At 48.0% G+C, this 572416-nt stretch overlaps 7 protein-coding genes, 2 non-coding genes and 1 pseudogene across 20 annotated transcripts; 5 read left to right on the top strand and 5 right to left on the bottom strand.

The window, feature by feature from the left end:
* The first annotated feature begins 29366 nt into the window (after positions 1-29366).
* On the top strand, positions 29367-168231 carry Ctbp2 (C-terminal binding protein 2). Of its 4 annotated transcripts, XM_077105487.1 has the most exons (12): positions 29367-29531; positions 29814-30017; positions 72883-72986; positions 127124-127281; positions 154799-154953; positions 155123-155267; positions 156413-156619; positions 159443-159657; positions 160038-160168; positions 160686-160813; positions 161173-161290; positions 163107-168231. In XM_077105487.1, exons 4-12 carry the CDS (start codon positions 127224-127226, stop codon positions 163285-163287), a joined length of 1338 nt encoding a protein of 445 aa, XP_076961602.1. In that variant the 5' UTR covers positions 29367-29531; positions 29814-30017; positions 72883-72986; positions 127124-127223; the 3' UTR covers positions 163288-168231. The 4 variants fall into 4 exon arrangements, with proteins under 4 accessions (XP_076961602.1, XP_076961604.1, XP_076961603.1 ...); XM_077105488.1 differs by lacking the exons at positions 29367-29531; positions 29814-30017 and adding an exon at positions 37213-37231; XM_077105489.1 differs by lacking the exons at positions 29367-29531; positions 127124-127281 and having other exon boundaries at positions 29779-30017.
* Positions 167373-218244, bottom strand: Zranb1 (zinc finger RANBP2-type containing 1). 4 transcript variants are annotated; one of them, XM_077105491.1, is made up of 12 exons: positions 216751-216765; positions 211308-211343; positions 201369-201540; positions 198926-199779; positions 180457-180644; positions 177654-177807; positions 175753-175824; positions 175175-175373; positions 170485-170605; positions 169147-169276; positions 168731-168960; positions 167373-167815 (listed from the first exon to the last, which is right to left on the bottom strand). In XM_077105491.1, exons 3-12 carry the CDS (start codon positions 201407-201409, stop codon positions 167597-167599), a joined length of 2208 nt encoding a protein of 735 aa, XP_076961606.1. In that variant the 5' UTR covers positions 201410-201540; positions 211308-211343; positions 216751-216765; the 3' UTR covers positions 167373-167596. The 4 variants fall into 4 exon arrangements, with proteins under 4 accessions (XP_076961606.1, XP_076961607.1, XP_076961605.1 ...); XM_077105492.1 differs by lacking the exon at positions 216751-216765 and adding an exon at positions 211657-211671; XM_077105490.1 differs by lacking the exons at positions 211308-211343; positions 216751-216765 and adding an exon at positions 217892-218244.
* On the top strand, positions 181207-181313 carry LOC143638075 (U6 spliceosomal RNA). The gene has a single exon (XR_013154535.1). It is a non-coding gene; the product is annotated as a U6 spliceosomal RNA (small nuclear RNA).
* A 46772-nt stretch (positions 218245-265016) lies between the features above and the next one.
* On the bottom strand, positions 265017-292109 carry Abraxas2 (abraxas 2, BRISC complex subunit). The gene is made up of 9 exons (XM_077105346.1): positions 291986-292109; positions 287323-287413; positions 283833-283869; positions 280998-281064; positions 273558-273748; positions 272346-272465; positions 271032-271116; positions 269215-269329; positions 265017-267203 (listed from the first exon to the last, which is right to left on the bottom strand). Exons 1-9 carry the CDS (start codon positions 292082-292084, stop codon positions 266734-266736), a joined length of 1275 nt encoding a protein of 424 aa, XP_076961461.1. The 5' UTR covers positions 292085-292109; the 3' UTR covers positions 265017-266733.
* On the bottom strand, positions 290696-290768 carry Trnaa-agc (transfer RNA alanine (anticodon AGC)). The gene has a single exon. It is a non-coding gene; the product is annotated as a tRNA-Ala (tRNA).
* Positions 292110-299346: 7237 nt separating the features above from the next.
* On the top strand, positions 299347-351509 carry Eef1akmt2 (EEF1A lysine methyltransferase 2). Of its 4 annotated transcripts, none has more exons than XM_077105500.1 (7): positions 299404-299490; positions 300722-300786; positions 301069-301134; positions 301660-301778; positions 323154-323261; positions 326503-326719; positions 351282-351509. In XM_077105500.1, the coding sequence occupies exons 4-7, from the start codon at positions 301722-301724 to the stop codon at positions 351464-351466; spliced, it is 567 nt and encodes a 188-aa protein (XP_076961615.1). In that variant the 5' UTR covers positions 299404-299490; positions 300722-300786; positions 301069-301134; positions 301660-301721; the 3' UTR covers positions 351467-351509. The 4 variants fall into 4 exon arrangements, with proteins under 4 accessions (XP_076961613.1, XP_076961614.1, XP_076961615.1 ...); XM_077105501.1 differs by lacking the exon at positions 351282-351509 and adding an exon at positions 331851-332541; XM_077105498.1 differs by lacking the exon at positions 300722-300786 and having other exon boundaries at positions 299347-299490; positions 301660-301774; positions 351282-351493.
* On the bottom strand, positions 300605-300916 carry LOC143638048 (small ribosomal subunit protein eS27-like pseudogene; annotated as a pseudogene).
* On the top strand, positions 331881-457121 carry Fam53b (family with sequence similarity 53 member B). Of its 3 annotated transcripts, none has more exons than XM_077105496.1 (5): positions 331881-331968; positions 379094-379340; positions 388354-388408; positions 401278-402056; positions 452920-457121. In XM_077105496.1, exons 2-5 carry the CDS (start codon positions 379263-379265, stop codon positions 453286-453288), a joined length of 1281 nt encoding a protein of 426 aa, XP_076961611.1. In that variant the 5' UTR covers positions 331881-331968; positions 379094-379262; the 3' UTR covers positions 453289-457121. The 3 variants fall into 3 exon arrangements, with proteins under 3 accessions (XP_076961611.1, XP_076961610.1, XP_076961612.1); XM_077105495.1 differs by lacking the exon at positions 331881-331968 and adding an exon at positions 345476-345807; XM_077105497.1 differs by lacking the exon at positions 331881-331968 and adding an exon at positions 346307-346325.
* Positions 457122-460293: 3172 nt separating this feature from the next.
* Lhpp (phospholysine phosphohistidine inorganic pyrophosphate phosphatase) lies at positions 460294-555034 on the bottom strand. Its single transcript, XM_077105415.1, has 7 exons — positions 554884-555034; positions 540718-540905; positions 537075-537228; positions 532765-532828; positions 531809-531901; positions 519540-519631; positions 460294-461070 (listed from the first exon to the last, which is right to left on the bottom strand). The coding sequence occupies exons 1-7, from the start codon at positions 555006-555008 to the stop codon at positions 460974-460976; spliced, it is 813 nt and encodes a 270-aa protein (XP_076961530.1). The 5' UTR covers positions 555009-555034; the 3' UTR covers positions 460294-460973.
* Positions 555035-566242: 11208 nt separating this feature from the next.
* On the top strand, positions 566243-568696 carry Nkx1-2 (NK1 homeobox 2). The gene is made up of 2 exons (XM_077105505.1): positions 566243-566497; positions 567981-568696. The coding sequence occupies exons 1-2, from the start codon at positions 566284-566286 to the stop codon at positions 568682-568684; spliced, it is 918 nt and encodes a 305-aa protein (XP_076961620.1). The 5' UTR covers positions 566243-566283; the 3' UTR covers positions 568685-568696.
* The last annotated feature ends 3720 nt before the right edge of the window (positions 568697-572416 follow it).

The following is a 572416-nucleotide window of genomic DNA, read 5'->3' as shown; positions in this document are numbered from 1 at the left end:
TGCGTGCTGTGGGGGTATTTCCAGCTGTGCTGCTGTACATTTGTAACTATTAGCAGAAAGGGCTGGAGGGCAGCTCAGTGGTAGAGCACTTGCCTCGCATGCATGAGGCTTTGGGTTCCATTCCCAGCACCACAGAAAACAAAATTAAATAAATATAAAACATATCACATAGAGAAACGCACAGCTGAGTTTCCTATCTGCTGGGCTTCGATGAATCCAAACGCTCTCTCCCCTCAACCTGCTCTGCACCTCGCTCTGCACGATGCTCCCAATCAATGAGCTCACGCTGGCCTCACTTGTCTTTTCTCTACGACGTGGTGGCCCAATACTTAGTAGGGATGTGTCACTCATTTGTATAACTAGTCATTTACTGATAAATATATGAGATTCTGCTTTATTTTTTATCTTAACAGTGCTTCACTATTAAAAATAAGGTTGCAATGGGTATCCTTGGCTTCTGGGTGTGTGCTGCTGGGCACTGAACCAAGGGCCTCTGCATACTAGCCAAGTGCTCTTCCACTAAGCTACATCCTCAACCCTTTATTACTTTACTTTATTTTATTTTATTTCCTCTTACTTTATATTGAGCCAGGGATGGTCTTTCTAAGTTGCTGAGGCTGGCCTCACACATGTGTGGTCCTCCTGCCCTGGCCTCCTGAGTTGCCGGGATCACAGGCGCGTGCCACCACACCGGGCCCCTCTTGGCTTCTTCGGCACAGATGAGTGTCCTTCTAAAGAAAACAGTGAGCACCTCTGTGGGAAGAAAGAAACCAGAAACAAAGTGAGAAGAGAAGTGGACTGGGAGAAAGTATCTGCAACATGCATGAAAGACAAGGTGTACGTGGTCAGGTCACGTGAAGAAATGCTTTCTATGACAGACCCATGGAAAAATGGGCCAAAAATGGCCATTCAGAGAAGAAATGGAAAAGGCCCAGAGGCGAAGGAAGGGCGCTGCACCTCACTGGTGTCCAGAAAGGCAAGAGGAAGCCACTAATAAGATACCTTTTTGCTCACCAGTGGCCGGAGGTTTGGTCAGCCCTCAACCCCCGTCAGATGTAGACAAGAGCTGGGGCGGGGGTGCGGGGGAGGGCACAGTGCACGGTGTGGCTGTCACACCTGGAGTCTCCCCACGGCTCAGGGTCCCTCGCAACACACCGTCTTACGTTTGTTATGACCCACACACCCCATCCAGGTCACGGCTGGGCCCAGGGGACGTGGGACAGAGCTGGGAGTTGCTGCATGCTGGGGCACACAGGCAGGGGGCCTGGAACTCAGGCACCCGCAGAACGGCCACCAGACACCCCAGCAGCAGTTTCTAGCCTGGAGGCCCCAGGCCTTCAAGCAGCTCTCCTTGTCCCAGGGACAGTGACCCCTCTGGTGGGCTGAGTTTCCACTGTGCGGGTGGGTGGCTCTGAAGACTGTTCTTGCATGTTCTCCACGTAACGTGAGGCGCTGCCTTCCTGCACCATGGCGTTCAAGTGACACAGCTGTGGCCAGAGCAGCAAGGAACACATCCCGTCTACTCCTGCACTCAAAGGAGGGCTCCCCGCTCCTCCTACCTCTGCAATCCCATCAGTCTCCAGTTTCTGCCTCTGGTGACAGGGCCCCTGGCAGGCGGGACCAGGCACCCTACTGCCCTGGACAGGTGGCTTCCACGTGATGAGCCACCTGGTCCCCAGAGCCTCTGCCCCTGACAAAGTACCAGAGATCAGCCAGGCTGTGTCCCCCAGTCCTTCACCAGGGCCTTCCATTCCTCCCATGGCCGGTCACTCCGGATGGCAGCCGGACCTGCATGATGGGCTCGCCAATCCCGGTGCTCGAACCTGGGGACACTAATCAGAGGCTGTTTAGGGACTGGCAATCATCCTGTGAGCAGGACTCGGGTTGCAGAGGTGAGAGACAGCCTTGCTCCAGGTAACTGTGAAGACCTCCCTGACAGGCGGCAAAGAGAAAAGCCAGCCTCGGCCACGGAGTCAGCTTCAGTACAGGAAGGGCAGCCCACGACGTCAAACAGAAATGAACAGCTCAGAACCAACCGGAGCCAGTGAGCCGGAGCTCTTCGGCTAGGGAGATAGCGGGTGGGGTCACAGCAGGAAGTCTCTAGAAAACTTCTCCTGGTTTCTCAGGACCAGCCTGGAGCCTCACTGGCCCGTCCAGTCCGCCTGTCCTGCTGCGTCCAGAGTTCCTGCCCGCACCCAGGCCAGAAAGCCAGAAATCAGGGCAGATACCAGAGTCTCTGTAAAAACACAGTTATCTTAAATATCCTTGCAAATATTTTCTATTTTAATAGCATGGTATCAATTTGCAAACAGAGTAATGATCTCTGTTACTTTTCAGGAAATTATGTTTAATATAGTTTACCAGAGCAAAGGAAGAACAATTTAATTGAAGGAGCTGCTCTGAACCATATTTAACCTCAGATGTACTAAATGGAGTGTCTCAGAGATAAGTTATGGTTTTTAATTTAACGTAAACTATTCTGTGCATAAGCACTGTGTTTTTTGCTGCTCTAATAATGACTGGTTTGGGTTTATGAGCTATTTTTTCGATCGTCTCTTTCCTCCACTAAGGAAGGAGAACGCTCCCGGTGAATGTGAAGCCCAACCTGGGGTTTGCCACGTGGAATCCGAGTGAGAGGCCCTGCAGCCAGGCAGCCCAGCAGGGCTCTGAGGTGGCAGCGGAATCTGGGGGGGGAAACCTCGGTTTTTGAGAAGTGCCCATATTTCACAGCCCAGGCTGATCCTGCGCCCGGCCAGCTCCTTCCCTGCTGATTAATGGGTTCCAGCCACTGTGCCGGCACTTTAAATGAAGTTTTATGCTCACCAAGATTAATTGCTGAATGAAAAATATTGAAACTTTATTATTCATATAATTCATTTGAGGGGATAATCCCAGGAAAATGTAGTATGTGGCTGAAGTTAGTCACTTGGCAGTAATGGATGGGAGCAAGGTGGAAGGGAGCAGGTGGAGGGTCTCACCGCCCACCCTGTTGCAGCAAGGTGAGCCTGGGCACTGCCACGATGTCTGAAGACAGTGGCTTACTCCCTGTCCGTCTCCCAGCACTGCCTCTGGGGTCCTGCCGTCCCCCTCTTTGGCCAGTCCTGCATGGCCAGCCTGCTGCTACCACGTTTCATTTTATTCCTATCTCTTCTCTTGCTTATTTATCTATTCACTTTGCAGAGTGGGCATGTGATGGGTTTTGGCCAACTGGACATAAATTCCCCTTTGTTTCCCTTTGAAAAGCCGCTTGCTCCCCGAATCTCAGCCCCCTGCTTCAGGTAGAACGCCTAAGGCAGAGCATGTGACCAGGCACTAGCCAATGAGACTACTGCATTCCTCTGGCCGCTGTGATTGGTTCAGATATGAACACATGCCCTAACCAAGGCCAACGGACACAGGAGCCTTTTCTTGGGAGAGCTAGGATAGAAGCTGAGAGTTTGTCTGTCCATTGGAAGTTGAGAGCCTAGAAGGCTGGAACTGCAGGGGCCGTCCTACCAGTACAAGCATGAGACAAGGAGGAACCATGAGAGAAGGGCAGGGATGGAGTCGCAGGGATGTCATTGAGGCCCTGAATCAGGCCATACCTAAAGCTACTTCTGATCAATATGTTTTTAGTTATGTGAGTCATGTGTATTCTGTCTTGGTGTAAACCAGTTTGAGTGAGGTTTTTCTGAGGGACCCTAATCTTGGTTTTTTTGTTTTTGTTTTTTTTTTTTTTGCCTGCACTGGGGATCAAACCTGGCTTTCACACACGTTAGGCTGGTACTCTACCACTGAGCCACAAACCCAACCCAGGAACCCTGAATCTTGAGTGAAATGACAAAGATAAAAAAAAAAGAAAGAAACCTTAGCCAGTGGCTTCCCAACAAGGCTGTGGGTTAGCTCCTGCCTGCCAAATGCCTGGGCTGTCTGTTGATGTGTATCCTGAAACTTGACTTTCAGTGAGTTAAGCTACCTGGTCCATAAATTTGTTTGTAGCTTAAGTTAGTGGGGCTGCTGGGCTTCTGTTGCTTGAGGCCAGAACTCTCTGATGCAATGCAGAAGCAGTCGGCTGGGCGAATCCCTGCATCCCAGGCTCTGTCGCAGGTGTCTCGGCAGCACCTCACCTCGTCCCTCTGAGGACCTGCATCTGCACACTTCGCAGTGGGCAGGGCTCAACGACAGAGAGTTGAGGGGGAAAAATCATGTTGCAAAATGAGATCACCATGAACATCTTCAGAAAACTGATATGTGTAGAGGTGCAGACACATGTAGTAAAAATACTAACACACACAAACACACACACACACACCAAATTCAAATCAAATCTGGGCAGGGATGCAGGGAAAAGAAACTGGGCCAGAGCATGGAGGAGGCAGTAACTGCATCTGTAGGCTTCATTTCCAAAAAACAAACCAAAGCAAAGTGAAGGGATTACTGTGCTGCTTCTGGTGCTGGATGCTGAAGGTGCTGATTGCATTATTCTCTGGATTGCTCTGAATTTTTGTTCCAGGAAAACCTAAAATCAAATGAAGGGTGCAGGTCCGAAGGGCAGGTGGTTGTCAGCTGAGCTCCTGACTGAGCCCCGGTGTGGGATGCTGCAAGGGGAGATCCTGGCAGTTGATTTGGGGGGATGATGGCCAGGCCAGCATAGAGGCAGGTTGTGTGCGAGCGCCGTCCTGGGAGCATGCGAAAGCCTGGGAGCCTGGGAGGAGAAGATGGCCACTCCTGGTGAGGGTGGTGTGGTTAGGGAAGGACACAGGACAAAACCGGTCCTAGAAGGGCATTGAGGGCCTGGACCTGCTGAAGGTCTGGCAGCATTCGCGTTACTCTGTTGTCTGTGTTTCAACACACTGCATTCTTAAAACCACCGAGTCGGGCACAGTGGCGCACACCTGTAACCCCAGCGGCTCAGTAGGCTGAGACTGGAGGATCCCAAGTTCAAAGCCAGCCTCAGCCTCAGCAAGGCACTAAGCAACTCAGTGAGACCCTGTCTCTAAATAAAATATGAAATGTGGCTGGAGATGTGGCTCAGTGGCCAAGTGCCCCTGAGTTCAATCCCCAGTACCACCCCTGCCAAAAAAAACAGAAAACTAAGAAACTTGAAAGATAATGAAAAAAGTCAAGAAGAAAATGGCCACCCATGATTATCCTGCAGCCACCTGGGACCACTTTGAACGTTTATGTAACTCCTACTGACTTGGTATGCAAAAGACCTATTCTCTTAGGCACCCACATAAATATGGGATATTTTAAACAAAGTTGGGGAGGCACCATTTGTGCAGTGATTTCTCTGTTGAAAACAATTTGGTGGCCGTGGAAGTAACAAAATAAATAAGTGGCAACACTTCCTGAAGTTCGCCAGGGACAGGTGCCATGCTGAGCCTTTCCATACACAAACCCATTCAACCCTCGAAGCCCCAGGAAGGGATTGCTATTATGAATTTCCATTTCACAGAGGAAACTGACACCCACGAAGAGTAAATCGCCTGCCCAAGGTTACACAGCTGATGTATATATTCAGGTTTCAAAACTGATAAGTCTGCTGTAATCCCAGCTACTCAGGAGGCTGAGGAAGGAGGATTGCAAGTTCAAGGCCAGCATAAGCAATTTAACAAAACCCTGTCTCAAGATTATTTATTTACTTGTTGGTTGGTTGGTTGGTTGGTTGGTTGGTTCTGGGGATTGAACCCAGACACACTTAACCCAGTCTCCCCCCACCTTTTTCTGTGGTGCTACGGATTGAACCCAGGGCCTTGTGCACGAAAGGCAAGTTCTCTACCAACTGAGCTATATCCCCTGTGCCTCAGTTCCCCTTTTTTAAAAAAAAATTATTTAGAGACAGGATCTTGCTGAGTTGCTTAGTGCCTTGCCAAGTTGCTGAGGCTGTCTTTGAACTTGTGATCCTGTCTCAGCCTCCTGAGTCTCTAGGATTACAGGTGTGTACCACCACACCTGACAAGATTTTTTTATTTTTAATTATTTTTAAAGGGCTGTGGATGGAGATCAGTGGTAGAGTGTTGGCATGAGGCCCTGGGTTCCCTTCCCGGCACCACCCAAAAAAATCAAAAATTAAAAATCTGGTAAGTCTGACTGTAGAATATTTTTCCTGAGGTCAGCCCACAAGGAGGCTGGCCCTGCAGCAAACACCCTGCTGTGCTCAGTGCTGGGGGACCTAGTTGGTGCCACTGCCCTTCACAGGCGAGGCTCAGGAGGGCCCAGGGCTGCCCAGGTGTCACAGCTGCAGGGCAGACTTGGATGACTGCAGCCCCAGCTGCTTCCCTCTCCTGAGCCAGAGGCAGAAGCAAGAGCTCTCTGGGCCAGGCCTCCTGCTGCCCACCCAGTTCTGCTGGCCCCTCAGGGTCACTCGAGGAATCCCCACGACCAGGCAGCCGGCGGGCTCCCTTCCTCGCACACATCTGCCCGCAGGGGTTTGCTCCGAGGTCGGCGCGGGCCTCGCGGCCCCAGCAGCCCGTGCCAGCCTGTTCATCCGAGTACAGCTTTGTGCATCCAACCAATGAGTAATGAATTTAATAATTAAAGAATAATCAATCACACCTGGAACTTCTCACTTGGGGGTACAATTAGCCTCTGGCGCCTTTAGAAGGAGTTGTCGGTGACTAATTGTGCCCTCAAGGAGGCATTTGTAAGTACAATTAATTGTGTGCAAAATTGAACCCACAAATACTTGGAAGCATAAAAATTATTCCCCCAAAAAGAGTTTGTTCAAAACCCAGGCCTTTATTTTTTTTTAAAACAGCCCTGTGGCAGGTTCCCCAGCTTGACGCAGATGTGCAGGGCCCCATGGGGGCGTCCCTCCCGAGCACCGGGTCACCTGAGGTGCTGGAGGCTGTGGGGGCCCGGGCTCCCTAATACAGTGCAGGGCACTGTCTGGCCAGGGAGCAGGGAACCCCAGGATGGAAGAGCAGGACGGACGGGCAGGACCGAAGGCGCACACCTCCCTCGTGTCTCTTTCCAACTCTGTCAAAGTCAAACCCCTCGAAACTGGAGGACCAGTACCAGTCTCCTTGGTCTCACCCTCACCCGAAGTTCACCTGCCCATGGCCAGCTTAGCCACCCTTCCTCGGAGGCCGTCCTTCCAAATAGGATGAGGGGCACTGGGCCCGCTCCAGCCAAGTCACCTTCCAGTTCAGACTCCTCAGGGCTCCCTCCAGGTGGTCTCCAAGGAGCAAAGGAGCTCAAACCCTCCCCACCGCCTGCCCACCCAGCACTGCTGCTAATGCCCTTCTCCCCGAAGCCCAAAGTGAATCAGGGAGCGACCCTGCTCACCCTTGTTTCCCCACATGCAGTTCCCTCTGCCTAACATGCCCTCCCACACACAGTGTACACACACGTTACACACAACACAGGTACAGTGAGCACACTCATACACATATGTAAGCACATGTGCTCACAGGTACACATACATGCAAAACCAACACTTGCACACGGGTACACACATATTCACAATGCACATATGCACACACCAACACAGCACACGCTCATACACATGCCCATGCACTCACACCCACATGTACACACCATTCACCACACTCACACACACGTAAAAACAAGAGGAGCATGGGAGAGCAGAGCTCATTCACACCTGTACACGTTTGCACAAGTCTGTGCTCCTCCCAGTCCCGAGGTCAACACTGCCGTGGCGGCAGGGCCTTTCCCGTCCACCCTGCCCCCAGCCTCCACTGGGCCAGGCTCTGGCTGTTCCTCTCTGTGACCACTCTGAGTCCCCTCTGGGGTGGAAGGTCTGGGCAGAGCCTGTGAAAGCCCTCTGGTGCCTGGCACATGCATACTTTCCACGTGTGGGGGGCATGAATTGCTGAGTGGACAGAGAAGGGCTTAGGGTCCTGCTCTTGGGTTGTCCCTCTGGAAACCCTCTGGAAGAGGCCTGCCAGGGACACTGAGGCATCCTCTGGCTCATCCCCTGTGTGGGAGCGAAGAACAGAGGAAGCCACGGGTTCAACCCTCCTCTTCCAAAGGGGTCCTGGGGGCCTCAGTGCTTACCCTTCCCCTGGCAGAGCGAAGCTCACTCCCGAGGCTGCAGAGACTCCAAGCCACCAACCTTCAGGAGCACCGTCCTGCGGGGAGGGTGAGGGGCTGCCCCAGGGACCAGAATGGAGCCCACAGCCTCGTAGGGAGATGAAGCAGGAAGAAACTCGGGCGGCCACAAGGGGAGCCTTCCAGGCCGAAGGCAAAAGGAAAGGGTTGGAGGAGGAGGAGATGGCGGTGCCCTAGAAGATGGTGGCACTGGAATGGCATATTCTAGGCCTTGGTGCTAAGCTTGGTAGAACTGAGCTAGGGAGCCATGGAAGACTCCAGAAGAGAAAGGTCTTCAATTCCAACAGAAGAATTTGGACCGACTTTGTCGGGGACCAGAGGTACATGACATTCCTCCTTGTCACTCACTGAAACTCTGTCGACCCTTCTGAATTCCACTCTGTCATAGCCCCTAAGAAGCATTTTTCCCTCCTGAGAACATACAGTGTCTGTCTGGGAGGGAGACGCCTCCGGGAGACATCCCAGAATGCTGGCTGCTGGGAAGTGGCCTGTCTTTCTTCGGGCGCTGGCTCCTGGTGGGGGAAGAACCTGTCTTGACTTACTATTCCTGGGTCTAGTCACCTTGGGTGACAGCATGGACATCCCAATAGCAGAGATGAGAAAGAGCATCATCCACAAAAAGGGTGGCATCTGGCTCTGCTGCAGTGGCTGCCCTGAGGGACAGAGGACCAGAGCAGCTTTACGAAGCCGGGCTCTTTGTCCTGCTGATTTTCGTATTGTTTCTGGGAGGCAGACCCCACAAATTGCTTATGCCCTGGGTCCCTGGCTAGGGAGGGCTGCATTCCTTCATTAGAGTTCTTCTCAACAGTCCCTTGGTCTGCTGCCCCATTGTCTTCTGGTGCTGCTGTGGGGTCCCAAAGGCCACCAGTCATCCAGAAGCCCCAGAGACTCACAACAGAGTGGAGCCGTCTGCCATGTCTCTGGTTTGCAGTTTCGGGCCCTTGAGAAAGTTTTAATGAATCCCAATGACGGGTTTAAATGCAAAATGAGGCCAGACCACTTAAGAAAGCCTCCTGCCATTCCCCGACACATGGACCCACTTTGAGATGAGCAGCCCAAGGGAACAGGCAAGCATCCCCGAGAGGAGCTCTGAATTGGGTTTGAAGGGGTGGGTAGGAGTTCACTAGGTAGAGCACCAGGAAGACTGGGGATAAAGATGGAAGAGGAAGAGAGGAGTTAATGGCGGGAAGAAAGGGAGGGAAAGGGGAACCAAAGTTTAAATACAGAGGGAGTCCTATGAGGATCAGGGAGACCATGGAGGTGGCACAAGAGAGCGAAAGGCCACGGGAAATCTTTGGTCAGTGCCGGGAGAAAACCAGGCTGTGCTGAGGATCCTGTGGCTGGAGCTCCCTCCCTCCCCAGGAGCAGGGAAGGCAGAGGCCCTCAGTCCCCAGGACTCCCATCCCTCACGGAGGGGTGACGGAAACATAGCCAAGGCACAGAAGGCTCTGCTGCCCTGGGAGCACGGGTTTCCCTCAGCACAAGTTGGGGTGAGAAAAGTCCAAGAATAAATGCAGCCTTCAGGCCACCAGGGGCCTGAAGACCCCCCCAGAGCTCTCAAGGCCCCGCAGACCATGGAAGGTGGTTCAGGCCCCCTTTGCCCTGTAAATGGACACAGTCAGGACGTGAGCAGGGACCTCGGTGTCACACAGTTCTCATGGGCAGAGCAAAGGGGGCATCACCGTCACGGGCAAGTGCCATTATCTGTGATGTGCCCTTGGCCTGGGTGAAGCGGTGCAGATGGGTGAGTTTCCCTGTCTGACCCTCAGGATCTCAGTTTTTGGTCTGTGTTGAAAGTCCCGCCTCAGTAGGAGTCTCCCCACTCCCGTTCAACTGGCCTTTTGGGCAGAGTTGGTAACTGGAGTGTCAGACTGGTGCTCCAAGAATTGTGATTCTTAGATCAAGCTAATTGCTGGTATCAATATGCAGTGTTCCCCCAAGATGCTTCACATTACAGTAAATAAGCCCCCCATGTGAATTCAGAGATGTGATCACGGGCTTGATAAATATACAGCTGTGTTCCTGGAAGCCACCATCCTCCCGGATCCCTTCCTCGGCACCCCTTCAGCGTGCTCCGTACAAGTAAGCCAGCTGCCGGGGTGGCTGCCGCGATTCCAAGCTGTTCTTCCAAGGTAGCCCCTCCACCAGCCGACTTTGCACTCCCCTTTGTCAATGATGTTCATTGGTCATGAGAGTAACCAGCGCGGGCTGGCACCGGAAGTGGCTACTATTGGTAATCGATACCGGAAAGTGTTTTGGTGATGAGTCAAGAACATTAAAAATGCCCAAATTTGTTTTTTCATGAAGCACAAATTTGATTTGAATGTGTCCCCCCCAAAAAAAAAAGTTAGAAACATAATCCACAAGCTCCTGCTCACTGTATTTGGAAGCGTATTTCAGAGGTAACCAGGATTAGATGAAGTTGTCCCAGCATGTGACACCCTCTAACACAGGATGATGCAGCAAGTAAGCCCTTTCAGATGTGGGACAGGTGCCTGCTCCCTGCTCTTGAACATGCCAGTCTCCAGAACCAGAGCCAAGTGCTAGTATTTAATAAATTGCTCAGTCTATGGTATCTGGTTATAGCAACAACAACAAAAAGTGAAAACGGCATGTCTTCATAGAGTGGGACAGAGTACAGCCAAAAAAAATTTATAGAGTCCTCTATTAAATTATTAGGAACCCAGGTTTGATGACTACAGCCTCCCAATGACTCGGGAGGCTGAGGTGGAAGGATTGCAAGTTTGAGGCCAGCTTCAACAATTTAATGAGACCCTGTCTCAAAATTTATTTTTTTTAATATTTATTTTTTTAGTTTTAGGTGAACACAATATCTTTATTTTGTTTCTATGTGGTGCTGAGGATCGAACCCAGTGCCTCACACGTGCTAGGCGAATGCGCTACCACTTGAGCCACATCCCCAGCCCCCTGTCTCAAAATTTAAAAAGTAAAATTATAAGGGCTGGGAATATAGCACAGTGTTAAGGCACCCCTGGGTTCCATCCTCAGTAACACAATAAATAAACAAATAATTAGAAAGATGTTTGTGATGTGTTAAGGGAAGAAGTTAGAGGTGAACAAGCGTGGCGATCACATGTGTGTGCCTGAGCATATAGGGAATGATCTGGAAGAAATGCCTGAAGTAGAATCCCTGGTACTTTTCTATCTGTGGTAGAATACCTGGGACTTTTCATTTACCTCTTTTTCTTTACCAGAATCATTTACCTTGGGTAGGTATTTTCTTTATGATTAGAAGGGAAAGCTATTTTCTTTCTGTCAAAGAAAGACAGAAAGAAAAATATAACTTGAAAACCCAAAATAAAATTTGACCAAGGACTAAAATAAAAACCAAATGATTAAAAAAAAAAAAATGGTAGGAGCCGGGATTGTAGCTCAGTCAGTGGCGTGGCACTTACCTAGCATGCTCAAGGCCCTGGGTTTCATCCCCAGCACCACAAGAAAAAAAGACACCAAAAAATGTGCATGCCTTTGGCCTAGTGATTGCAACTGGAACCACCCCTTAGGAAATAGCCTGAAACGTGAATACAGCTAAATGGCACAAAAATATTAATCACAGCAGTATCAATATTAATAAAATTGCCAGCAACTTCAATGGGAGCCAAAGGGATAATTTATGGCACAGTCATACTATGGACCATTGTATGACATTTTGGAAATTTTTGAAAAATTTGTATTAATATGAAAAATATACTTGTCATACTAAATTGAAGAGCAGGATCAAAAAAGCAGACTTGCCCTAAGAATGGAGACCCATTTAGAAAAATGCATGATCAACTCAATGAAGTAAAATAAATCCTTAGACAAGTTGGAAATAGACCACTCCTTGTCTCTTTCAAAATGGTCACTGCAGGGCAGTGGGTGTGGCTCTGGGTAGAGCACTTATCCAGCATGCTAAGGCCCTGGGTTCCAGCCCTGCACCAGACGCAGCAAAAAGATCACAGCAAAATTTGCCAGATCCTGAAGTTCTTGCAGTGTTCATACCAGGCTCACAATGGTCTGTCATAATAGGGAAAGCCGGGGTGACCTGGTGTCTTCAAGTATGTTGACGATGCGCTGCTTCTGCACACTTGGACAGCAACTCCGAAACCCAAACACCTCCTTGGTCAGAACAGAGACACCCCCTGCATTCTTTGCTGCTAATGGACGTCTGGATTCTGGAAACAGTTGCATACACTTGCTGGAGCGTGCTCCAGCCTGTCCATTGCCCTCTGCTGTCTGAGACACCAGGTGGCTCTCTCTCTCTGGTCCCCAACGCCCCCGACCACAGAACAGGCTCTACTGGAGGTGCCTCTGCCCACCCTCTGCTTACCAGAGCTCCCATCACCTCCCAACAGCCTGTGCTGGGACAGTGCCACAAACCTTGAAACTTGCAGAACTTGACAGTCCCAGTTGTGAAGGCTTTTGGGGGCCTCCGCTGTGGTCAGGTGCTTTTTATTTATACTGACTCTCTCTTAAGCCGTGACTCTGAAAACACATCTGGTGGGGCTTGGATTAGAAAAGAAGTTGACCTTGCTTTGACGTCATTCTTCTTTTTTAATTATAACAATAATACACACATTTTAAAAGTATGTAAAGTAGCAAATGAAAGTCACTTCTCAACTGCTCCAATCTCACCCGCCACGAGTGTGACATAATCCTTTTGGAATTTCATTCTTGTTTTTCTACCTTTAAAAAAATTGCTTATTTATTTCTGATTAGAAAACTGGTGTGTATTCATCTCAAAGAACGGAGACAGACAGCCATTCATAAAAGCCAGGTCTAATCCTGAAGCCCAAGGACCATATCCTGTTCATATTTTAATATATATCTTCCCATCTTGATTCTATGTCGGTGCACCCAAATTATTGCAAAATTGGGATTGCACTATAATTCCAACAGGCTCTTTTAACTTAATGAGATATGACTATTTTCTGAGGCCACTAAAAAATTTGACCATTTATTGAGGTATGATTGATACATAAAACAACTGCACATATTTAATGTATGCAATGTGGACACACACACATACTCATGGCCATCACCACAAGCTAAGGAATAGATACATCCCCCACCCCTCAATTCCAGAAGTTCTCAAGTCCCTTAGCTGTTTTTTATTTTTTTTAATTAATTAATTTATTTTGGTGATAAGAATACTTTAAGATGAAATCTTCCCATCTAGCCAATTTTTTTTCCAGTACTGGGGATGGAACCCAGGGCCTCACACATGCTGGGCAAGCTCTGAGCCACACCATTAGCCCCCACCTAGCCAATTTTTAAGAGAACAACCCCTTCTTGTTCACTACAGGCATTACATTGAACAGTGGGTATCGAGAACTTACCCATGCTGTGTAACCGCAACCTTATACCCATTGGTCCACTCTCTGGTCCCCTCTACCGCATTGTCTAACAACCACCACTGACTATTCTGCTGATTTAAGTTTGAGATGCTCATATACGTGTACTCCCTTGTCTGGCTCACTGGACTTAGCATCATGTCTTCCAGATGCATCCATGTTGTTGAAAATGGTAGGGTTTTCTTCTTCTTTTCTTTTTTTTTTCTTTTTCCTCCCAGTTCTGAGGATGGAATCCAGGGGCACTCTGCCACTCAGAGTCTCACTGAGTTGCTTAGCAACTCACTTTTTGCTGAGGCTGCCTTTGAACTCGCAATCCTCCTGTCTCAGCCTCCTGAGCCACTGGGACCACAGCCACGCACCACCCCAATCCTTTTTATTTTTTTTTATTTTGAGACAGGGTCTGGCCAAGTTGCCCAGACTGGCCTTGAGCTCGCCCTTCAGCCTCCCAAGTCTCTGGGATTGCAGGGATGCAACACTACATCTGGCTGTAACACTATCTTTGAGACAAAATGGCTCTGAGCTGGACATGCTGACCTCAGTTTTCTTCTCTGGCCAGTAACGTTGAAACCCTAGTCTTTATTTTTGTAGAGCTTTCGTGTTGTAAACAGTTGCCTCGCTCCTGAGTGTAATCATTAAGATTTAAATGACCGTTGGATTTGGGGCATTCACATCAAAGATCGCTCCAGAAAGAAGCCCTCGGGTTTGAGTGACAGGCTTAAGAAACCCTTGCCTGTTCCTCTTGGTCCTGAGCTTTGGAGCACATTGTCTTACGCTGCTGTTCTTGCCAATTCTTCCATAATACAGCAAAAATCAAAGCCTTAAGTAATAGGAGGTTATTTGCAAATGTTATTCTTCTTCTTTTCTAGTAGAGCAGTTCCTTGTTAATAAATGAAATTTACTGAAAACTCTTTTGAGAATCCTCCTGAGTAGGCAGAGGCTGGATGGCCTGTTCCCAGCCACCAGTGGTGACAAGATGAAAGCAAGAAAATGGCTCTGTGTCAGCTGCCCATCCCCCCCCCCCAAGGCAAGTTTCCCGAGTGTGTCTTCGTGTGAACCCAACAGTCACAGCCGCTTTTCAACGCAGACGTTCACTAGAAGTTTCCTCTATATTCACGTGAACCAAGTGAACGTGGCCACTTCCAAAATGCCACCGGGGAGCAGACCTTCCCTGACCGGTGTTTCCAGAACCAGCAGGGCTGGAGGGGGCGAGACCCCCCAAGATTCTTAAACCCATGCACTCGCCTAGTAACTGGTAGGCATGAGAATGGGCCACACACCCAGCACGCACTATAGGCACCTGGTCAGGACTGTTCTGGTCCCAGCTCATCATGGAAAAGCATGTGACTCACACATGACAATCCATAGGAAATACAGACACATGCAAAGAGGCTGGGTCTCAGACGGGACCCACTGGCGCACAAGCCCACCCCTCCCAAATAGGATGATGTGAGGGGGATCTACCTCCAAAAACATGGGTGCAGGGGACCCCACAAGATCCAAGATCATGCAGCAGCCTGGGGCTCCTACCATGCCCGGCCCAAGAGTGGGGAAAGGAAGAAGTTACCAGAACCCAGGGAGGGGTGCACGGTCTCCAAAGGATGCCTGTGCGGAACAAGGCAGGGACACGGCTGCTACGTGGACGGCCCTTGGACACACTGGGCTAAAGAGCCAGAGCGGAAGGCCACATGTTGTATCTCCATTTATACAAAATGCCCAGCCCTGGTAAATGCAGAGTCAGAAAGTGGGTTAGTGGTGGCCAGAGGCTCAGGGGAGGAAGAACGAAAAGAGGCTGCTGCTAGGTTCCAGGTTTCTTTGGGGGTAACAAAAATATTCTGGAATTAGATTGGCGTGATCAACACACAAACTTATAAGTGATTTATAAACCATTAAAATGCTGCACTTTAAAATGGCAAAATGTGCAGTAGGCACATTCTTTGTTCCTTCGTGTCTTTCTTTTGAGGTGATGGGCATTGAACCCAGGGGTGCTCTATGATTGAGATATACCCACAGTTCCTTTTATTTTTTATTTTGAGACGGGGACTCCCTACATTGCTGAGGCTGGCCTTAAATTTTCCATCCTCCTGCCTGGGCCTCCTGCGTAACTAGAATTACAGATGTGCCATTGCACGTGACTTGATGATTTTTTTAAAGGGGTGGGGGCCTGACCTTTAGAGGAAAAGCACAGCCAGCCCAAGGCAATCTGGTGGGGCCATTGGAGGAGAGGATGAGGGGGACCAAGAGAATAAACGCCCTGACCTAGCTTTCCTCTTCCCCCTGCTTGACTATGGTTCCTGTGGGACAAACCCACTGGAAGCCAGTAGGCAAGCAGGCAATTGCTGTCTCCAGAGGGGATCCACCTCCCAAGACAGCACAGAGTGGGAAGGACGCGCAGTAGGTCTGGCGGGGGGTAGGGTAGACATCTGCATCCCAGAGTAGAAGGAAAATCAGAGCAGGCCCAGTAGCTCATGCCTGTAATCCTGTTTAGTCAGCTTTTTCGCTGCTGGGACTAAAGGACCCAACCAGAACAATTGTAGAGGAGGAAACGTTTATTTGGAGGCTTAGATTCAGAGTGGACTAAGATCCATAGAGGGCCGGCTCCCTTGCTCAGGGTGGGGGGCGAGATGGAAGGAACATCATGGCGGAAGAGGGCGGCAGAGGGAAGCAGCTCACAAGACGACCAGGAAGCAGAGAGAGGCTCCCCTCTCCAGGTACAAAATATACACGCCAGAGCCTCGCCCCCAGTGAACCCCTTCCTCCAGCCACACCCCACCTGCCTCCAGTTACCACCAAATTAATCCCATCAGGGATTAATTCACTGATTGAGCTAAGGCTATAACCCAATCATTTCTCCTCCCAACCTTCTTGCATTGTCTCCCGTGTGAGCTTTTGGGGGACACCTCACATCCAGACCATAACAAATCCCAATGTCTTTGGAGGCTGACACAAGGAGATCACAAGTTCAAGGCCAGCCTAGGCAATTTAGCCAGATCCTGACTCAAATTAAAAATTAAAAGGGCTGGGGACATAGCATGTTCCAGGTACGTGTGAGGCCCTGGGTTCCAGCCCCAGTACTGGGGCTGCTGGGGGAGAATATGTAAAGGAGCTAAAGCCAGGAGAAGTGAAGGAACGTGAAATGCATCCTGCAAGGTGGTCTGGAGTTGCTAGAGGAAGTTCAGAGGTGGGTGTGAGCTGCCCAGCTCTAGCGCATGGACAGAGAGGGAGAGGTGCTGTCCAGCAGGCCAAAGGGAGCTCGGGAGAACCACCGCAGAGGACAAGCAGAGAGGCAGCTCCAGGCGGAGTAAGTTTCCACCAGGGTGTGGGAAAGACACAAGACTCCACCGCTCCTCCCCAACCGCTCCACACCCCTGCCCTCCCCACCCACCTGGTGAACTGCTGCCCCTTTTAAAAGTCCTCTCAATACTGAAAAGCCACAGGAAGATGGCCCAGCACACTTGTTAGGGGCTCCAACCTGTTGGCAGACCACTGGGTTAGACCCCTGCTCTAACCTTTAACTCCACTCCCTGTGGAAATGGACTTATTCCCTCTCTGCCTTAGTTTGTAAACAGTAAGAACTATTTTTTGAGGCAGGGGTCACACTATGTTGCCCAGGCTGGTCTTGGCCTTGTGATCCTCCTGCCTCAGCCTCCTGAATGGCTGGGATTACAGGTACATGCCCAGCTAAAATAGGACCAATTTTTAAACCCACATCTCCTAGGAAGTTGCAAAGACTAAAGGGAGTGGTGCATGGTAAGGGTTTAGTCTGTTCCTGGCACACAGTAAGTGCTTATAAAAGTCTGGTTGGTTCTGCTGACCATGATGATGACAGTAGTTTCTGGGCCACCGTCTGATTTCACTGGCTCATCTTTACAGGGGAAGAGAGGGAGGCCAGAGAGGTTGCAATTCATCCAAAACCATGGGGTCAGTAGGAAGGCAGAATCAGGAGCAGCACAGCACCCAGCTTGCAGCCCGAGCACACCACACAGCTCCCGGGGGTGGCACCATGTTAGTGTGTTGCCCAGGAACAGTTCCCCAGGCAGCCCAGCTGGGTGGCAGACAGGCAGAGAGCAAGGCCTCACAGCCCAGTTTGTCTGTGCATGCAGTAGGCATTCAGCAGGTGCTCACACATGGATTTGCAAGTTTTTACTACCAGTGTCCAATGAACAAGGCGCTTATTGAGGGCGAAGTCTGTGCCTGATTCTTCTTTGTCTGTCTAGTGCCTGGCAAAGGAACCTGGTATAAATTAAGTGCTTAATAAATATTTTATACATATTAATAATTAACATCTGAGGCTATTTATAAATAGCTCCGTGGGAAAAGCCCAGTTGGGATTATGGCCTGTGTCAGAAGTTAAATTCTCAGCTCACTTACAAAAGGCCATGTCAAAACATCTCTGCACTCCACCCGGGAAGTTTGGCTTTCCCATGAAGACCGCATGACGTCACAGTGTGACTCTAAGGTGACACATGAACTGATTCCAGAGTGTTCTGCATTTCACCTTAAATAACTTCCACTCGTCTTCCACAGTGGGGAGAACTCTTCCCCCTAGCGGTGTGTCAGGTCACGGGACCTGGGAATGTGATCTTACTTGGAAACAGGGTCTTAGGTGTAACTGAGTCAAGGTGAGGTCACACTGGATTAGGGCAGGCCCTAATCCAATGACCACTGTCCTTCTAAGGGTGAAGACAAGAATGTGTGCTCAGGTCCCAAAGAGAAGGCCCCACAGCAACTGAGGCAGAGACCGGAGCCCGCGTCCACAAGCCCAGGAACACCATGGGCCATGGCCATTGCCTGACACTTGAAGGAGGTAAGGAAGACCCTTTCCCCAGACCCTTCACAGGGAGCGTGGTCCTGCCCACACCTTGAGTCCAGAGTCCTGGCTTCCAGAATTGTGAAGGAATAAACTTGTGTTGTCAGGCCATCCAGTGTGTGGTGAGTTGTCCCTGCATCCCTGGACACTAACCGTTTCTGTCACATGTGGTCCTGCATCTCATGTCAGTTCTGGTGGCGGGAAAGTAGACAGGCGAAACAGGAAGCCACACTGGAAGCTGTCGCTTACTGAACTCCTACTATGTGCCAGGCCCTGGGCCTCGCGCTTCCTCGCTCATCCCCCTGTCTCCTATCAGCAATCCTTTGGGCCCAGTAGGTGTTGCTGAAACCCCCTGCCTGAACCATCTTAGCACAGGTCCCCCAGAAGCAGAACCTCGTCATGTCCTGGGTGCAGGTGTTTGTTTAGGAGACAGCCCCAGGAGCAGGAGAGTCCGCCGAGTAGGGAGGGCAAGGGGCATTGGGAGCGTTGAATGATGGTGGGAACTCTGAGAAGTTTCCTGAGCACATTTCAGAGTTGCCTCTGCCAGGGCAGGAGCCCAGCACATTTCTCCTCCAGCTCCTGTCCCCACTAGTGACGGTTGCTTGCAAGGTTCCCTTCCCCCCCGTGATCTCTCCTGTACTTCAGGACTGTCACAAATGCTGGTGAGTGAGATCCTCAGGTGCTGGAGAAGCCTCCGGTGTGGGTTGCAGAATGTGGGGCTATCTGTTCTGGAAGTGTCTATGGACTGCAAGAGTGGAGTCTGAACTCGCCCGCCCCTGTCCACACCCCCGCGCTGCAATCAGAGGTAGGTCAACCAGATGTGGTGGGGCAGGACCAGCTGGAGAGTTGCATGGCCTAGTGCAAAATAAAGCATAAGGCCCTTGTTTAATAAGTATGAAGAACTGGAGGATGGTGGTTGTAGAGCATTAAAGTAAACCTAGAGGCTTTCTAAGCATGGGGCCTCTTGCACCCGCACAGATTGCAGCCTGGGAACCAGCCCTGGATGCAGGCCCAGGGGCATCCATTCTAAGCCCCTACCTGTGCCACACCCGGTGTTGAACAATCACACATGATGAATGGCAGGCATTTTTGTGATGCTTTCTAACAATCCCATAACTACTCTGCTCAGTGGGAATGGATTTAGAGAAACATGGTTGCTTCCCGTCTGAGGAGCACCAAGTCCACATCAGAACGCCCACTCCAGGCCCAAGAAGCTCTGCTGCCCAAACTAGACAATGTTCTCTTCTTGTGCAAAGTTTCCCCCACCCCCCGAGGTGCAGCTGTCCTGCCCATCATCACCCACCTCTCGCTTGGCTGAGATTCAGCATGAACACAGGTTCTCTGCCTGCTCCATATCATCTGCCAAAATGCTACCGATATAATTTTTCTTTGCATCAAGAAAACATTCATATGACATTTTGAAAATGATTTGTCAAATCACTGGGCTTAGACTTCTATTGCTTTGTGAACAGTAACTTGGATGGGCCCCTGGTAGTCACACTCCTGGCTCTAAGCTGGACCCACCCAAAGGGAAGCAAGAAGTACCACTAAGAAAGGCCAGCAGAGCCCGTGACCATGAAATGCAGCCTGGGAACCTCAAGCACATCCCGGATCCACAGGCGCCTCCTACAAAAGACGTTTTAGGACAGTTGGGCAACTCTGCACATGGCCTGGGTGTTCACTGGTGCCTTTCAAACAAGTTCAGTGAAGAAACAGGTTTGTTTGTTTGTTTGTTTGTTTGTGTCACAAACTGATGCTTTTGTAAAATATAATAAAAAGTGAATTTCTAGGAAAATAAAATGAAAAATATACAAGACATAGTCATGGGGATTTTTATTATTAGATTCAATAATAATTCAATTCAACCTGTCACTTTTCTGCAAAGGTTTCTACACACTTGCTCTCAGTTTTTAAAGTCAGCTTGTTGCTCACCTGTAACAAATAGGGTAAGGTCAGCCACACAGAGTGGCCGTATGTAGGGCTGCACTGAGTTCACAGCCCTGGTGTTGAGAAGTATTGTTAATTTTCATAGGTGTGATAAGATATTAAGGTTTTTAGGACTTTCTTCTTTAAAAAATATGCTCAAGTATTTGGGAGTCGTGTTAGCTTCCTGGCTACTACAGTGCCTGAGATGATCACGTATAAGGAGTGTCCTCTGATTGTTTGGATTTGTGTTTTCTTCTTGTGGTTTGGTTGTGCACAGTCTCCAAGCTCCACTCCAGGCCCCACTGGCCTCAGTGCCTTTGGCTCTGCCACACGTCCTGGCGGAATGAAGGTGGAGCAAGACCTCCAGGAAGACGAAGAGGCGGGGTACCCCCTATTCCACTAAGGGCACTCCCCAGTGACCTGAAGACCTCCCATGAAGCCCATCTCTTAAAGACCCCACCCCTCCCAATAGGGCTCCCTGGAAACCAGATTTGAACGTACAGATGGGGGGGGTACTTATCTAGACTAGAGCCGGAGTGACACGCAGGGCGTTCGCTGCATTCTTTCAAATGGTTCAGGAAGCTGTTTCTCTATAGAGAGGGGGAAAGCTGAATTAAACGTGCCTGGTACCAATACATGGCCCCAACAGTCAACAGCCTTGGGGGGCAGCACTTATGTACTATGTAACTCAAATGTCCTATACATTCAAACAATCTTGAAATGAAAAGTTGGCTCATGCCAGGTGTGGTGGCGCACGCCTGTAATCCCAGCAGCTCGGGAGGCTGGGACAGGAGGACCACAAGTTCAAAGCCAGCCTCGGCAACTTAGCAAGGCACTAAGCAACTCAGTGAGACCCTGTCTCTAAATAAAATACAAAATAGGGCTGCGGATGTGGCTCAGTGGTGGAGTGACCTTGAGACCAATTCCTGGTACCAAAAAAAAAAAAAAAAAAGTTGGAGCGGGGAGGACAACTAGCAGACCCTGCCTCGTTTTTTTTTCGCAGCACAAATTAAGTGTGAGGTCAGGGGCTTTCACCTGTCCAACCCAGCAGCACCACCTCAGGGTCATGCAAGGGCCACGACAGACCCAAAGGAGTAGCCATGCTGTCTAGGGGCAGTAAGGGTGCCGTGAGCAATGTATTAGCAAGTGTGGTGTGGGCTCCCCTGGCCAGCAGCTGACCCCACAAACATGGGCCTTATTTGTAGATTTTCAGGGAAATGCAGGGTCCCATGGATTTTTAAATTCTATTTTATTTTTTAGTACAGAGCTCCCCTGGGAGGACAGACTCTCAGTAAAGTGAGGTCTGTTAATAGGGTATTTTGCAGACGATTGAACTGCAGGTGACGTCAGGAGCTTTAGGCACTGACACCAGTCTACTTGGGGCTGAATGATTTCCTTTGACAAGAGTCCAACCACTGCACCTCTGACCCACACTTGGCTATGGCTAGCAGTAACCCCCGCCCCCCACGGCCTTACCGCTGGTCCTCTCAGTGACATCAGCAGCCTGTGGGACTCTGGCCTTAGTCACCACTGGTCACGTGCACCAGCCTCCCCTGCTAGAGGAAAATCAGCATTCCAAAGTATGGTCAATGCCAGACCTGTAAGGCAGTGGCCTCGCAGGAGGCCAGGGGACCTTTTACGCTCACGTGGGCTTCCACTTGACTCCAGAAGCTACTGGTGAAGGCTTCTAGGCTTTTCCACCCTGGGACCTGTTCGTCAGGTTTTCATCACTGGGAGTGAAATACCGGATAAGAACAACTAGAAGAAGAAGGGTTTATTTTGACTCGTGGGTTCAGAGATCTCAGTCCATGGTCAACCGGCTCCATTGCTCTGGGCCAGGATGATGCAGGACACGGTGGTGGAAGGTGTGGCAGCTGGTGGGCAGAGGAAGGCACCAGGGACAGATGTAATCCCCAAGGCCATGCTCCCCAGTGACCTACTTCCCCCAGCCACACCCCACCCACGGGCACTTACCACCCAGTGGTCCACTCAAATCATAAATCCATCAAGTGGATTAACCCACTGAGGAAGTCAGAGTGCTCCTGGTCCAGTCTGTTCGCCTCTGGGCCTTGCTGCGCTGCCTAACTCACACGCTTCAGGGAGACGTCCCCATCCGAATCTTCACAGGCCTCTTTCATCCAGTGTTTAAGTTCCTTTTCCAAGGGGGTTGACGAACAGTGAAACTGGAGGCTTAAGAACCCCTTGTACTCAGTTGGTCATGTAGTGGCAGAGGGACCTGAGGCAAAGCATTCCTTCAGAACGAGGTGCGTAACCTGGATGGCTCCATGCGACGAAGCCATGATGCCTATTGTTCAGGTGGCAGCCGTTTTGAGCGCTGAGCTCTGTGTGACTACATAGGTCACCCACCATCCCCGGGGGCAGCCAGACCTACCCCTGGGCTCTCTGGAAGCTTCACCCTGCACACAGGAAACTGTGGAGTCCTAATCCCTGGGGTAAACTTTTGCTGTAAGGGTCTGGCCAGGCCAGGCACAGAGCAGGCCCTCCTCCCAGGTCACTGAGTGGTCCAGCTTCTTCTAGATGTTCCATTACAGATTCATCGTGTCTGCGAATCTGCATGTTTGTTTTTGTTTTCCTAGGACCATACAAACTGTTTTTCAAAGAATTCAGGCACTGTGTTTGTGTGTGTGTGTGTGTTTAAAAAATAAAAGTGATGGGTTTTCTTGTTGTTTTTTTTATTTGGGTACGGGGGATTGAACTCAGGGGCACTTAACCACTGAGCCACATCCCCAGCCCTATTATGCATTTTATTTAGAAACAGGGTCTCACTGAGTTGCTTAGCACCTGGATGTTGCTGAGGCTGGCTTTGAACTCACCATCCTCCTGCCTCAGCCTCCAGAGCTGCTGAGATTACAGGGGATCACCACGATGCCCGGTGAAAGTGATGGTTTTAAACCCAAATGCCAATTAAATCCTGAATCTGTGAGAGTCTCAACCACTTCGATGTGTACTCCTTACTGTGTAGGCTGTGAGCACAGGACTTTTAATGCATGGTTGAGAAGGGCCGCAGCACCTGTAAAGGCAACATGTACTCACTGATTAGAATTAATTATAAATCATGTAGTGATTGTACAATAGCCACAGTGAGCGCAGCTATGCAGCCAAGCATCGAGGCAGGATCCCCCACTCCCACCCGCCACCTCTGAGGACAGCACCCACCGAGAGCTCCAGCTAATCACGGTTCTGAAGTGAGCTGAACCCTGAACAGGGGAGACAGGTGAATGACAATCCAGTGAAGTCCGCTCCCAGGAACTCTCTGCAGAGACCCTTGAAATCCTCAAGTGCACATAACTAGTCCATTTTATTGCACAAAACAGTCACAATAAAAGGACCCACTATTATCTAGGGCCACCATCTTTTTCTCTATAACTGTTGCTTTCTGGAAATGAAATAGAAGAGATAGGGAACAGAGCAATAAGGACCTCAGTTAGAGGACTTTGATTGTCCCAGGGGACACACGCGGAACTGTGTCAGCAGACCTGTCCCATGGGCCTTTCATGGGTCCTTGGTTCCCCGAGACGTCGAAGCCACTCCCAGGGAGGTAGAAAGCAGGAGGGAATTACAACATCCCACTTAAAGCCTAAATAGAAGAAAAGAAGTCCTTACACTCAACACCCCACACTGGGGCTGCAGACCTCATCTTTCCCCATTCCTTAAAAAAAAAATCATTTGGGGAGCAAAGGGTTTAGCACAATGTTGGGGTCCCTGCCTAGTGTGCTCAAAGCCCTGAGTTCACTCTACAGTGCCTCAAAAAAAATTTAAAATTATTTTGGATTTATAGAGAAGTTGTTAGATAGTGAAAAGAAGGGCTGTGGCTGCAGCACAGTGGCAAAGCTCCTGGCTAGCAAGGGGGAGGCCCTGGGTTTGATCCCCAGCACAAGAACACCAAGATGGCTCGCGCTGCAATCCTTTTACCAAGGCCACATGCGCTCTGCTGTTCTCTATTCTATGCATATTATCATTTTCTAAACCTTTGCAGAGTAGGTTATATATCTCATTTCCTAAGCCCCTTTACTTTTGGAAATTATACAAATAATGAAACAAAATTAAGATTTAAAAAGTTAAAGATCACCCCAAATCCTACCACCCCAACACTAAGATGTTCAATTGAAAGTCTTCTTAATCCATTTGCATATATAACTTTTGTACAGCTCAGATCTCTTGAAATATATTCACTAAGCAACTGATCCAACCTTACATCAGGGTTCAGCTCACTTCAGAATCGTCTGTCTGTCTGTTCATTCATGCATGTATCCATCCATCCATCTACCCAGAAAATACCTCCTGAGCACCCCCCAGGGTCCAGCTCTACAGCACTGAACAAACCCTCACTCAACTCCAGAGCTACAAAATGTGACAATTGCCCTTGAGGACAATATCTACCTCCTCTGAAACTCCTCTCCCAAGGGGAAAAATGTCCCTGGCCCTAACTCAGGAATATTGGTATGGTTGGGTTTTACGTGTATTTTATCAGTTTTCAAAAAGTACTATCCCATGTTGCTACAATTCATCAAAAAGCCAAAATGGAAATCAGAACTTCCTCAATACAGTTTCTCAATACAGTTCTTTTTAATTTTTTGTGTTGAACCTTTCCTTAATTTGTATTTAAAGGATAATTGATATTTTTTCCAAGCATATGATTATTTGCACATATTTGCGATGACTTTTCCAATGCCACAAACCAATCCTTTCCCATAACAAATAAAATCAGTTTTCAAAGAGGAAGGAGGATGTGGCCTTCTTAAATATGCCATTAGGGTGTAGCATCTTTGAGCATTAACTTGACTTTGAGCCTCCTATGAGCCACGGCAAAGAGGATCACTCGCATGGTTTTAATGATCTTTCGGAGCAAACCCATCAGATCTTCAAGAGAAACGCATTTTGTTCTCTCTTGGAGGAGTGCAGAGCAGAGGTGATAGAAACATCTAGGGTTTGATGGGCCAGTTTTTACTGCCTTTCCCTTCCTCTCTGCCCTGTCTGTACAGTCACACCTGTGCCAGGTACACCCACCCTCAACCCTAAAGCTCCGGAGGTCCACAAGGCCACACTGCTGAAATGGAAAACTGGGACCCTCTCCTCCAATGCACTCCTCTGAATCCCAATTTGGGCACCCAGAAAAAAGAATGCAGACTCTGGAGCAAGGGGAGACTCATTTTGATAGGGAGTTCAAACTGCATGAACCCCCAAAGAGATGGAGGGAGCCAGGAGAAACAGAATCAAACCAGGAAATCTGAGATCAAATGGAATGCAGAGCTGGGATGTAATCTAGGGGTAGAGGGCTTGCCCAGCATGCACAAGGCCCCGAGTAGGTTCCCCAGAAATGCAAAAACAAATAAATAATCAAACAAGCATAAATAAATGAATGAATGGAGGCTTCTAGGCAGATAAGTTACATTCCCCAGAATAAAAAAAAAGTCTTAGCCAGGCGTGGTGGCACATGCCTGCAATCCCAGTGATTCTAGAGACTGAGGCAGGAGGATCCCAAGTTTTAGGTCAACCTCAGCAACTTAGCAAAAAGGAGGGTGTGGGGGCAGGCTGGGGATATAGCAAAAAGGAGGGTGTGGGGGCAGGCTGGGGATATAGCAAAAAGGAGGGTGTGGGGGCAGGCTGGGGATATAGCTAAGTGGTAGAAACACCTGTCCTATATACATCTGACTGCAGTGTGTCCGTTTCAAACTCACCCACACTCAAGAAATTTGATCAATGATACGGTCTGAAAAAAAGTAGTATTTGCTACTTAACTCGAACAATCAGAAAAACATGATTATCGATATTTCATAAGAAAAAAAATTACTAGTTGCAAAGTTGTAAGTTCCATGTTATCTCTCCTTCCCAAATATGAAGGCATATGGGTTACTCATTCCGTTACTAAAAATTTACTTTCTGCTTTCTCATTATCATGGCTTTTTGTTATTGATCTAAAATTGACCCTTAGGAGTTTTAAAGTCCACTATATCATGCCCATTTTTGATTTTTCCATTTTAACCAGTCTCTGACCACACAATTCTTGGGCTTCCCCTGCCTTTAAAGATTAGATTGAGGGGCTGGGGATACGGCTCAAGTGGTAGCGCACTCGCCTGGCATGCGAGCGGCCCGGGTTCGATTCTCAGCACCACATACAAAGATGTTGTGTCCGCCGAAAACTAAAAAAAAAAAAATAATAAAAAATAAAATTCTCTCTTTCTCTCTCTCTCTCTCTTTAAAAAAAAAAAAAACTTAAAAAAAGATTAGATTGAAGCCTTATGCTTAAACTATTAAAGAAAAAAAAAACATTCAAGTAAGGTGATGCTAAGTATATGTTTCAAAATTAACTACTCTGCCTTTTACTGTTTTCCTTCAGGCCCAGTAATTGCCATTGTACTTTGTCTATAGCTTTGCCTATTCTAGTTAAGGACACATTGACATTGTCTTTTTGTGTCTGGATTGTTTCACTTAGCTTGTTTTCAAGGCTCATTCGTATTGTAGCACCTGTCAGAGTGTCATTCCTTTTTAAGACTGAATAATATTCCGTTGTGCGGATGTACCTCATTTTGTTTATCCCTTGATAGATGTGGGTTGTTTGCACCTTTTGGCTATTGTGAATGGTGTTGCTATGAACATGGGTGTACATATATCCACTTGAGTCTCTACTTTCAATTATTTTGGGCACATACTCAGAAATGGAATTGCTAGATCATATGGTAATTCTATGTTTAACTTTCTGAGGTACTGCCAGGCTGCCTTCCACGGTGGCAGTACCATTTTACATTCCCACCAGTGATACACAGGGTTCCTATTTCTCCACATCTTCATCAACCCTTGTTTTTTCTGCTTTGTTGATAATAGCCATTCCAGTAGACAAGAAATGGTATCTTATTGTGGTCTTGATTTGCATTTCCCTAACGACTAGTGAAGCTGAACATCTTTTCATGTGCTTATTGGCCATTTGTATATCTTCCTTGGAGTCTTTGCCCATTTTTGAATGGGATTCTTTGTTTGCAACATCTTAAAAAAAAAAAAAAAAAAAAAAAAAAACTAAAGTCTGAAATAATTCATATGTTGGAGGCAACTGGCTCTGTATTTTAAAATGCAGGGTGTCAAGCTGAAGTGGGAAATAATTTTCAGCTCTGAGAAGGCCTTCTTTTTAATATTCTCAAAACAAAGAAGACAGTATTTTCTAAGGGAGAATTCAAATTTATAGAAGGCTCAAAAGTTGAGCAATTGATATGAAGAACCAACTGACTTTCTATGGTTTCTCAGGGAGGATGGACAACCATTCAGAACCAAAGATCTTCTGTGAAATAAGGAAGCAGAAAAATCTTTATAATTATTATCGTTTATGTCCAAGAAACTCAGAGAAGCAGAAACTGGTAGCCCAGTAGCCTGTGGTGGACAAGGTCAGTTATAACCAAGTCTTCAGCACCATGACCTTGAGGGGAAACTGCTGGTTAGAAGAGAGCCCTAAAGATAAGTCTGTGGGGACATAGAGTCACCAGAAGATGGAGACAACTGGGAGCACATATCTGGGAATTCACCCTTGGAACCGGCACGGCAGGCTCAAGCCACATAACTGGCCCGTCTCCGTTAGGGCCACGTTAAAAAAAAAAAAGTGCTTCGGACATCTTGTGTGTTCCGTGATGCCATCACAAACAGGAGATCTTCAGTCCAGTCCTTGCAGTTTGATTATAAGGCAAATCACAGAAGCCACGGCCCCACACTACCCACCGCACAGGGGGCATCTGGACGCGCTTTGGCAACAGGCAGAGATGGACTGGGAGGCCTGGAGCAGGGCTGCTGTGGAAGCAGCGAAGGGCTCCGCGGTGCCGTGACCTCTTTGCACCCCCGTCCCCACCCCGCGCGGCCGCCCTTGGCCGTAAGTTTCTTTGGTCGCGTAGGTTGAGGGTTCTCAGGTTCAGAGGAAGCCAAAAAAACGCGCTCCTTTTCACTCGGTCCAAAGAATGGCCGTCCGCGACTTCAAAGGCCAGACCCCAGACTCCTCCCCGCGCCTTTCCTGCTCCACGTCTCAATCCAGCTCCTAACATCTCAATACGGGTTTTAAACAAATCCAGTCAAGGGCTCTGTGCAGCCCCCACAGGGGTTCTTGGACGACGCGCTGAGAACTCAGGGGATCCTATCAGAGTTTGGGGGGGCCCTGGGGCGCAGGAAAAAGAGCCTCCCCATTCCGCACCGCCGGCTCCCTTCCGGAGCGGAGCTCGGATGTTGCAGGTCACGGGCATGGAATCCAGTCCAGGTGCTGTCTGGCCGAGAGCGGCCGCTGGGCCCAGATCCGTATTTGGTGTCCAGATTCCAACAGCAGGACGTCAGGACGGCGTGGGCTTGGGGTAGCGAAAGAGCGCCGCGCAAGCCCAGGACCCCGATTCCTGGACCCTGGGCAGCAGCGCGCATCGGTCCCGTGAGGCCTCAGGATCCCATTCAAGGCAAGGCTTTAAAAATAGCTCCGGCGAGATCCAGGCAACAGGAAGGAACATTTTTTTTTTTTTTTTAATGTGTGTAAAAATGTTTTGCTTCTTGTGGAGAACACACCGTTGCAAGTTCCAGCACCTGGGGCCCTATCCCCGCGCACCCACAGCCTTCGCCGCCTCTCCGGCACGGCCTCCGGAATCTGGATTTGGGGAGCGCAAGTGCCCCCTGTGGCCGGCCCTCATCTGACCCCGCGGGCCTGAGAAGGCAGAAACCGCCGGCGCGGGGCCCAGGAGGAAGTTGGAATCGCCGGGCGGGGACAAGGGCAGGTCGGCTCCGGGGGCCTGGAGGGGGCCCTACAGGTCCGGGCCATCCCGGGGATCTGCGCCGAGGCCCGCCCGGACTCGCGTCCTCCCACGTGGCCGACAGCCTGGGGCCCCACGTGGAACGGGAGGGAAAAGGAAGGAGGGAGAGGGGAGCCCGGACTCCAGGCCGCAGCCCCTGGACCCCCGCCCCTGCTCCTGCGGCCCCGAGCCTCCCTAGAACCTTGCGGGGGTGGGGGGCAGGCCGGGGAGTGCCCGCCGCGCCAGTGTGCACTTTCGCGCAGCCACTAATCCCCCGAGAGAGCCGATTTGTAGTGAGGAGTATCTGTAGGGGGCGAGACCGGCCCATGTGGGGTTGTGTCATTGGTTTGTAAAGAGAGACCCCGCCTTTGCCCAAAAAAAAAAAAAAAAAAAAAGCGAGGAGTGAGCGAGCGGCGACCCTCACCTCGCCTCCCGCCTGGCTCCTGCGCAGCCGGCAGGCTTCGGGAGACGCGGTCGGAGCCGCTTCTTTCCCTTTCCTTTTCTCCCGGCTTTCCTCCTCCTTTCCCGGAGGAGAAAACAAATAAAGAAGAGCAAATAGCCGGGAGGCGCTCTGCATCCAGGACGTTCCCTCCCCCGATCCAAGTTGGAATCAGCATCCTATTGGGGGTGAGCGCGGCGCGGGGCGGGCGCCGGCCGGGGACCCCCAGTGCAGCCCCCGCCCGGCGGGCGGGCTGGCGGGAGGACGCGCGGCCCGGACTAGGGGTGGGGGTGATCGGGAGCCGGGTGGGCGGAGGAAGGGGGTGGGGTGGGTGGGGAAGTAGGAAGAGGCTTGGCTGCGAGGGGAGGAGGAGGAAGGGAAGGGAGGGGTAGGGCGGGAGGGGGAGGGGCGGGGAGCTGGAGAGATTAAGTTTTTGTGTGTGTGTCCCTGTGTGCGTGTGTCATTTTAAGGTGGCTCGGGAGCGGCCCAGAGGAGCCGGAGGCGGCCCGAGGAGCGAGGGACGGAGCCGGGAGCCATGCCGCGCTGAGGGGGGGCAGCACAGCCACCGCCACCGCCACCGCCGCCGGGTGGGGTGGGAGGGGCGGGAGCGCCGCCGCCGCCGCCGCCTCCCGGGTGGGCGCCCTTCGCGGTGGACGCCGGCGGCCCTGGACGAGGTAAGGAGGACCGGGGGAGGGGGGGAGGGCTGGGGCCGCCGCCGCCCCCGCCTCACCTGCGGCCGCGGGCTGGGGGCGCCGTGCCCGCGCCTCACTGCGCCACTCCTGGAAGAGGAGGAGGAGGAGAAGGGCGAAGGACACCGAGCCGGCTTCCGAGGACATCTTTGGTCCGCGACCCCGGCCCGGGTTTCTCCTCGGCGCCCGGGGGTGGATGCCAGCCCGGGGTCCCCGCCTGCCGTCCCCCCGCCACCGATTGCGCCCGCTGGTCGCCTTTGCGCCAGGATTTTTGTTGTGATGAGAGTTGATGAATGCGAAGTAGGCGGTCACCTTCCTTCCCATCAGGATTGGAAAAAAAAAAAAAAAAAAAAGGAAAGAAAAACCCGGAGCGCAGCGGCGTCCGGAGGGCAGCGGCGGCGGCGGCGTCTCGGCGACGGTTTCCTAGGCACCCCCGGCTCCTGCCCCCCGAGCCCGGTGGGTGCGCGTGCGGGGGCCGCTGGCGACCCGGGCGGAGCGCGCGGCGCGCCGCGGGGACAATACGGCCGGATCCCTGGGGACCAGGAGTCCGAGCACGCCGGGGTGCGGCGGGCCTTGCGCCTGCGAGGCGAGTGGGGGGGCAGAGAGGTGGGGGTCTGCGGGGAAGTCGGGGAGCGCGCGACTCAGGCCCCTGGGGGCGCGGCCCCTGCCTGCCCGGGATCCCGCGCGGCGCCCAGAGAGCGCAAGTGAAAGACCGGGAAGGAGACGGAGTGGAACCCTTTTGTTTTGCCAGCCCGGCATTGTTGGCTCCTCCGGGCAGCCGGGCCACATCTGCCGCCGCCGCCGCCGCAGCAGCCGCCGACTGCCGCGCGGGGCTCGGCCCGCCAAAGTCGCGGCGGGGCGGGGGGCCTGGGCGGGCCGGGCGGGGGCCGGGCGGGCTGGGCATTTCCTCTGCCCGGCCGCGCTCCCGCGGGCACCACTTCCTTCTCGCCACCCGCCGCCGGGAGCCCAGCCCGCCCGCCTCCCTCACCTCCCCCGCCCGGGCCGCACTTTTCGGGTGGGGCGAATCAAAAAGAAAAAGTTTCGCAGGAGGGGCTGGCTGGGGCGCGCCCTGGGCGGCGGGGACTCAGCGTCGCGCAGGGACAGCCGGGCCGCGGCGGTCGCCTCCTTTTCCTCGTCCTCCGCGGTGCCGGACGGCCCCGCGCGGCCAAGGGGAAGCGCCTTTCTTTCTCTTCCCCGCTCTCTCCCCAGTGCCCGGGGCGAGTTGGGCAGTGGAGCGCCGGAACCCAGGCGCGCCCAGGCCTTTCTCCTACAGGAGGCCCAGCGGCGTGGCGGGTCGCCTGCAGCCCACGCTGCGCCCTGGGGCTGGGAGGCCGCGGGCCCAAGAGCTCAGCGCGGTCACCGCGGGCCGCGCCGAGACACTCGCGCGCGCACACTCCCTCCAGTGGCTTGCTTTCCGCCGGCGACGATGGTCGCGGACCCGGAGAGCGTGCGCGCGCGAATGTTTGTGGTTATCCCTCCCACCCCCGTACTTTTCCGGAGGCGGCCCAAACAGCAGTTGGCTCCTGGGGACCCCACGTTTAGGATTCTATAAGGGAGAAGAGGAATTTTTTTTTTTTTTTCCGTAGAAATTTCCGCTTGCCTGCGCGCTCGTGGTGGAGGCTGCTGGCAGTGGCCTACGTCGCCACGCCGGGCTCCCTTTCCCTACGCGGGGTAAACAGATCTTTATGTTTCCCCATTTTTTCTTTAAAGATTGGAGATCGGGTTAAGTTCTTAGAGAGTCAGATGCGAGTGGCTTGAAGGGTAGACAAGAGAATTCTATAAATATGCATTGGGAATTTAAAATGCTAAATGCCTTATTTGCAATTCTGTTGGATATTCTAGAGACTGGTATATTTTTATCTGATATGGATAATTTTGAGGGGACGTTATATTTGAGGGAACGTTATATTTGAGGGAAGTTTACAAAGTGATTTCTTTCTGCCTTCTAAACTTTGACGAAATACATCCACTATCGAACCACTCTCAAAGAAAATATTCTTTCTCTACTCGGTGCTGGGGTTCAAGGACAGTTTTAAAAGTACCCAGTATTTGGCCCCTAAGATTGGTTTGCTGCCTGCGGTTCTCGAAAGTAAAACTAGTTTTCATCCACTTCAGAGAATTCTACTGTTTTGAAATCTTAATAAATAAAGTATTTTACATTTCGAAGCAATGGGACTTTAAAGGATCTGGTGTTTATAATCACTTGATTTCAAAGAGTACTTCTTACAGCAATTACAAAGTAATATTTAAAATGCTAATTCAACATTTTCAGTCAGCAGCTTTAATATTGAAACAAGGTTCTTTTTTTATTTTTCTAAGTAGCAGGGACTGTATCTTAAAGTTGAAACACTGAATATCCTTTTGTCTGGCTCTGACACTCTCCTGGAAAAACCCCCAGTGCCCTTTTTATTGCCCCCCAAAGAAAAGTTAATGAGATGCTAGGTTTGAAGCAAGAAGGAGGCCCTCTCTCCTGCAAAATATGCTTACAGTTGCCATCGAAGTTGGATGCTCGCCGTGAATGCACTTGCCTTTAATGAAACCAGTTTAATCGTTCACACTTGATCAAGTATAACATGACCAAACAAAGGAAATAAGCCAGCATATTTCTGTAGAGCACTGAAGGGTTTAGTGTAAGTGTTGATGTTGGGTCACCCCTCCCCCACCCTGCCCCAGAGGGTCGAAGGCAAAGGGATTTATGGCGTTGATTGGTTTTCTGTGCCCCAGGGGTAGGGAACCCCAGTTCTGTCCCTATGGAAAGCAGTGATTAGAGGGAATTAGGGTTTGGCACTTGTTTTGAACCTGACAAGGTGCTTTTTGATTTCTTTTCCTTCTTGGGAAGATACTTAACTTGGGATATGTTCCACCCTCCCCCCTTTAATGGTACCTTAATAAGGCAGAGGGGAAGGTGGTGTGCTCTGCAGACTGAGCTTGGCCTCCTGAGTTATTTACGATTTCATTTGGGATCTTTGAAACTAACCCTTGAATGGGTGCTCTCTTGGGGGATGGGCAGAGTAACTTAGCTGTGATTGAAAAAAAAAAAAAAACTCTTTGTCCCCAAAATGCATTTCTTTGCTAGGCAGGAGTTGCAGTTTATGTGCGATATTTAGTCATTGTCTTATGAAGAAATATTAGCAAAGTATGTCTTCTTTAAAGTCAAGAAAGTAAAAAGTTTGGCTACTTAAAAACAAACACTAACTGCCATTGTAAAAACACACCACCGATGACATATTTTGGCCTTTTAAGACTCAGGCACACCTGTTCCTGTCCCACTGAGTTGAGTTTGCTTTCCCTGGCATTGTTAATCTGGCCCCACACACAAGATGAAACAGTAAAACTTGCTAGCTGAATAATTATTAACTAGTTCATCAGTTGCCTTTTCAGGGAATAATCAATAACTTCACTCTTGACTTTAAAAACTCCAAACAGAAATGTTATTCCTAAGGCTGGAAAGTGTTTTAAAGAGAGATTAAGTAAAACAAATAGCAACAACAAACAAAACTGCAAAGCCAACCTGCAACTTTTCCGGTCTTGAAGCTGTTGAGTGGACTGGGTATCCACTGAAGGAGTAAGTGGACTGGATTTAAGAATGAGAAAAGCGTGGGGAACTGTTAACATACTAGGAGAAAGGGAGCTCAGGGTGGCTCATGTTATTTGAAATTCTTGAGATTCACTTATTAAAGAGGAAAAGGACAGAAAAGGACAGCTCTCAGGGAGGGGCCCTGCTGAGATTCAGCACAGGAATGCCATTTGCCAAACGATCACCAACATCATGAATCATTTTTGAAGGCAAAGTTATACCCTTTGCACCTAATGCTTTCCCTAAATGGAAAAATTTTAAAGAGTTTACAGCAGCAATAGAACGGTGGCCCCAGTTGTCATTTTTTACCACTGTCATTTCAATATAGAGAGGCTGTCATCATAATGTATGAGAGTGCAACCTGGGTCCCTCTGTTAATAGTCTTTCCATCAGTGAAAAGCAGCAGCCAAGTGTCCCAGGTCCCTGATACCAGCCACAAATAGGTATTCATGCAGCACATGGTTGGAAAGGGAAATTTATCCACTGGGCAGGGCACAACTCAGGTAATATTTCTAAGTCTGAGTGATCATTCCATTACAGTGTGGAACACAATTTTGTAGTAATTAAAAAATGGGAGCACAGTTTCATCCTTTACAAAGAAGTCCTTGTCCTTAACAGAAGTGACCCTATTTGGTGAAATGTCAGGGTATCTTATTCCCCAAGAATCCTCCTTGAGAATTGCTAACTCAGGAAAGCTTGTGAAGATGCGGCCTAGTGAAAAGTTTTGGTAGGCACTTCAGTGCTGGATGATGAACTCTCCCAGGCTGCTGCCTGGGCAGGTATCAGGTTTCCCCTTTACAGCTGGTAAGCCTATCCTAATTTTCGGGGCTGCAAATTAAAGTTACAGCACCCCTGGAAAAAAAAAAAAAAAGGTGAAATGCAAGGCTTCTCCCTATGCCTGTCTTTTGAAGTTAATTTTTATTCAAGTCTGGGTTTGATAGACTGTGTATCAAAGACTTCTGAAAGGATCTCCTTATCTCCAGGTTTGGAAAATTATATTTAATAATTGCTCAAAACTTCAGAAATACTTTTAAGGTATTCAGTGGTTCTTTTGATCGTGATTTAATGGAAAGCATCCAAAAGCCATCAATGTGATTCTAAAGATATTCACAAATTAATGTTTCGGCATAATCCAGAGTTTGCTTTTAGCTGTCATTATTAATGTTTAAGGCCTAAATTATGGCTGCACTTGGGCATTCAGAACTTTGCCTGTGAAAAGAAGGGCTTTGCACATTGTGTAAAAAAGGGGGATTCACAAATGAATACAGAATGTACAATGGAGAGCGAGCCGGGCCATTGTTTGTGTGGAATGTTGACAATGAGAGCCAAGGGGCAGTTGCGCCTCCATTCTCACTGCTGGAGAACAGAACCCCGGGAGCTGCAGGCGGGGTGGGAACCAGCCTGGCATTCATCTGCTTTGGCTGGGCATGGAAATTTGGACTGCCTCCCTTCCAGAGTTTTTCTTAGAAGGTGGTCTTTCTGGACTGCTAGGGAATGTGTGCTTCCTCTTTTTAGTAATCTGGTTTGTTGTTGTTGTTGCTTGTTTGGCTTTTTGTTTGTTTGCTTTTTGAGGAAAGATTCCAAAAGCAAATAGCACTGTTCTTCCAGGAAAGTGGGAAAAATTAAACTTTTTTTCCCCCTAGAAATTTGAGTGACAAAGTAATATTCAGCACCCAAAACTGAGGCATCTCATGTCCCAGGAAGAAGGTGTGTTTATTTTTATTTTTTCTCACTTTGAAGTAGTGCTGTTTGCAGTGTCAGGGAAAGCGTCCTGGACACGTTCTGCCTGCTGCCCTTTCTAAAACCCCTTTATCTCTCTTCTCCACTCAAAGCCCTCTCACTTCCACCCGGAGAACCTAGGGCCAGCAGGAGCCAACCAAGGGTCCCACCCAGATGATATGCATGCCTACCACCTTCTCTTCACCCCCCACCCTAAGCAAGATTGGCCTAGATGGCTGAACATTCTTGAGACCATCACCTCTTCTGCTGTTCAGCCACATACATTAGCTTAGAACTCTGGGGGCCAGTGGCAGTTTCTCCATGTACCTACCCTAGCCCGTGCACCTCATTATCTAACAGTTCTTTAGTGAATGTTTTAGAAATGATCTGCTTTAGTTGTTTACCTAACAGATGATTGCCTAAAATGGGCTCAATATCCACAAAAATTGTGATAAAAACAGTTGAGTTCTTATTACTGGGGCAAGTGGTGATTTTGGTTTTATGGGGAATTGTGACTTGTGTCCTATGTAATATTACCCAAAGGTCATTTGGTGTTTAGAGGATGTTAACCCTGAATAGCTGCTGTTTCCTGAGCTGGTGGTCAGGCTTGCTTTGGGATCTGTTGGCCTCTGAGTCCAGAAAAGTCCTGGGGGTTGGGGAGGGCATTGCTTTTCAACCATTGTGGTTCTAAAAATCCTTCCCATTGTAAGTAAAATGCAGAAAGAAAGCCATGTTTCTTTAAGTCATTCATTTCTACTCCATTCAAAATCAGCCCTCTAATAGCAGAAATGTGCTCCTTGCATTAAGACCAGTCCTTAGTTATGATTTAAGAACTGTTACCCCATTTAAAGGCCCTCCAGTGGGAAATGGTGACCCTCTGTGTCTCCTCCCAAAGTGCTTGGGAGAACCATTGGAAAGACTGTGGACACAGATGGGCACTGGGGTCTTTCCCCAGTGCCAGGCACCTAATTGCAGCTGTGCTGCCAACCATGCCTGAAACCTGGCCTCCTGCAGTCCGTCCCAGCCTAGGACAAACAAAAACTTCATTATTGGAGGCACGGAATCCCAGGAAGTTTCTCTGGAAGGAACCATAGACCTAAATCAGAGGTCAACTTCTCTGCTTAATGGGATATTTTTTCCCCATTATGGCAGTTTTAAAGTCTCACCTCAGTGTTGAGGCTAGCCAAGAGTTGTTGGAAAGGGCCTGAATCAAACCAGGAAGTGACAGTATTGTACCTGCTCCAGATGTGTGTGTGTTGGGGGAGGTGAGGAGGGGGATGGGAGGGGAGAGGCTTGAGGCTGCTGAGCTGCCAGAGTTCTTTGTTGGAGGGGGTGAGGTGTGCACCTTTCCTTTTAAAGGAACTCTTAGCTGTGGCTGTATTCTCTTGCTGACTGGTGGTCTCAGTGTGGTCTGAGTGGAAGTGCGAACTGCTTATCCTCTTATTCAGGCCCAAGTGGGCCCGAGGAAGAGTGGGACAGTGCCTACTCATTCATTTGGGTCCTGGATGTCCTCCACTGTTGCCGGTAAGCTCCCGCAGAAGTAAGGCCAAAGCAACCATCAGGCAGGGTCTGAGAAAGCTCTGAAAACCACCTTCCGGGAACAGTTGAGGGTGCGGTTCCACCTGGAGTAGACCCCTGGCCTCTGCCGGGCAACAGTTCCCCTGGCTTAGCCACGTGGCCTGGCTTTGCTCTGAGAAACTGTGCTGGTGACACAAGGGAGGCCTAGCTGGTGGAGCTGCCAGGCCAGACAGGCTGCGTGGGCTCCTCCCAGAACTGGCAAAGCTTGGCTGACCGCTGGGGTTCTGTGTGGACCAAGGCTTTCCAAACAAGGGAGACCCGGATGGAGGCCCAAGCTTGGGAACACCTGCCTAGGAGGACAGGCCACATTTTCTTCTCAGTGCGGGTGACAAATAACATTAAAAGTTCCCCTGTGCCTTCTCTAGATGTTGGAGGTCTTCAAGTGAGGCTCAAACGCCCAGTGCACGTGGGTGAATTGGAGTCCCCTACCTATGCTCCTTCGTGGCTCGGCGGCTTTCAGGTTACAGGGGAGAGGTCAGGTCATTTCGGGAGAGCAATGGGTAGTGTATTTCACTGGACAGAGAGATATCCATAGGCACATAGGTGCCCACAAGTAAAATCTGGGAATGGTTTTGATCTTAAAAACATTTCTCGGCCATTAATCCTCCTGCGAGCTGGGTAAATAAAGTAATTCGTGTTTTTAATGCGAGGAAGAAATACTGGAAGAGGCTGGTTTCCGTCTTGTTTCAGTGGCGCCCAGTTTGGAGGGCCTGGGACCGCGGGAACCCCTGGGTCCCGCCCAGACTGACTCCGGGGCGACGCTGCGTGGCCCACGCGACCTTCCGAAGTGGGGGCGCGGAGGGCGGAGGGGCCTGGGTGAAGGCCACCGCACAGCTGGCCGCGCCGCACTTGGAGGGGGCGGGGTCTGGCCGAGGTTCCCGGGCTGCGCCTCCGCCGGGCTCCCCGGACCTCCCGGGAGCTCGGGCCTCCAGCGAGCACGGCCTCCTGCGTCGGGGCATCCTGGGGCCGGGGTTCCGCGACACCGGGCCGCAGGTGGGACGTCTCAGGGGCCGCGCACCTGGCGGCTCAGCCAGCCCTTCCGGGCCCAAGCACCTGGAGGCCCCGCCCCCGCAGGCCCGGTACCTGGCGGGCGCGCCCCGCCCCCTCCGCGGGCGGCGGTACCTGACACCCCCGGAAACGCCCCTCCGCTGCGGTCGCCTTTTCACGTGTAAATCGGAATCGCTTCCCGCCGCGGGGAAGTCATTGAGAAGGGGTGGAAATGGTCCCTGCCCCTGCGCTCATTTCCTCCTGCCTCCCGCAGGCCTTTGTGCAGGGCTGGGATCCCAGGCGGTGGGGGTCGGGCTCGACGCCGCCCCACACCAGCGGGGGCCCCTGGGCGGGGATTGGCGCCGCGGGACGCCCGAGTGGCCCGGGTACCTAGGACTGAGCCTCACCAGAGCCAGGTACCCGGCAGGACCCTGCTCGGGCCATCCCCGCTCCAGTGATCGCGGCCTCCGATGCCCCAGACCTGTAGTCTTGGTGTCCCTGGCGCCTCTAGTGGACTTTTGCGGAGATTCGTTGATTGACTGAGCGATCGTGACCAATTGCAAGCAAACGGTAAACAGCGGCATCTTTAAGACCAGGCGGGTTTGTATCCCGTGGTGTGGGCAGTGTCTGGAGTCGCAGTTCTCAAGATTCTGAGTATTTTACTTGTACTACAAAATAGCGCCGTGGTGCGGGAAACTGCGCCTGCTGCTGTAGCAGGTGTATTTGCAGGAAGCTGTACTGTTACTCTGCGTGTGTCACTCAGGCAGCTCTTCAATACCTGGAGCCTCGGGACTCTTGCGACTTGAGGTTGCCCAAGCACTAAGTGGTGAGGCCTGCACAAGGCAGGCCTTTCATTTAGCCAGCATCTCCTTGGAAGAATTTCTGTTTGCCTTTCTATCCTTTGCAGACTTTATTTGGTGGCCCAGGTTAGGTTCCCTGCCGGCATTTAAATACATTCACCAACTTTTGCTGAAGTAACATTGTAGCGGGCAGCCATTGGGCGCTTACTTGGTATCAGTGCTTAGCTTGCTACATCATTGGTGTGTACCGTGGAGTTTGAGGTTCACAAGAGTGACGCCAGACATCGGGAGGCACTTTCAGGTGACTGTCCAGGACCCACCCCACTAAAAGTGGCTGAGCTGGAATTTGAACGGGGTTATTGGAAGAGGGTGGGAGAGAGTTGGCAGGACTCCCTGGTGGGAGAACTGTGGGTTCTGGAGCCTTCTTCTGGGCTCTCTGCCCCCTCTCACCCACTGGATCCAAGTAGAGGGAGAGATGAGGAGGGTTGGGCTGGGTTGAGCACCTAGCAGGCATGTTTCCGCAGGATTGAAATTCTCATCTCAGAAGCAAATATCTTTCTCCTGATTTTTTTTTTTTTTTTTTTTCTCCCCAGAGCACATGGAACTATAAGTTCAGCTAGTTTTCTGATTAGGTCTGTTTGTTAGAATATCACGGTCTAATGCCACGGAGGGCTTCCTAGATTGTTTCCAGGCCAGTTTTAGATTCACTGTACTTTGGGGATGAATGTTCAGAACACCAAGGCTTGTGATCGGGACCCTCCACCAGGCATGGTAGGCAGAGTCCTCACTGGCTTCGTGGGAAGAATTCTCTGGATTCTCACTGTCCAGCCAGTCAAGACTCCCAGCCTCAGCCATATTCTCACTTCTGTTCTTTTGACTCCAGGCCGTAGAAGTGATAGTCACTACTTAACTGATGAAGAGACTGAGGGTCAAGAGGTTAGGTAAGTAAGGGAGCCAGAAGTGAGCTAGTTACAGCCCTGTCTAGCTCTGGTTTTTCCTTTGATTGAGGCTTCTTTTTGCTTTTTAACTGAGACTTGGGGGTGTTTGGGGGTGACTGATTAGACGTCTTACAGTCTCTCTCCCTTGCCCTCCATCTGGTTGTGTTCAAGGTAATACTCCACCTCCCGCCCCCAACACACACACACACACACACACACACCCCACCTGGGATTATGTAGATAGTATGTGGTCATCTGGATTTAGTGGTCAGGTGTCCTGGTATCCTTTTCTGTAGATCAGACTCCGATTTCTGTGTTTGAGGTTTGGGCTGGTGTGATGTCTTCTCAAAGTGAGCCCCGCCTTTGGGGTGTGCCCCTCTCTGAAGGAAGGGGCTAGAATGGGATGTCCCCCGCCTCCACTCTGGCTGCTTCTCACTTTCAACTGGATTCATTGTGCACATCTTAAAATAAGATCTGGTGTCTGCATTCATGGAGGAATGTAGGGGAAGAAACCGGGAAGCTGGATAGGATTTCTCCCGTTGGGATATTCTGTCTGCACCACTCCTATCAAAACCAGTGAGAAACCTGTCTGAGGGGGCCGCTTCCTTCTGGTTGCTGCCCTGAGTTTGTGTCCTGGGAGCCTTAGAGAGGAATTTGAATGAATTCTTTGGAACAAAAGGGACAGGCTTTTTTTTTTTTTTTTTTCAAACAGGCTATCTGATCTGAAGGGCACAGCACAAAATTGGGTGTGTCCTGAGATCCAGAGCCGAGCCTGGCCAGAAAGTCTGGAGCAGGCAGGTGGTGCTGGAGCTCTTGACCTTGGCTTCCCCTAGAGGCGAGGTCCTCCGTGGAGATTTTCCTGAAAAACAGGCTTTCCTTTAATTATAAGACTATCTTCCTGCTTTACAGCCCTCCTCTTCCTTTGGGGAACACATGTGGGCTTGTGACTATGCGAGTGCCCGGGAATCTCTGCCATCTAGCTGGGGCCTGGGCCCCAGGGAGGCTGGGGGACAGAGTGAGGCCCCTCCCTGTTTCAGGTCAACAGAGGGAATCGCGGGGAGGTGTCTCTTGACAAATTAGTCATGTTAGCCCCGGTGTCCTGGCCTGGCTCCAGCTTGGGTAATGATTATATTCTATTTTAAGTCCCCCTGCAGTTTTCAAACAGGTCTCCATTCCGCTTCACTCCACACGGAAAGGGTGGTGTGTGGGTGGGCTGCTGCGGGGCCCGGATCAGCTCTGGGCTTTCTTCATCCCCTCAGACTCAAGACAGGAAGGGTGGGGCTGCTCCTCAGGCTGTTGTGCCTGAGGTGGACCTGGAGTGGCCGGGCTTGTAGGCAGTTGAGGTCAGAATGCTCAGATGGCACTTGTAAGTTTTCTCAGACTTGTAGGCCGACCACTGTGCGCAGCTTCCTAAAGGAGCCAGGATGTGGGCGGTCTCAGAACTATGCTTAGGTGGGTCTGGGGTATGGGAGGTATGTCTTGTTTCAGAAAAGCCACAAGCTTGGTATCACCAATTTCCTCCATCAAAACACAGGACAGGAGCAGGGGATTTACCCAGCACAGGGGCCATGACTTCCTGGGCACTTTGTGCTTTCCTGCCTGGGTAAGCATTGGGGAAAGCAGGGAGGCTCCCTGGGTCTGGGTGGGTAGCACAGGGTGAGGAGTGAGCTGGGTGGTCACTGGCGGCAGGCGGGCTGGCTATGCCCTGTCTGGAGGGGCCGACCTGCAGTGCAGGGTATTTTTTATCCTTTGCAATGAAGGATAGATGGATGACTCTTAATGGGGCCTGGTGAGCTGGGTTTTTTTTTTTTTTTTTTTTTTTGGAGGGGGTCACAGTGAGAAGTATTTGGAGGTAGGCGATCTGGGTAAAGAGTAAACAACAACAATAACAACAACAAAAAAAACCCTGGAATGTGCAGGGCACCTGGGTAGGGAAGGGCAGTGGGTAGGGAGACTACAGATAGACTAAGATCTACCTATAGTCTACAGAGAGATGTACAGGGAGACTACAGTGATAGACTACAGATCACTCAGAAGGTTGTTTTTAGTCTATGGAATGTCACTTTGTATTAGTGCACTCCAAGAAATGCCCAGTAAAATATTTACTTTTCTATTTAGATCTATTTTCCCAGAGAAGGAATAAACAGTTGTCTTGCCTGTTGGATGGCCAGGATGGGGGTGTGGGTCTGCCCCGGCTGCCCTCCACGGTGGAGCCTGCTGAGAAGGGCAGCTCAGGTTTTAGTTCTCTACCCCTGAGGCTCAGCACCCACTTTAGAGCAAGCGAGCCAGGGTGCAGGTGGAACGGGGCCACATTTGCAGAGGCACCAGTGACTCTGCCTGCCCCTTCCCTTTGTGGATTTGTCTCCGTAATTCCTCCAGGTCCCCAGGCGGTAGGAGGGTCTGCACCCTGGTCAGGGCAGTTGATTGCTTCCTGGACTCTTGTTAGGTTTGTCTTCCTGGCTCGCGGTGGGTGTTGTGTGCTTTGGTAACTGGCCCAGGTCCAGCTGGGTGGCAGATTTGCTGTGGGTGTTTGAGCCCTTTCCTGACCCTGGCCCTGACAATGGGGTAGTAATCCATCATCTCCTCCCAGGGTACCCATTCACTCACAGATGCTGACTGAGCCACCCACAAAGGGCCACAAACAGGATGGATGTGCTCTGTGCCTCACTAAGAGGCACTGGGGATTGAATCCAGGGCCCTCTAGCACCAAGCTGCATCCCCAGCCCTTTTTATTATTTTTAAATTTTGAGACAGGGCCTGAATGAGTTGCCTCCAACAGGCAATTCTCCTTTCTGGATCAACCTCCCGGGTTGCTGGGATTCCAAGCGGGAGCTACCAACGGGAGATGCTCTCTCCCCTGGGTGGTGTTGCTGTGCTAAGCAGCATGGTGGGTTCCAAGTGTGAGTTGTAAGTGTGGGTGAGTGTGAATTGGTGAGAGAGGGCATGTGTAGACAGATGTCTGTTGGACCGATACCGGCACAGGGGCCTGGTCATTGCATGGACCAGTAGTTTCTTGGGTTCAACTTACAGTTTCGAGGTGGGGAAAGCAAGAGGGTCCTTGAAAATGCCCTTGGGAGGCCACAGTTACTGGCAGCCAGGGCATCCCAGCAGGCCATGCCTTGGGGCCAGAAGGCCGCCAGGATTCACAGCTGGGAATCATGGAAGTGCACAGTGCATAAGCAGCCGATTTACCTGAGAGGTGCTCACATTAGCCAGTTGTTACCATCATTGGGGTGGTGACAGTGGTGGGAATAAGGGAAGCCCAGTCCTTGTGGCGGTGTTCGCGGACTTGACTGGCACCTCCCCTTCACCCCTGCCTTGTGAGAGCTGCACTTGACATTTCCAGTTCTACCTCCACCTAGAACCTCGGGTTCAGAAATCTTTAGCACACAGTTAAAATTAGGGTCCTCAGGAGCTTGGGGAAGGCCCTTGGGAGGGAGCAGAAGGGTTCCAGCCCATCCCCTGCCCAGCCCTTTCCAGCCCCAGAATTTGGTGGTAACAGGCCGGCTGGGGGCTTGTGGTTTTCACATGAGAGACCACACAGTCCCCAGGGAGGACCTGTGCCTGGGTGTTTTGAGAGAGGCCGTCATGCAGGGGGATCCCTGGGGCACTCTAGCCAGAGTCTGTCTCTGGGCCCACTCGGTTCTTTTGGAGAGCCCCTAACATCTGCATTTTAACAAACTCCCCCAGGCTGCTCTTAATGCAGTTCTTCAGGACGGCCTAGATTGCCTCTAAAGACTCCCCAGCAGCCCACACCCTGGGCCTCCTGAAGGAACACTTGGCATACAAAGTGTTTGAAAGGAAATTTTATAGACCTTGAATAACCACCCCAAAATAACTGCATAGATTTGAAAATTGAAATGTATGTTTCTGCCCTACTCCTAATTTGGTGTAGGAGGGATCCCCGCCTCCACACACCTCACCACACTTTTCCAAAGGACTTTTGCTGTCTGTCTGACACTTGGGGAGCGGGTTCCATATGCAGATGCACATGACATTTAACTGTGTCTCCTGACCAGTGAGCGTGTTTATTGAGATGAGGCAGAGTGGAACAGCACAGCACACCAGCTAGAAAAGAAATGGTTTTTACAAATTGTATTTTTGTAAAATCAGAACCACTTAGTAAAGTAACACTGAAAATTTCTCTTCTCAAGTCAGAGATAGCACACGGAGTTCAGGGCAGATAAAATCGACCTTTGGGGGCTCAGCTGAGGCCCTGCCTGTGCCAATCGCATTTTTTTATTGTGATGCCAGTGCTCTGAGACATTTGGGTATGACACTCTGGAACATTTCCTGGCAAAGGCTTTTCATCTTCTTTGGAGAATTTTTAATTGGGTTTCGGTGAGGCCAACAGCTTACCTCTCTTTTTGTTTGCAGAAGTTCTTTGTCATATATTAACATCCCTACTGTGAGACAGTAATGCACTGTGGTTATTTCCCACCTGAGGAATTGGCAGAGCCATGTGGATGGCCTCTGGTTCAGGAAGGGTGGAGCAAGATCCAGATGGTCGCTTCTCCACCTGTGCCAGGCCGGCCACAGGCGGCTGTGTTCAGACCCCCTGATTCTAGAGAGGAGTGTGGATTTGAAGGCCAGAAGCAGGACAGGAGGAAAACCATCCAGCTTAAGAGATAGCACCTTCCATGGGAGCCTAGAGTGAAGGGGTGAACTTGATAGGTATCCGCAGGTGTCTTCAGAAAGGGGGGGGGCACGTAAGGGGCCTCCATTTATCCTTATACGAGGTTTGTAACTGAGGTCTTAGGCAGAAGGGACTAACTCTTGGTTTGGGTAACTACTTCCTGGGGGAAGTTTGAGGTATCACTGTTGGAGCATATAACAGCCCTGGCCTGAACTCTGGTTACCTGGCTAAGTAGCCTGGACTAGGTATCCTGGCTACCTATGAAAAGGCAAGGGGTTTGTCAGATTGAATATGAGAAATAGTAGGCTTGGGGGCCCAAACATCTTCTTTTGGGGCTCCTTTTGGACTTTGGTGGCTAACCAAGCAATGACTTTAAGATTTATGGTGTTTATGAAAAGTAGCATACCTATCTGTTTCCATATAGACATCTTAATAGAGATTAAGTACAAAATAAAGCAGAATGCCTGAACGGAGATATTCCCATAAGCAATATCGGAGTGTTAGGCAGTGTAATTATGTTTTGTACACTTCCCAATTAAGCAGTTATGCATTAGTAGGAAAACTACCTTTAAGAGATTTAGAAAAGCTTTATAATTTAGTAAATCAAACAAATAGTTGTGCAATATTAGGCATAGGGTTTATACATGTTATATGATAAGGTAACTCAATTTGGATTGATTGCTGGAAACTTATGCAGTGACATTGTGTTGGAATTTGCTGCTTCTGAAAATTGCCCGTAAGGAAGATCTGCTTTGAATAGAATGGAGTTCCTACTGGGTGCTGCCTGGAATGAGGCCCCTGCTGTAGCCAGAGGTGGTGGCCAGCCTAGGGCTGTGGGGAGGAACAGTGAGTTCACTCTGAATTCACAGCAGTCATGGGGGAATATATTGGGTAGGAAAGTGCCTGGGGTGGGTCATTCCCAGGCCTGGGGTAAGGGCGGGGACCCACTGGAAGAGCTGAGGACGTCCCTGGTGCTCCTCTGAAGTGTGGTGGGAAAGCACACAGCCTCAGGACATGCACTTGTTCTACCAGGTTGTCCAATGACTGGCTGGGAGCCCTGGGCAAATGACTCCCAGGGCATGGTGAAGGTTGAATGAGGTTTGCTAGGGCTTGTGATCCCAAATGTGGGTCGTTATTATCTCTTTGTGAAGTCGAGAGTGGGGAGTGGGCTGCTGGCAGAGCATCCAATGGCCTCTGACTTAGCTGCAAACTCAGAAGTTTCTATCTCCAGAAGTGACATTTAACATTTAAATTAGGGCTGCGCCCTGGAAGAGCTGGAGGCACAGTTGGAAGCATCTAGAGTCCCAAGGGTGGGCAGCTGCTGCCCTCAGCTGCAGCATTCACTGGGGTGGAAGAAGGTATGAGGTCCTGGAGACCATGAGGGTGAGGGTAGGGGTGTCCTGAGTAGGCTGCCTCACCTAGTCCTGAAGTTGTTTGCCTCTGGTGCCACGGTTGGATGGCCTGAATCATCCAGGCACAGAATTCTAGAGTATTCAAGCTGGAGGTCTTTGCAGATTTTATCGGTGTTTGGCAAGGTCCTTGGTATCCTTATTGGATACAGGCTATAACAGCTTCTAGGGGAACTGCTATGTGCCAGGCACTGTCCTGGGCCTTTTAAACTACCTCTCATCTGACAAATGATGACCCTGAGAGCCAGAGAGGTGTGATAGGAGGCCTACTCCAGGGTACGGGATAAGTGGTCGAGTGGCCCCAACTCATCTTGATGAGGCTCAAGCTTCTGTCTCACTCTGGGATACCTGGGCATGATTCCCCTGTGTCCTGCCAAGCATAGGGCTGAAAGCTATGTTGTCACTGTCACTTTGGCCTTCCCCACATAGGACATCTACAGGGGGCACAGGGTGGCAGTGAACCTCTCTAGTAGAAGGAACTGCCAGGGTCTTGTCCTGGCTCTGCCCTTAACTTGCCGGGTGCCCTGGGGTGAATTTGGATGCTGAGCTTCAGTTTCCCTATCCACGTGTGTCCTGGGGTTCTCAGCTCAGGGCATCCCCTGGCCTCTGCATCTTCAGGCAAGGACAGGATCAGGGGAGCTGGATTGCCCCTTTCATGGCTGCTTGCCCAGACTTCCCCAGAAGGGACAAGGTAGGATTCTGGAGGGGCTGAGGTAGCCGGAGAGAATGGCAGCCACACACAGGTGGACCTTGTCCTGCCAGGGCTGTTCCTGGAGAGACTTAGAGGGGCCAGGATGAACCTGTGCCCTCCTTGCTTGGTAAGAGAGGCTGTTGGGTTTAGAGTTAGACTGCAGGGGGGGATGGTGGGGGTAAATGTGATGGAACTCTGAGCTGAGAGCAGTTGAGGAAAGGTTCTTGGAGGGAATTCATTTCCTGGGCACTGTGGCCAAAGGTAAAAGGGTTTTCCCTGACGAAATTAAAGTGTGACTGACTTGCAGGCGAGGCAAACTGTGTGCCTCCACCAGAAAGAACCCTTGCCGCTGATGTTGGGCTGAGGGTTCCAGAAGCTGGTGGGGAGGGTGAAGGGCCAGCCCTCCTTTTAGCTGGAAAAAGGCCTGGAGGCGGCCACTGGACTCCACAGCTTACTGAAGAGGAAAAGGGAAAGTCATTTACTTTTATTATTTGTTTTTTTTGAGGGATACTAGCTTTTAAAAATTTTTATTAGATATAATTTATGTACAGTAAAACTCAATCTCAGCCTGCGATTCTGCAAGGGTTTTGTTTGTTTGTTTTGGGGGGGAGGGTACTGGAGATTGAACCCAGGACCTCACACATGCCAGGCAAGTGCTCTCCCGGCACCCAAGATACACACCTGTGTGTGGCTGCCATCCTCATAATTTGCAGACTGGCCTTGAACTTGCGATCCTCCTCTCTAGGCCTCCTGAGCAGCTGGGATTACCAGGTGTCCACAGTTCTGTCAGTTTTGAAAGATTGAGGTACCACCACTTGGCTGCATAGCAAACTCCCCATCCAGGAATATTCCTGGGGCCAATATTCCTTGGCTGCATAGCAAACTCCTCATCCAGGAATATTCCTGGGGCCCTAGGTGCCTCCCTTCACCCCATCCCTGCCCATCACTGCCAAATCATTCCTTTGGGATAATAGAGAAGCCAGCCTAGGTATTTGACAGAGGTCAGTGGGTGTTGGTGTGAGAGGCCAGGGATTTCTGGGATATCTATAATGTCTAAGGATTGCGCCTTTCTGCAAGGATGTTTTGGTCAGAGCAGATGCATTTGCCTAGGTGACCTCCCAGCAGTGTCATCCCAGGGATGCCTGAGACTGAAGGACCTTGGCTTATGCTAGCTAGATAGGTCAGGTCAAAAGAAATCACTTCAGAATCTTGTCTGTTTTGTTAAACCACCTGAGTCCCCAAAAGGACAATTCTGGACCCACACTTGAAGGCCTAGGTGCATCTAAGGCCATTGTCTCAGGTTCCCTGGGGACATGTACACACAGGCTTGCTGTCTGTCCATGCGGTGTCCCGCCAGCCCCTCTTGGAAGGGCCTGGGAACAGGTGCCTGTTCCGTCTGCCACAGCCACTGGCTCCAGGTCCAGAGGGACTGCAAGTGACTGCTAGGTCACTGGCCGCTTCCTCCTTTCTCTGTGGGGGATGTGGCTTTGGAGAGAGCCAGGCTGCATACTGACCCTGCTGGTGCCACTGCTGGCTGTGCTTGTTCCCAAGACCCCTAAGCAGCTTCTACTTTGCAAAGGTAGAGGTCGGCCATCTTCATGAGGTCAAGGAGCACGGCCTGTGGAAAGCCTAAGGAACTAGAGAACTTCCTGGCTGAGAAGGTAGGCTGCCTGGAGGCCAGTGTGGCCCTGGAGCACCTGGGCGAGCATCCCCCGAGGCCAGTCCTGGGTCCCACCCCTGCTGCTGTTGCTTCCTCTGTGGAATAGGAAGGTCAGGCTTTGCAGAAAGAGGTGTTTATGAGGTGCCATGCTCCTAGCCCAGGTGCCCTTAGGAGCGGGGCACAGAGGAAGTGCTTGGCCAGGTGCCCTGCTGCACTCTGGGATGTGAGCAGCAGTTAACTCGTTTCCTTTGCAGTTTTCAATGTTCTCTTATTTCTGTTTGTTGGGGGTATAAGAAATGTCTTGGGAGTGTTTTAAATTGTTAACTGGGGATGGCTGCAGTTATTTAAGTTCTTGGCTGCTGCCAGAAGTGCCCTTTCATGGCTCAGGCTTGGTCCCCCCATTGTTCAGATGGGGTCAGGGGCAGGTGAGAGTGTTCATCTTTTGGTCGGCCACCTCAAGTGATCACGCTGCTTCCTGTCTGTGTGCACTTGCTGCCCGAGAAAACGCTTTGATGTCTGTGACTTCAGACTGAATGTGACCTTGACTCCTGGTCTGAGATTGATGTTTGTGCATCCTTGGCTTTGGGGTGTTTATCTGTGAGCTGCCATGCAGTGACAGTGGAGACATGGACGCATTGGTTATAGCATTTGATGTTGCTGGGGTCAGGGGAGGCTTGCTGTGGGTGTAAGGAGACCTTGGAGTCTTGGGTTCATAGCCTTAAGTGCGTCCTGTCCTGAAGGCTCTAGGGACCATGGCATGAGCTCTTGTCGGAAACGTTCTGCCGGAACCTGGGTGGAAGTTGTGCAGAGTGTGGCCACCTCTAGTCTGCTTCCTGGCCACTGTCACACCAGGGGCCCCTCGTGGCAGTTCCCCCCTGGATCCTTGGTCAGCTAAAACATTTGCCCAAATGTTGGAATTTATTATGGGGAGAGCGGAAAGCTGGACTTTATTTGAACATAAAAGGCAAGAGTGGCTATGGAGGAGAGGGCTGTGTTCACCTTGACGTGGCGTCGCAGGTGCATGTGTGTGTCCACACCCACCGAGTTGTCTGCGTTAACTGTATGAAGCTTTTACATACCCACTGTTTAAAAAAAGCACAAGGGAGAAGGTGCTGTGCTGTTGTGAAGGGCATCCATAGGCTTGTTCCGTACTGTGTCCCCAACAGTCAGTCAGCCACACAGGGGCCTTCTTGCATGGTCAGCAGCTCTGAACCACATGCCTTTGAGCATAGCAGGGCCTGGGGTGTTCTGGGCATGGGATGCCGTCCCAGTTTCCTCTGTGGGCTCCACTCCTGTCTCCCACTTTGGGTAGGGCAGGCTTCCTTGGATGGGTCCTGAAATTCCATCTGACTGTTGGAGGGAAGGGAGTTCACAGCCTCCCGTGCTTGATTTTCTGTGCTCAGGCTCAGCTGGCCCCAGCCGAGAGCTCCCAGGGCCCTGCAAAGGAGGGGAGAAAAGGACAATACTCTTTGTGTGGGTGACCGAAGCACTGAAAGGAGCCTTCCCAAAAGGTCCTCTGCCTTCACACTGAGACTACTAGATGTCCGAGACTGTTAGACCCACGTTGAGGAATAATAATAATAGCTGTAGTTTATTGATTGCCAGGAATGTGCCCAGCAGAGGAGAAGATGGAAATGTATTTTGTGGCTCCTTAATAGGACAGGCCCTGGATCTCTTCTGAAATGCTTGGGACCAGAACTGTTTTGGATTTGGGGGGCCCCCCCCGCCAGGTATTGGAGTATTTGCAAATATGTAATAAGCTATTTGCTATCTGGGGGATGGGACAGACATCCAAACAAAATTCATTTGTGTTTTGCTTTAAACATTCAAGTTGTAGGTGGACATAATACCTTTGTTTATTTGGTTTTATGAGGCTTTGGAGATGGAAGCCAGCACCTCACGTGTACTAGTCTAGAGCTCTACTCCTGAGCCCCAGCCCCAGTCCCTGGTTGGTTTTATGTACACTTTATACACATATTAAAATAAATGCACATTAATTTTAATATATTGTGCATGTAAGTGCCCTGGTGTGGAATTTTCTCCTTGTGTTATATCAGCGCTCAAAATGTCAGATTTTGGAGCACTTTGGGTTCTGGAGAGAAGGGCAACTTGTAGGAGTTGGAGGCTGCAGGACAGCTGGCTCCCCGGAGACCCAGGGACCTGGGCAGCAGCGGGAGCTCTTCAGTGGCTGTATGGGAACCTCCGTGGGACTTAAATCAAAAGCTGGTCTCTGCACAGTGAACCAGTTGAGTGAAGAGACGGATGTGAACTAGTATGTTTGGATTGCTTAAGCTGAGCTTCTTACACCCAGGAATCAAGGTCACGGGGTGAAGTTACAGGGCTCTGGGAACTGACGGGGAACTCAGAAGTCTGGCCCTGGCAGAAAACACTTGTTTGTTCTACATTAGGGTTTGCTGGTCTTGACTTTTTTTTTCTTTTAAACCTTTGGCTTGGAAACTCTCCCTTTAGTTATGGTGATTATATTTCCCCGATATGTAAATTGATTACTGCTGCCCTTTCCAGTCTTGCACGTTTGATTATCCACAAGCCTCCTTCTGCCTCTTGTTTAAACTTATTTTTAGCACAGTCCTTGAAACCTCAGTGTGAGACTGTCCATCCAGACTGTGCGGAAGGGCACTCTCATCAGCCCCACCAAGCCCTGTGGTGTGGCAGGGCAGGACCAGCTGCCGGAGGTCTGGGTTTGCTGGGGACAGTCTTTAAGCATGACAGTTCATCTGCTTGGGGAGAAGCGACTGGACCAGAACTTCCTGGATCCAGAGGCCCCCCACATTGGGACCTGCCTAGCCCAGGAGGCCGGGGGCCTGAGGACCTCTCACCACCCTGCCCTGGACTTTCTTTCCTAAGGTGTTTTCACCCAGAGCTCTGCAGAGAAGGTTTGCTTCAGAGGGAATCCGCGCTGTGCTTGTTACTAGAATAGTCCAGTCTCTATTTTTGAAGCCAGCCAAAAACTCACTCAGGTTTTGTAAATGAGTGAGAGCAGTGTGGCGGGTTTTGCAGGGGGCTTCACCTGCATCTCATCTTCACTGAGACCATGTGAGACTGCAGCCCCGCGGACTCCGGATGTTTTCTGAGTTCTACCTCCATAAGAATAAAAACGTTTTGGTGCTTGATTTGATTTGTTTGCTAGAAGATTAGTACAAACGCAGGAAGGAACAAGAATGTGCAGTGGGGGGGTTGCTCAAGGCTGGCAGGAGGTTATTTACGAATTTTTGCTGACAGTCCTTGTTTAAAGGAATTCCCTGTGAGATTTATGAAGCCCTTCCAATTTATTGTCTTTCCAAGTAAGGTAAGCAAATAAATAAGTTATTCCATTTCATTATAAACACAGCCAATGTAAGATTCAAAATAAGAGGAAACAGGCTCCATTTTTCCACCAAGTGTGTTTCTGGAATTTGGAAAGCATCATGGAAAGGTTGTTTTGTTTGGGGCCCAAGAACACTGTGCATTTAAAAGATAAAGTCTGACCCTTGATGTTGTATGTGCCGCTCACCATCCTTGAGGAGAACCACCTGCAACCTTGGGGGGTTGGGAAGGCTGATCTGGCAGGAAAGGAGGCCCGAGGCGAGACTCCTGCGGGTTTGGTCACTGTCTCTGTAGGCCCATGTTACACCTCTATGTAAAAATAACCCCCTCCTCCTCCACCTGTCTATCACCTTGATTTCCTCACCGCTTTTCTTTTTAAACCTCTCTTCTTCTGGTGCTTGTGGGTGCTCCAGGTATCTTGGTGAATTGTGATTTCGTGGCAGGTATGTGAAGACCCCGATGGGAAATTTTAGACTTTTGAAGTAGAAGAATAAGCAGAAACAGGAGACCTTGCAACAAATAAACATCTCCATTCCTGGCAGTGAAGTCAGTGCTGGAGACATGGAGAGTAGCGCCTGCCTGTAATCCCAGCTGAGGCAGGAGGATTGGAAGTTCAAGGCCCGTCTGGACAATTTAGTGAGAGCCTGTCTTACAGAGCAAAAAGACCTGGGGATGTGTGTAGCTCAGTTGTAGGGAGCCTGGGTTCACTCCCAGTCAGAGCACGGGGACACTCATCTGCCGCTCCCCACCCTCTGCCTGCCCGAATATCCTGGCTCTTTCAAGGCCATGGGCAGCACCATGAGGAAAATATCCTGTTGCTGTTTCGGGAGAATGTGTCTAGTGTTTTTGCCCCTACATGTCCCTGGACTCTCAAAGCCATTGGGGGGCGGGGGAGGGGATTAGGAGTCAGTGTTCTGGATGGCGTTTATAAAAGACTGCCAGGTTCAAGTTCATCAGGCCCTGGCATGTAGTAGGTGCACAGTGAGGATTAAGTGAATTGAAATCTCTGCAGGAGTTTGTTTTAGAAGCAAATCAGACCCAAGTAGGGAAGCGCAGGAGGTGCCAAGCGCAGAGTTCCTACAAGCTCTCGCTTGGTGAGCTGTCTCTCTTTCCTTGCTCACTTCCTCTGCAGTGTCTTTGTCCTCTATCGGGCACACTCAGGCCATGGGCCTTCCTTGACTCAGGGCCAGTGAGTCCCCCAGGGGATGGTAGGACAGCGGGGCACTTGCTGTGCTGGGCACTGAGGGGGTGGCCTGACTCAGTTCTGACCCAAAGGAGCTGGCCATCCACCAGAGCACATACTAGGCTAGCAAACAAAGTGGGCAAGCCAGGCAGTAGGAGAGTGTAGGAGTTAGGGGTTCCCCACCCACACGCCTTGAGGCCAGGGGGCACCTCTTCCAGAAGATGGGCTGCGAGCCTGAGGAGGCCAGCTTGGGCCCCCCTCCCACTTGTCGTCTTGTCTTCCTGCCCGGTTCCCCACCTGCGTCCCTCTCCGCCATCATCCTCATCCCTTTTTGGCCCTGAGAATCACCTGAGGAGCTTTGCAAAAAGATCCAAGCCTAGACCCACCCTCACAGGTTCAATCGGTAGACTAGGGGCCTGCCTTCAATGGTTGAAAAGCTCCAGGTGGTTCTAATGGAAGCCCTGGTGGGGAGCCCCGGCCTAGCTAACACCCCTCAGTTGAGGCCACACTCCTTTCCTGTCCAGGGCTGGAAGGCACAGGCCCAGAGAATCTGGGAAAACCTAACTTCCCTGCCTGGTAAGAGGGCACGGGCTGCCCTGGGATGCCCAGCTGCCCAGTTACCTTGACAGACAGGTACACCTGCCCTTCAGGGCCAGGAAACCCTGGTTGGACTTGGAGGTGGATTGTGGCCTGGCTTTCCATCAACAGGTGAGAGTCATTGCTTTAAAAAAGAAAGCAAGAAAACGTGGAATTCGTTTCGTGGATAAGGTAGCCGCTGCAGCCCGAGCCTGGCAGGGCCCTTGCCCCCACCGAATAAAGGACAGCTGCTGCCTCTTCTCCCTGTGGAAGAAACCTGGAGCAGCATAATCTACCTGCCTCGGCAGTCCATGCGGAGCTAGCAGGCCAGAGCCGCCGTTGCCTAGGAAACCCATCCAGAGGGCTGGACTCGGGCAGAGACCTCTCAGGGCACCATGCCTGCTTGGAGAGTGAACCCCAGAAATGCATGAGGTGATACATTTTTCATAGAAAAAGAATCCAGATTTTCAGGGTATCTCAAAGAAGACCAGGACCTCACTTTTGGGAGCCCCTGTGTAGGGATCCTTGGCCTATAAAGAATGGGGTGGGGTGAGGGGAGGTGCCCCCTGGCTAGCAGGGAGTGAGGTGCAGGTGGCGGGTAGGAGTTCCCAGGACTGTCCTCTGCAGGGCATTGGGCTTTGGAGGGCATGGGTGGGGGTGCTGGGACTTGGTTTCTCCCCCAGCGTCCTCCTAGACGGGAGGATGCAAACCTGAGAACAGTGATACCTGGCCTAAGGAAAGCTGCTTTCTAGCTGGGCAGAGTTGGTGGGGAGCCTCAGGACCATTGCCTGTGACACTGCCTTGCTGCTGCTTCTGACGGGAAGGGGTTTAAGAATCGTAAAATCCTGAGTGGTCAGCTGTTGGGGTGCACGGTGGACTTAATTTTCCAGAAAGGAATAAGGAGGAAAGGCTTGGCGGGGGGGTCAGGTTAAGAAGGGAAAACCCAACTCCACCCCAGTCCTCTTGGAGGTGGCTTCTGGGGCTGGAGCTCTGTGGCCCCTGATTGGTTGGCCTCCAGCTCTAGGTACAGGGCTACCACAGGGTGCCAGGAGAGCAGATGCCAGTATTGCAGCCTCTGTGGTCTGGTGGTCCTGCCTGGCAGGATTTCTCTCTCAGAGGGTCTCCAGCAGGTGATGGGACCAGGATTGTGGCCCCCTCCTGGGGTTGCCTGGATCAGCCCCAGCTCAGAGCTAGAACAGTGCCTTCACTGCACCACTCCCCAGGGGGCGGGGGCGGGGCACAAGAGGGAGCAGAGGGCCCTGCATTCCCACCGGGTGGTCCTTACTGAAGCTTCCACCAGTTTTCCTCTGCCTCGGCCACACTGGCCTCTGCTGGTGCACGTGGGCTGGCCTGGGTCTGAGCTTCACTGTGAGCTCTGGCACGAGCCAGCCTCGGGCTCCCCACCTGTGAGTCGGAGTGATAACAGTTAACTGCTGAAGTGGCGCTGGCACCGGGTTTGCCGAGGGGTCATGTGTTTGAATCTGGTGGTTGGGGCTGCCTTAATCTTTATGCATGTGGGAAAGGGCCTGCACTCCGGTTGGTGGCTTTGGAGTATTGGCATTCCTATCATGTGTTTTTCAAGTTTGATCTGTTGCCTTTTAATGCCATTTTTGTGAAGTCTTAAATGCGTTTGAGTCTTTCTTTTGGGACTCAATCACTCACGTGCACAATAGAAAATGACAGAAGACCCTGCTTTAGTCTTGGAGCCATGGCCAGGGGTTGCCAGACCCTCTGTCCATTTCCTGCACTTGGGCCCAGCTCAGAAGGATCCAGCCTATGCAATCCTGGGGCTCAGGGGGCTCGTGGTGGGATAGGTGGTGTTGGCTTCAGGATTCTTTCTGAAACAACTGGTGGAGTTGTTCCTATTGGTTTATTTCCCAGAGCCCATCCCCCACCATTTCAAGAGACCCATCCAGTCTTTTTGTCATGACTTACAGTTTACAGTCACATTCACATGTGTTCTAATTATAGCCTCCAAGCACAACCCTTGGTTTTCAGGTGGAGCCACGAGAGGACTTGGGGTAAGGCCTGCCTGCTGGGGCAGGAACACGTTTTCCTGCACCCGGCTGATGTGACTAGCCTGACATGAACTTGGTTTATTTCTACTTTTTAAAACTTTCCTGAAATGTCAGCTGGGATGCACCCTCAGAGTGCGGATGGGCCTGAGATGGGAGGATGGGCGGGCCCATCTTGGCCTGTATCATGCCAGCCCCAGACTGCTCCTTCCCAGTGATGTTCACTCATTGCTGGTGGCCGTGTGTCACCTCTGTGTGACCTGCCTGCTGTATGTCTGCCCCCAGACCCTGCTATCAGAACGAGCCTGGCAGCTGGAGCTTTCCTCTTCAGCCTGGGTTGAGGCAAGACAGCCCAGGGCCAAGTTCAGATGCACAGGTTGGGAGCAGACCCTTTGGACCAAGGCTCCCGTGGTGATTTTTTCTTCTCTTGTGATATCTGTCACTTGATGAAAAGAGTTTGTTTTCCAGAACTGCCATTCTGAGATTCATTCTGTACCATACCATTAAAATTTGTAGAGTGTTTGCTTGATTTGTGTTTATTGAAACTAAATTCATTAGGATGATGTGAAAATAGCGCTCAACTGTTTACCAAATCGGATCCTTGTTTTTGATATTTTCGTACATCATCTGTTCTCACTTGAATTTCATAGAATTTGTTGGTAAAGTGTTATGCAGATGAAAACCCATATTTTAGTGGAGTTTTTTTTTTTTAATTCAAATGTGTTTATAAGGATATTATATCTCCAAGGTGCTCGATTTGCCATTTGGATTGGAATTCTGTGGATGCGAGAGTAGTAGGGCTTGGCTTGGGCTTTGAGAATTGGGTGCCAGGAGACAGCTGTGGGGAGCTGGACCCAGCACCCCATGCTGAGTCAGACGCTTGTTGGAAATCCCCCTCTCCTGGCTGAGCCAGCTGTGACTACTGGCAGGTCACCCAACCCATGGGAGCCCCAGGTCCTTATTTGTGAAATGGTTATTTCTGTGTTTCTACCAAAGGTATGGGAAGACTCCAACAGAAGCACTATATTAACTTGTTTTCCAACATTTTAACATCTCTGGAATTGTTGTGTCACCAAATTGATGATACGCTGTAGCTTGACAGTATTTTTTTTTCTTTAGTGGTTTATGAAGTGGTGCTGATCCAAGATGTCATGGTGTCTTAGGCTTGATGGGCGTGAAAGCATTGCCCAAGGCTTACAGTTTGACATTATTTAACAAGAAAAGGGGTGTTTTTTGTTTTGGTTTTGGTTTTATTCAGTTTTGAAATGGGGTCTTCCTACGTTGCCCCAGTTGATCTTAACTCTTGGGCTCAATTCTCCTGCCTCAGATTCCCAAGTTCCCAGACTTCGGGCGTATGCTGTCATGGTTGGCTGTGCTTAACTTGGAGTTGGTGAATGAAAGACCAGTCCTGGTCAGGCTTGTATTGAATTCCGAGTGGTGTGGTAAGGAGAGGGCTGAATAGATGAGTCTGTGGAGTAGCTGGCATCTCTTCTGATTTTGTTCAGTGGTCACACAATCTAGGATTCTTGTTCTTGAAGAGACAGAGTTCCCAGCGGCTTCTGAGATAAGCCCATCTTAGACTGGGATGGAAGGTGGGTACAGAGGAGCCGACACCCTGTCCACCAAAGATCCTCTGCTCTTCCCTTCCTCCTGGGGGATTTCTTGCTGGCGTGGCCATGAGCCCACCGGGCGTCAGCCAGAAGCCCCGTGGTGGTTCTGCCAGTGGAACGTGGGTGGGAATATGTGTCACTTCTGGCAGAAGGAGTTGAGAAGCCAGCGTGCCTTACCCAGTTTTTCTTCTTTTGCCTGTCGGCTAGATGTGGGAAATGCGCAGGGAATGTCAGGAGTTGAAGGAGGAGGCTCCTCGGCCCTGGTTCACTGGAACTGAGTCGTCCACCCATCAAGAACTCCCAATTGATCTGCGTGCGATAGAGCAACAATTGTTCTTTTTTCTTTATTTTTCTAATGTGTTGAACTGGTACACACTCTCAGGCTTGCAGAGAAAGTATATGACCATAACTAATACATTGAGATTGGGTAGTTAATTAACTTGTCAATTCTCTGAGCCCCCGTCCCCTTCTGTCTCACTTTCTGCTTCCATTAGAACGTGTCACCTTCACCTGTCACCAGTCCCAGCTTCATGGCTTCCACTTCTCCATCCCTTCATGTCCATGTACCCACCGAGTCCTGTAGATCCCATTCATCCCTTCTGCGCATACTGGGGGCAGCATGAAAGTCCTGTACCTTCCAGTGATGTCCACCTAAATGCATTGGATTCTGCCAGGTGGCCCTAGAAGTCTAACTATCAAAACTGTGATGAAGTTGAAACGCAAGTCGGGTATAATGTCGTAGCGGTGACCTGGCCTGGTGTGGTAGCCATGAGGATGCTCCTCCATGACCTTCTACTCTGGAGTGTAATTGGTGGTCCCAACACTGGACTCCAACACCAAGTTTACATACAACCTATGCCCCTACTCGCAGCTCACACACAGCCAGGGACCGCGCGGACCGCGGGGTGATTCCTCCTTCCTGTCATCTCCCTCTGCCTTCCAGCCCCCTCTGGCTCTCCAAGAAGTCTTTTGTCCTGGAAGAGTCTTTTGTTTTTGGAGGACCCCAGCTAACTGCATTGTATTTTTTCAAATGAAGTGGTGCCCAGGTTCCCCCCACTTTGGACTGCAAGCGATTTCCATTTCTTCTTCTCCCCGTGGGGTTTGCCTCCCTCTAGAGGGAGGGTCTGTGCTCGGTGATTTCCAGGATCTGCCAGTTCAAAGACTCCTAGGATTCCGCCACAGGTCCTTGTCAGGGCGTCTCTAACTGCTTTTTATCGCAGCATCCCTGCCATCTGGGTGAAGCATCCGTAATGAAAATGGAGTGGAGGCTGCCTTGACCTTTTTTGAGTGTCCATGCGCTCTATTTTAACTGGGGAGTTGCATGCATTTTCTGTACTTAATACTTTAAAAGCCTCTTGGGTAATAAGAGAGGCTTGTAAGTACAGCCTGCGCATGACCCGCACTGGGAACGCAACTTGAGATCAAGAAGCCCCACTTTAATAGGACGCAGCTTGTGACGGCAGCCATGTTAAGAAGTCACAAGGCACTTAGCAGCTTGCTTCCACATGGACCTGAGGTGGTAGTTTTGCTCTTTGGGAGCTGTTTGTGGCCGCAGGCTGCTCTGCCACTGGTGAGGCTGGCGGGAGGCATCAGAAACTCTTGGGCTGCCTTTCCCCTATCTCAAAGCCCCGTGGAACTGCAGAGCCGGTGTCCTGGGGGTTTAGTCCTCTGGTGGCCCTTTTCCTGTGTACGAGTCCATGCTGTCCACCTGCGTTTGACACACAGTCCTGAGCATGGCTGACCTCCTGGAAGCCCTGAGTGTTTGTGGGAAGCGCGTGTTGCCTGTGCTGTGTGCTGAATTGGTTCTGTGGGCCTCGGTCCAGAGAAGACCTGCCGCAAATCGCTGGGAGGAAGCATTCCCCAAGCAAGGTCCACTTGTTTGTGGTTCTTTTTATTTTGTTTTCCTTTGAGCTAAAACTTTTGGGGAGTGTGGGGTGGAGTGGGGATTGGCTGGGAAGGGACGTGGAATACCGTGATCGTCAGTATGCCCGTCCATGGGTTCCAACAGGGACACGCACTTGGCCATCCCATACCCATCCATCAAGGGACAGGATATACCGTCACTCCATGTAAGTCCCTGTGGTCCTGTCCAGGCCGTCCCCTCTCCCACCTCCGTGATCAGCTCAGGCAAGCACTGTTTTATTTTTCTAGTATGATTAGTTTTGCCTGTTCTAGAATTCCATAGAATGTATAATATAGACACATCATTCATAGTGTATATCTGTGATGTGCTTATTATGTACCATGCACACCTGTTTGCCTAGAGCCTTTTTCAATCAATGTTTTCTAGATGTAAAAGCCCGTTTGGGCCTATCTAGGTTGCTTGTTCCTCTGCACCTCTGAGTAATATTCCATTGAACGAATTTACTAGCCTCTTGACCTGTTCACCTATTTTTGGACATTTGGTCTGTTTTTAAGGTTTGGTTTCTGAATAAAACTGCTACTGGGGCTGGGGCTCAGCAGCAGAGCGCTTGCCTAGACATGTGAGGTGCTGGGTTTGATCCTCAGCACCACATTTAATTAAATAAATCAATAAAACGTTAAAAAAGAAACTACTGCTACAAACCATTTATGAACATTTTTGTGGACATAGATACCTACTCCATGGCCCAGAAATCTGTTTGGTGGAAGCATGAAATCTTCTAAGACTAATCATGGAATTTAGAGCTACTTTTTAAAATTTTAATCAGAATGTTGGCTTCCTGCAGGTATAAGTGGCTGGAGCCCCATGCTCTCCCTTATTCCCACCACCCAAGATGGTGCAGGTTTTATACTTTTTGCTATGCTGGAGGTGGGCTGAGGACTCCCCACCCCAGAAAACACACCCATTCCCTGATAAGCCAACTGGCACCTGCTCCTCTGTAGTCGGAGTTTTCAGAATGGGTATCAGTCCCTGGCCCACGCTGCTCCCCTGTGGCCCACGCCACCTTGCTTTCCAACAAAGCTTGACACCAGTAAGTCCAGAGGGAGGGTCTTGTGGCCCTTTGGTTCTTGGTGTGGTCCTGCGTCTGTTTAATATCTCTGTCCACCGTTTACATTCATGACTGACAGGAGTTGGCCTTGGAGCCCCCGATGATCACATGGGAGCACTTGTATTTCTAGGTTGCCTCAGAACCGTGAGGACAGTGGCTAAGCAGGGGTTCTGAACAGGGCCACCTGTTCAGCCACACTGTGACCTGGGCCATCCAGGGCCCCAGGCCTTGGCTAGCTGGCCTTGCAGCCTCCAGTCGCTGCTGCCAGCTTACCCAAGTCTCTCTGGGGCCGTTACTTTCAGAGGCGTGTTTTACAGGGCTCCTAGAGTGTCCTCTTGAGTGGATGCTGTTTTACTTATTTATAACCTTCCTCTTTCGAGAAAGTGCTTTGAGGACTTAAAAAAAAAAAATGCTGTAAGAGGGGATGAGATTGGATGAGGACCAGAGTTGACTTTTAAAAAAAGATACACATAAAACAACTGCAAATTTTGATACACTTGGCTATAAACAGATGGGGTGGGGGGCAGCTCTGAGTTTAGGGATATCCAGGATGTGTCACTGAGCTGACCCTAAGATAAGTGCCTTGGTATGGGGAGCGGTGTAGAGGGATGGCAGCTGCTGTATAAGCCTTGTCACAGCCCGGGACCTGGTGACATTCCATACCTGTGGCCAGAGGGACATTTTAGGGGAGGCCATTCTGTGAGGAGCCTTTCTAGGTATTTTTGTTTGTTTGTTTTTTAAACACCAGGGATTGAACCCAGAGGCTCTTACCACAGTGCCACATCCCCAGGCCTTTAAAAAAATTTTTTTTTTTTTTTTTTTTTTTTTTTGAGACAGGATCTTACCAAGTTGCTTAGGGCCTTGCGAAGTTGCTCAGGCTGGCCTCAAACTTAGCATCCTCCTGCCTCAGTGTCTTGAGTTGCTGGGATTATAGGCCTGTGCCTCCCCGTTCAGCTAGGAATATCTTTTGATTCGTGATAGAACTTGAAACACCTGGAGGAGCTTGTCAGTTGATGTGGGTCTATTCCCTTCTAAAAAAAAAAACATTTGTATCTGCCGTGTCTGTTGGGGAGCTGAGGCCCAATCCTGCTGCCCAGCTCCACGTCAGAGGATTGAACTACGTATCACTAGCCCAGGAAGAGTTCAGAATTTCAAATTTAAGGTACAGCTTCTACTGAAGGCAAATCACTTTTACACCATTGTAAAGTCAAATCATTACTCTGTGTGTACGTACATAGGTACGTGGGTGTGCTGTGTGTCTACCTTGGGAATAACTGGAGTAAGGATAGTAAGGGTCACACACGAGGGAACATTGTCACCTGTGAGAGGTGGTGACAGTCCCGTGGGGCCGCCCAAGGAGAGGAGAGCAAGGACATCTGGCCTCACAGGGAAGGGAACAAGTGCTTTAAAGAGCTATGCATGGACCGTGCACGACCCTGTCTTTCTGGTCATCTGTGACTTTCTGCCTTTGGTGTCACCTCGTGGGGTGTGACTTTAGTGTTTTCTGGACCTTCCTGTCCATGTCCTGGGAGCAGGGTTTGCCATCCAAGTAGGGACTTTTGTCTGAATCCTAAGAGGAGGAGAGTCTTCTTCCCAACTCTTAATTTTCCACCCTCTGGATTTCCTTCAAGCCCCAGTGACTTTTGAGACTCAATAAGTTTCATGGCTGCCTGGCTTTACATGGAACCCTGGTGCATCTCTGGCTGCATCCCTCCTCTCCTCTGCCTGGTGGCAGTTAGCCTCAGCTCCGAGAGGCTTAGTTACTTGCCCTTGGCCCCACAACATTTGCCACCCAGCTTGACCAATTCCAACTTCAATTTGAAGCAATCCCATCCAGCCCTCTCCCCAGCACCTCTGCACCACAGACTATGTGAAAGGCTCCCCTGGAGTTGTGCAGGGCCAGGTCCTGGGTGCAGCTTCCCCTTCCCAGCTAGGGGGTGCCTGCTTTGGCCTGGGGCTGATTGTCCAGCTGACTTTTTCGGTGCTCTGCCCTACACCTCCAGGATCACCCTTGAATGTTGGGTGGGGGGCCGACATGCCCACACTTCATCAGATCTGGGTGGGATACCAAGAGATGTGAGCAGCCAGCTCCTGAGCTGTGCTTCCCTGCTCCAGATGTCAAGAGATCTCTACTGCTTTTGCTGTTGCCCCTGCTGGCTCCAAGATGACTCAGATATTGCCGGGGGACTGCAGTTAAGAAGTGTTCACATCCTGTCACTATCTCGACTTCTTTGGGCACTCGGTATACCCCACATATTTTTGCCAGATGCTGGGAGGCAGCATTAACCCTACCTCAGGCTCCTTAAGTTCCATAGAAGCATTGACTCATGTTTGCTGCTTACAAAAAAAAAAAAAAAAAGGCCTCTCATACCTCTCTATCCAAACAGCAGAGAGATAGACAATGTGTTCTCTCCAGGGTCCCCTAAACATTTGATGTTGACAGATTTGCCCTCCCTGTGCTGAGGAGAGGAGGGCTGGAGTGTAAGCTTATCTGTCTCTCTAAGCCTTTTAGAAGAAAGATAGATCTGTACTCTGCGTTTAAATATAGCACAGTGTTTGCTACCGAGATGGCGAATAAGCAATTGAATATGTAGGTCATTGACTTATGAGAATGAGTTCCGAGTTTTCCTTGCATCTGATTAACACTGTCTTACAATCAGGCCGTTGATGCTGTGCCAAAATTGGGTTACACAGAGTTCAGCGAGCCATCTGGGAGGGAAACGGGTAGAATCATCAGAGGACACCTTTGCCCCCCTAAGGTGTTAGGAGTGTGACTTGGTGTTCAACCCCGTGATTACAGCCAGTGGCGGTGGCACTGACAGCCCCGAGTTGTCCTGGGGAGAGATGCCACAGTGCTATGCTTCTGAGCAAATCGGGAGGGGGAAAGGGCGATACTTAAATCGGGATAAATGCCAGCGGTGTATTTTAATACATTCTTGATTCAGAACACACTGTTTGGAATTGCATATTTAAAAGGAAACTGCCATCCCCTTTTGAAGGTATGTGACATTTAAAAGATCTGTAGCAGAAGATTGGTTTGACAGCTTCGAATTATATTTGAAAGAGTTTTTCTTTTAAAAAAGAAAATGATTACTTCTATTTTAAATGTCATCACAAAGACATAAACATGTTTAATCAAATTATATATTTAATTTATGTAGAATGTAATTTTTATTCGTGTGGAGGAGATTCACTGGTTATTTATTTTTTTTCTCAAGAGCTTTGAAGCTGAGCAGTGCTGATTTGAAAGCGGTTTGAGATCTTTGAGTAAATGGCCATTTAAGGGTTTATTGAATCTGGAAAATAGTATTATTGAAAAGGTTTTTGTCCACCCATGTGCATGTGGGTGTGCATTTGAATGGGGGATGGGGGTGTTTTCATTGCTGTTGCTGGGAGTTAGTGAGGATAAACTCCTGTCGAAGGAACTGGAAAAAGTGTAACCCTGAAGACAATAAAGGCAGAAATAGGGAAGGCACTCCTGTAATTTTCTTCCTTTGGATTCTTTGAATCAGCAGGGAGTGACTGCGAGCTTCGGCGGAGAAAGCCAGCTCTCCTTAAAAGGGAGGCCCCAGAGGCTCTGGGAGGACAGACTGGGCACTGGCCCCACGGCGGACCTTTCCCCTGGTACAAAAGGCTGATGTGGAGTCCACAGGCACCAGCCAGGTCCCCAGGCTGCTGCAAGAGCAGGGGCAGAGCTATGGCAGGCAGCTCTCCTGATCCTGGTCATCTGCTGGGACGCCCCAGCTCGAGAACTTTCTTTGAACGAGCTGGGTATTGGAAGCTGGCCAGCCCCGCGTACAACTGTGTGTGTCAGCCGGATGGTCCTGGCCTGTTCCAGCCTGCTGCCTGAGGTTTCGATTCAGCTAGGCTGGATCAGAAGTCCAGAGTGGCCCACCTGCCCAGCACGGAGACACCCTGGGCTGGTTTTCTCTCCTCCTCCCCAGGCTGCTCTGCCAGGGAAGGCGCCATCTGTCGGGTGTGGCCCTGGGTGGCTGGTAGCTGCTGGGAGAGAGCAAGCTGGGCATTTGTGCCTGTTCCCAGGAAAGAACTGAAGCAGCAGGCAGGCATCTTGGCCAGCGTCAGCAAGAGAAGGCCAGCGTTCAGGAGTTGGGAGCTCTTCTGGGCCCCGGGAGCTAAAAGACACCTGTCCCAGCCCGGTGCCTTAGCAGTATCAACAAGGCCAGCTCCTGGTGGCCACTAAAGGAAGGAGGTGCCCTACTTGTCAGCATAAGCCAAACTACACAAATAATCAAAAAACAGGACCAACTTCCATGTTACGTCTTTAAAGTTGTTATTTTGAAGTAAACCCAGATCCCTCACCCAGCTCCTGAAGCTCCTCAGTGGAAAGAAACATTGTGTAACTGTAACAGCCTGGAAATTGACACTGTTCCTACCCTCAAATACTATTTCCCTGGTGTTACAAGTATGCACTTGGGTGTATCTTTAGTTCTGCACAATATTGTCACATATGTAAGTTCCTGTATGTATCACCCCAAGAGTCCCCAATTAGCCTTTTGTAACCACACCCCCTTCAGGTGAATAGGACAGTCCTAGACTGGCACATGGCTCATTATACCTGAAACTGACCCACACATTCAAAGTTCGGGAGTTGGATTGTCTTTCCCCTTCCCAGTGCTGAACCTGGCAACCCCTAATATGTTTTCCAGCTCTTAATTTTTGTCATAAAAGAATGCTACACAAATGGAATCACATAGCCTTTGAAGATCAGCTTTGTCTAGCTTCGTTCCCTTGGAGACTCATTCAGGTTGCTCGTGTCCCTGGTTTGTGTCTGTGCTGATGAGGAGTGTCCCACCCTGCAGGTTTGTGACTCGGTCTCACACCGGAGCTCTGGGCAGCTGGAAATCCATCATGGAGACTGAGTGTTCCAGGGCCCTTGCTTGCTTGGGGTCCATGGGGTGATGCCCAGGGCAGCTTTGCATCAGGATGGGCTGTCTGGTTTAGGGACCAGCAAAGAGCACCTTTAGTTTGTTTTGTTCCTCTGAGTGCTTTTACACATTGGCTGAAATATGTGAAGAAACCCAATTTTGGATGAATTTATAATCAAGTCCACTTTGTTCATTAGCGGTCATGCTCCACGAATATTTGTGGAGGCACGTGTGCTAAGCCATCAGAGGCTGTCACCTTGGCTCTTCAGGCAGAAGCCCTCTCCCCTGCATGGCTGTGGCTGCTGGAGTAAGAGTGGATCTCCAGAATCCCCTTCACAGCCAATGCATCAGCCGCCTATCTTCTCCAGAAGGCTCCCTTGCACTGTGTTCTGAAAGTACATGTGTATTTACATGTTCATCCAGGGAGTGAGGACAGCCTCTCTGAATTATGGCCCTCATGAACATCCGAGCTAAAGGGTGTCTGTCCTTGAAATGCAACTGAGTAATGGCTGTGTGCAGGCTGGGTCAGGCTCGAATCAGTGGACGGTGTTCACAGTGTTCCCAGGTTCCCTCTGCTGGAGGGGCTCTGCAGGTTTTGGTTTTTGTTGTTTGCTGTTTGGCTGCAGGGAGACTGCTAAGCCAGCCCTGCTTCTGGGCATTGTGCCCTTTTGGGGAATGTTAGGTGACAGAACAAGAAAGCCCATTTGGTGCCTGAGATGGGCTCACGTGGCGAGGTGGGTAATGGGACAGTTGGGCATTTGACCTCTCTCCCTGCCCCAGATCCCTCTGGGTGAGAGACAGCAGCATCTGTATCTGGGACCCTCACGTGGGGGAGGTCGGCCTGCTCTGGTTGCCATCTGCAGTTGGTCCACTTAAGTGTGTTGGTCCACTTAAGGGTGTTGGTGGGGAACGGAAAGGACTGAGTCAAGGCGGATTGCCCTTGCCGTGCCTGGCTGGTGACCTGGACCCGTTCCCCATTCCCGGGTCTCATAGCACTCCCCTGGCACTGTGACTCATTTTGTTGCTTCCAGAGGAAATAGCATTGAGTTAGGTCCTTGGGGGGCGTCACTGGAGTCCATATTTACAGAATTTCTTTGTATGCTGGTCTCTGGTATACCTGGTTTGGGAATGGACTCTTAATAAGGACAATCTCTGAGGCTGCTGCCTTCGAGGACAGCGATGGTCTTCATTTTCAATTCAAGCCTTAATTTACTTTGAAATCAAATAGGGTGAATTTCTTTCAGCCTTTCTTTCTTTCCGGGGCTCTGGATTCTTCAGTCCACGTAGCCATATTAGGGAAGCTTCTGTTAAACGAGAGGGCTAATGTTTTGGGGCTTCTGGTGTGCTGGTTTTAGGCTGAGCACTTCACGGCATTATGGCATCCCATTCCCACCAGGGAACCAGAGGCATGGATAACCACACGACTACATCCTGGACTCAGGCCAATAATGTTGACCATGCACAGCCCAAGTTCATTTTTTAAATGTCCTAGGAATTGAACTCGGGGGTACTTTACTACTGGGCTATATCCCCAGGAGTCCTTTTTATTTTGTATTTTGAAAGAGGGTCTCACCAAATTGCTAAGGCTGGCCTTGAACTTGCAGTCCTCCTGCCTCGGTCACTGGGATTTCAGGTCCCTGCATCTGGGACCCCAGTGTTCTTGACTGCTGCTTGGTCTCTGAGTAAAAATTGGATCCTGTCTTTGTTGTCAAGGAGGTGAACACCTGAAATGGTGGATAGGACAGGCAACCTGGCCTTTACTGCCATGTGAAGGGCTATGGTAAGGTGACCAGAGCCTATTTTTACCTGGCTGCATTCATTTTACCCATCTGTGTGTTCCTGGTCAGTATTTCCCATGTGGCCTGTTGATCCCTCTTGTTGAGGGATTTTGGAGTTGATTCCCGAGCTTTCCTGCTTTTCTTAGTGCTTCTTCCTGCTCATTCTGCTGCAGTTCAATCCACGGGGAGAGCTTGGCTAGAGCCCGCTGAGAGGTCCGCCTTTCCGAAGCCCCTGAGACCTGCTGGGCCCTGTAGCCACCCGCTGGCTGGAGGGGTTCCCACAGTGCCTGTCAGCCACCATTCTTTCTCAGGTTGCTTGGCCATTGGGATTCTGCCTTCTGCCTTGAAAGTCTCAAAAGCAGCATCCATGTGTAGTTTGTAGGGTGAACTTGGACCTTGAACCTGGCAGGAGGATGGAAGAACACTGCTTTGGAAACCTACCTGGTGGGGAGTGCAGCTGTGCCACCTGTGTCCTGATGGGGCTCACCCCGGCTGGGAGCCTGCAGGGACAACCTGGGCAGTGTCTCCCCTTCAGCATTGTCCTGCTTCCTGACCTAGTAGCCCACAGCCTTTTCCAGATTGTAGGAAATCATGCTCTTTGTAAAACGTGGAGAAATACAGGAGAGTATGCGGGTGGGGGGGGGGGACTAAATTAAATTATTTTTATGTTATATATTTTAAAAATTCTCTTCAATCTTAGCATGGAGAAACAACACTTTGGGTATATTTTCTGCCTCTTATGCATATATGTATATATTAGAAAGTGAAATTCACTGAAGAATATTTCTAAATATAAGATTTGAATATGTTTTGTATTTCGTTTTCCATTTGACCTATAGTTATTTTTTTCCCGTGTCTGTAAATTTTTTAATTGCATGATTTCAAGATCAAAATGTATGATGTAGAAAATAGTATCCTGAGTAGCACTAGTTTATCAGAGGAGGATCATCTCCTCCCCTGTTGTTGGGGGTCAGTGGAGCAGGGGCTAAACTTTTCAGAGATGTTGCCCACTGCGAGATATCCAGTGCCCTTCCCACTAGCATGAGGGGTCTGCCTTATAGACTGTCTCCAGAGCCTGAAGATCAGGAAGTGTCCCGCTGTTGGATGGTCCCCTCTGGAGTCAAGCTTGTGGGCACAGAGGTTCCATCTCGCCTTGTGCTGGTTAGTGTGCTGACGACCCCTCCTTCTGCTGACCGTCTGTTGCTCCTTGCCCCCACCCCCATCCCCCTGGACTGGTGTCATGGGGGCCTGGTGGGAGGAACTTGGAAACACCTCCTGTCGGGACGCCCCAGTTCGTTAGTAGTCACGGACTTCTCCTAGACTCCTGGGCTCATCTCTGCCCTCCATTCCTTCTGAGATAGTTCCCGGCCGTGTCACAGGTGTGGGCGCCTCACCCGGTGGCTGTCTGGTTGGGTTACTGTTTGGAGATGTAAAAGGCCAGAGACATGCCCCTTTGGGTCTCTGGGGGGTAGGGGTGGACCCCCAGCCTGGTAAGTTTGGTTGAGGCTTCCTTGTGTTGGACCACTTGGCGGAGACCCGTCCCTCTGGTAGGCAGGTACTCCTCGCCATTCTGGTCTGCTGAGGTGGCTGTGCCGCTGTGAATAGGCCCATGGCACCCCCACTTACGGGCCGACCTGGGGCCTGGCCAGGCCTCTGGGAGCCGCCGTCGGCGCACGCAGCCGCAGCAGCTGCTCTTGCTTTCCCGCCAGCTGGGCAGTTGGGGTGTGGGAACACAGCTTGAGTTCACCGAGTGATGTCATTGTGTGGGCTGCTGCTCATGGATCTATCCTTTTTTTCCCCTTTCAAAACTTGGCCAGCGCCAGCCCTGATCGGCAGCACCCATTTATCAATTTGCGCTCCGTGTTCCTCTCTGGTGCTGCCAAGCCCTCCCATCTGCTGTTCCCACGCCCTCGTTTGTTTCTCCCTCCTGGAGCCTCGGCATAGGGCGCTCCAGTGGGTTGAGGCCCAGCTACGGCCACCAGGCAGCTTCTCCCCTCACCTGGCCTTGGCCTGCCCGGCAGCCTTGGGCTCTGTGGCGTCCACAAGTCAACAGCCGAGAGACCTACAGAGCAGGGTTAATTGGCTGCATCTGAGACAACACCCAAGCACTATCCTATTTTATTTTCCTTAAGAACATGGCAGAGTCCCAAGTCGTGCCTGCCAGCGTTCCATGGCTGTCCTCGCGCTCAAGACCAGAGCTCTCAAATTCTGGCTGTTGGGCCTTTCCAGTCTTCACCTAAAACCAGCTGAGTACATTTAATCTCTCTAGGTTTCCATAAGCACTTCTCAAAGAGCTTGTGTAGGTAAAGTTTCTGCCTGGAGGACATTTTCCTTCTGGAATTCTAATCGTGGGACAAGGGGCATGATAAGGGTCGACTGTAGAGGATGTAAGGATGGCTGTAAGGATGGCTGTAGAGGGTTGTGGACAGAATGGCTTTCAGGACCCCTGCCCCCAAGGAAGGATAATTGTTTCAAAGTTAATCAACATGGCTTATTGACCATGAGGCCATAGTGGAATCGAGTTATAGGAGCGGCCGTGGTCAGTCTACGGTGCCATGTGGCAGACAGTTTGCCCTGCACTGGACAGGGTCAGTTTCTTGGTTCTCCCCGTGCGCCAACCAAACCGGAATGCCACCCTGCCTCGCATACAGGGTTCTTCCCTGGGCCCCTTCCAAGGCTCTTGTGGTAACTTTGTACTGCTTAAGGGATGACTTTGTGAACTCCTATCTGCTTTAAGTAGTAAAAGATGTCTGAGCCCTTGGATCTGTGAGGGTCTCGGGGAAGACATGAGCAAGTCAAATGGGCCACCTCCTTCTGTCCACATTGCCTCTTAAAGACCTTGCTCCTGATAACTGCCCAAGCTGAGCTGTGCTCTGCTCACTGGCCAGTGTGACTCAGCCTCGGGGGCCGTAGATGGGTATTGGAAAGCCTCAGCAACTCAGTCTGGACAAAGAATCCAAGTAGGTTTCAGGAAAGCCCCACATGCTGAGAAGAGCCAGCCTACCCAAGCCTTTGTTGGGAGAAGTAGCCCCAGAAATCCCCCGTGCCAAGTAGGTGCAGGTAGGTGGGCACTCTGAACAGTGCTCAATACGGGTGGGCCGAGCCGCCTGCATGCCCTCTTGTCACTGTCTATGGCTGGGTGGTGAGCGGCTGCCCTTCAGTGCCGTGCAGAGGCCAGAAGCCATTCTGAAGGATGGCCTAAGTTCATGGACAGGACCTGCCCTTGTGGAATGAGCAGGCAGAGCCTCTCAGTCCCTTTTCAAGATCTGCTTAGGCTCCTCACGAGCTCTTGCAGGTTTCCCGAGGTGTTTCAGAAAAGAGTATTTATTCCATCTCCACCTAGAATGCAGTTTTTCTTATACCTGACTTTGTAAAAGAACAAGTTAGAAACCCAGCAGCTCTGCTGGCTCCAACTCCTTCCCTGGTGCTCCTTCCTCTCCCAGGATGCCTGTGCCCGCCAGCGCCCCTGTCCTCCCTGGGGGAAGAGCACATCAGGCCAAGGGATGTTTGGTAGATCCCCCAGGTGGGTGGCATAAGCCAAAGGCAGAACCTCTCTGCCAGAAGCAGCCCAGTTAACCTGGACGTGGTGGCTACGCCGACTGGCATTCAGATGCCCTGCTCCTGGGGCTCCTACAGCCGCTGCATTGGGAACAGTGGTGATCTTAATCAGCTAAGTCATTTCTGCATCTGGTTGTATCCTCCTGGAAGTTCTTAGAGAGATCCTGCCAAGAAAATTTCCCCTGGCAAGTCCTCGGGGTACACCTCCACGCTGCACTGTCAGCAAGTATCTGCCGAAACAAGTATTTTTGAATTTTTAGCTTTTCTGTAGCTGCAGTCTTTTTAAGTACTTCTTTCGACCTTCAAGTAACAATGGGCACTTGCTTTAAAGATTCTGACAGTCTTCCAAGTCCTTTCATGTTCCTAACCCACTAAATAAGCCGTCACTGTTCACTTGGCAGTCCACAGGCTTCCCCGAATCCCCCAGTTTGAAGTTCTGTGGCATGCCACCTCTCTGGAAGCCTTCTCCAGGTACAGCTGTGCTTCCTGTGTAATTATCTTTTTACTGTGGAGATCTCACGTAACAGCCTGTGCCCAACACCAAGATTAGGTAGATGTTACCATGTTATTTTGTTTGTCCTCAGACCTTTGTTTAAAATCAAGAAGTAATTTACAAAATCACTAAATCTTCCTCCCCAATTTCTTTTCCTCCTTTCCAAAAGGGACAGCTTCCTTACATTTTTGACAACTGATTTCATATATTTGTGCATCAGTGAACATTTTTGTCTCTTGTGCAAAACTCTGGAAAAAGAAAAAGGAGTCCCTCGCCAATTAGGACAAGTAGTACTTAGCAGGGAATATAAATTCTGTTACACAAGTAACTAAATCTTTGATTTCCTCTTGTTCCAGAGATGAATAAAATGTGATCAAGGTGTTTTAACACTTAGAGACTTGGAGATGGGCAGGGTATATAGCAGCCTGGAAGGGAAGCGGTAACAGTAGAAACCTTTGAGAAGCACTTGGGAGTGTGGATAGAAGTTCTCCAGAGAAGCTCCCCCACCTGGTTCCTTGGGCATGGGGGTGCACACCTGTAATCCTGGTCACTCTGGAGGCTGAGTTGGGAGGATAGCAAGTTCGAAACCAGCCCAGGCAACTTAGCAAGACCAAAAAAAATAAAATAAAATAAAAAGGGAATGTAGCTCAGTGATAGAGCTTGCCTAGCATGCACAAGGCCCTGGCTTTAATTTCCAGTATCTTTTGTTTTTGTTTTTAACGGGAGATGGCTTCTTGGTTCTTGGTGATTGTGTCATTATAGGTTTGGGGACTACTGAAAGTCTGTGCTAGTCCCTCCCTTCTTATGTTAAAAGGCTGGGATGTCTGCTTTGTCCCTACTTTCTTTAAATTGTAGATTTGGGGGTTATAATGCCATGTGCAGTGCCTGGGACCATGAGGTCTCTCTTAATCTTGGGTAATACCTTTGGGGATAGAGATCACCCTTTGCCCAAGCACAACTAACCCTCCATGTCTACAAAGTTGGCGTTTGTGGATTTAACCCATCTCAGATTGAAAATGGTTGTTGGGAGGGAACTCCCAATATAAAACGCAGCACAATAATAAAAAATTGTACAGCTTTTAAGAAGTACAGTGTAACCGCTATTCATGTGGCGTGGATTGACAGAGATGGAGTAAGGTATGTGGGAGGACTTGGGGTTTATGCAGACGGACCCCATTTTACACCAGGGCTTCGAGCCTCGGTGGAATGGTTCCTCAGAGACCTTCCTGCCTGGGCTCTCTTGTGGAGTGGAGCTGGCGGTCTCACTCCAAAGCCCCGCTCCTAAAGTGAAGCAGTGAGGTGAACAGGGATCCTGGTTTTCTTTTGAAGTGGGTGGAGGACCTGGGAGGTCCTGTAGTCCTTCTTTGTGACTCTTCCTGTATTTTTTTTTTTTTAACAGAATTGGGTCCTAGGGCTCAGCCTCTGTTTTAAATGAGAACCATTAGGAATCCATAGCTTCCTGAGATGTGAATGATTGGAAAGTTGGGGTATAGCTAGAGCTGGTCATGGTGACATGGCATTTGTGTGTCTTGGTTGTAAGGAAGTTGGGGTGGGGCATGGCTAGGACTGGCTGTGACAGTCCTCTCCTTTCTCCTGAGGCTGGAGAAGGGTCACCTTGCTGTGTGGACCCTCCTGTTGAATGGCAACACCAATGTTGGAAGAGTTCTTTCTGCATTGCAAAGCCATAGAACAGCCCCCTGGCTACGCCGCTGCCCGGACCTTTGCCTTTTCTGTCAACCCCAGGAGGGACTCGGTTGCTCTCTCCTCCTGCAGCTCTGTGTGTGTGGGAAGTGGTTTAGATGACATGAGTGGTACCATCTATTTCCTCTCTCCTCCTGTACAGTGAAATAAATGTGAGTGCTGTTTAATGCGTCACCTCACTTCATACTGCATTTGCTAAGAAAGTGCGATTTTATTGAACATTAGGATTGAATTCTTAACTGAGTAATCAATTCCAGTAGTAAGTTAAAATGACCTTCTATTAATGGACAACTGCAACCGTTCATCAGGCTTACAGTAGATTAACGGTTGTCAGCATTTATGCTAATAGCACTGAGAAGCCATGGGCTTATGAAGTGTGCTCCATAATTCTGCATTTCTCAAAACAGTTGGTAATACTTTTTGCTTGAAGGTATTGATTGTTTGGTCCCTTTGCTTGCCACTTGGAGATGTAAAGAAAGCTAAATGACATTTTCCTGGCGATGACACAACCTGGCCTTCTGGTCTTGCCCTCCTGGCTTCGTGACACAGTAGATGGAAAGAGTCCATTTTTTCTGGGGCTCTACTGGTTGATTTGATCTGGTGTGTGACTGCAGCAAGACAAATAGTATTTTTAATGAAACCATTTAATAAGCTTGGTAGCGTAGAGTCAAAAGCATTGGAAGATGCAATTAAAGGCTGGCTAAGATGTAAACAACACCCCTGCTTCAGCCTCACTGATTTGATTCATTTTGCTTTCAGGGTTTCACCACCTTAAATGGTTTTGAGCCAATGAAGCTGTATCCCCTTAAGAAGACGGACAGCCCATCGCGTGAACTGTAGAATTTGCAGACAGATTTATATTGGTGAGTTATTGTAAAACATCTCCAGGTAAAAGTTCAGTTTTCTAAAACCCCCTTTGGAACGTGTTTTCAATTAGTTGATGACTATGGATCGCGGCAGCCTCTGGATGTATCACCAGGATGTCTAATAGCAGGATCATATTGATTGTCTTTCAATTAATTGCATCTGGTATTTTCATTTATCAAAAGCAAAATACATGTAATTAACTCTGAAGCAGTACAGTTCAGCGTAAAGTGATTGCTGCTGCTGCTGCTGCTATAGAGATAAGTCAACGGAAATTATACTACAAGGGAACTCAAGTCAGGGTGGAAATAGTGGTAGGACTTCTTGATGTATTAATTAAAAAGAGTAAAAATGAATTAGGGAGATGGTTTCATGCCACCCTAGCCCCTTGTAAAACAGTTAAATGGACATTTTTATAAAGACAGCAGCTTGCTGGTGAGGGCAACTCGCAGATCAACTTAGACGTTCAGACTTGCTAACCTCTGGGCTGTCTTAACACGGAATGTTTTTTCTGGGGGAGTTGATTGGGAATTTGGGTATAGGCAAGAGAGAGCATTCAGTTCTGCCTACCCTGTGTGGTAGAGAGAATATTGATTGATAACAGATCAGACTGCACCTGCTGCAAGGTTTGGGGTTTGGAGTTTGGTTTTAACATGCCTTCAACCATTCACACAAGATGTGGGTCTTACTCAAAATCTCCAAGTGGCAACATCTTTGGGATTGATTTTTTTTTTTTTTTTTCCTTCTCCTACCTTTTTAAAAAGCCCTCTTCTATCCTTGAATGAACAGTGTCATTCAAAAGCAAGAAAAGTCTAAGCCAGTTTACTTGGTGTCCAACAGGAGAACGCTGGAGCTGGCCAGGAGGAGGGCCTGGCTCTCCACTGCTGTCTCAGGTCTGGCCTCCTGAGTTGGTGGAGGCCGTTAGCAACTTGAAATCCCGTGTGGCGGGATGAGCCGCTGGGGAGCTGAGCTGTCAGGCTGAGCACAGCAGACAGTGGGTCGGGACTGGGAAGGTCTTGCCAGCTGTCTTCCTCATTTTCCAAGTGGTGGAGACAGGCAGAGGGCAAGGCCACTGCCACCAGCCTACGCCTACAGATGTGCCAACGGGATGGTGACGTTGAGCAGGTAGCCTGGCCTCCTCTGGTCATGTGATGGAACCTTTCTTTGTCAGTTGAGTAGGTGGGCCAGGATGGTCCCCAGGATTTAATTTGACCTGGAGACTTGGAGACCTTCCCCAGGAATGCTTAGACGAGGTTTGCAGGGCAAAAGCCATCGCAGCAGAGGTGGCCCTCACGCCCAGGTACTTTCCAGAGGGAGCCCTTAGGCGTCTTAGAACAGTGAAGGGTCATTGGGGCCTCTCCAGGGGAACACGAGGACATTGTGGTAGCTCAGCTGTTGCCGTCCAGTTTGCCGTTCAAGGCCAACGTGTGCCTTTTCCCCTGGCTCCCGTTATCCCTCGTAGCATCTTCCCGGCATTCCCAGGCAGAGGCACAGTCCTCTGGGTTGGCATGCCTGAATTCCTGTGCCAAGTGCTGGGGCTGGAGGTGTCACGGGCAGGTCTGCTGAGGTGACCAGGCCATGGGCCAGCACCGGCAGTGCCTGACTCCTGCCTGCGCTCACGCGGGTGTGCCCCCCTGGAGAGCCAGCACTGCTGAGGAGGTGCTGGGTGTTCATGGGTACTCAGGCTGGGACTGTAAACCCATTTCGCCTAAAGATAAGGATGCAGAAAAGGACAAAATGTACTTTTAAAATACATGTGTGAATGATGACATCCTCAATTGACTCGAGTTGGAGCCACTTCACGACCCTGCTTAGCCCTGGTCCCCATCTCAGAGGAAAAGAATTATTCTACCAATGCATCCAGTATCAGAATGAGGTCCCAACACTCGTTAGCAGATGCTTCTTGAGCCCCGAGTGTGCCTCGACACAGCCTGTACAGTGCTTACAAGCACACCTGGGTTTCTGGCATACTTCTGAGTAAGAGCTTTTTGTTGTTGCTATCCACCCCCCCCCCCCCCGCCACCACCCCTCCATGTTGGGGATGGAATCCCCGGCCTTGCCCAAGCTGGGCAAGCACTCTCTGCTGAGCTACACCCCAGCCCTTTTTGTTTTGAGACTGCACCTTCCTAAGTTGCCCAGGCTGACTTGAACTTGCTGATCCTCCTGCCTCAGCCTCCCAAGTTGCTGGGATTCCAGGGATGCCTGACCTGACTAAGAGTTTTGGATGGCCCTTTGGACAAGCAGTCATGGAGCTGGCCCTCATTGGAGCTTGGCCACTGTGCTGAGATGGTGCCTTGTGATCTCCAAAGTCTGCCCACAGGTTGCCTTGCTGCCCCCGCTCCAGGGCTGACCTTCCCCCCTGACTACACTTGCAAACCCCTCAGAATGATGTTCTCACGTCTCCAGGAAGCCTGAGTGTGCTCTACGGCATGACATCATGCCCAGGAGTAGGTACCCCACTCTGCGGGCAGCCACCCCCTCCACCTACCTGTAGTCGAAGTACAGCAACACCTCGGCTGCTAAATCGTCTCCAAAGGACCACCTGACAGTTTCAACTCCTTTGTTGAGATCCCTGATGGAGACCCAGAAGGAGGCCGATGAAAAAATCCACAAGTCCATCAAAGTCCTGAATTCAGAATGGCAAACGTGCGAGGCACTAGAACCGTTTTTATGTCATTTTTGCCATTCTTGGTAGTTTTGACCATGTCCTAATTTAATAGCATTAGATTTCTGTTATACCAGGCTTCATATTTGGGTTTGTGGCTTTTTATGAAGACTTTCATCAGACAGGTCAGCTTTCTCGTCCCAAGGAAGGCTCCTCTTGTGATTTATAATGAAGGACAGTGTGCCGAATTCAGACCTGTCGCATTTTGTCCTTTTACTGCTGTTCTCTCTGCAGTCGGCTGTGCAGTGAAGGAAGACCCAGTGTGCACGGTAGCTTGCTGGCTTCTCAGGAACGGGAGTTAACTTTCTCAGCACTTCGCCTGTGTTGTGGTTTCTCTTATACTGTTGTCATTAAGCAGTGCTTTGTGCAGCCATCTAGTTATCTTGTAATTTTAACTCAAGTGTCGGAGAAAAAGAAGCCCCTTTGGCTGAACGTCTGTGAGTGAGTGAAGGCCAGTCACCGCCCTTTGCCTTTATGTCAAGTGATGTGGTTTCGCAAACACACAACGTGACAGTGCGTCTGGCGGCCTGTGTGCACTGAGGGCTCTGAGAGATTGCAATAATGATGTGGAAGCTTGACCTGCCTAACAAGGACCCTGGAGGTGGCAATCTGAGGGTCACTCGGTATGTGGTGGTGGGAGGCCTTGCCCTGCCTTGTCAGGGACCCAGGCTGTACTGACCGTCTGAAGCGGGAGCTCTGCAGTGCCAGCCAAGGTCTTCTCCCTAGTCAGGATCTCTGACCCGTTTCTGGCAGAACAGACATGATAAAATGGAAGGCAAAGCACAACACTCTTATTTCAGACACAGTACCTAAACTTCAGGACCTGGTGGCGTGGACTGTGGAGCCGTGTGGTGTCTGGCCATGGGCACTGTGGTCCCGGTGTTGCAGCCTCCCAGAGCCTTCTGGGTGCTCAGTGTCAGCCAGTATGTCCACCTGGGGGCCAGTGATCCTGCTCCAATGTTTAGGCCAGAGGCACGACTGCCTATGTTGGAAATCACAGGTCAGAGGATGGTCTTGGGGCCTTTCACCTCTGGGAGACGGTCAAGATGAGAAGCAGTCAGCAGGCTGAGGCAGAGCCCGCAGCCATGCTGCAGAGCCCTGGCCACCCTGGCCTGCCCTCTCTGAGGAGCAAAGTTTCCCTTTAAAATCCTGGGTCTTGTTTGGATGGATTTTACTCCTGGGCCTGCAGGATGTGGGTCGTGCCTCAGAATCTGAGCACTCCATTGCCATTCTCAGTCCCCATGCGTACATGGAAGGTGTGGCTGCAGCCTGCCTTCCTCCTGAGACTCTGAGTCCTAGCATGGCTTCCTGAGTAGCACTAGAGCCACCGTCAGTCCTACCCCCCTTTATTCTCCAGGTCTGGTGGATCAGCCCTGGCTGCTCCCGGTGGGCTTGATCTTCTGCTCTGTTTATAGAGGACACCCACCCACCCAGGCTGCTGGTTCCAACCAAAGTCAGGAGGAGCAGAGTGAAACAGAAGGTCTCAATTTTCACTGTCACCCTTGTAGCAGAAGCCTACCTGTGCTTTCTGAGGTTCCCTGCTAGGGTGAGTGTCCCACTGCAGGGCCCTCCTTGCAACGGGTGGCTCTGAGCAGTGCTTCAGGAAGGGTGGCAAGCCAGCTGGCCTCTGGCTCCTTGGGGGGCTTCTGTGCACATCACTGTCAAGCACCCGATTTGGATGCCATGCCGGAAAGTGTGGGTGTGTGGCCCACGCGCCCTAGGTCTTTGGCACCTGGGCTAAGATCCTCATCTCCTGTGTGAGGAGCTAGGTGCTCAGATCCTCCTGTCAGTATGTGGGGCCTTCCTGTACACTGGGGTTCAGGTATTGCTGTGTACCCCCAAACCCAGGTGTCTCCTGCTCCCCTGCCTGGAGGGAGCCTACAGAAACACTGAAGTGGTGTGACTTGCTGTGTCGAACAATATCGAGGACCCTCCGTGACCAACTTCCTTGGTCTAGATGTGCTTGGAAGTTTCTTTCTTGAGTATCTGGCATTGGTCTCCACCCCAAGCTTGGAGAATAGTGCTGGTCATGCAAAGTGGGGATGACTGTAGACTGCTTCTGCCCCTGACGCCGAGGCTAGGGCTCCAGTGCACAGCAGGCTCTCTGAGCTCCTGCCCCAGCGCTGGTCTTCCCACTGCACCCAGGAACCACGACCCCGTCCTGTGGGACAACCAGAGGCCAACGTCAGTGACCAAGCACAGGCCTTGAGCCTCTGAGGCTCGGAGTGAGCCTTCTGGAGCAGGGGAGAGTGGGAATACATGGGTGCAGCAGGGTGAGGGTCCTGCTGTGTTGAAAGAGAGTTTTGTGTTTAGGGTGAAATTGAAGTTTGAGGAGGTTTAGGGTGCACATGTTGGTGTGTAAATGAAGAGGCAGGGAAATGAGCTTTCTTGTTAAAAATGTTGGATCTGGAGTCAAGTTCCTGGGTGTGATGATTAATGGCAGAGGAAAGGGATTTGTCTTTCCGCAGGCATTTTTGTGTAGTGGTTGTGTGTTACCATTCCTGGTTTTATGACTGCTCATAGAGTGCGGGAGACCAGTAGCATCTTCTGTTTTAAGCATGGCCTTGTTTTTAGGCAGTCGTAGTTGGTTTTTCGTGTATGTGGGGCGGGGGGCATCCATCACCTCACTGAAATTCCAGGGATTTGCCCAGGTTCAAGTGTAAAGGGCGTAACTATGAGCTTGCAACAACTCCTGAGTTGCGCAAGCTCAAGGTAATCCAGACAGTGCTAGAAAGAGGATTTGGCCTCAACCAGCCCACTTGATAGGAAAGTACCCAGGTACTTTCAGAATTCGTCACAGTGGCATTTCTACTCCTAATTTCAGTATTGCTTGAAGAGCAAAAACCTGAATGTATTTTCTCAGCTAACATTCTAGGAAAGGGCCCTTTCTAGAAAGTGGGTCCCCAGCCTGGTGTTTTTATCTGGTGCGGAAAGATGGGTGCTGCTGCCTGTGTTTCCTCCTTCTCTGGCATCCACCTGACACCGACAGAACAGGTTTGCTTTATTTATTGATTGATTTCATTTATTTTTGGCAAACTTGGCAACTCCCACCTGGCCCCAAGCTGTTACAAATAAAGTCTTGGTTAACTGAACGCTTTTGCAATTCATTCTTTCCATGTAGCAATTAAGATAATTCCCCCAGACTTGCACCAGTTAAAGATAAATAGCAGGTTTTAAAAGAAAATGCTGCCTAATTCACTGGTTTCTGTGTGTGGGAACATGGGTGATCCACGAGAACCTCTTCCTCAAGCGGACTCCCATGTAAGGAGTAAAGTGGGACGTTCTTCTGTATTTATCCTGAGAAACGGCCCAAACAGTTACATTTATACATATTTCATAATGTGGTTTCTTTAGGCACACGGCGCAAACAAATCAATTTCTCAGCGGTACACTATTTAAAAGAAACAGAAACAACCTGTGGGGTAAGTTGCAGAGGCTGTTAAAATTAATTATATATGGCAAAAAGATAGAACATTAGGGAAAAAATGTTAATGTGCAAGGATAAAAAACATAACCCGTGAACAAATAGCAGTTCAGCGCATCTGACTACAGTGCTGCATTTCCATTTCTCTATCCATGTACTCGGTAACTGGCTCCCACGCAGGACCCTCCCCTTCGTCCATTCTCGGGCTGGTGAATCGGGTGTCCCTGTGGACTTCCAGCTGGATTGCTTGGAGAGGGCCTGGACTTCTCAGAACTGCGTTTTGCCGTCTTTCAACATAGTTTTGTAGAAAACGAGACTGTGGTGAGGCATCTGGTCCTGTCACTGGTAACGACACCTGTTCTACCCTGTGTGCCTTCCCTCTTCCATTCAGCCATAGGGCCTTTAACTCCATGGAAACCATCCTGCATGGGGCAGACCCTGTAGCTCCTTGAGAATTGAGCTGGAGCTGGCAGCCCGCTGATGGCTTCCTCTGGGGCCTGGGGAGACAGGTCTATAGGACTGGGTCTTAGACAAGGCCCCAGAGCCGGGGACCAGTACCTCTCTCCCAGGGAGAGGCTTGGGCCAAGGGCTCGCTCACGGTGATGGTGTCCTGCCCTTGCTGAGTGAAAGCGGTTCATTTCCACAACATGGGCCTTCCAGAATACAGGATTCGATAGGCGGGGAAGAGACGGGGTCTCTGTCCTGGGAGACCTTGACTCCAGTGCTCCTGGACACTTGGCTTCCTCTCCGTCTCTGGCTGCATCAGGAACCCTGGGATTGGCCTCTCTGCATCCTGCGATCTCTGCCTGGGCGCCCCCACCCATCTCACTTGCTCAAGCCCTTGCTCATTGCCCTGAGTGCAGGAAAGTGGAGCCCATAACTGGATTTTGTTCTATTTGACTGGTTCTCCTGAGCTTCAGAGATTAATGGATTAGGGGGTAGAGTTCTGGTAACGTAGAACCTTCTAGAGTGATTTTTGCAAGCCCTCCAAGGCAGACCTGTGTCCATTGCACTTATTATCTCTATCTCCATAATTTTCTGTTGCGGGACCTTAACAGTGCAGGTACCCCCAAGTATTTTTTGAATGAGTAAATCTGGGTTGCAGTGCTGCCGGTGGGGGTGTGGAGTGGGCTGGGTGCAGGCAGGAGCCCATCCCAGCATCTGTCGGGAGGGCTGCCTTGCTCTGTGGTAGCCTGGAGTGTTTTCCACAGACAGAAGGCAAACCAGCACGCGGTACTACCTGTCCAGGGGAGTGTACATGTTCCGAAATAACAAAGCCGTGTTCTGGAGCCTTCCTCCACGGGAAGGCAAAGGCATGTGCCTGGCTCTCTACATGCAGGTTGAGTGGGGAATCTGAGCCCTGTGTGGCGAGGGGACCTGGCTGCATTCTCTCATCATCTGGGGTTGCCGCGCCTGTGCCAGCCATGGAGGTGAGGGGGCGGGCGGTCCGTTGCGCTGGTCCATCAAGCTGTGACCATAAGGACGGCACAAAGGTCCAACTGGTTCCCCTAGTCCCACAGCCCCAGATCCATTGGCACCAGTGCTTAGGTGGCCTGCGATTCAAATTCCTTCCGTGGGTCCAGCTCAGCAGCTGCTTGCCTCGCCTTGCCTCCAGAGGTCTGGCAGCTGGTGCTGCTGTGCGTGTAACTGATAGTCCCAGCCCCTCACTCGCATGAGTATACAGTGCTCCAGCTTCTCATAATTCAATTGCTACTCGCTGCCGCTCCCTAATTACAGCAGAAGATGACCTCTAAACCACGACGCTGGGCTGCAGCTTCCTCCAGGAAGGAGCATCCATATTGATTTGTGCTCCAATCTGCCCCAGGCGTAAGGGCAGCATTGCAAGGCCTGTCCAAGGCCGGAAAGGAAAGACTCCTGTGTTCGTGTTTGAACGGAGCAGATTGATGCTGCGGTAGACGTGGCCAGGAAGCGGCTTGGCTCCTCTTCATGGAATTGCTCATGACAGTCGCTCCCATCAGTAGCCCCCATGGCTGTGGCTCCTTCTGTGTTCGCATGGGAACAGTGGCGATCATAATGCCCAGGGCTTGACGGTGGACAGAGCAGAATCCTGATGGCATGACCACGAGATGCTCTTGCCACTGGACCCTGGCTGCTTCTGATGCCACTGACCTGGGAAAACAACCTTTTTGTGCCTCGTGCCTTAGCTGGCCCACAGGATGGGGCTGATGATGGTGTATAACCTGAGTTGTGCCCATTCAACATACTGAAGAGGGCTTAGCAAGGCCCTGATTTGCTGTGTGAGGACCTCACGGAGGAATGGCTGCAGCATCAGTGCTCACGGCGCAGGCTCTGCATGGGGCCCGTCCCAGGCCAGCAGGAAGGAAGGGTGCCTTTCATCAGGGCGGCACCGTGGTCTTGTGTTAGCATGAGCCGTTAGTAGATGTGACAGAGGAGAGCTCTCATCTGCCTTCCCCAGCTTCACCCACCTTTGGTGGTTCTGAAGGTTCCATTTTCCTTCTGGGACTGGGATGTACCCACTTCCTACCAGCCTGGTGCTGATGGTTTTTCACCAAGCAGGAAGCCTTTCCCCAATGTCCTGTGTTGGATCCCAGTTCTCACCTACTTTGGGAAGGAAATACTGTGGAAGCCCAGCAAAGGTGAAGTGCTGGTGCCAGGCAGCTGTGCCCAAATCGCCTGTTCTGTACCCAGGGGTGTGCGTTTAACTGGACCCTACCTGTCTAATAATGGGCCTCTCCCCCACTCTCCTGCTGATGCACCAAGATCTTCGCAGTTGCCCAAACACTGTCAGCAGAGGACCTGTGAGAACAGGCAATGCTTAGAGCCACCAAGGACCACAGCCTCACCCAGGCCTGCTTACCCACTAAAGGGCCCAATTCCAGGAACCATCAGCACTTGAGTCTGGGAACTGTGTCCACCTGGTGCTGTGAGGGACACCTTCAGACCACAGCAGGCCTGGGACCCACATCACTCCCATCTCTGTCCATCAGGGAGAGGAGAGGACATGGGGCTTTATCCCTAGAGCCATGGCAGAAGCTGGTGAACGCGACCACTTCACGTGAAAGGCTGTTAGGTTCAGGTCACTGGGTTTGGACTGCTGCATTTTATGGCAAAGTCTAAAAATGCAGATTTGTAACAACCAATGTTAATGAATTCAGACTGTTTGAATCTCACACTGAATAATGGCTGGAATTATCAGAGCCCACAGCTTTTGAGATCCAGGACCCTGTAGTCTTTTCTCGATGAAATTGATAGAATGATGTAATATCACATTACTTTTATTAACAGTCCTAGTCGTAAAAGAAACATAACCCATTAAGAAAGGAGAATTTAGTAAAAATAGTAATAACAAGACAATTTTGGAGTGTATAATATATTCAGTAAATTTCAAAATGCGGCATCCCGTTTAAAATGCAGTGTTGTGCCCATAGATATTGAATGCAATACCTTTGTACCCTAGGGCTTCCTCTTTTCTACATTAAAAAGATTCTATTTAAATGCAGATTTTGATTTGCAATCTAGGAAGAGAATTCTGCAAGAATGGGGAGAAGGACAATTCTGCATCTATTAACTGAATTTTGGTTTTGCCTGTTATTCTTGCTCTTATTCCTCTTGCCCTTATCTCCTTTACCCCTCTCCCCAGGGCCATTGCTAGACACCCAAGTAAGAACAATGCCTAAAGTTTCAGAATAATGTCCTCGCTCTGTCTGTCCGCCTTAGAGCCACCCCCCAACCCACCCAAATCGAACAAACACAAAAGGCCTCCAGAATTTTCACATGGAGGAAGCTCGAGAATTCTTAATTTAAATTGAGTTAATTGCCACGGTAGGGGATGGACGAGTATCCTAGAGCCCTGTTTAAGTATGTTGTGGTATTTAAGCTGACTTAATTTTAAAATGTATAGCCTTTTTTTTTTTTTTTTGCACGAGTACTCGTTTACTTACCCCAGACCACCCCCTGCTTTTACTGTCTTAACTTACCTAGAAAGCAGGCAGAATAGCCCTTATTGCTGGGTACAGATGTTTGGAAAAATGTTAGGACTTCCCTTTACAGAGCAGAAGTGACTTGTTTGATGTTGAACTTCGGTTACTAAAGAAATGTATACATAGCTTTTGACATTCTACTCTTAGAATTAATTAGGTGTCTAATCATGATAAATACCATTTTCTTTTGCTGTTGTCTGCAGTTCATACAGAACCTCCTGCTATATACACTTGTCAGTTTCAAACTGAGCGTTATGTTTGGGCTTTTATGATCTGTCAAGGGAGAATGGAAGTAAATTCTTTATAATATGCTAATTGATCTATTTGGGAATTTTTAGAAATAGACAACATCTGTGCATGCCAGTAACACAGTTAATAGCTTCCATTCTTCAGCACAGGAAGGCTTGTAGCATTTTTGTGTGATCTTGGTGAGAGATCTGCTGTTGCACACGTGGGGGGGGGTTGCCCTGTGGAATTTGGGGTCCTGTAGGAATGGGCCTGAAAGAGTGTGGCATCTGTATTTCAGATGCATCTGGTTTGAGTGTGCTAGGACTGTTGGTTCTGGGAAGAGCCCAGCTTGACCAATCCTGGTTGGTTGCCCACCCCACCCTGGCCCAGCTGAGTGACAGATTGAAACAGTGACTGTTTACCTGGGCAGTCCTAGGGATCTTTCTGCCACCTGCCCTGGTAGCAGAGTACCTTTGTGCTCTCCTTCAAGCCAAGGCTTTTTGGCCAGTCAAGCTTGGCCTTCGTACACATCCGTAAGAGGTCTCTTTATGAGGGCTCCTTTCCCTGTTGAGGGTGAGGAACCTGCCCTTTTAAAAAGGAGTGTCTTCTAGAGGATGGTTGGGCTGCTGCAGCCCAGCAAGCCTGGGGAAAGCTGAAGTTTGGGGTTCAGGGCTCATGTCCCTGGCCATCCCTGACCAGGAAACAGAGTTGAAGGAGCCCAAAGCAGTCAAGGAAGCCTTGTGAACTGAGTGCTCAGTGTGTTGAGCACTAAACAAGGCCTCCCGTCTCGTGTATGGGGGGACAGCCCTGAAAGGCTAGGTTTTGTTTTATTCCTGTTAACTTAATGGATAAGGAAGGCTCATTGACTTCTTGGCATTTGGCAGGAGCCGAGGTGGGATTTAAATGGAACTGGGTTTGGGTTGCATGCCCACGGGGTCCCCTCCACAAAAAGCCTGGATGTTGGGTGAGATGTGGGATTGGATGCGTACGACCACACGTTGATTGCTAGTTTTTCTCTACCTATCCCTGTAGAACACCTTTGTTTATAATTTTTTATAATCTTTTTGGCCAAAAGTTAGTAATCAGAGGGCCCAATGAGACACGGGTCGCCAGTGCCTCTGACTTACGCATTTCTGCCTAAATTCCTCTGGCACACGTCAAGCACCAAGTGCAAATTCCTGCACACATCCACACACATGCACCTGCTCAGAACCCACAGACACAGTCCTGCACATGCTCAAATATGTGTGCACACCTGCACATATAAACAGGTATTACACAAAACAGCTACACTTTCTTACACACTTGGGACACAGGAGTTGGTTAGGACCCTGCCCTTGGTGCATACCCCAGGGGACCTGCTGAACAGAGCAAAGGACTCCTCTTTCCCACACTGCCCGAGCGGCCAGCCCTCTTTCCATGGTAGAGAACTACGGACTACAAATAGTCATTCGTCTTAACCACTCACTGGAGTGTTTATGGAAATGGTATTGGGCAGTAATTAGACTGGGCCACGTCTTTCTTTTCTCCCAGGTTGATGAGTAGGAGCAGTTTAATTTGAGGCCAGTAAATTTTATAATTGGATTTAAAAGAGTAAAACGTGCAGACCTGGTTTACACATTACCTTCACCGCTCTGGCAATGGGAGATGCTCTCATCAGGTCCAGATCAGATTATTTTATTATGCCAACATGAATATTGGGAGCGCACACGTAATCTGAAGTCAGCAGGTTCATACTCTACTATCTCATTAAATTTTCAGGCAAAAGCTGCAAAAATTAATTGGAGGCGTGTAATAGTTTAGAATGTGAGCTGGCTTATGGTAATATAAATTATATGAAGAGAAGACAGTTTTATATACTGAGAGAGGGGAAAACTGGTTTACTTTAATGAGAAGAGATAGAATTGTAGAGCTATTTTTTCATTACCGATGCACTCTAAAGTGTTTGGACTTAGTTGATGAATAGAGTTAATTCGCTACTCCACTTCCAATAATTCATGTTGCACAGTTTAATGACTTCTAGATAAAAACAGGATTGAAATGTTAATTTCTCTGAAGAAATTGGGGCACTCTTGTATATCAGACTCCCCCCGTTAAACCGCTAGTTAATTTCACTAAACAAACCTGGAGATGGTTTGTGCTAGCCAGACTTTGTTTTTCCAAGCTCAGGGACTGAGTTTGCTTTCTTCTTCTTTTTTTTAAATACTTAAACATGTTCATGATCCTCTGTCTTAGGAGAGGGGATTCATCAGGAGAGTGGGGTGTAGTGAACTCGCCCTCTGGGCCCCACCTGCCATCTCAAGGCTGCGAGCTTTTGTCTTTTACTGGGCTGTGGTGGGCCATGGGTTTGGGCTTGTAGATCTGTTGTCCCCGTTGCTGAGCTGGGACTAGGAAGCATCGATCGGTCGGTGTTCAATTCCAGAGGCTTCCGTCTCAATTCGTGCTAGGATTTTATCGCGGGGACTGTGTTTTATTTAGCAATTTTGGGTTTTTTTTGCCACTTTATCATGACACGCCGGGCTTTCCCCACAGGGCAGCTGTGACACTGAGTTCAGAGTCTTCTCTTGTCCTACTTTCAGAGAAAGGAAGAGAAGGAAGCATTAACTCTGGTGGCAGAGTGCTAAGCTGGTGGGGTGCTGGGGGTACTCCCTAGTTTAGTTGTGGTGGTAAATGTGATCTCATTGCTTAAACCAGGTATGTGTTTCCGGTTGTTTGTGGTAGGGTGCTTACCCAGCACGCGTGAGGCCCTGGGTTTGATCCCCGGTGCTGAAACAAACAGACCAGTAAGAGCGGGGAAAGAAATTGAACCCGGCCCCCTGTGCCCGGGGCTTCCTAGAAGGACTGTGTCCTAGAAGACCTGGCCAGACTTCCTGGCAGATGCAAGGACTCTCAAGCCCCTGGTCAATGGCCGCTGGGCCCAGATGAGGCATTGTTACTCCTGTCTGGGGTCATGGACAGCCTGATCCTGGAGCCTCCGCTGTGGTGGATGGGGGAGGAATCTGTTTCCTGTGGAATCTGTCCTGTCTGTAGAGCTCAGCACCTGCTCCTCCTCGTTAGCAGGCCCTGTGTCTGTGCACCTGAACACACCTGCTCCTCAAAGCCAGGACATGATAGAACGCTGCAGGAATGGCAGAAAGCGCTCCATTAGAGCCGTGCCCCTGGGGCATTTGGTGGTGGTGTAGTATACCCCCAGTCCCAGTGAAGATGTGTGGGATTACACAAACCCACCTCATCTGCGTGGGAAGAGGAGCCCCTGGCCAACCGGTCCCTTGCTGTTACTCCTGCACCCCTGCGCCCCTGGCTGAACCACCTGACTGCTGTGGCTACTCTGGAGATGGGGCTGGTAGATAGGAACCATCAGCAGTGAGTCGGCTCGTTGGTCTTGGGTTTCTGGGGCCTTCAATGCTTCAGTGTCTCTGTTCGCCTCTGTCAGCGAGGGATGACGATGACGACGACTTCTTTTTCTGTGAAATCTATGTGTAGTCGTGTGTCAAGTTTTCCCTCCTGCGTGGTGACGGGGACGGGAGGCATGAACTTGGAGTGAGCCGAGGGCTGGGTCGGGCCTGTGACACCACCTTCCTGTTCCGGGTGACTGGAGCGCTTTCTTGTTTTTCTTCTTTGCTCTTCCGTGCTTGAGAATGCCCTTTGTCACCATCTCCCGTTGTCCCTTTCATCAGCCACCTTCGCAGCAGTGATACCCAGCCATTCCTTAGCATTCTTGTTTCCACTGAAACTTCAGGGGCTGCGATCGTGATTCCTGCCAGCCAGCGTTCCTCCGCTTTGGTACTGTCACTGTTTTGGGCCCAGTAGTCCCTGGACATGAGAACTGTAGCCTCTGGCACCCTCATTCTAGGAACACTGTCCCTCCTCACTGCAGAGTGCAATTTAAACTGTCTCCAGCCATTGCCTGGTGTCCCGGGGTGGGAGCTGTCCCCTGCCTGAGAACCGCTGGCTCCAGGGGTGGATGTGTGAGTCTCCTGCAACCCTGACCATTGGCTTGAACTGCCTGGAAGTCCATTCTCCATGTTGGAGTCTATTCGGTGCCCATGGAAATGGCCTCAAACCCCCATTGGGGCCTGTCCGGGTCTTCTGGGGTGTGCCGTCACCCTTGCACCACAGCCGGCTGCCTCCTGGGTTTACTAGCATGTTTCCTTTGTATCTCTTTCTGGGTCCTGGGGATGGAATCCAAGGGTGCTCTACCAATGGGCTACTCCAGTTTATTTGGATGTTGAGGTGGGACTTTGCCTAGGCTGGCTTTGAACTGGTGACCCTGCCTTGGCCTCCCACATCACTGGGATCACAGGGAGTGCCACTGCACCTTTGTCCCCTTTCCAACCCTCCTGTGCAGGAGCAGGCCTAGTGGAGGGATCCTCCTGAGAGACAAAGGCGCCCTGCCCCAAAACAGTTGCTAGTGCCTGGTGCTTGGCTGCTTATTCTCCCGCCAGTGTCCATGACAGTGCATTTGACAGATTTGTCATCTTGACATGGTGACATGTTGGGGTGGGTTCACTGCTCATGTGCCATTGCCACTCACCATCTGAAGTTGGGACAATGCATCCCAGAGTCTCACTGGTACCCGGCAAAATTTCGCCTGCCTTCCCCTGTTCCTCTAACTTTTAATTGAAACCGTTTAGTTACCCCTCCTGCTGCTAGGAATCTGGGGACAATTAGGAAAGTCCCATCTGTCCTTTGAACCACATCATATTGCTTTTTTCCTCGCCGTCTTGGGGAGACGACATCCTGCGCGTCTCCTTGCTCCCCACTGGATGGGTTTCTCTCACTGGAATGAGTTATGGCAACTCTTTAATTCAATTATTTTCTCCAGAGCAGGCTTTGAGATGATTTAGCTGGATCAAATGCCTGGCTCTCCCATGCAGAGCAGGGACTCCCAAGGAGGCTGGAGCTGGATTGTCAAGGTTTCACCCGCAGCCCTGTTGAGGCCTCCGGTGCTGCCCTGCCCCCGCTTGGCACAGGCCCCAAGTCACTGTTCCAAAGCATAGATTGGAAATGGCAGATGCCATGGGCTTTGCCAGTCTTTCCCCAAGGCAAGGAATTATCTGTCCAGTGATATTAGGTCAGTGATTTCCCACCCAGCTGCGTCTGAAAGAAGGAAGGGGGCGGGGCAGCCTGGGTGACCAGCAAGCCCATCTATAATACATCCACATGCAGGGAACAGTCTGCTCTCCTGTTTTGGTATTTGGCTTTGTTCAGGACGTGTGTTGTACAAGCATCTTAAAAACTGTGCCTTCTAATGTGGAAACTACCCCAACAGGGCCCGCCGAGTTGGTTGTGTCATACACAAAGAGGTGGTGAGCACGTTCTTGGGGGCAGCCAACAGGACTGGAAAGGGCGCTTGATCACTGGAATTCTTCATGAGAATTCTCTTTTCCTATGCGCCCCAGGGATGTCCCCACCTCAAGCTGCAGGGCACAGTGAAGTTTTCCAAACTGAAGGGGGTTTTTTAAGTGTGGTGCTGAGGATCAGACCCAGCACCTCACACAGGCCAGGCAAGGGCTCTGCCACTGAGCCCCAGCCCCAGCCCCAGCCTTTGAAGGATGTGTTGAAGCCAGTATCAGAGATTAACAGGTCCTTGCTGAGAAGGCACAGGACAGGAGGGACCTGACCAGGGGGCAGGCCTTTGGCAGCTGTAGATGAAGGGCTGAGACACTGAGGCAGGAAGGAGAGGGTAAGCTGAGGGTTGGGAGCTGCAGGGAGAGCACTGTGCTGTCTGGTGGACAGGTCCCAGGGTGAGCTGTGAGCTGCCATTAAACTCAAAGAGCATGTGCTGCCCCCTCCCTGCGGTGGGGGAGCAGCCGACACCAGCCCTGCCACCCCGGGTGTTCCTGTGGCTGGTGCCGTGCCCTGTGGGAGCATGTTGCTGTGTCACTAATGCATAAACATGAAGGTGGGTGTTTTCAAGTATCCTGGCTCCTAAACAGAGCCAGCTCCTCACACTGGCACTTGGTGGAGGAAGTGTCCCATCGAATTCAGGCTCATCTGGACGTGGGGCCTTTGCGTCAGGGTGACGTGGCCACCTTTGCTCTATGGCTGCACCTGGCTTTCTACTACTGAGAAGGGACTGCTGTGTGTGTGTGTGTGTGTGTGTGTGTGTGTCTGTCTGTCTGTCTGTCTGTCTGTCTCAGTTCAGGTCTCCCCCAAGCACTTGCTGGTAGGCAGGATGAAGGTTAGATAAGGTGCTGGGACTGGTCAGAAACTTCAAACTGACCTGGAAACCAAGGTCACCTTTCCAGGAAAGTCCAGCAAATGCTCTTTGACCTAATGACAGCATATGCCCGTTGACCTAATGGTCTTCCTCCCCTAATTGCTTTAAAAAAAAAAAAAAAAAACTTTAATAGACCAAGACTTTTGATGCAGTGTTACTTAATGACAGAGGCCTCCAGCATCCAACAGTGGGGGAAAAGAGCTAATTCTTTCTCAAATGATGCTTTCACAGTATGAAATAGCATAAGTAGAACAATTGTCTTAAAGATAAAAGATTCAGTGTTGAAGGTACATTTGTGAAAAGAACCATAAAAGTCATTAAGGGGACATCTGTGATGAATAGTGTGTAATGATTATTTTGACATGGTAGAATTGGCGGGCGATTTTTTTAATCCCTCTCCCCCTTCTCAAATGTTGTGTGATGGAAGTATGTTGTTTTTTAGCGGGGGGCGGCGGAATTGCTGCCCACCCCAGAACTTGAAGAAGGAAGTGGTATCATGTAAGATTTCCAAAGGCAGAGTGGGTAGCCTGCCCTCCTCAGTCCTCAGGGTACTCTCTGCGCCCTTTCTTCCTGCCTTTCCTGGAAGATAAGTGCCTCTGAATGTAAAAATGATGTTCCGTGTTGGTTTGGCAAAAACTCCTGCCCCCTGCGAGCCCGTTTGGCACAGTGGTTTGTGCTTTGATGCTGTGCAGATAGGTAGGCCACCCACTGCTTCTCTCTCCCCCTTTCAACTTTGGGCACGGGCTCATGCCCACACCCATGAGCTCACAGAAGACCGATCTGGGCTTGCTGTGGTCTGGGTGTATGTAAAATAACATCCTAGTTTTTCAGTTGTCTTTCTTGGCAGGACAGTGGACGCCAGCACCCACCTGCATGGAATCAAATTCTGTCTGCCATTTGGAAGCTGCGTGACATTTCTCCATGACTGTAAAGACGATAACACTACCTGTCTCATTGGCTTGTAAAGAATGAGTTAATGTGCTGCGCAGTGGGGCAGTACCTACACTGTACCTAGTACCCACATTGCCAACCCACTGGTAATTAGTGTGGTGGTTACTATCCTCATACATTGGTACTGTCTTCCCCTGAGAATAACATGTAAAGATATGATTCTTTCCACATGCCTAACCCAGATGCTTTGCCCTGAACTGCCTTAGAAAACGGCCTTAACTATCAGTCGCGACCCTCTCACAATTCTCTTTTTGAAGGCAAGTCCCTTTGGCTGTGCTTCCTGCCTGCCCATCCCTGCCCACTTGGGGAGATGGGATCTATAGCCCTTCGGGTTGGATTGTGATCAGTTGGATTATGATCAGCTGTCAAGGTTGACGGCATTGGAGCCGCCCCTTGGTGGCTCATTCTTGGGAGTCCCACCAGCAGACCCCAAAGCTGTAGTCCAGCCCAAGAGGAAGTGCCCAGGCAGAAGTGTTTCCAGGGAGGATGGGTGACTTAAGGGGCGGGCCTGGTGAGCATGGAGCCAGCAGAGGACAAGAGGATCATCCTCTTGCCACTTGGTCCCAGTCACGGGGTTTGCTGAGTAGTGGTGTCTTCCGTTGAGCAGACATGGATTTAGCCTGCTGTACGTCAGGGTGCGCAGGGACTCTGAGGGCGTGTGGGCTGCTCTGGAGGTTTTTTCTCTTGAGCAGTGCTGGCTCTGGGTACCCCTCTGAGCTGTGCCCAGAGCACAGGGTCCTCCCTGGCCTGCTTGACATACTTGGGGTGCAAGCAAAGCTCCGGGTTGACAGTCGTCATTTCAGTAGCCCTGGGTTAACTGTCCTCTGTCTCCATGGGCTAGAGCCTTACTTCCAAAGTGTAGCCCTCAGTAGAGTCGGTCAACTGTGCAGGATAATTTCCCTGATTCTCTCGGGCATTTTTGTTCTGATTTGAAGTTTTCCTGTGAACCTCTGATAGTTTGGAATCTCCAGATGTTTAAAAACAAATTCCCATCAGTAGTGCTTGTTTTCCTTTTCAATCCTCTTGTGATAAAGCAATTTTTATTCTCATCTAAAATGTGTTGTCAAGAGCACATGTGTTAAAGTAAAAGGAGTGTTTGGCGGCACATGATCAGACACAGGAAGACTCTGTGTAGGTCTCGGTGTGCTTTGAAGCTGTTGCATTCCTCTGGAAGCTCCATGAGATGGGAGAATACAGCTTCCGAGTCTCCACTTCTGACTCTGTCTGAGCAGCGCTGGAGCCCGAGGCCCAGCAGGATGGGCCAGGCAGGTGAAAGGGTGGCTTTGATGCTTCCCCACTTGGCTTCTGAGGATCCGACTCTGGGGGAGGGTGGGCAGGGCTCAGGCTGGCATTTCCCTCCCTTCCAATTGGGCCTCCCCGTGGAGCACGTTTGTTGGCTTCCACAGCAGCAAGCAGTGGAGTTCATGGAGGCTGCCTTGCCCCCTTTGTGTTGTGAGGCCTTGGGCAGGGCTGCCAGCTCCTAGCAGCTGGAAACATGAAGTAATTTCCAGGAGGTGGTGTTGACTCATCCCATACATCTCAGAGGCCAGTCCGTGGGGTGATTCGGAGCCCCAATGTGCTGAGCGGGACTGCACACTCCAGCACCATCTGTGTCTGGCCATCTTTGCAGGGTGACAGTCAGAATCAAAGGCCAACCTAAGTTGCACAGCAGCCACCTCATGTGGGGCACTCCCGCTGTGCGCTGGCATTCCTGAGCTCTTCCATCCTGCACTGTGGCCACAATCGCACTGTCCTGCCCAGCACAGGCCCTGCCCCTCACCAACTCCCTTTCCCCTTTCTCTTGGTTCTTCTGTTCCTGCTGACTGCCGACCCTGCTGCACCAGCCACACAGCAGGTGCTGGTTTTCTGTTTCACTCCTGCAACTCTTGGTGGCTCCAGGAGCCAAGGTATCTTGGGCCCAGGAAATTCCTGGATGTGTCCTCAGTGGCCAGAATGCCGGTCAGGTTCCAGGGCCAGGCATCAACAGCACCTGGACCCCTGAAGAACTCCCTGGAGGAAGTAGAATGGAGGGCGGGGATGGCATCTCGGGGAGCTGTGGACATTGAGCCCAGAGAAGAAAACACCTGTCCTCAGTGTTGTCCTGTGAAGGAGGCAGGGCTGAGCAGGGCTGGGAGACGAGGAGGTGCATTTCTTTTAAATCTGAAGAACTTTGAGCACATGCAAGTTGTCCACCATTGAGGTGGACCATCTTGGGTGCTGCTGAATTGCATGGCAGGCCACCCGGCCTCGCCCTAGGGGTCTGCGTGTTGAGCAGTCTGCATTGAAGTATGAAGATCTCGTGTATTCGGGCACACTCTGGTTGCCTGGCATTTTCCTAAATGGGGGCTCTCACTTGTTAAGTAGAAAATGAGTTTCAGAGAGGCTGAGACCTGTGGGTGGGGTGTGTCCACTGGAATGAGAAGGCTCCGGATGCTGAAGCAAGCAGCTGTGGGCCCAGTAGGACACCCTGTCACTGTGGGTGTCCTGTCGCCAAGGGGTATCATCTTACACCTGCGCCGAGGAGCCTGGTGACCACTGGCCCTCACAGGTGCTTCCCTTCTTACTCAGTACTTGCCCAGACTTATCTCTGCAGGGCTGAAGAATGGGGGCTGCCTGTTGCCATCCATAGACTTTCATTCAGAAACTGTGTTTGCATGCTAGGGATGTCCAGACTCAGCAGACGGCAGTGGACCAGCTCTCACTGAGTCATGTCCTAGAGGTCGGGCGTCCCTCTGCAGGAGGGCTTTCTGTGAGCTGGCCTTACCTCTCCAGTGGAAGATCCATTGTCTTTATCTGCTAGAAAGACCTACCATATACCATTGGCTGATAAAGGCCAGGACTTGATTTCCTCACTATTCTCTAAGCCAGAAAGTTCAAGATCAGTAAGCCAGCAGATCTGGTGGCTGGTGAAGGTCCCCTTTCTGGTTCATAGAGAGTACTTTCTAGGTGTAGCGCAGATAGATGGTGGAGGGGCAGAGGAGCTCCCAGGGACTCTCCTCTAATGACTCATCCCATCCTGAGTTTGCCTTTATCACCTAGTTGATGCTCAGAAGCCCACCTTCTAATATCAGGATTTCAGTAGAAATCTGAAGGGACCCAAACATTCAGACCAGGACATCAAGTCTTAGATTTGGTGGGAGTGTTGGAAGCAGGTCTCTGGAGGACACAGATTGGAAGAGCAAGAGGCAGCCAGCTGCAGGAAGGTCAGGGGATGGAGCCTCTGGGCAGAGGTGGGCGTGTCTGCAGAGCTCTCAGGCAGGGAGCAGCAGCCTGGGGCTGGGGCCCTTCAGGGGTGGAGAGAACACAGGAGGCCAGGGGCAGGTCAGCTGGCATTCAGAATCCCGACCTCACCCACCAAGTCATCCCCACCCCCACAGGATTGCAAGGGCTGTGTGATTTTGTCAGACACCTCCCAGCCCTGGTGTGCCTGGAAGTGATGTAGGAGAGGGTAAAAATATACACACAGGAGATCACCATGGGGGAGCTGGTGGGTGGCTGGCGGGAACCGGGACTGGGTGGTACCCTGGAGTGGTGTCACCCAGGTCAGGCCAGAGTGCCCAGGGCTCCCTGAGTACTTGCTGAGGGAGACTCTTTGCCCTGATCTCCGAAGTAAAACTACCAGCTCTGCCTGGAGTCGGAGATGGAAACCGTCTCTGGTTAATGGGATCTTTACAGCAGCTAAATCCTCTGCTAAACGCTTTATGTAACGGCCGCACCCGGGGTAGCTCCCCTCGCCATATGGCCGTGTAGCTTTCTTTCATTGTCATTAAAGAGAGTCAGACGTGTGCATGGGAAGGAGACGGAATCCTGCCTCCTGACTGCCTTCACCATCTTTCCTCCGCTGATTAAACTGCCGTCAGGGCAGCCTGGGAGTCTTGGAGGAGGGCGTCTTCTCTGATATAATTACGCTGTTAGTGAAGATGTTGGCGGCTTTTCCCTACTTTTCCCTGTAGCCACTAAAATAAAACTCTTGATCTCAGGACTCGGCAGCTGTTTGCAATCTGTCTCTCTTCCTGCTGATGGACTGTTGTCTCAGCTCGGCAATGGGTGGCGACAGGAGGGGTGAAGGTGATTTTGGCCACCGTGCCATTGGTCATGACCAACACACCGGCTGCTGGAGCGCTCCTGTTTGGGTCATCTTTGGGTTGTGCCCAGTGCACTGTTGCTAAGGAGAGGGCTTTGTTTGCGTGGAGCCTGGGGAATGTTCAAGGGAAGTACACTTGGGCAAAGGTTCGATAATGGGGTGAAGCCAGAACTCATGGCTGGGTGTCAAAACGGGCAGTAACAGGTGGCGAGTTCTTCATCCCCGGGGGCCAAATTAGGCGATCTAAAGGGGCCTTGGTGGGAAAGAGCACCAGTGGGTAGGTTACTGTTGCTTCCTGGGTGGGGTCCAGATCTGGTTTGTGGACACCGCACTCGCCCTTCTGCAGGGAACAAAGGCTGGGCAGGAAGAGAGAGGGTGCTTCTGAGAACCCCTCTGGCCCAAGAGGTTGTGGTTTTGATGGAGGTAGCTCCCAGTGTCCCTTTCCCAGAGAGGAGGGCTGGGGTACCCTGCTACTGGACATAGGGCCTCCACCTAGCAGATAGCCCCTCCCAGATTGGCAAGAGCAGCCTGCAGAGTGCCTCCCTCTGAGTCAGACTCTTACTCACCAGTCACCTTTCCGTGTGGCTGCCGAGGGCCTGAAATAGAAGGATGACTGGGCCAAGCTCGGCGGCGGCTCCTGTCCTGTGTTACTGGAGGTACCCTGCAGCGGTGGCCTTGGAGCTGTGGGTTGGTACATGTTCACAGCCTGTGGAGAAGAAATGCATTTAGAAGCAGCAGCCAGTGGGTCCTGGGTCCTGGGTCCTGTTCAGGCAGCTTGGATTATCTTCCAGCCTAGCTGTGGGTGGTTAGGTTCATAGTCTCCAAATGTGGCATTTTTTTCCTCTTTTGCAGACAAGGAAACCATGTTGCAGGTTGCGTCCTTACCCAAGTCTCCGGATCAGGGAGCTTATGTACCATATGGTTGGTGGTGTGGTCACTGTGTATCCTTGACATGCCCAGTGCTGGGCCTGCGGCTCCCTGACCTGGGGGTTTTCCTGTGGAGCCTGGGGGGTGGACTCCGAGTGTTCTCAGGAGTTGCTTCCCTACAACATAGTGGGAAGACTTGTTGGTTGCATTCACAAGTAAAATCAAAAGTCCTTTTTCCAAGCAATTGGCTCTGACTTCCAGTTTTGGAAAGTGTTTCGAGAACGCGGGCAGGCTCTGGTGGTCTTATGTTCAATTTCCATGTCAGACGTACACTTGAAACCTTAGGATAAATATTAACCTAGTTGTATGAAGTCTAGTAGGTGTTCAGCACTAGCCGGTGGGATGCATTGATGAGCTGGGGGTCCATACCCTGCTGGCCCTCCTAATAGTCTGGGGACACTGCAAGAGGGGGTCCTCCGGCTGGCTTGGAGAAGGGGGATTCCTAACTCTCTTGGTGCACTCTGGGAAGCACTTTCCTAGAGCTGTGGCTTTGGAGCTGAATTTTCTAAGTAGATGGTAATACCAAAGGCCCTTGGTCACGTGTCCATGGACGACTGATCACAGCAGAGTGATCATGGTTAACAGCCTGCCTGCCGATGGACTGGTGTGCCCACCACAGGCTAGTCACTGGGAACTGTCAAAATTAGCTAAAAATAAATGTTACCTGAGGCCAGAGGCATGTTAAATTTTTATAAGGATTGATTAGAATGGAAAGTCGGGGTTAGTTAACAAAGGAACAAGGTTTTGGGGGGAAGCTACTGATAGTTCCCTGTCTTTTCCAGAGGGGTGAATCTAAACAGGACGTCAGTGAGCTGTCATGAACATGAGTTTGGGAGCCACTTGGTCATTCAGGCCTGTAACACATGCTGGCCAGGGAGGAGGGCAGTTGACCAGGCTTCAGCCACCCTGAGCCACCTGGGGAGACAGACTAAGCCTTGCCCAATTTCTCTCCTTACTGGCCAACTGACTCTGATCACATGGCTATGGTGGCGTGTCTGCTGTCCGCTGTAAGGCTGATGTTTTTCTCTTTCTCTTTGTAATTAACAAGCCTGGGGATCGAGCCCTGTGATCTTCACCCTCCCTCTGTTGAGCCTGATGATTGGTAGTGTGATCTGCTGGCGCCTTTGCTAAGCTGTTGGCATTCATCATGATCCCTGCTTCCGAGCATGCTCATCCACAGCCCCGGCTTCCTCCTTCATCCCATTGTCATAGCCAGTCCTGCCATGGTTTATCTTGAAGCTCACTCGGGTTGCTTCTGAACTGGCCAGTGGGGCCCTTTGAGTGGGCCACATTTTCAAGTGTCTTTTTATCTTGTCTTTGTCTTTTCTCTTCCCCAGAAACTGAGGAGGTGTTGCTGTTGTCCACCCTGCACAGGTCTTGGGTGTCTGGTCATGGGATGCGAGAGGCAGTGGCCAGGGCTCCTCACTGGTGGGTGCAACATGTTCAGGGTTATGTGCTGTGAGCCTGGGAGGGTCCTGCACTGGATTCAGAGACTAGGATCATGGCTTCTCAGGCCTGGGGCCCTCCCTCTGTCGACCTTCAGGGCACAGTGTGAGGCCCCGTCTGGCCCTTCCAGATGGGCGGTGGCTAAGGTTCCCTTATTCAGTAATAATTTATGACTTCAGCTGCTGTGGTTATGGATGGATCTCTTTTGCCCCTGTTTTTTTTTTTTTTTTTTTTTCTTTTTACTTTTCATGTGTGCATCTGGGGACCTTGTGACATCAGGGCATGAGTTCCCTTTAGGAAAGATCCAGAGGAGATCATGTTTCTATCGATGACATTCAAGATGGTACATATGCCGGCTCCTCATGATGCGGGGAAGATGTTCTCAGGGCAACAGTGGTCAGTCCTCATCATTGCAGAATAACAAGAGGACAGGGACCGGACTTGGGAGGAAGGTGACAACCCTTCCCGCCCTTCCACCTGCCCTGGGCCAGGTATTCCAGTGGGTGCTCTATTCTTGGTAAGAGTGACAGATGACAAAAGTAGACTCTTGGCTGGGGTGCAGATATGTTTATTTGCTCTGTAATCCAGGGATACAGGGCATATTTCTCTTTATAAGTTTTGACTTCTGTTCCCTTAAGTAGAGTTATATGGAAACCTGATTTATCTGCTCCAAAAAATATGGGCCCCTTAGTGAAGTTAAGCAGAGTATAAAATGCCTTCATGGTAGTTAAATTTACACTCTGTTAAAATGATTTGTGCGCTTTGCAGTAAGCTGTGATATTAATGCATAAATATAGAACAGAGTTAACTTGGAGGAAGATTTTATTTGACAGGATCGCTGCAAATGTTCAGGTGCGGTATTGGAACCGTTTAGCATGGTTACCAGTAATGGAGGGAGTGTGGCTTGGCTTTAAAATTCTTCCTAAAACATTCAAAATCAAAAGGGGAGCCTGGAGGTAAGGCCCACTGCACAGAGTGCTTGGGGAGACAGCCTGTTGATCTCCCTGTTCCAACTGCAAAACGCCTTGTCAAGACGCTCAGCATTGAAGTAGCCGCTTTCTAATTTTGGAACCCATTCTATTCAAATTAGCAACCATGACAAATATTTTGGTCTCCTTTTGTCAATGAGAATACATTTTGCTCTGGGAATAGGCCATTTAGTCCGTATTGGGACATTTCAGCACAGTTAATAATTAATGGCACGCTGGTGCACGATCCACCCTGGTGTTTACAGCCAAGGCCCTTGATTTAATTTTCTATATATAACAGCCTGTTTCAAAATGATCTTTTCTCGTTTCTTCATATCTTATTGAAATGGATCCACTGCTTGTATCTCTCGGTCCCTGTAAAGAGAACCCGAGGGCATGGCATCCCTAAGACCACGGGGCTGGGGTTTAGTCTGGAGGGAGGTCACCCAGGCAGATCAGTGCAGATGTCCTCGAGGATTCTCCCTCCACACTTCCCTGGGGGCCCTGTGCTGCTGGTGAGTGTGGGCAGCCTCCACTCAGGGGCTGTGGACGGTTCTGCCTCCCAAGTCATCTGCTCACTGTGCAACCGGCAAGCCAGGGCCCTGCCCACAGAGCGGGTGATATGTTTGTTGCTGGCTCCCAGAAGGTCCCAGTGGAGGCTGGAGAATCCTAAGCTCATCAAGGTCTAGAGCCTGGGCTGCTTTCCCATGTTTTGGATTGATGGAGCACTCTGTGCATGATCAGGAACAAGAAGACAGAGCAGGAGAAAGGAGCTGGGGTAAGGGTCAGCTGAAGACCTTTGGGAGTCAACTGCCCCAAAGGTGGTCGGATCCCCTGCAGGCACCACCTCGCGTTGTCCCTTGCCTGGGCAGTTGTTCTCACAGCTGGACCTGCTGTGACCTCCCAGCAGGTGGGAGCAGCACTTTGGCTAGGAACTTGGAACCCTGTTCTGAGACTGGCCAGCGCTCATTGAGAAAAGCCGTGGCAGTACAAGAGTCTTGGTGGCTATAGGGCAGGTAGTTCTCAGTGACGGAGTGACGTTGAGGATGGGGTAGGTTGGGCTCAGCTGAACACATGTACAATAACTGACACTAAGACCACGTATCTAGTGGACTACAGACGTTTTAAAACCGGTCTTGGGGTAATATTTGGGACCTCTTGTCTCATAGAAAATAAATCCTGAAGTCTCCTGTCTTGTTGATTTGGGTACCCAAGCCCGTGGCCTTCCGTGAAGAGGGTTCTGCTTGGGGTCTTGGAGAAACTGGAGTAACAAGATCAGAACAAGTTTTCTTATGTAGGTTGGGGACATATGGCCTCAGAGTGGCCACCCCTGCCTTGTGATCACCCGTCTAGGGATGTGACCTTGAACCCAAGGTCAGACTTGGCTCTTGAAGCCATAATCCAAGGTAACTATGATACCAAGTGCTAGGCTTGCAGGACAGACTCCAGCTGGTGGCCCTGTTAGGACGAAACACACGGAGGTGAGTTCGGGTGAAGCGGTGAAGGGCCATGGGCAGTGTGGAACACTGCGGGCCGGGCCTCTGCCGCGTTGCCCCCGTAGCTCCTCACTGTGATGTCACCAGCCAACCTGGGTTTCCAGTTTCCTGGTCATGTTCCTCTTTGTCTGCCACAGAGCCCGCTTGGTGGAAGTCCCAAGCATTTCTAGAAGGTGCTATTGGATCCAGCTTAAATCTTGGTTCCTTTCAGAAAATTAAACCCACCCATCAGTGTTGGCTGCCAGGGCAGGTGAAGGCCATGGGCCAAGCTGCCATCTGAGCCCAGGGAGCTTAGAGCTGGTCCTTGGCCCTTCCCCTGAGCCCAGGGCCCTTGGAGCTGGTCCTTCCTCCCTGTCTCCAGGTCTATCCATCATGCTAAGAATACAGACAGGGAACCACCACCCAGCACTGTCCTCACGCCCGCAGGTGCCTCCCTGTCCTCACAGAGACTTCCGCCCTGGCCGTCCTCACTAACTCATGCTGGGATCACAGGGAATGTGACGGCACCCTGCATCTCATTGCCCACGCCCCCATCGTGGCTCCCCTTTCTGTGCATACGCTTACAGAGTTCCGCACAATCGCCAGCCTGTTTCCCACTACAATAGCTGTGTTTTGGTGGCAGCGGTGCCTGACACACATTTTATTTTTATTTAACTTACCCTTCGGGGTGAGTTCCTCTGTGTAAGGGCTTCGTGCCAAGCAAGAGCCGCGGTCTTCTTTCCCTCTCTAAAATGAGGCGTGAGGTGCTGGGCATGGGGCAGAGGCCTTGCCTCCCCACCCCACCCCCGCCACAGCCAGTCCACTACAGGAAGCGAGCGTTTAGATGACATCACTCGGGTTATTTGTTGTTGTAATTAATGTGTCAGCAGGAAGTTGCAAGGCAAGTGATTCTTGGCAGAAAGGACAATTTGAAGGGGGAGGAAGAAAAGAGGTTCAGGAGGACGGAGCGTTCTGGACACTCAGGCTCTTAAGGGAGAGATCCGGAGGCCATGGATGGTCCCTGAGAAGTAAGCTACCTCTGGCCAGGATGGATAGGAAACCTTTAACCCCTGCTACAACTCAGTTGCTGCCCTGGGCTTTGCAAGGTCCTTTTGTGCCAAATGTGTGTGGTCCCAATGATGAGGGGATTAATGCATCCATGAGGGTGTAGCCTTATGGGCCTAATTTCCTCTCCTTTTCCTAACACCGTTGCATTGGGGATAAAGTTTCCAGTGCACACATTTTGGGAGGCAGGTTCAAATCCTAGCACACTAAAACTGTAGAAACCTGTGACAGATTCTGGATACAGGTCTTGAGTTGGATATTTGTATTGAGATCTCTTTTCCTGCCGGGTGTGGTGGTAATACCTGTGTGTCCCAGAGCTGAGACAGGAGGATCATGAGTTCAAAGCCAGCCTCAGCAAAAGTGAGGCTGCTAAGCAACTCGGTGAGGCCCTGTCTCTAAATAAGATACAAACAAGGGCTGGGGATGTGGCTCAGTGGTCGAGCGCCACTGAGTTCAATCCCTCGATCCCTGGTACCAAAAATATATCTTTTCCTACTTTGCAATCACACTCTGTTGATGGAATCTTTTTGATGAGCAGAAGTTTTGTAAAGTCCCGTATTGAATATTGTCAATATTTTTGTGGCTCGTTTGTCATCGTTGCCCACCCAGGATTCCAAAGACTCTCTCCAGTGTCGTCTTTTAGCAGTTTGATGGTTCCTCCTTCCATGCTGGTCAGCTGTGCCTGGTGCTAAGTCCGGGTTCCTGCTCCTCTCCACTCTGCATGTGGCACCACTGTCAGGTGCGTAGGCTCTTAGTTCTCCAGGAGGCACCATCATAGCTGCTGCTCCTGGGGCCCCCGTATTGACAGGCTGGGGCAGACATCTCCGGTCAGTCCCTGGCCTCTACAAACAGGTCAGAACTTGGAGTTGGCACAGGAGTCGGGCATCTAGCTGCGGTGTCAAGGCCTGCCCTGAGAAGGCCGCCATTTCTAGATGGACTGAGTAGGAGCAAGAAGAGGTGACAGCCCTGTCAACATCCCTCATGGCTGAGCACCTAAGGCTGATGGCTGTGGGCGATAGGGCTGGCTGGGTTGTCCCGTTGCAGGAGAGATTGACAAGTGGACTCTGTGCCTGAGGGCAGCCAGCCATTCCGGTTTGGGCAATACCAGCTGTGTGGCCCTGCCATCTCGCTTACGAGACCCCTCTCTCTAGTTGAACCCGTGGCTGTGGAGAAGGAACAGCTCCTGGAGCAGGTGCCAGGGTAGTTGGAGGTAGTTCCAAGCGTTCCTGGAAGAAGAGGGAAAGGTACTGGAGCTGAGAGCAGAGTCAATGTTGCACGTTCCACAATGCGTCCTAGGGCCACTGGAGGACATCATTGCAGGCAAGGTTCCTGCCAGGAATGTGTGCAGGAAACCCCTGTCACCCAAGTCGTTCCACTGGGTGGAAGCCGGGATGCCATAAAATGTAGTATAGTGCACAGACGGTCCCCAGCAGAGTTATCCAGCCCCAATGTCAGCGGTGCCCAGGGTGGCACTTGGCATGGTGCTAGAACATCCCCGGCATCCGGTGGTGTCTGAGGGATTTGAGGATTAGGGTCCAGGAATTCCACCTCTGGGCTGCAGTGGGCAAGAACGCAACCTTCTCTTGTGGAGGTGAGATGACATCACACAGCCTCCAGCCCAGCTCCAGACACTGGCCACGGGGAGGATTCTGTCTTAGGTAACCACACAGCAGGAAGCCTCCGTGCTGGCTGTTACCTTCTAATGAATCTATATTTTAGTTTATTTATTTATATGTGGTGCTGAGAGTGGACCCCAGTGCTTCACACACGGGAGACAAGTGCTCTACCACTGAGCCCCAGCCCCAGCCCCAGCCCTGATGAGCCCATATTCTAAGAGAATCTTTTGGTAAAACTTGACTGTCAGAGCCACAGTACTATGTGTACACCGCTTTATGAACCAAGGCACTTGATTTGCTACCAAAAAAGGGTTTGCTGCTTCCTAATTGATTTCTAGTTCGTTAATATGTCCATTTTATATTTAAAAACAGTTCAAAATTGTGTGGGTCCACTGGAATTATCAAGTATTTTTGAGCCTCTGAATATACATAACCAACACTAAAATTAAGTGGATGGGGGGCTATGTAAGAATTTAGCACAGTGGCCCCTGCAATTAAGACAGAGGAAGGCATCTTAGAGTGATTTATCGGGCTCAGTTCACATCTGAAGACTGGGATGAGCCCATGTGGCTCCGCCACGGCTCTGTTCCTTCCCTGACACTGTGTTCTTGGGCTCTGGAGGTGGAATCTCAGCTGTTTGCCATTCTGTCATCTCTCTATTTATTGCATCCAACAGTCTAAGTAATGACTTAAATAATGATTGCCAGAACTGTAATCAACCGTTTTGTTAATGATTTGGGGCCTTGTAAAATGATCAGTCCTGAAGCACATATCCAGGGGAACACATCAAATCTCCGAGAGCAGCTTTTTTTTTTTTTTTTTTGCACCTGAGCTTTCAGGCCCTGCCCAGCCTATGCCCCGTACCTCTTCTGTGTGTATCACCAGGGTCAGCGTCTCCATTTGGTAGCCCCCAGTGAATGGCATTGAGTTCCCTGCCCAGCAGCCACAAGGGACCCCAGGAACTGGCATCTGTCCTTCTGCCCGGTTGCCCTTCCTTGCAGGATAAATCTGGGCTAGAGGTGGGTTCTGTTCTGGCCCTTCTGTGTCTGGTCAGGGAACCCCCTGGCCAGGCCCGAGGGTTGAAGTCACGCGTCTGTCCAGGGCCCAGGCAGGCCCCCTCCAGCTTGGAGGAGGAGGTGGAGTCTTCCTGACCTTTGGTCTCCTGCCCCACACCCCGCCTGCTGCCTGTGTGCAGCTGGCTGTTCTGGCCTGTCCTCCTGTGAAAATGGCCAGATTCCGCTTCCTGTCCTCGCGCTGTTTTTGAACCTGTAGCACTTGGTGGCCATCTTTGCAAAGGTGTTGATCTGTTTAGGAAGTGTCAGGCTGTGGTGGGGTGCTTTTCTGGATATCTGGGAAATTGAATTTGCTGATTCTTTTGTTATTGAAGGAAAAAATTATTGGGCCATTAACCGTGGCTTTAGAGATTTATCCTCTGTTGGCGGAGGTTTTTATTTTGCCATTATTTCCCTCCGTGGCCCTAGTGAGCCTGCTTTTCTAAACTGCTCTTGAAACCTGGCGACTAGTCCATTTTCTGGCTCCGTGGCTGGCTGTCATGGCCATTTGCTGTGTTTTAATTTGAGTCTTCTAGGTTTTTACTGCCATCTTTTTGGTCCTAGCTCACTTTGGGTTGGGTTCCCCTCACCTGGTTCCAACGGTTGGGATGTGAGTCTTGTGCATGTTGAACTGATTTCCTGTTCTACTTGGGCTCAAGCTCACGACACACATGGCCGATTTGCTTTCGGGCTCTGCCCCTTCCTCGGCCGGTAGCTCACACCAGTGTTGTGAGTTTTGTCTTCTGTTTTCTCTATCCTGCCCCCTGTCCTTATGGGCCCCTCCTCCTATGCCCAGGGCTGTCTGTCATCTTCCACAGGCTCCTGTGTTTGACGCCTCCCCTCAAATTTCCTTCCCACTCCTAGGATGCCCCAACCGTTGCTGCCAGGTGAGTGGGGCACCAACGGCTGAGGCATTGCTGGTCCTGCCTAGGACACAGATGCATCTGGATGTGGAGGGAATGCACAGTGGAGAGCTGAGCAAGTCTGCTCAGAAGTGGGGGAGGGGAGGGCTTCCTGCACACAGGGGCTTTCCTCTTGCCCTGAATGTAACTGGAGGGGGCACAGGTAAGTTTTTCTTTGATTAGAAGCATTTTAGCTGGATTTGGTATGCACACCTGTCATTCCAGCAGCTCAGGAGGCTGAGGCAGGAGGATTGCAAGTTCAAAGCCAGCCTCAACAATTTAGCAAAGCCCTCAGCAACTTAGCAAGATACTGACTCGAAATAAAAAAGGGCTGGGGATGTGGCTCAGTGGTAAAGTGCCCCTAGTAACAAAAATAAAAATAATAATTTTAATATAACTTGTATTACAGCAATTTTAAATTTACAGGAAAAAAATTAATAATTTTCATATACTGCCCACCTAGTGTTCCCTACTGACCTCTTACATTGGTTTGTTACAGCCAACATGTTGAAGTATTGTTATTAGCTGATGTTTTTTACTCGTAGGGGCAAACTTCTATATGATTGTTTTGTTTTGTTTTGTTTTTTATGGTGAGGAAAAGGAAATAATTTCAAATCTTAGGTTTCTTTTCCACTTCCTCTGGGAATTTTTTAGTGAAGGGGGTGAATCCATAAAGTACTCTGTATGAAATGGAGGGGGGGTCAGCCGAAGTGACGGGGTCCTGCCTTGGGGATTTACCATGAGAGCTAAGGTTGTGAAAGTGGAATCTTTGAGCAAGTCGTGTTTTTTGTTAAATTCAGCATTGGGGTATTTTATGGATTAGAGCCATCCCCATTCTGATTTGGGGACTTGAAAGCTCAGGAAATGACCGTCCACTTTGTTTGCAGGGTCAGTGCTGTCATCAGAAGGGCCCGTGGCTGTTGTGGGTGGGCCAGGGGTTTGCGCAAGCAGGCCAGGGGACCTGGAGCCTTGTCCACAGGAAAGTCTGGAAGTGAGCAGCCCCAAGGCTGTCTAGGGGAGGATGGGGGCACCTGCTCCGCCCCAAGCCCTGCCCTGGCGCCATTCCTTCCTGTGCCTTGTGCCTTATCTCTTTGCCTCCACTGGGACCTGGAGGATCAGAAATAAAGCTGCCTTGTGTGAGGTCACACCTCAATCAACAGGTAGAGGAAGACTGGCGTGGTGTGGCTGCTGAGGGGGACCACCTGCTAGAAAAGCCACCCCCCCAGATGCAGTGAGCCCCTCACAAGGTCCTGCTGGCCCAGGAGCGCCAGTGTCTGGGGCCACTGATCAATCTAGTGCAGTCCTCCCACCCCACCCCCCATCCCCAAAGACCACACTGGAAAACCTGAGTTCCCTCCTTATGGGGCAGGCTCCCCTGTGGCACACGTGTTGCTCTGCTTCCTGCCCCCCGCCCCCCAGACTGTAGCCTAACTGCTGGATGAGCGTTCTTGTTTTTATTGATCCCTAAACCTTAGGCTATCAAAATGGGACTGTGATGATCTTTGCTTTCTAGGCTTTTATAGCTTACTATTCTGATAAAAGGGGACTGGGAGTTGTACGTGCAAATGCTGTTTTCCTTTGGTTCACGCCACCGACTTTGTAGAGAGTTAGGATTCCTTGACAAAATTTCAGGCTGGAGAGTTGGGGGATGGTCTTTCTGTGGTGCTGGTCCTATGTCCAGCAGGGGTTCAGGGCACATCAGGTCAGAAGGGACATGTCTTCCACAGTCCAAGAAGGTCATTGGAGGAGAAAACTCTGGCTTCTCTGTGAAGCATCCCCTGGAGTTAGGGTCAGTGGTGCCCAGCCAGGTGGGGAAATCCACTTTTAACTCCCCTTCCCACTCTGTTTCCCGGATTCCTATTGGACACACCATGTGGGCTGAGGACCATCCCGCCACAGGATTTAGTATGAATCCAGTGTTGCTTGGTACCAAAGGGCCCCTTTGTGGGAATGATAGACCCTGTAAAGTGGGCAGGCGGGAGTCCCGCCAAGGAATTGACCCTCTTAGAGTGCGCTGCACACACTCTCCTAGGCCTTGACCTTGACACTGGCCCTACACTACACTTGGCTTCCCGAGGTCAGCATGGTCAGCTGAAGCCGCTGCTCAGGCGCTTTTTGTGGGGCTCTGTGTATGGAGTAGCCTTCCTTGAGCTGAAGGACCTTGAGGCATGGTGAGAAGTGATTGTTTCTCTTTAATTGAAGTCTAGATTTTGTTCAGTTACTTAATGTCCTTTTCCTGTCTCGGGATCCCAGCCAGCACCCTGCATTACATTTAGGCCTCATGTGTCCTGCGGTCCCCCTTGTGCTTCCCAGTCTTTGGTCACCTGGTGTGGGATTTTGCAGAGGACTGTTGTGCATGCTTTTTAAGTTAAAAAAAAAAAAAAAAATTCTTCAAAGGAAAAAATGTGCGACTTTGCCAGCTGTCAGAGTCGCCCTGTGTGGTGAGCTGAGTCCCAACCCTGGATTCCCTGGGGATTCTCTGTAGCTCTTCAGAGAGCCTCGCGCCTCCAGGAGGCGAACTCGGGTGTGCTCAGTCCTACATAAGAGGCGAGCAAGGCCACAGCTGCAGGGCTTCCTTTTAGGCTCTGAGGGCCTGGCCTCCTTGGCATGAAGAGCTGGCCGGGAGCCCCGCCAGAGGACCTTGTCTGAAGAAAGTCCTCACCCACAGCTTTTGCACAGAGTGGTTCAGCTGCCCCTCAGCAGTGGGGACAGTAGTGTGTTTTCTGGAGGCAAACACTTCATCACCAGCTGAGACTTCTCCTGGGCATTTCGTGTTCTGTGCCAGATAGTTGGGGTGACCTGCGGGTGCGTTTAAGAGAATCTGCTCGTTAAGTAGTAAAACCAGTGAGGTGGGGAAACTTGTGGAACGAAAATCCTAAATATGCACAACTTGGCCAATGAAAGAAGAAAGGACAAAACCAGCTTTGAGGTAAGTGACCAAACCAGAAAGGCTGCATTCTTGGTCTCTCTTCCTGTGACTTTGACCACAAACAGTGGGCAGAATCTCAACATCCTTGGAGGAGGAGTCTGGGGTTGACAGAGGGACTAAGTGGAATGGCCAGAAATGGGGAAAATCCACATGCAGGTTAATGACCTGTGACTTTCTTCTTATGTCGGGTTCTTCAAATTGGGGTTCTTGGACAGCCTCCAGGCACCAGGCTGACAGCTACAGGTAGAAAACAAAACAGATCCAGCCAGGCTTGCTGCTGTCTTCATGAGCCTGGAATTCTCAGAATCTGGTTGCTTCTCCCAAGAGTGGCAGCCGTTGCTTTTCCTTTGGGGACAGGGACAGGTAGGGGGCCCTCGAGGTACCCTTCCTGAGGTTGCTGTTCTCCAGGGATTTCTCCCAAAGGTGTTTTTCTCCAAAGACGGAGTGCAGGGAAGAGCTGGCCTGTTCCAGGAACCGTGGAACCAGAAGGTGACCAACCCCCCATCCAGGCCGAGTCTCATTCAGTTTAGAAAGAATGATACTATGTTAGGGGACAAAGGACAAGGAAAACGGTGGCGGGTGGGGGTGGGGTGGAGAAGACATGACAGGGATGTCCAGTTCTCGAGAGTGACTCCAGTGAAACAAAGGTGCCTGTGTTCTTGGAAAGCGGGGTGCTGCTGGTCATTGTGTGTCAAGGGAGCAGCTCTCAGTATAAGGGTCTGCTGCACCTTGTGAGCTACTTGTAAGTTCGCCACCCTGCCAGAAAATTGAAACACTATTGGCAGTAATTCGTCTCTTGTGCATCTTAAATAACTGGATTCTTCTACAAAGTTGCATTGGGTAATAAAACTACGACTCTAAAGTTAGGGTGCCGAGGCTTTGTGTCATCTTGGGGAAGGGGCCCCTGGTGGGGTGGTGCTGGAGCCTGGGGCGGGGGTGGCAAGGGACAGGTGGGTACTCACCGGTACTCAAGAGGAGCTTGGTCAGAGAAGGGCCCAAGGGGAGTCCACTCCTGGTGCTGGTTGAGAATCAGTGTGACAAAGCCACAGGGAGCCGCATCTGCCTGATGCCTTTGTTTACTTTGGGAGTTTGTCCTACGTGAATGAATTTGCTAAACTTATATTCCCCGTAAAGCTGTCACTGGTAGAAAACACAGCCATAACTCAGGTGATGTAGTTAAACCACTATTGAGTTTGCGCCATCCGTGAGTTGATAAATCGTATAGCTTCATTTGCTAGGAATCAGCAATTTTATGTGGCAATTAATTTTTACTACTGGAGGGGAGCCAAAGGACGAGAGGGTTGCCTTGGTTTTGTGTACGTTGAGAGGAATTTAACAGTTTCGCTGCAGCAGGAAGGAATCCTTCCTGGCCTGTGAATCGGGTTGCCATGTTTGGGGGCCCTCCCGGGTGGCCTCAGCATCTTTCCTTGGTTCCTCAAGTGGCCAGAGCCCAGACTGAGGGCAGATGCTCGCTCCTCGTTGGGGTGAAATTGGTCCCGTGGTGCATGTGCAAAACACGCACAGGGCTTGCAGGTGGATGAACAATCCCCGTCTCTCAAACATGTTTCTGCCCACCAGAGCAATTCACCCCGGCTCCTTCCACATCTGAATCGAAGACGTCCTCAGGGTAGCCCGCGGTCAGCTTTACCACATGGATGATGTGATGGCTTGCTCATTGTTCTTGGTTCAGCTAACAATGGCTGCACACCGTGGTCAGCACACCATGGCGGTGGAGGTCCAGGTCCTCACTGCCCCTTGATGCGTTGCTGCCCAGGGCATTGCTGGTTTGGGGGTCAGGTCCATCAGGTCCAGCTCCCTTCATGCAGAGGACTGGCCTGCTGCCTGGAAGCCTGAAAAGGTGACTGGAACACAGTGATCTGTTCAGATGTCCTCCTTAGAACCACCAGAAAAACGGGTGTGCAGCAGGCTGGCCCAACGTTCCTGACCTCTCAGGAGAGCCACAAAAGCAGCAGCCATTTGCATAAAGCTGTGCCTCCTAGCGACTTTACTAAGTAGCCAGCCCTGTCCCATTGTACAGACTGCAGCTTTAGAAAAGTAATAACATGGGAAGTTGCAAATGTACAAAAAGCAGGTGTGCCCACCGGCCAGGTGAACAGGTGACTGATGGCAACCTCACGCGTGCTGTCCGCACACACGCGGATACTTACGTCATCATTGGAGAGCAAGTCCAGCCGTCACCTCATTACATCAGTGTATAGGCAGAATATAAAGCAGATGTGGGCCGCGGGTTGTGGCGCCCTCAAGGCATTTTATTGTGCCTGAAATTCTCAAATCTGGAAATATTACATACTGGCACCCCTTTATTTAAATTATCTAAAAGGCAGTCAAACAATGCGTGGGGTTTGTGAGTACACCCCACTGTTTGGGGTGCTCTCTCCACTGTCTAGAACTGAGGGGTGCAGCCTCTAGCCCCCTGCTCCTGTGCTCTTCTCTGTGGGCAGTTGCATGCTCTCTTGGCCCTCCCTCCTTGCCCAATGGGAAAGTGCTCTCCTTGTAGCACTTAAAATAAATGTACTTGCATGCCTGGGCATTGGGAGCTCTCCAGGCCCTTGCGTATAGCTGCAGCTGGACTGCATGGCTCTGCCTACCTCTACCCCTCTTGGAGTCTGGGTTTTAATCAAGTTTTTTTTTGGGGGGGATGTGGGGGGAGGGCATTTATTTGGGGGGGGATATTTGTTTTTGCTGCTGTGACCTATAAACCCTGACAAGAACAATTTTAGAGGAGGAAATATTTATGTGAATCCACTGTTTTAGAGGACCCAGACCATAGCTGACCAACTCCATTGTTCTGGGCCCTGAGGTGAGGGTGTGGAGGAGGAAGGCACCTCAAGGCCTGGCACCAGGAAGTGGAGTTCTGCTCACCGGAGGTATATATTCCAAAGGCACAGCCCCAGTGACCCACCTCCTCCAGCCACGCCCTACCTGCCTAGTCACCACCCAGTGAATCCCTATCAGTGGTGAATGCACAGATTAAGTTAAGGTTGCATGACTCAGTCACCTCACCTCTGAACTTTCTTATGTTGTCTCACGCAGAGTTTTGGGGACACCTGTAAGTCTCCTTGAACAAGTTGTTCCATGCCCTGGGCATCGCTTTTGCCATTTTGAGTGGAAATGACATCATGCCTGTTTTCTAGCACCATTGGGAAAATTCAATGATATGGTCAGGGTTCTGAGGACAGGCCTAGGAGGCTCGGTCCTCTCCCTATGCTGCTGGGGTGAGGGGCCAGAGGCTGCTGAAGGAGCCACCCTCAAAGACAGCATGGGTACTGGACTCTGGTGCCCAGCAGAGCTCCCTGGAGCCAGGGCGCCTGTTGCGAGTGGCTCCACCAGAGGGGGCAGTTCCACTGGAAGTCCTGTCGGAGGCACGTTCACAGCTCCGCTGGCCTAGCAGCGGGAAAGAAGATGTTTGCTTTAGTGATGTGCTTAGCCCTGAAAACATTCCTAAACAATGCCAAGGCCTTCGTCAAAAATAGTAAGCTCAGCTTGTTAGTTTGGGCCCAGAAAGGATGTTTTGAATGCAAATAAAATGGTACATACCAGGGCTGTTTTCTGAGGATTCCTGGGAGAGTTCAGCATTCTGAAGGCCAGGGGCAAGCGGTATCTAATAGGCACTGGCTGCTGGGCATCCTAAGGCACACCTCCAGGGCTGACCAGAAGAGTCTGGAACAGGCTGATATGCAACCACAACTGCATTTTCCTCTTCCTTCCTCCCATTGCCCTAGCATTTCTGCCTGCACTGTCAGCCAGGCTCTCCAGCCAGTGTAGCAGTCCTGGGCGGGGCTCCACGCCCTCTGGGTGGGGCTGCAAGGGTCAGCCTTTCCTCAACTGCGGAACCCAGAATGGTAGGCAGAGAGCAAGACTTAAGAACTCTCTCTGATGGGTCCCAGGCATCGCCTTTTCCCTACGCTGGGATTTTCACGTTGTCAACTTGCTCACAACGAGGTTGCAGGTGGGATATCCTGGCCAGTGGTGGAAGAGAGACTGAGTTTTCATTTCAAAGCCATTTGCAACATTTTTTCTTTTTTAAATTCTTGATCTTCAACAATGTCCGGTGATGTAGCTATGAGACTCATCTCTGAGGAAGGGAGGCAGATAGTGCACCATGATCGCTGGCGCTGTGGATGTGCGAAACCAGCGTAGCCCAGGCGGCTGAAGCTTCTCTGATTTCCTCTGTGGATTCCCTTGGCAGTGTTTCTGTGGAGTATAAAAATAGCGCTTGGTGCCTTAAAATAAATGGCTGTGGGGAAATGCTTGTGTGGATCAGCTGCGTGGTCACATGCGCTCAGCTTCTCCGTATTGTTCACTAAAAAGAACAGAGCTGGACGAGATGGCCTCAGTTAGGCATCAGAGACCTGGAACCTCAGATGCTCTGGGAAGGTGAACCCTGGGGCAGACAGTGGGTTAACTTGGAGGTCCTGAGAGAGAGTCGCCTGTGTCTCCCCTGGAACATCTGCAAAGCTAGACCTAGCACAAGCCCCCAACACAACCTTCTGGCCCTCAGAAAGGGTGGAGACGGGTAGGAGGGCCTTGCACTCGGGTTCAGAGGTGATTCCTTGGGTAAAGAACCCCATAAAATTCTTGGCCCGCAGTCAGATAGAGGGGCGTGGTCGCACCAGGTTGGGCTGCTTCACTGGAGTCCAGAATGTACATGGATCAGGACGGCTGGGTGGTGGCAAGGCTTAGGTCCAAACTGCGTTTCATCTGAATCACTTTAGTTCTCAGTTCTATATACCATAGTCTCCCTTCCCCCATTTCTCAATTTTCCGTTCCCCCCATGGTGGACTAAATTCACATTTAAACAGAATTGTGTGCCTTGATATTTATCTTCAGCTGATTTTTTTTTCTCTGTGAACCAACAAAACTCACTAAAATCCCGAAATACCCAACATTGCCCACGTTTTCTTGTTTCCTTAAGCCTGGACTGGCCCTTCCTTCCTGCCCTCTCTCCCTCCTGTACTGGGGATGAACCCTGGGGCACTCTACCACCAAGTTACATCCTCCACCCTCTTTGATGTTTGAGATCTCACCAAATTGCCCAGGTTGTCCTTGAACTTGGGAGCCTCCTGTCTCAGCTCCAGGGAGGCTGGGATTACAGGCCTGTGCCACCATGCCCAACGAGTGCGAACTTTGATTCCCTTTGGAGTTGACAAGTTATTTAATGCAGTGTCCCAGGCAGCTGTCCCTGTGAATCTGCAGGAGCTCTGGGGACAGGAACCACCACCTTGGTCTTTCCTTGAGGTAAAGGAACATGCTGAAGGTCACTGTAAGCAGCATGAACTTGGACGATTTACTCTGGGGCCTTGGAGATCCGCTGACTTGATTCTCTGCTCTCCATTGCAGCCAGGGTAGAGTTTTGGTACACTTGCTGTGCTTTTGACTGCCCTCAGCATCCTTGGCCATTATTAAAACAAACAAAACAAAATCAGTGGGAAAGGAGGGGACAGTTGGGCACAGCTGGCAGGAGCCGGCATAAGGAACACAACACTGTGTGCACAGTCTGTGAAAGACACTTACAGTTTCTTAGGAAGTTTCCTATACTTATGCCCTTTACAGTTGGGTACCTTTGGGGGAAATGGGAACTTCTCGTCTTCCTGCCTGCCCGATCTTCATATCAGATGAAACCTGGCACCTTGCGTGCCCACCGCACAGTGGTGAAGTTCAGTGTGTTCCCAGGAGTTGGCACCTAGCTGCCAGGTCTTCCTGGAACTGTAGCTGTCCATGAGGGGCAGACGGGTTCCGGAAGACCCAGACTTTAGAGGCCCCAGCGGTCCCAGTTTATGGGGAGCACCAGGCCTCATTCCTGCCGCAGGGCGGCATGGCTTCCCTTGAGGCCTTTCTTGGGGCCTGTGGTCAGGAAGCAGGACTGGCTAAGACCCAGACCTGTGACCTGCCTCAGAGTGTAACAAAGACCAGGCCCCTTCCTCCTGGGGGCAGCCCCGTCTGCCCCGGCTCCTGCAGGACGGGTATAAGGTGAGTTGGTGCAGAGGCTCAGGAGGCTGGTGCTGTTCCACAGTAAATCCGCCCTGTTTTAGGCTGTGCTGTGTTCCAGGACTTCCTGTTTTCCCAAAGGAGCTTCTTGTTTTGGTTTTGGTGGTGATGGATTTATTGAGGCATTTGCTGTGTTTCTAGAGAGTGAAGCAGGAGGCTCTGTGGCCCGCTGTCCCAGTTCCCCGAAGGCTGCTCCCAAGGGCTTGGCCTCCATGGGGCAGAGAGTGAACAAAGAGCCAGTCGAGTTGGGGCTGCTCAGGACAATTGAAAGGGGGTTTTGTTGTTCCCCTAGGGCTAAGTTGAGCCATGTGTGTCTCTTTCTAGGAGCATGTGTCCAGCCAATTGGAGCTGCCCAGACCCCACTCACTTCCTGCCGACCTTTGACACTGACAGATGTTTTTTCTTACACGTGTCATTAGGCCTCGTATTCACTGACCTCATCAAACTGAACTGAAGCCATTTTCATGTTTTGTTTTTAAAGATCCATTTAACTCTTTCTGAGCCTCACACCCCAAGATGATTCCATCTTGTGGTTTAGCGGTCTCACTTCTGGTCCCTGGACCTGGAGTAGAACTTGGGGCCTGGCCCAGCTTCCATGGTGCTCCCAGGAGCAGAAGGAAGCTGGCTTTTTCCATGGAGAGGCACACAGAATGCAGTGAGGGACAGTGGGTTATGGGAGAGAACATTCCAGAGTTCTGCATGTGGATACATGTGTGCTGTGATTGTTGCTTGTCAAATTCTCCGGAGCAGGGATGTGCCCTGGGCAGTGGGTCCCCAGTAGGCACACCACACGGAGTGAGTCATTGCCATGGCAACGTGGAATGAAGAAGTCGGAGGTCCTGAGCCCCCAAAAGTTCCTGCAACTCACCCCCTCGTCCAGGATGGCATGTTGCAGGCTTGACCAGGTGTGATCGCCATAGCAGACAGGAAGACAGTGTTGGCTTTTAGCTTTCCCAGGAGTTGCTGAGCCTAGCGAGTGACCAGAGGGAAAGAGCCTTGAGCAGACCCTGCCCAGCCCCTCAGCACCTGTGTCCTGAACTTATGGGCTTTGACAGTCTAGGCTCCTCGGAGCCAATGGTGTGCTCTCCTAAAAAGTACCTGGGTGGGGAGGGGATATCTCTATCTTGCCAGCTGCAAGTCTTGGTGACTTGCCTGCAGAACAGGTGTGAAAACCCAGGTGTCTGTCATGCCAGGGCCTCTCTGCAGTGCAGATGCTGTATCTGCTGGAGCCAGCTCGGCAGCGTGTGTGAGGCTGCCTGTGTACGGATAGCAGGAGCTGGCCTCAGAGCCACGTGGAGCAGGTCTTGGTGCACACTAAGCACCCAGCGCTGGAAGCCTCCCCTCTTTCCGCAGTCCCACTTTTCTGTGGGTGTCCCCGCTGGCTGGCACTCAGGTATGTGTCTCCCTAGCTTCTGCTTTTTTCCCCTCCCTCCTTTGGTTTTCTTTTTTTTTAAATATTTTTATACCTTTATTTTATCTATTTTTATATGATGCTGAGGATCAAACCCAGCGCCTCACCCATGCTAGGCGAGCACCCTACTACTGAGCTACAACCCCAGCCCTGCTTTTCTTTTTGATGAGACCAGTTCTTCTTTGGTCTGGAGAGCACTGCCTTCGAGGGGTTTAGTGGCCGTGGGGTTTGGCTAAATGAGATGTCACTGAGGAGCCTGGCTGACGTGGCTCAATCTCCCTCTCTGGTTTCCAGGATTTTGTACCGTAAGCCTTTGCAGAGCTCTTCTAGGGGAATAGGGATTGCACAGGATGTGGGGGCATGGGGTGTCCTAGGGAACCCACAAAAACATGGCCTGGGAGTGAACTGGCTTGGTTGAGCCTCAGGTTCTGTGTGTGAAAGGAGCAGTTGGATTTTGATGACTTTTGAAAAATCTCAAGGCCCCAGAAACACCCTGGTTTCATGGTTTCAACACCAGGGGCTCGAGAGCCTTTAGGCCCCTGGTTGCAGCTGTGTGCACCCCTGCACGACTCTGTGCATCTGCAGCTGTGATCCAAGGCTTCTCTGCAGCTGGGGCTCCAGGTGGGGCTGTCCACACCTCAGAGCTCATGTCCACCATTTCCCGTCACAGGAGTGGTTGTTTCTGCTCCGACAGTGTTTGCAAACCACCTTAAGTGTTCACCTGCATCCTCTTTCTCTCCAACTTGGAGAGCTCAGGTTTAATAGCTGTGTTGGAGGACCAGTTCTGAGCATAGGAAAGCAGAAGGTCCGGTTCCCCAGTGAGTTACCATGGAGGGGGCCTGCACTTGATAGATCCTGTAACGTCCCCCAGAGTTATAGCTGCGCTTGACCCCAGTGCCGAGGCTGGTCTTCACTAGGCAGGGGGGGCCACCTGTGGCCAGCACCCCTGCCTCCCAGGAGTATGTGACATTGCTGCTTCTCCACGAACCGCCCTTTGTCTCTCCTCTCTTCCCAAATCTAGACGCTCTGACTCCTTGGCTATCCCTAGAGGCAGCCTGGAGGGTGGGTAGGGGCAGCATTTGAGACCTTCTCTCCAGGAGAAGTCTGAGGTGCTCACCCAGAGGTCATTGAGATGCTGTCCCTGAATCCCAGAGTTGGAGGACTTTGACCATGCTCCCTCTGTTCCTTCCTGCCCTTTGAGGCGGAGCCGCGAATGCCTGGGCCCTGCCCTGGGCAAAGCTGGGGAGGTACCTGGAGAGGGCAGAGGGCTGTCCTTCCCCCATGAAGGGCACCATGGCCACCAGGTGTTCATGGGGCTCGTTGCAAGCACAGCGCTGGGGTGGTTTCCAAGGACAGAGGAGAGGGGACCACAGCCTCCAGCGACCAGCTCCTCGTGGTACCCCAGAAATCACGAGTCTCCACACAGCTTGTAGATTCAAACAGCAATTCTTTATTCCCGAACTCACACCGGCCGTCTACAAACACGCTCTGGGGGAATCCACGTTCTCTGCCCAAATCCACTCCCCATGGGCTTCTGTCTGACCCTAAGAACTCAAGAGGAACTCAGCAGCAGGATACGCCCTATTCTAAAGGGGGAACACCCTAATCTCCTATTATGCTAAACCGCCCTGGTCCTTGAGCAAGGTCACCTTTCAGAAGTCCTTCCACTAGACAGCATGGAAGTAAGCTGGCAAGGAGATTGTCATACCTACTTGGCTGATGGCTCCCAGCAGGGAGTGCTGTCCCCTTCCCTGAGGTGCCAAGATGGCATCATTTACCCAGGTCTGTCCTTCTGGAAATTCTGTTTTCAAGGAATAAGTGTCCTTGGGGTCAGCAGTGAGGTGCTGTGTGAATTCAGACCTTCAAACCAAGGAGCAGGAACGTGAGCAGCCCAGACAAGATTCTGGAGTCAGAACTGGTTTCCTTTCAGAACTTGAGAACCTGGGAAGGGTGGAGATGCCTCCCACCTGTGGCCTTGTGCTGGAGGATCTGCTGGGGGTTAGCGCAGGACACAGGGCCATGGGCTTCAAATGGCAGACTCCCAGATTGCCCTTGAAGGGAAGTCATGGTCAGGACTTCCATTTGTCTCTGCCGTTGGAGTCACGGTGTTGGTTTTCAGGCCTGGGCCCACACAGGGCACCCTCTCTCGCCTGGCAGGCTCAGGTGAGTTGGTGCCATCTGGGAAGACCCCGAGACCCTTCACAGATCTCACTGTATAGGGGCTGTTCCTTCACGCTGTGTGACTTCCTGGCTCTGAGCTTCCCTAAGTCTAGTGGTGCAGTGCCCCCAGAGTGTTCCTTTTGAGTTGTAGACCCTCACATCAGCCTGCATCCCTATAAGAAAGTACAGATTGGGTGACATGAACCACGGAAGCCTATTCTGTCAGGGTTCTAGAGACTACGTGCGAGATCAGAGTTTGTTCCTTTGAAGGACTGAGAGAAGGACCCGTTCTAGGCTTTTCTTGAATTACAGATGCCATCTTCTCCCTGTGTCTTCATATCAACCTTTTCCTGTCCATATTTCTGTCCCCACTTTGCTTTTTATGAGAACACCTGTCATTGGGGTAGAACCCAGCCCAGCCATCTCTGTTTTTTTGTTTGTTTGTTTGTTTGTTTGTTTGTTTTTTGAGAGAGATTTTTTGATATTTATTTTTTAGTTTTCGGCGGACACAACATCTTTGTTGCATGTGGTGCTCAGGATCGAACCCGGGCCAAACATATGCCAGGCGAGCGCGCTACCGCTTGAGCCACATCCCCAGCCCAGCCATCTCTGTTTAACTTGATTGCTGCTCTGTCTGTCTCCAAATGTAGTCACATTTGGAGGGAACTGGGATTCAGTCAGAGTTTCAACATGATTTGAGGTGAACACATGTCAGCCCATTAACAAGACCCTATGGTCAGTGTAACTCACAGTTCTTTAGTTCGGTTCCCTTGGGGTGCTATACCGAGTCCATAGGTAAGTGTGCAGGCTTGGTCAGGAAGGCCGCAAGGAGCAGGTGCCCAGGGCCCGGCCTCAAACACCCTGCTGTGCTGTTCTCACTTGGTGTCTGTGGTCTGGGGCATACAGCTGGCAACCAGGTGTCTTACAAGTCCTCCGAGCTCCTCTAATATGTACAGCATCCCCAGAAATTAGAGCAGGTTTTTGAAGTGGCTTTTATATCGCCAGGTATTCCTTAAAGGGATTTTATGCAAAATTCACCCTTGGCCATTAGCACAGGTGAGCTGTGATTGTCTAAGCAGGTGGTGGTGGTCTGGCCCTGGAAGGTCAGGGTGCAGGCCAACTCACCGTGGTAGTCTTCCACCCTGTGACACAGTCGGCTTGTCATCGCTGTGACCATAATACCTGTCAGGAATATGTAGAGGAGAGGTCAATTTCAGAGCTCTCACTTCATGATTGGGAATTCCGTTGCGGAAACACCATGCAGAGGAATGATGGTGAGTGGCAGCCCAGAAGTGGGGAGAAAGGGGGAGACACTCTTCTGGAGCATGGCCTGAGGACTGCCTCCTCCAGCTAGGTCCCACCTCCCGCTAGCCCTGTCCTCTCTGAGTGGATTAATCCCCTGTGGGTCAGAACCCAGTGACTTAATCACTGCCCCAGAGCCCTACCTCTGAACCCTGCAGCATTGAGGGAAATGCTTCCAACATATGACTTTGGGGGACATTCCTGATCCAAGCCACGATGCCCCAGGAAAGGCGCACCACAAGCATCACCTCCCTGCCACAGTTCAGCAGCCGCTCTCCACTAAGAGCTATCTTACCTGTTGTCCAGAATGTCCCAGGCTGTGGGTAAATGTTCAAATGGGGTTGGACCCCAGGACTGGAGCTCAGTACAGAACAGGAGAAATAATTCAAAAATGTCAGAACCATGCAACTTGGGTATGTGCAGGGGTCCATCTTTAGAATATATGTCATCATAAAACAAACACTTTACTCCCAAGCTGTGAGGTGACTCTGCTGGGTGCCTCCCTTTGTGCACAGGGCACCTCAGTTACAGGGTGGGCTGCCCCCAGACTTGTGAACCTCTCTGTCCCACCACTGCCTGAAGTTGGTGCCCAGAAACATTGGCTCAGACACGGGAGGAGAGGAGCTGGGCCCTGCATCGGAGCAGTGGCCATCCTGTCCTGGGCGTGTTAAGCTGGGTACAGGGTTCCCTGGGGTCTTTCCATGGGTCCTTGTCTGCCACCTGGCCAACATTGAACACTGGAGAGTGGTCCCTGCCCCTTCGAACAGGTGGGCTCATTTGGAGTGAGCTTTTCCTTCTGTTTTGTTTTTTGAAAGAACCACTCCGGATACATGATTTCTGAAAAACAGATGCAGAACCCCAATCAGCGCTCACCTGGATAACTTACTGTCACCAGTCCAGCCAGGGTCCCCCTCCTGCCCACCAGGATGGTGCTACTGGTCCCGTCAGTCTCTCCTTGGCCACCATGTAGCCCACACCACTCCCCGGGTTGTCCATACTGAAGTGGGCTGGACAGAGGAGCCATCTAGGTTTAACAAGAAAATATTGTTTGAAGAAAGGGGGGATTGCTTGGGATAGTGAAGCCATAAAGGGAGGAAGGATGCTCATCTGGAGGCTGCCTGGAGCAGGTGGAATTGGAGTTCATAGGAGCCCCTCAGGACCCCAAATGTGTTGGTGGGCATTTGTCTCCAAAAGCAAAGTCGGGTCAAACCAGGAGTCAGCAGGGGAACCAACCGTATCTTGTTGCAATGGCAACTGTGGCTTTGAAATGATGGTCAGAGAGCAAGGGCATCCCATGGTAGTGTGGGCACTGAATGGGGCACATGCCACCCTCTTGCTGTAGCCTCAGTGAGCTAAACCAGCCCCCACTTTCCCAAGCCATTGAGGTGCCTTGCTCGCGGTGAGGGAGCCAGCTAGTGAACTCATTGACGAAGCTGCCTTCTTAGAACCTGGTGGGTCAGGCTGGTCAGCAGGCAGGAGGCGGCCTTGCTGGTCTCCATGCGTTTCTAAATAAGAACTGGAAAATCCCCTTTGCCTCAACTCTCCAAAGTAGAGTCTGCCAGAAAAACAAAAAATGATGGTTTCTGAGGTCATCCATGTCTCACAGCAAGGATCTCAGGGATCCAAGAGGTGTGAGCAGTCACCAATTTATCAGGCGCGTGCCCTGCCCAGAATCTGTAGCTGGTCATGGAAACGGCGACAGGCGCTGCACGACCCCCTCCCTCCCCAGTTTGTAATTCCTCTGTAATTCTGTTGCTGAGGAGTTGTTTCCATTTATCATCTCTGTGGCTCACCAATCCTTAAATAAGAGGCAGGGGCATAATGGAAAACCGCCCTTCAGGGTGGCCCTGGGGTTGGGGAACCCCACATGCTGGGACAGGAGCTTTCCTGCTTCTTCACCCACTTCTCCACCTGAGCTGCGATCGCTGAGCTCTAGGGGCAGGGATTCCAGCTCTCAGCGCAGGAGTGAGACCCCAGGAGGGCTCGTCCCTTCTTCCCTTCCCATCCCAGTCTTGTTCCCACCACTGAACGTCTCTGCTGCAAGAGAGCAGCACACCTCCTTCTGATCTCCTTGCTGAGAAGAGGTGAATGTGGCATCTCCTCCTCAGGCCTTCGGAAGCTGATGGATTCTTGTAGAGCCCACACAGGGACAGAGATGAGGAAGGCCAGTCACTGCCAAGCAGCTGAGTCTCCGCAGCCTGGGGAAGACCAGGCAGGGTGAACAGTGCCCTCTGCCGGCCACAGGGCCCCACCGCTGGGCAGTAGCAGGCCTCCCCTGGTTGGACTAGCTCCCAAGAAGGTCTGGAGGAGGAGGAGGAGGAGGGTGGCCCCCTGGGCCTAGTTTCCCCTGCTTCTGAGAGTGATGGGGGACTGTGAGCCTGGGGTGGGCATTCTAGACCTCAAGTGTCGGGAGAAGAGCCTCCTGGGGCTTAAGAAGGGCAGTTGTGTCCCCAAGGAGGGCTGACAGTCCACCCCAGACAGAGGCATCGCGGGCGGGGATTGAAGAGGCAGATATCTTTAAAAAAAAAAAAAAAAGTTTCTGAAAATTCAAGACTTTATCATTATAGTCTTGATAAATAAGCAATTTTTTATACATTGCCTTGATGTGATTTGAATACAGGTGTATTTCATGTATATTAGATTATGCTAAATAATTTTAGTTGCCTTAAATGTATATTTCCCTCCCCATTCCACAGACTTAAATAATCTCGAGTTTAACAAATTTAGTAATTTATATTTTAGTATCATATAAGGTGTATTCTATAGTGTATGTTCATAGTGTATATTAATGTCTTGTGTATAATTGATATATTACCTATTATATCATAATTTAACAAATAGTCCCGGTCTAGCCTCTGACCTCCAGCCCAACAGCCTTAGGACTGAAGACCCCTGCAGACCTTGCAGGAAAACTTTCCGATATTCTGGGTCCTTCCTTGGTGGGGCACCAGTTGGTGAAATATAAATATTCTGGAATCACGGTGCCGAGCAAGTAACCAAAGAGGAGCTGCTGAGGGAGGAGCTCCCGTCCCCACTGAATTCAAGATCACTAATCCCTTCACCCTGCCCGACCCAGCTCCTCCGCCGCCGATCAAAGTTTTAATGCTGGAGTAATAGAGAACCAGACAAACAAGTGTTCATCTGTGCCACGCAATTCCTGGGTCTAAACACAATGGGAATACAGAGGCATCAGTTTTTGCCTCTTAATTTGAATGAAAATCTGCTTATTTGCTTTCATCCGAACCCCGCCTCTATTATTAAAACTGTATTCTTTCAAGGCATAATTTGAAGACAGTCCTTCTAAAATGTGTGAAAATTCTAAACATGAGTGTTTTCTTTTCTCAATTTCCATCATGACCCAAAAGAAACAACCAGTGGAAAAAAACATGACTTCCGCTCAACCTCTGTGTCCTTTTTTTGGAGACAGGTCTCGCTAAGTTGCTTAGGCTGGCTTTGAACTTGTCTGGGACCCCCGAGCCGCTGGGATTACAGGCGTGAGCTACCACAACTGCCTAGACCCTCTGTCCTTCAGTATAGCATTTAGCAAGTGAAAATATTTAGGTTGTTTGAGCCCAAACACCAGCATTTAAGTGGCCTTTAAGTTGCCTGCCTCCACTGAGCTGCGACAGCCTTTGACCGGGTAGTGTGTTAGCTTCTGGCACCGTGATTTCCGCTTGCTGGAGGACTTGCTAAGTTCTTTGACTTTACAAACTATGTAACTTACAGGGTCTGAACTTGGGGGTGGGGTGCTTTTTTAAATTCTCATGCCCAAATTCTTTAAAACAAATAAAGCCCCTAGGTGGTAGAATTTGACCTGTGCTAATTTATTATCCTGAGTTATTTTTTATTTGCTGTATTGATCCAGTTGGGTTGGCATGATTATGTTCTGGTATGAAGTCTTGTTGACTTTGTTTTTCTAATCTGAAGTTATGGCTAGGCTGGTGCTGTGATAGGTGGCCTAAGCAGTGTATTGTCTTTTTAAATTCCAAGTGCTTCTGGATCCTGAGGCATACGGAGCCTCCGGGCATTGGGAAAGGACAGTGATAACTGCAGCCAGGCTGCTGTGAACATCTCTAGGGTGCCCTGTGTTGCATCAGCCCTGGGGAACTGAGGGTGGAGTTCCCGGAACAGCTGGAAGACATGTGATCTGGGTGTGACCAGGTTACCCTAAGGTTGGGCTGCTAGGCATTCTTCAGGGAAATATGAGCTCCCTAGTCTTGCTGGATGGTGGATAGGCCTACCCCCTGGAATCTGAGCTGAACTTCAACATGTATCTCAGGAAGGGCACTGCTGATCGGGGAACTGGGGGGAAGGGAGGATTCCCTCTACACCTTTTATGCTACTCTATAGAGGCGGGGTTCGGATGAAAGCAAATAGCATAAAATGTGTGTTCAGTCCCCACCACCAACACACGCATGGGGTGTGAAAAACCTTCTGAATCCATGACCCAGGAGCTGTCTCTCGGTCATTGTCTGAGTAGGTCAGGCTGCTGTAGCAAGAGGGCCAGGGTCTGTGGGGCTTAAATACCACATGCTTAATTCCTGAGAGGGAGAACAGTCTACTTACAAGGGCACTGAGCCTATTCCTGAGACTGGAACCCCAGAGCCAAGTCGAATGGCCTCCCCAGGGCCGCCCCTCCAACACCATCACATTGGGAGATGGGCTTCAGTATTCCCCATGGGAGAATTCCAAGGGGACTTTGTTTTTCTAACCTAAAGTTAGTGATTGGGCTCGTGCTGTGATAGGTGGCATAATTTTGAGAATTGATTCTGGTGAGCTCATGTTCCACTCATCATCCATGAAACTTCTTTCCTCCTTTAAAGAAGTATTAATAATTTTGTTATTAATTATAGTGTTCTGACTGTCATCTAACCACAGCTAGGCCAGTGGTGCCCACCGTCTCCTGACTCCTGGAACTGTCTTTGTTATGACTGAATGTCAGACCAGCTCTTTACACAGAAGGCATGCATTGGGCATGCTTGGCCTCTGAAGGTTATGGAGTGGCTTCCCTGAGGGACCATGGACACCTGCAGCTTTCTCTCTGGGACTAGAGGCAGAGGCAGAGACTGCATCAGGGTAGTGTCATTGGTGGGCCAGAAAGCTCAAGACACTATGGAAAGGTGCACCTGGGCTAAGCTGCCAGCCGGATGCTCACCTGTGCCTGGACCCGTGCTGCTTCCCCACCATGGCCCAGCTGGGTCTTGCTACCACAGAGCTTGTAGGCTGGGAAAGGAGGCTCTCTGAGAGCGTGTCCTGCCCTTGGGGGACCACACACTGGATATTGTAGACCGTTGGCACCCGGGCTGCTCCTGGCTGCAGGGAGCCTGTTCTACCTACATGGGATCACCCTCACCTCCCGCATTTTTAGTCTAAGTGCCCTTCATGTTTTGTGGGGAATATACCCTGAGGACTTTGTGGGCAGGGGTCCATGCAAAAGACTGTCAGTATTTGCTTAACTAGGATAATATTCATTCATTAGACTATTGTAAAACTTGACCTTCTTCATTAGCGTAATGTTTATGTAGATTTCTTTAAAAGAACTGAAAGCTATCCTTATGTTTAACCACTTTTGGGGGAGAATTTTCATTTTGAAAGGCACCAATGAAGACATGCACTTACTCTGTAAATCCCTCAGCTGTTTAATCTTTGAAGGTGGGAGGGAACTAGAATAAAGAAGCTGAGAAGATCCTCAAAATGTGAGACTTAGAAATGCAAATTGAGGAGGGCTAAGTTTTTCTTCTGTCCATCCAATGGTGCTGGGTCCTGGGAGGTGATGGCTATTGGTGATCATCTAGAAAAACTCATCTGGGAACTGGGGTTGTGGCTCACTTGCCTAGCACTTGTGAGATGCTGGGTTCAATCCTCAGCTTGGCATAAAAATAAAATAAGGGTATTGTGACAATCTACAATTAAAAAAAAAAAAAACTCCTAGACAGTGTTGCATGTTGGGAATCTTCTCTTCCTTCTGCCCTTAGTTCAGAGGAAGTGGTTGCGAAATGCATTCCTTGTTTTTCTTGACACCCACATTGAACACATCTCCTCCTCCTGCAGCTTGTCAGAGTGACCAGAAATCTCCCAAGTAGTTTTCTGACCCAGGCATCTTTTTGAAATATAATAGACTCTCCCGTGTGCAGGGAAGCTTTGTCCCAAGTGGCTGCCTGAAACTCTGGATAAAACCGAATCTTGTATGTGCTGCATTTTTTCCTAACATTATATATCCATAATAAACTTTTCACCTGTTCACTCGGAGAAAGCACTCAATGGCCTTTTGTTGCACAACCAAATAGTCAAGCTCACAACTCTCTCGTTGCTTGGTTGTCATTATTAGTAAGATAAGGGTTACTTGAACACACGTATTTCAATAGTCCAAAAGCCAATCTGATAAATGAGGTATATGCTTATGCAGGTGTATATATATGTAGGTAGCCTACACAGTGTGGACAAGCTGGACAGAGGCATCAGTGGTTCACGTCCTGAGGGGGACAGTGCAGAATGGTACTTTGGTTTGTTTCCGGTCTTGGCCAGAGATTCAGTGCTGGAAGGATGGGTGTTGAGAACCAGGGAATGGCAGGAACAGTCCTCAGAGTCAGATGCCTGTTGCTTTCCGCCAAGGGTTTTCTTGCACATTCTCCTCTGTCACAGCCACCAAGAGCAAGAGTGACACTGTCACCTTTTGATGAGCAGGAGCCTGAGTTCGCAGGAGAGCAGATCCAAAGTCACTGTGCAAATGGGTCCTGGGATCCTGTCCTCAGCTCAAGCAGGAGAGTGGGACACATGCCTCCTCCCATTTCGTCTTTCTCTGTACCTTTGTGGTTTTGATACATTTTGTCTCGTTGGTGATAGTAGATGATGATGAAGGCTAAGGTTGTCTTTCTGCAGCAGACCCAAAAGAGCCAGGCTGCCGTGCAGCCACACCTAGCATGGTGGGTGAGGTGCTGGTGGTATCGGTGCCAAGAGGGGCCCACCATGCACAGACCACCGTCATTAGAAAGACAGCCCTGTTAATTACATCCTTTATATAGCTTGCTCCTTGAAAGGTGAAGGAGGGAAACCACATATGTTTTTTAATAACATCACAGCGAGGGGATGGGTGGGCCAGACCCAGTGGCTGGCGGCCAGAGTCTGCGTTCACTGCCAACATGGCTGACCTGACACAGGGACAGCGGGGGGCCTGCAGAGACAACTCCACAGAAGGGCCCCAGAAAAGCCCAGCACGGGAATCCACTGCAGCCTCTTTTACACAGGCGTTGGTGTGAGCGGAGGGAGCTGCCGGCTGATCTTCTCTTTGATTGCATGATCGAGATTCTACTTATCAATTTTTCAGGAAGCCATCTAATTATACAAATTAAAATTCAAAGGAAAGCAAAAAGAATGATTATGCCTCACTCGGGTTGGGGTGGGGTCATACAACCCATCCTGCCCGGGATCCTAATGCTGTCATTTTTCATCTCCACGGCACCTTGCAAATATTAACTCATTAATTATCTCACCCATTGGTTGAGGTGGAGCTCTGTACTCTCAACTGAGGAGGAGGGGCCAGGCTGCAGGTGGACCCAAATGCTCTGTGGTGGAGCAGGGCCAATGCACACCCTTGCGGGCCCTGGCCTCTCTGCCTCTTGCAACTTGGCAGGGGAGTTAGGCCTCTTCTCCTGCATTCCTGCCTTTCAAAAAGCCTAGCAATAGCGAAATTAGAGCTGGACAAACATGTCCACGTGGTCACCCCACTTATTTTAGCACAGTGCTCCATGTGGTCACCCCAGGTTTTAGGAAACTTCCTGGTCTTAGGAAAGAGTTTGGTGTCCTGTGATGTTGCATTAAATATTTATGTGGTTGGAAATTGAGCTGTTTCCTAGATCTTTTTCGAAAATCATATAATTATTGCCATAAATCTTTTGGATGCTTTTTCACCCTTGTTGCTGGGAAATTAGCCATTAACTACCAGGAACTCGCCTACCTTTTAATAGTCAGACCTGCAGCCTGACCCTTGATAAAGTAACTCCTAGCATTTTTGCATAATTGATGAGCATACATCAGAATCCTCATTTTTAACCCTGGAGCCTCATTTTGGTCTTATCTCTTCTTTCTCTAGTTGGCCTGATAACTGAGGGCAACCTTTTCTGGGGGAAGGATGTGTGTGTGTGTGTGTGTGTGTGTGTGTGGTATTGGTGTTGGTTTAAAATAAGATTAGTCTCGAAATTTTTTTGAGTAAAATACAGAAGACTAGAAAATGGGTCCCCAAACATCGTGTAATTCCTGTTGGGGTTCTTCACATGGTAATCAATGGAAAGAATGTAGCTTCTGAAGCCATGAACCAAACACTAGGCATTGGGTCGTAGTTGATGATCTGGGCCTCAGAGGCGCATTACATGAAACCAGTTGCGGATCAGACTCTGCATCCCCAACTCCTGCCAAAAGCAGACTGGGAAGCAGCTCCCAGGCTACGCTGGGGTTTCCCTCTGAAGAGTCCTACCTGTTGCAGCCCACATGGGAGACCCTCCCTCTGCTGCCTCCTTGCCAGGTCTGGAGGCAGTTTGGACATCTTTGCTCCCAGGCACCAGCCACTCCCTCAATCTGTCACCTCCAGCCTGCAAAGCCGAGTCCCATTACCAAGGCCAGCAGTGTGAGACACTGCCCCTACTTGTGCTGGCTGGAGTCCCTCCCCTCTGTATTTGGGGAAGGTTCAGGAAGATGGCATGGGCAAACCTGGGTGGTGATGCCGCGACTTCCATGGTGCATTGGGTCAAGGGGCACAGTGGGTGGAGGGGCTTGTGTTGTGCTGAGCTCTGGCTTAGATTTCTGGCCCCCGGGAGGCCGTCCTGGAAAAAGTGGGTTTGTGAAGCACCCGGAAGGCCTCGAAGCTTCCACGTAGCCATGGTGACTGTCTGCATCTCAGCGACTGTGTCTGGGACCTGCTGCCAAGTGTGCTCTTCTGCAGTTGTCTGTGACCCCGTCCTTCCACCCCCCTGTCACACAGTACCTCAGATCCGCAGGAATGAAGGGAAGGTCCAGCTAGCTTTGCTCAGCCTCTGGCCGTGGAGGTTGGTTGGCCTTTGGCGTTTGTAGCTCTGAAGTTGAAGGCAGGAGGTCCGCGTGCTGCTGTTTGTTGCTTGCAGAAATAACCGACAGCCGTCTTTGTGCACTCACTGCTCGCTGTTTCAAGATAGAAAGCAGGAGATGGCGAACATGGACTTGGAGCCTCCTCCACCGGTGTTTCAGGAGGAGAGCAAGCACCACGTGCCAGATGGCAGGTCCCCTTGTAGCAAGTGGCAGTAAAGTCCTGAATGGCCTGTGTCCTGAAGGTCTCCAGAGAGTAAGGATTCTTTTCTCCTTGTTTCAGGGTGCATAGTGGCGTAATGCGCGCAGACTCCTGCGAGTTCCCCTAAGTTCTTAGAGGACCGCTTTGCCTTTTGACTCAGAGTTGCAAAGTTCGATAAAGAATGGCCCTTGTGGATAAGCACAAAGTGAAGCGGCAGCGATTGGACAGGATTTGTGAAGGTAAGAGCCAGCGTGGTTGGCGGTTTGTAACGAAAGATATGTAGCCCCTCGCTCAGATCCTCCAGGACCTGGTCACCAGAGTTGTCTGTGGACTATGCCTAGCACACCCAAGGCCAGGACCCTGCCCTCTCAAGCCCAAGCCCCTCCCATTTGAACACCTCGCCCGCCCAGGTACCCACAAGGGGCCCCTGGCCTTTCATGCAGGACCCAGCCTGGCTTCTGGGGTTGAGGTGGGGCTGGGGTCTGCTGGGGGTTTGCTTCTTTTATACACCTCAGGTTATTTTACATATGAAAGGCGCTGTATATTAGAACCAGGTTTTTTACTTCCTGAAGTTTCTAGACTTTATCTGTTTTAAATTAAGATATTTACAACAGTGAATTCCAAGATATTCCTAAAGAGCCTAGCACTGCCCCCTCATGATGTGTCCGAGTCCCGAGTATCTTTGAAAATGTCTGGAAGTGTTTTAATCATGAAAGGAAAAATAAACATAATTAAAAATCTAATGGAAACCTGGGGGCAGAACTGAAATGTTGATTAAGCACCATCCTCTCCTAATTAGTGAGTGGCAAGAAACCCAGAACTTGTGGCTGGGGGCTCAGTGGGCCCTGCCAGCCCAGATCAGTGCTCCAGGGCTAGCCTTGGCTCCAAGTGGTCACCAGTGCCTTCCCTGCAGGATTCATGGCAAACGGAACTGAAATGGGTGCAATAACCCCCTCTGCACCCTCCCAAGTGCACACCACACCTGGCCTACCAGCTCCTGGGCAGGAGTGTGCACCCCCACTGGCCTTCCTCTGCAGCCACCCATATGGAATTGTTTGTCCTTTAAATAGATTGTAGCTCAAGCCACATGGGGTGGGGACATCAAAGATATTCTGCTGTGTGTCTCCACACCCCTTGAGAGCTCTGTACTAAGGATGTAGGAGCAGTGACGGCCCCGCCCCCATCCCTGGGTTTCTGCTACCGTATAAGGAGCTTGGCATTTATGTTTTTCTTTTTTAAAAAATATTCACATTTCTCAAAATCACTTATAGTCTTATAGACTATAGAAAGGTCTGTAAGAATAGTACAATGAACACCAGTGTGTCCTTCAACTCTGTTTACCGCTGGATAACATTTGTTTTCTTTTTCTAGAGATCCAGCTTTGCATATGTGCATGTGTGCATGGGAGATGAATAGAGGGATTTTTTTTCCAGAACCACGAGAAAGTTAGCGGATGCAGCATTTTATTCTTTGTACCTACAGCTTGTGTCCCCTCTTAGGGCCTTTTGTCCCCTCTTAGGGCCTTTTCCTTCATAACCACAGTGGCACAGTTGCCCCCTAGGAATCTGATCCAGACAGCGCATTCTCGTTCCCTCCGCATCTGTTTGGCTAGTTTGGTTGGTTGTTTCGGTTTGCCTGTGTAGGAACAAGTCAGGGGTCACCCATTCTGCTTAGTTGCCACGCATCTTCAGTCTTGAGAATCTAAAACAATCCCCTGGCCCTTTAATCACTCAAATGCAATGGTGTAATTGAAGATTTGGGTTCATCGCTTGGGGCAGGTTGTTAAAAACTGGCTTTGACTTTCTGGAGGAAGGGGCTGCTTTGAGGTTGCTGAGTCCTCTCTTCTGACTCCCTAGTGGATCAGCCCTGCTGGGCTGGTGTTATGCAAGGGACGGGTCCACATCCCCACCCAGCCACTCCTCAAGGCATTACATCAGGGATGAGGTCAGGAGGGAAGAGCCGTGACCTGTGCTATCAGATCCTCTGTGCCAGCATGGTCCCCAACCCTCCCACCCAGTTTGGCATCTGAGATGTGGAAATTGCAGCCAATTTGTTTTTTTATCATTTAAAGTACCGTGTCACCTGTGTGTGTGTATTTCAGGAAAAGTAGCAGTCAGATTTTAAAATTTTTTGATAACGACCATTGTGTACAAATATAAGCGTAAACTACAGGTACAGCTCTCGGCCCACAAGCCTGCTCACTGTGCTTGATCAATAGCTGTGCCAAGGTGTTTTGCCAGTACTCCCAGTGACGAGCTGTTAGGGTTCTGTGGCAACTTCTTAGATGTGGGATTGGTGGTCACTGGGCAGCTGGCCGTGTGTACCCGGTACCAGGCAGTATACTGTTCTCTGTAGAGCCTTTCCCCAGGTCAGTCTTGGATTTGGGTATTTGTTCTGCCTGAGGACGTGTAGACACACACACACACACACACACACACACACACACACAGACAGCTTTGAACTCTCATCAGCCTTGCCTCTGTCACCTGACCTCTTTAAAGTCCAGAGAGCCTGTCCTGTTAGCCCTTCCCCATAGCCTGTGTCCTTAGGAGTGTTTTGTTTTTAAAGGATTGAAGCAGGAAGCCTCTGTGCTCTGTAGTTACCCCATTGACAGAATGCTCCGAGGAGCTTCTGTGGATGGTCTCTGGGGATACTGGCTCCTTCCATCCTCCCCACCCCACGTGACCCAGCGCCAGGGTCCCAGGCCTGAGTAGGACACACCTCTTATGGTTCCTAGGCAGCGACTCTCCCCATCAGGTACCTGCTTGGTAAGACCTGTCCAGTCCCTTCTCAGTGATGGGTTCCGTTCTTTGTCCTTGGTGGGACTTCTGGCCGCTCCCCTCTGGACTCGGAGAAAGAGCTTCGCCCCAGCAGTCCTCTTTGCTCAGAGATGAGGACATAACCCAAGACCCAGACTCCACCCAAATCAGTTGGGATGATGAATAGGCTTTCAAGTTGACTAAATTTGTGTAAGGATACTTGTGATTCATCAGCCTTTGACAGTGTGGGCTGGGTAGACCCAGGTTGCAGGCTTCTCTTTTTTGATGTATAATTTAGGTGATTACTTTTATGTTCTGACGTGAGTTTGCTGACGTAGTTGACCCATGACACTTGTGAATTGCACCCGAGAGTTGCGTGTCTTATTATACCATGCCAGAGCTGCTTTGTTTCAGCTCAGATATTTGTTGATCAGAGACGAGAGCATGCAAAAGTAACCCAGAGAAGCATTTTCAGCAGCCCTGAGTCTGTAGAGTGGTAACGCAACCTCAGTGGGCTTTGCTGATGGCCTCTTCCTGGATCATCTCGCTGAGAATTATGGTAGAATCAATTACTAAACACTTTTTTTCCCTGTGGCTATTGAGGATGAAATTTGAAGAAAAGTAAATATTTCCTTTTACTTCATTTTGTTCAGATGTCATAGAAATGTCAAAAAAAAAAAATGGTTTCAAGGAATGCTCTCGTAACCTTACACTAAAAGGATGGAAGAAGGCTTTTCTGGGTGTACTTTGTCTTCCAGAAGGGCAGAAGTCAGGGTTCTGCAGGGGTGGGGGGAAGCCCACTTTCGCCTGTGACTTATTTCACAGGAAGTGTTCTGCTCAGCAAACTTTCCAAAGAAAGTGCCTGGGTGCTCCTGGCATTTCATGGGCGGGCCTCCAGGTGGCTGAGGGACCAGGAAGGCAGAGGCCTCCAGGGTTGCTGAGCACTGGCTGCTGGGAGGAGCCACTGGGTCTTGTCTTCCAGCATCCTTCTTGCCTGGTGTGTGCCCTTCAGAGACCACAGAGCCAGAGGGTGGTCTTTTCCCCTGTGTGATGCCTAGTGTCCACAGGCTTGGGCCTGAATGATTTTATGTTTTTGTTCTGGGTAGCCTGGACTTTTTACTTGTCCTCTTAAGAATGCTCTAGATAATCCCTGCTTGTTTGGTGTATTGAGCACTTTTAAAGCAACAGTATTGGAACCTGGTGTTCATGGGTACTACATGATCATTCCTAATAAATATCTTTTAAAAGCCCTAAAAAGTCGATTTTAAAAATGGAATTAATAATGTTGCTATACATTTTAATTATATGTTAGTATCGGGCAATTATGCACATTTCCAGTAATTAAGTGATTTACTATAATTATATTAGCAGTCTAAATATTCAATAGTCAACTAGACATGGCTCAAAACTCCATAATACAAATAAATACACCAAAACATTTCTGTTAATGTAACAACAGGGAAACAGTCACAGGCAGGACTGTGATTATTTGTAAGGACTACATTCCGTGTTGTCGTATATGGTCCTGGTGTTCAGTTGCACTTGGAGCACTGACCGCTGCTCTGGGGGTGCACCCACCCACCCTGTTCCCCCACGGTCACTGGGCCCTCACTTTCTGCTCCGAGAATCATGCTCAGTGTTTAAATTTTGGTTGATTGTTTCTCTGCACTTTCCACTTGCTGGAGGCACGGTCTGTCCCTTGCCACATCTGCAGCATGTGCAGGCTGCTCGGGCCTGGCTTTGGGGCTCGCAGGTGTGTGGTGCAGCGTCTGTGGCTGCTGCTCTCAGCTCCTGGCCCAGCATCGTGCCTCCTGATCTCTGTAAGTTTGTTCCTAGTCATGGCGTTTCTAAGCTCTGAGTGTCCGTTTTCCTCCTAAGAACCAGCAAAGTCCCTGCTTACGTTTCGTTTGGGGGCAGCAGTCACCCTGCAGACAGTGCCCCACCCAAATGCGAAGAGTGTTCTGGGCTCGCACGCCTTCCCAAGTCCCTGGAATGAACTAGAACCCAGAGATAAACATATGGCCGCTGGCGTCCTGCCCTCTCTGTGCTATCCCAGAACCTACGAGTGTTTAGAGTGTGTACAGTGAGACTCCTTGTTCTTGGCTGCTTTCTACCAAGTTCATCAGGCCATTATTTCATAAGTGTCCTGAACATCACATGCGCCCTGAGACTTGCGCTCCCCCAGCTGGACTGGGAGGTAGTCTCTCGGGGGAAGTGTCCTGGGTGCTGATACGCGTTGGGGTACAGTGGGTTTCCCTCTCTCCACGTCTCTCACTCAGCTGGCATCAAAAGGAACTGATGACCTTGGAAAGAGGGAAGCAGATCCTCGCAAGACTGTGAGTGGGGTGACGGGTCATGCTTCACTGTGAGGAAGGAGGCTGCTGCAGCCCAGGCCCTGGCGGTGCCTGCGACTGGATCTGCTTGGGCTTCCTCGTGCGCATAGATTCAGACAACTAAGCTGTCCTGGGGAGGGGGACCATATGCAGGTGTCTGTCATTTTCCCACCCAGCTGTACCTTCCTTGAGGTCAGGGACTGTCCATCACCTTGAATCCTCTATGCCCCAGACAGTACCTTCCAGGGCAGGTTGGTTGACGGCCCACAAGTCAAATGAAATGAAAAGTAAGTGTTGAGCTTCCGAAGACCACGTGGGTGGGGGGACCAGGCTCCAAGCCCCCGTGAGAGATCACGGCCTGTCTCTGCAGCTAGATCCCCAGGATTGTTCTTGGGGAGAATTTGTCATCTCAGTAGATGGTGATTTATCTGAACTGGGAACAAAGTGAGTGACAAAGTTGAACAAGAAGGCTTCGTGGTGGAGGATGATTTGAGCTGGCTCCTGATGGTTGTGGAATAATAATAGGAGCATCTAAACCAAACAGGAAGAATGAAATTCTGGAATTTCTGTCCTGAGCCCAGTTCTGAGGAGGAAGCATTGAACAGTGGAGTGTGGAGGGGCGTGGGTCGGAGCCTGAGAGCTTGGGGAGCTGCAGGAAGTGTTGGTACTAGAGGAGGGAAGGGGTGTGAGCTGGACACCGGCTGTGGGCAGGAGCTCCCCAGGAGCTGAGTGGCCTTTGCAGCCTGCAGTTCCAGTGAGATGTGCCCTCTGCCCGCAGCTGCCCCACTGGATGTAGGGTCTCTGCATGTCTGTTCACCAGACCCTTCTAGACAGGCTCTTTGCCCCTGGGTGAGTGGGAATGAGACCTAATCTCTGCAACACGCTTCCCAGAGCTCCGGTGGTGGAGTGGGAGAAGTGGGCCTGAAGTCCGGCGCTAGCCACTGCTTTCCCTGAGGGGCGAGGGGCGAGTCACACCAGGGCTGTCTGCTTAGAGTGCAGCCCTTTGCAAGGGGCTGGGTGGGTAAGGTGCACCTGGCACTCTGCTGGTTGCAGTGTGTCTGCAGGTTCTACTTTCTGTTGTGCCTGTGTGGTGCTGATGAGGGCCGCCAGACTTCCTGTGGCTTCTTCCTCCTTTGGGGCTCCCCCGCCTTTGTGCGTGAGATGAGTAAGTAAATTACTTTGGTGGGGGTGGGGGCTGGGGCTTTTTTAAAGGAATATTGTTTTAAAGGCAGAAGTCACTTTTTAAATTTAAATTTTAGAACACTTATCTTGACAGAAACCTCCAAAAAATACACACAGGCTGTCCACATTTAGAAGTAGGAAGCGGGTGTGTCTGGGCCTATTCTTGGCCTCCTGTCTGCTGGAAAGCAGTGCATAACCCACTAACCTCAGCCTCCTCCCTGGGGAGGTGCAGGAAAACCTCCTGGGGAGCTTCTCATTTCCGCCTGCGCTCAGGGTGGAAGCCCTAGGCAGCTCTCCACAGCGCCCCAGGTCGGGGCTGGCCATCTTCTGAGCACAAACCTTCTCCTTGGAGGCTTTGTGACCAACCTGGCAGCATCTGTCCACCTCGTGGGCAGGGAACCACCCACGAGGACAATGGACAGGCCTTTGAGCTAGGTGACTTTCTTGTTGGCCTGACCTTGAGATTCCACATAATCTCCTTTTTTTAGTGGTGGCCCCTCAGCTTGGCTTTTTCCAATCTGATAGTCTCCATCAGGCACAAAACGTGTGTTGGGCTTGGTCTGGGGCTGCTCCAGTGAGCCGGCGCTGGTCCCGTTCTTGTTCTTCTCCCCACTCTTTTGGAACTGTCTGGACCCTTCTCCACAGAGGCCTCTGTGGTTGTGAATTTTTGCCTGACATTTGCACCACGCATTCAAGAGTGAGCTTGTAACCCTGAGTTGCCCATTTGATCCTCCTTCAAGATTAGTTCTTCCTTGGGTTTATTTTGTCTGCAAGAGTATAGGTTGTCTTTCTTAATTTTCAAAATAGTTTTATACTTGTATTTTTGCTTTGTACAGTGTCCTCTAGAGAAGATCCTGGCAGGATTAAGAAGTCAGTAGGATTTGAGAGTCTTTCCAAAATTGGTCCTCTCTTGCCTTTCATGGTCAATGTGAGATATTTCAGGACAGTAACTCTTTCTGAAAGACCCCAATGTGTTAAAAAAAACATTCACTCAGCTGTTTCTGCCTAACAGAGGAAAACCTCTCTCATAATATTTGGCAAATTTCAGAGCCAAGGCTGTGTGGTTTGGGTGATCACCACACAAGAAGGTGTGACTGGAACCCGGGTTCTGGAGTGGAGGTGGCACCCCGAGTAATAATAATTCCAGTACTGGGAGAGGCTGGTGAGCAGACAGACATGGGCTCATGCTGTGTCTCGGGCCTTCCTCCTCAGGTAGCTGATCCTCCTTCCCAGAAGGGTTGTCCATGGGGCACCTCTCCTTTCTGGCTGGGAGAAAGCTCTGCCCATATTCTGAACAGAAAGGGGTCAGTGGAGCAGGGGTCAGTGGACCTGATGACTGACCGGCCATGGTCTTGGGATTGCCTGGCCAGTGGCTTGGTGGCACTTGGTCTAGTTCCTGGGGCTCACTAGTCCAGAAGTGGCCACAGAATTTTTGGGTATTGGGTGAATTGGTGCATTTCCTTGGGGAATGTGAATGTTTAAACAGACTTTGTCTCAAATTTAATACGTATTGTTGAGTGCCCGGGGTGGGCGGGATGAGACGGTCTGGCATCACCGTGGGCTATAGCTCCTGGAAATGGAATCACGCCTACCCTCCCACTTCATAGTCATCTTTAGTACTTCTCACATTGTTATTTTTAACTTTTTTTTTTTTTTAATAGTACTTTTTAGTAGTTGAAGCTTCTTGGATTGAGAGGGCTGTGGGTGAGACAGAGCCGTCTCGGGGCTGGTTTATGATTTTATTTAAAACCTTTCAAATGCAGCTGGCCTTTGTGGTTTCCCGGCTATCTCGTAGTGAATACCCTGGTGCCCGTCCTGTGGCTGCCATGGGACTTCTCCTGACCCTTGGCACATTTGCTGGAAGGTGTGCAGTGTTGTGCCCCCCCACACACACCCTCCCCCTTTTCCCTGTCACCAGTCATACTTTCCTCAAGTGGTTTGAAAGGATCTATTTTCTGATCACGAGGTATGTGGACTTGAGCAGTAGGGCCCTTCTGATCTGTCAGCAGCGTCCTCAAAGCCACAGAGTGGTAGCTGCAGACTGGCCCCCCGGGTAGGGCACCCACCCTCCAGAATCACATGAGACTCTCCCATCCGCCCACGTTGGTTGGTTCTTAGCCGTGTGCAGTGGATTAGCGCTTCATCAGGGAGGATTAAGGCTGGGCTGACATGGAAGCAGTCTTATTTTGCTTCTGTAGCTCTCAGGCAATCCGGGTGGCATTTGGGGATCACCTAGGGGAGTGGAGGGGAGAGAGGCTGAGCTCGACCTCAAAACACCCGGGGGAGGGAGCAGGAGGGACCTCAGCCGGAAGTTCAGTGTGAGATAATTCCCAGTCACAGGTTGGGAGGCCTGGGTGGAGCAAGCACCAGCTTCATCAGACTAACAAGATGTCACATGGAACAAAAGCTTTAGGGGTTTTATTTAGCTCCTAATCCGCCTGCTGAGAGCCAAGGTCCACGTGAGCACAGAAGCCAGGAGGGGGACCCAGCTGGCTGGAGCGCAGCCTCCTTTCCGGGACACAGCCATACAGGACAGACCTCGGGCTACCGCCAGGGAGGGAGGCAAAGTTACCGTGAGTCTGCTGCTTTGCCTACTAAGGTTTCGGAGGATAAATAATTTAGGCCGTCCTTTGAAACAGAAACCCCCAGTTGGTTGTTGCTTCCATCTCGGAAGGGTTCGCGTGTAGCCAGGTCTGGTTTTGATGTATGTAATTGAAGATTTATGAAGAAAGCCTTCCCCCTGCGCCTCGTCTGCAGTCACTTGTTCTACCGATGCCGGTTCCCAGCAGGCACGTCAATATTGGCCGATCGCAGAGCTGGGATGCTGCTGGCTGGTACCAGGGCCCCTGGGAGAACACCGAGGCCGCGCGCCCCCCAGGGAGGAGAAGCTCTTTGACGTATGGCCCTGGAGAGGGAACCTGGTGTGAACCGCCAATCCACCAAGCGCAGGACGCTGTCCTGCCAGGGCCCGCAGAACCCTACCTGTACCGGGAAGCCTTGTACAATTCGCTGGCGGCAAGGAAGGGCTCTGCTCCCGACTTTACCCTCTACGACAGCAGACAGGCCGTGATGTCTGGTCGCCACGCCCTGCTGCTGCGGGATTACTATGGCGACCCGTCCAGAGGAACTAGGGTGCCCAGGGAGCCACCTTACTATCGGGACGCAGGTATCAACCGGCCCATGCCCAGCTACGGAGTGCTCGGCAGCAGAGTGCCGTGGGAGCATGTCCAAGGCCAGTTACCTGCCCTGCAGGACACCGGGCACCTGTACCAGGATCCTGGGGGCAAAATGATGCCTCAGGGGCAGCGGCCACAGAGCAGGGCCCCGTCACCTGGTCGGTATGGAAGGGAACTGCCGGACACCAGGTTTGGGGCAGAGGGACCTGCCTACCCCCCAAGCCAGGTCTACAACGATGTTGGTGAAAGACCTGTGGATTCTGCCCCTGTCAGACAGGTGGCCCCAACGTGCCTGGTCGTGGACCCTGGCTCGGCTGCTCCCTCTGAGAGCGGCACAGGGGTGACCCCTGGTCCTCTGAGTCGAGGCTACGGGCCTGCTGGGGAAAGCGTCCAGTCTAAAATGGCTTATGAGAATTATGAAGCTGACCTGTTGGCGTTCCAGGGGCCCCTCGGCAAGAGGAATGTGCTCCCTGAGTTCCTGGCCCTGCTGCGGGCAGAGGGGCTCACAGAGGCCACTCTGGCAGCCTTGCTACAGCAAGGCTTTGACTCTCCAGCCGTCCTAGCCACCCTGGAGGATGCGGACATCAAGTCTGTTGCGCCCAACCTGGGCCAGGCCCGAGTCCTGAGCCGCCTGGCCAACAGCTGCAGGACTGAGATGCAGTTTCGGAGGCAGGACCAGGCAGGTCCCCTGCCCCGCACCCGGTCCAGCAGCTTCAGCCACCGAAGTGAACTGCTGCCCAATGACTTGGCTTCTCTGGGCACCACACCCATGCAGGCAGCACCCCCTCGGGCCAGAGACATGGCTCGCCGCCCCTCCAGTGCACCCTCTCAGCATCTCCTGGAGACGGCAGCCACCTACTCTGCCCCTGGGGTGGCCCCCCAAGGACCCCAAGTCTCCTCCAACTCTGGGTATAGCTCTCCTACACCTTGCACCCTGACCACACGGCTGGGCCCCACATACCCCTCACAGGCTGGGGTGGCCTTGACTAACCCAGGCCCCTCGACCCCCCTCCACCCAGGCCCCAGAACAGCCTACTCCACCTCGTACACGGTACCCATGGAATTGCTGAAGCGGGAGCGCAGCATGGCCGCCTCTCCACTTCCCAGCCCCCACGGCAGCCCCCAGCTCCTGCGGAAGCCTGGGGTCTCCATGGAGTCATCTACCCTGACGCCAGTCAGCCAAAGCCTGCACACACCTCATTCACCATACCAGAAGGTAGCCCGGCGGACTGGAGCACCCATCATCGTGTCCACCATGCTCACACCGGAGCCAAGTAATGCACCCTTCCCACCTCTCCTGGCAGGGCCCCTGGGGATGTGGGAGGGAGGCAGAGCTTTGAGAAGGGAGATGGGTTCCTACAGGTCCCACTTGGGCCGTGGGCACATTTACCCACATAGTCTCGCTCTGCCAAACTGGAAGGCCACAGTGCCAGGTCCAGCTCCAAGGCTAGCCAATGGACATGGGTTCTCCTGGGTTCAGTAGAGTCACGTTGCCAGGCTGGCCCTCTGGGGCAGCAGTACCTCGCCAATCTCTTGTGGAGTCCAGGTTGCTTTGCGGATTTCCCTTTGTAGTGCTGGAGCTGTTTCCTGGAGAGACTCGTCATTCAGAACGGGCTGTGACCTTCCGTGCACAAGGCTTGGCGATTCTCCAGTTTGCCCTGGGTGGCTTTGGAAAAGGCAGGGATGTTTGATCAAACACCTCCCATAAATCCTGCACCGTTCCTGTACCATGAAGAGCACATCATGGTGTGGAAGGGTACCTCCACGGCGCCTGCACGCGCTCTTGCAGACAGGGATTACCCACCATAAAGATAAAAATGTGTGTTTCCACACTTGTGGGTTAAACAAAGCAAGATGTTGAAATCCCTTAGAACTCCGTGTTTCAAAAACAGATTTAGTCTCTCGTTTTGGGAAATACAGTTGGGAATTCTGTTTGCTTGTAGGGAAGAATATATTTCCAAGTTGAGGAAAGGGAGTTTGGTGCTCACTGGTTTCCTTCAAAGCACGAGCCACATGTGATTTACTGCCTGTGTTTCCTTGGGCTGGGCCTAAACTTACAGGCTGCTAACCTGAGCCATCAGAATTTCTAATTTTAATTTTAGAATCTTGATTGAAAATCGACACAGTAAATCCGTTTTCTTCCTTTCTTCTCCCTTTGCCTTCCCAACATAGTGAATCCTTTATCGAATGAACAATTTTTTTTTTCTTTCTCAGTAACTGGCATTATTCGGCAGAGGGTGGAACCATGCTGAAAAGCGAGATGCACCCTTTTGACGGTAGCAGATGGTGTCAGGAACTGGGTCGTGCGCTCCTAGGTTTCCCCCAGGACAGCTGAGCCCCGGGTCGCTGTCATGGCCACTGTTGTCCCAGGGGGTCCTCTAGGCTCTTCATTCTTCCAAAGAAGCACCAAGTAATTTTTCTGTTTTTTCTCTTGCTGGAGATTCTGGTTGTGTGTCATGTGGATTTTTTTTTTTTTTTTAAGTCTGATCTTATACTTTGGTTGACTTTTAATCAATGTGCGAGAGGAGGCGAGTCAGATAATTTTTCTGAGGGCCTGCGCCTTCTCTCTCCGCCAGTCTTTCTTTGCAACCAACTAATTTGCATGGCGATGACATTTGTTGCTCCAGTAATTTCATCTGATAATGGCTGGGCTTGCAAAGCGGATCTGAAAACATATTCCTTAATTATGTGTTGCTAAGCAACGGGAAGGTTTGGTCATAATCACAGAAAGATTATCTCCTCATTGAAGTTGTGGAAAGGTTTTGCTGAAGGAGGACCTGCAAAATTGCCTTATTTTTCCCCCTCCTTTCTGTTTATTTAGCACTGCCTCCTAACAAAAACATTCACTGTTATTTGGGTCTAGGGCGAGGGATATTGTGTGAGCTGTTTGGAGTGTGATTGTTAACACACTGTTTTGCAGACCCGAGGATATTGATTTTTATTTCCTTGGCATGGCAGCCAGCCAGTGCTGAAGAAGTCTGCAGTCGGAAGTCTGCCAGCAAGCGAATTCTCTGTCAAATGATCTGTCCCATAGCAGCAGTTGTCATCCCTGTGCCTTATCATACGTTCCGTGTGGCATTATGACTCTTCCTCATCGGGGTGGGGGCAGGGGCTTGGTATCCCCTGTAGCTTTTCAGCTGTGCAAATGCCACTTGTGCAGCAGGTTGGGTGTGTTGGAGGCAGCAGGAGACTGGACAGTGTGCCTGTAGTCACTTGCCCCAGGCAGGTTGCTGAACCTTGGGGGAGGTCACCTTTGCCTTAAAGGAAAGCACCCTGGACCAGGGGTGCTTGCTGCTTGCTGGGGAGCCCACATTACCTCCCAGCCAACAGGTGGCGATCTTCAGATCCTCAGTCCAGTTGTGTCCCTCCTTGGCAGCACATGAGTAGGTCATCCTTCTAGGGAGCAGGAATACCTAGGAAGTGGACTTGTTTTCCTGTGCCCTTTGGAGAGGAGAGAGAGTGTGTCAGCTTTTCTTTTTTTTCCATGCTTTGGATATTTTACCACTTGCTTCTTCGTGGTTGGCTTTGTGCACAAAAGCGATGGGCTCCCCTGTTTGCTGGCCAAGTGCAGCCTGTGACCCAGCGGTTCAGAGCGACAGGTGAAGCCAGCAGAGATGTGCAGGACTAATGGGCTGTGGTCAGCCCTGTGTGAGCAGCACCTGGTGGGGCTGCTCTCATTCCTGACCTGGCTGGCTGTGGCACAAACCGCAGAGCCTTCCAACAGTGGCTGTCACATGTTGTCACTTGTGGCCAAGGGTTTGCTCCCTCCTGAGCCTCCCTGTGCCGGGTGGCAAGGGCACATCCAGTAAGCTACTAGTGCTGGTGCCATTTCCATCCTAGTCTTCCTAACATAGAGCAAGGCTGGCGGCCTGCAGGAGGCTCAGCCGAGAGGCAGCGCAGCTTCGGTTTCCCTGTGAGAAACGCAGTCCTGCCTCCCTCCCTGGGAGGTCTGCTTCTGCCTCCAGCTATTTGTCTTTGAAGCAACTGGATGGATAAAGCACCATGGGCCCCCCACCTGCGGGTCCAGCTGAGGACCCCTCAGGTCAGAGCAGGAGCCCATGGGCTGTTAAAGAGGCTGACTGGTGACAGTGGGGTCACCGGAGTTGGTCTCTCACTTGCCACTGCTCAATGGGGCACCCAGATTGATACAGGACCCCAACATCATGGGGGTGGGTGAAAATCAGCCCCAGGAGAAGCCTTTCAAGCACTTGAGTCTGAAGAAGGAGGTGCCTCCCTGAGACCCCGCCACAGGTGCTTCCTCAGAGACCCTCGCTTTGAGGCATCCTCTGATGTCTGTGCTGGACAGAGCATAGGCCACTGGCCTGGAGGGCCTCCCAGGCCCCCGAGACCCCCAGGGCAGCTGGGCTACACCAATTCCCAACTCTAGGTGGAGCCAGCCCGGGAAGATGCAGCTCTGCTGGCTCCTCAGAGCCTAGGGGCATTTGGGGAAGGGGTCTGGGCAGCAGCGTGAGGGCTCCAGCCCTTGGGGATCCCAAAGGTGGAGTAAGCCGGTGTGACGGGCAGGTGCCGTGTAAGCTCGGGGGCTGCATTTGGAGTTCACAGGGGGGCGAGACTCGCTCTTTGCCTTCAGATGGGGGTTGTCCCGCAAAGATCGTGGTATTAAAGGACAGCCGTTGTGATTGTGGTGTGTCACAGAGGCCCTTGTGGGGCCCTTGGAGTCGGGAGCACCAGAGTCGCCCAGCCGCCCTGCTCTCGGAAAAGCATCCGTGAGGAGCATCTGTGAGTCCAACTTGTGGTCAGGGCCAGGGAGGCCCCTGGAGGCTGGTGTGCCCGAGCCGGCGTGTGCGAGGGCTGGCATTCTGTGACTCCTGGGGCGTCTCTTCCTGTGGTGTGACGTAGACACGTGCGGTCCAGCCATTCTGGCATCTGGGAGCAGGAAGGGGCTTGTAGCAGGCCTCTCCCAGGCCCCTTCCTCCTGCCCAAGCCTCCCTTCCAAATCCAGGTGCCACCTCTCCCACTGGGGCTCTGGGTCGTTGTTCTCCACCTTCAGCCCCCCCAGGCTGTCCCTGTTCTCAGTGCCCGTGGCTCCTTGCCCTGAGAAAACCCGGCAGCCTGTGCCGGCTGCACCCTTTGTTCCCGCAGCTTGTTGCACCAGGCTGAGGCCGTTTCTGGGTTCTGGACACTGCTCCCAGGAAGGCAGCGGGTCTCGGCCCAGGGACTCACCCAGGGCAGCCACGAGCTCCACTCGCTGCTCTGCCCGCTGCATGCTGGGGCCAGTGTGTTCCTGCTCTGTGCTTCTGTCCTTGTCTGGGAACTGAACTGCCTCTGGGGCTTGTGGGAGTGTGGCTACCAGAAGTCACAGTCACTGGAGGCACCTGGTCAGGACTGGGCCTGCTCTGACAGTGGTGCTTCTATCGGCCCCATTGTCCTCTGGCCTCTTTCTACAGCTCTCTGTCCCTTGGTAGCAAAACCGCTCTGTCCCCAGATGGGCACAGATGGCTGTCTGGGGATCTCTGTAAACTCACCTTGCCGCAGGACACTGCCCTGATGGCCCCGACCCACTCTGGCAGTGATGTGAGTAGGTGGTCACTCCAGAGCCCCATGGGCTCTTGGCCTTGGCTGGCTTGGGAGGGCGCCGAGATCTTGTTTTCTGCCTCGCACGGTACAGGCTCAGCCGGCAGCTCCCGGGTTGGTTCTTACTATGCTTCGCTGCTGGTCAGTTTAAAGGAATTGACCCATGCTTTCCTGGGAGGACACGGTAGCCATGCCTCCTGCTGGGACTTGGCCAACCCTGAGCTCCTGTCACTAGATCTGCTGAAGGTGGCTGGCACCAGTGCGCCATGGCCTCTCTACAGGGCCCTCCCTGGTTTAGAGGGCAGCCCCACACAGTGAGTGGGCTTTGTCCAGCAGGACCTGTCAGGTCCCTGCAGGAGCAGCCCATCAGGTCCTGGAAGACCCACAGGGCCAGGCTCAATGCTGAGCGCCGTATTGAGGTGGTTCTCGGACTGGAAGGGAGAAGCGGCTGGCCATGGGCCCCCCTCTGCTCTCAAGTGTGGCCCTTGCTGAGCGCGCACTGTCCGGTCAGGAACTCCCCGTGTTCCCTCCCCTCAGCCCAGGTGCTGTCTATGGGCCGCTAGGCCTAGGAGGACCCCCCTGGCTACTGGGGTCAGGTACAGGTTGGCCACGGCTTCTCCCTTCCGTGGTCCTCTTCACTTTCTTGGTAGTGTCTTTGAAGCCCGAAAGTTTGCATTTTTAAGGTCCTATTTTTTTGGTTTTCTGCATTTTTGATGTCACCTCTAAGAAAACATTGGTTAGTGCAAGGTCCTGAAAGTGGACTCCCATGTTTTCCTTTAAGTTGGTTGTTTTTAACTTTTTTTCTTTGTTTTTTGTTCTTTCCTTTGGCCACTATCCTCCATAGTAGAGAGATCACCCCCCCACCCCCACCCCCATACCAGGGATTGAACTTGGAGACTTCTCCAGCCCTATTTTGTATTTTATTTAGAGACAGGGTCCCACTGAGTTGCACCTCTCAGTTGCTGAGGCTGGCTTTGAACTTGCAATCTTCCAGTCTCGGCCTCCCAAGCCGCTGGGATTACAGGCGTAAGCTACCACATCCGTCTGTCTTTTTTAATGTGAGGAAGCCAACGTGTATATTAACAGGAAAGCTTCTCAGGTGTTTGGAGCCAATTTCTTCTCTGCACAGCATCTGAGGTGAGAAATCCAGAGCATTTTCACAGACTTCTTGCTGCTCCATGGGCATTTTGTAGGTTTATAAAAGAAAAAGAGTACTTGTAACCCACAACTGACGAGCCCACCTTAGCCACATAGACTTACGTGATCACCCACTGATGTGGGGTGCCCGCTGCCCCCTGTGCAGGGCTTCTAGTCCTTTCTACATAAAGGAGAAAGTCAAGACTCTGCTCCCTCTACGTGGCCTGCACTGTGGCCACATTGACCACACAGGGGGTCCTCGGACATGACACAGCTTGACTGGGTTGTTAGCCCTTCCCCATGGGGGCTGTGGGTAGTAGTCTGGGAGCAGTGAATTTGACCCTAGGAAAGGATTGGGAGGACTGTGAGAAAGAGCCCAGGGCTATGCTCCAGGGAGGGGCAGCCAACCCATCTGGAGGGAGGCAGGGCCTTATCTATCACCCTGGAGCATTTACCAAGGGCTCCCTCCTATGGCATCTGCCCTCTTCCTTTTCACTTTAATGATAAATCTGGGGCTCAGAGAGGTCAGCCTCCTGCGATAGGTCTAACAGCAGCATTGGGACTTCAGCCAGCCTGACTCCAAACCTGCCATTGTGATCCCCCAGGACAGTGTTCAGAACAGCACAGGAAAATCCGTAACGGTATAAAGCTGGGGAAACACCCCAACTTTTCAGCCAGTCCACTGGAGGCCAAGGTCCATGCCAGCAAGAGCCCCACGGTGCCCAGAGGGGCTCACTTCTCTGCTCTGCGACCTTCTGCTGACACAGAGCTCCAAGAACCACAAGTATTATGCATGGCCCATCTCAGATCATATATAGCTCCAAGGGCCCTTACTGGGTGCATGCCTGTCCCCAACAGGTAACCTCAGGGCCACGCCCCTCCCTCTGCATCATGTTGTCTCAATGCAGGGATTTGATCCCTCATTGAAAAGTGAACAATTTTCTCCTGTAGGGTTATGTGGAGTGTAGCATGTTCTTTGGTCCTAAAAGGATCTGACCCTCACTAATAGGAATGGTTCTAACACAACACAAGGGCAAAACTAAACAGGCAGAGAAATAAATGCAGGAGAGGATGAGGCAGGGGATAAGGCCAGAACCAGCTTTCCCCACAAACCCATGCATGAGGGGAGAATTGCTCTGAGCTTCCTGGCATCCAAAATAAAAATAGAAACAAGTCACTTAAAAGATTCACATTGTGCAAGAGATGGGACAGCAAGCCTGTTGCTTGGCAGGACTTTTCCCCGTTGGTCTGGGGTGAATCCTGCCCTAGTCTAAGTGTCGGCTCTAGGTTTGCAATCTGCTTTCTTACATCACACCCTCTCTCCATCCCACACCTCCTCCTTTGTGACCTCAGCTGCCCTAGTACAGCCACCTCCATGTTGTCTTCTAATTTTTGTTAGATACACCAAAGCCACCTCATTTCAAGTCTCAAGGCTCTCGGTACAATTTGGAGTGGTTTGGTGAAGAGCTCCCACCTCCCCGAGCTGGTGCAGGAACCTGGGGACCTGCTCTTTTTCCAGACTGAAAGGAGGGATTGCCGACCACAGAGAGGGAGCTCTCCCTGGAGGGTGAGAACAGCCTTCCCTGCTAGGGACATTCCAGGCGGATGTTTTCTAGATCCAGACATAAAAGTGAGTGTGTGGTGGGTTCTGTGCTTTCCTGTGAACTGGGCTTTGACCTGGAACGCTTCAGTCATCTGAAAAAGAGGGGCATCTCACCAGCTGCTGGGCTGGCAGCGGTCAGCTTCTCGACCTCTCCTGGGCCGTGGGCAGTGTTCCTGGCCTCGGGCCTGCTGGATAGGAAGCCTGCAAGAGCGTTTTTAAGAATCATGCTCCTTTTGGATTGGGGGACGACACGAAAAACTCAGGGAGCTGAAAGCTTGGGGCTCCTGCCCTGCGTCTACCTGAGCTAACTAACGTCACACTGTTAGTTGTGGGCACTTGGCCTGCTAATGTGGTGGGAAATGAGCCTGGGTCCCAGGCGCTCCAGGGCCTTTGGAGGGGCACGGTGCCTGTTCCCAGGTGGTGGAACTGGTCTGATTCCAAGGAACAAACCAGCAGAGGCAGTGACCCAGGGGAGCTCATGGCACCGGGCACTCTTGGGCTGCCCGGCCCACTCTGTTCCTGGGACGCCTTCCCTCCTGCTTGCTGCTGCTCCCTGTCCTCTGTCGAGACCCTTTCGGGCACCAACAGGAGCAGGCATGTCCTCTCGGCCTGCCTAGCCTGGGCAGGAACCCTCCAGAGACCTCCCTGAGGTCCCTGATCTCGCCGTGTCCACACAGTCCCCTTGCCCTCTGGACCCCTGGATTTTGTCCTAGCTCCTTCTGGTGGGTGTGGGCACTCAAGTACTTGGTATACCACTGGTGCTCTAAAATGCTCGCTGGAGAGAGGTCAGGCCACAAGCCTGTGCTCTCCCTGGGCCAACTGTAGCCCCTCAAAGTCCTGCAGATCTCCACCCCCTACTCCCACCCCACCCCCGCATCTCTGGTGACAACCGCACGCAGCCGCCACATGTGTAGGGTACTTGCGCCTCTGGCGATGCCCGGACAGCCCTTCCTCCTCCTCCCCCTGCCTTCCTCAGGCATCTCTTCCGTGTTGCCAAGGACACATTTTAGCTGGGGAAAAGTACTAGTGCCTGGGTCCTGGATCCGACCGGTCCCTCAGGTGGACCTGGCCACAGAGGATTCCTAGGTTTCCTCACAGAGAGCGGGGTGGGTGGAGAGTGACCAGGAGCCTGGCCTGTGACTCGAGGTGCTAGTCCATGCAGGCGGCACAGCATCGCAGTGTCCCTGTGCCCCAAACCTCGTGCTCCCAAGGCCAGGCAGATGCAGGGCTGAGCCCTCTCGGACCCTCAGGGCAAAGGCTCTGGCTCAGGGAACAGACTTGGTGTGTGCCCCCTGGGGTTAATGGTGATCTGTCATCGCTGTCACATGTCCCTTGGGACCTCTGCTCTTCCATCTTGCAGCACATTCTAGAGAGAAGCTGACGAGCTGGACCCTCGGGGATGGTGGTCCCTCTGGGGGTTGGTCATCACTCATGAGAACGGTCTCCCCCCTTGCTGGCTTGTGGTCGGTTCCCTTCATCGACCACATGGCGTGTGAGTCTTGGGACAGTGAAGGAGATGACCGTGGAGATGTTCTCGGGCTCAGAACCCCCAGAGCTCCTGCTGAGGGATACAGAGCGTGTTTTTTCCCTCCAGTCTAACTGAAATCCCAGGAAGTGGACAGCTGGTGGCTGGTCACCCCCTGCCCCCCCAGAGTGACTTCCAAGAAGAAGCCACCAGGGCTCTGGCTGATGGGTGCTCACTGCTCCTGGCTTGATCCTCTTGATGGCCTGACCCTGGGTCCAGTTTCTATTTGAAAGGGACAGCTACCAAGTGGCTAGCACTCATGGGAAGCCCCATAGTGGAACGTGGGGCCGCAGCTCTCCCTGGCCTTGTTCATTGCGGTCTTCCTTCCCCTCAGCCAGCACCTTGGCCAGAGGCTGAGAGCTCAGCATCTAAGGTGCAGACGCTCGCTGGAGGCCACTTCAAAGTTGCCTCCTAGAAGGACGATCAGGTGTGCATGTTGGGGCCCAGTTTTCTTATCAGCCAGCAGCATGGGTATGTGCCGGGTCCTAGGCCCCCGTAAGGAGTCTGGGGAGAAGGGAGAGTGCACGCAGTGTCTGACGGGTTAGCCTTGCTTAGTGAAGGGGGGGCCTGAGGACAGCTGAGCTCAGGAAAACAAGATCCTGGGTCTCTCCTTCGACTGGGTCTCTCCCAGGGGTGGGCTCTGGAATTCTTGTCTGCCCAGTGTCCAAGGTGAAGCAATCCAATGTGACAGGGAGGTTCGAGGTCATGGGTTTGGGGTGGTCCTTCCTCCTGCAGTTGGTGAGCCCTGGGGTTTAGGGCCCGGCCTCTGGAGCCAGGAAGACCTGGGCTGGAATCCTGGCTCAACCACCTGCTCGCTGTGACCTTGAGCAAGTTCAGTGTACCTCTGTGCCTCCGTTTCCTCAATCAGGATTTGAACGAGAAGGTGGAGAAGTGGTGTGAACAGACAGGGCTGGCTCAATGTCGTAGTCATGGCACCTAGGAGCAGTGAAGGGCTGGCTGTTCGCCCTCCCCAGGTTGCTCGGGACTTGATTTCCAGGTGTGTTGTGTATCTTGGGTGCACAGGTGATTTTATTGCTTCGATAAAATATTGAAAATCAATTATGGGAAAGTGGCAGTCGACCGACCGTGGCCCTGGACGTGGGACTTACTGTTTTACAACTTCAGACCAGTCTTGCATGTTTCCCCAGTTTTCGGGCACAACATTGGAAAGTCTGCTGTGTGTCTGATTACTGGGGCACAGAATGTGTCCCCACCCCCGACTAGGTGTAGTGTGCCCGAGGAGGGAAATCCCAGGAGACCTGTTGTCTGCAGGCAGCTGCCTTGAATCTGTAGCTGCGGCTGAGCAGGGGTGGTCTGCGTGGTGGTCTTCCCAGCAGGCTCAGTGGGCCCTTGAGTTCAAGGGCTATGAGCTCCTTGTAGGGCAGCTGCCACCCCTGGGAAGAGGAGGCCCTGGATGGCCAAGTGGACCTCGCAGCTGACCCTGGCTCTGGCCTGGTCACTTTGCAGAATCTTGACATGAAAAGTGAATTTACCAGGGTCCTCGCATCTGGAGACTTGAGAGCCCCCTTTTGTCCTTGATTTCCTCTTTGGCCAAATCGTGTGCAGTTCATCTCTTCAACAGAGGCTTGAAGTTCTGCCACATGAAGGAAGGGAGCCTGGGGGGCACTCCAGGGCTTGTCTAGCAATCCCAAGGGCAGAGTGGCCCCAGCCCTCTGGGAGGAGGATGCCTTGAAAGTTTGAGGAGTTGGCAGCAGAGGGAAGCAGAAGGGCTCCCAGCCCTGTGCACCAGCTCTTGGTCACACACCCTTCCAGGGACCTGCCACTACACGGGAAGCTAGTGCATCTCACACCTGGAGATCAGCTGGCCCCCAAGCCAGTACCTAGGCCTTTGGGCTCCAGGGAAACGTAGAAAGCAGAATACAGGAATCCAGCCCTGCTACACCTTCTGAAAACAGAAGCAGAGCCTGGGTCCTGGCTGCTGGCCTGTCAAGACGGTTTCTAGGTACTTTCTGGTAGTGTCCCTCGGTGGACAGCGACCCGAGGCAGCACCTGCAGTGCTGATATGTACGGGAGGGTGCCGAGGACGGTTCCAGGAAAATGGCAGAATCCCATTCTTCTTGTTGTTTTAAATGCTCTTGCTGAAAAGAAAAGCATTTCTCTGCATAGGCTGCAGGAGCAGCTCTCCTGAGGTGTTGAGACCAACTAGTGACAACAAATGGCTGTGCGCTTGGGGCTGACTGGGTGCTCTGGGTTGTTGAATGAGCTGGTGTGTTTCCCGTGGGTCCAGACATCTGCCTCTCCAAAACATGCAGGCGTGAGCTCACGCTGGGTGAACAGAAGCCCCAGCAAGCCTCTGGGGTCAGAGCGTGGCCCCGGGCAGGAGCAGCAGGTGTGCATGGCTGGTGGGTCCATGGGGGTGGGGGAGTCTCGTGGTCCCTGTGGCCCACTCTGGTGCATCGCCTGCAGTGGAGGTGTCCTGAGGCCAGCCCTAGGGCAGACCTCCAGCTCATGCTGCAGCAAAGGCCAGGCTTGGCAGCTTGGTTGAGGACCAGCTTACTCGGGTCCCTCCATTGTCATCTCCGGCCCTGACTGAGGCTGATGAGGCCAGATCTCCTGAAGCCCTCCCCCCTGGTTACTGTGTTGACTGTAGTTCGAATGCCTCCCCGGGGGTCCCTGAGGGTGGGTTGTAGAGGGAGTGTCATGTCCACACTGGAGGACAGCCTAACTTGGGAGCCTATGTTGCCATCCACTTCCTGGTGCCTGGCGCATACGGGACAGGTGGGCAGAACTGCAGAACTCCTTCCCACCAGGTGGTCTTCGCTGGAGAAAGGGTGGGCGATACCGGTGGTAGCTGAGCGTGTGCAGGTGATGGTCCCACCGCCACTGACTTCACCGGCGGGTTCGTTCACACTCACCAGCTGCTCTGTCCCATTGCTTGCCTTTGGCCAGCCCCTGCCTTGCTCAGGCCTTGGCCAGGGTTGGGTTCACTGTTTCCTGCTGGGCGAGGTTGGCATGATGGGAGCTTTCCTGAGATCCGCACAGCAGTGGGCTGTGCTCTCCCCACACACAGGTAGGGCCCCAGCTGTTGTCATTCTCAGCTGTGGAATGGAGGTGTTAGAGGCCCAGCGAGGAAAGGCCACCTCTGAAACCAACTCCGGGTGACCTGAACCCTGTGCTTTGGGAACAGATCGTGGCTCATCTGGGAAAGTGAGAAGAGGGGAGCGCTTCTCAAAAAAGTTGCATAAAAATTTCAGACCCTCTGTTGGAGGGGGCCTTGGAGAAGGCTCTTCTGAGTCCACCCTGGGATGTGGCAGCCCCTCCTGTCATTATGGAGGTGAGGGAGAGCTCCAGGCCTCTCCCGAGAAAGCCTGGGGTGCGAATGCCGCTGCACCTGCCCTGCAGGAGTCTCCCACGCCCTCCAGCTTCGGAGTTGAGGTGGTCCTGACCTCCTGATTGCCCACTGCCTGGGACTATCTTCCGAGGAAATCCGCAGTAGCAAAGGGCCGGTCTGCCTTGCTGTCTTCCATCTGGGGCTCACTGGGCTCCCACTGCCCCGGCCTTGCTCTTGCCGAGTGTGTCCATTAGCTTTGTTGAATGGCAGACCACTCCAGAATGCAGCTGCAAGACCAGCACCCTGCGAGGGTAGGGAGTGGCCAGCGTCACAGGGAGAAGGGCCCCAAGGTGTGTGGAGGTGGGAGTCCCGGCCACTACAGAAGAGCGCTTCAGGACAGTAGGGGCACCTGCTGTAAGGAGGTGGGGGCGGAGCATGGGGCTGCTACTGAGCCCTTCTTCCTCCCCAAATGCCACCCAAATGCCAAATGCACTGTGGAAGGGAGTCGTAGGGTGTCTGAGGAGGTTGCGGGCCACCTGGAGCACCATTCTGCCTCTTCCTGAGCTCACTCCACTTCTGCCATGTGGGACCATCGACCTTCCCACTCTGTCCATCACAGGAACAGTTGGGCTCCCTAGGCGTGGTGGGCAGATTTCAAGTGGCCTGGCAGGGTGGTGCTGGAGTGTTGTTGGGTCCACAGGACTCTGAGGCCCAGAGTCCTGGCATGAGGAAGTGCTGGGTCATCGAGCGTGATGTCCACCGTGAAGGCAGAAACAGAAAGGCAGGCGAGCTGTGCACACCCGTCCGAGTGAGGCAAGGGGACCTGACAAGTCCCAGCACAACTGAGTGACACCCTCCCAAAATAAACAGGCTGGGCCTGTGGCTCCATAGCAGAGCGTCCCTGGTTCAACCCCCGGTGGGCAGAGGCTCTGCCGGGCCTTCAGAGGTGTCAAATGAGACTTGCAAGGGGAGGGAACCAGAGAAGAATCCGAGCACATGACAAATCTGAAGGTTACTGAGTCTCCAAAATTAGGCCTGACTTTGGCGCTCTCCCAGATCACCCAAGAGGCTTGGCAGGGACCTCCCTGGAGCGCCCCTCCCCACCCAACATTGCAGGAAAGCGCACCTGGCAGGTGACATAAAGCTGATTCTGATGGCAGTGGCAGTTCTGCCTTAAAACAGCACCACACCCAGCAACAAGTGCTGTTGCGAGTCGCCCCCAAGCTGCCCTGGGTCTTTGTGGTGAGGGGTGGGAGCAGGGGCAGCCTGGGTCACTTTCCAGCACCTGTGCTGTGGTTCACATCCCAGGTCTGGTGTTCGGAAGTCCCACAAAGTGGATAGATGTGTCCGTGGGACAAGGGTAGGCCTCAGCTAGACAGCTAGGCCCCCTGCAACCTCCCTGTGCCGGGCTGCTCGGTGCCGGGTCCCAGGTGGAGCCTCTTTCCTTCCCGGGTCATTGATCTGGCCCCGGCCTAGCCCAGTCCCGTGTCTGGTCTGTAGTGTGAAACCCAGGCCTCTGAAGTACCCCCTTGCCATCCCCAGCTCAGGGTCTAGGGGGCCTTCAGAGGTCGGGGTGCTGTACCTCACCAAGGAGGGTAAGTCCTGTTTGGCTGGATTACAAGAAGAGGCTGTTGAATTAAGGAGCCTTACAAAATTTAGGGGAAACTTTGCTTAGGATGTTGGGGGACATGATTGGGCCCATGAGCCATGAAGGTTTCTGTAGGGTAGAATTGGGGCCACTCTGAAGGTGGCACAAGGCTGCGGCTGTCTCTTCTCTCTACCTTATTGTGCGAAGGGCGGGGGCTGTACCAACTGCCTCCTGTCGCCCAGGCTACCTCACGAGGCTTGGCGCTGGCAAAGCATTTAATCTATGACAGCTTCTTGCTGGGTACACAGCACTCTGGATGGTACTCTTGGTCTCGGGGTCTCTGTAAGAGGTGTTTGAGCCTCCCTTTTGGAAGAATCCAGGCCCCTCATCCAGAGCCAGCAGTCAAGGATAGCTCAGGGCCAGTATCCCCAAGAACTCCTGAGTTCCTTGAGCCCACCAATGCTCCCATCTGGGTTCTACCTACTAGACCATTCTCTGACTTGGAAAAATTGTTTTCATGAATTCAACTGCTTTGGCTGCTCCTTTTCCCCTGTGGGGCCCTTGGGGCACTTAGGTATGTTGCCAGCTTTGTCTTCGCAGAGCTGCAGCCTCCACTGCCATGTCAAACATTGCATTTGACCATTTTTTCCTTGCTATAATGAAACACCTGAGGCAGGCTGATTTTTTTTAAAGAAAAGATGCTTATTAAGCCTGAAAGTTTGGGAGGCTGAAAATCCACAGTGGGGCAGCTCCCTGGATCCAGCCTCTGGTGAAGACCAAACAGCAGATGGCATCACAGTGGAAGCATTTGCAAGAGCAGATGACAACATTGCAAAAGAAGGAGCAGGAGAAGGAGGGGGCCGGGCTCACCCTCTTCATAACAACCTTCTGCAGAGAAGTGATGGATTCAAGCCCTCCCAGGGACTCTCCCTGTTGGACCTGTGGACCGCCTGCTGCCCCCAGCTCTTCACATGCCGCATTGAGGACCACACTGTTGATGCAAGAAGGCTTCGGAGGTGCACTCGGAACATGTCCAGACTTGACCATGGAGGCTGCTTTGCCTTGGGGGTGAACCTGAGATTCTCAGTCCCTAAAACAACAAAGTCACATCCTGGGGTCAGGTTGGCTCTTGACCTACAAAGGACAGAAACCAATTCGAACCATTTTTTTTAATGCGCCATTGTTTCTTCACTGTAACTCACACAGTGACCAAGAACACAGGCCAACAGGCCTCAGGAATACCACAGGGTGCCGGGCCTGGAGTCGCACACTGTGCTTCCGGTGATGCAGGAAATGCAGGCAGGAGGATCTAAAGAAGAAAGGGCTGGGGTGTAGCCCCGAGCTAGAGCACCCCTGGATTCAATCCCAGAACGTAAACACACACCCAGCAGCACCATGCATCATTCGGTGGCAGGATCCACCCTGGAGAGCACGTCCCATTTGTCCCAAGTCCCACGCCAGACAGCTGACTCCATCCTGTCAGCCCATGTTCACTCTCCTAAAAGATATTTGTTTTGGGGTTTTTTTTTTATCCAACATGGTGGCACCACAGCTTGATGGCCGGAAAGCCACCATTGTCTTCCATAGGGACGTTCGTGGGTGACTAGTCACTGTTCACAAAGCACCAGCGATGCTGCCTGCTGGTACCCTAAGTTCATGTTAGTTACACACGGCTTCAGCTCTGGCGGTTCCAGGCCTGAGGACAGGCAGCAGCTCGACCTTGAGCTGCAGCACCGAGTGCTCCAAGAGTGTTCCTGAAGGGGAATGTGGCCTGCCATTCGGCGGCCAGTAATTGACAACAGGGGAGTCGCCGGCCTCCCATCCTGGGGAAGGAAGGTGGTAAGCCGCTGATCGGCTTGGAGGAGTGCCAGGTCTTGCGGCCCCGCCTTGGCTTCATCATCTGGCTGGGAACAGGAGCAATGGCAGCATCATCAGGTCCTTGTCAGTCTTGGTGGTGTTGGTGGAAAAGGTTTAACAGCTTCTAACGACTCAGCCCTCGACCTGGTCCCGTTTTTAGACTCCTCATTGACCATGGTGCCTTGGACTCTCTTCCTCCAGATCCTTCTAGTGGTAGAGGGAACAGACCAGTCCCAGAGTCCTGGCGGGGGAGTGTTCCGTTTGCTGTATTTGAACCTTACTCTGTCATGGGTCCATTACGTCCTAATATGTTAAAAATTGTTTGATTTGTGTAAAACATCAAAAAACGGATAATACAAGAGGTCTGCTGGCAGCTTCTTTGGTACTGCGCGACCCTCTAGGACCCTTGTCTCGGCCTCTGGCAAGACTGAAAGGGCAGGTGAGGGAGGAGACTGCATTGAACTCTGGGTTCCCCAGGTGCAGTGGACAGGTTCTGTGGGTCAGAAACTGTCCCTACGCTTTCCCTCACCCTCTGTGCTGGTTCTTCTGTGGCCTCCTCAGCAGCCTTGCACCTGACTTCTCGGTCCCGCTCTGCCTCATGCAGGACACAGGGCATCCCTCTGCTCCCACCCGCCACCTCTACTTAGCCTGAGGCTGTGTCGTTCTCTGCCTCATAATAAAGAACTTCCAGCTGGGACCCAGGCATTGAACCTGGGTCAGGTAGCCCAAGGGTCGTAGGGAGCTGATCGCTAGGCAACCTAGAGTTTGTTACCTGGGTAACGGGTCTGCACTGATGCTGTGCATGGGCATCTTGAACGATGGTGCTCAGCCTCCCCAGATAGATCTCATGACCCTGGGTCCTTGCCTTGTGCCTAGTGTCATAACAACTTGAACTTGTAATCATGCACTCCGTCCTGCCAACGCCCCTGAAAATCCAGCAAGGGAATGCTCACCTGCTTGGTCTGAACTCCTGCTCTGGCACCTGGGGGGACCTGGGATGTCCATCCTGTCTGCATATCTGGGAGTAATGGCCACATGGCAGAGAGCTGGCGCAGGCCTTGCAGCCACCCTGCTGAGGGTCTAGAAGCCACCACGTTGGTCTGCACAGAAGGGCCCTGCCCCCAAAATGGTTCTGCTTGCTCTGTGACCATTCAGGAAGTCTGCTCTGAGTGCCAAGGGCTTCTTGCCTCACTCGTGCCCTTCCCACCACGGACTATGGCTCCTCATAGGTCAGGGAGAGGACTGAGACTGCCCTGGCCACCTGGTTCCACCAAGGGGTTGTCTGGGAGGTTCCTCAGGGCACAAGTCCTCAAGCACTCCCTCATCATGTTTGTTTTGAGGGGCACCTGGTAGCCGTGCCCTTGGGGGCCCAAGGGTCTTGGGGCCTTTGGCTGTGGGCTGATGGTAGGCAGGTACCTTCAGAGTTCGTCTGCAAAGCGACAGCTGTAATGCAGGCACTCTTCAGTGGCTGTAGAGTTGGCTCCCCAGGGCTTCCTGTGAGCTCCTTGGAAGGTCTTGTCCTCACCCCACAGGCCAAGAGATGCTCCCTCTAGGCTTTCCCCTCAGGGAAAACGACCGTGTCCGGAGCCTGCTAGGTCCTCAAAACAGCCCTGCAGTGGTGTGAGGAGGAGCCCTGGTGCTAACCACATGTGGTCCTGCCTCGTGTTCCTGCCCTGCCAGGCTCTGCTGCTTCCTACTGCCCTGGCCTGGGTCCCAAGGGGACACTTGGGACCCTGTTTACCCACCACTTATCCACTCCCTCCTCACAGGTATCCGCCCCCAGATCATGAACGGCCCCCTGCACCCCCGCCCCTTGGTGGCACTGCTGGACGGCAGAGACTGCACCGTGGAGATGCCCATCCTGAAGGACCTGGCCACTGTGGCCTTCTGCGATGCACAGTCCACTCAGGAGATCCACGAGAAGGTGGGCCACGCTGGTCCTGCGTCACTGTTGCTCTCAAGCCCCCACTACGGGCATCCCCAACATCCTTTGCCCCCTGCTGTGCCAGGTCACCGGCACGCCCCTTCATGTCTCTAGTTCATGATTTTGCTAAGGACTGGGGCTCTGACCTGTGCTCCGCCTCCCTCTGCAGGTGTTAAATGAGGCTGTGGGCGCCATGATGTACCACACTATCACCCTCACCAGGGAAGACCTGGAGAAGTTCAAGGCCCTGCGGGTGATCGTGCGGATCGGCAGTGGCTATGACAACGTGGACATCAAGGCTGCCGGCGAGCTTGGTGAGTACGTAGCTGGCCAGGGAGCCTCACCCAGGTGGGCTGACGGGATGGCTGGCTTCGAGGGAGTTTCTGATGTACTTCCTTGGCTCCATTTCCACATTCCTCAGACACCAGGACCCCTACCCCAAGAAAGCACTGCAGCCTAAGGTCTGCAGGGACCCAAGACCAGAGGAGGCCATGTATCCCTGGAGCAGAAGGTGGGGAAGGCTCTGGGTCTCGGGTTTCTTCCATCTAGGGATGAAGCACATACTGTGGGAAGCAGGGCCCAAGTCAGTGCCAAAATAGGCAGCCCCTGCCCAGTCCATGACAGCAGAGAATGCCAGAAGCAACAGGTGCTACCCAAAGACAGGCCCTCTGAGATGTGGCACTGCTCGGCACACGGGGCCCCATATTGTGAGGCTGCTAAAGGACACTTCCAAATGACTAGCATTGCAACTACCAACCTGGTCTGACAACCTAGTGAGCCAAGGGCCTGCCACCTAGCCCTCACCTCATCCCTATTGGCAAGGTACCAGAGGGCCTCTGGTGCTCCGGGATGGCCAGCCATATGTGCACAATGCCTCTTGGTCGGCGGGGCTCCATGCCTGAGCTGGAGCACCCCACACGACTGACACTTGTGCCCATGCATTTCCACTAGTGAAGCCCTGGTGGGCCCCCCCGACTTGCACCCAGGACAGCATCGCATCCTGGGCCACAGTGCAGCCTTGGCAGTAGGAGCAGGGCAGAGGCAGCCAGGCCTGAGTGCTGTGTGGCCTTCGAGGCTGCTCCACAGGGGAGGTCCAAGGAAGAGGCACAAGATGATCCCTCCCCACATCCTGCCTAGCAGTGGCTCAGCAAAAGGAAAAGGGGCCACCCCAGATTCCAGTTTCCCTCCAGGGTCCTCAGAAGTGGCAGCTTCACACATCTCTGCACCCCTAGCATTTGCCTACAGCCACAGCCGCCCCATGAGCCCAGCTTCTGAGCCATCTCTGTGGCGGCACAGAAGCTCAGGAGGATGGGAGGCTCCAGAAATAAGTTTAAAGAAGCCTAACCTCCCTGTTGCGTGCAGGAACCTGCGCTCTCAGCAGGTGGGCTGGGAGCCCTGGGACTTAACCTATAGAACCTGGGGTTTTCTCACCTCTGGGCCTTGCCTTTGTCCTTTTCAGGGATCGCTGTGTGCAACATCCCATCTGCAGCTGTGGAAGAGACGGCCGATTCCACCATCTGCCACATCCTCAACCTGTACCGCCGCAACACGTGGCTGTACCAGGCCCTGCGGGAAGGCACGCGGGTACAGAGTGTGGAACAGATCCGCGAGGTGGCCTCAGGAGCGGCACGAATCCGTGGGGAGACACTGGGCCTCATCGGCTTCGGTATGTGCCCAACATGCAGCTGGCTTGCCCCCAAAGAGCCGGGGATGTCCTGTCTCCAAGAGTTCGCGTTCACAATGGTAGCCAGGGAGCAGCGTTTGCCAAGGGAGGGCAGGGCCAGTGCCTGACCACCACCAGTTTGCAGGGGGTGAGAGGTCTGGGTCAGAAGCAGTCTGGGGACCCTCAGAGGTAACATCTGAACTTGTAAGCCAAGGTTTGTACTGATGCTCAGGATGACAAAGAAGGATAGCATTTTCTACTGTTGGGCTGCAGGACCACTAGGCATCTGAACCTTCCCTGAGCCCAGGGGCAGGGTGGGGAGGATACATTTATGGGCAATAAGCAGGCTGGTAGTTGAGTGGTGGCCTGGGCTCTGTGGGTCTTGAATGTTAGACTGAGGTAGCAGCTAGATGTCATTGAAAGATTGAAGCCAGAGGGTGGCGCAGACTATCCATCAGCCTGGAAGCTCCCTTCAGAGGAGCTGGAAGCATCTTCCTAGACCTCACTGCTGTCATAGAGACCAGCAAGCAGCTGCTGGGAGGGTCTCTGGCAGATGTAGTAGGGGGCAGCCAGATGCCATGCTGTTGTCCATTTGGGGGCTAGAATAGGGACACACCCCATCCCAGCTCGTGGTGCCTGAGCCGTCCCCCAAATCACAGCCTCAACACATGCCAGCTGACCTGTGAATAGAAATGGGGTGGGATGCACCCCTTGAGGAGGGATAGGGAATGTTCTGACATCCAGAATGTTCCCCAATCGCTGAGCCTTCAGCTCACGCTCTGTCTCTAGCTGGTTGGCTTAGTGTCTGACAACCAAAGTGCCCTCTTGCCCCATAAGCCTTGCTGGGGATCTGGTAGCTAAAATGAGGCAGAAGTTGCCCCTCCTGTGGCCTGGTGTGGTCTCTGGCAAGGCTGGGACCCCCACAGCAGCTCTCCTTCCAGGACCCCCTTGCTGAGGTCATTACTTTGGATGTGTGCCCTTGTTTTCCCATTTCTAAAGGCCCAGCGAGCCCTCTTGGTATACCAAGGCCACCCTCTTGGCTTCAGCCCTGCTTTCTCCTGACCGTAGGTAGCTACTGCCATCTTCCTGGATCCCACACACAAACTGTCATCTTCTCTCTGTAGCCTTCCAGCATACTAGTGGGGACAGAGGAAGGCACAGTTGTGGGCTGCCCAGTCACTGGTGCAGCCACCTGTGAGGGACCAAAGGACTGAGCTTGGGAGTATCCACAGCAGTCCACAAAACCCCACTCACGCTGCCGATCAGAGGAGGCCGATGGTGGCTACTCTGGGGGTTCCCTGGAGGCTGCACACATTCACAAGAAACTGAAGGAAAAGGCAACTACTGGTAGCATGCTCTAAATTATAAAAAAGAAAAAAAAATTAAACAAGAGGCCCAGGCACTTGGCTTCTTTCCTATAAGGACTAGTTTTGATAATTAGGTCTTTCATCAGAAAATCTCACAGAAAAAGTAGAAGCTGGTGAATCCGTGGGTGTTTGTGAATGTATGAAAAACAAAACTGCTGAGAACTAACACCCAGCCCCCTTCTGTTTAAATGTGGACTTGGCACTTGGGCTGCTTTTCCACCAGCTCTTAGACAGAGCCACAGCCTCAGATCAAAATATGCAGGAGTTAGGAGGGTGGCTAAGGATGGCCATCATGGGTGAAGGAGACATTATCCTGTTGAACATGGACTCCCACCAACCACACAATGGGGTCACTAACCCTGTGTTTTAAGTGTGACCAAGAGAGGGTTCTTCTGGCACAGGTGCTACATTTCCCAATACCTTGGCACAGTCCTGCTCCTCTACCCCAGTCACTGTGTCCACATGGTAACGTGAAGAGGTTATGGCTTGCTAGATTATGTCGCACTGATCACATGCAGCTGTCCATCTTGATCAGAATGACTTTATGAAACTTTTGCCTCCAAACTATGGCCGTGTCCCAGTTAGATGGAGCTGTAGCAAGAGGGAAACTTCTACTAGCAAGTTGTCCCTCAAACACCGGCTTCCTGTTTGGAAATGTAGGTTCCCTTGCTTTTTCCCTGCCTGCATATTTGAAAAAAGTGTTTCAGATAAATTTTATCATCACGCTAAGCCCTAAGCATCCCTCATCCCATTTTATTTTCAAAACTTTCAAGGGAAGCAGAAGCTGTGTTGAGGGGCCTACAGGTTTGTCAAATCATGGCCACCAGGGAGCAGGGGATACTCTCTTGCCTGTTATGTGACAGTCTCAGATTCCATGCTGGAGCCAGACATGAGGCTCTGCTGCGGGACAGGGCCAGACCTGGCAGACACACACCCTGCCTCAGAGTGAGTTCAGCCAATTTGTAGGCTCAAGGTGGACAGTAATGGTCAGTTTTGACCCTTATACTCCTGGTAGAAGCAAACCCAAAGGCAATTAGTCTGGAGAACAAATGTTCCCTGAAAGATATTGAGAGCAATAAAGTAATGATAATGAGAAGCCTGCTGTGCCAATAAGTGGAGAGGTAAACAGAAATAGGAGACCTTTAGTGATGGGTGGGTCCTTAGAACATTTAATTGGGTGTAGATTTGAAAATGTTCTTTTAAAAATTCCTGCTGTGTGGCAAATATAAGCAACGAGCACTATGGCCTTGACCAAGGAAACCCATCCCCACTTTGACCCCATTGGCCTCTGGGGCGTAATGCTGGCTCAGATACCACTATGTCTTGGGTGCAGTCTTCTTGTCATCAGCTGCTAGTAAGGATGGTGACCTCAGGCTTAAGCAGGAGGTTGGGACAGCACAGGACAGCACACAGTGCCCCCCGGAGATCTCACTCACCTGGACCTTCTGTCTCTGCACAGGTCGCACGGGGCAGGCGGTTGCTGTTCGAGCCAAGGCCTTTGGATTCAGCGTCATATTTTATGACCCCTACTTGCAGGATGGGATCGAGCGGTCCCTGGGCGTGCAGAGGGTCTACACCCTACAGGACTTGCTGTATCAGAGCGACTGTGTCTCCTTGCACTGCAATCTCAATGAACATAACCACCACCTCATCAATGACTTTACTATAAAGCAGGTAATTTCAAAACAGACATCCTCAGACCCTGGACACTTCTGTCCAAAGGTAGTGGCACCTGCCTTGGGCAAAGAGGGAACGGGGAATGATTCTTGAACACACTGGTGAACCCACGAAGAAGAGTCCCTGGGGCAAATCAGTGCTTGGGGTGGCGGGAACATGGGGTGGCCCAGAGCTAGCCCAGGGCCCAGCTGGTCCCCCACCACTCTTCAGGCAGGTGAGTAATCACACATACAACCTCCTGTCAGTATCAACAAAAACTGACCCCTGGCCCTCATCTATCACCAAGACCTCCCACTGCAGCTCTTATTAAACCCCAATTCTAGAACCTACAGCAGCAGCGGCAGCAATATGTAACTAGCTTCTCTTTGCTCCCACAGATGAGGCAAGGGGCATTCCTTGTTAATGCAGCTCGCGGTGGCCTGGTGGACGAGAAGGCCTTGGCGCAGGCCCTTAAGGAGGGCAGGATACGAGGGGCAGCCCTTGATGTGCATGAATCAGAGCCCTTTAGGTGGGTGTGTGTCCAGCCTGACTCTTAACGTCCTGCCAGAAGTGTGCAGGACCCAGACCTGACCCTCTACACTTTAAATGTGAGGCACTTTACTAGGCAAGATTTTTTGGGTAGGACATTCTGGAGATGAAGATTACAGTCTTTCTTCTGAAGACTGCGACGTTCTTGTTTGCTTGGGAAAGAGCCAAAACATTCCCCAAAGGTCATCAGAGAAGGGAGAACACAATATGGTGGTTTGGAGCTATAGACAGCAGTCACTTCTCTGCGGGCATATTCCTTCTGCTTAGAGGAAGGCAACCCTGAATAGAATTGGCCTTTCTTTTTTTGTCTGATCCTCCTGTTCTTATAGTTAGGGGCTAGGATTCTATAACATTCCCCAGTGAAATACAGCACAGAACATACCCACTCCACAGAGCCCCCCAGCTGGTCCATGTGGCCCCGAGTTCCCAGCTGACAAGTAGTACGGTCACCAGGTCTTAACTTTTCCCATTTACTGAGTGCCTTTGCATTTGTCTAGCTTTGCTCAGGGTCCTTTGAAAGATGCACCAAATCTCATCTGTACCCCCCACACGGCCTGGTATAGTGAACAAGCATCACTTGAGATGAGAGAGGCAGCTGCCACAGAGATCCGCCGAGCAATCACAGGTGAGCCCTCCATACTTCCAAGCCAGCTGCAGCCCAGCTGCTGGAAAGGAGAAAACAGCCACACAGCTGAGCTCCCCAAGGGCTACAGGTGGCTACAGAATGAGTTTTTATAGTCAATAAATTGAATTGTCTGTGAATTGGGCTCAAATTCTGAACTAAATTTCAGGGAGGAAATCCCTTCCCTCTAGCCTCAGCCACTGTACTTGTTACAAACTGCAGAGGGCGACCCCCAGAGATGGGCGGGAGATTCATTTTCTTTTCCAGCTGAAGGTTCTCTGCACCATAAGCCTCCAAGTAATATTTAACTGTGACTGCACTCTTTTCACATGAATATGATTAATCTTAACCCTCATCTCTAGGTCGCATCCCAGAAAGCTTAAGAAACTGTGTCAACAAGGAATTCTTCGTCACATCAGCTCCTTGGTCAGTAATAGACCAGCAAGCAATTCATCCTGAGCTCAATGGTGCCACATACAGGTGAGAAGAGAAACTGAATTTGTCTTGAACTACTAGCATTGTGCCCTTGGGGACAAAAGGAGGCAAGAAAAGTCCAAACTTGCAGTGATTTTGGTAATAAAGAAAAATCAGCCTTTTATTGGGAATTGTGTACATCATCCTCACTTTTGATGCCAAATCCCACAGAATAAACACAACTTGAAGGAAACAGTCACTCAAACTGGTATGACCACCATGCCAGGAATCTCTCCTTCTCCTGAAGCCACTATAAAATCTGTTTCTAGAAGAAAGACTGTCAAGGGGAAAAACCTGTTTATTCTTGCAAAAGAATGTGAAAATCAACTAGGGACAATGGCCTTTTCTACACACACACAATAATAGGTAGAATATATGCAATATGACTAGGTGCATGGCTGTAATCCCAGTGACTTGGGACACTGAGGAAGTATTCACAAGTTTAAGGTCAGCTTCAGTAACTTTCAAAACTGGCCAGTGATATAGCAAGTCAAGTGTCCCTGGGTCATATCCCCAGAAAGGGGGTGGGGGGAAATGCACACAGTTTGAATAAACAGTGTGATTACTGGGGGTGGACAGAAACGGGCTCCCTGAAGACAGCAGTAATGTCCTGTCTTCTGTCCCCTTCCCCACCCTAATTACTGCTGGATTTCAGCAAAATGAAAGAACACAGGTTAGAGCAGCCTTGCTCTAACCTGGGACCTCCCACCCTTGGCAGCACTTGCATTTATGGCCAAAAACTTCTCTTGGAGTCATTCTGTGCATCCCAAGGTGGTCAGGAGCCTCCCAGGCCTTTACTCAATAACCTTCATGAGCCCCTCCTCTCTGAAAGTCTCTCCAGACATTGCTGCTTGTAGCTACTTCCAGGTCACATGGCTCTGTCTCCACTCTGCCTCATAAGCACTTTGGAGTGTCACATCACAGCTTATGCCCATCTCTGAACCAGAATCAAATTCACTCCTGTTGGTGGCTCACCCTCAAAGGCTCTGAACATTACATGTGCTCTAAAGGTCAAGAGCTGCCAAAGAACCCAACAATCAAGGCCCTGGAGACCCTAGGGATTCCTTAGCAGTTAACTGTGGCAACCAGGGCCTTGCTACAGGGTCTGACAGCTTGGTGAGTGGGACACTCATTCTGAAGCACCTATTCATCTCCTTTAAATATATTGTCACCTTGTGCCTAAGAACTGTGTGTCCTGTCTGCAATGTAACGTGAGCCCATATCTTGGCATGCATAAAATGGCAGTTTAGCTAACAGCAGGTTACCAGTTTGCTGCTGTTGTCCCAGTTCACAAGAGCAGCAACTTGAGAGTATGTGCCACTAATAAAATGACCAGTGGCTTCCAAACCACAAATTTCTCAGTTTTGGAGGCTGTCAGGACAAGGTGCCAGCAAGCTTGGGAGCTGACTGGGGTACTTATCTGACTCATGAGAAGTCTTCCCAAAGGTTCTAAATCCTAGTACCACCACCTTGGGGATTAGAATTTGAACAGAAGGCTTGGGAAAAGAAACACTCAGTCAATATTAAGAGCCACACTTGATTTTTCCGATAGTACTTCACAATCTGTTGGCAAATAACAAAATCAACCCAACTAGTGAACACTTTCCTAAGTCAGCCAGAAAATTCAGAGCCTGTTGGGTCACAACATGGATAGGCATTTGCCCATACAAAAAGCCACAAAATTAAAGGTCTAATGTTGTGATTATTCCCCCCAATCCACCCCTAGGGATAGAGGACAACAAATTTCCTGTAATACCTGAAGGGCCAAGAGCTTTTAGGCACTCTGCTCACTCACAAGGCCCCTTTTCCATGTGCTCCTTAGGTATCCGCCGGGCATAGTAGGCGTGGCTCCGGGAGGACTTCCTGCAGCCATGGAAGGGATCATCCCTGGAGGCATCCCGGTGACTCACAACCTCCCCACGGTGGCACACCCTTCCCAAGCTCCCTCTCCCAACCAGCCTACAAAACATGGGGACAATCGAGAGCACCCCAACGAGCAATAGCAGAGAATGCTGAAAGGTAATCATTCAGATAAACTTGGGACCAAGAGACAGTGAAAATGGATGAACTAAAGAGAAGGAATTTGACAGTCTTTTTAACTGACCCTGGACATATGCATCGTTGGTGTTGCAGTGTTAAAAGCTACAAGAGATAGAAAACTGAAGATGTCGTCTGCTTCCGGAAGCGCTGAAAGAATAGGACGTGATTTATTAACGACCAACTTCTGTTATTGTGTGTTAAGTTTTCCATCTGTGCATCAAATCACAAAGAATAAATAGAGCTTTTTCCTTTATCAGTTCCTTGGGCACAGCAGGTCCTGAGCACCTTGCTCTAGAATGTTGCATCAAGAGTTCCAAACATCAAAATAAAAAAAATATTAAGAGGAAATCCCCATCTTATGACTCTAGTCCCTTTGGTCTACAGGGGCTTGTTACCTCTTTTTGCTAATAGGAAGACAAAATTGCTACAAAATGGGGAAAAAACTGTTTGCCTGTGTTAGACACCTGCACGCATAGGATTGAAGACAGTACAGGCTCCTGTACAGAAGTGTCTCCCTCACAGCTGAACTGCATACCGAGCAGGCAAGTTGGTTGTAAGTTCAGTTGTGTACCCTCTGATGATGCAAAAAAGAAAAAAAAAAAAAAGAAAAAAGTATTAAGTTTCACAAGCTGTTTGTACTCAAATATATTTTCTCAGTTTCAGATCCTCAGCTATTTTATTGAGTGGAAAGTCTTGAACTTAGGGGTTCAAGAATAATGTTGCATTTCCTTATGTCTCAGGAAACACTTTTTATGGTAACTTGTCAGATTGTCTATGAACAAACCCACTTTTTTAGACATTGATAAATTCTTTTCTTCACGTGATATTTTATACAAGAACACTTCAGATGTGTTATTAGATGTGACTGATTTTAACAAATCCTATTAGATTTGTATCAACTAGTTACATGTTCTATTCATAGTCTTTTGTGAATCATTGCCTTTTTGTTTAAAAAGATGGCCTATTTTGAGCCTTTGTATAGGTACATTCCTGTTTTTGTGACAAAAGAAAAACTTTAACCTGTCCCAAAAGGAAAAATGGCTATCAGAAGTATGTTTTGTTTTAGTGTGAGTTACCGTTACTGTACTTGTTTATTGTAAAAGGTGGACATTTAGCGTTCAGTGCAGTTTTCAATAAAAAGTAATTAAAATTTCTGCTAAGCTCTGAAATTCAAGTACATCTCACCAATGTAAAAGTTCTCTACTTGAGATGTTTAGAGGTAACTGCATTGTTCGCCAATTCCCAACTCTGTTACTCCAAGGTTCTACCTACCTATTCCCATTACCATATTCAAATGCTGACAATTACCTCATGTGCTACAGCATTTACCCAATGGAGCAAGACCTCTCACAAGCCCATCATCTAACCCTTTAAGATCCAACACTGCACTGGAATGAAATCAATTCCAGAAAAAAGCTGTTGAAATTCGGTCTTAATGGACCCAAAAATAGAACTGGTTCACGCATGCCAATGACATAAGAACTGATTTACAAAAAGTATTACTGAGAACCATATAGTTCCTTTATCGGATCTTTTTAAATAACATTAAGCCTTTTATATTAGTAATATGAAGGCCCACAATTCCAAGGTCAAACTCCCTCTGAGCTTTTTCTTATCCTCTTCTGGTTAGAAAACTGTTTTTGCTGTGCTGTGCTCTGCTCAAACACAGTGCCTCACAAATGCTAGATAAGGGCTCTACCACTGAACCATATAGTCACAACCCAAAACATCCTGTGGTAAGGCATCACCCTCCCTGGCCTTCTCTTATCACTCAGGTAGGTGGCGACCCCATCCCTACTCTGCTGTGAAACTACCTTAAACTCCCATGGGAGAGTTATTTGACCTATTGTCTTGGGAAGCTATCTTTATAACCACTTACCAAACAGAAGTTGAAATGCACAAAAAGACCCCAACCATTTGTGCACAAAAGTTATTTTAACCTTCACATGTTCAGAATGGGATGGGATGAGACTACGAGTCAAATAGAAAAAGGCAGGTGAATCCGTGGTGTGCCTGGGTTTTGTTTAATTAGATTTCAGTTGCTCAGACAGTTCTTTGGATTCAATTATATATATAATAATTTCCAAAGAACAACAACAAGAATAGAAGACACCATACTGATTTTACCCTAGAAAAAAAAACCATGAAGTTAAGTCCACACAATTCAGGCATTATTATTCACAGTCAACCTAAAGACATTTATGTCTGTTACCCAGCCATATATAATCTCTGCCACTCTATATCAGGATAATTATGGCTGTTGAATAGTTCAAGAGCTTAACATAGCATTGATTTACCAAAAAATCTGGCCTTTAACAGCCAGCCAGTCTGTTGTGAAAACCACTTAAAGCCCCTTTTCCTGTCTGAAACCTAGAAAATGGAACCAGATATAATGCTTTCCCACAGGGAAGAATGTTGTACCCATCAAACTAATCATAAATAAATAAAGAGGGAACTCTGGGGAAAGGACACCTAGCAGCTCAACAATGAGTGTGATGCAGACCCCAGAGACCAGATGCTTTCCTAATGCCTCTCTTAGGCACTCTGCCTTCCCAAGTGAGGTGGCCAAACAACTAGAACAGGATCTGTGACCCCTGAAGAATCCTCCTTATCCATGAAGAACAGTTAACTACAGATGCTATTCTAAGCAATCAGAATGATGGCCCCTGCTTCTAAAAACTTGTCAAGGAAAACAGTCAATTTGTAAGACAGTAACCACTTGGAACAGTACATTCACCATTATTGTAATATACCAAAATTCATTGATAGGGAATCATACTGCAAACATAACTCTTCCTCTCAGGTTTTAGCATGCAGCAAAAATGATCCCGTCATCCTGGGAACACTTTACTGAGTGTTTGGAGAGAAGAACCAAAGACATGACAGGTGTTTCTGTTTTTAGTATTCCAGCATCAAATTTGAAGATGTGCACATTTCAATACCATCTAAACAGGAAGCAAATATTAGAAGGTTTTCACAGCCTTTTCATCAAAGGAAAGTTAAAACGTGTGTCTATGTTATTTGCTTCTTTGCAAATTCCTTGCCATATCAATAGTTACAAAGTGCTTGTCAGGAAACTAAGTCTGGTGTTCCTGAGATCAGAAATTTTTACTGAATGAATGTATACCTGAAGTGGTCAAATAATACTTTTCATAGAAAGTTTTTCTACACAACAATTTAACTTATTAAATAATAAGAATGGCCACAATTAACCAACATGCAAGAGTTCTTAGACTTACAGAGAATTCATACAATGCACTTACCACCTTATTGCATTTTTTAAAATCTTTATTCTGCACTGAATGGTATTCCCAATCAGTCTAAGCAAAGGCACGGCCTCCTAACAGCATTTGCTTAGAGCAAAGGTGATAACAGGAGATGGGAAGAATCCAAAGGTTCTCTGCATGGCAATTTAGGAGTAGAACAATGTGGATGGAGCTGAAGGGAACAAATTTGACAAGATCTACTCAGTGAGAAGTGAGCCTGCTCCCTTCCCTTCCCAACTGCTGCCCAGAGTCTGGGGCAAGAACATTCACTTCAGGGCATTCTTCCAGACAAGTCCACAAGTATCTAAATGCTCAAAGGAGCAAATCATAAAACCTAAAAATGACAAATTTGAAACTAAAAACTCTCCAAGGAAGCTATGAAGTTCACTCAAAGATTATTAGCTTTTCTTGTAGTTTGTTCCTAAAAGGTTTGATTTTATTGGGCAAAACAGGAACTAAATTAATAAAATACAAGCTTATTTATTTTTATGTTTTGCTGTGGACAATTTGTACAAAGTTTCCAGATCTCAGACTAAATGTAAAATGGATCTTTTAAGGTGAAAATAGAATGCCAGGTTCTAATGAAGAGAACATCTCAAAGGAATAAGTGGTGGTCTGCCATGTGCTTTTTTTGTAAGTGCCCATGCTGGAAAAAAGTTCTCAATATGAAGATGCTGGTACAACTTTTCCTATTACACAATTTCTTACACAACCACATGCATTACATTTATAGACAGATTTACAATTTGAAAGAAAAAAGTTCTGTCTTAATAAAATTAGGGTTTTGTTTTGTTTTATACAAACTGTAGTTCAACCAGTTCTCTTGTCTCCTCATGCAGCAGATGCATTAATTATCTCCACTGGGTGTGGATCAGAAAAATACTTCTGAGCAGATCCTGCCAGATTTGGTTCATTTCATGCTATACACTCTGCTTGGAGCACCAAGCTAACTTGGGGGTCGTCACAAATTCTGATGCCTTGGTCTTCTGGCTCCATAAGTTTTTCTTCATTCATCTTCATCATCTTCATCTTCCTCTCCATCAGATAGGGATGTACAAGGCCGGATCTGCCGGTAGCGGTCAAGCCATTTTTCTACCATCTGTGTGACCAGGGGGTGATTCCGCCGGCGAGAGCTTTTCTGCATAGCTACCAGAACTCCCCCTTCAGTCACACAACAGTCCAGCCACTCCCTGAGCAGTTTTTCTTGCTGTTCCTCATTACCTAGCTTTTAGAGAAATGTGAAGAAAAGGGGAAAATACAACATCAGAGACTTGACAGCAACCTACAGCTGGTAAGACAATTAGGCCAAAGCAACAAACTTTTAACATGTTTTCAACCTCATAAAACTTAAGTCTAATCAAATTTAACATATGTCAATGGGGAAATAATCAGAAAAGGTCAGAAGGGAAAACATCCCAAAAGATCATTTATTTCACAGGAGAGCAAAAGGCAAACAAATCATCAAAAAAGTCACAGCTTCAAACACCTAACAAGGTAAGTTTCCTTAGTAAATTATGAACAGGCTTAAATTGCACGTTGTGGTCTTTCTTGTATTTAATTTTTTCCCTTCAATGTTGTGATTATGAACATTCTATGATCATTACTAGTTCACTGAATAAAAGACCAATAATTTTACAAGAATATGAGTTTTCTGAGTGTTCTTTTGTACTTTCTCACCACCTCCCCTGCTCAATCTACATGTGCTTGCTTGTGCCTGTATCCATAAGGCACTGTGCCCTGGGCATCTAGCTTTGGCTAATCAGTGTTCCTCTTTTGGGCACACTGGCTGCTGGCTTCCCATCTCACCCTTATCACCTCACCTTGTCGCCTATCCTGCAATTCCTAGAATTCTATTCCTCCAAACTGGAAGATTCACTTCACCCATGACCCTATTAACTCACAAATCCCTCAGTCTTGCTTTTTCAAATTCCTCGCTATGCTCCCACAAAGGAGTTTTGAAATGATAATTTCAACATCTGACCAACTAGTATTTACAGAAAGCTGCAATCACTACAACCACATTCAGAAATGTATCTGGCAGTACAGATAAAACCACACCTGAAAGGCACCAGAGATTGGATTCTGCTACAAAGCTTACTACTTGTGTTACTTGTGTTAACAGAAGAAACATGCTGCTTACCTCCTGTGCAGAAAGAAAATGCACATGGAGTAGCTTTCTTTCACTGTCAACCAGAGGCAAAAACGTGATGGTGACATCATCATCGGTGTTCAAGTTAGCACCAGCACCTCGGTTGCCATAGCCATCGTTTTCCATGGCAACCAAAGCAGAGAAGTGGCCCCTTGTGTACCCCAGAGCAATAGGACTTTTCCAACAAAAACTCTGTTCCCACAACAAAGGCAGATAGACTCCTGGGAAAAGGCAAAAGAAAATCACAAGGGTGAATACCTCTCATTTCCCATGGCCACTGTTCTTGCTGGTAGCCAAGAGTCACTCTGACCACCTCCCCCATAAATGACTGCTTAAGGATATGTTACATCATCATAGTAAAAAAAAAAAAAAAAGAATTTCTGAAATGCTCTAGAATAATGGCTTACCTTGAAACCGAGTATATCCTAAAGTTTCTCCCCGGAAACTCTTATAATATTTTACTCCATAAACTATAATTGGTCGTCTAAGAATATGGGCAAGGACAAAAATGTGTGTCTGTTCCAAACTTGCTCCAGGCTGTACAGAACAACAAAAAAGGCATTTTTTCTTTAAAACATTACCAATCCTGGAAAAGTGATATATAAAAAGCAACACTATCTTCACAGTATGACTTTCAGTCCATTTTTAAGAAAAACAATATTGGCAAGTCAAAGCAAAAAAAACCTTAATATAGGTATTATTCACTACCCACTCACAAACCTAATAAATGAGGATACACATTTTAAGAAGCCCCTTTTTTATCCAGGCTCACAACTCTCCTTCAATCTTGGGAAACAGACTCAAAACAACAAGGGGGCTTCCTATGATCACATCCTGATTAACTGTGAAAGTACTAACTACAACAAGAAAACAGTGAACTTTATGTCATAAATCATTAAATGGAAGTAACACCTAACTCAAATTGTCATATCCAATGGGTTTATCTTCCAGAATTAGTGATGCTGACAACACATGGCCAATTTACATGTTAGATGTTAATTGGTCACTGTGAGCCCTCAAATGGCCCAAAGAGAAGGTACTAGTCTCTCAACTTTCGAATGAACTATTATGCATATATCTTGATTTTGTGGTTTATTATGCTGAATATACCTCACAAAATAAAAATAAAATTAGCATGAAACCAAGAATTTAATAAGTGTGTCAGGCTGTGGACACACCACACTGAACCAACCAATCTCATCTATTAAACAATGTGCAAGCAAAATTATCAGGAAAAGTTCACTCCTGCATCAATTAGAAGTCAGTCCTGCCAGTGGCAATTAATTCAGAATAAGCCAAACTGCACCTTTTCCTTTGCCTATATCTATCTCCTGGGTACAGCCTCACCACTGGGGAGTATTCTGAAGAATGTACACTTCTTCCTCGGGGCCTGACAGCTCAGCTCCACCATGTAAGTACCTGTCATTGATTAAGGGATCCTGGTATGGTCTCACCTAACCTATAGGTAAGTAAAATAGGCATATGGAAAGCAACCTCAAGACCAGGATGCTCGAGATCACTGCACAACTTTTCATTTTGACTTGATATAACATCTGTTACTCGAAATTCTGCAGTGAGGACTTCCTGTGCTCATGTATTTAATAGCAGTCACGCCTAAAACCCAAGTTGACTGGTGCCAAGTCAAGCACCTTTCCTTGTACTGCATTATCCCAATATGGTTTGCCCAAGCAAATCAGGAACTTTGACTACATGGCTTACCTTTCTCATAGACAAGCCTTGCTTACCTGACTAGCAAGAGAGAGGATAAATGCCCAGTCTTCTTGCCACTGTTCTTCTCTTAAGGAAAAATGTAAACCAAAGCTCTGAGAATACCAGGATTCCCAATCTTTCCAGCGTGTGTAAAACCTACACAGTTAAAACAAGAAACCTTCTATAAACCCTACCTTTAAATATTTCTTTAATGTAATCTTAAGGCAATTCATAGACCAATTTTACATTATTTGCAATATCTTTGTCAAACTAAAAATGCTCCCATTCTGTTAGCAGACATCTTTTAAAATATCTTCAGCCAAAATTTGACCTGCCACCCACCAAATTTTCACCAAACACTAGTAAAGAGAATAATTACTTTCAATTTTCTATTACCAGTTTACAAGTTAAAAAAAAAAAGACAATCAACATCATCTGAGCCTATACACAAAGAAGTCACATTTGTCCATTGTTATATCACTACTTTTGTAAACAGGAAATATCCCATATTTATAAAAATATCAATATCAGTGCCCTGAGATTTCTTTCTATAAAATCAAATCTGATGATCACCTAATTAAAAAAAAAAAAATCAACAAGACTAAAAAACCATTTCTTCTTTATACTATCTAGCCTTTTAAATACCTCAACCTAGTCAATTAGTGGGTCACTGGCAGACTATATTACTACTAATAAAAAAAAAGTATGCTTTTTCTTTATATCAAGTATAAAATTAACAAAAACCAGAAACAATTATGCTCAAAATGTTGGTTTAGTCTTACAAAATAAGTTGGTCAAAACCTCTAAAGTGAAATAGACATTTAATTATGTTCAGGGCTGGGGCTGTGGCTCAGTGGTAATGCTTACTAGCATGTGTGAGGCACTGGGTTCAATTTTCAGCACCACATTAAAAAAATGAATAAAATAAAGATACATAGCAAAAGAAGTGTTTAAAACATGTTCATCTTTAATGCACTGTTTGAATTCTAAACCGATTTTCAAGCTTAGGTCATTGTTTTTTGGAGTGGTAGAAATTAAACCCTAGAAATTAAACTTGCACACTCTAAGCTCTCTACTAGTGAGCCACATCCCCAGCTCCTCAAAAATTTTTTAAAGACATTTTAGTCTTACTTTTAATATTTTCATGCAACTGTATCTATCCACATGATAGCATAGGTACTAACTACAAGTATTTGGAAAGAGTACAGTTACATGCATTATTTATTTGTCTACTTCCAACCAGCATTTCTGGCAGTTTACCCTGAAAAATGTCACTACTCCAAGCTGAAGATAATTCTACCAAAAAACAAGATAGTAATCATTCTAAAAGACTTGTACTAAACTTTTATTTATATTAATTACCCCCAAACATTCCTCTGAGAAACTGTACTGACATGTCAATGAAAGGCAAGTACAATGTTGTACATTCAGTCTTGAGAACGCAAGTCAGTTCAAATCATGGATATCCAACAGAACTTCACGGATAAAAAGGACACCTAGGCAAACAGTGGCTTAAGAAGCCGCCCATATACAATGGGTTGCCTCCTCTAAGACCCTAGACTTCTCACCCTGTCTCATTCTACCTCCCTGAAGTGCTGAGCTCAGTAAACAGAGTTGTCAATGAACCCCTTTTCTCTTTATTAGATCATCTTCACCCCCAACTCTACCCTTCAAATAACATAAGTATGATCCTGTGATTACTGCACTCTATGCAACATTCTATTCCTGAACTCTGAAACACTAGGCAAAGACATCTCAAGGCAGGCACCTGAGAATGTGGTCCCAAGGCACACTTGGTTTTGGGAATCCTATCCATATGACAGTTCTGGATCCCAACTCCTGAGGCATCCTTTCAGAGTGAGGACAACTTAGTGAAATTTCTGCTCCAACACTTCCTGGTGGCTGTAAGCAAACAGCCTTGTTTCTCGTTTAGATTACAGTACTCTATTTCTGCCTATCTCTGTGCTACACTGACAGCTTCAAATGACTCAGAAACACCTAAGAATTCCAGTCCTAATACAAATACTGACAGCAACTCCAATCCAGAAATCACTGACTGCCAGCTCTGAGTTGGCCCAAAATTATTATTACTAACCTCAAAACAACAACAACAAAAACCAATTAGGAGCCAGATGTGGTGGCACAAACCTCTAATCCCAGCAGCTTGGGAGGCTGAGGCAGGAGGATCAAGAGTTTAAAGCCAGCCTCAGCAAAAGCAAGGCACTAAGTAACTCAGTGAGACCCCGTCTCTAAATAAAATACAAAATAGGGTTAGGGATGTGGCTCAGCAGTTGAGTGCTCCTGAGTTAAATCCCTGGAACCCCAAAGAAAAGAAAGAAAGAAAAAAAAATTAGGAAAAAAACATCATCTGCTGAAATTTACAAGGTACTTTCAACCTTACAACAAGATCATGGTATTACCATCAGAGAAAAAAAATTACAAGGCTTTTTTAAAAGGGCATCTGCAAAGTTGTAGACTGATCACAGTCCAGATCTGCTGTTCCAGCTAGGAAACTACACTTCATCAATACCAAGGAATAACACAAATCAATCTTATAGGGCAGTCGCATTAACCAAACCCATAAGGCAGATCTGTAAAACCACAGAGCCAATAACTGCCATCATGGGAATTAGACCATTCTCATCCTCTCAAAGGCAGGCCAAATAATCACCAGACTACTGTTTGATAAAGATGCAATCTGACAAAGACAGGCTAGGAAAACTGAACATTTAATGGCATCAGGCTTACCTAACCTGATAAATCCCCCTCATCATAGGAATGGTCTTGCCCATACTACCAGATCAATCCATATAGCACCCACCTCTCCTGAAAGGCACAAAGCCCTTTTTCCTGGACAATGACTAAAGGACTAAACCATCTGCCTGGGTGACAAATTCTTTTTTAGCATATTATATATCCAGTCAAGGTTTACATATAGGCTTGCCAATCAGGGAGCTATTCTGTTTTTTTTTCAGGCAATCACAAACTTTTACTCTATTGCATTATGCTTTGATCTTCAAATTTAGTTCTCAAATACAAGAACATATAATTACTTTTTTTTTTTTTTAATCAAGCACTAAGTGTCAAGCTATTCCAGGTACTAGATCTTCTACAATGGCGCGGGGGGGGGGGGGGGGGGGGATCCCTGTTCTCTTTATATTCTAGACATCATGCAAACCCTAAAATATAACAAAATGCACAACTAGTAAATGCTGAAAAAACGCCAAAAAAAATGCAAGGATAGTAACACTGCCTGAAATAGGACCATTAGCATTACTCCTAAGCATTCAATAAGAAAAAGCAATTTTCATACTGATGTTAAGAAAATTAGTAAGAGTTTTTTTTTTTTTTTTTTTTTTTTAAAAGAGAGAGAGAGATAGGGAGAGAGAGAGAGAGAATTTTCATATTTATTTTTTAGTTGTCGGCGGACACAACATCTTTGTTTGTATGTGGTGCTGAGGATCGAACCCGGGCTGCACGCATGCCAGGCGAGCACGCTACCGCTTCAACCACATCCCCAGCCCCAGTAAGAGTTTTTAAATGGTTTCTATGCTTACCAATGAGTAATTAAATTTAGGTTCTTTGAATCTCAATTTTATTACCTATGAAATGATAGCTAAGTGAGATAATATATTCACAGAACCAAGAAAACACTTAGGGTAGGAAAATCACAAAATTATCTCTTGTGCTTGATAACACGAGTGAATTTATACTTCAAGAATAACAAGACTTGACTGACTGGATCCTAGGTTAAAATATAAGGACATTTTGAGACAACTATAGAGAAATTTGACAGTGGACTATATGCTAGACAACTAAATCAATGTTGATTTTCTTAGGTTTCATAATGTTGCAGGAGAATATTCTTGTTCTGAAAAGGTGCATGTTGAAATAATGAAGGGTAAAATTTTGATGTCAAAAAATCAGTTACAGGGTAGCATTTAAATAGATGAAGCACGTGTGCCAAAATATTAATAATTGGTCAATCAAACAAAAGAGACATTAGGTATATCACATGGATTTTTATCTTTTAAACTTTTCTGTGGATTTGAAAATTTGCAAAATGGGACTTTACAAGTCTCTTCCTCAGGAAGAAAAATAGCTTATTTCATATATATATATATATATATATATATATATATATATATAAAAAACATAATTCTCTTAAAGTTGAAGATAATATGATACCAGTAGGTTCTCAAAATTATGAGCAAAGGTGGTATCTTTTTTTGGGGGGGCGGGGGGGTATTGAAGACTGAACCCCAGGGGTACTTTACCACTGAGCTACATCCTCAGTCCTTTTTTTGAGATATTGTCTTACTAAGTTACTAAATTGCTCAGGCTGGTTTCAGTCTTGCAATTCTTCTGCCTCAGCCTCCTGAGTCACTGGAATTATAGGTGAGCGAAACTATGCCCAGCCCTATCAGTATTTAAGTCTATAAAACTAACAATGTTATATTAGAAATGTTTAAATACACTGTTTCTATTTTATGGCAATGAATAGTTTCCAGTTTAAAGCTTCATCTGTTTCTAATTTAAACCTCTGATAAAAGCTATAAAATCACTGGGGTACTGGGGTATTCAACCAGTCTTCATTTCCAAAACCCAATAATTTTGTTCTTTAGTTTCTCAGAAAATAAAACTGAGCAGAAAAGTACCCCACTACTACAAGGAAATGATCCAGCAAATCCAGTCCAGGTGGAACAGGGAAGGATGCCAGCTCACCAATGTGAACAGTCATGCAGGCTGTCATGCAGGGCTTTCCGAAGCACCGAGTCCTTGTCATAAATACCCCAGGTAGCTTGTAGTACTGAGTCAAGTAAGCAGTCCCCTGCAGTTCGATTCCAAAGGGCATACAGTCGACTATCCAAACGTGTAGCCAACTCCAAGGACCAGTTTATAATTGGGGATTCTTCTTCTAACTCTGAGGAATTTAAATGACATATTCATTTTCGTGCCTATGTGGTTACAAAATATTCAGTAGGGTGAAGAATCCATCTTTTACATGTAAAAAGGTAATTTATTAATAAATATCTAAATAAATTTGATCAACTGAAATAGATTTTTAGTAGTTACAACTTGACTCTGGAATAGTTTATTCAACTTCAAAATTCCTTATAATTTTATTTTCTAAAAAATGTTGAATACAGAAATACATTTATACTGGAAAGTAGAAATTTTAAGGATCTTACATCTTTAATCTAAAACAAAAATACACCAAACTACTCCATACCCTAACAAAGCAAATCAAAATTTAATTTATCAGATAAAAGGTAAATTATATTCATTAATTACATGCTTACCTTTTTGAACATCTCTATCAAGCACCTCATCAAATAATTTTTCTTGAACTGTTGGGGGTAAGTCTTCAATATCTACAAAGGAAAATCAGACTGAAAACATATTCTTGTATTTCATAATTCGATAAACTATGGTAGCCTCTAATAGTCATGTCCTCTAAAATAACTTCCTCTCCACTGAAGGTCAGCAGATTTCTTTTATTAATGAACACATGTAACATGTGAAAGGTAAAATAGGTATATTATTTCCTTTCTGTATTTCATTACTAAAACTTCTTAATATACCTAAAAATAATATAAATAACATTATATGGTGCTGCACACATATAATCCCAGCAAGTAGGGAGGCTAAGGCAGGAGGATCTCAAATTTGAAGCCAGCCTCAGCAACTTAGTGAGGCTGTGATCACCTAGTGAGACCCCATCTCAATATAAAAAATAAAAAAGGGCTGGGGATGTGACTCAGTGGTTAAGCAAACAACACTAAACAAAACAAATAAATAAACTGCAACAACATTTGCACCAATAATTACAAATCAACTTTTAGTTGTTTTCTTCTCCTCACACTAGAAACTTCTGTTAAAAATATTACTTCCAAATCAAATCTTCTTTAAAAGTAAATGAAGCCTGATTCTGGCACATAGCCTTTTTGTCATCTTCCTCAAATTCTCTATGCTCTATTCAGGTTACTTGTACCCATAAGAAAAATTATCCTTAATATTTTTTAAAGGCGTTTTCAAGTCAGCCAAGTGGAGTGGCACATAACTATAATTCCAGAGATTTGGGAAGCAGAGGCAGGGGGGAACACAAGTTTGCGGGCAGACACATTTAGCAAGACCCTGAACAACTTACCAAAATTCTATCTCAAAATAAAAAGAAATTTAAAATCTGAGAATTTAGTTCAGTAACAAAGCACCTTGAGTTCAATCCTCAGTACCCCCTCCCCCGCAAAAAAGCATTCTAAATTCAAAATAAAAATCTAATCATAATTTAGGATTAGCGTAGTGTGTGTGCACTTCAAATGATATTTGTCCAAATTTTAGAAGACTCAGTTTTTATCACCTACCATTTATAAATGTCCCTGTTTATATCTGAGTATGAAAGTTGAAAATACTCAGATCCCATATGAAAGCTTTTATTTTACAAGCCTTTGAGTTTTGGTATATTTATTCAATGCCACTAACAAGACATCCTAGAAGATTTTTCTCAACAGCCAATTATTGAAAAATAAAAATTTGTTTCACAAATATAATAGAAATCAGTGTAATTAGTGGAAAGCAATGCCATCTCAAGAGTGCCAGCATCTTTAATCCAAAAATGATCTTTTCCATAAAAGTCCTGTGTTCTAATCCTTCTGCTTACTCAAGATAACCAATCACTATCCAATTTCAAAATAACAGATGAATATGAAAAGGAAAAATTAAAATAAACCAAAAAAAGAGAACTTTGTAAGATAAAACCAAAGAGGGAAGTAAATGGGCAACACACACACAATACTGGGTACAGTGGTGCTTGCCTATAATCCCAGTGACACATGAGGCTGAGGCAAGAGGATCTTAAATTCAATGCCAACCTGGGCAATTTAACAAGACCCAAACTAAAAAAGGAGCTGGGATAGAGTGCCTGCCACTGGATTAAACCCCCAGTACTTGGGGAAAAAAAATAACAATCCAAGACCCACAAAGATCAGTTACTTCTGATCTTTCAAATAATAATGATAATGAAAGCATCTGTTTCTACGCAGCTCTTGTACTGACTACTTTCAGCATAAACAGGACGGTAAAGTCATTTACGGTGCACATATATTATTTGCTTTCTTTTAAAAAAATACATTTTTTGATCCATCTATAAAAACAGAACTGTAATAAAATGAAAATTTCTTTTCACATTAAATTTTGGAATTACCTGCTGGCAATGTAAATGTTACAAGGTCAGTTAGGAAATAGCAAGCAAAATCCCCCTTTCTCTGATGAAGAGAGGCAGCGACTTCCCTCCGGATTTGTTCTGTCAGTTCAGGACACACCATTGCTGGAATACATTTTGCTGCTTGTTGAGACACCTTAAATACAACAAAACAAACTTTCTTCTGTATCTCATTTATCATCAGTGAAAGAACATAACACAGCATTTAAAAGAAATTAGCAATATGTCCCAATAATTCAAAGCTATGTTTGTTTTTTTAATCTTATATTGTGTTGGTATTATTTTCTTACCAGTGGAAATACATATCAGTACATCTTTCCAGAAAAACAGCAATACAAGTGTGTTACTCTGATTCAGTAATTCTACTCTTCATATTTATCCCAAGACTCAAAGATGCACATTTTTAAATATATACAAAAGACTATTGTTTATAAAGGTGCATCATAGGAGAGGGAGGGAGAACAGAAAACCGAAATGGACTAGCCATCATTAAAAACATTCGTAAAAATAAGGAATTGCAAATGCTCTTCTTCCATGTATTTTAAGAACCCTGACTTGGAATAAAGAAAACAACATTTAAAGCATTATTTCCACACTGGCCTTGAAACTCTTCCTTCTCCCCATGTGTTACCACAGAATTTTTTTAAAAAGCATTTGTAATCTAAGTTTAAATCTGGCAGAGGATCTGTGCACATTGTTGTAGTGAGTACTACTACAGAGGCCTCTAAAGCAAGGAAATACAAGGCTCAGGTGACTAGAACTTTCTTCCCCTTTTAAAATGCTCAATAGCCATCAGGCCCAGTGGCAGAGGCACTATAATCCCAGTGGCTCTGGAGGCCAAGACCAAAGCCAGCCTCAGCAACTTGATGAGGCTCTAAACAACTTAGCAAGACCCTATCTCTAAATAAAAAAATAAAAAAGAGTAGAGGATGTGGCTCAGTGGTTAAGCCCACCTGGGTTCAATCCCTAGTAGCAAAAAAAAAAAAAAATCTAAATGGCAACAAATGTTGCAAAGATTTCACCTTAGGTTTCAGTTGTATTTGGTATGCAGAGTTCAAAAAACATACATATAGAAAATTTTTAAATCAAAGGTGTCTGTTAGTGAGTAGAAGAGTCTGGTGCCATCCTTGAGTGAGCCAGTCAGCTCAATTTTCAGTGACAGCAACGTGTAACATCACCTACCTAACAGCAGCCTTCCAGTTACAAGTAGAGTCTAGAGCAGCAAATCTTGTAGCAAACCACTCCAAGAAGTTTTACTGATGATGTCATCTATGTTTATATGTGGAGAGTTTAACTTCATTTGTAAGTAACAGAGTTTCCAACAGCTGCATAACTATTCATAATTATTTTGAAAGCTCCTACATGAAAATTCAGTCCTATCAGAATGCATTGGCCAGGATTACCAGTAACCAAGAAAATGCAAGTACACTAGACTATGCTGGCTACAATTATCAGTAACTATGAAAATTCCCACATCTTAACTCCATGAATCCAACAGTCAAAAAACACTCAAAATATGGGAAACCAGACAGGCATGGTGGCACACACCAGTAATCCCAGCGGCTCAGGAGACTGAGGCGGGAGGCCTGCAAGTCCAATGCCAGCCTCAGCAACTTAGTGAGGCCCTAAGCAACTCAACAAGACTCTGACTTTAAATTAAATATTACAAAGGGCTAGGAATATGTCTCAGAGGTTAAGCACCCCTGGGTTTAATACGAATACCAAAATTAAATATACGTATGTGTGTACACACACACACAGACACACACACACACAGAGAGACACACACACACACGAGAAACCAAACATCAAACATTTTCAGACTACAACTCTCATTTCAACACTGCTAAAATGAATACCAAAAGTAAATTCAAAAATAGCTTTTTCCAAGAGGCTATCCCTCAGACTCTTTCAAAAACCAGAAAGACTTTTCCAAAAATAACCTGGACCATAACACCAAATGCTCAGACATTTCAAGAATGGCCTCCAAGCATTCCCCTTCACCATCATCCTCAAGCAGGATATGAAGCTGCCTCTCATCTTTTCACCTCTTCAACTTTATGGGACCTTAAGCTAAAAGTTCTTCACTGAGGGTCCAAGAACTTAAATGGAAATTTTGTTTTAATTACATTTAAATTATTCATTTTCACTAACTCCTTGCCTAAAATAAAATGCATTCTTATGAATCACAAATTTGGTTTGGTATTTTGAAAACTATGTTCCTGGCCCAATAACTTGAACTTGTAACAGACACATCCCATCAAATACCATGATTCAAGTATTCTTGCAAAACATCATGCTTTGAAAGCATACACTGCTGGGTTAAATATTGTGCATCTGCAGACCAAGGTACCTGGGAGACTGACAGAGGATTACTTGAACCCACAAGGTCAAGGCCAACCCAAGCATCATAACCACACTTCATTTCAAGGGAAGGAGAAAAAAGAATATACCCTTGAAATTTATACTGTTGAAATCAACTCTTAGAGTTTAATGTGATTTTTTTTAAAGAGGGAGAAAAATAGCTAAAACATAAGAAATGTTTGGAGAAACATTATATCAAAAATAAAAATTAACACCACAATTAATATAAAAGAACATTTAGGGATGGGGTTGTAGCTCAGCAGTAGAGAGCTTTCCTAGCACATGTGAAAGTGACAGAGCACTTGCCTAGCACTTGGGAGGCACTATGTTGAAGCCACAGAACCACATAAAAATATATAAATGTATGTATGTATGTATGTATATTTTTAAAAAGAACATTTAACCAAAATGCCACACTTACCTCTGTAAGCAATATTGCTAGCATATCCTGCCTCTGGAAACGTATGGCTAAGTGTACCAGGGTGTAGCCAACATCAAAGGCAGAAGGGCGATTCAGTAAGCGTACTTCATCTGCAGTAAGCTGGCGTGCTATATCTCCTCCTGATGATTTGTATGCTTCTATGGCAGCTAAATCACCTTCTACGACTCCTAAAACAAGCATCAAGATAGAAAAGCATTTAATCCTATCTTTCGTCAAAAAGCAAAAACCTGTAGCATTCACTCCAAACTCTAAACATTTCTCTGTGCTTCCTGGATCCTGGGGTATCACTTATTGTCCTGAAGAATATAAGAAAAATTAGATTTCCCTCCCTTTAAAAATTTCTTGCCAGAACTACCTAGTTAGCACTTACCTTACCATCATCAGTGCTGGCTCCATGCTCTGGTAAAGTTTAAAGGAAATGTTAGGATACAGTAACTGGATGAAAAATCAGTAACCTAATGTGAGACACCAGACTTCACAGACCATACTGAGCCCCTGTTCTGGGCCTGCAGTCATCCTAACTGTAGAAACCAAGGAGGCAATGAGGTGCTTCCAGTTGATACTGGGCTGTTGCTGCCCCCTTACACTACATTCTTAAACCAAAATCCAAAGTGGGGAGAGGAGAACTGAGTTTTCCATATTGCTCTTAATTGTGAAACAACTTAGGGACTGGAACCATTTTCATTGTTATGTGAAAGTTAGCAAAAATTTTAATTTCAAAATCTCAGAATGCTTGTTTCAGCAGTACATATACTAAAATTGGAATGACACAAAGAAGATTAGCATGGCCCCTGTGCAAGGATGACATGCAAAATTGTGAAGCGTTCCATATTTTTCTAAAAGCAGCCTGAATGAGTGGGAGTGGGAAAACATCCCAATTATATATATTATATATATATATATATATATATATATATATATATATATATATATATGCCAAGACTTCTATACACCTATTTCAAATTGTTAATTGTTACTAAAGTAAAAATTAAACCAGATGATTTTTGATAAGGTATGTTAAAACATTACAAACAAGTTAGAGACAAGAGAATGAAACAAGTATCACTTTTTCCAAATCCACAGAGAACTTCAAAATTCCCAATGAACCATTTTATTAATCTTAACCAAAAATGTTAGGTAAAAGTAATAACTATATTGACAATAAAAATCAACCCTTTAAAAAGAAATGTCCACATTAGCTTGCAATTTACTAAAAATAAGAGGGGAGGACCCCAAACCCAAGATTATAAAACCAAACAATTTTGTTTCTTAACTTACAGCAGGAAAAACAAATTTGTTAAATTTGGTGAGTAGAATGATAATACTAGCTGAAAATAGTATGATTTTTAAAAAGCATTTTGCATTAGGAATTAAGGTAAATAGATATTCCTTACAGGTTGCACCAAACCCCCCCTTAATTTAATTTCCATATCTACTGAAAGAGCACTGGTTCAAGGCAATATGAGAAACACAAAGACAATAAAAACATACCTCCTATATTCAAAAAAGTCCTTTCTAATAACACTTTTGAGTCATAAATGGCCAGCTTCAAAAGTCTGCAAACTCTAGGGTCATGGACCCTTTTTGCAAGTCAATATGCTTTTGCCTCAAAAAGGTCCCCCTGCCCCCTATCCCCAGACATACATTTTTCAAGATAAAGCAGGCATGGTAGCACACCATCTATAGTCCCAGGACTCTGGAGATCACTTACACAATACAGACTCTCCATCTCAAAAAAAAAAAAAGCCATAACTATTTCGGGATGTAGCAGGATCATTGCATGTTTTATGGTCTTCAGCTTAAACCTAAAAATATATGTATTTATAAAATTTATTTGTTACATATGATTATTCCATGCTCTCCCAAAAGCAATCCAAGTTTGATCAATTCACCTAACAGAGGAAGATCTGTATATACATATATATTTATGTGTATGCTATGTATGTGTGATATTCTATATTCAAATATATTTATTTCTAAAAGACAAACATGAGGAAATCTAAAGCTAAATAACAAAATGACTTCCTTCTTTGGGTGGAAGAAGGAGATCTTCTAAATCACTGTCTTTACTATTCCTGGCTAACTCACCATAAAGGAGAAGTCTAAAAGAATTTCACCTTAGAAATTCTTAAGAATTTATTTCTTTTCTAATGTTTCTGAGGGATTTCTTTTTGGGGGGGTTGTGTGTGTGTGTGTGTGTGTGTGTGTATGTGTGTGTGTTGCTAGGGACTTAACATGTGAAGCAAGCACTCAACCAACTGAGCTATATCCCCAGCCCTTTTCTGAGGGATTTCTCAAATTAGGGGTAGCAGGAAGATGGAGACTAATCTAAAACAGCACACTGAAGTTTACAATCCTATGATTTACAGTATCACCCATTCTGCTTTCAAAGTAAGTACTTCAAAAAAACAAAAATCTGCAAATGGTGATGAAATGCATGGTATATAAACAATATCTCAGTAACGCTGAGAGAGACAGACAGACGCGCGCGCGCACACACACACACACACAAAATTTCTATCTGGTCTAATCCAAAATAACAAAAATACTCAATTACTCCTTCTCATTCCAAACTCTACCTTAAACTACAGAAAAGCTAACGTGCCCATTCCTTAGCATAGAATAAATACAAAATGATAGAAAATGAGGATAAAACAGAATAGACTCTTCTCCACTCTTCACAGCACAAAATTCTCCAAACTTTCTAGCACAAACACATGGAAGTATAGACAAAAGATAGACAACTTAAAAAAAATATCTTATTGTCTAATGTTTGAGGAATATATGATTCCATTCTTTTCTTTACCCATAATAAGAACTTATGGTTTCAGTGACGTGAATTTTCAGCTACAAAGATCAGTAAACTTTTTACAAATTTCATGAGAATGTCACTAACTGCCCAATTTTTGTTATATCTTTATTATATACTGTTCAAAGAGAACTACTGAAAAGCTTAGGCAATTTCTTCATGATGCTTCACTACAAACATGACGTTTAAAAGAATTCGAACCATATTCAAAGAATTTAAACTGGGAGGGAGGACATCGTAGCATATTCAAAAAAATCTTACAAGATATCGGAGTTCTTCACATAACAATACACTTTGAGCTACTTTTAATATAATGGATAAAAAGAAAGTAGAGAAAAGCAGAAGAAATGGTAGGCAGGAAAAGATAGCATATAAAGGTTAAGTGCTAAAATCTCACTTTATAGAACAAAGGGGGGGGGGTACTGAAATGTTCCGAGAGAAAATAAAGAGATGACGACTTGTATATGGCTTTCTTCTAAGTTACTTCCAACTCACAATGCCTTAAAGAATAACTCGAGAAACTTTCTCTTAATACTTTTTAAATTTAGCAAACATTTTGTCCCTTCCTCCTCCATGCAATGAAGGCAAACAACAACCCAAAAAAAAAAAAAAAAAAAACCAACTAAGGATGCTCTGAGAATATTACCAGTATAAAACTAACTTGCAGTACCATCATACATTCAAAAGGATTGAATAAATGCATAATTAGCTAAATAGAGTCACATAATTACAAAGAAAAGTGTTAATACAGTTTTAAAAACACAAAGATCTAAAGAGTAAGTGAAAAATACTGTGTTATACATTACTAGCTACAAAGTTTAAAAAAAAAAAAAAAAAAAATGGCGGCACCTGCCGTAGCAGCTCATGTTGTCCTATGAGCTGGGCCATGAGCTTATAGTATTTTGAAGCCACAAGAGAATAAGTCACCGAGGACTTCACAGCTACTATGGAACTCCGTTGGTTAGCATATGAAGCTGGCTCATAGATATTTAGAAAATAGACTTATTTTTCCCCCATGTATGGCACAGTTTTCAAAGTTTTGCCTTATTTTCCTTTATGACATAAAATCATAATGGTAACTCACTTTGAAAAGAATGCCAAATGGTAAAAAAAAAAGCCAGGACTTACCTGAGCCCACATGGGCCAGCTCAACACTACCCTGGAGTTCTATGGTAGCTGTGACATCACAGCATGGTTTATGCTGTGGGGTCAGGGTGGACCTGGAGTCAGCAGGCACAATTTCAGGAACCCTTAAAAAGAAAAGTTAGTTTTAAGTGGTAATGTTCAGAATGTCCTATATCATGGTCAGTAGAAAGATGCAGATGAGGCTGGATATAATGTCTAGGTCATTTTCCTCTACCCAGAGTTGAATTCATTTAATTGTTTTTGCATATTAATAAGAAAGAAGACCACTTAGTAACACTTTTCTTTTTAATCATTTATACTTTATTCATAAACCTGATGTAGATATTCACAGCAAACTTTCAATACTCAAACATAAGCTGCATTTTAATTTAAATAACCTCAATATTTTTAAGTCTGCCTTCAAACAGAGAGAAAATTCCAGAAACAGTTTTGAGCAAAACAAACCCCTCCTAGTTCACTGCTGACAATAATTAATAGTAACACGATTTACCATTTCTAATGCCAGAATAATGCTATAAAATAGTGACACTTAAAAAAAAAAGGGGGGGTGATAATCAGAAATCGGAAAAAATTATTAAATATAATCTAATCTATAATAAGAGTAACTACTATTCAACAACCTCACTTCCCCATTATTAAAATTCTCTTTAGAAAAACAAGACAACTCAATGAAATAAGGAGTCAAATAGTCTCTAAGGCCTTTTAAATGTCCTATTATTAACTGACAAACTGTTGGAGAACATTAATATTTCTGAGCTCTTACCTCCTTACATCTTTGATCTGACTGTTAACTGCTGTGGAAATATAAATCCCCAAAGTCATGAAAGACACCTTTCTAAGAAAGAAGATCCTGAAGTGCAGGGAAATTTACTGCAGGAAGAATAATGGAAGAATTTAAAGGAAAAAGTTATCTCTGGAGCAAGTGATCAGAGAGGAGTATAAATGCTAATGAATTATGGAACATTATAAAGGTCACTTGAGGAAATTAAGATTTTTCTAAAAATTGTATATTTTTCTTTCTTTTTCTCTCTCTCTCTCTCTTTTTTTTTTTTTTTTTTTTTTTTTTTGTGGGGAGGGATTGCTGCTGCTGCATTGTGCATGCTAGGCAGGTGCTCTACCACTGAGCAACAACCCCCAGCCCCTAAAAGCATATTTTGAAACTCACATAAATAGCATATGCCAGAGTCACACTCACACAGCCATCAAATCTGACTTCAAAATAAAAATTTCAAGTCATCCTGGCTGAATTTGGAATCAAATTTTAGAATTGGGATTTAGTATTATAGTTAGGACTGGAAAGACTATAGCTACCCTCTTTTACAATTAAGAAAACTATGGGGCTGGGGATGTGGCTCAAGCGGTAGTGCGCTCGCCTGGCATGCGTGCGGCCCGGGTTCGATCCTCAGCACCACATACAAACAAAAATGTTGTGTCTGCCAAAAACTAAAAAATAAATATTAAAATTTTAAAAAAAAATTTCTTTAAAAAAAAAAAAAAACTATGGTAAGTAAACATTTCAATAGGCAGGGGGTTATTTATTGAAAATAAAAGGAAAAACCCATGACTTTTCATAACTTTATATTGTTCATATTATAGTCACTTAAAATTCTCCCAGTCAAAAATATACCCAAAATTACCAAATTAGAAGAAATATTAGATCATCTTGATAAGATCCCCAGCTAGAATCACAAAACAAGAAAGTCCCTATAATTGGCCACTGCAAGAGAAGGTTGTTCTACAAGTTTCATAAATACTTATGGCTCAAACACATGTATCCACATAAATGGAGTAGTATGTTCTGCCCAAGAGTTTCAGGCCCTCGCAGCATAACACATTAGACATCCCTCACCACATCATGTTTAAAACAACCTTGCCTTTTTGTTGTTGCTGTTTAACTTTTTGAGTTATTTGTATACTCTGGAGATTAGTGCTCTATCTGAAGTGTGAGGAGTAAAAATTTGTTCCCAGGATGTAGGCTCCCTATTTACCTTATTATTTCTCTTGCCGAGAAAAAAACTTTTTAGTTTGAATATGTCCCATTTGTTGATTCTTGATTTTAACTCTTGTGCTATAGGTGTCCTATTAAGGAATTTGGAGCCCAACAAGTACACAGAAAAATGCTCACCAACTTTAGCTATCAGAGAAATGCAAATTAAAACCACTCTAAGATACCATCTCACTCCAGTAAGAAAGGCAGCCATTATGAAGTCAAATAATGGCGAGGATGTGGGGGGAAAGGTACACTTGTACATTGCTGGTGGGACTGCAAACGGGTGCAGCCAATTTGGAGGGCAGTATGGAGATTCCGTAGAAAAGCAGGGAATGGAACCACCATTTGACCCAGCTATTCCCCTTCTCGTACTATATCCAAAAGACCTAAAAAGAGCACACTACAGGGACACAGCTACATCAATGTTCATAGCAGCATAATTCACAATAGCTACACTGTGGAACTAACCCAGATGCCCGCCCTTCAACAGACGAATGGATTAAAAAAATGTGGCATTTATACACAATGGAATATTACTCAGCATTAAAAAAATAACAAAATCATGGCATTTGCAGGGAAATGGATGGCACTAGAGCAGATTATGCTAAGCGAAGTTATCCAATCCCTAAAAAACAAATGCCGGATATCTTCTCTGATATAAGGGAGGTGACTCAAAACAGTAAGAAGGAAAAGCATAAGAAGATTACCATGAAACAAGGAAGAGAGGGAGGGAGGGAAAGGGAGGGAGAAGGGGAATTGCACGGAAGACGGAAGGAGACCCTCCTGGGTTCACAAAATACATATACGATGGTATGAGGGGGAAAGGAAGAAAAAAAGAGAGAGAGAGATAAGTGTTACAGTAGAATGGGTAGAGAATAGTGATGGGAGGGGAGGGGAGGGGGGATAGGGAGGGCAGCAGAATACAACTGATACTAGGATTGCTGTATGTATACACATGGATGTATAACCAATGTGATCTTGCAATCTGTACACGTGGAAAAAATGATAATTCATACCCTATTTGAATCAAATGTATGATATGTCAAGATCATTGACATATCATTTATTAGTCTTGAGCAACTAATAAAAAAAATAAAAAATAAAACAACCTTGCCCTCTTCCTGTGCTCGTTAAAAATGACACCGCTATCCAACCCAGAGGTCCAAGCCAAAAACCTGGTTATCTTTCTTAATTCCTTTTCCCCTCCAAGTTCTTTCAAGTTTTGCCAACGGTACCTCTTAATACATCCTCATTTCCCAACTCCATTGCTTCTAGCCTAGCCTGAGACTATGCTCTCTCACCTGAACTGCTATAATTGCCTGAGCAGTCTGCCTGCCTCAAGTGCTTGACCCTCCTTCATCAATTTCCTCCACTATGGTCAGAGTAGTTTTCCTACACCACAGATCTGATTATGGAACCTCCCTTTTTAAAGATTTACCTTTGTCATTATACAGAGAGCCAAATTTCCTTCCCTAAGTAAATAGACCTTGTAGTTCAGCATTCTCTGCAGGTTTATGTCTCATAGCACTCATTCTGATGGCTCCCCCTGCCCCTCCAGGTTATCAGTCATGACATGCTTTCTTGATTCTGGGGTCTTAACACTAATGCAATTTCCTTTGAAATACCATTCCCTCTTCCAAGATTTCAGCCAAGATGTCACTAAAAGCCTTCTCCAAAACTCTTACTGAGATCACATTACATGTTCCACTAGCACTCCACACTTCTGCAGCACACTGGTTTGCTGAATTAATATAGTCTCCTGTCAGACCATAAACTCAGTTTCTGAGTCTCACAACGACTTTCACCACGCTTGGGAACACACTCAATGAATAAATGAATGCATTAATGAATCAATGAACCAACAAACAATGAAAAAGTAAAACAGACAATTTTTAGAAATAATTGGGGGGGGAGTAGTTACTTCCAAAATAATTTTTAAAATAATAATTTAAAAAATATATTAAGTGACTTTGTCAGATTTTTAAATAAAACTATTTAGGAGCTGGGGTTGTAGCTCAACAATAGAGTGCTTGCCTCGCAAGTGAATCACTGGGTTCCATTCTCAGCTCCACATAAAAATAAATATATTGTGAGTTCAGCTACAACTAAAAAATTAAGAAAAAAATATATGTGTATATATGTAATATATGTGTGCGAATTATGTACATAAAAGCCTCAAAATAACTTTGATATAAAAAGGGATGGGGATGTAGCTCAGCAGTAAAGTACCTCTGTATTCAATATTCAATTCAAAAAGAAAAAAGGCAAATGTTAATTACAATAAACTGTCCCACCAAAAAGGGAAAAGAATATTTGCAATAAACATGACTGGTAGTATTTTAAAATGCATATTATTTATAATTATATAGCTACCATGTAACTAGTAAAAAATCACAAAGAAAATAAAAGACATGAATCAACAACTCAGACAAAATACAAATAACTAATAAAATGGGATAACTTGTTGCCCTTAGTAACAAATAGTCCTCAGAGAGAACTCCACAGGGAGTCTCATACTGCTGGCTAATAAGTAATAGGTTAACTTTAGTTCTGAAAACTCCTCTTTATATTTCACATTCATTTTTTTAAAAGATGAAAACATTTTATCTGAAAATATAAGGTTCAATGAATGACAGATTATACAATATAAATTTCAACCATTAAAAGTAAGTAAATAAAAAGACCGAAAATACACAAAAATTTCCTCCAGGCAGTGAGATTATAAATTCTTGTTTGTTCATAGCTTTTCTTATATCAAAATATTCTATAATATGCACAGTCCGCTCTATTAAGAAAAAAAAACCACTAAACTCATACATTGTTAGAGGAAGCCAGTAGAAATTTCTAACTTTGATAAAACAAAAAATGTTATATCCATGTCTGTTGACTGATGAACAGATAAAACATGATATACATATACTGGAATATTATTCAGTCTTAAAAAGGAAGGGAATTCGTACACATGCCAAAATATAGACAAACCTTAAAGACACTATGCTAAGTGAAGTAAGCTAGCTAGTAATAAAAGGGCAAATACTGTATAAATTTAATTCATTTGGCATACTTAACTACTCAAATTCATAAACAAAAAGAATAGTAGTTGTCAGGGATTGGGGTGGGGAAATGAGGAGTTACTGTTTAATGTTTTTGCAAGATGAAAACAGTTTTGGAAATGAATGGTGATGATGGATGCAAGACTACTGTTATACACTTAAAAATAAGGGTGGGGAATGGGAAATAGGGAATAGTCAGTGGTAAGATATATTTAAGGCTATAAATTCAATGCCCAGCACCATAAATTAAATTGAAATGAGTGAAATGATAAAATGTATGTCATGCATATTTTACCACAACTAACTGAAAAAACTCAATGATACAAGGGTATTATTCAAAGATATTAGAGATACTGCACTCAAAACTATTTTACCCATGTAGCATTCTTCTCACTCCTTAAAAAAAAAAAAAAAAAAATGCTGGCATACACATGTAATCCCAGCTATTCCAGAGGCAAAGGTGGGAGGACCATAAGTTCAAGACCAGTCTCAGCAACTTAAACCCCATTTCAAACTTTTAAAAACTATTTTTAAAAAAGTCTAGGCATGTGGCACAGAGACAGAGCCATGCCTGGTATGTGCAGGCCTAGGGCTCATTCACCCATAACAAAAAATAAACAACAAAAAAAATTATACAAATATATAGAGAGAAGGGCAGGAGAAAATACCCTATTGAGGACTCAACGAAACCTCCAAATTCAAATTGAAAATCATTCTGCAAAACTAGACTCTTCAAAAATCCTAATGTTATAAAAGAGTAAATTTTTTAAAAAAGGTACTGATCTAGATTAGAGACTCAACAGATAAAACTAAACACAATGTACTGTGTATTGGCTTTGACTGAATAGGATGGAGGCAACAGTATTACTGAAACTATTTGTGAAACTAAATATGGACTTAAATTATTAAATTTCCTGAGTGATTATATGTGGTAGAAAAAATGTCCATGTTATTGGAAAACACATGCAAAAGTATTCTAGGGCAATGTTTTATCATGATGTCTGCAGCTAATTCTCAAGTGTTTCAGGAAAAACGCACCAGTGAGAGGAAAACACAGACATCAAATGTAGACATCAAATGTAACAAAGTAGTATCTGGAAAATCTATGTCAAATGTATGTGGTATTCAGTGTGTTATGAAATTTCTCAGAATAAACAGCTGATGGTGAAAAGTGATTATCTCCAGCAGGATTGGAGGTGAGGAGAAAAAAAAGGAGAAACTATTACATTTCTTTAAATTAAACTCAAGTATCTATTCTTGGTATTTCCCCCCTACTATAATAGACATAATTTAATAAAACTTTCCAAATTTCCTAATTCAGTATTATCATTTATTAAGTCAATGATGTAGACTCAAATGTCAGTATCATATAATCAAGAACCACAAGATACACTCTCTTTCTCAGCATAGGAGGCACACACTACCATTTGGCAAGGCTGTGTAATCAACTGTATTTTAGAAACTGTGTTTTAGCATACCAGAGACAATCAGAAGATCAACTGCTAGGGTTCTAGGCCTGCCATCACCATCCATTTGCCTTAATAGACACACTATTTTCCCAGAAGTTTTCTTTTACTCCACATACCAGGAAATATTTTCAAATCCCAGAATAAACTGCCCAGCAACGGTTAATTATGTGTATGTTTCCCTACAGGTTAGAATCTTTTATATTGCTGGAAATTTTCTCAATTCATTTTAAAATCATGACAAACTATTATTTTATATCCCAAGTTCCAAAAAATCAAACAAGACAAAAATAACCTAAAGGTAATATTCCTTCCATGGTGCTAAAAGTAATTCTACTACCTATTAATATGAATTACCTTGAACAGAGCACAAATCTACAAGCAATAATGTGTATAGTGAAAAGATACTGCAATTTTTATAACTACACACACACACACACACACACTTCTCTCATTAGAGTATCAGAATTATCCAAGGACATACAAAGCACTGCCAGCATTTCTAGGAGTTGAGTTTCCTTTTATGGATACATTGCCAAAGATTTGCTAGAAGAGTCTGCATATATTTTAGATTCTACTAGAAGTATTTAATACAGTATTTTCCATCAAATCACGTTTGTTTTATTTTGGTTTTGGGGTTGTTGTTGTTTAAAGGGAGCAACTGGATAGTTTTTGCTGTTTTGTGTACTGGGGATTAAACCTAAGGGCACTTTAACACTGAACCACATCTCCAGTCCTTTTTATTTATTCATTGATTTTATTTTGACGCAGGGTCTCCCTAAGTTACTGAGGGAGGCCTCAAACTTGTGATCCTTCTACCTCAGACTCCTGAATTTCAGGGATGACAGGTATGCACCACCACGCATAGTGTATTTGGATAGTTTTAAATGTAGGAGACTATTAGTAAGATCCAAGAGCTACCTTTTACCTGGCTCTTCTTTCATTTATATGTAAAGTAATGTATTAAGAAAAACAACACTGGGTTATGGCCAGTGCTGGCCTAGCACGTGTGAGGAGATGAGTTCGATTCTCAGCACCATATATAAATAAATAAATTAAGGATCCATCGACAAATAAAAAATATATTTTAAAAAGAAAGAAAAGAAAAAGAAAAAGAACACTACATCAGAAGAGTATCTTTCAACAGAAAACTTAATTTGGCATCAATATAAAAACCAAAGTTTATAATCCAGCATTCAAAAAATAACCATAATTTAAATCTAACAAAACAGTGAACAATTTCTCTAGCTTCCAGAAAATGAGCTCTAAAAATTATTTACCACAACAAAGATCTGCTACTGAGCCACCAATATGGAAGTAATATGACTGCAATGCAATTTCACAGAACAGGAAAAATTCTTAAAGATGAAAAATAGATTGCCCAAATGGCTCTAGTATACCAAGCTGGAAACAAGCCAACACAAACAAAGCAAAAAGAATAGAAATGCCACATTAAAAAAAAAAAAAAAGTTCAAATAATGGGGCCTCATCCTGCAATGTTGTAAATTATTGGCAAGTACAGATCAACTTGGGCCACATCAATCAGCTTCATGTAGGCATATTTATTTTGCTGACTTAAAGTCAAGAATATTACTGAAAACAGTAATATTCACAGGCATAAAACATTATTAAAAAGTTCCAGTAACAGTGTTCCTTTCAACCACAGCTAGCAGATAAAAGCACCTCTACTGCCTTTGTCTAGAAAAGAGTGAGGACATGGTTACCTCAAATGGAGCAAGTCAGTCTTTCTACCACAACTTGTTTCTTTATATTACAAAACAATTAACTCAATCCCGCCAACAACTGGTGAAATGCTTTCTGAAATTGGCGAATTAAGATGGTATTTGTTGGGGGTGGGGAAAAACAGCTATTTGTATTTATTTCATATAGCTTCCCTAACAAATCACTTCAAATTTACTAACTTCAAACAATACAGACTTTTTCTCTTACTGAGAAAAATCAGAAGTTCAACCTGGGTCTCAAACTAAAATCAAGGTGTTGGCAAGTGTACTCCTCCTTCAGGAAGCTGTAGAACAACCTTGGCTTTTCTTCTAAAGGCAGCTACCCTCATTCTAAGTTCATAGCCCTGAATTTCCACTTCTCCACTCTCACATCTCTGGTGTCACACACTCTCCTCTCTCTCACTTTGACTTGTAAGGAAAAAACTTTGTGATTACATTGCCACCTGGATAATCCAAGATAATCTCTCATATCTCAAGATCCTTTATTTAATCATGTATGCAAAACTATCTTTTGCCATGTAAAGTAGCAAACCAATAGTTTCTGGAGATGAGGTTGTGAACATACTTGGGAAACCACATATTATCCTACCTGCCCAGCTATTTGAATCAGTCATGTCAATCACCAAAAAACCCATAGGGGTACACTGGGGAATGAACCTATAAGACCAATAGTAGGCAAAAACAAAATACAAATGTGGACACTAATTTATCTCATTAATATGTTTTTCAAGATACTTACTATGTGTATCTTTTTTTTTTTTTAAAGAGAGAGTGAGAGAGAGAGAGAGAAAGAGGGAGGGAGGGAGGGAGAGAGGGAGAGAGAGAGAGCGCGAGCATTTTTTAATATTTATTTTTTAGGTATTGGCGGACACAACATCTTTGTTTTGTATGTGGTGCTGAGGATCAAACCCGGGCCGCACGCATGCCAGGCAAGCGCTACCGCTTGAGCCACATCCCTAGCCCCCTACTATGTGTATCTTCAGATAAGGCTTTGATAAAAATATCTTTGTGAAGCAGATCAATAACTTCTAAAGCTAAGGAGAACTCAAGAATAGAAGCCTCCTATTTCTGCACAATTTCTCTCATTTCTACAAAAGCATTTGTATGTCCAGAGTTTTCTCAAATTAGAAAATCTTACCAAAGATGTCTTAAATAGGTAAAATCACCACAGGAATTTCATTTTGTTTTGACATAGTACTTTTGATATAAATCACCTTTTAATCACAAAAGTTCATAGTAAAAAATCTCCCAAAACTAACTTAAAGGTCAACCTAATTTCCTTTGGACTGAACAATATCCCCTTTGTTTGACCAGACGTGAATTTCAAAACTAAGAATTAGCTGGGTACATGATGCACATCTGTAATCCAGCAAATGAGTAGGCTGAGGCAAGAAGACTGCAAGGTCAAGGCCAGCCTGGGCAACTTAGTAAGGTCCTGTTCTCCAAATAAAAATGTAAAAAGAGCTAGGGGTGTAGCTCAATGGAAAAGAGCCCACGTGTTCCAATCCCCAGTACAAAAAAAAAAAAAAACACAAACTAGGGAAAAAAATATCAATATACAAGGTTACGTTTTACAACAGTTTTCCAGAGAAAGAAAAATAACACCAAAACAACCTTAACAATTTGTTTTCTTGAGAAAAACCTTCAACTGACAAATCGCAAATGTCCATCCATACACATTTGGGGCGGGGGGGGGGGGGGTAACTGGGGAATTGAGCCCAGGATAGCTTAACCACTGAGCTACATCCCCAGCCCTTTTTTTTAGACACAGGATCTCACTAAGTTGCTTAGGGCCTAGCTAGGTTGCTGAGGCTGGCTTTGAATTCACGAGCCTCCTGCCTCCGTTTCCCAAACCACCAGGATTAACAGGCATGCACTCTCACACCTGGCCCATATACACAATTCTTAATACAGATACCAGAACAAATCAGAAAGAATATTCTAAAATGTAATAAGCCCAGGCATTGCCAATTTTTGTTAAAATGAATATAGCGTTTATGATGGAAAAAACCTTCAGATATGTTTAGTACTATTCACATGTAGATATTTCTACAGTTACATCTGGCACTCTAACATGGATACATTGCATATGACATAGTACACAGTTTCTAGCAAAGGGCCAAAAATACAATTGGCATCAATATGGAAAATACCTCAAATACTAATTTTCAACAAGTTATAAAAGAAGGAAATTAGATCAAATCCAACAAATATTTTCATAGACAACCTGACAGAAAAAAAAAAATCAATTCCAAGATATTTTCTATATTTTAGACATGTCAAAATCTTGGAAGTGTGACCAATCTTGCTCAGAAATGATCAGGATTACAATTTTCATGATTCCATTTCAGCCTACTCCTCCATAAAAGAGATTCTAGTTTAGCCCACAAATCAGTGATTCTCAACAGAAAATATTAGTGAACAATACAGGTAACCCCAAAACTTCAGAGCACCAGAAGGCATCACTGATTGAAAGGTGCTCATGCTACTGCTACTGAGCAACCAAACACTTGAGCATAAAAATTCCAGTTTCAACATGTACCTACTATATAAGCTTGATTCTTCTGTGTTTGCATGTATACATGTACACACATGTATAAGTGTGTTTGGTGGAAATCAAACTTATGGCTTTGTGCTTGCTTGACAATCATTCTACCACTAAGCCACACCACCAAGCCCTTAAGCTTGTAGGGGTTTTTCTTCTGTTATTTTCTTGTGGAGCTGGGGAGTGCACCCAGGGCCTTACAGGTTAAGTAAGCAAGCATTCTATTATTGAGTTACACCACAGAGCTTATTATTTTATTTTGAGACACAGTCTCATTATGCAGTCCAGGTTAGTCTTGAACTTTGGATCTTCCTGCCTCAGCTCCTGAATAACTGGGATTATAGGCATGCACCACCATGCCTGGTTTAGTTCTTTTCCCCTATACCTTTAACACCTCTCACCAAATCTCAACTCCTTCACATTTTCATTAGAAGGAGCACTAGATGAATTAAATATAACAAAGATTACTGAAAAACTGTTGTTTAAGAAGCAAAACAAAATTGGGGCATGTGTCAGTGGTAGAGAGCTTTGAGCTGGATTAGATCCCCAGCACAGTCAAAAAAAAAAAAAAAAGTGAAAACAAAGTGCTAACTATGAAGTTATAGATCCAATGACAATACGGTTTCATGTAAAAATTTTATCTGATACAACTTTAAGTTAAGAAACACATAGAATGACTTTTTAAAATCAAATATTGCCATCAGTGCAAGTACAAAGATGAAGAAATTTAATGTTGTTTGGTAATGAACTAAGGTGTGTCTACCCTTAACCACTAAAAAACTATTGTACTGACTACCTCAGTGTTATCCTGACAGCCAAAGAAAAGTAGAGTTTGCTTTACTGGGTCATGTCCAAGTAGTCTGTAAAGTGCAAGATAGAGAAAGCTAAGAAAGCAATGAATCTAGAAATTCAAAAGAGTGACAGGATCCTTACAGGTCTGTTTGTTCAAACCTTGGTTTCTAAAAAGCCTTTTCACTGGTTAATAAATATCTGATACACAGCAGGTACTGTTCTAGGCATTAGGACATAGCTGTGAACAAAACAGATAAAATTCCTGATACTCAAAGGAAGCTTAAATTTTAGAGGAGATACAAATAATAACCAAAATTACCAAATGTACCAGAAAGTGACTGTTAAGAATATAATTAAAACTGGGAGGGGCTGGGATTGTGGCTCAGTGGTAGAGTGCTTGCCTAGAATGCACGAGGCACTGGGTTCAATCCTCACCACCACATAAATGTAAAATAAAAATATTGTGTCGGGGCTGGGGATGTGGCTCAAGCGGTAGCGCGCTCGCCTGGCATGCGTGCGGCCCGGGTTCGATCCTCAGCACCACATACAAACAAAGATGTTGTGCCTGCCGAAAAACTAAAAAATAAATATTAAAAAAAAAAAATTCTCTCCCTCTCTCTCCACTCAAAAAAAAAATATATATTGTGTCCACCTAAAACTTAAGAATATTAAAAAAAAAACTGGGAGCAAGGAGTATAGGACAGGGATGAAATTTTAGATAAAGCAGTTAAGAGGATCTCACTGAGAAGGCACCATTTGAGAAGATTCAAAGGAGGCAACATAGCAAATTCTGCAACACAGAGATTCATGTGTTAAAAGGAAAGTGAGCCTGGAGCAGTGGTGTACGCCTATATTAACAGCAACTCAGGAGGCTAAGGCAGGACAATTGAAAGTTGAAGATCAGCTTCAGCAACCTAGAGAAACCCTATTTCAAAATAAAAAGAGCTGGGGATATGGCTCAGTAGTAAAGCACTTCAGTGTTGGGGTTGGGGGAGAGGTGGCCAGAGGGGAATGATTCCAAACAATAACAAAAGAAAATCAATGTATTAATTAAGTAGTGTTGCCATATTCTCTCAGTACAATGCTGTCTATCCAGTGGGAAGGGCAGACTACAGGGAGTGCTGAAGTGAGCTCCCTGAAAACATCTGGCACCAACAGACATTCCAGAGTCAACTGAATTTAAATTCTCATCTCTGATTTTACCATCCTAGCTCCCAGAATCCACTTTTGCTGATGTCAGGTTTGCACTGCCATCCCCCACAATCCTCTCACCACATAAAGATGACTGGTGAGAAACATACACAACAACTAGTAAGAAATGCCCGTTCAGTACTACTGATGCTTAGTTTATTTTTGCTTTCTCAACAATTCAACTTTCCTCATTCCATTTTATCAGCTACAAAGTTGGCCTGAGGATGGAATTTTTTTTCCAATTTTAAACAAGAAAGTCTTATAATTTACACTCAGTATACAATTTGATGCTTAGTATACATACTTTGAAAATTGCTTTTTAAGGCTTCAATAAACCATAATATCAAGCGGTTCTCAACCTGAGATTTACTTAATTAAAAAACTATAAACCTAATTCCTAAAAGATTCTATGACACCGAAATGTTAAGAATCACTAAAAATGAAGTTTAGCTCATTTTTATCTGTAAATCTATGTGTATTTTAACACCACCATGTAGTAAAAGGATGCATAGTATGCTAAAGCCTGAAAATATTATTTTGAGAGTGTTCCAAACCGTTCAAGTAATTAAAGGTCATATAATGTAAAATTCCATTTATATGAAATATCCATGATAAGTAAACTCAGAGACAGAAAGTAGACTGGCAGTTAGGGAATGGGAATTTAACTGCTTAATTGGTACAGGATTCCCTTTTGGGTGATGAAAATGTTTTGAACTAAACAGAGGTAGTGGTTGCATACCACTATAAATATGAACAAAACTGAATTATTCACTTTCACAATGGTGTGGTTTGTTATATGAATCTGATCTCAATAAAATTTGACAGTAAATAAATCCCTTTTGTATCTCCTAGTTTCTAAAAATTTGATATATATATATATATATATATATATCAAACACCCAATCTACTCAAGATATGTGTGTACGTTTGTTACCTTTTATAATGAACTACAGAAATAATCCTTGAAACTATGGTATAGTACAGAAAAGTATAGTCTTAGCTTTTGTATTATATCACAAATAATGAACTCTCACAAATAACTATGTCAATAACTGGATGAAAACCCTGCTCTCATGTCTTTGTCCTTTACCAACTATGACCCAGTAACTGGGTCGAAAATTTCAAATTTCCTTACAAAAACATTAAAAAACACAATATACACAAATCATGATTTGAACTATAGGATCAGCTGGCTACATGACATCTGTTCCATGAAGTTTGCAAACATTTACTACATGGCATTCATGTTAAATTAACATCAGCACTTTCAAGGTCAATATTATGTTTGTTCAACTTCTTGGAGTCACACATTTTTGTGATATTTTTAACATCTGACTAAAGCCTCTCATCACAAGATGCTCACACTGTTTACAAACACTGAGAAATAGCAGCTGGTGTTTCTCAGTCACATCTTGTTACAATAAATAGAGAAGCAGTTTCAAACTCCAGGTATATTTTTCTAACAATATGTAAAAAGTTTGCTTTAACCTGAAACTTCTCCCCTAATGATACAGAGACATGTACACAATTAAATGTATGTAATTTAGCACCAAATTGACAAGATCACAAATATAAATTCTTGTGTATGAATACTTTTGAGTACAACTATCACACGGAATGAGCTCAATATTACTATTAACCTTGCTTCTATTTCATGTAATTTTTAATACTTTTTCCCATCTCAATTTTAAAAATGCAGAAAAGAGAAACTTACCCACACAAGCATTGAGGAATAGCCAATCAGTCTTTTTCATCCTGTTTTTAATTTGCTTTAGTTTTTTGAAGTCCACTTCAAGTTCCTCCTTGCTGCCAACAGCACCAGCCAATTCAATCCTTTGAAAATCCATTTTAACTTCAGAGTCTCGTTTTGTAGTAGGAGGTGATCTTCTTTGGCTATTACCACCACTACTGCAGCTTCCTCTCCAACGAGCTCTATCTTGCTCATTTATTATTGAAGAAGCCTCTTCACTCTCTGCCAACTCTATTGCTTCAATATTATTAGGTCTGGGATGATCACAAACAACACATTTTTTAGCCTTGGCCCAGTTTTCATATGTGCAAATAGAACAAGTCCAATGCTGGGTCCTTGTGTTCAGTTTATTTCTATCATTGTATTCCTCACAAGAATCAACAGAAAAAGCAACTGGTCTTGAGCCAGATCCTGAGGATTGAGGAGATTCTGTGGGACTCCTGGTCCTACGCTGGGATAAGCACTGGGTACATCTGATTGCTCTTGGCCAGTTCAAGTATGTGCACATGTGGCATGACCATTTATTTGCATTTTCCATACTGTATGAAGACTTCACCCTTGGTCTTGCACTAGAGTCTGGACATATCAAAGGACTACTTCCTCCTTCGGTGCTGGAAGGATCCCAATCTCTACCAACATCACTTGAACCACTTTTAAACGGATCTTCTGTAATAATTGTTCCACTAGGTCTTTGGGCACGACACATAGTGCATTTGATTGCAGATGGCCAGTTTTCATACGTACAATATTCGCAAGCCCACTTAATTCCACGTTCTGACATTGTGCACTTCTTGAAGTGAGTTATGTCAAGCAGGAAGCTATAAATAATTAGGACATGGTTATTAAAAAAAAATACTAATTCCACCTCTTAAAATCTGCCCCCAAAATAAATGTATCCTTCAACTTATAAAATATACATTTCTCAAAAGAGGTATGTAAGATTTTATACTAAATTATTTTACTTTTCTTTTTGGATTTCCATAGAGATACAGGGGATAAATTTCCAAAGAAAACTCTTAGATCTCAGGATTTAATGAAATTGTACTCTGGAATGCAAGAAATAGGCGGGAGATAAAGACACTTATTCCAAAAGGGGAAGAAATTAAAACATGGAAGTCATAATAGGAAAGCTTGGTCATAATTTCAGCTTGGTCATCACCATCAATTTAGAAAAGTATCCAATAGTTAAAAAGACTCAAAGGAAAAGCATACAAACTAAATAATACCTCAAAACATAATCATTCTCAAATTATAAACAACATAGATCATGCTATCTAGGTTACTATAATGTTTGATTCACGACTACAGAAGATCAAAGTAATCTCTATCCTCTTTGGTATGGAAGAAAAGCAGCTTAAAAATATCAATTATTCACTGCTTTTAATTAGCACAAGTAGAAAAAAGACATTGAGGAGTAATCATCATAATTAACAAAGTAACCTTATAAAATAGATTGTTTCTTGATATCCTGTATCTGAAAAATCTAGTTCTCGGTGGAGCACAAAAAGCAAACCCATGGGCTAGGGTTGTGTCTCAGTGGTAGAGAGCTTGCCTAGTACATGTGAGGCACTGGATTTGATCTTCAACACCATATAAAAATTAATTAATTAATTAATTTAAAAGAATGCCTTTAAAAAAATCAAACCCGTATTACCAATACTTGGGAAAATCAAATTGATAGAACATTTCTTGAAATAACTATCAGCATAATCATGCCAATATAATTTTGACTATTATTTAACATTTGAAATTTTAAAATATATTCAAAATTCAACTCATACTAAAATATATTCATTATTTAAAAGTTTCTAGAATCCTACAGTGAGCTTACTAATTCATAAATAAAGAAATTTACATGGCAAGTTTAAACAATGAATTACTAGGGATCAAACCCAGGGCCTTGCACATGGTAGGCAAGCACTCTATCACTAAGCTACATCCCCAGCCCCAATCAAGACTTCTTTAATGGCTTAAATTTAGACATTAAAACCAATGTTTTCATTTCCTTAAATCCTTTCTTTACTCATCTTAATCAATTTTTCTTTTTCTTTTTTTAGGGGCAGGGAGAACATTGAGACAGGGTCTCACTTAAGTTGCCCGAGCTGGCCTCAAACTGTGATTCCCTACCTCAGCTACCCAAGTAGCTGGGATTAATTACAGGCATGTGCCACTAACCTGGCTCCCACCAATTTTAAATTAAAAAAGAGAAAGAAATCATAGGTAGAGTAACAGATACTTTTCCCTCTCTTTCTCAGGGATTCTTCCCAAAACTGGAAAGCTGTCTTTTTACTCTGGAAGTCTTTTATGTTCTGCCTGCCAAGCCCACACCCCATGTAGTGTGAACTCTAAGACAACTTCACTATTAGAAAGGCTATTATTTAATAGCTAAAATAAAAATCACACTTACTAAGGTTTTAGTTTCCATGCTATAACCTCCACCTTGCACATGGTTAGAATAAAAGCACAGTTATAAATCAGACCAAAGACAAGATTCAGTCTTCATGCTGGCTCAGATTCTGACTTCCTCAGGAGATACTGCAAAACGTGATAAGTGGTTCTGTCTGACTGAATAGCTATTCCTGTAAAGGAGACCAAAACTGAATTTCACTTATAGCCTGCTAATTAATCCATAAGTATTTTAAAGGCTTAATTTTAATCAGTTCTATTTAATTATTCTCACTTATTTTAATAAGACTATTACATTTAAATTTTTATTGAACAATAAAAATAGCTAATTGATTGGTCAGCCAAATTAAATGAGAATGTTGTTTTTCTATATAATTTAAATGTGTGTATACACATAAGCACTAATATTATCATTATTTGTATTACTGAGTGGGAATATGATGTGGTATATCCAAATAAGTAGAGAAAACCAAAAGAAAAAATTGATTAACTTTGAAATCTTTGAAATCTTTTTCTCCTTCAGTAGTTTTTGTCTTTGCTTTTGCATTTTTTCCCCCTCATACCCAGGTAATTTAAATTTCTTACTTAAGACTTTTTTAAATTTAGTTTGTACACAATCTGACAGCAATCCAAATATGTGTTTAAGAGCAGGGAATGATAATCATAAGCATTCATAAATGTAGAAATTAAATGGCAATTTTCATGTTTATTAGCCAGTTCTTCCTTTAGTTTCTCAGGTATAAAATATAAGTAAATTACTTATTCATGCTACCAGAAATTGTAACAAACATGAGAAACACCATAAGAACAAATGAACGTATATTAAGGACTACTGCAAGAAAATTCAATATTTCACTTAATATATTCACATTCAAAACTTCATACTTGCTTTGATAAATCTTACTATGATATACCTGTAAACTTCACTAAACAGCCTGTGACCTTACATTATCTTAGCCAATCTTCATGGAACTAATGTATAGGTATATATACTTAAATGTCCAAGGCTGACCAAAAAAAAAAAATATTGTCATAAAAAATAATCATAGAGGGCTGGGGTTGCGGCTCAGTGGTAGAGCACTTGCCTAGCATTTATGAGGCACTGGTTTCGATCCTCAGCACCACCCAAAAAGAAAATAAAGATCCATTGACAACTAAAAAAATATACATATTAAAATAATCATCATCATCATCATATAGAGGTTGGGGGGTGTAGTTCAGTGGTACAGCATGTACTTAGCATTTGCAAGGCCCTGGGTTCAATCTGCAACACAAAAACATGATAATCATCAAATATGCCTGGTAAATGATGGACATACAGCTGCCTGATAAGCCTGTTTTGGAAAATACAGGTAACAAAGCAATACGAAAACCAAGCTCAAGAGTTTTAAGAGGAGTGCATTATACTAAATGATGATGTATATCCATTCTGGAGAATTGAAACTTTGTGGGAATATTGTCTTTTACTAACTGAAAGGTGAAATTAATTGCAGAAGATTTTCTGAGAAAGCCACTGGTACCTGTGGCCATTAGTAAATGAAATGGAAGAAGGATAACATCAACTCAACTATGTAATTTTATATTATTCAGAAGAAATTAACACTGAGTATTCTTTTTCTTCCAATGTCAAAACATACTAAAAGGTATATAAAACTAGTCTCAAAGCAATCAGTTCTAAGAATTAATGCTGTGCCCTGAAATAAAACCAAATATTATTTTAACATAAATTAACTTGGGCATAGGAAGATAACTAGTCTGTGCCAAATTGTCTGGTACAATAAAATATTCAACAGGACTTCTTTAAGGAAAACTGGATACAACTGCTACTCTTAAATATTCTTTGGTTCAAATACAATACCAGGAAATCCATTTGTGCTTCAAGCTCTACCTATAGAATAATAATGTCTCCAAATATATCAACCATTTTCCAGTACTAAATTCATAACTCCTTTAATTACAAACTTCCCAACTCAAATAATAATAAAAGAGAATAATATTATGGTCTATATAATTAATGGCTGGGAAGGAGCTAGTAACTATATTTTTATATTATCATGTTTAATTAATTCATACTTACAAAGCACTAACACCGTACAAGAAATTTAGCTACACTGATGTCAATTCCTCAAAATTGTAGCTATACCACAAATGCCCCCAAATACGTACTTTAAAAAAATCTATGGAAAAAAACTAGGGAAGTGAAATAATCTTCATCAAGCACAAACCCATTAAACAAATTGAGATAAGCTCAGTTGCCAGTTAGTTTCAAATGATGAGAAATTATCCAACGAGCTAACAGCACTCTTAAGGGTTTTTATTAGTTTTATTAACATAAATACTTACTAATATAAATCTGTGGAGGTTTACAAATGCTCAGAAAACCACTTACGGAAATACAGATAAATCTAAAAAGGATATTCCAAGCATGCTCAATTTTAAGTTCTGTGAAAATATTATAAAGTAATTCTGAATTACAAAACTTAGATAAACAAAAAAAAAATTGAAAGTACTAGTTAACTCTTAAGTTAAAACTCCCACATAGTCATTTCTTCTTTTTTCACCAGTATCTTCCTACTTATCTTTCTGACAATAATCATCAGGAAAAACACTTGGGTTAGAACAGGATCCTAGAGATGATGATATGATTAGCCCACACTAGAAATCTGATAACATTTTAGGGGTCCAATAGTTGTCAAATCTTCCATTAAACTCTTTTATCTTCCTCTCAAAACAAACTCCTACCCTAACTTCTCCAGTTTACATTAATAACACCATTCATATCCCTGTTCCCAAGAGAGAAATTCAAAATCACCTTGAATTCTGCCTTTTGCCCATACATGCTTTCTAGTGCACTGGTTCTATCCAATCTGTTATTTCCTTCCCATCCCCACTGCTACCAGACCTTTCTCAGTTCAGGTCAGTACTACTATAATAGCTTCCTAAGCATCTTAGCTTTCTAAATCCATCCAGCTGACTAGAACAATCCTCTTTTTGAAGCTCTTTTCTAACTGCATAAACTCTCAACTCTTTACCATTACACTGACTCAATCCAAATTACACCACACACATATTCAACTCATAAATGTGTCACCTCCCTTGAAGATAATACACATGAAGGCACTGCCTTCAATACACAAGCACAACAGACAGGCTCGCTTCTAGCAAATCCTATACCACTTTAAGGGTAAGTTAAGCTTCATCTTATACTCCTGACTTAAAAAGCCAAGTGCTCCCAAGGCTCAGTCCTTGGTTCTCAATCTCTCTAAGCACCAACACCCTTGGGGATCTCATTCCACCTCTGGGTTTTAATATATCACCTATAAGGGGATGACTCTCAACTTTACATTTCCAGGCTGGATCTCTCCCTCAATTCCAGATACATGAATCCAGCTGCCTACTTGACACCTCCATTCAAATATTCTAACAAATACCTCAACATATTCAAAACCCAATTCTTTATCAGAATTTCATGTTTCTCAGCCTCAGTTTTCCCATCTTCAAATTGAAGGGATTAGACCACTAAGAGCCATAAAGTCGTTCAATAAATTTTTCCCCTCATTGTCCAAAACTTCATCATTCTACAATAAACTTATACCTTCAAATGTGAAAACCTATAAGCTAATTAACCAATTCTGTTATGTAAAGGGGACAAGGACAAAATTTTGCAATCACTAAGTGTCTTTTAATAGTACTAAATCTTATGTGAAACTGTATACAAATAATCAATGATCAGTATATTTCAAGAGAGCTGGCCTTCCTATACAAAAAGGTCTCTATTTTCCATGATATCTGATTCAAATGAGTAGATTTGAATTAACCATGCTTGTGAATTCTTCCATGGAATTTGTGAACAAGCAAGACAAAGGAAATTTAACACCTACCTTGGCCTTACTTGAACTATGCTGTACTTAACTGAAGGAATCACCCTTCGAATACTCCATCTACCTCATTTAAAACAATCCTAAATCCTTAAAGTATAACAAAGAATTTAAAGTTTACAATTTAGTCTGTCAAGAATGCATCAAATGGGCTGGGGTTGTGGCTCAGCAGTAGAGCACTCGCCTAGCATGTGTGAGGCACTGGGTTCCATCCTCAACACCACATAAAAATAAGTAAAATAAAGATATTGTGTTCAACTATAACCAAAATATGTATGTATATATATGTGTGTATGTATATGTATATGTGTATGTATGTATATATACATTATGTATGCATATATTTTTTTAATTTTACATTAAAAAAGAATGCATCAATTAAGAAAAACTATAATAAGAGTTATAATTATACTAGGTTGCTTTTCCCTTTACATTACTAGAAACTTGATCAGAATAAAATAAGATCTAGAAGTTTTTTAGAGTTGTGTCAAATCTAACATGAAATAATGTTCTTTCTTTTCATGTATCCTCTCGTCATTTCAGGGAGAACATCAATTTTTTTTAAGTTAAACGCTTTAGTTCTTCAAGAATACAAGAAAAGGGAACAGAAACAATACATATATGTCTTCAGCTAGCTGGAACTCACCTTAGCATAATAGGTACTTTACAATACCACAGAGTCAAGCACTTTAAATTATAATCCCAAACAAAACAAATTAAATGTAGCAAACAAAGGTCCAATATGCACTCAGGAATATAAAGAAACACAACTAGATAAAACACTATCCTTGTGGCTCAGGGAACCTACAATCTAGATGAAAGACTATGGTCTCCTTAAACATGTATAGAAATGGAGCATTTCACCCCAAGAGTGTATATCAATCCAACTACTTTTTTTTTGGGGGGGGGAGGCAAGGATTCAACCCAAAGGCGTTTAACAACTGAGCCATATTCCCACTCCTTTTTACTTTTTACTTTGAGGCAGGGTCTCCCTAGGTTGTTCACAGCCTAAGTTGCTGAGGCTGTGATCAACCTGCGATTTGTTTGAACACACACAACCTGTGTGTTCAAACCTGCAATCCTCCTGCCTCAGTCTTCCAAACTGCTTGGATTACAGGCATGCGCCATCAGGCCCAGCTCCATCTAACATTTTAAAAACAGTAAAACAGAACCCTGTGAGAAACGCAGCCTGAAAGTCTTATTCTGTGCTAGGGTCATCACTAAATTGCTGAGGCTGACCTGGAAATTGCTATGCTCCTGCCTAGGCCTCCAGAGTAGTGGGATTACAGCCAAGGGTCACACTGCATGCACTCAACAGACCTTAATGACTAGCCCATGTTTCCATTCTTCCTACGCAAAGTTGGCTGACAAGAAAAATTACAAAGAAATTACTTTAGAGGTCAGTCTGGCTTTTTCTAGAATGATTTCAAGTTTCTCTCAGAGCTAACAGAAGACCCTTCAATTCTGGCTTTGGTAAATGGGGCACCTTCTACAACAGGTCTATGCATCTACTTTTTGGAAAAGGGCACATCCCAAGTTTGTCATGGCACCTGGCTCCAGGAATTCCACTCCACTCTGGTCAGTCTACATGGCCTCCCTTGAGATGGTTTCCAAGTCCTTTTATTTCCTTAGGTCATAAAAAAATCCTGTATCTAATGCATTTTCTGGAAATCCTAATGCATGAAAATATTTATAAAAGTTATGTGCTCCCTCTTTCTTCCCCCTCAAAAAAAGAAAAATAAAAAAACAAAAAACAGTAAAACAGGACTGAGAAGTTAGCTCAATGGTACAGCCCTTGCCTTGCATGTGAGAAGTCCTAGGTTTGACTCCCACCACCACAAATAATAATTTAAAAAAACCTTTGCAATGACTCTAAACATGTTTACCATGTTCAAAATTTAATTTTTCATTATTCTATCCATTTTCTGTTAACACTGTAAACACACTAGTTCCAACTTACAAAGTATCCTTAAGAACCAAAGGTCATTTTACTGTACCTAACGCTCTAGGCCACCATTTAAATCAAATGCTATAGGTGTTACCTGTGTGACAGAGAAAGGAGGGGTAGAAACTTGGAACTTTTAGATAATTTATCAGTTATAAAAGAAAGAAAAAGCTGCAAAAATAAGACAGAACCAAATGGATGAAATATTCAAAATTAATACCAATTCAGACCTACCATCTGGTTCCAAAAGTATATTTTTCCCAATGCTGTTATGTGTTCCAATGCTGTTATTTTGCCTAAATTCTAATCCATTAAAGTCATTTGATTTCAAAAAACTATTTTATAAATATTATTTATTAATAATATAAAGTCATTCAGTTAGATAACTTTCCTCATTATTTCTGATATGATGATTAACAAAAATAGGATAAGGATTTTTCTATCATTGTATGGACAAGAAGAACAGGTAGGTAAAACTTTAATAAAAGACATCTGGAAAGAAATGCCAAAAACAGCAACAAAGCGAAGGCCCTGCTTACTCAAATCAGTAGAGGTAGGTAAATACCCAGGCCAACTTTGTCTATTTCATAGTTTTGCCAGGGTCAGCCTTATTAACTAAAAAAAGAAAACACCAGCTAAAACTTGCTAAGCGGGCTGGGGATGTGGCTCAAAAGGTAGCACGCTCGCCTGGCATGCGTGCAGCCCGGGTTCGATCCTCAGCACCACATACAAACAAAGATGTTGTTTCGGCCAAAAACTAAAAAATAAATATTAAAATTCTCTAAATAAAATAAAATAAAACTTGCTAAGCAGTTACTATGTGCTAAACATAGTTCTAACACTTTATCTATATTTACTAATTTGATTCTCAGAACCCTGAGACAATTGTGCCCAATTTTAAAGACTGGAAACAGACACAAAAGTTGAGTAACTTTCCTAAAATCACAAGGTACTAAAAGGCAGTGCCAAAGTTTAAACCCAGGCATTCTGTATTCAAGTCTGCACTATATACACTATGTATAAATATATGTGCATACTGCTGCTTATAGTTTCCTATTCCTACCATCCAAAATTTGGATTATTAAACCACATGAGTATCTTACTGATACTCTTAGACAACTACTAATAGGCAATATTTAAATGAATATTTTCAAAAAAAATTTTTTAAATAAACAGATTTTTCTCACATTTAACTTGACAAAATTACATGAATCTTCCCAAAGCATATTTAGATGGACCTAGAAAAGTTATTTATAAAACAAAATACACTAAATTTAGCATGAAGAATTGAATGGAAAAGGACAACTTGGAATAATCACAACAATTTTAGATTATAAAATGCCTTGAGTATTTTTTGGTTGGAGGCAATCACTGACGAAGAAAATATTATTAATAACTGTCAGCCTAACTTTCTTTAGCCTAATATACATCAATCCAGATAATTCAAAGAAACCCTACCATGTCAACCAAATAAGAATAGAAAAGCCTTCCATTTTCATTCCACCAATTGAAAAAGGAGTCCACACAAGTGTAATGTGTATGAATTACAGGGCCTATGCATGACCTTGTTTTAAAGAAAAGCTTATTGTTCTTTGAAATATATTTATATCTCGGTATCTCAATTTTCTCTAAGGGAGCAAATATGATGCTCTCTAGGATTCCTATCCCATGTACTAAATGCTAATTATCGATCTCTTATTTTTCTATGTGAAATATCACTTTAAAATCTTGTTTATTGATTCTGTAAATACCCTATTTCCAAATAATAATGAAAAAAATTTTCCCTCCTCTTATTACAACAAATTGATAGTAAGTATTTTAAAATTTGGAGTTGACTAACACTAAGGATCACTGACTTATTTGCACCAAGTAATAATTATGGTATTTAAATTGATCAAGCCTCTATATCTGAACACCAGTTTAACAAGATGCAGGAGAGAAAAGTACAAATCTGAACATCACAAGGTCATGGGTCCAGTGGGGGTGAATGGAGATATGAACACACAAAGCCTAAAATGTGTGATGCCTAAAATTTAAATCTATCTTAAAATGTAAGATGCCTAAAATTTCCTTTAAATAATCCATGGAGAAGAAGGAATACAAATGAAACAAGACTGGCCTTATGTTCGTAACTAAGTGATGGATACATGAGGATTCACTCTCCTAGTCTCTCTATATGTATATGCTTGAAATTTTTCATAATAAAAAAGATTTTAGGGGTTGGGGTTATAGCTCAGTGGTAAGTGCTTGCCAATCATGCATGAGTCTCTTGAATTTTGTCCCCAGTGGACAAGCACATCTACACATTTAAAAAAAGAAAAAGAAAAAAACAGGTTTTAAAATCTGTCATTACAGTAACAAATGTTATTTAGGCGGACAATTATGACTTGGAAATGTTAACGCTAAAAAAGGAACAGGGATCAGAATACTGTATATTAGGACAGTGCTACTCAAAAGTGTGGTCCAGGGACCTGTGGTAGTATTCACTATTTACTGAACTGTGGAGAATTAAAAGGATCTAAAAACTTTCATGGCAATTTTACAGAATAATGGTATGACTGTTGAATCTAGTAATAAAACAAGAGTTTGGGTTTGAGAAGAAATGTTAAAACATTTGGGAAAACTGAAGATTATAGATTCTTTTTTACAACTTATAGGTATGATTCAAAGAAGATAAGAAACCAAAGTTTCTTCCATCCTAAATTTTTGCAAATATACTTCAGACCTGACAGACTTAAACTAAAGAAATAACATTGTCTTCTCAATCTCTATCATGAATATGTATGAAAAACTGCTCTACAAAATGTTGGCAAATCAAATCAAATCATATTGCAGGTATGCAAGGCAAGTTCAATAATTTTTAAAAATTAATATAATCCATCATATCAACAGGCTAAAGAAAAATCATGATCATATCAATCAATGAATGCAGAAAAAGCACTTAACAAAGTCCAACACCCATTCATCTCAAAAAAAAAAAAACAACAGCCATGGGGCTAGAAATGATAGAATGAATCAAAGACATTACTACCCTCATGACCTGTGTAACCGAATGAAAAGTTACACTCCATATGTTTGATGTGTCAAAATGCAAATTCTATTGTTATGTATAACTAATTAGAGAAAACACTCAGCTTGGAAGTATACATCTTATGTGTGCGGCTGAGTTCCAGGTTCCATCCCCAGGAGAGAGAGAAAAACAATGATAAACCATCAGCATAGAGAACTTCCTCAGTGATACAAGTAAGTCTCCAAAAAACCAACAGTAACATCAAGCTTAATAGTGAGAGGCTTTCCCACTAGGACCAAGAACAAAGCAAGACAAATACCTGCCACAGCATTTAATTTAGTGGACTATTCTTTTCCCCTAACACTCAACTGTGAAAAATTAATTTCTCTCTATATAAATAGTATCTGCATGTGACAGCTGCTTACTAATCATTTAGTCAAAAAAATGCAACTCAATATTCTGCTGTTATCAAAGGAAAAGTATTCCCCAAAAAAATTTAGTCAGAAATACTTCTAGTACCAAGAAAAATAAAAATAAAATTACACAAACAAAAAAGGAAAAGATTTGGAAGTGACTAAAAAAATACATATTATATATATATGTAAAAAAAAAAAAATATATATATATATGTATGTATATGTATGTATGTATCTCAGAAATTGCCAGGCATGCCAGTCTCGGCAACTTAGCAAGGCCCTAAGCAACTCAGCAAGACCCTGCCTCAAAAAAAACATAAAATGAGCTGGGGGTGTTGCTCAGTCGTAAAGCACTCTTGGGTTCAATCACTAGTAACAAAATAATAAATAAATCACAGAAATCAACCCTGTCTTCAGAAACTAATCACAAGTGTATTGCTACAACCTAATGTACAACACTAAAATCCTTTTCATCTGTAGAACAGGAATAATTTCATATATCCAAGGAATTTTCTTACAATAACAAACTTATAGTTGAGAATAATTATACTGTTGAAGTAAACTTCAACAAACAGTGCAGAGACAAATATATAGCCACATTCAAAAAAAATTTACCTTGGAACCCTACTTTACATTATTTACAAAACTTAACTCAAGGGCTGGGGTTGTGGCTCAGAGGTAGAGCACTCACCTAGCACACGTGAGGCACTGGGTTCCATCCGCAGCACTACGTAAAAATAAAATAAAAGGTATTGTGTCTGGCTATAAGTAAAAATAAATATTTAAAAAACATAACTCAAAATAATCATAGATATAAATTTAAAAGCTAAAGCTATAAAACTATTAGATGCAAATAAAGATACATATCATGACTCTGGATTAAGCACATGTAACAAAACCAATAAACTGAATTTCATCAAAGGTAAAAAACTTATGCTTCAAAGGACACCATCAAGAAACTGAAAAGAAAACCCAAAGAATGGGAGAAAATATTTGCAAACCATTTATCTAATAGGATGCCTATAGTCTGTGATGCACACCTGTAATGCCAGCTGCTTCGGAGGCTGAGACAGGAGGATTGCAAGTTCAAAGCCAGCATCAGCAAAAGTTAGGTGCTAAGCAATTCAATAAGTCCCTGTCTCTAAATCCAAAATAGGGCTGGGGATGTGTCTCAGTGGGCAAGTGCCACCGAGTTCAATCCCTGGCACTCCCCCATAAAAAAAATGCTTGTATCTAGAATATATAAAGAACTGTTAAACAACAACAAAACCTGAGGAGGGAAAAAAAAAAAAAAAAAAGCAAAGGATCAGAATAGAAATTTCTCTAGATAAACAAATGACCAACAATAAGCATATGAAAAGATGTTCAACATTATCACTCATTAGGGAAATTCAGATAAAACCAAGGACATGCCACTTCACTAGGAGCACTAGAATTTTTTTAAAAGACAATAATAAGTGTTCATACACTGCTAGTAAAAATATAAAATGCTACAACTACTTTTTGAAAACCTCAAAGGTTAAACATAGTTACCCTATCACCCAGTAATTCCACTCCCAGGTATATATCATCCAAGAAAACTTAAGTCCAAAAAATTGTACACAATGTTAATAGCATTATGGTACAATAACGAAAGTGAAAATGACTGAATGGAAAAACAAAATGTGGTTTATCCATACATTGGAATATTTTTCATTCTTAATATGAACAAGATACTTACTAAGAAGTCAAACACAAATGACCATATACTATACGATTCCATTTACATGAGATCTCCAAATGGGCAAATCTATAGAGGCAGAAAGTCAGTTTGTAGTGGCCATGAGTCCAGAGCAATAGGGACTTATGGGTACATGCTTGCTTTCTGGGGTGATGAAAATATTCTGGAATTATATAGCAGTGATGGTTGGATAACTCTATGAATACACTAAAAACCAATTAACTGTATACGTTAAAAGGGTAAATTTTATGGCATTATAAAACATACCTAAATGAAACCCTTGCTTTAAAAAGAGAAAAAAAAAAAAAAAAAAAACTAGGGCTCAAAGTGTAGCTCAGTGGTAGAATATATGGTTACATGTGCAAGGCCCTGGGTTCACTTCCCAGCACCAAACAAACAAACAAAATTAAGATAAAACTGGAAAAAAAAAAAAAGATACCATCTCACTCCAGTAAGATTGGCAGCCATTAGGAAGTCAAACAGCAACAAGTGCTGGCGAGGATGTGGGGAAAAGGGTACTCTTGTACATTGCTGGTGGGACTGCAAATTGGTGCGGCCAATTTGGAAAGCAGTATGGAGATTTCTTGGAAAGCTCGGAATGGAACCACCATTTGATCCAGCTATTCCACTACTCGGTCTATTCCCCAAAGACCTAAAAAGAGCACACTATAGGGACACTGCTACATCCATGTTCATAGCAGCACAATTCACAATAGCAAGACTGTGGAACCAACCTAGATGCCCTTCAATAGACGAATGGATAAAAAAAATGTGGCATTTATACACAATGGAGTATTACTCTGCATTAAGAAATGACAAAATCATAGAATTTGGAGGGAAATGGATGGCATTAGAGCAGATTATGCTAAGTGAAGCTAGCCAATCCCTTAAAAACAAATGCCAAATGTCTTCTTTGATATAAGGAGAGTAACTAAGAACAGAGTAGGGACGAAGAGCATGAGAAGAAGATTAACATTAAACAGGGATGAGGGGTGGGAGGGAAAGGGAGAGAGAAGGGAAATTGCATGTAAATGGAAGGAGACCCTCAGGGGTATACAAAATTACATACAAGAGGAAGTGAGGGGAAAGGAGGGAAAATATAAGGGGGAGAAATGAATTACAGTAGAGGGGGTAGAGAGAGAAGAGGGGAGGGGAGGGGGGAGGGGGGATAGTAGAGGATAGGAAAGGCACAGAATACAACAGACTCCAGAATGGCAATAAGTAAATCAATGGTTGTGCAACTGAAGTGATTCTGCAATCTGTATATGGGGTAAAAATGGGAGCTCATATCCCACTTGAATCAAAGTGTGAAATATGATATATCAAGAACTATGTAATGTTTTGAACAACCTACAATAAAAATTAATTAAAAAAAAAAAAAAACTGGAAAAAAAGCAACTGATTCCAGTAATGCGTATCTATGGATAAAAATAGATACAAACCAAAATTGTATAGACTTAGTTGAAAAGGAAGCTGGACAGTTGGTCTTCAACATATAAATTATAAAAACAAAGGAAACTTCACTTTTTTATTACTGATAAGTTCCATTCAGTAGGCCACGGAAAAATTATCAATATTATATTCAATTTAGCTGGCCAATCTCCATTTTAAAATTCAAACAGACAGCTCTTATCAAAAACTTCATCTTAACCAAAATACCACCACTCAGAAAGCAAAGAATGCTTAGGGGAATCTATATTTCTCAAGCAGTGAAATTACTAGTACAATTCTATAAACGTGACTTTTATGAATGCAAGTAGCCTAAGTAAAAATGCCTACTAGTTCCACAAAGTAACATGTTAATTTTAGCTCTAGTTAGACCAGAAAGGAGTAGAGGGTTGGGAGCATATAGGCTACTTTCTAATTAAAAAAAAAAAAAAAAAAAGTCTGAAGAGGAAAACTATTTTGATGAACTAGAAAGAACAAGTTTTCACATAGATACAGTAAGTAAATTGGGATGGTTTATTGCAAAAAGACTATGTATCCATAAAACACCATACCTCCTATTCTCACAAACACAGTCTTTTTTCCAAATGTATCAGCATCCACCTAAATACATAATTATATGTATTATTCTTGGAATATAACAATACTTTGGTTCAGCTCATTTGTGTTTTCTTTCAACAATGTTGACAGGTAGCAGTGAATCACATATTCTGATGTCCCTTATGCCTTATTATCAATGATAACCTCAGATGCTGGCAGCATGTTAAGAATGTAAACTGAGGCTTCTGATTTTCTCCTTCTCTGATGCTAAATGTTACCCATATACAAATACGGAATAGCCAATTTTAGTTACTGGTGCCAAACTCGAAACCAAATATCTGCTCCAAACACAAATATAAAGTAAACCACAAAATTGTGGTACTTATTTTCATTTGAATAATACACCATTGTCGGAAGCCATTCTCACACGTGACTGGGTGACTCCCGGTTAGGGTCTGAGGCGCTCTGGCTGTGTCGGAGCTTTCCCGGCCCTCTCCTGATGAGAGAACCTGTCCGTGTGGGGGTGTAACTGACCACTGACCCCGGAGGCCCAATCACTGACCCTGACCTTGGAGTGCGGCTCCCCCTTCAACCTTCATTGGATGGAATTATCCCCTGAATTTCTTGCTCCCCAATAAAAGGCTACTCCCTGGCGTGCTCTCTCTCTCTCTCTCCTGCTAGCCCTGAGCAATCCTTGCTGCCCTGCCGGGCGGTTAGAGGAGGGAACCAGAGAGGGGAGCCGTCTCGGACCTGGTCATAGAAAAAGGTAACTGAGTCTGTGTGTTTATTTCGATCTCGCTAGCTAACTTTTATGCCAAGAACCTCATTAATGAAACCATTGCGCTGGCCGCGTGGTAGACACCATTATGAAAATGCCAACCATCCTCTACAAGATGAACTGAGCTGATAAAAAGAGTTTGGTTAGTATGTTTGTTCAGAGAGCCATAATTTCAAGTGTTTTTTTTTTTTTAAAGAGAATTTTTAAATATTTATTTTTCAGTTTTTGGTGGACACATCGTTGTTTGTATGTGGTGCTGAGGATCGAACCCGGGCCGCACACATGCCAGGCGAGTGCACTACCGCTTCAGCCACATCCCCAGCCCAATTTCAAGTGTTTTGTCTCAAGACTACTGAAGTCCCAGAAACTCCAATACTTAGGAGACTATACACTGTATATCTCAGACTACCTCTATAACCAAAAATACTTTGTCAGACATATATATCCATATTTTCAGTGCTGACTATATATCACTCATTTCTCAGAGGTCTTGAAAATCTAGATGGGAAGCAGAATAAAAACAGAAAAATAAGAACAGGTTAGAATAGATTAAGAAAAAAGGAGAAAGACTCAGAGTGAGCAGACAGACCTCTTGGGATTGAAGTCATCAAAAAGACTTCTCAAGAGACAGCAATTAAATAAATCAGAGTAGAGTATCCATGAATCCACAATATCAAAGAGAAAGAATGGCATAAAAAAGATTCTAGAGATATTTCACAGGAACCACTAACAATGTACTTCGGCTGGAACTAAGGATTCACCAAAAAAAAAAAAAAAACCGAGAGTTAAGACTGAAGACTAAGTCAGGGCATTACTACAGAGTAATATGAACACCACACCAAGGAGCTTGAACTTTATTCTATATTTATTAAGGAGTTTACTGTAGGTCTGTATATTATGATGCAAAGAGGTGATAGTTTTCAAATACACAGATATCATTTACTCAAAGCATAAGTGAAACACAAATACTCCAAATGAAATACAACCTAACTGGGAGAAAAAGTGTTGAAAGCGCAGATAGAGAGGATAACAACAGAGTCAAGAGGAGGAGAGAACAGCAACACATAAATAAAACTGAACCAAGTTAAAAAAAAAAAAAGCTACAGAGTTCTACCTTTGCAACTCCCATTTCTTAAAGTTTACATTTATTACATAAAAGCAGTAAGTATAAGGCACATGGAATGGCTCTCATTGTATCAATTACTCATATGAAGCAAATTTACCTCAAATGTTTTACAACTGAACTGAGTTCCAAAACCATGTGAATTCTCAGACTTTAAATGTGAAATGCCATAGTACCTATCAGTGTACAGATCTGGATCAAGGCCAAGAGGTTAAAATATACTATTGTGAATCAGTTCATCATAGTAACCCAAGCACATTTTAAAAGTAAATAAAGGAGTGTCCCAATGCTCTGAGACATTAATAAAAAGGTGTGGAAATAGCAACAGAAATAAAAATCCCTCATGACATTCTTCCCAAAATAACATCCTCCATCAAGGAGTAAAATGTGTCATTACTATCCTACTATCCCCTGCCCCCCTAATGGCCCAATAAAAACAATGTTATAAAATTTTAGTATAAGACAACTGCCTACCTTAAGAGCCAAAGATTAAGAGGCAGTAGAGCTCTAACCTTTTTTAGAATTACCTCATTAAATTAAAAACAATAACAACCAGGAAGCGAGATCCAGCTTTATTTTTCCCAAACTCGGTCTGGATGACTTTCCAAAGGCCTGTGGCATCAGCCAAGATGAAAATTCCTGACGGTCCCCTAGGCTTGTGGTCTGTCCACTGACTGACATGTTTGATCAACACAGGGGTACACTGGAGGTTACACAAGTGATAAGGAAGTCAACTAAGAGAGACCGCAGGTACAGGAACCATTCATTACATAACACTTCCAAGAATTTAAGATCTCTTTTCAACTGTGTTCTCAAAATAGTATTTTATACATTACCTTTATTACATTATCATAAATAGACTATATCGTGACACTAAAACATTGGGAACAGGGCCAGCACTTAATCTACATAGTTAAGGAAAGGGAGAAATGAGTGACTGAAATACAAAAATTCTCAGCAACGGAGTTTCAAAACACCTGTACTTCTCAAAGATAATGAGCCGGTTCAACTTCAAACTTAGGCAGTTACCCTAAACTGCCTGCCCGTGGTGCTTAAAAATTACAGCTATTTTGTCTGTGAAATGACCAGCACCAAACTACAGCAGAGAAACAACAGATACTTGCACTGAGCAATCATTGTTGCAAGCGGAGGGCCAGATAATCTTTCCACGAGTTCCAGCTCCTCCTCGCCATCCGCCTCGTAGCTCCCCACCTGGATTTTCTTAGAAATGGCTACAACAAGAAGCCACCGCGGGAGTTAGAGAGAAAGCGGTCAAGGGACCAAAATACAAGTTTACAGACCAGCACCAACTTGTGGCGACGGGCCCGTGTATTTACGGCCTAGCGCAGCTCGGGCGCGAGACCCCGCTCGCCGCCGCGGACCAGCAGGGAAGGAGGGGTAATCTGGCGGAAGAGAGGCGGCAGGGCGGCCGCCTGAGTCGGTAAACAAGCGGGCGCGCCCGCCCTCCCACGGAGCCGGGCCCTCCCCGCGCCGGCGGAGCCCAAAATGGACGCGGCCCAGCGGCGGTCCCGGCCTGCCGCCCTCGCCCACAACGCCGCCGCCCCGGTAGGCTCGGCGGCCGGGGCGCCGCAGGCCGCCAAGGCCCGGCAGGCCGCGGCGGGGCGGTGAGGGGCCTGCGGCCGGCGCCCGCACCCCGGGCCCGGTTACCTGGCGGCGGCGGCGGCTCCTCCTCCAGCTCCCGCTCCTCCTCCCCGTACGACGCTCTGCGCCCGGCGGCGGCGGCGGCGGCGGCGACTCCCGCACAGACCGCGGCGACGAGCCGAGCCCGGCCCCTCTCCGCCTCCCTCGGCGGCGCCGCCCGCCCCGCTGCTGCCGCCTCCGCCCTCCCGCCTCAGTCAGGACATGATCTCCGCGGGCCCGCGCGCGGCTCCCGACTGCCGGAGGCGGGGGGAGAGGGGCGGAGAGGAGGCGCGGAGGCGGGGGGGCGCCGGGGGACGGGGGCGGAGAGGGGGGCGGCCTCGGGCGCTGCGGACTCCTAATGGCGGCGGCCAGGGACCCGGAGCCAAATAAACCCCGCGGCGGCAGAACAACGTCAGGGCTAGACCCCGCCGCTCGCCGCCCTGTCATTGGCCCCGAGGCCGCCGGTGGCCCAGCCAATGGGCGGCTGCCTCTTTCCCGACGCAGGAGGCGGGCCGCGGCCATGTGACGTCACCGGCGCGCGTCCCAATTGTGAGGAGGCGGCGCTCGCCAAGCGCCCCTACCCTTCCGGGCGGCCGGCCGCTGAGGACGCCCTGGGACGAGAGTTTACCCCTCAGCTGTGCGGCTCACGGCGCTGAGGGCGGCGGGGGCCGTTTTCGGCCGCAGATTCGCCAGTTTTGCGTCAACTCCGCGTCCCCAGACTCCGGAGTGAGCCGCTCGGTCGCTTAGACGCTGCCTCGCGGTTTCCCAGACGGTTTCTAACTCCTGACAAAGACACTGGGAGGACGAATGTGTAAGCCTAGGCTAACTGTGCGCCCGTGTTAACTCTTGGCGGCTGTCGGCTTAGATGAGGGTGTGTGCAACCTCCGGGACACGCACACTTGCTCGCGTGCAAGCACCCTCCGCCACTCCCTGGCTCTGGTCCGGTTTCCTACGGCTGCCCTTTCTGCAGATGCAAATAAGCCTCACCCTCTTCAGGTAGCGGATGAATTACAGCCGTGAAAAATGAGAATCCCCAGAGCCCACGTTCCAGGCAATGTGTTACATGGTGATGTTTTTGTGAATAAAAATAACAGCCTAAATAAGTCAGCCATTTGATAAAACCCCAGGAATGTGTCAGGTTTCTCTAGCTAGACAGCTTTGTTTTTTCCTCAGTGCCTTTCAGTGCTTCAGACTTTATTTCAAGAGTTTTAAAGACCATAAAACTTGTAAATCTCTTTAGAAGTTGTCAAAGAAAAACGACAACATTCCCAAAGGACCTTTAGCAGTTGCATTGGACAGGAGGACTATGTTATTCGAAGTTTAGTCAAATTTTTAATATTTGGATGGATCTCATTTAGTAAAACTATTTATGATGTTCTGAGTTTTTCTTTACGTATATATGGTAAAGGCAATGTGTACAACTTCAGGATGGCCGACAAAGAATTATACCTTCTATAGCTTTCCCTCACCAACAACGTATTTCATAACCATTGGTGAAATTTCAGTCATTCTAGCATACAGAGATTTTCAATATTCCCAGTCTTCCCAGAGCAATATTAGCCCTTTGCCTACAAAACAACGCATGTTCTCAAGCATATAATGTAACAGTTGCATGTACACACCATGTTTTTCATAGAACAATCGTTCAACATTTCACTTTTGAAAACATTTTTTAAAGAGCTTTTTAATACCTCCATCTTCCCCCTTATGAACCAAGGGTGCAGAGTATTTCACCTACAAGTTATCAAGAATCACACATTGAACTGGCTGGGTGGCACACTCCTATAATCCCAGTGGCCAGGGAGGCTGAATTCAAAGCCAGCCTCAGCATAAATAAAATAAAAAACAGCTGGTAATGTGGCTCAGTGGTTGAATGCCCCCGAGTTCAATCTCCAAAACCAAACAAAAAAGAATCACACATAGAGCCATTATGTTTAGTTTGAGGAGGGCATATAGTTTGGGTAAGGTTTATTAACTCAATTTAGCAAATGTTTAGTGAAAATCTACCATGTACCAAGGAATAAGGACACAAAAGTAAATAAGACACATTAGTAAAGGATTCTCCAGCACCAGAAAGATGGTAAGACAAATATGGTAGATTATGCTAAGTAAATTAAAGTGAAATTTGTAACTGAGAGGAAAAGCAAATCCAAAAGTGATTCTGTTAAAGCCAGAAAGATAGTTGATCTGAGTCCAATAGTTCCCAGCCCTACTTACACATTAAAATCAACCAAGGAGCTTTTTAAATTTTTGGATACACCCTACACACACACACACACACACACACACACTCTCTCTCTCTCTCTCTCTCTCTCTCTCTCTCTCTCTCACTCTCCTGGCCCCACAGACCTGCTGAGACAATACCTAATAGGAGGGCCTTTGCATGGATATGTTTTAAACACACTGTACAAGTGAATTAAAACTGTTGGCTGTACTACCCAAAGCACTATACAGATTCAATGTGATTCCAGTTAAAATCCCAATGTCATTGCTTATAGAAGTAGAAAAAGTAATCATGAAATTCATTTGGAAAAATAAGAGACCCAAAATAGCCAAAGCAATCCTTAGCAAGACAAATAAAGCAGAAGGCATCACAATACCAGACCTTAAACTATACTACAACATTATAGTAAAAAAACAACATGGTATTGGCACCAAAATAAACATGTAAACCAATGGTATAGAATAGAAGACACAAAAACAAACGCACATAAATACAGTTATCTCATACTAGACAAAGGCGCCAAAAACATACATTGGAGAAAAGGTAACCTTTTCAACAAATGGTACTGAGAGAACTGGAAATCCATATGCAGCAAAATGAAACTAAACCCGCATCTCTCACCATGCAAAAAAACTCAACTCAAAGTGGATCAAAGACATTGCAATTAGACTAATAGAGGAAAAAGGAGGCCCAAATCTTCATCACATTGGATTAGACCCCGACTTCCTTTACAAGTCTCCTAAAGTATAAGAAAATCAAAGATCAATATATAGGATGGATTCAAACTAAAAAGCTTCTTCTCAGCAAAAGAAACAACGAGGTGAAGAAAGTACCTACATTTTTGGAGCAAATGTTTGCCACTTGCACGACAGGAAGAGCACTAATCTCCAGGATATGTAAAGAACTCAAAAAAATTTAACACCAAAGAAACAAATAACCCAATCAATAAATGGGCTAAGGAACTGAACAGATATTTCATAGAAGAGACACAACTGATCAACAAATATATGAAACAATGTTCAACATCTCTAGTCATTAGAGAAATGCAAATCAAAACTAATATTTCATCTCATGCCAGTCAGAATGGCAGTTATCAAGAATACAAACAACAATAAGTGTTGGTGAGGATGGGTGGGGGAAGGCACACTCATACATTGCTGATGGGACTGCAAATTGTTGCAACCACTCTGGAAAGCAGTATGGAGATTCCTTAGCAATGGAGTGGAATGGAACCACCATCTGACCCAGCTATCCCACTCCTCAGTCTATACCTAAAGGACTTAAAATCAGCATACTATAGTAACGCAACCACATCAATGTTTATAGCAGCTCAATTCATAATAGCTGAGTTGTGCAACTAACCTAGATGCCCTTCAATAGATGAATGAATAAAAGAAATGTATAAATACAAATGGAATATTACTCAGCATTAAAAGAGAATAAAATCATGGCATTTGCAGGTAAGTGGATGGAGTTGGGGAATATCATGCTAAGCAAAGCAAGCCAATCCCAAAAAACAAAAGGCCAATGTTCTCTCTGATAAGTGGATGCTGGTCCATAATGGGGGGGGGGGGGCAGAGCATGGGAAAAATGGAGGAGCTTTGATTGGGCAAAGGGAAGGGAGGGGAAAGAGGTGAGGGAGTATAGAGGCAGGAAAGATGGTGGAATGAAATGGACATTATTACCCCAGGTACATGTATGACTACACATATGGTGTGAAGCTACATCATACAATCAGAGAAATTAAAAGTTATGCTGCAGTTGTTTACAATGAATCAAAATGTATTCTCCTGTCATATATACTAACTAAAATAAATTAATTAATTTAAAAATAAAATTTTTGGATGTCCTTCCGCCCACCCCCCCCCCCGTGCGTGCACCACACACACACACACACACAGCCCACAGACCTACTGAGACAATGCCTGACAAGAGAGCCTGCACAAAGATATGTTTTAAACATACTCTCCAAGTAATTACAATGTGCAGCCAACTTTGAGAACTGCTGACAGAGAACTACCTCCCAAACCTGCAGATGCGGAAACTAATGCCTAGAGAGGTTAAGCAACCTAACAAAGCCTGACCCACTAAGTCTAGAATTAGAACACAAAGTTGTTCTTTCTCCAGTCAAAAGTTCTTTCCATTACAATATTTTTAAGTCAAAAAGATTTTAACAAGTTCCGCAGATGACATTGTAATGGTTAAGGAATGTGCTTGTGCTGTTTTGCACAGATTGAAGTATCATTTTACTCAAATATGTTTGAAAATAAATATCCACTATTCCTGTGAAAATAAACAATATCCACTTTTTTTTTTTTTCTGAGAACCCCTATACTAAAGTATAGGGACAATTTAATTTTGTTAACATATAGTTTGAGTTGGCTTTTATTTCAGTTGTTTCCCAAACTTCCTACAGAAGATATCCCATTTTATTTTTTCCAGGCTAATTATGAATATCTTGAATGCCAAATTGTGGATCTGTACTTAATTCCATTAATTGCCATGAAAAGGATTTGAGCAAGAAGGTGCCAATACTGGAGCCACACCTCTTCCTAGAATGTCTGTGGAACAAACAAGGGTAGAATTAGAAATAGGGGCAGAAAAACCAATTAAGAGACAAGAAGCTAAAACCAAAGTCGCTGTGGGAGTGAAAAGGAGGGAGCAGGAGTGAAATCAGATGACAGTGGAATCTTCAGCGTTTGCCAGTGACTGAATCTGGGACAGCGGAAAGAATCAAAGATCAGAGAAATACTATGTGATAGTGATATGACCAAGATGGGGACACCCAGGAGAGGAACTGGATCAGAGGAGCTGTTGGCCATTGATCAGATATATGCAGATCCTGGTCTCAGGTGGAAGGGAGCAGCAGGCAGGGGAGATACTATTTGAAATTTGATAGGCTGATACTATTGATAAACATCAGGGAGTTATCTGTGCAGAAGTTACTGTGAAAGTCAGGAGTGAGAAAGGACGAAAAACTACCAACAGAAAAAAAAAAAAGTGGTAAGAAAGAGGAAAGAAAAAGGTAGTAGAGTTCTTGAAGCCAAGGAGGCGGTGAGCCTCAAGTACGTGATTATATACAATGTCAGAATCTACAGATTTGGAGAAGAATTAGAACCAAGAAAGGTCACTGGATTTGACAAACAAGAGACTTAGTGACCTTCTAAAGAATGGTTCTCAGTGGGATGGTAGGGAGAGGTGCCAGATTTCAAAAGCTGAAGCCATGTGTGGGTATTGAAGCAGTGATTATAGACTACTAGGCCAAGGTGTTTGGCCGCAAAAGGAAGGCAGGAAGTAGAATAATAGGCACAGCTAGTAACTAGAATGAGAGAAAGGTTTTGTTTCTTATTAAGTATTTATTTTAAGAATTGACATATCTGAGCACTTTTGTAAACAGAGAAAAGCAAGTAGAGAGGGGGAAAAGTGATTCAAAGCCAAGAGGGAGGTAAAATTCAGAGCATAGTCATTTGTGTTGGCACCTGCAATAAAGGACACTGTTTTATGGAACATAGTACTTTCCTGTGACCCTGCTGGATACCAACCACAAATCTGCCTGGAAGAAAACTTCTCATGGGCAGGCAAAATATACTTATGAAGCATCAGACAAAATGTAGTTCATCTGACTTGTCCAAGTCTTCATCTGTACTAAGATTGGTCTTCTGTCATGGACAAAAATTGATGTCTATGGGAAGAAAATCATCTTATGTCTAGACTAAGAATGTTTCTAAGAATGTTTCTGCTAGATATCCCTGTAAGCTAGATTCACTGAGTTGTGAGAGAATCACTGACATTTTAATGTTAGTGTTCTTAAGAAGTTTGGGGGCTGGAGAGTAGCCTGGCTTGCTTGCCTAGCATGCCTGAGGCCCTGGGATCTATTCCCAGCACAGGAAAAATAAAGATGCTGGGGGTGATAAGTTTGGAAACACCAAAGATCTGAAACTACTCACTTTGTTATTATCTGGACCTAGGGATGTTTTGTAAAAGACAATATGGTGAGTAGAAACAGCATGGACTTTAGAGTCAGGAGATCTGAATTTAAATTCTGCTCTGCCATACAGCTCTCCTCTTTGAGTCTGTTTCCTCCTCTGAGCAAAACAGGGTGACATTTCCCCGGAAGTTAAGAGTCAATGAGATAAGAGGTGAAGTGTTCTGGGCAACACTCATAAGTACTTGATAAAGGTCACTTTCCTTGTTTTGTGTGTTGGGTGTGTGGAAGACTCCCCCTTCTTGGGGAACATCATGGAATCCCTTACCCCTCCCCCTCCTCTCCAAAGGACGCCAAGCCGAAGAAGAGCCCCAAATTCAAAAGTTTCCTCAACCAATCCCCATAGGACACAGTTTCAGCTAGCTGTTCCTGAGTCACTCTGCCAATCAGCCCCTGCCACGTCCCCTACGCAACCCTTCTTAAGCCAAAGCTTGTAAGCACGTATCTGAAATCTTTCTGACTTGATGACAAGAATCGGGGTTGGGGGGTCGGAGAGTCTTCCTGCTGCCTGTCTCCCAGCAGGTTCCCGCTCTGTGCCACCATCAGGTCCCCTCTAGCATCGCAGGAGTACTGTTTCTTCTTCCCCAATAAATCCTACTCTGTTCACTCTTCCCCTTCGTTATGAATTTCCCTTTTGTCCTTGGGTTTTATTCTTCAAATTTGTGAGACAAGAACCCAGAAGGAAATTGGTGAGGTCTGTGGCCTGCACCAGCCCCATCTGCCAGCAGAAGCGGGGAATCTAGTTTTGTATCAAAGCTAAGAAAATAGACCTGCCTCCCCCTCCTTCCTCCCTCCCTCCCCGTCTGTCTGTCTGTCTGTCTCTCTCTCTTAACAATAGCTTTCCAAGAGAAAGTCACTCATTCTGTATAAAAACTGCCTGAGCAGGTACTATAGTGTGTCACAGGTCAATGAGAGAGTGAAGCTTTCTTTGTTGGACATTATTTTTTTTAAAAATTTAATATGTTCATTTGGAAATGTTTTCTTTAGAGTCCACACTGAAACTGATACCATTGTAATCAACCAATTGTTATTCCTTTCTCAAATGCAGGTTTAAAAAATGATTTATAAAACACAAAGCTCTGTGCAACCATAGAGAAATCCTCAAATCACTTGATGGCTCACCTATACAATTCAAGAGCAGGTGGAATAGTACACTTATTGAAGCAACACACACAAAAAAATAACGGAGGCAGCAGAACCTGTATTGGTTTCTCACTGGAGGTTTTTTTTTTTTTTTTTTCATCTGAATTTTGGAAAACTCGAATTGGAACATTTTTAAATGGAGCTTCTCAAGGTCCCAGGATATTGATTTATTATCCTGAATTTATACCCTCTGTAAACTTATAAAGAAAATGAAATCAGTGGCTGTGGCAGGAACTATTCCCAGTGCCCATCTCTCTTCCCTCCCTCCCTAGCCACAGGACATCAACTGCTAAGAAAAGTGTTGCTTAGTTAAGTGCCTTTACTGTATTTCCAAGTGCTCATTACTGCTGGGCATGGCCATGTGACTAGGTCGCAGCCTATAATGTGTTAGATGGTAAAATATAAGTGGAAGTGCTGTTGTGAGGGTTTTATGGAAATTTTCCCTAAAAGGGAGGAAACAGGCCGTTCCACCACCCCCTTCCTTCCTTCCTGGAGCATGGATGAGAGGGCTGAAGCTCCTATGGCTTTCCTGAACCACAAGGTGATTCTGCGGATGGTGGAACAGTTTTATTAGCCTGAAGCTAATAAAACCCTGGAGTCATCAGGGTACAGATCAAGTCTAGGACTGCCTGCCCCTGGGCATTTTGGACATGAGAAAGATACATCCATCTTATTTAAGCCATTGTGGCAGGGGTATTTTCTTCACCAAATAGCCTCATAGAATAATACTGCATGCTGTAGTTCGGATCTTAGTGTCCCCAAAAGCCCAAGTGATGACGTCTTTGCCCCAGCATGGGGCGACTGAGAGGTGGTAGAAACTTGAAGAGGTTATTGTGGGACCTCTGCCTCTTCCTCTACCTCTTTTTCACCTCCTAGCTAAGAAGTGAGCAGTTTTGCTCAGCCACAGGCTGCTGCCATGATGTGCTGCATCACCCTGGGCCTAAAAGCAACAAGGGCAACTGATCAGGGACTGGAAACTTACACTGTGGCCAAGATAAACCTTTCTCTTTCTAAGTTGGTTATCTTAGATACTTGATATAGTGACAGAAAGCTGACTAACAGAAAATACTTCTGATGAAACTGATTCCATAAATATTATAGGGGGAAAAAAGGGATATCAATCAACATATTCCTTCTCTCTCTCTCTCTCTCTCTCTCTCTCTCTGGAACTAGGGCTCAAATGCAGCAGCACCCTACCACTGAGCTACATTCCCCTGGCCTTTTGTTATTATTATTATTTTGAAGCAGGGTCTTGCTAAATTACTGAGGCTGGCCTAGAACTTGTGATCCCCCTGGTTCGGCCTCCCCATCCCTGGGTTCATAGGTATGTGTCACCACACCTGGATCCTACCATATTTCTCATATGTTGTTCCTGCACTTAAAATAACTTATAATTAAAATTGAATGTTATACAGGCAAATTTTAACTCAAAGGATTGTCGTTTTATATAATCCTCACGGATCCTCATGATTCTGTAGACCCTTTGGTAAGACTTATCAGGAAGAGAGCATGAAGTTAGGACCAAATGTGGCACCTGGTATATCCCTCCTTCAACTCAGGTTCTTGCTTAAATGTCATCATGTCTGTAAAGCCTTTCCAAGCCCCAATATTTAAAATGTTAACTCACTAATCCACTGATACTTTGTATCTGCCGTCTCTGTTTTAACATTTTGTCAGCACATATCACTACTAACATACTAGCAATACAGGACTTTCCCAGACCCTGATGGCTGTGCAGGAAAAAACCCTACAGTCACAGAGCTAGGAGTAGAGGGACACTTGAGTGCAGAGGCCTGCTGACCTCAGTACTTCCCAACCTCAAAGCCAGCTTCACAGGTGTACCTGCACAGCCACACAGGATGGCACACTCAGGAGTCCTCACCTTGGGCTTTGACACTTTAAGGCTGCCATATTGAACTCCTTAAAACTTTATCTTTGAATTGTGTGCTGTAAGTCCTGTGGGTTGATGGAGCACACGTCAGGGAATCAGCCTGGGTTCAGGTGGTATGGCTCCCTTGCCACCCCCCCACCAGAATGGGTTGCACCTGTGTCACCACCCAGTGATCACTGATGCCCTCCTCTCTTAGCAGTGTCCTAGGCACAGCAGGCGTAGGGAGGAACCAGATGGATCACGTACACCCTATGCACCAAATTACCAAGGGAGACCCTAGGCAGCTATCAGGTTTTTGTGTTCACAGCACAAATACCCCATGCCCAAGAGAATACGAGATTACATAGCAAATAAAAGACACTATGGCCAGTGCAGAGAGAGATCACTGGTAAAGAAAGAAAGTCAGATTTTCCTCCTCTGAGCAAGGACCGTGCATATTCATGGGCATTGAGTCCTGCAAATTGCAAATTCCTGGCCTTGCCTGTCTCAGAAATTAAAGCAACCAGGAACTGACTCCACGCCAGAACTGCGTCCTATCCTACCTTGCCTTGTTGCAGGAACAGGTGGGACCTCGGTGGTGCTCACTGGCTGATGTTGAGCACAAGAAACACAGGACCAGGAAACCTTGGCTGGTCCTCCGCAGAGAGTCAAGGGACCCCCTTCCACACCCGAAACTTGCTTCACTTGAAGCTTCTTGGAGCCAGGCTGTGCTTGGCTATAAATGCTTGGAGGCAATGGTGTTCTGCAAAAAGTTTAACAACCAACAACTGGGGTTGATAATCCTAATTTGTAGCACTTGTGATTGCCGCGGTGTAAGTATTCCTACTGAGGCTGTTTTTTGAGCTAGCAATGTTTGATTCACAAGTTGAGATCACTAGCTGAGAAAATTCTTGAAAATTCAACAATTGACTTATAGCTACTATGGGCAGACCACTATACACTACTGTTTGAAGAAAGAAGAAAGAAAACTCCTTTCCATCTATGGCCTGGAACAGTAGGAACAGATAATTCACAGGAAAAAAGAAAACCCTGAAGAACCAGCAATGGGAAAGCTGCTCCAACTCACAGGTGATTAGGATGGTGCAGATGAGAACCACGAGGGGACACACACATCTGACACGTCAGAGTCATGAAAGTGTGCACATACAGGAAAATTTGTACAGACACTCTGGAGAATAATGCGATAGTACCCAGTGAAATCCAATACATGTATACGCCCAGAGGTTGCTCTTCTGAGTGTCTGGCTCAGGGAAAGTCCTGCATGTGGACGAGAATGTTTACTGAAGAAGCCAGGCACGGTGGGGCACTCCTGTAATCCCAGCAGCTCAGGAGGCTGAGGCAGGAGGATTGCAAGTTTAAAGCCAGTCTCAGCAACTTAGTGAGGCCCTAAGCAACTCAGTGAGACCCTGACACTAAATAACATTTAAAAAGGTCTGGGGATGTGGTTCAGTAGTTAAGCATTCCTGGGTTCAATCCCTGTTACCAAAAAAAAAAAAAAAAGGTTGTTCACTGCAGAATCACAGTCCCAGTGGGCTCCAGATCCTGTCGCACAGCTTCAACAATTATGAACTCAGGGACAATCTTGTTTCAATTTTACCCCCACTTGCTTTTACACTTTCCATGTTATTTTGAACTAAATTACAGAGGTCATAATATTTCATCTGAAAATATTTCCATATCTCTGAAAATAAAAAAAGAAGGAAACAAAAAGCCCAGGATCAGTTTATGAGAGACAGAGACAGAGGGAGAGAAATTTTAGCAGAATCATCAGGAAAGAGCTGATGAAAAGGCAAAAATAAGTTGGTTGTGGTGGTACATGCCTATAATCCCAGCAATTCAGGAGGCTGATGCAAGAGAATCACAAGTTGGAGACCAACCTCAGCAATTTAGTGAGGCCCTAAGCATCTCAGTAAGACCCTGTCTCAAAAAAAAAAAAAAAAAAATTAAAAAGGACTGGGAATGTAGCTCTGTGGCAGAGTACTCTCCTAGCAAGTGCAAGGCCTTGGGTTCTATCCCCTGGGGGGGCGGGGGGGAACTACTTTCAGGACAGCTATGAAACCTGGTTTAAGAGTAACATTTCAGTACATTCCCTAAGGAAATTGTTCTGTTCCTTCCCAGACACAGCAGGCTACAGGGACAGCCTTCTGTTGCTTGGCAGATTTTGAGGTCAAATTGAATCTGTAGTAGGTAATCAGCTTAGTGGATAATAAACTAAGAACCTGCATTTGCACAGTGCTAACAAACTCCCAGTGCAGGAGATTGACTTATATCTCCATCATGCCCTCCTTGGATATTGTATTTTATCATTCTTATTGGAAAATAGGTGCCTGATGAGTTATGTTCCATACAGAAAAATATCAAATATATAAATAACCACATTGTAGTCTTAAAAATGATAGTAACATTGATTGCTGAAGCCACTCACAATTCTAAAATTTTGTTTGGATATAGTATTTCATATGGGAAAAAAGCTATGCTGCTAGTGGAATAGATAATTGTTTATCAACATTAATCAAAAATAATTCCCCTGACCAAATTGCTGCTTTGGTCTGTGCTTTGTCAAAGAATATTTAGAATTTTGTTTTAATTTGAAAATATATCAGCTTGAGAGTTTGAAAAGTACAAGAGAAAAAACATGAGGCACTTTTACATTTTAGAGATGCTTTATCAAAATCTTAGTAAACTACTCCATTTAGTTTCCAATTGAGTGCTAGGAAACCTCCCCAGTCTAGGGCTAGGCTTTATCTTCCAACCATGCTGAGCATGACTCATAATAGGGTCAAGAGGCTGCTGCTGGGGAGAGCAGAGGAATGGAAGACAGCGAGCCTGGCAGGTTGCAATGCATCTTTGGAGATTTACAGTCACCATGCCCAAATCCAGAGGAATTTGTTGGCTAACACCCCCACTCCCAGCAGTGGCAGAGTTAGTAAGTGCAATGAATGATCAAGGCCAAAAAGAACTTCATTTTGCAGCTTTGGTTCAGTCTCTTTTTATCAAATGAACTGTTGGCTGTTTGAACAATTGACTGTAACTCAGTCAACTCACAGGAAAGTAAGCAGATTACAATCTGAAGATGATTCAAACCATCAAATCACATCTCTGATGTTATGCACAGAGCAGCTAAATCTACACATAACCCAAATCCACACATAACTCATTATCCTCTCTTGGCAAGGCACCAGTGCAATCACAGGATTTCAGCACTGACAGGCCATGTGCAGCACCATGGCAACCCCCACTGCACAAAACACAGCAGCATCAGGAGCTTCCCAACCCTAAGCCTGGGGCATAAAGAAAAGAAGTCGCTGCAGCATTTGGATGACAAGCTCATTCACTGAGAAGCTAAATCAAGAATGTAAGATGCAAAGCTTTCATCAGTTGTTGACTTGGGGAGAATCTTCTCTCATGTAATGTAGAAGAGAAAACCAAAGGGAAATCACAGTACTTTTGGTCTTCATTTTGACCCATCGCAGACTGAGAAGTGGCAGGGAAGATACAGCATCATCTTGAGAGAGGACCACCACTGCAGGATGGCCAAAGACCCTAAGCCTGAACAACTGACTCGGACTGGAAACCAGAAGCAGCTTTCAAGACGTGTACAGAAAAGGGGTACGGGTCTCAAGGGTGGGGAATGTTGCTCTCCCACAGAGGTCTTCCTTGAAGAAAGGTGACGTCCACCAACAACACGGCCATGCAAGAATGAGAGGCTGCCAACAGAGGGAAGGGGCCAGGAGTGTTATGACCAGGCCCTCCCAGTCTTGGGGCCATCAGGGGCAGAAGAGAACCCCAGGAGCCCAGCACTAGGCTCCCTGCTGGGAAATACTGCACTTTCCAGACCTTCCTCGGGGTCCTGGGTAGGTCATGGCGTTTTCCTGCAGTCTTTGCTGCTGCTGTCATGTCTGCTACCATCACTGGTGCGGGGGGCGGGGCGGGGTGGCTCAAGATTGTGTTTCCTGCATCCTTCCAGGTTGTATTGAGGTCTGTTGTGCTGAGAGGGAATAATGGTGTAGATGTGCATGGAGAAGAGGAATTGAGACAGTATTACCATCTTGGTTATGTTTGCCAATATTCTATGATTGCAAGCATTGTCCCCTTCGAGTTGGCACATTAATGACTCCCTTCCTGTCCCTACATAAAGCTCAGGCACTCTTGAAAAACGCAGGGTCCCCTTGTGTGTCCAGGGGAGTGACACCCTCTACCTGCAGCCTGTGGATTTCCCCTGGTTCCTTGAGTCTGTACCTGGATTGTCTGTCTTGCTAACCTGTTCCAGCCAAGGATGCATTGAATGGCCTATCTGGCTTTCTGCTGGGACAGTCCCCCACCTCCTGCCTTTCAGACTACTCCAGGGCCCAGGTCAGCAGCCCGTCTAGCTGCTTCTCCAGGAGGAGAAAAGCAGAAAAAGTAATACTCATTTTTTAACAGAAGATGTGAAAAATATAGGAAAGAAGAAAGAAGAAAATAAAAATTACTCATATGCCCCAAATCAAGAGAAAGAAGCACAGATAAAATTTTAAGAAATTTCCAAAAATATAATATTTGAATTTATCATTATTGGACATGGTTGAATGTATTTATGTGTGTGTTCTCCTTTTTAAACTCACAGTTATAATTTTCCTACATAATTATATGTGTGCACACATACTTATAAATATGAACACATAAACAAACCACATGCTTAACATAAACTACACTAGTGTGAACATCTTTGTGCTGAAATCTTTCTCTTGGTCTCTAAACAGCAGCTTATCAACATACAAACACTATTTATGAATCTGTTTGCAAAATTCTCCCACTTATGGTCCCTGGACATTCTGATGAATGCTGGGACATTGTAGAAATCAACATGGAACCTAGAATCAGCAATCCTGAGATAGTTTGGCAGTGTTGTCACCTACTTCCTGTGACTTGTACAAATCACTTAATCTCTCTGAGCTTCAATTTCCTCATCTGTAAAATTATTTAAGGGAATGATAATGTCTTCCAAGCCTCTTAACACTCAGAAGTTATTATGAGAAGCAAATGAGATCACAGATAATGAGACTCTTCATATGGGTAAGGAATCTGCATGCTTGCTGTATTCCAAAAGAGCATAGCACACATTTTTCTCTATTTTAGCTCAGACCTTTGGTCTCTTGGAAAGTTATGAGATAACTCCACACACAGGAAAAGAAGTCCAATAAACTGAGATGAAGAAATATTTCCCTTTAATTCATGGGACAATTTGGGACTACTTGTGTACATATGGGGATATTCATAAGTTTGGGAATGGGCTCAGAAAGTTCTGTGTTCCCCTGATCTTCATAGTAGCTACTTTACTTTTGGCCATTCTTGAGTATAGGTTTCCATTTCCTGAAGAATCATTTGCCACATGTGTCCTGACTTTGGTTAGAACCATGACTGAGCCTATCATGGTGGCACACACCTAGAATCCCAGCAGTTCGGGAGGCTGATGCAGGAGGATCACAAGTTCAAATCCAGCATTCAGCAACTTAGCAAGGCTCTAAGCAACTCAGCAAGACCCTGTCCCTAAATAAAAATATTTTTTAAAGGACTGGGGATGTGACATGGTGGTTAAGCACTCCTGGATTCATTCCCTGGTATCCCCCCCTCAAAAAAAAAAAAAAAAAAAAGGTAAAAATAACGGGACTCTTACCAATGTAAGCCCCTGCATTTCACATATGAAAAGTTACTTGGAAAAATACTCTTGCTCTTTTAGCCAAGGGTGTTGGCTGGATGCAGTTCTTTCTTCTTTTACTGAAGCTATTTTGATAGCTTTGCAAAAACTCCTTGAGAAACAAGCAATGGAGGGACAGGCTTACAATTTGGAATCTGATTCAACAATCCGTTCTTTTGGCCAAATCTGTCCTAAATGTTTTCTCCAGAGAAAACTCAGAGACAATAATAACACTACCATTTTTGTGGAACTTATTTTTAGATGGTTCTATACCCAGGCCTGCTGCATTCATTTCTGTTCCTTCATTAATCACAGCCATGACCAAGCAGTCTCCCCAGGACACTGTGCTCAGAAAGCCCCCCTCATCCTTGAGGCTACTCTCCAACAGTGTAGAGCAGATGTGTGCTGTGACAGAGGCAGGCTTGGGGGCCTGCAGTCCTTGTCCAGGTAAGCTCCTTGCAGAAGGAGCACCTGAGTTTTGAAGGGTGGCAACGGGGGTAGAGGGCTTTCTGGCACCTTCCTAACCTTCTAGTCAGTGTACCCCCTTTCTGAAGAGGCTGTGTGTGCTGCAGTTGGGAACCAGCCACACTGACCTTCCCCCACTGCTTTGCAGACCTCCTGGGCCAACTCTTTCCCTACTGGATAGCATTTGCAACAGAACCTGTACCTGCCCTGTGGCTTCTAGGTGTTGAGCAACAGTCCCTACTTTAGGTAATAAAGACTATGATCTGTTTTAAATCAAAACCACAGTTTCATTGCCTGTTCAAAGCTTCTCCTAAGGTGAGCCTGAAGGGAGTCAAGGTCCATCTTCTCTGTCTCCCACACTCTGCCCTCCCCAACCTGCCAGCTGCTCCTTGTGGCTCCCCTGGGCTTGGAGCTGGGAGAAGGGAGGGTCCAGAAAGGAGCAAAACTGTATGTTTATTTAGCTTGTTATTCTCAGCTTCAAGTGGCTTCAGTGATGGCAGTTGTCTAAGTGCCCTCTCTCTCTCTCTCTCTCTCTCTCTCTCTCTCTCTCTCTCTCTCTCTTTCTTCCTCCCTTTCTCAGGATACCCTCCAAAGTTACCCTTGACATCACACAGGCCCCTGATGCAGGTGAGAAAGTCAGGCTGACCTGTCCCAGAACCCCCAGCTCCCTGGCCTCTGCCCACTCCTCCAGCCAACTCTGACACACCCAAGAGCTTCTCCAAGTTCATCCCTAGGAGCACTGACAGGAAGAACTGTAGGTCTGCAGATGTCATCCTGAATGGTAAGCTGACAGTTTCCCCTTTTGGCAACTCCCCACTCCTTAGGCTGGTCCTGCCAATGCCCACCTCCCTTGCCTCAAGGAGGGAGGGTGTGGGGAGACCCACAGCAACACCGCAGCCCTTCCCAGCCCGTTCACACCCTCAATGGTGGGGGTGGGCGGCAGAGCGAGCTTGCAGAACCAGTTTGACTCAGGGTAGGCGTGCTGCTGCTGTGAGGTGGCCCATTCCTTTCTTTAGAGTGAGGGGGACTCTTGTCACCCACCAACTGAAAAAGTTACGTAAGCAAATGAGACTCTGTTTCAATCAACTGCTGAGGATTATGTGACAGGACTCACTGCAGGAAGGGGCTCTCTTTTGTTGTCACTGTTGAAATTGTTTTCATAGCTAAACCTAGAGAAAAGCAACCAGAAGTGCGGAGTTTGCATAAGTTTCAATGACTACATGGTCCCAGCCCTAGAATCCTGTTCTTGGCATCAAGGAAGTTCCAGGAGCCAGGTGGGCGGGGACTGACCAGGAGACCTGTCCCACAGGTCCAGCTGGACTGGCAGTGACCAAGGCACTTTGTGCCAAGGCTTCTGGAGGCTTCAAGGAGCACCCATGGAGGAAATACAAAGCATGAGGAACAAAAAAGAATAAATAAAACTGTAGTTGTAGACAGGATTATTTACATTAAAAGTCAAAATAATCTGCAAAAAAATGAGTAGAAAATGACAACTCTTACAGAAAAATTCCAGTTGATAAATGTAGAGGGAAGGGAAGAGTAACTCAAGACCACCATTAAAACACCGCAGCAGTAATTGTTGCAGGCAAAATTCACTGGTGAATGCTGAATTAGTGAGCAAAAGTTTAAGCAGAAACAGGATCTTTGCATAGTCTCAAAAGTATTGTGTCCAAAATGTTTAATGATTTCAAAGGGGGGAAAAAATAGTACCTTTCAGTGGAGAAACCCAGCAGACAGCACTTTAGCTTGTCACCAAGAAATCATTTTAACAAGTGTGAAAATGAGAAAAACAGTCTTTTATTAATTAAGAGCATGGCTGTCATTTGTCTTTCTGATTAATTTTAAACCAAAAAAAAATTCTTTCTGTTTTTGTTTTTGTTTTATTTTTGGTAGTAGAGTTTGAACTCAAGGATGCTCGATCACTGAACTCCATCCCTAGTCCTTTTTGGTTTTTATTTTGATATAGGGTCTCACTAAATTGCTTCATTTTTCGCTGGAAGATGTACTGAGCTGGGAACTTACCTGTGTCATTATTCCCAGCAAAGCACAACCTCAATTCAATAACGAGAAAATACCAAACAAACTCAAATAGAGAAATGTTCTACAAAATAACTGACTAGTAGTCTTTTTTTTTTTTTAAAGATTTAATGAGAGAGAGAGAATTTTTAATATTTATTTTCTAGTTTTTGGCAGACACAACATCTTTGTTTGTATGTGGTGCTGAGGATCGAACCCGGGTCGCATGCATGCCAGGCGAGCGCACTACCACTTGAGCCACATCCCCAGCCCTGACTAGTAGTCTTAACAAGTGTCAAGGGCATGAAGAATGGGAGGGTGTCCCAGATGGGAAGAAACTAAGACAAGATAACAAAATGCAGCAGAGGCTCCTGAACTGAATCCTGGATCATAGGAAGACGTTAGTGGGAAAACTGATGAAACACAAATAAGTTCTGTGCTCTAGCTAATAGTATCACTCCATGATTAAATTCTTACTAATGATTATTGTTATGTGCTCTTATAAAGGAAGCCTGGTGCAGGGTATACAGGACCTCTCTGTATAATCTTTGCAATTCTTCTCTAAGTCTACAATTATCTTAGAATTAAAAGTTGCTGTTGTTGTTGTTTTAATTTTTTTTTTTTTTTTGTAGTTGTAAATGGACAGCATGCCTTTATTTTATTTGTTATTTTTTTGCGGTGCTCAGGATCGAAGCCAGTGCCTCATACGTGCTAGGCAAGCATTCTGCCACTGAGCACCAACCCCAGGCCAAAGTTGTTGTTTTATAAAAAAGATATTCGTATTCCTTTTTCATTGAACTATCTGTCCATGTTCACTCATTAAATTTTTTTCTTTTATATAAAGACTTCTAAGCAGTCTTTTATTCATTAAGAACATGACTATTGGAGCTAGGGGCTGTAGCTCAGTGGTAGAGTGCTTGCCTTGCACATGTGAGGCACTAGGTTTAATCCTCAGCATCACATACAAATAAATAAATAAATATAGTTTGTCCGCCTGCAACTAAAAAAATGTTTAAAAAAAAGAACATGGTGTCATTTGTCTTTCTGATTAACTTTAAAGCAAAAAAAAAAAAAATTCTTTCTGTTTTTGTTTTTGTTTGTTTTTTGGTAGTAGAGTTTGAACTCAAGGATTCTTTACCACTGAACTCTATCCCTAGTCCTTTTTGTTTTTCATTTTGATACAGGATCTCACTAAATTCCTAATATTGGCCTTGAACTTGCAATTCTCCTGCTTCAGCCTCCCAAGTCATTGGGATTGTAGGCATGCACACCATGCCTGGCAAAATTTTGTTTTGTTTTGTTTTTCTTACTGAGACAAATCTGTTAGGTCTTCTTTTGTGGTTTCTGCATCATGCCTAGAAAGTTCTTTCTCCACTTGGAAAGTGTTCTTCTAATATTTTTATGGTTCCAATTTTTACATTTAAATGTTTTTTTCTTACTGGAATTTATTTTGGGAATATTCATTCCAAATAGTTACTTAGCATTTTCTATATTTCCTAAATTATTCAACTTTTTCTCACTGATTTGAAATGCTACCCAGAGTATGCACTATATTGATTTTTTTAAAGAAATTTTTTAAGAATAACCTTGAAAGAGCTGGTGTTGTGGCTCAAATGGTAGAGCGCTTGCCTAGCACAGGTGAGGCACTAGGTTAGATCCTCAGCACCACATAAAAATAAAATAAAGATATTGTATCCACCTAAAACTAAAAAATAAATATTTTAAAAAAAGAATAACCATGAAAACTGAGAATAGGCTGTATAATGAGAATGGAAATGAACCAACCTGGTGTTGCAGTGCGTTGTAAAGCTACTAGTAATTATGACCCTTTGTGTACTAGACTGAGCTTGTGGACTACCAGGGCTAGTTTATCTCTGTGCATTGTACAGTCCTGGCTAAAGTAGGGTATCAATAAATGTTTGTTGAATAACTAACTAAATGAGTGAGCAGAAAGACAAAGGTGAAGGAACTTGTTTTTGAGAATCCACTCTGTCCCAGATGCTTTACATTTGTTTCTTTTTTCTTTTTCTTTATCCTCCTCCACCCCCACCACCCCAGCAGTTTACACCTGAGTGAATAGGCTCAGAATGGCTGGGCCAGGGGACACAGCTGGTAGGGAGGTGTGGAGTTGAGCTTTGGCATTGACTGATGCCCACTGAACCTCCAAAGCCTCAGAGAAGCATCCCCCGCCCCACCCGATTCTCAGCCCACCCACCTGGCCAGACCTTGCAAAGTCAGCTCCTGCTGGGGACCAGGTCCTCACTTCCCAGACTCCTGCCAGCTCTGACCCCCAGGCCACATCCCAGCTCAGTGTGCAGGGACAGGGCCCCAGACCAGGTCCCATGAAGTGTCCTGGCATCCTAGTTCCCAGCCTCTCAGAAGAACAGCTGCCACACCCTCGTGGGTAGGGACTCAGGAATGGACATGACTGCACAGGAGGAGCTTCCTGAATCTGTGCTGGAAGCCCTGACGCAACAGCGTCTGATGCACAAGCACTTGGGGGTGGGCAGGCAGGGTTCCAACCCCAGCCTATCTGCTCTGTACCTTGGGCAAAGCCTTCACCTCTCTGAGCCTCATGCATAGAGTGACTACTGTGTCTTTATTGAGGTAAAATGTACAGTGAAATGCAGACTTTCCAATTCAGTGAATCTTGACAAAGTGTAATCAAAACCCAGATCTAGACAGAGCATTCTTAAACTCCAGTGAATTCTCTCAGTCAAGTCCCTACTCCCGGACCCCTTTGGCCCTAATCAGGTGTTACCAGACACTGACCTTGCTCTCTGGGACTTCCTACCAGTGGAATCACACCGCACAGACTCATGTTTGTGGCTCTGTTCAGCATATTTTTGAGGTTCATGGACATTACTGCTATCATTGCAGTATCCGCAGGTCATTCCCTTCAATCCACATCCATTATCAGATGCACAGATTGTCGGGTCTGTGTCCCTTCATCCATCTGTGGACATTTGGGCTGTTTCCAGTGGGGTGGTTGTGATTAAAGTGCTAAGAACGGGCTGGGGATGTGGCTCAAACCGTAGTGCACTCGCCTGGCATGGGTGCGGCCTGGGTTCGGTCTTTAGCACTACATACAAACAAAGATGTTGTGTCTGCCGATAACTAAAAAATAAATATTAAAAAATTCCCTCTCTCTGTCTCTCTCTCTCTCTCTTAAATAAATAAATAAAGTGCTTAGAACATTTTTGTGGACCTGAATTTGCATTTCTCTTGGGTGAATTCATAATGGCAACAGCACTCGGCTGTGTATTCGTCAGGGAACTCTGGAAGTGCTGGCCACGCCCAGCACAGGTCCTGGGTTCCCCCAGCTGTTCCCAGGTGAGGAAGGCAGGGACTCTGCTGGCCCATCCTGCAAGACAAGGGCCTCTGCATGGGCTGGGCTGGGATGTCCTCAGAGCCTCGCAGATCCTCGAAACGCCTCCTCCAGGTTCTCCTTCCTGCCCTCTCTGGCACAGGGCTGAGACCTGCGTCCTCTCTGAGGGCTCTGCCTGCCCCTCCTACCCCCTCCCAGTCATTTGCTGCAATGACGCTCCTGTGTGTCTGGCCCTGTCCTGGCATCTGCTTCTTGGGAGAACCACATAGATCCCGCCAAGGGTGAAATTGTGGGGCCATCCACTGCCCACGTGGATGAGGACCCATCAGCAAGGTATGGGTGGAAGCACCTGGCGTGCAGTGGGCCCTCGATCTGGCAGCGTTGGCAGGCTTTCTGCTTGGCTGGGTGGGTAGATCCATCTGCAGTGCAGCTCTGAGGCCAGAGCTGGAGAAGGGAACTTTCCTCCCTTGACCAGGCCCTGCCATGGACAGGGGACAGTAGGAAAACCCTGATACATGGGCAGAGAGAGAATGGAAAGTAGGGAAGGAAGGTAAAGGAGGAAGGACCCGAAAAACTGACAAATCATCTTGCTCTTTACAGGTTATGACACGTGCCACACAACACATCCGCTTTTTGATCTCAGAAGACCCCATGAAGGAAGCAGGTGATAACCTACCCACTTAACAGGTGAGAACCTGTCTCTGCTGCCGCCACCCCTGCCCTGCCCTCTAAGCTCTCTGGAAAGCTTTGGCAAACCATTGTGCACATATCGGGAGCCATAGTCCCCTCTATGTTTGTTGGCCTGGCCCCCAAATCCTCATGTTCTGAGTTGGCCCCACTTTATAGAATCTCAAATGCCACAGCTGCTGAGACAGCAGATTTTTTTTCTTTTTTTTTTTTGAGAGGTTTGGTCCTTGTGTCCCCCAGTTTCCTAGTGGTGACCATGGTGTCTGAGGTAGTGAACCACCATCTTACGACCACTCAGTCATTCCTTCTAAGTCCCTGGTATGCACCGGCATTGTGCTGTGAGGTATGGGTGGGAAGCACCTGGCACTGAGGCCCTCATCACAAGAGTCTGCAGTGACCAAGACCCAGATCCTGAGGGCAGGAGGTTATAGTGGGAGGGGACCTGTTGTGATCTCCAGCAGTGAGAGGGGAGGGACACTGTTGTGATCTCTGAAGGTGGCTGATGACCATAAACAGTGCAGAGGCTTTGGAGACCAGCAGGGTGTTTGGAGTAATCTTGGGCACAGCTGTGGAGGCTCACAGTAGCTGCATTTATACATCAGTTTCTAGAAGGTTGAAGGCCATTTGGAGGGCACCAATGGCTCAGGGGAACCAGGAAGTTACAGCCCAGAACGGAGGGGACACAGAATGTTCCAAGGCTCCTTCGGCCTGGAGCAAACCTCCCCATCCCCATGTGGCTCCCTTCACTCTGCTCAGATGTCACCACCCAAGAACCTCAGGGTTACCCCACCTTCCTGGCCTCCCAGCCTGGTGGCCCCCAGCCTGGTGGCCCCCAGCCTGGCCCCTCTTACAGTGTTCCTTATGACCTGAGATCCTGCTGTTCTTTTCTCCCCACTGGGGTGGAAGCTCCCTGAGAACAAGGTCCGGATCAGAATGCTCTCTAGGCAAGGCACTGTGAGAGTTGGATGATGCCCCTCACCCCCATGAAAGATGCCCTTGTTGGGGCTCATCAGAATCCCCAGAACTCTTGAATATGTCCCCGTACAAAGCTAAAGGACTTTGCAGGTACAACTAAGTGTCTTTAGATGGGGACACCATCCTGGATAATCCAGATGGGCTCAATGTCAGCACAGGGTCCTTGTAAGTGAAAGAGGGCAGGAGACGGAGCCGGGAGAATGTGCAGATGGGGAAGCACAGGGGTGTGCAGCCACAAGCTAAGGAAGGGCAGCCTTGGAAGCTGGAAAAGGCCAGCAGACATTCTCCAGCAACCTCTCAAAGAGCCATTCGAGCCTGATGTCTGCCCAGCGAGGCTGCTTTCAGACTCCCCAGGACTGGGAGGTTTATGCACTTGAAGCCTGAGTTTGTAGCCACGTGTGGCAGTAGCAGCAGGAAACCCACACACGTGCCGAATGAAGGCCACTGGGCGCCCTTGGGCCCATTAAGGGAGCACTCCCACCCCCCACCCGTGGGACTCTCTTGGGGAGGCCGGAAGAAAAAAACACTCTGTGACTGTCCCTGAGGGAAGAGGAGTCGCTTCTTGTGAGGTGACCAGGTCAGGCTTGCCAGACCTGACACAGGGAGGGAAAGAGATGGGGAATAGAAAAGAGAGAAAGGGGAAGGGTGGGGGAGGGAAGATGCCACATCCCCCAGCTAAGGGAATGTGGCTGAAAATTGGCACCACCACCCCTTGCCAGCAGGGCAGGCCACTTGCTAAAGAACCCTGCCCTCTAGACCCACAGGCCAGGCCCGTAGGGTCTGGACCCACTGCTGGAACGGGGGAAGGTGGGAGGAAAGGCTGCCTTGGGATTTGGGTTTCTACCTGGCTCTGGCATTAGTGCTCACCAGGGCAGGATCCTAGAGGTAGGAGACTAAGTGATGACAGAAATGGGGGATCTCACGAGGTAACTCAGGTGAGGGCAGCAATACCTGTTTGGTGTATGAGGGTTTTTTTAATTTTTTTTTTTTGTATGTAAGTGCAATCATACCACACACACTCCTCTGCACCTTGCTTTCCCCCTCCCCCCCTCCACACTGTATCTGGTCTGTGTCAGTGAACATGCCGCTGTTAGAGCCACCTGAGTCTTTAGAGAGGCAGGCCAGGTTCCACGGATGGTGGTCCCACCATGGTGGTTTCGTTCTTCATGATATGGGAGCACACGACACCGGCAGATGGGTACAGTCAAATGCCACCACAGCTTCCACTGCCACCTGACCAGAATGAGACTCTCTTCCACTTCCTCCTGCTTTCTGCCTGGAGCCCAGCCCTGCACGCTTCAATCACTGCCATCTCTGAGGAATTGTGAGATCTCCTCCCAGTTTGGCACCAGGTCTGAGAAATATGTTGGCAAGAAAGGAAAAGTTCACTACCTGTGCGCAGGAACTATTTTTTCTTTCTCAATTTGCTGCCTGACTTTGGTTTGTTAAAACTCACAGTGAATAAAATGACCTTGGAAACTGGCCGGGGGCTGGGTTTTCCTGTGTGGCTGAAGCCAGAGAGCAGGAGCTTTGAGGGAGGATTCTGGTGTATACTCACATTTTTCAAATTCAAGACAAATTAGATGAGGAAAAAAAAATTCCAGCAGGAACTGGGTGTGCCTAACATTGTTCAAATATCTATCCTATTACTAAGGACCTTTTCTGGAAGATTGGCTCTTCTTGTTCAAAAAAGCATTGCTGGCACCTAAAGTCAGTAGTTTTTGCCTTTTTTTTGGTTGTTGTTGTTTTTTAAGCTTATTCTCCCCCACTCCCTAGAAGCAGCAATCTGAAGTCTATTTCCTTAGCTAAATATTTCTTCATCAGGCATATGGATCCACACACATTGGCACTTGGGGGAAACTCCTATGCCCAACTGGATTGATTGCATCAGGTGAAATCAAATAAGAAAAAAAAGACATCAAGATTTCCTTGAGGGCTGGGGATGTGGCTCAGGTGGTAGCGCGCTCGCCTGGCATGCGTGCGGCCCGGGTTCGATTCTCAGCACCACGTACAAACAAAGATGTTGTGTCCGCCGATAACTAAAAAATAAATATCAAAAAATTCTCTCTCTCTCTCTCTCTCTCTCTCTCTCTCTCTCTCTCTCTCTCTCTCTCTCCCCTCTCTCACTCTCTCTTTAAAAAAAAAAAAAAGATTTCCTTGAACTTTCTAAAGCTGATAGAAGAGTTGAAGGGGCCCTGGCCACCCAACAAGGTCTCCTATGTGGTTGACATTGGGAGAGGAACCCTGCCAAGCCTACCAAGGACCAAGGTCAGGAACACAGCAAGCAGCAATTCCATGGCCAGAAGGTGGGAGATGGCAGCCCTGTGTCCATGTCTGCTGGCCCACAGGATATGCCCAAGCCCCCTCTCTCGTGTTTCCAACGACCCAGCAGGCACTTTCCAGGGCAGTCTCTCCCAGGGTCAAGGGAGAAGGAAAGCACACAGGTGACTGTCCCGTTTCAGATAGAATGGGATGTCCAGGATATTTGTGATGAGTGTCCACTGGGTCAGAGACTGAACCAGGTCCCTACACATCTTTCAGGAAGATAGTAAAACACTTTGTTGAGGAACCCTAGAAGCAGGGAGGGAAGAACATGTTGCTCTGGGCAAAGCCATTTCCTGCCAGGTTCACATTGCACCTCTCTCGGTGGTCCCATGACTCAACTGGATGGCCACTGTCATCTGAGTGAATGATGGAGTGGCCAAAGCCACCAACTTGGCAGCCAAACTGCCTGAGTTCCAGCCTTGGCTCCACCACTTAATGTCCTTCAACCCAGGTGCACACAGGTTGTCTAATCCCTCAGTTTCCTCAGCTATAAACAGGATCTGATTAATAATCGCTTTGCCCTCTAGGCCATTCTAAGTATTGCACTAGATACTTACGTGCAAGGAAGCACATTCCTGACTCTTCAAAAGGGCCTGACAAATGTCAGCTGTGGTTATCATCCTGAGTACATCATCCCTAGACTAACCAGGCCTGTCTGAATCACAACAGGTCAGGGGCTGAAATGGATAAAAAGCACCAGGTCAGAGTGCTGCACAGACCAAGGGCATGGCTGTGTTTCCCATGGCTTAGATACGAGACATCCCCCAAAAGCTCATTCATGAAACAATGCAAGAAAGTTCAGAGGTGAAACAGTTGGGTTATGAGAGTTTTAACTTAATCATTAACACATTAGTCCCCTGGTAGGGTTTCACTGGACGATAACTGTAGGCAGGTAACATGTGGCTGGAGGAGGTGGGTCCCCGAGGGCATGGCTTTGGGTATATTTTACTCTTGGTGAGCACAGTTTTCTCTCTGCTTCCTGGTGCGATGTTTGAGCTGCTCTCCTCCCCTACACTCTTTTGTCATGATGTCTGGCCACACCTCAAGCCCTGAGGAATGGACTTGGCCATCTGTGGACTGAGACTTCTGAGACCATGAGCGCCAAATAAACCTTCCTCCTCTAAAATTGTTCTTGCCGGGTCTTTCGGTCACAGCAGTGAAAAAGCTGACTTAAAACAGTCAGTTATGCAGAACATCAGCAATACGGTCTTGGTAGTCACCTGGATAGAAGTCCCCAGACCTGTCTGTGCTTCAGAGGACAGAGGAGACAGAAGAACTGTTTTAAGCCCTCCAGGTGGTCCGGATGGGTGAGCAGGTTTGTGGACAACCAGGCTGCTCCAGTTTCCACCTTGGACAGCTGGGAAACAGAGGCCAGGGAGAAGTGACTTGTCCAAGGTCCAGCCGTCAGCTAGTGGCCATGTCAGTGCCTGCCCTCTGGTTCTCAGAGCCCCACAGTCCTTCCTTCACATAGGGCTTCTGTGGCCATGGCCATAGAGAAAACCAGAAAGAACTCTTCATGTTCTTCATAGAACTTAAACAAACAAACAACAACAACAACAACAACAAAAAACCTTTGTAATTGTCTATGGACAGAATGTCTTTATTTTATTTGCTTTATTTGTGTGTGTGTGGTGTGGTGCCAAAAATTGAACCCAGTGCCTCACACATGCTAGGCGGGCACTCTGTCACTGAACTACAACACCAACCCTCAAAAGAACTTTAGAACCCAAAATGTAGAAGAGTAAATTTCCAGCCAATGTATTTAAACATTTCCTTTAAAAGAAAACAAACTTGGTGATGTTCCTTTTTGGCTGAATCTGACAGGGAGCTTTGACCTGACTCTGTGGACAGAGAACTCACTGGCTGTGGTGAGGCTGCATTGAGACCTTTTGAATTCAGAAGACTGTTTCCTGGCAGATCAGGAAGACGTGTGCTCAGACTCTTTTCAGGAGGGAGATAATTATTAATCTGTCATTTTGAAAGGGAACACATGGGTGTCAAATGACAACCATTTTCTTTTAATGGCAGACATTTGCTAATGAATAGGTACGTATCCTGAGGTGAGGCTGGGAAAAACTCGGCCATCATTGGGCAGGATTTTTTGGAAATTTTTTTTGCACCAAGGACAGATGGCATTTGGGTTGTCAGAGACACCGAGGCTCAGAGGGGCAGGTATTTGCTCCTCCCTCCTGAAAAGACCCAAGAGGACGAATGGGAATGCTGGGGTCTCAGAGTTAGGCAGCTCCAGGATGCTTCCTGACTGGGTCACTTCCTTCTGTGTGACCTGAAGCAAGCGTCATCACCAGAGTGTGGGTGATGCCACCTGCAGGATGCAGGTGAAGGGCCTGCAAAGAGCCTGGCAGGTCCTGGGTGTGTGTGTGTGAGTGACAATGGCCATGGACAAGGGGGCCTGGGCTCTTCCCATCAGCCTGTCCTGCCTTGGGGCTAAGATGCTGGCTGGCTGGCATGCTGTGCTCTCCATAGGGAAGGTTGGACAGGCCACAGGCTCTGCGAGAAATAGGCCCGGGGGCCTCTCAGCCTCAGCTTCCTTGTATAAGATGAGAGAGGGCTGCACGGAGGTGCTCAGGGTCCCTTTCATTCTCAACAGGACACACCACGAGCTTGGGTTGGCACCTCAGCCCTGACTGCTCACTGCTCTCGCTAGAGAGCTCTTAAAGTACACCAAGGGCCCAGCCTGCTGCACCCCAGGCAGATCAGGAGCACTGAAGGTGGGGGCCAGGTGGTGGTGTCGGCCAAAGTTCCCCAGAAGATTGCAAAGTGCGGCCCCAGGAAGAACCACTGATAAGCCGGAGGAGGCTGAAAGGGTGAGTGCTCTCTCACGACCCTCCCGGCCCCACCGCAGGCGACAGAAATGTCCTCTAATGGACTTGATGGTTTGGCCTTGCAGAGTCCCCACCTGCTGGCCCCAGCCAAGCCACGAGCCAAGTGAAAGGCTCGTGCCCCACTGTGCGCCCGCTTTGCTACCTTGGCTGGGAAGAAACAGGCTGGAGAAGGCAAGACTCAGCCAGCAGTGCCTGGGGAGTAGCGCCAAGCCCAACCTGGGCTGCCATCCTGGGACTGCTCTGCTCCTGCCCAGAGGCTGCACACCGCCCTGGGCTGGGAGGGCAGCCCTTTCTGGGATGGGACAAGCAGTTCCCCCTGCCTCCACCCAGGGCTCTTTCTGACAGCTCGGGAGTCAGGCCACAGCCTATCTACCCTTCCCAGTGGTTGGTGTCTGCAAAATGCTGAGAACGGAGACCCAGTGATTTCAACGACAGCATCAGCACCACCACTGCCACCTGTTTCCTCGTGGCTGGCCGGTGCTCCCTGCTTCACACACATTAACCACACTTTAATTCCCACACCAGCCAAAGGTGGGTGTCCTGCTCCCTACTTCACAGGTATGGAAAGCAGCTTAGTATCTAGCTCAAAGTCTCCCCAAGAGTAAAATTACTTATCCAACGTGCCTTCCTAGACCGACTAGTCAGATCGCCGAGACTCCTGAGTGGGTCTGAGCCTACTAGGGAGATGAGCCTACTGCCCAGACCCACGTCCTGTCTGCATGTGCTTTGGGCATTCCAGTTCTTTGCAACTGGCTCTTCAGTTCTGACCTACTTGCAGTAAAGCCTGGTGCAAAGATCATCAGGGATTCTGCTTCTAGCTGTAATACAGTTGTTTTGAACATGCTGATTTTCCCAATACAAACAACTAGAGAAACTGGATATAACACACACACACACACACACACACACACACACACACACACATACACAGGAAAGGGAATAGAACCTTGTGACCTGTGGGACAATATTCTGTAGTTGAACATTTGTTTAGTTGGATTCTCAGAAAGGGAGGAGAGAGGGCAGAAAAAAGCACTTGAAGAAATAATGACAACATTTTTCAAATTTGGTGAAAATCTATAAAGCCACGAACCCAGAATTCTTTTTTTTTTTTTTTAAAGAGAGAGTGAGAGAATTTTTTAATATTTATTTTTTTTAGTTATCGGCGGACACAACATCTTTGTTTGTACGTGGTGCTGGGAATCGAACCCGGGCCGCACACATGCCAGGCGAGCGCGCTACCACTTGAGCCACATCCCCAGCCCGAATCCACAATTCTTAACAACCCCTAGAAAGATGCCAAAGCACATTATATAGTCAACCTGATGAAAACCAGTAATAAAAGAATTTTTTCGGTCTTTCTATTCTTTTTCTTTTGAGACATGTTCTCACTAAGTTTCTTAAGGCCTCATTAAGTTGTTGAGGCTGGCCTCCAACTTGTGATTCTCCTGCCTCAGCCTCCTGAGTCTCTGGAATTACATACAGGTGTGCTACTGTGGCTATCAAAAAAAGGGAATTTTTTTTGGCCGTGCTGGGGATTGAACTCGGGGCATTGGATTTTTAACTTTGTTTATTTATATGTGTGAATCCAGGGCCTCACACATGCTAGGCAAGCACTCTACCACTGAGCCACAACCCCAGCTCCAAAAAGGGGAAATCTTAAAAACAGCCATATGGTGCTGTGGTGGAGGCTGCTTTTCCTAGCACTGGGGAGGCTGAAGTGGGAGGATCACTTGGGCCCAGGAGCTCTAGACCAGCCTGGGCAACATAGTGATACCCTATCTCTACTTAAATAAATAAACAGATAACTAAATAAATAAATTTTAAAATCCAGCCACAATTGTTTGTTTTAAGCACATCAGAGGCAAAGGAACAATGACTGTAGACCTCTATCACAAACTGTCTAGGCCAGAAGATAACAGAAAAATGTCTCTAAAGTACAGAAAGCAAAAAGCCTATAAACTAGATTTCTATATTTAGTAGATGTATTTTTTTTTTTTTACAGGGTATTCAACTCAGGGACACTCAATCACTGAGCCACACCCCCAGCCCTATTTTGTATTTTATTTAGAGACAGGGTCTCACGGAGTTGCTTAGCACCTCGCCATTGCTGAGGCTGGCTTTGAACCCATGATCCTCCTGTCTCAGCTGGGATTACAGGCATGTGCCACCACGCCTAGCTAGACATATCTTTTGTAAATGAAGCCAATATAAAAATCTTTCTCAGATGGAGGGAAAGGGAAGCCAAGAGAATCCATTGGTAGCAGACCCAATCTACAAAAAAAAAAAAAAAGGCAATTTTTCAGGAAGAAGGAAAATGATACGAGAACAAAATCTGAATCTATACAAAGGAGTAAAATTTGTCAGAAATGGTTAATATATGGGTAAACACAAAACTTGTGCAATTCCAATAAAGCCATACTTAGAGGGACATCTAGTCTTAAAGGTGTACAGAAGAAAAGAGCAAAGGCAGTGTCCATCACAGAAGCTGGAAAAAGGTCAATAATAAGTGAAATTCAAATAAAGTGGAAAAAAGCAAATAATAAAGATAAAAGTGGAAATTGATTTCTTTAAATGTGCATTTGAGAAAAACAACAAAGCCAAAGTTGTTTCTTTTTTAAAACACAATGTATAGATCTACAGCAAGACTGATCAAGAAAACAACCTTACCAATACTGACAAAGGGAACATAATTATCATACAGCAGGTAAAAAAATATAGCAAGATCCCGCAACCTAAGGAAATAAATATGCACTGCAGTATTTAAAGATGAAATAGCATGATATATCAGTTTTTTGTGCTCAACGAGTCAGAAAAAATATGTAAACCAGTGGATGGGGAAAACGGTTAACAGTGGTGGACCTGGGCAAGGAGCATGCAGCAATCAATTGTACTATTCCTGCAACTTTTCTACTTTTATGAAATTAGTATAAAAACAAAGTTACAAAAATTATATGATGAGGGCTGGGGTTGTGGCTCAGCGGTAAAGCACTCGCCTAGCACATGCAAGGCCCTGGGTTCGATCCTTGGCACCACATAAAAGTAAATAAAATGAAGGTATTGTGTCCAACTACAACAGAAAATAAACATTTAAAAAATTTTAAAGGGCTGGGGATGTGGCTCAAGCGGTAGCGTGCTTGCCTGGCTTGCGTGCGGCCCAGGTTCGATCCTCAGCACCACATACAAACAAAAATGTTGTGTCCGCCGATAACTGAAAAATAAATATTAAAATTCTCTCTCTCTCTCTCTCTCCCTCTAAAAAAAATTTTAAAAATAGTATAATGATATAAACAACTTTAGGTCAACAATTTTAAATCTAGACGAAGTGGACAAATTGTGTGAAAAACAAGAATATGAGTAAGTCCCATCTACTAAATAAATTGAATCAGAATAAAAACCTTCACACACAAGACAACCCCTCCGTCTCCAACTACAAAGGCTTCACCAGTGGATTCTTTCAAACAATTTAAGAAAAAATTTAAAAAGCTCCAGTGTCACATAAACTCTTCTGGAGAATGCAGGTAGATTTCTCCACAGCACCAAAGGCCTGCAGCAGCTCACACTCACAAAGGGGACACTGAGAATGGTCAGCCACCCTCTGCAGAGTGCTGAGGAGCTCCAGTACAGATGGGACACTGCCCAACTCATTTTATAAAGCCAACATGACCTTGATTTCAAAACCTGATAAGGACATTACAAAAAAGAACAATTACAAGTGAATCTCTGTCGTGAACTGAAGCAAAATCCCTTAGTAAAATATTAGCAAACAAAATCCAGTGATGTACGAAAAGGCTAATACCTCTAACCAGAAAGTTGGTTTATCTTTCAGATAAAAGACTGTTTTAACATTTAAAAATTAACCAAAAAGAAAGTTAGTTTATTCTATAAATGAAAGGTTGTTTAACATTTAAAATCAATCAACATCACCTGGTGCAGTGGCATATGCCTGAAATCTCAGTGGCTCAAGAGGCTGAGAAAGGAAGATCACAAGTTGAAAGCCAGCCTCAGCAATTTAGTGAGGCCCTAAGCAACTTAGTGAGACCCTGTCTCAAAATAAAAAATAAAAAAAAGGCTGGAGATGTGGCTCGGTGGTTAAGCACTCCTGGGTTCAATGGTTCAATTCCCTATATCTCACCCCCCCAAAAAAAAAGTCAATCAATGTGCTTTACCACATATAATCAAATAAAAATTTGATAAAATTAAATATAAATTGATAGTAATAAGAAGAAAATGTCAGCAAACTAGGAATAGGTTTATAGAAAAGTTAAAAACTTCCTCACTCTGATAGGATATCTGTGAAAATCTATAGTAAGTATATTATTGATGTGAAATATTAAAAATTTTCTTTCTGAGATCAGGAATGAGACCAACACTTCTGTTTGACATTATAATGGAGACCTAAGTGTGGAAAGGGAAAAAAAAAAAGAGGAAAAGGTATAAAGACTGGAAAGGAAGAAATAAGATGGTCTTTATCCACAGGAAACATGATTATACACAAAAAACCCAGAAGTCAAGAGAAAGCCTTTTTAGACTAATAAATGAATTTAGCAAGTTGCAAAATACAAAGTCAATGTCACAAAAAATCACTTGCACTTCAATAATAGTAACAAATAAATAGAAAATAAAATTTAAAACACAATATTACTTACAATAATAAATGTATATGCACATATATAAACACACATGAAAAAAACGACATCAAATGCCTTGGAATAAAACTATTTAGGGGGTCTGGGAATGTAGCTCAGTGGTAAAGCACTTGCCTAGCACGAGTGAGGCACTGGGTTCAATCCTCAGTGCCACATAAAAATGAATAAATAAAATAAAGATATTGTGTCCATCTACAATTTTTTTTTTTTAAAAACTAATTAGGCTATGTAAGACCTCTTCAGAGAATACAAATCAAAAATGTGAAAAATTTTTAAAGGACCTAAATAAATAGACAGATGTATCTGGTTCATAGATTAGAAGACTTAATATTGCATTGATGTCAATTCTTCCCAACAGATCTATAGATTCAATGTAATAAAAATCCCAGCAAGATTATTTGGGGGATTGTAGAAGTTGACAGGTTGATTCTAAAATTCATATGGAAATACAAGGAGCCAAGAAAGGGCAAGAACAAAGTTCAAAGATTTCTACTCCAATCAACAGTTATGCTCAGCCTACAGAAGATAAATTAGTCTGGAACAAAGAGAGTTCAGAAACAGATCTACATTGACTATGTGACCATTGTGACAATTTGAAACAAGGGGAATAGGTCATCTTTAATAACCAGGGCTGAGTCAACAGTATTTTCGGAGGGAAAATTAAACTTTGACTTTTAAATCACATAACACACAAAAAATTAACCCTGACTTCACACCATGTACAAAAATCAAAGAGTGAATAGTTAAAGCCCTAAAACATCTATGAAAAATCTCAACAGAAAAGTTTTATGACCTCAGAATAGGTAAAAATTTCTTCAACAAGATGCAAAAAAAAAAAAAACACTTAACTATAAAGAAAAGTAGTTGGCAAATTGAATTAGATTATTATTTAAAATTTTGGGGTCTGAGGATATAGCTCAGTTGGTAAAGTGCTTGCCTTGTATGCACGAGGCCCTGGGTTCAATCCCCAGCACCACAAAAAAAAAAAAAAAAAAAAAAAATCTATGGGCTGGGGTTGTGGCTCAGTGGTAGGGCGCTTGCCTAGCATGTGTGAGGCACTGGGTTCGATTCTCAGCACCACATACAAAAACATAAAATAAAGGTCCATCAACAACTTAAAAAACATTTTAAAAAAAGAATTTTTGTTCAGAAAAAAAAATGAAAAACACTGTTAGGGGAGTAAAAAGTGAAGTCACATACATATGTATCTTAAAAATTAATGTCTGGAATATATGGGAATTCTTACAAATCAGTAGGAAAAAGGCAGACAAATGGTAGAAAAACAGTCAAAGCCTCAAACAAAGCTTCACAGAAGAAATTTTGCAAATGTCCAGTGAACACATGGAAAACCGCTCATCCTCTTAATTTCCAGGGAGCACCAACTGCAAACCACAATGGCCACTCAAACTAGCTGGTGTGGCTCACATGAGTTCAACTGACCACACCAAGTGTGGGCAGCAAGGAGTCCTGGAACTGTGCTGTTGGGACTGTAGGGGTGCAACCACAGCGGAAAGTGTTGGCTACACCTGCTAAAGGGGAATGCTTGCACACTCTGTGACCAGCAGTTTGCTATAGCCACACATCCCAAAGTCATGCAGGCTTACAACATGTTACCAAAACACACACGATAAGGAGTAGACCTGCAGCATTGGCATGCGCATCCCCTGAAAATTCTCAATTCCCTGTCAACATTTGAACAACTGCTGGACTCCACAAGGAGTCCAAGGAACAGAGTGCAGAGTGAAAGAAGCAGGCTAGTTGATAAACACACAAAAGATGTCAGGAAATATCAGGAGAGCAGGGCTAATGACCTGAGTGGACAGAAAGGGGCATTCTTAGGTTCTGGTCTGTTCTATTTCATCAGCTTTGTGCCAATTATATAAGTAGGTTGATTTTGTGAAACTCCAACAAGCTGTGTGTTTATTATTTGTGCACTTTTCTGTATTTATGCTACACTTTGATAAACACAAGAGAAAAAAGGAGAAAGAGGAGAGAGTGGATAAAAAAAAGATAGAGAGGAGAGATGCACTAAGGAAACAGGGCAGGAAATTGGTCCCACATGGTCCCCAGGTGCCTGGAGCACCCTCTCCAGCATCTGTGAGGCACGGTGTACTCGCATGGCTTTGGTCTGGAGCAGATGGCTAGAGAGAGGTGCCAGGGCTCTCTCCCGCCTGCCCCCTGTTCCTGAGGGCTTGAATGTCACTCAGTCCTGCCCACAACTCTGCCCACTCTCCCTGGGTGGATGGAGATTTGAGTGCCAGCCTCCGGATAAAGAAGGGGATTAATTTGATCCTCCACCTGGGTCCCTGTACTTGGGCAGGCTGAGGGAATGAGCAGGTGGGATGTGTGTATGAGCTGCAGAGATGGGCTGGACCTCCACTTGATGTAGCCTTTCCTGTCCGAGCTGGGCAGGGGAAGGAGTATGCTGGTCAGAAAAAGGGTCACCAAGATTGCAGCTGCCCCAAGTGAGCTCCCCTTATCCTTACCTATTCTGGTCTGCTTGCATCAAGGTGGCAGGACACGTGAAGGGCATCACAGGTTGGACAGAAGATAGCACGCTCTCTGAGCAGTATGCCAGGCCTGTGAGGGCTGCAGAGCGAATGCCTCAGCCTCTTCTTTGTTTACTTTTATCAGGACAAATGCTGCCCAAGACGATGTCCATTGTCCTTCCCTGGGCTGGCATCCTCTGAATCTATCATGGTCAGGAGCAGACGCAGCTGTAAGAGGAGATAGGAGGTCTAAGCTCTGGCTCTTTCACTGGTTTATGAGTTTGAGATTACTCCTTGTCCCCTCCTTGGAAAACAAGGACAGCATCGTAGCTGGCCAGTACGGTAGCCATAAGCCACATGGCTGCAGGGATTAAATCTACATTTAAATTAGTTAACATTGAAGACAATTTAAAACTCAGTTCTTCAGTTTTGCCCGTCATACTTCAAGTACTTAGTAGCCACGTGTGACTAGAAGCAAACTGTACTGAACAGTGAAGAGAGAACATTTTTTACCATGACAGGAAATTCTACAGGGCAATGCAGGACTGGACCCATCTGTGGTCAGATGGCCTTTTTTTCTTCTTCCGACAAAAGTGGGGGTCGGTATCACCACTGGGAACCCGTTGGTGCAAAACCCTGTGGTGCTTTCTGGGGCCCCTGATGTGCTGGAGGGAGGGGCTCAGGAGAGAAGCCAGAGCTGCATGGCCAGGGAACCCTCCAAGCTGGACCACAGAGGGAACCTGGGGAGGAGCGAGCAGGCAGAGAGCATGCCTGGCTCTGAGAGGAAAGAGGACAGGAAGGCCCAGAACACCCATGACAGTGAGACGGTCAGGATTACTTGTGGGACCCACCAGCTTAAGGGATTATGCAGACACCAACTCGAGGAGGGCAAGCCTCCTCCCTGCCCTGCCTCGTGGATTTTCTCTCTCGGCTTTTCTGTAACCCAAGGTGACTGTTCATCCATGTGTGTTCATTTCTTCCCGCCCACACAGCCCACAAGGGAATCACAGAGTTTTCCTGACCCTGATTGACCCAGGATGTTACCAGGCTTTGCCAATTTTTCTCAGGAAAGAACAGTCCATAAAGCAGGTTGTAAGGTGTCCTACTAAACTACCATCCTTTTGTTTTTGTTTGTTTGTTTTTGGTAGGTTCTGGGGATTGAATCCAGGGGTATGCTACCACTGAGCTATACCCCAACCCTTTTTTATTTTTATTTTTATTTTTATTTTGAGGCAGGGTCACTTAAGCTGCCCAGGCTTGCCTTGAACTTGTGATCTTCTTGCCTCAGCCTCATGAGTTACTGGAATTCCAGGTGTGCACCACCAAGACTGGCTAAAACCATTCTCCTTTAAATGCCATTTGGACCCTTGAGTTCAGTTAGACAAGAGGTTATGTGATGATCCATTTAAGGGTATCCAGGACATGGGATTTTGGTGCTAAAGCCTGGAAATCTCTGGAAAATCAGGAAGAGTTCGTCACACTAATTAGTGACTACTGTCCAAGAGACCTACACTTTCAAAATGCTGCTGGCCCCATGGACTTCAGCAATTGAAGCTATTTTTAGAAATGTCACCAGAGAAGAGGATTTGATTTAAAGGATTAAATAATGTTCATCATCAAAGGGGAGAATGAAGCAGACCAAGTACCTTCACCCAAAAGACTCTTGCCATAATTAACCTTCTCCGAAGACCCTCCCCATAATTATGCTTCATGTCACAAAGATTTTACAGAGTGTCAACAGAATGTCCACAGGATTTCTCTGCAGAGGGCATTGTGGTTTGAAGCTTCCTTTTTTTTGTAAGTGCCAGGTTTGCAGACAAAGGTGTTAAAGAGTCTGTCTCAAAGAAAGCTAGTTGCGGGCTGGGGATGTGGCTCAAGCGGTAGCATGTTCGCCTGTCATGCGTGCGACCCAGGTTCGAGCCTCAGCACCACACACAAAGACCTTGTGTCCGCCGAAAAACTAAAAAAATAAATATTAAAATTCTCTCTTTAAAAAAAAAAAAGAGAGGGCTGGGGATGTGGCTCAAGCGGTAGCGCGCTTGCCTGGCATGCGTGCGGCCCGGGTTCGATCCTCAGCACCACATACAAACAAAGATGTTGTGTACACCGAAAACTAAGAAATAAATATTTAAAAAAAAAAAAAAAAGAGAGAGAGAGAGAGAGCTAGTTGCTATGCAAAATATACTGTCTGTTTTCTTGGTAAAAACTTAAAGGGATGGGGTTGTGGCTCAGATGTAGAGTGTTTACCTAGAATGTGTGGGGCACTGGATTTGATTCTCATCACTGCATATAGGTAAATGAATAAAATAAAGGTCTATCAACATCTAAAAATATATTTTTAAAAAATCTTATAAAACCTTTGTCTGTCCTAAGAGTATGGGACAAAGACTAATTGTTATGTACTCATCTACTGACATGTAACTTCTCCAGTGAATATAAAATTCAAAGAATTTCCAGACTCAGGGTCCAGAAATTTTTAGGTATTAGCCCCTCTGGACCACTGCAGCTAAAACATAAACCTGCTTGCTGAAAATTCCTTGGAGGTCCAGCCTCATCAGTCCTACATCACAGTAAAACACGGCAGGCACTTGGATATTTATTTGTAAAGTGAAGGGATATGTAGATGCATGGACCCGCCCTCTGGGGCCTCCAGTCAACTGTTCCATGCTAGGCTGTGCCCAGCACTTCGTCTTTCTGAAGTCTGAGAATGGCCTCTCTCAAGACCTTCCCCCTACTGAGAAGGGCACATTGGACCAATTGTTTTGCAGAGCTACAGCTGGGAGCAGATCAGACTCTGACTACAGAAAGCCAAGCTTGGACACAAGACAGAGTCAGAGAAGAGGAAGACCTGTCCTCTGGCAGAGTCTCTACTCCAGAAGGTTTTCCTCAGTGGTGGGATCCCTCTGTACAAGCAGATTTATAAACACTGACTTGGAATTTTCCAGAAAGATGGATTCACTGAAACTTGGAACCTAACAAGTCATCTATGGCCACGTCTTACTTGCAGAGCAAGAAACTGGAGTGGGTGTTTTGCTCAAAATTACAATTTTCTCATCTCCTCATTTCAGTTCAGGGTCTCTGTCATTGGTACTGAGAATGGAGGCCACCGGCATTCTATGACTGAGATACACCTTCAGCTCTTCTTTACTTCTTTTTCTTTCTTTCTTTCTATTTTTAAAATTTATTTGGTATTAGTTCTAATCAGTTATACATGACAGCAGAAAGCTTTTCAATTTATTGTACACAAATAGAGCACAACTTCTCATTTCCTTGGTTGTACACTATGTAGAGTCACACCACAAGTGCAGTCATACATATACCTAGGGTAATGAAGTCTATCTCATTCTGCCATCTTTCCTATCCCCATGCCCCCTCCCTTCCACTCCCTCCCCTTTGCCTTACCTAAAGTTCCCCCATTCCTCCCATTCCCCCCACCCCCATTATGGATCAGCATCCACTTCTCAGAGAAAACATTCAGCCTTTGGTTTTTGGGGATTGGTTTACTTTACTTAGCATGATGTTCTCCAACTCCATCCACTTACCTGCAAATGCCATAATTTTATTCTCTTTTAATGCTGAGTAATATTCCATCATGTATCTATACTACAGTTTCTTTATCCATTCATCTATTGAAGGGCATCTAGGTTAGTTGCACAATTCAGCTATTATGAATTGAGTTGCTATAAACATTGATGTGGTTGCGTTACTATAGTATGATTTTAAGTCCTTTAGGTATAGACTGAGGAGTGGGATAGCTGGGTCAGACGGTGGTTCCATTCCAAGTTTGCTAAGGAATCTCCATACTGCTTTCCAGAATGGTTGCACCAATTTGCAGTCCTATCAGCAATGTATGAGTGTGCCTTCCCCCACCCATCCTCACCAATACTTACTGTTGTTTGTAGTCTTGATAACTGCCATTCTGACTAGCATGAGAGGAAATCTTAGAGTAGTTTTGATTTGCATTTCTCTAATGACTAGAGATGTTGAAAATTGTTTCATATATTTGTCTATTTGTCATCAATTGTATCTGTTCTTCTGAGAAGTGTCTGTTCAGATCCTTAGTCCATTTATTGATTGGGTTGTTTTCTCTTTGGTGTTAAGTTCTTTTGAGTTCTTTATATATTCTGGAGATTACTGCTCTACCTGTCCTGCAAGTAGCAAACATTTGCTCCAAAAATGTAGGCACTTTCTTCACCTCATGTTGTTTCTTTTGCTGAGAAGAAACTTTTAGTTTGAATCCATCCTGTTTATTGATTTTATTTCTTGTGCTTTAGAAGCTTGTAAAGAAAGTCGGGGCCCAATCCAATGTGATGAAGATTTGGGCCTTCTTTTTCCTCTATTAGGCACAGGGTCTGATTCCTAGGTCCTTGATCCACTTTGAGTTTTGTATGTGGTGAGAGATAGGGCTTTTGTTTCATTTTGCTGCATATGGATTTCCAGTTTTCCTAGCACCATTTGTTGAAGAGGCTATCTTTTCTCCAATGTATATTTTTGGTGCCTTTGTCTAGTATGAGATAACTGTGTTTATGTGGGTTTGTCTCTGTGTCTTCTATTCTGTACCATTGGTCTACATGTCTATTTTGGTGCCAATACCATGCCATTTTTGTTATTATAGCTTTGTGGTATAGTTTAAGGTCTGGTATTGTCTTCTTGATTTTTTATTTTGAGGCAGGGCTCCCTAAGTTGCCAGGCTGACCTGAAACTTGTAATCCTCCTGCCTCAGCCTCCAAAGTAGCTGGGATCACAGGTGTTCAGGGTTCCTTCTACTGTGCAGCGGTGGCCCTCTTGTGGCCATGGTGGGATGCTGGAGACTCCAACCTTGGGCCTTTCCTTGGTGACCCAGATGCTGACCAGCTTGGTCAGTTGGTGGGGTGCTTTATTCCACTCTTCCCAGTTTTGGGGTTGAAGGATCCAGGCTGATATATTTTCTGCTCCAAGCAGAGGGTCATGCATGGTGGGATTTCCTCACCTTCCATCAATGTTCAATATTAACACCCAAGTTTGCTCCCACCTGTAGCAGGTAATAATTACTGCCCAACAATTAACCCCCAAAACATAGTAGCTTAAAGCCACAACTTTTTATTCAGCTCTTTATTCTGTAGGGTGGCAATTTCAGCTGGGCACAGCAGGGAAGTTTTGGTTTTAACTCAGGTCTCCATTTTTTTCTGCAATCAGTCTGTGAGACAGATGGATGGATCTGCTATATATTTTAGGTTATTTCAAGAATTAGAGAAAATACATTAATTCATTACTTCTTTTTTAAATTTATTTTTTAGGTGTAGATGGACACAGCACAATGCCTTTATTTATTTATTTTTTTAAAGTGGTACTGAGGATCCAACCCTGTTGTGTTTTCATTATTTCCCCCACATTTTATTTATTTATATATAACAGCAGAATGCATTACAATTCTTATTACATATTTCCCCCATTTTTTAAAGTGTAAAATGCCCTATGTACAGAAAAGTTGAAAGAATAATACATAGATACCTGTGTCCCTATCACTCAGATTCAACAATTGTTGAAACTATCTGTCATTGTCATTTTCTGCTTGTGTGTGTTTTCATTTGGTTCCTCTTGTTTGGGTCCTGGGGATTGAATCCAAGGGTGCTCCACCACTGAACCCTATCTCAAGCCCTTTTTATTTATTTTTTATTTTGAGACAGTGTCTTGCTAAGTTCCTGAGGCTGGCCTTGAACTCACAATCCTCTTGCCTTAGCCTCTCCAGCAGCTCGGATTTTAGGCATGCACCATCATGACCAGCTTGCATGTATGTTTTGAGCAATTTGAATGTAATCTGCAGCTTGGATTTCCCCAGATCAAAAAGTTGTCTCTCTTATTTATACCATTATTTGTACCTAAGAAAACTCAGAATAATTTCCTATTCCACATTCTCCAAATGTCCTGTGTGTGTGCACGTGCATGTGAGAGTGCACACGTGTAGACTTGTGCACATACTAGGCCAGCAGTCTACCAGTGAGCTACATCCCTAGCTCACTGTCCAGATTTTTTAAAATATTTATTCTTTAGTTGTAGTTGGACACAATACCTTTTTTTAAAAAAATATTTTTTAGTTTTAGGTGAACACAATATCTGTTGGGAGTTCCACGGGCTCCAAAGACTAATTTCCCCATCCCCCAAGAAGAGCCAACCAATGGTGAGCCCTGCTGGCTCACGTGATCCTTACCCACCAATCAGACTAGCCCTGCTGGCTCACATGATCCTTAACCACCAATCAAAAAGCACCCCATGCTAACTGTCAAACCCTTCAACCATTAAACTGTCATAACTGTCAAACTACCCCCAGCTCTATAAATATGCAGAGCTGTTCCTCAATAAATGGGCATTTTCTCGAAGGCAAGCCTTGATTGTTCTTTCAATATCTTTATTTTACATTTAGTGGTGCTGATGATCGAACCCAGTGCCCCAAGCATGCTAGGGGAACACTCCACCAATGAGCCACAATCCCAGCCCCGGACAAAATACCTTTATTTTATTTATTTTTACATGATGCCTAGGATCAAACCCAGGGCCTCACACATGCTAGGTGAGTGCTGTACACTGAGCCACAACCCCAGCCCCCAGATTTTTTAACAGTTTTTTCAAAGTTGAAACCAAACAAAGCTGATGTTTCTATAATCTTTTTTTTTTTTTAATATTTATTTTTAGTTTTAGGTGGACACAATATCTTTATTTTATTTTTACGTGGTGCTGAGAATTGAACCCAGTGCCTCATGCATACTAGGCGAACACGCTACCACTTGAGCCACATCCCCAGCCCCTCTATAATCTTTTTTGATCAGTAATGGCACCTCCATGAAATTGACTTTGTGAAGAAACTAGGCCAATCATCTCATAGTAAGTCCTGTGTTACTGATTTGTCCAGTGGCTTCCATATGATATAGGTCAATCTGTTTCTGTGCATTTATTTCCTATAAACTGGAAAAATTTGGCCTTAGTACTGGGTAAGATTTGTTGTGAAAGTCAGGGGACTATTTTACAGGATTGGCACTTTGTTAATTAAATCATGTAGGGAAACCCATGATGTTACTCTGCTTCCATCATTGAGGCTGGGATTTGTCACTTGCTTATGGGGGCAACAGTACCATCTCTCCACTATAAACAGACAAACAGACAACCAACAACACTGGAACATGAACAGAGTACTGGATACTATTAAGGAATTATTAACTTCATTAGATTTGATAATGTGGTTATGTTTGTGTAAGAAAATATCCTCAATTTTCAGATGTATACAGAGAAGTCTTTAGGGGTGGGTGAAATGATGAAATGTTGGGGGTGTGATTTCAAAGAAGATAGCAATAATTTCTCAAAGGAAGAGGGGTAGATTAAGTGAGAGTGTCAAATAGTTGATAATTCTACAAACTAAAGGAGAAAAAAAAAGAGTGGTTCTTTTATTAACTTTTCCCTTTCATATGTCTTTAAACATTAAAGAGAAAAACAAGAATGAATGATTGATTCATTGATAGATGATGGGAAAATCAAACAGCTAAATTCTGAATACAGTAACTAGTTCAGACTTATGTCTCTTAGTTACTAATCACAACTTTGGTCTTGCTCAAATTATTTTCCTGCTCTCACAGTATATCAAGCAAATATCATGCAGCCAACTTGGTAAATTAGGAGCATCATCATAACTGTTTTAAAGGATGAAATAAGCCAATCTCTACTTTTAAGGTTTATTCACACCTGTTTGTCCAAGTAAAAGGCCACAAGTATTTTTTAAAAATCATGAAAGGATGAAATCTACAACAATGGTTATTTCTTTTTTAATTTTTTTAGATGTTGATAAGCCTTTATTTTATTCATTTATGTATATGCAGTTCTGAGAATCGAACCCAGGGCCTCACACATGCTAGGCAAGTGCTCTACCACTGAGCCACAGCCCCATTCCAACAATGGTTATTTCTAAAGGTAGGCTTTGTTCTTTGGGTAATATCATTTGCACCCATTTCCTGTCCTGACACAGCAGACAATTCTGCAAGCTGCATCAGTTTTTGGTTTCAAATGCAGTTGGCAGAACCCCAATATGGCCTTGGAGGAAGCGCAGTTGATGAGAGAAATGCTGCTTCGGAGACTGCTTTCCTGGCCCTTCAAGATTCCTTCAGGGGCTGCCAATCATCTCTTTAGATGATGATCTTGGCTTGTCAGGTCACTTTAACTTGGAAGCCACTAACACATGGCTAGGCCAGCTGCCAATCATTGTGTACTTGGTGCATCACAGTTTGCAAAGACATTTTTACATACATTTCTCATAAATTCCCTCAACCATGCTGTAGGATAGGTAAGCTAATGAAAGCTCTCAAAGGCTGGGGAGGTTCTCCAGATGCCACAGCTAACATGGGGTAGAGTTCCTCTGGAATACAAGGCATCCCTGCTACACTGCCTAGTGGCCCCACTAGGCCCAGGTAGGACTTTTCAAGAAGGCTTCAATACAAGAGCAGTTGAATAAAGTCAGAATAGTAACCTCTCCACATGGTTATCTTTGTCTCATTGCCTAATTCTTCAGGAGCAAATATATCTAAGGCACAATTTGGTTTATTTGACTCCTTTTATTACTGTTCCTATTTTAACACTCAAGCAACAGATACCCACTGACACCCACTGAATGTCAGGCTCTGGGAATTCTGGGATGCCTTGGTCACTGTCCTGCCCTCTGTGCTTTGCCACCTCCCAGAAGACACACTGGATCTAGCTCTAGCTTGGGTCTAGTGCTGCATGGAATACAAGTGAGGTTATCAGGTTGTACAATCCTCTGAGTGAGTCCTACTTTTCTAAAGGAGGTAACACTTGAGCTGCCCTTGAACAATGGGGAGGATTGTGGCAGACTGAGAAAATGGAGAATGCTTTCAGGAGTCCAATTGCATAAAAATCATCTCTTTAACTTCCCATTGTGTGTGTGCCAGGTTTCTTAACTTGTGCTTATTATTTTTCAAGAGTAGTTACTTACTACTTATCTCCAATTCCTCCTATATTCATACTTCAAAACTGTCAGAAAGGTTTTTTGGATGACCCACATCCTATTTACAGTTAAATCACATCTGTTTGTAATCAGTAGAGACCTAATGGACCCAGCTGTATTAACTACAATTGGTTGGCCACAGCAAATGTCCCAAACAAGTAAATGCCTCCCAGACCTGTCAATATGTGGATTGAACTAACCAGGACTGACATCTTCTAATACTTCATACAGTCTAAAATATCCAAAGTATTTTTGGGGAGTGTACTGGGGATTGAACCCAGGGGTGCTCTACCACTGAGCCACACACCAGCCCTTTTTATGTTTTGAGACAAGGTCTTGCTAAGTTGCTTAGGGCCTCACTAAATTGCTGAGTCTGGTTTTAAACTTATGATCCTCCTGCCTCAGCCTCCCTAGTTGTTGGGATTATAGACATGTGCCACCACCACCTGCCGCTAAGGGTACTGTGTTAAAGAACAACAACAGGCAGGACACACAAATCGTGCAAAGGGAGTATCTACAAGATCAAGGAAATAGTTCTTACATTTTTTGGACTCCAGACATCCATGTTGTAGTAAGCACCTTGCCCTTGGAAAATACCATAATTCCTCTAATTTTGAATCACCTTCATTTTCTGAAGACATTTCTTAAGTGCTTCTTTAAAATTTAGAAAATGAATTCTGACCTAAGAAGAGTTGAACTGGCTCCAGATTTACTAGAGAAAAAAAAACAAAAACAATGCAAAACAGAGTGTACGTCTGTGATTTTACCTGGGAATGAGATAAAGGTGGGACTGTAGGGAAATTAATGGCAGCAACCAGTTTGATTCTTTATTGATCACAAATCTGAGCAAGTGAAGTGTGTTGAAGAGACCCAGAGAAGTAGGAATGTTTCTAGAATCACCTCTAGGGTGATATACATAAAATAATCAATGATCACCATTTCTGAGGATATATTGTATAAAGCTATTACCAAAAAATTAGAAAAAGGCATATAAGTAAAAGATGGGAGAAAAACTCCTCTTACTGTCATGACCCAGGGACAACACTATTTAACACTTAGGGAAGTATCCTTCCAGGTTTGTTTTAGCAGTACTGGGGATCTAACCCTGGGCCTCATGTATAATAGGCAAGGGCTATGCCACTGAACTACATCTCTGGCCCTTTTTAAAAGTTTTTTAAAATATTTTTTAAGTTGTCGATGGACCTTTATTTTATTATTTATTTATTTATTTTTATGTGATACTGAGATTTGAACCCAATGCCTCACACATACTAGGCAAGTACTCTGCCACTGAGCCACAACTGGGCCACAACCCCAAGCCCCTTTTTAAATTTCTTTTTGTGGCAGGGTCTTGCTAAATTGCCCAGATTGACTTTGAACTTATGGTCTTCCAGTTTCAGCCTTCCAAGTTAGCTGGAATTACAGGTGTGGCCACTCTACCTGACCCAAATGGTTTTTCTATCAAGAACAACCTTATAAGTTGGGCAAGGTAGCACAGGCCTGTAATACCAGAGACGAGGGAGGCTAAGACAGGAGAATCCAAGTTCTAGGTCAGCCTCAGCAACTTAACAAGACTCTCAGTAACTTAGTGAGACACTGTCTCAAAATAAAAATAAATAAGCAAAAAGGACTGGAGATGTGGCCCCAGTACCATTAAAACCAACCAAAAAACCCTGCATTATTTTTTTTCCCTCCCCACAAACAGATCATATGTAACACACTATTTGGAAACCCGTATCTCTTCATTCAGAATCTGTAAATCATCTTTCTATGTCAAGAAATATTTTAATTTTTTTAATGGCTACAAGTGTGGGGAATGAACCAAAATTTAACCATTTGGCTATCATCAGCATGACTGTTATTTTGTTTCTTTGCTATTAGAAATATGCTGCAATGAGCTTCCTTTTGCTAAATCTTTGCATTCAGAAAGCTTCTTCTAAGTGTTTTTCTATATTCTGACCATGGGTAACATCTGGCATTCGAGGGAACATCTCTCTGTAGATGTTCAAAGGCCTTCTGCTAGAAGGCGCCCCAATAACCATTTCCAGAGATTAGAGAAACTCCAAGTAACCAGATCTGATGTATTTCACACCATGACTCTTGCCTTATTTAGGACATCACAAAAATCACTGTAAAGAGGAAGACAGGCCAAATCCCAGGACTTTTTTGAAATCTGTTTGTCATCAGTCAAAAAGTAAACATTTTCCATTATTTATTGGTACCACATTTGCAGGGCCATTTGCCTTCAGGCTTCCTGTCTGGCAGAATTCAAGTTTGCTGTGGCAAAGACAAAGCAGAACCTTGTAAAAGAGTGAAGATCTTTTAGTAACTGAAGTGAAACCTATAGTTGAGGCAAACCAGATCCAGAGGCAGTTAATAACCTTTACTATTTCTACTGTATTTCTATTTTATGTTCTCCCAGATTCTTTTTTTTTTTTTTCATTTCCTTAAAGTATGGGTTTCTAAGACAGTGTTTTTTTTTTTTAATTGAAGCAGTTAATGTCCCACTGTCTGGAATTTTAAAATATATATCCTGAATATTTGGGGATGAGATTTTTATGTGCTGTTCCTACTCCAGAAAAAACAATTATAACATGTCAGTAAGCATTTCCAGACTTCTAAGTAAGTTAAAAGAATCCAGTCTTTTTTCCTCCAAATAGTTGGAGGAGATCCTGCTGAAAACAGACATCTTGGATTTTGGAAGAGATATCATTCAGCTGTAATGGCTCCCTAGAATCCAGAACACACAATTCCTAAGATGCTTCCAGAGTACCAAGATCTCTATACCTCAGCTGTTGGATGATCAAGACTGGAATCACTTTTACTTCCAACATGAGCAGTTCTTCTGGGGAACTCTTTTATACTCAACTGATATTTAGTTTTCTAGTAACTGAACTGAACTTGGTACCCAACCTACTCTTCTTGAAATCAACACAAACTTTTTTTTTTTTTGGCAGGGCAGTGTTCTGGACATTGAACCCAAGGGCGCACAACCAATGAGCCATATCCCCAGCCCTTTTTTATATTTTATTTAGAGACAGAGTCTCACTAAGTTGTTTAGGGCCTCATTAAGTTGCAGATGCTGACCTCCAACTTGTGATCCTTCTGCCTCAGCCGCTGATATATATAAACATTTTATTTTAGTAAATTGTGTTTTTGGATTTCTCCTGAAACCTGTCTGGCAAAAAGTCTACATGGACATTGGAAATGAGTTTTAATAGTCTTTTAAAAACTCTACTCTCTGGGGTGGGGTTGTGGTTCAGTGGTAGAGTGCTTGCCTAGCACACATGAGGCACTGGGTTAAATCCCCAGCATTGCATAAAAATACTAAATAAAGAAAATAAAGGTATCGTGTCCATCTACCAAAAAAATAAATAAAAGAAAAGAAACAACCCTACTATAAACCATGAAATGCCAGAATGAGTCTACTGAGGCAAGACCTTGCTGGGTGCTAAGACAGACATTGAAACAATGGCACCATGATTAAATAAGTTTTTATTGTCACATTTAACTGCTTTGTCAGATATACAATGTAGATTTCAGTATGGCATAAAAAATAAAAATATTTTCCTGAATGTCAAAATCTGAACAGAGGAGATGGCAATGGCACTTGAAAATAAAAATGAAATTCATACTGGTGCTGAAGCCGCTAGTAGGTAGCTGATAAAAACAGGAACGCATTTGCAGATAAAGTGATCTGCAACATTCCAAATCAAATGGCAGTGGCATAAGGCCAGCAAGACCAGGACAGCAGTTAAAATACAGACCCCACAGAGTGCACATCCAAAGAATGGCAGTTTCAGCATTTCATTTTAAAGTCCATATTCTATTGTCTAATTTAGTTTGAGAACCAGAGCTCAGTGAGTAAACACCTACCCTATAAAATGAAACTGTGCTCTTGGAATGGAATTTAAGCCTCTCTAACAATTTCCTTATTCTTACAGGTTTTAACTAGTCCAAGGTAAAGGCAGTTTAGCTCCCAGTATTAACTTCATGGGCTAAAGTCCTCATAAACAGTGGGTCCTGCCATTTCTAAACCAGGCGCCCAACATAACTCATGAATGTCTTAGTGCTTTCACACATTTTGGGCAAAACTAGAAAACAGGCAGTAATTAAATAAAAATATAAGTGCATCCCAACAGAGTTTTTCTACACACTCCACAATTATCCCCCAAATGGCAATTTAAAAAAAAGTATGTTATTCAGATTTAAAACGAATCTTTATTTACCAAGATTCCCAGTTAATTAGATGTTTTTCCTCCACAAATAAAACTAACACTAGGATTTGTCAGAAGAGCTAAATGAGTTATATCTCTTATATATGAACTCAGCTAAATCCACTGTGTCTGGAATCTGTTAGTTATAAAACTCAGGTCTGGTACCCAACTCCTTTTTGTTATCCACTGCTGTTATCCACTTCTTCTAAGACTCCAGAACAGAGACCATAATGTGCTAGTGCAACACAGCAGTCACTGTCACCCACCCAAAAAAAAAAAAAAAAAGTACTTATTTTATGACATACTTATTTGGATGATTACTTACTGGTAATTAGTATTTCTACTTTTTTTTTTTTTAAAGGCAACCATTTTAAGTGACAATACATATCAGGCTAGTAGAAAAAAGTTGAAACAAAGCCTTCTCTTTCAATCTCACAAAGTCATGCAGACAAGAGAAGGTATATGTGATTTGTTCCAATCACGCTTCCTGGAATTAGCAAAATTTCTTTTCTGGCAAAGATGAATTTGGCTCATCATAGAAAGAAGTTCTTTGAAGGCTGCTGCTGCTAAACTTGTTTCCCTTTGAAAAAGTAAATTTCAAGGCATGATAGTGCAAGAGGTAAGTTTTTGATTTATTAGAACATTTATAGACTAAATTGTGCTTAGTCTCTAATTTCCAATTTAAAGAACAGAAACTATACTGATAAGTTTCGCTTTGCCTAAATTTACCAGTACATCCATGAATCGCACCAGAATTAGGACAATTTGATTATCTTAGTGATTCTGTCATGAAACCTGTGCACTGCATCAAAGGCAAGGACCACCAGCAGAGGCTCCTACAAGTCCTGCATTCGAGGACTCTCCTCTAGTGATCCATACCATCTGGGAAGGCCATTCTCTGCCCAGATAAAGTTCTCAACAAACTCTCAATAAGCAATTAAGAAAAACAGTGCTAAGTGGAGAGTTTCTTTTGTTTAGTTAAATCTGGGAGGTCTGAGTGTTCCTGGGATCCTCATTGGGATGTGTCATGGGTCGTGAATCCTTCGAATATGAGTATTCACTATTAGAGGGTTCTGTAGGGTCAATCAAATTTTCGTAATCACTGTCGTCTGATTCCTCACCACTGTCTCCAGTTGCTCTTTGGGAAGCAAGAAGGTCTGCGCCACTTCCAGGGTACTTCAGTCCGGCACTGGTGGAAGCATAATTAGAAGACCCCACAGCTTGAGGTCGAGGCATAAAGACACTCCTTTCCATGTGTGAATGGCTCAGAGTACTCTCTTGATTGTTTGGGTGGAAATCAGAATATGGGGGAGGAGGATCAGAGGGCTCCACATCTGCAAGTGCACTTCTACCTTCAGCTGCAAATCCAGAAGAGGGCATCCGAGGATTGAACGCAGGCTCCACACTCTCAGATGGCATCTGTCTGCTGAACATTGCCTGCTGCAGCCCTGGGTAAAAATAGGAAGAACATTCTAATACTTTCTATTGTTTTCACAGCTTTTCATCAAGGCATTACACTGTCAGCCTGAATATTCTGGAAAATAGCAGTGAAGCAGCAAAATAGATTGTTACCACTATTTTTCAACTGCATAATGTTATAACTTATATGATACTTCTCTATACATTAACTCAGTTATGCCCCAAAACAACCTGAAGGGTCATCCTCTCGTTAGCATCATTGTCTCCACGAAGGCTGACAAATCTGATTGGAGTGGGTCTCTGAGACATAGAACACAAGCTTTCACTCCAGATCCTGTGCTGTTTCGGCCACTCGTTGCTCACTGTGTTCAAAACGCTGGGACTAAAGGTAGAAACCTAAACCATTTTCACTGCTTTTTCCAGGTCACGTAAACATGGGACTTTTTCTTGATTGTCTCATTTCAAATACCATATTTTTATACAGTTACTTGGAACAATGCACTTACACAACTCCTTCATCTTACAAGTTTAAAAGTCCTAAGTTTAGGTGGCTGGTTTTCCAGGTCCTGAACCACAGTTTTACCAGTTTAAGGAATGCTCAAAAATGGCCCACATCTATCCATCTACAAGGTCTTTCAAAATTTTTTAGAGGGGGCTGGGGTTGTGGCTCAGTGGTGGAGCACTTGCCTAGCATGTGTGAGGCACAGGGTTCATTCAATTCTCAGCACTGCATATAAGTAAGTAAAATAAAGGTCCATTTACAACTAAGAAATATTAAAAAAAAAATTTTTTAGAGCCTGGGGGAGTAGCTCAGTGGTAGAATGCTTGCCTAACGTGTTGGTCCCTGGGTTGATCCCCAGAACCACCAAAATAACCCAAAACAAAACAAAACAAAGCAAAAAAATGTACCACACACATCATATATAAAAGAAATGATTATATATTATATATTGGACATTAACCCAAATTCACTTCAATAGCTGCATAGTAATCCAACATCTATATGTAATCTTTAAAATTTTTAGTTTTCTAATAACTTGACAAATTTTAGCTGCATATAGCTATAAGGTACTATATATCTATATATTTATATATCTATATCTATCATATATGTATATATATAATATACCATAATTTATTGAGCTATTTTGATATTGATTTATCTCCTCTAAATACCTGCCTGCATTTCTGATTATTTCTAGAAAAATTTAAGAGAAAGAATGTATCAGATATCCTTTTCTGGAAATACATATTACATTTTAATTGGTTGTCATATTTTTTTACTAAATTAAAAAGTTTAGCCACAGACTTATCTCTTTTACACTTGATACTGTTTTATACTCGATACCATATTTTATAAATTTTATACTTATGCTCTTTTATACTTGATACCATACTTTATAAATTTTATGTATGAACATTAAATCTGGTGGTATCATAGTACCATGCTGCCATGATCAGATTCTTGAGCCTAACTTTCATTCTACCCACTGGTTCCTTAGCTTTAAGGTGTTCACTCATTCACAGTTACCAAAAATGCTGACAATGACCCTATGAATCAAATATTGTGTCACAAAATTTTAGGTACGCTTTTATGTGGCTATAATGAGTTCAGGATGCTATCCCTACCTGCAGGATGCCAAGGTTAATTGAATACCACCATCACAGTCCCTGTACTAGATCACACTGGTATACATTTGTTCACACATGACCATCCTTAGTCTTTTTCTTCCAGTTTCTGAGACTTGAGTCAGATGCTGTGAAAAAGAGCACTTCCCTCCAGAAAATCTGATGAGAAGGGAATGCCCTCCTCCAACGCACTGATCTGATGTGCAGCCTTCTGAGTGTAGGACTCACATCACTGAATGCATAACCCATATTTAAAACAACACATTTTCCTGACATTGAATGGTAAAATTTTTTTATAACTTTATTTTATTTATTTATATGTGGTGCTGAGGATTGAACACCTGCAAGGCGAGTGCTCTACTGCTGAGCCATAACCCCAGCCCCTGAATGGTAAAATTAACAAGAACTTACTTCTTTCTTGTTCCTTTTCATTCTTCCTCTGAATGATTTGTCTTCTTAATTTGTTCACTTCTGCCTGACAAGATTCAACAACTCGCTCACTCTTTTCTACATCTGCACACACTGCCTGAGAAAGTCACAAGAGAAAGGTTAACTTCAAACCCAGCAAGAGGCTGTCCATAAATTCAGCCTTGTTACAACCTTAGGAAGAGCCCAGGTCATTAGGAAGCAAACAAGTATGCAGAACAAGACTGTGAAGGCCCAAAAGATGAATGTTGTACTTATTTACTAAATTGAAGACCATTCTTGAAAAATATGAGTAACATGGGAAAAATACAATATTTTCCCTTGATTAATCATTTTTATTGAAATGAAAAGAAAATTTTTGGTACCAGTCTAATGTACAAAGGAAGAACAAAAGATAAGACAGGAATGAGATGCTTTAAACTTTTATTTATAACCAATAATCAAGAATCAGATAAGACAGATTTATTTAACAGAAAATAATTATAATGAGGGAAAGCTAGAAAAAGTAAGTTTCCAAGTCAAGGTTTAATATTTGATGCTGTGTCTATATATTTCATCATTAATAATCAGAATATTGGGAGCTATCAGTGTTTGCAGAGCTGGCCTTCCTCCATTAACAAGGAAATGGGTAACAGCTTTTTGAAGTCCTCTGGCCAGTGCTGATAGTCCGAAAACGGCATGGTCATGGATTCAGGACAAAAGCTGTTTTCCACTGCACATTCCTTCCATAGCAGAAATACCAGAGACTTCTAGAAAGTAGCCCTGCCATGAGTGAGTATTCACAGTGTTCCCTCAGTGCAAGGGGCAGTGAGCAGAGAGGCTGAAAGTGGCTCCACACTCTGCCCAGGCTGCTCTCACTGTGCTCTCCACTCCTTCAGATGCTGCCTCTGTCCCTCTCTATTCCTTGGAGGCTTCTTCTTAAAACTGGGCTTTCTCTAGGCCTAGGAGAGCTTTTTCAACTTTCCACTTCCCTTCTGGTCCTCAAGGCAAGTCCAAAGGTTCTTTTATGATTAGGATTTTAGAGCAAACTACTCTTAAGAACACATTAGGGACGACGGAAATAATGTGGGAAAGTACCACTAGCACCTAGCTCAGTATCTAGCTCATTTGGGATAATTCCACAAATATTTGTGGCATGAAGAAGTAGGAATGACAGGCTCCACTGTGATCCTCCTACCAGATAGAGCAACTGGGAGCAGTGAGTGGACTAGAACCAAGGAAGGAGAGCTGTGTTGAATTACAGGTAGCTTCTGATGTTGTCTCTACTTAGAGCTTAAGTGATGGAGAAGGCTGTGTTCTTAGCAACCTTCTTTAAACTTGGGATATATTTTCCTAGGAAAAAAACACTATTATAGCCAGCTGTGCTGGTGCTCACCTGTAATCGAAGTGACTTGGGAGTCTGAAGCAGGAAATCACATGTTTAAGGCCAGTCTGGGAAACTTAGCAAGACCCTGACTCAAAATAAAGATGGAAAGGGCTGGAGATGTACCTCAGACATAGAGCACCCCTGGGTTCAACCCCGGGTTGAACCAACCAACTCAGGATTACAAATGGGGTCACAAAATTTAAAACAGAAGTATTGATAATGTACATGAGTGTCTCCAGGTCAGGCACATGAGTGATGCAGGTAGTGGAAAGTGGTGGGAGGAACCACTCTATAGATCGGATATTATTTTAGGAAAGCACATTTTCACTTATAAACCATAATTCATTTGTCAATTAGAACATAATGAAAAATTAATATACAATTAAAAAGCATTTGAGCAGTAAAAATAAGATGAAACTGTAAATCCATCAGTTACCTGTACTTTCTCCTGAAGTGCATTATAAACCTGATAAATGGCCCTGATGTCTTTCATCACTCCATCCTTGTCAAAAAAGTCAGTACTAGAAAAGAGAAGAGATATGCCACAAAGTAACTAAAACTGTCATGAATCTGAAAGGCATTTCTACCATAATTTTTTTAAAAATAATTTTTCTTTTCTTTTCTTTTTTAATGTGGTGCTGGATATTGAACCCAGCTAGGCAAGTGCTCTACCACTGAGCCACAACCCCAGCCCCTAGCATAATTTATTAATTAAAATGCTGTGACAATGCCTATACTACTAGAACTACAGAAGAAAAATAAAAAGAACACAATAGCAAAACTAAATATAATAAAACTATACATTTTTCAGTGAAAACATTTAGGTTTTATTTATTTATTTATTTATTTATTTTAAAGAAAGAGTGAGAGAGAGGAGAGAGAGGGAGAGAGAATTTCAACATTTATTTTTTAGTTTTCGGCGGACACAACATCTTTGTTTGTATGTGGTGCTGAGGATCGAACCCAGGCCACACGCATGCCAGGCGAGCGCGCTACCGCTTGAGCCACATCTCCAGCCCCAGGTTTTATTTTTAAAAATGTTTGTATACATATACACACATTTAAAAAATATATATTTTAATTGTGCATTATAATTATATATGACAGTGCGATGTGTTGTTACATAGTCATACATGTATGTATTTCTCCTTTCCCTCCCCACCTTCCCATGGTTAGCATTTAGAACCTGAGAAATACACATACCCTATCCAAACTTTTGTATCAATCATTAAAAAAAAAATTGTCACAGATGATTTTTTTAAAAATACAGTAAACTTTTTTTTGAATGTGGTATTACTTGTGAATTTATTATTATTTAATATTTCTGACATTGTTGAAAGACATGAATTTGTTTGGTCTATGTTAGTGGCATAGTTTGCTCACAAGAGGAGGGTATAAGCAGAATTTATAAAGAAATTTGGGACTATTCACTATGTTGATATGTGTATGTGTGTGTGTGTGTCTGTCTGTCTATGTGTGGTGCTGGGGATGAACCCAGGGCCTTGTGCATGTGAGGCAAGCATTCTACCAACTGAGTTATATCCCCAGCCCAGTAAACTATCTTTTCAATAAGAATAAACTTTTGATAAATGGTGGTGGTAGCCTAGAGAATTACTTTTCTGCATTCTTCAATTTCAGTCATAATAAACTTGGTTTTATAGTTCTCTACACTTTGTTTTTAATTATTAATAAAAGAATTATTGTTGATAAAACAACAGGAAAAAAACTCTTGTTTTATCTTTCAACTTACCCATGTTCTTTAATAACTTTGGCATAACTCTGAGAAGTATTTGGCACTGAAGACACTTTGTACTCTTGTTGGCTAGTATTGCCTAGATTGGGAATAGCAAGTGATATTCTTTGATTATACCTATGGGGAAAATTGAGGAAAAAAAAAAAAAGAAAGTGTTAAAAGTACACTCTTATTTTTTGAGACAGCTCTTGCTGTGTTGCCCAGGCTAATCTCAAACTCACAGGCTCAAGTGATCCTCCTGACTGAGTTTCCCAAGTGCTAAGACTACAAGTATGAGCCACCTTGCCTAGATTTAAAAGAGCCATTTCAAGAATGGGCTTTCGGGGCAGAGAACATAGCTCAGTGGTAGAGTGCTTGCCTAGCATGTACATGGACCTGGGTCCTATCCCTAGCATCATATAAACAAAATAAATATAACAAGATTGGGGCTTGGCAATAGGATTCTTAGTCTCTGACATTGGTAAACTAATGGAAGGTGTCAGGGGCACCTACTTCTATGGACAACTCAAGGAGGCATGAATTAGCAATTTTTCTCTTCCCTTAACGTAGAAACTCAACTACAAACTCCTTGAGGGCAGAGGTCATATCTTATATACCTTCTACATCCCCATATCAACTGACAAGTGCTAAAGAAATACCTATGAAATAATAGGGAAATCTTGCAAATAGTTATTTCAAAATGAATGATTATTTTCACTGATCTCAATTTAACTTACTCTACTATAAGGGACTTTCCAGAGAGAGAGCTTTCTGCACTTTACAGGCAAACATGATCATATAATTATATGTTTTTCTTACTTTAACAAGTTCACAATGCAAAACCCTCATTAACCAGTAGGTGGATCAATTTTACAATTTTGTTTTTGAAGTCTATGTTCTAAAATTACTTAAAGCAATAAAACTTCATTTTAACATAATGGATTATGGAGAAGCAAATGATAATTTATTTTTACTTCTGTAAGAATTTATGCATGATAAACATGTCTTGCTAATGTTTACTGATCCCAAACCACTTTAACTTACAGGAATAACTGACACAGAAAACAAACTTCTTTAACTACAAGGAGAACTAGTTAACAAGAATAATAAAAACTTTTCTTTAAAAATGCTGTAATATGCACTATAATGCACATTTTCAAAGTCATCAATCTCAATTACTGTGTCAACATCTTTCTCTTTATGTAAAGCTGGTGGGAAAATGTTCTTTACCTGCGATTTGGTCTGAAGAGAACATATTCTAAAGCATGAGTGGAATTGTTGGCAGTGGAGATGAAGCTAAAGAGAAGGAAGACGAGGTCAGGCACACCAAGGATGCGGGTAAGCTGTTTATGGATAACCTGTTCTCTGTATGACATCTGCTGCTGTGTGTTTCGCCGGAATCTGTACCACCCAATAACTTTCTGAAAAAAAAAAAAAAAAAAAAAAAAGAATGTATTAAAAGTTACATGAAATCTTACAGATTTAATTATATATTCCATATATAATTTGTGGCTTGTACACAAATGTTCAAACATTTATGTGTGATGGTCCCAAACTCAAAACAACCCAATTGTCCATTGACAAGTGAAAAGATAAACAAATTGTGGTATATTCACAATATTAATAATAATATTGGATATACTACAATTTGTGGAATATCTTAATAATAAAAAGGAACAAATTACTGGCACCTACAACATGGATGAATCCCAAATTAATTACCCTGAGTGAAAAAAGCTAGGTCCAAAGTAAGTATATGAATCAGTTTTTAAAAATTATTTTATTATATTTTGGCATTAGGGATTGAATCTAGGGGTATTTTACCAATGAGCTACACCCTCAATCCTTTTTATTTCAAAACAGAGTTTCACTAAATTGCTGAGGCTGACCTGGAACTTGTAATCCTTCTGCCTCAGCCTCCCAAAGAGCTGAGATTACTGGTATGCACCACTATACCCAGCAAAAAAGTCTATTTATATAAAATTCCAGAAAATGAAAACTAATTCACAGTGACATAAAGTAGTTTGGTGGTTGACAAGGTTGGAGGTGGCCAGAGGTAAGAAAGAAAAATTAGAAAAGGGCATGAGAAAACTTGTAAAAGTGATGGGTATTTCACTATTAAATTAAGGTGATAGCTTCGTGGGTGTGTACACATATCAGACTGACCAAACATATACTCTAAAGATGTGATGTTTACTGTATGCCAATTATACCCCAAAACCTATTTTAAAAGTTTACCTTTATCAGCTTTGACTATAACATAACTAAAGCAGCTACATGAATTAAACTCTCAGAAGAATATGTCTCTGGATGTGACCTTCTGAATATCCAGAAAATAGACTCTAGAGACATCTGAGAGCATGTCAACATGTAGATTCCTTGGGCCCACCCAAATCTGCAGAATCAGCCTCTTAAGATACTGCCAGGATTCTGAATTTCAGAGAAGTTCCTTGAGTTTTTCTTTTGCATACTGACATTTGAAAATCTCTGTTGTAGAAACAACTTAATCCTTTATTAGAGCAACCATCTTCATAAAGCTTTGTGCTTTGAAATAAACTGACTAAACATTGTGTTTTAAGAAGCAAGGACGCATGTAATCCCAGCAGCTTGGGAGTCTGAGGCAGGAGGATCACGGGTTCAAAGCCAGTGTTAGTAAAAATGAGGTGCTATGCAACTCAGTGAGACCCTGTCTCTAAATAGAATACAAAATAGGGTTGGGGATGTGGCTCAATGGTCCAAGTGCCCCCGCGTTCAATTCCTGGTACTCCTCACCCACACAAACACAAAAGTAAGGTAGAGGCTGGGCATAGTGGCGCACATAATCCCAGAGGCTTGGGAGGCTGACGCAGCGAGACCTTCTCTCTAAATTATTTAAATATAAAAAAGGGCGGGGAATCTGGCTCAGTGGGTAAGCACTCTGGGTTCAATCCCTGGTTAAAAAAAAAAAAAAAAAAAAGAAGTAGTAAGGTAGTTTAAGACCGTTAGTGTCATATTAAATTAATAGTAAATTTAAATCATATTCTGGCACCATGTTCATATAAAGAAAGTAAACTAATTATTGCTGAATTCCTGTGCCAAATCTTCCTTTCTTTCCAGGTAAACTCTAAGAATTGTTTTCTCCAAAGTCATACAACTGAGTGACCGTCATGGTGTGGAACTTGGCTGCCTGTCTCCTGTTGTGCAAAACTAAGATTCAAATTCTGAGTTAGTTAACATGATGAAAAAGGTAAAAGTAGTTTTCTATTCAAGAAAAAGTGTATAGAAACCTATCTGTTGGCTAGAGCTATCAATGTTCGAGAATATGGTACACTTCATTCCAACACTCAATCCTCTGTATTAACTGTTGGAACTAACTCCTCTGCAGACTGGGGCACGACTCGTATTGTCTCTGTTCCCCTGCAAAGACTAGCGGCATTCAGCACACTGGCTATTTTCACAAAATACTCCCTGATAAACAGAACCTTTCAAGCGACTATAGGATAAGTAATAGTGCTTTTCAGTGATGCTGATTCTCACTGTTTTCATTTGTTTGTATTTTCTAAGAAGCAGGAACTTTTTTTTTTTTTTTTAAAGAGAGAGAGGGGGGGAGAGAGAGAGAGAGAGAATTTTTTTTAATATTTATTTTTTAGTTATCGGCAGACACAACATCTTTTTTTTTTTGTATGTGGTGCTGAGGATCGAACCCGGGCCGCACGCATGCCAGGCAAGCGCCCTACCACTTGAGCCACATCCCCAGCCCCAAGAAGCAGGAACTTTATGTCAGTTATTGACTGATAGTAACCAATTGATCTGACATTTGCCAAAAGTTTTAAACTGATTGATTCTCCTGACATTCTGATCAATGAAGAATGAGCTGCCAAATTAATTTGTACTATTGGTATTTACAATTTTACCTCTTAGAGCTAACAGACAAACTAGTTGCAAGATTACTGAGAAACTAGGTCATTGTGTTAAAAAGCACCTCTTAGATGATGATGAAGAATCACAGCTCTCTCTCCTACATTTCATCTTGGCTGATGCTTCATAGTCGCTTTTCCACACAGACTTTCTTCTTTCTTTTTGACATTCACTTACATTTTCTGGAGCCAAAGCAACTACCTCAATGAAAGGCACATTTACTGGCTTTAGCTTGTGCCATGTGGGTCATATTAGGATGGCTGTTATGCTTCTTGTTATTGATTTCAGAGTTGATACTTTGGGAAGACAGAAGTCCTCCTTCTCCCTTGCCGTTTGGCCTTTGCCTAAACCTGAAAGCCCATGGAAACTTCACAAACACAATATGGACTCTGACAAAATAGCGAATCAGCCCCTGACTATACTGTCCCTACTGGGATATCTTAATGTCAACAATATTCACTTCTATCTCAACCCCAACATTCTATTTTTTAAAATTTATTTCTTTTTTTTTTTTTTTAGAGAGAGAGAATTTTAATATTTATTTTTTAGTTTTTGGCGGACACAACATCTTTGTTTGTATGTGGTGCTGAGGATTGAACCCGGGCCGCATGCATGCCAGGCGAGCGTGCTACCGCTTGAGCCACATCCCCAGCCCCTCAACCCCAATATTCTAAATGCACCTTAGGAGGTAGTATACCACCCTTTTGAGGTAAAAGTATAACTCAGTGCCTTTTCTGGGGGAAAAATAATCCAAATTAGAATCAACTGTAAAGGTTTTTCTGTCATCTAAATTAATTGAAATTATATATAATTACTGCTTTTGAGCTAGAAATTTGAATTTTTGAAAAAAAAATCCTTCTAGAAGTGGGGGATATAGTTCAGTTGGTAGAGTGCTTGCCTAGCAAGCACAGGGCCCTGGGTTCAATCTCCTGCCAACAAAACAAAACAAAACAAACAAACAAAAAAAAACACTCCTTGTAGAGTTCTACAAGTAGCATAGGAAATACAATGAAATAAAACACAGTGTCTGTTTTTAACAAATTTCATGAAAAACAGAACATAATTTCCAAGTAATGTAAGGAATGCAACAAACATATATTTTGCAAAGAAAACAAACATTTATTTTAGAACAAAGTTCCATAAAATAAAATAAAAATAAAGCATATCTACTTTCAACTTTAACTCTTGGTTCCAGAAAAAGCAGTCAATTACAATAACCAACAAATGGTCTACTGTGTCTCAAACCAGCAAATCCTATTTTATTCATTTATTTTGTAAATTTTGGGGGGGGGGGTTTACCAGGGATTGAATTCAGGGGCACTCAATCACTGAGCCACATCCCCAGCCCCATTTTTGTATTTTATTAGAGACGGGGTCTCACTGAGTTACTTAGTGTCTGGCTATAGCTGAGGCTGGCTTTTTTTTTTTTTTAATAATTTTTTTTTTTTTTTTTTAATGTGGTGCTATGGATCGAACCCAGTGCCTCACACATGCAAGTGCTCTGCAACTGGCTATGAATTGAGACCCATCCTGAGACTCGGCCTCCCCAAGCTGCTGGGATTACAGGAGTGTGCCACTGTACCTGGCCTTATTTTGTAAATTTTAAGACAGGGTCTTGCCATATTGCTCAGGCTGGCCTTGAACTTCCAAATGTTTTGCCTCAGCTTCCTGAATTGATGGAATTACAGATGTGTGGCACTCCCCCTGCTTTAGCAAATCCTATTTCAAAAATCCCTAAATTAATTTGAAGTGTGTCACTTCCTCTAATGAAAAGATTAAACAGAGGAGTCCTTTTCTTTTTTCCAATTTATTTTCAATTATAAAATATAAGATCATTAAAAAAAAAACCAAAGTCTCTCTTCATTAGAGGCATCTCTACCCTTTTCCTACTCTTCCTTTTCTAAGTTTGGCTGACTTTCTCCCAGATCTTTTTCTCTGTGTTTGAACTCTCATCTTAAGACTTTTGTTTTTATATAAAATGGGCTCAAACTGTATTATAGCTTTTTCCTGGAGGTGGGATGTAAAGCACATGCTTAGCATGCACAAGGCCCTGGGTTTAATCTGCAGCTCCAAAACAAAAATAAAAATCACCCCAAAAATAAACAAATCATATTTTTTCACTTGACATAACTTAGAGATCATTCTGTTTCATTAAATGAAAACCTTCCTCATAGCTGGGTGTGATGGTGAATACTTGCAATACCCATAACTCACAAGGCTGAGGCAAGATTATAAACTCAAGACCATCCTAAGCAATTTAGGGAGACTCTGTCTCAAAATAAAGTGAAAAAAGATGGGGATATACCTTAATGGTAGAGTGCTTGTGTAGCATGAACAGATCTTGGGTTTGATCTCCAGTACCACAAAACAAAAACAAAAAGACCCTCCCTTATTCTTTTTAATGGCTGCTTTGAATCCCATAATAAGGAGGTACCAACATAACTGACTTAATCATTCCAAACTGGTATATGTTCAGGTTGCTTTGAAAATCCTCACTATTTGGGGCTGGGATTGTGGCGAAGCCCTGGGTTCAATCCTCAGCACCACATAAAAATAATAAGTAAAACAAAGGTATTGTGTCCAATTACAACAAAAAAATAAATAAAATTATTAAAAAATAAAATCCTCACTATTCACCATTGAAGCAGCAAACATCCTGTACCCCAGACCAAGAGAAGAGACTGTCTGGTTTACACCTTGGCTCCACCATTAACAACAAAATCACTTAACCCCGTTTGTCTCAAGTGTAAAATCTGTTTTACAGAGCTGCTGCAAGGATGAAGTGTGTCAATACATGAAGAGTGCACAGAATGTGACCCAGAACAGAGTTAAACTGTTTAAAAATGACAGCTCTTTCCATCTTTGTGCTCAGGTACACTAATTTTTTGTGGGGTGGGGTGGGGGCAGATTCCTAGAGTCAGGACTATGTAGTTAAAACTGTTATCATAAAATCGTCCTCCCATCATGTCAACGTACATTTACCAGCTGCTGCTTCCCTGTGTCCCTCACCTTTTCAGTACTGGCCATTATCAATCCTTTTACTCTCCTGCCAATCTGATGGGCAAAAAATGGCATCTCACCTGGTTCAATCTGTGTTTGCTGACTGAAGTGGAACATCTTTTCACTGACTTCTTGGCTGTCTGTAGATTTTTTTCTTTTGTGAATTTCCTATTCAATTTCTTTAGTCCTTTTTATCACTTAAAATTTTTAAAACTACTTAAAGCTCCAATAAGAATTTCTATGGAAAAAATTTTAATTTTAGAAAGCATAATAAAGGCTCACAATCTACCATATAAAAATGAAAGAGGAAGTAAAGTGGCATCTGAGAGATGAGGGATGAACTGCTGGGAGATTCCAGAATGTATGCCCCTGGGCATACCACTGAAAATGAGAGAGGCCCGAGGCTGCTCTAATACCCTTTGCTAGCTGGGCAGGCAGCGTGGTTGGACCACCAGGACTGTGCACCTCCTGCCATTTTTCCTGTCCTCAGACCTATATCTTTCCAAGTTTTCTATTCTTTCTTTTATTTTTCCCTGCTTTTCTTTCTTCCTTTACATGGTATAGAATGTACCCAGCAGTGGCACTAGGCTGCTGATGTGATCTAACTGCACTTACTCCTGAAACCCTTCAACAAAAGCATATTGTTGGCTGGTGCACCTCAGTGCTTGCCTGGCCTATACAAGATCCTGGATTCAACCCCTAGTACCTCCCTCCAGCCCCCATAAAAAAGGCATTTTGCTCTCTGTTTGACAAGCTAAGGATTTTCACTGGTACTTTTTTTCCCCTCTAATTGTTTAATAACCAATCTATTTTTTCTGAAATATCTCAAAGCAAAAAACTCATCAGACAATACTGCAGCAGTAAAATCTGGTTCATTTTCAGTTTTATTCAGACTTGCTTACCATATACAACCAGAATAGCACATGTGTATGTTGATGGAAATAATAAATACATGACTTTTGGAAAAACATCTGTATTCAAATTTAAACATATCCAAAGATGTTTGATTGCAATTTACATTTTTTAAAAATAGTTTTTGTTTTTTTTAATATTTATTTTTTAGTTATCGGCGGATACAACATCTTTGTTTGTATGTGGTGCTGAGGATCGAACCTGGGCTGCATGCATGCCAGGCGAGCGTGCTACCGCTTGAGCCACATCCCCAGCCCCTAAAAATAGTTTTTCTGATTACAAGACTGTATTAAGTATTTGCCAAATTATTTTTTAAATTATACACTAGAAAGAATGAATCACCAGAATCAATTGAACTACTCTTTGTTATTTTTCTTTTGGTACTGGGGAATTGAACCCAGGGGAGCCTAACCACTGAGCCTCATCCCCAGCCCTTTTAAAAATAATTTTAGAGACAGGGTTTTATTATGTTACTTAGGGCCTCACTAAGTTTCTGAGGCTGGCTTTGAACTCCAGATCCTTCTGCCTAAGCATCCCAAGCTGCTGGGATTACAGGCATGTGCCACCACACATGGCTAGATCAACTGAACTATTCTTAACTTTCCAGATTATAGTTCACTTTTTGCTTCTGATTTTTACCTAATGGAATCATACTATAAACACTGAATTTTCTTCTATCAATATACTGTAACCATTGTTTTACATCCATAATTGCAAATTTACCTTTAGAATCTGCTTAAGGTGACAGAACTCTCATATCAGTGTTGACTCTTCACTGTTGCATTTTATGTTTGTTTTTAAGTTTAGGTGTTAAGATAAAGAACTATTCCCATATCAGACTGGGCAACAAATAGAACATACCTTTCTCCGATCTTTAAGAATCCTGTCCAAACTCTCTTCATTAACTTTGCTTGCGTAGTCATAAAAACTATTTTTTTAAAAGAAGAAAAAAAAATTATTAAAATTCCATAATACCATGACATGAACGTGCTTAGGTACAGATGTCTATGGGGCACCTAACTCTAATAAATATATAATTCTTTGCCTTCAAAGGTATATAAAGAATGATAATCTGTCTAAATACTTCTCTAATACATAGTATTTTTTATATCAAAGACTTCTCAAGAGTTTGCTACATTAAAAAGATAACACTTCCACATGTGGGAGGTGCCGATAGCAAGTCAGTATAAAACATGAAGTTTCAAATGGCTGTGGCATCTTTTCTTCTTTTCTAAGTATCAATTATTTATGGAAAAAAAAGATAAGAATACTTCATTTGCTGAGACATGAAGATGGGAATCGAACACTGGCTGAATGCTTCACGTCACAAAGCCATGTGTTTTCTCATGTCATTTCTCATCATTCCTGCTTCAGTGCCGGGAGATATGAGTTCAGCTCAATAATTCAACAAACTTTATTCCCATTTTTGTAGATAAAGAGAGTGAAGTTGATGATTTGCTCCAATCACAGAGCTAGTAGATGGAAGGGCTGGAATTTGAAGCCAGACCTGGGTAGTGTCAATGTGCTCCCTTCCAAAATGACCAATGTGGGCCTGGGGTTGTAGGTCAGTAGTAGAGCACTTGCCTAGCACGGAAGAGGCACTGGGTTCCATCCTCAGTACCACATAAAAATAAATAAATAAATAAATATATAAAAGGTACTATGTCCACCTATAACTAAAAAAAAAAAAAAGACTAACATGACCAGTTTCCTGTGGTGAGCAACCCAGGTGTACTGATGTGCCGGCCTTTTCTATTTCTGCTCATGGGTCTCTGCACACCATCGTCCTCCTCCCAAGCCCTAAAGACAGGAAGAAGTTCAAGGTATGGGAAAAACACTGACTCAGGAATCAGAAAACAGCAGATCCAGCCCCAGTTTTGTTTCTCATTGTAGGATCTGGGACAAGTTACAGCCTATCTGGTCTCTCTCTCTCTCTTTTTTTTTTTTTTAAACAAGACAAAGAATTTGAAAGAGACTGATGATTTCTATGGTTTCTTTCAGCTTTAAGAATGATGAATCTTGGGGCTGGGATTGTGGCAGAACGCTCGCCTCGTATGTATGAGGTACTGGGTTCCATTCTCAGCACCACATAAAAAATAAATAAATAAATAAAGTCAAATCCTTGTTCTGGTTTTACTTTGCTTAGAGTGTTTTAAAGAATTTCTCAGAAAGGTGAGGCAGAAACTGCACAGAGTGGCATACATCTGTTATCCCAATGACTTGGGAGGCAGAAGGATTACAAGTTCGAGGCCAGCCTCGGCAACTTAGTGAGACTCTCTTTTCAAAATAAGAAATAAAAAGGGCTGGACATGTAGCTTAGTGGAAAGCACCCCTGAGTATAATTCCTGGTACCAAAAAAAGCTCTGACAGGCCCAGATCAGATACTTCCACAGGCCAGAAAGAGGCAACATATGGGCTGGGCCTGAATGATTTCATTTGCTTTTTTTTTTTTTTAAATGAACTCATGGTTGTTCATCTAGCTCCCTACAGTTCTTTTACAATATGGGTGAATCTAAAAGAGATGAGGTTCTTGGCTACTTTGAGGTTTTCTTTGTAGGTAGTCACCTTGCATGCTGATAATACTCTGAAACAATCAATGGGTAGGGGTATATATGTGTGGGGTGAACATGATACAAGTCCCCTGGGGTGCTTGGATGCAAGGGATGCAGGGTGTGGTCAGGGAACACATATAGCAATCACCATAAAGAAGGGCCCTAGGGATAGAAAACGGAGGTGCTCACTGCATTCCATATGAGCAAATGGAAGAAGCACTGGCCTGGCTTCTGGGAAGGGGGAATCAGGCCTCAAGAAATTTAGAGAAACCCAAAGCTGAGATCATACCAGCCATCAAGTGGAAGGGTGTGGGCTGAGAAAGAAGACAGAGGCCCGGGTAGTGGTGTCGGAGAAATCCAATGTATGGAAAATACTGGATTCCTCTTTCTCATCCTTTTCCTCCATATAGCTCACTGCTGTTTGCTTTCTCTGTTTTGATTGTTTCTCTTCCCATTTTTTTTTTCTATTTTAGTCCTTTAGTTGGTTACAATATGGAACTGGCAATATATTAACTTAAATGAACAGAAAAAGAAAGTTTTATGTTTCCTTTTCCTTTTTTTAAATTGTAGATAGACACAATACCTTTATTTATTTTTATATGGTGCTGAGGATCGAACTCAGTGCCTCACACATGCTAGGCAAGTGCTCTGCCACTGAAACATAATCCCAGCCCTCCTTGCTCTCTTTTTTTTTTTGAGATGGGTCTTGCTATATTACCCAGGTTTGTTCTAAACCCCTAGGCTGAAGCAGTTTTCCTATCTCAGCTTCAAAGTAGCCAGGACTCCAGTGCATGCCATTGTGTCTAGCTCCTTTCCTTAGATTTTTAAGTTGACCACTGAACATTTTAAATTTCTCTCAGCTCATTCACTTGTTTTTAATCAATCCTTTTAAAGAGGGCTAAACTCTTCTTAAAGAAGGATGTGGCCACTAGGTGGATACCACTTGTAATTCCAGCAACTCTGTAGGCTGAGGCAAGATCACAAGTTCAAGGCCAATCTGAGCAACTTAGTGAGACACTGTGTCAAAAATAAAAAGGGTTGGGGATATGACTTAGTGGTTAAGCACCCCTGGGTTCAATCCCTGGTACCCAAAATACTAAAATTGAAATTAAAAAAAAAAAAAAAAAAGGAGGACATGGCTTACCTAAAAAGTTTTGAACAAGGCTGATGGTTATGGATTTCTGTAATCAGAAAGAGGAATACATTTCAGTTGATCATGTAAGACACAGGCAACTATCAAATAGCTCAGGATTTTTTAAACTAAAAAATCTCAGACAATAAAAAGACAGTCTTCCTCTCACAAATAGGTGCTGTGTATATACTAGGAAAGGCAGTGTGGCTTCTGAGCAGTTATACCCAGAGACACATTCTCAAACAAAGTAGACTGGAGAATGAAAGTTCTGTTTTCCTTTGTCCGCATATGATGAGCACACATCTGAAAGCTCTTATTCAGGAACTCACAGCTATGGTGTGCCTTATTCAATCTTACCTATTTAAACAAAGAATCATAGGAAAAAGTAACCACTGACTGGAAGCATTTAATCAAATTAGAAAAAAGCTTTGAGGACAGCTTAGGGAGAGAAGGGCCTTAATCATTCTACCATTAATAATCAACTAACAACTCATGACAACTTGGGCCAGGTGTTTTGAAGGGGAAGGAATTCTGGAAGTCTATTAACCCTTTCAAAGCGGTCATTGCTGAGAGTGATGGTCATTTATAAGGCAGATCCTAACAACTTCTAAAAAGCTGCTATGAGTCAGCAGAGTGAACATTTCTCCAAGCTCCTCAGGGGGCTTAGGAGCTGGGTTTCCTAAGATTGTGAGACTCACTGACCATTCAATTCTATCATATGCTCTTAGACAATTAATCACCTGCTGTTTAAGAAGCCACAGCCTCAGTTTAGGGAGCAACTTTACCTGACTACAAATGAAACTACAGCCTTTAAGGCCTTAAAAACAAGTAGTTTCTGTACTTGAGTTAATGCTGCCAAAACTCATGCATAAATGCAAAACTTCCACAGGAAAGAAGGTAATTAATTTGTCTACCTATGGTGTTGATATAGTGATGCAAATAAGAAAACCTCATCTAGAAGTAGTGAAGTTCCATCACTAACAATGATCCAGCACACCACTGTAGTTTATTTCAGAGATACCGTTAGAGATGCAGAACATTTGTAGCAAAAATCTTACTTAGAGTTCATGGAAAAGAAAAACCTATCTTCTGCTTTAAAGGAAAGAAGATTTTGTTTAATAAAATCCCTGGAGTAAGTTCTGAACTCTGAATGCACACTCCTGTCAAGCCGCCCCAGCAGTTTCCTTCATAATTTACAACTCAGAAACACACGCTCCAGGGCTAGGGACAGCGCAGTGGTAGAGTGCTTGCCTAGCTCTAGATAGATACCATGTGATATTTGCTGCAGGAAATTAAAGCTTTCTTAAGGTTTTGTGTAACACTAAGCACTTCATGGGGAAAAAAACAGGGTATTGATCTCAAACTCCACAAAGCTATAGAATGAAACAAAGTTAGGGGACATGTTAAGTGACAGGTGGACCTTGGAAAGCATGCAAAGGCTGGGCAGCTTTGCTTGGGACTTCCAGTTTTCCATACCTCAACAGCAAATCCACACAGGAGATGACTCTTCCTGTACCATGAAGATCCTGTTAAAACTTCTCACTAGGTGCTACATTATTCTTGTTTTTCTTCCTGGTTGCTGAGTTGAACACTTCCTCATCTTCCCCCTTCTATTACTGTCAATGAGTTTTGCTAATAGCTATCCTCACTACCTGAGGACATTTTTCTGTTCCTGCCTCCTCCCTACCATTCCTACGGTAAACAGCTCTGATTGAAATGAATTAGTACAACTTCTTAAATGAGTGTGTATTCAAAATGAGATGCAGTCATTCTATGTTCAAAATGTGATATTCTATATAAAATCCTCCCTATTGCAAAGGGTAAGGTAAAAGGTGCCTGTAATTGGATTTAGACATTTTCAATAAGCAACAAATCTGACCAATTTATTTTACTTAAAATACCTTATCCTGGAAGGCCAGCTATACTAGAAAATATCCTGATCCTAGTAGGGAATACTACCATGACACTCAACCTCATGTTTGAACTTTCAAACAGGTTTTCTAGCATCCTTGGTTTACATTTTCAAATATTTATTTATTTTTAGAAGAAAAATGTCAAAATAATAACAATACATTTAATATATTAGCAAACAATCTGTCCATGAGATCTAGAATTGTTTTAATCAATAAACTGAATATAGCTAATAATTAAATATTATACAGCAAAAAATGGTTGTCTTGGCACTTTATTAACTGAAACTCTCTACTGATGGGTATTTCTATGATACCAGGGAAGTTGGTCAAGAACCAGAAAGTTGGGCTGGGGTTGTGGCTCAGTGGTAGACTGCTTGCCTAGCATGTGTGAAGCACTGGGTTTGATCCTCAGCATCACATAAAAATAAATAAAGTGAAAGTTTAAAAAAAAAAAAAAAAAAAAAAAGAACCAGAAAGTTTACAAAGTATCAGAATATTTTTTTTTGAAAATTCTTTTTTTTTAAAAATATTTATTTATTTATTTATTTTAGTTCTTGGCAGACACAACATCCTTGTTTGTATGTGGTGCTGAGGATCGAACCCGGGTGAAATTTTTAACATTTATATTTTTTTTAGTTTTTGGCAGACACAACATCTTTGTTTGTATGTGGTGTTGAGGATCGAACCCGGGCCGCACGCATGCCAGGCGAGCACGATACTGCTTGAGCCACATCCCCAGCCCCAAAGTATCGGAATATTATCCTACATAGAACTTTAATTATTTGGATGGAAAATTTTTAATTACCATTTTGTTTCTTTTTTTTTTTAAAGAGAGAGAATTTTTAAATATTTATTTATTTATTTATTTTAGTTTTCGGCGGACACAACATCTTTCTTTGTATGTGGTGCTGAGGATGGAACCTGGGCCGCATGCATGCCAGGGGAGCGCGCTACCACTTGAGCCACATCCCCAGCCCCACCATTTTGTTTCTTTAAAAATAAATAGCTAGAGGGGCTAGGGCTGAGGCTCAGTAGTAGCACACTTGCCTGGCATGTGTGGGGCACTGGGTTTGATTCTCAGCACCACGTATAAATAGGTAAAATGAAGGTCTATCAACAACTAAAACAATTTATAATATAAATAAATAAATAAATAAATAGACGATTCATCCGGAATGTGATTTTGCTGTTAGTTAACTATATCTGGCAATTTAACTTTCATTTTCCAGATTAATTTTGAAAACCCATATGGAAATAATAAATCACTACATAGATGGTCTATAAAGCAAAATTCTGTTTTAGAATTTTAAAGAATTAAGCAAAACAAAAACAAAATCCCTCAATGAAAGATTGACTATACTCTGTACATATAACAAGTATTTTCTTAGCAGGGCAGTGTTGTGGTGAGTGGCATTTTACAATTGTGACTTAGAGTCAGTTCAGGCACTTGGTTTTCCCCATTTCTAATCACTAAGGCTAATACTTTTATTTTTTATGTATTCTTTTAATATTTGAGATTAAAATCAGTTAAGAGCCAAAGAACAAAACAACAGTAGGATATTTCTAAGGTCAGTGATAAATTTACTTACCAATTACCTGCAGAAATTCTGTGTTGCTGATTTGTGAGTCACTGATGCTAAAGGTTTCCTCTTGTCTTACCTCTCCCAGCAGAAATCCTTCCTAAAAGAGACAAAAGAAAACAGTCACAGGCTAAATACTGATTTTTTTTACTAAAATTAGGAATTTAGGATGTATAATTTTATAATAATTTCATCAATAATTCAAATAAGCTTGCCATGTAAATGACTAGTTATAAACCAATGAGTATACTAGAGCAATCAAAGTATATCTATTAATGGGATTATATGAACAAAGGATTCATAACAAGATAAAATCTAATTTTAATCCCTGAAATCTTCTCTGTTATTTTTTTTTTGGGGGGGGGGGAATTTATCACCTAAATCCTACTACTAAGTCTTACAAACAATGTCAGAAAAGCTTAGGAAGTGGAACTATCTAAAGGTTGTTTTCTTGAAACATCATACAATTTACTTCATTGCTTTAAAACCCTTGCTAATGATTAAAAGACAAATAAGTTAATACAAGCTGAGCGCAGTAGTGCATGCCTGTACTCCTAGCTATTCAGGAGACTGAGGCAGGAGGATTGCAAGTTCGAGGTCAGCCTAGGCAACTACAGCAAGACCCTATTCAAAGTAAATTTTAAAAAGGTTGGGGGTGTAGCTCAATAGTACAGAAACCCTGGGTTCCATCCCCAGTGGCAGGGGGAACTGAGGGAGATTGGGGGAGAGTTCATATAATGGAAATTAAGTGCGCTTAAATAGGCTGGCATAAGAAATTAGAATTTCAGTAAATAAACTCATATAATTCACATGAAAGAGTTTTTAAAATAAGTGCATAATTTATGTATACATTTGGAGAATGCCCATCACCACAATTGAACTGGATTACTACTGTCCTAGTACTTGTTGCACAAGAACAAGCACAGTTGGAAAAGACACACCTTACATGTCAGAATAACTTCCCATAGAAAGGAAGAACTGATCAGCTGTCCTGGCATCTCTCTCCCCAGATACTGCCATGGCTTCCCCGCTTCCTTCATTCAGGTCTTTACCCAAATGGCATCTCATCAGATATGCTTTGTCCAAACACACAAGGGAAACAGCATCTGTCCCCTTTACCCTGCATGCTTTTTCTCACTATCTGAGCTGGGGCTGTAGCTCAGTGGTAGAGTGCTTACTTAGCATGTTCCATCCAGGATGGAAAAAAAAAAAAAAGAAAGAAATCTTCTGCCATATTAGATATTTATAGAAATAAACAAATGCCTTTCTTTGTTAAAAATATAAGTTCCATAAGAGCAGGTATTTTGTGCTTGTTTACTGCTAAATCACCACATTACAATGCCTAACAACTAGTAAGTGCTCAACAAAAACTAGTTGAATCAATGTATCCTTGTACTATATTCTCTTCAATTCTAGATTGATCCATGAAATCAATTGCAGAGGCTTCCTAGTTTTAAAACATTTCCAGCAGGAAGTGCAACTCTGTGGGAATGAGAGGAAAGAGATGTTTTACAGCCTCACTTTTTATTTGATTTGGGGAGGGGGATAGTCTAAAATCCCAAATTATCACATACAGAGCATTTCTTTATTTTTTTTAATAGTTTTTTAGATGTTGATGGATCTTTATTTTATTCATCTATTTAAATGCGGTACTGAGAATCGAACCCAGGGCCTCATACATGCTAGGCAAGTGCTCTACCACTGAGCTACAACTCCGGCCTCCAGAGCATTTCTTAAACTTGAGTGATAACTGGATTTCTTTATAAAAAAAAATCCTCTCAGACCCATGTCCATGACTATCAGTTTGAGAAACACCAACTAAACAAGCTTGCCTTACCCTATGAAAAGTCTTTCAATTTTGAGTTCCCACTACAAAAAGCTTCATCTTATAACAAGCAAAAAAAAAATTATAATTGAAGTGAAAAAAAATCAACTTAATCTTCCCATAAAACTTCATACTTTAAGAACACAGCTAAGTTCCTAGATTTCTACAGTCCTGGGCTCCCAAATTTAGCAAAAAAGATATAGGACATCCAGTTAAATTTGAATTTCAGATAAACAGCAAATAATGTTTAGAATACAGGTAATCTAAGTATTACATAAAATTTACTTCTTGTTTATCTGAAATTCAAATTTAACTTGCTGTTTTGCCTTTTTGTTTTGTTTTGATGGTATTGGGGGTTGAATCAAAGGGTGTTTTATCACTGAACCATACTCTCAACTCTTTTCATTTTGAGACAGTCTCACTAAGCTGTGCAGCCTGGCCTCAAATTTGTGATCCTCCTGCTTCAGTCCCCCAGATAGCTGGGATTACATGCATGTGCCACCATGTCTGTTCTTGGAGTCCTGCTTTTTTTTCTGGCAATGATAATGGTCCTCAGTACAAGAAACAGTTACATAAGTTAATAGTGACATCAAAATGTTCTAAAGTCAAGTGTGACTGGTCTGGACTATCTCATTATTATTTTATGGTAGGAACAGACAAACTACAGTGGGAGATAAATCCACCCCAATACCTGTTAATATACTGCAAGATAAATATGGTTTGTAAATTTTTAAATAATTGGAAAAATAAAAATAGGAATGATGTTCATGAACTGTTATATGATGTTACATGAAATTCTTGCTGGACATGGTGGCACATGCCTATAATCCCAGAGACTCAGAAGGCTGAGGCAGGAGGATACAGAGTTCAAAGCCTCAGCAAAAAGCGAGGTGCTAAGCAACTCAGTGAGAACCTGTCTCTAAAGAAAATTCAAAATAGGGCTGGGGATGTGGCTCAGTGGCTGAATGCCCCAGAGTTCAATCCCTGGTACACCCTCTCTCCCCTTTGTAGACACTGAAATTAGGGTACACCCCTAAATTAGGGTACACCCCTAATTTCAGTGTCTACAAAGCTTTATTGCAACACAGTCATCCTCATTTATTTACTCCTATGGCCATTTTCTCCCTGTAACAGCAGAGATGAGTAGTTGCTACAAAAAACATAAGGCTCTCAAATCTTTACAATTACTATTTTTTTTCATTATTTAGCACTTTATGGTAAAAAAATTGCTAACCCTAGCTCTACAGAGTAATGTATGGTTTTAAATTAATTTCTTGCCAGGATAAACAAGTATGCATTTTGAAAGTAAACTCTTTTATTTCAACTTTAAAAGCTAAATTACTTTCAAGCATTCCACATACATAATGGTGGCAAGGCTAATATAAACAGGCATGGCCATATAAAACACAACTAGTACTGGTGAAAATTTCCATGAAGTCTAGCACCATGCCTGGCACAGAGTAGATATTAAGGTAACAGCTCCTAAATCAAACTAATAATGGTTTAAGCATAATGACCATCTTACCACACTTTATAGAAAAACTCCATTTTCCTTTTTGGTGGTGCTGGGGATTGAACCCAGGGTCTTGTGCATGCTAAGCAAGCACTCTGCCAACTGAGCTACATCCCCAACCCAAAACTCCATTTTTCAACAGATAGCTGCTTATTCTTACAATAAACTTGAATCCATCACTGAACCCATTTTTAATAGTCTATGTGCAGTAGGAGTACTACAAATCACATACATATTGAACTGCATTACATTATTAAACAGTTGGCTACAGTACCAGAGGCCAGTGTACAAAAGGAAAAACCTTATGTTGTATATATTCCTATCGTTAATCTCTACCAGCATTGAATTGATGAAACAGTACAGAAACTTAATTCCATTCAATTTACAAATGGAACGACTTGTGAAATTAGTTTTTATTAATGGAAGGTAAGACTGCTGATGTCAAGCTAAATCCAGTTCATCCTGAGAGGTATCATTTTGCTTTGTAATGACAACCACAAAAACTCCACACACTTATTTAATGAATTTGAATCATTCATGTTAACATCACTTAAAATAATCCTCAAATTTGGTGGGCAAATTAAACACCTCCTGTAAGAGAAAAATTAAGTTTTCACGAAGAATTTCAAACCAAAGGCCCATGACATTAAAGGGCAATTCACAAAATAAATACACTGAAACAGGTTCTGCTCCCGCTGTGGGCTACAAAACCTAAGCATTCCGGATCACTCATACCAGGGCCTGTCACTTCCCTATTTCACTGGGACTAGTTCCGCGGTCTTGGAACATTCAACAAGGAACTAAACATGCAATTTCAAGGAAATGCAAACAGACCTGCATTTAACATTTTTTGTTTACATTATCCATTTTCCACAGGGGTGAAGAAAATACACAATCGTGTCTAGCAAGTTTGAACAGTGACAGGAATGGTTTCACTCGTGGTACCTCACGACAACCTGTTAAGACTGGCGGATGGAGCTCAGTGCCTCTCACCCCAGACTAAAAGCCTGGTCTCTCGACTGCTTCCCGACCCCGGGGCCCCTCTAAGTATGGAAGCCTGACTCAGGGCGGGGCAGGCACTCAGTTTCCACCAGGCGACTCCTGACATGCGGGGGACCGGGTGCGACAGGTTTGCTGGACCCGGGACGCCGAGTGCAGGGGCCCATCAGAGGCAAAGGAGCTAGCCGGGGGCTGGGGCCGCTGGGTCACCAGCCCTCGGGCCGGCCCCGGAGCCCGGGGGTAAGGCGCAAACAGTCCCGGTTTGGCCGCGGGCGCTGGTCCGAGAAGGAGGCCGAAGTCCCCCCAGCGGCCGCAGCACGGGGCCCGGCACCTACGTGGTCCGCGTTGCTGTTGGCGCTGTGGAAACACACAGCGCTGAAGGTGTAGCCCGAAATGGAAGCCGCCATGATGGAAATCTCCAACTCCCCCATCATGCCCCGCGAGGGCGCACAGCCTTCCGGCTGCCCAGCCCCTGGGAATCCTGGGAAATGCAGGCGGCTGGGGGGGGGCGGGGGCGGGGGCGGGGCGGGCCCGGGGCGGGGGCGGGGGCGGGGCGGGGCCGGGGCGGGGCCAGCGCTGGAAAGCACGGAGAGTGAGTCGCAAAGACCCGGCTCCATCTCGCCACACCTCGGACACCCGCTCCTCTGTACAGCCCTTGCTTCCCCCAGTTTGTCCCTTCGGCAAATGAAACTTAGTATTAAAAGCCAATATCTACCGAGCTGAAGAATATGAAAGACGGGAGATGATTCAGGCAGTTGAATGGTTTCGGGTTTGACACCTGAATGACCAGATGTGATTTCAACTTTAACGTCACCACCCCGTGAGAGGGAGAAGGCACAGGAAGGCAGACGGTGGACTCGGGATGATGGTGGCACGAGGGTAGGGGGTTAGAAGTGAACGTGGTGCTCTCTCTGAAGCCTTTGTGTAGTTAGTGTGGTACACAGTAGGTTTTCCTTCAGCTGGAAACTGGAGATAAACTTGTGCATGTGCGCCTTGCCTTTCCCCAGGAATGTGGTGAGGATCAAATAATGCATATGAAAACACTTTGAATACCATAATTTTCTATACACTTTTTAAAAAGTGAATGGTGGTAGTAGCGAAAGAAGAAAGAAGCAATTGAGTTCTGGGTACAAAAGAACACAAAATTAATGAAAAATTATGGAAAGAAGAATAAAAAATAACAGTGAAAATTATAAAAGTGGTGGTAATCACCAGTGACTCAGGAAGTCTGAGGCAGGAGGATCACAAGTTTGAGGTTGACCTCAGCAATTAAGGGAGACCCTGTCTCAAAAATTTTTAAAAAAAGGACTGGGAATGTGTTTCAGTGGTAGAGCATCCCTGTGTTAAATTCTCAGCATATATATTTAAAAGTTAGAAAAAAGAAACTCCAGGAAGGAACTAACATTATTAATCATTATTTTCAATTTGTTCAATCTTCTATGTTCAAAACTGATTTCATATAAAGCTCTTTTGCTCACACTTTTTTTTTTTTTTTGTACCTGGGATTGAATGTTGGGCATTTTTCTCCACTGAGCTACATCCCCAGTCCTTTTTATTTTTTAGATCAGTTCTTGCTAAATTGCCCAGGCTGGCCTTGAACTGCAAACCTTCTGCCTCAGTCTCCTGAACAGCTGGGATCACAGGCATGAACCACTATACCCAGCTTCTCACACCCTTTTCAAGCTCTGCCAACAGAATTGTTTTCTGACAGTTACTCAAGTCAAAAACCTTGCCCTCATCTTTGATACTTCCCTTTCTCTTAACACCCTATGTTTTGATCAGCTACCATAGTCTTTAAACTATATCCAGAATGCTACAATTCACCATCAGCACATCTACTACCCTGACACAAACCACCATCATCTCTTTCCTGGTTACAGAAACACCTCTGCTGGGTGTGGTGGCACATTCCTGAAATTCCAGTGACTCAGGAAGCTGAGGCAGGAGAATACCAAGTTCAGAGCCAGCCTCAGCAATTTAGTGAAGCCCTAAGCAATTTAGCAAGACTCTGCCTCAAAATAAAAAATAAGAAAGGGCTGGGAATGTGGCTCAGTGGTTAAGCACCTTTGGGTTCAGTCCCTAATACCAAACCAAACCACACAAACAACAAGAAACCCTGCACCTTTAACTCAGGGAGTCCCGACTGGTGACAGTTTTGCCTGTTCAAAGGACACTTGGCAATATTTGGAGACATTTTCTGATGTTTAACTCAGGGGAGAGGCCCACCACTCTGAAAAGTATCCATAACAAAGAATTCTCCCCTTCCAGAGAATGTCAGTGATGATGGGTTTGAGAAACTCCTCATTCTGGCTTTTGCCTTTAACTCCTTCTCTGCCAAATCTATTCTTAACAAAGCAGCCCAAAAGGTCATGACAACATTTTAAAAAAATATTTAATTTTTAGTTGTAGTTGGACTCAATATCTTTATTTATTTTTATATGGTGCTGAGGATCCAACCCAGGGCCTCGCACTTCTTCCACCCATTGGCTGCTGCTTCTTCCTCAGCAGGTATGGTTGATCCTGAGCCACTCCCTACTTAGTCCACATTCTGTTCCCTGGGAATACAACTGTTGACAGCCTGGGTCAGGCTTTCACCCAGTGCCAACCCTCAGAGAGCCCTTCTTAATCAGCACCACCATCCTCTCACCATATTCTCAATCTTACTTTCCTGTTTTACTTTTCCCTTTGTCACTTAATCGCCAAGTAGCATCATCAGTTTTGTTCACTTTTCCTCTGTATTGTCTTTTCCTCTCCACCAGCCTGTTCTGAAATTAAGAAAAAATTTTTTTTTAGTTGTAATTGGACACAATACATTTATTTTATTTATTTTTATATGGTGCTGGGAATCAAACCCAGGGCCTTGCTTGCGCTCGTGGTAGGCTGCCCAATACATAATTGTTTATTAATTTTATTTTTATGTGGCACTAAGGATTGAACCCAGTGCCTTATACGTGTGAGGCAAGCGCTCTACCACTGAGCCCCAGCCCCAGCCCCAGCCCCAGCCCCCAGTACATAATCATTGAGTAAATGTTGCATGAAAAGGTGCAAAAGGTGGGCTCGGTGGTAATTACCTGTAATCTTAGTGACTTGAGAATTGGAAGCAGGAGGATTGTAAGTTCAAGGACAGCCTGGCCAACTTAGCAAGACACTGCCTCAAAAATAAAAAAAAATGAATTAAAAAGCAGGTGGGCTGTGGAAGTAGTTCTGTGGCAGAACATCCCTGGTTTAATCCACAGGAATGCAAAAATTAAAAAAAAAATGTCAGTCCCAAAGAAAATGGCTTGTTTGATCAGCAGGTAGCTGTAGGGGGATGAAGAGAGAAGAAAACTGATAAAAAGTGTGGGCTTGGTTACTGATTCAAGAAACATGGTTTATAGAAGATGAAAGAGGAAGATAGCCAGATGTACTGGCAGAGTTTGGAAAAAGAGAAATAGGAAGAAGAGATGAGTAGTTCAATGAGATTCTGAACTTTGGAGAGAGAGAGAGATGGGGATGAAGAATTGTTAGGATCTGGTATTATATGTGCAGATATAGCCTCTCTTGGTTTCTTCCTCAAGAAAATCTTTGGCAAAGCATCCATATTGATGGGTAGAGCATGCCTATGTACATTAGTGGTTACGATTGAAGGCTTTAGGTTAGAACCCATTGATTGGGTTCCAGTCTCAGCTTTGGCACTCATCATGTGACTTTGGGCAACTTCTCAGTGCCCTGATTTGCTTATCTTTTTGTTTTTTATTTTTTAAGTACCAGGGATTGAACTCAGTAGCACTAGGCCACTGAGCCACATCCCTAGCCCTTTTTTGTATTTTATTTAGAAACAGGGTCTCACTGAGTTGCTTAGCACCTCACTGTTGCTAAGGCTGGCTTTGAACTCCTGCCTCAGCCTCTGGTTTGCTTATCTTTGAAATGAGTATAATACTAGTGTCTACCTTGTGTAGCTATTTTCAGGAGTCACTGAGATAATAAGATTGGATATGTTTAACACAGTTCCTGGATTAGTGACAGCCTGAGGTTTGTTAGACTTCATTTCTTTTTCAGAGACACAGAAGTTGATTTAGGAAACCAGAAGCACATTCAAGAAAGAATGTGGGCTATCTGAACTGAGAAGCTTTGGGCATAAAGCAAGGAATACATTATTGTAAACCAAGGAATACATTACATTCAAGGGAGGACATTGGCCATCTCCAAAGGAGTAACAGCTGTTAGCCGTCATTTCTATTATTATGATATAGTTTAAAAGATGAGAGATCTATAGGCATTGACAATAAAAAATGTCCAAGTATATTACCACAGTTCATTAAATGAAGATGCAAGTGACAAACACTGCAAATGTCAGATTCCATTTGTATATATATAAAATGAATGTCTGCAGCCTACATGCACAGGAATGCTACTCTTCACGATGAGGGGTCTCAGAATGGGAACAAGAAAGTCCAGTTTCATTTGGATTATGTTCATGGTGTAGCTGAGGAAACAGACTTAAAAATTAAGTAACTTGCCTAAGGTCATTCTTGAAATGAACTAAGTTGTGATTGAAGTTCAAGTCTGCTTGACTCCATAGTCTGCGATCAGGCAGGTTAAATAAGGGAAACGAGTGAGTGATGTCAGGCACTGAAGGAGAGGAAGGCTGGTTGCATCCTGAGGCCTCTCTGGAGGAACAGAGGAGAGCTAGGTAGAACTGGAGCCTGCCAAGGGGCTTAGTGCTGAAATGGTTCTAAGGAGGTTTATTTGGAAGCTGTTGCTAATGGTGCTAATGGCCCCAGTGAACTATGAGCCTGTGTGGTCAGAATAAGGTAGGGCATGGAGAAGTGTCTGAAATCAGAGAGGGAGGAGACTGTGCATGGAGGAAAGGACCCACTCTGGGTGACACTGTAGGTGGTCAGGTACCAACTGTGTACCGAACAAGTAAGAGAGTGTTTGGAGGCATGGGGACTGGGGAGGGGATGGTGCAAGCGAGCTTGGTTTCATTGAGTTTAACGTAACAAATTGCAAGGGAAGTCTGGAGCTAGGGCAGATGTTGTAATTGGAAATCACTATCGGATAAGTGTCCCTTATCTGAAATGCTTGAGACCTGAAGTAGTTCAGATTTTGGAGTTTTGGGATTTTGGAATATTTGCATAGACTTCAGTAGTTGAGCATCCTTAATCCAAAAATCTGAAATCCAAAATGCTTCAAAATCTGAAACTTTTTTTTTTTTTTTGTATCAGGGATTGAATTCAGAGACACTTAACTACTGAGCCACATCCCCAGTACTTTCTATTTTTTATTTTGAGATAGCCTCTTGCTAAGTAGCTTAGGGCCTGGCTAAGTTGATGAGGCAGGCCTGAACTTGTGATCCTCTTGACTCAGTTTACCAAGGTGCTGGGATTACAGATGTGTATCACTGAATCCAGCTAAAATCTGAAATTTTTGAGTGCAACATTTCAGATTTGGGAGCATTTTGGATTAGGGATGCTCAACTTGTAATAAGAATGATAGCTAACATTTATTAACCACTGAATATATGTAGACCCTGTTCTAAATTCTTTACATACAGTATATTGATTTCATCTAAAAACTCTCTGATGTAGACCCATTTTAAATCCCATTTTTGTAGGTGAAGAAACCAAGTTCACATTTACTGAGCATTTACCGGGTACCAGGCAGGATTTGACTGGCCTGATTTCATTTATTCTCTAAAGCCATATCATGTGATAGGTGCTGTTATTGTCCTTGTCCTAAGCATGAGCAAACTGATGTCCTGAGAAATTAAGAAATTTGCCCATGCTTATGCATGGTCAGGCTAGGGCTCAAAACCTGGGGATCCAACTCTAAAGCTGGTGTCCAATATCCCTTTTCAAAAGTTAGAGCAGGAGGTGGTGAGAAAATAAGAAGGGTTTTTCAGGAAGTGTGTTTCTTCAGTACTGACTATTACAGAGCCAGGAAAGGGAAAATCCTGAACTTGACCCTGAGCTGTGCCAACTGGGAAGTGCTTGAGAACTCTTAGAAGTGCAGTTTCATAAGAGGTGTGGTTGAGTAGGGTGCTAGTTTGCAGGGATCAGAAAATAGAAGCAGAAGCAGAGAGGCAACCCCAAGTACTATAAGTTCTCTCCTGCCTTGTGTAACTGGCACCCAATAGGCAGGACTGTGTTCCTTTGTACATTCCTGCTTCTCCCTGGTGATGTTTAGCTTGCTTGACTGAGCTTCTCCTTCTCCTACCAGGAATCCTATTGCCCTGGGTGATCAGAGGTGGTGCCCCACACAGCCTTTGGAACTAAACAGCCAGAATAATCCTGCCTGGAGTTAGGGAAGGAACTCTATAAATCATGGGTTTTTCCAGGATTCCATACTAACAACTGTTTACAGTTTTCATTACACACAACAAAACATCTTAAGTACTAACAAGACTGTTAGTACTTAAGGCTGAAGATGGCCTTACCTGTCATGAGTACTTCTTAATTGGCACCTACAACTTTTTAAGACCCACTCAGCACACTCAAGTTCGCTTTCTCTAGCATCCAGTCTAGGAAAGATCAAAATAACCATTTGCCCAGGGCGGCACCAATTGGCCATGGTATCCGGTGGTTTTATTGCTCTGTAATAAGGTTACTTATGCTCTTTAAGTTCCTTAATCACCATGTACATGGATTCTCATCTGCCTTTTTCTTTATGCTACCACCAGTGGTTTCCTTAAGATATTAGGCAGTATGCACATTCAGACTTCTGAGAGCTATAAGGCAACTGTTGACACTGTTTACCTCCAGGGACTTGTTATTGGACTTCTGTCTGCTTAATCAACAGAAACATCTTATTTTGGTTGGAAGTCAGCCTTGGTGGAGGCCTCTGAGGTCCTCGCCTAGGACATTGGCCCACAAATATTTCATTCTTACTGCAGAAAATAATCCCAGACTCTTTGCTCCTAGACTTTCTGGCATTTTACTGTGGAACTACTAATGGCAGCTAGACCAAGTGGCACACGTAACCTCAGTTTCACACCTGGAGCAATTTTGTAGAACAAGTCCCCCATCTGTTTGGAGCATGGTATGGTGGGCAAACTGAAGCAGAGGTTTTTGACAAGTTCAGGTGCCTGGTTATGACAGAGCTGACACCTACCCAGGTGTCCTGACTCACGGTGGTCAGTACCTTTTCTGCCACAACGAACTGCTCCTGGTGGCTGGTGTACTACCAGATTCGTAGGGCGTTCATTTCCTTGGCCATAAACCCCACGTCCCACGGATGATATCAAGTCAGAAATGGTCAGAGTGCTTACTCGAGCCAGAATTCCTGCCACAAACGAAACTGGCCTTGTGGCTGGAAGCGGATAACATGAGGAACTGTTCCACACCATTCCCAGATCTGCCCAAGACGAGCATTTGGGTTGCGAAGCATCGGCTTTAGGTGTTTCTGTGGCCTCCTTTTCCCGCCATTTTCCAAAATGCAATGTTTCGAGTGCTCTCTTGCAAAGAGCAGTCTACAGATGAGGTCGCGCTGAAACTTAAACGAAGCGAGTACCTCCGACGCCGGCGGAGCCCTCAGGGTGGAAGCCGAAGCTCTGCCCGCTTACCCGGTGCTGGGGGCACCTAGAAAAGCCTGGAAGCAGCCACACTTCCCGCCCCGCCCCCTGGCGCCCCAGCGCCGGGCCCAGAGCAGTGGAGAAGGCGGCCTCCCGCCGCCTAGAGGTGCCAAGTCCGGGCGTCCGCTCTGCCCGTGCCACGTCTCTATGGCGACCCTAACGGCCGACTGGGTCGCCGAGCGAGATGAGCGCGGGCCCTGACGGCGGCGGCGCTGCGGCGGCGCAGTCCCGAGAGGGTAGTCCCGCGAAGGATGGCTTCGTCCCGTCGGCACTGGGGACCCGAGAGCAGTGAGTGTGGCGCGGGATAGGGAGGGCGAACTGCGCTGGCCGACCTGGGCCCTGGCGGGGGTCGGCGGGGTGGGGGCGTGACGGCGAGGCCCGGGGCGGTGAGGGGCTTGCAGGGAGGGCTCTCCGGGCCACCCGGGGGCCGTTAGCCTGTCTTTACCCGCGTGGAGCAAGAGGGGCTTGGGTGCGGGACGGGCTCTGAAAGCTTTTGGGGAGGCCATTTAGGGGTCCTGGGGTGAGGAGGCGGCGAGTGAGGGGCCGAGGGACCACCTCGGGACCTGGGGTTGAGACAGCCGGGACCTTAGGCGCCGGCGAGGAGAGGCGAAGGAGACCCGTCGAGCGAGCGAGGAGGCGGGGGTGGGAGGCGGCGGCGGCGGCTTGCCGTCGGATAAAGTGACCTGCCGCGCCCGCCATCCCAGCGGAGGCTGAGGCAGGAGCATCGCAAGTTGGAGGCCAGCCTGGGCAACTTAAGGAGAATGAAAAGGCCTGAGGCTGTGGCTCGGTGGTAAAGCTATTCTGGATTCCATCCCCAGTACTGCAAAAAACAAAACAGACATTCAGTAATTGTTCAGTGAATTATTAGACGAATGAAAATGTGGAAAAAAGTTAGGATGAGAAATAACTTGGAGGGGTAAGAGGGAGTAGGGATTCTTGAGATGTATAGGAAAATGGTAGGAGTGTATATGTAAAATGATTGAGAGAAGACTTAAGCGAAGTACTAAATTTTCACAGGGCGAAGTGGAGACATCAGAGGAAAGAGACTGGTTTAGAACTTTAATCTTAATTTAATCTTTAAGCAGATTTTATCAGATGGGTTTATTTGTAAGCAACTGCTGTACTGGTAGAAAATCCTATGTCTGCACATCGAAAACCAAATATGCTGTAATGACCCTATGCTTGTACTGTCAAATTTTGGACATGGGTCTGGGACTTAAGAGATCCCTGGGCAGTGTTCTCTGTAATTTTTTAAGCTAAAATTAATAATATTTATTTTGCACGGATATTTTAAGTTCTTCATATGTAAACTTACTTTGCTGCCACACACTTTTCATTCTTTTGACTCAAGTGTATTATGAAATTGAATTAACATGCATTCGGTAACACTAATAAATTTTTTTTAATCCAAAATGTGTTTATTGGGATGTTTTCCCATTCATCTTGATTCAGGCTGCTTTTAGTGCTGCTTCCTCCTGAAGGAACATCCTTTTGTAAGTCTTGCTTTTTCCTCCCGTAGGCTGGCAAAGGACAGTGGAGCAGCCAACACACAAAACTACTGTTTGTGCATGGATAAAAACTGTGGTGATTTTATAGCATCCTGGGCATTTCATATCCATGAAATAGGAGTTGGGGCTCTGCACCAGGCGCTGCTTCTTGTGTTCCACTTCTCCTCTTCCAGAGAGGGATGGAGGAGATCCTTTTCGAGAGGCATATTCTCCTGGGGAGGTCGTCACTCCTGGAAAAACCAATAATGTTTTGAACCTGTCATAAGTAGCACTGTATTGTATTGAAAACATATATTTGCTTCACAGTTTAATACAGTTTAATTCTAGAATCTTGCTTTGCATTTCATTGTTTACATAGTTGGGATGCTGTCTATGAGAGAGAATTGCAAACTTTTCAAGAATATGGAGATACAGGAGAAATCTGGTGAGTTAGAAAAGAATCAATTATGATCCAAAATACTATATGTCTATGTGTGTGTACACTTATGTCAAAGAAAACCAAGGCTAAAAATCTTGGGAATTCTGGGTTGAATCTGGTTTAAGTGGGTGGATTTAAAGTATCTCTTTCCTTTTTTAATGACCCAGTTTTAAGTTGATAAGAGTATTAGGAAATTATTTTCATTCCATAGGTACTGTTTTGCAATTTGCAATAAAATTTTAAGCCATCAACATATACTGATGTCTGAGATAGTAGTTTTTGGGACATTTTCACGTTTTAATGCTGATATAGATAAATATTAATAAATAATACATTAACCTAGTCTATTCTCTTTTGAGTTTTGGAAGGTGTTTTCTCCTAAATAACAATAGAGACAAGTTTAGGTAGTTACAAATACTCTACTCACTTTCAAAAAAGACTTAATTTGGGGTATGATATACAGTTTAAATAAATTGGAGTTGTAACTTTTGCTCTGTATCTGTTATTTGTAACTTATTCTGTTTTTAACAGGTTTGGGGAAGAGAGTATGAATCGACTAATAAAGTGGATGCAGAAACACAAGATTCCACTGGATGCTTCAGTGCTTGATATTGGAACTGGAAATGGTGTTTTCCTGGTTGAACTTGTTGGTACTTTTAGTGTTCATGTGTGTAAACACAGTTTTAAATGAAATTATTGTCTTAAAATTGAGGATATTAATCATTTATAAAGTAATGAAGCAGTCATACTATCTTCTTTGAGAAGTCACATGATACAAAAGTGATACTGCATGGATTGTAAGAAAGCACTAAATGAATAGTGCCAGTCAGAATCCCAAATGCTATGATCCTGGATGTTGAAATCCCCAAAGATCAAAACCTCTAAAGTCTAAAATCCTGAGAATTACAATACTGAAAGATTAAATTCTGAATTTTTAGATCCTGGAAGCCAAAAATCCTGAAAAACAGCAAATTTTATTTTTAAAGACTATTAAGTGGGTAGGAAGTTGAATTCTGAGGAAGGGATTAATATATTTTCAGTTATATCCATGATAGTTGTATTGTGCTAGGTAAAATGAATACTGAGAAACTTGGCTAAGCATTATTTTTGGTGTGTGTTTTGTGAGATTGCTTTCCACAGGAGGTTAATACCTGAGTCTGGCTGAATCTGAGTAGGTGGGGAAGCATTATTTTTGGTGTGTGTTTGTGAGATTGCTTTCCACAGGAGGTTAATACCTGAGTCTGGCTGAATCTGAGTAGGTGGGGAAGGTGCCCCTCAGTGTGGGTGTGCACCATCCAGTAGGCTGGAGGCCTTGAGAGAAGAAACAGAAAACTGAAAGCTAGAGTTTTTTCTGCTGTTTTAGACATGAGAACTTCTGACCTTTGGACCTCAGGACTTAACATCAGTTGCTTCTGGGCCATCAGGCTTTTGGCCTTGGAGTAAGAGTTAATACCATTGGCTTCCCTGGTTCTGAGACCTTTGAGCTTGGACTAAGCCATGCTACTGACTTTCCAGCTTGCAGACAGCCTGTCATGGGACTTTTTAGCTACCATAATTGTGTGGGCCAATTCTCCCAATTAATCCCTTCTTATATATCTATGTACATATCTTATTATCTCACTAGAGCACCCTGACTAATTAGAGATTTGGTATTGGGGAAGCTAAATATTCCTTATTACACATGGAAGAAATCTGTGAAATTGTTTCCTCATGAAAAGGCAGTGATAACTTAAGTATACTAGTCTACTTAACAGTAGAAGCTAAAAGCTAGTTATAATTGGTTCTGTGAAAACAGAAAATTACTTAATTGAATGACCAAGCAATAACTGAACTTTCAAATAGACAACATGTACTTAAGTTTGTAGATTAAAAACTACAGGTGTGGTGGTGTACACTTGTAATCCTAGCAGCTGAAGCCTGAGGCAGGAGGATCGTGAATTCAAAGTCAGCCTCAGCAACTTATCGAGGTGCTAAGCAACTCAGTGAGACCCTGACTCTAAATAAGATATTAAAAAGGGCTGAGAATGTGGCTCAGTGGTTAAGTGCCCCTGGGTTCAATCCCTGGTACCAAATATCATCAACAACAAAAATAACAAAAAAATAAACCCCCATTGTTCATAAAAATGCAGTGAGTGTCTGAAATATAACAGAAGGAGTGAAAATGCAGGTGAAAAATACAAGAAATTTCCCCTGTCAAATCAGTTCTTCACTGCTCTTGCCCCTCCATACAGCACCATGCTCACTTTCCAAAAAAATGCCCTTTGTCAGAGAATAATACAAAGGATTTGACAAGCTTAGGGACATTCTGAATCAAAGGTTCCTCCAGTGTCACAAAACACATTAAATGGTGAACTCTTCTTGCATAGAGGTTTGACTGTTGAAGAAGATAGACTTATATTTAACATAGACAAATGAGTATATGCCTTACTTTGGTTAATGGAAAATACTTTCAAAATTATCTCACTTAAAAAAATTTTTTTTTATCACCTACAATAAAATTCATGTCCTTGTTGGATCTGAAACTTCAAGGACTTACTTGCTCCTTTCTGTATTAGTGACTAGAAAATATGAATTATATATAAAAGGTTTATTTGATGATTTGATGGACTTTGCAGAAGAAGTGAATTTCTTATGTCATATCATAAAGGCAGATTTGGAATTACGTGTGATCAAGACTTCTAAAAATGAATGTCAAGGTATTACCAACAAAGATTGTTTTTTCCATTTAAGTGCATGGGACAGAAATTTCAGGTGAATGTGTTATCCATGATGTGATTCAGCAAGGATAAAAAGTTTAAAAATGTGTCATCTGTCTGCATTGGCATTCCTGATTCAAGGAGCTTTTAATGAATTAAATCCATATTTGCTTGAGGAGGCCAGTGATATCACTGACTGGTTTGAAAATAATTATGTGCTTGGTAGGATAAGATAGGCAATGATGGCCAGCCGCAGTGGCCCACAGTGGCTTGGGAAGCTGAGGTAGGACGTAAGTTTGAGGCAAGCCCCCATAACTTAGTGAGACCTTGTCTCAAAATAGAACTTAAAAAGGGTTGGAGGATGTACCTCAATGGTAGAACGCACTTAGGTTCAGTCCCCAGTTGTTTCTGCTGAACTTGTTCTCTGTATATTGAATAAGTGTAGAAGAGTTTTCTGTGTAACCAAAACAACATAGCCTGGTGCAGAAAATGGAAAATTTTAATAGAGAATGATCATGTTGCTCTATATTGAATCAGAAGAATTTCAAAATGAGCAGTATGACAGAAAAGGAATGTGCATGCATTCTCCACTGAGAGCAATACTTAAGAAAAGAAAAAAACAGCTATTTATCTCAGTGCAAGACTTAAAAATATAGTTAATGATCTTGAGAGTTGATCCGCACTTATGGACTACATCTGTTCAGTTGCCCATACTCTATTCCCATAACACATTTTTCTTATATTGAATTTTCAGATTATTTTCCTGCTTTTTTGTCAACTTTTTTTTATAATTGGTGATGCTTTGTATTTCGTCTTCACATCATTTTCAATAACAGAGGTATAAATTGTGTAAAGACTTTGAGAATTCTCATTTGTTTATGCATTTTTTTACAAATTAAATCCTGCAAATGTGCATTAGCAACAATGTTGAATTAGTATGTGAGCATTATACTTGTACATAAAAATATTGAAAATTCCTCAGTAAATGAAGAGATGTCTTTTTTTGTACATCTGCATTTTTGAAAGATAAAATTTCTCCACCTCTGTTCTTCAAGCAAATGCATGCGTGATACTAACACATTGTGGTTTTTGATGTCACCTAAAAAAATATAGGTTGTCTTTCACAATATTTCAGATGATTGCAATTATAAAACTGGGTTTACACAATTACTAGTCATAGTGATTTATGTTTATATATTTCACTTTTTGACTTTTTTTTTTTTTAATTTTTAAGGTTATCCCCCCTACCCCACCCCCAGTACTAAGAATTGAACCCAGAGGTGCTCTACCACTGAGTTACATCTCATGTCCTTTTTATGTTTTATTTTGAGACAAGGTCATGGAGGCTGACCAATACTCCTGCTTCAGCCTCTTGAGTAGCTGGGATTATAGGTGTGCACCATTATAACTAGTTTGATATATATATATATTTTTTTTACAAATATTGTTTGTTCATAAATATTATACTTTTGCAAAACATATGTTATTGTCTTATTATTTAAAGTGGCCTATGAAGCATTGTCATGTTTTATGTTTCTCAGATCTCTTTTTAAAAATGTGAAATGCATTTTTTTTTTTTTTTTTTGGTACTAGGGGACTGAACCCCAGGGATGCTTAACCACTGAGCCACGTTCTCAGGCTTTTTTATTTTTTATTTTGAGACAGGGTCTGGCTAAGTTGCTTAAAGCCTTGCTAAATTGTTGAGGTTGGCTTTGAACTCTCGATCCTCCTACTTCAGCTTCCTGAGTGGCTGGGATTATAGGCAGACACCACTGTGCCTAGCATGTAAAATATCTTTATTGGAAAGATTATTTTTTTCAGCCAGGTGCAGTGGTGCATGTTTGTAATCCCAGCGGCTTGAGAGGCTGAGATTGGAGGATTGCGAGTTCAAAGCCAGCCGCAGTAAAAAGAGAGGTGCTAAACAACTCGGTATAGACCCTGTCTCTAAGTAAAATACAAAAAAACAGGGCTGAGGATGTGGCTCAGTGGTCGAGTGCCCCTGAGTTAATCCCCAGTATCCTGCCCCCGCGAAAAAAAGATTCTTTTTTTCAGATTTATATTTCTTTTTTTTTTTTGTAAAGAGAGATAGAATGAGAATGAGAATTTTTTAAAAAATATTTATTTTTTAGTTTTTTTTGGCGGACACAACATCTTTGTTTGTATATGGTGCTGAGGATCGAACCCGGGCCACACGCATGCCAGGCGAGTGCACTACCACTTGAGCCACATCCCCAGCCCCAGATTTATATTTTTAAGAGTTTGATCTTTCAGGATTTTATACTTCAGGGATTTTGATCTTTTGTTCAGCATTATGGATTATAATGTTTGGGATGGTGTCTTCTGGGATTTAAATCCCAGTGCCTTAATGAGAAGCCAGGGGATCTGAGTCTTAGTCTTGGTTCTTGCTATAGCCTTGACCTTGAGCAAGCACCTTAATTTCTCTGGGTTTGGATTTTGACTAAGTGATTTCTATTAGTTTCTTCTAGCTCAAAACACCAGGAAGATGACCATTTGCAATTCCAATAGGCATATGTACTTATCTTAGGTGAGCGTATGATTTGTAAAGAGCATTTTGTCCATGGAACTGAATTTCAATACAAGTTCACTACTGGCTATAGCATCACTATACTGTGCCTATAATGTACTCATTGCTATGGAGAAAGTATAAGATTTAGACTTCATCCTAAGTGGTTGGACAGCCTGATTTGTAGACACATGTATGAATGAGTGAAATTTATCGAGTAACAAGCATGTGCTAAGCCTTATGCTAGGTACTGGAAATATCAAAATTTAGATTTTGTGCTTGAATTGTTCATGGTTTCATAGAGATGGATTGAAATGCAGATAGTTAGGGTATAGTTTGATCTCTGTGGTAATAGATAAGCTCAGTACAGAAGAGAGGGATCTGTTATTTATTTTTCTCTTAAAACTAGGGATTGAACCCAGGTCTTTTACATGCTAGGCAAGCACTCTAACGCTGATCTATATCCCTGGCCTGGGAGTGGTTAGTCCTAAGGAGGGCTAGAGAATGGCCTTGAAGGAGTTAACATCCAAATTGGTGAAATGTGCAGGGGCAGTGTATGGTGAGTGGGTGGAGTGTAAGCAGGAAAAAATTTCAGGCAATGGAACTAGTAAAGACATGAAGATTAAAGCAGCATATCATGCCCTGGGCCTGTAAATAATTTGGTAAATTGAGATGTGAAGTGTGGAGGGTGGATAGAGTTGAGAATTAAGTCAAAGATAGCTGATGTATTTTGCCATGCTTAAGAATTTAGGTTTTTGGACTGGGGTTGTGGCTCAGTTGTAGAGCGCTTGCCTAGCATGTGTGAGGCACTGGGTTCCATCTCCAGCACCGCATAAAATAAATAAATAAAATAAAGGTATTGTGTCCACCTACAACTAAAAAGAAAAAAACAAAAAACAAAGAGTGAACTTGGGAACTTAGGTTTTGCTTTTAAGAACAAAAGAAGTGCAGCCATTAAGATTTTTTTTTGGGTACTGGGTATTGAACTCAGGGGCATGCGACCACTGAGCCACATTCCCAGGCCTAGTTTGTATTTTATTTATTTATTTTTAAGAAATTTTTAAATATTTATTTATTAGTTTTCGGCAGATACAACATCTTTGTTTGTATGCGGTGCTGAGGATGGAACCCGGGCCGCAGGCATGCCAGGCGAGCGCGCTACCGCTTGAGCCACATCCCCGGCCCTTGTATTTTATTTAGAGATAGGGTCTCACTGAGTTGTTTAGCTCCTCGACATTGCTTGATGCTGGCTTTGAATTTTTGATCCTCTTGCCTCAGCCTCCCAAGCTGCTGGAATTACAGGTGTGCGCCACTGAGGCCAGCTTCATTAATATGTTTTATTTTTATTTTTTATTTTTTTCAATATTTATTTTTTAGTTATCGGCGGACACAACATCTTTGTTTGTACGTGGTGCTGAGAATTGAACCACTTGAGCCACATCCCCAGCCCCTCATTAATATGTTTTAATAGTGGAGCGTGCTTAGAAAAATTTGTAGTAAGCTTTTTTGAAACATTTGTACATAACATATATGCCTTAAAGTGCACAGATCAGAAGTCTACAGCTCAATGAATTATCACCAAATGAGCATACCCACGTTGTAACAGTTATTCTATTCAAGATATAATATATTTTAGAAACTTGCCTTAAACTCTCTACCAGTCATAATTCCCAGTCTTCTCTAAAAGTAACCACTATGTTCTAACCATTGACCACATCTTAACTTCATGGATTTATTTGCCTGTTTTTTTTTTTTTTTTTTTAATATTTACTTTTTAGGTGCAGATGGACATAACACAATGCCTTTATTTTTATGTGGTGCTGAGGATAGAACCCGAGTCCCGCCTGTGCTAGGCGAGTGCTCTACTGCTAAGCCACAATCCCAGCCCCATATTTGCCTATTTTTGAATGTATAAGTGGAATTCTTTGGTGTGTGCTCTTCTGTCCTTTACTCAACATTATGTGGGATTTACTCAAGTTGTTTGTGACAGTAGCAGTAGTTCATCAATTTTCATTGCTGTGTAGGGTTCCTTTTATAATACCTCAGTTTTATTTAATCATATCTTTTTATTTATAGATTCTTTTCAGTTTTTTAAAAGTTTGCTTGTAGACAATAATGATTTTGAGACTAAAAATTTATATATTTTCAGATTTTTATATGTATATTTATAATTTTGTACACTGGGAATACTGGCAGTTTTATTACTTCCTGTTGGGAGTCTCCCGGGCTCCAAAGACTAACTTTCCCATCCCCCAAGAAGAGCTGTCCAATGGTGAGCCCTGCTGGCTCACATGATCCTTACCCACGAATCAGACTAGTCCTGCTGGCTCACATGATCCTTACCACCAATCAGAAAGCACCCCATGCCAACTGTCAAACCATTAAACTGTTAAACTGTCAAACCACCCCAGGCTCTATAAATATGCAGAGCTGTTCCTCAATAAATGGGCATCTTCTCCACGACGAGCCTTGTTTGTTCTTTCACTTCCTTTTAAATTTTATAGTTTTTTTCCTCCTCCTTAACTAAGACTTTAGTAGAATATTGAAAAGTGGTGATAAAAGGCATCCTTGTCTTTTCTCCTTTTTCAGAGAATGCTTTTAATATTTCACTCATAGGTGTGATGTAAGCTCATGGGTTTGTTTTGTAGATAACTCCATATCAGTTTGAAGAAGTTTCTTAATTTGCTGAGATAGTGCGTTTCTTAAAAATCTGGTTGTATCCAGATAATCATGATTTTTTTCTTTTAGTCTTTAGATGTTGGTGAATTACATTAATTCATTTTCAAATGTGGAGTGCTTTCTTGGAATAAACCCAATTTATATATGTCACGAGATTCAGTATAACATATGTATTTTTAGAATGTTTACAACTTTACCCATAATAGAGACTGTCCTGTAATTTTCTTGTCTTATAATTTTTTTGTCAAGTTTGTGGTGTCAGGTTACTCTGGCCTCATTAAATGAGAGATTTTATTTTTTTTTGAAAGTGTGTGTAAATTTTTAGTAAAATCATTGGTGAAATCACCTAGATTTGGAGTAGCTTATGGGAAATTTTTTCTTTTTTAATATGAACTTCTTCTTTTTTTTTTTTTTTAAAGAGAGAGTGAGAGAGGAGGGAGAGAGAGAGAGAGAGAATTTTTTTTTAATATTTATTTTTTAGTTCTCGGCAGACACAACATCTTTGTTGGTATGTGGTGCTGAGAATCGAACCCGGGCCGCACGCATGCCAGGTGAGCGCGCTACCACTTGAGCCACATCTCCAGCCCTTAATATGAACTTCTTAAATGAAGTATATAATTTATATTGGAAAGTATAATTTATATAGAAAAGTGAGCTTGTCTTAAGTATAGAGCTTTTATAAAATGAACACCTTTGTGATTCTCACTAGACTGATACAAATGTAAATAAAGCATTGCCAGCACCATAGAATCCTCTTGTGCACAACTTCCACTCATTCCCTTTAAAAGGTAAGCCACTGTTGTGATTTATATCATCACAAATTAACTATTTTTGGTATGTAGCAGTTTCTTGCTAGGTTTTTTTTTTAGTTGTAGTTGGACACAACACCTTTATTTATTTATTTAATGTGGTGCTGAGGATCGAACCCAGGGCTTTGCATGTGCTATATGAGCACTCTACCACTGGAGCCACAACCCCAGCCCTCTTGCTAGGGTTTAGTTTACATTTTTCTAAACACCAGAGATGTTGAACACCTTTTCAGTTGCTTATTTGCCAACTGGTTATAATGACCTTAGTACTGCAAATGTCTTATCCAGTCTGTGACTTGCCTTTTCATCAAATCTTTTAATAGATTTTTTGTTGTTGTTGTTTGTGTTTTGAGACAGGGTCCATTTACATTGCTCAGGCTGGCCTCAAATTCTTCTCAGACTCTCAGGATTATAGGCTAATAGAATCTTTTGACAAACAGGAGTACTTTGATTTTAACAAATGGTTCAGTTTTTTTTTTTTTTTTTTTTCTTTTTTGGTCCTACGAATGGAACCCAGGGCCTTATGCATGCTAGGCAAGTACTCTACCAGCCCTATATAATTTTTTGTCAACTGATGCTTTTGTCTGTTAAGAAATATTTGCCTGCCCAGAATTTTAAAAATATTTTCCTGTTTTCTTAAAGTTTTTCTTTTCGCTTTCTTTTTCACATTTAATTCCCTCTCAGTTGTTCTGTATGCTGTGAGGTTTATTTTTCCCCTATGAATATCCAGATAATCCAGCACCAATTTTGAAATATCCTGTCTTTCCACCAATATACTGTAGCACTTCTTTCATAAGTCAAGTAACAGTGTATGTTTGGGCCTCTTTCTGAATTCTCTAGTGTCTTGTCTTTCTTTTTAACCTTATTCTTATATGATTGCTTCATTTTTTAAGTTTTCATACTTGGTTAATGTAAGATGTCCAACTTACATCTCTTTCCCACTATTGTGTTGACTATTAGATCTTGGACTTTTCATTTAAATTTTAAAGTCAGTTTATCACTTCTAGAAAAAAAAACAACTGGATTAATTGGAATTGTTGTGCATATATGGATCAATTTGAGGAGGCATGAGGAGGCATACATCTTTTTTTTTTACTACTGGGGATTGAACCCAGAGTGCTTTACCACTAAGATACATCACCAACCCCTACCTTTTAAAAAATTTTGTATTTTGAAATAGGGTCTTATTAACTTGTGAAGGCTGGCCTTAGACTTACAGTCCTCCTGTGTCAGCTTACCATGTTGCTGGGAAGATAGGCATGTATGTACCACTATGCTTAACTGTTCTGTGAACTATTTTTTTGTTGCTGGGAATTGAATCCAGGGCCTTGTGCATGTGAGGCAAACACTCTACCAACTGAGCTATATGCCCAGGCCCTGTTCTGTGAACTTTAACACCTGTAGGGATTCATGTAATCACCAGCATAGTCAGGATACAGAGATCTTCATCAGAAAATGCATAACCACCCGTTCTATGCTCTTAGCCACTCATCTGTTCTCATTATTTAAGGTTTTGAGAATGTCCTATGGAATGGAATTATGTGGTATATGATTCTTTGAGGTAGTCTTTTTTGCTTCAGCATAATTCTTTTGAGAGTTGCCCACATTTTTGCATGTGTCAATAGTCTGTATTCTTCATTGCTGAGAAACATTCTGTTGTGTGGATGTATCACAGTTTGTTCATCTGTTTACTTGTTGGAGGCCATTAGGGTTGATGCCAGTTTTTGGTGTCAGGTTTTTATGTGAACATATGTTTAATTTCTTTAGTATAAAATACATTAAACTTTACTATGAACTGCCAAACTATTTTCCATTTTTCTTATTTTGGCAGGGAGGACATCAGGGATTGAGCCCGGTATGCTTAACTACTGAGCTACATCCCCAGTTTTTTTTTTTTTTTTTCCATTTATTTTAATTAATTAATTAATTAATTTATTTATTGATTGATTGATTGCTGGGGATCTAACCCAGGGCCTGTGCATGCAAGGCAAGCACTCTACCAACTGAGCCCTTTCATTTTTTTATTTTGAGACAGGGTCTCACTAAATTGCTGAGGCTTCCTCAGCTGCCCAAGCTGTTGGAATTACAGGCGTGTGCTATTGTGTTCAGCTCTTCCTGTTTTTTTTTTTTTTTTTAATATATTTTTTTTAGTTGTAGATGAACACAATGCCTTTATTTTAATTTATGTTTTTTATATGGTGCTGAGGATCCAACCCAGTACCTCACATATGTCAGGCATATGTCTACCAACTAAGCTATACCCCCAGCCCTCCATTCCATTTTTTATGTACATGAGCAATGTATGATAGTTTGAGTTGGTCTGTGACCTTGCTGATACTTTTAATTGTCAATATTTTTAAATTTTCTGTTAGAGGGCTGGGGATGTGGCTCAAGTGGTAGCGCGCCCGTGCCTGGCATGCGTGCGGCCCGGGTTCGATTCTCAGCACCACGTATAAACAAAGATGTTGTGTCCGCCGATAACTCTCTCTCTCTCTCTCTCTCTCTTTAAAAAAAATTTTTCTGTTAGATATTCTAATATGCATACAGTGGATCAAATCATGGTTTTAATTTGTATTTCCTTAATGGCTAATGGTGTACAACATGGATTTCACATGCTTATTTGCCATATATCTTTGATGAAATTTCAAGCCTTTTTTTTTTTTTTTTTTGGCCCATTTTTAAAGTGGTTATTTGCTTGTTGAATTTTTGAGTTTTAAAAATATATTCTGAGGGGGCTGGGGGTATAGCTCAGTTGATAGATGAGGGCTGGGGTTGTAACTCAGTAGAGGGCTTTCCTAGCACATGTGAGGCACTGGGTTCGATTCTCAGCACCTCACATAAATAGAAAATAAGTAGATAAAAGGTCCATTGACAATAAAAAGTATTTAAAATGTATATATTCTGGATACAAGTCCTTTCCCTGATATGTGATTACAATTTTTCCCCCTCCCAGTCTGTAGTTTCCTTCTCATCCTCTTCCCAGGATCTTTCTTAGAATAAAACTTCATAATTTTGAAGTACTGATTACTGAGTTTGTCTTTTATGCATTGTGCTTTTGGAGTCATGTCATCCTTTGCTTCATTCCTTTTCCCTTTTTCCCTAGAGTTTTAGAACATTAAATTTGGATTTTTGCATACTTTTAAAATTAATGTTCACATAAAGTATTAAGTTTCAGTTGAGATTTTCTTTTTAAAGCAAATCTCATTGTTCTAATACCATTTGTTAAAAAGCTGTCCTTTCTTCACTGAATTGTATTTTCGCTTTCATGAAAAATCAATTGACCACATATATTTATGTGAGTCTGTTTCTGGACTCTGCACACTATTTTATTGATATGTGTTGTCTGTCTCTTTACTAATACTTGATGTAGCTTTTTAAATTTTGATTTTAAAATTGAGTAGTATGATTCTTCCAGTTTTTTTCTCTTTTTAACTACTATAGTTCTTTCATGTTTCTAAATAAGTTTAGAATTAGATTGTCTTTGTCTGCAAAAGTATTCATGCTTCGAATTTTATTGGGGTTGACCTGAATCCTTAACTTGAGGAGAACTGGTACTTTTAGTATCTTGTTCTTCTAATCCATGAATTTAATGTGTCTTTTTATTTATTTAGATCCTGTACAGGGCTGGGGATGTGGCTCAAGTGGTAGTGCGCTCGCCTGGCGTGCGTGCGGCCTGGGTTTGATCCTCAGCACCACATACAAACAAAGATGTTGTGTCCGCCGAGAACTAAAAAAATAAATATTTAAAAATTCTCTCTCTCTCTCACTCTCACTCACTCACTTTTAAAAAAAAAAATAGATCCTGTACATATTTTTTAGACATATCTTTTTTTCCCCCAGACTATTTTAAATGGTATTATTTTTGAGATTCAGGTGCTAATTGTTTGTTGCCAGAAGTGTGGTTGATTTTTTTTATATCAACCATATTGATATATTGCTGATACAAATTAGCTGAACTTGTACTCTGCAACATTGCATTTATTAATTGAAGGAATTTTATGGTGGATTTCTTAGGATTTTCTATGCAGATAATCATGTTTTTTGTACGTAGGGGCAGTTTTATTTCTTCTTTCCAGTTTTTGGGCCTTTGATTTATTTCTCTTGCCTAATTACTCTAGATAGACTTCCAATACAATGTTGATGAAGACTTGTGAGGGAATTTTCTTGCTTTGTTTCGGTTTGGGGGAAAGTTTCATTTTCTCACCATTAAGAGTAGTGTAGCCTGTAGGATATTTTTTTAAATGACCTTTGTCAAGTTGAAGAAGTTTCTTTCTGTTTATAGAATGGATGTTGAATTTAAGGAAAAAATAAAATTACATCATTGGCTATGATCATGAAGTTTTTCTTCTTTAGACTGTTAATGTAGTTGATTATGTTGATTGATTTTTTTCAGATGTTGGTCCAGTGTTGCCTTCCCAGAATAAGTCCCAGTTGGTTCACAGTGTATTCTGTTTATATATTCCTGGGTTCAGTTTGTTATGATTTTTGCATTTATATTTATGGGAAATATTGGTAACGTCTTCCTTTCTTATACTGTTTCTGTTTGGTGTTAATGCTGACAGGCCTCATGAAATGATTTGGGGAGCATTCATTCCATCCTTTTTGATTTTGAAGAGATTGTAGAGTACATATTATTTCTTCTTGTATGTTTGGTAGAATTCTCAAGCCATTTATCCTGGAGATTTCTTTCTTTGGTTTCTTTTCCTTTCTTCCCACCTTTCTCAGTCCCTAACCAAGCTGTAGTTTTCTGTGCTCATGGCACACTCCCTTGGCCTGTTGTTTCATTATTATTGTTTTGTTTTTGTTTTGGCAGTACCGGGGATTGAACCCAGTGACTCTCCCACAGAGCCATATCCCCAGCACTTCTCCCCCAGCCTCTCCAAGCTGCAGCATGGTCCATGTAAAATCACACATTGCTTGCTCCCAACCAAAATATAGCAGTGATCTTAGGAAATAGTGAGGTCCTTGCTCCAAACTGTCTACTCTGCAGACAACTCTGGACCCGGTCTGTAACCTCGGTCTGTTGCCCTAAGAGGCCTTGAATGCTCCTGGGCTGGAGATTTCTTAATCTGAAGTTTTAAAGTATGAATTCAGTTCTTTAACAGTTATTGTGTTATTCCGGCTATTGCATTTGAGTGAGTTTACATCGTTTGTGGTTTTTGAGGAATTGGTTCATTTTGAATTCATGTGCATAGAGTTCTGTATAGTATTCTCTTAACTATTCTTTAATGTCTGTGGAATGGGTAATTATATCCTGTCTTTTCTATTAGTATTGTTATAAAACTAATTAGCATTAGTAGTTTGCAATTGCTCTAGAAATAGGTTATTATTTTTAAATCTTTTCATAGAATTTTTTTGCTTCATTGAGAATTCTGCTGAACATACAAGAATGATTTTCCACAGAATCATTTAAAAAAAAGTAATGCTCCCCTAAGTCATTTTATGAAGTCAACATTCCCCTGAATCCAAAACCAAAGAGACACCTTTTATTTTTGTTGACTTTCTTTATTATTTTTATGTTTTCATTTTTGTTGAATTCTGTTCTTATTTTTATTCTTGCTTTATAATTCATTTTGCTCCTTTTCTTAATAAGCTTCTTGGAGTAGAATCTTATTGGGACTTTTATAATATAAACATTTAACACTATGAATTTATCTGTAATATTATTACAGCTTACAAAGTGTGATGTTTTGTGTTTTTATTTTCACTCAGTCCAAACTATTTTCTATTTTTTCTCTTTTTATCCATGCATTATTTAGAATTCTGTTGTTTAGTTTCTAAGTCTGGGGGATTTTTCTGTTATCTGTTAGGAGCATAAACATGTAGGATTTGCATATGTGTTTGTGTGTATGTGTGTGTGTGAATGAATTGACACTTATTATATAATGTTGCTTTTTAACCTTTGTATTTTTGCTTTGAATTTTACTTTGATGTTAATAACTCATTTCATCTTTTTTATTTAAATCTAGATATAATTTACTTTTTTAAAATATACAGTTAAGTTCTTCTTAGTATATTCATATAAAGTTGTACACCTGTCTTAGTTCAAAAATATTTTTGTCACTCCAAAAAGGATCTCTGTACTCATCAGCATTCACTGTGCATGCTCCCTTCCCTTCATCCCCTAGCAACCAGTAGTCTGCTTTGTCTTTTTGGATTTGCCTATTTTGGACATTTCATATGTGGATTTTTGTGTATGGTATCTTTCACTTAACACAATATTGCTAAGATTGATCCAAATTAGGGGCTTCGGATATAGCTCAGTTGGATGAGTGCTTGCCTGGCATGCATGAGGCCCTGGGTTCAATCCCCAGCACAAAAGGGGGAAGGTTCGTCCACATCAAGACTTTATTGCTTTATATGGCTGAATAATATTCCACTGTATGGATAATACCACATTTTATTTATCCATTCACTGATTGATGGGTTTTAGGTTGTTTCTGTTTTTGGCTATTATGAAAAATGCTTCTATGAAAATTTGTGTGAAAGTCTTTCTGTGTGTTTTTACTTCTCTTGGGTATAAAAGCGTAGAATTTTTGAGTCATATACTGGATTTGAGGAACTATTGTTTTCTATAATGGCTGTACTATTTTACATTTTTAATGAGCAGTGTAGTAGGAACATGTAAATTTATCCATATTCTAATTAGCACTTTTTATTGTTTGTAATTTTTGGGGGTGGTGGTACCGGGGATTGAACTCAGGGGCACTTGATCACTTTGCCGCATCCTCAGCCCTATTTTGTATTTTGTTTAGAGACAGGGTCCACTCCAGTTGCTTAGTGCCTTGTTTTTGCTGAGGCTGGTTTTGAACTTCTGATCCTCCTGTCTCAGCCTTCCCAGACATGAGAATTACAGGCATATGCCATGGCACCCATCTGTCTTCTTCTTTTTTTTTTTTTTAATTTGAAAATTTTAAAAATTTCTTCTAATAGTTATACATAAGAGGTTGTCTGTCTTTTTGATAGTAGCCATCCTGGTTGGTGTGATATTTGGCTTTTTTTTTTTTTTGGTTAGTTTTGGTGTAGTGTATCTTTTTTATTTTTAACCTCCCTTCATCATTATATTTGAAGAGGATTCTCACAGCCAGCATATAATTAGGTTATGCTTTTTATCCATGCTAAAAATCTCTGTGCTTTAATGAGTATATTTGAAACATTTATGTTTAATGTAATTATTGATGTTTGAATTTAGATCTACATTTCTTTTTATCTATTTTCTCCTTTCTCCCTCTGTTTTTGTTCTCTTTTCCTAATTTATTTCTACATATAATATGTTAATATATATATATATATATATATTTTTTTTTTTTTTTTTTTACACCAGAGATTGAACCAGAGGTACTTAACTACTGAGCTACATCCCCTTTTTATTTTTTTATTTAGAGACAGAGTCTCGCTAAGCTGCTTAGGGCCTTGCTAAGTTGTACCCTCACGCTTTAGATTTTTCTACCTCAATCTCCTGAGCTGCTGAGATTATAGGCGTGTGCCACCATGCCCAGCTTTCTTGCTTTTTTTTTTTTTTTTGAACATTTTTTAAGCATTCCATTTCAATTTATGTTTGTCTCCTTTTATAACTCTCTGTATACTTGTTTTAGTGATTGCTATATGGATTTGACTATATCTCTATGGCTTTATTTAGTGGTTGCTATGTAGATTACATTACATACAATATTTGCAAATCTTTTTTTGGTACTGGGAAGTGAACCCAGGAGTACTTTACTACTGAACTTTTTTTTTTTTTTTAATTTAGCTTTTAGTTTTAGGTGAACACAATATATTTATTTATTTGTGTGTGTGTGTGTGTGTGTGTGTGTTTGTGTGTGTGCTGTGTGTGTGGTGCTGGGAATTGAAACAATATATTTATTTTTATGTGATGCTGAGGATTGAATCCAGTGCTTCATGCATGCTAGGTGAGTGCTCTACAATTGAGCCACAACCCCAGCTCCACCGAACCCTTTTTACTTTATATTTTGGGGCAGGGTCTCATTAAGTTACATAGGGCTTTGCTAAGTTGCTGAGACTGGCTTTATGATGAACTTATGATCCTCCTGTCTCAGCCTCCCAGTTGCTGGGATTACCTGTATGTGCCACTATAGTATACTTTTTTAAAAAAAATTCTTTTTTAGGATTAAAAAAATATTTTTAGTTTTAAATGGACATACCTTTATTTTATTTATTTTATTTTTTGTGGTGCTGAATACCCAACCCAGTAGTGCCTTCCATGTGCTAGCCCTGTAGGTCTACTCTTATAATTAGAATTTTACTACTTTATGTGGCATGTCAAATCCTTACCTTGTATGGGTTCTTTTTCTTTTGTCCATATATGGGTTATTTATCTGGTGTGCTTGTGTGTGTGTGTGTGTGTGTGTGTGTGTGTGTGTGTATGTGTATGTGTATGTGTATCTTTTCCTTTGGGGTGCTGGACATCTAAGTCAAGTCCTTGAGCATGCTAGGCAAGTGCTTTCCTGCTTAGCTCTACCCTCTAGCTCCTTCCCTTTTTTATGTTAGTTGTCTTAAATATAACTGTTATGTACATTGAAAATTCCATCAGATAATGTTTTTCCTTCCAAACATCAAACATATTTTAAAGAACTCAGTAGAAGAGTTCTTTCACCCACATATTTACTTCTGCTGATTTTTCCTTTATTCTTGATCTTGTAAATTTTTTAAAATATTTTTTTTGTCTGAAGAACTTGCTTCAAAAATTATTTTAAAGAGAGTTTTCTGTCAACAATTTTTTTTCTTCATCTGAGAATGTTTTTATTTTACCTTTTTGTCTGAGGGATTTTTTTCTTTTTCAATTACTGAAGATTAAACCTAGGGCCTCGTGTGTGCCAGGCAAATACTTCACCATTGAGCCACATTTCCAGCCCTAAATTTTTTTTTTTTCGTTTATAAATAATAGAAATTTATTTCTTACTGCTCAGGAGACTGGTAAGTACAAGATAAGGGGGCCATTAGATGTGGTATCTGGTGAGAGCTCCCCTCAAGTTCTGCAGATGGCCATCTTCTTGATGTGTCCTTACTGGCCAGCTCATGAGGGGAAAATACTCTCATGTCTGTTCTTTTTTTTTTTTTTTTTTTTTTTAAATAAATCAGGTTTTATTTAAAAAGAGGTAACATAGACTTCTCCTGGGAGGGAGAAGGGGGCCATAGCTGGTATTCTGGTATCCCAAGAAGGGAAGTGTTCTGCCTTTTTATATATCTTAGGCTTGCTTTGTTCTTCCTGCATATGTGACTAGGTCCAGGAATACTCAGTGGGATGGCCAAAAGTTGGGAAACAGGTGGGTGCAGCCCTGAATTTTATTGTGAGATGGGGGGTTGCTAAGTTGTTCAGGCTAGTCTTGGACTTTTCAGTCTCCTGCCTGCATCTCCTGTGTAGCTGGCACTATAGGCTGAATATAGAATTTTTGTTGAATATAGAATTCTGAGCTCTTTTTTTCCTTTTAATACTTTGAAAATGTTCTGCCTCTTTTTCTGACTTGCATTATTTCTGATGAGACATCTTTAGTCATTTGAATTGTTGTTTTCCCATAAATGTGTCATTTTTCTGGATGCTATCACAATTTTCTTATCTTTAGTTTTTAGCAGTGTACTTTATGATGTGCTGCTTAGATTCCTTTGTGCTTATCCTATTTGGTGTTTACTGAAATCTCATGTCTTTAAAATTTGGGAATTTTTTGCCTTTATTTCTTCAAATACATCTTTTCTTTTTTTTCCAAAGTTTTTTTTTTAGTTGGACACAATACCTTTATATTATTTATTTATTTTTTTAATGTGGTGGTGAGGATCGAATCCTGAGCCTTGCACACGTTAGGCAAGCACTCTACCGCTGAGCCACAACCCCAGCCCCCAGATACATCTTTTCTGAATTATGTTCTGTTGCCTTTCAAGAGTTTCTAAATATGAGTGTCAGTTCATTTTGTATTGACCTATATATATATTCCTCACTGTTCATTTTTTAAAAATCGTTTTTTTCCTCTATTGGTCAAATTTGAGTACTTACATTAATCTGTTTTCCAGTTCATGGACTTTTCTGGTATCAAGTCCACACATTGCAGTTGGTTTCTTTTTTATTTTTATGTGTCTTTTTTTAAAAAAAATATTTTCCTTAGTTGTCAATGGGCTTTATTTATATCCAGTGCTGAGAATTGAACCCAGTACCTCACACATGCTAGGCAAGTGCTCTTCCACTGAGCCACAACCCCAGCCCTGGTCTAAATGTCTTTCAAGGCTTTTAAAGTTCTTTCTTCACTTTTTCTTTAACTTTACAATTGATCTGTTGTAGAAAGTAGTTCATTTGTCCCAAATGGTTTTCTGCTGTGTGGATTGTCTAATAGCAGGATTTAACATGTTTTATGCTTCCCTGTGTACGACTGACTGACTGACTGACTGTAGGTTGGAAGTTAGATCAAGAATAAAGTTTGGCAAGCTACAGGATATGTGTCAAATCTGGACTTCCTTTATATCTGTGGGAATGTAGCCACATCCATTGATTTACATAATGTCTGTGGCTGCTTGAGTGCTGCAATGGTAGAGTTGAGTAACTGCAACATAGACTGTGTGGCTGGCAAAGCCTAAAATGTTTATTCTCCGTTCCTTTTTAGAAAAGTTTGTTGACCCCTGATTCAGAGATTTTTGCATTCTTTTTAAAAAATGTACCAAAAAAGGCAGGTACATTTTTAGGTGGTGGCATACATGTGGCATATAATGTTTGGTTGTCTGCCTTTTTGTTGTTAGTACCTATTGATGACCTTTGCTTTTTTAGTACTTTTCTATTGATTATACCTACATTTTTGGAAGATATTTTTTTGCCAAATAATTTTATATTGGTGTTTTTATTTCATTGTCTTTTGGTGTCTATTGTTTGTGATTTGTTGTCAACTGTAAAACTGATGGCCTTTTGAAGATAATCTGACCCCTTGTGTTCCTCACCTCTACTCGCTGAATATTTTTGAAATTTTTCTGTTTTTGGTTTTCATCAGAAATATGTATGTAAGAATTTTTTTTTTTATCATCTTGCTTTAAGTTTATAGGGCTTCTGTATCTGTGGTTTAGGGCCCTTTGTCAGTAGGGCAAAATGCTTATCCATATACTTTTTCTTTTCTACCCCAGTCTCATTTCTTCTTCTGAGGTTACATATATTTTTATATCAAAGGTTATATTCTGTGCCATATTAGAGTTTTTAGGTTTTTTTCATTTTAATTTTTTAATTGGTCATTCTAAGTTTAAGAGGGATATTTTCTTCACTTTAAAAAAATTATTTTGCTGTGTCTAATCTGCTATCAAGCCCACCCTTGAGTTTCTTAATTTAATTATTGAGTGTTTTAGTTCTGTTATTTATTCAGTTCATTGTTAAAGTTCTTAGTTCTCTGCCAGAATTCTCCATCTTGTCATTGTCATTTATTTCAGTTTCTGGTAATTCTTTTATTTGATTCTCCTTTGGGTCTGTTTCTAATGTTAGTTTTTCTCTTTTTTCATTTATTGTTTGCTTGAATGTCTGCTTATTTTTCATTGGTGCCAAAAATTGAATGTGGAAAACATTGGAGATAGTTTGAGGCTCCAAGTGATTGTTCTAGAAACCTAAAGTGGTTTTTTTTTTTTTTTGGCGTACCAGGGATTGAACTGAGGAGCACTTGGCCACTGAGCCACATCTCCAACCCTATTTTGTATTTTATTTAGAGACAGGGTCTCACTGCGTAGCTTAGCACCTTGTTGTTGCTGAAGTTGGCTTTGAACTCGAGATTCTTCTTCCTTGGCCGCCCGAGCAGCTGGGATTACAAGCGTGCGCCACTGGGCTTGGCAGTCTATGTATCTTTTATAAGTTGTGCTATAAGAATAAACACATGGGCTGGAGTTGTAGCTCAGTGGTAGAGCACTTGCCTAATACGTGTGAAGCACTGGGCTTTATTCTCAGCACATAAAAGTGAATAAATAAAATAAAGGTATTGTGTCCATCCACCAAAAAAAATGAATAAACACACAATCAATGTAACTGTATATTCTCTTCAACTGCAAGGATAGGAAGTTATACTCCATGTATGTTTGTCAAATTCATTCTACTGTCATGTATAACTAAAAAGAACAAATTAAAAAAAAAAAGAAGAAATGAAAATTCCAAATAGTAGGAAGGGAGACAGCTAAAAGTATAGGATGTTGGCATCAAAAAAGGAGATATTTAGATCTCAAGGTTAAACATAAAAGTAATTAAAAGGAGAAAAAAATGCATGCCCTGTCTAAATTAATTGGTATATTTGTTCATTGAGTTTAGATTAGGAATTACTGTCTTGGGGTTGAAAAGCCTAGATAAGTCTGAATGGGTGATGTGGGAGTAGGTTAAGTTTTGAAGGTGGTAACCAATTAGTAAATGGTGAAAAACACCAAGGGAATTTTAGACCATACTATATTTTGCAGCTGTCTTTTTTTTTTTTTTTTTTAATTTCCTTTGAAATTGTTTTTAGCTTCATTGGTCTAAAAATGTTCATTGTAGTTAGGGGATGGATGAATAACAGAAGCTAGCATGCTTTTGCTACAGGTGCCACACACCTTAGGAGGATTTGTGGCTAATAAATGGCAAAATCCTCAAATCCAGTAGTTTTCTTTAACTCCTTATTAGCCTCTGTACAGCCTAATGCACAGTTTTTGTAAAATTCTAATGAAATTATGGATTATTTAGAAAATGAAAAAGTTCTATGCAAATAGGGTGATTAATCACATGGCTGGTAGAGAATTGAATAATTTATAATTACACTGAGGGAAAAACTTTAAAATCAAAAACTTCCTATATGTGCATTTAATTTATTCGTATACTTAATTGGGTTAAATAAAATTCATGATACATTTTTGTATGAATTGGTGAGTAAATTTTTTTTTTAATATTTATTTTTTAGTTTTCGGTGGACACAACATCTTTATTTTATTTGTATGTGGTGCTGAGGATCGAACCCAGCGTCCCGCGCATGCCAGGCGAGCGTGCTACCGCTTGAGCCATATCCCCAGCCCCAGAAGTAAATGTTTTATTTTTCTGCCTGAGGCTTATACATATATTTTTATTATCTTTGATAAACTGAATTTTTTTTTGAAAAAGAAATCAAAATATTTATAAAACCAAATGAATTGTCATAGAAATGTAAACTTTTGGTTTCTGTTTGGACTGTACAATAAAATTTAAACATGGTGGATTATTGGATATTATATGTCATTTGATCTAAAAAATAATTAAAACAATTCCACTACTAAAGGAATATTGTAATTCAGAGACAATAAGACATTATATTAAAACTTAAACTGAAGTATTACATTGTTTCTTTGTCTTAGGCAAAATTTGGTTTTTCTAATATTACTGGAATTGATTATTCTCCTTCTGCAATTCAGCTTTCTGGAAATATTATAGAGAAAGAAGGGTTATCTAACATTAACTTGAAGGTAACTTTTTTTTATATTCCTATAATTCTTTTGTTTATAATAGAAGTTATAAAGTTTAAATGTTTCCAAAGTATATTAATGTGCTGAGATTGTTTGAACTCAAAGTAAGGATAAATAATACAAATTGAAACATTTAAAAATAACTATTAAAATTTTAATTTAGTCAGTTTAGGAGGATTATCTTCTTCCTTGGGTACATGGTTGTTCATACTACTCCCCAGCATGTTTGCAGAATATAAAATAATACCTAATTGTGGTTTAGCCAGATTAAAAAGCTGTGGATTCCTAGAATGGTATGATGCCCCCAAAGATCATTGGGTTTATTTTTGTATCCTAGACTCTGTGAGATCATGATTCCTAAATTTTTGTTTCTAGCCAGACCTCTTGCCTGAATTCCAGAATTATGTAAAACTGTCTAAAGTTCCACTAGAATAACTAATAGTCTCTTAGGTTGATTAGACCAAAATGAAACATGTTCCTCCTTAAACATGCTCTTCATAGTCTTTCCTGTCTCTATTAATAATGCCACCTTTCACCATGTTGCACTAACCCAAAACCCAGGAGTCATCCTGGAATCTTTTCTTTTTTTCCCTTTGAACCTTCTCTCCAGTTCTGTTAGTTTTATTCTCATAGTATATCAGAAATGTGAGCATTCCTTTATACTTCAACTGCTACCTGCCAAGTCCAAGCTACCATCATTTCTTGTCTAGACTACCACAGCAAGGAACCCTTTATTTTGCCTTATTTTACTCTTTCAGCTCTGATGCCCATGTACTACAGGGTAGCCAGAGGGATCTTTTAAAATGTAAATTAACTGGGCACGCTGGCGCATGCCTATAATAATCCAGTGACTTCAGGCTGAGGCAGAAGGATCACAAGTTTGTGGCCAGCCTCAGCAATTTAGTAAGGTCCTAAAAGCAATTTAGCAAGACCTTGTCTCAAATAGAAAAAATATAAAAAGGACTGGGGTTATGGCTTAGTGATAAAGTGCTTCTAGGTTAAATCCCCAGTATATAACACACACACACACACACACACACACACACGGTAAATCAATTCACATCATTTTCTTGCTCAAAATCTGCCTTTGTCTTTCCTTTGAATTCAGAGTGGAATCCAAAACCCAAACCCAGCCTTACAAAGTCCCTCATTTCTTACTTGTTTTCTCCTTTTTCCATTACTCTGTAGTCACCCTGGCTGTCTTTCTTTTCCTGAAACATGTTAAGCTTGTTCTTTGGTCCTGATTTCCTCTGCCAACATTGTTCTTGTCCCACTACTTAGCACTTTTGGCTTGTTTTCATCACTCTGATCTCTGCCCAAATATTACCTTAGCGATGCCTTTCCAAACTACTTCCAAAATATTTCTTTTTTTTTTTTTTTTTTTTAAGAGAGAGAGTCTAGAGAGAGAGAGAACCTTAGTATTTATTTTTTAGTTATAGCGGACACAACATCTTTGTTTGTATGTGGTGCTGAGGATTGAACCCGGGCCGCACGCATGCCAGGCAAACGCGCTACCGCTTGAGCCACATCCCCAGTCCCCCAAATATTTTTTATCCCTGTCACCTACTGTCTTATTAATAGCACTTTATTGAAATTATTTGTTTAGCCTATGTCTTAGGGTATTTTTCTTTTTCCTTCTGCTGTCACTGAATACCACAGACTGGGTAATATATAAAGATTTATATATTATATATAAAAAGATTTATTTAGCTCACAGGTCTAGAGGCTGGGAAGTCTAAAAACATCACACTAATGAGGTCTTTCCTGGATCATAACCTTGCAGAGGACATCACATAGACAGAGCAAGTGTACCACAGACTGTACTTTTGTTACAGAACCACTTCTTCAATAACCCATTAATCCATTTATGAGGAGAGCTCTCATGACCTAGTGACCTTCCAAAGGTCCTACTTTCAATCATATGACTTTGGAGGTTAAATTTCCAATATACAAATTCTGGAAGACACATTCAAACCATAGCAGCTTATTTATTGTTTATCTTTCCTTTTATAGACTGTATAAGGCCTATTGTATTTTTTAAAAAATATTTTTTAGTTGTTGATGTACCTTTATTTTATTTATTTGTATGTGGTGCTGAGAATTGAACCCAGTGCCTCATGCATGCTAGTTGAGTGTGCTACCACTAAGTCACAACCCCAGCCCCAAGGCATATTCTATTAAGGGAACTTTTTTGTTAAATTTACTGTTATATCTTGTGTTTGAAAAGCACCTGCATATGCACATAAGTATACACAATCTATTTATTGAGTATAGGAGTACTTTTGTACATGTATTTAGGATGAGGAAACATCTCTGAAGTTAACTCTTCAGGTGATTGTCATTATTTTGTTTCAGTATAATGAATTCTGTACTTTGGTTATGAGGGAGAGGACAAAACCCATTTTCAAACATAAGTACATAATAGGCGCATGTTTAAGTCAGAAGGGGTTTTACATAAAACTCATTACAATTATTTTATTAAATTTGAATTAATAATCATGAGCTAATTACTGGATTTTTTTTAAAGTAGCTTTTAAGAATAAAGACCACTGGTAAATTTTTGTGAATATTTTATAAAATTGAGACATATCTCTGTTTCAAATACTTAAATTGTGTTGGGTTTTTGCAAATAGGTTGCTGATGTATGACTGTAAAAATCTAAACTTCAAGGTATTTATCAAGTTAAATAATCACAGTTTAAACAGTCATTTAATTTTTTGAGCTTCATGTCATTTATTATACTCAGTAGGGGCTTTGTGGACTGCTGAAAAGGCAAAGCAAAAGAATTTCTGATTTACCATGTTTATTTTAGGTCACACGACTAGGAATATAAGCTAAAAATCTTATTCCCAGTGGCCTGCATTCCAAATAGATTTTTGTCAGTTTGATAAATATGTCAAATACTTTACTTTTTTGTCAGAAACAACTTTTTCATAAACCAGACTTGTGAGCACCATAATGTTCAAGTATTAGGCAGTACTACGCCTGGCTTTGATTTGTTTCCAGATTTGCAGACATTTGGAATGTCCAGGAAACCCTATCAATCCTTCTTACTAATCTTGGCTTTAATAATTTTGGAATGAAACTCATAAAAGTTAGCTATAAAATTGAAAATATGTTTATTATATGTAAAATGTTGTAATTAATGGGTTTTTATTCATGATCTTTTACAAGTTGTCACTAAAATTCTTGGAAGATTATATCTTAATTGTTCTCACACAGACATTGATTTTTAATTTAGGTAGAAGACTTTTTGAATCTTTCCACAAAGCTGTCTGGATTTCATATTTGTATTGATAAAGGAACTTTTGATGCCATCAGCCTTAATCCTGACAATGCAGTTGAGAAGAGGAAGCAGTATGTGAAATCTCTCTCCAGCGTGTTAAGAGTAAAAGGTTTTTTCCTAATAACTTCATGTAATTGGACCAAGGAAGAGTTGCTAAATGAATTCAGTGAAGGTAAATGGCTACATGATATTTAACCATGTGCTTACTTCAGGTTTCTTGTATTTAACTGGGTTTTTCCCCTTGGTGCTATAGTGTTTTACTTTCTTATTTGTGGGAATTGCTTGCTTTTCTTCTCTGTTAATGACCTTGGTAATAACTTTTAACTGTATATTACAAAGCACAGAGAAATAACATTGGTTGAGATCCAGAGGCCTTTTAAAAAAATTTCCCCAGAAATTCTGGCAGTTAAGTACTAAAATTTATGAGCTAGTAAAAATCAAGTTCTTTATTTCAGTGATACAATCTATTATGTAGAGAATCAAAAGTATATATATATATTGTGCTTTTGACTTTGGTGCACTGATTCACTGGCAAATCCATAATAATGCAAATGAACATAGTTTTTTAAGGTCTTACATCATGACAGTTTAATTTTATAGATAGATGTTCTATATATAGTTTTGCTCTAGTTGTCATTTAGGTATTTAGGATTTGTCTTGTTTTCAGTGTATATATAACAGTTAACATTGCACAGAAACAAAATTGGGAGAATTGCTAGAAGTTCTACCTACTTATTCTTAAGGAAATTTCTGCCTTTTTTTCGAAGTTTTGGTCCAAATCAGGAGCTCTTTTTGTCCCATTAGCTAAGTCTGATTAGTGCTGTCTTTACTAATTGGGGTCTGGTGAGGATTGAGGAAGCTATAATTTATACACAAAACATTTTGAGTTCTTTGACAGACTGTTTCTTGAATGTTTTAAGAAATATTTTATCTGCCAGTTTATTTATACAGTGCCTGGGCATTTTCGGGAAAGTATTTTGAGAATGTTTAGGCATTAGCTTGCTTCTTCCTTAGAATCCTTTTCAGATTAGTATTAATTTTTTCACTTAGAGGAATGGGAGGAATTTTCAGGATGAAGTCTTAATAACTGAATGATATGGTACTAAATATTTGAAAAATTTAAACTTTGTCACAAGCTAATGAGAAACCAGTTACCTTTAGGGAGCAGTTTACTGTGTATTATTATTTATAACCATATTGCATATACCACAATTTAGGTTTTAACCTGATATTAAGGGGACTAATAGGGAGAACTCTTTTTTCTTTTTCTTTTTTTTTTTTTTTTTGGTACTAGGAATTGAACCTAGAGGTGCTTTACCACTGAGCCATACATATCCTTAGCCCTTTTTATTTTTTTGAGGCGGGATCTCACTAAGTTGCTTAGGGCCTTGCTAAGTTGCTGAGGCTGACCTCGAACTTGTGATATTCCGTCTCTGCCTCCGGGGTCACTGGGATTATAGATGTGCACCAGTGCACTGAACTATGGAGAACTCTTTTAACACATATCCTTTTGTGTCCACTTAATGACTTTGACATGTTATATAATGTAAAACCAGAAGTGTTTGAGGCTGCAAATGTGAGCCTGTGGCTTCATTACCATTGCCTCTGGAAAACAAGAATTATACATGATTTATTGTCTTTTATGCCATTAATTTTATTATCTTCCATGTAAATTTGTTTCCTTTAGAACTTTTTAGGTCCTGTATCAATAGTCTTTCTCTTTTTCTGAAGCTTGACAGTTTAATAAATGCTCAGAATTACACTGCGTAGGGCAGGTTCCTTTCCTAGTTTTTAAATACAGGTGTTCTCTTTTACCCCTGGAACCAGCAGACAAAAACATATTTGTCTGTCTTTGATAATGAGGAACAGACTTCAGCTTTGAGTACTTAAAAATGTGTCTGTGTCTGAGAACTATTGAGTAAACTCTTTAGTTTTAGAACTGAATACAGAATTAAAATAAGCAAAATGTTACAACAGGAAATGTTAAGGAAATCATTCCATTCCATTGAAGATTCTGTTTTGAGGTATGAGTCTCTTAGAAAATGGTGTTTGGAGTTATGTACAGGTCAGTAGAAGAGGACTCTGCCACTCATCACTGCTGAAGGCCTCCTCAGATTGGCCTTATTCAAAGCTTGCCTCACTAGGCTTTTAAGATTTTTTGCTTCTTTCCTCATTAAAAATGAGTTTCATAAAACTGTTGAAATGAAGCTTGAATTTTTCCTGGATAGCCCTATTCATATAGTATAATTATTTTGTGTTTTCATTCTAGTGAGAGATTTTAATCAATTGCCAGATATTAGGTTGTTTTAATTTGATGTCCAAAGGACTTTGTTACAACTACTGTAGTAAAATGACAGTCTGTTTTACTTAAAAAATAATCCTGAATCTTTCTGAAAAAAATTGAAAATATTAACCTCAATACATAAAATAATTTGTAACTATCAATGGAATATAATCACCAGTTAAGATATAATTAAAATAATAAAATTATTTGTAACTATCAATGAAATATAATCACTAGTTAAGATTTTGGTGTATTACATTACTGAAATATAATAAATTCTGTAGGGTTAGGTTCGGTGAGCTAAAAAGTGGTTCCTGGAAAATTGACATTGCTCTCTTTTCTCTTGAAAATTTTTATTTTAAGCATAGGTAAAATTTTCTGAAAACAAATATGTTGTACACTCATGTACCTAACATAGTGACCCTATTTTCCAGCTTAAAATATATTATTAAATAGCTTATTCAACTTTGGAAAAGTTTTCTTATGATCTTTTTTTTTTTTTTTCTTTCCAGTATTGGGGATTGAACCCAGAGGTGCTCTACCACTGAGCTATATATCCCCAGGCTTTTTAGTTTTTGAGAATGGATCGTGTTAAGTTGCCCAAGCTGGCCTTAGACTTGTGATTCTCTTAAATTAGCCTCCCATAGCTGGGATTAAAAGTTGTATGCTACTGTGGCCTTATGATCAGTTTTTTTTTTAATATTTATTTAGTTTTAGTGGACACAATCTTTATTTTATTTTTATGTGGTGCTGAGGATTGAAACCAGTGCCTTATGCATGCCAGGCAAGCACTGTACCACTGAGCCACAACCCTAGCTCCTTATGATCAGGTTTTAATGAGCATTTTAATATTTAGTTATCAAGATTTGGTGAAGTTTGGTAAAGAATATAAATTAGAATGTGCAGTGAAATAAAGTATTAAAGTCCAGTTGTCACCATAATATATAACCTTTTTTTTTTTTCTGCTTACTACACTTATTTGAGTGCAAAACATGGAAACTTAGGGAATGGAGAACCCCATCACCCCAAGAAAAAGAAATCCTCCCAAACTATTAGTCATATCACTGAAGGAAACTGTAGGTTAACAATTTTTTTGAGTGACTTTCCAGCTGTATTTGTTAGTCAAGTGCTGTATAACTGAACTATATCCCAGCCCTGTTTTTACTTTTAAAAGACAAAGTAGTAAAATGTTACATTTGTATCTTATTTTATAGTTTAGAAAACACTGTTTGTTTTTTTTTTAATCTACACAAAATCACTGCAAGTTCCATATGGGCATTGATATCTGTAACCTCCTTCTACAGAATTTGGGATCCTAGAGAATATACCTGTGAAAGGCAAAGTTCAGCTTTTTGATGTTGCCAGCTCATTTTGGTGTTATAAAGCTCTTAGTGTTACCAGCTCATTTGAACCTTTTGCTCCCCTTGAGGTAGAAATCACAGAGACAAGCAATATCATCTGAATGAGGTTTTCTTGGGATTTCTGCTCAAGTACAAGGGAGACAGTGCACAGTTTAGGGTTCCCAGATTGTTTTCTGAGTTTGAGAGGAGCAAAGCTTTTACAGATGAAAAGGGTGGGCTTAGAAAGGCGCAGTCTGTTGTTGCATGTGATTTCAGGATTTCTGCACACCTGCTCTCTGCACTGGGGTTTACACTTGGCATAACATGCTGCATGTGCACGTTGGGTTCCTCTGCATTTTGCTGGCAAAAAAAGATAGAGGTGCTCACCACTGGTACCCCAGGAGGGGGTCATGTTGTGCAGGTGGAAGGTGACTGTATGGAAAGCTTGCTGGAGGTTAGTAGCTCCTGAATCTGATTGTAGGTGGAAACAGTTTTTTTGAAAGCAGTTTGCAAGTTGAGTAGAAAACCTTGGTGAGGGAATCAGGACTCTTCTTTCTTTTTAACATTCCTTTTAACCTAACCCTAAACCCAGGACATTTAATTCCAAGTTTTATTGTTTTTGTTTTTATCCATACTATGCTGCTTTGAAACTTACTAGTTTCTTTTCTTCCAAAACTGTATGGGTCTTGATCTGTTATACAGATTAATTTTTTAAAAATTGTGGTCAAATACCCAGAAGAATTTTACCATTTTAATTTTTTTTTCCTTGCTGGGGATTGAATCCAGGGGTGCTCTACCAATAAACTACATTGCCAGTTCTTTTTTTAAAAATTGAGACTTGTCTTGCTAAGTTGTGCAGGTTGGCCTTGAACTTGAGATCCTCCTGTTGGGGTTAAAAGCATGTGCCACCACACCTGGCTTTTTAAAGCCTTTTCAAGTGTATAATTCAGTGGCAATTATGTATATTCATATTATCATGCAAAAAATCACTACCATCCATCTTCAGAATGTTTATCTTCTACAAATTTATTTTTTACTTCCAAGTTAGCCTTTCCTGTGTGTGATGTGAACCTAACTAGTCCATATAAAACCATATATAAAAAAAAAGTGCCTGGAACATGGTAAGAATTCAGTGCCATAGCTGCTGCCTACAAAGGAACAGAAAAGCAGGCTAGGGGAGGTGTAAGTGGGAGGGAATGGTAAACAGGAAGTAGAAGAAATGGGGGATGGAAGGATAGCCTCATTTATTTAATTTTTTTGGTACCAGGATTGAACCAGGGTGCTTTACACTGAGCCACATCCTCAGCCTTTTATTTATTATTTTGAGACGGTCTTCTAATTTGTTTTACGCCTTGCTAAACTGTTGAGGCTGGTCTTGAATTTGTGATTCTCTTGCCTCAGCCTCCTGAGCCTCTGGGATTACAGGTGTGCCCCAATGCCCAGCTATCCCACTTTCTTTTTGTAATTTGTTTTTGGTCTTGTCTATTCCTTGTTCATTTCAAAGTGTTTTTTGAGTGTATACATGCAAGCCACACACATGGTAGAATTTGAATGGTGACCAAATTTCATTTTGATTTTCCGAGTTTGAAGTAACAGTTTTGTAAAGGATTTGAAAGTATAAATTTCCCTTAACTGTGGGGTCCAATCCTTAATAAAAATATTTTAATTTTGTCTGACAGGATTTGAACTTTTTGAAGAGCTGCCGACACCCAAGTTCAGTTTTGGAGGCAGATCTGGAAACAGTGTAGCAGCATTGGTTTTCCAAAAATCGTGAGACTTTTCCTGGGACAATTTCAGGTAGCTTTTTTAAAGAAGCTACACAGCATAGTTAAAAAAAAAAAAAAAAAAAAAAAAAGGAATCACGAGCATGTAGACAACCAACAATTTAAAATCTTTTGTATTTGAAATGTAAATATTTTTCTTTTTGATTTAAAAAAATCCCCTGTAACTCTATAAACAGTTAAAAACTTAAAAGTAGTAAATTAATTTACAAAAAGCATGTATTCTTTTTTTTTTTTCCTTTTTTAAAGCGTGTATTCTTTAGTTTTGTGCCTTGGTAAAGTCGAATTGAATGGAGCTATTTTTGAAGATTTGACCAAACCATTCCAGGGCCAGAAAAATAAGAAAAACAACTTTATTAAACTATGAACCGTAATAAGAAATACTACTTTGGGTAGAATGGTGGTTATTTTCAGAATTAACACCTGGGAAAAGATTGGCATTCATATATAGTTAAATAAAATTAGAGAAATCTGCCAGTTGATCAAGAAATATTTATTGAGCCTATATTTTGTAGCTGATGGTATTTTACACTGTGAGGATAAACGGGTAATAGGAGGTAATAAAACCAGGGGATATTATTATATCCTAGCTCTGTGTTAAGTTATATTATTATTATGTCTTTGAATCCTCCCAGTATCTTCTTGGTGTATATTAGGAAACAGAAGCTTATACATGTTGGAACCAGATTCTTACCTGGTTTGACTCTAAAACCCATTCTCTACTTACGTAGTCTGCTTCCCAGGGGCCAAATCTCTACCTTTGTAGCATTAACAGGTGATTGGGGAACTAGGATTATTACATATAACATTCAGTGAGAAAAGTCAATCAGTTATTTTTAGGAGCTATGCAGCTCCTTGTTAGTGGTGATAGCTAACAACTTGCTAGTGCTGCATGAAGAGTCAGCCAGCTGAGTCTCATTGTCCTTTATTACTTTTCACCATCTCTTGTCTTGAATGACTTGCCTCTATGAAGAACTGGAGTTTTGTCATTCTGTGAAAGGGTGGTATCAGTTCTATAAGTCCTTAGGACTATAGAGACAAAGGGATTCTATTTAAGGGATACTCTAGCAAGAGAATGAGTGTATAGACTGCATTAAAAAGATAAAGAAGGTTAATACCTAATACCACTTTGTTTTTGAGATAATATTTTAATGTTGGAAGTTTTTAAAATATTATATAACTTTTGACAAATTTCAGCTTCTTGGGCCTATTGGGTTACAACACTAACAGAATTTTGTTTATTTGGTAAGTGTTCTTATTCTTCTAAGTCTTGTGTTACATCCTTTTCCTTTTTTGGGGGGCGAGGCAAGATATATCTTTAATTTAGATGAAAATTAACTGTTAAGGTTAATACTTTGCTTGCACAAGATGGTTTTGTATGGGAAATTTTGGGAAAACTTTATTTTAATGTGTAAAAAGTCAGAAATTACTTCAAAATGTAGGCAGTGTAAACTTTTTAAAGATTGTATTGGTTTCAGACCTAACATCTAAACCATAAAATAGTTGTATAGTTTTTTTTGGGGGGGTGGGTACTGGAGATTGAACCCAGGGGTGCTTAATCACTGATCCATATCCCCAGCCCTTTTTATTTTAATTTTGAGACAGGGTCTAGCTAAGTTGCTTAGGGTCTAGCTAAGTTGCTTAGGGCCTAGCTAAGTTGCCAAGGCTGTCTTTGAACTTGAGATCCCCTGCTTCAGCTTCCCAAGCCCCTGGGATTACAGGCATGCGCCACCCCATCTAGCAGTTGTGTAGTTTTTTGAAGTGATTGGTCTTTTTTTTTCTTCCTGCATTAATAGTCTTTCATTTCAAATATAGTAACAATAAGTACTCAAATAGGATTTTGAGTGGTTAAGTATATGCTACTTTTAAAACACCAATCCAACAAAATATTTCTGTATAACTACACTGAAACATTGAGTTTGATTTGCTTGGAATGGATCTTTTATTTTCAGTAGCTCCTTGAGTCACTATGTGAGGTATGTTTGTTCCATTTGCAAAGCTGAAGCTTTTTTTTTTTTTTTTTTTTTTTTTTTTACTTTTTTGACTCTTGGAGTTGTTGCTAAGCTGGTAGGAAAAGGGAATTGTCATTTTTCTTATCACTTTAATTATGCTAGATGGCGGCCTCTTTAAGGATTGAAATGAGAACAATGGAAGGTCCAGAAATTCTAATAAAAAATTAGTATTTTCAAATAATACAAAGTTGTTAAAAACCAGGCCATTAAATATCCATGAGTTAATGCAATACACCATAAAAACACATTAATACTAAACTTAGTATTATTAAACCTTATGAATATATGGGTAACTGTGAATGAAATTATGCAGTTACAAAAAGGAGCAGTAAGTTATGTATCGAATGCTATTTTCTGTGGATAAGAAGTTGGGATTGTAATTTACTTAATCAAAAGACACTTATTTTGAGGAAACTTGTTTGAAATGCAAATGAGATTTTTCTGTCTGTGGAGCCTGCACAGAATTTGTTGCTTTTTATGTTATTGCTATATAACAAACCACTTCTGTGTGTAGAAAGTATGTGTGCAAGTCCAAAGGGAATTGAAGTCTGAATGGGCAGGTGCCACCAATTAACAAATAGAAGGTTTTTAGAATATTCTGTATTAAACCAGGTGCACAGGTTAGAGTTGTTTTTTGGGACAGGCATTTATGTATATGAGAATCAAACATGACACTACTCTTGGCAGCTTGACTAAAGCCATTTTGAAATAAGTACAAATTGTCCTTGATATTTTTCTCGCTCATTGTAGCAACATATTTGCCACTGCCTTTGTGATAGGCTTGCAAACTTCTATTTGAGGGAAGAAGGGAGCTAAACATATACTTTTTACCTCTTTATGAATCATATGCTTCAATTCACTTTATTTTTGAATTTTTATTGTTATACAGTACTGCATGTTGAACTCACTCATTCATCTAGAGTATAATAGAAACCTTAATTTTTTTCCCTACTACTAGAAATTGAACCCAAGGGCTTCTTGCATGCTAGGCAAATGCTCTACCACTGAGCTATATCCTCGCCCTTTTTTTAAATTTGATTTTGAGTCTTGCCAAGTTGCCCAGACCTTGAACATGGACTCCTCCTGTCTCAATTTCCCTCTTCCTCAGAAGCTGGGATTGTGTACCACCATGCCCTACTGGAAACTTGAATTTTTAAGGAACCTACATTAAGTAATTAACTTTTGAATAGCCCTGAAATAATTTCCCTTAAATGGACATGCAATGAAATAGAATATCCCTGCCTATGTTAGTGGTCTTTAATTTTTGTTTTCTTAAGTTATTTTATAGGTAGGTGTGTGTGTGTGTGTGTGTGTGTCTGTCTGTCCTATCTGGTGGCCTACAATGAAAATATGTTCAAAAGTGAACATTTGTCTCCATAGTAAGGGACCTGGGTTTTAATTTCCTGTTTTTGGCTCTCTAAGCTAGATTTTATGTGCTCCAGAGACATCCTTCTGTTTTGAGAGCAAGAGACCAAGTGTCTTGTGTTCCACAGTAGTAACCTCTTCAGCTAATTGTAAGGGTGCATGTGGATAGGCTATGAAAAGAGTCTGTCTGGTATATTTTACTGGAAGAAGGCTGCCATGATCTAGAGCTTGATTGTGGGAAGCAAAGATCATGTTAGGTTGAAAGACAATTGCAGTGGGAAAAAATTAGGAAATCATTGTAATTTCTTTTAGATAGGAAAAAGATGTCCTTAGAAGGGGGAGTGTAGGAGCATGTTTTATTAACAGTTAATGGAAGAAAATGAATGCTAATTTATTCTTCATACATACCATGCAATTTGTTAGAAAACTAAAAGAATAGTTTGAAATTCTTTGGTCAATTGATGGATTCCTATGTTAGGGGCATAGAAATGAAACTCAACATTAAGCAGACAAATACCCAAGCCCACAGGCTACATAAATGCTGAATAAAACCAGCTCTACAATGGAACTCTGAAAAGCTTTGGGTAAGAAGCCTAATGAATGATTGAATATGACCTTAGCAAAATCCCTGGAGTGTTGTTGAAAGATCATTCATTTCCAGCTTAGATGTCAAGATGGGCTCCAGTAACCAGGAAAGGAAAGAAAGGAAAAAAAAAAAAAAAAAGATGAAGTTGGTACTTACTGGGTTTTAAAAATGTTTATAACAGTACATTGGACTAATAATTAAAAGGGCTTTTTTAAAGTTGAATTTTGAACTGTCACTGTGTAGACATGTAGTTTAGGCCCAGTGAAACCAAATTAAAAAGATAGGAATAACACCCAAAATGTGAATATATGAATATCCTGCTTTTATGGAGTAGAACTTCAAAAACTGGATGTACAGACTATAATGTACTTTTGTTATGTTGATACTATTGTAAAAAAGACTGAAACCAAGTGATAGATCATGCCTTAAAAACTTTTTTTTCGCAAATAACTTGCCTAGGTTATTAGAGGAAGGTATAAAAAGTCAAATAAGTTTTTCAGAAGCAATTATTTTCTTGTTTTTAAAAAAAAATATTTAGTTTTAGGAGGACACAATATTTTTATTTTTTTATGTGGTGTCTGTATTTTTTTATGTGGTACCAAGGATTGAATCCAGTGCCTTATGCATGCTAGGTGAGCACTCTACCACTTGAGCCACAACCCCAGCCCCTATTTTTCTTGTTTTTTGAAGAAACAGTGAATTCTTCCATTTTATATTTTTTAACTGTGTGTGTTATTACTGCATCAGCAAATGATAAGTATTTTAATGAACAGTCTTTATTGTGCATGCTCTGTGGAAGCTTCTTAAGAAAAGTGAGTCCATTTGTTCTTTATGTATTTGTTTTTTCAAATACATAAACATTTACACCTGATCCATCAATTAGCATGTCCTGGATAATATCAGAATAGTTTAGAAAGAAACATGAAAATACTTTGGTTGGCAAGGGGACTGTGAACTTATTTACCACTCTTTATTTACAGATAAAGCAGTTTATTATCAGGGATGGCAGCAGAATGGAAATGGTGTTTACCCTGCTGTCACATGCCTTACTACTTCAGAGAGGAGAGACTTGGGAGGAAAAGGCTATGTGTAGATGAGTGTGGGTGCTGCCAGTTCACATTTGCCTCCTAACCCTTTTGCTAATGTGAAAATGTCAGGCCTTTGTTCCCATCTAATTTTAGTACATCCTGGCTAAAAAAATGTTAGGATGATTTCCAACTGTGGAACTTTGAGGGGCGGGGTTGGAGAGGAAGAGTAGAGGAAAGAGCAGTTTATACTCCATATCCGTCTGCCTTTCTCTGACAGCATCTAGCTCCTACTCTGTTGATTTTGGTAATGAAATAAATTTAGATGCACCGAAGCAGTGATAATTAGGTTTTCTTTCTATGTCATTGGTAAGAAGCCTAGGTGGAGTCTGAATGGGGAAAATCATAATATGGTATATAATAAAGCATACTGGGCTGAATTTAAGAGCTGTATGCAAGCTTTGGAAGGAAGGCCTGAGTGAAAACTACATGTTGTGTTATGCAAATAGAATGTTTGAGGTCCATTTGTGTTTCAGTGAAACTGCTTTTATGCTGTTGTTTTGAATGAGAATAATGTTTGTTGATTTTTGAGAAGCAGTCATAAGCAAGACACACAAGTCTGAGCCATTTATCCCCTCTGCAGACCCCAGTGGGTGTATAGGAAAGCTCTATTCCATGAAGAGAGCTATTTGGGTCAAAAATTGATAATATATTTTGTTCAAGAGAGAGGCTAGAATTCCACATGGCTTTGTAGTTGGAAATGTCAAGTTTTGTGGTTATTATTTAATTAAAAAGTAATTAATTAAACAGGGCAGTTCTGAGTATTGGACTTCACTATGAAATAAGCTGTCTTTCCCAAAGATTTGTTCAATTAGTGAGTTGAGGTTTCCTATTGGAATCTGTATGATAAAGATGTTTTATAACTAGAAGAGATAATTTATTAAGTTCATTTGAATAATAATTTGCAACAAATAAATTAGATTATTTTCTCAGCTTGGAATTGAGTTGAATTTATTTTATAATTAAAATAGGTTAAGTAATAGAATTACTTAATATTACCAAAGAAAATAACTTAATAATATCAAAGGAAGTGATTTAAAAAAATACTAGGAGCTGGGGATGTGGCTCAAGTGGTAGCAAGCTCGCCTAGCATGCATGCGGCCCGGGTTCGATCCTCAGCACCACACACAAAACAAAGATGTTGTGTCTGCTGAAAACTAAAAAATAAATATTAAAAAAAATTATTAAAAAAATATTAGATGGTCGTGAGTGGAGTTGTGTCCTTCTAATCTCAACCATTTGGGAGGCTCAGGCAAAAGGAATGCAAGTTTAAGGCCAGCCTGGGCAACACAGTGAAACCCCTCTTTATAAACACACACAAACACACACACAAACACAAAAAACAAAAAAGGAAAGAGGAAAAAAAAAACTGGTTCCAAGTGATTAGACTATGCAAATTACTTTCCTTTTCTGAACTTTAGTTTTTCTTTCTGTACATCAAGAGCATTCAGGGGGCTGGGGATGTGGCTCAAGCGGTAGCGCGCTCGCCTGGCATGCTTGCGGCCCGGGTTCAATCCTCAGCACCACATACAAACAAAGATGTTGTGTCCGCCGAAAACTAAAAAAAAAAAAATAAATATTAAAAAAAAAAAAAATTCTCTCTCTCTCTCTCTCTCTCTCTCTCTCTCTCTCTCTCTCTCATCTCTCTCTCTTTAAAAAAAAAGAGCATTCAGTTGGTGATATTAAAATTCTCTGCTACTGCAGCTTAGGTTGTCGTAATACATTACTGTATTACTGTAAGAAATAAATTTCTGTTGTTTAAGACAGAAATTTAAACAACAGAAATTTATTTCTTACAGTTCTGGAGGCTGGAATTCCAGTATCAAGGTGCTGGCAAGGTATGTTCCATTCTGAAATCTTTTCCTTTGGCGTGAAGGTGGCTGCCATCCTTGTGTGTTCCTGCGACCTCTTTGTATGTGCTAGTGGGGGGAGGGAGGGAAGGAGGGAGAGAGAAAAGAGAGGCACACAAACTGATGTCTCTCTCTGTCTCTTTTTAAGGAATCTCTCTTTTTTTTAAGGGCACTAATTTTCATTCTTCAGGTCCTCATCTAACCCTAAATTGCTTCACAATGTTCCCACCTCCAAATATCATCACTTCAGGGCTTAGTACTTCAATATACAGATTTGGGGAGGAAACCAACATTTAGTCCATAATCTTTGAATTTGATCCAAGGTTTAGAAAAAGACCTGCAAAATAGATTTTTACTGTGTATGAGGACCTTAAACATTCCGTTTTTAGCTAAATATGAGTTGTTAGGTAACTGATGGCTCTTTTAAGCCAAGATATCTGTATATGAAAAATATATGTACACGTAATAAAATATTTAAAGTGACCAGATGAGTATTTTTCAATTTAAAAACTCTGTGCATGCTTTGTTAAACTTTAGAGTTGAGTATTGTCTCTGCTATATATTTCAGTTTGTATTCATTTGACCATAGAAATGATTTATCCAGTAAACTTAGAAATTTACATTTTATTTAGACCACTTCCACTTTATATATAAAAAGACGAGAGATCAAGACACTAAGCCTAAGGAAAATTGTGATAATCTGAAGGATCTTCCTGATTCGGTTTTTCTGTGCCCCAAACACACACAACTGCATACATTCATGGATAACCTGATTTACTACTGAAGTCCCAGACTTGAGACTTCTGCCTTTTTGTGTCACAGAGATTGTTCTTGAGTCTTAGTATTTGGGTCTGCCCTTTTGTACCCGCTACCTCTGTGGGCTTCTGTCAATTTGTCCTTATAACTGCTTATCTCCTCAATGAAACTGAAGTTATTGAGCTAATAGCAAAGCGCCCAATTGTATAATATATACTTACTTAGGTTTGTTTTCATTTCCATACATGCTTGATGGGATGGAGAGAATCAACGGTATAGCCCTTGCCTAATAGGATTCTGAATATTAAGTGAGAAAATAAATGTAAAGCAGCTTAGCATGATTCCTAGCACACACCAGTGCCAAATATTCTTTCCTTCAAGGACCCTTCTTTCCACTGGGGATAATACGTTGAATTGTTTGGGATTTTACCACCTCATTTAAAATATTCAGTTATATTGAAAGGCATTTGTGTTCTAGGTATGATTGAGTGAAGATACTAGGAGGAATGGTAGATAAGTAAGAGAGAGCAAAATCTTGGAACAGGTGGGCCCTTCAAAACTTAAAAACAATCATACTGTATAGCTCCTTCTTCCTCTGTTTTAACTAGGGCTGGTACTGTACACCTTTTTAGTTAGCTAAGGAATGGGAACTGCATATCTCAGTTCCAAATTTTCAGATATCCTTTATGACTTGTTTCAGCAGTGGCTAAGAATACCACTCAGACTTAGATAATTTGCAATAATTGTTCAGTAATAGATGTAGTTATGATGGAGAAAATGTTATATGGATACATATGAATTGAAAAATGGGCAAGGATATTTAGTATACTTCCCTTCATTAGATTTGAATGCCAAGATGTTATTCCAGGTGACATCAAACAGGAACCCAAGAGGAGGTCTCCAGATGATCATGCATTAGGAATTTGGTAGCATTGGGTTTATTTTATTTATTTTTTCTTTTCCCATATTTTTATTAGTGCATTATATAAATAGCATTAGGTTTAAATGAGAGTTCAATGTTGAGTTGGATTTGAGTCTTTTACTGACCAGTTAGGAAGCAATGGGCTAAGATTTTATAATTGGTTTCTACCTTGCCTCATCCGGATTTGATTTCTTTGATCTGTGAGTCATGTTTATTTCCTTTGCTATAATTGAGTTAATGCCATTTACACAGTGATGTTTTTTAGTTTGATGTTGAGTAATATTTTAAATAGTTTATCTGATTTGTTTTTAGTTTATACTGGAACTGACAGTCTAAGTATAAAAGTATGGTGAACTAGTTGTTTATGCTAGTCTTGAAAACATTTGATTTTCAGATTTGTTTTTTCTTTAAATTTTTTATTGGTGGAAGTGAATATCTCAGTGTCTAGAGTGCCTGGTATGATAGAAATTTGATCAGAGCGATGTTGCTTTCACTAGTTACTTCCAAAGAGCTTTAGTCCTTAACCTGTTTTAAAAAAATTCTATAGATTGAGCAATGTAGTGAGGCCCTAAGAGAGAGAGACCCAGTCTCAAAATTTAAAAAAAGGGCTGGGGATGTGGCTCAATGGTTTGTGTCAGAAAAATCAAAGTTTGGGCTCATCTTTCAAATATTAAATATTCACATATTAAATATTAAATATTCAATGTTCATTCTTCTAAAGAATATTTAAGAAAAGAAGTTGAAATGATTTTATTTGAAGATGGTAATATAAACATTTAGCCTAGGGATGCAGTTGAAATATTTTATAGATTAAATCAAACAGATATACCAATGTCAAAGTAGTCTAACTTTTTTAAAGCTCTTTTTGATGACGTGACTAAGGCAAACTAGATTACAGATGACTAACCATATTTTAGTGATATTACAATCCACTTGAGATCATAAATGCATCAGAGATTCTGCTCTTGAACCTTACTATTAGAATACTAAAACTGGTTTGGCAAATTTTCATATGCCAGTAACTGAATGTAGATAGTGAAAAGCCTTTATTATACTTTTTTTTTAAACCATGTATGAACTTTTCAATGTCTGCTTTTTATGCTTATGTTTTCTTATAGCACATAACACCAATAGATGCTATTAACTTTGCACACAAAGAGGTAATATGAAATTGAAATAAGTTTTAACTGTTGCTCTGTTCTTTTAGCTTACTTTACCCAGAGCTCTTCTATCCTGTGAGTTGCAAGCGTGACATTTGCTGTGTTTTCAGCACCTGCCAACTTGGAAACCAGGGTTTGTGCTCAGGACGTAGGCTTACAACCCATACTTTGTGGTACACAATGCTGTCCCAGCTGGCATGCTTTGGTACCTCAATGGTGCTAGACATTCAGTTACAAAGCTTTGCGGCTTCACATGCTCTGCTTTCAACTCTTATTTTGTATCAAAGGAGTGAGATTGGTATCATTAAATTCACCGTGGTGGTGATTTTTCAATGAAAATAAATTTGCTTTTTTAGTTCTTGGATCAAAATGTGATTTTGTCTTCAAGAATCAAAGTGCCTCTTTAAAAAGTTTAAAATTGCACACACATATGCACAAGTGTGCATGTGTGTATAAGCTGGATAATATGTATTTATATATGACACATATATATCTATGGAGATCTATATCTATATATGAATGATTCAAGCCAGAGATAAAATTTTCATCGATATAAAGAACAACAGGAAAGAACAGAAAGATTAGTATGTCATAGTAGATAGGGCTATTAGTTATAACTGGACATAGATGAGGAAATACAGGCCTTGTTTTTATGAATAAGATCTGTATAAAATTGCCCCCATGATTGTTTCATTTTTGGTTTCTAGCTATAAACAGAAACATTTCATATTTTCCAAAAATAGTATATTCTACTAACTTATTTTCAGTAGCTGGTCTCTTTGAAAGCATTTCAGGTGGATTTGGTGATGTCTGTCTTTCCATGATGCATTATAAGCAATTTTAAAAGGTTTTGCTTGAAAAAAGATCTTTTCAGATGTAGAAAGAACACTGTGAAATGTGAATGACTGGCTTTTAATACAACAGTTGTGACAAAGAGGCAGTGGCTTTTAGAAGCTGAATAAAGGGGTTAATACACATGCGTCTGCATACTGCTGTTAGGCCCAGTGTATAACGTGTTTGACATTTGTTTAGTTCACTTTGTTAGTGTACAAAGAATAGTATGTTATTCTCTCAAACCAGTTTCTAATTTTTTTAGTGGTGAGCTCTTAAAAACCATAGGTACAGAGAGATTTTGATGGGGGCATCTGAACATTCACTGGCACTAGCTCTGACTTCAAAGCGTAGTTCTTTGTCATTTGAACATCACATTTATCCTGGTTCTAAAGGCATAAAATTAAACACAACTAACTGCCTCAGACACTCCTTAGTGCATATCAGAACCCAACCTTTACCCTCCTTTGTACAAATGTGCTTAGGTGAATACTTTTATTAGCTTGTTGATACAAGTTATAGTTGGTTACACCCTATCTTAATAAAATACACCCTTATTGTCTCCTGTTGCTTAAGAGCTTTAAACTTGGAATGAGGGAGCTCTCTAATATAGAGTGATGCTCAATTTCAATCTTCCAGGCAGTTTTGAAGGGATGCATACTATGCACACAAGCACTTTTCTATTTGGTAGTCCTCTCATGGTGGGAGTAAGAGAGCCAGTGTTTCTGTGCTTTTTCCCTGGACCTCATATATTGGTCTTGGAGACTGTAAGTATAATTTTGTTTCCACAGGGTGTTCCATGTTCTAATTAGGCTAGTGTTTGTCAAAGATAATGGAAAAGTAAGTGATAGCTTTCAGATTATTTATGGATTTATTCTTAAATTGGGGTGTGGATTTGTGTTTAGGTGCTTGGTTATGCTCTAAATCTGGTTCTGATTTGGTTGACTGGTAAGTACTGAACAAAGGTAGACAGTTTAGATTCCCCCACCCGCAGATTGCAGTTTACATAGTTTAAAATTCAGAGTTTGGATAACAACCTTTTTAGGTAGGATTTTTTTAAATGAAGAACTATGAAGATTTAGTACTAAGAAGTGTGGGTATTTTATTACTTATCACAACATGTGGGGGGAGCCTATGGTATGGAAGACTAAGTGACACAGACCTTGATGTATATATTTTTAGCCTTTGAGGATGTGAAATAGCTATTCATTGAAGTTAACTTGGCTTCTTGAGCAGGAATTTTAGTTCTAAACATCAAGAAAGCCTCAGAACCAGAAAAACAGGCTGCTTTGGGTTGGAAAGAAGGAGTTACAGCAAAGGAGGTGCCCATAACTACCGTCCTTGGAATTTTGTGAGATTAACATCATCCTGAAAGCAAAAAGAATAATGGTTGCAATAATTGTTTCCAGGCTTAGGACCCCTGCATCTTGTTTTTTAAGTTGAACCGATGAACTAGTAATTGTAGGAATAAACTGAATGTTTGCCAGCAGGAGTCACTCTAGTACTTCTAATAAAAAGTTAGCAAATTAAACTATATCCTTAAAGCTCTGAAAGGCTGAGCTGGTAGAGACTGTGATGAGATAGCTTTAGGGAAATACTGTTATTTTTCCTTAAGTGTAGAAGCCCTCTGGCTTTAACCTTGTGCCTTCCTTTGTTCATTCTTGGTACTTGTTTCTTTTAAAATTGTCCTTAGTACATTTTAAAATAAAAAGTTATATTTATGGGTAAAGATATCAGTATTTTAGTATTCTGCATATTAGCTTATTTCAGTTCTCTGGATGAATTGATTATATCCTACATCGTGTACTTGAAATGAATGGACTCATCCTTTCTACTGATTGTTGTTTATCCTAATCTTGTACCAGAATCACTGGAGTGAGCTGTAGTGAGTGTGAAATGAGATGTTAGCTCATGCTTTTCTGAAAAGAATGGGTCCACTGTGATGACAAGCTGAAATATTTCAGCAATAGTCATGAAATATAATCGTTTCCCAAGTGCACACAAGCTCAAGAAGTTAATTGTTCATTTATGTTTGATACTGGGATTGAAACATTGGATTAAAACCAATTAAATGTTCCTAGAAGCAACAGAAAAAGTTTCCTGATTTATGAATAGAACCATTCAAATGGCACAGACACAATCCATGTAAAGTAATGAGGTGTTTTGTTTTTTTGGCAAAAGCAGAACACAAAACAGGCATAGGGAGTTCTTTTTTAAAAACCTCTTTAAAAATCGTTTTGGATACAAGGTCAATAAAATAACATCCATCAGTAGGAAGGAGTAATGGGAAATCTAGGGCTTCACTCACAAGGAAAACAATCCCCCTCCCCCAGGTGAGCTGCACAATGAAAATACTCTGCTTATTCTATCAGGGTTACATTCCTGAACTTAAGTCAACATCCTAAGTTACAGAGCTAAACATGCTCTGCCTCTGCTTAGCAACCACAAATCCTTCCTTCGCCAGTTGCCTGTATTTTGGATGAGGCTTCTGAAGTACACATTCCTTTATTTCGGTCGCGCTCCGAATTAGGAAACTAGCACTTTATGTTAGTTCTAAGTGTGACAACACTAAGAGGTCCCCCTCCCCTGCCTCCTGCACACCACAGAAACGATCGTTTCTTTCCAACCTCAACACCTAACGACCCGGAAGCTGGATGTCCGAAGCCCACGCGGCCCAGGATTTTCGTTCTGGCTTGTGCGTGGAAGACAGGGAGAGAGGCCCCTGGAGATCTTGACCAGACAGCTACGGTGGTGGCGCGGCCCGGGCCTGGGGCCACTTCCCGCGTCCAGGGGCCTCGTAGGCGCGAGCTCGGCAAGCGGCGCGCGGCTCAGCTCGCAGTACGCCCTCTAGCCCCCGCCGGCGGCGCGCCGCGGCACCCCCACTCCCCGCCCACCGGCGGCTACGCGCACTGCACACTCGCCCGCCGCCGCCGCCGCCGCCACCGCCGCACGCCGCCAGGCTCCTGCACGCCGCCGCCGCCGCCGAGCGCCGGGGCCCGCGACGCCGCCCGCAGAGCGCTGGGCTGAGTTCACGCAGACGCGGTTGGTCTGCCCCGCGGCGGCGGCGGGCGCAGGCGGCCTGGCCTGGGCGGGTTAAAGGGACGAGTTGCAAACAGTTCAGGAAGTGACAAGTCGATTTCCTCCTCCCCGGGAGCCGCACGGTACAAAGCGCTCGGCGCCGGCAGGAGAGCGTGCGCGCGGCAGACGCGCGGCGGGCAGCCGGGACGACTTGGCGAGCGCCGGCGGTGACGGTGCGGGGCCCGCTCCCGGAGCGCCCCGCTGCGCACAGTAAGCGACCTCAGGCCGGGTGGTGGCGGCGTTCGGGGGGCTGGCCCCGAGCAGAGGTCCCTGCTTGTGCGCTCTGGCGCCGGCTGGAAGGAACCCGGCTCGCGTGCGCGCTGGGCTTGCCTTTTTCCTTTCCCCTAATATTGGTTTCCTTTTTTTTCCGCCTGGTTTCGCGTTCGCGTTGAGTCGGGTGGTTTCCGCCGGCACCGAGTCTCGCCCCTGGTGCAGGCGTGAGACTTGTCAGCGCGTAGTCAAGGGGAGGGCTAACCTGGTCGCTGCGGAAAAGTCTGCGCTCCCCCGGCCCGGGTGCCCCCTCTCTGCATCTCAACTTGAGTCTTGGTTCGCAGCAGCAGCGAAGGCTCGGAGCCTCGGTAGCCGTGCGGCCCCGCTCGCCCCGAAGTTCCGCATCGTTTGCAGACAACTCTTTTGTTCGCGGAAGTTTGCACCCGCCACCCCTGGGATGCGGGCGCTCAGCGACGAGCTCCACGACTGCTGGGCTAGCCGGTGCGGTCGTGATGGGGGTGAGAGGGAGAGGACGTTCTGTCCTGGGAGGGCAAAGCCTGCGGGGTGGCTACACCGGAGCTTTTGGGTGGGGGTCGCCCGTGCCGGCGTGGCTTTTGCACATGGCGAGGAGGGCAGTCAGTCACGGGCACACTGAGTCACATTTTTGCCTATCCTTGATTTGCAAGCCCGTGGGAGTCGGGTTCCCCGCTCCGGCTTTCTCTTGGTGGGGCAGGGACGAATGAGGGGAAGAAACCCAGAATTGGGGAGGGTCCGCGGTTTGGGTTGCCCCAAGTGTTTTCTTTTGCAGTTCCCCCCCCCCACCCCCAGCCCTTGGCCAGCAACTCCCCCACCCTTGCGGACTTGGGGAACAATGCTTGTGTGTGGAACTGGGTGCTGGAGCACCGGTGAGTCGCGCGAGCTGGCTTGCCGTGGTCCTGAGTCTTCAGACACCCTCTGATGCTGGTTTTCCTTCTTCTGACCGCCCGGGTTCATTAACACGTACTGTACTTAGTACCATGGTGAACAAAGAAAAGCTCTTTGCTGCATTTGATGAATGAGATTCTGCCTCCTATAGGCCACACTCTGAGTCTTCCATACGGTACAATCCGGACTCAGTGGTGTTGGGAAAGTGGCCCCCGCGGTGGGTTGCATTCCGGGGCTCCTGGGCAGGGCATTTGTGCAGCCTTGCTGCCGCTGCGCTTGCCTTGCTAGAGCTGGTGCAGATGGAGCCAGGCTGACGGTTGTTCAACATGAACAAATGTTTGTTGAATTGTTGTGTGGTGGAGAAAAGGGACTGTTTTCTGTTGACTGCTGCAGGAGTTGGAATGGCATTGTTTATTGGCCTGGGAAGCCAGGCAAGCGTCTTGTGCTGCTTCAACATATTAGCAGACTTCCAAATGACATGCTAGCATATGTGTTCCCAGCAGTCCCCACTGGCTGCATGGGGGATCCCTCCTTGCTCCACATTCCGGACTACAGGTTAAAAGATGCTACCTGATTGGAGGACTTGGGAAGGAAGGAGACGGTCTGTGAAACTCAACTGTCCTGACCCGGGCCAGGTTTTGGTTGCATTTTAATTCATCCACTTAACTATAACTTTTCTCAGTTACAGTTTTGATGCTGAATTGCAGGTCTGGAGTTTTCTTTCCCCTTAGCCATGCATGGGCTTCAGAAACAGCAAACAGCCAGCTACATGTTCCAGTTAACAGTCCCTTTCTAGTAGAAGACAGTTTGGGTCTAAGTTCAAGATTGGTAGCTATGACTTCACCTGGTAGCATCTAGATTCTGTCAGCCATCCTGAGGAGTGAGGCATGTGCTGATCCAGCTTCCAGGGCACTATTCTAGGCAAGAAATCTAGGGAGAGGATTCAGGGAAGGCCTGTGGTTTTTCTCCCAAGTGTTCATTCAGAGAGCAAGGTGATTTTAAGACTAGTTTAAATAGTTTTGCCTATGGACTTATTTTCCCCAGAGGTGAGATTGATCTGCAATTATTTTTACATTAAGGACAAATTTTAAATAAAAGCTAGCAATGTCATTGTTACAGAAGTGGGCTTGAAGGTTGTCCCAGCTGTGTCAGAACAAAGCAGAGCATTTCACTGTTTTAATTGGTAATGTTTTAAAACACTTTCTATTTTCTGTTTTCAACTTAGGGTATGTTGTGCACAATAGCATTTTAGAATTCATCAGGTTTTTTTGGAAAGAGCCCAAAATACCCTACTGTCTTCACGGTGGCTAAACTTAATTGACATTTTATAGGAAGCCCTGGTCCTATTTCCTGGGCTCTTTCTCTGCCCCACTTTTAGTCTTTCTCTTCCCTGCTGTTGATTCTTTCACTATTCCCCAGCCTCCCATTCTTCTAGTTCTGTTAAAACCTGGTGGGTTGGGTGTCCTTGAAGTGTGTCCAGTGAGCAGGGCCTGATCCATGATGGAAGCTCAGAAAAGAGCAGGGGCTCTTCTTTCCTTCAGGAGGCTGGAGAGGGGCGCCTTTAAGTGCTGAGAGCTGGCAGCAGGGGACGCTGAGGAGCATCAAGGTGTCTGCAGAGCTTTTCAAAAAAGCATACCCTTAGGGAGACCAGAAGAGTAGAGGAAAGTCACAAGGGGGAGGGAGGAGGGAAGGGAACAGGGAAATACTGGGGAACAACATTAGCCAATTTATATTGTTATATCATGTGCATGAACGAATATGTGACAATGAATCCCACTGTTCTGTGTCATTATGATGCATCAATAAAAATATGGAGAAAAAAAAAGCACACCCTTCTCATCTACTATTCCATCCTTGGGCCCGGAAGACTTGAGTGTCAGATCCACCTTCAGGCCATTTGATTTTTTACCCAGGCAGTGTGATTTACTGGAGTAATTGTACACCGTTAGGAAAATTTCTTGTTCTTTTTCTAAAAAAAAAAAAAAAAAAAGACTAAGCAAATACTCAGATCAGCACAACTCCCATCATCACCACCACCACCATGCACACCTCTCTGATGTGTAATAAAAGAAACCTGCAGGCATAATTTGTTATGTAATATGCTGATAATACAAATTTCGGTTTTAGATGGAAACCAGATGTGGAGGGGCTCTCTTTAATTGATCCAGCAAGGGGGAGATGTTAATAGATTAATTAGGCCCTGCAAGACCCAAAGGCCCTGCAAGACCCAAAGGTGGCTTGCTTTTGTTTTTGTTTTAATTTAAGAGGTGAATCCCAGCCTCAGCTTTTTGGAGGTCTCTGCCTCTCAGCTTCTGCTTTGCTGCAGCTGTCCTTTCTGTCAGACTCCTCCTCTCTTGAAAGAGCCAGTTTGTTGCCAACAGGAGGCACATGGCTGGCTCTGGCAGGGCTCAGTGCAGCTTAGCTCTGCTGGGCTCCACTCCTCCTTGCTGGTCCAGCTGCTGCCCTGTCCTCCACCCAACAAAACAGGCCTGGCAAGGGACTTGGGTGCTGTGAGGAATGTTGACTGGTCTCCCTGGACTCCTTTTTTAAACACCTGATCATCCAGGGAGAGTTTGTTTGAACTTGTTCAATGAATACACTTTCCCCCAAATCACTGACTCTCCTTTTTACTGTTTCCTGCTTAACTTTATGAAGATTCATATATACATACACACACACATATACATTTTTTTTTGCGGGGGGGTGGTAACCAGGGTTGAACCCAGAGATGCTTGACCACTGAGCCACATCTCCAGTCCTTTTTGTTTTTTATTTTGAGACAGGGTCTCACTTAATTGCTTAGGCCTCCCTAAGTTTCTGAGGCTCATCTGGAACTTGCCATCCTCCTGCCTCAGATTCCCCAGTCACTGGGATTGGAAGTGTGCACCATGGTGCCCAGCTATGAAGATTCAGTCTACACACCGAATCACCTTCACTGTGGCCCAGGATTGCGCTGTGATAGCTGACTCCATTAACAGTGGTTTCATTTTGTGCTGGGATGTGAACTTTGGAAACAGAAGTAGAGGTTTAGATATGCTGATGTGCCCTGAGACTTGCTTAGAAAATTTTTGTTTTAGTGCAGTTTACATTAACATGATTAATGACCATGCCACTGAAGTCTATATTCAAGAGCAATTTACAGTCCCCTAGGGTTCTTCTTATGGTAAAGTAATTTTCTTTGCCAAACAACATTGTTTTAAGGTAACTTCTTTGATACTTAATCCAAACCTCCTGTGCATGTGGTTTTGGGTAAAGGTTTGGACTTTGGAAGTTTGGGGTTGTGGTTTTGGTGATGGTTATCCTAACCTTACCAAACTCTGGCCAGAGGGAACCTGGATTCTTTTCTAAGAAAATTCTCTGAGATCCTGAGCAGCAGTTGGGGCAATGCCGGTTTAACATGGGAGGAAATATCCGGAGGAAACTGGGCTTCAGGGTGTCTTGGAGGGAATGCCAAACCTGGAGTTGAGGACAAATTTTTTTCCTCGAAGGGTCTTGGAGATACTTGAGCTTTTTTGAAAAATAGAGAGATGTCCTTGTTTAAAAAAAAAAAAATTTTTTTTTTTTTTTTTTTTGGTTTTCTTGTTAAATGTGGGTTGATTGAGAGGGGAAATGCTGATGGGTGGGTCTGAAAGCAGCCTTAGGAACCGGAGAAAATAAAAACACATTTGAAGGACTCTGGAAGATTTTGCATTTCAAAGGGTCTACCTTGTAGACTTTCACATCACGTCAGGGGTTACAGAGAAGTGTGACAGGCACCCCCCCCCCCCAACCCCCTGCTTCTTCAACCATTCTCCCTCTCTCCTGCTGTGGGGGCTGCAGGGGAGGCTGCCTTTTGCATGGGGGATGGGTGTAGCTTGGCCAGACCACGCAGGAAAATCCTGCAAGGAGAGCACCTCTTAGGCATCTGTCGTCTCTGGAAGGACTTTTTCCAGGGTGCCACTCTCAGAAAGAAGAAGGCAAATCATGTTGGTAAACAATCATTTGAGCCCAGAGTGTGGTGGCAGGCCAACTCATGACTTGTCTGCTCACTCTTTTTGTTCTCTTGTTAAAGAAACATTTTCCTCTTGCATTGGAATAATGTGGCTCCGAAGGGTTTAGCCCAAATGGGTGCAATTTTTTAAGGATTCATAGCAGCACCCACTGGTTTTTAAAGGCATTGCCTCGGCTTGGGGCTTTGATACACTCCTAATTCTCAAAGCCAGCCCACAATGAAAGCTGAAGAAACTGAGGCTCGGAGTGGCCTAGTAACTGGTCCAAGGCCACACAGCTGGAAGGCAGAGAAGCCAGTAATACTGCCTAGAGCTGTCTGGCTTCAGAGTCTGCTTGCTCTCTATAAGCTGTGCTATCATTTTGGGTGTTCATAAGATAAAGGCACTAGGTTCTGTTTTATCTCAAAGCATAAATTTTGTTTAGTCTTGTTAACACTATAGGGAAACTTAGAAATTTTATCTTCCTTTTTCTCTCTGCTTCTCTCTTTCCTATAGCTCTTCCTTCCTTCCTTCCTTTCTTCTTTCTTTCTTTTGAGTGATTGAATTCTTTATCTTCTGCAGGACCAAAGGCAGTGCCTCAACTGGGGAGACTGAAATGTTTTGCTTCATCCTTACAAAAGACAGATTCACAAGAAAATATGATGATTGCCAGTGACCTTCTGGGGGAAACAGGAAATAAATCTGGCAGCTCTCTAGAAGCATCACCATTTATTCGGATTTCATTTTCCATTCAAAGAGATTGCTAAAAGGGTTTCCAACTTCTTTTTTTTTTTTTTTTTTTTCTTTTCCATTTGTAATTCAGACGTCTAGAAGTAAATTATGTTGTGGTGTTTGCCACCCTAAGTTTGTACAGTATCACATTTTATTTACATGCCTGAAGTAATCAAATAACCAAACACAGTTGTATATCTTCCAGCATGGGGGAACTTGGTATGCCCTAGCCAGGACTGAACAGAGGCCCTGCATTCTGTCTCAGACAGATAGCTCTTTGCAGGTTGGTCCTGGTTTGTGAGTGTGTGTCAAGGTGGGGAGGGTTGGGGGGCAGAGTGAAGCTGCCCATCTCAAGAAGGGCTGCCTGCCTGGGTCTGCTGTCTTTTCTGTCCCTAGGAGTTTATGGGGCAAGGCCGGGCCCCTGTGCTCTGGGTTTTTAGAAGCTACAACAGTGGTTGGCTGCATATGAGAGTTTCTTGGGAAGGTTTTGCCCAGACTTCTTCCAGGACCAATTACATCACAACATCAAAGAGTGAGGGTAGGACCCAAATTTCAGTATCTCTGAATTGATTTCTGAATTGATTCTGTTGTATATCCAAACTAAGGACTGAGAGCTGGAATAGACCCCACCATTCCTGGTTTTCCTTAGCAGGGGATTGGGGACCTTCCTGTGCAAGAGTGGAGCAGACCTTTTAGAATTTTCTGCTGCCACCACATCTCAGTGAAGGAGGAAAGGTACCCATCCCTGGGTGAAGTACGACTGGTGGAGTCATCTAGGTGGTCATGCTTCTGGGCCAGGACATGGGCAGCACACAGGCTTCAGTGTGCCTTGGAGCCACCTTCTCTCTGGCAGCTGCTGCTCAGGGTGCACTCTCAGGCAGTTCTCCTGCAGGCCTGCCTCCCCACCATCTTGGGGCCTGGGGATTTGGCAGATAGTCTATTGTGGGCCTCAGGGGAGGAAAAATGCAGTTTGGGTCCAGGGTGCATCTTGATGCTTCCCCATGAGTGATTGGTTCTTTTTACCCAAATTTGCAGTTGAGTCACTTTGGCAGCCACCTGGTTGTACCTGGCAGCTCAGAACTGTCTTCCGAGACTGACTAGGGGTTATATTTCATAGAATCATGTTTAGGGCAGCCAGGGCCTTGGAGAGTAGAGCTTCTCTGCCCTGCTGATGAAAGCTGCTGGTAAAAACTTTTGGAAGAGAGATCCAGTTCCCAAGGGGTGAGGGAACTCTCCCAAAGTCACATGCCAGTGCTTAGAAGGGCACACTAGGTTCCCCGAGTCCCTGATCTCCTGAGATCTCTAGGTGTGGGATCTCATTCCAGCTTGTGGGACAGTCTGTTTTTGCATAGAATAGCAGATGAACTGAATCAGCATTGAGAATTCTTTAGTCAGGGGGAAAATGTGCTCAGTGACTCTTGGGTGACTCTGGCAGTCCCTGCCATTTTTGACCTCCTCTACTGATGCATGCTCCTGGTCCCCGTATTTATTGAAAGTGGACAGCTCATTCTGCTTAGGCTGACACTCTGCTTCCCCTGCTGCAAGACAGTGGATGGGAAGTACAGAAGTCCCATGGGACAGGCTCAGGGGAAAGGGTGTTGGTCTCTGCCAAGTCTGTGCCTTTGCTCTTCTGTGCCCTGCTGGTGGGAAGTAGATCAGGGCTCTTCCCCCTGCCAGGAGGTGGGTTTGGGCAGGCAAGAGGAAGGGAGAGTTGTTTTTTCCGGGCCTGTTATTGCTACACTTGTCCAGCAGATGTTGATGGGGCCCTGCTGAGTGTCCGGCAGGAGGTGGGTTTGCTTCCCTGATTCTCAGCTCAGCCTGACCAGGGGACAGCCCCATTTTGTTACTGAAGGCGCTGTTGCTCTGAGACATTACCTAATGCCATGGGCTTTGACCTCAGTCCTCTATTCTTCCCACTATGCCATGATTCCTCTTCATCCAGTGTCTACCAGTGCAAAGGTGGCAGACTTCCTGCTGTGAGCAGTGTGTGGGGGGGACACCCCCCTACCCCTGTCACTGTGGATACTCCCTGATGACAGCTGACCTGGCACATGCTGCTGTTTGTAGGACAGGATTTGGGCGGCAGGGCCTGTTGGGTGGGCCTCCAGCTCCTGGAGAGCTGGGCCTCTCTGGGGCCTCTGTGTGTCCTGGCAATTCCCTGAATACAGGAGGTGGCTTATGCAGGTTTCTGCCACTTTCTGCCCTGTCTCCCTCATTCCATGGAGGCCACCCTCCTTCCCAGGCTGCCCACTGGCTGAAGCCTGAAGCACCCTGCTGGACAAAGCGCAGCTGGGAGAGGCCTCTGCCGAGCCTGGAATTCCCCTTGCTCTGGCATTCACGTTGGCCAGGGGCCTGGAGTGCAGGAGGTTCTATCTGCCTGCTGGAATCAGCCTCTCAGCAGGTTTGAAGGTGGAAAGACTGTCCTGCAGCCGGCACCTCCATGCTGTGGTGAGGAGACGGAGCCTGTCTCCTGGGACTGGATGGGAGGGAAGTGGTATGTAGAATGCAGGGGAGCCCCTCTGGCATGGTAACCTCTCTCCCTGAACTCCCTCTGGCAGTCAGATGATTGAATTTCCCAGACAGAAGGTAGTGGGTATAACACTGCTCGCTCACTGCACCTAATTTGCGCTGGGCCTTAAGTGCTCACCCTGCTGGCCCTCTTTCTGGTGTTCTTAGGAGCATTACTCAAGAGTCTGCTTGAGAAGCCCCTCACAAAGGGCAAGGTGCCATGCAGAGGAAAGTGAGCCAGGAGTTGAGGCTGACAGACACAGAGGTTCTGCTGTGAGGTCTAGGCAGCCTGCATGCCCACAGGGGCCTTCCTGTGGTACAGGAAATACGGGGATTGCTCAGCATCACAGAGGAGCTTGGACCAGAAGACCCAGTTCCACATCCTGTAGGGCAAAGGTGGCTTTCAGCTCTGGAATCAGTGCTTGGCTTCGCATCTGCCCTTTGCTGACCATGTGCCCTTAGCAGGTGATGTTGCCTCAAGTGTGTCTTCCTTTATTTGACTGTGATGACAATAAGAGCACTCAGTCCATGCATTTGGGGCACTGTGTGTGTCCATGGGTGGGGACTCTTAGAGTCCAGTGACCGTTAATGGTACTTGGGGGACAGATGGTGGGCTCCTAAGCTCAGTGCGGGGAGGACACAGAACAGAGCAGTGGGACTCACACTTGAGCCAAGCCTGGCTGGGTGGGTTGTCTGGGGGACAGCTTTTGCTTCCTGTCAAGTTTTGTTCTCAGCTGGCGGAGAATTTTTTCAGAAGGAAGAGTTGAAGGTTTGTTTTGTAATTTGGTTTTCAGTGTATCTTTTAACAAAATTTAAGACTGGAGAAATCTTTTAAGCTTTCTTTTTAGCAAATTAAATCTGTTTACCAATGGTGGGGCTGGGGATGTGGCTCAAGCGGTAGCACGCTCGCCTGGCATGCGTGCAGCCCGGGTTCAATCCTCAGCACCACATACAAAGATGTTGTGTCTGCCAATAACTAAAAAATAAATATTAAAAATTCTCTCTCTCTCTCTCTCTCTCTCCCTCTCACTCTCTCTTAAAAAAATAAATAAACCCTCTTATTTAAAAAAAAAATGATTTGGTTTGGTCCATAGAAAATTAAATGTGTGTATGGGTCAAAATGTGGCCTCTGAATCTTGGCTCTGCTCTGACTGACAACTTCCATAAGTGAATTCTTTAGAAATTTTTATGGCTGCACTTAGCAGGACTGAGGGTACAGGGTCCACTTAACCATCTCTGAGTTTCCTTGAGAACCTCTGCACCTGATGTCTTTGTTACTTGGCCCCTCTTTTCTATTTGAGGCACCTCCTTGGACAACTCTAGTCCACATCCTCTAAATTCAGGTGATGTAGCTGCATTTGGGGGGCCACCCACAGATTCATGTGGGGTGAGATCTGACTGCTCTGGACCCCAGCACCCAAGCATCACCACGGTCTCCTCATGAAACAAGAGCACGTCTAAACTCATCATGGTTTTTGAAATAAGTCCTTGACCAAATGACAGAGGGCAGGGCCTGGACCCTCCCAGTGGTATCTGGGTTTCCCTTGGCACAGGCTGCCCGTTCTAGCCACCTCTGCCCTCTGTGTCTTTGAGTGTTGCCCCTTGCCTGCCCAATCCCATTGTCTTGTGGGGTGAGCAGGAGGCATAGTCTTGACACATAAGATTTCCTGCTGGACTTGGGACAGCTTTTGGGGGAGACCCCTCGGTATAGGAAAACTTTATTACTTACTGGTCCTGGGAGGGGACTCTGTGTTTCAGGCTGTGGTGACCCTTCCCCCTAAGGGACTGTGGTCTTAGCCCTCTCCAGAGGGCCACAAAGGTGGCTGAGCTTGGGTGACTTTGACACAGACCCTCTTATTGGGTAATTTAGTCATGAAACTTTCTGACAGGCTGTATGAGAGGTGACCGAGACATCCAGGCTGCCTCTGGCCCAGTGGATGTGACAGTTCCTCTGCCAAACCGAGATGCTCTCTTCAGGTGTGTTGCTGTTTGTGTGGTGAGCATGGGACGCGCCTGCTATGGTGGTTCCCTGGCTTGCTTCAGTTCACCAGTAGTACTCGCCACTGTCAGACCTTTCACGAGGCCTGAAGAGCCGAGAGATGAGGAACCGAATCCCATTTTCAAAGTTCTCCTGGGCTTGTGCTCTGGATGATCAGACTGCAGCCATTCATGGAGTTCCTGCTGTGGGCTGGCGGTGTGCTGAGTGTAGGCAGGTGTGTGCAAGCAGACTGGAAGCCATAGGAAGGCTTCTTGTGCTAGGCTCCAGGGAGGAGAACAGGAAGGTTTCTTGGAGGAGATGACACAGACCCGAGTCTTGAGGATGAGCAGGGGTTAGGCAGATGGAGAATGGAGAGCAGTATGTGCAAACACACAGTAGCCTGAGTCTGTCCCTTGGGGCCTGGGGGATACCTCAGCATGTGAGTGAGAAGTGTGCAGATGGGGGAGCTAAGCTGGCCAGGGCCAGGGTGGCAGTGGAGTATGAGGCGAAGGAGTCTGGACTTGAACCCTGAAGTTTGGGCTAGAGTTGGGCCATGCTGTGCTGGTGCTTGCAATGTAGAATGCTCAGTGTCTGAGAGCAGAACAGGTTTGGAGCAACTTAGAAGCTACTGTGTGACCAGGGAGAGAGATGGGCAACATGGGCAGGGTGAAGGTCATGGCCAGGGTGAATAGCAGTCAGCTGGTGAGGGAGCCGAAGGAAGGCAGTAGGGGTCAGTCTTTTCCAGTGGGCCTCTCTAGGGACCATCTTCTCTGTGACACTGGCCAGGGACCTAGCCCTTTTGACCTTGGAGTGACCTCCTGGGAGGGGCAAGAGCCTAGCTCCTTAACAGTGGAATTTTCATCCAGGGCCACCTGCTGGGCAAGAGTGATGTGATCTTTGTATATATTTAGTTGCAGCTTGCATTCAGTGGGGGCACCTGGGATTCCCAAGATCGCCCCATATCTCTTGCTCGTGCCTGCATTAGAACTATAGAAATCAAAATGAACAGAACTTTTGGCATGGCAGGAGTTGAAGAAATCTGATTCATTGTAAAACTACCTTTCTTTCTTCCTTAAAGGGAAAAAAAAGCATCTAACCATGTTAGTGTGATTGAAAAAGGAAAGGAGCTTCAGTACCCCTTTGGCTCTGTCGCAGCTTGTTCTCCAAGGGTGGGGGAAGTTGCTGACACAGACACTTGAGAATGGCCTGCCTGGGTCACCTGACTGCTGGTGGCTGGTGCTCCTGAGGCCTTACTGTCCACAGATGCCAGCCCAGATTCCAGGCCTAGTTGACTGTGTGGCATGTGACTCAGGCTTGGAGAAAGAGAAATAGGAAAATAATGAAGCTTCGAAGGGCATGGCTGGGGTCAGCAGTGCGTCTCAGCCTTTTGGGTGAACTTTCTAAGCCCTGTAGGTTTGCTTATTAATGTTTACTCCTGAGGAGGAAAGGAAGTTAGTTGACTGCGAATGGGCTTCATCTTGCCAGCGAGGGAGGTTGGCCAGTGCCTTCGCCTATTAGAAAGAAAACTGAAAGAGGGACTGAGCCTGGCTGGGTCGAATAGGCCAAAGGGTGAACTGCAAACTGGGGTGAAAAGTGGCTTGGCCTGGAATGGGAGCTGAGACCCCACGTAGGTCAGCCCCCAGCTGCTGAGGGTACATCGTGCTTGGGTGAATGAGTTTTTACTTGCTTTGGGGGATTTTCTTTTTCTTTTAGCTTGTGTGGGGTCAGGCATGTCCTTGTGGATTCCCAAAATGGGTTCAGGAAGTCACTGTTATGGGACGTGGTACTTTGGCACTGCAGCTCATGCATAGCGTGGCTGGCTGGTGTCTATTCACCTGCAGAGCTCTCAGGCCTGTTAGCTTCCTGCCCAGCTTCCAACCAGTGTGAAAATGCCTGGCGTGCCAGGCGCATGGTGCATGCCTGTAATCCCAGAGGCTCAGGAGGCTGAGGCAGGAGGAGTTCAAAGCCAGCTTCAGCAACAGTGAGGCGCTAAGCAACTCAGTGAGACCCTGTCTCTAAATAAAATACAAAATAGGGCTGAGGATGTGGCTCAGTGGTTGAGTGCCCCTGAGTTCAATCCCCAGTACCAAAAAAGAAAAAGAAAAAAAGAAAGAAAGAAAATACCTGGCATGTCCTGTGAGAGAACAACCACGCACAGCCACTCCTGCCCAGTTGCTGGAGCATCATTGGCTGAGGGAGACCAGGTCATATTGCTCGTAATAGGCAATGAGTGGCATGGCCAGGCTTCGGATGCCCCTGGAGACAGAGGATCTAGTTTCCAGCCCTGAGCTGTGGCTGAGGAGAACGCTGGAGCTCCGTGTTGCCCCTTGTGAGCTGGGTGCCCAGTTCCTATTTAGCCTCTGATAATTTTTGGCCCAGCCCCTAGTGCTGCTGGTGCCAGCATGGTAGTCGTGGCAGTGGTGTCTTAGGCCCTGGAGGAGTAGATGGCAGCCCTGACTGCCCTCTTCTGTGCTGTGGATGGTCTTGGCAGACAGGGCCGAGGAGAAGGGAGTTGATCTGGTGGCTCTTCTGGGGAGGAGCCCGTGTTGTGCTCAGCAGAGTTGAGCCTTCTTCTCATTTGGCTGAACCTGCTCACGTGGTGGTCTGTAGAGCTCTGGGAGGAACCATAGAGAGCGCCTCTTTTGGGCCCCCCTCACCAAGGTGGGGGTAGTGGACTCCTTGTGGGGCAGCAGTGCTGTGAGGGGCAGCCATCCCTCACACGGCTCTCTAGCGCACCAGACCTGTACAGCCCTGCCTGGTGAGGGGACCACCTCGCGCAGGGTGCTCCTGTGGTTACTGGAGGGGACATGGGGCCCAGAACAGGAACTGGGAGAGCTTGATGTCTTAAAGCCCTTAAGAAACTGTTGAATTTGTGTTTCTTAATGACTTCCCTTACAGAAGAAGCTGCTTATGGTACAAGGCAGCACGAGTGAGTGCAGAGAGCCAGGCTGAATCCTGGGTAGGGCTGACATCACCTGGAAAAGAGAGGAAGAGAGAGCGCAGCGCGGCATGGAACCAAGAACTGGGAGGCCTCGTCCTGCTTTTTCTAGTCCTATCCCTTGGTTGTGTTTGTGAACTAGCTGCTTCGCTTTCTGAGCTGCAGTCACCTCTCTGTGGTCTGGGACTGGTGGTGCCTGCTTCATAGCCCCAGAGGGATACGTGGGAGAGGCAGAGCGAGCCAGAGCCCCGAGGACCTTCTGTTTTCAAGACCTTCTCTACACATACTTTTTTTTTTTTTTTTTTTTTTTAAAGAGAGAGAGAGAGAGAGAGAGAGAGAGAGAGAGAGAGAGAGAAACTTTTAATATTTATTTTTTTTAGTTTTCGGCGGACACAACATCTTTGTTGGTATGTGGTGCTGAGGATCGAACCCGGGCCGCACGCATGCCAGGCGAGCGCGCTACCGCTTGAGCCACCTCCCCAGCCCTCTACACATACTTTTTAAAGTCCATTGTGTGCTAAGTGTGTTGCTGGCTTCTCATTTAACTCTTACAACCACCTATGAAGTGAGGACTAATATTGTTTGTTTTTTGGCAGTGCTAGGGATGGAACCTGGGGTATCTTACATGCTTAGCTTGTGCTCTACCTTTGAGCCACACCTCTGGGCCCTGTTTTTCCCTTTTTTTTTGAAGTGAAGGATTTAAGGTTCAGTAAGATGCCCAAGGACATCCAGCTGGTTGAAAGTAGTTCTGGGATTTTAACTGCCAACTCTACTCTCTCAGGAGTAGGTACACTGAAGCCTGGCAACCCAAACCAATCGATTGCTTGCTTTTATAAATAAAGTTATATTGGTACACAGTCACATCCATGAGTGAACACAGTATCTGTGGCTGCCTTGACACTATAGTGGCATAGTCTACACAACCTAAAATATCTACTCCCTGGATCTTTACAGAAAAACAACAACAACAACAACAACAAAGTACTCAACAACAAAAAAGTATTCTTTACATGCACCCTCTGGACTCCAGACATAGGCTGCGCAGTGTGGCAGCTGCTAGATACATGGAGCTATTCAAATTTATACTAATATGTGAACTTTAAAATTCAGTTCTTCAGTTGCACTGGCATGTGTCAAGTGCTCAGTAGCTGCTGCATGGACATGTTTGGACAGTGCAGATATACAACCTTATCTCCACTGTGGAATGGCCCATTGGGCCAGAGGACTCTGGGCTAGCTTCTAAGATGTGGGGAAATCAGTTTGAGAGGATCAGAAGTTCAGAAGAGGCATTCTGATGAAAGAAGGGACACTAGAGTTTCCTGGCCTGCAAACAGAATTGGGAATTGGTTTGTTTGACTCCGAGGGGATGAAGAAGATATCTGCTGTGGCAATGGGAATCTGGGCCCGACCACTGCCCTGCAGCTCTTCAGCCTGTGACCCAGCTCCCTTCTAGCCCTGAGCTCGCTGGGGCCCTTGGCCTCCAGCTCTGTTGTGTCTAACCCCTGTGGGTAGGTCTGCGTGCTGGGCTCTGTGGAAATCTGTAGAAATCGGCTTTCCTGTATTCAGGTCCTGCTCTGTCCTGGACCTTCTAGACCTGACAGGTTATACCACTGTTCCTATGTGCTGGGGTGGGAAGATTTCTGCTCTGACGCCATGGCCATGTTTTCCATGGGCAGCAGGAATTGCTTTATTCACTCAAAACAGTGGCTCCTATGTAGCATGAGGAAGGAGGACGTGTTCCAGGTTCTTCAGCTAGTTGATGTCAAGGACATCCAGCTGGTTGAAAGTAGTTCTGTCACAATGCAGTCTGGTGATTTGCTCAGAGCTGGACTAACCTGGACCTCTTGTCTTGCTTGGCCCACATATGCCTGGAATGGGACTCTCCTGGGAAGCTGATCGGGGGCACTGTCGTTTAGAGGTGTAAAGGCGCATATGGAGAGCATGGATCTCCAGTTCACTGGAGCCAGGCGTAAGTGCCTCAGTGCCAGAACCACCTCCCCACCCTTGTGCATGCTGACGGTGAGGAGGAAAGCTTTGTGGCCACTTGCACCAGCCAGTCGTGTCCAGGCTGGCTGTACTGGCATCCCTGAGACTCTGTGCTAGAGTCCACTCTGCAGGAATTTACTTCTGAGCCAGTGCCCACCACCTTTGTATCAGGATGAAAATATTTAAAAAATGCAAGAATACCTTGCCAGGAGGTATTTTCAGGACTAGATCAGAGTGAAGAAAGGAGAAAGCTAGATAAGCCTGGTAATATCTACCACAGAATAGTTGCATGGAAGAAATGCCTACTAAGGAGGAAGTTGGGGTTAGGAGGATGAACATGGAAAAAAAATTTTTCCTTCATGCTTTGAAAGGGGAAATGGCCCTGGAAGGCCAGACTTGATTGCAGGTTTCCCTCCCACCCCTCTGCACCTTTGACATTCTACTTGCTTGCAACTGGCTACTCCCAGAGGGTCTCTTCTGCCTTCTTTCTTTATCCCCCTTTGGAGGGTGAATCATGGCAGATCAGGGTGTGCCTGGAATTGATCACTGCTGTCCCAGCACTCAAAAAGGCAGCTAATTCTCTGTGCCCCAGAGAACACTGGTACAAACAGGTGTATGATGGAAATGGTCTGTTTTTCACTTGGAGAGCTGGCATCTGTTGAGCACCTACTATGTGCCACACTCTGTAGATACATTTTTTTTTTTTCATGAGATTGTCTCATGTTCAGTTGTTGGGTAATTTGCCCCCCTTGACAGGGAAGGAACTGAGCTTGAGCCCTGTCCCTGAGAGTGGGGCTCACAATGGACTGGAGCCTGGCTTGGAAACCAGCTTTCCTCTGCTCCAAAGTTTTTCTCCTACCCAGTTTTGTCCCAGTTGTGCACCAAGCTGCTCTTTGAAAGAGAAATCTCTTGCTCTTCTGGGTGGGTTCTTCGGTCACATTTTTATCCTGGCCTGTGGGCAGAGAAGTAGGTTGCTCTCTGTGGGGTGACATTTAAGAAAGCCATCGAACTTTCCCTTTGAATGTGTTGTTATGGTACAAGAAGTCTTCGTTTGTCCTGAGCTATTTTGAAATAAAAGGCAGGAAACTCCCCTCTTGTTTCTATATCTTGCACAGAAGTCATCAAAACAGCATCCTCTGTTCTGTGCAGTGGTGAGCGAGGAAGCAGCTGTTCTGTTCGTGATGACCCGACCAGAACCAGAACTGGCCGTCTGGAGTGTCAGGGAGCCAGGATTGTCTTCCCATCTGCTGAGTTTACTTGCATTTGCTTAAAGTATTTGGCATGGAACCCTTTCCTTCCTCCATCCCCCTTGTGGGAGAGGCCAGAGGGGGCAGACCCCAGACTCCATCTGCTCCACATGATGCCATAGCCTTGCAAAGGGACAAAAGGTCAACCATTTCTCCAGCACATGGTGGTGGGCCTGCCCAAGAATTGGGGTTTCATGGGTCTACTTTCAGCCCAGAGTTTGTATGCGGGTGGGCTGGGATCCAGGTGTGGTCCTCAGACTTGGTTTTGTTTGGTCCAATGATGCTCTTTGAATTTCTTGATAACATTTAAAAATCAGGTGATTATATAAAGAAGTCTAGATTTTGACTTCTCTTCACAAACGACAAGAGTTTTAACATTAGTTTGGACCCTCTTTTCCTCATAGTTAGGTGTAGACAAAGATGTCCACTGTAGACTGGCCACATCTTCTGCATGCCATTGTAGTTCTGGCCTTTGTGTGGCCCTAGAAGGCGTTTGCATTTGAGTTTCCTGGAGTGGTGGAGGCATTCAGAAGACAGATTCAAACTTTCTGGCTCTCTAGGTTACTTGGTGCTGGATGAGCTGGGATGAATGGCAGTTACTAGTGGAAATGTCCAGGTCACTGTTTCTAGTGCTCAAGGTCATTGCCTCTATAATCCTGCTAGCTGTTCTAAGCTGAAGCTCAGAGAAATCAGAATGCCTCCACAGTAACTGCTAACAGGAACTCCAGAAAATTCCAAATGTGTTCTTTAAGTCTCAGAGGCCAGTCTTGGCCCAGAGCCCTTCTGCCCCAGCGTCTGTTCCAGGTTACCCTGTGATGCGGAGTAACCCGGGCCCAAAGGTCCTTCTCCATAAAGTCACTGAGGCACTTTGCGCAATTTAATATTCTCAGCCTAAAAAGAATCTATGATTTTAATAGATACTATGGGATTTTTGTTAACATTGAGAATTTTGTCTTTAACTTCTCTTGACAGACAGTCCAGCTGCCATTATCAAGTAGATAACTTTTGCTGGGGAAAGAGGAAGATTGCTTAGGGTCAATTAAACATGTTCTCAGAGTCTTCTAGCTTGTTCTTTTCAGCAGAGGCTTGGTGAAACAAGTGGAAGTAAAGAAAAGATTCTCCAAATGGTCATACATGTTTTCCAAGAATGGAGTTTTTCTCTTCAGATTTTCTTATACATTTAGTCATAGTCACTGCTTCCAATTCCCTTTTTCACTGAACCCTGTTTTTTTCTTCTCTTATTGTAAACATTCTGTACACTTTTCCTTCTGATTATCACACGTATTTCAGTACACAATCAACTTTTGGGCTTCCTGATGACATTCTGAATTTTTTGCTGAAGTTGAGAATAATGTGGGCCATAAATCACATTGCCTGAGAGTCGTTCCTGCCTCTGCTGATTTGTGGCAGAAACATGGCTTCCCCCATCTTCCTCCTCCTGCACTGCTGTGTTCATTCTGGCCTTCAGGGTTAGTCCAGCCCCTGCTTTGCTAAGCCAGCCCCGATTCTGTGCAAGGGGCCCGAAGGCCCTGAGGATGCCTGCGTCGTTTTGAGTGTATTCTAGGACTGTTGGGAATTCCTTAAGAACAAAGACTAGGTCATCTCGATCTAGTCACAGGGCCTGGTCTAGAGGAAGTGCAGGGGTGGACCATAGGCCTCCTACCCTTTACTGACTTCTTAGCTTTTGCAAGAGACCACCTTTATGGGTCCTACTTTTCTTGTCTGCAAATTGTGTCCCCAGATGCCTGGTTCTGGGACCAAATACTCTTGACACAGTGGATTATAAACTCAAGGAGGCAGGGCTGGGGTTGGGGCTTAGCGGTAGAACGCTCGTCTAGCGCGTGCAAGGCCCTGGGTTCGATCCTCAGCACCACATAAAAATAAATAAATAAAATATAGGTATTGTGTCCATCTACTTCTAAAAAATAAATATTTAAAAAAATAAAAATAAAAATAAACTCAAGGAGGCAACAGACAACTGGAGGTTTTCACATTCAGTGTGCTGGTGGCACACTGAGAGTTTCCTAGCCTGAGTGGGGACTGAAATTTTATGTACCTAATGAGTTCCCATGTGCTGCTGCTGCTCTAGTGGTTCGGGAATCACACTTGGGGAACTACTATGTTAAAACCATTTTGTTCAGGCAGGTGCCAGAGGGGCCAGTATGTGCCCAGCAGAGGTGCAGGCTGGTCTGCATGGGTCTTGGCAGCCTGGCTTGTGACCCGTCTTTCCTTTGATGGTTCTGCTGTGCAGTGGTACACACATTCAAGTCTTTCTTGGAAACCTAGATGCCCAGAGATAATTTTGTTTTCCAGCCAGATGTTTTCATGGGTGCTGTTTGTCTTCAGACTCTCATTCTGTTCAGAGAGACTTTTATTCCCTATCTTTTGGCTATTCTTTCTCTTCTGTTCACCACCCACCATTCATCGGTAACCCCTTCCCCTTCCTTATCTGGATCCTGGTTGCCAAAGGAGGTGACCTTGGTTAGTTTGAATTTTGAGCCTTGGTTTCTCAGATTTGTTTGACCTCTTCTTACTGAAGAGGCTGTGGTAGGGTTAAACCAAAAAGACTGGCGTGGGTATACTGGGCTCCCCAGCCCTCCAGAGTGTTTCTCATGATTTCCTGCTGGCTGCCATCAGTTCCCAGAATGGGCTCCCTTTGTCATTTTCTCCATGTAGTAGTGACAACTTGGACACCAACATCCCCAGAATCAATTCTTTTATCTCTTCTTCTTGTACCTGGCAATGAATGGGCCTGGTCAGGCCTTTGGAAGACGAAGAGACTTTGTGGCAACTGAGACCCAGAGCCAGGAGTAAGTTCATCTAGGGTCAGCCAGTGGTCGGATCTAGGTTGCTAGGGGTGGTTAGCCATCTGCAAAGATTGGTTGCACTCAGTTTTTTTTCTTTTGTCCAGAGGGAATGTGAAATCATTCCTGGCCTTGTGTCTTTGCTTCAGATGTCCTAGCTGCCGGTATTGAGCAGTCACCATCTTTGCCTAGCTTTGCAGTCTCCTCTTGATTGTGTTTTGTAGAGGAGTCTAACCTCCTTCCATTCCTGCTCCTCAAAAACTAGGAGACACTGAGTCAGTGGTGGTTTGAGTGGAGCCTCTGCTGTTTTCCTGGCCTGCTGTTGCCCCAGCGCTCTGCCTTCCTCGCTCCCAGCCCCGGGCAACTGTAGCACCATGGCCCTTGTGCTTTCATAGCCACAGAAACACGTGGGGAGCGCGTGCCCTGCACATGCCTTGGGCACATATTTGTAGCTCTGGAATCCGAGACGATCGTGACATTCTCACATGGGGCCTTGTGTGGCCACTCCCTTCCCCATAGGAGAGCACAATCGTCACATTGTATCGGCATTCTGGGTTAGCTACAGTGGTCGGCAGGGGCAGCGGGTTGGTATCCTGGGAAATAGAAAACTGTTTTGCAACTTTGCACCCTTATACTGCCATTTTATGGAAGGAAGAGGTTTGGGAACCTCTGTCAGGATCCCCTGGGATACCAGACTGTTCAGCTAAGTAAGCTACCAGCTTTGACCCTTGCAGTCAGTTTTCCTGGTGTTCTCTCTGACAAAGGGGAGAGGTGGCCGGGTTTGGAGTTAGGAGAAGGATGTGGAGGGCCAGGAGGGGGTGCTTGAGGCTTCCTGGTATGGCAGATCTCTGTATTTGGCCTTGTGAGGGGTGCTGGTATTGGCTGGTCATTGTGCTGCCACACCTATTTGGGAATCGTGGGGCTCTTCTACCAGGAGCTGAGATCTCAACTCACAGCTCCCCTGCAGCTGGCTGGAGGGTCCAACAACTAAGTACCTTCCTTTTAGAATGTTTTAACCCTAACTCTGGCTAATCTGCTCCTACCCATCTGTGAAGGTCCAGCGCTCCTGTCACCTCCAGGAAATCTCAGATCTGTACCTCCCTTCTTGGGTTCTGTGTTTACTCCTCCCACCCCCACCTTTTTCCTGTGTTGCTAGAGGTTGGCCCATGGTCCTGTGCATCCTAGGCAAGTGCTCTACCACGGAGCTACATCCCCAGCCTCACTCCTCTGCCCTTGGAACTTATTTTGATACCTATTATGCCTTGTGGTAGACTTATTTGAGCATTTGGTGTTTTTGTGAACTCGATTATGAACCTCTGTCTCCCTCCCTGGGTCCCTAGCACAGCCAGCCCAGAGAGGGTTGGACTTGGGACAGGACTGTGATACCAGGGGGAAATAATGAGGAAGAAGTACAACACAGGGTGTGCCGAGGATCTGCCTGTGGCAGTCAAGTCACTGAGAAAACACTTATTTTCTGTAAAAGTCTGTTCTGAATAACACAGCATCAAGCGCATGTTTGACTCCTGGGACAGTTCCGCCCCTTGACCCTCCTTATGCTCTGTGGCAGCTCCCAGGCCCTTGGGCCTGTTAGCTCCAGCAGAGCTGTGGAGGCCTGCACCCAGCAGGCTCTGCCTGGTCCAGAGCTGGCCCTGCACCTAGACTCTTTCCTCTAAAAGCAGAGCACAGGAAACAAAGCCAGCGTAGAGGGGCTCTGGACTCAAGGTTTGCCCATGGTGAGGTGAGCAGGGCCGCCTGCCACCCTTGCCATTGTGGCTCGGATGAGAGTTTGCAGGTCCCTCAGGAGGTGTGAGCAGTATCAGAAGTGGGGACTTTGTGCCTGCGACAGTCTGCTAGCCACTGAGCATAACTGTCGTGCTCTCTGCTGTGGAACCCATACAGCTCTGAGCCCTGCCCCTCTGAGGATCAGGAGGTGCGAGGCTTTGAATTAGTGTTAACAACTCAATTTTCACAGCTGTGGGAAACCCCCAAAGCAAGAGATTTCAGCACTTTTTGGCAGCAAGGAAGTTGACTTAGTGTGGTGACTATTTTGTGTTCAGAGACATTTCCTGAGTAGCTCTTCATGTCAGATACTGGGGACTCGAGGGACTAAGGTGGGGTTTGTGCCCTCCATATGCTCACAGTCTGTGGTGGTGACAGACACCTCTGATTCAAGCTCTGAGTTGCTCAGAGGTAGAAGGCCTGAGTCGGTGTGTGGCGTATGAGGCCATATGAGCTTAAGGACGGTAATCTAGAGGTCAGGGAGGCTGAGAGGTGGCAAGGGAAGATGGAGCACCAGGTGTGAATGAGGAATGAAAGCCAGAAACAGCATGGGGTGCTTGGGGGAGTACAGCAATCTGTGTGTCCAAATGGCTTTAAAGTCACAGGCAGTTTGTGCACGGACAACAGCCGTGAGGAACTCTTCCCCGGTCCTGTCCCTCTGCACAGTGCCTCCCCTCTCTAGAGGAACTCCTGCTTCTATTTTCTTGTTTCTCCTCCAGAGATAGTCCACGCAGGAGTAAGCCCGTCTATGTCAACATCTGTAGTTTATATTAATTGGTTCCTAAAAAATACTACCTGTTTTTTGGTACAAGTTAATACCTGCATGTGACACAAAAAGTTACTTCTAATGGAGTCTCCTGTCATTTCTTTCTCTGCCACCTATTTTCCTTCCTTGAAGTCAACCGAGAAGTTTCTTTGTATCTTTCCAAAGACTTACATATCATTAGTATAAGTAGTTATTTAGTTTCTCCCCAGAGGGAGTTTCCCCCGCCCGCTCTTCTGGTCTTTCCTCCTCCCTTCTCACACCCTGGGAGATGTCCCACTGGAGCCCATGGCGCTCTTTTGGCCTCTTGCAAAGCTGCACGAGTGTCCCAGTATCTATTCATCCTGCTCCTCCTAGTGGGTAGTCAGGTGCTCCCCATCTTGGGTCTGTGAAATGGCACATACCTTACACCTGAGCATTACTGCTGAAGGACAGACACATTTGGCAATTGAGGCTTCTGTGGTTCAAGGAGAGAGTGGTAAGACAGTGACAATGACACAAGGACTCTGGGGCAGATATTGCGTGCTCATCTTGAGGTTGACTTGTTTCTCTTTGTGAAATGCAAGTGACTTTTCAATTGGGTTCTGCCGACTCTTGGAGGAAACTGTTTTCTTCCTTAGCTGCCTCCATTGAGGGCCTCTTTGCAGAAGGGCCCAGGTCTGAGTATAGGCTCTCAGAGTGAGGCTGGCCCGGGCCTGTGGTCAGTATGGCTCAGAGGCTTCTGCCCTGACTCTGACTCTCAGGCCACATCCATTGTGGGTGCCTCCTGGGTGTGGATGCCTCTTTTGGGCACGTGTTGGGCTCTGCACTTGTATCACAGCCCTAGCTAATGTTTCAGTACCTTACTAATAATTGAAGTGAGCCCCAGCAGAGGACCTGCAGCGATGCAGGAAGGACCTGCAAAGGTGCAAGAAGACCACCAAAGCCACCCTGTATTCACCCTGTGAAATTTCTGTTCTTTAAAGGGCCTGGCTGTGTTGTGCTGTTTGTTAAGGGTGCACCCTGCCTCTGGGTACATTCTACAGTACTTCTTTTTGAGAGAGAGAGAGAGAGAGAGAGAGAGAGAGAGAGAGAGAGAGAGAGAGAATGAATATGAATGGATTTTTTAATATCAGTTTTCGGTGGACACAACATCTTTATTTTATTTTTATGTGGTGCTGAGGATTGAACCCAGCGCCCCGCGCATGCCAGGTGAGCGTGCTACCACTTGAGCCACATCCCCAGCCTCATACGTACTTTTTATCTCATTCATGCATCAGTCACTTCTCTCCTCCATGGGAGCAGAACTGTGGCTAGTGTATGTTTGTGTGTTCCACCCCACCATAATCCTGAGTGCTCAAAGGAAGTAGAAAAGAATTTGTAAACAATGTACCCTTCTTCCTGCCCACCTCTGCCCCCTGCCAAAAAGTAAAGGAGCTCACCATCCAAAGAGCATCTTCTTCCACCAGTTTTTATATTAATTTCATGGCCTATTTGAAGTAACTTAGAGCCCAGTGCCTGGACTTAGCTTTGAATTAGCACACAGTGAAACCCTTAGCAAGAGTCTTTTTATCTGTCTAAAGAGAAAGTCATGCTGTCTGGGTATGTCCACAGACAGATGGCTGCTCCTGCACATAGAGAAGCTTCCTGCGTGGGGCTGCAGCTGAGTTGGGGATGTCTTACTGGAGTAGATGCTGTCATCCAGAGTCTTCCCTGCTAGTAAGGACCAGATGGATGGCTTCGGCAGTGTGACCTGAGAGGTGCCATTGAGTTTGGGTGTACTTGTCACATGACAGACCTGTCAGGCAGCTCTGAGTCTCTCCAGTTTTGTTTTGGCAGATGATGGTATTCTTGAACTTGAACAGTGATGTGGGGCAGAGGGGAGAAGGCAGAGGCTTCACTTGTGATTAACTTGTTTGATTAATTTCTGTACCAGACTCTCTGAAATAGATTGGGAGGTTTGACTCAAGATCAGGAGGGGGAAGTCCTGAAGTGTGAGCTGAGGTCAAGATGTGACTTCTGAGTGGGTGGCAGATGCAAAACCTGGTGACCCTCCTGTCTACAGTGGTTCTTATAGAGCTTATTGGTCTCCTGCATCACCTTCAGTGTTCCGGTGTGATAATTATGATACTGTTTTGGACCAATGTGTTGGGGCTGCTGGTCCCCAGGTCTCTGAGATAAAGAGATCAGTGTCCTTCCATCTGTGTCCTAAGTGCCAGCTGCTGGGTGATTGCTTTCCCTCCTTACAGTGGCCCTGGGGCTTCTGTGAGAATAGCACTGGCATGTAGCTGCAGCTACCAACAGAAATGCTTTCCCCTGCCTACAGAGCAATTGGAACCACACTGGTAGGAAGGCCTGGTGTAGCCTGGGCTGGGGTGGGTGGTCCTGCATGAGGAGAGGTGTTGCTGTCTGAGTGCCCTGTTGGTCCTTAAGTGTTCTGTAAAGGAAGAACAGATTCTTGTCCTGGGAGATGGGAGATGAAGGTGTTAAAACTGGTCATTGGCTAACTTCCTGACCCTCCTCTAACTCGGAATGTTACTAACTTGAACTTGCAGGTACAGCCTTCACCCCGACCTCAGCTACATAAGACAGCTGCTGGCTCCACAGGCCTACCTCCCTTCCCACCCTGCCCATTGCCGGCAGATCCAAGGGTCAGGTGTGGCTGCCTCCTGCTCTGACTCAGCTGATTGCGAGTGCCACTGTGGCAGCAATGGATGATTTAGCTTTGCTGTTGTGTAGTTTCCTGGGACCTTCAACACTGCAGATCAGGTTTGAGCGGGACCAAGAAGGCTGGCCTGAGTCCAGGCAACCATAGCAGTTGCTCCAGAGCAGGCTTGAGGCTCCCATTTGCATGTGACAGGTAGGAAACTGAGGCTCAAAGAGGTGTAGTGACTTGGTCAGAGCCACACAGTGAGATGTGGCTACACTTAGACTCTTACAAGTCAGAAACAGAGCTTGTCTGCCCAGCTTCCCATTTAGTGGGCTGGGGAACCAGACCTAAGAAGGGAAGTGACTTGGCAGATTGGATGGAGTCGGCCAGTAGCCTTGCTAGGGTCGGAACTCACGCCTTCTAAGTCTTTTTCTGTTAGCACAGGCCACGCAGCCTCTTTTTTGGGATTCTCTGTTTGTTTTTAATTATTTTACCCCTCATCCCTTGGTTTTTATCATGGTGGGTTAAATTCAGTATGCTTGTAAATAGGTCTGACTGAAGAACAGGTCATGGTTGTCTTAGGATTAAGTGGCTTAACATTACAGTAGATTATCTTTGGGGCCCCTTGCTGTCCTCTCCCCATCTCTGGTTCTCTGCCCATTCTTTCCCTCACCCTGGTTTGGAGGAGAAGGCAGTGTCTAGCTCTGTGCCCACTCAGTAAGTATTAGTTCTCCTCGCCTCTTGTCCCCCTATTTCCTTCCTTTTGAGTTTGTTCAGCAAATTCTAATCTGTAGCAAGCTCTTCTCTCTCAGTGTTTGGTGGGCTAAAATGACACATACGGGAGGCTTGTAGGAAATTCATCTTTCAGTTATCTTTCATTGATAAATGAGCTCTTGACAAGTCATGCATGCAGTTGGCTTCAGTTTCGAGAAACGACATGGGCTGTCTTGTTCCCATGTTCAGATTTGCTTTGGCTCTGGATCTCAGCACTTTCATGTCCCTGAATAATGTCATTCCTTCCCTCCTTTCAGAATGTTATTGCTTAAAAAAAACAGAAAATCCCCACAACACTGTGAGAATGACACAGAAAGTCCTGGAGAATAGAGTCCTGATTTAATTGAGCAGTTCATTTTGCTGTTTTTTTTTTTTTTTTTTTTTTTTTTTGTGTGTGTGTGTGTTTCCTCCTCCATTAAGAGAGACCCACACAGGAGACTGGGGCACTTTGTTCAGCAAGGGGCACAGGCCAGGTCCCTTTCTAGTCATGCCAGGGGACTGGCAATCATTCCCCAAATGTGGGCCTCTCGTGGCCTTTGATTACCTGAAGGACTAGGCTAGGGATTCATACCAAAGACATGCCTTATTCTAGAGCGAGGGACAGAGATGGGAAGAGTATACCCCCTCTTTATCTAAGGACAGCAGGTGCTTTATGAATGCAGCAGGAGGGTGTCTCACCTCCTGAATGTCTGGCATCCAGTCCCTGGAGTGAGGTGCTCAGAGACTCAAAAGCATGTTCCTGGTCTCCAATAGCTCATGCTAGTCTGTAAGTTTAGTAAGTAGCTACTCTGTGCTGGGAATTGTGCTCATCTAAGGTTTTCAATACTTCTGGAGATGTTTCTGTAGTGCCCCCACCTTACAGGGCATTACCTCCTTAACCTTCTTAGATCTGAGGTCAGCAGAACAAGGGTAACTTCTTATATATCACAGAGGAAGGAAAGGAGCTTAGTAGGCTATGTAGCCCATCCAGGGTCCTACAGCTCTTCTGAGATTGAGCTGGGAAGACAACTCTGGGCTTGAAGTCCATGTTCTTCCCTAGTTTTGTTACTGACTTAGCAGATAGATATGATAAGGCTCTTGCTGTGACAGGCTCCCTACTGAGACCAGAGGGTGACTGCCACAGGGTCACACTTACTCTGCCCAGGTGGCAGGCAGAGCCCTGTCCCAAACACTTAAGAAATGTGTTCTAAGTGAGAGAAGGACAGGTGGGCTGTGGTGGACATACAGTGGGAGACAGAGGCCCAGGGAAAATGGGGGTGGATGGACACAGATTCCACCAGGAGTTGCAACTAGCAGTGTGACTCCCTCCAGTGTGAGCTGAGGTCAGGATGTGACTTCTGAGTGGGTGGCAGATGCGAAACCTGGTGACCCTCCTGTCTACAGTGGTTCTTACAGAGCTCATTGGTCTCCTGCATCACCCCCAGTGTTCCATTGTGATACTTGTGATACTGTTTTGGACCTCCAGGGCTAGGAGCACCCTAAGTTTCATGGGTGACAGTGTACTTTCTGTGTGGGCCCAGTTTAGCCCAACATCTGTGCAGTTAAGGTTGGAAAGTGAAGGTTCTGTGTCCCACTCCCACTTTGTCCAAGACACCTCCTTATCTGCCCGCAGTAGGACCCTGGGTACTATGTTTCAGTGTTAAGTTCTGCAAGGCTGATGTTTGGCCTAGAGGCACTCAGGATGAGCTGCATTCAAGAGGGGGTGTATTTCAAACTCAGTGTCTGTGTTTCAGAGTTTGACCATTTAATGTGAGAAATCAAATATGTGCTTATAGGATATTTATGAAACACAGATATTGGAGCAGAAGGATCTAGTGGCTCAGATGTAGCTTTTGGTGTTCAGCAGATGTGGGTTGAGTTTTGGTGCCTTGCTCACAACTGGGTGACTGTTGGCCTGGGCCTTAGCTTCCTCATGTAAAATGGGATAACCACAGAGCCCTTCTGGAGACTCTGAGGATGCAGATTCTCTCTGTTGAAAGATATGTTTGGTGTTACCCATTATTTCCTGCACATAGAGACCAAGAAGAATTAGAAAAATGTTAGAGAAAGGTTTGGCTTTTTTTTTTTCTTTCTTTTTTTCCTGAATGCTGCCTCTATTCTGGAGTTTCCTTAAATGAGTATTGAGCATGTCCTTAATATTAAAATATTGACTAAAGAGTTTTTTTTTTTGGGGGGGGGGTGTCTCTGTTTTTCTTTCTTTGATCAGTAATCTTAAGGTTGTGGCCAGGATCCTGGGCCGAGGGAATTAGTGACGTGTTTGTTGTAGTGGGAAATACATATTCTCTCTTTTCTGGCTGGAACTACAGTCTGTCTTTCCAGTGTCAGCTTTGTCTGGAGAAGCACAGCTCTGGATAAAGTTCCCAGGCAGCTTTTCACTTCATCCCTCCAACTCAGGTGACTTAGTTGCACAGAGAGCAAGGGAAGGGCCTCCCAGATGGATTGAATTCCCTCATGGCTGGGGGCTTGACTGTAGGATACTCTTGGTTTGTCACAGCCTCTGGTAGAAGACAGTGCGACCCATGGACAGAAGCACTTCCCTGTGTGTTTCTAGATCCTATCTACAGATGACTTTTGTTACACAGACAACTGATGTTATGAAAGTTTCAAAGTGCATGAGGCCTTCACAAAGACCTTGTGCAATTGCTATTTTCCTCCCATTTCCTTTGCTTAATGGGAGCGGGAAATGGGAGCTCTGAGAGCAGCGACCTGCTCCAGCCAGAGCTCTCAGGAAAATCACTGTTGGAGGCCAAGGTCACGTTTAGGTTTTGGTCAGAGTCCTGTTTTTAAGGCAGTGAGACATTCTTCTGTAAAGCCAACATGGTTGAGTAGTTCAGGCTAAATAAAGACACCAAAGGAAGGAGAAGTTTCGGTTTCTTTTTAAGCCCTTCAAGATGCATTCTAGAAGCCTTCCGTGAACTCCTCTTGACTTAAGATTCATGCAGAGTTGTAGTGTTTGCAGAGCTTCCTCATGATAATTCCTTTACCCTGCACTTCTCTTCCCGTGCGCATGCACCAGGCGGGCTCCTTCCCATTCTCCAGAAGCCAAGGCGGAGACCACAGCCATCTTGAAGGCGTGTGAAGGGTCACAAACACAGAAGGGCTCGGGAAGACTGCAGAACAAAAACAAGAATAGCTTCATGTTAGGAAGGAGAAAGAGCAAAGCCGTCCCTTCCCCGTGTTGTCAGAGAGAGGAGGCTGTAAGGTGCGGGGCAAATAATTTATTTTCTTGGGGCCTCAGTCTTCTCATCTGGAAAGTGGTAACACTGCTGATAGCAATGCCCATTCTCAGGAATGTGAAGGTGAAGTAAAAGCTTGGTCTGTGCTTGATGCCAGGGGTGTGAAGTTGGCAGGCTGTGGCCTGCAGTGCAGCTGTGGGAGCGCAAGCAGAGGTAGGGCTGGGCTCTGAAGCAGCCTACCGTGGCGCTGGCTCTGGGCTTCTCATTGAGGGGTAGCCACTGCCCACACGTGTGTCCTCCTCTTGCCCTGTAGGTTTTGCTTTGGGCACTGTGCTAGGGAGCTTGGGTTGTTGTGAAGATGCACCTTTGGGGTCAGGATTGTCAGTAGCTAGGTTCCCCTGCCACCACATCTGTATCCAGGGACTATGAGTGTGGTCATAGAGTAGGATCAGGGATCAGTGGGAAGTCTGACTTTGGGTTTGCTTCTTCAGTGGAAATTCTGGTCAAAACGAGTCACTGAGCGGGGACTGTGTCCCTATGTTCAAGTTGAGGGGCCAGTTAAGGGGAGTTCCTCCCTGTGACACTGGGCAGCCCCAGAGGTGTGTAGAGTCAGGGTGGGAGACTCCCAGAAAGTCACATCCGAGAGGTGAAGGAGAACATGGGGCCTGGGAAGTGACAATAGGAGATTTAAATACAGACCTAGGGAACTGAGGAAGAGATCCAGGGTGGTGTGGGCAGGTGGGAGTTGCTGCCTACAGATGTTCTTTGCCTGGAGGGGAACAGACACCGGTGTCTGGGTCCTTCCTGTGCAGAGCTCTTTTCTGTGCATTTTGTTATTTGAATCTCCCAGCAGTTCCCAGGCAAAGGTGTTATTGTTGCCACTTTAAAGATGAGAAAGCTGAAGTCAAGCCACGAGGTCAAGGTGAAGGCCAGGCAGGGCTGCCAGCTTCTACAGCCTACCTGGCCTCCCCTCCTCGGCATGTCGTCACCCTGGTGCAGGCAGGGGGCTTTTTTCTTTTTTTTAAATTTACATATAGTACAGTTTACTCTCGTGCTGTTTAGTTCTGTGAGTTTTGACAAGTTTATTTAAATATCTTATTTTGAGTTCGTTTTACATTTATGCAGTTGTAGGAAATAAAGCGGAGAAATATGTAGTACCCTTTACGCGTTTCACACCAGTAGTAACATTTTGCAAAACAAGTGTGATCACGAGATTGAGCCCCACACTGTCAAAATATGGACCATTTCATCTCTACAAGGACCCTTCTTGTGGTCTTGTAGCCACATCCCCATTCCTAACTCCTGACAACAACTTATCTGTTCTCCAGTTCTGTGATTTTCTGATTTTGAGAATGTGATATAAATTAATTGTACAATAATTAATGTTTGGGGGTTGGCTTTTTTTGCTCAGCATATTCTTTGGAGGTTTGTCCAAATTCTTGTGAGTATTAATAGTTCCTTTTGGGCTGGGGTTCAGTGATAGAGCACTTGCCTAGCACGTGTGAGGCACTGGGTTTGATTCTCAGCACCACAAATAAATAAATAAAACAAAGGTCCATTGATAACTAAATATTAAAAGAAAAGTTCCTTTCATTGCTGAGTTGTATTTCATGGTATGGATGGCCTCAGTTTGTTTAACCATTTGCCTGGTGAAAGACACCTGGTGATTCCCTGGTGGCTGTTATGGAGTAAAGCATCTGTGTGTGAACATTAGTCTTCATTTCTCTGGGATAAAATGCTAAGGAGTGCAGTGATTACACTAGTTTTGGTAATTGTATGAGTGTGCTTCTGAAGAGTATAGGATTTTTGTTTATTTGTTTGTGAGATAGGAAATTGGATCCAGGGCCTTGTACAGGCTAGGAAAGCACTTTACTACTGAGCTACACCCCCCAGGCTCCTAAAATGTGCATTTGGGATATAGAGGGAGCACGGACCTGGGAGTTAGTTCATTAGGACTCAAATCCTAGCTTTGAACTAGATTCTGGTAAGATACTTTGAATGACTATAAAATGGGGATAATTGGAACTGCCTTAAAGCTAAAGTGTTTAAAGCACTTATACATAGTGGGTGCTTGTATCAGTCCCTTTTCTGCTATTATAATGAAATGCCAGGGGCTGGGTAACCTTATAAAGATCAGAGGTTTATTTAGCTCACAGTTCTTGGGTTCAAAGGCATGGTGCCAGCATCAGCTCAGTTCTGGTGAGGACCTCATGGTAAACGGCATCACAGTGTGTGCAAGAGGGAGACATCACAGGGCGAGACAAAAAGCCAGGGTGGATGGGAATTGGCCAGGCTTATTCTTTCATACCAGCTCCCTTGATAATATAAACTCGGGTCCCCCAAGACCTGTATTAATCTCTTCCAGAGGGCAGCACATGTTAAAAGACCTAAGAACCTCCCACTAAGCCCCACCTATGAAAGATACCCCATCTCTTAACCTTGTTACATGGGGAACCAAGATTTGAACACATGAACTCCTGGGAACACACCACCTCCAGACTATGCCTGTGCTCAGTGGAGAGAAGCTGTACTCAATACAGGTTCAGAGAAAGCCATCGGGCAAAGCAGGGGGTGCTGGGAGGCCGCCTGTGGAGGGCTGTGTCAGGCTTCTCCTCCCTCCTTCCCAGCACCACCTAGTCATCGTTGTCTTCCAAGGCCAAACTCTGGCTTCTTCCTGGGAAGACCCTGTCCCTGTTCCTACCCTGGTCTAAGTCTCTCCACAGAACAGGCGCTGGTATTCCCCACTGAAGCTGGCCAGGCCCATGCCACAGATCCAAGGACTCTCAGGGAATTCCAGATTGCACCAGGCTCTGCTGGTCTGGATTAGCCTCACCAGGTCTGAGCACATGCCCAGACTATTTCAAATGTCACTGTGTCATAGCCCAATTCCAGAAATGTGTTTTGGGCTTTTATCCTGTGTAAGGTACTGTGTTAGATATTGTGAAGTGGGCAGAAAACCTCACTGTCTTCCAGCAGATGGAGCCTTCAGGAACCCCTATAGCTGCAGGGTAAGGTCTGCATTCAGAGCCATTTTCAGAGCTTGTGGTCTGCTTGGATCTGTCTCTTCAGCTCTTTGACCCTCTGCCCTCCACGCACACTGCTCCCACATTGGGTCCTGACTGCATCATTAAAACTTTTTGGAAGGCCACATGCTATTCCTTTACTTAACTACACTGTTATTTATTTAACCAGTCCCTTCTGGCTGGGCATCTAGGTTGTATGCATTCTTGGTCTCTTGTGGCAGTGATGTGTGTCCTAGGCTCCTGTGCAGGGGGGTCTCTTCCAGCCCCACTGCAGCGCCCCTCCCACCGCCTTGCCTGTATGTAGTGCTTGCTTCATAGTACTCCGACTCAGAACCCCCAAGGAAGGGATGTGGTCATACATCCTTCCTACAGGGCCTGCAGTTGTTGCTGACCTCCAGGTACCCAGGAGCTTATGGTGCTGAGGTACATATCACCCCTAGTGCTGCCTCTGCCACCCTGGTCCCTTATAGGGGTTCTGGTGGGGATGGAGCTGCTGAGAGATTGGAGGCCCTATTGCTGCCTCATTCCAGCTTCCTGCTTTGTGTGGAGCTGTGTCGGGATGGACTGATGAGTTTCCATGGCAACTATCATTGTGCCACTAAGGTGGCACAAAGGTCACCTTAGAAGGGTGAGTCTAGCGTACCTCTCTTGGCCCTCTCCTAAACCAAGCATCCTGGGGACAGTGGGCATCTCTGGCTCAGCTGTTTGGCCAGAGCTCAAGGGAGTGGTCTGGAATTCTCTCCTTGAACAGATGACACCTGGTTAGGATGCACTGCTTGTAGGTTGGTGTGGTACTGAACCCATGCATCAGGTCTCCTAGTGCAGGCGGGAGCCTGCAGACCCTGGTCCTTCCTTCCTGAACAGTCAAGCTTTGAAAGTGTATTGATTCCCACCCCTTCCCTGCTTTTGCACTTTGGATGAACCTTGTTTTCGAAGAACAGTAGAAGGTAATTTTCCTGTGCTTGCCAGCTGGCCTGTAATTGAGCAATCTCAATAACACCCACTGTAAAGTCTAATCGAAGTAAACAGGAAAATATGATTTACAATCTGGATGGCAAGTAAATGCCAGTGTGCAATTAATTTTTACACAGAGCAGCAGATTCTAAAACATTTTCCTGTGTAGAGCAGTGTGTTTTTAATTACACATTAGGAGTTGCCTTTCTATTTATTTATTACTATTATCATCATTAGTTTTTAGTTTTTGATGGTGATATTTGGATGCCTTGATTCCATATGATGTTCTTTGAAGGTTTAACCACAGAAGGGTGGGTTGGGGAAATGAGATCAGACAAGTCAATTGTAAGGTGCAGTTTTTCAAACCAGACCTGAAGGCTGTGCTCTTCCTCCATTTCCTTCGTGGGAAATGATGGGAGTCTGTGTGGGGGTGTGGGGGTGTTGACAGGCTGCCAGATGGCCATGCCAAGGGATTCCTTTTAGTGTGGAAGGTCACTGGGTTTGGTTTATTCAGGGGAAGTGGACAAAGATACCAGGCCCTCAGTGTTGCAGATATGTTGGTATTGAAAGGTCGCACACCAAAGTCGGGAGCCATGTCTTTAACGGCTGGTGTTCTTAGCTGGTGGAGAAGGGAGCCTACATGCCAGCTGTGGGTGCCCTGCTGCCAGATGACTGCCTGAGTTGAGTGTTGGACATGAGGTGAGATGTGTTCTGACCCTCAGCCTCTCCTGACTTGTCCTGGTGTACACTAAAGCTGCCTGTAGAGCCAACTCAGTGGTAAGATGTCACACACCTCAAACACGCTGCAGGGATCACAGACCCTGAGATAGATATTAAGGTATTATGCGGCTGGACTAAATTTGTTGTTCTAACCAGCAGGACTTTGACTTTGGGGTGCCCCAAGGCTGCCACTGGGAGGGGGAGTCTCTGAGATGGTGACTCTGGGCCTTGGCCCTTCTAGAGAGAGTACAGCTCCTTTACTAAGAAGTGGTTCTGTTCCAAAGGGATCCTCAGCATCAGTGGTGATGGGAGTGGGGCGCTACTCTTTAAGGGCCCTAGTCTTCCTGGTCTTGAACCTCTTTTCCTGTCTTTTGTCTTTCCAGGGAGTTGGCTGTACTCAGCCCCATTCCAAGGGTGAGAGGCCGATGGGGAACTCTTTCTGCTGATGTCCTTCCCCTGGGGTTGCCCAGGCATCAAGGCTGCCCAGGTCTGCCCACCTGAAGATGGCTTGTGCCTACTCTGGGATGCAGCCCAGTGCCTGAGGTCCTTACCATGGTGATGATCCTGAGGAGAAGCCTTGCCAACCAGGGAACTGACTCCATAGCATGCAAGACCTTCAGCCCTGAACTGGTGAGGACCTAGTGAGCATTGTTACTTTGATGACCTTCTTTGAGGCCTGAGATGCAGGTGGGCTGTGGGGGGACGTCCAGGCATGGCTAACTGGGTTCAGAGTACCTGAGAGTAGAGTTCCGTGAGAAGTTCCAGCCTGGGGCCATAGGGCCCAAGAGCCCAGAGAGTGGCAGCCTGCTTCCAAGGAGGAAGTGGCCTGGCTTGGATGAGAGCTCCTCTTGTGAGAGAGGAGGGGGCAGTCACCTGGTAAGGTGCCAGGCAGGGTTTGGCCACCCTGCCAGACTGGGTCCAGCTTTCCTTCTGTCTCCACTGGCAAGGTGGGGCGACTTCCAGAAGGAGGGTGGTGTCTGAGTGGGGCCAAGAAGAGACTGTACCTCCAAAGGGTGAGGCAGGGATGTCAAGAATGGGAGATGAAGAAGAAAGAAGGCAGTCAAGGTGCAGGCGTGGTGACAGCCACCCTCTGGTTACCCTCCTAGATGGTGGTGGGTTGAGCGGAGAGGTAGCAGGTTATTTGACTTTAGGCTGTGAGCCAAATCCTGGAGCCAGCCCCACTCCAAGCCCAGTTCCTAAGTGGGGGCTACTCCCCTGCAGAGGGGGAAGTCATGCTCAGCCATGAGCACCTTCGAGGAGTTTTGCCGTTGGCTAAGTCCTCAGAACTCGCTGCAGCTTTCATGGTCAGCAAGGGTCTGGCCGACCCAGAGTCATGTCACCTAGTACCCCTCCTGAGTCCCGACACTGAGCACCCTCAGCAGCCCCTGTCCTAGTCTTCTGTCAAGGAAGACTGTATTCAGAGCAGATAGGCCGAGGTACTGAGCCCTGGCTCAGGAGTGCCACTGAGACCTGCATGCATTCCACAGCCTTCACGGCACCTGTGGCGTGACGGACACAGGCTGGAGGAATTCAGGAACCAGCATAACCCAGAGGAGAGTTGTGCCCTTCTCGTCCTTGAGCAGCTACCTGCCTCAGGGGTAAGGTAGCTTGGACAGACATTAACACAGGACCCTTCGGGACCCCATTAATGGTACCTCATAACTGAAACCCCCAAAGTGTGGAGGAGGGCTGACTTGACTGTAGCACGCCAGGGAAACCCTGCAGAAAAGGATGCTTGACACAGTCTTCAAGGGTGAGCAGAAAGGGCTTATAAACTGTGGGGTCCTACCTGCTCATTTTACAGACCCAGAGCAAGGCAGTAACTACTTCACCCCTCCATGCTGCCAGCCCTTCTTGCCCCGTGCCAGGCCTCTCATGTAGCTGCCAACTTTTGTGGTTCTTCTCTGGTGTGGCTGGAGTAGGGCAGAGACCTGCACCTATAGCGTTTGCTAGATGCATCCTTGGCCATTGTGGCAGGTCGAGCCTCATGGTGGTCCAACCTGCAGTTTGATCGCTGTTTACCAGCCCCAATGCCATCACGTTTACCCCACGTGCCAGCCTTTCTCATTGGATTATTGTGGTAATTGAGCTCCTACTTTTGGCTCTTTTCACCTGTTCTCTACCCAGCTGCCAGAGAAAATGCCAGTCTCTGTTCATAACCTTCCACTGTCTTTCTATCTCATGCTGAGCAAATGCCAAAGGCCTTTGCAGTCTTGTTCTCCATGACTACTCTGACCTCGTCCCTGCTGCCCTTCCCATTCACTCCACCCAAGCCACACTGGCCTTCTGTTTCAGATAGGACACGTATACCTGCCCGGGGACCTTTGCACTTCTTCCACAGCCTGGAACTCTCCCCATTAGCAGGACTCTCTCCTTCTCTCCCCCTACTCCCTCCTTCCCTTCTCTGGATACTCAGCTTAAAATTTAATCCTGTCCTTACTCCCTGCTTCCTCGCCCTTTCCACAGGTACTTTCTGGCATCCCTTTCTTGTCTGTTTTCCCTCTGCGGCACTTACCACTTTTTAGCAGTTTACTGTTGGTCTTGTTGTCTGAGCGACTCCCCAAGCTGGAATGGGAGTTTTGTAAAGCAGGACATGTGTCTCTTTTGCTTGTTGCCGAGTCCCAGTGACTAGAGCCAGGCCTGGTGCCAGGAGGTACACAGTGACTGTCGAGCGATGAGTGCTGCCCGTGGCTTCTGAGCAGGTGGGGGTTGTGGTCCTTTGGCTGTAGCTCACTCACAACTGAGTGGCTCCATTTTTGTTGGTGGTGACATTCTTCTTGGTAGGAGTCTGAACAGGCTTCTAGAGTAGCTCTGATGGGAGGAGTAGCCTATGGACAGGAAGGAGTAGCTCAGGGCAAGGGGCCCTGGAGCTGTCCTGAGGAAGGTTCCCTTCCTGGGTTCAGCTGCGCTGTCAGTCTCTGAGGCTGCCACTGTGTGCAGTCCCTTTATGGGGGGTAACTGGTATTGGCCAGAGCTGATTCCCAGGCACATGGGCTAAGGTCAGTTGAACTGCCCTTCCAGGGATGTGGCCAGAGCTGCTGCCAGGGAGAGCTTGGCCTCTCAGCCCCAGCCTGGGAAGGAAAACTCATCTTTTCAGAACAGAAAGAAAAAAGGTTGGGGAAGCAGGCAGGTTCTCGGGAGCGAGCCAGCCACGAGCACATCTTCCAAGTAGGGTCTTTGTTTTCTTCCCGACCCTCTCCCCTTCCTGATGGATGTCCTTCTTTCTGCTGCTACTTATTATTGACTGATCTGGGCCCAGAACCACCTGGCAAGTGCTGTGGGCCCATCTATCTCCCTGCCTTTTCCTCCTCCTCCCCTTGACTCCAGATGGCAGGTCAGTGTGGGAACGGTCCTTTTGGAGAGGGCCCTTTGCATCCGTGGGCTGGTTGATGCCCTGCAGGTTGACTGTTGTCACGTTCCAGGCCTGGCCCAGTGCTGCTGGTGGGGCAAATGGAAGCCCACTGTGCACCCACAGGAAGGCATGGGGAGCACCTGGGGAGGTGCTCAGAGGTCTTAGCTGCATGCCTCTCTGCAGAGGGGCAGAGGTGCATCCATCTCTGTCCCTTACTCAGGAAACTGGCTCAGAGAGCTCAGGGCAGGGTCCAGAGCATCAGTTTATGAGCAGGGCACCAGGACAGACCTCAAGTCCCTTAGCTCCACTCCGCACCTTCCTCATGTGCCCAGCCTGGCTCTGGAGGCTGTGGTTGCCTCAGGGGAGGTTACTAAAGAAAGGCCCCAAGTAATCTTTCTAGTAATGACCTCAGGAGACAGAATGTGAGGTCACCCAGTGCCATTATTTGCTGTGAGCAGCCCACAAAGCTAAGAGGCAGGCCAAGGGGTTTGCTTCAGCTTCCTAGACAAGTACATCATCCCTGTCATAGCTTCAAAATAACAACAGGAAAGATGGGAAATAATTCTTTTGTTTTCTAATCAGACCAAGGTGGTAGCAGAAGTGGAGGTTTAAGATTAAAAAAGAAGCCAGACGCAATGACAAGTGCCTATAATTTCAGTTACTAGGGAGGCCCAAGGCAGGAGGATCTTAAGTTCAAGGCCAGCCTTAGCAACTTAGCAAGACCCTGTCTCAAAGTAAAAAGTAAAAAGGGCTGGAGGTGGAGCTCAGTGATGAAGCATTGCTTGGCAAGTAGGAAGCCCTGAGTTCAGTACCCAGTACTGGAAAAAAAAAAAAAAGAGACAGAGAGATCGATCGATGCCTGGTACCACCCGAATAAATCAATTAAATAAAATTAAAAAGAAAACATGATTCTGGGGAGGCTGGGAAATGTGCAGGCCACTTGAATCCAGGAGCAGGCACCTGAGGTATTGCCCCACCCTGACCCTGAGCTGGTCAGCAGGGAGCACAGAAAGTCTGAGGCCTCAGGGGAAAGTAACAAGGGTCTTCGAGCCCTGGGTGTCATGGCGTGCCTGAGGAGAGCCTGCAGGTGCCACCCTGGGACCTGGTGAGGAGCCAGAGGACAGCCTCATCCCTGCCCTCCTATGGCCCTCATAATGGCTCTTTCACTCTCCTTTTCAAAAAACGAAATGTTGGTGACAACGTGACTATCCCTACTCTAGAGAACAGTGTAGGAAAACGAGAAAAAGCACTGAGAAGCATTGAGCATTTTCCCTTTGCAGGCACAGGGGCCATGTGCCTGGGAGAGACTGCCCAAGGGCGCGGCTGTGCCCACACTGGCTTAGCTTGGACCGTCAGCAGCCATGGCTGTCGGTTTTCCTTCCCTGCTCTGCCTGGTTGCTCTTATCGGTCATTCGTACTCTTTCTCCTCCTAGTCTAAGATTAGCTGCTGCCACTGGAAGGGAGCCCAGACATTTGACCCTGCAGCGCTGTGCTCCCCCCAACTCCTTCCCGCACGCCCACGCGTAGGACAAGGGCTTGTTCTCTTGTTTCCAGAATGACCACCTCCCTTGGCAAGTCCTGGCCTTCTCTCCCCAGCAAGTCTCCCAGCTCTCTGTAAAGTCTGGAGACTAGAGGGAGCTGGCAAGTGGCCGCTCCTGGACAAGGCAGTGTGTGGTTCTGGGCTACTTGACTCTCCCCTTAATGACCCACTCCAATTTTTGGGAGGGTCTGATCAGGTGCTTCCTTCTTCACGTGTCAGGTTAGGAAGCCATGGCTAGGTACTTGCTCTGACTGAAGTTTGGACTCAGAAGTACACAGCAAGTTTGAGAAAGTCTGGTGCCTTTCACCCTGGACTAGCAGAGGTACCCTAGGGCCCTCTAGCCTAGGTATCCCCAGAGCCTTGGAGTCAGGGGTACCAGATGACCATCAGCATCTTTGAGAGTCACAGGATGCTGTTCCCTTCTCAGTTTCTTCCTGTCTTCTTGGGCCTGCATCTCTGCTTTCTAGTCTTTCATAGTCTTGTGTATTTTGTTTTGGAGGCATGGGTGCTCTTCTGTTTACCCCGCTCCCCACCCCCACCCCCATGCATGGGTGTGAGCTGCTCCCTGTACACTATGTCAGGACAAAGAAAAAGTGATTCAATTGCTATGGTCCATAATCTTCAGAAAAAAGTTGCAAAGAACCATGGATAAGACCTAGAGTTTTCTGCATAGGCCAGTTCCTTGTTTAGAGCCTTAATTGTGTCTTTTTTTTTTTTAAGGCAGGGTCTCTTTCTTTAGTTGGACAGATGGCTCACAAGCCTTGATTTCATTTCTAGCTTTTGCCTTTCCTGAGAGGTTCTGATTCCAAAGCTCTTGTCTTCTGTGTAAGGAGGCTCACAGGGACAGGCCCTTTCCTGGGTGGGTTGGGGAACAGAGATATGGTAGAGGAAGGGGTACAGAAGGGGACACATGCTCTTTGCTTGCCTTCACTGCATACCTCAGCCAGAGCTTGGGAGCACTTCTGTATAGATACAGGAGTCTGTGAAGCTTCCAGGGGCACCATTACCTTGGGGCTGGTGGGCCTCAGTGCACAGTAATCTGCTTTCCTCCCTCCTGCCCTATGGGATCCGAGGAGTTGAAGGTGAGACTGGCTGACTGTAGGAATGGTGCCCTTCATGGTATCACATTCTGGGTAGATGGGATTAGAGAGGCTCTGGTCAACCTGCAGGGACTTCCAGGGACACCCACCAGTGGTCAGGATCTGCCGGGGCCCCACACCTGCAGAGGTGGGGTGTTTTGGCCTGACTATGTTTGCTTTGCCTCACAGAGAGGGCTGAGAAAGCAAGACAGGGTCCCATCCCACCTGGAGGTCTAGCACAAAACTGGTAGGGTCCCTCGTTCATAAGCCACAGAGGCCATCTCCAGCCAGCTTACACCGAGACGTGCTCCCTGGGGTGATAACAGATGGCTGGCTGGTGGAGAAGAGTGTGGAGGGTCAGGGCAGTGGGGAGGACATGGCAGGGATTCATGACAGGCTGAGGAGAAGTGGAGATTCATTCTTCTAGGCTGTGATGTCTCAGTGCCATATATCCTGGGTTCCCAGGCACCTTTGGGTGGGGAGTTGGAGGCTGGTGTGGGGAACTTGGGCAGGCCTGGTTGGTGGCCCTGCCTCTCCATGCTGTGCTTTCTCTCCTTCCCCACCGAGCTTAGCTTCTCAGGAGCCTAGTGATTTGGAGAGGCAGTAGGTTCTGCCCTACAAAAACTCCATGTCTGTTGGCCTGTTGTCTACAGGGTGAGTGGGTAGTAGAAGCAGGACAGGCTGGCACAAGCAGGCAGGCCCAGCCCCAGTGCCGGCTGTGTTGGGATAAGGTAAATAAGGCAGCCCCTTTCCCCAAGGGGCCTCCACTTCTAAATCAGAGAATGTATGTGGGACAAGCACACCGGTCTTGCTGGCAGCATTAGATCTGTGTGTGTTGGGGGGCCTGAGATGGGAGGGTACTGATCTAGCCAGGATGCTCAGGGAGGGCCTCTGAGGAGGCCACATGACAATATGGACACAGAGCATGTAAAGATCCTGGTGCAAAGGCCCTGGGGTAGCAGTAGCTGGCAACAGGAGTGAGGAGGAGTGCAAAGAGAGTGAGGGGACATGGGCTTGGCTCACATGGGCCTGGGGGGCTGTGGGAGATGGGGTAGCCTGGATTTTATGCTGGTTGCTGTGGGAAGTTGTTGGAGAGAAATGAATGACTTGATCTGATCTCTGCTTTAAAAAGATGACTTAGGGTTCTGTGTGGAAGGTGGAAAATAGGGGACAAGAGCACCATGCTGGGTGCCAGGGGGCATGGATGGGGTATTTGGAGTGGTAAGAGCACTCGTCTGGCCTGGGGAACAGGTAGCTGCTCTGGGGATCTGTAGCAAATGCTGACAGGTCCCTATTGAGTGAGTGGGATCCTGGAGCCCTGTGTGCTGGCCAGGGCTTCCTGGCGCAGGCCATGACCCTCCTGCCTGCTTGCAGCGTGGTAGTACCCACTCATGTGTCCACGTTCCCTGGACGGGTGTGGGTCAGAAGTATCCTGGGCTGCCTCTGTCTAGATCACACCAGCTTACTAGAAGGAAAGGCCATGTTGTCCCACCAAGAAGGCGGGGCTCTGCTCTGCTGCTTCCTGCTTTTGTCTGTCGGCCCCAAGTCGTCTTTTGCAGCTCATGCTCGCCAGTGAAGCACACAGGCTGTGACAGCCTTCATGCTCCCTTCTGCTTGCTACAGTCCCTGTCCTGCAGTGGACTTCTGCGGGCTCCCTGCTGGGTTGCTCTGCCACCTGTCCAGCACAGGAGTTGGGGATTGTGGTTCCTCAGTGGCTGTTGTCCTTGTCCTGGGTGCTTCCCTAATACTGGGAACTTGTCTCCCTTGGCAGGCCTGGCACCTGGCAGGGGAGAAGCCACATTTCTCTCTCTGAACCCTTTCCCTGAGAGCAAGGTGCCTGCCTAGGTCCCATCTGTGAGGGTGGCATAGCCCAGTGGGGGACTCTTTTATGTTTGTCACCCGCTCTTCATTGGGTTACTTTGGTGTGGCTTTCAGCTGTGCATCCTGTAGTGTTAAGTGTCAACCGAGGGGGAGGCAGCTGGAGCTCTCTTTCATGCTTTCCAGATATTTCCACGCATGGCTATAGAATAAGAGGTCACATCACTTGGAATTGAAGAAGGTGAGCTAGCCTGATGATGTAAGGATTGTTGTCAACCGAGGAAGGAAGAGCTGCCCTCCACAAGTTCCTTCTGGTTGATCAACGCCAGCTCAGGTGTTTCTTTAGGAAGCCAGCCCTGACTGCACCCCGACCAAGCACACAGGCATAGACCCCCACATCTCTGTGTAATGTAAAGCCTTGTGTACATGATTGTGTCCTCCCTGAGGCAGAGCTCTTCTTCACCTCTGTGTCCCCAAGCTGGTCATGGTGGACACTGAAAAACTACGGGATAAATGCAGTGGTGTCTAAGTGCAGAGATCCCTGGATGGAGCAGATGGGGATGGGTGAGGGAGCTCATGACAAGCACTCTCTTATCTGGGTGAGTCAGGTGTTCCTAGGCAGCCCCACCCTCCTTCCAAGACTTCAAGGATTGGGTCCTGGGCTCCTGCCCACTTCTCAGCCTAGAAGCCTTGCCTGTTCTTGTCGTGGGGGGTGGGAGAGGAAGTTTTGGGGGCTTCCTTCAGAGCTGGAGCTGATTTGTCTGGGACCATTAGCTGCTTACACCATGGCAAGGTCAGCACCTAGCACAGCCTGCACGTAGATGATTGCCACTTCCTGTCTATTGGGCAAATTAATGAGGGAGAGAGGGAGTTAGTCTTTTGGAATACTTTAAAAAAAATTTTTTTTTTGTAGCTGTAGATGGACAGAATGCCTTTATTTTTATGTGGTGCTGAGGATCAAACCCAGTGCACCACACATGCTAGGCAAGTGCTCTGCCACTGAGCCCCAGCCCCAACCCTAGTCTTTGGAATACTTGAGGCAGACTTCCTTCAGGTGCTGATTGGGTGGACTCTTCCTCACCAGCAGCTAGAACAGGCACACCTGAATGTCAGCACAAGGAGCTCCCAGAATATTTCATGCTCAGATTGTCGTGTAGTCATGGAGCGAGTGCAGGGGTATGGGCTCTTCCAGGCCTCCTTGGCCGGTTCTCCACAGTAGCCATCAGTGTTCAGTGGAAGCTAGCTGTGGGCTATGAGCGAAGATGGAGGATGGTCACAGTGGAAGGGGAAGCCATTGTGAAAATGTAGCAGCCAGGAGTTCAAAGCCATAGCTCTCAGGTTGCGACCAAATGGAACCAGTGAGTTTCTGGTCCCAGTCCAATGAGAATGACAGGGGGACCTGTAGTGCTGTAGCTGCAGAGCGGCCTGTGGAGCAAAGGCCAGTGGTTTTGAGCATGGCAGGAAGAGCTGCCCTCCTGTCTCCAAGGGGGTTCTGGCAGTGGCAGAGGGCCCTCGGCCCTTCCATGCTGAGAGGCCCTGCCTCTCCCAACCTCTTCCAGCCCTGTACTGAAGTTTGTCCTACTGTTTACCATCGTACCCCCAACCCCTTATCACTTATGTGGGGAGATCCCCTCGTGTCAGATGGATCCATCCCTGGCTGGAGATGTGGGACAGTCTAGGTCCAGATCCGTGCAAATGTTGTCTCTTGGAATGCTTTTCTCCTTTCCCCAGTCTGACGCTGGCAAAAGGCAGTTTTCCCTTTAATTGTGACTTTAGCAAGAGATCAGTGCAGAGTCATGTGTGAACGCGCTTCTTATGACTTAAAGAGTGAATAGCTTTTCTGGTTGTTTTCAGCACACGCCAAAGAAGATGAGTCAAGGACCTACCCTTTTCTCTTGTGGAATTATGGGTGAGTAACCACACGGCCAGGGGCTATCCTCCTCTGGTTGTCACAGCCAGGTGAGATGCTGAAAGCATTTTCTGCACATGAGTCCCAGAAGAGTCCTGGGGACCCTCTGTGTATTTCCATCCCCAGTGGTGCTGGAAGGTCTGGGGGCTGTTGGGGTGACTGAGTGAGGAGGCAGAAACTGGGCTGTGGTTTACAAACCGTGTCCAACTCTTAACATTGAGAGTTTCTGTCTGATTATTATAATTCTTGGTGATTTTTTCATTCAGGAGATACAGCTAACATACAAAGTAAAAATCTTGTATAGCCCCATTTCCCAGTGATAACTGTCGGTACTTTTATTCTTGTTTTTTGCATTTTTTTAACGTAGACGAGTCTATGATGAACATATAATTATATAAAACTGTATTTGTTTTTCCACTTGGTAGTTCTGCAGCATGAAAACTATTCATTTCATGCATTTCGATGGTCTGCAGTACAGCATTGTGTGGATGTATCAAAATGTCCTTAACAATAAAATTTCTGTGGCTTCTCGGTAAAGGTGCTTTTGAATTTTCTGTTGTCATTACAGTGACTAAGTGTCTGAGTCTTGTCTTCCACATTATTCCTTGGAGCTAGTTCCCAGGAGGGGAACAGAGAGGCCAGAGGGAAGGGACCTCTTTCCGGCTCTTGATTTGGGCTGTCGATCTGCCTTCTACAGAGGGTACCTCAGTCCTCTCTTGCCATACACATGTGACTTGCTATTTCTGATAGGGACCAAACAGGTGACTGTATCGGTTATGTGAATTTCTTGATGCTTCAGATGATTGGGCAGAGTATTTACTTTTGCTCTCTCTCCATGACACTCCTGTCCCCCTCTGGGGTGTCCTTGCAGATGACACATCAGCTCAGAGACTGGACTTTGACAGTGGGCATTTACTATTTACTGTAGGCTGAGGGTTGTGTGTCTTGGGAGGAGCAGGTCAAGTCATCCTCGCCTTCCTTTCCCAGCTCCTTTCCTGTGTGCCCAGTGTTTCCTTTTCTTTCTTTTGAGGCATTTCCTGTAGATGAGACATGAGTGTGGAGGAGCACTGGGTCTGTTGTGGTGAGCACTGTGCGGGGTGCTGTACCAAGCTTCTTGTATGCCACTCCACTGCTTGTTCACGTAGGAGGAAACTGAGGTCCCTTGGAGGCAGACTTGAATCAGGTGGGGGAGAAGGAGACGTTTCCTTCTCAGTCACATGCCACAGCTCTGGGAGAGCTGGGTGGTCCTCTTTGATGCTACCACCCAGAGGAAATGGAACCAGAGATCACCTGCCTTGGAGTGCTATGTGACACACTTTTGAGGCCTGTCCCCACATGATTGAATACCTCCTTAGTGGTTAACGGTTTTCAAACCCTCTGTGTCCCAGCATGTGGCCTGCAAGCCTGCTGTTTCTCCTTTTCCTGGGACAGTGTCATGACTGAGTTGCTGCCTTCCGTGTGCCCAAGAGAGAGGGAAGGAATCCTGAGCACGCCCAACTCCCAACCTGTGACTTCAGCTTGAAACAGCCAGACTATTAACCTGGACCGTTGGGATGGTGGCCTTGATTCAAGGCTGTTTGTGCTTTAGGCTTCCCTGGGCTAAAGCTGTGTGAATCATAGTAAGGTGAACCCTCCTGGGGTGGAGGCAGTGTTAGGTTTGAGTTGTCACATTGAACTTCTTAACTTCTCTGAACCTCAGTTTCCTTGTCTGCAAAATGGCAATCACAATAGCACCCATGTTGTAGGCTTGTCGTGCGGACTCTGTGACATTGTTTTGCAAAGAGATTAGTATAGTAGGAGCATTTCATGAGTAGTACTTCAAGAGGGGACTGAGACCTAAGTTGAGGATCCCTCTTCCAGAGAAGGGGCCTCCAAGTCTGAACAGAGGGACTATGGTGGTTTCCACTGGAGAGGGGTGAGGGAGCTGCCCTTGTAGGGGTGGATTCTCAGGCCCAGAGACTGAGGGAGAGAGGCCTGGGGAAGGAGTCATGTGGGCAGACGCTTGGATTGCCTGCAGCCTGCTTTGTCCTGGGGAGGCCAGGGCTTGCAGGAGGTATCAGGCTATGTCCCCCTATTCTTGTTAGAAGAATAGCCCTTTAGGAGCTCTGTTCCTGTGTCGGGGTCTCTGCTCTGTAGGGCAGTTGCTGAGGCACTGCCTGTCGGTCCAGGGAGCACCAGGGGTGGCTGTGCAGGTGGTGGGTCGCGGGCAAGCCCGCATCCTGCTCTGTGTCTCTCCCTAGTGCACCATCCTTCTCTGACTCAGCCTCCTCCTGTGTTCGGGACCCTGCCCTGTGTGATGGCGCATTACCAAGGCTTTGCACTTACCATGGTTGGTTGTGGTGGCTTATTCTAGTAGGTTTAATTGAGGACTTATCGTATGTCAGGCACTTAATGCTGGGTAGAGCAAACTAGGGCCTGTACCTACCTGCAGCGAGATTGCTGTCCTGCTGGAGGAGAAAGAGCAATAGTGAATTCCCCAGGGCACAGGCCCAGCTTGCAAGACCAAGGAGTCCTGAGAGCCACAGGCATGTCTCCCCGTCTTCCTATCCCATGGCATCCCCTCGGCCAATCATAGGGATTCAAAGAGACAGCAGCACTCTAGAGGTGCCACTAGGTTCCTTCTGCTTCCAGAACTTTCTGACACCTGCTGGGTGTGGGTGTCAGCAGTCAGGAGCCCCCCAGGCCCCTGTGCTGGTGAAAGCTTAGGTTATTTCATCCCATTAACCTGCGGGTCCAGGTGTTGCGGCCCTACCCTGCTGTGAGGACTGGGAGTGCACCCCGGTTGCGAGATTTCATCTTGGGTGGGGCTGCTTTTCAATAGCGGGGAAGAGAACACCCTAAGGGACTGGCTAGACTTTTTAAGCTGATTTTGGGCCCTTCCAGGGCTGGACAATGCTGAGCAAAGATAAAGTGCCAAATTATTATAATCACCCACCCCCAGCCAGTCTCCCAGAGATAAAGGGCTCTAGTGCGGGCCTTGATCAGTGGAATTCTCCCATGAGGACTGGGGACTGTTGGCCCTGTGACTCGGTGGTTTCCCCTCACCCCATGTAAGGGTCCTAGCTGAAAACCAGTATGAGTCTGGGTTCCATAAATGCTCTGAAGGAAATGCCAGCAACTACATTGGCAGTAGGACTGTTGCTGCTTCTTAGAAGGCCCCCTCCCAAGTGGCTGGGCCTCCTCTGCTCCCACCCGGATGAAGTGCATTACTAACATAATCAAGTGCTCAAAGCAGCAGTTTTTTTTTTTTTTTTTTTCCCCTCCTCCTCCCAAGTACTTCATGCTTTGTGATTTCGAGCTGGATACCAGGCCTCTCCCTACCCTTGTCCCCCAGTCTAGTTTGGGGCTTAGTACAGAGAAGTGTTTTTGTGCTTTTCCAAAATAAGGGAGAAAACAAAGCCAGGGTGAGGTGCCAATGGGAGAAGCTGGGCAGAGTGGAGCCCAGCCCTGCCTTCCTACTCTGTGTCTGGCTGAGGCCTTTGGGGCGCCAGGCTTGCCCCATCACTGTAGGTCCCTTCTAGCAAAGGCCAAGTTTTTCTGGTTTCCTTTCTCACCCCTCAGGTCATCCCCAGCCCAACTTCTGTGCTGAATTGAAATTTCCTTTGCAGATAGCTTCTCTGGGGAAGAGCCCTACATGACCATGGACTGTGCTCCTGACACAGGAAACCTGGGCCAGGAGGCAGCTCTGTGGGTGCAGCCCACCCTCTTATCAGCTGGCCAGTCTGGGAGCCACCCTCCTGTTCTGACATTGACTCCTGCTGGGTGCAGAGAAGAGAATCCACTAGGTTGGGTGAGGCAGAGACTGCACACAGAGCCTCAGTTGCTGCTCCCTCTAGATCCTCTGCCATTTGCAGTGGGGGCTGCTGCTTTATGCTGGCCTGGGGGTCACACGTGTACCGGTTTAATCTTATTCGGTGAAACAGGGCAAGTGGGGTGAGAGCAGCCTCCATTCACCACCCTCAGCTAATTGCAGCCATTAAACCAGTTCTGTGTTGCAGGGACAATGGACACCACACATTCCATTTTCCTCGCCACTCAGGCGAGGAGAAGACCTGGAAATCACGTAAAATGTGAGAAAGCGAAGGCAATGCCAATTATTTCAAAAAGGCCACTAGGAAAAGTCTTGTAAATACAAGTCAATGGACAGAGAACAAAACAATTCATATGCTAAAAAAAATTGGCTGGAAACCCGTAATTACTTTAGGAGTTATGGTGATAAATTATTTATTAATGTAAATGATTTCACAGGCAAAGAACATAGAGGAAACTTGAGCAGAAGGATCATACATTATGTATAAAAAGGAATTGTAAAAATATTACAGCACCCCTCCTTGTGCCGCTCGGGCTTAGGTTTGTCAGCATTTTAATTATAAGCCCTTACTTCAGTGTTTAATTACTTGGCTGTTAAAGTCTCCTCTGTACATAAGAGGGCTCTTCCCGGGGGCACTCTCTGGATGGATTTCTACAGGGGAAACCAGTTGGCTGTGTTGAGCTGCGTAGGATGCAGAGATTCTGCTTTGAGATTCGGTAGCTTGCCATCGTCTAACTCCACCGCTGTTCGTCATCGATGGTGGAATGTGATTGCATCTTGTGTTCAGGAGCAGGCATTTAGAGGCTGAGTGTTTTGGTTTCTTAGAACAATCAATCAAATGAATGGAACACAATGAAAAATAGCAGAAACAAAATTAGCTGCTTAGGCCCCACTTTTGGTCTCTGCTGCCTTTTCTGTCTTTCAGAGATTGCCCTTTTGAATTTGGTCAGTGGGCCAGGGCCTTCTCTTAGAAACCACTTATTTCAGCATAGGCCAGCAAGAGATTTGTTCTCACTGAAAACTTGACATCCAGATACAAGCATGCATATATACAATTAAAATAAATTTTTTTTTGTAATTGTGTGTGGACAGCATGCCCTAATTTTATTTGTATGCGGTGCCGAGGGTTGAACCCAATGCCTCACACATGCTAGGCAAGCACTCTGCCTTTATTGTGGTCTATGTATGACTTTTAAAATCTCTAGAATAGCCCAAGATTTGTCTGTATATGGTGCTTTAAATTCTTCCTTGCACCATTTATGAGTTTCAGAAAGTGTTTCTGGAATAAACTACAGAATGGAAGTAGACATGAAATGGAGATGGTGTGTGCTAGCTGTTTACAGTGACAAGTGAGAAAGGGTCCTTCTGGACTGCCTTGTCATACAGGTTGGGCTGGCGTTGGGTGGGAGGACCACGATAATGCCAGAGGATAGGCAGTGGCTACTGCAGGCTACCTTTGGGTGCTGCACCCTCCAGGGGGAAGGATGGTCAAGGTAGACAGCCTGACCTAACTCGAGCATGGCCTTGGGATTGCAGGTTAGGTTTAAGTCTGAGCTCTGGTTTGCTAGTGGTATGTCTGTGGGGCAGACTTGACACTGCTCTGAAACTTGGTTTCCTCACCAGTAAAGAGGGATTGCTGACAACTCTAGAGATGAGTAATGTGCTCGGGTCACACACTCATGCTCTTTCCCAGCCTCAGCAGGAGCCCAGTTATTAGTTAGTACTAGGGGTACTAGTTAATGGACAGCTAATATGCCTTTATTGACAGTTTCCCAAAGAGCTCTTCCTACTGCCAGTGCCCCCGGCAGTGTAAAGCACCCGCCTTGCTGTGTGCAGCTGCCCATTTCATAAGCTCTCTGCACATCCACATCCAGGGAGGACTCCAGAGCCATGCACCAGACTGACCTTTCCATTCCTTCAGAGTTTTTGTTGCCATGGTGAATACTAGCCGTTGCCTACATATTTATGAATACTCCTGGGGGATGAAGGAGAAGGTCCCTGCCAGAGCTGAAAGGTCTGTCACAGAGCCTGGGTTGGAGAGGCTGAGGCCCATACTCCCAGCAACCAATCTTGTTTGTTTTTTACACCTTGGCAATCTCACTGGGTCCCATTTTGCAAGTGCAAAAACTTCTCACAAGTTGTGGTAGCTGCGATGGGCCATCCCTGCTGTGCAGGTGAGGGAGGGCTCTGGAAACCATTCTGAACCCCTATCTTTGTCCTTAGCAGCTTCTTTGGCTTCTTTCAGAGTCCGGCAGGCCAGTCTTCCTGCTTTCCTACATGGAGTCCCAGTGGAGTGTCCCTCGTCCCTCATATGAGGAGCTGGGTGTCTTATGTCACTGTCCCTGAACCCAAGACACAGCTACCATTTTGTTGTCCATTACAGGAGAGCTGGAAGATGAGAGGCTGCAGTCAGGCTGGGGAAAACCTAGGAACCTTTCCTCCCAACACAGCTCTCAGTTGAGTCTCTATTCTGGTGACACAAAGAAGACCTCCAGTGGGACAGGAGCTCTGAAGTCCATTAAAAAAACAGATGACACCATAGTGGGCACTATCATGTTTTGCCCTTCTTGTCCTTCCACGTCTTGCATAAGGTCACTTTAGCAAAGCTGCCTCAGGCAGAGTCCTTGTAGCCAAGACCAGGCTCGAACAGGGCAGCCCTAGAGCAGGAAGAGGTCTTTACAGCCCAGGTGGACAGGTACAAAATCTGGAAACCAAGCTGGGTGATCTGGTGAGAGGCTGCTCCCTGGGCCTCAGAGGCTACTAAAATCTTGCCTCTTGGTTGTACACTTAAGGTGCTTAACCTTTTCTAGACACCACATTTTGCTGTGATTATGTCATTTTAATGGACTGTCTAAAACAGTACAGAGATCTCCAGAGTTATCAAATTCTTCTATCTTTTGAACATAATAAGGCTTATAGTCCCCCAAGAATCTGGGCCCCTGGGAATTTCCCTTTGAGTTTAAGGGCAGAAATGGAAACAAGAACATTCAAGGTCAAATGCCATTTGTGTTGCTTTGAGTGTTTTTCTTTCTTTGAGCTCTAACTCTGTGCACCAAGGACCTTTTGCCCTCCTTGGTCAAGGGTTGGCAGGACCAGATCCTTATGACTGTGACTTTGGGATTGGAGTCCTTGTCTCCATGTGTATGGGCATTTGATACTGTGATGCCTTGCAGCGCAGACAGAAGTCAGAAACTTGAAGCTTAGTCCTCAGATATCAGCTTTGGAAGAGTCCTTGGTCACCTAGTTCATCTGAAAAAAGGACTGGGCCTCAGGGTGGCTGTGTGGCTGGCCCTCCTATTTGTAGGCAGCGTGTTAGGCTGTATGGAACACGTGTACTCTTGTGCATAATTTTAGATTTGTGAAGGGAGCTCTCTGGGGATGTCAAGAAGCTTTGGGTACCCCTGAAGGCTAAAGTAATAGAGATGGCATGGAGTGACCAGCTGGTGTCCACGCTCAGGCTGGGTGCTGTTGCACTGTGCCCTGCTCTGGTGGTACCTTGGTATCAGGCTCGAGGTGAGTGGAGAACTCCTTGTGAAGCTTTGGGCCACAGTGTGACCTCTGGGGAGATGGTGGTGGCTTCAGATACTTCCTATTCACAGGAGTTAGTTACCTCTTAGGCCCCTACCAGTGGTTGTCTGTTTAGAGCTCTGCAACTTGAAGCCTGGAAGGGCCCCACCAGCCTATGCAATATGGGCCTCTAAGTGAGCCTTCTCTATGGCTGTACTTCCTATAATCACCCAAACCAAAAGCAAAACAGAAACATCAACTTTCAAAGATGTTGAGTCCAAATTTTCGGGAACTGGAATCATCCACCCTGCAGAAGTGCCCTGAGTCTGGTTGGTGGTCTGACTGTGCCGCTGTTCTGCTGTGCAGCCTGAAGTCTGGAGCAGTGGTTCTCAGCATTTTTATATTAAAGTAACCCAAAGAGCTAATTAAAATGCAGATTCCTACCCAAAGAGATATCGATTTACAAGTCAGGGATGGAGCCCAGTAAGCTGCATTTTAACAAACAATCCCCCTCCCTGGGGATGATCCTGCACTTGGTCCAGAAACCACAGTTTGGTTGTGTAGAGAATACAGATGCTGTTTCCAGCCTAAGTCTACAAAGATTGATACCTGACTGCAGAAGAGCTAAGCCCCAAACATAAGAATGTTTTCCAGGCTGGAGCGCAGTGGAGCACACCTGTAATCCAGCACCTCAGGAGGCTAGGGCAGGAGGATTGCAAGTTGAAAGCCAGACTCAGAACTTAGCAAGGCCCTGATCAAAATAAAAAATTAAGGGGCTGGATATGTAGCTCAGTGGTGAAGCCACGCTGAATTCAATGCCCAGACCTCCCTGCCCCCACCAAAAAAAAAAAAAAAAAAACAACCAAAAACCCAAATTTTCTGGTATTGGCCTACTGAAATTAGTGTAATGATGGCCACTGTTTTTCAGAGCCTGTTCCAGGACCTGTACTGGGCCCTTATTTTCTTCACATAGCAGCTCTAAGAGATTAAGGAGCTTGAAGCACTGAGGTTTGAACCAAAGGCCATGCCCCTTTACACCACATAAAGTGACCTCCCCATGTCCACAACTTGTCGATTTTAAAGAATTAGGGTTGTTTGTAAAGAAGTAATATTGAGTGGAGGGGTCGGGCACCTCATGGGTCTTCTCAGAGCCCTACCAAAGCCCTTTTCCCTTGCAAAGTGTGATATTGGGGACTAGTGGGGGGTAGCGTGCCATTAAATATTTGCTTCTATTCCTGTTTCTTTTGTCTGATGACCTGACCCAACAAATTGCTTTCTGTTCCTTGAGTGAAGGGGGAAAACACAAGGCTAAACATAGCATTGATTTTTTCTACTTTCTCATATTGTACTTCTCAAGGTGATAAAGATAGAGACAATTACAATATTATCTACACTGCAGACAGGACAAGTGGCCACCCGGCTGGTGTTGATACACAGTAGCAGTCCTTTGCATTTTCAAAGTATTTTAGATATAACTCCACTAACCAGTCTCCTGGCTGCTTCACATGTAGCCATCTGTGGCCCAGATGCAGGGGAGAGTTCAGCAGGCCCAGGTTGGACCTGTCTGGCCAAGGAAGGGTCACTTGTGTCAAGGAAAAACGATAAGCAAGACCCAGTGAACCCCTGTAGCCTCCTTTGGATTTTGTCACCCATTCCTTCCATCACTCCCCTCACCATGCTGTGGGCCCCGCTCAGTGCTGTGCGCTGGGAGCCATGCTGGGCTGTGCTCTGGAGCTGGTGGAGAGTGGTAGACATGTAAGCAGATGATTAAAGCTCATGCGACATATAATTGGAAATCTAGGCAAATTGCTGTGGTTGCACAGGGGGTCATGTGGAGGAGGAGGTTTTGGTTCTTAAATTGAAGAGTCAGAGGTTCTCTTAGTGGAAGGAAGATAAAGTCAGAAGAACATTCCAAGCTGTTTTGAAAGCATGAAGGCATTAAAGAGCTGAAGTCTGGGGGAAGACTGTGATCATGGTCACATTGTGCTCCCACAGAACCAGTGGACTGAGATGAGAACTGACTCTACGTGATTCTTCCCTACAACGAAGAACTCTTACATATTTAGGTCATATCAGTTACTGTTTGCAAGCAGGATGCAGTAGAGTTCACCATTCAACCCCAAGACCCACTGGGGGCTTGTTGTCAGCCTGGCACTTCTCTCAGGTTCACATTTATGTGGCTCCCAACTCCTCCCTTCTCGTGATTTCCCTTAAGATGGGGAAAATTCCAGGCCAGTGTAACAAAAATGGAATAGAAACTATCATCCTCAGAGGATGGGATCAGTCTCTTCTCATTTCATGGGTTTTTTGAGGTCTGGTCAAGACACAATCTGGCAGGTTCCATAGGCGCCTAAGTACCGGCCCGTGTAACCGTCTTGAGGCCCTCACTGTGCTGTGGCTGGGCCCAGTGGTTCCTTTCTCAATCCACCATGTTCCTGGCCCATGTGGCACCATAGTACCTTGCCCCCAAAGAGAAGTTGGTGGCCAGCAACTTCTGTAAACCCAAAGGAACAAATGCAGAGGAGAACAAGGGTTAGGCCCTGGCCCTGGCTCTGGTGCTGGCCGTGCTTTACTTCCTGAATTAAGGCAGAAATCAGCACCAGTGGACTTAATGGTAAGAGCTTTCACATACTGGCTAACACAGTTGTTCTCAGAAGATTTAAAAATTGTAGAAAAACAAAAATAATAAAATATCAATCAAGCAAACATTGACCGATCAACTATTAACATTTTGGTTTATTTTCTTCTTCATGTATAACATAGCACATATTTTACTAAAGAGAAATCAAACAGTCTTATATTGTGCGTGTGTGTGTGTGTGTGTGTGTGTGTGTGTCTGTGTTTTACTGGGGATTGAATTTAGCCTTGCACAATTTGGCAAGTTCTCTTCCACTGAGCTACACCCCCAGCCCTTTTTTATTTTGAGACAGAGTCTCACAAAGTTGCCAAGGCTGTCCTCAAACTTGTGATCCTCCTGCCTCAGCCCCATGGTAGCTGGGACTACAGGTGTGCACCATTGTGCCCAACTTATGTGCTGCTGTTACTTCTTAGCATCACACTGCTAGCATTTCCCCATGCCCTTAAATAGCCTTGAAACTGCTTTTCACACTCTGTGTTATTCCTTGACAATTCACTTAACCAGCCCTCTACAGTAGGACTTTTAATTATATTTATCATTTTGCTGTCACTAAGTCATTCTGATGAACATTACCACACATAGGTCTCCCCTTTTTCTTAGAACAACTTTTTTCCTTCTTAACATATGGTCAAGAGTTAGCCCATGTTTGTTTATATTTCTTCTAATTTTACTTTATTATTTTAGTTAACTTTGACCTGCTGACTAATGTCAAATTGAAACTTTTAAAAGACTGGTGAATATTCCAGGGGAATGCATTTCATGAGGAGCGAAGATATATTTGAATAAAAAGATGTTTACTTGTAATGTTTGTGTTTGGAAGTTATTTATCAAATGCAGCTGAAGAAACAGGTATTAGGGGCTGGGGACGTGGCTCAAGTGGTAGCGCGCTTGCCTGGAATGCGTGCGGCCCGGGTTCGATCCTCAGCACCACATACAAACAAGGATGTTGTGTCCGCCAAGAACTAAAAAATAAATATTAAGAAAAATTAAAAAAAAAAAAGAAAAGAAAAGAAACAGGTATTAGACTTGCTGTGGTCAAGACCTGGGAAGATTCTGGGATGAGTGAATTGGATGTTTAGCCACAGTTCTGCTTTGTTCTCACCTGGCTTACAGAAGATTTCTTTCCTGTGTTTTCACCATCAGAGATCCTTCATGGATAGGTGATAAAGATAGAGACAATTACAATATTATCTACACTGCAGACAGGACAAGTGGCCACCCGGCTGGTGTCAGGTTTGTGTCTGTAATGTGGCAGGTGCCTGAGAGGAAGAAGCATCGCACTTAGCCCTGATGTAGCTTTTCCTATGGCTCCTGGACTTGCCCTTGGGTTGCATTGTTCATCCCCCTTGAAACCAGAATGGTAGCTGCTAGTTGTGATGTTTGTTTGGGACCTATCTCTTGTCACTTCTCTTTGAGAAGTGGCCGTCAGTAGAGGAGTTATGCTCGTAGTCCTTGCTGCTGGAGCATGTGTCGCGTGTGGGTTAAATCAGTTTTCTAGACCTGTAGCACAGCTTTCCTGATCTGAAGCTCCCGAGGCAGGGCTGGTGTCAGGCTCACTTGTGTTTCCCTTCAGCACACTAGTGAAGTGAGGAGAGCATGGGCTCTGTGTCATGTCATTTGTCAGTTGTAGACCTGGGCCAGATACCAACTGAGCCTCAGTCTTCCCATCTGGGCCACGGTGGTCCCTGCACACAAGGTGCAGTGCGGCTCCTACCCAGGGTGGATGCTCAGTGACTGATCCACTCTGCGGAACAGCGAATGCATTTAAATACCTGCTAAGCATCATTTCAGGTTTTACTTCTACCCTTGTGCTGTGTGCCTGACTCAAGCCATTCATTATTGACAAAATTTATAAATATATGCAGGTTAGAAAAGATAGGAAGTACTAATATGTTGATTCCTGAAAGCATAGGAATTAATTAATTTAAATTAATTTTTAATTAATTAATTTTTAAATTTCTTAATTCTGCTCTTGTACTCTAAGCCTGAATACAGGGACTATGTCAAATTTATCTTTGCATCTCCTAAAATTCCCAGAATATGCTTGATTTTATAGTAGAAAAACTTGAATATTTCAATAAAATAAAAGTTCAAGTGCAAATTCAGCATTTTATAGCAGGGTTAGCTTATTTATTCATGCATTTAAGTAGAGATCCCAATGTGTAAATTTAAATTGAACCCTGAAGTCTGTGCAGCCCAAGACTTGCTCTTACAGATTTTAATTTCTTTAAATATCCTCAGTTTCAGGAACGAATCAAGTGAACACACAGAACACGCTGTGCACACAGAACACGCTGTGATTGGTAGCTGTTGTTGATGTTGTTGAGCATTTTGATGGAGGGGACATAAATCAATAATAAATTCAGTTTCTGTTTTTAGCAAGGGTTTTAAAGATATAATTCAGATGAACTAACCTAGCAGCACCCCAACCCCCTTTTAATGTTGACCATCTTAAGTGCTGGAAGTTTTGACTTTGGTCATGGTCTTCTGCCAGGGCATCCAGTCCTGTCCTAAGAGAACTGAATAGGGACTTAGTAGATACATTGCCCTGAGTATACCCTCAGCCAGGGCAGGGTACAGAGCAAGACATTTCCTGCTTGTAAGAAGAGAAAGAACTTGGAGTGAAAAACAGCTTGCATTTTCCCGAGAGACAGTGCAGTATGGTGGGAAAAAGGCCTCTCAGAAACGCCGGCTGTGTCTGAATCCTAGGCCACACTCTGCTTCTAGCCCAGCATGCTGACACTCGCTTCCACTGTCTCAGCCTCAGTTTCTCATCTGAGAAATGAGGTTGAACTGGAGGTTTTTTTAAGGGCCTTCTCTCCTATGTGGAAAATAGGCTGTTGGTGTATAGGAAGAGAGAGCTGGTGTGAAGGCCTCTCAAATCCTGTTTTTTCTTTGTCATTTATGCACCAGAAAATGACAGATGGCGAGACCTGGACAGAAAGTGCCCTCTTCAGGTTGACCAGCCGAGCGCCAGCATCTGGGAATGCCTGCCTGAAAAGTGTCAGGACGGCACACTGTGGCATCAGGAGGCTGTGACTGCCTGTGCAGTGACCAGCCTGATCAAAGACCTCAGCATCAGTGACCACAACGGGAGCCCCTCAGCACCCCCCAGCAAGCGCCAATGCCGGTCACTGTCCTTTTCTGATGAGATGTCCAGCTGCCGGACGTCATGGCGGCCCTTGGGGTCCAAAGTTTGGACACCTGTGGAGAAGAGACGGTGCTACAGCGGGGGCAGCGTCCAGCGCTACTCCAACGGCATCAGCACCATGCAGAGGAGCTCCAGCTTTAGCCTCCCTGCCCGGGCCAATGGGCTTTCCTCACCCTGCCACCAGGCGGTATTGCACCACCGCTTTGGGGGACAACCCTGCCAAGTGGCACCAGGCTTGGCCTCCTGTGGACAGGCAGGTGACACTTGGACCCCCGACCTGCACCCCACAGGAGGGGGCCGGCTAGACCTGCAGCGGTCCCTCTCCTGCTCACATGAGCAGTTTTCCTTCGCGGAATACTGTCCACCCTCAGCCAACAGCACACCTGCCTCAACACCAGAGCTGGCGAGACGCTCCAGTGGGCTCGCCCGCAGCCGCTCCCAGCCATGTGTCCTTAATGACAAGAAAGTTGGTATAAAACGGCGGCGCCCTGAAGAAGTGCAGGAGCAGAGGCCTTCCCTAGACCTTGCCAAGATGGCACAGGTAGGTGCCACAGGGGCCTGAAGGGGGCTGTAGAAGCACTTGGTGCTCAGTGGATGGAGCCTCTGTTGGTTCTAGTCTGTTCCAGCCAAGTGCACAGTGCCACTTTCAGAAGTGCCCAGGAGTGGGTTAATTCCCTTGTCTTTAAAATCCTGTTTAAAGAAGATGAATTCAAGTTCATTTTTTTAAAGTGCCCATTTCTCTCCATTTAAAATGAGACACGCTCTTTCCCTGTGGTGCACAGTGCTAGTGGGTACAAGAGCAGACAGATGGCGAGAGGCGGCGTCAGCAGGCAGTCCAATGTGAGGACTGTGAGATCCCCTCCCAGACCTCCAGGCAGCCCTCTTGGAACCACCCCTGCAGCCACCGGAGACACACTGCATTCAGTGTCTCTAGGATTATGCTGATCCAGGCAGTGGATAATGGTTTTAGGAGCAAGGTGGGGAGTAGGAGGTAGCTCGTTCCTTTGATTAAACTGCAAAATGTTAGACTGCCAAGAAACAGTGACCACTGTCCTCTGTGCCGTCTCTGTAACGATTCTCATTGTTTGCTATAGGAGAAGCCTCTGGCCAAGTGCCTCTATCCCTTGGATTTTGCCCTCTTTATTTTGGGCCCTGCCTTGTGCTAACACTGATCTTGGGTACTGATTTGAATGAAGTGAACTTGGAGTTAATCCCCCATTGTCAGGACAGTCCCTGAGTCCAGAGTTGGCTGTGTTTGGTTCTTGCCTGGGAAGCCCAAGGATGCCAGCTGGTCAGTGAGGCCCAGGATACAGATGGGTTGGTCCTTGGTCTGACTGTTGGCTCTAGGATGGGTGGATGTGGTGGTCAGAACGTGCTCTGCTGCTTGGGGTCACTCAGAAGGTGCCCTCTTGCTCTGTTGCCACTGATTCTGGTCTTATGTAGAGAAACACTGATCACTGCTTGGTTTAAGGTGAACAAGGCCTGTTTGCTGGTAAGGATGTTCTCAGTGGCATTGGTCTTGCTTCTGCAGCACTGTGGCCAGATCCAGGGTGGCAGATTGGTGGTGCCTGTTCTGTCCCAGGTGGGCACAGCCGATCCCCTTCACTGCCTATTACTATCATCCCAGATGGGCTTCCTTCTGCTTTGGAAAGATGCTGCAGTTTCTGTTCATGGAGTTTCCTTCTCTCCCCATTAATCCCCCTCCCAGCTTAGAGGTGCCCCACGAAAGAGGAGGTGCAGGTCCATCCAGTCTAGAGTCAGGCTAGACTCTGGGCCCTGGCTGAGATAGCTGGAGGGCAAGTTGATGACATTCCCATGCCTTTCCTGTGTCCTTGGGCCCACTTGGGAAAGAGGCTGGAGGAGTGTAAGGCAAAGCTACTGCCCCCTGACCCAGCTTTCATGTCTTTCCTCTTGACTCTGGACATGCCCTCTCTCCTTGCTATGTAGTAGACATTTGGACTCATCTCACTGGACCAGGATTGAGCACTTGCATTGAATACCATGAGGAAGTTTCCTTCTCCAGAGAAATTTAAATAGGTAAAAAGGCTGAATAGGTGACAGCTTTGGGTGACTTCTGAAGGATGCCCAGAACCCTGAGTTCTGGGTACAATATACAGCCTCAGTTAAATTTTTAAAGCCAAGCTTTTTTTTTTTTTTTTTTTTTTTTTTTTTTTTTTAGCTAATGAGCTGGAGAGGTAATAAGAACAGCTTACACATGTTATTACATTTTACTAGCTACAGATTGGAGTAACACCACTGACATCACTGGAGACACTTTCCAACCTCACTTGGGTAGAAACCATTTAAAAATGCATGGCTTGGTGGGGTGGTGCCCCGGTATATAGGTTGCTTCATCTGCTCCAGGCAGGCCTCTAAGATCCAGGAGTGCACCCTGGTGCCTGAGGAACCTGCCCTGGTTCAGCCCATCTGTCCTTGGCCACCTGCTCTGCAGCAAGTCCTGGGTAGGACGGAGCACAGGAGAGGTTGAGAGGGGCTCCTTGGAGGGGTGTGTGCCTAGCGGCCTGTGACCAGAGTGCTGGGGATGGAGCCTGTGGAGCCTGAACCATCTCTGCCTGGCACGTGACCCTGCCAGCCCTTCCTCCACGGGGCTCTGTGCTCTGCCTGTTTTCACTCCCCCATTGGGGGATTTATAGCCCCAGGAGTTAGGCCTTGTTTTTCCAAGGGGCCCTGAAAACCAGGCCTAGGGCAATTCTTAGGTGTTTGAAAAGAACTTTGGACTGAGCCAGGACAATGTTGGACCCTGGGTCTGGGTACCTAATGAGCGGGATTTTCCCTGGGGACCTGCACATTGCCAGAGAGTGGCTAAGGTTGAGCCAGTTGCCCAAAGACCCTAGCCTCTGTGTGCAGGGCTGCCCGCAATATTTGCAAGTTCCAGATGGTAGGTAGGGTTTGTGCCTGTGGGAGAGGGGCTTGTACCCAGGCGTGGAGCCAGCCATGCTTCTTTAAGCTCGCCCAGAGACTCTGTCACAAGTCTTTGATCTTGGTTTATACCTTTGTTTCACTTGAGCATTCTTGTGAAGGAGCCCCTTTGCATGTGGCTTCTGGAACCAGGTGCATGAACATTTCAGATAAAAGGTGCAGAGTACCTTTTCAGTTAGGCCTTTGGAGCAGCTGGGCATTCTGATAAAGAAACCCCAGCTCCCCAGAGGAGCTGACTGAGGCCCAGGCCTTGGGACCCAGAGCAACCTGAGGGCATATGAGGATGGGGGCTTCCTGCTAGCACTTAAGAGTGGCCAGGGGCCGGGGTTGTAGCTTACTGGTGGAGCTGATTTTGATTCTTAGCACCACATATAAATAAATAAAATAAAGGTCTAAATTTAAAAAAAAAAAAAAAAAAAAAAGGAGTGGCCAGAGTGGTAGCAAAAGCTAGAGCTGCCCCCTCCTCACCAATCCCAATCTGCTGGTAGAAATGGGGCCAGGGAGAGACCCAACAGTCAGATGGCAATGGAGGCAGAGAGTGCGGAGAGCCTGCCTTACATTCAAATGCATCGTAGCTGGGTTTGGCAGGAGCCAGTGTCCTGGGTGTAGACTCTGGTAGAAGCAGGTGTGACCTCAGGGCTTGTCCATTCCAGCCTTTCTTGGGAAACAGGGGCTCTTATGATTCCTAGGCCTGCCAGGGCCCTTTCAGACATGGTCTTCACTTTAGGATTTGCATGTAGAAGGAACATTGATGAACCAGAAGGCCTCTAGAAGAGGGACTGGAGGCAGGAGCCCTGGACAAATTGTTTGACATCACTGTGCAGCAGACACCATAGCCACCACCAACAGAGGACTGTGGGAGGAACAAGGGAACTACTGTATTTGTGGGATGTGTTTATGTACGTGAGTGCATTGTGCACATGTGTATCTGTACCTCTGTGGGTGTGTGTCTGTATCTCTTTGGGTAGGTATGTGTATCTGTGTTGGTGCATGTGTGTGTAGCTCTGTGTGCACACATACACACACAGTGCATTGGCTGACACAGGGTGAGGGCTCACAAATGCATATTATCCCCATCACACCACAGGCCTGAATGGGGGAAGGTGGGGCTATGGCCACTCGAGAGGCAGAATTGAGACCGAGGATGGGTTCTGGGAAGTGCACTAAGACTATCATAAGAACTCCCTTTTTTCACCTTTCCTCCTGTCCTTGTCACTTCCTACTTCTTGTTCAACATCCCTTTGTCTCATCTTCTTTCTTTGGTTAATGGAAGAAGGCCTGCTGGCCACATCCCTGTCCGCAGCCCTGCCCAGCCCGGTCTGCCATGAACTCTGTGTTAAGAGCCAAAGATTATAGAATGGCGAAAGCATCAGATCTTCCCCGACTGGAGGAAGTTGGCTGTGTTCTCATCTGTTTATTGACCCTTGAAGTAGGGTGGAAGTATCCCAGGAGCCACCAGCCACCCGCTTCCCAGCTGTATCTTTTGGGTACAACTGTCATTAACAGCAGTGGAACCCTTGTCTTTCAGCAGTGAGGATGAGGTGCAATGGTGGGGGTGGAGACATTGTTTTCAGATTGTCTCTGCTTAGATGCTCTTAAGACCCCACTGTCTAGATTGTGGGCTGGGATACCAAATGAGGCTGCAGGTGCCCTGGCTATCTGGACCCTGAGTGAGGGAGCGGACTAAATGAGGAGCGCCCCAGATTGGGAAACGATGCTAGGCCCTGGTCCAGAAATGTCTGCCCTCCCCGTGTTTACAGTGAGGCTGCTTGGCTCCACAGAGGCAGCCCAGGGGGTCTTGTGCTCCTGTCCCAGACAGGTCTGGTCCTGCTGCCCTCCTCACATGGCTGTCCTTATGTGGTCTTCTGAGACCCTTTTGCTCAGAATTCATATGAAGCCACAGCCTCCCCTTTATACAACAAAGGGTGTTGCCCTTGAGGGCAAGGCGGGGCTGAGCAGAAGAGTTTATCAGCAGGGCTTTTGGTGATCTGTTAGTTATTGCTTCCTTGAGACCTGGTCTGACCACAAGCATTGGTTGTCTCCTGGCAAGGCTTGAGCTCTGCCTGGCCATTCAGATGTGGATCATGTGTGTGAGCAAAGATTACAGAAAAAGCAACAGTTAATAAGATTACCCATTGAATGCCACAGTTCTTGCCATATTTTTAACTCCAAGCTGGTCAGCTTGAAAGAGCAACAAATTGCATTTTTCAACAGTGCTTCAAACAGAAGCAGGACCTTCATCGGAAAGGGTCAGGATGCTGAGACAGAGGTTTGATTGATCACAGCTGCCCACACATGCATCCCGACCTTCCCCGAGGAGGCCTCAGAACAGGCAGCAACTGTTGTGTTAGACAGATGTTTGAGGGACCCGTGAAAGCTGGCCAGGGTAGTTTGGGCTAGGAAAGGAGCATGAGGAAACTAGTGTGGCAGCACCTCTCCAGGAAGCTGCTGGGGGTTGGGAGCCTGTGAATACAGGAGAGCCAGGTTGATGGGGCCACTAGGGCTCCCCTGGTTAAAGAGGTACTGTGGCTGTCAGCAGAGGGTTATGTGGAAGTTTAGCGATGACTTAGAGCTCTCTCTGGGCAGGAGCATCACTGAGTGAAGCTCCCTTTGGCCATCCTTCACTCACCATCCCTAACAAGGGATGGAGGACCTCTTTAGTCACTGTGAGATGTAGCTCTTCACACCACTGGCAGCCCCTGCAGCTGCAGGCCAGCTGTGCTTTTTCTTGGCCAAGTCCCTGGGCTGTAGGCCTGGCTGGCCTGAGCCTTTGTGGCGTTCCCAGCCAGTGGCTGTCCCTTCACCTGTTTTGATTGCCTGCTGCTTGCACCCTACCCTGCTTCCTGCCAGGAAAGGAAACTGTGCTGATGGCAGGGAGAGGAACTGAGCTGGATCACCCTTTACAACATGGAATGCAGACACACATGAAGATCTGCTCAGAGAGGTAGGCGTGGAAAAGCCTAGAATTCCAGTTGGAATGAAAGAAGCACTTAGGAAAAGTAAAGGCAAAAATCTCTGTAGTGCATGGAAGTAGGTGCTTAGACTCTGAAGCAGTGAAGATGGACTTGCACAGAGGGAGAGCGAGCGCCTGCAAGACTTGGGCTCTCAGAGTTGATGGTATGGGCAGGGGCAGCCTAGCCAGCTCCCTCCTTCTGTGCTCTTGGCAGGATTGCCCATCAGAGTTCTCAGGTGACCTTGGAGGAGGCCATCTTGGAAGCTGCTGCTGATTGGTGAATGGCTGAGTGTCCTCTGCTGTGTCTTTGCTCTGGTTCCTCCCCTCACTTGAGGACGAGGCCTCCAGAGCCACACCATTAGTCAGGAGCCCTGGAAGACTGGAACCTGGGCCTCTCCACCCCAGGTCCATTGCTCCTGCTGTCATGCTTTGGCTAGGCAAGGACTGCCCAGCTGGCATTTTTGGGCAATTGACACTCTTGGGACACAGAGCATGTGGTGGCGTGAATTGAGAACTTTGCAATCAGGTAGATTGGCACTCTGTCCTGATCCTGTCATCTTTGAACTGTGTGCACTTAGGCCGTCACTTAACCTCTAACCGTTCATGTCCATGTCTTTAAAATGGGAAAACAGGTTTTTTTTCTCAAGGACATAGGGAGGAGTCCTGTGGCATTGATCCACCTCAGGCACATGGTTGACACCTGAAGATCATGACTTTGATCAACAAAGAAAGCTGAAGCCTCAGCCCTTCTCCTTTCATGTGGCTCCTTGGCTGTTCCCCTAACACAGCCTTTCTAGGCAGTCTGTGGGGCCTGCTACCTTGGTGAACCAGGATTGCCCCCTGTGGAGTGGGCTGGCTGGGGAGCTCTGTCCCTCGGTTGTCTTTTCCTTTGAGGTCAGTGCATTAGTGGTGCTGTAGGACTCAGAGGGATTCTGGTACTTTGAGGGAACCCTTCCTCAGATACCTGGATTGCTTCTTGCTATTCCCAATTACCATCCCCAGGTTGCATAAATAGTCTGCTTAAGGTCCCTTTGATTGGGGCCCAGTGTTGACACAATAGCTTTGATCTCCTGGGGAAGAGAAAAATAGAAGGAGTTCAGCTGGGGTTGTGCCAGGGAGGCGGTGTTCACACCACTTGGTGATTTTCCATACCTCAGTTGAGCCATGCTGAACAGAGCCTGTTTAGGAGGTGTGAGGTGACCTTGGGATCTGAAGCTCTCTGGAGCAGGTACTCTTGATTCTAAGACAGTTGCCCAGGTGAGAGCCCCTGAGGCTCCCTGTAGGTGCTCATGCATTTGTGGCTTGCCAAGTAGGCCCTGCTCTGGAGTGGAGCTGGCACTGAGGCCTGGGAGATCCTAGAAGGCCTTGTTTTCGGGAGGCCAAATCTGTGGGCAGGAGGGAGAACAGAGCCTTCCCAGCCAGGAGGCAGCACCTCTGGGGGGCGTCGCCAGTCCTGCTTTGGGAAAGCCAGTGTAGGAAGGGCCTGTGGGCCAGCTGGCCCTTACCTCTTTGATTGGCTCAGTTCCAGGGGCTCACAGAGAAGCATTCAGAGAAACCCTCATGTTATTCCCAGGCTGCTAAGGAGAAGCAGAGTGTGTGGGCTGGGACAACGAGGGAACAGAGGGCAGTGTGACAAGGGGGCCTCGTGCTGGAGCCCTGTCTCTGGGGTGGCTAGTTCATTCCTCACTCTAGGCAATTTGTGTCACCTCTCGGTGCCTCGGTTTCCCTTTCCACAAGGAAGGGTGGCAGTGCCTTTTCTCATCACATAGGGTACATCTATTTGTGTAAAGCACTTGGAGCTCAGGTCCGTTTGCCCAGGTTAAGTGCTGAGTTTATGTTAGCTGCCGTATTGGGAGTCATGTTTTAGGACCAAGGAGAGAAATTCAGGGGAACTGCCTCTTCAAGTGTAATTGCTGCTGTTCACCTCAGGAACTCCCTGTCTGTACAGCTCTGAAAGTCTGTGTTTCCCAGAGAAGGGCTTAGAGCCCAGAGGCTCTTGTGGCTTATCCAAAGGCCCAGCTGAGTTGGGAGTTACAGGGCTGGATCTGAGCCTGTTCTCCACCTCTGAGACCAGCATTGTGCCTAATATACTATAAGGGAGGCACAGTGTGGCCTGTCATTGGAACAGAGTTGCATCTGGAGTCAGAAGACTTGGGGTGGAGACCTGGCCTTGCCATCTGTGTGTATTGTGACTGAGTCAGTTGCCCTGCTCTCTGAGCCTTGGACTTCTGACCATATGCACAGCTGCCCAGGTACAGACATGGACGTCAGAGTCACCTGGGAAGCCAGGACCCCATTCTGGGGTGTCACCCCATAGAGTCTGAATCAGCAGTCTGGGGCAGGGCCCACAGCAAGGTTGGGCTCATGCCTGGCCCAGTGAACTCTGTAGTGGCCCAGGGACTGGATATCTCCAGTGTGTGGGTTGTTAAAGCCCAGTTCTATGTCCCTATTTGGATTCCCGTAAGTGCTGCTTATGTTTGGTAGCACAGTTAATGACCAGGAACCTGTGTGCTCTGTCCACTTGCTGTGTGTGCAGGTGTCCCTGGCCCTGGTAACTGTCCAAAAGAGGCTAGGATTCCAGAGTGTTCCGAGAGTACATGGAATCAGTGCTAGAGGGAAACGAGTCAGGGACAGACAGCAGCCAGGGACAGACAGGCTGCCTCGTGGAGGAGGGGCTCTTGGCTGAGCCTGAAGGCCATCCCAGAGCCTGCCAGGGGAGGGCCACATCCCAGGCAAAAGTTCACATGCAGAGGTTAGTTGGGAAAGCGTTGGAAGGAGTGTGTAGCTGGAGCACAGGGAGTGAGGGGCATGGTGGGCCTTCTTGGTGGGTTCCTCAAGAGACGTTTGGCTTCTATTCTGAGTGCAGGGTGGAAGCATTTGGGGATTTGAATCAGGGGAGCAACAGCATCCCCAGAAAACTCCTTCAGGTGAGATAAGCAGCATGGACTGAGGGACCTTAGGGCAGCAAGGAGGCTGGGTAGGGGCCGTTGGCAAACATGGTGGTGGGCTAGACCAGGGAGGTGGAAGTGGACATGGTGACTTGTATTAAGACCTCAAGAAACATTTTGAGGGTGAAACCAACAGGATCCGCCAAAGGATTAATCTTGTTATCAGTTTCCAAATCACCCACAGCATAGACTTCACTGAGCATAGCATCAATTATCCTAATTCCTCAAGGTGGTAACTTCTTCTAAACTATTCTGTTTAGTATGTGCTGACTATAAGTCCTTCTTGTTATCTGACCTGCAGCCCTCACTTTGTGTTTCTTCTTGATCTCTTCTTAGTAGAAATGAAGTCAGTGCCTCTCATACACAAGGCCAAGAGTTCAATCCCAAGCACCATAAAAAAAGAAAAAGAAATGAAGTCGAGTGGATCACTCTGACTCACTTTGTTTCTCCAAGTATCCATAGAACCGCCCTGGGCTGCCATTTCTTGCTCTGTGGAGTTGAGTCCCTCTGCTGAGGCTTCCCTGTCCTTGTTCATCTGAAACTCTGTGCCCCACTCTGAACTACACTGGAGAGGACTGCAGTTCAGGGCCCCGGGAAGTTCTTTTGTGGTTTTGAATGCTTGTTGTACCAGAGCTCGTCTCAGCTGTGCCATATCTGATCGGTTTTCGACAGCTGGGAAGCATCTGGAAAACAAGGGCCTGTGGCGCCCCTCCGAATTTCCTATAAAGCTGCAAAGGTTGCAGTGGAAGGTGATGCTTGATTTTGTCATTCCCTGTCTTGTTCCTGTTCCCTCATCAGAGACGTCAGGAGAACCCTCCTGGGAAGCATCTCCAAGCCCTTGCTGAGTAGCATGGGGCCTGCAGGCCCAGTGAGCGCCCCAGGGAGGCTGGAGCAGGAAACAGAGAGGGGTCCTGGAGACAGACACATGACTGACGACCAGGCCAGGCCCACAGCCTAGCAGTCTGATGCCTGTCTGTGCCTTCGCCTGAGACCACGCAGGCTGCCAGCTGACGTGGGTCTGCCATGGCGTGAAGTCTGCAGTCAGCCCATCCTGCCTCGTGGCACGGTCCTCTGTTGTGCTAGCAGTGTGTCAGCAGGCCTTCCCTGCTGACAGCAGCCATGTATCGAGAACATTTTTGTGGTTTCAGCCATCCTGAATTACCACTCATTTTTGCAGTTTCAAGCCACAGTTGAGAACTGAAGAAAGCAAATGAGACCCACAAGAGCCATCCCTTTACTGCGGTCCTCATGCCGCAGGAACGTGGTCTGACTAGACTCAGAGAGGGTGTTAATTGCCTATTTATGACCAAAGGATTAACAATGGCTCCTTTGAAAGTTAGAGTAGAACTCTTGGATGATTCCTCCTCGGGAGGGGAAGAGGTAGCTGCCCCCTGCCCTTAATCTTTTGGGAAAAAAAAAAAAAAAGAATAGTTGGTTCTACCAGAAGCTTATTCTGTGAGCAGTAGCAATGGCTCACATCTGTATGTGTCACTGAAGGTCATCAGGCACCTGGTCCCTTTCCTGGTACTGTACAGAGCATTTGTTCTTCATGGGGTTGGCAGTAGCACAGTTGTCCTTTGCCAGAGCTCTGTGCATGGGGAGAATGCAGCAGACCCCCTGGACCAGCTAGGGCCTGTCCAGAGCTGACACTATCCATTTGGTTCTAGAAATTCACTGAGAACCATGGTGGTTAGCTTGGTTTCTAAATAGTGAAAAAGCCAAGATGAGTGTTCAGGGTGGCAGGGAGAAGCAATGGCAGGAAGCCGATGCCTGAGACATAGGGCAGAGGCTGCACATCCGGAGGATTGGCAGCCTACAGGCCCCTCCACTGGGCTGGGCAGGCAGAAGAGAGGGAGGGCGAGGCGGTGGGTCCGAGCGTGCTGGAGAAGCAGCGCTGGACGCCCCTGCTGAGAATGGAGCAGACTGCTCTGGCTGGGCATGCCTCGGGCCAGGTCCCTGTGATGGCACAGGGAGCAGACAGGAAGTGTAAGCCCTGGCTGCTCCTCCAGCCTCCGCTGTCCTCAGCATGTACTGCTGAAGCGCCCTGGGCACTGTCCGGGGTGGCTGGGGGTTGCCTGAGCTCTCCTCTCAGCGTTTGCCATTCCATTCATTCTTCTTGGTCACCCTGGGGATGTTTCTGCAGACCAGGAAGAGGTGAGTAACGCAAAAGCAGTCAGTAGGTAAGGCCATGGCAGGTGGTAACATGTGCTACAAAGAAAATCAAACAACTAGCGGGGTTAGGGTCACCAGGCAGGAGAGGAGGGGAGGTAGCCAGCTTTAGACTGCAGGGTGGGAAGGCACCTTGAGATGACATTGTATAAAGATTGTACATTCCCCAGATAGCAAGAGGAATGTCCTGCGTGGAGAGAAAGCAAGGCCCACATTTGGAGTGGGGGATGGGTGTGCCGAGTGCAGGGCGCTCAAGGACTCAGTGGGGCTCTGGGACTAAGCCCAGCTCCAGTGGGACACCTTGTCAACTGCCTCGCCCCGTTGCTATGCTGATTTCCAACCTGGGGGATTTGACCTCAGACACCTTGGAGAAACCAGGGTGTAAGGAGATCAGGGTATGTGAGGGGAACCATTTAGAGGGAGGCACTCGGCAGGCCAGCGCAGGGCCCAGGAGAGAGGGAGTAAAGTGCTGCCCACAGGGTGCCTGTCATCGCAAAGAGTTGTCCTCCTACATCTGCACACACATCAGCCAGTCTGGCTTTGAGAAGCTGAGTCCCAACTCCTATGGGCCAGTATTTTTGGATCATATGATTCTCTCACTGACCCTGGAAGGGGATTGTCTCTTTCTACTTGTCAGGGAAGAAAAAGGAATGTCAGGGACATCTGTTCACTTGCAAATGGCAGAGCAGTGAGTGGTGCCACTCCTCCCTCTTTGGCACTCCCAAGGCCTATGGGCCCTTCCGCTCCAAGGCCTGCCATCCTGGGTTCGCCACTTGTGAACCACAGGACCCAGGCAAGTCTGGTACCTTCTTTCAGCTTTGAGTTCCTTGGCAGGGTGGGGATGGTGACATCCTCACCATGGGGCTGCTTGCGACCTTTAGCCCAGGCTCTGTTACACAGGATATTCTCAAGTGCAGCTATTACTTAGTGTGAACACTAGTCTCATGAACTGAGGACCCTCCAAACCTGTGGACACAGCCTCCTCCTCCCATTCCCCAGGCAAACTTTGCCCTTCTTGAGCCGTGAGTTTTCAGAAGGGCAAACCAGGCACAGAGCACAGAGGCCCTAAGGTTCAGCTCTGTGGCTGCTGGGTGAGTGTTCAGCTGGGCCTCACCAGAGTTCAGCTGGCCTGTGCCAGATCCTGGCATGAGACCAGGCACAAGAGAGAACAGGAGAAAAAAGAGATCTGGTCTACAAGGCTGCGAGGCTCACCGTCCCTCAGCAGAGACCCCAGATCTTCAGCTTAACTCACAGGGGAAACCACACCATCACCTGCAACAGTCTGCCTGTCCTAGGGCAAGAGGAGACAGAGGCTGGAGAGGGCAGGCCCCCTCTGGTACCTGGGCCAGCTAGGCCTGGCTTGGAGTTGTGGTGAGTCGCCTAGCAGGCATGGTCTCTGGCATGTCACAGTCCCTCCCTGATCCTGTGTCTCTTCCACACAACGTAGTGATGAGGCGTCCTCATGTGTGGAGAGCTCTGAGAACAGGCAGGTGTGTAGGAGGCCCTTGAGGACATTCGTCACCAGTCATTGGTACTTTTTCTTTGTTGCTCGTGATCGTGAAGCAGGGTCGTTGTTTCTTGTAAGCTTTCCCATTTGAAGCATGGTTGGAGATGTCCTTGTCATCGGCTTGAGGAGCAGCCCAGTGAGGGGTGTGACTGCATGCTGTCGTGGGACAGTGCAGGCCACACACACCATTTTAAATTTGCTAGCAGCCACAGTTGAAAGAAAGAAATGGGTGAAATTAATTTAATAATTAATTGTATTTAACCCAGTTTTTCCAAAATACTATCATTTTAGTGTGTAATTGATGTAAATAAATCATTAATGAGATACTTTGTTCTTTTTTAGGTTGATTTTTGGGGGTGAGGCAAACACTGGGGATTGAACCTGCGGGTGCTTTACCCTGAGCTACATCCTAGCCTTTATATTTTCTTATTTTGACACAGGGTCTCGCTAAGTGGCCTAGGGCCTTATTAAGTTGCTGGCCTCAAACTTGTGATTCTCCTACCTCAACCTCCTGAGTCCCTGGGATTATAGGTGTGCACCACTGTGCCTGGGCAGCACTAAGTTTCTGAGATCTGGTGAGTGTGTTTACCCTTCAGTGAGTCTCAGTCAGAACTGGCCACATTTCCAGTGCTCAGTGGCTATATGTGGCAGTGGCTCCCTTTGGTGCATGGTACAGTCAGGTCATTGGCCTGAGGTTACATTGTATTAGGTGGCTGTACTGTGAGATGCTAGAGCCTGTGGCTTAGCAGGTAGAGAGTTCTTAGGCATAAGAGGTCATTGGGAATCAGCTTTGGTCAAAGTGACTTGGCTGTGTCTCTTAGACCCTTTCCTTGGTGGGCCCCTGTGCCACCTGGTAAAGGAGGGGTTGGACAAGAGGCCCCTGCTCTAATGTGCTAGGTTCTCTGGAGCTGTGCCCTCACTGCTATGGGAGTAATGTCTGGAAAGAACCAGTCCCAGAAGGCCTGGGTGCTGGAGAACTAGGTGCTCTGAGGCTGTTCCATCCGGGAGCTAGAGATGCATAGGCGCACATGCTCCATCCCCTGGTAGGGCACTTTCAGTCCAGGGGCTGTGGGGAGCCTGCCCCTTCCTGAGCATCTTGCTTTCATCTCGAGTGCTCAGAGTGACCATTCCCCTGCAGCCCCACTCTGTCTCATGTTCCTGATGTGTGGCCAGAGAGGGCTGGGGAGACGTGAGGTGGCTATTGATGGGTGGGCTAGGAAGGCTAGGGCTTTTTGCAGAGTCCTAGTAGGGATCCTGAGAAGATAGCTGTGCAGTGACAGGCCCTGGTCATCTCCCCCTGCTCTGGATGATGGGTTGTCACTTCTCCTTATACATACCCGCAGTGAACCCCCTGAGCCAGGCTCCACACAGCTGCCCAGCTTAGGAGCTTCATGTAGGGTACTTTTGCAGGGGAGCACTTTGAGAGTAGGTGCGAGCCTAGGAGGGTGCAGCAGCAGGAGCCGTAAGGGCCTGCTGTGGAATGTGGCAGGGGTGGCCACTGACTAAGCAAAAGTTTCCAGAGCTGTTCTGTCTTTGATGCTTGGGAAACTCCTAACCGGAGTTTTCTGGAAAATTGTGTTTATGGCTCCAGTTTGCCCCTCCCTGCCAGGGGGGTTTATAGGAATGTCTGGCTGGCTGCTTCATCAGCCCATGAGCTTCAAGGGAACTCTGGGCCCTCAGATTCCAGCTTACAATAGCCCTGTAAGTTGGTTCTAGTTAGTATACATTGACTGAGCACCAGCTGTGTACTAGTGTCTGGGCAGGGATACAGGGGTGCAATGTATTTGCAGGCTGTGGAGGGCTAGATGGAGAAGCCATTATGAAGCTAGCTGTAAGCCAAGTTTGAGCAAGATGGGGTAGTCACGCCTTTCAGGACCTGGATTCAGTTCTAGGTTCATTCTTTTGTTCAGGCACCATTTATTAACCAAGCACTTACTGTGTGCCAAGTGTGAGGACTGCAAGACTTCCACCATAGACTCAAGGGATGCAGAAATGGAGAGGGCAGGCTCCCTGGCTTCCTGGAGGTCATAGCACCAATGTCATCCCTTAGACACATGCAGAGGCTAAACCACTGGCCATGTGATCAGAGCTTGGAGCTCTGCCCTCTGAGCCTTGTCTCCACACCATTTAAGCAGGGTGCATAGTGGCAGTTGGTAGGGTGAAATAAGATGAAAGCACTCACTTGGCACTTGGTACACATACAGGGGTTTTCTGGGGCACCTAAGGCCAGCTTTGCGTGGGATGGCTGGAGATTTGAACCTTATTCTGTTTGTGGCAGGAAGGGAAGACTGTGCCCCTGTTTGTGGTGCCCTTAGGGGTGAAAGGGGCTATAAGAGCAGAGGCTGGGGCCCAGGAACTGCCTGAACCTGGATCCCTCGGGGAATTCCTGCTCTGTCCACAGGCCCAAGAGTCCAGGACCTGATATAGACAGGACTGCGGCCGCTGGGTGGAGTTGACTTCTGTGAGGTAGCTCAGCTGGGTCTTCCTCGCCCTCCCCAGCAAGGCAAAAGGAACTTCATATTTGTCCTCCAGCAGGTGAGCTGAGTTAGAAATGGCTTCCTTTCCCCCTCAGGAGCCGTGAGGACAAGTGGCTGTGGGAGTTTCCTCTGGCTTCAAGCAGTGATGTGAAGGGGCATGTTACTTAATTTTCGGTGCCTCAGTTTCTTGATCTGGAAACTGGGAAGAAGAGGTGCTTATCAGGCTAGTACATTAAAGAGCTGAGTGGGGCCTATATGAAGGTCATGCTTGGTAAATTTCTTCTCTAGAATCCAGGACTGCTCTGCTCCCCTTGGGTGGCTGGGTACCAAGAGAAAACCCAAGCCACCTGGTCTTAGGCACAGCTGGCCCTTGGTCAGCCTTCCAGGAGATGGTGGGTGGGGGCAGCAGCTGACTGCCTTTATGCTATATAGCTCCCTGAGCTGCACGTGGAGGAACCTGGCAAGATGGGCAAACATTCTTGAGCGCAGTGGGGTCCATTTGAAGCCCTGAGAAGGGCGATTCCCCAGGGTAGTGGGCCTCAGCCCTGAGCCAGGCAGAGCCCTGAGCCACCTCGCTGGGATCCACGAAGGGGTCTGCGGCTTGGAAGTCTTGCAGTCCTCACACTGGCATTAGTTGGCGCTGGAGCTGCCCAGCTGTATGTTTAAGTTGCCCCTGTGCTAAAGTGGATGAGCATCTTCTCATGCTAGGTGCATCACGAGCTGCTCTGAGCCCAGTGCTGTGTGACCTGGCACTCGTGCTGCGGCTGGAAGCATGGCCTTGGTGGAGCGCTGACCCTGACCCTGTGTCAGCTCATCAGCCCCCCAGGGTTTGCTCAGCATATTTATTGCCAGAGAAGCTGGGCACAGAGGTGTTTGATACCTTGCCCCAAGGGACCTTGGAAACTTGGCCCAGAGCCTCCAAGTTGGTGGGAGAAGGAGAGTTCAAGGTCTTCCCATCCCCAGCAGGCTGGGAGCAGGTAACTCTGGTTTTCAGAGAATCCTGGGATTTGGGGGCATGGTGTGGGCTGCCAGCACGCCCCCCTGGGAGAGAGTGAGTCCTGGGTAGGTTAAGGCCCACAGTTAAGGCCCTTGTTAAGGGCCTAAAAGTCATCATGGGAAATTTCCAGCTTGCCGTGTGCTGTCCTCTGACTATCGAGGACCATTTCCTGGCCAGTTGATGGAAATTCAGGATTTGCCCTTCCCCACCGCCCACCATGTCAGACTATATTTTAACAGTCCCTACACTTGTTTATGTACTCCTCAGCTTGTAGAAATGTCTGAAACATAGGAGGCACCCTCCTGTGGAAGGTCATCTCTGGTTTGTCTTTGGTCCTAAGCAGCCCCCTACAGGGCTCTTGTCTAGGGCTGGGGTGTTGTCCCTGAGCGAGATTCACCTGGCAGCCACCCTACTGCCTATCTTTCCTCACCTGGTCATTCTCCTGCCACACTGGGCCTTCTCCCCAGGAACGAGGACGGTTTGGTTCATGTCAGGAACAACACTACCCTCATTCCGGCCCAGGCCCCACCCCTGGAGCCAACACCAAGAGCTCCTTTCCTGTGCCACTGCCTGCTTGCCCATTGCATGTGTCTGGTGCTCTACCATGTTCTGTGGGGCAGGGAGGCAACTTGCCTGACCCCCTACATAACACTGCTTCTTGAGGAGTCAGTGACAGAAATACCCTGCTGTCTGGTGTCATCCACAGCTTCTGTGTTAAGCTTGCTCAGGTCAGTGGGGAGAAGAAGACAGATGGAAACTAGGCCTTGTGATCTTTTGGGGTAACGCTCACATTACTTTCAGAGACAAGAACAAAAGGAAACCGGCTTAGACTTGAGCTTTGTTCCTCTGTGCTAATATCCTTTGACCCCTGCTTGTTCCTTTAGCCTCTTTCACCTAGTCTGGGCTTATCTGCAGGTGGTCAGTGCTGGAGGTGCAGAGCCAAGGGAAGCCCCTGAGTCGTGTGACAAATGTGGAAATTTGCATTGTCAGATGCTGGAGAAATGCCAGTGGTGAATGAATGAATGCCCCCATCCCTCGGAAGCAGAGGGCCTGGACTCTTTCCCTAGTGGGCAGATCAGCTGCTGCATTCGTGATACTGAATAAGGGGACACTGTGCTTATAGCCCAAGGTGGCAGACACTGTGCTGTTTATGTTGTTACATGTTGTCATCATTTTACCACTGGGAAGTGGCTATGTGCTGTGCCCGTTCTACATAAGAAGAAACTGAAGTTCAGAGTAGCAGCCAAAGTCACAAGGCCAGGAGTGGCTGCAGGGCCTATGCACTGGGTCTAGGCAGGGCTTGGGGTATACGGCCAATGGGAGATGGAGTCCCAGAGCTGAAGGTGGGCCAGGCCTTTCCTTGGGCTCTCTTGTATAAAGATAGCCAAGCAGCCAGGTTCAGGGATGGGTGCCCAGATCTGGAATGTCCTGGGAGCTCACAAGACATCTCTCAGGGAGCCCACAAGACATCTCTCAGGGAGCCCAGTCTGGCCCCTGCTGGACCAACTGTTGGAGCCGTCTAGACAGTGTGAGGTGACACTTGTCACTGTTCTGGATGAAGTAGTCTAAAATTGGATTATTACTGAAATCTGAGATTGAATTTGAAGTGGATTAAGTGGGGCACTAAAGTCAGCCCTGGTGAATCCCTGGAACCCTCTGAAGGAGTAGCACTGGCGGTGGGTGGTGTGGACAAAAACGAAAGGCTCCTTCCGTCCCCTGCCTGACCATCACTATTGCCCCAGCCTCAAGGTCCAGAGAGACTCCACAGTGCAACAGGATGGCACTGTTACGGAGACCACTCTCAGGAGGGAGATACCCACCGCCATTATGGTCCCCATCTCAGGTTTCAGGATTGCCTCAGGCCCTCTCAGGCTTCCTGGGTAGCTGGACTTAGGTTTGTCTCCTTCTGCAAGCCTGAGGTGGGACAGAAGGGAATTGGGAGCCCTTCTCTTCCTGGAATCTTCTGACCTTCAGTCCCTTGAGCCTGTGCAGGGAGGGGCTGAGTCTCATCCAGAGCAGGACCTGTGGAGTAGGGCTGAAGCTCCCTGAGGGGCTCTGACAGGGATGACACCTCCCTCTAGAGCTCCCAAGGAGACCACAGCGTCTCTAGTGGGGATGGTAGGTGGTGCTGTGCCAATGTTTCCCAGGAGTGGTGATGCTGTCCCCTTGAAACTCTAGATCAGAAGCCACCAGGCATGGCTCACAGGCCACATTCCTCTGTTTCCTTTGTCTGTAAATAAAGTTTTATTGGTGCACGGCCACGCCTGTTGACATACACACACCTTGTCTGGGTTCCTCCTGTGACCCTGGGGGTGAGGAGTGGCAAGCCTGCAGAGCCTAGCTGTTCACCACCTGGCCCCTGACCTAGCTGGCCCAATGCCTCAGTTTCCCTATTTGGAAATTGAATTTGCTTGGCAAATTCTCACCAAAAACTGGCCCTTAAAAGGCCCAGAACTATTATCTTGGTGCTCAGGAATGTGGCTATGATGTAAGGCGGCCCGCCCAGTTTTCTCAGGCTCTGCCTGCCCAAAGCAGCCCCTGTGTGGCGGCTTCCTGTGGCAAATAAGAACACAGGGCAGGGACCCGAAAAAGGAACACCGTGCTTGTGCACTTTGGGACCCCTTGTGTTGGAATGAGCTGTAGGTTCAGCTTCTCAGTGCACAGAAGCATGATTTAAAAATAAATAAATAAATAAATGAATAAATATCCACACTCTCCTAGTTCCCTTGCTCTAGAAGCGTTTGCTGGGCTGCTGTCTGGTACTCTCTCTTCCAGGCTGTACCTGAGAAGCGAGGGCCAGAGTGGGGATTATTCATTTCCTCTGCTTTCTCTCACTGTCTTCATTTTCTCCTGCCCCTTGAGGAATTTTGGTGGGGCAACCCCAGACAGTCCCCCAAAAAGTTCTCCCAGGTTGGTGACCAGAATTCTTCCTGCTGCCAGAAGTATGGCTGAGCTAGACAACCAGTTCAGAAGGTGCTAGGATATGGGTTTGTGATAACAGAAAACAGAACTTGACTCATGAGGTGTGTTTTTTTTTTGTTTTTTTTTTTTTTAATTTTTGTCGGTGCATTCCCTTTGAAGTTTTGTGAAAATAAGGTTGGGGGTGGTTGATTCTGACATTTAAAGCCTCACACAGCCATGGTTTTATCCTGTCCCACCTCTATAGAGACCTGTCCCAGGACTTCTTGTCTCAGTGGCCTGCAGCAGCCAGCTCCAAACCAGGAGGCTGTTCATGGGCTGGGATCTTTGGGGACCCAGAGATGTGGTTGTAACCCAGAACCACTTCCACCATTGATGCTGATATGGGCCCTCAGTGAAGAAGCTGGTGGGCAGAGAGTGTGAGGAGCAAGATGCAGAGCTGACAGTGAATCATTGTGCTTCTCCTTTTTAACTGAGGCTGCCACTCTGGGATTCGTTTCTTTCCCTCCTTGGCCCCTTGAGGCAGCCCTGCTCAGACTCCGGGGTATGGTAGCTGAGAAGCAATGAGGCATGATTTTCCAAAGGGAGTTTTGCTTCCAGGCCTCTCCGCATTCTGCAAGGCCTGTTAACTCAGTCTGTGAACTTAAGCTCCCACTGTGTGCAAGGGGCTGGGGGTGTGCACCAGCCCTCATCCCTACTAGGGGGAGAAAGATGGGCAAGCACCTTTGGGATAGGATGAAATATGTGCTAAACTGAGGTCCCAAGGACAGTCTAGGGGTCCCTGAGACAGGCTTGGGTGACAATAGTATGATTGCGAACACTTCTGTAGTGCTCACCCACCATGTGCCAGGCACTTTTCTAAAAACTGTGTTTTGGCCCATTTAATTCTCATGTCACCCATGTGAGGTAGATGCTGCCCACTGTCCTTCTGGATATTGTCAAGGAAGAAAGGAGAGACTTGATGAAGTGACTCACCCAAGGCCAGGGAGCCAGCCCCAGGGTGGTAGGATTCGAACTCAGCGTGCCTGGAAGCATGTGCTTGAGCCCGGGCAGCACTCCATGGGGTACAGGGTGCAGGAGCTGAGGACCAGGGCTGCTAAAGTTCTGGTAGCCAGAGGTGGGGGGGAGGAGTGTGACCTTGGTGTCCCTCCACCTATAGGTAGGGTCCTTTTCTCACAGCATGGTGACTCTCACCTGGGTTGGTGGGTTGAAGGACAGGTTTGCCAATACAACTTGCCCACTCTTAGGAATCTGATCCTCACCAGGTAACCAGAGGTGAGCACAGGGTAGTGCACAGGAGGGAATCTACTTAATGTCTTTTCTGGAGACCATGGGACGCCTGCTTAGGTGACCCAGAGCTTGCTTAGGTGACCCAGAGTTTCTGATCCTAAACCCCCTTGGGGTGGCACCATGCATGGCAGCTCAGAACATGGGTAGGCCTCCACGTTTGCAGATGTACCCATGTTTTCTTCAGTTCAGTGTCTAGAAAAGCCCCTTCCCAGGCTTGCTGGCTGTCTCTGCCCCCGTATGGGTCTATCTGTTGGGAACTGGCTGGGAACTGACCTGGTTCTGACTATGGGAGAGAAGTCACTGGTCACAACCTAGTTTTTGGCATTTTTTGCCAAAATGCCCACCCAGTTCCGTGGTCTGTAATATTTGTGGTATGACCTACATACCATCACAGCTGCCTTCAGTGACCAATGAGAAAAAGGGCAAGTGTGTGGGAGCCACCAGGCTGCTGGCACAGGCTGGCTGAGAGCAAGGCCTTTGGAACAGATGGGGGAGGCAGTGGATGCAGCCGTGGGACTTTGAGCAAGTTACTGAATTTCCCTGAACTTCTGTTTCCTTGTCTGTATAATGGGATGCAGATAGGGAATTAAGCATACCAATGTCTGGCTTACACTCAGTACGTAATGGCACATAGCAAGTGCCTATGTATTAATTATTGCTATGTGCCACTATGTACTGAGTGTGAGTCAGACATTGGTTGTTCATGTTAACGTTCTTTTTTTAAATTATTTTTTCGTTATACATAGTCACAATATCTATTTTATTTATTCATTTTTATGTGGTGCTGAGGATTGAACCCAGGGTCTCACATGGATGAGGCAAGTGCTCTACCAATTAGCCACAATGTTAACATTCTTTGGTGTCAGCTCAAGGAAAATTTCCAGATTCATTGACATTTATTGTTTCTCCTGGTTGCAAAATTAATGCATACATGTAAGAAGTTTAAAATTCAAAAGGAAAAAAAAATACAGTTCGGAAATGAAAAAGCACAAAAAAATATGAAACCCTTCTGACGTCCCTACGGAGGCAAACATCTTTGAATGTTTGGTGTAGCTGCTTGCAGTTCTTTTTCTAAACAACTGTAACACTAGAGACTCTTGACACCTTGTTCAGCCCCAGGAGTCCATTGATCCCACAGGTTCAATTCAGATTTTAAATAGTAAAGATATACCGTATGTGGAGCAATGAGAACAAGTAAGAGTTTGATCCTTTAAATGGGGGAAATGGAAAAACCACTAATTAACCAGAAAGTGTATGATCTCAGCACGGGCTTCTCATACTTCAATAAAGAAAAGCAGACACAGTTTAAAAGAAAATATTCTTGACCCTGTGCAAAAAGAGTTGGATTTTTTTTAGGCTACCAGGCCAAGCCATAATCGATGCTCTCATAGCCTTCATTTGTGAGGATGCCGTTTCTCTTTTTACACCTAAGTCCACAATTCCACTCGTGTAGGCAGTGTATCACGTGACTCGGTCAACACTGTTGTCCAAGGGATGTGTTGGCCGGCCTGGAAAGCTGAGCTGGCCTGGCCACACCAAGCATAGTTTGGCCAGATGTTTAAAGCCTGTTCACAAATAGAGTGGTTTCCACCGTCAGTCCTTCACCAGGGCTCCGAAGGACTGCCTGGGCAGCGCCCACCGTCGTCATGGTTTTGTTCTCAGTGAACAATCTGCATGTGAGTTCAGGGCAGCTGCTCAGACTTTGTCATTTTCTCCAAGCCAGCCCTTCTGGCATGGCTGTGGTACCCAAGAATGGCAGCACTCCCACTAAGGCAGGGGTCCGTGGGACCTGCTGTGTCTCCACACTGCCAGGCACAGCTGGAGTGCGTGTGTTAAATGAGCAGACCCAGATGCACCTGTGTTGGGTGTCTGTCCCAGGGTCTTGGGACCCCTGGCTCCAGTGAGCAGGATCCAAGCTTCCCTCTGAATTTCCTTTGTACGTGCAAAGAACCTCATTCAGTTCTCCCTGTCACCTGTGTAATCCTTCACATCTTTCTGGGGACCTGCTCTGTGCTGGGCACTGCTGAGAAGGACAAATGGAAGCAAGACCCCCCCCCCCCAAGGTGGGCCCATTCTGGGCAGTTCTGCTGTTACGTTCCTGCTGCATGGATGCACTGCTCTTGGCACTGAGGATAGTGTGGAGTAGGATGGCCAAGGGCCCCACTCTCTCTCTTTAACCATCTGTCCAGTGTGCACAGACTGACAACAATAGGAACAAAGACCATATCAGACAGGAAGTTCTGTGAAGACAGGAGCATGACCATCCTCAGCATTTTGTGTGTCTTGCTGCTGTTGGCTTGAGAAAGTCCTCATGGGGAAAGGTTAAGAGGTGTCAAGTTCAAGGAGTTCTGGTTTTCTTATTGACATTTAAGAGGGTTGTGGCTTTTAGGTCCCTCACCAGCCCAGCAGGTCTTGGTGCCAACCCCAAATTAGTGTGGACCATAGAACCTCCCAGCAGGCTGTCTGTGGTGTAAGCAAGGGTGGTCCTGGGTGTGGGTGGAATCGATTCGCCTTGCCTCCTGAATGAAGCAGGACACAGTGAATAGTTCACCCCCTACAGCCAGCTGTGTCCAGTGTAACTATAAAGTTATAATGGGCCCCTGGATGGGGCTGGAGAGGCAGTCCTGAACATTGGAACTCAGATCTGTGTTCCCATCAGCTAAAATAGGGTTACACTAAAGTCTGTGACCTCTGTGTACCTGGGGCTCCCATAACCTGGGTACTGTTTAGGGACCTGCGGGCCATATCTTTCTTGACTGTGGGCAATTTAATCATTGTTTTTCACTTGTCTTAAATTGATTGATTGATTGATACTGGAAATTGAACCCTGGGCACTTTACTACAGAGCTGTATCCTCAATCCTTTTTTGTTGTTTTAAGACAGGATTTTGCTGAGTTGCTGAGATTGGCCTCAGACTTCATATTCTCCTGCCTCAGTCTCCTCAGTCACTGGGAGTCCATGTGTGCACCACTACACCTGGCCTGTCTTGATTTTAAAAGAAACCCAGGTGACCCAGTGTGAGCTCACCCCAGCTGGCTCTTCAGACCAGATGTGGGCAGGGTGAGCACAGTCACCTAGGGACCTTCTCCCTGCTTCTCCACAGGGCTTGCTGCAAACCCAAGGACTCAGCACTTGGGAGAGCAGAAAATCAGAGTCCTGGGAGTCCAAACCCCTTGTGGCTGTACCCAGAAAGCTGCAAACGACCTCAGAACTGTCTTCCTCAGTTACAGAAGGGAGCAAGTTTTTGCTGCCACCCAAGCTGCAGCTTTGGGAGAGACCACTCTTCCCTGGAGCTGGGTTTCCTATCCCAGGCCATCAGTTCCAGAGTGCCTACTGTGTGTATGGTGCCGCCCTGGAGCCAGGCAGGAGGGATGTGGGAAAGTTGAATCACAGGCGGGTTCTCCTTCCTGTAACTCCATTCTGTTGTCCTGGTGGAAAACCAGCCCTCCCTACCCCACCCCACCCCATCCTCACACCTGCAGACCTTTGGGGGACCAGAAATCCCTCCCTAGGTGCACCCTTTCCTTCCCATCATCTCCAGAGTGGCAGCAATCAGTCGGAAGCATCCCTTTCCCAGAGCTCACGTCCCAGTGTGCTCATGTCCAGTCCTGGTGTGGAGAGAGGAGAGGGGAATGTCATTGCTCAGATCCCGTCTGGGAGGGACCACCTGGGCCCAGGTGTCAGTTCTTTGTTTTGTGACCTTGCTGAACATCAATCACTGTGTGAATGTGACAGTTGTATTTGGCACATGCCAGGCTCAGTGTTTAGCTTGAAGGATTAATCCTTGCCATTAATGCTTCCTAATTATTTCCTTTGGTAATGATGGTGAGCCTAGAGGAGCACCCCAGAGTTTCCATAGCTATGTGTTTTCCAAGTAGGGAGATATGGGCAGCCTAGTTAGTGGCCATGTTCAATGGGTTCCTTAACAGCACCGAGCGCCTGTCCTCCCTGTGTCCACACAGAGGCCTGGCTGGCTTTGGCCCAGGAAGGTGTTGACTGGAGTTTCTGGGTGGAGTGTAGCCCAGGAGGTTTACCAGCTGAGTCTCTGGCTGGTCCTAGTCAGTATAAAAACAAGCTGGAGAGTCCAGGAGTGCCAGCCTTGAGCTAGACAATTAGTGTTCCTCCCGCCTCAGGCACAGCTCTTCTTGAAACCTGGAAGATATCACTTGCTGGCTGTCCTTGAGCTTGGGCCTTATGACAGGAACTCTTCAGGCCTGCAGACTTCTCACCCTGCACAAGGAGGAGTAAAGATCATATCTAGGTAGTTTTTGAAGAGTGAGACTCTAACAGTATATTTGGGGCACATAAAGTGCAGGCAGGCAGCCTTTGAGGCTCTTCTCCCCAAAGTTCTGTGCATGATCCTTGGGGTCCCAGTTGAAAAGCACTGCCCTAGTCTTATTGGTGTCTGGCAGTAATGGCTCATGATCAAAGCATCTGGAAACTAGGCCCTTTTCTTTGCTCTTTCTTGGAAACATTTGCTCGAATCCCACCTCAGCACGGGGTGTCCCATGTAGTTTCAGGTATAATCTGGGGAACCACAAGAAGTGACCTCTGTGTCCCAGGATGAACTTGTGAGTTTCAGCCGGGAAGAGATGTTGTTTGGCTCTTTCTCAGTGACTCTGGCGCCTCTCCACCTAGTACAAATGGGGTTATGACCTGGGAAACAGGGCAGGAGATGGAGCTGTTTCAGGGCCTCCATTGTGATGTGTGTGATTGTTAAAATACATACCATCCCTTCCCACTAGCATCAGATTATATTTATTAGCACTGGGAGACTAATAAATAATACTGCATGTTACTTGCCTCATTCAACCCTATGCAGGTGACTTCACCAGGACCTGAAAGAGAAAATGGCTGGGCCTTGCTCACCCAGCAGATTGTTACCACTGGTGACAGGCTGGGACCAGATCCGAGGGCAGCTGTGGCCAGGCTCCTCTACAAAGCTCATGACAGACAGATGTGGCCACAGCTTCCTCTGCCACTTAACAGCACAGCATGGACTGGGCATGCCCCAGTGCTGCCCAGTGCTTCAGTTTCCTGCTCTGTGAATTGGTCTGACTTGCTTACCTGATTCATCTCATGGACAGGGCAAGGGGTGGACATTCTGTACACGTGCTCAGCTCTGGTGGGCCTGCACACTGCTGTGTGGTCCAGCCCTTCTGAGTACGAACAGCTGGGGATGGATGAATTCCCCCTCTGCAGGTTTTCATAACCGTTGCTAGCAATAGGCAGAATCAAACTGGGCAAGTCTCTTGACCCAAGTGGTAGAGAAAGCTAGATGCGCAGTGTTGGGGGTATGATGCCATCCTCAAAGTGATGCTCATTCATATGGCACCTAGGTGAGGCTGAATCTTGCTGGCTTTGGAATTCTTTAGGCATGCCCTGGAGGAGGGGCCTGTCCTGTCCCTGAGTCCAGATCACTCAAGACAGTGTCTGGTGTACAGTGGGTACTTCACTGATGGGGGAATGAATAAAGAGCCAGTGAGTGAAGGCCCTGTGGGTTGAATATGGCCCTCAGTCTCTGAGTGTCCAGCTGCTGGGGCTAACATGAACACTCCAGGCCTGGTCTTCACAGGCAGCAGGGGCTGCCTGTCTCTGCCCTGTGTCAGCACCCTGATGCCCAGCACACCTAGGGCAGGGGCTGGGTGTCTGCAGGGAGGATAACCAGCCAGCTTCTCCTGAGTGGTCAGGTCCCAGGATGGGAAATCACTGGCCGTCTCCACTGTGTCCCCTGGGAGGCGATGAGGAGGCCACCTGGGCTATCTGCTGGGGAGGCGGGGCAGGAGAGGGGTGCTCAGCCTCAGCCCCTGGGGCCTTTTGTGGACTTGTGCTTTCTATCAGCAATCAGTGGCCAGGCTTTAGGCTGCAGGGCCTGTGGGTCAGGAGTGAGGCCTGGCCACAGCATGCCCTGCCTTCCTCCTCACTATGGTCCTTTTCAGCAGGGACAGAGCTGAAACTGGCCCCACAACTCAGAGGCCATTACAGGCCCAGGAGGACGCCAGGCCATGCCCTGCACCCAGTTTGGCCCTCTTGGCCGCCGCCTCTACCTTTAGTGCCAGGTAGAAATAAATAAGGGCAAGTGAGTTGGAGTCCTCGGATAAAGGGCCCTGACTCCTGGTAAAGGCTGGCAACAGAAATAGAATAGAAAGAACGAAGGGCACAGAAGAAGCTCTGAGGGCAGGGTAGAGGGGTGCCCTCTCCCTGTCTCCTCATGGCACAAAGGCAGAAACTGAGGCAGGCAATGACAGAGGATTTGGCCTTGGCTCAGTGCTGGAGTGCAGCTCTGTCACTGTCCGTCACTCTGCCTCACTGCTGCCTTTGCCACTGCTACTGTGACCTTGGGGCAGTTTGAACAGGAAGTGACCTCTAAAGGGAGGTTGGAGGCCCTCAGTGTTGGCGCATTTGTGCCCCATGCGTGGAGTCCCTCAGTGCCTCCCAGTACCTGTTGGTCCCCACTGTCCTTCTGTCCTAGTTGTCTGAGGAAGTTTGCTTTCACCTTCATTGATGAAGACGAGAGCATTTAGGGCACAGAGAATTTATTCTATATGAACATTTTTCTTTAAACCTCTCTTAAAACAAATGGCTGATGCAAAGGGCTATTGAGTTGACAGGGAGATTCAGAATATTCATACCGGGGAAATAGTCTGGAAATTGTACATCTGCAGAACAGGTCACTTGAGCAGGCCACTCAGGCATGGGGAAAGAGAGAGAGCAGCGCCTTGGTAATCCAGAGGCCAGGGTTGCAGTCCCAGCCTCACCACTCCTGGCTGGGTAAGCACTCAGAGCCTCAGTTTTCTCATTTGTGAAATGGGGAGAGGAATCACTTGCCTTTGCGGGGCAGGTGTGAAGATCACGTGAATCAAAGGGTGTAAAGCACTCGACACTCTGACCACACCGGTGCCCATTGTTGCTATCATCATTCCGTCACCACTACCATCCCCATTACCATCATCCTCTGGCATGGAGAGACTAACACATTCTTAGAGGACTCAGGCTTGAGCCTGGCTGTGTAAATCAGAGTGGCAGACACCTGTTCACTCAGGTGCTTCAGCAACCTGGGCTCCTGTCACTGCAGGAAGGCCTCTGTCACTTTTGACCTTCTCCACCTGGTAGAAGATTCTTCCCTGCAGGGAGAGATCTGTCTCCTTAGCACTTAGTCTGAGAGTAGCACAGAGCCTACAGTATTGTAAAATTATCCTATACTTAAATTATATTGCTAAGAATAAACTATTCTGGCTCCATTAGGGAGAAGAGTTGTCTGATAGATAATTATGTCGTCTGCTCCTATTGCCAAATCATCTTGTTATAACTTTAGCTCTGAATGTTATAAAGATCCTAGTAGGTGACTGGGGTCTTAAAGTGTAGGAGGGGAGCTAGCCTGTGAGTAGGAGGGCCTGGGTCATTCCCACCTCTGTTGTTCATTAGCTGCAGGATCCTGGGCAAGTTGCTTCTCTGGCTCAGTTTTCTTTTTTTTTTTTTTTGTTTAATATTTATTTATTTTTTAGTTTTTGGCAGACACAACATCTTTGTTTGTATGTGGTGCTGGGGCTCGAACTTGGGCCGCAAACATGCCAGGCGAGCGCGCTACCGCTTGAGCCACATCCCCAGCCCGAGGCTCAGTTTTCTTATCTGCAAAATGGGGACAGTGATGCCTGCCTTCTAGAGGCATTCTGAAGACTGACAGTATATGGTACAGTCCCTGGGACCTGTGTGCATTTGGTAAGCATCAGTTGCTTTGGAGCCTGAAGGAATAGAAAGAACGAAGGGCACACTGCCCAGTAGGTACCATCAGTCCAGGTTCTGGGGAGCACCGCTCTCATACATCCTGCCATCTCCCTGTTGAGCGCTATCTGGAAGTCCACATGGAGTCGGCACTGTCCTAGTCTGCGCAGTGTCAGGATCTGGGTGATGTTGGTGTGCTGGAGGCAGCATCTCTGGCAGAAGCGGCAGCCGGTTCGCATGGAGGTGGCAGGCCAGGCTGCAGTCTCCTTCCCATACTACTATATCATGTCTGACCCAGCATGTCCCTCTCTACTCTGTCCCCTCCTGCTTGGTCAGGTAGGTGGTCAGAGGGGGCCCACCCTGTCCAAGCATGAACAGGGCCTCTGCCAGGGGCTTATGCTGAGACAACGGTATCTTCCTCTAGGAAGACATGGAAACTTCTCAATAATCAGGGCTGCTTTTCTCAGTCCCAGCTTTGATGTTGAAGGGGTAGGTACAGGAAGTCCCAGCTGAAGCCCTGGAGTCAGAGCTTAAAGGGATCTGTCATTGTGTATCTGGGGAAACTGAGGCCCGGAGAGAAGAGACCCTTTTCCCAAGGTCACTTAAGTAAGCTGGTTGGTGCCCTGCCTACCCAAGCTGCCTCTGCGAGTTGAGAGGTGGCTCATCCCTTGCACTGGTTCCATCCTGTCTCCTGCCCTCACCCAAACCAGGGTGACTTGCTTATGGAGTACCTTCTGCTGTCCTCCAGGGACACTGCACATCTTGAGGCCTGGAAGACTGCTTTCTCTTCCCAGGGCTGCTTCTCACAGCTGGGCTGGGCCCCTTAGCAGAGAGGAGCTCCAGTCAGACAGGGCAGCTGGGCTTTCAAGCTGTAGGACCGTGGGTAAGTTATTTAGCCTCTCTGAGCCTGGACACTCATCTGTAAAGCAGAGAAGAACCCCTCCAGGGGCTGTTATTGGTGCACACGCAGTGCCTGGCTGTCAGAGGGCATGGTCCGGGGTTCTGTGGTCTTCCTCTGGTCCCTCCCTTCTGAAGCCTCATGAAAATTAGTGGAGGTCACACAACAATCCTCTGAGGTGACTGGATAGAGGCCACTATTGCCCTTCTACAGATGGGAAGATGGCAGCTCTGAGGGGAAGGGGATGAGTGATGACTTTGTGGCAGGTGGTAGCAGAGACAGGCCAGGACACAGCTGGCCAAGCTCATCCGCTCCAGCGCCCCTGGCCTGTCCACTCTGTGGAGACTCTAGGCTTATGAGTGCTGGGTGCGTGCCTCTGGAGGTGACCACTGCCCATCTGTCCCTCTCTGTCTTAGAAGTGCCATGACCTACGCTTGGCCCTCTGCCATGCCCCGCCTGTAGTCCCCAGCTTGGGGTTTTCCGACAGATGTTTCTGGAGCTGAGGGGCATCAGTGTGTGTGTTTGCTCTGCAGGCGGTGACCCTGAGCTGCCAAAGGGAGGCTGGGATTGAGGAGGATGAGTGTGCAGTCTTGCCCTGTCGAGTTGAGCAGATTTTTGACATCTGAGGGAGATTCAAGAAGGCAGAAGTTTGGGGACGGCAGCCAGGCCTCAGCCTGCTATAGGGCAGGTTCTAAGTGCATTTCCTGTTGACGCTGCCCTCACCCGCACCCACTTCCTCTCCCATCTCTGACTCCACCCCATGCCCCTGCTGGCTGGCCGCGTGCAGCTGCTGCCATGCTCCGTGTCACCTTCCTGTCCGTCCTGGGTGTTGTTTCTTCACCTTCTGTAGCACCAGGTCCTGGGTGGCAAGCTCCTGCTGTGTCTCTGTGGTGAGACCAGCAGTGCTTTTGTTGGCTCATCTCAGGCAGTCTCTAGGGTCAGCATTCAGCCTTTCTAGCCAGGTGCTGTGGGGTGACCCCAAGGAGACACAGACTACCTGTGGGGTGATCTGGAAAGAGCATGGGCCTTGCCTGCGCTCAGCTGCTTTCTTACTGTGACACTGAGCGCAGATCCTCCTCTCAGGCTCAGTTTCTACATGTGTGTGTCCGTGACGTTCATTTCTCCTCTTGAGGTTGCTCGGAGGACCTGACTGAGCTCTTGTGAGAGGTCTGGCATAGCAGATCCTCAGCGAACTGTCTCCTCTCTTTTATTTTGCCTGCCCATCTGAAAGCTTCCAGTTAATTTGGAATGTCTGAATTTACAAATCAGTACTTGCCTTGAGACCTTGAAGCCCCGGATCATTGTCGCCTGGGATGTGGGTTAGGAGCAGGAGACACTGCTGAGGACCCAGGCCCAGGACAGGCGCTCAGGTGGTGGGGAGATTTAGAGTGGTGTTCTGCTGGCTGTTCATTCAAGTCACTTCAAGCCCTCATTCCTCATTTATGAAATGGAGATGATAATAAAGTGGAGTCCTCTAGGAAGTGGCCCAAATTAAATGAGGTGATATTTTCAAAGTGCGTGGCTGAGTGCCCAGTACAGATTAAGTGCCCAGCACATGCTGACCCTGAGACCTCACTCTCTGTCCCCTTGGTGGGTATTGTTCAGCAACCTCCCTCTGGGAGTCCTTGGAGGCTGAGGCAGGTCTTCTCCTCTGGGGTCCCAGTGCCTGGGCCAAGGTCAGCCAAAGTAGGCTCCATGCTTGGTGATGGCCTCCAGGGGCTGCTGAAATCATCTCTGTCAAGACCCCTGGGCTGATTCTGAGGGTACCTTGGGTCCTGTGGATGGTGGCCTCTTTCTTTAGACCTGGAGAGAATGGTGTCCATGCATCCAGACTTTGACTTTCTGCATATCATAGGCAACTTCTGTAGCAGGGGAGAGAGGTAAGCAGTTTGCCCAGAATTCCTGGGCACCCTCATGGCTTCGTTCAGCCTCCCCAAAAGTGGTCCAGAAGTTTACCCAATGCTGTAGGTTCAGAGTTCTCATGAGGGTCAGGTGGAGACTGGGTCTCTCAGCAATTGGAGGAGACTGAGGGAAGAGCAACCATCGCCATGTGAGCTAGAGGACAGGCCAAGTGCACCACCGAGTGCACTGTAAACCTTGTGCCCGTCTTGTGTCCCTAGCCCTGGGCCTAATGGTGCAGAGTCCAAGGTTGGAAGCAGAGGAACTGAGGTGAAGTGGAGGCGCTGGCCTGGCAGCAGGAGGCGTCAGCTGGAGGCAGACAGACCTTCAGAAAGCAGCTCCGTTGGTTTCAGTTCCTTATCCGTCTTGACAGAATTGCATGCTTTTCTTCCCCTCTGCTGTCAAGCATGAGAGGCCTGGGGAAGATGATGGAGCCCTGTAGAGGGGGCCAAAGCAAATAAGCTGGTCTTCATTGAAGCCACAATGGGAACATTCTTTAAAACACCTAACAAGCTCCTAAAAGAAAGAAATCTGTCCTTCTGAAGACATTGGAATTGGGGGAGAGGCCCCCGACATTAAGCCTTAGAGCTGTTGACATCTGGGACTTGTTCTTTGTTGGGCAGAAGGGAGCTGTCCTTCAGTGTAAGATCCTGCATCCACGTACTGGATGCCAACAATACCCCACACATGCACGTCGTGGCAGGTGAAGGCCACCTAGAATCAACATTGCCACAGAGGAGAACCACTGACTGGAGTGGAAGACTTTGACGTCCCTGGTGGCTGCAGTCTTTGAGGCCCAATTTCCTGTCTGGCCTCAGGAAAGAAAATTATCCCTTTGACTCAGACAGTGGAAAGGAGAGGGGCCTGCTGCCCGCTCAGCTTGAATGCACATGGGGCCGGTGGGGCTGGGTGACCAAGCATCCTGCTCCCTGCAGACACAGGTGCAGTGTAGGGTTTGTGCCCCCTGGGAAGGAGTTTGTGCCATTGTTGGCCCCACACTTGCTGGTTTTTCCATCCCAAGTCCATGTCCCCAGAAGTGGAGAAGGATGGTGACATTATCCAACTGCTTCTCAGTCCACTTCTGCGGACTCTGGGTGATTCCAGGTCTCCCCTGAGCCCCTCCAATGAGGCCAGGCAAGCAGGCATTTTGCCAGACAGCCGCCAGCAGTGTGCGTTGCTGCTTTTCATAAGAAAAGGCGCCTGAGTCCCACTGCCAAAGCACAGAGCCATCTTGCCCATTAATCAGGATTTCAGGATTCCTGGAGCGATCTTAGCAACTGCCTGGCCAGAGCCCTACTCAATTCACCGTCACCCATCTGCCTCCAGTGCTGGCTGTTATCCACTGCCCCGCCTCAGCCTGGGAAGACTGTCCAGGGAACGGGTCAGGGCCATGCTACAATCTGGGCCCACCCGTGACCCATGGGCCCACCCATGTTCAAGACTGCATCCCTCAGCAACGAGTGAGGGAGCTTTTGGTTAGTATTAGTGTTGTTTTTATGATTGCTCTGAATTTTCCATTTAAAAAAAAATTTAAGAGGGAGCTGCTATTCCCTTGAGGAGTTGAGAGAACAGACCCGAGATCTGACCTCAGAGTGGAGGTAAGTTCTGCACACCCTGCACCCGAGGCCTCAAGGAGGTCCTGAGCAGATCTGGCTTCCCTTCCTACACTGAGGGCTCAGGCCAACTCCTTGCAGGGCCACAGGCATCTAGGGGTTCCCCCGCTGGAGACTGAACCTGGTCCTCACTTTGCTGCTGTCCCACAGTCTGGCTTCTGCCCTGCAGGCCACACTCACATGACTTCCCCGGGCATTCAGGCCTCTGGGTGCAGCAGGGCCACCCTCGCCCCCTCAGAGGCAGGTGTTCTGGGCAGTGCTGGGTTCTGCAGCAGAGGAACCAGTGTACCATCTGCCTCTGTCTCTGCTTCCCTCCCCGTTCCCATTGCCCCCCACCCCGGGACCCATCTGCCCTCTCAGGTCAAGCTGTGGGACCTGGTTGATCTCTGCAGAGCCCCTGCCCACAGCCATCTGGGAAACCAAAATCCTGAGCCTCTCCAGCAAGCCAGGGAAATTCCTCTTTGGGCTCCCTCTAAACCTTTGAGACTGTGTTTGTGGCTAAACCTTTGAGCTCTGTGTTTTGGAACCATTCCTATGGGAGTACCCTGTGCTCAGCACCTCACAGACCCTGTCAATCTGGAGAAGGGTCGCCGAGCACCAGGCAGGGCAGCCAGAAGTAGCGTGTGTTCTGCTGAAAGAACTGTGTTGGTGCCTGCATATCCACGTCTGGGCCAGGAGCCGTCCTGGGACCCTAAAAGGAAGAGGGAGGCGGCCCTGAGTGCCTCTAATCCTATTCTGGGGTGCTCTAATTTGCCTTCAAAGACCAAAAGCTCCTTGGTTTGTTGGCAGAGCATCTGAAGGGACCATGACAACTGATAGTGTTGGTATTGGGGTCAAGATCCTAATTGTCCCTGGAGGGGAGGAGGGCTATGTGCCTAATGTACTGACCCAGCTGACTTGACAAGCTCTTTCCTTCTCACCATTGTCCAGTTATGAAACTAGGCTCAGAGGGGCTGAGTAACCATGCCATGGATAAACAGCTGGCAGGTAGCCAGTCCTGGGTGCCCTTTTCCTAGCTGTGACTGTCTCAGTAGTAACCACAGAATGGCCAGCTCACCAGGTACCTTGGGGACTGACAGTAGATAGTAAATTATTCTGAGTCACATCATTCCTAAAATGAGGATACATAAGCTGCAGGTTTCCACCAGATTTGGAAGCCTCCAGCAAATGCAGGGAAGAGTTGAGTGTTTCAGGGACCCAAGGGACCAGCCTTTTCTGGGGTCAGAGGCCCAGGTTGGTCCTATTCCCTTCATGTGCCCTGTGGAGGCGGTGGTGTGAAGCAGACCTGTCTTCCGAATGTGCACAACTGTGCTTCATCTTCTGAGCCTCTGTTTTCGCTCTCTCCAAGAGCCACCTGGGAGGGAACCACGCTTTTAATTAGCCTGGTTCAGGGATGGTGCTCTACAGCTCTGGGAGGTGAATGCAGCGCCCTGCCTTTGGAACCTGCTGCCAGTGGACACAATGTAGCTGTAGGAATGAAAACGAGAAAGAGAAAGGCCCACAGGCTAGGATTTTTAATTGGCACCGTCCTCTGGGCCCTGAGCCCGTCCGTCGGCCCTCCCGGGGCTCTGTTTGGGCGGCTGGGGCCGGGCTGTGAGTGCTGGGGCCTTTCACAGCTTCAGACTGATTGAAGTGGACCTGTATAGATCCTGTAGCCCTGCTGAAAGAGCCAGGCGCAATCACCGAGCCGAAAAACCCTGGGAAATTTGTCAGCCACCTGCGAGTGGTGAATAGCGGGGACTGCCAAGGGCCCTGCAAAGCTGCTTGGGCTCCAGTGGCCTTGCGCCCTGCCTGCTGCCCAGAGAAGAGTTTTCTAAAGGCGCAATTAATTTTTTTTTCTCCCAATCCATTGGAAGTTGCTTTTTTGCTTTCAGCTGGCTGAGTGGAATCCTTGATTCTGTGATTTTCTGTTAACCTGAGCTGTAACAATTGATGTTTCTCTCAAGAAACAGAAAGGCGGCTTTAGTTCTTGTTTTTATGAAAGATCATTGCAAGCTAATAGTGAGGGAAAAAGGCACATGTGAGCTGTTTTGCCTGGACAGGTCCCACAGTCCCTTCATGAATGTTGGTTTCTCTTGCTTCCATGAAAACACTTTGAGGCCTCACTTAGAGGGGACAGTGGCTGAGATTGATGAGAGAAAGGCACAAGCGAAAGGGCCAGAGTGTCAGCCTACCCAGGAAGCGAATTCCCCCAGACTCGCCCCACCCTGCTTAGACAGTTGTGGGGAAACACTTGCCTCACACTTGATTTTGCAATGAGAAACAGTTTGAAGTGAGCAGGATACCTTATCTTTCTGGAATTTCCATCTTATAGAGTGTCTGTAAGTTGCGTGTGTCCAGTTGTCCATGGGGAGTACTGACCTACAGGGATTTCTAGTTCCTCAGTCATTCAGGGCTATGGCTACCAAAAGACCTTGATTGGTCCGGTGGTGGTTGTGACTGAGTGGGCCACCTACAAGCCAGCCTGAACATGTGCCTGTCTGCTGGGTCACCAGGTAGCTCCCACTGCTGGGTGGTTTCTCTCTCAGGAGGGCAGTACTGGAATAGGAAGGGTAGCGTCTGGGCTGTGCTGGGCTCCCTGCCCTGCCACCCACTCTCAGAGCTAGCCTGACTTTGCTACAGCCACCAGGGGAGGCAAATTGGTGTGAGAACGAGAGCCACCCCGGGAATCTGTGTACACACTGGCTCTGGTTTTCATCCTCCCCTCATCTGGACCCCAAACTGTGTGTGTTAAGATCTCCCTGACCTGTTTTCGGGCCAGATTGCTGACAGAGCCAGGGCCGGCAGGGCAGTGTTCTTGAGGGTGTGTGAGAATAATGACTGCCCTCTGCCGAGCTGCTGTGCCCCACCCTGCAGGCTACGGTTGTGGTGACTCGCCAGTTAGGGCTCAGCACTCCCTCCTCGAGGAATGTGCATCCTGGTTTTGTTCCGATGGAGAATGACCCAGATGAGTGCCCTGTGTGGGCTCTGCAGCCTCTCCAGGCCTGTCTCTTCATCCCATAGGAGTGTGGACATTTGTCCTGGAGGTTTGGGAGGAAACTGTGAGGTGGCTGAGTTCCTAATGCAGGGCCTGGCTATCATCTGTCCTTCCAGGGAGTGGTATTGTCAGCTCTTGACCTGATCAGAAGTACCTGGAAGCAGGGTGAAGAAGGGACCCTCTGCCAGTGAGCTGTGGAGTGCTCTTCTCCTACGCCAAAGTAGAAGCTCCTTGGGATTTGGGGACTCTTACCTCCTAGCCCTGCTTTCTGAGTGGACATGGGCTTTGGCCAATGACACAGTGTTCGGTAGCTCCTTTCTGTGGTGGCCATTTTCATGTGGAAGGTGAGGGACACCCTCCCCGCCTCCAGGGTGCTGTGCTTTCCCCAGATCACCAGACAGTCTCAAGAGAGAAGTATGCTCACTTCCTGACTTGGGCTCAGCTAGTAATGGTCTTAGGCCCAGAGGCCCTTGGCCTCCTGGCTTGGGCACCTCCTGTCCTCACTGCTCCAACACCACTTGGCCATCTGTACTAGGAGGGCCGTGGAGGCTCAGCGTCAGATTGAGCCAGCATCATTGGTCACTGCAGGAATTGATTCCAAGATGGTGGAGGGGAGGGATGCATATCCACACACATGCTCTAGGGAAAGAAGGGAGTGAGGGCCAGACCAGGACCCTCGGGACGCTTCCCAGGGACTGCATGTGTGTCTGAGGGTACTCTGGTACTGTGCTGGCTTCCCCTGTTTGCCTCCTCTCTGTGCACCCATCACTCATCACCTTGGCTCCAAGGGAAAGTGACCTCCTGGCAGCTTTTGCCTCTTTGTCCCATCTGGCTGAGGACTTGCCCAGTGTGGGCCAGCAGGCAATGCCCCCCACCAGGTGGCCTCCTGCTGGTGCTTCCTGGCCAGGAGGCCTGTCCTCACCGACTTTCCTTCCTGCACTTGGGGCAGCGTGGCGTGATGGTTAGCACTTGGTCCTGGAGTCAGGCCGCAGGGGTTCAGATCCTTTCCACTTTCTCCCTTTGTGATCTCAGCAAGTTCCTAAGCCTCAGGTGACCATGCCTCTGCTTCAGTTGCTGTGAAGCTTTAGTGGGGGAATCCTTTGAAGCTCAGAGTAAGTATTTAGTGAATGTTGAGGTTCTACAGCTGCTGGAACCTAAGAATGAGCCCCAGAAATGCCCGTAGTTCCCAGAACAAGGCAAGATACCAGGAGATAATGGACTGGTGGATGCTGAGGACACCTCAGCCTTGTGAATTGGTGTTCTCCGTAGGAAGCAATGTATGGGTTTAAGTGTGATTTGGGGAGCCCGGAGCATTCCTCAGAAGCCACTTTTGCCCCCCTCCTTGACCCAATTACTGCCTGGTCCTATCCTGGGCAGGGCTGAGGTGTGATTGGTGAGCAAACATAGCCCCCCCCCCACCTCTGAGTGTGTAGGGTGTCAGGGAGATGAAGAGGGCCTGAGACCATGCAGGAAAGCTGGAGATTGCATCTGTACAGAGGTGTGGCCTGGGGGCTCCTTTGAGCCACACTGTCTTGCTCCATTTGGTGGGGAGATGATGCTCAAGGGCCGTTTGCCTTGGAAATTTTGTCAAGTAGTGGGCAAGGGTTGCTGAAAACTCTTAGGAGGTAAAAATGAGGTTTAATTTCTGCTGTTTTTAACAGTGAGTGAAGAGGCTGGTTAAAACCTATGCTTTAGGCAATAGATCCAGATTTGAGCATGGCCCACACAGTGACCCATGCTGGGAGTTTGCCCAAACCAACCTCAACTTCTCTGGGCCTAAGTTGGGAAGCTGGTGGGGCCTGCCATGGGGTGCATGATGAAGGAATGGAGGAGGTGAGAGGTCCATCCAGGGCCCACCCCAGGCAATGTCTTATGTGTGCCACCTTGGATGGCAAGCTTGCTTGGGCCATCTAAATGCCTGGGGATTCGAGTGCTGTTTGTAGATCCTGCCAGAAGTTTAAACAGTAATGAACAAAAGGGAAAAAATAGAAAGGGAAAAAATAAGCCTGTCAGGAAGTTCACAGTTGTGTTGAGGTGTGTCCCTGGGAAAGTCAAAGCAATGAGGACCCGCCCTGGCCAACCCTTCCGGAGCCTATGGTGGGGCCTCCAGGTGGGGGCCACGTTCTGCCAAGTGGTGTGGGCTTTGGTATCCTCAAGGCCAGAATCACTACTCCCCTCATGATCTGGAGGGGGCAGAGGCAGAGAGCACGCCCTGGGCCACCTCCACTGCTGAGGGAGCTCCATTCTTGGCAACCTCTTGGGAATCTCCTGGCACCTCTGGTGCCCTTTAAGGAAATGGCTTCTGGGTGCCGCCTGGTATCCCCAATTCCTGCTGGGGTCTATAGTGGATTTAGCCTGGTCCTGGCTGAGAATGTAGAACCCCACCTGCAGCTGCGCAGGAGCGCTGGCTGCACTGGGACCTCCCTGCACTGGGACCTCCCCGTCAGGCCATGGGATCGGGTGGGAGAATGGGAACTTAGCCAGGCGAGGGGGCAGGCCACTCCAGGAAGGGTGCCTGGTGGGCAAGAGTCTAGGGTGTTCCCGCACTCCACTCCATAGCTAAGTGAGTATTTTGTTGACCTGCAGATAAAGCCCAGGAAAGGGAATCTTACAGCAGGTCCTCCAGGACTCAGAGGGCACCAGGGCCCCGAGTGCTCTGCCTCTGCCTCTCACCTCTGGCTCTGTGGGTGGAGCCAGCTGAGCCCAGAGAAGCAGAATGTGCTCAGGAATGTTCTGCCACACCCACCACCAGAGGGCATGTCCACAGCCATCTGCCCTGCCTGGGCACACTGGGACATGCCCACTGAGCCTGGCTGGCTGTTGCCTTGTGGTTACCCCCACAGGCCTCCAGTGGCCAGTGAGAGAGGGAAGCATGGCCTCTCCCTCCCAGCATGCTGGGGGTTTCTGCTCCCAGAGACAGTGAGTGGGGTGAGCAGGTGCCTGCCTCTGCTTCCGCTTCCACCTGGGGCTACTCGCCGTCCATCTTGGAGACACGCTGAGCTAGAGGCCCATGGGATATCTGCCGGGACACATGTACCCATTGGGTCTGGAGCCATCTTGGCGTAGCTGGGCCCCATCAAGTGGTATTTAAACCGCTGTGAGCCAGGCACCATTCGTGATCTCACTTTAGCCTTCTTACAGTCCCTGAAGGGCCATTTTATCTCTCTGTTTTATAGATGGGGAAAGAGAAACGTGGATTGCATAATGTGCGAGGAAACTGTAGTCCCAGTGTTAGACGTGGGGTTCATCCCACGTGGAGCATCATTTTAAGCCTTCCTTTGGTTCGATCACCCTGCTCTGTGCATTGGTGGAGGGCTGGCCCCCTGGCTGAGGTCCTTAGGCAGGGGCCAGAGCTTTCCAGGGCCCTCCAGCCAGATTGTGTTGTGGGTTCCTTTTGCAGAGCAGAGGTATCAGGGAAGCTTTGTGGGCAGGGTTGGGCATTTCAACTGGCCTGTGAAATGTGCAGTTTCTCAAGGGGGAAAGAGGTTTATTGTGGGTGGGGTGTGGTGATCCTGACCCAGGAGAGCACCCACGGGAGAGCTCATCGTGAACCGAGGAGGCTGCGTGGGTCGGGAGTGTGTGGTGAGGCAGGAATGGGCCGTGGGCCTGCAGTGAGGCATTTGCTCTTGTTCTGAAGGCTTGGGGGGAAGGTGCTGGATCAGGTTGGAGACACACTGAGCTAGAGGCCCGTGGGACATCTGCCGGGACACATGTACCCATTGGGTCTGGAGCTCAAGATAGAATCTGGCCTGAAGATGGCCGCTTAGTGCCATGACTGCCAGTGGCACAGATCCAATTTGGATTTGTTGCCAGGCCTCAAATCTCATCACAGCTGGTCTCCATGTAGCAGCCTCTCAGGGCAGGGTGGGGCCACCTGAGCCTCATGCCCACGACTCTCTTACTATGGAATTGAGCCCAGAGCAGGCAGGACTTTCCCAGGCCACACCTAGTACACGGTAGCCTAGAGTCAGAAACCAGCTGCCCTAGGAGCCTGTTTGTTTGCCTCCCACCATCTGCAGGCTGCTGTGAGGCCATAAGGGTGACTCTGGGGACCACTCTCAGTAGAGGGCAGATGAAGACCCAGAGAGGAGCAAGGTTTGTTCAACGCCCCCAGAGGTGTATTGAGACTCCATGTTTGATTGTGGGGGGGGGCGGACACTTGGCCAGCTGGAAAGTTCTGCCTGTGAAAGGTTGAGGTGACTGTTGCTTCTGGAGTTTTCTGAGCTGAGACCTGTTGAGGCAGATCAGTTATACAGTTATGCATCTGCAGGGTTTGCCTTTTCTTCATGATTTATATTTTACTGTTGGGAGGAAAGGAGAGTTCTCTCCCGCCAAGTTGAAAGGAAATCTAGCTGAATCTGACACTTTGAACTTGGCCTGTGCATCTCATCTCCCAGGTATAGAGATAGGACAGGTGGAATTGGGGTTCCATCTTCACTTGCACCATAATTATACCATCTAGCCCTAGTGTCAACAATGTGTGTGCAAAGTGTTTCTGCAGCCACCAAGGCTACTCAGAGACTAGTCTTCCTAGAGCCATTTGTGATAGGAGCGGCCTCCTCCTTTCCCTGAGGACACTGGCTTCTTGGAATGAAGCAAGGCAGTGTGGCCTGGGGTCTTCTTGCCTAGAGCAAGAAGCCCCAGACCAGCGCCAGGTAGGTGGCAATAGCTTGTGACCCTCCACAACTGCAAGGGGTTCCAGGGATCCTCCTTCCTGGGGTCTGTGAAAGCCCAACAGCCATCTTCAGAGGCTGCCCACCGCGTGGTACAGAGGTCTGCACGTGTGGCCACTGCCAGTTGGGGATTGACCCCTTTCTAACGCTTTCTTCTTCCAAGCTTGTGTGAAACTCAGGTTTAATTTGGTGATTGGGACTGGTAGGATTTTTTGCCTACATAATTTTTCAGAGTGTGATTTTAAAAAAATGCAAAAGCTTTGTTCCTATCAATCAGGAAAAAAGAGAAGTGTGGAAAAGAAACATCAGAAAGTCTTTTTTTTTTTGTATTTATTTTTTAGATGTAGTTGGACACAATATCTTTATTTTATTTATTTTTACCTGGTGTGGAGGATCGAACTCAGGGCTTCACACACGCTAGGCGAGCTCTTTACCGTGAGCCACAACCCCAACCCCAGAAAGTCTTAATATGCAAATGGGGTGAGGGCTTCTCTTTTGAAAAATACAAGTCACCATTTGAAGATTTTAACCTTTTCTCATTTCTAACTTAGTGTGTCCCCTCCTCTTTGAAATAAATGTTTGCACACATAGGTCCATGTATTTTATTTTTGGATAGCACATCACATGTTTGAAAATTGGAGTAGCACGGGAGTAAACCCTGACCCCCATCTCACTTCCCCCACAGCCTCAGGTTCATGACTTGGTTTTTACTCTCTGTGTTAGTCAGTTTTCTATCCCTATGACAGAAATACTCAAGATAACCTTTTGTAAGAAGGAAAGACTTATTTGACTCATGGTTACTTAGTCTTGCTGCTTTGGGCCTGTAGCATCAGCACAGTACATCTTAGTGGAAGTCTATGGCAGAGGTTTGCTCACCTCGTGTTGACCAGGAAGCAAAAGAGAGAAACAGGAAGCGGGGCGCCCTGGCGCGTACCTGTGTTCCCAGCAGCTTGGGAGGCTGAGGCAGGAGGATCATGAGTTCAAAACCTGCATCAGCAATTTAGCGAGGGCCTCAGCTAGATTGTCTCTAAATAAAATACAAAAAAAGGCTTAGGGGTTAAGTGCCCCTGGGTTCAATCCCTGGTACCAAAAAAAAAAAAAAAAAAAAAAGACAGAAACAGGAAGGGGCCAGTGCCCCAACACCCCCTTTAAGAGCAGGGCCCCAACAATCTAACTTCCTTCCACTAGGTCCTATTTCCTAAAGGGTCTGCCACCTCCCCATAGTGCCGTAGACTGGGGACCAAGCCTTCTACACTGGGCTCTTGGGAGACATTAAGATCCCAACTATAGCATATTCCTTCCTGTATGTAAATCTGAGCAAAAGGGAATTTGGATTGTTGTTTTGTTCTCTTTTTTTTTTTTTTAATATACAAAAAATTGCTTGCTGCCATACCTGTCGGAGCCTTGCTTTCCTGCCCGGTGACACATGGGCGTTTCTGTGGCAGTCGCGGGCTGCTCCTCTCTCCTAGCTGCAGGCTGGTAGTGGGAGGAAGGGCTCTGTCGCCCCAGCCCCACTTACCCCTGCTGTTGCCAGTCCTCCTCAGCAGTGAACCGCAGTGCCCGTGGTTCTTTTGGATATGGGCAGTCATGCCCCTTGTGGGGTATGTCCCCCCTGTGGGTTTGCCAGGTCACAGGCTTGTCATCTTGCCTGGTCCACATTGCAGGAGCATCGGTCAGCCCATCTGAGTGGTCCGTTTCCCACCATCCCCTCAACTGAGCTGGCCGGACGTTGTATTTTTGCCAGCAGGTAGGTAAAAGTGGGTTTCTCTCTGTCCTTTTAGTTTGTGTTTTTCTGATCAGTTAAGTATTTTTTCATATATTTATGTCTTCTCTTTACTTATCCTTTAAAAAAAGAAATGGAACCATGGGTCTTTTTCCTCTCGGTTGTTTACTAGGGAAATTAATTTTGCCTGTGGTGTGAATTATAGATATTTACTTGTAATTTTTTATTTGTTTTCTGACTCTTATTTTTGGCATTCTTGGGTTTTATTGAGGTATGGTCCATACACCACACAATCCACCCATTTAAAGAGCACAATTGAGTGGTTTGTGGGATATTAATAAGGCTGTACTGCCATCACCACGGTCAGTTTCAGAACATTTTATCACCCCCAAAGCAGCCCTGTACCCATTGGCAGTCATTCCCCAGCCCCTGGCAACCACTGGTCTGCTTTCTGTCTATGGATTTCTTTATTCTGGAATGTCATGTAAATGGAATCACAATATGTGGCCTTTGTGTTGGCGTCTTTCACTTTGCATGATGCTTTCAAGAGTCATCAGTGCTGTGACATGTCAGTATGGCATCCCTTTCTGTGACCAGATAATACTACATTTTATTTATCTGCTCACCAATTGATAATGGCCTTTGGGGTTTTCTATCCTTTGATATGAATAGTACTGCCAGGAATGTTTGTGTACAAATGGGCATATGTTTCCATTTCTCTCAGGCACACACATAGGAGTGGAATTGCTGGGTCTCGTGGTAACCATGTTCAGCATTTTGAGAACCTGCCCTGCTGTTCTCCACAGTGACTACACCAGTGTGCTTTTGGCATCTTTTGACATGTATATGTTTTTATCAAATTGATTAATTATTTCTTTTATGGCTCTGGATTTTGAGTTTTAAACAGGCTTTTCTACCCCAAGAACTTAAGGAATTCTCCTGTTGCCTTCTGGTTCCTTTATGGTTTTTTAATTGTGGTCTTTGGGTTATTCTGTAAATGGTATAAAGACCAAAAAAGGAGCCAACCTTTTTTTCTACCTATTTGTGGCATTGCCTTCTACTGAAAATTCTTTCTTTTTCTCTCTTCTTTGATAGTCCACCTTTATGCTTTTATTAAGTGATTTGGGTCTGTTTTAGCGCATTCTCTTTTATTTCATAAGCCTCTTTATGTACACAAGTACTAATATGCACTTAACTATTGAGAGTTCATAATAGGTTTTAACATGTTATATGGTTATAGGCTACTCTTCTAGGGTTAGTCTTTCTTTATTGTTCTTCATAGAACTTTCCTGACGAATCTCACTTGTTTATTTTTCTATTAAAAACTTGAAACAAAGCAACTTGTCTTAAGACCACTGGGGTTGGAAGTGCTGTTGACATTTTTGGTTGGGCTTGGATTTCAGAATTCATTCCTTTAACAGACAGAATTTCCCATCTTTTACCTAGGATGTGTATGTGTGTATAGTCCTCCCTTGCTATTCTGTAGGATTTTCTTTTATTAGTTTTGTGAGTTCTTATAGATGTATTTCTAGATATTTTATCTTTTGTGTTGCTGGCCTGTCTTCTTGCTCTTGAAAGTAGGTTTTTGTTAGAAACTAGGGCAGTTGAGATTAGATTCTATACCCAAAGCCAGGCTCCTGGACCTCTTTGCTGTGCGCTGCTGGGTGCCCTCCAAGCCCTGTGCAGAGGGGAGGTGGTGAGTGGGAAGGCGGGAGCTCAGGCCAGCAGCACACTTCACACGTGGTCTCCCTCACAATCCTATAGGTGAGACTGTGGCTTTACTGGAGGGGCTCTTATTAGCCTGGTGCAAATGAGAAACTAAGGCTCAGAAGTTGAATGATCTGCCAGGGTCCCAGCGAGCTTAGCAAGCTGGGATTGCAGTCCAGGCCTGTGCAACCATTTCCACTACTGTCTGCGGCCTGAGGGCTGCATGCTGTCCTGAGCATGGCCAGGAAGTTGTGAGATCTGATTTCCTAGCAGTGAGATTTGAGACAAGTCCTTCTCCCTTGGCCTCAGTCTGCCTATCTGCAAAATGAGATGACTAAACCAGGTGGTGATTTGCTCACTTTTCCACAAAGGATTCCCATTCTCCAATGTCCTTCATGGAAGCCAGCATCTGGAATGGAGATGTGGGGCTGCAGAAGTGGGGCAAGGGGACCCTAGTTCTTAACAGCCCTGCCTCTTTATGTGGCTTGTGGAACACCCAGCTCCAGGTGGCTGAACACCACCAGTGGTCACCATCCCCTCTGAGGGCGCTGGAACCACCTCTGTGCCCCCAGCCCTACTGCAGAAGCCACCCGTGTCCTGCTGACCGGTTCTACCCTGAGAACTGTGGGCTCAGGAGCATTAGCTTTGGTCCCCTGCCAGAGCCCTGTGTGCTTTGGAAAGGTCCTTTGATTTTTGTTAGGCAAAGAATTCTCTTCACACCAAGTGGCAAGCAAAGAGATTGCGCAAGCCCTGTGCTGTGTGTTTGCGGCCAGAATACGCTCCGCAGAAACAATCGCCACACTCCGGGAGGCCTTTGGCATGGGCCTCACACCCTTGGTGCTTGGACTCAGCCATCTGCCATTCTGGGCCTGATGTGGGCACTAGCACAGCATCCTGGGGTGCAGGCCACAGGAGCCCCGCTGTGAACAAGTCCCTGAGTTGGGCAGTGGGTTCACGGTCAGGGCTCCTTATATGCCTAATGGGGACCTGGAGGCTGCTTCCAACGGGAAAGATGGGCAATTGGGTTTGGAGGTTGGGAAGGAGTCTGCCAGTGAACAAGGGGACATGGACTGGGCTGCCAGCAGGGCTGGCTGAAGAGAGGAGTTCACATGTCAGAGAAGGTGCTAGAGCACATGTGGAGGGCAGTGAGGTGGCTGGGGTGGGACCAGGCTCTGGCCTGTCACAAAGGTTTAGTCCAGCGTGTGTCACTATAGTGACCTCTGACACCTGTCTAAGCCAGCTAGTTTGCTTTTTGAGGTCCCTATTATGAAGAACAGGGATGGCTGGTGACAGTGGAGGGTCTTCTGGAACCCAAACGTTACCCTCCTGGGTCTGGCACAGGAGGTGGCAGCCTGGCCTTTTAGTCCTTGGTCTGGTCTTTGGATGCCCAGGTTGTTGGGTGCCTGTGCCTGGGAATGTCCCCCAAAATGACAACCCTGGCCTCTTGAGGCCATGGGTCATTTTCCTTATAGTCCTTGTCTCCAGTTGGACCCAAGGCCTCTAGAATTACCAGAGGCAGGGTTCCTGCCCAGAGAACACAGCAGGGAGGGTGCACCCGAGCATCACAGCAGCCCAGGAGGGCCAAAAGAGTAGGGGCAGCCAAGGCCAAGGATGGCTGGGTCGGGGGAGTCCTGGAGGGGAACCCCAAACTGGTGTCTCCTCTCAGCGTGACTGTCAGGGTGGCATCCCTCTTCTGGAACTACCTAGACCTGTATACCCGGAGGTGATGTTGGAGATTTCAAGCCTCACTATTCTTCTGAGCCTTTTCCCTTTTCTGTAAGAAGAGACAAATGTTCCTGCCCTATGGGCCTGAACAGCCTACGCTGAGACAGTCTCTCTATAGTGTGTCCCCCACTGGTCTGGCATCTAGGAGGGGTGGCCACAGTCTTTCCGCCCATGGCAGGTGCTTGGTGAACAGGTGATGGCCTCTGCAGAATTGAATTGAGGAAGCAAAGAAGGAAGGCAGGGACCCCCCCACACACACTAGTACCTTCTGCCTGGCATGTATTTATTGTTCCCAGTGAGCCATTTGCTTCTAGAACCTGTGATCTGGAAGAACCTGGGATATTCAGTGCCAAAGTGATGGTGCTGCCTAGGCCCAAGAGGCCTCCAAACCCCCAGGACTTTATTTCCTATCTTCAGGCCTTCGTAACAGGGCTTCCCCCATCTGGGTTTTGCAGCCAGTATTTCCCTCATTTCTGAGGCTGAGGAGGCAGTCCAGGCTCAGCAGGGCCCAGAGATGACACTGCACAGAGATGGGCTGAGCATGCTGCCCCTTTTAAAGAGTGGGCATCAACACAGATTCTAGCAACAGCTGACCTCCCAACACAGGAAGTAGTGAAGTCAGCTGCCCAGAAGGCAGGGCCCGCAGCACAGGAGAAGAGCTGCTGTGCTCTCCAGCACCTGACACCAGACCCACATGGGGCAGGGAAGGCAGCCTTGGAGCAAAGCCCGCCACCTGACCCTCTGGCCTCAGGGGGTGGGGGGCACTAGCTTCCTGTGGGACAATACAGCCTTCCTGCAAAATTCAGATTTACCAAAGATGGGTTAAAGATAGGCCAAAAGTATGCACATGCCTTTCTTTCTTTTCTGAGATAGTTTTTGAAAAAACACCCCAGGAAACCACATGCCTCGCTGTCTTGCCTGTTTCCGTGCCAGCCCAGCGCAGATGAGCCTGAGAACGTTTCCAGGCTGTTGGCCATCCATTCTCAGGGCCTCGTATTTTCTCAACATTTGGACGGTTCTGTTCTCGTGTGTGTCTATTTGGGGAAGAAATGCCTGTGTTCAGGCAGAGCCTTGGGCCCAGCAGTGTCCAGCAGGGCAACGGCAAGGCCAGCTAGGGCCAGGCTCCCACCCTGCCTTGTGGGCTGGGCCTCTTGATGCCCTGCTTAAGACCTACATGACAAAATAGTCCCTGAGGTTGGATTAAGAAAAGAGATGGATTGAAAAGAGCGGCGAATGTGCCAGCCTTGAAGAGCAGCGCTGCAGAGGGGCTGGCACTCCTGGTCTGAGAGAGGGGAGTACACACTTGCCTGGGAGACACGTCTGTCACAGAGGCCGAGAGGAAGTCTCATGTGGACACTGTTCCGAAAGAATGGTGTCCCCAGCAACATGTGTGAACAACTGGACTCCTGACAGAGCCCGTGGTCGGTCTCTGCCCAGGGCTAAGTATTCTGTCCTTAAAAGAACAGTAGCACTGGCAAGCAGGGAGATGCAGGCCTTACATTAGCATGTGGAGCACCTTGACTGCTGCCTTCGGCAGGCGGCAGGGTCTCTAGGAGCAGAGCCTGAGCCAGGGATTGTTGGGCAAGAGATGGAGGGAGGGAGGCTCTGGGGAGAAGCCCAGAGGTATGGCAGGGGTGCCCACGGGACAGGGTGAAGCCAAGCAGAGAGGCAAGCACAGCAGAAGGTGGGCCTCAGCCTGGTGCCTGGGAGTGTGGCTGGCACCTGGGATGTGATCCTGCCCACAGTGAAGGGCAGCATGTGCACCCGAACTGGTCATTGACCAGGGCTGCCCCTATAGGTAGACCTCCTAGGCTTCCCAGCCCAGAACACTTCTGGAAGGGATAGCTGTGGACCCAGCACCATCACTCATGGCTAGTGAGTTGGGGCTTCTGTGGATGAGGGGATCCAGCAGCCCCTGATTTACCACTCATTTGCTTTGTTTCCGAAACAAACTCTGGAAGCAGCTAGGCCAGGGATGACAGTCCTGCTTCTGATAGAATTTATGCTCCCTGCCCTCCTCCTCCAGTCCTCCTCCTCCAGCTCTCCACGTGAAACCAAAACCCAGGGGGAGCTGTGCTGCATGCTCAGACATGTCACTGACCAGCCAGCCTGCCCTTGCCCTTGGACACCTGATCCTGTGTATAAAGATGAGAATCTTAGGTTTGGGAGCCTCTCGGCACCCAGCCATCATTCCCTGAAGGAGCTCTGCTGTTCTTCCCTGCCCCACCCAGACCTTGCCCCTCTGGGTCCCTACTTAGGAAACATGCTTTTGCAGCTCAGAAGGTCCTTCTAGAGTCCCACTGATATGCCTGCTCCATGGTCCCGAGACTCAGCAGGGCAGATGACTCTGTACCAGCTGCAACAGAGAGCCAAGTATCTGCTGAGTTAATGTGTTTCCTAAGAAGCGGGTTCAACTTGCACCTGGAAATAAGGCCCAGGACACCTCTGTCTGTCCCAGGGCCCAGCCAGGAGCAGAAGGGGTATTGCACAACAAGCATCTGCTCAAAAAAGTTCTCCAGAGAAGGGTTGGGAAGCCCAGAGGAGACGGAGTGTTGGGTAGGCTGAACTGGAGAGCCTGGCTAGGGCAGCAGGAGTGGCCCTGGTCTCTGTCCTGGCTGGTTAAGGTCAAGCTTTGGTGGGTCTAGTGGAAAGATCAGCTCACAGGGCCTTCATTCCAAAGTCGCCCCTCCATCAGGCTGCTGTTTTCTGCCTTTTGCAAAAAACGGGGTTAAGGTCTCTGGCCACTCATTTGAGGCCACACGGACTGTTCTCACTGGGTTTTGAGATCTGGGCAGGCCTGTGCCCTAGTAGATGGCCTGTTCCTGGGCCAGGCTGGGCCTCAAGAGAACAGAAGTTGGCAGGTGAGTGACATTTTATCCCAGAGCAGCAATTTCACCTTGGAATGATGTGTTCATGTGGCACTTTGAACTTACCCCAAACATTTTTGAGGCCTCTGGGCCTCCATCAGGCTCATGCAGCTTCATGAGAACAGGCTAAGCTTCTTGGGAGGCTGGGTGGCCCCTGCCTGGGGAAGTAGTGGGCCCAGGTGGCTGCAAACCTGGGTGTGAGTGTGCTCAGGTGTCTGTCGGTGTTGGCTCCCTGGGAATGGGGTTCTGGGCAGCACGTACACTGTCCCACTGCGGCAGTCACGTACCTCCCTAACTGGTGGGACAGGCTACCAGGTGGGGCAACCAGTGGTGGAGCTTGGTATGGCTGTAATGGCTGAGCTTTGTGTCAACAGATTTTTCAAAGTGACACCTGGCTTTGCGGCCGAGGGACAGGTACCTTTGAGGAATATTGGTGTGGGGGGAGGCATGTATCCCATGGTATTTGTGACAGGACTCACCACCTTAACCTTATGACTTCTCATCCTGCTGCAGAGCAAAAAGGGCCCATTATTTCAGATAGCTAGGGCAAGGGTGGCCCTGGATGTCCTTGGCTACCCGTATCTGAATTCAGACAGGCCATAGCTCAGAGGCTGGGATCTGAAGCCGGGGTCCATGTGGGGTGAAGTCTGCATTTATAACAGCCTGTCTGAACTCGGCCTTCTCTAGGTCCAGCAAAAAGGGGTCCCCAGCACCCTCCTATGTGCTGTGGCCAGTATTGACATGGGTCTTAGTCGTTTCAGGCTGCTCTAACAAGACGAGAGCAAGGAACTGAAGAACAAGGGAAATTTCTTCCTTTAGTTCTAGAAGCCAGGAAATCCGTGATTGTGACTACAAGTGTGGGGAGGTACCATGCTCTCAGATGGCAGAGGGACCCATGAGCTCCCACGTGTCTCTTTTATCAGAGTCCTGATCCCACTCATGAGGGCGCCACCCTTGTGACCCTCATTCCCAAGGCCCTGCATCTTCATGTTGTGCATGAGGATGAGGCATCAAAGTGAGGATGTGGAACACACATGTTCAGACCACATGCATAAAGTCAGGACGTGCCGCTGCTTCTCAGGGGGTTGCTGGACAAGACAGGCAGGAGGTGGGGAGGGTGGAGCCAGTGCTGAGCGTGGAGCTGTCTCTGTCAGGTTTGCCCTCGGCCTGCCTTGTCTACATTCCATCTTGTGGAGAACAGGGCGTGTGTTTAGGCATCTGCACGCTGAAAAGACATGGTGAGACCCATGGTGGTGTCAGAGCCGTGTCACCCATAGCAGGTCACTGAAGACACTTGGGCCTGGACTGAATATTGTTGATGTTTATTCTTGCTCAGCCTGCGATGAGAAAGAGCAGGTCTGGCTCCCTGGGCTCCTGCTCCCTTGACTGATCCTGGCCCTACTCCAGGGCTTTCTCCAGCCAGGAGCTTGGCTCAACAAGGCCAAGGTCACGTGGGTTGAGACTGTTCAGGCTGGGCCCTGTCCTGCTCAGGCTGGCCAAGAGAGATCCTTCCTTCACAGGCGTGTGAAGCCTCCGCTCTGCCAGGTGTCAGGTTTACTTGACCTGGAAGTGTCACTGTGGAGGGGAATGAATGTGCTTTGCACACGGAGGCTGCATCAGTTTCCAGGGGCTTGCAGCTGGCAACCCAGCCCTTCTCTCCTAGATCCAGTGCTGAGCCCCTAGAACCTCTTCTTTTACCTTTCCCATTTATTGAAAGATTCCAAGAGAAGTGAACTCATCCGACTTATTTCCTCTGAGCTTTGAGGAGCACCAAGCAACCCCGCAGGCGCAGCTGCCTTCCTCCAGGGGGAGTGCCTTTTATTCTCTATCTGCCAAGATGCTCCAGCAGCTTGTTTGCTGTGACAGCTGGTGGTCATCTTGATTTCAAAGAAACACACAAACACTGGGCTTTAAAAGGACCAGGGCCCTTGAGACAGGTCTGTACTCTTGGCATTGGCATGTGTGTGGCACAAGAAGTGACAGGTACTCCAAGTCCCTGGGTACAACGAAGATACCAAAGCCTGTAGTTCCTCTCCTTTACCTGTGTGCATAGCTGTTCTGTGGCACTCCATCTAAGGGACCTGTGGCTGTGGGTCCTGTTGGGAATATCTGGGGCTAAGCTGGGGATGTTTTTCACTGCCACACCTCTGTCCCTTCTCCTGCTGGACCAAGCATCTGTCCCTAGGGAGAAGAAAGCCAGTAAGTGGCTTACCCCCACCCCAGTGCCTGTGTAAGGCCAAGAGGGCCCTTGCTCTCCAGAGATGCTGCATCTCCACCTCCAGGCAGGGCCTAGAACTCTAGAACAAGATGCCTGGATGATTCTGATAACAGCAGCTCATCCTGTCAAGGTCCTATCTCACCCTATAGACCATGGGAGCTGGGTGGTGGGATTCCAGCCCCTGTGTGCAGCAGTGTGGCCTGGTAAGGTTGCTGTGTTACGTAGGCCTGTCACCATGAGCATGGCTATGTGTCAGTAAGTTCCCTCCTGCCCTGTCTGGTGTGGCGGCTGTACAGTGATTCCTGTCTGAAAATGCATACTTTACTTGACCATCCTTGCAGGGGATTTGGATGACTCTCTTTTTCATTTTGCAGTGACTAAAAGCATTCGTGTCAGGCCTGAGGGTGTGGCTCAGTGGTAGAGTGTGCTCCTAGGTGCTCAAGGCCTTGGCTTCAATATCCAGCACTGTTGCTGAGTCTTTGTACATGTTTTAAGTAGTTGTCTTAAGATAAAAATTCTAGTTCAGTCACCCCTCTGTATCTATGGGTTCTGCTTCCTCAGATTCAACCAACCTTGGATCAAAAATATGTTTTAAATAACCACATCTGTAATGATCATGTACAAACTTCTTGTCATTTTTTCCTAAACAATATGGTAGAACAACTCTTTACACAGCATTTATGGTACAATGGGCATTGTAAGTAATCTAGAGATGATTTTAAGCATGGGAGGATGTGTGCAGGTTCTGTACAAATACAACATTATTTAATAAGGGACTTGAGCATTGAGAAGGGGTTCCTGGAACCAGTTCCAGGTATGGTGGGACAACTGAAGTAAAGTGGCCAGGTAAGGACTCAAGTGCATTCCTGCCAGGTCCCCTTTGGAGAGGCCACACCTGAAGTGTGATGAGTGTGCCTATTTCACTGCGGAACTGGGTACCATCTTGTTTCTGCTTTTTGCCAGTTACATAGGGAAAGAGCTGAATCTTGCATTTCCTGATTAGCACAGAGTGTTCACTGACCAGGGCTGTGTCTTCATGAATGAGTCCAGGATCCAGTGGTCTTGCTGTAGCCTGGCAGACCAAGTGCCAGCTAGGTTTTAGCCCAGCTTCTGGGGTATATGATCCTGGGTTCCAGGAGGGGTACACGCCCTTCAGTAACCTGTGTGTCTGTCCCTCCACAGAACTGTCAGACCTTCAGCAGCCTCAGCTGCCTGAGTACAGGGATGGAGGACTGCAGCCCCCAGAGCCCCTTCGCCCTCCATGTCAGCAGCACCCGGTCCTGGACCGCCCTGCTCTCTGCCTCAGCCTCCAGCCCAGGGGGCAGGACCCCTGCTGGGACCCCGGTCCCTGAGCCTCCTCCCCACTCCTTCGACGATCACCTCACCTTCCAGGAGGACCTGTCTTGCGAGGAGTCAGATGGCTGTGCCCTGGATGAAGATTGCAACAGAAAGGGGGAGTTGGCCACAGCCTGGAGGGACCGCGGAGCTGCCAGGAACAGTCTCTGCTCCCTGGATGGCGAGTTGGACATCGAGCAGATAGAGAAGAACTGAGGGCACCCTGGGCCCTGGTCCAGGATGGGGGTGCTTTAGAATCAATGGGCCCCCCTCTGGGTGTTCGGTGGACACTCGCAGGGCGAGCCCAGCTCCTGGGCCTGACAAAAGCTTCCTGAGAGGTGTTGGGTCCCAGGGAGATTGCCCACCACCTCCCCACGTTCTGTGAAGGTGACCTGGTCCTGCCTCTAGTGGGACGTGTCAGTCTCCCCAGCTGTTAAGCACGTCAGCCACCAGGTCCACGGAACTGCTGTAGCCCACAGAGCAGCTTTTTGGTTTGGTCTTTTCCGCCTTGTTTCTTGGGGGTGTTGGACAGGGCTGGGCCTGTGCTGCATCCCTTGGGTGGGGACGCTGGGAGCCAGGCATGGGCTGGGGCCAGGATCCGTTGGGCCATGTCCTGGTCCTTCTTGGCCTCACTCACGTTCACTCTGGGAGTTGGCCCACAGCTTCTTTTACTCAGTTTATTCCGTGCCTTCTCTCCCAGGACTCCCCGCCCCAGGTCCGGGAAGGTTCGGGAGACACCCCCTCCCGTAGAAACACCAGAGCCGCTTGGCCTTAATCCCACATGTGGGGGCTGGTATGGCCCCCGAGCAGGGAAGCCATGTTCATGCTCAAGGCCAGGGAACAACTCTGGGTGCTTGTTAGAGGCCGTCCACGCTGGATGGGGATGGTGGATCTGTTGGCCAGAAGAGACACCCACTCACCCCACCTGTGGCCTGGAGAGCCTCCCGCGCTCCACTGCCGCAGGGGCTGCCGTGGCAGGCTTCCCCATGGCTCCCATTCCCTCATTCAGGTGAGGGCAGTGGTACATGACACAAGCATGGCCTCTTAGCAGTGTCCTCAGGAGTCAGGAGCTACGAGCTGGCCATTCCATGGGGCCTGGGATGGGGGTCTGTAAACCCCTGCAGTATTTCTAGCACATTCTCATGTGTTCATGGGCACTCTGGCTTTAATCCATGTACACTGCCCGCCTCAAGACATCTGTCCACTGTGGGAGCCCAGGCTGGGTGCCGCCCCTCCAGGGCAGGCCCAGCCATGGCCCAGCTTGCTTCGCTTGCTTCGTGGCTCCTCACTCCCGGCACCGCTCCCCAAGGATTTGCACTCAGGCAGCTCCCTAGCCCGCCTTGCAGACCCCACAGGCTCTGCACTCTGGGAATCTGGCTTTTAGCAAACTTGGCATCTTTCGCAGACAAGAGCAAGTGGGCTGGCTTGTGAGCAAGTGGCTCATTTTCCCATAAGGCTAAAAATAGCTGACATGTTCTCGCAAGATCACCGACACGATCACAGGCACTTTTGTAGTCACTTTGCCTTTGCTCATCTTCGTGGATGAGCGAACGCCTCACTTCTGCAGGTCGAGTCCTATGGTTCTCACCTTTCTCCTAAAGAAAGACCCTGTTTGGGAAACTTTGTTTAAACCTTCACTTTTTACTTACATCCAAAGGGTGGTGGCTCAAATTCTGTTGTATAGTTGGCATCAAATCAGCCACGGGATGCTTGCAGGAAGCCCCTACCCCAATGGCCCTCAGAGCCCTGTGGCAGTCTCAGGCTGGCCAGCGCAATGGTGGCACTGGGTGGGGCAGTGTGTGTGTGTGTGGGGGGGGGGGGTTCGCTGTCACTCCTACCGGAGGCGCTGGAAAGCCAAACCAGAGAGTCGTGGCTCAGTGGACAAGGGCATCGTGCCTGATCCCTATGTGGCCAGCCTTGAGGCCTTGTCTTCTCAGAGCAGCCCTAGAGGTGGTGGGTAGTTGTCAAGAGACCAAGGAGAGCACATGCCAGAGCCTCCTGTCCCCAGAAAGTCCAGGATGGGAAGTTCTAGTATCTGGAGTGGCCATACCAACGGTGGCCACCCTGGAACACGCCCTTCCTGTGGAAGGCAGAGGCAGGGTTCCCACTCCTTTCCCCCACAAAGGGCCAGCCAACGTTAAGTCAGGGAGTGGCTCCCAGCTGCCTTTCCTTAGGGCCAGGACAGGAGGCACCTGGTGGCAAGTGTGTGTCATAGGGCTGTAGGGGGGTGGCCTGTCCTCACATCCTGCCTGCCCCTACCCTAGGCCTGATGGCAGAAAGGCAAGCAGTGGAGTTGCTGAGTCACAGCCTCATCCTTCCCACCTCCCCCCAAGCCACTTCCAGGCAGAAATGACCCTATCCCAGGATAGGGTTTGGCCCTTTCCAGTCTCCTCATCCCTCCTGACTATTCTGTCCTACCAAAGCCCCTGGCCTAAGCTCATGATAGCAGCAGTTAGCTGCAGTTAGGGGAGGAGATGGTAGGTGTCCTTGCTTGAAGGAAGGCCTTCAGTTGGATTCTGGTTGCCTACGATTGGGCAGAGCAGGTTCCACCTAGAAGGTGCCCCCCTGTTTTCTTAGCAGCTACATAGCTCAAAGGCCTTTCCTCTGCCCTACTCCACTGGCCCCAGACTCTCTATCTTGGAGCTGTTGGGAGGGAGGTTTACCTCGGAGGCTCCATCTGGCCCCCCTGTGGTTGTCCTCAAGGGTGGTGGGTGTCCCTCCCACCAGCATGGTGGCCAGCAACAGCAGCAGCAGGAGCCTTACCTTCATCAGGCCTGTGTGTGATTCCAGCCTCCACACAGAGGCAGAAGAAGTGCAGGACCTGGAAGGTGGGCTGTGCCCGGTTGCCTGCCTGCTCAGAAGGCCCCAAAGGATGAGAGCAGGGCTGGGCTCCAGCAAGGCTGGTGGGAAGAGGGGCTTCCTGTCATGTGGCACACCCCACTCACTGCAAAAGCCACTGGACTGACAGGAGCTGCCGTCTGCCTGAGCACCAGGCCTGGGTTCAGGGCTGCAGCCTCACTGTTTACATGACCGCACACCCTCTTGCCTTATTCGCAGGTGGTGGGCTGCAGCCTGGCCCAGAGTCCATGGGCAGATGCATGCAGGTCCCCAGGGAGCTTGTCCTGACCATACATACGGATTTTCATCCTCAGAAAGCCTTACTTTTCGACAAAATTTTTGTAGCAGAAAGTTTTGTGAATTTGTATGCTGAAAGAAAATTTCAATAAAGGAAAAGTCCACATTAAAAAGAAAACAAACCCCAGTTTCCAGTAGGGTCTCCTAATGCAGAGGGGGGTGATTTTCCACGCTCGGATGTGGCCGAGGTGCATTCAGGGCACTGCCTGCCCCGGCAAGCTTCCATAGCAGTCCGCACACCCCAGGATCCTGCGCCCATTCCCGCCGAAGGTTAAAGGCATATGTGCTCTGTGGCCAGGGGTGGTCAGCTGAACCACGACCACCTGTGACATCACCACCTGGGATGGTGCCACCCAGCCAGGTGCCGGGGCTCGGGGAGCCCTGGAGGGCACACTACCGTGTGCAGGCCATGGCGTGACACCCCACCTCAGCCATGCTGCAGTCACGTCCCTTCCATGGCACCAGCCAGGGGAAACCATGCCTCTTTAGAGATGTTTTTTTTTAAAAAATTACAGACCGAAATGGAGCTCTTGTAGCCTAGGTAGGATAGTCTGACCTTCTAGCATAGTCTTGTTGGCAAATGAATTGTGATGTCAGTACGTGAGGGCGATGTCCGGGGCTCGGGTGACAGGTGGCATCTGGTCTGTGCTAGGGTTGTGCTTTTTCCCGACCAGCCCCGCGGTGTTGGTGTTGCAGAGCTTCAGGAAGTGTGGCGACCAGTGGGTTGCTGGGCCAGGCCCCTGCTGGGGCAAGGCCACAGTGTACAGAGGGTGCTGGGTCTGTCCCCCACCGCCATCCACCGCAGCCTATCCTCCCTGTGCAGGCCATAACTGTCTTGCACTAGAGCCGCTCTAGTCTCAGGAATTTGCTTGTTACTTTTACTGTGTAAATAAAGCTTCCTGGTTCATACCCAACTGCCTGGGCACAGCTGTGTAGTTTCTTTTGGGTGTGGAGAACGGGTAGGCCCTCCTTCCCTCTGCCACGGAGCATTAGCTCCATGCTATCAGGGGCATGGGCTGTTCCCTTCTCTTCCCTCCACACTTCAGAGTTGGGATCTGTCACACAGCCAAGGAGGGGTCCCAGTGCAGGACCACTGTGGGAGAATTAGTGGAGCAGGGCTGCAGGCTCTTTGGTGGGCTAGCACCAGAGCAGTGTGTGTGCATGTTTGGAGGTAGACAAGTCCAGCCAGGAGCCACAGAGCTGGGCGGGTAGAGGGGAAATAGCCCTCAGTAGTTCCAACCTTGCTGAGAGGCAGGGGTGCCAGCAATGTGCATTGGGCCTTGCCACCAGGGAGCCTCCAGTCTGACCTGGCCTGGACTCTACAGCACCCTGTGTGGCCAGTCTGCCTCTGTCCAGCAGGGTAGCCCAGGGATGGCACAGGCTGGGCTTCTAGCCGAGGGCCTCTGCTCTCATCAATAGCTGTAGGGCTCAGGCCTCTGCTGCTCAGCACAGTGTGGGCACCCAGTCCTCTGCCTGGCCTCTCAGACCAGGTAACCAAGCTTAGGAGATTCAGGGTGTCGGCAGCCTTGAGGACAGGTGTGGTCACCTTCTATAACACAACACTCACTCCAGCTTAGCTTAGCCCATCTATGGCTGCCCCACTCCCTACCCTAGAGCCTCCCCCAGGCCATCTTCTGAACCTCACAGTTTGCTTAGAGTGGGACACCACCCCCGCACAGGCTCTAGGACTCACAGGGTAGCAGCTCTACCCTCTGCTTTGGCATCGGGGCCTTACCCCTCTGCAGTCCCCAAGCCAGGCCAGCGCATAGATACACCTGATGTAAGTAAGGTCCATTGATGGGACATGGTGTGTGCCCACCTTTTGAGCAGGCTTCTCGACCTTGAAAAAGTATGAAAACCCCTGCTGCACTGGACAGGGTATGGACGGCTGGCTGGAGGAAATGCCCGCTGGGACAGTGGCCAGGCTCCAGGTGGTTTATGGTTTCTTTTATGCTTTTCTGTTAGAAACAATACATATTATAAGAAATCTATAATCTAAAAAGTCAAAACTCAAGAGAGATAATGCAAAGTGCCCAGTATATTCATTTCCAGAGAGGAGAAGCTGTTGCCAATCACGCTGGAATGGGAGGTGAACCCATGAGCTCTTGCTGGCTCTCCTGGCCCCACTTCTGTCCTAAGGTGAGCATGTAGGAGGCTTTCTGCCTGCCTGACCCATCTGCTGGGCGGGGGCAATAGAGGGAGGGCCTGCAGTAGCCAGGGCCAGGCCCCCTTGCTATACCCCCCAAGGCTGGTAACTGAAGGGACCCAAGGGGGGGGGTCACTCGTCATTTCTGGGCAGCATTGTCACTTTTAAGCAGCGGGACAAGGGGCCATCTGCTCCAGAGGGGACGGTAAATCCTGTTGAGGGATTTAACAGATGAAGTAAACAAGGCTTAGGACTACATGATTCCCCACAGGTAGCACTGAACCCCAACCCCCAGAATTGTTCATCTGGAGAGAGAAGATACCCACGCATAGGCTCTGCTGGAAAATCAGCCCTGGGGTCACCACAGGCCATCCCCACGGGAGAATTTCAGGAAGAGTTGGGGTAGCACTTGAGAAATCACCAGAAATGGCATGGGACGAGGAGCCAGGCCTTGATTGGAGCTCCAGTCTCCACTGTGCCTCTTTTGCTGGCCCTCGGGCTTGTCACTTCATCTTCTGTACCTCGGCAGCCTTATCTGGAAAATGCTGGTAGTGACAACACCACTTCTTGCCTACTGCAGCCCCACGGGTGGTGGTTCTCTGCACCCCACTCCTGGGCAGCCACTTGAAAGAGGCTCAGCTGTTGGTAAGACAGACCAGCCTCCCTCCTCTAGAGGGCGCTGCCCGGGCTGCGAATTCCTACCAAGGAGAGCAGGCGAGGCAAGGCCCTGAGAATGAGAGAAGAGGAAACCCAAACTCCACAGAATGTGTTCACAGCGTGCTGCAGGCCCAGCCCACGCTCGCCCTCCCGCTGCTGGCCTCCTCCCACTCTGACAGGTGGCCATGGGGGCTCCAGCAGGGAGCCGGCTGGCTGCGGACTTTCCAACGAAAAGTCCAAAGGCGCCCCCCTCAAATGCCAGTGACACTGCCCTGGACAGTGGCCTCTCATCTTGAAAAGACTCTGCCACCATCTTCTGATCCTGACTGAATGGTTGCCAGCCTGGTGGGCAAGGCCCTGGGCTCCCAGCTGCTGTGCCGGAGACTCGGGCTCTGGTTTCTGGTTGCTATGCTTGATCACTGTCTGCCTTTGTCTAACGCAAGTCCTCTTACGGGGATCCCTGGCTTCTCTTATTTGAAGTCATCTCCCAAGATTTATCACTGGCTTCTGAATTGATTGGGGGAGAAACAACAATCAAGTTACCCACTCAGCTTATTGATTTTTAAACCTGAAACTTAGTTTAAGAGTGAATTTGTCCTGGAGGCTTTGCGGGGAGGCTTGCTTCCCTGGGCTCTCTCCACCACCAGGCTCAGGCTGCTCTGAGTAAAGGCTGTGATTGAGATATTTGAGTTTTCCTCAAAGATTCCTTGTTTGACAGCCTGAGCCCTAGTGGGTGGTATTAGGGCCTTTAAAATTGGGGCCTCGTGGGTGGTCCTTAGGCCAATTGTGGGCATGGCCTTGGAAGGGATTATGGAATCCTGATCTCTCTAGCTTCCTTCCATGTGACCTCCTCATGGTCCTGAACATGCTCCTGCCAAGATAGTATGAGGTCCTTACCAGAGCCTAGCTGATGCCAATACTATGTCATTGAGGCTCCCAAACTGAGCTAAATAAACCTCTTTTCTTATATAAAAGTAAGCCTGCCTCAGATATTCTATTGCAGCAGTGTAGAAGGAGCTAATTTGGAAGGCATTACTAGAGTTTTCTCTGGCCTATCATCTCCCAGGTGTGGCTAAGGACAGCTCACTGTCCCCTCTGAGCCTCAGTTTCCTCATCTGTTAAAGGGGTAAGAACAGGTGAGGGTTTCATAGCAGCCTTTGCCCCTCTGACATTCAGTGGCTCCAGCTCAGGGCAGGACCAGGGATTAGTGCATGAGACTCCACCCAGGCACCCACCCTCTCCCCACAGGGCTCTTTGTGGTAGTCAAAGCCTGAGTCAAAGGCTGCTATTCAAGGCCAAGTTTATTGAGCCGTTAGTTCATTCTGTCTAGTCTGGTCCAGAGTACCCTCTGTGTATGCAACCTTAACCTCTGTAGTATGGTACCCTTCAAAGTGCCCCTGGGAGCTACCCCCAGCCTATCTGCAGTGTGACTTGCAGGGAAAGGAAAAGCTGTGGGCTGGCCCTAGGTGGGGTGCCCAGCAGGCCTAGGCAGGCTGGTTCAGCTCTGAGCTGCTTGATGTGCCCAGGAGGCCCCTGGTTTTTCTCCAGGCTCCTCACTTGGCTGCAGAGAGCCTGGTGAAGGGGCAACATCCTCTACACCCAGCTAGGTGGAGCTCACTGCACTCAGTGGCCAGGTGTGAATGGTGCATGAATGAATCCAGGACAACCCCAGAGAGAGCCTCTAGCCCTGCTCAGAGGACTTTCACTCTCTGGAGGCATGGCAGGGCCAGGCAGGCGAGCACATCATGTGGGTCATGAGCAAACCTCTGCCCAAGAGCCCAGGGAAGCATGGCTGAGAGGGGCTGAGGAACGGGCTGGTTGGCTGTTGTGCAGGAGCAAGGTAGCCCAGCAGGGCCTTCCCCTCAAAGAGGGCAGAGGGTGGGGCTGTCAGGGACTTGGGTGTCCTGAGTACTGGGGGAGGAGGGACAGTAATGGAAGGAGGCTGTGCCCTCCCTGAAGGCTGTCACTTGTCCGCATGCTGCAGCAGCAGGTCCACAGCCTCTGCAAGGTTGTCCACGTACCCGTCAGCCTTCACTTCTGGATGGTACTCATCACTGGGCCTGAAAACAGAGATAGAAGGGTCAGTCTGATAGAATATTAGCCCATTTCTCATTATTATACCAAAATACCTGGGGCTAGGCCACTTTATAAACAGGTTTATTTAGTTCAATTTTGGAGCCTGAAAGCCCAAGACCAGGCCACTGCCTAGGCCCCTATTGAGGGACTGAAACAGAGGGCATCATGGCAGGGCTCGGGCTTTCTAACAAGCCATGCTTGAAAACACAAACTCAGGGTCCCTCGGGAGCCACAGGAGTCCTTCCTGAGCAGCACCCAGTGACCTGCTACTAAGCCGCACCTCTGAAAGTTACAAGCACCTCTCACACTGCACTTGGGGAACAAGCCCCTTATCCAAACAGCAGTCAGTGGACCTCTCTGAAGCCCTGAAGCCGTACCTGGTGGACACAGAGAAACTGCCTTCTGGCCCCGAGTACAGGCCTAGCCCTACCCCAGGGGACCTCCAGGCCCGTGCCCTCTCTTCCCTCCTCCTCCACTTGGGTACACATGCCTCCCTGACTGTTCCTCTGCCTGGACACCTTCCCAAACCAATGCCCATCGATCCTGTTCAACCCTGTGGCAGAATAGCCAGTACCTCAGCCCTGTCCCGGCCTCCAGTAGAAGCATCACACTGGTGAGAGCAGGACCCTGGCTGTACCCTGCCCTCGGCTCTCTGGGGACTTGCCCTGTATCCTGTCTGGCCTGGCCTGGTACCAGTGGAGAGAGCATGGTATGTGTACACTCTGACCCAGTACTTGGGGCAGCTGGGTGATGGAGGACGCACCTCTTGCCTGCCCAGTGCTGTGGCCCCAGGGTGTCCGTGAGAGCCATGTACCATTTCAAGGTCACTCCTGCCAACAAAGGAGGTGCCCAGGCTCCTGGTAGAGTCACTCTCTGGCTGGGTTCTAGGGACTGGAGCCCCCAGGAGATACCTGTTGACTAGATGTCCTGAGGCCTTGGTGAATGCCAACGAGGTACAGAGGCCAGTGGAGCCCTGCCTGAGGCTTCATGGATGATGGGCCGTGGGCTGTGTCCTAAAGTCAGGGGGCTGTAGGTACACGTAGGTTGGGGAGGAGGAGCCCCAGTCATAGGAGTACCTCTGGGTGTGCTCATCTTGACAAACCATTTGAGGAGGTAGGACCTCATCCCAGGGATCATGGGGAGCCCCAGTGGGTCTGTGGGCCACAGTAACACCCTGGTCACCTCCACGGTGCTCCTGGGCTCTTCCCTGGCCTCGCACACAGAAAAGTTCATGGATCTTGGCAGGAGGGGAGCCAGCGCCCATGCCAACCTCCAGCTACCAAGGGACTGCCACTGGGATCACCCCAAGGCCTGACTGAGGGCCCAGGAAATCCTGGCCGCCACACCCCTGCCGCCAACCCATCTTGGCCGGGAAGGAAGTGGTGAATTTGGTCTGATGACATCTAAAAGCTAGGTTTGCCTCTCAGAGGAGGGTTTCTTTTCTGCAAAGGGCTTTACCCTAATGTGACCGTCATGAGTGAGGACACTTTTTTCCAAGATATTCAGCCCAGTGGCATGGAGACCACCTTCTGGCAGGGAGAGGCCTCCTTAGGGACTGCTGAGGGCCCTGGACTTGGGTGGAGACCCTAGGAACAGATCCTGGAATGTACACATCCCTTGTGAAAGGGGAGGGTGCATCCCTTGACTGCCCAGGTCCCCAGGCCTCATTGGGCCAAGCCCTGTCCCTGCACCCTTCCAGGGACCCTACTTGCTCACCCACCCCCTTGTGTAGGTGGCCACTTTCCTCTGTGGCACGGTCCCAAGTACAGCATTCAGAGTCTCACACCCATTTTTTTCTGTACATCCTCCAGGGAAGAAGCAGTTACTCCCATCTTACAGGTGAAAATTGGCTCAGAGGTTCAAGGTTCAGCCGGGATGAGCAGAGCCAGGGCCTGATCCAGTTCTCTCACTCTCACACTAGTGTTTTGGGAGCCAGAGCTGCCCAAAGCCTTCAGGCTGCTGGGCATTCTTGGTCTCCCCAGAAAGGGCCCAGGAGTTGACAGCAACCAAAGCACAGGGGCCAGTGATAGGTGCTGGGCCAGTGGGTGTCACTCTGACCGTATGTGTGGCCGCCTGCCAATCACAGGTCAACATACCATGGAGGTGCCCCAATCCATGAGCCTGAGGGACAAGAAAAGGGGATCCATGTGCAGGGCGGGCCCTCATGACCACCCACTCCACCTGCAAGTCAACAAGATGCCTCACATGTTGGTACTGGTGGTTTAAGGGCAGGATTTTGTTGGTGCCAGCAAGACACAAGTCAGTGTAGATGGGAACTTCAGATTCCCATTTTTCTATGTCGGTGCTGAAGTATGTACTGTCAATGCCAAAGGGTTTGTATGGTGCGGCCACTTTGGAGAACTGAGGATACTCCTGTGACCTCCAGTTTTCCTAGGTATGTAAACAACACAAATGAGAATGTTCCAAGCAGCTTCAGTGGGAAAGCCAGAAAGCAAGCATGGCATGAGTGTCCCTTGGTGGGAGGATGGAGAGGCTGGTGGGTCCACACGTCAGGGGCTTCCTCCCACCCAGGACCACTCAGCAATGGAGGAGTGTCAGATGCTGTGGCAACAGGAGTGAGGCTCCAGGAATACCAGCTGGGACGCCACAGGGGCAGCTCTGGACCCTGACATGAGAGGGGCAGCAGAGGTAGACATGCTCTTTGCCATGTATTTTCAACCTCAGAAGCTCACAAAGAAGCCACATCTGAGTTGCAACTACAAGGAATCCACACCCCCTGCTTCCGGGCAGGCCAGGGGCGGGGACGAATCCTGCCTGCAGCCTTATGTTCCTAAAGGGCTGTAGAAGGTAGGGAACACGCCACAGGGACCTAAGTATCCTGCAGAGCTAACACGGTGTTCAGCTCCTACAGAGAAAGCCGGGGCCTCTTCTGGCCTCTCTACCATCCTGGCCTCTGGGGACAGTGCCTCCTTGGAGCAGGCTCACCCTCAGCTGTGCCATGAAGGAAAGTCGCAACCCTGTCCCCTACAGCCATGTGACATGGGAAAGCCCTTAGGCCTCTGCCTTGGTGTCCCTGACTCAAAGGTGCACACAGGGCTCCCCACAGGAGACGGGCCATCGCCCTCACGCTGGAAGGACAGCTTGCCAGTGTTCAGTGCATCACGGCAGTCATGCAGGCTGGGCCAGCCTGTCTGGGGAGCATGCCGGGGGGCAAGGCCTGGCCTGGTCAGGGAGACAGAGCGGTAATTGGGTCTGTGTCTTCACCCGGGCACACGGGCTGGTGGGGACAGGCCAGCAGATGGACACACGTGGACATGTGAAGTACAGGGAACACGGGGTGCACGGGGGCATGTCTGACCCCACCACAGCAGTGGATTGGAAGAGCCGGGAAGCTTGGATCAGGACCGCAGGGGAAGTCCCACTGGCCAGGAGCCCAGAAGGCCCTGTACCAGGACATGCCGCCGAGTGTGTCTGCATTGGCCAGGGGGTGCCCTCCAGTGCTCAGCCTCCTGCTGCCTTCTGCATGCTGGGCATCACTGTTCCCTGTCCACCCCTTAGCCCCCACCACCTCACCTCTGCTCTACCTCTGTGCCTGAGGCCAAGTCCTGTGTGGCTCTGGACGTGTGTGATCCGGCTGCCCTCTATGCCCCTGGGACCTGAGGGCCACTCCAAAACCCAGCTTACTGATATGTGCGGGGTGGCCCAGCCCCGACTCATGAGGGACTTTCCAGGGGCAGTGGAACAGCCAGGTGGCTTTGGCCATGGGTGAGGGCACCTGCCCAGGGACCTCTACCCCTGCCCCTGCCTCAGCTCCCTGATTCCCAGCCTTCCCCCCAGAACAGCGAGGTTACCCAAAGCAGAAGAAAATCTCTCCTGGCACACAACACCCTGATCAGCACCCACAGACCTGGGGCACCCCTCCTGACACCTTCACCCAGGGCCCAGGGCCGGGCTTGCCATCCAGGCAGATGAAGCTCACCTGAGAGGAAAGAGGACCCCCCACAAAATCAGACGCTGCCAGGAGGCTCCCACCAGCCTGGGTTGGCACATGGCTCTGCACACGGCTCCTTCTGTTTAATTATGTATCATTTAAACTCAGACCCACTGAAAGCGCTGCGCTGGAGCGGCTGGGGGTCACACACCCGTAGAATCATGGACTTGCATGTCTCAGGTACGTGACGCTGCCATGGGCCGCAGCTCTCAGGAGTTGGTCGGTGGGAGGCCACTCACTCCAGGCTGCCTGCCCCGAAGCCTCAAGGCAGAGGACCCCCACACCATGGCCGACCCTGTGACCTACAGGCCTCAAAGTTGTTCTTTACAGAAGCTGAAGCAAAACCCAACAGAGACGCTCCCACGACAGTGGAGAAGCAGGAAGGATAAAGAGCGCGGCCTGACTCCAGCAGCCCTGCCAGCACAGGCCAGCACAGGCCAGGACATGTGACCCAGGACCCCGCGGGAGGAAGGCAAGAGAGCAGAGCCCGCAGGGAGCCCCTGGGGCCGAGGGACAGCGGCACAGGGAGGGCGGGATGGGAGAAGCAGTCTGAGAAAGGAGAGGGACTGAGCACAAATGTAGGGGATGGGGGAGAACCCGACGCACAGGGAGGAGACAGCGGCCTCAGGTGTGTCCAGGCCACGTGTGTCCCACCCACTCTGACTTGGGCTGCCCCTTCCCCTGGACCCTGCAGGCTCAGCTGAGGCTTGGCTGGGAGCTCCCGTGGGGTCCTGCCTCTGCCCTGACCCAGGCCCCCAAGCAGGGTGGGCTCCCTGCTCTGGCCCCACAGAGCATGTGGCCTGGGCCGGCATCTCCTCCTGCCTGAGCCGCAGCTTCCGAACGTCTCCGCTGGGCTTGTGTCTTGGCTCTCAGAGGTCTGGTGTGGGCCCTGGACCTGGTGGGCCTTGGAGCCAGGGCCACTCTCTGCCCTCCCAGGGTCACAGCCCAGCTCCACCCTCACGCTCACGGGCATGGCCAGTACAGGGAGGAAAGAAAAGGGCTAGGTTCCGGGGGCGTTGGCGGGTGGCTGGAGAGGGTTAGGGAAGCTTCCAGAGAAAAGGCATGTGAAGTCCAGAGCCCTGCTGCCCTCCACCCTCCTGCTGCTCCTCCTGAGGAGGCTGGAGACACAGGTCCCCGTGGGACCCCTCCCTAACTGAGCTGGGCGTGGGCGGCCCTCGGGTCTAGCCGGCAGGTGGACGCAGGCAGATTCCCCAGGTGCCCTGTGGGCCACAGCAGCTTTCCCCCTCTCTGGTTCCCTTCCTCCAGGCAGCAGGCGGCTTTGGGTGCCCATGGCTGAGCCTGGGGCCCGAGTGCCTGCTTGGGGTGGGCCGCCCTGCAAGCACCTCCTGCCTCTTGCACAAGCTGGGGTGGGTTCGCTGCCCACTTGGAAGTAGAGGCGCAGAGCCGTGGGAGGTGTGGGTGGCAGGACCAGAGGCTGCGAGACCCGGCACGATCGTCACCCTGCCCTGCCACCCGCCCAGGCCCTTGCAGGAGTGTGGGTCATCTTCTGTTCACACCTGCTCCCTTCCGCTCGCTCCTCCCTCTAGTCTGCCCTCTGCCCACTCTCTGCAGCCAGAGAAGCCCACCAAAACGCTCACTTGCTCCTGCGAGTCCCTGTGTACACTGCTCCTACTGTCCGCATCATCCTGTTTCTCAACAGAGCAGGCAGGTCTGTTCTGACGGAGCCCCTGCACAGGCCAGCTTCAGTTGTCCCCTGCCCTCCCACACTCCTGCTCTGCCCTGGAGTGCTCCTGCTCAGCCCCAAGACCCCGCCCCTCGCCCCCATCTCTACTCAGCTCCCTCCCACAGGGAGTCACTCTCCTCTCTGCACAGAACTTGTCCTGCCCTGACAGCATCACGCCTGGATGCCACCCTGCTTCTTCACTGTGGGGCTGCCTGGCTGTGCTTCCTGCCCTCTGTGGTCCCCTGTGCAGGCCTGGCCCAGAGAAGGCACCCAGGAAGCTTCCACACAAGCTGAACAACTGGCCCTTCCTCCCTCAGGCCCTGCAGGGAATGAGGGGGAGGCTCGAGGGGGTTCTACATCCGGCTCCACAGCGGGGGCCCTGCGCTGGCCCAGGGAAAATGGCTCAGACATCCCAAAAAGGAGCCCAGTAAGAGCCACCTCCAGCCCCGCAACATCCGCCTCTTCCTGGCTCTGTTCTCTCCAGGAGGTGCTCTGGAGTGGCAGCGCTGCCCAGGCTCCCCCACATCTGCCCCTGAGGGCAGGGCAGGCCCAAGGTTTCCACGACTAGAGACCAAGCAGCTGCCTACCCACAGGGACACGTGCCCTTGTCCTGAGAGCTGTGGCAGAGCTGGCACCGCCACAGCGGCTAAGGCCAGGCCCTGGGGCTGCCCAGTGACAGTGAGTTCAGTGAACTGGGAACTGGCACTGAGAGGGCAATGCCAGCTCTAGGCAGTGCTGACGGAGCTGGAGGAAAGGGACAGAGGCATCGATTCATGAGGCTGGTGACGAGGCTGGCAAAGGGCATCTCTGCATCGGATGCCCAGAGTTCAAGACTCCTGGGGCCTAACGTCAGAGCACGGTTTCTGCAAACGCAGGCGGGACGTGGCTGGAGGCCTGCCTCCTCCTGCCCACAATCCAAGCTGTTCCAAAGGCAAATTATGGGATGCCCTGTCAGTAGGCACATGCCCATGGGCTTCCTGCTGCCCACCTACTGGCCCAGAATGCACACCATCAGGACAGCAGCACCCCGAGGCCCAGTGTGGCAGGTGGGGGCTCAGACGGCAAGTCCAGCCAGCAACCCCTGCCTGAGCTGGGCTACGGGCAGGAGCCCAAAAGTCAGAGACCCTGTAGTGGGGTGGCAGTGACCTCAGATGACTGCTCCTGTCCCTCTGGTACCGTGGGCAGTGCAGGTCCCAGATGCGGGGTGGGGCTCCATCCCACAGAGCCTGTGTCCTTGTTCAGCCCGGGCCTCCTGGGGCCTGTTACATTCGATGCCCAGTGGCTGAAGGCACACAGAGGGACTCTGCCCCACTCCTGCCCACAAGGAGATTCCACAGAAACACGAGCCCAGCTGCCCAGCAGGAGGCCCTGCCTGGATGCTGCGGTCAGGCCCTGTGGTCATGGGTTCCAGCTTCTGCTGCCTGTCCTCCATGAGGACACCTCAGCCCTCAGGCCTGTGTCCCCCGACTCCTGCCATGACCGCAGGGGGGGCTTGTGGATTTGGAGGAACCCGAAGAACAGCTGCCTGTCAGGGGCAGGGCCACGTCAGCAGCCCAGGTTGAGGGAGCGAGGCTGGTCAGCCTGCCCGTCCCTTCCCACCCAGCTCTCACACTCAGGCACCTCGTGGCTGCTGTAAAATCACTTGGGAGAAAAAACAAATACCACCCGCCAGGCCTGAAAGAATCCTCATTGAGGGCACCTTGGAGGCCCATGTCCCTGGCCAGCAGGGACACCTTCTGCTGGCTGAGACCTCCCTCGGAGTCAGCACTCCAGGGAGGGCAGGTGGCCAGACCACAGAGCTCTCTCCCGACACTTTGGCAGTACAGGAGTGGTGGCTAGGGTCAACCCCGGACACTCTTTGAAGACCCTGCAAGGAGTCTCGGTGCTGTCCCTGGAGACTGCACCTACCCTCCCACCTGGGTGAGCCAGACATCCATGGAGAGGGGGCCTAAAGACAGGTGAGGGCATCGCAGGGGCCTGGCCAGGGTGTGGCTCCCAGGACGCACTGTCTGTGAAAGATGGCCTGGGCAGTGGAGAGGGACCCAGGTCCTCCCAACACCGTCCCTTGTCAGCTCTGACACACCTCCCTGGGCTTCACCTGGCTGCCTCCCCCTCCCTCCCAACTGTCCAGAAGGCCTGTCCAGCGTGTCAGCAGAGCTGAGAGTGGGGTGGGGACTCGCCTCCCTGCATGTGCACTACATGTGTGGGGCGGGCGTGCCACCAGAGGTAGGGGAGGCAGGTGGTCTATGTCTCCTGTCCACTGTTGGTGCTTCCTAAGGTCCCCTGGTGCTTTGAGCCTTATCTGGAAGAGCTGGGGTGGGCGCAGGGCTGGGCTAACTGAACTGCCCTTTCCTTCATGCCCCAGCTGACCTGTCCCCCAGCTAGGAAGACCCAGGAGTCTCTCCCAGCACGAGGAGGTGTTTGCTGGGCCAGGCCCAGAGGCTCTGAGCTCTGTTGGGTACACCGAGGCACGGGAAATATGTGCTCCAGGTCTCCCACATCCATAGGAGTCAGACTCATGGACATCAGGTCTACTTGCTGCCCAGCACAGCAGGCAGGCCCTGGGATGTGCGTGAAGCTTGCTGGCCAGCAGGCAGGCACACAGGCCATCAGTGACCACCTCGGCTCTGCCTGCACCGTGCAAGCTTTGGGGGGCATTCCACAGGCTCTGCACAGCACCCCATGTGGTGGTACCATGACATACCTGTTCTAGAGATGGGGAGACGGACCCCTGCAGGGAAGGGACAGGCCGGAGGTCGAAGTCACCAAGAGCAGAACTGGAATATGCACCGTTCATCACACTCATCTGGCCCAGCCTCACTGTGGGACTTCTTCCTGGCCCACAGAATGTGCTCCACTTTTAGAGTCTCTGGGGGCTGGGGGGCCTGTGGGCAGGGGGCTTCTCACATCCAGCCACCCCAGGACAGAGGTGGGGTGCTGGGACACATTTGCCTGGGAGAAGAGTGCTTGCCTGGGGAGATGGCAAGGAAACTGTAGGGGGTCCCCAAGGGCTGCATGTGGCCTCCCCATGGCCACGTGCCACACAGACATACTCCAACTCCTTCTGATCTACAGCCTGAGGGTCAGGACCAGGGGACCAGGCCTGAGCAAGGGCATGTGTTACCCAGGCAGGGCCACAGGGCTGTGTGGGGCTTGAGTTCTCAGCTCCAGCCCAGAGGGAGGGCTTTCCCGCGTTATTTATGGGTGTAGTGTGGTTAGACACAATGGTGGCATTTGTTGTCACGTATTTGCACACACACACAGTACAACAGTGTAATCGGATCAGTATCACTCCTCAGCACCTCCCCCTGGAGAAGGAGGATTTTGCAGAGGACACTAGGCACCTACTGCTTGGGGCCACTGGTCCACAGGGAGGAAATAGGGCCTATTTACAGTTGGTTCAGCCAGGTGCTATCTTGCCAACTGGAACCAACCCCACAGGGCCAGCTACTTCCTGCGAGGTCCTCATAGAACTGTGAGTGTGAGAACAGGGTCTTTTTTTTTTTGATACTGGGGACTGAACCCAGAGACACTTAACCATGGAGCCACATCCCCATCCCTTTTTATTTTTTTTTATTTTTTATTTTGAGACAGGGTCTCATTCAGCTGCTTAGGGTCTCACTAAGTTGCTGAGGCTGGCTTGGCACTTGCGATTCTCCTGCCTCAGCCTCCGAGTTGATGGGACCACAGGTGTGCCCCTCTGCGCCCGGCTGGAGTGCACTGGAAAGGACTGAATATTGCTGCCCTGCCCAAAGCTTTGGATATGTGGGACTCAATCCCCAAGGAACAAGTCACCTCCTCCAGGAAGTCCTTTTGCCCCCTTACTGAGGTGCCCACCCTGAGCTCTGTAGGGTACTGAGGTGCCCACCCTGAGCTCTGTAGGGTACTGAGGTGACCACCCTGAGCTCTGTTGGGTACTGAGGTGCCCACCCTGAGCTCTGTTGGGTACACTGGCCACCTGGCATCTGGGTGATCCCACCACAGTGCCCATCACCATATCGCTGCCTGGCCTTGGGGCACAGGGCCCTGGTGCCCACCCTCTTGCATCTCCCTAGAGCTCAGGCTCCAGTAAAAGGGGCACAGGTCCTCTGAATTTCTCAACCTCCTCAGAGAGCTGGCCTTGACCTCTGTGACCTTGAGCAACTGCCCATTCAGGGCATCTGTTTTCCCATCTATAAAACCAAGTGAAGAGCCCCACCAGGGCTCTGGCAGTCAGCGAGGGGACGTTAGCGTGGAGGTGTTTGGCTGGCCGTGGGTGGGGAGGAGCGGACGCGGAGGGTGCTGGGCCAGGGAACAGAGATACGGTGGGAACTGGATCCAAGGTGGGTGGACCGACATGGCTGGATGGAGGACCGGGCCTGGGCTGGCCGGGTCTCATGGCGGGCTCTGGTGTGGGGGAGGGAGGCTCCTGGCTCACTGAGCAGACACCACCTATGGAGGCGGTGGGTGGGTCCCGAGGCCTAGATATCTCCACGGGGCCTCTCCCCGAGGGGATCTTGGTAGAACCTGAGCTGCGCACCTAGACAGGCTCCTGAGACCGGGTGCCACACTCCTGCATGCAGCGAGGTCCAGACCCTACAGCCAGCAGCAGGTGGCTGTGCCGGGGGACAAGGGACTGTGGAGAAAGAAGGGGCAGCCACTGGGTGCTGGTTCCATTTGTGCCCTAAGCTGCCTTCAGGCCCACTTCTTCAAGTCACAGGATGCCGTTTGTGATGTTATTTGTAATGGTGACGGTCCCTGAGACCAGCCTGCCCCAGGCCTGGCAGCGGGCTCACCCTTTAGTGCCGCTGTCTCTGGCTGGGCACAAGATCACGAGCCACTCAAACAGGAACAAACTTTATTTGAAAGAACCGCCAATAACACGTCCGTGCCTGGGAAGCTTTCCGATCCACCCACGCGGCGTTCCGCCGGTTCCTTCCCGGCACTCCAGCGCAAGCGCCTCCCCCGGAATTCCCTCCTACTGCACTTTCCCAACCAATGGGAACTCTCCAGGAGTCCCGCAGCAGGAGTCCGGTATCCATATGAATGTAATTTTTAACATAATCATATCATCTCAATGGCTAGCTGGCATCACCTTTCAATCAAAAATGCCATGCATCATATTAATTGGCTGTGGCTCCCAGCACTTTAGCTCCTTTGGTTTTCACAGCAGCCCAGGAGGCAGATGCCACCACCCCCATCTGACAGCTGACAAACAGAGGCTCAGAGAGGGAGAGGAACCTGCCCAGGGTCACAGAACTGGTGCTGGGGGTCCGTCTGCCTCCCCACCTGGGCTCAGAAGCACTTGCAGACTGGTCTAGACCCGTGGGAGCTGGGGTCTGGGCTAGCGGGCAGTGGGTAGAGGCCACCCAAGAGGTTCACGTTGGCAAAGAGGCGGATGGGTGAGGCCGGGCAGCCGACACCAAGCAGAGCCTCTGACAGCTGTTCATAATATTTTGATAAAGACACACTGAGCACCTGGTGTGTGTTTGGATTAAGAAGCGCAGCTGAGCCCTGTGCAAAGTGCACGCCCACGGGAAGCCTTGGCCCCGGGAAGCCCACGTGTGCCTCCACCCAGGGGCACATGGCAGGATGCTCCTGCAAGCCTCCCCAGAAATCCACCCAACTCCCTTTCCTTGGGCCAGATTGCTCAGGGGTGGCCAGGACTGGAGCTCCCACCCCCAAGTGTGAATTCTCATGAGGGGGCCTGGGAGGGGGCCTGGGAGGGGGCGAGGGTACCTCTGACGGCTCAGCGCAGCCTCCCTTACCCTGGGGTGGCAGGGAGTTGTGCAGCTCCACTGAAGGCCTGGTGCCATCTCCACTGACACTGGCAGAGGCGGGGGGCTGGCCAGGAGATCCTGGTGGCAGACGGCCCGAAGCTTGCTTTCCCATGGGGTCAGCCTGCACCAACACCCCCTTCACAGGTGAAGACCCCAAAGCACGAGCATGGGCCCGGGACTTGCCGGAGCTCCAATGGTCCAGTAGGGCCTGCACCCAGAGGCCCGCCCTGTTGGTCTGCTTGGGAAGAAGGCCTCCCCCGGAGTGTCCCCTACTCCAAGGCATCGCTGTGGGCGAGCCAGGCTGCCCTCCCAGGCGCTGTTCAGAGCTCACCACGGCACCTCCGGGGCTCAGAAATGGCGTTTCCTTCACTCAAGGCTCTGCAGGGACCCACGTGGACTTTTGGTTGCAAAGTCCCCCTGAATGCTCCTTTGAAAAGGGCCAGACAGGCCCTCACAGAGGAGGTCCCAGGTCAGGGCACTGAGGAGGTGCTGCTAGTCCCAGCAAATGCACATTAAGAGCCCACTGTGACACCACTGCACACTGCCCAGCATGTCAGGGAGGAAGCGGCTGGCCATGCCGAGAGCCCGGGAGCTCTGGGGCACCCAGAGCTCTCAGGGGCTGGTGGTGGTGCCAGACAGCGGGGCAGGCTCTCGGGGAAAATGCTCAGCAACATCAGGAAAACAACAATAGGAAAACCCAGGAACACCGCAGACCCAGCAGTTCCCCGGCTGGTCCCACCCACAACCCAGAGAAAGGAAGCTTATATCTACCAGGACCTTCTGCTCAGCTGTTCCCGAAGACCCTGGACTGGAAACAACCCAAGTGTCCACCAACAGTATTCATGTCCACGATTCTAGTCATACAATGAATAATAACACAGAGCATCAGTGACGCCGGCCACCAAGAACAAAGTAGATGAGATAAGTGAGGAGAGGCCAAGCTGGGGCACACCGTAGAGCCACGCACAGCAAGCTCGAGGTCCAGTGCAGCTCTCTGCGAGGGTGTTGACGGGGAGGGCCTGGGCAGCACTCTCGTGCCTCTGGGTGGCTGGAAAGGTGTACTTGTGTGCAAAACTCATCAGATTGATGCACACACAGACTCATGCATTTTGCCATATGCAGGTTAGCTTCAATTAATAATTATTTTTATTTTAAGAAGTGCCCCAGGTAGCTTTGAAGAACACAGTAATATTTTTAGTAGGACAGATCCAAAGGAACTCAGAGAGGTAGCCTAGAACCACAGTAAAGGCCTGGAAATTTCAGCCACAAAACTATAGCTTTGAGTTCCCTGGCAGCCAAGGCAAAGAGGGAAACCCTGTAGATTACATGGAAGCAGATGACTGTTTAGGAGGGACATTCTTCTCAGCAGCCCAGACCGATGAAAAGGACGTTCTTATCAAGGTGTGGCAGTGGAGGCTCTGCAGAGGCTCTGCAAAAGCTCAAAACCTATTCTTCCCAAAGAGCAGACGCCTCGCTGTCCCCTGTGTATTCAAACCTAGAGGGGCCTGTTATGGGGCTCCGAGGGGCTTCTGGGCCGGGCTGGCTGGGGCTGCATCACTGGCTTCCGACCTGGCAGTGACGGTCCCTCGACTGTTCGCCAAGCCGTTTCCATGCCAGCTGCCCCTTCCCCTGGTTCAGAAACTCTGGAGTCTACACCCACAAAGCGAGGGCTGCACCAGTGGACCTCCGTCTCCCCCTCTGGCGTGTGCAGCCCCACAGGGGCCACCAGGACAGAGCGGGGTGGTGGTCTGGTTGGCGAGCACAGGCCAGCTGGCAAAGGCCCGGGACCCGAGTGCACTTCCAGAGCCTGTGATTAATGAGGCAGTTGCGGGATTTTATGGTTCAGTCCCAAGACTGCACAGTCCCTGTCTCTGAGCTGCCTCTGGGGTGGGGTGGGCTGGTCACTCCTCCCCCTTGGTGTCCTCATTCACCTAGCAGGGCCTGGCCAGTGTGGAGAAAGGGGCAAGGGTGGCTGTCTCCAGGGCCTCCCCCTACCCAGCCTCATGCTCAGAGGTCACTCCGGGCCTCTGGTGCAGGGGGACAGGAGGCCCTCAGGTGGGAGCCGAGGAGGCAGGCCCAGCCCCAGGCAACGAGACAGTGAGACGTCTGAATGTCGCCTGAGAGCTAACACGCTCCACTGGGAGGGTCCTGGGTAGCTGCCCATCACTGACCATAACCCACAGTCTCCAGGTTGACCAGCTCGTGGCCCTCTTGTGATGTGGCTTCCACCAGAGCTGTTGGCCTGGCTGCCCACCTCGTCATGTGCAGAGAGGCAACCACAGCCGGGGTCCTCACCGAGGCCGCCAGGACATGGGCAGTGGGCCTGGGGGTAGAGCCCTGCACAGGGTCTGGACTCCTGTGGCCTGGCTCAAACCTCGGCCTGGCGGCCCATCCACGGTGCCTCCAGGGGTCAGGGGTCTTACTCAGACAACGATGTCACGCCACAGTGGAGGGACAGGCTCACCCCTGTGCTGGGGGGCGAGATGTGGCAGGGGCAGCCGGTGGGGCCACACCTCCTGCCCTCCTCTTCCCAGAGGGACAGCCCATGGTCCACGTGAAGGCCACGAAAGAGTCACATTCTTCAACCCCAGAGCTGGCGTCTTGCCTAAGGTTGACTGCACAGAGGTCTCCTGCGGAGCGTGCCACGTGGAAGGTCCCCAGTAAGTCAAGGCCAAACCTAAGGAACTAACTGGGACGTTCATGACAACAGCACTGGCAACAGAAAAGGAGAAGTCGTGCTGGCCACAGAGGGGGACGTCTGGGCGGGTGTCTCTGCTCCATGAAACACTCCGCAGCTATGGACGATGGTCCCGATGTGGGAAGGAAGCGAGTTAAATGTGCACGGAGATGAAGGAACCAACAACTCTTCAAAGGGGTGGGGTGACAAGGAGAACTTTTTCTGTCTCGATTTCCTTGGGGATGGCGGGATGCCGTCTTGAGAACGTACTCGATGGTAACAGCCGTGTTCCCGGTTCCCTCAAGCCCCCTGAATGAGGCTGAGAAGTGGGGGTTATTCTCTGGCTCAGAGAATAAGAGACAGACTCAATAAGGGGCAGGTGACCCCTCCTGGACCGAGTGGCCTAACACTGGAGGGATAGTCCCTGGGACCCAAGAGCTGGCTGGGCATGGCAGATGCCACCTGCTCTGCAGGCCATATCCATTCCCTACAGAGTGACGGCCGGCCCAGGTCAGTCGAGGTGGCCTTGGGCCATGTCACATACACACCACCCGGGCCCTGGCTTAGCCACTGGAAGGGAAAACGAGCCCCAACCCGACAGGGCTGGGGGAACCAGGCCCAGCGAGGGCAGAGGCTGGTGGAGGCTGAAGCTGAGAGGGCATGAGCTCCTGGCCCTGGCAGAGAGCCGTCCCCACCACTCACAGGGTGGCAGAGCCCAAGAGAAAAGGCCCCTTGGCCCCCATCCCAAGACTCTCTCCTGCCTGCACTTACACAGGGCCAGGGCCAGGGCCAGGGCCAGGGAGGAGGGCCCTCCTCAGGGCCTCTCCCTGGTGGGAAACTGAGGCAGCCCTGAAGGGAACCGGTGGGAGGCCGGCATGCTCCTGTCTACTCACTGGGCCTCCTCCGCCCTGGGCTCCCCGAGAAGCTGGCCAAGCCACCTCATCAATCACAGGCCCGTCAGCTGCCTCGTAAATCATCAGAGCAGCCTGCTGAGGGCCGTTCATCCCGGCCCTGGGGGACGCCAGCCTGCCGGGGCGGTGTGCCCCACACTGCGCCAATTGTGCCTGCAGGGACCCCGTCCAAGCTGCCCTGGCTCCTGGCAGGCCACCGCGCCCTGGGCAGTTCCTAATGGAATCTCTTCTCCTCCCTGGCCAGGAAGCTGCGCTGCTCTTTGGATCAGCTTGGACCCTCCTCAGGCCCTGCTGCTGCCCACCAGTCCTGGGGAGCCTTAACCAGCCCCGACACCCTGCCTGTGCCAGAGAGGCTGCAAGTGGCTGCAGTGGCGCCTGAGGTGGCTCTGGTGGGGGAGGATGAGAGAAGGGGAACCTGGCAGGTGGCAGCAATCAGCCTGCAGCCCAGGCTTCCTGAGTCTGGGGACACCACAGCGTGTGTAGACCACCCAGACACAGGGTGCTGCACACCTACACAGGGTCCCCTGCATTTTCTCCACCCCCACTCCCCACCACCGACCTCTGGTCTCCTCGGGAGAGCTCAGCTCCAGCCATCAGCTCATGTCTGGGGTGTGCTGGGGTTCAAGAATGCCCAGAGCCAAGGTGGGTGATGTAGGATGAAGGCCCTGGGGGGAGGTGCCTCTGCCATGCTACAGGAAGAGAGATGCCGTCAGGCCACCCGACCCTCAGCCTGGTCACCAACCAGGACCTCACTGTGCTAGCAACTGAGGCTGGTGCCCATCTCCCCTCACTGTGTCACCGGCCCTGAAAACTGGTTTCCTGTATCATTTTACTTGGTGTACTTTCCATGTGAACTGAGTGCTAACCTGTCGAGTGTGTTACAAGGTACAGACAGGGAGGGAGGGCAGCAGATGAAACTGCTGACATCTTAAATCGTCCCCAACACAGTTCCTCGGAACCCTGGGAAGTGTTGTTAGCACTCTGTTGTGAGGCCCAAGATCAGAGGTGAGATGACAGGCTGCTTCTCATATTTGGAGGCTCAATGGAATCCTGTGGGAGCTCAGATCCAGGCGCATACTGGTGTCTACATGTGGGATGCAGCTAAAGCAGGGCTGAGAGGGAAGTTCATAGCACCAAATGCTCGACAAGAGGAAATGTCTCAGAGCCAGCACCTATGCTCCCACCTCAGGCAGCCAGGAGGGCAGGGCTGGGCATGTCACTCAGGGTGGAGCACTGATCTAGTGTGAGCGTGGCCCCTTCTTTCATCCTCAGCACCCCAATAAAAAGAAAAAAGAAACTAGGAGAGCGAAATGACCCTAGACAGCGGAGGAAGGAAATAATAGAGTGCCAGGATGCCCCAGCGGTTGTGTGGTCACGGGCAAGTCCCCTCCCACCTCGGGTCCTCGACCTTCACACCAGCTGTGTCCTGGACCTGAACTCCCCAGGGTGCCCCCCCCCCATGATGCTTAGTGCCTGCAGTTTCCAGAAGAACAGGGACAGCAGGGTGGGAGGGACAATCAGGAACAGCCTGGGCTGCCCCATCCTTGGGAGCCCTGCCCCCCAGTCTCTCCCCCTGGGGCTGTCCCAGCCGGCACCTGAATGCCCCCCTCCCCACTCTGGGCTGGGGTTTTCTTTCCTCCGGGGACCCCCTTCTTCCCCACGAGGCACCCAGGAGGCACTTGCTGAGCCCACCAACATCTCAATGCCATCATCCCCCTCACCCCCACTCCCCTCTACTTAACAAGCCTGGACCCTGAAAAGGCGCCAACCACCCACGGCGCCTGCCTGCAGCTTATTTTCTGCAAACCCCTCACCCGTTGAGGAGGACGGCTGTGTCCCCACACAGACCCAGGCCACAGGAAGTTCTCGTGCCGGGGGCAGGCGGAAGCTTCACAGAGGAATGGTGACCTTAGGCCTCCCGGTGGGGAGACCTTTTCTGTACGGGACAGAGAGCCTGCTTCCTGAGGAGGAAGCTGTGACCACACTCACTAATGGCCATGGTCCCCTCTCTTGTGTTATAGGCACAGCCAGAGCTGGGCGCCCATTCTGGCCTGCATTGGGGCATTTTTCGATCAGGTCTTGGTGTGTGGACAGGAAGGGGTCATAACCTTCCGTAGGTCACAGAGCAGGCCAGCGGCAGTGCTGGGTCCTGGGCCACACTCTGTCCTATCCAGGGGCTCCGCAGTCCCCCCAAAGGCCTTTGTGGGTGGGCTGTGGGGCTGGGAGAGCCCCTGACAGATGACATCCAGGTCTCCTGGAGCCCTTGGCCTAAGGGTGACAGGTTCAGTCCCAATATGGGGGACACGTGCTGTCTGGGGTCATGGGAGGCTCCAACAGGGGAACCGAGTCCCCTAATGGGGTCCCTGAGTGGCCGTCTGGGGGCGGCTAGAGAGGCTCACCGTCAATCAACAATGCCTGACTCAGATCTCAGTTCAGAATTTCGGGTCGGGAAGAGCTCTTGGCCCCACCAGGGCCCTCCACTCCGGGAGAAGCAGACCAAGTCCAGAAGCCACACAGCGCGCCCTCCCGCCTCAGGGACCTCGTCGGTGCCTAAGCACAGAGGGTTATTAGTGGAGCCAGACTTAGAAGGTCCCAGGCATGAGGAGCAACGCTGACAGCGACGCACAGAGCCTGTGGGAAGGCCCTTCCCTCTGGACGGGGGGAGCTCCCGCAGCCGGGGGTGCCGTCCATCGCGGCCTCAGTCAAAGCCAACGCTTGTTCCGCATCCCCACCCCGAACGCTGCCAGTCCTCGTCCTCACACTTGGTTTCATGTGTCTGTGAAAGGACAGACAGACACAGACGGCGACAGAGAGGCAGAGTGACAGAGGGGAGAGCGGGGGAGGCAGCGGCAGGGGCAGCGCCTGGGAAGGACGCGCTGTTCACGCCGAGAAGGTGGAGCAGAGGCTGCAGCGCCAGGGCCTTCGCTCACCCAGTTTTCTAGGAGGGTGCAGTGCGCGAAGGGACTTTCCTGAAAGGACGTGGCCTGAAGACACGCAGTCAACCACTGGAGTTGGCAGGCAGACAGGTCACAAGGCCACCCGCGGCCGGCGGGGCTGAAGCTGAGGAAGAAGGCGCTCATTCAGAGCCCACCGCTCCCGGGCCTCCAGCCCCAGCCGCTGCGGGCCGAGCCGAGCCAGCCCCAGCCCTGCAGCCAGGGATCCCACCGAGGCAGGCCAAAGAGCCCCCCCCCCCAGTGGGCGGGAAAGGAGGCACAGGGACGGGAATCAGGAAGACAGTTAAGGCTGGGGTTGCGGGGAGCCCTCCAGCACCCTGACCTGTCCATGCAGCTGGCTCCTGTCTCACACAAATGAGTGCCTGGCTCCTGCCTGCTCCCATGCGGCCACAGCCCCTGCCTTTGAAGGTGGCTCACACCTGGAATGGCAGGACAGTTCCATTCCACAGCTGGCAGCTCCGTTCCTGGAGCAGATAAGAAATTAGGACCTGGGGTGCATGCTCTAAGTGGACAGAGGCTCTGTCCATCAAGCCATGAACATGGCTGCACTGAGCAGGTGCCATCTTTAAATCATGGGCAGCTGTAGGTGGGCTGTTTCATGTGGATGGCCCCATGGTCCTCTGTAAACCTTGCAGAGGCAGGAAAAAGGCTCTGGACAAGGCTGGCCAGAGTGTTGGTCCCTGGGGGCGATCCGTGAGATCACTGCAGAGGCCTCATCAGCTGCTCCGCCAGGGAGAAGCCTGGTTTATGGACACTCCACTGTGCAGGGCTGGTAACTCAGCCGGCCTGGCTTTCCCTGACCTTTGCTCTTCCTTCCCTGGACCTTGTGTAGCGGGTGCCCTGGCCCCCTGTGTAGGGTGGCCACTGACCCTCCCGAGGGCCTTGCTCCACCTCTGCATCTCCGTGGAAGGCTGCCTGGGGGGAGCTGTGTCCTCTGCAAGCTGTTGTCACCACAGGTCCTAAGGAGATAGAACCCACCAACACAGATGTATCTGAATGGATAGTTGTAGAAATGTGTCTTTCCTTCTTTTTTTAAGTTAAAAGCCACACGAGGCTGCTCCAGTGAAGTCCCGTCTGTGGGGCTTCATGGGCACTGTCAGAGTGCCGACGGGCAGATCCTGGCCCTCCACACCCAGGACGAAGGAGTGACAGTTGGAAAGGGCTCTCTCTGAGGGCCAGATCCAATGCCAGCTCTGGCTACGGCTGTGCTACCAGTCCTCAGGGACACTGCTGGCTGGGACAAGTGTCCAGAAGCCGGGGCAGAGATGTCTGGCTTGGTGCACACCTCCTGACCCGGAGCCCTGTGAATTCCCTGGCTTCACTGGTTCAGGGAGGTGGACGTCCCTCAGGGCATTTGGAGTCCCAGACTTAGATGGCGCCCGGAGTGTGTCCTCAGGGTTTCTGCTGGGGCGTTTCTCAGGGGATCGGACCCTTTGCTCTTACCATCTCCTCTTCTTCCTTTCTCTGCAAACCACCTGGGAATCCCTTTCTTCCTCCAGTGCTGACCAGGAGCTTCTCAGTGATTCAACAGAGTCCCCTGAGTCACATCCTTCTATCCGGTCCCAGGACTACAGCAAGCACTTGGGGATGAGGTCAGCTCCTGTCTCCACTGTCAAACCAGTTTTGCCCCAGGACTCTTCCCAAGAGTGCATTTTCCTCATCAAACACCACTCCACACAGTGGTGTGTGGGCGCTGCCATACCAGCTAGCCAGAGCTGACTGGGTGCCAGCTCCACCTTCAGCCAGGACCCTGCAGCGGGGCACCAGCTGTGGCAGAGAGTTTACAGCATAGAAAGCAGCCTGCACCCCTGAGGGCTCCCAACTGCTGGTAGTCACGGGCCAAGGCCTGCACACGGCTGGATCCTGACACCCCCGCCCCCGCGCCTCTCATTGGGAAAGGACTCCGTGTGACAGCGATTTACACGCTCACGTATAAATACGCCAGTGCTCACAGATGCACAGCAAGGCAATTTCCAAGGTAATGACAGTAAAACCGAATTACTGTTAATCCAGGAAAGGTCTGTGTCTGTTTAAGTGAGCACACCTTTCATTTGTAAAATTTTTTGAGTCGTTAAGATTAATAAAGGCAGAGGTCCATAGGAGGTTGTGGCCCCTTTCCTGACGGTGGGCCACTGCATGCCATTTCCCTGCGGGAAAGCTAACTCAGTCTGCCGGAGAATCTGCAAGACTTGGCTCAAAGCCCACCTCCCCCAGAGGCCTCCTGGGCCTTCCCAGGCCCTCTGCCTGCCCTGCACCAGGCAGTCCCCCTCTTGGTGAGGACTCTCTCCAGAGCAGCGGACTGCATGCGCTCTTCCCCACGAAGCTGGGAGAGCCTTCAGGGTGGGGCCCAACTCAGCTCTATTTGTAACTGACCACTGGCCACACTGGGTCAAGTTTGGGGCTGGGGGCTATCCCCCCTAAGCTGTGCTTCCTGTTGGGAAGGAGGGACATGGGGGATCATCCTAGGCCCACCCCTGGAGAGAGGACAAACTCACCTCACGGAGCTCCTGACCTCCCCTCTTGTCCCTGCCTGGGGTCTAGACAGCAAGGCAGCAGAGCAGGGCCGAGTCCAGATCAGCTGGAACAGCTGCAGGGCAGGAGGGCAGGGCAGGGCCCTCGGGACTCACCTGCTTCACTGCCTGGGACCTTCAGCACATTAGCCTTGAGCTTCCCAAGAAGAACCTAATCCAGAATGTTCTCAAACCCATGGAGCAGGAATCCAATTGTACTTACAACAGCATCGAAAAGAATGAAATAACCAGCGACAAATTTTACCATAGAAATACAAGGTTTAAACTCTGAAAAGTGCAAAATATGGTCAAAATAAATTAAAGGAGATCCAAATGAACGGAAAAATGAGTTTATGTTAAGATGGCAGTGCTCTGTCTGACACCAATTCCCCAGTTGAAGCCTGATTGCCAACGTGATAGTATTCCGAGACAGGACCTTTCAGAGGTGACTAAGTCATGAGAGCTCTGCCCTTGTGAATGGGATTATGGCTTTATAAAAGGGTTGGAAGGAACAGTGCTCACCCTCCTCTCCCTTCTGCTCTTCCCAGAAGAGGTACCATCTTGAAAGTAGAGAGAGCAGCCCCTGGGCCTGCTGGCACTGTGACTGGACTTTCCAGTCTCCAGAACTGTAAAGAAATGACTTTCTGTTCTTTATTCAGTGTCAGGCATTTTGTTATAGCCGCAGTGTACAGGTACCCAGGAGAAATAAAAACATACGTCCACATAAAAACTTGTACATGAACTCGGAGCAGCACTTCTCATAAAAGCCCACAAGCGAATGGATAAACAGTTGTGATATAGTTGTAGGTGGAAAACCATTCATCCATATAAAGGAATGAGGCATGATACATGCTACAACACAGTTGGATCTTGAAAACATGCCAAATGAAGAAAGCCAAACACAAAGACTATATATTACATGGCTCCAGTCACATAAAGTGCCCCGAATAGGAAAAGCAGAGAGCACATTGGTGGTTGCTTAGGGCTGGGTAGACCAGGGGCAGGGGTAGCTAGAGGATACAAGGTTTCTTTGTGAGAAGATGAAAGTATTCTAAAATTGACTGAGGATAATGGTGTATGAGCATGATTGAAACAGAATTATACAAGTCGAGTGGTTGAATCATATAGTATGAAAATTAGATCTCAATACAGCTTTTAAAAAACACATTTAACAGGATCTCATGAAAGTCAATATAGAAAGTTGATACGACAGAGGCAATATTACGAGTCGGGGGGAAGAATGAGCTGTTAAAAAAGGCTTTACCGCTGGGCAGCCGCACGATCCCTACCTCACACCAGACACAGTCCGAGAAAACACAGGCCCTAAGTGTACAAAGTAAAACTTTAAAACCTGTGAAGGAGAATCTTTCTAACTATAACCAAGAGAGGGGACGGATTCTTAGGTGGGAAACTCACAAACCATAACAAAATGATTAATCAATGTGAGTCTGTTTCCATTTGGAACTTTTGCTCAAGATGGCACCATAACAAAGTGGAAAGACGGCCACAGGCTGGGAGCCACTGTGGTGCCAGCTGCAACGGGCACAAGCACAGATGACTCACTAAAGGGATGCTCAAGCAGTCACCAAACATTTGAAAAAGTGCTCAATCACTGACCATACAGAAAACACACGCTCTGCTAGAACAAGATATCATCACGTGCCCTTCAGATTAGGAAAAGTTTCACAACCCAGAGAACTGGCGAGGATGTGGGAAAATGGGCTTCCTTCCAGCGGCTGGAGCGGGTGGAAGTGGCCTGTGGCTCTGGTGTGGCCAGTGGGACTGTCTGCTCAGTGGTGCAGGAGGCTGACGGCAGGGAGCTTGCTGAACGCCCCAGACCACAGAGTCACTGAAGTACCTTTAGAAAGGAAGAAAAGATTCCTGGGCCCAGGAAAGGAAAGTATCAGGCCCAGCAGGGCAGACCTGCGGGGCTGGGCCCTGGACCCGCTCTCCAAGGTGGCCTTATTCCCTGGCAAGTTTGGGGGAAATTGCTCTAAAGAAAGCCTAGCCCGTTTGCACTCTGTTCACTGCCGCGTGATTTATACTCATGAAAAAAAAATTGGAACCCACCCATGTGTCCATCAACGGGGAGCCTGGAATATAAATTGAGGGACAGCCACATATTGAAAGACTGCAAGGCGACTCCGGCCTCCTTCCGATCGTGCTGAATGCCGATTTCCAGGGCAGCCAGGCCTCTGCATGAATGGGTGCTGTGTGTGGCTCCCCACCGGCACCACGCTGCACCAGCTCCGCTGGGGAACCTGGGTGGTGTTCAGCGCCAACTCTCCTGCCTTCCCAGGAGCGGCCTGTTTGCATCAAAAGGTGGAAGTGACTCAGACCTGCCAGTGTCCATGGTGACAGGGGCTGCTTGCTGCGGACACCCAAACTGCTGGCCCTGTGACAGGCCCTGGAGAGAGGGTTGGGGGCAGGCTCCTGGGTGGAACGCAGGCTGCCACACCCCAGTTACAGAGCATGCTGCCAAGACTTGCTTTAAAGAAACGCCCAGTGACGGTGACTGGAGTGACCTTGGGGACTGGGGGTGGGGAGGGGAAGCAGCCCAACACCACCAGACTCAGTCACCTGCAGAAGCCCTTGTCAAGTGACCCTCTCCCTGGAGGCCCCTCTGCCCTCAGCCCGGGCCTGAAGCAAACGCAGCACCCAGAGGTGCCAGGAGCCCCTCCAAACTCAGGACCAAGTGGACAGCCACCGTGAGGCCCGACGCCAGGCTGCACGGTGTGGGGCTCCAGGGGGACAGGGCAGGGACCTCCACAGGCGCTGCTCTGAGCCTGCTGCTCAAGCTTCTCTAGGACGGTGACTGTCTGGGTCCCTCTGGTCTGTGCCACCACGGCACCCGGCACATGGGGGCTGGTTCCCAGATGGTACTGGGCTCCACACACAGGACCTTCCTGATGGCCCCCCCTCCCCACCCCGCTGCCCCACAGCTTCCCAGCTTGTCCTGTCCTGGCCCCGTGGACCTTCACACCTGGCAGAGCGCTTGTCACCAAGAGGCACTTGAGGACCCCCGGCTCTGCCCAGGTGTCAGGTGGGCTCTGGTAACGCACAGCACAGCCGTAGTCCTCTGAGGTTTGGGCTGAGTGCCTGGGGATCCAGGCGGGGTGGCAGGGAGGGTCTGGAGGGCATCCTGGAGGTGACAGCACCTGGGCAGGCCTGGAGCGACACTGGGACCTGGATTTATGGCTGTGGGAGGAAGGGCAGTCCAGGCATGGGCAGTGCTCCTGTCCTGGGCCTAAACGCTGGGTTCTGGGCCAGAGCTCTGCTGACAGCATGCCCTGCCCCCGAGGACTGGTCTGCTGGCTCCTGACCAGAGCAGCAGAGCAGAGCCAAGTGGCCTAACCCTGGAGCCGGGTGGCACCACTGTCCCCCACCAGCACACTCTGGCCATCAGTGTCGGTGTGACCAAGGTGGCCAGGCTCCACCTCAGCAAGCTCAGAACCTGGGACAGACTCCACACCTGGAGGAAGAGTGGCTAAGCACAGTAGTGACCGGGGCAAGACAGCCAAGTTCCAGTGCTGCCAGAGGGACTGGGGGACAGCCCCTGAACCAGCTGTCCACTGAGGAGGGACATGTCCACCAAGCAGAAGGCATGTGCATATGCACCTAAGTTCCTGTACACATGCACACGGGTGTGGGACAAGGCCGGCACCTCCCCTCACAGAAGCAGCCACACAGCGACATCTCAAGGTGAGCAAGGACCTGGCCAGGCCCCAGGGCCACCTGGCGGCTCTGAAGAGAGGCCCCACCTGGTCTGCCCACCTGCCCCGGGGCCTCTGAGGCCCCAGGGGATCTGCAAGCCAGAGGTGGGTGTTCTGGAGAGTGTCAAGTGACAGTTTATGAGACTAATTAAGTTTTTTCTCCAGATCAATAAAATCTCAGGGTGGGCTCCTTCCAGGGGCTGCCTTGCTACAGAGAAAAGGTCAGCTGGGGGACAGACTGGGGGCGGGGGTGCTGTCCACGCTCAGAGGAAGCCGTCTTGGCCTGGCTAGCCACCTGGCTGTGGCGGTCAGGAGCAGCGAGGGACCTGTAGGTCCACCGACTCTTCTCTCAGCTGAGCGCAGGCACCTCCACCCCTAGCAGTTAGGCCTCCTGCCTGGCCCCTGGTCCCCAGCTCTGAGCCAGGGAGGATGACGGCCCTGCTGCCTAGGCCTTGGAGAGGTCAGCGCGGGAGCTGGTGACCAGCAGGAGGCAGTGCTCCATAGACCCTCGGGCATGTATTCTGCTTCCTCACCCGGACACGGAGCCTAGGACTGCACCTGCTCCTCATGGTGGTTAGGGTAGTGGGACAACCAGGGTGCAGGATCCCAACCAGCTAAAGCCCTGGGCAGGGGCACACAAGACTTGGCCTCTGTGGTCTGGTGTCAGCAGCCCTCCAGGCACCGGCACCTTGGGCCAGGAAGGTAAGGCAGGGAGGCAGGGAGGCAGGGGAGGCAGGGAGGTGTGGAGGCAGGAAGGCAGGGGAGGTGTGGAGGCAGGGAGGCAGGGAGGTGTGGAGGCAGGGAGGTGTGGAGACAGGAAGGCAGGGGAGGTGTGGAGGCAGGGAGGCAGGGGAGGTGTGGAGGCAGGGAGGCAGGGAGGTGTGGAGGCAGGGAGGCAGGGAGGTGTGGAGGCAGGGAGGCAGGGAGTTGTGGAGGCAGGGAGGCAGGGTCTGCATGACTAACGGCAGGCAGCCCCTCCAAGACAGCCTTGACGCAGGCACTGGGGGTCTGGCCTCCACTGCCACCTAAGCCGGCCCCTGCCTCCCTCACCCTCACCCTCACCCTAGCGCTTTATGTTCTGCCAGCTCATTGACGGCTTTTTTCTTTGCCCATATTTCTGGGAGAGCTGTATTTCACTGCGTCCTGCCGGGTGGGCTCTTCCTAGTGTGGACTCCCTCAGGCAGTAAAGTCTCCACAGGAAGTCCCCCCCAGCAGCTAATAATCAAAACCCTGGGGGCTGAGCGCACGGAGTGATTAAGAGCACCAGGTCTGAACGGTCCGGACAAGCAGGAAATGGCCGGTCCAGCAGGACTCTGGCATTTCCCAGTCCATACCTGTGCTTCCTGAGCCACTGACTGCCCGCGGACCCCCGGGGTGTGAGCCTCCTGGAGGGCCGGCAGTCCTCCTGGGCCTCATGGTGCAGAGCCACACCCTTGCCCAGCCCTGGCCCTTGCGGTCCAGTCACCTGGGCAACTGCACTCACCAACACACGTGACACCTTGGGGGCCCAGGGACAGTGAAGGGGACACAGACGGGCCGGCATGGCGGGTGGGGGGGCAGCAGTTCCAGGGAGGTTGGGGTGGGACAGGGCTGCAGGAGCAAGCAGAGGGGCCGGGGCAAGGGTCACCCAGCCACAGAGGCTGAGGGCGAGACATCAAGGAACCAAGAGGCTGACCAGCCCCAGGGCTCACGCTCCCGCACTGAACCGGGGCCCTGAGAGCGCGGGCCACGCACCCAGGACAGGAGGTGAAGCAGGGCCTGCAGAGGGAAGGGGCATCCCAGCCGCCCTGTGGCCAAGCCCTGGCCCCCTGTGCCTGAGCCTGAACACCACACGCCCTGGCACGTCCGGGGTCCTGTGAGCAGGCTGAGGGTGTGTGCTGCCGGGAGGGGCCAGGGATCGGGGACCCCGCAGAGAGCACCCTCAGGAGCCAAGGCAACTCCCTGCAGGTGACAGGGACCTCCCATGGCCAAGTGTGCACCTCCCATGGTTCCCCTTGTGACTGCCATTGAGGGAGGGGCAGACACTTCAAGGCTGGGCAAACATCCTGTCTCTGCCTAAACTCCAAACTCCTCGGTGGCTGTAAAGCTGCTGAGATGGCCGAGGGGAGAGGCCTCAAGGCTCCTGATGGCGAGTCCAGAGCCCAGGGTGGGGCTGGCTGAGGCAGAGTCAGGGACGCTCCGCACAGCTGGGTCAGGGCTGCCCGTGGGCCCGGAAGCCTGGAGAAGGAGGTCAGCAGGCCCAACGAGCAGCCTGGGAGCCACGGCCAGAACAACCTTCCACTGTGAGGCACAAGACAGCACGATCCCGCAGGTGACAGTCGGAAAGCCCTCTGGGGTCCCGGTGACACTCTCCCCACCTCTGCCTGTGCTCCGTGCTCTCCTGCTCTGTTCCCACACTCCCTGTGCCCTGTTCAGACGGTGCCTCCTCCAGGGCCATTCCAGGTGCTCGGTGGGATGTGACCGCTCGATTCCCGTGCTCTGATGTCCTCAGGGTTTTGGTTGTTGTGCCCTTGGGACAGCACAGTGCCAGGTCCCTGTGAACACGGGATCTGGTGTTCCACAGCCCGGGCGCCAGGCACCTGGGTACACAGACCGCATGGTGGAGAACAAGGCTCACAGAGGCACCAGCAGCCCTCCGCGCTGTGCAGGGCCGGGCATCCCAGGAGCCCAGGCGGAGGGCCCCCTTGCCTGGGGAGCCTACTGCTGGCGCTCCCCGCTCCGGCCTTCCAAGAGACCTCACCCTCTCACGGCTGCCTGTTTGCCGGGGCTGCGCGCGGAGAGCCATATGTCAAACGAGACTCCCTGTCTGTATGATGGCAAATATTTTGGCAGGCGGGTCTCATCTGCTTGTCTTTCGGGTTTCACACATGTGCACGCAGACAACACACGTCGCGTGAAGACGACCGGCACGGGCATCAGGAGCAGACAGCGCTGGCCCTGGGCCCCTGAGCCTGGCACGTTCCTGGTGACCCGCAGGGCAGTGCCGAGGATCTTGGGCACCAGTGTACCTGCAGCCTGCAAGGTGGCTCTGTGCCTCCCAGGTCTCAGTCAGGAACTGGGGCCTGTTCCTGTCTCAAGTCGATGAAGCCACCATGGGACGCGGAGCTGCCGGGTGAGGACCACACGGGGAAGCTTACCAGTCTCTGCGGCTAGGCCTCCATCTCTTCCTCCGCACAGGGCTGGGCGGGCCCAGAGACCTGGAGCCCTGAGTGTGAGGCCTCGCCCTGGTGACAACGCTTGGCGGTCACAACCCTTGTCCACTCCGTGGGGTGGTGATAAGTCAAGGGGGGTCAGGACTGAAGCGGCACACTCCCTGTGGCCCCACAATCCCACCCCAGGAAATTTGTTTTCCACAAATAATCAAAGTACCTAAAAATAAGCTTGTGTGAAATGCGAGTGGAGGCCGGTGCTTCGTCAACGGTACACATACCAACACCAGTGCCGGGTCCTTGGCTGTGACGATGCACACGTGTGTCAGATGTGAACGGGAGCTGGGCGACCAGGAGCGGGTGCTGGCTCACCTCTCTGTAAACATGAAGCTATTCCGAAACAACAGCCCTATTTCAAACACACACGCCTCTGTGTAAGAATTTTCCCTGCAACTGTTTAAAACACTGCAAACCAGAGACAAGGCCGCCGTCCTGGGGGGTTAACCACATAGTGGTGCAGCCAGCCGTTCGGCGGCAGGCGCTGGTCACCTGCTCCCACGCAGCCAGCCAGGGTGCCCGGCCACGTGGACGGGGAGAGCCAGGGCTGGGGAGCTGGGCACTGGGCACAAGCCCACTGAAGCAGAGCGTGTGTCCATGTGGCAGGGCCTGGGAGGAAGGGCAGCTGTGCCCGTGGGATGACAGAGGGGGTCAGCGGGAGGTGGTGTCTGCTCTCTAGCGTCGGGTTTCTGTGTTATTTCAATGCAGCAATTTTTCTGCCCGTATTCACTCTGTGTGAGCGATCGCCAACTCTGCTTCACCGCAGAGGTCCTTCTGACCCCTTGCCCCACAAGAGCCCCCCACCCCAACGCTCCCCAACCCCTGCTCGGGCCAAGGTGCTGTGCTGCTTCTCCACCCCCAGGAGCTGTGGGGGGCCGCTTCCTCCACCTGGAATGCTCCTCCCTAGAAACCTGCACCCCACCCTGCCTCCCTGTCCCCAACCCTCTTCCTCCAGGCTGTGGCCCAACCTCCCCACCCAAGCCCACCTAAGCTGCACCCCCTGCACCACAGCGCTGCCCACCACTCTGCACCCTCTCACCCAACACGCAGCACAGGGTGCTCTGACTGTCTGTCACTAGAGGCTGCAAGGTCCCCAGGGCTGGCTTGGAGTGGCCGCCCAGTGGCTACTGGTTTGGGGTAAAGGACACTGCAGGGAACTGGCCAGACAGGATGCCAGCTCTGGGAGCTCAAGGAGGGGCCGGTGACCACTGACACATGAGCTCTCCAGTTAACCCTTCTGCTCTGAAAACGGGAGCTGTGAGGTAATGTGCCCTGGCCACTCTGCAGAGGGCTGCAGGCCAAGGCACCCAGGGTTCACAACTGCCATGTTATTTGCTGGAAGGGTCACAGGCAGGAGTGAGTGGACAAACAAACTATTACCACATGACCCAGAAATCCACAACTAGGTGTAAAACCAAGACGCTTGAAAATATTTGTCTATGCAAAACCTTGCACATTGATGTTCACAGCGCCCCAAAGGCAACAGCCCAGCTTCTGTTGGATGAATGGATACAGAGTGTCTATCGGCACAACCAACTATTACTCAGCCATAAAAAGGAAGGAAGAGCTGACACGCTGCGCTCGGCTTGGAGGAGCCTAAGCCAGTCACTGAGGACAGACGTTGCTGGTTCTGTGGATGTGAAGTGTCCTGTCCAGGCAGGCCAGCCCTCAGGCCAGCCCTCAGGCCAGAGCTGCCTGCGCCTGCCGCAGGTGGGGGGAGGCGAGGCGGGAAGCAGATGCTACTGGCTACAGAGTTTCTTTTAGGAAAGATAAAAATGTTCTCAATTATGTCACGGTGATAGTTGCGCAACTTTGTGAATATATTAGAAACCACAAAATTGTACTTTGAAAGGAACAATATGGTATAAAAATTTTTTTAAATTTCAGGGCTGGGGTTGTGGCTCAGCGGTAGAGTGTTCACCTAGCACGGGTGAGACCCTGGGTTCAATCCTCAACACCTCATAAAAAATAAATAAATAAAATAAAGGCATTGTGTCCAACTACAACTAAAAAATAAATATTTTTAAAAAATTAAAACCTGGCTGCTCATAGGATAAAACTCCTGATTTTGAACCAATCCCAGTTCACCGACTGTCCCCCCATCCCCACAGGTCTTGGGATGGCCAAGCATGTGTAATGGATCCTGGTTCACTGAACTAAGTCAGGAGACCATGTGCCTGGACAGCCGCAAGGGTCTCGGAGGGCTGTGAAGGTCACCTGGGCACTACAGGGACAGAGGGGGTGCAGGGGTACCCCCTAGAGGAGGTCTGAGGGTAAGTGCCAGTTAGCTCAGCAGGACCCTGCAGGGAATCTATGCCACACAGAAGGGTCTGAAGCCAAGGAGAGACTTGGCCAGATCTGCTGGTCAGCAGGAAGCATCAGCCCTAACTCAACAGTGAAAGGCCTTCCCCGTGTGCCGTGAGGACCAGACAAGTGACAGTGAACCAGAGCAGAGGTCGCCTGTGGGAGGTCCGCTGTGATGTTCGCCTGGTCTGGGTGGCGGTACCTGGTGTCCCGTGCTGTGCGATGGGGCGTCTGAGTGCTCTTCTCTGCTTGTCACGCTGCAGCCGACAAGGAAGGGAAAGGATGGAAGGAGCCTGCTTGTGACCCAGGACAGCTGTTTATCCGACATCTTGGCCCTGGCCTTGTCCTTTCCTGTCACAGCATCTGGGACGGGGCAGGCGGCAGACATCTGTCCCCCTCTAGAGTGCTCAGTGAGGAGATGTGTCTGCCTGGTCCCTGAGATGCCCCAGCACTGGCATCTCGGCAAACACTTGTGGGTGACAGTCCTGTGGACAATGGGGTGTCTGCAAGCTGCCCTGTCCCCACGGGCACATTGGCCTTTCCATTTGCTTTGGGAACACTGGCTCACCCAGCTCTGCCCTCAGACGTTCTGCGACAAAACTCCGTGCTGCCTGCCCGGGCCTGCTGCAGTGCCCGGAACAGGCTGGACGGCAGCTGCCCTTCCCATCGCTGTGCAAGGTGGCCTCCCTGAGACCACCAAAGGGTCCGAGAGGCTCAGGCCTCCACCAGCACAATCTCAGAACTCTGACAGAACTAGGGGAAGGAAAAATGCCATTTCACAAGAGCCTGGGCCTCCCAGCTGCCCAGCACTCACACTCCTGGTGCAGCCTCGAGCAGACAGTGGTGGGCCAGGACGCAGGAAGCATCGCGACCCAGGGCACAGGGTGGGTCCGTCAGACCTGCCCCATTACCACTGGCACTGGCACCGCCCACTCCCAGGCTGCTGCTCATGACCAGAGGGGGGGCCTGACCTTGCTCCTCACAGCTGGAGCAGGGTCCTGGGGGGCAGGCTGAAGCACAAGCTCATCACAGAAACAGAGAGCACATGTCCCCCCAGGTCATTCCTGCCAGGTCATTTTCCTGTGCCTCAGTTCCTCTCTATAAAGCAGGACTGTTGTGTTGTGTGAAGACTGAGGGGAGGGGTGCAGACTGCCTGGCTCGAGGCTGGACCTGGCTGACTGCTCAGAAGGTTCCACCTTCTCATGCTGCCCTGGGGGTGAAGGCTCCTCTTAAGAGCCCAGAAAGAAGAGTGTCAGAGTGCACTGCCCGTGCACACTCCAGAGAAACACATCTCATGCACGACAGGACCTGGGGGAGAACATTCCAGAACACCAGTTTAACAGCACCAAAGGGAGACGTCAGGGTAAGGGAGGACATGGTGACACTTTGGCACAATCCACACCTCCATACTGCAACGGAGGGATCTCAAGAACTTGGCTGAGCAGCATCCAGGCATGAACAGGGACCTGCTATGCAGTGGCACTCACATAAGCAGGTTCCCCAGGAAGGGAGGGGTTGGAAATGGCCCATTCTTTTCTTCTTTAATTAAAAATATTTTTTTTAGTTGTAGATGGACACAATGCCTTTGTTTTACTTATTTCTTTTTATGTGGTGCTGAGGATCGAGCCCTGTGCCTCACATGTGCCAGGCGAGTGCTCTACCATTGAGCTACGACCCCAGGCCCCTGGCCTGTTCGTCTGCATTTCACTATGGGAAAATACACCAAGGTGCACTCTCATGCCAACTGCACTTTTTTGCAGGCATTTTCTTTTCTTTTTTTAAGGTCTGGGTATCAAACCCAGGACCTTGAGCATGCTAAGCAAGAGTCTGCCAGTAAACCACACCCCAGCCTGGTATGTTGTTTCCAATAAATTCATTTAAACAACTTTTTAGAAAACCATGGAATACTATATAGCTCTAGTATTTTTAGAAAACTATGGAATACTATACAGCTATGAACCCCATGCCTATGGCAATCGCAGCGAACTGTTGTGCCTGTGAGCTCTTACGAATGTAGACATGTGTGTGCACACCTGTAAGAGTGCATGCCTACGTTTTACTGATGTGCTGTGTGCACTCACGTGCACATGCAGAGGCTTGTAGGCATGCAGGTATGCACACCTGTCTAAGTGAGGAGAAGAAAAACTCTGTTTTACAGAGCTCACAGGCCACGGCCAGCAACAGCAGTGGCCACCTGAGGCCAACTGGTAAGCTAACCACCAGTGCCGTCTCTTGTCAAGCCAGAGTGGCTTTGAGGCCAACTGGGAATATTAGGGACTTAAAACAGACCAGAGGGACATTTTCATCAATAACATTAGTAACTGTCGACATCGCCTTGTGCCAGCCTGGCCAGGAGCCGTGCTTGCATTCTCCTACTCATTCCCGTCTTTGGGTGCAGGAAACCGGGGCTGGAGAGGATAGCCCAAGCTGAGCTGGTGACCGAGGGTCCCAAGTCCCTGGCTAGACCCTGAGTTGCATGCACGCCCTGGTTTGTGTCCTCTCTTATTTAGCATACATCTATTATGGTCTGGCCTGCCCAGGCCTGGGGACACAGAGCTGACCAAGAAAGGACCCAGTCCCCAGGCAGTTTGCAGTTCCCTGCAGGACCGATCCAAATACGGTGGTCAGAACCGAGGGCTGAGGCCTCCAGAGGTTGAGGTGCAGGGCCCTGGGCCCTCCGTCACTCCTAGCCCAGGACAGGAGCCCCAGCTTCGAGCTTCCGGAGTCCCTGAGAATTCCTTCACCTCAGCTGCACTGTTCCCATAGGACCCTGGGCTCCCGGTCCTCCCCCAGACTTGGGGTTCTGCAGGCCAATTGGGGCTGCCTTTGGCAGGGCCCTGGTGCCCGGAAGCACCATCTGGAGGAGCACTGAGTAGGTGTAGGCACTGGCCACCAACGAGCACCCTCCTGTGGGGCGCGGTTGACTTGGGGGTGTGGCCTGGGTACCTGCTCTCCTAGAAATGGGTGCTGGCATGGGAGGCGGGACCCCGGTCCTGGGTACAGTGCAGGGAAAGCCAGTGGAAAGAGTCAGCGTGGCCGAGACGAGCCCAATAGGCCTCCAGGACTCGCTTCCCTCCTAGCACCTCCACCTGAGTGAACAGCTCAGCTGCCCACCTCCCATTGTGCCTCAGAGTGACCTGCAAGTTTCCGCTGGGATTCCATCAATCCTCACAAAAGACCCCACAAGGCAGATGCATACAGCTCTGGGGGCAGGGGACAGGGCTGGCTTGTAGCCGTGGCAGAGTCCCATGATGTCATGCTTCCACTGTGGGTGATTCCACGCCTCAGATGAGCTAGAGCTGAGCAGAACTGGGACGGGACACACACAGCGGACTCCTGCAAGTGGCGCTGAGACAGCATGACAGTCACCCTCGTGGTGCCTGAGTGACAAAGCACAGGGAAAGCAGGACGGACTGAAGAGGTGGACCTTCCAACCTCTAGGCTTAGTGGCCCAGGGAACAAGGATTCCCCTGGGCATGTCCAAACAATCCCCTGTGTGATGCTACCAGGCTCCTGGCACAGGGTGGGTGCCGTACATTTGGAAAGCGTATAATGATCTGGCCCCCTTAGGGTAACTGGAGAAGGTGTGGCTGGGAGGCCAGGCTGAGCAGGGGATCACTGGGCTCAGCCACACCTGTCCCTGGGCCTCTCCCACAGAGACGCCAGAGTGTGGCATGGCAACTGCTCACAACAAACACAGCACGGTGGCCAAGTCGGCTCTGCAGGCCTCCCCGGGGGCAGGGCGGCCATCCTGGAGGCCAGCAGGGGGCGCCTTCAGCTTTGGCACCTGGGTTTTCTGGCTTCCAAAGGACTTTCTCCTTAGCAGTGACTGTTGTAACCCGACCCAGGGGCTGGAGCAGGAAGCAGGGAGCTGACAGTCTGTTCCCCAGCTCTGTTTGCCAACCTCAGCTGCCTTCCGGTGACCTTGAGCAAGGCCAACACGCTCCCCAGGCCTTTGACAGGCTGGGACAATGGGAGCAGACCTGGATGTGCCAACAAGAGATGGGACCTTGAAATTCTTGGGTGACAGTGGGCATCCAGGAAGTGTGTGTGGGGCTGTTTCTTCCCGGTCAGCCACAGTGCCTGTTCTAACGTGGTCCCTGAAGGACACAGGGTCAGACTGATACTCTCACTGGATGGTTATTGATTTTAAAGTAGTGCCCTTTCTAGAAATAGATGCAAATTCCAGAAACACTGCTCGACTGCTCCCCTGCCCCCAAGCCAAGCCATGACCCTAAATGTAAACTGCAGCAGAGTCGAGCCAGGAGGTGAATTGTTGGGGACTGTGACCCACGTGGAGACCCCAAGCCACCACATTCTTTATCACCCCCTAGTCAAGGATGACGAAGGACACTAGGCCTAACTTCTGCAAGCAGATGAAGAGCAAGAGAGCAAAGCCCCGCAATGGCTACTGAGAAAGATTTCCCAGGGAGGAAGTGCTGGGCACACCTGCCTCTCGGCTTGCTGCAGGGGCTGTGGGACAGCAGGGCCGCTGAGCAAAGCCGCGTCTCAGGTGGGTCTTACTGGCAGCTGGCAGTACGTCTGCACCCAGCCGTGCAGAGTGTGTACGGACAAGGCCTCTGCTGGGCGATGGCTCTGCCCCTAGGTGGCACAGGCTCCTGCGACAGTCCCGGCCTCTCTCCTGCGTGGAGACGACCCTGTTTTTATCTCCTGGCAGAAGAGGCGAGGACCATGTGTCTGGCCAGGTGAGCACACGTGTGTCAGGAAGCGTGGTAGGGAGACCAGTGGCAGAGTGACCCCAAGTGATCTCTCCCACCCTGGCAGGTCAGACGCTGGAGCCCTGAGCGGCCACCAAATGACTTTCCAGGCATTCACGTGCCCTGTGCGCTCCCTGAGACTGGGCTCCCCGAGACGGGCGGCAGAGCTTTGCCATGCTCATGTGGTTCCCTTTGTTAAGATCTACTTTTTTCCATCATAAAATCATATAACCACACTACACACAGGGGAACGTGGAGGTGGGAAACAGTCCTGTGACTCCGCCCCGGGAGCCTCCCTCCCAACCAGGCTCCTCCTTCACCTGCCTCCTGCTGGGGAGCAGCACTCACACCTAGGGGGCCTCTGCAGGAAGGGGAGGCCCATGCTCAGGAGCCACCTCCCCCTGCCACCCCGGCACGCCTCCTCTGGGCTGTGTTCCTCCACCCCCACCCCCAGCTCCCTCATTCCAGAGCTATCTTCACTCCCACGCAGGACTGACTAGTCCTCAGCTCAGAGCCTCAGATTATCACAGGCATTCTTCTGGGTTGCGACATACAAAACCTTTTTCCTCTTCATGGTTTTTTAGTGAACCTTGCATTTTGAGAGATTTGTCGATTCAGGTGCAGTCGTAAGAAACCTACTAAGTGACTCACTTTCCCCCAATAGTAACATCTTGCAGAACTGTAGAGCAACGTCAAAACTAATATTAACACCCACACAGTGGAAATGTGATTTCCATCACCCCCAGGATCCTATAGGTCGCTCTTCTCCTCTGCCTGATACCCCGCTTAACGCCTGTTCCCGTGATCTGCTTTCCATCATTATCATTTCGTCGTTTTGAGAAGGTCATACACATGGGCCCAGAGAGCACACAGACTTGGGGATGGGTTTTCAGTGCCATCCACCTGCGTCAGTGCCTCTCTGGTGGGTGTCCTGGTTGTGAGCAGCATCCACGGCCCACTGTTAAGTCTTCACCCTCTCAAGGGCATCTGGGCTGTTTCTGGTTTGGGATCATTAGAATAAAACTGTTACGGAGATACATGAAGAGTTTTTTAACGTGAATTGTAGGTTCTGTGATAAATGCTCAGAAGAATCACTCCTGACTCATGTGACAGCTTTAAATATGTTTTTAGAAACTGCGAAATCATTCTCCAGAATGCACCACTGTCCTCTCCTCGGGATCCAGACTCCTCTCTTTCGTCAGCACTTTCCTGAAACCTCATTGAGATTTTAATTTGTGTGTCCCTGGCGATGAACGACACTGAGCACCTTATTATGTGCATATGGGTTGTCTGCATCTCACCTCTGGAGACATGTCTGTTCGCTCTTTCCTATTTTCTCTGTTTGGATTGGGTGATCTCTAGCTTCTGTTTTCAAGTTCACACATTTCTTATTCATACCCTTGATTATGCTGCCACGTCCATCCATGGAGCTTCTTATTTCAGCTCTTATATTTTTCAATTCTAAAATTTTCATTTGGTTCTTCTTTATATCTTCTAATTTTTGTGCTGAAATTTCCTACTCTGTCATTGGTTTCAAGCATATTTGCAATTCCTTGTTGAGGTATTTTTGCACTAACCACTTTAGATTTTCTGTCCTGACATCTGTGCCTTCTCAGTGCTGGTGTCTGTTGATTGTCTTTTTCAAGTTCAGATTTTCTTGGTCCTTGTTATGACGAGTGGTTTTGTACTCAACCTGGACATTTGGGTATGTGGTACACAAGACTTTGAGACTTTTTAAAACTTTTTAGCTGGCTTTTTATTTCCTCCAACCCTCCTTCCCTTCCTTCCTTTTTGGACAGACTTTGGCAGGGGAAGGGGCAGTTCTGATCCCTATCAACATGAGGCCCAGAAGACCGAGTGGCTTGTGACCCCCACTGCACACACACTGAGAACCTGAGGCAGGTGGGGAGGCCCCTCATAGGCTCAGAACTCGAGGACCCAGGACCATGGTGAGAACAGCGCCAGTCCAGGTCCTGTGGCTCCCCAGCTCTGCTTCTCAGGCCAATCATTTTCCTCCCTGTGCCTCAGTTTCCTCATCTGTAAAGTGGGGATACAACAGAATCCACCTTATGCTCAGTAAACATTAGCCACCACGAGGAGAATGCTGGCAGCAGACGGGCAAGCACACCCTTCCTGCCCCTCTCAGCCGCAGGGACACTGGCCTCCCTCCCCCAGCCACAGACTCCTCGCCCTGCCTGCTGCCTGGCCACTCTTGGTTTAATCACCGTGTGATGCGGCCCCCCAGGGTGAAAATCAGTTGCTCCTGGATTTCTCCCTCAGCTTCCGTTTATTCTTCTAACCTTCCCTGGCATTGGGAGCTGGGCGGCACCCAGCACCAGGGCCATTTCAACAACCGCCCCTCACACAGCTTCCTGTGGGTCTTACTCAGCAACAACTAAGATTTCCTTCTGATTTGTTCCAGTGTCCCGAGCTCTGGGTCTGAGATGGGAGGCCAGCGATCACACTGGCCAAGCTCCACGGCCCACGCACCCAAAAAGAACTGAAACGCACGGCAGAACCTCACTGAGCAGCCCAGAAAGGCAGGGGCTCCCGTGGCTGGGGGACATGCCCATCTCCCCGCCAGGAACTGGCCGAGTGGGACTCAATCCTGGTCCGTATCCACTCCAAGCGGCCTCCCCATTCCGAGTGGTGGGATTAAAAAGTAATTTCCTCCTCTACAATCCTGACATGCACCCACCACCGGGTCTTAAGTCTTCAGCTGTGGCATCTGATGGGTTAGAGAACAAGAGGTGGCTTCTCCAGAGAGAGGCGAGCCACAGGCCGAGTTCCACCTTTGATGAGATGCAGATTGCTCACTAAGAGAAAAGCCTTCGTTAAAGAACAAAGATTGAGAAAGGATATGAATATGCAATTTACAGAAGAAAAAAACATCAGCCACCAAAGAAGGTGGGAAAAACCTTTAGTCTCATCAACAATCAAAGGAGATTCCGTTTCCCCATCAATGAGGGTGTGTTCTCAAGTGATGTCACCACCCCTTGTCATTTTTTTGTTGTTGTTGGTGAAGATACAAAGAAACGAGATTGTCCATGGTGCAGATGGAAGTGCAGCCTGGTGTCTGGGGCATTCCTGAGAAGTACCAAGAAGCCTAGAATTGTGGTACCGTGGAAAGGAAGGCGCGGAGGGACCCTTCCAACGGAGCTCCTGGTTCCCAGAGGACAGTCCTGCAAGGACAGCAGGAGATCCCGCCACCCTGCAGCAGGCCAAGGGCAGATCAAGACAGCCCAGCCTGCAGTACTCCTTACCAAGGCAGGCTGTGGCCTTCAGGGGCTTCTGTGGCCCCCCGCTGGAGCCGGGGCCTCTGTGCCCTAGGAGCTGTGGGACACGAGGAACAGGAGCTGTCCTGGGGCTGCAGGTGCAGCGGGTGGGAGGAGAGCCCAGAGCTCAGCCCCTGAACCACGGGGCCGGGGGAGGTCATATCCCCCGAGCCAGGCCTGCTGGGGTCTTGCCCTAGTTCCGCACACGGTGTCGCCTTCTCTCTTCTCTGATACGCCACTTTCTCAGGCAGAACCTACTGGGCCAGAAAATAAGCTGAGTCTGGGGTCAGGGGAGCCTCAGGGATCTGGTCTCCTCCGAGCCCCAGGAGCAGGAGAGGAACAGCAGGCACTGACCCTTCCCCGTTGAAGGACCCAGAAGGCCCAACGAGCAGAACGGAAGCACTCTGAGCAGGCCCTCATCAGCTTGGGCCAGGCAGAGAGAGGACGTTCCAGTGGCCGCAAGGTTGACGTCAATGCCAGTTATGTTCCTTAATCAGCGCCAAACCCCGGTCTACGGATTGAGTACATTAGGTTTCTAGGTATAATTACCTTAACGGCATATGGATTACTATTATGCTCCAATTAGTCCCCAAACGTACAGCATATGGATTAGCAAAGGGTTGTCCTGGTCTCTGGCAGTCCAAGCCCAGCGGGCCACTCTTTGAGCCTGGACTCTTCTCCACCCCACGAGCCTCTCCACTGCCCCTTGGTGGTCACGCTCTGCCACCAGCATCCCCTACAGCTCGCCTCTCCTGCTACCACCCTCGCCTTGCAGCCCCCAGTGTCCCCTCCCCAGGCCCCTCTGGGCCGCTCTCTCACGCTGGTTGGGGTACCATGCCTTCTGCCCCTTTCTCCCTGGAACCACAGGGCCCTCAGGGAGGAGGTGGCATGGCAGGGAAGTAAGGGTCAGGTGACAGGAAGCAGTCCTGAGCAGGTCCCTGGGATGGGGGGAGACACCTGTGCCAGGTTGGGTGGAAGTGCTGTGGCTTCTGAGTCCCTGTGGGCGGGACTGGCCTCTGGGGAGGAAAGCCCACAGCAGGGCAGGCAGGTATATTGGAGGGATGTGAGAAGCACAGTCCCCTAGCCTGGCCTCACTGCCCAGCCACATACGGGGTGTCCAGAGGTCCCCGAGAAGGGGCTGCCAGTTCTGTACTAAGTGCCAGCTTCTGGACATCTGTGTTCCAGAAGGGACTCTGTGAGGAGGCCCAAGGCCCAAAGGGACTGCCACACCCCCCTCCGCCCTCTCCCCCCATCCGCGGGCCTGCCCCTGGAGCCTTTCCATCCCTGTCTGTCAGAAGAGGAAACGGGATGGGCACCCAGGACCAGGAGCCCCAGGGTCCTCTGCCCTCTGGGCCACCCCACCCTGCAAAGTGGGTTAGTAGCACCTGCTCTGCCCAGACGGGAGATGCTCTGCCCGGCAGGTGGTGAGAGCGGAATTAACAGGCTACGGCAGAGGGAGGGGCTGCTGGGCCGTCCTCACTGTGGAGGGTGAGCCAGTGTGGGACCTCCAGTCACTGACACCCTACCTGAAGTCATTCTAAAGCCAACCAGGCCCTCCTCCATGCACAGCCTCCCCCAGGTGGCTCCCGTCAGCCAGGTAGGGGGTCTCGGGAACCAAGCAGAGGCTCTCCCCTCCTAAGCGCAGAACCAGTGGGACCCGGACTGGAAAGCACCCAAGATACGGAGGCTCACCTCTTGCATGCTCAGCCACCACCTGCAGTCAGGGAGGAGGAGCTGCAGAAGGTTCTAGAACTCTCTCCTCCACCAAGATGTACACTAATAGAATTAAAAGGATCATTAATAGAATTCCAAATCCAAACATCTAAGTGAGAAATTAGAAAATTTTAAAACATGCTAAGTTTAAGAAGGCATATTTTTTCATTTGCAATTGGAAGGCGGAAAAAAGAGAGAGAGAAAAAAAAGAAAGGAAAAAGGAAACAGCTCAGATGTCCATGAGTCTATGAACAGGGACACGGAGGGGTCAATGGGATATCGGCACCAAACATGTGGTCACTACAGCTGTTTCTGTTAAAAAGCATGAGGTGGTGATTGTGCCTCTGACCCTGTGGTGTCCGGGTGGTGTCCCCAGGTGAGAGGAAAAGGTGCCAAGAGAAAGGGATGATTCCATTTTCAAAACACAGATAAGACAACTGTGCATGTGTACAAAGAGGGAGGCACAGAGGTTAACAGAGTGTTCTGGGATGGGAGAGGGGTCAGAGCGGGAGGGAGCGCAGGTTTAGAGAAGATTAAAGGGCCCAGGAACACAGAGCACATTCACCGTGCCGTGTTTCGTGAAAGCGCAGAACACAAACCAATATGAACAAACCTCGGAATGCACGTGGACAAGCAGCAAGACGAGAGTGACAGGTGGGGGACATCTGGGGAAGTTGGTGCTGGGGATGAGGCCAGGGGTCGGACCTGAACTGCTCACCCAGGGACAGCTCCAACTTGCAGGCAGCAAAACCTGCCAGACTGAATTTGCATTTTAAGTGCATCTGGCTCTCAGGGAAGAGGGACTAGGCGAGGCAGGAGGAGCCAGGGGCGCAGGGAGGGCTGGGTGGTGTGGACCAGAGGGCAGGCTCTGTGACTCAGGAGGGGTGACTGCAGGGCTCCAAATAGGGGTCCTGGGAAGGGCCTGCCTGAAGGTGGGGTTGTGGTTTGAACTTGTCCCTCTGAAAACCAGGTGTGGCTGACATGCTGAGGGGCCTTCAAGAGGTGACCAGGCCTTGGGGGTGCCTCCTGGTGGGTGGGGTCAAGGCCTCATCAGCGGCTTCCACCCTTCTTTGGCCAGCTTGCAGGTGAGGACACACAGTCGGTCCCGCTGGTCTTGGATGCCCCCCCTCCCATGCACGCGGGCTGTTCTGCAGCAGCACACACAGGCGGAGGCAAGAGCAGAGGCTCTGTTCTCAAGCAGGGCCAGGCCAGGCCAGGCCCGGCGGCTTCCCACACGCACTCAGACTGACTCGAGGGCACTTCTTGGATGCTTGGCCTCTGCCACGGCCAGTTTCCATCCAGAGCAAAAGCACAACAAAGTCGCCCTGGCTTGTGCCACTGACCGGACTCTAGGCCCACAGGGTCCTGCACATGGTTCTTGAAGCCCAGCACGACCCCGGGGCCGAGGCTGCCCCTGTGCTCCAGGTCTGCCCTCACCCCATCCCTCTGTGCCAGCACAGAAAGGCACCAAGCCCCAACTCTGGGATGCTGCCTTTGGTATCCAGTGCTTACCAAAGGTGACGGTCACTGGGTCATTCACCCGGCACATCTAACGAGGAAGAGGTCTGAGCTGGATGCGCTCCACAGCTGCTCCACCAACTCCTGCTTCTCCTGGGGGACAAGCCTGAGGCTCATGGAGAGGCGAGGCCCTACCAAGCCACAGCTGGGCATAGCACCCCGTCTCCTGCCCTGCCTTGCTGCATCCGCCCTCTGCCCCCAGGCATCTGCCTGGAGCCTGAGTGGTCAGGGGGAGGAAAGGCCCTCACCCACTGGGGGAAGCTGGAGGCTTCCAAATGCCTCCAGGAATCCGTGGCTTGAGTGTCCCTCGGGCCTAGAGTCCAGACGACAGTGAACACGCAGCCCTGAAGCAGGGCATGTGGTGCTTACAAATGGGCTGTCCCTATGGGCTAGGATGGGCAATGGACACCCTCTGTCCCCCAACCTGATACAGGGCTTCCTGGGGCCCTGGTCTCAAAGGGACAAGGCAGGGCAGGGTACAGGTCCAGGACAGGTACAGGTCCCTGACGGGAAAGCAAAAGCCCTGCTCCTCCCTCTCCCTCCTGTGCCCTTCTCCTGGTTCCTGTCCTCTGAACTCCACTTTATCCCTTGGAACCCTGCTGAGGGAGACCCACCCTCTGAGTGGCTATGGGTCCTGTGGGGTCCCCTGTTTCCCTGCTCCCAGCACAAAATGAGCATTTGCCTATTTATACTCCAACTCTCCTCCCTAGACTGAGAGTTTTTGCAGAGCTGGGACTTAAAGTCCCTCAGACTGATGATCACCACCGATATAACCAGGTGGCCTTACTGACGGCCCATCAGAAGTCCCTTTAAGAACTTGACCATGAGAAAGAAGAGCATGCCCAATAAGCTTCCGATCATAGAAGCGCAGTACAGGCGAGCTAGCCTCTGCTGTTGGTGTCAGGCCGTGGGCATCTCAGGGGCCGGAAGATGCCCAAGGCGCTGGGGCTGGCATACTCTGCTTACATAGGTGGGTTCACCTTATAAAGACTCACTGAGGTGCCGAACACTTTCCTGTACATATATTACGTGTTAATAATAAGGTTTAAACGTTAGAAGAATCCTGACCACAGTAAATGGTCCAGAGCAGCCAACGGTGTGTGGCAACCACTCTCTGCTCATCAGCCTGGCCAATGCTGCAACCAAGGGCAGCCACCTCCTGCCCTCTGCCCAAGGGGGTGCTGGATGCAGGCCACCCCATGAGGGGCTCGGAGGATCTAATCAGGGCTGGCAGGGGCAGCCTCCCGCCCGCTTCCACAGAGAAGGGCTTCCTACTCCATCTCTAAGAGACACAGGCGGGGAGACTGCCTCCCTCTGAACCAGGGCAGGCAGCTCATCTGGTGGTGACACAGGGCACAGCACACACCTGGCTCTGACCTTCTGTTCTCAGGGAACCCTCCGGAGGGGCCCCCACCCCTCCTGCCCTGCTGGGCCCTCAGCTTCCTGGGGGGATTGGCCCTGGGGCACCCTAAGGGGTCTCCCCACCGCTCTTAGTGTCTGGCTGGGAAACCACTGTCACCTGCCTGGGACAGGAATGTGGCCAGATGCGAGCGACTCTTTCCATATGATTTTAACTCCAAAGTGCTACTTGCTGAATGCACTGCTGCAAGCCTCTAATCTCAGCTACTCAGGAGGCTGAGGCAGGAGGGTCTCAAGTTTGGGGCCAGCCTGGGTGAGACCCTGTCTCAAAACAAAAAATAAAAAGGGGTAGGAATGGGGGTAGGGAATGTAGCTCAGTGGTAAAATGTCCCTGGATTTAATCCCTAGTACTGCAAGAGAAAAAAACGAATAATAATTGCAATTTCTTTAAAAATTTTTTTTATTTTATTCGTTTTTTTATTTTGTTATTTTTATGTGGTTCTAAGAATTGAACCCAGGGCCTCACACGTGCTAGGCAGGTGCTCTACCACTGAGCCACAACCCTAGCCCAATAATTGCAATTTGATAATGCCTTTTTCGTTTTTTTTTTTTAACAGGCAGAACAAAATGCTAACTGTGTAGTTCCCTCTGGGGTATGGGATTATGGATTATTTTCTTTGTGCTTCTCTGTATTTTCCAAAAAGGATATGCATTTCTTATAAAATTAGAAAAAAATTGCATTAAATTTTAAAAAATGCAGGCACTATCAAATATGTGAAATCTAGGAAGTAATGGAATCTTAAGGTAGAAAATTGCTCTGCACGGGCTGCTACCCTGGGCTCAGGCAGGCCCCACCGACACTCTGCACAGTAGATGAGGAACCCAGGACAGAGCCCAGCCTCCACCACCGCCCAGCCTCCACCACCGCCCAGCCTCCACCACCGCCCAGCCACAGGGGCCCTGGCAGCTTTGGTTTCACCTCAAGGAAGGTGCTGAGCGCAGGCAAGACGCCTTGTTCCAAGGCTCTGAGGTCTCAGCTCTCACAGGCTCCTCGGTCCCCTCCGTCTCCTCCTGCAGCGACAGCCACAGGCACTGGCTGTGTCCCCATGGGAAGGACAAATCTGCCACAGGGCAAATCCCAGCATAGGGTGGTGGGCAACCAGAGTCCAGAAGAGGCCACTGGACACCAGTGAGGCGCAGAAACCCCCGCGAAGCCCGGGGAGGTCAGGTGGGCAGGGCAGAGGGAGCAGTGGCGGCAGGAAAGGGGGATGCAGGGGGGTGAGAGCCCCGGGATCGGGGCACAGCGACTTCATTTGGTATTTGGGAGTCTCTTTTCCCTTTAATTCAAACAGAAACTAAAACACGCTCAGAAGCCCATAAAGCAATGGTGGGTGTGACCAAGGGCCCAGGATCCTCCAGCTCTCACTCCTAGAGCTCCGCCCACTGTTCTCCACGGCCACACCCTGGGGTCCGAGGTGAGGCCTGCTGGAGAAGACCCTTGGGACCCTGGCCCATCCCTAAGGAACCCAAGCAGCACCACAGGCAGCCAGAGCCGGGGGTGGGAGGGGCCAGCCTGAGCAGCTGAGTCCTGGAGAAAAGTCCCCTGTAACCATGGAGGGAAAGTCTAGCAAGACAGTGGCTGCTGAGGCCAGGCTGAGTCACGTGGACGGCCAGGGCGCTGACGGTGCCTGGTGCACAGGGACACTCTTGGGGCCTACACTGTGTGCAGCAGCTGCTCTGGGATCCCAGGAGAGCAAGGCTGGGGAGGCCAAGGGAACAGGCCTTGGTTTGTAGTGGAAAGGCCCTGGGCTTGCACGGCTCCCCTGTGCCTGGACCATGAGGCTCCACTGCCACCTGGTGGGCCCTGGAGGGACAAGGCAGGGCCCTGTGCCTACGCTGTTGGCCCCAGCTGGGTGGGGAGAGGCTGACTGCACAAGGCACTTCCACCCACCCATCGCAGAGCCTCTCTGTAGACACAGGCCGGGCTGCACACAGTCACAGAAACACAGGAGGCTGCACAGACCATGAGAGCAAGGGGCCGGAGTACAGCCCTCCTTTCCCCACAGTCACCCTGCACCCAAGTTCCCAAATTATCATACTGATGAGAAAGCTAATAAAAAGCTAGTACATGCTGGGCACGGTGGCACACTCCTGTAATCCCAGTGGCTCGGGAGGCTGTAGCAGAAGAATCAAGAATTCAAAGCCAGCCTCAGCAACTTAGGTGTCTCAAAAAAAGAAAAAAAAAAAAAAAAAAAAAAATATATATATATATATATATATACACACACATAAAGCTGGGGATGTGGCTCAGTGGTCAATTGCCTCTGGGTTGAATCCCTGGTACCAAAAATGTTTACGAAGTTAGTATGAGCTGAGCATTTCCTACATGCTGGAAAAGCTAATGGAAGCTGTCTACAGCATACGCCCTGGACATGCCCCTCTGTCTCCCTGGACCAAGGTGGTAGGAACGCTCACTGTGCCCACTTCAGAGGTAAGGAATCGAGGCCTGCAGTGACTTAGGTAGGACATGAACTCAGGCAAGTGGCTCTTTTGCCTCCCCTGAGCCTCGTGATCCACACTTTGGAGACCTCAGGATGGAAGGGTGGTTCTGGCTTCCTCAGGGGCAAGCCATACTTTCTCAAATCGCCGACTCCCCCAGAAAGAGACCTTGATGTGCTTCTGCACATGACGTCCATCTGCCTGACTCGCAGCAACCTTATTCTCTGATCCCATGAGGCCAGGCTAAGAATAAGTCAATCCTCCAATATTTGAGGAATTCAGGCAGTGCCTGGGGCGTCCTGGGGGCTGAGGGACCCCACAGGGAGTGCATCGTCCTCTGCCACACCCCTGTGGTGAGGCGCAGCAGGAGCTGAGCTGGCTAGCAAGCCCAGCTTCCAAACAGCTGGGCCGGAACCACTCTGGGCCTCACTTCTCTGCAAAAGGCTCTAGACTACCCCTAGGGCTTCTCCCAGACAGAACCTCTGCCATGTCTCCATCCTCCTGGCCTCTTCCTGATCCTGATCCAGCAGCACACTGTCCAGGGCGCCCACAGCTGACCACAGCAGGCCACAGTGGGCGGGGTCTCTCCTGCCATCTGGGGAGGGAGCCTGTCCACCACTTCCTCTCAGCAGCCCCACACCTCTGAAGCTGCAGGAAGTGTGTGGACCAGAGACCTGTGATGTCCATCAGGCATGGAACATCAAGAGGGGGTGAGAAGGCCCCCAGGAGACCATGCTGCCACAGGGGGAGAGGCAGAAGCCACATGGGGACTGGCGGGGCCAGGAGAGGTGACGCCAGCAGGAGGGTGCTCAGCCAACTCCTGTGCCCTGTGTGGGTGGCCCTGGGTGCAGACTCTGGGCCGGCGGCCAGGATGGAGGTGCCTTGGAAATAGACACAGGGAGATTTTCTTGCAGAGGGTTTAAAGACCAGCACATCTGGGAAGGTCTTCTGGCCCACCGAGACCATGTCCCCATTCTGCAGCAGTGCCCATGTCACAGTGTCATGATGCTCCAGCCCTGAGCCCACTCATGGTGCACAAGTTCACACATTTATAATGGGAGATGTTCTTTTGTTTTGTTTGTCATTTGTGGTGCTGGGGACAGAACCCAGGGCCTCGCACATGCCGGGCAGGTGCTCCGGCAGAGCCGTGGCCAGCCACCAGCAGGTTTTATGGGGTAGCCGTAGGGCTCTAAGTCTTGGGTGATATTAGCCTGGCCCAGTGGCACACAGGAGCAGGAACAGGGAGCCTGGCTCCTGGGGACAGCCCTCAAGCTGGCCACCTGGTTCTCTGGCCTGTTTCCTCCTCTGGGGAGCGTGGGCAGGGCGGTGGTGAGACGAGGCCTGGGGACAGCTTCAGACAGCCTCTCCTGCTGGGCTGCGAAGGGGGCACGGGGTCTGCTGTGGGCCAGGACCGGCATCAGGGCAGAGGCCCCACTGGCTCCCCCTCGTCTGTAGCCACAGCCCTCTGGGATGCCCAGAAGGGACACTTCTGTCTCCTTGGACCCTGAAGCCTTGGCCCGCCCATGTCCTGCCCACCTGCCAGGCTGGGGGCTCCTCCAGGCGGAGGCGGTGGGACATGGGCCCAGCGGGGGCTCTCGTGCGCTCCCATCTGGCCTAGTGAGATCCGCCCGGTTGGCCTCCGAGGAGCAGAGTTTATTTTAAACAATTTCACATAGAAACACTGCAGCTTCCTCTTTACTGGAGGGTTCCAAATAGGTTAACCCCTTCTTCCCTGCTGACAGACTCCTGCCAGAATGAAACCGGGGCCGTCTTCTGAGCTCTGCCTGGATCCTGCCGCCCCCCCCCCCCACCGGAAGCTGCATCTCTGGGAGCCATGAGTTCTCTGGGCGGACACTCGGGACAGAGCCAGAGGACAGGCCTGAGCCCATTCAGCTGTGAGGTGGAGCTGCAGATGGGGCGGGGGTGGGAAGGGCCCAGGGCCAGGGACTGGTGACAGACGCCACCCAGAGGCCTGCCTGTCTCAACCTTCCCATCTGGAGCGGGCAGATGAGCGCTCCCCAGACCTCTGCAGACCCTTCCGCCTCTGCCCTGGCTCAGGGGAGTCTTTTAAGGAACCCTGGAAGAGACAGAAGAGCTGCTGAGTGGAACAGGGGCAGAGGCCAGCAGTCTCACATGGCCCCAAGCCCCCTGAGGAAGCAGAGCAGAGCAGAGCCGTGGCTGGGGCTCCATGATCTGAGGACCCCACACCCCGAGCTCCTTGAGCAGCAGGGGCGGCTCCCACCCAGCAAGGCAGCCACGAGCCCTCGCTGCAGCTCAGAGGGCACCATCTCCAGAGAACTGGCCAGGCACTGGAAGGGAGGGGACCGACACTCAGGATGGGCTGCAGGAGAGCTGTCCCCTACCTCTCGGCTAGGGCTCACCTGTACCCCAGGGAGCCCCACAGCATCCTGGGATGATAGCACCCAGCCTCCTGCCCACCCCTGACGCTGCTGATGAGCCAGCGCTGTCCTCTTCCATCCTTGGGCTCTCTGTACAAGTGAGATACGGAGCAAGAAAAATCTAAAAACTAAAAATCTAAGGGAGAAACAGGCCCTGCTGCGGCTGGAGGGAGGAGATCCGGGTGGACACAGCTGGAGGAAAGGCTCTGGGCAGCTGCTTCTGGAGCGTGGGCGGCTCATGTGGCAGGCTCTCCTGGAGCCACTCACTCCTCCAGGGCCTCTAGGGGTGCTCCTGGGCAGCAAAGGATTCCAGGCTCCCATCTAAGGCTCCCTGCGTCCTCAGCCCGACCCCACACTTTGTCAGCAGAGCCGCAGGGCATCCATGATTTGGGTCTGGGGCTCTGTGTCCAGAGGCGCCCTGCCACAGCAGCACCCGCCCAGAAGAGCACCCACAGCGGATGAGCCAACAAGCGCCCCTTCCCCTGGACACTGTGGCACCACATGGCAAGCTTTCACTGGGGACGTGGGGACAAATGGAACACACGTGCTGGGAATGCCCAGCATGACCAGCAGGTGACCTGGCCAGTCAGCTCCTCCCCAGGAAGACAGAGGAGACTTTCTCTGCCCACCGACTGGGAAGCTGAGAGGGGACTCGCTGAGGTGCCGTGCCGCAGGGGTCCACGCAGGGGGTGAGACCAGAAGGCAGGCTGCGGGCAGAGGCTCTGGTGTCGCAGATGGGGGCAGGGATGGGGGTAGGTGGACGCATGTGTTATGCGTGCTATTTGTGCATTCACACCCTTGTCTGTCACCAGGAGGCCCCTGGAGGCCCCAGAGCAGCAACACACAGGACAACAGAAGAGCGCTCCCCCGCCCCCCCAGGGCTGAGATGCAAAGAGCACTTTTCCATGAAAGAACCAGAGGTACTTGGAGAAAGGGCCACTCTGGGCTGAGGCAAAGCGGCCAAGACAGCCCGAGGCATCTTTTTGTGTCAGAGAGCAAGGAAAGGCTGGAAGAATGGGGGGGGGTGGGGAGGCGAAAGGACACAGGGTCAGCTCAGGGGGCTGCCAGGGCCACTGGGGACCACTGAGCATCAAAGAAAAGAATGATAGTAACAGACTATGACCTGTTGAGTGGCAAGCGAGTCCGTGAGCCCACAGGGGTGGAGACAAACGAACGGGAGAAGGACACACTGTTCCTTGGAGGAGAGTGTGACAGCAGCCACAGGGAGCAATGCTCACCAGCCACAAAGGGAAAGCACTCCAGAGGTCACCGCCGTGCCCAGCCACACACCTAACGCCATGTGGGGACTGGCAAGGTGTCCCAGTGCACGGGCACTTCTCTGCAGTTCTGGCCCCGCAGGTGTGACCAGGGGTGCATCAGGAGGAATGCCACCCCAAGTGACTGCCCTGTGATTCTGAAGCTGCCAGTCTGAGGGCTGGGACAAGGCCAGGGCAGAGGCAGCCCCCGAGCCAGCGGCCCTGCACTGGTCCTCCTCAGCCTCCCCCTGAGGGTGGGCCGGTTGGAGGCCTCGGGGGCTCGGGCACCAGGGAAGTCCCTGAAGACAGGAGGACCCAGGCAGTGGGACAGGCGGAGGGCTCAGCATGAACCGAGGCTCAGAGGAGAAGGCAGGAAAGGGTCAGGAGGGGACCGTTGGGGGCAAGGGCGGAAGCCCACCTCACCATGCTTGGAGGGTGGCAGAGCCCACATGTGCAGAGCGCAGTTCTCAGGCCTGTCCCCTGGGAGGTGCCACCTGGGCTACTCCACCTGCTCTAGGCCCTGGAACCCCTGGGTCCCAGGAGACAGCTTGCCTGCCCCAGGTGTGGCAGACACACACGGCACCGTGGGAGGGAAGGGTGTGGCGGGAATGCGTGTGCGTATGAGGGGCCGGGTGTGGAAGCGTGTGGGTGGGAGGGTCCAGTGTCCCGTGCCCTCCCTGTGGGCCCAGGAGGCCAGGCCTCCCCAGCCTGGCGGCCAGGCGCCCTCTAGCGTCACCAGCAGACATGGCATGGGAAAGAGGAAAATGGAAGTTGACTCTGAGGATGGAGAGAGGGCAGAGCCCCTGCTGCAGGGGGAGGAGGGACGGGAGGAAAGGGACGAGGGGAATCTGGAGGAGGACAGGAGAGAGCCTGCTGAGCCTCAGAGGCCGCTGGCCTCCAGGTGTGCCAGGTCCCTCACAGAAGCGTCCTCTTGGGTAGGCAGGCAGGTGGGCGTGGACTGGCCTCACGGCACACCTGGGCCCTTCCTCAAGGTGAGCTGGGGTCTGCCTCCTGAGGCCACCTCACTCCAGTGGGGGTCACCCTGGCCCACATCTCCATGGACAGCCTTCTCACCCTGATCCTCTGCCCCTGAAGGGCAGGCCGGGGCTGCAGCCCACAGCCCAGAGACCCCCGGGCACCCTTTCCCGTTCCTTCCCCTCACAGGCCACGTGGGACCCGAGCAGGAGTGTGGGATGAAACGAGGCCACATCTCAACCCAGCTCTGCAGCGGGGGAGTTGGGGGGACAGAGTGCAGGTGGCAGCCCGCCCCTCCCCGTCACAGTGACCCCACAGTGGGAGCAGAGCCCTCCCATCCTGCTGGAGTGTAGGCTCCTCTGAGCTCTCTGCTTCCTGGGGAGGTGCAGAACGAGCAGGGGCCGGAGCAGGCCAGGCTGCGGGCAGGACTCCCTGGTCCAGGAGGCCCATGGTTAGCGCTCAATACCTGGTGGGAGAAGGTGCCGCCGAGCATCGGGGGTCAGGCTGGGGCCAGGGCTCTGGCACGCCTGGATGGTTTCATTTATTTTTATGTGGTGCTGAGGTTCGAACCCGGGGCCTCCCACATGTTAGGCAAACACTTTACCACTGAGCCACAACCCCAGCCCCTGGTTGGTTTGTTTCTAAATTAACTGAACTTTAGCTGTTTTTGCCTCTTGAGAAGCGGCAAGCCCACCTCACCATGCTTGGAGGGTGGCAGAGCCCACATGTGCAGAGCGCAGTTCTCAGGCCTGTCCCCTGAGAGGTGCCACCTGGGCTATTCCACCCAAGGCAGCGCTGAATGCAGGTGAGAACAGCTCCTTTCTGCAGCAGGACACCAGGGAGGCGGGCATGGCTGCAGTCCCCGTAACCCCAGAGCCCTCCAGCGGGGTTCTGCCTAGGTAGCTACTCCCCTGTGTCTACCTCTGGGCTCCTGACGGCTGGCTCCAGGACCCAGAGGAGAGGCCACCTAGTGGGTGGAACTGGAGGTCAGAAGACAGGCCAGCCAGAGTGACCCAACCCAGTGTCCCGGCCTGTCTGCACCTGTTTCCACATCCACAAACAGAAGGTGGCAATATCGATATCACAGTGACTCAATGTCACCTTTGAGACTTGGGGCTCCATCTATCAGTGGGAAACAGGACAGCCTCCCGGAGGTTAGAGGGGGAACAGCATGGTACCCAGCAGGTGCCTGTCAAACGCCAGGGCCTGAGGAGGCGACTGAGCCTTTGTCTAGCTGTGAGGGGCAGGGAGTCCCCTCTCTGGCTTCCCCGCAGGAGGCCTGCCAGCCCTGGACTCGTCTCTAGAGATGGAGACTCACCCTTTTCAGTCAGTCCATTCTGTTTGGGGACAGCTCTGACACATCTCCACGGGCAAAGTTTCCCCAGAGGTTGACGAGGTCCCTTCCAGGACTTTCCAGACACAGAACGAGTTTTTTATCTGCCCCTTGAAAAAGCAGCCCAGGAACTGGGCCTTGAGCACCCGTCCGTCACAGGTGTCATGAAAGCAGAGCCCTGCAGGCTCCCCACTGGGCACACATCGGAAAGAAGCCCCTGGCTAACTGACCAGCTTCAGGGAGAGCTGAGTCCAGGGGCTCAAATGATATATCAGGGTGTCTCTGCACCTTGGGGTTCTGCCTTCATGACGGTGGGCTCTACCCTCAGGCACTGTCCCCTGGAGTGACAGGTGGCTGCTGCCAGTTCCCGGCTTAGGTTTCATTGGTCATCTCCTCTGAAGAACCCTGAGCCAACTCATGGCCCAGGACACACGTACAATGCCGTGGCCAGGAGCCGCTGTGCTCCAGATTGGCCAAGCCTGAGTTCCATGCCCGGGCCTGCAGTCAATGGTGGGCTGGGTGCCGGAAGGGGCCTCAACACTCAGAAGAGGGAGCAGAAGCAAGGTGCCTGCCCCCCCCGCCCCCCGTTGTGTGGCAGTCCCCAGGAGGACCACAACCACGGTGACACCTGGGTCCTCTCTCCATCCACTGTCAAGAATTCCCGCAATGGCCCTGACTGAGAATGCACGGGCTAAGAGAGAGGCCACACAGAGGGCATGAGCCCTGGACCCCAGCTGAGGACCTTGCTGTGGGCCAGAGGTCAGCTCTGTGCCCACAGACCACGGCCAGGCCAGGGCCACGGAGGTGAGGTGGGCTGCGTCCCTGCCCCAGGAGAGCCCCAGCGCCAGGCTAGAGGCCCACAGGGAGTCCCTCCCAGGCCCTGATGGAGGAGCAGCAACCTGAGGACACCTGGAGGGGTCTGGAGGCCCTGGAGTGGACACATGGACAAAGGAAGTGCACATCATGTCCAAGTTCACCTAGCTAGCAAGTGGCAGAGCCGCTGGGTGCCACCTGAGACTCCCCTGGGGTCTCTGGCGTTGGACCTCGATGCTCAGAGGGCAGGATCTGGGCACCAAGAGCCCTGGGGGCATGAGGCAGCCCAGCCCAGGGTGTGAGGATGCTGGGTAGGGCCTTGTCCCTGGCTGACCCCAACCTGAAGATGACCCTGGGGTGGAGGAGCAGGCCAGGAATCACACCCTGGCCACCACTCAGAGGGACCTGCACACAAGTAAAACCTGCTGTGGCGCCACTGCCCAAAGACAGCACTGCCCTGGGCTGTGACTGCAGGGACGGGGCCGGCCCCACCCCCCTTCTCCTTCCCTCCCTCAACTTTCTGGGAAGATCAGAAGTCCGAAGTCCCATCAATAAGTCTCAGCGCACCTTCCCTGGGTGCCAGAAGACAGGAACAGCGAGGAAGGCTTTGGCCAGCAGCCCAGCTCTGGCGGCCCTCGGTGGCTTCCTGCAGAGGCCAAGTGGCCAGGGTTTGTGTTGAAGGCAGAGAACCTTCTGGACAGGCAGGCAGCTGGGCCACAGTTCCCGCCTTGCTCCTCTGGCGGCTGCAGCTGGCCAGGGCCACCTCCTCCACCAACCGCAGCAGGTGAGGGGAGGCTTCAGTTCAGCTGACTCCAAGTGAAAACAGCAAGGATGTGACTCCTGGGGCTGCCCTGGGTCAGGCCCAGCTTGTTGGAGGGACCAGCACAGGCCCCACTGTGTGTGGCGTGTAGGGCACAAAGTAGGAGGGGCTGAGCGGAGCACAATCGTGAGCCCGATACTGCCACTCCTGTTGAGTGACACCGGCTCTGGAGACGGAGGGCTCAGGCCTCCTCTCGGAGGGACAGAATGGGGTAAAGCTGCCTGTGGAGAGGGCTGTACCCTCTGAGTATGTGGACACCACTGCCCTGGACGGCAGGCGAGACGCCGCTCACTGCAGCTGGCAGAGAAGAGGGCAGGAAGCATGTGGGCTGCAGTCCCTTGTGTCCTCTTGCTGTGTGACCTGGGGCAAGCTCAAGGACTTCTCTGAGCCCAGAAGTGCTCACCCACATCCCTGCAGCCACAGCCTCCGTCCCCCAGCAGGACCCTTGCTTTAAGGGACCACTAAGGAGCCGCGGATTCACACCGCCAAGCAGAGTTTCTGCGGGTTCCTTCCCACTGCCCTTCCCCACACTGGCAGCCCAGACTGGAATCTGAGGAACGGGCAAGGTGAGCCCAGCCCAGCCGCCCCTCTCTCTACCTGCACAGGGGGCAGCCAGTCCTGTGTCCACCTCTGCCTGGCCACAGGCCCCAAGATGGTCTTCCAGCAGCCCAGGCTCAGGGAGGATCCACACAGGAGGGCAGGAAGCAGGCAGCCTGCTCAGCCCATGTGGCGCTGCTCGTCTGCAGGGACAGAGGGCCCAACCCCTGGGCTTGCTGATTGGGGCTGCCACCCACACCTGGACTCCACTAGGCAGCTGTTCACGCAGACACAGGTGACAGCTGAAGTGCACCAGGTTCACTCACTCCCTTCAAACTCCACTTGGCACCAAAGAAAAATGTGTTTCATTCCAAAGAGCCACCAGAGCCTCTTCTGACAGGAAGCACTTTGAAGCAGCTGCTGCAGGCGGTGACCCAGGCAAGGGGCTGTGCTTGGCAGAAGCTGTCTGCACGGGCCGCTGGCCAGCTCTGGAGCACTCTCCTTCTTGCCCCACTCCAGGTCTGTCGTCACATGGCCTGTTGTTCCCATCAGCCAGGCCCGGAGGGGGCTGGGGTCCCAGGTTGGCTGGGACCCTGCTGTGTGGAAAGCCCTTCGGTACCCAGGGCCCAGCTGGGTTCCGGTGCAGCAGAACCCAGTTCCTGAGCCCCAGCAAGAAGGGCCCTTGTAAGATTCGGGAATACTGGCTGGGAAACTTCCCCTCTGCAGTCCAGAGGGCAAAGAACATTCTGGGCCCGTGAAACATCCTCTGACCTTGAGCGGATGGTTAAGAGAGCGCTGGCATGAGCCCTGTGCTGGTCTTTTGCCCAGCAGCTAATGGCTGGAAAAGGCAGTGAAGACACTGATTTGTGCTCAAGAAACAGGATGCTGGTTGTGGGTGCGGTGTGGGCAGGGGCTAGAGTGGCCAGAAGCCAGGTACCCAGGTACTCCAAGAGAAGGGGTAAGGTAGGGATATAATGAGGTAGGGAGGGTCTGTGACGGGTTGACACTGGACAGAGAAGGCGCCTCTCAATGGGCAGGGTGTCCCTTCCTTGAATTTGCTAGAATGAAGGGCCCAGGACCCAGGAAAGAGAGGCAGAGGAGGCCGGCCTCTCTCCAGGAAGGCGAGAAACAATGCCCAGTGCTGGTGAGCAGCAGGCAAGGCCTGGCCCTTTACCCCCAGGGCCCTGCCTGGCCCTGCAGCCAGGCTGGGGCAAACAGTCTCTGTGGCTCTGCTGCAGATGTGACAAGAGCAGGGTGCTTCACACGGGAAAGCAGTGGTCAAAACCTGCCCAGCCCGTCACTCCTCAGTGGGTGGCCTTGGGCAGGTCTCAGTGGTGTCATCTGAAAGTCCCTGGCAGAGGGCAGCCAACACCCAGGGGTCTGTAGGAGGATTCGCGCCAGGAGACGTGGGGGCCCCATGGTGTAAACATTGTGATCTGGGGCCCGGGCCGGGGTGCCCTGGGTGCCAGACTTGTGAGGAACAGGGCAGGCAGGGAGACACCCAGGCCTTTAGCTGCCGACCGGGGAGGGCCACACCTTGGTGGCTGGGCTGGACTTCCAAACAGAGCAGGTCTGAAGAGAAGGCTCTGCTCTCTGCCCGGGCTCAGGGCAGTGCTGCTGGGTGGGAGAGGGGTACAGGCCGCCCATGGGGAGCCTCTCCCGCTCTGCCCCGGCAAAGCTCCCGGGTCCCCCTGCCAGGCACTGTAGGCGGGCTCTGTGAAACCTGGGCCACCCCGTGACCGCCCCTGGCTCCGGGGCTTCCCTGTTCCTTGGGCCATGCCGGGACAAAGGCAGGAAGGACAGAGGGTGTGCACAGGTAGAAGGTGACAGGGAACCTGCTCTCAGCCACCGAGCAGGCCCAGGCCCAGACCGCCGACAAGCTGCCTCGGGAACTACTGCGTGCACAACCAGAGGGGCTGAAGGGACATCATGCAGGGCCCAGCAGGTCAGCACCTCCCCTTGTGGTGCCAGTGACTCCAGCCCTGCCCTGCCCTGCTCAGCACCCCTAGAGCTCAGTCTCCCCGTCCTGTCCTGGCCCCACACCAGGCAGGAGTGTGAGGTCACTCACTGCGGGCTCTGCCACCTGTGCATAATAAGGCCATCCCTCCCTCCGATCCCGCTTTCCCCAGTTGGCCACCAACAGAGGACAGGGCCAGAGAGGCCTTTCAATGCCTCTCTGTGGGCCCTTGGCTCTGGTGAGGCCTTCAGGGCCATGTGTGAGAGAGACCTGGCACAGGGGCAAGGACACACCTCAGTCACGGGCAGGACACAGCCCCTGCCATGGAGGGGTCACAGCTGGTGGAGACAGGGACCGAGCAGACCATGCACTGCCCACTAAGATGTGGCCAGAGGTGTGGGGCCTGGAAGGACAAGCTGGATGCTGCCAAGGAGGCGGCATGTGGCATTTCCACAGAGGGAAGGGGCTCGGGGGGCCCAGGGTCCCTGTCAGACTCCAGAGGCCATACACTGGCGCCAGCTGGTTATGACATCAAGCAGCAGGGCTCCAGAGTGGTCAACAGCAGAGGGGTGGCCTGTCCCTTCAACACACGTGAACTCTTATGCACAGAGCCCGGACTCATCTCCTGCCCAGGGGTTTTCCTAGGTGACACATTGCAGCCACGTTGCAGGGGCACCAAGCAAGGTGCCAAGGAGCCTGTGACTCTCAGCCACACCTGGCCCCCAGCTTGTGGCCTGCTCAGGGCCATGGAGCACATTGCCCACCTGGTGTCCAGCCTGGGCAGCATGAGGTCTGGCGGGTCTGTCCATGCGCTAAGAGTGCCCCCTGGAGGGAGAAGAGGGCGGTGCAGGGACATGGACAAACCCCCTACCATGAGGCCACCAACACGGAGTCAGGGGCAAGCTAACACTTTCTAATAGCCGTGTAACAAAAAGTACAGTGGCCAGGTGAGGTTGACTCAAACAGCACTTTTCAACCCGGGTCAACCCAGAAACCCAACAGGTATGGTCCTGGTGCTGCCCCACCCCGTCCCGGAGGCCCTGCCGCAGTCCCCCTCCAGGACATCCCAGTCTGGACCAGCAGCATTTCAAGCGCTCAGTCACCACCTGCAGCCATGGTCACAGAACGGGGCAGCAGGGCTCCAGAGGGTCACCCATGGCTGAGGGATCTCCATCCCTTGGTCCTGCTCCTGTGGCCTCCCTGGAGGTGACTCCATCCCCCCTGCCTGAATTAAGGCTGCTGTACGTCCGCCCAGTAGGCTAACAAAGAAAGACTGACATCCTTCCAAACACCCCCAAACAGGGGCCAAGCCTCACCCTCTCCACCCACAGCGGGAGCAGATGGGAATCACTCAGCCGAGCACCAGTGCGGTGGTCACCCCAGGGCCTGCTGAGCACTCCCTGCTGAGCACTCCCAGGAGCAACATCCATGGTGTTTAAATAAAGAAGAATGGTCATGGAAGACACAGCAGATCAGTGTACAAGAAAAAGTAGGTTGCAAAATAATGCCCCCACCTTCTTCTGTAAAAAGAAAATACCAAAATAGTAGTAGCATGTTCTCTGCACAGAGAAGGTGGTCAGGAAGGGTTTGGTAAAATGTAGGCGCAAGCTCCATCCGGCACCGCCACTCGCACTTGTGTGTGTGTGTGCGCGTGTGTGTATGCGTGTGTGTGCACGCGTGTGTGTGTGCGTGTGTGTGCGTGTGTGTGCGCGTGTGTGCGCGTGTGCATGCATGTGCGTGTGTGTGCATGTGCGTGTGTGTGTGTGTGCGTGTGCGCGTGTGTGCGTGTGTGGTGCTGGGATGGAATGAGAGCCTCATGCCGGGCGAGCACCTGACCACGGAGCCATGTCCCCAGTCCCACTTATGCTTCCTTTAAATGCCACGTACATAACTAGACTCTACAAAGGGTCCACCCTTCGTGGTACAGTGTCGGAGTGGCCTCCCACAGGGCCTCACAGAGGCCTGCCCAGTAAGTACACTCTCAAGTACAGGGGCACCTGGCCACCCAGGGAGAGCCCAGCTGAGGACACAGCAAGAAAGACAACACGTTTTCTCCAACAACCAGAAGACACCCTGAGCACAAAACCACACAAGCCTCAGGCCCCGCCTTCTGCTAGGCCACGCCACTGCTGTCAATCAGCAGCTGTCACAAGAGCACTGCTGGGCGCTCCTACAGCTGCCACAGGGCAGCACCGTGCAGCGGAGCCCCAGTGCCACCAACCACTGAGGGCACCGAGCAGGGAGGCCTGTGCCTGGGAGCACAGCAAGGCCGGCTCTGCAATTCTCAGGGAGAGGGGCACCGCAAGGCCTGCTATGGTCTGAGTGTGTCCCCAAATCCAGCCTAGAAACGCAATCTCCTGCGCCAGTGTCAGGAGCGGGCCGTGGGGTGTTTGGTGGTGAAGGTTAATGCTGTTATAGGATGGGTTCTCTCTCTCCTCTCTTGCACCGTGTGAGGGCAACGTTCCTCCTCTGGAAGGGTGACCACAGGAAGAGCCATCTTGGAGCCAGGCTGGACTTCCAGCCTCCAGGGCTGTGAGAATTACTTCTCCCCTGTGCGGGTTCCGCAGCCTAGGTATTCTGCAGAGCGGCAGCAGACTCAGAGAAGGAAGGCCCAGGCCCAGTCTCTGCCGCCGGCAAGTAGGATCTCTCGCTCCCTGAGACCAACCCCCTCGCCCTGAGATCCTGGAGCAGAAAGAAGGTTCATGTTTCAGGCATGTTGAGGTTTCAAAGGGGACTTTCCCCAGGGAGGGTTCAGGCAGTGGCTGGGAGGTTCTGGAATTCTCGACCAGAACCTAGAACCTACACTGAGGCTCCCTCCCTCACCCCAGGTTTGCCCATGGCCCCAAACCACAGGCCCCTCACCCAGGAGAGACCTCAGGGGGAAAGTCGGGCCTGGAATCCTTTCCAACCCCGCAGATCACCCAGGACAGAGGTAACTGACCACCTCTCCCCAAACCCAGGAGCCCTGGGTACCATTTTCACCAAGTCTCTCCAGCAAAAGGTAATCTTTCACAATCAAAGCCGTGGAGAACAGACTCTCTCAATGACCAAGCAAGCCAGAGCCCCGTCAGCACAGGGCAGTTCCATGTGCCCACAGGCACCATGCCCACCTGGTGCCTGGAGACCTGCTTGGAACTGTTGGACTTTGGACCCAACAAACAGAACTCGAGCTCCTTCTTGTGAGGGCGGTTCCATCCCAGAGCCTCCCTGACAGCTACCACTGATTCTAGGTTCTCTACATCTCACAGATGTAGGGGCCCGAGGGGCTGGGGGCCATTGACCATGACGTCTGCATCCGTGACATCTCCAAGCACACAGCTGAGAGCAGCGCATGCTCAGCCTGACTCCCTGGTGGGCCGCCCCTGGACGGGCAGGGCCTCCACCTGCTCATCTCGGCACGCTCACCTCTCACATGGTTTCCAAACCCAGACCCTGTATCAAAAGTCACTCTGCCTTACCACCACACAGCAAGCACAGAAAGACAGCCATTTCTGCTACAAAGGTCAGCCAGACCCGTCCTCAGAGGTCAGTTATAGACAGGCCTCTGCTTTAGAAAATAAGACCTGAGCAGAACACGGGAACCCGGAGTCTAGGAGAAGGGCGGCACTGACCTGAACTTCCCAGTCCGCACCTGCAGCGCTCTCATTCCACACCGCTGGGCACCGCCAACGTCACCCACGATGTCGTCTCCAATCATGATGGCCTGTCACACAGTGAAATATGCTCAGAAGTGATGTCAGGAGAATTTTATTCCCGTGCTCCTTCATCTTTTTCGACATAATAAATTGCTTGATTTGATGTTTAAAATCACCATCACACGAATTAAACAAGATAATATTGTCACAGTATTGATTAAAAGTCAAGCCACCTTGAATATATCTCCTGCTGCCCCCGTGGGCTGCACCTCTGAATGGTTTATATTTGTGAAATCTGAAATCAATCAGCAGGCATCCATGTGATGTGGCACCCAGGACTGGTGGGTGCGGCTGTGCTTGGCCTCCGGGTGAGCATGGACTATGGGCTGTGTTTGACATGGTACCAAACCCTCTGAAATCTGGGGATCTTACCAACCCTTGGTTCTGTGAAAACTAATTACAAACCCCTGGCAAATCTTTGCAGTCACAGTTTAAAAGGTTTTGCTCTCAATAATGAAGTGCTACCTATCAAGGACAAAGTGATATGCAGCAAAACACACAGAGGGTCACTCGAGGCCTGATACTTGTTGTTTTGCAGCACTGGGATGGAGCCCAGGCCCTTGCACGTGCTAGGCAAGCGCTCTACCACTGAGCCACGTCCCTGGAGACCGTTTCCTTTCAGAAGCAGCCTCAGGACGGAATCCCCCACCTGAAACCAGCGCAGAACCAGGCACCCCATGAACCAGCATCTTCCAGGACAATGGACAATATGCAAGGACGGACAGTGACTTCTGAAACCAGGGAGCAGATGGGGCCGGTCCGGCAATTGGCACGGCTTTCTGCCCTCAGCATTTCCAGACTGTGGGTGCAGGGAGGGTGCGATGGATCCCAAAGTCACACTTTGCTGCAGCCCTAACCCCCAATGTGATTGTATTTGGGGACAGGGCCTCCAGAGAGGCAGTTACAGTTCCATGAGGTCACAGGACTGGAGTCCTCATTGGAGACGTCACAGCTCTCTCCACACACAGACAAGAGGCCACGTGGGGACACAGCAGGAAGGCGGCCGCTATGGTCTGGACAGGGTTTGAGGGTGCCTCCCTCAGGCTCACGTGCTGGGTGCTCAGTCCCCAGTGTGGCGGCTGAGGGGAGGGAACGTTAGGAGGTGGGGCCCCGTGGGAGATGTTTGGGTCATGGGGGCAACTGATGCTGGCCTCACGAGTGCGCCTGTTTGAGAGCGCCAGTTACCACAAAGCAAAGCCACCCTGGCGCCTGGACCCTTCTACGGGCAGCGTTCCCTTCCCTTCTCCACTGTGTTGTGATCAGCTGGGCTGGTGGGGTGGGCACGGGAGGCTGAGCAGATGAGGCTGCCCAACACTGGACTCTGAGCTTCCAAAAATTGTAAGCTAAATAAACTTTTAAAACTAAAGCATCCAGGGCTGGGGATGTAGCTCAGTTGGTAGAGTGCTTGTTTCCCATGCACAAGGCCCTGGGTTCAATCCCCAGCACCAATAAATAAAGTAAGTAAGTATCCAGCATCGGATATTCTGCTATAGCAACATAAAACTAACAAAAAGCCCCCACAAAAAAGCCTTCAGGAAGCGCACCCTCACCAGAAGCAGAGTTTGCCGATGCCCTGATCTAAGACTTCCAGCCCCCAGGACTGTGGGGCAGTAGACTTCTGTTGTTTAGGCCCCAGTCTGTTTTTTTGCTAGTCATTAGTCTGATCTGACTGAGGCAGAAGAAAACTCAGGGGGAGCCCAACGGACAGCCCCACTCCCGGACTGAGGAGACAGAGCTTCTGTCTAAGATCCTGGGGAAACCGAGGCAGCACACGTGCAGAGGTCAGTGTCAGATGGGAGGAGGCAGCACTGCAGACTGTGGAGGTGTACAGACAGTGTCCCTGGGTGTTCGGGAGACTAGTGACCAGCATACGCAGTGTGATAACTCCTGAGGCCTGGGGAGAACCACACCAAGGGCAAACAGTGCCCGGACCTCACACAGGGTTGAACCAATTCTCACCAGCCAGGCTGGAAAATCTCATAATTCACAGGGCTCTGGGTAGTGTTCTCAGAAACGCCCTGCTTCAGTGGCGAGGAATAATTAGTCCTAGACTAAGCCCTGTTCTGCCACTGCCTCTAAAATCTTCAAAGCAAGATTTGGAAGGATCAAACTATTTCCAGGTAATTTAACTGCATCCCAGAACAAAAGCTCAAAAATATTTATGTTCATACAAAAATATAAGATACCCCAAAAGGTAAAATTCACAATGCCTGGCATCTAATAAAAAATTATCGAGCATGCAACAAAAGAAAATATCACACACACAATGAGGAGGAAAAACCCATCCATCACAACGGACCCTGTGGGGCTCAGGAGTGTGGCTCAATGAGAGAGCTTGCCAACACGCACCTAGCCTTGGGTGGATCCCAGCACTGGGGGAAAACTGACCCTGAAATGACACAGTGAGAATCAGCAGAGAAGAGCATTAAATCAGATCTTGTAACTGTATTCCATGTCTTCCAAAAGTTAAACAGAGAAATAAAAAATAGAAAAAGATCCAAATCAAGCTGCTAGAGATGAAAGTCACAATGTCAGGGTTTAAAACACATTAGGTGAGCTGTCAGATTAGACACTGCAGAGAAAAAGATAAGTGTAATTGAAGATGAGATAGAAGACATAAAATTTTGGAAGAAATAATGGCAGAAAGATTTGTAAACTCAACAAAAATTCAAAGTCCACAGATCCAAGTTTCCAATGAGCATCAAGCACAAGAAACAAAGAAAACTTTATCAAAACTGATTAAAAAGGAGAAAAATCTTAAAACAGTCAAAGAAGAGAAAAAGACACGCCATATATGAAGAAAAGATGAGGCATCAGATTATGTTGGAAACACCGCAAGTAAGAAGCATCATCTTCAACACATCCAGAATTCTATGCCCAGCAAAAATATCTTTCAAAAACAAAGGTGAAATGAAGATATTTCAGACAACAAATCCATCCTACAAGAAAATTAAAAGGAAGTCCTTTGGGCAAAAGAAACATGATAAAAGATGGAAGTGTAGATCTGCACAAAGGGACAGAGAGCACCAGCGGTGGTAACCCCCAGCACAGGTAGGCTGCTAATTCCTCCAAGTTTTCAGGTGACACCATCTGTCCTCACCTCCCAGTGGGCTATGTGGCCCTCCCAGGGTACTCTGTGTTGCCCTCTAGTGTTGCCAGCATCGTACTGCATCCTATGGACCCCACTTGCCTCCCTCCTCCAGGCAGGAATGAGCCCAGTGAGGGCAGGGGCTCTGGGTGACATCTGACACTTACTTGGTGGCCAACAAATGCTTATTGAGTGGATCATGCCCTGAATCAAGGTGTGGCTGCCAGTGTCTGGAGACACTGAGAGACACAACCGAGGCTTCTCACTGGTCACCAATGGAAAGAGGAGGATTAGAACAGTCCACGTCAATGTTGCCCAACTTCAGTCTTTCAGAGGGCTTTCTTCTATTAATACCTGTATTATTAATATTATGATTAAATGCATTCACACCTCTCAACATAAATACATGCAGTGATGAAGGAAAAAAGCAGTCTCTCTCACTCCCTCAAAAGGATCTGACTGAAAGTTTCAGAATACCTTCAGATCTGCCCGAGGTGCTCTGCTGCCACCTTACACTCCAGCATGTTGCAGCTCTGCTCTCAAGACAATCCCGGAGGACCCTGGACAGGGGCCAGGCAGAGGCACCCTATTCCAGTGACAGCTGATTACCCTGAGGCTGATGGGGACAGATGCTTTGAAACTCACATCTGGGCCACAGGATTCCCCTCTGGATTCAGATGCTGGGTGCAGCTGATGATGAATAAACAAACAAACCCAAACCAAAACGAAGCAAAATGATGACCACGAAGCAGTCACCAGCCACAGGTCTTGCCCACGGAGGGCCCATCCCCTGGGCTCAGCCTCGAGGACAGGGGTCCAGATGGAATTTGCTCCTGGGGGCGGGAGGATCATGGGAAAGGGGCAGGCACTATGCGACCAGCAGAATGGACAGAGGACAAGTCTGAGACTAGTTAGCGAGGCTGGGGCTCTGCCCTGCTGTGTGCCAGCTCCAAGACCTGGGGCCAGGCTTCACTGCAATCTGTGGAAGATGGGTCACCGGTGGTATTTAAAGTTAACTGGTGCTAAGTTCAACATCTCCCATGGTGCCTGGACTCAGTATGTTACCCAACATGTCAAAAGTAAGTAGCAGGGGATGTTTTGCTGAGGAAACTGCTGATCTAATCATGCTGGAGAAAGTCCACATGCTTCACATAGGAACCCTTCGCTCCAGGTACTGGGGGCCTTGGAGTGGAGCCCTGTGTGGGCCAAGGTTGCTGGCCAGGCTGTGGGGACGGTGTGAGTCAGACAGACATGGTCCCTGCCCTTGTGGAGCTGAAGACAGACTTTAATCAAATAATCCCGTAAGCACAGGATCTGGCCTGTGATAAAGCACAGGAGGCTGGGAAGCCTGGCCCGGCAGGCACAGTGGAGAAGCTCCCAGAGAAGGTGAGGTGTTGAGTTTTGATCTGAAGAGAAAGAAGGGTCGACCAGGTTGTGGGGTGTAGAGGGTAGGAGCATTCCCAAGGGGACAGCGCAGCTGCACTAACTGCCCACCCACCCACCGGTCACCAGGGCAGGCCTTGCAGTGAATTCCAGAAGCACAGCTGATAAGCCTGGAGCCACTGTCCTTGGAAACAACTGGAGGAATCCTGTGGGCTGAGGAAAGGACAAAGAAGAGCTGGTGACACACACACACACACACACACACACACACACACCCCGGGGCTGGGGTGAGGGCATTTAGCCAAAGGCGAAGCTTTTCCAAGAACCAGCCTGGGCTCTTCACCAAAGTGCAGTCAAGCAGAGGCCAGAGGCCCCCGTCAGAGAAGCCACAGGAGGTGCTGGGACCGGGAGAAACGTGGGAGAGGACCCAGGACATAGCGCTGAGTCCTGCCGACCCCCAGTGGCCACGGCCCACTGACACGGAGGTACAGTTCATACTTGGTGCTTCCCACTGGTTTTCACTGGTCTTTCCTCCACCTCCGCCCACGTTTCCCAAAGTGTATTCCACGTAGAATACACTTTTGGGAAAGTAGACGACTGGATCTTGACAGAACAAGGCCACACAGTCAATGCAACCCTGCAATATTCATTTTTAGATTAATCTATCATGGTAACCTGGAGATTCTGTTCTTCCATTTATAGTAATGGTAAAAAGTTCCTTTAAAAATACATTGTTTAGTTTAAAAATGAGTCAGTTTAAAGAAACACTGGATTAATATTAGTGCCAGGGACAAGTACCTGATAAGGTAAAAGCTGGGAGGACTGGGCAGGGGAGAATGGCCAAGCGCAAACGAGTGGAATTTTTTGTTTATCAAACTTCCCCAGAACTACTTGGAGATCATCAAATCACCAAGGAGAACCAGCCAGTGGCACTTCTTCCCTGAGGGGGACAGCACAGAGGAGCCCACCACCCACAGGGGATGACTCCAGAGCTCCCAAAGCCAGGGCTGCCGGGCAGCTGGCCAGCGAGGCCGCCACGTCAGACTCTGCTTCACCTTTCCGGGTGCGACGGAAGCCATCAGCTGGGCCTGTGAACACCCACAGCGCTCCAACTGGGGCCCAGGGACCATGATCCTGGTGGCTCCTTAAAAATGGGATGGGTCTTCCCAGTACTACCCGTCATGCCTGGTGTTTTCCACGCCTCTGGAAAATCAGGTTTTGTGTGTGGCAGGGGCACACGCACACACACACATGCACACACACACGCACACACACGCACACACACACGCACGCACACACGCACACCCATAACTGGCGGCAGAAACTCTTCCCTCTCAGAAGGGGCACTCTCAGGGTCTCCTGGGCTGGACATGTGCTGGTGCAGCCCGTGGAGACGGAACCAGAAAAACCTGGCCCTTGGAGGGAGAGCGGTCACTCAGGGAGCAGCCTTTGTGGTGTGGCCTGACACACGGACGCTCACAGGCAGCAGAGCCCCAGGAGGCAGCCTGTGGGGGTGCGGGGAGAGGGAAAACAGGGGTACGTGGCTGCCCGGAGCAGCGATGCCTGTCTGGGCCAGCTTGTGGGCTCTGAAAACCAAAATGCGTTCGGGACCCTGGGGACTTCAGAGATTTACTATCGGTGAAGGGCGATAATCACGCCAGGAGGAGCAATTATTCCCAAATCATTTAGGACTTAAAAAATCATTGGCAAGAAGATGGAGGTCAAGAGGTGCACTGTCGAGGGAAATAAAAACCTCTACCTGTCAGGCCTGGATCTCACTTCCTGTCCGATGAGCTGGCAGCGCTGAGACAGAGACACAACTGAGAGGCCAGACTCAGATCCTGGAACCCAGAGAGCTGCAGGAAGTGCCCCAGGCCTCGCGGCAGTGGGCTCCTTCCTTCTCCTCCAGTGTCACCTGCCTGCAGGCACTCCTTGGCCACCACAGATGCCAGGAGAAGAACAGGGGCAGCATTGTGGAGGACGCACTTCCAGGGCAGAGAGTGTCCCCAGAAAGCCTTCGTTCCATGACATTTTTAGCTACGTCAGGACTCTGCTGGGTTGAGCCTGTCTCCCTGTCACAGGGCAGGGAACAGCAGGCCTGGGTGGGGACAAAGCAGTGGTCATCCCTGCACTGCACTGAGGAGCACACCCCACGTGGAGAGGCCCAGGTGACACCTTCACCTTCAGCCACCAGGACCCCCAGCAAGCTCGGGTGGTGCATCCCTAAGCCACGTCCACCAGGGCCTGGCACATTCATAAGGAGCGAAGCTGAAGGGCCAGGGCTGGGAGTGTGGCTCAGTGGCAGAGCACTGGCTGGCATGTGGAGCTGGGTCACATCTCCAGCGCAGCCAAAAAGAAAGAGGAGGAGGAAGAAAGGAAGGACGGAAAGGTAGACAAATCAGAAAACTCAAGGATCACTGTTTTTCCAAAAGAAACAATGGTGTTGGTAAGGACACAGGCAAGTCTGGCACACGTGTGCTGGAGGGTGAACTTCTCCTGAAGAGAAGCAACGTGGGGACCATGGCTCCACACCACAGCCCCAGAGCCCAGAAAGGCATCAGAAGCGTGCACAAGGAGGCAAACACAGAGCAAGTGGGCAGGAGGCAGCCCCGTGTCCCTCTATAGGCAGGTGACAGGGCTGGTGTCGAGGACCTTCCTCCCCGGGCTCAGGTTCCTGGCCTGTGACATGGACCCTCGGGCCAGCTGCCACACAGGCTCCTCCCCACCACCCGCCTGGTCTGAACCGCCTGACTTCCGTTAAGCTGCACAACTTACAACCAACAGGACTGAGGCTTCTGGAGAACAAACTGCCCACACTGACCTGTCCTGCGGGCGTCAGTATGAAGCTCTACAAATACCACAGCCACAGGAGCGTCAGCCATGAGAACCAGGCATTTCTAGAATCAACCATTCCATGTTTTCCTTTGCCCGATTCCTGACCCTAAAAGAGGCCTCACTCCCTCTGAGGGGTTTGAACCGCCGTCTATTAGCGCGACCAGCCCTTCACCTGGGGCTGCTGGGGAAAGGTTGAAGTGGAAGCTGGGTCTGGGAGCTCCGTCCATTCTAGCGCAGGCGAGAGCCCCTCCGCAGCCAGCAGCAAGCCAGCAGGGGAGAGGCGCTGCCAAGGGAACGGCGGTGATGACTTCATTGATTAGACAGCTTGAAGAATTCAGGGTCTGCCGCGGCCTGGCACTGGGCAGCCAGCAGCTCCTCGTAGCCATTTTTCATTAAAAATAAGGAAGAGGAACGGAGAATTATCACCTCCGCAGAAGCTATCTGAAATGGCCTTATTTTGAAATCCTGCTTTACAATGTGGTCACATCCTGACACTCAAGTACCCTCAGCCAGAACGTCAGCAGAGCAGCGGGCTCGACCTTAAGAATGTGCAAGCAACGTCACCTGAGGGCGGAAGAGGGACTTAGAACGTGGGAGGTAAATAGGTACAGCTTGGCCACATGTGCCTGGAGTCCCCAGAGAAAACAGCTCCCCAGCTGCCCAGGGCCGCAGATGCTCCAGAAGGACCAGCCAGCGGAAGGCAGCAGCCGCCCTGACCTGGCAAGAATCGGAGGCCTCACCCCCTCCCACACCCACGGCTCCAGCCTCCAGACCCCAGAGCGCCTCAGCTCTTCCCCAGGGTGTGCAGGGGGACCGGTGGGAGGGCAGCTTCTCATCCCTGGCAGAAAAAACTTAACAAATGCCTTAAAGAAGAAAAGGGGGGGGTCATCCAAGATGGAGCTTTGCAAATACACCCCACAGCACCGTCCGTACATTCGGTTGCTGCTGGTCGCATTTCTAAGCAGTGACAGATTTCACTGCTGTGGCTGCTGTTTGGGCGATGCTGGGGTTTGTGAGGAGGGCCGGATTTGGTGATAAGACTTGAACCCAGGGCCCTGGGCATGCTAGCACGCCCTCCACCCTGAGCCACACTCCCAGCCCCTAAATGCTGCTTTTAAACTCAGATTGTCACAACGGCTGTTCTTCCACTGTATAAGAAAGTACCTTAAGAATTTATTCTCTCTTAAATTCACCTGATGAGTGAGACGAACATATACACGGTTGCTTATATTTTAAAAATGGAAAGATAAGCAATGAAGATTGTAAAGACGGCTCCCCGTGGGAGACAAGTAGGAACAGAACAGAATCAGGAGCTCAGGAGTCCGACCGCCTTGAACGTGGCTGGTTCTGTGGATTTGATTTTGGAACTACATAAATATTTTACATAACTATGAAACAAATTCAAATGCTGCAAAACCAATTCCTTAAAAATTAAAAGTAAACTGAATTCAAAAAAGGATCCACCTGGGGGACCTCTCTCCAGAACAGATGTTCCCTGCAGCCTTAATACGCTATTTTGCTCATCAATCTCCAGAGGGAATGTGCTGTAAAGAGAAAGAACTGTCAAGAAGAGACTGTCACCAGCACCAGCCGCCATCTCATCACATTCAGAGATCAGCGGCCACCTCACCAGGGACATTGCAGGGATGCGTGGAGCTACCGTATACCCTGCCAGCACCATGGAGTAAGCACTGGGGGCGTCTGGCTTCCCTTCTGCAGCATGCTCTGGGACTCAGGGACGTGTGTGAACCACTGGCCTAAGCAGATGATCAGGTCGCTGTTCTGGAGAGCGAGGATTCCTGACCTGGCCGAGGGAAAAGCAGATGGGAGGGGAGAGGAAGCACAGACCACGGCTCGGACCTGCACCGGAAGTCTTAGTACGAAATTTCAGGGTGCATTTTGTGTTTAATAATGTAAATTTTTGAGAGCTTCACTTGAAATGATGCTCAACCCAGAAGCAACGGGAACTACTGACATCCTCGCCACGGTTTCTAGATACGCTTCCCACTAACGGTGAGCAGGGCTCCTTAGGAGGACGGTGACCCAGGCCTCAGGCAGGAAAGGCACAAGGCAGGTCTGGGACACTCTGCCATGACTGGGAGGGAAGAGCCTCTCAGGCACCACTGGAGTCAGATCAGAAGGACCTGGGTGGCAACCCAAGGAGGTTCCCCCTGGTCACAGATGAAATAACTGGCACATCAATAGCATGACAACTAGGCCATCAATAGGGTGACACCAGGCAGCTGGATAGGATGACATCTGGAACAGACGGACACACATCAAATGCATTTAGACCGTTTGTCTGTAACGATATGCGTATTTTAAAATCTCACCTGTCACCTTGGGAGGATGCTAGAGAACTCACTGTTTTAAAAACAAATAAATAAAGGAATCTGGCATTTCCAACAGGAACCTCAAGCTAACCAGCAGTAGACTGGAATTCTCCTGCAGAGAAGGATCCCAGAGAAGAACTGAAGAAAGGCCACCAGGATGCAAAACCTTCTAGTGACCCTTAATGACCAGGTGGAGCTGGCCCTGGTCATTCACAGCTGCTGACACCAGGTAAGCACAGGGCTGGACGTCCAGAGCCTCCAGCTGGAGAGGAGGTTGCACTAGGTCTGGGCCCGACCCAGGCAAGGTGCTGAACCCACCCAACACAGCGGTGCAGGAGCAGGGGGCAGGAGCAGCACCCAATCCAGGCCAGACCCTGGGAAACCACAGGGCGGACAGCCCAGGTTTCCCTCAAAAGTTGAAAGAAAAATAAGAATGGGGGAGGAAGAGGAAGGATAGATGAAGACATTTAAAAACAGCATCAACCAATCGCAATGGAAGGACTTTGCATCCTGATTCAAACAAATCGTGAACAACATAAAACATTTAAAGACAAACAGGGGAATATGATCTTTGATGATATTAAGGAATCACTGTTAATTGTTTTTAGATATGATAATGGAATTGTCTATGCTTTTAAAAAGAATCCCTAGCTTCAGAGGAGAGGATTGGTGGGTGAATAGATTAAACAAGCGGCTAGTAAACTTGGAAGAGGTCCCAACAGACAAGCATGGGACAATCTGAACAACAAAGTAAATAACAGTAGCAACAAAGCGTAACTCATACAATAAAACATTGTGGGGTCCACGTTGGGTCCCTGGGTCCATGTTGGTATAAACAAAAGGAAGAAAAGGGGAAGCTATCGCTTGTGGTGAATTCCAGTTCATAAAAAGCGCCATTTGGGAAACACCACAGTAATGACTGTTTCAGGTAAGGATTACGTCAGGCGCAGTGGCACACGCCTCTTAACTATTTAGGAGGCTGATGCAGGAGGATCTCAAGTGTGAGGCCAGCCTGGGCAACTGAGGGAGAGCCTGTCTCAAAAACCAAAGGCTGGGGATGTGGCTCAGTGGTACAGTGCCTGCCTAGCATGTGCAAGGCCCTGTGTTCAATCCCCGATGCCCTCCCTCATAGGCATAAGCAGTGCATGGTACAGCAGGGAGGGAAAGCGTGATTCGGAAGAGGAACCAAGCACCTTCCCACAGAATGCTCATTAAAAGGAACAAACATGACTTCACAGCACAGAGCCTTGCAGACACCTCTGTGACCACCGAGCCATAATAGGTTCTGTGCGATTCTGGCCCAAGATGTGTAACTAAAATGAAAATGTGAGGAAACAACAGCAGAACCAAATGCAGGGGACTCTACAGAACGGCTAGCCGGCATGCTTCAAAACCCCACAGCCACGAAAGACAAAGGACAACCAGGGATTGTCCTAGAATAAATGACACCAGGGCACAGGACTGCTAAGTGCAACATGTCCCCAACAACAACAACAACAAAAAGAAACAGTGGCACTGGCTGGGGTCACCTGACGGAGGTCTCTAAATTGGTCGGTGGTCCTGTGTCAACGCCAGTTTCCCGGTCTATCCCTGTTCCACAGTCACGGTGTAAGCGCCCACATTGGGAAACCAGTGGACGGCACGTGGAGTCCACCCCACCACGGTGGCAACTTGTACTATGTGTGAAATTTCTTCAGAGTGAAAAGTTAAAATAATTTTTAAAATGGTTATTAGTTGATAATTACTGCAGCTCCATGATGTGCCTTGAGGTTCTTGTGCTGCCCTCGAACTGTGCAGATACTTGAAATGCTCCACGTGAATGTTAACCAGAGAGTCAGGACGCCTAACCCTAATGTGGTGTAGACCCAGCCGGGTTGGAGTCCAGCAAATCAACTGGAAAAGAACCCTTCCAGGACAGCTGGGGATGCTGAGACTTGGATTTCATCATCTACTAATAAGGAACTATTGTTGATTTTTAAAGGTGATTTTTAAAAAATTATTTAGGTAAGATACATGTTAAATAAAACTTATCACCATAGTGACATCAGCGTTCAGGCTGCTGACACTAAGTGTGTTCACAAGGTTGTATGGCCATCTCCATGTTCCAGAGCACTTCCATGGCCCCAAAGGAGATCCTGCACCAAAGAGCCCCAGGCCCCAGGCTCATAGCCACTTGTTTCTGTGCCTCTGGATGTGCCCGTGCTGGACAGCTCCTGTAAGTGGGATCACACAACAGCTCTGTCCCTCCCTGCCTGGCCTCCTGCATCCACCAGGCTATTCTAAGACTCTTCACGCCGTAGCGTCTGTCAGTACCTCACTCACCTTAAAAACAGACGGGAAAAAAAGTCTTTTATGAGAAAGAAGAAATCAAGCAGATCACAGTGAACCTGGCGGGTGGACACGCGGGAGTCACTGCCCCCTACTTGCGTGTGTGTTTGAAGTTGCTTGTGTTGATGGATACATGGGAGGTGGCATCATCTTCTCTCTACTTTTGAACGTGTTTAAAATTTCTCACAATAAAATAAAAGAAATCCTGCCGTTCCTACCTGGTGGGCTTCCACTCCCATTGCTTGCAGGGCGGACTTGAAAAACTCGGGAGAAGGTTTCCCCACCACTTCGGCTTCAATCCCACAGGCGTACTGGGAAAGGAGAGAGACGCAGCATGGGTGTGGGTCAAGAACAGGTGCATGCCCATGAAAAGACATGCCAATGTGTCCCTAGAGGTCAGGAGCCTGGACAAGGCAGGACACCGTGGACCTGAGAGTTACAGATTACAGGCAAGAGTGCCGTGACTCTTGTGGTCAGGACACCCAGTGTCGTCCCTGCCACCCACTGAAAGGCCTGCGGCAGCATGAGGCATGTGGCAAAGCCACGGCCTCCCCCAGGCCAGGAGACCAGGGCTGGCCTCTGCTCACTTGGCTGCCACTGAGGGCCTTCCTGGCTTCCTCCCCTGTGCGCACCTCCAGCTCCACCACAGGCCTCCTGAGAGGTCCACTTCCACCCACCGTCTGCCCTCCCGCCCACTAAGCGTGGGAAGGCAGGAGCACTGCAGCCCTGAAGCTGACCTGGGGCAGCAGCCAGGGTGAGGGCAGCTAAGGGGATGTGGGTCAGAGTGGACTTGGGGGCCACAGATGGCCTTGTAAACTGGAGGGGAGTATCAGGAAGGAGGTCAGTTCCATCACATCTGAGGTGCTGCTGCTGACCAAGGTCAGGAAGGAGGCCAGTGGTCAGCACAGACACAAAGCCATGAGCAAGAGAGGAGTGCAGCAGAGAGCATGCTGGGAGAGCAGGCAGGGAGGGGCTGGAAGAGGGGACAGGGAGGACAGAGTGGTGACCAGGACAGCCCCAGAGGACGGGGAGTGCACAGCTGGAAGCCCCACACAGGAGGGGGACTTTGAAACAGGAAAGGCCACTTATGCATCAAGCCTGGCCTCTTCTCCAGGAAGGTCTGAAGGACGTCAGACGTCCCTGAAGAGGGCTCGGGGCAGAGCCAGGTGGGCACCTCGAGCGCCTTCATGTAGGCTCCGACGTCCAGCATCAGGCCCGAGGTTTCCTTGTAGTAGCGTCTACAAGAGAGCAGAAGGGAGGAGGTGAGCAGAGCCCTGGTTCAGGTCAGCGCCGACGCCGTGCCGAGCCGACTCGTGGGGGCCTGGACAACAGAGCCCAGGGGCCCAGTAGCCCAGGGGGTGCCTGCCGAGATCAGGCCTTCAGTCTGGGTAGCTCCTGCCACCAGCCTTGGGACCCATTGCAATGATTAACTGGGGACTCCAGGAGCAGCTGGATCCAGTTGCTGACACAGAGGAAGACGAGTACCCAGTATTCTGGGAAGGGACAGCAGCACATGGAGCATGTGGCGAACCCATAATTGCTAATAATTAACCCTAAGTACTGTTGAAGAAGAAAGTGCCATTAGTTCCCCAGCAGCCCGCCACACCTCCATCAGCAGAGGTCGGGCAAGGGGCCGGGCGCCACAGGCACCAGATGCTCTCGGGAGCCATCGGGAGGCCAAGTCAGCTTGGCCCGCAGGAGAGCTCCTTTCTTAAGACAGGTGCCATGAGGCCAGTGGTTGGGCTGAGCCTGGTCCTTGACCTGACCTGGCTGCCCATGTCAGACCCGAGCCTCGAGGCACCTGGTCCCAGGTCCATGGAGGACCGAGCCTGGAGCTCTGAGCAAAGCCACATGGCCATGAAGAGGGGTGAAGGCAGCTCATCCTGCTGCCCTGAAGCACGTACAGAAACCCCAGCGCCAAGAGCGGGATCTGACATCAGAGCTGTGACTGTGTCCTGCCACCCACCACATCAGTGTCCCGTCTCTTCCCTGCCCTCCAGATTTAGGGACGTTAAACAAGCATGCGTGCAGAAAACCAGAGAGAAGGTGAGCAGGCTCACTTCAGGGCCCAAACCCCTTCTCTACTTTCCCACAGGACTCGGGGTTGCCTGAAGACACACCATCAAAACCCAGTGCTCCCTAGGCTGGTTCTGGAGTTCAAAAACCACTGACTCCTAGAAACCAAAATCAGAGCCTTCTTTTTTAACCAAATCTGGGCTGGTTTTATAGGCCAAGAATTTCTCTGTATTTCTTATTCATTCAGGAAAATAAAAAAGCCATCTGTTGGATAAAATTTTTTGGAGGAGCAGTAAAGACGAGTATTTAATTTATTTCCACACCCTAGAGACTGCGTTCATTTTCTTTTGTTTCTGACCCAAAGGGCCACAGTGGCCCTGGACAGGCCTGTGTGCTCTACAGCAAGGGGAAGCTGGCGCCAGGACAGGGGGACCAGTGGGAGCAGTAGTCAGATCCGATTTTATGCTTTATTCTCCTGCCGTTTCCGATTATTCAGCACAGCTCCCTTCAAAATGACCACTTGACCTTTCCCAGAAGAGCCATTAACCTTCCATAGTCTGTCGCGTAAACAGCTTAATTTTCTGAAGGCGGCATGACAGAAGAAATTACAAAGCCAATTCCCACTCTCGGTCCAAACAGATGCCAAATGTAAATCACTCCATTCCAGGAGGAGGACACCCTGCCCTGCCCGGCCTCCGCCGCCCATGCCTCCTCCACAGCACTCGCCTCATCAGCGGCCACCCCAGCCCGTGGCAGCACCTTGACAACAGCCCGTCCTGGGTCTTGGGCCCAGAGCGGCTGTGACCTCACCTAAAAGCCATTGGTTTCCTTCCCTGGCTTAACCCCCCCACGCCCAAGTCAGGGCCCACCAGCTGGAGCCCACCCACCTCTTGCCAAACCCTCCCGCTGCCCAGGCTGTTGCGTATTACAAACCCAAGAGCAGAGAGTCTGTTTTTTTCCCAACAACATACCGATTCTGACTACTCCTCATAATCTGGAATAATTAATTTAATAATTACGAGACAATTTTAAAGAAGAAAATTTAACATAAATGAGCCTTGAAGAACTTCTTGATTATGCGGGGGTCTAGCACAGGGCTGCTGACCAAACACCCAGGGTGTGAAGGCAGGAAACAGAAAAATGACGTGTTGTGTGCGTACGAATATGTCACAATGAACCTCATTATTACAGATGACTGCAACGCACCACTTAAAAAATCCCACCCAGGCTGAGGCTGGGGCTGGGGCTCAGCAGTAGAGTGCTCACCTAGCATGTGTGAGGCCCTGGGTTTGATCCTCAGCACCACATACAAATAAAGAAATAAAATAAAGGTGTTGTGTCCAACTACAACTAAGGGGGAAAAAAACACTCCAGGGCTCAGCCCAGCCCGGGTCAGTGAGCTAAGCAGGCCAGGGCTGGGCTGACCTCCCAGCAGTGACGGAAACTGCGAGGGTGAGAAGGGAACGTCGACGTGGCTGGGTCACGGTAACCACAGCTGATCAAACATGACTTGGATGTTTCTGCGGAGGTGTTTTCTGGATTTACATGGTAGAGTCTGAGTAAAGCAGGGCACCCTCCATGACATGGGGGGGCCGAATCCAATCAGTCGAAGGCTTTCACCAAGCGGACGGCCCTCCCCTGAGAAGAAGGCATCAGCCAGCAGACTGAAATCTAAAATCTCCTAAAATCTCCCAACTTTTAAACACAGGCCCCCAAACACTTTGAGATCTTGTAAGGATCAAACATCTGCTCTACAACACGGCCTAGAGGTGCGAGGCAGAGGCCCTGGGGTTGACCAGGCCAGGGGCACTCCTGGCCCTACCAGAAGTCACCAGGTCAGGGCTCACTTCACCTCTGTGTGCCTCTGTGCCCCACCTGCCCGATGGCGCACTGCCCACAGCTCCAGGGCTGCTGTCAGAACTGAACGACATGGAGTAAGTCCAGCGCTTGGCGACGGCCACGGTCTCTTCTTTGTCCTCTCAAGCAGCTGGCCCTGTTCAGCAGGCAGATGCCATGAGACCAGTCACAGAAGGACCACACTGGACACGGCTCCTCAGACAAGGTGGCGGATCTGCCTGAGCAGCTGGGGGAGGGCCCCAATGTGTCCTTGTAACCGCGGCAGGCCGCGATCCTAGAACTCTAGGTGTTTCTCTTACGACAGGATGAACCTGCATGCCTTCTGTAAAGCAGCTGGGCAACGTGCATCAGGACCCCAGAGAGGCCCACCGGGACCCTCGGGGACACCACCCGGATGCACGGAGAAACAGGGAAACAGCCACACAACGGGGACCCTGTCACAGAGACAGCCCCTCTTCGTGTGCAAAGCCACCCACAAGACATGGCCTGGCGAACATAAAACGAGGTGACAAAACAAGGTCCAGCTGGACACCACATGGTGAAGAGGCCCTCCGTGAGGACCCTGGGAGAGGAACACCAGTGCTGATTCCTGGGGCAGTGGAGGTAGAGACGTCTTGTCTTCCCTTTCGCTCTCTATTTTCTAATTCTTCTCTAATGTCTGTGTGCGATCCTGGCGGTCAGCAAAGGTATGAGGAACGTGACCAGGGCTGTTTCTGTAAGGAAAGGGATGGCGCTGTGGTGTGGCTCTCAAGTGTCCCCTGGTGGGCCAGGCAGTGGGCACTGGTCCCCAGCTGATGAGCTGTTGGGGATGGTGGGATCTTTAGGAGCTGGGGCCTAGGTCACTGGGGTGTGTGCCTGGGGACATTGGGACCCCCACCCTGTCCTCCTTCTCTGTGAGGTGAACAGGTTTCCTCCGCCACATGCTTCCACCAAGATCTCAGCCTCACACAGGCCGAAAGCAATGTGACCCGGTGGCCATGGACTGCAACCTCTGAAACTGTGGATCAAAATAACCCTTTTTCTTTTTAAATCGATTTATCTCAGATATATGTCACGGCCACAGAAAGATGACTAACACAAAGGGTCAGGCACATGCAGGAGGCTCAGACTAAGGGCTGCTCATAAAATTACTGCTTTACAGAGATGATGCTCTGGGACCACAGACACTGAGTGCCCAGACCAGATTATCCCCCAGGCCCTCAGGCCAATTGGTCACTACTTAGGTGTCCCTTGGGACCGTTCTTCAACACTTTGGCTATGTCCTGTCCACTGCACAGCCTTCTTCTTTACTCCAAAGTTGGAATGGTCAACATTTGGCCTCTGAGATCTCTGCAGGGCCTCCATCCACCCTGAGCCTGGCCCCTCCTAGCTGGGAGTCCACACAGATGCTTGGTCAACCAGCTCCAGAGGACAGGGTACTCTGGTTTCCTAAAAAAATCACTGAAGAAGAGGCAGGAAGAAATGAGGAGGAAAGGCGGGGGGTGGGGGGCGGAGCAGGCCTCCTGCGCTCCCTCCACACACCCCCCCCATCTGCTTCCTTCTTGATTCTCTCAGAGAACCACAAAGCACGTCCAGGGGAGCCAGAAGCGACTGTCTCGGGGGCTGACTCACCCTTTCCCCAGGGATATGAGCACGGGATTCTCCAGCTCCATGAGTGTCTGGAAGGCCTTGTTCATGTTCTGGTAAGAAAAGCTCTCCCCGGCGTCTGCCATCACCACACAGTTTGGGTTGGACTGGTCAATCTGGTCAAACTCTGAGCGGACTCCTGGAGAAAGAGAAAGAGATCACCACCCAACCCAAGAACAACGCGTCTGTCACATCTGCCCCTTTCTCAGAGGCTCTCCGTCCTGTTTTCTCTTTTTTATTAAATTGATGATTTCTAACGGGCACGGCTCCTGCTCCCGTCTGGCCCTCACAGCTACCACGGGGGGTGGACGAGGAAGGGGCGCTATCCTCCCCAAGTTAGGGAGCTTATTAGGAGAAAGACGCAGCTCTCCTGGGACCCCTCAACCCACACTGGCACTAGCCCCAGGGGCTCCCCCACCTCAGCTCAGCAGGAGGAAGCCCAGAGCTTGGTAACCAAGAGGGGAACCTTCGGAGGTGGACCCTGGCAGGAGGACAGGCTGGGCTGCTTGCAGTCTGAGCACTGGCACTGCTGGCCTCACCCTGGAAGAGCCCTGGACACTGCAGGTGAACACACGGGCATAGGTCCTGCCAGCCCCCCGACCCCAGGAAGGGCTTTCCTTCTTTACTCCCCCGTTTTCAGTTGAAATAGGGAAAACTGGAAGGGTACACAGAGTCTAGGCTTCGTGGCTTCAGACCCCTTAAGAAACCTGCTCACGTCACCTTGGTATTCACCTTGACCTTCTGGTGAAAAGAACAGAGGTAGCCACAGCGAGACCCCTTCCTGTCCAGCAGCACCAACAACAGGAGTGCTGACGAGGACGGGGGAACAGCACAGCCCTGGAAAGGGGCAGCAGCGTCTTCTAAGACTGGACGTGGGCCTGCCCTGTCCCAGAGACTCGGCTCCCAGCCTTGACCCAAAAGAATCATCAGGAATGCTCACTGCTCCCAAGAGCCTAAAACGGGAAACGCCCAGTACCCACCAATATGGGGATGGACAGACTCACCGTGGCCACCCACTCAGTGGACTACGACCCTGCACTAAAACAGAGAACAGCCCATACATGGTGTAAATAAAATGTGAAGTCTCAAAAATGTCTTGGTGAAGAAAATTCTGTGAAATTTTTGAAAAATTTGTGAGAGTTTTGGCAAAAATGTTTTGCATAAGGAGCCTCTTGCAAAAGTCTATTGTGGGGGTTGTGGGGTTGTGGTCAGTGGCAGAGCGCTTGCCTAGCAGGCGTGAGGCACTGGGTTCAATCCAGCACCACAGAAAAACAGATAAATAAATGTACTGTGTCCATCTACAACTAAATATTAAAAAAAAAAAAAAAAAAAAAGACCATTGTGAAAGCCAGGGCTGGCTCAGCAGGCCTGGCCTGCCACACCCTGCACGTCCCAGAGTGGCCTGTCTTCAGGACACTCCCTCCCCAGGCTCCAAGGAGCGAAGTGCTGGGCCCCTGTGAAGCTGCCTGATAAGAGGGGTCCTCATGCCTGAGGCCTGGGCCACACTGTATCAGTTTGCCCTCGGGGCTGGTGGCCCTGCACGCTTCCATGACTGACCGCAGAGAGCCATCCTGGGCACCGGGGCCCCAGGGCTCTTCCTGCTTGCCAACACTTCACATATGTTGCTGTCACTCGTCATATCAGAGTGCCACTCCAGGGACAAGGGGAATCTCACACCTGGTCTCCCACAGCCTCTGCCCCAGGCACCTCCCTGCCTGCGGGGTTGTCTGCGTTCTTTCACTAAATAACCCCAAGCACCATGTCACTGCTGCTGTGAGTCCTCCTAGGGAAACTCCCAGGCTGGGCTGGTCTTGTGGGACCCCCGACATAACTGCACACAGTTTGGCTCTATTTATACGAAATTCTAGGATAAGCACCCTTATTTATAATGGTAAATAACAAAATAATGGGCAGGGACTAGGGACTGACTGGGAAAGGCATGGGGACTTTCTGGTGACGGTAATGTTATAGACCTGTGTGTGTGTGTGTGTGTGTGTGTGTGTACTGAGCACTGAGCACAGGGATGCGCTACCACTGAGCTACATCCCCTAGCCTCTTTATTGTTTTATTTTGAGACAGGGTCTCTAAGCTGCCCAGGGTGGCCTGGAACCTGCAATCCTCCTGCCTCAGCCTCTCAAGTAGCTGGGATTGCAAGCATGCGTCCCCATGCCCTGCAGGTTGGAGACACTGGGACACAAAGGTACATGCACTTGTTGAAAGAGCACAAGTCTACCTGAGGTTTGAGTATTTCCTTGTATGTGAATTTTGCATCAACAGAAAAGCCACAAATAAATACTGAATGCTAGTTAATAATAGGTTAAAGCACTTTGGGGAAGTTTACCAATGTCTGCCATTTACTAGGAAATGACTTCAAAATATAACACAGACAGGTGAACAGAGGGATGGACAGACACACAGGGAAGAGTCACTGACAAAATCTAGCAGATGGGTATAAAAATAGTTGCAGTAAAATTCTTTGAGCTTTACTAAATATTTGAAAGTTTCCATAATAAAACATTAGGGGGGGAAATCCATCATCAATAATACTTGAATTAAAAAAAAAAAATCCCAGTTTGAAGACGCAGCTACGCGCACGGGAAACAGAGGCAGGACGCCCCCTCCAGCCTGCCCCGGCTCCGCTCCCTGCTCCTTCCAATGCTCAGCCTCGCTCAGTGCCGCCATCGAGGCAAACGCTGTATTTCCCTCTGCTCCTGCCACCTCCACACCCACCCCCATGTCCACAAGCCCTTTTCTGGGGTCCAGGGAGACAGAATTTCTTCAGTCTCCTTTCTTTGAGGACCAAGTTCTAAAGACCCTGGCAGGGATCCTAGTTTCCAGAGAAAGGACTCCGAGGGACAGGATTTCTAAAGGCTGGGCAGACGGCCCTTCCTTGAGCTATGAATTCAACCCTTGGGCCTTCCGGGGGGCCCCCTGCACCTCTGAGAGCCCCCACTCCTGCCTTGGGAAGGAGAAAAGAAGCTTGTCTCTGCCCAGGGGTTTGTAGAAATCAAAACCAAGTCCAAAGGAAGCAAGGAAGAGCACTCCATGGAGGACAGAGGTGTCTTGAATTCCAGGGCCCTGCTACTATCTCTGGCTTTTTAAGTATTCAGAAGGCACCAGATCATATTGCTCCTTGGCTTTGTCCCCAAAAGTTCCTGCAATGAGGGTCCAAGGGGCTCTGTCTTGCATTCAGACTGAAATCAGGATGCAAACCCGGTTCCTCCAGCCATCCACAAGTGGCACCAAAGAGCAGACTGGCCGTGGCAGACACGGTCCAGGGCCGTGGGTGCCGTACTCCGGAAGGCTGCACCCAGCTCTCTGTTGTCCCTGGTCAACTCCCCGGCCCTTTGGACCAGTTAGATCCAGGGATGCCAGTTCCTTCCAGAACTATCTGGAGTGACCTCTAGTGACCCTCTGCCAACGGGGGATGGGTGGGCCCCGGTCCTAACTTACCCCCATGAGGTCTCCGCCCCACTGGCCCATGAGTGTCATGGCAGGAACCAGTAGTCAGCTCTGGCCCTTCCCTTGGCAGGGCCCAGGTGAGCCTGGGGACCCTCTTCCCAGCCCTCAACCTGCCCAGAGGACACCTTCCCGACCCCCAGAAGGTCCCAGGGTCCAGCAGGCCTACCTTCGTGGACGAGCAGGTGAGGGCGCAGGCCTCGCTCCTTCAGGACCTGACAGGTCGCGGGTGCCGGGGCAGTCACCTCCTCCTGGGAGATGTCAAATCCCAGGCGCCGAAGCAGTGCCACCAGCTCTCCCCGGGACTTCTGGGACTCGTTGGTGCAGAACCTCAGCTTCAGCCGGGACCGCTTCAGTCTGCGGTGAGGGAGATGGCGGGTGGTGTCAGAGGCGCAGTGTGGCACTTCTCCAAGGGTGACTGACGAGGCCCCCAAACAGACCAGGTCACTGTGGGACCAGGGGTGGTCCTGACTGACCCCAGGTGTGCTCAGGCTGAGGTTTCTGACCTGGAGCAGACCCTCACGGGGCACCTCAGACATGGCCCGCTGTCTCCTGTCCACCCTCTCTGGACTTGACACACCCAGACTCCCCAGGGCTCCCCCTTCTCTTCCTGTACCTCTCCCTGTACCTGGGACGCACTCACCCCTTGACCTTGGACACATCTCCGCACCTTGACCTGGGTCTCACGCCTCTGCACCTGTGCTGATTCCATCCCCGATCCCACTCAGCACTTCCCCTCGGCCTGGCCGGAGGCCACCTGGGAATGGCAGAGCTATTTCTCTGTGCCTTTCCACACAGCATTTCCACCCGGCCTCTGAGTTCTGTACATCCAGCCTTATTGTCTTGGGGTCCACATTTCCCCAAAAGGGCAAAGGCAGAGGGACCGGGTGGAGGTTTGTCTCCTCACGGCTGTCAGTGAGGAGGGGTGACCCGACACAATCACCAGAGCAATGGATGGCTCCAGGTGGACAGACAGGAGCGTGGCCCGAGCAAACCCAGCACCAAGGAAGTGCGCCCCGAGTCTCCACCAATGGCAGAGCACCCCCATCCTTCCCGATGGCCACCACAGCAACCCTGCTGCGTTCCGGCTGCACTTGGCCAAGTCCTCCAGAGGCAAAGCCACAGGCAGATTACTAGAGGCTCCTAATGAAATGCCATCCAACCTCCTACACACAAGCACTTACCAAGTGCTTCCTGAGGGCCTACTAAGTGCTGCACGCTGGGCTGCAGCTGTACACAAGGCAAGGTCCCTTCTCCAGGGTGGGTGGGAGGCTGGCAGTAATCGGGGTAGGGCGGGGTGGGGGGCCACAGGGGATGGGCAATTCCCTTCTGGGGCAGGAAGGCCAGAGGAGGCCTCCCTGGGGTTGACACCCGTGGGAAGGCAAGACGCCAGCCACGAGGTGGAGAGGCCGCCCTGCACAGGAAAGAGTGGACACTGGGAGACGACCCATGGGAGACCCATCTGCCCAAGGAGACGGTGTGGAGAGGCTGGTCTCCCTCAGCAAGGGACCAGCGCGCAGGAAGAGGCTGCACACACAAAGGCAGCGCTAGCCTGAGAGGGTGTAGCCTGCCCTGCTCTGGCTCCCTGGCCCAGATCACACTGCCCTGGACAAGCCTGGGCCCCGCCCTCCAGCCCCAGGGAGAAGTCATATCAGCATCTGCTCAGAGTCACAGTGTAGCCTCATGTGAAGGACCCAGGGCTGCAATTCTAAAGTTCAGAAAGGCACTTTTTAAGAAACCCTAGCAAAGTGGGCGTGGCGGTGCACACCTGCAATTCCCTGCAATTTGGGAGGCTGAAGCATGAGGATCACAAGTTTGAGGCGCACCTCAGCAACTTAGACTCTATCTCAATTAAAAAATTAAAAGGGCTGGGATGAAACTTAGTGGTAGGGTGCCCTGGGTTCAATCCTAGTACTACAAACAACAGCAACAAAAACCCTAGAAAAATTAGCTGGATCTGCTAATGGCCACTTAGCCCCCATCTCAGTCGGGTCCCTAAACACATCCATCTCCTGGTCTCTAAAACCTCCTGATTCCTCACAGAGCCTTCCCAGCTGTATATATTAATACAGTGTTCAGTGCATAATTTACAATTTGTTAATAAATGTACATCTAGAGAAGGAATGTGCTCAAGTTCTGATTTTGCAGATGTAGCTCCAGTCAAAGGAGTTCAGAGGTCACACATGGATTGGACCCAGTTCTTGGAAATGTGGCTTGAGATCAGCTGGCCGTGGATAAGCGAGACCCCAACAAGAGCCACTCAACCCAGGGGGAGGCTGGCAAGTGAGGAAGCTGGGTCCCAGGCAGGTCTAGGGCTTTCTGTTCCTCTCTTGACCGAGACTCTGGGGATACAGGCGATTCTCTCTTTAATCCCATAGGGATCCTAGGACGCATGGATGGGGACCAGGAAATGGGTGCTCCCAGAGCCCTCCCACGGGGGGAGAAAGCTCGTGTTCCCTGGGAGTCTTGGAGGAGAGTCCTGGAAGACCAGGCCAAGGATGGCCTGCAGGCCGAGTGGAGGAGGAGAGCCAGCCGCGGGCAGGCAAGTGTGCCCCAGTGCTCAGGGGGGCACAGAAGGAAGGGATGCTGGGGAGAGAGGCCAGAGTGGAGGACCACTGAGCAGACAGGGGGAAGGGGGCTCCAAAGACAGCCCTGTTGGCAGTGACAGCAAGTGGCAAGAGTGGCAGGCCTTGGCCCAGTGTCCCCTGTTCTCCCACCCCACCACCTCTAGCATCGTGCCCTTTTCTCTATCACATCGACGTCTCCAGTCGTCCAATTTATCTGCTTGTTCTTTGTCCTTCTCCATGACCTACAGGCTCCACAGGCTCGGGACAAGGCCCGCTCTGCTCTCTGCAGCTCGCCCAGGGCCAGCCCATAGCAGGCCCTCCAGGAGCTTTTGCTGAACCACTCCCCCACCTCCGGGCTTCTCCTGTAAGGAGAGGCCCGACAGAGGCAGGCCGGCTGCAGGGCACCTCCAGACCCTCTCAGCCGGCGGCCAGGGCAAGCTGGGCAGAAATCTGCACAGTGGAGACGCCAACCCCGCGGTCTTCCTCGCTCAGGTGACTCGTTCCTTTCTTACTATTTGCCTTTCCTAATCAGGGGTTTATGAATGATCAATTACACTCAGTGGTTAATTGCCCTTCATAAAGCTAGCTTTTTATTTTTAAATTAGGCAGTTAATATATTGAAACTAATAGCATCACCTTGTACACTGTGGATAGATCTCCATTGATTGGCGCCTGGAATGTGTGATTCACACCCAAGTTAATGGAGCAGTTGAGGGAAGAAGTGCAGGGGGTCCCAGGGGACCAATTACTCCTAATGAATGATGATGTGACCTTCTCAGAACAGTGAGCAATCGGTGTGACAGTGAGATGGCAGCACCTCACATCTGTCACTCCACACACAACTTCAGATGTGGTTGGGAGGGAGCTCAACTCACTCTGGGACCGTCACGCCCAGGACTCCTTGGAAACAGCAACGTAAGTTCGTCTGAAATTCACACTTTCTAAATCAAAGCACAAGTTTTATTGGAGTTGTATCTGTCCTAAAGAATCCAGTGGGAGACACATAAGCACTGCCTTCCCTCAGAGTCCTGTCCATTTGTGCCACCATGTCCCCTTCTGATGTGTCACTATGGGTTCTGTCTGGCCACCTGGGACCAGTACTAGGTGGACTCTTCATTATTTTAAACTACTAAAATTAATAAAAGCAGTCACCATGATTGTGAAGACGGTGACATGAACACAACCCTGCAGGGGCTCGGGGGCAGAGGTGGTTTGCTGTCCCTCACACTCATGCCCGGGCCCAGGCACCTGGCTCGCAGGCACCCACACTAAGCAGCAATGCAGCGAGGAAAGGGGCCTGGGACAACCACCCCTCCCTCCAGAGAAGAAAACACAGAGGCGCTGGGGCTGAGCTGACCCAGGTCACCCAGCCTGTGGAGACAAAGCCGTGAGCCCCCAGGGTCTGTGGTGGCAGGCATGCGCCCTTGCCCAGGAGGGCAAGACCACCAGGACCCTCAGGTGGAAGCCCAGTGCCCTGGGAGGGACCCTGCAGGCCCAGCTCTGCCGCAGGTGTCCTAAAGCCGGGAGACAGTGCCTCAGCTGCCCCCTATGTGTGCCCGAGGGACAGGCAGGGTGACTTGGGGTCCAGCACCAAAGTGAGGCCCTGAGTGGCTTATGCTATGGACTAAATGTGTCCCCCAAAATTCACGTGCTGAAGCCCTGACCCTCGATGTGGCTGTCGGGAGCCAGTGCCTAGGAGGACAAGGGTGTGGTTCAGGTGAAACCGAATCAGGAGTGGCGTCCTGATGTGACAGGACTGCTGTCCTCATGAGAAGAGGCCCCTGAGAGCCCTGCGCACTTCCTCTTGCTCTTTCCTGGGGACACAGGAGGCCCTGGCCAGACAGCAGCCATGCTGACTCCCTGGGCTGGGACCTGCAGCCTCCAGAACTGTGGAAAAACAAGCGTGTGTTACTGAAGCCACCCTTGCGGACAGTGGGATCCAGCGGGCTGCCCGAGCAGACCGACAGACAAGGAGCCCCGCAGGGAAGGCCAGGCCTGGCCCAGCTCCCAGAGAGTGGCAAGGCAGTCTCCGCAAAGAGGAACTACGGCTGCAGCAGGCCAGCTCCAGACGGGCTACTGTCCCCAACCCCAGTGCCAAGAACCTGGGAGAAAAGGGGCCTCCTGCAGGGTCCTGGCTGCCCAGATGGCCCTTCCAAGGCCCTGGCTGGTGCCCTGGCGCACTAACCCCAGGAGCTCCTGGGGGTGGGGACCGCCCCACTTTCTGGTCCAAACTGGATCTTTGAACTGACCTTTACCTCATCCTAGCAGGCCAGGACGCGCCTCTGAGTGACAACGTCGCCTGGTGCAATTACCGAGCTTCAGATGAGGCAGTCCTTTACAAATCACCTCGGACTTTACACATCTGCTGGCTGTCGGCATCTGCCAGGAGCGCTCACCCGAAAATAATGAAAACCCTCTCATTATTGTTCCGTGGCAGGTAAAGTGTTAGGACAATTATTGGACATCCTGAGTGACCTTGGGACGGCTCAACAGCCTGCCCTCTCCAGCTTGCCGAGGACAGGGAAGCCAGGGGCTCTACCTGGAGGGCAAAGGGGAGGCTGGGTGGGGGTGAGGAGGCTGCCAGGGACAGAGCCACCCAGGCCCCTTCCCCGGGCCCCCTCCTCCCCACCCTGCCCTGGATTGTCACTTCCGTCCAACCCGAGGCCCAGAGTCAAATCCTGCTTTCCCTCAAGGCCTGGAGTGAGATCTTCCCCAGGAACTCTGACCCCGCCTTGCCCCGACACAGTCCACCCACCTCCAGCTCGGCTGAAGGTGTCCCCACGACTTCCACCCGCTCTGGGCTCCGGAGGGTCAGGGCTGTGTCCTATTCAGCACCCACCATGCCTGGTGCCACAGAACAGGTGTCACAGGAACCACTGAGTGAGGGAGCACTGGGGAGTCCTGGGACATGGCTGCCCATGACCTCAGTGACCAAGGCCTTGCTTTACCAACATGGGCAACTGGGTGGGATAGGACTATGGAGGGCAGCACACAGGCCTGGGTGACCTAGGCTAACCGAGCTCAAGAGGGCCTCCGGGCTGCAAGGAGCTGCTGAGAAGGGCCACAAGGACCTGCATACGGGGAGCAGTGCCACCAAGGGGCTGGGATGTGCTGCCTGGTCCACAATACAAAGCTGGAGTTTGGGACAGGGAAGCTCAAGGGTTCATGGGGTCTGATACTGGCAGGGAGAAACACGTTTCTCCTGCCCAAGGTGGCCTGGAGGCCCTCTAGAATTCTGCCCAGATGCATCTGGCATGGTACTTAGTGACCAGCATGCTGGATGCGGTACTGGGAGAAGCATCTAGATGATACAAACTCCAGATCTGATGGCCCACCTAGAACCCAAGCAGTTCACACAAGGAAGCTTCCACTTCCCGAGCACCTTCCACCTTCCTGCCACACCTCAGACCTCACCTGCTCTGTGAGGGAGGCTCCTGCGGGTCACTGAAATGGGAGCAGGGCACAGAGATACGCACCTGCCTCAGTGTCCTGGGAGACGTTACCAGCACCTCAGGGGAAACACTGTGAAACTAAGGTAGGTGGCAGCCCCCGAGGAGCTTCCTCAGCAGGGCCACTCCCTGTGGTTCTGAGACCCTCGCTCAATGCCCTTCAGACAGCAGCAGAGATAGAAAACACACCTGGAGAAGTGAACTCTGAGAACGCAGGATTTTAAAACAGAAAGTCAATCGGGAGCCTATAAACAGACTCAGTGGAAAAAGACAGCTATTGGCATGACCCAGGGACAGCCACAGTGGTGTGGGCAGGGGCCTGGTCCTCCCTCCATGGGCCTCCACTTGTGTCAGGGGCAGCCACAGAAAGGTGCACCCATGGCCAGACTCTTGGGATCCTTGTGTGCCAGCACTGAAATGGGGCAAAAGCACTGCCCAGCCTCCCAGGGCTGCATGAAGCAGACACAGCCAAGGCTGGCCCAGAAAGGACACCGTGAGTCTCTTGCTGGCTGGCAGCACCATCAACACCTGAACACCATCACCACACTGATGGTGGCCAGGGCCAGGCACTCAGCTGGGCCTGCAACACCTTCCTCCTCCTCCTCCTCCTTCCACTGGCCGCCAGAAGGGCAGCCCCCTGCTAGGCCGCCAGCCAGCTACTCCATGCCAGGGCCCTCCCTGTACTCCATGAGACACTGCTGGGCAGCAGTGCACACCCTGGTGTCATCAAAGTCCAAAGTCTGAACCGAGAAAGGAGCAGCAAGGACACAGAAGCAGGGTCTCTCCGTGTGCACCAGCCAGCCAGTGACCTCAGCAGGACACTGATGAGGTCAAGCAGGCAGAGTCAGGCCCCCAGCCAGCTCCCTTACGAAACACCCGAAACACCCGCCTGGCTGGGCCTGCTTCCCTGCCTGCAGAACACCCTCCAGCAGGCTCTCGATGGCGCCCCAGCCACGGAGCTCGGACCCCAGGGTCAGGCCAAAGTCAGAACATGGATTCACAGTGATTAGAAAACACCATTTAGAATCAAGTGCACCGGAATCTGCAAGCCAGGGGAGGCCGAGCTTCTCACCTGAGCAGCTCGCTTCAGGGAGCAAGGGACTGAGGCCCAGAGGGGCACAGGGAACCTCGGAGCAGGCAGGGACACTCAAGGGGACTCCCCAGACTTGCAAGCCCTGCAAACCCAGCCACAGCCAGTTGTCCCTGAGTGCCAGGGCCAGGCACTGCAAAGGCAGGGAGTGTCCACACCTCCTCCCTTCATGGCCTGCCACTTGTCACCTAACCCTCTCCAACCTCAGGCTCCTCATGGATACAACAAGGCAGTTATAGTGGCTTCAGATAGGGTTCTCGTGAGAACTGTATTGTAAAAAGACACACATCTACACCAGCAAACATAAGTAACAACAAAATTGTACAAATTGATGTTTATGCACATTACATTGTTCTGTATCTTTTCATTTAGTATATACAACTTTTATGTCATATGAACTCATACGGATTCCAAATGGAGCTACCCTGTTTCTTCTCACAGCTGCGGAGGATGCCACAATCCCGCTGAGCACACTGCCCCCCCCCCCCCAACTGTGCTGTGAGCGTGCTCCCTGGACCTCCGAACTGTCATTCTTTAAAACACTTTCATGCTTTTCATTGATTGACCTCATAATAAACATAGATTTGAACTCAAAAAATATACTCTATTCAAACACTGTTTCTTGTTTTTTTCATTTAATTTTGGAGTTCTCCAAATTTCACTTGGTGGATAAATGCTCTGAGGCTAATAGAGGTCAGAGTCCCTGGCTTGGGGAGACTTCACGGGGTCTCCAGCCTCTGGGGACCCATGAACCTTGCACGTTCCTTGAGCAGGGAGGGGAGGGTGGGGCAGAGCCGGGTGATGGCAGCTGCTCAGGGGGCTACATATGATTGGAGGATGGGGGACAGAGTCTCAAAATCTTCTGTGCTTTCAGGGAACACAATGGAGAAGGGCTAGAGGGAGCCGCTATGTCACCCTAGGGCAGTGATAGTGCTGGGGCCAGGGAGGGAGGACTTGGACTTTTCTCTATATTCATGGGCTCCTGGGAGCATTTGCAAGACTTATATTGTGAAACCTCAATGTTGACATTACGAAACAGAACACAGGGAGCCCAGGACAAGGAGCACACCTGCTGGCCCAGGCCACCACCCCCATCTCGGAAGACAACGCAGCCACCCGCTAACAGTAAAGGGCACCGAAAGTGACAGCACAGTCTTGGTAAACACCCCTTGTCCAAGGTCCTGGCTGCTCCAGGAAAGCTCCTGCTGGCTGAGGCAAGTCCGGGTCACACCTCCAGGGCCCTGGATGGTGCTGTCCCCCAGGTGGGCTGAGATGCGGGCCTGCAGGGGAAGCTCCAGCCAGCGGCCACAGTCCCTGTTACTACTATTACTGCCAAGGACCTGTGTTCCCAAGGCTAGATAGTGCCAGGGCAGCAGAGCATTGACCAGGTGGTCCTAGAAGTTAAGAGAGGCTCGATTCAGACCAAGGTCCCTGGCCCTGGTCCGTCCCTGCTCTACAACCTGCTGGGAGCACCTGCATTTTAACAGGGTCCCCAAGGCTTCTGGTCACACTGGGGATTGAGAGGCACCACCTACAAGGCTGGGCACCAGGGCTGTGGGACGGTGGGGGTAGGAATTGCTTTATGAGGCTGTCCTGGCTGAGGTTGACCCTGCTTCCTTCCGATGGCTTGGGCCCCCTGGCAGATGTGCTTTAGTGGCCTGGGACAGGATGCTGTAAATGTCCACTGCCTTTCACATGCAGATGTCTCGGGGGCCATCATCCAGGGCCAGTAGTGTGTGCCTTTGTGCTGCAGTCCCCCGCTGTGCTGGGCCCTGCCTCTGAAAGGCTCCCCTCGGGGAGCCCACTCCGCCCAAGAATGGGCTCTAATAAAGGCCTGCGGGGAACCCAGGCCAGGTACAGATGTCCAGACCCGCCCACCAGTCCTAGAGCAGCTCCAGAAAGGAGCAGGCAGCCTGGGGACCCAGAGCTGCCGGGGAGGACTAGGGAGGCTTGGGCCTCCTGTTCCTCCCTCTGGACAGCTCTTAGATCCTGGGCATCTCCTATCCCAGCTCATACCTCGCGGGATCTGCGAGATTGGGCTGTGGCTGGCTCAAGGTCTCTCCAGCTGACACGCCATCCTCTCTGGGCACATGCCCTTCACTGCTGATCTCCCTGCTCCGCCACGTTGCCTTGACCAGGGCCTAGGTGTCCAGCCACCTTGTTCACCACCAAAATGCCCAGCACCCAGAGGGTGTTCTTGGGAGAGTGAAAGTGGTCACTCGGCGTAAAGTGTCTGAGTAGCCAAACCAATGAATGAATGGGGGAATCCAGCCCCTTTTTGAATCTGTGAGCCTCAGCCCTCACCTTGGAAAGGGGAGCGTCCATCTTATTTCGAAAGCTGAGTTTGCACTCTCTGTGTGCTTTCTGTCCCCCAATAAGTGGGAATCTTTCAGAAACTCTGAGGGTACCTGTCACTACAGAAAATGCAGGAGAAGAAGTGGGGACAGCAAGTTACTGCCTCCTAGACTCACAGCATAAGGACATGCTGGGGGTCTGCTATGGAGGTGGAGGCATGTGCTCCCCAGACCTGTCCCTCCCCCACCACGCTTGTCCCGGCGTGGCAGTTGGTCTTGCCCCAGGAACTTCCTGTGAGCCCCTAAGGGACTTCAAAGGGAGCCGTGCATTTCAAGGAGGACACAGAGGAAGGGCACAAAGAAACCCATAGGACAGCTGGATCCTGGCAGCTGTGCCCCTTGGTGAGCGGGGCCTGACCCTAAAGGAGCCCCTGGAAAGCTCCAAGGGCAGACCCAGTTGACTGGAGGGCCTCCTGGCCCCGGGCCCTGGTGCACTTTAAGCATCAGGCATCAGGCAAGCATAGAGGGCCTGAGCAGGAAGGGACGGGACATGGCCTGGGTGGGAACCCTAACCCTGACAAGCCAATCGAGGAGCTGAAGAGCACCACAGTGTGGGGTCAGGGTCTTTAGGACAAGCTGCTCAGGGCCAGCAGTGACAACCTCACCAAGAAGTCTGTGTGACTGAGAACCAGTGAGAACCCCAAAGGTCACCTGAGAAGGCTCCACTGGGCCAAGGTGGGGTGTGGAGACACGGGAAGCTGCAGGGAAACCAGGCAGGCAGTTCTCGGGGGGCCCTGGACAGCACATGATAAAACGTCTCAGATGGAACAAATGATGTCGCCTCACCAGAAACAGTCTCATAAACTTTCAGCCAGGGACTTTTCAGCTGTATCAGCCATACCGCTGGCTTTGGTGTATTTTATAGGACTATTATTACATCACAGCTGTTATACAAACTGCACCTCTTTGGAGAACCCTCAGGCAGCATCTCCCAAAGCTGAGCCTGGCTGTGGCCCAGCCTTTCCACTCCCACCTCTGCATGCCGTATGGATGTATCCGTGTGCTCACCAAAAGACACATTCCAGAATATTCCCCGCAGCAAGACTCATAATAACCCCAAATGGGAAACACAGTAATGAGAACGAACAATCTACAACCACATGCCATAAATATGGGGCAAATCTCTAAACAACACCAGTGAAAGAAACAAGACACATGAGTTAATCTAAGTACTGCTCACGCCAGGCAAACCAGTCCACAGAACTAGGAATCAGCAGAGGGGTCTCCCAGGGGCAGGGACACAGGGGCCTCTGAAGTGCACAAGTTCTTTTCAATCGTATAGTCACCTTAATAAAAACTTGTTTTAAATAGCCCTGATTTTAAAAGAATTAAAAGTATATATAACAGGAGTTTTCATCAATCACATAGAAAACGATATTTAAATGTTGCACTATTGTGGGGTCTACCACAATGGCCTGAGCACTGGGGACCGGAACTTGACTCAGGGTACCTGTGCCTCCAGGGCACCTGCCCATGCACTCTCCTACCACCCTGCTGTGTTGCCAGGTGCTCAAGACAGATGAGGAAGGCACCCTCTATTTCATGTTCTCCCTGACCCCACAATAGCCAGGTGTCAGCAGGTCCATTGGTCCTACTTTAATCATGTCCTTCCCCATGTGACTGCGTCCTCTCTCAGCTGAGCCTCATCAGCTCTCCTGGGCCACCTGAACTGTCTCTGAACTGGTCACCCTGGTTGCTCCCTAGCCCCTGGCCACCTGCCTCCTGCTACTCCGTTCTCCACACTGCAGTCAGGGAGAGTTATTTATAGTTTAAATTTAATGCTTTGAATGGGAAATACATTTGCTTCATTTTTTTAAAAAAAACCCTTTAATCCAGTAAGTCCCAAGTTTTCAATTCTGGGATATTTCAATAAAATTGATGCAGAGGCATTGAAATAGGCAGAAATCATAATCTAAAGTTTATATATACTTTATATATTTCACATGTGTATTTTTAAACACTCTAATAATTCACTTACTACCCCCAAAACACAGTATTTATTTCAAAAGTTACAAGTGGCTTATTTGTTGCTCAATTTAAGTTTTCAGGTCTGATATCCAGGACAATGGCACTTAACAGGTTACAAATATGCTATACAAAGTCTACAATGAACTTTCTCCCATCCTCCCTCCCAGCGACCAATCCTCCTGGCTTGTCCCCCCAGCTCTTCATCACACTTGGAGTGGCATGTGTCCTTCTAAGGCAGAAGAAATAAGAAAAAGACAGAAAGGAAACATAAACAAGTACAAGGAGATGTTATTTTAATCTGAGGCTCCATACAACTTTCCAGGCCCGTCACTCCTCAAGCCACTCTCCCCCAGGCCTGTCACTCCTAAAGTTCTAGGAAATCTGTAGATCTTGGAATTATTGTAAATTCTATTATCTACCAATAAACAGATTAAACAAAGGGAGATAATGGTATTTTAAGAAACCAACAATTTAAGGGAAGTTTCCAGAGTTGTCCATTGATCAGATAATGAGACCACACGCAGTCTAAGGATCCCCAAAATGACCAGACCACACAAGTCATCATAAGTCATCTCATGATCACCAGATTGAAGTCATACCTTCCTGTACCCACCCCTCACCAAGCTTCCTTTAAAACAGGAGCTGGGTCCCCCCAAGTGCATCTCCCACTCAAGGTGGCTTACATTCTCCCCTGAATTTGCATTCCTTGCTTTCCTAAATAAATCTCTGTGCCTGCGACACATGCCGAAATTCTTTTCCTTCATGTCAAGGACTGCACTTGTCCTGAGTCGAGATCCCCCATTCTCTGTGAACTCTTTGGGACTCTTTCCAGTGACACTTGCAGAGTCTTTTTGCAAACATGGCAGTAGGAACACATTATTGCATTTCTGCCTTTTACACCCAAAGGTGAGTGACTGTGCAGCCTGCTATCATTACCAAAGGTGGCTACAGGGAGGGGAGCCCACTCCTTACGCTGCTAGTGTTCCACGTGCAGACGGGAGGGAGGCGAGGCTCCGCGGCTGACACATTTGAAGAGAATTCACTCTTGCTATTTCAAAAGGCACTGCTACAAATGACCTTGCCCTTGTCACTTCTCGTGTGAGGCAGGGCAAACCCCAGGAGTGGACTGATGTGCCAAACGGACCTTCCACTAGCACAGGATGGCAGAGTCTGTTTCCACAAACTCTCATCAAGAGAACTCATTCTCAAACTTCTTGATTTTTGACAATTTTGTCAAGTTGATTTAAAAAAATGGCATCTTGGTGTCATTTTAATTTGCATTTCTCTTCTCTGAGTAGGCTAAGCATCCTTCATAGGTTTGCAGAGCAACCTGTGCTTCCTCTCTTGGGAGCTGTTATGTCCTCTGGCTATGTTTCTATTGAGCTGCTGATTTTTTGTTGTAGATTTGAGGCACAGAAATAAAGGCTCCTTACACTCCCTGTTTTCATTGCACATATATGCTTTCACCTTTTACATTTAAATTTCTTTCAAACATAAATCGGATCATGTTAGTCTGCATAAAACCGACCCTCAGGATGCAGCAAGACCCGCTCCGCAGCCTCAAGCCCCTGCCACTCCTTGTGCCCGGCATGCTCTCTGCCTCAGGCCTCGCGGCTGCTGCTGCTTCTGCCTACATGGCACGTCTTCGGTCCCCATCTTGTCCCTCAGGTTCAGCTCAAAACCTCTCCTCAGAGACATCCTGGCCTCCTGTCTAGCACAGCCACCTTCCCCTGTCATACTCTCCCAGGTCCCCCTCCTCACATCACTTACACCAATCTGTGGTGACGGAGTCTACTGCAGACACTGATGACCCTGAGCCCCGGCTGCCTCAGTCCCAGCACTGAGGCTCTGGCCTCCTGCTCCCCCACATGAGGCCTCCTCACTCTAAAACACAGCCCTTGCCCTCTGCTCCATTTCTACAGTCCCCAGCCTCAGGATGCTCTCGCCTGTGACAGAGCTAGTCTGAAGCTTTGGGTTCAGGAGAATAAAGCGGAAGCCAGGAAAGCACCTACCCCTGGACTTCCAACCACACAGAGCCTACCCTGTGGCTGGGTGTCTCCTAGATCTGAGCTGCCCTTCACATGCACTCCCTTTCCCCCATTCCCAGGACTCCAAACACCGTCTACTTCACTGCGCAGCATAGTTTGGGCCCCTGTTATCTCCGCAGCTCCCACACAGACAGATGGATAGGGTGAGGTCTCTGAGAACAACCAAGAGGTTCACTTTACTGCCATCCACAGGGTGGTAAACTGAGTCCCAGTGGGATCAAGCCACCAAGTCAGGGTGTTCTAGCTAAGTGACTCTGGAAGGCTAAGTTCTGGGCAAAGTGCCCTTCCCAACCGCCCATTAACATCACAGCAGTGCTGTCCAGGGGCACCATGGGAAACTATAAAGCCCAGGCTGGGTAGTGCCAACCATGGTACTGGCAGTGCCCTCTAAGGGCAAGGCTGGATGGGCCAAATGCCCCCCTCCTCCTCTCCTGTAAACCATTTGGTCCGACACAATTGCATGGTAAGACGAATATGTGAACTTTTCTAGTAAAACGTCAGGAGAAACAGGTGGAATTCATTTCACACGCTTATGCTAACATAGTCATATTACTGTCATTCCAACACGTAATCACCATAAAACAATACTAATGAGCTACTTTACATTTCTCTAAACCTTGGAAACCCAGAAAGTACTGTATTTTACACTCATATCACATCTCAGTGCAGACTAGCCTCAGTCCAACCCGCTGGGCAGCCACTTGCAGGGTTGGACAGCGCAGCTCTAACTTGCCAGGCACAGCGCGGGGCGGGGCCAGGGCGGGGCGGGGCCAGGAGGCAGCCCCGCCCCCTGCTGGGGGTCGCCAGCGCCCACAGAGCGCAGGGCCGGTACCCGCCTGCCGGACAGCGGCCCACTCACCTCGCCACCGCCTCCACCGAGCCGGCGATCGGGACGCCGCCGCCCTCGCCGCTGTCGTACAGCACCCCCGAGATGTCGAGCAGCACCCCGCGCACACCAGCCAGCCGATCACCCCACGCGGCCATTGCGCCCCGAGTGCGCCCGGACACCACCCCCCCCCCCGTCCCAACCGGCCGCAGAGTCCGGCCCCGCCCTCCGCGCAAGGGCGCCTGGGACATGTAGTCCGGGGCGGGCACGAGCCCGAGCGGGCGGGGCTGGTGGCGCGGGCGCGCCTCCCGCGCTCCCGGGAGCGGGTCTTTCCCTGACTCTGAGCAGATCCAGCGGGAGCAAGTCCCTCGGAAAGTTAACCTCCCTAAAACTCCGGGCACGGCAGACTGAGTCGTTGTGAAGGTACCTGTGAAAAGAACGAAAGTGAAAGAAAACTGGCTGTACCCGCCGCTCGCTGGGGTTCTCATCCTTCCGGGGCAGAGTGACAGCCCTACAGTCAGCCAGTGGCGCACCTGTTGATTGACAGTCCTGTGCCTGGGAACCTGTGCTCTGGAAATGAGTCCAAAAGCCATGATTGCGGTGTAAGGACAAGCTGGAAGAAAATTAAATGTTTAAGAATAGGGATTGTTCAAAAATGGATAAGATGGGTACTGAAAGAAATATGATGTTATCAGAAATGGAGACAGGTATCGACCATGGAAAATACTCATGTGCTAATATATAGGGAAAAGTAAAAGACAATATTGTAGGTCGACAACAGTCCTGCAAAAATGAGCATTACAGGAATAGGACACGGAAGAAAATGGCAGTATCCCGATGTGTTAGGTCCATGAGTTTTGGGACGAATTAAAAATTACATTTACTATTACTTTATTTTTCAACAAATAAACATTGATATAAAAGGGAAGGTTTCACCCCGCCAGCCTCAGCAACTTAGCAAGGCTATGTCACAAAATAAAAAAGTAAAAAAAAAGGCTGGTGATGTAGCTCAGTGGCAAAGTGTCCCTCCTTTAAATCCCCAGTACCAAAAATAAATAAAAGGGATGGCTTCCTTGGAAGCCCTTTTGAAGTAATCGATTAAAATAAAGAGAGAAAATCTGACTTCTGGTATGATTTAGCTTTGAGGTTTAAAGGGATAGGGAGTACTATATTATTCTATCACTTCATTTCAGGCTCTTGTTTCACAGGAAAAATGAAGAATTCATCAAAATGGGGCTGGGGTTGTGGCTCATCGGTAGATCGCTTGCCTAGCACGACGTGGGAGGCCCTGGGTTCGACCCTCAGCATCACATAAAAATAAATATAATTGTGTCCATCTACAACTAGAAAATTATATATATATATATATATATATATATATATATATATATATACACACACACACACACATATATATTTATATATAAAGAATTCATCAAAATGTCAAAATTTTAACAGTCCAGTGAATTGTGCATATTCTGTTGATAATCTTCTTGGAGAAGCTACCTGAAGCTGTTTGCCAGAGAAATTTAAAACGTAGTTCCTATCCTTAGGAGATTTACAATCCCAGAGAGTAGTCATATACAGTATGTAAAGGTCCTTAGTTGCAGACAGTAGAAACTGCTCCAGCTAGAGGGTGTGAAAGAGCATGAAGATTTCCAGAGGGGTTGGAGAACCAAGCTCAAGTACTAATTGGCCAGAAGCCATGCATCTATGACAAATGCCTAATGGCACTGCCCCACTCCTTGGCTTCTAAGATGCCGGGAACTTAATGGTACAGCCCCCAGCACACTGTGGCAGAAAAGCCAAACACATCCCAACATTTCCCCTCAAAAGATTCTTTCCTCCTGTGGCCACCACCTCACTTTCACTGTGTCTGGTTTAATGGAATCTGGTCCAACCAGCCAGGGAATCTGGGAAATGCAGTTTTTAGTCTTGCAGACTGCAGGATAGGAGCTGAGTCAGTCTGAAGAATCTGCCATAAACATCAGGAAACATACGTATGTTGAGCTTCTGCTCTGGGCAGTGGACTCCAGGCGTGCAAAATGGTCAACATCTGATCTTTACCTTCAGAAGTCAAGATTGAGCAGAAGACAAGGTATATACCTCAAGACTGCTGATCCAGTGTGTGCTGTATGCCAATGAGTGATACAGATTCAGCCAAGAAGGTAGTCTCTGCAGGCTAGGGAGGGAAGCAATGGCTTTTGAGAACATGGGCAACCTGAAATGGACATTTAAGGGGTGCTTCTGGCAGTGGTGTGAGCCTATACGTATTTCTCTTTTCAACAAGTTCTGTGTGACCTTGGGTAACTCACTTTCCATCTCTAGGACAGTAGTAGACAGAATAGTGTCCCCTTGAGATATCTACATCCTAGTCCCCAGAACCTGTAAGTGTGTTCTCTTAACATGATAAAAAGGGACTTTGCAGATGTGATTATGCCTGAGATCTAGTGGGGAAATGATCCAAGTGGGCCCAACATAATCTCAGGAGTCCTTTTTATGGAAGGAGGGAGGCAAGGGAGAGTCAGAGGAGATGTGTCAACAGAAGCAGAGGTCGAGAGAGAGATTTGAAAATTCTAGCATTGATTAAGAAGGACCATGAGCCAGGAAAGACAGGTGACCTCCAGAAGCTGGGAAGGCAAAGAAATGTCTTCTCTCCACAACTTCTAGAAAGAAATGTGACCCTTCTTGCACCTTGACTTTAGGACTTCTGGCCTCCAGGACTGTAAGATAATAAATCTGTCATTTGGAGCCACTAAATTGGTGGTATTTGTTACAGCAATGATAGGGAATAAATATAAAACCCCATTTCCTGCACCTGAAAAATGATACATTGGTCCAAGGTGGCAAGTGTCTAAGTGTACAACCGTTGAGCTGAGACCTGATCCAGAAATCCAAGACATTTCTATAGATGTAATGGGCAATGGGTCTTCTCCAAGGTAGGGTCACATTTGGTTATACGTGACCAAAACCCAATTCTGGTTGCTCAGCCAAATACTGATTTTTCCTCATGTGTCACAAATCTAGGAGGAAGGAAACCCTGAGAGGGTTCCTCAGCTCCTGGGACCAACAGGCAGTAGGCTGCTTCCATCTCTCGGCACCATCACACTTACATAAGGCTTTGAGGCCTGAAGATGCCTGCTGTACCCCCTGGCATCACTTCTGCTTTTCAGGCAGGAAGGTCCAGAAGAAGGAAAATAAAACTGCACACAGAATCCTAATCTGGTGGATTCTTGTTTGCATCATTGGTGCCAGAGCTCATCAAATAGCACATTTACACTATAATGTGCAGGGTGCACACTTCACCAACAGAGCTTTGGGCCTGTTGCATTTCCAATGACAACTCTACAAATCACATCTGAATTTCAGCTCAAACAAGAATCCATCAGTTCTCTAGTCAAGGTATGTATAGCCCCCCCCCTTTTTTAAGAGAGAGAGAGAGAGAAGAGAGAGAGAGAGAGAGAGAGAGAGAGAATTTTAATATTTATTTTTTAGTTATTGGCGGACACAACATCTTTGTTTGTATGTGGTGCTGAGGATCGAACCCGGGCCACACACATGCCAAGTGAGCGCGCTACCACTTGAGCCACATCCCCAGCCCTGTATAGCCCTTTTATATTCATTTTTATTAGTCAACACTTTAGTTGTCAGTGACAGAAACCAAACTCCACATGGCTTAAATTTAAAAGGAATATATTGACTCATAAAATAGGATAGTCTAGCAATTGAAGGTTTCAGACATGGCTGGTTTCCAGCTCTGGGGTAACCGAGTCCCAGGTAAACCACCTGGGGAAGAACTTTCTCCTCAAGTTGGTCGGACAGTTCCAGAACGAACTTTAATTGGCTCCCTTAGGTCGGTGCCTCTATTCCCTGTGACTGTGTTCAGAGGAAAGGGGTATTGTTAGGATCCAGCCCGACTCATATGCCTCACCAGGGCTGGAGCAAGGGCACCTTTATACAGTCCCATCATGGTCACATGGAATGGCAGGGGGAAGCCCCCTACCATAATGTTACAGGGCACCGTAACGAGAGTGAGAAGGACGCAACCATGTTTGGGCAGAAGGAGTCGGTGCCTACTACCCACAGGGGCCTTTGTTCTTGTTATAAAATTCTGTCTGCCCTGGAAAGTGAGGCCAAGCCAGGAGAGGTCCCTGTGAGCCAAAGGGTCTCCTGTCTTACTGAGATGGGCTAGGCAGGAGGGAAATTTGGAAAACCATTGAAAAGTGCTTCTCAATCAGTCACCTGGAGATTGAGAACACAGGATCGAATTCGGGAGGTTGGGGATGGCCCTGGGAGTCCTACACATGGCCTCTAGCATGTCTTGAGTAACTCACACCATAATAGCCAGAGTCTAAGAGGAAATGTCTTAAGAGCCATTGTACCAGGGAACAAGATGGAGGCTGCAGGCTTCTCCTGACCTTACCTGAGAAGTCAGAGCGTCACATGAGCCATGTTTTACTGGCTACTGAGGGGCAGGCCAGATTCATCATGGACATGAAATACACAGGGTGTGCACACTGAGCAGTGTGGCTTACTCAGGGGGTCTTCTTTGGAGAACAGATACTACTACATATTTCTACAAGAGTATCAGAAATTCATGGTCCTTCTCCTGTGCTTTTCTTTTGCAAAGATCATGGCTGCCAGGCATGGATGACCCATTTATAAACACCAGGTGCTCCTCAGAGACATGACATTTCCCCCAAGTTGGATCCATTATGAACCTACAGCCATACTTAAACCTTTCTCAATCCTACCTTTATCATGAGCCTGTATTCCCTCTTAAGGTATGGGTTTCCAATCCATCTTAATCAAACTGTGAAGTTCTGGGTTTATATTACAGGGCCACGGTTTATTGTTTTCAACTCTTCAACCTACTCTGCTAAACACCAGGGTGTCTGTGGGTACAAAGACAAATGATCTGTGACCTCTTACTTTAAGATGGTCTGAGACCAGGAAGTCTGTGTCCTATCAGTGTGATAAAGCTGTGCCTGGCAGGGTTCTTTGACTCTGGCTGCTTTAATTCTTTTTTTTTTTTTAAATATTTATTTATTTTAGTTCTCGGCAGACACAACATCTTTATTTGTATGTGGTGCTGAGGATCGAACCCGGGCTGCACGCATGCCAGGCGAGCGCGGTACCGCTTGAGCCACATCCCCAGCCCCTGGCTGCTTTAATTCTAACAGAATTGGGGAGTTGGGCAGGGGAGGCCTCACAGAAGGAGTAACACTTGACAGAAGAAAGTTGAAAATGAAAAGAAGCTTCCCAGGTAGGTCTGGGCTGACGACAGCACTGCTGAGCTTGGTGGCACATGACATTGGTGTGGGAGCAAGTGCTCCCTAGGGCTCTTCTAGTTGTGAGGACTAGAGCTCTCTGGGGTGGCTCACAAACAGGTGGAGAGGAGTGTTAGGGATGCAGGGAGGCTCACAGGGACCCTGGGATGTGTTATGCACTTTTTTGTCACTGTGACCAAAATACCTGACAAGAACAACGCTGAGGAAGGAAAGTTTATTTATTTTGAGCTCACAGTTTCAGGGGTCTCTGTCCATGGTGGGTTGACTCCTTTGCTCTAGACCTGAGGTGTGGCAGAACACTGTGGAGGAGGGCCTGGTGGAGGAAAGCTGCTCAACATGGTAGTAGGCAGCAGGGTGGGAGAGGAACCAGGGACAAGATACATTCCAAGGAACTCCCCAGTGGCCTCCTTCCTTCAGCCACACCCGCCTGCCTACAGTTACAACCAGGAGTCCACTCAAATGATTAAACCATCCAGTGAATTGATCCGTGGATAAGGTTTTGGCTCTCATTATCTGATCATCTCACGTCTGTACATTCCTCAGTTGCAGAACACATGAATTTTTTTTGTCAGGGGGACATTAAAGATCCAAACCATGACACCAAAAGCAGCGGAAGAGACAGCTTCAGGACAAAGAGAACCAAGGAGGCACTCATAGTCACCCATGTGTCTCTTGGGGCTTCTCCACTCTGCTCTATGTACCCGTTCTATTCACCCCGCTGCTGCTAAGTCTCCGCTCCTTCCTAACTCCCATGCTCACGTGGCTTCTCAGCGGCCCCCCACCTCCATCTTCCCTACCCATTGAGCTCAAGCACACCAGTGGCAGGGAACATGCCCTGGGGCCCTAATCCAGACTCCTGGGAGAGGCATCTGGCTGGTCCAGCTCTTCTGGTTGATTTGAGCGGACCACACCAGTCTGGTCATTAGGCAGCCCAGGAATAGACCACCAGTGGGTCAGGTGCCTCCACACGCTGTGGCACATACATTAAGGCAGAGCTTTTGAGAAGATGGCATGCATGGGCTGGGGACTGGTGCATGGTCACTGGAGTGTGGCCTGTCCAGGGACCAGGGCTGTGCAGGCAGTGGGTCAGATCTTGAAGAACCTTGCAGGCCATGCTGAAGCATGTAGTCTGCATCCCGTGGACCATAGTAGCCATTGAAATGCCATGAACAGTGGATGGGCTGAACTCATCTGGCGTGTGACAGCCAAGGTCCAGACCTGTTTCTGAAAGCCTATTTTCAAACATTTTGAATTCATTGTCAGTGTTTAAAACTTTGCAGGTATCACATAACAATCCAGACTTCCATTTTCTTCTGGCCTGTATGAAGATCTGGTAGTGCTGACTAGCAGACCTCCAAGGTCACTGTCTACCAGTTGGGTAGCAAGCAGCACCCCCTAGTCTGTTAGGGTCCTTGCCCAGCTGGCTTCACTCCATTAGGACATAGTCTGGCCTTCCGAGGGCTGGGGTCTGCACACCCAAGCAAAGCAAGCGGACTGTGTGGACAGTAAGGCTGCAGGCAGGAAGGCCAGGGAGAAGTGAAGGCCTGGAATCTAGATGCAGATTCAGGGAGCAGAGGGCTTTGACTTCTACCTTGCAGGAAATCACTTAAAAGGACACAGAAAGGGCGTGATTTATGGCTCTGTCCTGCTTCCTTGTCTTTATTCTACAGATGCTTCCCTTTGGTACAGTATCAACGTGACATCCTAGGCTCACTGTCTGAGAGGACTCCGACTGTGTCTGTGTCCCTGTTTTTCCTGGCTCTGTCCTTCACCTGTCCCCTCCTCGTGTGTCTTCAGCTTATCACTGGCTTTCCACCCCCCTTATTCTCTTTTCTTCCCAGTTACATTTCTCTACCTTTCTAGATGACCAGTGCAATTCTATTTGCCTGGCCATTCCCTTTCCTCAGGCTCCTCCTGGGAATATCTTAAAACATCAGAAAACACTGAATTTAAGAGCAAAGCTGGCCCCTCTGTCCACTTCGAGGCAGTGTGTGGGCTCACTAAACTATTTCAGAGATTGCTTACGTAGCCATGTCTGTAACTTTAAGGGAAAGGTATTTGATAAAAGTCTGCAGGTAGGGTTTATCCTGAAGCAGGAATTCAGCTTTCCCAAAAAAGAACTTTCCAGAAAAGGGCTCTGAAATCTCACTGTCTGGGGTCAAATCTCAGCTCCACCATTTTCTAGCTCTGGGGTATGGGCATGTCACTTGACCTTTGTGGGCTCCTTTCCTCAACTGTAAATTGGGGATAATAGGACCTGCTGGAGGGGTGTGGGGAGGATTTATGAATAACACATTAAAGAGCTGAGTCCAGGGCTGGACCCAGAGCAACTGCCCAGAATGAGCAGCTATTATTATTAACAAGGATCCTCATCGGGACCAATGAACACGTGTTCTACTTATCAACAGCCCCTATTGCTTCCTCACCTTCATTGATGCTTCCTCTGGATTTTTTAAGATAAAGATGTTGATTTCCAAGAAGACATACTGATTTTTTTAAGTGAAATATGTTGAGTTAACATTTTTATGGTGTTTGCAGTTTGGGGAGAGGAGGGAAGGCTTCACTTTGAACTCAGCTTTCACAAATCAAAGTCTCTGGGGTGAGTTTTTTAAAGGAATACTTGCTCTGCTTGGTGGCTGGGGTTCAAAGCTCTGGGGGGAAATGGTAAATGCTAGCCTTTAATTGGAAACGAAGGTAGCAGCAATAAGGCTCTGGAGTCAGTAAACAAACAACTGATTCCACTGTCAGCAGTTCCCTTTTAACACCCAGTGCCTCCCATTCTATACACAGAGTGGAGTTGGTGAAGCCCATTTTGGGGAGAACTGGTTGAGACCCTGAGTGAAGGGGACACTCATAGGCGTCTACATCTCCCTCCCCTTGTCACCGAATTGTGCCTTATGAAGCTGTCGCTTTGTCATATCTGTCTTGCCCTGAGGGCCAGCTCAAACCAAGGGGTTTTACCTAGAGAATTCCAGTTGTGTTTTATTTCAGGAACATAAGATTTTATCTAAGGCGCTTTCCTGCAGCTCATAATATGGCCCTCCCTCGGCATAAACTGCACACGCTTTCCATTGTTAGCACTGCTCCCGGTGCGGGCTGCAGCTCCTCAAGGCTCTGCTGGAATTATAGGCCACTTTGTTTGTGCAATAGCTCGGGAAGCTTGGCACCATTGATTTGCATCAGTGCCTCCGGAATAGCCTTTGCCTTCTCCTTAAAGATACTATCTAAACTGTGAAATTCATTAAATAGCCCCAGAAATGGATCAGGTTATTTAACACAACATCCCTAATGGCACAATATCTCAGCTGTCCACACTGATAGCGAACATTGTCTTGGATAGTGTTATCAGCCCAGGACACCCGCTATGAATATTGATCCCAAGCTTGTTATAGCCATCACTTGCCATCAGGACAGGTCAGGGTTGGAACCCACCTAGCATCAAGGCAATTTAAAGACAGCACTCAGGCAGAATTTTAATGCCTATGCTGAAGAAAACAAATCAACTCTGTGCACAGATGGAAGGTGGCTCACTGGATGTGCATGAGTGTGTTAGTGGGGACGCCTGGATGTAAATACATGTGCAAGGGTGCTAACGGTCAGACACCTCTCCAAATCATACCTGAAGGGAGGCCTCACTGCCTCCTGGTCCATTACAAAGCAGATGGCCAGAAAATGAATCCCCTCAGCCTCTCTGCCTCCACTCTTCCTTATGATTAGAGGTGGGGTTCTCTCTAGGCTGGGTGAGTAAGAGAGCATTTCTATTCCTCTGATGTTTGTGGGGGACACACCTGTGTCTCTTGTGTGTCCTCTGTTGCCAGAAGCCAAGTACTGAGCATTAGGTGAGGACAGCCTTGTGCTCCACTGAGCACACATGAGAAATGTTGGGAAAACTAAAGGCAAAGAGAATTTAACAATCATGAAAAGAAAGCATTCTTAAGGATTCACAGGTTTAAAGGCTAGGGTCTCCATATGTTCTTGACTTCCTCTCTGATTTGTTGCTTCTCCTTTTTTTGGCTTCTTTCCTATATTCCACACCTGTAGACTTCAAGGTGAGTCTTATCAAATAAAATATTCAGAAAAAAATTTTGAGGCTATTTGTAAGATGTACTCAGAGGATCCCTGGGAAGGCTGGGGCTTTCCTGGTCCCTCTCCTTTGGGTCTGGAATGCCGGACCACCATGCTGTGAAATTGTCTTGGGGTTTCTTCAGGGGCAGAGGAAGGGGAGGGGCTGTGGGAAGCCACATTCACTCTTTCTATTCTGGAGTAACCTGATGGAGACCTATTCCTAAGTCTCCCAGCTACTCAGAAGAATCTAAGCACAACAATCCATATCATAAGGGGAGAGAAAAGGAAGAAGGGGCCAGGATCAGCAGGGGAGGGAAAAGAAAAAAGCGGGGGAAGGACAAGTGAGAATTGGGCGAGAAAGCGTTGTCTAAACAGAAAAGGTACCCTGTGTGTATTGGGGAAGGGTCTGGGTTGACGGGTCCTGGGTGCTGCCTTTTAGTTGCAGCTGGTCTTTTCTCTGGGTTTCACGAGGTGTGTGTTCCCCTTGGCAGGGGGTGGGCCCGTGGGCTTGGGAAAGGCACTTCCTTTCCCGAGAGCTTTAAAAGCACATCCATTTGCACTTCAGGACTGGAGCGAGCGTGAATTTCGGCAGGGCTTTAAAGTCCGCAGGGAATACAGTGGCCACCTCTGGGAGGGGCCGAGAGGTTTGAATGAGAAAAGCTACCAGGAGCGGGCCTCTCGGGACTCCTCTTCAATAACACATGGGATTAGCGGCCCCCAGCACTTTAATGAGAAGGTTTCTCCTCCTCTTCCTACTTCTTACCTGCTCAGACAATATTAATTGCCGAGTCATTGTTTGGAAACCGCATGGGGCCGGGAAGAAAGGAGCAGCAGAGTTAGAAGTAGCTGTGGGCGGAGGTCTAGGAAAGCCTCAGAATTTGCCGCTGAAATAAATGCCTAGTGCTCCGGGACTGCAAATGACAAAAGAAGGAATGTTAGCAGGGTGTGGCGGGGGAAGCCTCCCTCCGCGTAGCAGCCCGCGGCCGAGGGGCGGGGCTTGAGAGGCAGAAGGGGGGCCTTTCAACAGTCTCTCTTTGATCTTAAATTCCAACCAGACAGGTATTTTTTAACCTTTCCCTTCTCGGGGCTGGGAGAGGATGTGGGTCAGCGAAGCAGCCGATTCCCCGAGACACAATTTCTGATGCAAATGGTGGTATCTGGGAAGAGCGCCCCACGGGGGCATCCAAGCTTGTGCTAGGGTCTCACCTGGCCCTGAGCCCGCACCTGCCTGGCAGAGGAGGGGCCCCTAGCCCAAACCCTTGCTGCTCTCTTCCCCTGTTCCTCCCCTAGGTGGAGGATAGACACCGATGTGGTGCTGGATTTTACTGCAAAACAAAAGCAAAAACAAACAAACAAAAAACCCCACTGGTCTAGCTCAGACTCTATCATCAACTAACGGAGACCCTGGGCAGATAGATCACTGCTTACTTTGGATCTCAATTTCCTCATCTTTAAAACAGGACGATAGTCTGAGCCAGGTCACGCCCACCTCCCGGGGATTCTCAAGGAATCGAAAGATCTAGAAAGTCCAAGGGCTTGGTAAACTGTAAACCCTGAGAACAGAAGGGTTTTAAAATAGGAGGCAAATGGGTCTGAAGTTATTCCTGTGGATCACAGGTGGGTCGGGAGGGGTCGTCTCCAAGTCAAAGGCAGGTGCACAGGAGAAAGCGCAGCGGTTTCAAGTCAGAGGTGTTTGTGTGTGTAGCGGAGGTGTGCGGGGTGAAAGCTTCCCTAGCGCACTTGTAGAAGTCTCCGCGGGTGGGGCGGAGGCTCGGTATCCTCGCGGGCCGGCGGCGTCTCTGGCTTAGCCCAGAGCAGCGCCGGTGGCTAAGGCTAGACCTGAGGCTGCTGCTGGCGCGCCCTGCACGTGGCGGGGGCCTGGGCCGCGCCAGTGCCAATCCGCGCGCAGCCCCCCGGGGCTCTCTTCCCGCCCCGCCTCCCCGCTCCCCTCCCCAGCTTCACTTGGCCGAGCAAACCGGATTCGCGCTTAGAGAGCTGCGGCCGAGCTACCGCCAAGGCAAGCCAGAGCACCACCATCCCCGACCCGGCACCGCCGGGCGGCCAGCGGGCTGCGGGTATGCTGGCATGGCAGGACGGAGGGGCCAAGGCGGCTCCCTCCCACCACAAGATCTCCTTCTCGGTCCTGGATATTTTGGACCCGCAGAAGTTCACCCGCACTGCGCTCCCCGCCGCGCGCCTCGCTCCCCGGGAAGCCAAGAAAAGTTTGGCGGAGGTCGAAGCCGGGAAGGACACCAGGCCTGGGAACCGGGTCCCACAGCGGGAAACCTTTGGTAAGAATGCGAGGCGATCCCAGCCCCAGTGATGTACAGGGCTTGTAAGTCGCGGGGTATGGGGTGGGGCGGCTGGAGAGTCAGGGCCTGGTGAATGGTTCCTTAACCGCGCACCGGAGCAGGTGGGACGTGTGCCCCCCATCCCCGCCTCGGATTACGGTTGAGGCCGAGAGGAGGCTACCTGAATTCCGGGGCACCTGGAAACCTTATCCCCGTATAGCTGTCAAGCGGGTGAGCACCATAGCTCTGATTGCTTGCAGTGAAAACTAACACCTAACCTTGCCAGGCTCACTCATTTAACAGGCATTTAATGCGCTCCTCACGTGCTAGAACCTGGACTAGGAGCTGGGATTAAGGTAATGAAAGTTTGAAATCTTTGAGGTAGATAGCATCGTTAACATCATCCCATTTTATGGATGTGAGAACTGAGGCCATGGCCTGTGTCTGGGATCTCAGTGAGTAAACAGGCACCTATTTCTTAACACTCCAGACCCAACTGTGGACTGGGACTGGGAGCAGGGCCTCGATGATGGGAAGCCTTTTTGATTTAACTCCTGACATTGGTGGACACCTGGGGAAGGGTCTAGGAAAGTTTGTGGGTGGAAAGAAGGAGGACAGACAGAAAGACTCGTGCTGGCTGGGACGTGGGTATGAGATTCCCTGGAGGGATGCTCCCTGTCAGGTCTCTGAGGAGGCTGAATGCCTCCCAACCTCCTGCTCCTCCCTCCAAGTTTGGTGCTGATTGTCCGGGGCCCCTGGCGCCTCTGGCGGCCGCGCTTGGCCCGGGCTACCGGCCTGGTAATTGTTCGGATCGTCTCTCGGAGGGGCCGAGCTCCCCTTCCCCCATCCCCTTGATCGATATTCTATTACTGGCGCCTGCATATCTCCTGCCCGCAGCTTGCAGGTACCGACTTCAAACCCCCTTTCCCTGTCTGATCCTAATATTGTTCGATTAAAACTTACCTTTAATAGATGACATCTATCGATCTGGCCCCGCACAAATCTGAAACTCTATTAACACGGCAGGAGAGAGAAGATGGGAAAGGGGGAATTTCACCTTAAAGCTGGGGGGGGGAGGTGGAGGGTTTAATAACTTCTTCTTTAATTGCTAGGAGTCCCGCACCAAAATAGGCTTCTAGGGACTGGGGAGGCGCTGCCCTAAACGCACTCGACGCTCAACGCCTCGAGGTCTTCTTGAACAACCACTCCCCCAAAAGGTCACTATTCTTTCTTGATGCGGGTTGAGTGCCATTCATTCAACACATACTTCTTGGATGGTTACTTGGTTGCAGATTTGTAAAGGGCAAGAGGACACCGTACCCCTGAATCTGCTTAGGAGAATGTGCTTTCGGGAATGACGGAGCGTGATGTGTGGCAGGGCACGGAACTGGGGGTTGTTTTAAGGGGAGAGCTGAATGCTCTCAGGAAGAGGTTTAGGGCCGGGTCGTTCCGGGCTTCTGGTAACCTCCCCCTTCTCCCTTAGACACTACTGGCCAAGGCGCCGGTCCAGCGTCCCCCCTGGAGGGTTCCGAGGCCGAAGAGGAAGAGGAGGACACAGAGGACTCGGGGCCTGCGCGCGCTCTGGTGGGCCCCGCGCGCCCCTCCGAGGTCCGGGCGGCGGTGTTGTCGGGTGGAGAGAGCAAAGCGGACGGCGAAGGCGCCCTCATCGGCTGTCCCAGTTCTCCTGGTTCCCCGAGGCCCCGGCGCCGGCGAGCTGAGCCCAGCTGCGCCAAGCCGCGGCGAGCGCGCACCGCCTTCACCTACGAGCAGCTGGTGGCCTTGGAGAACAAGTTCCGGTCCACGCGCTACCTGTCGGTGTGCGAGCGTCTGAACCTAGCGCTGTCGCTCAGCCTCACTGAGACACAGGTCAAAATCTGGTTCCAGAACCGCAGGACCAAGTGGAAGAAGCAGAACCCGGGCGCCGACGGCGCGGCGCAAGGGGGCGGCGGTGCGCCTCAGCCTGGGACGCCGGGTGCGGCAGGGGGCAGCGGTACAGGAGGCAGTCCCGGACCCCCAGGCCCCGGCACTCTTTCCTTCCAAACTTTCCCCTCCTACTCCGCAGCCAACGTCCTCTTCCCGGCCGCCACCGCTGCCACCTCCTTCCCCTTGTCCGCCGCCACCGGGACCCCCTTCGCGCCCTTTCTGGGGCCCTCCTACTTGACCCCATTCTACGCCCCGCATCTATGAATCCGTAGTCTCCAGTGCCCCCAGCTTGGCAGGGGTTCACGAGTGATTGGCATCGTGGTGTGCCCCCCCTGACTTTAGAGGGGCTCGGGCGTGCACGGACCGCCCCCTCCTGGTGCACAGGTGTCTGCGCGCCCCTTCCCTTCCAGCTGCGGGACTCGCCACTAGAGGGCGGGGAGAAGCTGCCTGTCGGCTCCCGCCGCGGCCCTTCCAGCGAAGTAGACCCCACGCGGGCCACCAAGGGTCGGGGAAGTTTCCCGACTCCTAAAATCTCTCCGTTTCTAGACCTTGCTCTTCGCTTTCCGTCAGTTTAATGCAGTTCAAGGGCTCTCTTTTAAGAGTCAGGATATTCGGGGCTGGGCTAACCGAGTTGCCAGATGGAGAAGGGAGGGGTGAAGACTACCAGTGCCGTAGCTGGCACCTAGCATGGAGTCTTCTAAGTTCCAGCCCACTCAGAAGGGAGGGGCTTTCCCTCTTCCCAGCTCAGTGCTTCCCTCGTGATACTTGGTTGTTGGCTCAGATCCAGAGTCTGAACAAAGCTGGAGAGAGCAGGGCCCACGGCGCACACACTGCCGCAGCAGAGTGGTCTATTTTTAAAATGCATAAAACAACATCTCTAGGTCTTCATTTGAGATTCGGACTTGGGCACAGTGCTCTTTCTAACAGACCGCCCAGGTTATTTTCATGAGAATGGGTACTTTTTTCTGAGCAGGCCAGAAGTCTGTGGTAGGAAAAGTCCTGCAGTATTTTGGCTAGATTTACCTGCTGAAGAAGACCGGTTGGCTGCCATGTACTGCAGGTTTTGAGAACAGCTTGGACAAGCCACAGCAGAGGCCCGTAAATAGGATAATGAAGGGAATGATGGGCCACGGAAATCATGAAATCCATGTCAGTCCGGCTATTTTGATGTGCAGTGTTTGATACAAACTTAAGTCTTTTTATTTTATTTTTTTGCTACTGGGGATTGAACTCAGGGGCACTTTACCACTGAGCCCCATCTCCAGCCCTGTTTTGTATTTTATTTAGAGATAGGGTCTCACTGAGTTGCTTAGCACCTTGCTGTTGCAGAGGCTGGCTTTGAACTCGAAAACCTCCTGCCTCAGCCTCCGAGCCGCTGGGATTACAGGCATGCGCCATCGCGCCTGGCTCCTGGACTGTTTTTTTTTTAAAGCACAAACTTAACATTTTTTGATCTTCATCTAAGATTCTGACTTGAAAATAATTCCTGTTCTAAATAGATTCTCCATGATAGTGAACCAAGCAAAAGAGGCTGGGGAAAAGTTATATATATACTTACTGAGTGTAAAGGGCTACATGGAGGCTAATCTCTTGTTTGTAAAGGACTCAACTGAGGGACTTAATACGTGCGTAATTCCTTTGCCAGTGTTGTTTGGAATACCTCTGCATTAGTGTTCTATGTGATATGATCTTGAAGCCACTTCTCAGAAACCTGGGTGGCCCCAGCTCTATGCCATGTATTCTTCTTTCTCACTTTGATTGCTTCAGGCCAGCTGATATCCGTATGGGGACTATTCCTTGCTATTTCTTGGTAGCCTATACCACTAGTAATTACATTTAATGAGTACTGTCTTCAAAGTAAAAGCACACTGTTTGGTATTGTGAACACTCACTCCATGATATTATAATCTTGAAATATTTAGTTCTATTATTATCAGGAAGGATAGAAAAATTTCCTCCTTTTTCCTGACTTAAATTAAGACTTCATATTCATGTGACTCTCATGATATTTGAGAGTTTGTGTTATTTATGTGTTATTTGCTAATTAGATTTTTCCTTCTATTCTAAAGAAGAATGTCCCCAAACAAAACATTATGACTTTCTAAAGGACAGTTGGTGCCAGATGAGATTAAAAATGCAATTACTGTAATTGAGAATATAATTTCTATTAACTTCACATATGGGTAAATGCTCCTCCAATAACTATTTGTTGGCTTCTCAAAAGCAACATTCCATGCCTAGGAACCAGCAATTCAAGCACCTGGAGGCCAGATCTGTATTTTCTGTAATAAGTGGGAAGCATTTCATTCCAGTCCTCTCAGGTATCAGAATCCGACTGCAGCTGAAGAGAGGGAGTGCAGAGGGAGGTTTATCTGTGTGCAGACTGTTCTCCCTTCCACAGATGGTCACAGAGTGGTCCTTGAGGTGTGTGACTTTCAACTTCTGCTGCTTTAACATTAGGGTTTGGCTTTTCAATCAAATCCTTAGACTCATTCTATTGGTGTGTCAGCCTAATAAATTCTTTTTTGTAATGCTTTCTTGTTTATTTCTTGCTCTCTATTGGTAAACCCTCCCTTCTTTTTTGGAGGCACTGAGGATTGAAACCAGAGGCACCCTACCACTGAGCTACATCCCTAGGCATCCCCCGACCCCTCCACTGCTCCTGCTCCTTTTAAAATTTTGAGACAGGATATCGCTAAGTTGCAAAAGCTGGCCTTGAACTTGCCATCTCCCGCCTCAGCCTCCGGAGTAGCTGGGTTTACAGGCATGCTCCACCAAGCCTGGAACTATTTAATAACCTTATGATTATTAAATATTACTATCAGAGGATCTATATATGTACTTCTCTCCCACCAGCTAGCACTCACAGAGTGAGTTTCTTAAACCACCTTTCTGGACTGCAGCTAGATACACACAGAATAGCTACTTTTGCATGCAGTTTATACAGACGTGCATTAGGGCCATTTTTGTAGCAAAAGTAAAGCAAAAAATCATAGATTTTTAATTAGATTACCATGTTTGTCATTTTAAAAATAACTCTTCAGAACTGATTTGACTAGTTTTTAAATTTTTGAGTAATACAAGAAATTCTTCAATAAATGCCAAATGCATTTATTTATTTATTTTTATTATTTATATATTTGGTACTAGAAATTGAACCCAGGAATGATTTACCACTCAGCCTCATCCCCAGCCCTTTCTGTTTTTATTTTGAGACAGGGCCTTGCTAAGTTCCTGAGGTTGGCCTCTAACTCGCAATCCTCTTGCCTCAACTCCCCAAGTGGCTGGGATTATAGGCATGTGCCACTGTGCCCAGTCCTAGATGCACTTAAAATTCTAATTTCATCCTATGGTCAGTGACATGGATTCAGGGAAAGAAAAAGTGTCTTAGACATGGAGGAAAGCTTCTCAGGTGACAAGGGGACGGATAGTGAACGTCCGAGTGTCAGGTAGCAGCTTCACTCTGAGCGCCACCCCAGTACTTCCTGGTTCACAAGGATTAAAGCTGAGGTGGGAGATTGCGGTGCCCACGACGTGGCTGGCCCCAGCCAGGATGGTCGAGCCTCTCCCACCCTTCAGGGCATACATGACTTTGGCAAGTTACTGATGTCCTGGTGCCTCAGTGTCTTCACCATAGGCCTACCTCAGAGGACAATGGACAGGACCTGAGAGGTTACATGGAAATCACTTAGCTTAGTGTCCAGTGGGATGATGGTAGTTGTCATTCCAGCCATATCCAGAAGAGACCTTAAAGAAACTCTACGTAACATGACCCAACAATCTTACTTGAACAAACAAAAAAAATTTTGCAGCATAATAAGCATTCGGAAAATTGAATATATCAGATGCATACAGCATGGTGTGTTTTTCCTACTTGGTACACCTGTATAACCAGCATCCAGATCAAGGAATGGTGTGTCACCAGTGCCCCAGTGTCTCTTGTGTCCCCAGGTATGATTACCCTTCCCAAAGGCAGCCACTCTCCTGATTCCCAAC

This window comes from Callospermophilus lateralis, chromosome 15, assembly GCF_048772815.1.
Source record: "Callospermophilus lateralis isolate mCalLat2 chromosome 15, mCalLat2.hap1, whole genome shotgun sequence".
NCBI lineage: Eukaryota > Metazoa > Chordata > Mammalia > Rodentia > Sciuridae > Callospermophilus > Callospermophilus lateralis.
Note: the sequence above shows the minus strand (reverse complement) of the source record. Positions and strands in the feature narration are given on the sequence as shown.

Coding starts and splice junctions, on each gene's coding strand:
- Ctbp2 (XM_077105486.1), top strand. CDS start 136,089: ATGCCGGTTCCCAGCAGGCACGTCAATATTGGCCGATCGCAGAGCTGG. Junction 155,268..156,412: donor CAAGGCTGCCGGCGAGCTTG/GTGAGTACGTAG, acceptor TGTCCTTTTCAG/GGATCGCTGTGTGCAACATC. Junction 160,814..161,172: donor GATCCGCCGAGCAATCACAG/GTGAGCCCTCCA, acceptor CCTCATCTCTAG/GTCGCATCCCAGAAAGCTTA.
- Zranb1 (XM_077105490.1), bottom strand. CDS start 201,409: ATGTGCAAGGTGGAGGTTATAGCATGGAAACTAAAACCTTA. Junction 199,780..201,368: donor GCATGGAAACTAAAACCTTA/GTAAGTGTGATT, acceptor AATTATTTATAG/CTTCCTGCTTGACATAACTC. Junction 170,606..175,174: donor CTGCATGACTGTTCACATTG/GTGAGCTGGCAT, acceptor TTAACTGTGTAG/GTTTTACACACGCTGGAAAG.
- Abraxas2 (XM_077105346.1), bottom strand. CDS start 292,084: ATGATGGGGGAGTTGGAGATTTCCATCATGGCGGCTTCCATTTCGGGC. Junction 272,466..273,557: donor CTCTTCAGACCAAATCGCAG/GTAAAGAACATT, acceptor TTTTCCCCATAG/GTATAATCAAAGAATATCAC. Junction 269,330..271,031: donor CACTTCAGGAGAAAGTACAG/GTAACTGATGGA, acceptor TGACTTTCTCAG/GCAGTGTGTGCAGATGTAGA.
- Eef1akmt2 (XM_077105498.1), top strand. CDS start 299,387: ATGAGCGCGGGCCCTGACGGCGGCGGCGCTGCGGCGGCGCAGTCCCGA. Junction 301,775..323,153: donor GTGTTTTCCTGGTTGAACTT/GTTGGTACTTTT, acceptor TCTTTGTCTTAG/GCAAAATTTGGTTTTTCTAA. Junction 326,720..351,281: donor GCTAAATGAATTCAGTGAAG/GTAAATGGCTAC, acceptor TATCTTCTGCAG/GACCAAAGGCAGTGCCTCAA.
- Fam53b (XM_077105496.1), top strand. CDS start 379,263: ATGGTGATGATCCTGAGGAGAAGCCTTGCCAACCAGGGAACTGACTCC. Junction 379,341..388,353: donor AGACCTTCAGCCCTGAACTG/GTGAGGACCTAG, acceptor GGTTGTTTTCAG/CACACGCCAAAGAAGATGAG. Junction 388,409..401,277: donor TTTCTCTTGTGGAATTATGG/GTGAGTAACCAC, acceptor TTTATGCACCAG/AAAATGACAGATGGCGAGAC.
- Lhpp (XM_077105415.1), bottom strand. CDS start 555,008: ATGGCCGCGTGGGGTGATCGGCTGGCTGGTGTGCGCGGGGTGCTGCTC. Junction 537,229..540,717: donor TCACCTGCTCGTCCACGAAG/GTAGGCCTGCTG, acceptor CTCTTTCTCCAG/GAGTCCGCTCAGAGTTTGAC. Junction 531,902..532,764: donor CCTACATGAAGGCGCTCGAG/GTGCCCACCTGG, acceptor CTCCTTTCCCAG/TACGCCTGTGGGATTGAAGC.
- Nkx1-2 (XM_077105505.1), top strand. CDS start 566,284: ATGCTGGCATGGCAGGACGGAGGGGCCAAGGCGGCTCCCTCCCACCAC. Junction 566,498..567,980: donor CCCACAGCGGGAAACCTTTG/GTAAGAATGCGA, acceptor CTTCTCCCTTAG/ACACTACTGGCCAAGGCGCC.